This window comes from Fusarium phalaenopsidis, assembly GCF_050370095.1.
Source record: "Fusarium phalaenopsidis strain FUZ10S chromosome Unknown contig_32332, whole genome shotgun sequence".
In the NCBI taxonomy this organism is placed as follows: Eukaryota; Fungi; Ascomycota; class Sordariomycetes; order Hypocreales; family Nectriaceae; genus Fusarium; species Fusarium phalaenopsidis.
This window is the reverse complement of record NW_028145391.1, coordinates 1-501,312: the sequence shown is the minus strand read 5'-3', so window position 1 is coordinate 501,312 and position 501,312 is coordinate 1. Positions and strand designations below refer to the sequence as shown.

General features: G+C 48.2%; 132 protein-coding genes and 6 non-coding genes across 138 annotated transcripts; 76 read left to right on the top strand and 62 right to left on the bottom strand.

Moving 5' to 3' along the window:
• Window positions 1-57,024: 57,024 nt before the first annotated feature.
• Window positions 57,025-58,554, bottom strand: LRP88_13153 (aldehyde dehydrogenase domain-containing protein; the record flags this gene model as incomplete). The annotated part of the gene is made up of 1 exon (XM_083249531.1): window positions 57,025-58,554. The coding sequence occupies one exon, from the start codon at window positions 58,552-58,554 to the stop codon at window positions 57,025-57,027; it is 1,530 nt and encodes a 509-aa protein (XP_083093865.1).
• Window positions 58,555-61,537: 2,983 nt separating this feature from the next.
• LRP88_13152 (GMC family oxidoreductase) lies at window positions 61,538-63,169 on the top strand (the record flags this gene model as incomplete). The annotated part of the gene is made up of 1 exon (XM_083249530.1): window positions 61,538-63,169. The coding sequence occupies one exon, from the start codon at window positions 61,538-61,540 to the stop codon at window positions 63,167-63,169; it is 1,632 nt and encodes a 543-aa protein (XP_083093864.1).
• Window positions 63,170-64,683: 1,514 nt separating this feature from the next.
• On the top strand, window positions 64,684-67,383 carry LRP88_13151 (uncharacterized protein; the record flags this gene model as incomplete). The annotated part of the gene is made up of 2 exons (XM_083249529.1): window positions 64,684-67,220; window positions 67,380-67,383. 2 exons carry the CDS (start codon window positions 64,684-64,686, stop codon window positions 67,381-67,383), a joined length of 2,541 nt encoding a protein of 846 aa, XP_083093863.1.
• A 158-nt stretch (window positions 67,384-67,541) lies between these two features.
• On the bottom strand, window positions 67,542-82,186 carry LRP88_13150 (uncharacterized protein; the record flags this gene model as incomplete). Its single annotated transcript, XM_083249528.1, has 3 exons — window positions 67,542-67,682; window positions 67,741-81,184; window positions 81,234-82,186. 3 exons carry the CDS (start codon window positions 82,184-82,186, stop codon window positions 67,542-67,544), a joined length of 14,538 nt encoding a protein of 4,845 aa, XP_083093862.1.
• A 7,734-nt stretch (window positions 82,187-89,920) lies between these two features.
• Window positions 89,921-91,648, top strand: LRP88_13149 (L-lysine 6-monooxygenase (NADPH-requiring)-domain-containing protein; the record flags this gene model as incomplete). The annotated part of the gene is made up of 3 exons (XM_083249527.1): window positions 89,921-90,900; window positions 90,950-91,520; window positions 91,577-91,648. 3 exons carry the CDS (start codon window positions 89,921-89,923, stop codon window positions 91,646-91,648), a joined length of 1,623 nt encoding a protein of 540 aa, XP_083093861.1.
• A 2,075-nt stretch (window positions 91,649-93,723) lies between these two features.
• LRP88_13148 (uncharacterized protein) lies at window positions 93,724-96,395 on the top strand (the record flags this gene model as incomplete). The annotated part of the gene is made up of 4 exons (XM_083249526.1): window positions 93,724-93,890; window positions 94,030-95,385; window positions 95,437-95,680; window positions 95,736-96,395. 4 exons carry the CDS (start codon window positions 93,724-93,726, stop codon window positions 96,393-96,395), a joined length of 2,427 nt encoding a protein of 808 aa, XP_083093860.1.
• A 720-nt stretch (window positions 96,396-97,115) lies between these two features.
• LRP88_13147 (Adenylosuccinate synthetase-domain-containing protein) lies at window positions 97,116-99,794 on the bottom strand (the record flags this gene model as incomplete). The annotated part of the gene is made up of 3 exons (XM_083249525.1): window positions 97,116-97,361; window positions 97,428-98,996; window positions 99,063-99,794. The coding sequence occupies 3 exons, from the start codon at window positions 99,792-99,794 to the stop codon at window positions 97,116-97,118; spliced, it is 2,547 nt and encodes an 848-aa protein (XP_083093859.1).
• Window positions 99,795-100,955: 1,161 nt separating this feature from the next.
• On the top strand, window positions 100,956-101,907 carry LRP88_13146 (proteasome core particle subunit alpha 3; the record flags this gene model as incomplete). The annotated part of the gene is made up of 4 exons (XM_083249524.1): window positions 100,956-100,979; window positions 101,044-101,228; window positions 101,308-101,726; window positions 101,780-101,907. 4 exons carry the CDS (start codon window positions 100,956-100,958, stop codon window positions 101,905-101,907), a joined length of 756 nt encoding a protein of 251 aa, XP_083093858.1.
• Window positions 101,908-102,136: 229 nt separating this feature from the next.
• Window positions 102,137-103,240, bottom strand: LRP88_13145 (phosphatidic acid phosphatase type 2/haloperoxidase; the record flags this gene model as incomplete). The annotated part of the gene is made up of 4 exons (XM_083249523.1): window positions 102,137-102,837; window positions 102,903-102,996; window positions 103,050-103,106; window positions 103,169-103,240. 4 exons carry the CDS (start codon window positions 103,238-103,240, stop codon window positions 102,137-102,139), a joined length of 924 nt encoding a protein of 307 aa, XP_083093857.1.
• Window positions 103,241-104,161: 921 nt separating this feature from the next.
• On the top strand, window positions 104,162-105,883 carry LRP88_13144 (uncharacterized protein; the record flags this gene model as incomplete). The annotated part of the gene is made up of 1 exon (XM_083249522.1): window positions 104,162-105,883. The coding sequence occupies one exon, from the start codon at window positions 104,162-104,164 to the stop codon at window positions 105,881-105,883; it is 1,722 nt and encodes a 573-aa protein (XP_083093856.1).
• Window positions 105,884-105,971: 88 nt separating this feature from the next.
• On the bottom strand, window positions 105,972-107,756 carry LRP88_13143 (major facilitator superfamily domain-containing protein; the record flags this gene model as incomplete). The annotated part of the gene is made up of 6 exons (XM_083249521.1): window positions 105,972-106,511; window positions 106,563-106,957; window positions 107,010-107,174; window positions 107,254-107,302; window positions 107,366-107,508; window positions 107,564-107,756. The coding sequence occupies 6 exons, from the start codon at window positions 107,754-107,756 to the stop codon at window positions 105,972-105,974; spliced, it is 1,485 nt and encodes a 494-aa protein (XP_083093855.1).
• A 1,374-nt stretch (window positions 107,757-109,130) lies between these two features.
• Window positions 109,131-110,771, bottom strand: LRP88_13142 (eIF2B alpha/beta/delta subunit family protein; the record flags this gene model as incomplete). Its single annotated transcript, XM_083249520.1, has 2 exons — window positions 109,131-110,517; window positions 110,572-110,771. 2 exons carry the CDS (start codon window positions 110,769-110,771, stop codon window positions 109,131-109,133), a joined length of 1,587 nt encoding a protein of 528 aa, XP_083093854.1.
• A 401-nt stretch (window positions 110,772-111,172) lies between these two features.
• Window positions 111,173-111,288, bottom strand: LRP88_13141. Its single transcript, XR_014475203.1, has one exon. It is a non-coding gene; the product is annotated as a 5S ribosomal RNA (ribosomal RNA).
• A 375-nt stretch (window positions 111,289-111,663) lies between these two features.
• Window positions 111,664-113,151, bottom strand: LRP88_13140 (uncharacterized protein; the record flags this gene model as incomplete). Its single annotated transcript, XM_083249519.1, has 3 exons — window positions 111,664-112,184; window positions 112,236-112,795; window positions 112,847-113,151. The coding sequence occupies 3 exons, from the start codon at window positions 113,149-113,151 to the stop codon at window positions 111,664-111,666; spliced, it is 1,386 nt and encodes a 461-aa protein (XP_083093853.1).
• An 859-nt stretch (window positions 113,152-114,010) lies between these two features.
• Window positions 114,011-114,313, top strand: LRP88_13139 (uncharacterized protein; the record flags this gene model as incomplete). The annotated part of the gene is made up of 2 exons (XM_083249518.1): window positions 114,011-114,024; window positions 114,094-114,313. The coding sequence occupies 2 exons, from the start codon at window positions 114,011-114,013 to the stop codon at window positions 114,311-114,313; spliced, it is 234 nt and encodes a 77-aa protein (XP_083093852.1).
• A 563-nt stretch (window positions 114,314-114,876) lies between these two features.
• Window positions 114,877-115,675, bottom strand: LRP88_13138 (mediator complex subunit MED7; the record flags this gene model as incomplete). The annotated part of the gene is made up of 2 exons (XM_083249517.1): window positions 114,877-115,371; window positions 115,433-115,675. The coding sequence occupies 2 exons, from the start codon at window positions 115,673-115,675 to the stop codon at window positions 114,877-114,879; spliced, it is 738 nt and encodes a 245-aa protein (XP_083093851.1).
• A 736-nt stretch (window positions 115,676-116,411) lies between these two features.
• LRP88_13137 (uncharacterized protein) lies at window positions 116,412-117,467 on the top strand (the record flags this gene model as incomplete). Its single annotated transcript, XM_083249516.1, has 1 exon — window positions 116,412-117,467. The coding sequence occupies one exon, from the start codon at window positions 116,412-116,414 to the stop codon at window positions 117,465-117,467; it is 1,056 nt and encodes a 351-aa protein (XP_083093850.1).
• A 23-nt stretch (window positions 117,468-117,490) lies between these two features.
• On the bottom strand, window positions 117,491-118,881 carry LRP88_13136 (F-box domain-containing protein; the record flags this gene model as incomplete). Its single annotated transcript, XM_083249515.1, has 3 exons — window positions 117,491-117,691; window positions 117,962-118,372; window positions 118,504-118,881. The coding sequence occupies 3 exons, from the start codon at window positions 118,879-118,881 to the stop codon at window positions 117,491-117,493; spliced, it is 990 nt and encodes a 329-aa protein (XP_083093849.1).
• Window positions 118,882-127,880: 8,999 nt separating this feature from the next.
• On the top strand, window positions 127,881-128,555 carry LRP88_13135 (uncharacterized protein; the record flags this gene model as incomplete). Its single annotated transcript, XM_083249514.1, has 2 exons — window positions 127,881-128,213; window positions 128,553-128,555. The coding sequence occupies 2 exons, from the start codon at window positions 127,881-127,883 to the stop codon at window positions 128,553-128,555; spliced, it is 336 nt and encodes a 111-aa protein (XP_083093848.1).
• A 4,436-nt stretch (window positions 128,556-132,991) lies between these two features.
• On the bottom strand, window positions 132,992-133,642 carry LRP88_13134 (LAMTOR domain-containing protein; the record flags this gene model as incomplete). The annotated part of the gene is made up of 3 exons (XM_083249513.1): window positions 132,992-133,286; window positions 133,348-133,493; window positions 133,589-133,642. The coding sequence occupies 3 exons, from the start codon at window positions 133,640-133,642 to the stop codon at window positions 132,992-132,994; spliced, it is 495 nt and encodes a 164-aa protein (XP_083093847.1).
• A 1,163-nt stretch (window positions 133,643-134,805) lies between these two features.
• On the top strand, window positions 134,806-136,497 carry LRP88_13133 (uncharacterized protein; the record flags this gene model as incomplete). Its single annotated transcript, XM_083249512.1, has 1 exon — window positions 134,806-136,497. One exon carries the CDS (start codon window positions 134,806-134,808, stop codon window positions 136,495-136,497), a length of 1,692 nt encoding a protein of 563 aa, XP_083093846.1.
• A 2,160-nt stretch (window positions 136,498-138,657) lies between these two features.
• LRP88_13132 (uncharacterized protein) lies at window positions 138,658-140,147 on the top strand (the record flags this gene model as incomplete). Its single annotated transcript, XM_083249511.1, has 4 exons — window positions 138,658-138,960; window positions 139,068-139,292; window positions 139,342-139,939; window positions 139,993-140,147. 4 exons carry the CDS (start codon window positions 138,658-138,660, stop codon window positions 140,145-140,147), a joined length of 1,281 nt encoding a protein of 426 aa, XP_083093845.1.
• A 1,187-nt stretch (window positions 140,148-141,334) lies between these two features.
• On the bottom strand, window positions 141,335-143,305 carry LRP88_13131 (general substrate transporter; the record flags this gene model as incomplete). The annotated part of the gene is made up of 6 exons (XM_083249510.1): window positions 141,335-141,338; window positions 141,408-141,665; window positions 141,721-142,109; window positions 142,166-142,608; window positions 142,664-142,810; window positions 142,879-143,305. 6 exons carry the CDS (start codon window positions 143,303-143,305, stop codon window positions 141,335-141,337), a joined length of 1,668 nt encoding a protein of 555 aa, XP_083093844.1.
• Window positions 143,306-146,679: 3,374 nt separating this feature from the next.
• Window positions 146,680-149,623, bottom strand: LRP88_13130 (P-loop containing nucleoside triphosphate hydrolase protein; the record flags this gene model as incomplete). Its single annotated transcript, XM_083249509.1, has 3 exons — window positions 146,680-148,108; window positions 148,169-149,354; window positions 149,410-149,623. The coding sequence occupies 3 exons, from the start codon at window positions 149,621-149,623 to the stop codon at window positions 146,680-146,682; spliced, it is 2,829 nt and encodes a 942-aa protein (XP_083093843.1).
• Window positions 149,624-151,108: 1,485 nt separating this feature from the next.
• LRP88_13129 (fungal specific transcription factor domain-containing protein) lies at window positions 151,109-153,159 on the top strand (the record flags this gene model as incomplete). Its single annotated transcript, XM_083249508.1, has 5 exons — window positions 151,109-151,256; window positions 151,306-151,844; window positions 151,892-152,162; window positions 152,433-152,619; window positions 152,739-153,159. The coding sequence occupies 5 exons, from the start codon at window positions 151,109-151,111 to the stop codon at window positions 153,157-153,159; spliced, it is 1,566 nt and encodes a 521-aa protein (XP_083093842.1).
• Window positions 153,160-153,925: 766 nt separating this feature from the next.
• On the top strand, window positions 153,926-154,322 carry LRP88_13128 (uncharacterized protein; the record flags this gene model as incomplete). Its single annotated transcript, XM_083249507.1, has 2 exons — window positions 153,926-154,112; window positions 154,216-154,322. 2 exons carry the CDS (start codon window positions 153,926-153,928, stop codon window positions 154,320-154,322), a joined length of 294 nt encoding a protein of 97 aa, XP_083093841.1.
• Window positions 154,323-155,875: 1,553 nt separating this feature from the next.
• On the bottom strand, window positions 155,876-158,767 carry LRP88_13127 (transcription factor domain-containing protein; the record flags this gene model as incomplete). The annotated part of the gene is made up of 3 exons (XM_083249506.1): window positions 155,876-157,696; window positions 157,747-158,109; window positions 158,159-158,767. 3 exons carry the CDS (start codon window positions 158,765-158,767, stop codon window positions 155,876-155,878), a joined length of 2,793 nt encoding a protein of 930 aa, XP_083093840.1.
• Window positions 158,768-159,835: 1,068 nt separating this feature from the next.
• Window positions 159,836-160,393, top strand: LRP88_13126 (uncharacterized protein; the record flags this gene model as incomplete). Its single annotated transcript, XM_083249505.1, has 1 exon — window positions 159,836-160,393. One exon carries the CDS (start codon window positions 159,836-159,838, stop codon window positions 160,391-160,393), a length of 558 nt encoding a protein of 185 aa, XP_083093839.1.
• A 4,830-nt stretch (window positions 160,394-165,223) lies between these two features.
• On the top strand, window positions 165,224-165,708 carry LRP88_13125 (Endoribonuclease L-PSP/chorismate mutase-like protein; the record flags this gene model as incomplete). Its single annotated transcript, XM_083249504.1, has 3 exons — window positions 165,224-165,275; window positions 165,326-165,513; window positions 165,562-165,708. 3 exons carry the CDS (start codon window positions 165,224-165,226, stop codon window positions 165,706-165,708), a joined length of 387 nt encoding a protein of 128 aa, XP_083093838.1.
• A 1,800-nt stretch (window positions 165,709-167,508) lies between these two features.
• On the top strand, window positions 167,509-167,829 carry LRP88_13124 (uncharacterized protein; the record flags this gene model as incomplete). Its single annotated transcript, XM_083249503.1, has 2 exons — window positions 167,509-167,657; window positions 167,712-167,829. 2 exons carry the CDS (start codon window positions 167,509-167,511, stop codon window positions 167,827-167,829), a joined length of 267 nt encoding a protein of 88 aa, XP_083093837.1.
• Window positions 167,830-171,542: 3,713 nt separating this feature from the next.
• On the top strand, window positions 171,543-172,991 carry LRP88_13123 (mannose-1-phosphate guanylyltransferase; the record flags this gene model as incomplete). The annotated part of the gene is made up of 3 exons (XM_083249502.1): window positions 171,543-171,608; window positions 171,664-172,914; window positions 172,965-172,991. 3 exons carry the CDS (start codon window positions 171,543-171,545, stop codon window positions 172,989-172,991), a joined length of 1,344 nt encoding a protein of 447 aa, XP_083093836.1.
• A 727-nt stretch (window positions 172,992-173,718) lies between these two features.
• On the bottom strand, window positions 173,719-175,311 carry LRP88_13122 (nucleotide-sugar transporter-domain-containing protein; the record flags this gene model as incomplete). Its single annotated transcript, XM_083249501.1, has 5 exons — window positions 173,719-173,985; window positions 174,040-174,717; window positions 174,774-175,082; window positions 175,133-175,162; window positions 175,225-175,311. The coding sequence occupies 5 exons, from the start codon at window positions 175,309-175,311 to the stop codon at window positions 173,719-173,721; spliced, it is 1,371 nt and encodes a 456-aa protein (XP_083093835.1).
• A 2,463-nt stretch (window positions 175,312-177,774) lies between these two features.
• On the bottom strand, window positions 177,775-179,204 carry LRP88_13121 (nucleotide-diphospho-sugar transferase; the record flags this gene model as incomplete). The annotated part of the gene is made up of 3 exons (XM_083249500.1): window positions 177,775-178,325; window positions 178,383-178,647; window positions 178,704-179,204. The coding sequence occupies 3 exons, from the start codon at window positions 179,202-179,204 to the stop codon at window positions 177,775-177,777; spliced, it is 1,317 nt and encodes a 438-aa protein (XP_083093834.1).
• A 1,150-nt stretch (window positions 179,205-180,354) lies between these two features.
• Window positions 180,355-183,524, bottom strand: LRP88_13120 (TUP1-like enhancer of split-domain-containing protein; the record flags this gene model as incomplete). Its single annotated transcript, XM_083249499.1, has 2 exons — window positions 180,355-180,461; window positions 180,515-183,524. The coding sequence occupies 2 exons, from the start codon at window positions 183,522-183,524 to the stop codon at window positions 180,355-180,357; spliced, it is 3,117 nt and encodes a 1,038-aa protein (XP_083093833.1).
• A 1,871-nt stretch (window positions 183,525-185,395) lies between these two features.
• On the top strand, window positions 185,396-186,436 carry LRP88_13119 (uncharacterized protein; the record flags this gene model as incomplete). Its single annotated transcript, XM_083249498.1, has 1 exon — window positions 185,396-186,436. The coding sequence occupies one exon, from the start codon at window positions 185,396-185,398 to the stop codon at window positions 186,434-186,436; it is 1,041 nt and encodes a 346-aa protein (XP_083093832.1).
• Window positions 186,437-187,129: 693 nt separating this feature from the next.
• On the bottom strand, window positions 187,130-188,198 carry LRP88_13118 (uncharacterized protein; the record flags this gene model as incomplete). Its single annotated transcript, XM_083249497.1, has 2 exons — window positions 187,130-187,570; window positions 187,686-188,198. The coding sequence occupies 2 exons, from the start codon at window positions 188,196-188,198 to the stop codon at window positions 187,130-187,132; spliced, it is 954 nt and encodes a 317-aa protein (XP_083093831.1).
• Window positions 188,199-190,154: 1,956 nt separating this feature from the next.
• On the top strand, window positions 190,155-190,718 carry LRP88_13117 (putative necrosis-inducing factor-domain-containing protein; the record flags this gene model as incomplete). The annotated part of the gene is made up of 1 exon (XM_083249496.1): window positions 190,155-190,718. The coding sequence occupies one exon, from the start codon at window positions 190,155-190,157 to the stop codon at window positions 190,716-190,718; it is 564 nt and encodes a 187-aa protein (XP_083093830.1).
• A 1,253-nt stretch (window positions 190,719-191,971) lies between these two features.
• LRP88_13116 (uncharacterized protein) lies at window positions 191,972-193,561 on the bottom strand (the record flags this gene model as incomplete). Its single annotated transcript, XM_083249495.1, has 1 exon — window positions 191,972-193,561. One exon carries the CDS (start codon window positions 193,559-193,561, stop codon window positions 191,972-191,974), a length of 1,590 nt encoding a protein of 529 aa, XP_083093829.1.
• Window positions 193,562-197,348: 3,787 nt separating this feature from the next.
• Window positions 197,349-198,080, top strand: LRP88_13115 (uncharacterized protein; the record flags this gene model as incomplete). The annotated part of the gene is made up of 1 exon (XM_083249494.1): window positions 197,349-198,080. One exon carries the CDS (start codon window positions 197,349-197,351, stop codon window positions 198,078-198,080), a length of 732 nt encoding a protein of 243 aa, XP_083093828.1.
• A 1,496-nt stretch (window positions 198,081-199,576) lies between these two features.
• Window positions 199,577-201,483, top strand: LRP88_13114 (uncharacterized protein; the record flags this gene model as incomplete). The annotated part of the gene is made up of 5 exons (XM_083249493.1): window positions 199,577-199,684; window positions 199,776-200,075; window positions 200,125-200,344; window positions 200,392-200,474; window positions 200,524-201,483. 5 exons carry the CDS (start codon window positions 199,577-199,579, stop codon window positions 201,481-201,483), a joined length of 1,671 nt encoding a protein of 556 aa, XP_083093827.1.
• A 1,432-nt stretch (window positions 201,484-202,915) lies between these two features.
• On the top strand, window positions 202,916-209,114 carry LRP88_13113 (uncharacterized protein; the record flags this gene model as incomplete). The annotated part of the gene is made up of 2 exons (XM_083249492.1): window positions 202,916-203,207; window positions 203,272-209,114. The coding sequence occupies 2 exons, from the start codon at window positions 202,916-202,918 to the stop codon at window positions 209,112-209,114; spliced, it is 6,135 nt and encodes a 2,044-aa protein (XP_083093826.1).
• A 4,425-nt stretch (window positions 209,115-213,539) lies between these two features.
• On the top strand, window positions 213,540-215,861 carry LRP88_13112 (ATP-dependent RNA helicase; the record flags this gene model as incomplete). Its single annotated transcript, XM_083249491.1, has 2 exons — window positions 213,540-214,889; window positions 214,995-215,861. 2 exons carry the CDS (start codon window positions 213,540-213,542, stop codon window positions 215,859-215,861), a joined length of 2,217 nt encoding a protein of 738 aa, XP_083093825.1.
• A 2,259-nt stretch (window positions 215,862-218,120) lies between these two features.
• LRP88_13111 (RTA1 like protein-domain-containing protein) lies at window positions 218,121-219,125 on the bottom strand (the record flags this gene model as incomplete). The annotated part of the gene is made up of 4 exons (XM_083249490.1): window positions 218,121-218,192; window positions 218,303-218,589; window positions 218,639-218,890; window positions 218,951-219,125. 4 exons carry the CDS (start codon window positions 219,123-219,125, stop codon window positions 218,121-218,123), a joined length of 786 nt encoding a protein of 261 aa, XP_083093824.1.
• A 900-nt stretch (window positions 219,126-220,025) lies between these two features.
• Window positions 220,026-221,156, top strand: LRP88_13110 (uncharacterized protein; the record flags this gene model as incomplete). The annotated part of the gene is made up of 2 exons (XM_083249489.1): window positions 220,026-220,672; window positions 220,721-221,156. 2 exons carry the CDS (start codon window positions 220,026-220,028, stop codon window positions 221,154-221,156), a joined length of 1,083 nt encoding a protein of 360 aa, XP_083093823.1.
• An 86-nt stretch (window positions 221,157-221,242) lies between these two features.
• Window positions 221,243-223,693, bottom strand: LRP88_13109 (beta-lactamase-like protein; the record flags this gene model as incomplete). The annotated part of the gene is made up of 8 exons (XM_083249488.1): window positions 221,243-221,946; window positions 221,994-222,340; window positions 222,558-222,754; window positions 222,804-223,108; window positions 223,163-223,268; window positions 223,316-223,442; window positions 223,490-223,598; window positions 223,648-223,693. The coding sequence occupies 8 exons, from the start codon at window positions 223,691-223,693 to the stop codon at window positions 221,243-221,245; spliced, it is 1,941 nt and encodes a 646-aa protein (XP_083093822.1).
• A 546-nt stretch (window positions 223,694-224,239) lies between these two features.
• Window positions 224,240-224,355, top strand: LRP88_13108. The gene has a single exon (XR_014475202.1). It is a non-coding gene; the product is annotated as a 5S ribosomal RNA (ribosomal RNA).
• A 54-nt stretch (window positions 224,356-224,409) lies between these two features.
• LRP88_13107 (RmlC-like cupin domain-containing protein) lies at window positions 224,410-225,675 on the bottom strand (the record flags this gene model as incomplete). The annotated part of the gene is made up of 1 exon (XM_083249487.1): window positions 224,410-225,675. One exon carries the CDS (start codon window positions 225,673-225,675, stop codon window positions 224,410-224,412), a length of 1,266 nt encoding a protein of 421 aa, XP_083093821.1.
• A 751-nt stretch (window positions 225,676-226,426) lies between these two features.
• LRP88_13106 lies at window positions 226,427-226,516 on the top strand. The gene has a single exon. It is a non-coding gene; the product is annotated as a tRNA-Glu (tRNA).
• Window positions 226,517-226,595: 79 nt separating this feature from the next.
• On the bottom strand, window positions 226,596-227,686 carry LRP88_13105 (uncharacterized protein; the record flags this gene model as incomplete). The annotated part of the gene is made up of 4 exons (XM_083249486.1): window positions 226,596-226,703; window positions 226,755-227,310; window positions 227,383-227,517; window positions 227,565-227,686. The coding sequence occupies 4 exons, from the start codon at window positions 227,684-227,686 to the stop codon at window positions 226,596-226,598; spliced, it is 921 nt and encodes a 306-aa protein (XP_083093820.1).
• Window positions 227,687-229,801: 2,115 nt separating this feature from the next.
• On the bottom strand, window positions 229,802-230,404 carry LRP88_13104 (uncharacterized protein; the record flags this gene model as incomplete). Its single annotated transcript, XM_083249485.1, has 1 exon — window positions 229,802-230,404. One exon carries the CDS (start codon window positions 230,402-230,404, stop codon window positions 229,802-229,804), a length of 603 nt encoding a protein of 200 aa, XP_083093819.1.
• A 6,138-nt stretch (window positions 230,405-236,542) lies between these two features.
• On the top strand, window positions 236,543-239,098 carry LRP88_13103 (sulfate transporter family-domain-containing protein; the record flags this gene model as incomplete). Its single annotated transcript, XM_083249484.1, has 4 exons — window positions 236,543-236,798; window positions 236,856-237,001; window positions 237,061-237,601; window positions 237,666-239,098. The coding sequence occupies 4 exons, from the start codon at window positions 236,543-236,545 to the stop codon at window positions 239,096-239,098; spliced, it is 2,376 nt and encodes a 791-aa protein (XP_083093818.1).
• A 1,412-nt stretch (window positions 239,099-240,510) lies between these two features.
• On the top strand, window positions 240,511-241,640 carry LRP88_13102 (TauD/TfdA dioxygenase family protein; the record flags this gene model as incomplete). The annotated part of the gene is made up of 2 exons (XM_083249483.1): window positions 240,511-240,715; window positions 240,766-241,640. The coding sequence occupies 2 exons, from the start codon at window positions 240,511-240,513 to the stop codon at window positions 241,638-241,640; spliced, it is 1,080 nt and encodes a 359-aa protein (XP_083093817.1).
• Window positions 241,641-244,479: 2,839 nt separating this feature from the next.
• On the top strand, window positions 244,480-246,302 carry LRP88_13101 (uncharacterized protein; the record flags this gene model as incomplete). The annotated part of the gene is made up of 2 exons (XM_083249482.1): window positions 244,480-244,700; window positions 244,754-246,302. 2 exons carry the CDS (start codon window positions 244,480-244,482, stop codon window positions 246,300-246,302), a joined length of 1,770 nt encoding a protein of 589 aa, XP_083093816.1.
• A 158-nt stretch (window positions 246,303-246,460) lies between these two features.
• LRP88_13100 (protein-arginine deiminase domain-containing protein) lies at window positions 246,461-248,290 on the bottom strand (the record flags this gene model as incomplete). Its single annotated transcript, XM_083249481.1, has 1 exon — window positions 246,461-248,290. One exon carries the CDS (start codon window positions 248,288-248,290, stop codon window positions 246,461-246,463), a length of 1,830 nt encoding a protein of 609 aa, XP_083093815.1.
• Window positions 248,291-250,042: 1,752 nt separating this feature from the next.
• Window positions 250,043-251,138, top strand: LRP88_13099 (chaperonin 10-like protein; the record flags this gene model as incomplete). Its single annotated transcript, XM_083249480.1, has 3 exons — window positions 250,043-250,325; window positions 250,375-250,807; window positions 250,856-251,138. The coding sequence occupies 3 exons, from the start codon at window positions 250,043-250,045 to the stop codon at window positions 251,136-251,138; spliced, it is 999 nt and encodes a 332-aa protein (XP_083093814.1).
• A 1,434-nt stretch (window positions 251,139-252,572) lies between these two features.
• LRP88_13098 (uncharacterized protein) lies at window positions 252,573-253,463 on the top strand (the record flags this gene model as incomplete). Its single annotated transcript, XM_083249479.1, has 5 exons — window positions 252,573-252,624; window positions 252,678-252,902; window positions 252,958-252,972; window positions 253,025-253,323; window positions 253,374-253,463. The coding sequence occupies 5 exons, from the start codon at window positions 252,573-252,575 to the stop codon at window positions 253,461-253,463; spliced, it is 681 nt and encodes a 226-aa protein (XP_083093813.1).
• A 413-nt stretch (window positions 253,464-253,876) lies between these two features.
• LRP88_13097 (uncharacterized protein) lies at window positions 253,877-254,422 on the top strand (the record flags this gene model as incomplete). Its single annotated transcript, XM_083249478.1, has 1 exon — window positions 253,877-254,422. One exon carries the CDS (start codon window positions 253,877-253,879, stop codon window positions 254,420-254,422), a length of 546 nt encoding a protein of 181 aa, XP_083093812.1.
• A 717-nt stretch (window positions 254,423-255,139) lies between these two features.
• LRP88_13096 (NAD-dependent epimerase/dehydratase family protein) lies at window positions 255,140-256,114 on the top strand (the record flags this gene model as incomplete). Its single annotated transcript, XM_083249477.1, has 1 exon — window positions 255,140-256,114. The coding sequence occupies one exon, from the start codon at window positions 255,140-255,142 to the stop codon at window positions 256,112-256,114; it is 975 nt and encodes a 324-aa protein (XP_083093811.1).
• Window positions 256,115-256,325: 211 nt separating this feature from the next.
• On the bottom strand, window positions 256,326-257,677 carry LRP88_13095 (wax synthase family protein; the record flags this gene model as incomplete). The annotated part of the gene is made up of 2 exons (XM_083249476.1): window positions 256,326-256,839; window positions 256,887-257,677. The coding sequence occupies 2 exons, from the start codon at window positions 257,675-257,677 to the stop codon at window positions 256,326-256,328; spliced, it is 1,305 nt and encodes a 434-aa protein (XP_083093810.1).
• Window positions 257,678-258,055: 378 nt separating this feature from the next.
• LRP88_13094 (acyl-CoA dehydrogenase family protein) lies at window positions 258,056-259,505 on the bottom strand (the record flags this gene model as incomplete). The annotated part of the gene is made up of 5 exons (XM_083249475.1): window positions 258,056-258,516; window positions 258,568-258,657; window positions 258,707-258,934; window positions 259,005-259,290; window positions 259,341-259,505. The coding sequence occupies 5 exons, from the start codon at window positions 259,503-259,505 to the stop codon at window positions 258,056-258,058; spliced, it is 1,230 nt and encodes a 409-aa protein (XP_083093809.1).
• A 1,237-nt stretch (window positions 259,506-260,742) lies between these two features.
• LRP88_13093 (uncharacterized protein) lies at window positions 260,743-264,975 on the bottom strand (the record flags this gene model as incomplete). The annotated part of the gene is made up of 8 exons (XM_083249474.1): window positions 260,743-260,746; window positions 260,877-261,720; window positions 261,776-262,113; window positions 262,163-262,285; window positions 262,382-262,458; window positions 262,507-262,651; window positions 263,152-264,498; window positions 264,548-264,975. 8 exons carry the CDS (start codon window positions 264,973-264,975, stop codon window positions 260,743-260,745), a joined length of 3,306 nt encoding a protein of 1,101 aa, XP_083093808.1.
• Window positions 264,976-265,455: 480 nt separating this feature from the next.
• Window positions 265,456-267,435, top strand: LRP88_13092 (acyl-CoA carboxylase subunit beta; the record flags this gene model as incomplete). The annotated part of the gene is made up of 8 exons (XM_083249473.1): window positions 265,456-265,639; window positions 265,688-265,814; window positions 265,865-265,932; window positions 265,980-266,050; window positions 266,104-266,414; window positions 266,465-266,724; window positions 266,774-266,867; window positions 266,919-267,435. The coding sequence occupies 8 exons, from the start codon at window positions 265,456-265,458 to the stop codon at window positions 267,433-267,435; spliced, it is 1,632 nt and encodes a 543-aa protein (XP_083093807.1).
• A 171-nt stretch (window positions 267,436-267,606) lies between these two features.
• Window positions 267,607-269,064, bottom strand: LRP88_13091 (P-loop containing nucleoside triphosphate hydrolase protein; the record flags this gene model as incomplete). Its single annotated transcript, XM_083249472.1, has 1 exon — window positions 267,607-269,064. One exon carries the CDS (start codon window positions 269,062-269,064, stop codon window positions 267,607-267,609), a length of 1,458 nt encoding a protein of 485 aa, XP_083093806.1.
• A 918-nt stretch (window positions 269,065-269,982) lies between these two features.
• LRP88_13090 (uncharacterized protein) lies at window positions 269,983-271,350 on the bottom strand (the record flags this gene model as incomplete). The annotated part of the gene is made up of 3 exons (XM_083249471.1): window positions 269,983-270,108; window positions 270,162-270,467; window positions 270,529-271,350. The coding sequence occupies 3 exons, from the start codon at window positions 271,348-271,350 to the stop codon at window positions 269,983-269,985; spliced, it is 1,254 nt and encodes a 417-aa protein (XP_083093805.1).
• Window positions 271,351-280,331: 8,981 nt separating this feature from the next.
• Window positions 280,332-281,762, bottom strand: LRP88_13089 (uncharacterized protein; the record flags this gene model as incomplete). Its single annotated transcript, XM_083249470.1, has 1 exon — window positions 280,332-281,762. One exon carries the CDS (start codon window positions 281,760-281,762, stop codon window positions 280,332-280,334), a length of 1,431 nt encoding a protein of 476 aa, XP_083093804.1.
• A 1,221-nt stretch (window positions 281,763-282,983) lies between these two features.
• Window positions 282,984-284,221, top strand: LRP88_13088 (uncharacterized protein; the record flags this gene model as incomplete). Its single annotated transcript, XM_083249469.1, has 6 exons — window positions 282,984-283,017; window positions 283,067-283,137; window positions 283,189-283,400; window positions 283,450-283,531; window positions 283,581-283,821; window positions 283,926-284,221. The coding sequence occupies 6 exons, from the start codon at window positions 282,984-282,986 to the stop codon at window positions 284,219-284,221; spliced, it is 936 nt and encodes a 311-aa protein (XP_083093803.1).
• A 183-nt stretch (window positions 284,222-284,404) lies between these two features.
• LRP88_13087 (uncharacterized protein) lies at window positions 284,405-285,015 on the bottom strand (the record flags this gene model as incomplete). Its single annotated transcript, XM_083249468.1, has 2 exons — window positions 284,405-284,419; window positions 284,467-285,015. The coding sequence occupies 2 exons, from the start codon at window positions 285,013-285,015 to the stop codon at window positions 284,405-284,407; spliced, it is 564 nt and encodes a 187-aa protein (XP_083093802.1).
• An 886-nt stretch (window positions 285,016-285,901) lies between these two features.
• LRP88_13086 (uncharacterized protein) lies at window positions 285,902-286,165 on the bottom strand (the record flags this gene model as incomplete). Its single annotated transcript, XM_083249467.1, has 1 exon — window positions 285,902-286,165. The coding sequence occupies one exon, from the start codon at window positions 286,163-286,165 to the stop codon at window positions 285,902-285,904; it is 264 nt and encodes an 87-aa protein (XP_083093801.1).
• Window positions 286,166-287,195: 1,030 nt separating this feature from the next.
• On the top strand, window positions 287,196-288,820 carry LRP88_13085 (Zn(II)2Cys6 transcription factor; the record flags this gene model as incomplete). The annotated part of the gene is made up of 4 exons (XM_083249466.1): window positions 287,196-287,831; window positions 287,881-288,008; window positions 288,058-288,211; window positions 288,260-288,820. 4 exons carry the CDS (start codon window positions 287,196-287,198, stop codon window positions 288,818-288,820), a joined length of 1,479 nt encoding a protein of 492 aa, XP_083093800.1.
• Window positions 288,821-289,662: 842 nt separating this feature from the next.
• On the top strand, window positions 289,663-291,652 carry LRP88_13084 (uncharacterized protein; the record flags this gene model as incomplete). The annotated part of the gene is made up of 5 exons (XM_083249465.1): window positions 289,663-290,065; window positions 290,116-290,385; window positions 290,442-290,481; window positions 290,543-291,249; window positions 291,300-291,652. The coding sequence occupies 5 exons, from the start codon at window positions 289,663-289,665 to the stop codon at window positions 291,650-291,652; spliced, it is 1,773 nt and encodes a 590-aa protein (XP_083093799.1).
• A 289-nt stretch (window positions 291,653-291,941) lies between these two features.
• LRP88_13083 (uncharacterized protein) lies at window positions 291,942-292,993 on the bottom strand (the record flags this gene model as incomplete). Its single annotated transcript, XM_083249464.1, has 5 exons — window positions 291,942-292,097; window positions 292,148-292,332; window positions 292,390-292,616; window positions 292,673-292,762; window positions 292,812-292,993. The coding sequence occupies 5 exons, from the start codon at window positions 292,991-292,993 to the stop codon at window positions 291,942-291,944; spliced, it is 840 nt and encodes a 279-aa protein (XP_083093798.1).
• A 2,191-nt stretch (window positions 292,994-295,184) lies between these two features.
• On the top strand, window positions 295,185-296,904 carry LRP88_13082 (aldehyde dehydrogenase domain-containing protein; the record flags this gene model as incomplete). Its single annotated transcript, XM_083249463.1, has 6 exons — window positions 295,185-295,499; window positions 295,549-295,781; window positions 295,836-296,051; window positions 296,099-296,159; window positions 296,212-296,554; window positions 296,609-296,904. The coding sequence occupies 6 exons, from the start codon at window positions 295,185-295,187 to the stop codon at window positions 296,902-296,904; spliced, it is 1,464 nt and encodes a 487-aa protein (XP_083093797.1).
• Window positions 296,905-297,555: 651 nt separating this feature from the next.
• LRP88_13081 (uncharacterized protein) lies at window positions 297,556-298,568 on the top strand (the record flags this gene model as incomplete). Its single annotated transcript, XM_083249462.1, has 2 exons — window positions 297,556-298,122; window positions 298,182-298,568. The coding sequence occupies 2 exons, from the start codon at window positions 297,556-297,558 to the stop codon at window positions 298,566-298,568; spliced, it is 954 nt and encodes a 317-aa protein (XP_083093796.1).
• Window positions 298,569-302,226: 3,658 nt separating this feature from the next.
• Window positions 302,227-304,543, top strand: LRP88_13080 (uncharacterized protein; the record flags this gene model as incomplete). Its single annotated transcript, XM_083249461.1, has 3 exons — window positions 302,227-302,909; window positions 302,964-303,659; window positions 303,748-304,543. The coding sequence occupies 3 exons, from the start codon at window positions 302,227-302,229 to the stop codon at window positions 304,541-304,543; spliced, it is 2,175 nt and encodes a 724-aa protein (XP_083093795.1).
• Window positions 304,544-304,839: 296 nt separating this feature from the next.
• On the bottom strand, window positions 304,840-305,808 carry LRP88_13079 (SMP-30/gluconolactonase/LRE family protein; the record flags this gene model as incomplete). The annotated part of the gene is made up of 1 exon (XM_083249460.1): window positions 304,840-305,808. One exon carries the CDS (start codon window positions 305,806-305,808, stop codon window positions 304,840-304,842), a length of 969 nt encoding a protein of 322 aa, XP_083093794.1.
• A 4,627-nt stretch (window positions 305,809-310,435) lies between these two features.
• LRP88_13078 (NAD dependent epimerase/dehydratase) lies at window positions 310,436-311,552 on the bottom strand (the record flags this gene model as incomplete). The annotated part of the gene is made up of 3 exons (XM_083249459.1): window positions 310,436-311,191; window positions 311,244-311,484; window positions 311,536-311,552. The coding sequence occupies 3 exons, from the start codon at window positions 311,550-311,552 to the stop codon at window positions 310,436-310,438; spliced, it is 1,014 nt and encodes a 337-aa protein (XP_083093793.1).
• A 527-nt stretch (window positions 311,553-312,079) lies between these two features.
• On the top strand, window positions 312,080-313,649 carry LRP88_13077 (uncharacterized protein; the record flags this gene model as incomplete). The annotated part of the gene is made up of 3 exons (XM_083249458.1): window positions 312,080-312,280; window positions 312,339-312,522; window positions 312,583-313,649. 3 exons carry the CDS (start codon window positions 312,080-312,082, stop codon window positions 313,647-313,649), a joined length of 1,452 nt encoding a protein of 483 aa, XP_083093792.1.
• A 4,132-nt stretch (window positions 313,650-317,781) lies between these two features.
• LRP88_13076 (uncharacterized protein) lies at window positions 317,782-318,030 on the top strand (the record flags this gene model as incomplete). The annotated part of the gene is made up of 1 exon (XM_083249457.1): window positions 317,782-318,030. The coding sequence occupies one exon, from the start codon at window positions 317,782-317,784 to the stop codon at window positions 318,028-318,030; it is 249 nt and encodes an 82-aa protein (XP_083093791.1).
• A 1,115-nt stretch (window positions 318,031-319,145) lies between these two features.
• On the bottom strand, window positions 319,146-319,249 carry LRP88_13075. The gene has a single exon. It is a non-coding gene; the product is annotated as a tRNA-Lys (tRNA).
• Window positions 319,250-319,766: 517 nt separating this feature from the next.
• LRP88_13074 (RTA1 domain-containing protein) lies at window positions 319,767-320,661 on the bottom strand (the record flags this gene model as incomplete). The annotated part of the gene is made up of 2 exons (XM_083249456.1): window positions 319,767-320,440; window positions 320,490-320,661. 2 exons carry the CDS (start codon window positions 320,659-320,661, stop codon window positions 319,767-319,769), a joined length of 846 nt encoding a protein of 281 aa, XP_083093790.1.
• Window positions 320,662-322,332: 1,671 nt separating this feature from the next.
• On the bottom strand, window positions 322,333-323,580 carry LRP88_13073 (D-isomer specific 2-hydroxyacid dehydrogenase family protein; the record flags this gene model as incomplete). The annotated part of the gene is made up of 3 exons (XM_083249455.1): window positions 322,333-322,934; window positions 322,985-323,181; window positions 323,231-323,580. 3 exons carry the CDS (start codon window positions 323,578-323,580, stop codon window positions 322,333-322,335), a joined length of 1,149 nt encoding a protein of 382 aa, XP_083093789.1.
• Window positions 323,581-325,001: 1,421 nt separating this feature from the next.
• LRP88_13072 (uncharacterized protein) lies at window positions 325,002-326,423 on the top strand (the record flags this gene model as incomplete). Its single annotated transcript, XM_083249454.1, has 1 exon — window positions 325,002-326,423. The coding sequence occupies one exon, from the start codon at window positions 325,002-325,004 to the stop codon at window positions 326,421-326,423; it is 1,422 nt and encodes a 473-aa protein (XP_083093788.1).
• Window positions 326,424-327,407: 984 nt separating this feature from the next.
• Window positions 327,408-329,957, top strand: LRP88_13071 (uncharacterized protein; the record flags this gene model as incomplete). The annotated part of the gene is made up of 3 exons (XM_083249453.1): window positions 327,408-327,507; window positions 327,557-328,411; window positions 328,459-329,957. 3 exons carry the CDS (start codon window positions 327,408-327,410, stop codon window positions 329,955-329,957), a joined length of 2,454 nt encoding a protein of 817 aa, XP_083093787.1.
• A 578-nt stretch (window positions 329,958-330,535) lies between these two features.
• LRP88_13070 (glycosyl hydrolase family 61-domain-containing protein) lies at window positions 330,536-331,693 on the bottom strand (the record flags this gene model as incomplete). Its single annotated transcript, XM_083249452.1, has 1 exon — window positions 330,536-331,693. One exon carries the CDS (start codon window positions 331,691-331,693, stop codon window positions 330,536-330,538), a length of 1,158 nt encoding a protein of 385 aa, XP_083093786.1.
• A 1,804-nt stretch (window positions 331,694-333,497) lies between these two features.
• Window positions 333,498-334,392, top strand: LRP88_13069 (uncharacterized protein; the record flags this gene model as incomplete). Its single annotated transcript, XM_083249451.1, has 3 exons — window positions 333,498-333,754; window positions 333,806-333,885; window positions 334,106-334,392. The coding sequence occupies 3 exons, from the start codon at window positions 333,498-333,500 to the stop codon at window positions 334,390-334,392; spliced, it is 624 nt and encodes a 207-aa protein (XP_083093785.1).
• Window positions 334,393-335,684: 1,292 nt separating this feature from the next.
• On the top strand, window positions 335,685-336,629 carry LRP88_13068 (phytanoyl-CoA dioxygenase family protein; the record flags this gene model as incomplete). The annotated part of the gene is made up of 1 exon (XM_083249450.1): window positions 335,685-336,629. The coding sequence occupies one exon, from the start codon at window positions 335,685-335,687 to the stop codon at window positions 336,627-336,629; it is 945 nt and encodes a 314-aa protein (XP_083093784.1).
• Window positions 336,630-336,745: 116 nt separating this feature from the next.
• LRP88_13067 (serine carboxypeptidase S28-domain-containing protein) lies at window positions 336,746-338,419 on the bottom strand (the record flags this gene model as incomplete). The annotated part of the gene is made up of 2 exons (XM_083249449.1): window positions 336,746-337,190; window positions 337,320-338,419. 2 exons carry the CDS (start codon window positions 338,417-338,419, stop codon window positions 336,746-336,748), a joined length of 1,545 nt encoding a protein of 514 aa, XP_083093783.1.
• A 1,420-nt stretch (window positions 338,420-339,839) lies between these two features.
• On the top strand, window positions 339,840-341,239 carry LRP88_13066 (uncharacterized protein; the record flags this gene model as incomplete). The annotated part of the gene is made up of 5 exons (XM_083249448.1): window positions 339,840-340,279; window positions 340,330-340,628; window positions 340,677-340,882; window positions 340,959-341,114; window positions 341,198-341,239. 5 exons carry the CDS (start codon window positions 339,840-339,842, stop codon window positions 341,237-341,239), a joined length of 1,143 nt encoding a protein of 380 aa, XP_083093782.1.
• A 1,118-nt stretch (window positions 341,240-342,357) lies between these two features.
• On the top strand, window positions 342,358-344,969 carry LRP88_13065 (uncharacterized protein; the record flags this gene model as incomplete). Its single annotated transcript, XM_083249447.1, has 3 exons — window positions 342,358-342,667; window positions 342,715-343,423; window positions 344,351-344,969. The coding sequence occupies 3 exons, from the start codon at window positions 342,358-342,360 to the stop codon at window positions 344,967-344,969; spliced, it is 1,638 nt and encodes a 545-aa protein (XP_083093781.1).
• A 1,136-nt stretch (window positions 344,970-346,105) lies between these two features.
• On the top strand, window positions 346,106-347,987 carry LRP88_13064 (cytochrome P450; the record flags this gene model as incomplete). The annotated part of the gene is made up of 6 exons (XM_083249446.1): window positions 346,106-346,321; window positions 346,597-346,681; window positions 346,806-347,142; window positions 347,282-347,448; window positions 347,498-347,880; window positions 347,937-347,987. 6 exons carry the CDS (start codon window positions 346,106-346,108, stop codon window positions 347,985-347,987), a joined length of 1,239 nt encoding a protein of 412 aa, XP_083093780.1.
• A 1,537-nt stretch (window positions 347,988-349,524) lies between these two features.
• Window positions 349,525-350,703, top strand: LRP88_13063 (uncharacterized protein; the record flags this gene model as incomplete). Its single annotated transcript, XM_083249445.1, has 1 exon — window positions 349,525-350,703. One exon carries the CDS (start codon window positions 349,525-349,527, stop codon window positions 350,701-350,703), a length of 1,179 nt encoding a protein of 392 aa, XP_083093779.1.
• A 2,424-nt stretch (window positions 350,704-353,127) lies between these two features.
• Window positions 353,128-354,472, top strand: LRP88_13062 (uncharacterized protein; the record flags this gene model as incomplete). The annotated part of the gene is made up of 2 exons (XM_083249444.1): window positions 353,128-353,822; window positions 353,872-354,472. The coding sequence occupies 2 exons, from the start codon at window positions 353,128-353,130 to the stop codon at window positions 354,470-354,472; spliced, it is 1,296 nt and encodes a 431-aa protein (XP_083093778.1).
• A 442-nt stretch (window positions 354,473-354,914) lies between these two features.
• On the bottom strand, window positions 354,915-356,778 carry LRP88_13061 (sugar porter family MFS transporter; the record flags this gene model as incomplete). Its single annotated transcript, XM_083249443.1, has 5 exons — window positions 354,915-355,132; window positions 355,235-355,634; window positions 355,713-356,154; window positions 356,235-356,610; window positions 356,661-356,778. 5 exons carry the CDS (start codon window positions 356,776-356,778, stop codon window positions 354,915-354,917), a joined length of 1,554 nt encoding a protein of 517 aa, XP_083093777.1.
• Window positions 356,779-358,748: 1,970 nt separating this feature from the next.
• On the top strand, window positions 358,749-360,348 carry LRP88_13060 (cytochrome P450; the record flags this gene model as incomplete). The annotated part of the gene is made up of 3 exons (XM_083249442.1): window positions 358,749-358,954; window positions 359,002-359,006; window positions 359,057-360,348. The coding sequence occupies 3 exons, from the start codon at window positions 358,749-358,751 to the stop codon at window positions 360,346-360,348; spliced, it is 1,503 nt and encodes a 500-aa protein (XP_083093776.1).
• Window positions 360,349-360,617: 269 nt separating this feature from the next.
• On the bottom strand, window positions 360,618-364,046 carry LRP88_13059 (nucleophile aminohydrolase; the record flags this gene model as incomplete). The annotated part of the gene is made up of 3 exons (XM_083249441.1): window positions 360,618-361,429; window positions 361,639-362,324; window positions 363,178-364,046. 3 exons carry the CDS (start codon window positions 364,044-364,046, stop codon window positions 360,618-360,620), a joined length of 2,367 nt encoding a protein of 788 aa, XP_083093775.1.
• A 352-nt stretch (window positions 364,047-364,398) lies between these two features.
• On the top strand, window positions 364,399-367,262 carry LRP88_13058 (uncharacterized protein; the record flags this gene model as incomplete). Its single annotated transcript, XM_083249440.1, has 2 exons — window positions 364,399-364,808; window positions 364,859-367,262. 2 exons carry the CDS (start codon window positions 364,399-364,401, stop codon window positions 367,260-367,262), a joined length of 2,814 nt encoding a protein of 937 aa, XP_083093774.1.
• A 7,923-nt stretch (window positions 367,263-375,185) lies between these two features.
• LRP88_13057 (uncharacterized protein) lies at window positions 375,186-376,919 on the top strand (the record flags this gene model as incomplete). Its single annotated transcript, XM_083249439.1, has 1 exon — window positions 375,186-376,919. One exon carries the CDS (start codon window positions 375,186-375,188, stop codon window positions 376,917-376,919), a length of 1,734 nt encoding a protein of 577 aa, XP_083093773.1.
• A 337-nt stretch (window positions 376,920-377,256) lies between these two features.
• Window positions 377,257-377,619, bottom strand: LRP88_13056 (uncharacterized protein; the record flags this gene model as incomplete). The annotated part of the gene is made up of 2 exons (XM_083249438.1): window positions 377,257-377,517; window positions 377,566-377,619. The coding sequence occupies 2 exons, from the start codon at window positions 377,617-377,619 to the stop codon at window positions 377,257-377,259; spliced, it is 315 nt and encodes a 104-aa protein (XP_083093772.1).
• An 820-nt stretch (window positions 377,620-378,439) lies between these two features.
• On the bottom strand, window positions 378,440-382,175 carry LRP88_13055 (uncharacterized protein; the record flags this gene model as incomplete). Its single annotated transcript, XM_083249437.1, has 6 exons — window positions 378,440-378,478; window positions 378,526-378,594; window positions 378,664-378,881; window positions 378,933-379,598; window positions 380,442-381,456; window positions 381,510-382,175. 6 exons carry the CDS (start codon window positions 382,173-382,175, stop codon window positions 378,440-378,442), a joined length of 2,673 nt encoding a protein of 890 aa, XP_083093771.1.
• An 813-nt stretch (window positions 382,176-382,988) lies between these two features.
• Window positions 382,989-386,122, top strand: LRP88_13054 (uncharacterized protein; the record flags this gene model as incomplete). Its single annotated transcript, XM_083249436.1, has 3 exons — window positions 382,989-384,641; window positions 384,691-384,991; window positions 385,041-386,122. The coding sequence occupies 3 exons, from the start codon at window positions 382,989-382,991 to the stop codon at window positions 386,120-386,122; spliced, it is 3,036 nt and encodes a 1,011-aa protein (XP_083093770.1).
• Window positions 386,123-386,262: 140 nt separating this feature from the next.
• LRP88_13053 (uncharacterized protein) lies at window positions 386,263-386,889 on the bottom strand (the record flags this gene model as incomplete). The annotated part of the gene is made up of 2 exons (XM_083249435.1): window positions 386,263-386,597; window positions 386,649-386,889. The coding sequence occupies 2 exons, from the start codon at window positions 386,887-386,889 to the stop codon at window positions 386,263-386,265; spliced, it is 576 nt and encodes a 191-aa protein (XP_083093769.1).
• Window positions 386,890-387,782: 893 nt separating this feature from the next.
• On the bottom strand, window positions 387,783-389,574 carry LRP88_13052 (GPI-anchor transamidase subunit GPI16; the record flags this gene model as incomplete). Its single annotated transcript, XM_083249434.1, has 2 exons — window positions 387,783-388,771; window positions 388,884-389,574. 2 exons carry the CDS (start codon window positions 389,572-389,574, stop codon window positions 387,783-387,785), a joined length of 1,680 nt encoding a protein of 559 aa, XP_083093768.1.
• Window positions 389,575-389,884: 310 nt separating this feature from the next.
• LRP88_13051 (LUC7 domain-containing protein) lies at window positions 389,885-390,746 on the top strand (the record flags this gene model as incomplete). The annotated part of the gene is made up of 3 exons (XM_083249433.1): window positions 389,885-390,153; window positions 390,209-390,245; window positions 390,297-390,746. The coding sequence occupies 3 exons, from the start codon at window positions 389,885-389,887 to the stop codon at window positions 390,744-390,746; spliced, it is 756 nt and encodes a 251-aa protein (XP_083093767.1).
• A 289-nt stretch (window positions 390,747-391,035) lies between these two features.
• LRP88_13050 (uncharacterized protein) lies at window positions 391,036-392,154 on the bottom strand (the record flags this gene model as incomplete). The annotated part of the gene is made up of 1 exon (XM_083249432.1): window positions 391,036-392,154. One exon carries the CDS (start codon window positions 392,152-392,154, stop codon window positions 391,036-391,038), a length of 1,119 nt encoding a protein of 372 aa, XP_083093766.1.
• A 407-nt stretch (window positions 392,155-392,561) lies between these two features.
• On the bottom strand, window positions 392,562-393,026 carry LRP88_13049 (nucleoside 2-deoxyribosyltransferase domain-containing protein; the record flags this gene model as incomplete). Its single annotated transcript, XM_083249431.1, has 1 exon — window positions 392,562-393,026. One exon carries the CDS (start codon window positions 393,024-393,026, stop codon window positions 392,562-392,564), a length of 465 nt encoding a protein of 154 aa, XP_083093765.1.
• A 722-nt stretch (window positions 393,027-393,748) lies between these two features.
• Window positions 393,749-394,267, top strand: LRP88_13048 (uncharacterized protein; the record flags this gene model as incomplete). The annotated part of the gene is made up of 3 exons (XM_083249430.1): window positions 393,749-393,907; window positions 393,967-394,056; window positions 394,118-394,267. The coding sequence occupies 3 exons, from the start codon at window positions 393,749-393,751 to the stop codon at window positions 394,265-394,267; spliced, it is 399 nt and encodes a 132-aa protein (XP_083093764.1).
• A 1,427-nt stretch (window positions 394,268-395,694) lies between these two features.
• On the top strand, window positions 395,695-396,591 carry LRP88_13047 (glycoside hydrolase superfamily; the record flags this gene model as incomplete). The annotated part of the gene is made up of 1 exon (XM_083249429.1): window positions 395,695-396,591. The coding sequence occupies one exon, from the start codon at window positions 395,695-395,697 to the stop codon at window positions 396,589-396,591; it is 897 nt and encodes a 298-aa protein (XP_083093763.1).
• A 1,073-nt stretch (window positions 396,592-397,664) lies between these two features.
• On the top strand, window positions 397,665-397,751 carry LRP88_13046. The gene has a single exon. It is a non-coding gene; the product is annotated as a tRNA-OTHER (tRNA).
• A 386-nt stretch (window positions 397,752-398,137) lies between these two features.
• On the top strand, window positions 398,138-401,374 carry LRP88_13045 (HET domain-containing protein; the record flags this gene model as incomplete). Its single annotated transcript, XM_083249428.1, has 2 exons — window positions 398,138-400,238; window positions 400,983-401,374. 2 exons carry the CDS (start codon window positions 398,138-398,140, stop codon window positions 401,372-401,374), a joined length of 2,493 nt encoding a protein of 830 aa, XP_083093762.1.
• Window positions 401,375-402,630: 1,256 nt separating this feature from the next.
• Window positions 402,631-403,765, bottom strand: LRP88_13044 (uncharacterized protein; the record flags this gene model as incomplete). Its single annotated transcript, XM_083249427.1, has 5 exons — window positions 402,631-402,704; window positions 402,759-402,846; window positions 402,901-403,206; window positions 403,276-403,593; window positions 403,652-403,765. The coding sequence occupies 5 exons, from the start codon at window positions 403,763-403,765 to the stop codon at window positions 402,631-402,633; spliced, it is 900 nt and encodes a 299-aa protein (XP_083093761.1).
• A 3,093-nt stretch (window positions 403,766-406,858) lies between these two features.
• LRP88_13043 (uncharacterized protein) lies at window positions 406,859-411,606 on the bottom strand (the record flags this gene model as incomplete). Its single annotated transcript, XM_083249426.1, has 6 exons — window positions 406,859-408,111; window positions 408,186-408,576; window positions 408,632-409,505; window positions 409,557-410,507; window positions 410,564-410,731; window positions 410,789-411,606. The coding sequence occupies 6 exons, from the start codon at window positions 411,604-411,606 to the stop codon at window positions 406,859-406,861; spliced, it is 4,455 nt and encodes a 1,484-aa protein (XP_083093760.1).
• Window positions 411,607-412,208: 602 nt separating this feature from the next.
• LRP88_13042 (Zn(II)2Cys6 transcription factor) lies at window positions 412,209-414,050 on the top strand (the record flags this gene model as incomplete). Its single annotated transcript, XM_083249425.1, has 4 exons — window positions 412,209-412,262; window positions 412,314-412,434; window positions 412,494-413,960; window positions 414,016-414,050. The coding sequence occupies 4 exons, from the start codon at window positions 412,209-412,211 to the stop codon at window positions 414,048-414,050; spliced, it is 1,677 nt and encodes a 558-aa protein (XP_083093759.1).
• A 460-nt stretch (window positions 414,051-414,510) lies between these two features.
• On the bottom strand, window positions 414,511-415,915 carry LRP88_13041 (uncharacterized protein; the record flags this gene model as incomplete). Its single annotated transcript, XM_083249424.1, has 5 exons — window positions 414,511-415,157; window positions 415,209-415,338; window positions 415,387-415,524; window positions 415,579-415,624; window positions 415,701-415,915. The coding sequence occupies 5 exons, from the start codon at window positions 415,913-415,915 to the stop codon at window positions 414,511-414,513; spliced, it is 1,176 nt and encodes a 391-aa protein (XP_083093758.1).
• Window positions 415,916-416,810: 895 nt separating this feature from the next.
• Window positions 416,811-418,696, top strand: LRP88_13040 (uncharacterized protein; the record flags this gene model as incomplete). The annotated part of the gene is made up of 7 exons (XM_083249423.1): window positions 416,811-416,908; window positions 416,973-417,177; window positions 417,228-417,450; window positions 417,502-417,577; window positions 417,637-417,825; window positions 417,878-418,107; window positions 418,155-418,696. The coding sequence occupies 7 exons, from the start codon at window positions 416,811-416,813 to the stop codon at window positions 418,694-418,696; spliced, it is 1,563 nt and encodes a 520-aa protein (XP_083093757.1).
• Window positions 418,697-419,019: 323 nt separating this feature from the next.
• On the bottom strand, window positions 419,020-422,451 carry LRP88_13039 (uncharacterized protein; the record flags this gene model as incomplete). Its single annotated transcript, XM_083249422.1, has 3 exons — window positions 419,020-419,747; window positions 420,702-421,429; window positions 421,481-422,451. 3 exons carry the CDS (start codon window positions 422,449-422,451, stop codon window positions 419,020-419,022), a joined length of 2,427 nt encoding a protein of 808 aa, XP_083093756.1.
• Window positions 422,452-425,068: 2,617 nt separating this feature from the next.
• Window positions 425,069-426,512, top strand: LRP88_13038 (uncharacterized protein; the record flags this gene model as incomplete). Its single annotated transcript, XM_083249421.1, has 2 exons — window positions 425,069-425,242; window positions 425,292-426,512. The coding sequence occupies 2 exons, from the start codon at window positions 425,069-425,071 to the stop codon at window positions 426,510-426,512; spliced, it is 1,395 nt and encodes a 464-aa protein (XP_083093755.1).
• Window positions 426,513-427,252: 740 nt separating this feature from the next.
• On the top strand, window positions 427,253-428,473 carry LRP88_13037 (uncharacterized protein; the record flags this gene model as incomplete). Its single annotated transcript, XM_083249420.1, has 1 exon — window positions 427,253-428,473. The coding sequence occupies one exon, from the start codon at window positions 427,253-427,255 to the stop codon at window positions 428,471-428,473; it is 1,221 nt and encodes a 406-aa protein (XP_083093754.1).
• Window positions 428,474-430,866: 2,393 nt separating this feature from the next.
• LRP88_13036 (uncharacterized protein) lies at window positions 430,867-432,357 on the top strand (the record flags this gene model as incomplete). The annotated part of the gene is made up of 1 exon (XM_083249419.1): window positions 430,867-432,357. One exon carries the CDS (start codon window positions 430,867-430,869, stop codon window positions 432,355-432,357), a length of 1,491 nt encoding a protein of 496 aa, XP_083093753.1.
• A 700-nt stretch (window positions 432,358-433,057) lies between these two features.
• On the bottom strand, window positions 433,058-433,870 carry LRP88_13035 (MBL fold metallo-hydrolase; the record flags this gene model as incomplete). The annotated part of the gene is made up of 1 exon (XM_083249418.1): window positions 433,058-433,870. The coding sequence occupies one exon, from the start codon at window positions 433,868-433,870 to the stop codon at window positions 433,058-433,060; it is 813 nt and encodes a 270-aa protein (XP_083093752.1).
• Window positions 433,871-436,343: 2,473 nt separating this feature from the next.
• Window positions 436,344-436,977, bottom strand: LRP88_13034 (Isochorismatase-like protein; the record flags this gene model as incomplete). Its single annotated transcript, XM_083249417.1, has 2 exons — window positions 436,344-436,529; window positions 436,585-436,977. The coding sequence occupies 2 exons, from the start codon at window positions 436,975-436,977 to the stop codon at window positions 436,344-436,346; spliced, it is 579 nt and encodes a 192-aa protein (XP_083093751.1).
• A 438-nt stretch (window positions 436,978-437,415) lies between these two features.
• On the bottom strand, window positions 437,416-438,894 carry LRP88_13033 (uncharacterized protein; the record flags this gene model as incomplete). Its single annotated transcript, XM_083249416.1, has 1 exon — window positions 437,416-438,894. One exon carries the CDS (start codon window positions 438,892-438,894, stop codon window positions 437,416-437,418), a length of 1,479 nt encoding a protein of 492 aa, XP_083093750.1.
• Window positions 438,895-440,518: 1,624 nt separating this feature from the next.
• On the top strand, window positions 440,519-443,396 carry LRP88_13032 (uncharacterized protein; the record flags this gene model as incomplete). Its single annotated transcript, XM_083249415.1, has 4 exons — window positions 440,519-441,115; window positions 441,272-442,393; window positions 442,444-442,826; window positions 442,877-443,396. 4 exons carry the CDS (start codon window positions 440,519-440,521, stop codon window positions 443,394-443,396), a joined length of 2,622 nt encoding a protein of 873 aa, XP_083093749.1.
• Window positions 443,397-444,198: 802 nt separating this feature from the next.
• Window positions 444,199-444,765, top strand: LRP88_13031 (uncharacterized protein; the record flags this gene model as incomplete). The annotated part of the gene is made up of 1 exon (XM_083249414.1): window positions 444,199-444,765. The coding sequence occupies one exon, from the start codon at window positions 444,199-444,201 to the stop codon at window positions 444,763-444,765; it is 567 nt and encodes a 188-aa protein (XP_083093748.1).
• Window positions 444,766-448,263: 3,498 nt separating this feature from the next.
• Window positions 448,264-449,960, top strand: LRP88_13030 (M14 family metallopeptidase; the record flags this gene model as incomplete). Its single annotated transcript, XM_083249413.1, has 4 exons — window positions 448,264-448,341; window positions 448,400-448,489; window positions 448,540-449,177; window positions 449,228-449,960. 4 exons carry the CDS (start codon window positions 448,264-448,266, stop codon window positions 449,958-449,960), a joined length of 1,539 nt encoding a protein of 512 aa, XP_083093747.1.
• A 123-nt stretch (window positions 449,961-450,083) lies between these two features.
• Window positions 450,084-451,755, bottom strand: LRP88_13029 (cytochrome P450; the record flags this gene model as incomplete). The annotated part of the gene is made up of 3 exons (XM_083249412.1): window positions 450,084-450,185; window positions 450,240-451,373; window positions 451,459-451,755. The coding sequence occupies 3 exons, from the start codon at window positions 451,753-451,755 to the stop codon at window positions 450,084-450,086; spliced, it is 1,533 nt and encodes a 510-aa protein (XP_083093746.1).
• A 1,910-nt stretch (window positions 451,756-453,665) lies between these two features.
• Window positions 453,666-454,973, top strand: LRP88_13028 (uncharacterized protein; the record flags this gene model as incomplete). The annotated part of the gene is made up of 4 exons (XM_083249411.1): window positions 453,666-453,854; window positions 453,914-454,292; window positions 454,341-454,458; window positions 454,514-454,973. 4 exons carry the CDS (start codon window positions 453,666-453,668, stop codon window positions 454,971-454,973), a joined length of 1,146 nt encoding a protein of 381 aa, XP_083093745.1.
• A 689-nt stretch (window positions 454,974-455,662) lies between these two features.
• Window positions 455,663-457,124, top strand: LRP88_13027 (uncharacterized protein; the record flags this gene model as incomplete). Its single annotated transcript, XM_083249410.1, has 4 exons — window positions 455,663-455,933; window positions 455,986-456,296; window positions 456,377-456,829; window positions 456,879-457,124. The coding sequence occupies 4 exons, from the start codon at window positions 455,663-455,665 to the stop codon at window positions 457,122-457,124; spliced, it is 1,281 nt and encodes a 426-aa protein (XP_083093744.1).
• Window positions 457,125-457,487: 363 nt separating this feature from the next.
• Window positions 457,488-458,750, bottom strand: LRP88_13026 (Zn(II)2Cys6 transcription factor domain-containing protein; the record flags this gene model as incomplete). Its single annotated transcript, XM_083249409.1, has 5 exons — window positions 457,488-457,496; window positions 457,758-458,167; window positions 458,218-458,378; window positions 458,440-458,638; window positions 458,693-458,750. 5 exons carry the CDS (start codon window positions 458,748-458,750, stop codon window positions 457,488-457,490), a joined length of 837 nt encoding a protein of 278 aa, XP_083093743.1.
• Window positions 458,751-460,492: 1,742 nt separating this feature from the next.
• Window positions 460,493-461,298, bottom strand: LRP88_13025 (uncharacterized protein; the record flags this gene model as incomplete). Its single annotated transcript, XM_083249408.1, has 4 exons — window positions 460,493-460,873; window positions 460,922-460,989; window positions 461,037-461,073; window positions 461,251-461,298. 4 exons carry the CDS (start codon window positions 461,296-461,298, stop codon window positions 460,493-460,495), a joined length of 534 nt encoding a protein of 177 aa, XP_083093742.1.
• A 762-nt stretch (window positions 461,299-462,060) lies between these two features.
• LRP88_13024 lies at window positions 462,061-462,186 on the top strand. Its single transcript has one exon. It is a non-coding gene; the product is annotated as a tRNA-Met (tRNA).
• Window positions 462,187-462,906: 720 nt separating this feature from the next.
• LRP88_13023 (uncharacterized protein) lies at window positions 462,907-463,413 on the bottom strand (the record flags this gene model as incomplete). Its single annotated transcript, XM_083249407.1, has 2 exons — window positions 462,907-463,231; window positions 463,289-463,413. The coding sequence occupies 2 exons, from the start codon at window positions 463,411-463,413 to the stop codon at window positions 462,907-462,909; spliced, it is 450 nt and encodes a 149-aa protein (XP_083093741.1).
• A 948-nt stretch (window positions 463,414-464,361) lies between these two features.
• On the top strand, window positions 464,362-465,312 carry LRP88_13022 (protein kinase family protein; the record flags this gene model as incomplete). Its single annotated transcript, XM_083249406.1, has 1 exon — window positions 464,362-465,312. The coding sequence occupies one exon, from the start codon at window positions 464,362-464,364 to the stop codon at window positions 465,310-465,312; it is 951 nt and encodes a 316-aa protein (XP_083093740.1).
• Window positions 465,313-466,563: 1,251 nt separating this feature from the next.
• LRP88_13021 (uncharacterized protein) lies at window positions 466,564-467,611 on the top strand (the record flags this gene model as incomplete). The annotated part of the gene is made up of 3 exons (XM_083249405.1): window positions 466,564-466,834; window positions 466,946-467,333; window positions 467,383-467,611. 3 exons carry the CDS (start codon window positions 466,564-466,566, stop codon window positions 467,609-467,611), a joined length of 888 nt encoding a protein of 295 aa, XP_083093739.1.
• Window positions 467,612-472,506: 4,895 nt separating this feature from the next.
• On the top strand, window positions 472,507-474,360 carry LRP88_13020 (uncharacterized protein; the record flags this gene model as incomplete). The annotated part of the gene is made up of 2 exons (XM_083249404.1): window positions 472,507-473,512; window positions 473,564-474,360. The coding sequence occupies 2 exons, from the start codon at window positions 472,507-472,509 to the stop codon at window positions 474,358-474,360; spliced, it is 1,803 nt and encodes a 600-aa protein (XP_083093738.1).
• Window positions 474,361-478,222: 3,862 nt separating this feature from the next.
• LRP88_13019 (uncharacterized protein) lies at window positions 478,223-483,168 on the bottom strand (the record flags this gene model as incomplete). The annotated part of the gene is made up of 4 exons (XM_083249403.1): window positions 478,223-478,298; window positions 478,444-480,427; window positions 480,619-481,928; window positions 481,982-483,168. 4 exons carry the CDS (start codon window positions 483,166-483,168, stop codon window positions 478,223-478,225), a joined length of 4,557 nt encoding a protein of 1,518 aa, XP_083093737.1.
• A 6,705-nt stretch (window positions 483,169-489,873) lies between these two features.
• On the top strand, window positions 489,874-490,608 carry LRP88_13018 (uncharacterized protein; the record flags this gene model as incomplete). Its single annotated transcript, XM_083249402.1, has 3 exons — window positions 489,874-490,215; window positions 490,314-490,511; window positions 490,570-490,608. The coding sequence occupies 3 exons, from the start codon at window positions 489,874-489,876 to the stop codon at window positions 490,606-490,608; spliced, it is 579 nt and encodes a 192-aa protein (XP_083093736.1).
• A 1,999-nt stretch (window positions 490,609-492,607) lies between these two features.
• On the top strand, window positions 492,608-497,653 carry LRP88_13017 (uncharacterized protein; the record flags this gene model as incomplete). The annotated part of the gene is made up of 6 exons (XM_083249401.1): window positions 492,608-494,684; window positions 495,032-495,259; window positions 495,449-495,648; window positions 495,965-496,648; window positions 496,699-497,432; window positions 497,578-497,653. 6 exons carry the CDS (start codon window positions 492,608-492,610, stop codon window positions 497,651-497,653), a joined length of 3,999 nt encoding a protein of 1,332 aa, XP_083093735.1.
• A 1,154-nt stretch (window positions 497,654-498,807) lies between these two features.
• On the bottom strand, window positions 498,808-499,504 carry LRP88_13016 (uncharacterized protein; the record flags this gene model as incomplete). The annotated part of the gene is made up of 3 exons (XM_083249400.1): window positions 498,808-499,124; window positions 499,175-499,383; window positions 499,437-499,504. The coding sequence occupies 3 exons, from the start codon at window positions 499,502-499,504 to the stop codon at window positions 498,808-498,810; spliced, it is 594 nt and encodes a 197-aa protein (XP_083093734.1).
• Window positions 499,505-501,312: the final 1,808 nt, after the last annotated feature.

The window sequence follows — 501,312 nt, the reverse complement described above, 5'->3', positions numbered from 1 at the left end:
TATAAGATAGAAACTACTCCTAGAGCCCAATAAGGAAAGATAATAACTAGGCAACCTAATGCCATAGCGTATTATCGCCGTGACTAGACGCGCTGAACCTAAAACCAAAGAACCCATAATATCCCCTTTAGCATAATAACCCTTAAACAAATAAGCCAACTTCTAAGAAGCCGCCACAGGAGGATTTAACTATAAGAAATAAATTATAGGATATAAAAAGAAAGAATAACTTCTAGTACCCGCCATAGTCCACTAAAGGGACTACTAATAAGATAACCCCACGCGGTATAACTATACCCTATGCCCTTAATACTAGATTAAGGCATCATGGGAATATAATAAAATCTATAAATAATAAAAAATAGACCAATATAATAGACTGCCACGCAATGATTAGATTACTAAGATAAGTAGTAGTAATATTAATTAAACTAAGTTTGAGCATAAGGCTTAAAAACTATAGAGAAAACTATACTAAGAGCGCTCTAGGAAGCCCCGGAAGAGCAATAAAGAATTATAAGAAGAGGAAGACTACCCCTAATTATATAATAAAAATAATAATAAGTACTAAAATAGCCTAAGGGAAAGGTATATCTAGACCGCATAAGAATATATAGAAATATTAAATAAGTAAGAAATTTATATTTAAGCTTACTATTAGGAATTAGCTAAAAACCCTTAATATCTAGAAGCACCTTTTAATCTATAAGATAATATAAAGATATACCTAATATACTAAGAGCATATTAATATCTCTTAGATATTATACTAATACTATTAATATAAAACCTACTAAGAGGAGAAATAAGAGTAAGATTGCTTCCCTATCTTATTACTATATTAACTAAACTATAAACCCTACCTATAGTATAAAATAAAAGGATATAAAGTAGCATATTAATATAAATCTATTAGCATCGCGAATACGTGATATTCTTTAAAACTTTATTATACTACTTAGGAGAAGAAATAAATTACTTATAGGATTAAGGACTAGCAAAAGATAATTAGCTAGGAAGATAAAAAAGACCTTAGAGCTAAATAAGAACGATAATACTAAGACTAGCTATATAGCTAAGACAACATATATAACTATAACGCCTATATAAATAGCAAGTATAAATTTAATTATATAAACTACGCTTTAGTAATATTAAAAAACTAGATACCTTATTTAATATAGGGCGATAGGTAAATAAATAAGGGAATATATTACCTTAAAAGGCTCTCTACTTTACTACTAGAGTATATAGGCGATAATGCCTAGAACTAAAAGTATAAGTTAGAGGAAAATAATTAAATATTTTAATAAATAGTAAAGCTAAGTAAAACTACTTTAACCTAATAATAGCAAATAGGCTTAGGCTACTATAGAGATATAAATAGATGCCTTACTTAGTTATTAATCTAGAAAGAACCCCTTTTAATTATAATAATAATATTATTAATAGCGAGATTAATTACCTTAAAGTTTTTATTAAAAGAAAAAACTAAGGTATTTTATTTAATATTATATTAAATAAGTAATATAATTTTATACTTAGGTACCTATAGTTATAACGATTTAACCTATATTTTAACTAGAAGACTAGCTAAGTGCTCTCTTTTAATAATAAGGCACCTTTTATAATAAATAATAACTTAAAATACGATGCGAGATCTTAAACTTTTACTAAAGGAATTAGAGAAGTTAGGCGGAGGCAAATATAAGATACCTCTCTACCTATAGGGATAAGATATAAATATTAAAAGGGATAAAAATAATAGCGATAAAGAATAATCACATAAGTTATATAATAGTTTTATAAACTTAAAAAGGACCTAGCTCTATAAAAGAAACCATAAGATAACCTAGAAGAAAAAAAGCAACTTAAGAATATCTTATAGTAATATTACATCTATAAGAAACTCTTCGCGGAAGAACTTAAAATAGGCCTACCTAAGTATATATACTATGACCTAGAAATTAAGTTTATTAATAGGAAGTAACCTAGCTTTAATAAACTTTACCTACTTAATAAAGCATAACTACTAGTATTAAAGGAATATATTAAAGATATAATATAGAAAGGATATATTAGGGAAAGTAAGTTATTTATTAGATACCTTATTATATTTATTCCGAAGAAAAATAGAAAGCTCTGGCTTTATATTAACTTTAAGATGCTTAATGCTATTATAGTTAAGGACTATATACCACTACCTCTTATTAGCGAATTAAAGGATTAGCTTTTTAATATAAAGTATTTTATAGTACTTAACCTTAAAGGAGCCTATAACTTTATTTAGATTAAGGAAAGATATAAATAAAAAACCGCTTTCTATACTAAGTATAGACTATTTAAGTACCTTATTATGCCCTTTAGACTTACTAATATACTTATTATATTTTAATAAATAATTAATAATATATTATAAGAATATCTAAATATATTTATTATATATTACCTAGATAATATCCTTATTTTCTCTAAAATAAAAGAAGAATATATAGAATATATCTATAAGGTACTATAAATACTATAAGACGCTAAGTTATTAATAAAACCCGAGAAAAGTAAATTCTATGCCTTAGAAGTAGGATTCCTCGGACATATTATCTCTTATAATAAGATATAAATAGACCCTAAGAAGATCTTAGTGGTTAAGGAATAAGAAGAACTAATAAATATTAAAGAAATATAAGCCTTCCTTAGATTTATTAATTACTACCGTAAATTCCTTAAAGCCTTTAGATAAATAGCTATACTATTAATAAAACTTATAAAGAAAGATAAGACCTTTATATTTAAAAGTAAAGCTAAGGATGCCTTTAATAAAATTAAAGAATTTATCTTAAGTAAACTAATACTTAAAATATTTAACCTATCTCAACTAATTAAACTTAAAACCAATGCCTTAGACTTCGCCTTAGGCGCCTAAATTAAATAACAGGATAGCAAAGGACTCCTATACCTAATCGTATTCTACTCCTATAAGCTATATAGAGCAGAACTAAACTACCCTATCTATAATAAAGAATTCCTCGTAATTATTAATGCCTTTAAAGAATTTAGGCATTACCTCTTAGAAAGCTAATACTAGATTAAGGTATATATAGACTATAAAAATATTACCTACTTCGCGAAAATATAAGAACTTAGCAAATAATAACTCTAATACGCTAAATACCTCTTAGAATTTAACTATATTATTATCTATATTAAAGGAATAAAAAACGGCAGAGCTAATACTATTAGCTAACGCCCTGACCTAGATATAGGAAAAACTAAGATAAAGAAATAACTCTTATAGTTCATATAAGAAAGATACCTTATATAATAAATTATTATAATAACTTATATAGTAGAATAGGGCAATCTACTACTTATAGAAATCCTAGAATATAATAAATACCTCTTAGATAATAAGAAAATAAATAAATAATAAGTACTATAAGAATTATAATATAACCTTATATATGAAATATATAAATACTTACTATATAAATATTAAGGAATTAATAAAACCCTAGAACGAGTTAAAATAATATTTACTTTTCCTAATATAAAGAAAATTATTTTAACTATCGCTAACTAATATAACCTCTACGCGAAAACCAAGGCACGACGCCATAAACTATATAGAAAACTATAACTACTCCTAGTTATATAATAACTATAGGACTTAATTACTATGGATTTTATTACTAAACTACCCCTATTAGAAGAACTAGCTACTAGAAACTTTTATAATAGTATTTTTATTATTATAAATAGACTTATAAAACTCTCCTATTTTATACCTTATAGAGAAGTAATAATAGCTAAAGAATTTACTTATTTCTTTTATTTCTATATTGCTAAAATATATAGACTATTACTTAAGATTATTATAAATTAAGGATTATTATTTATATTAAAATTTTAATAGAGCCTCATAGAATACTTAGGAATTAATTATAAACTCTCTATTATATATTATAAGGAGATAGATAGATAAATAAAATATATAAATTAAATATTAAAATAATACCTCTGATATTATATTAACTATAAATAAAATAACTAGGTTAAAAAGCTACTAGCCGCCTAGCTAGCCTATAACATAGTAACTAATGAAAGCACTAAAGTCATACTAGTATACGCTAATTTTAGATTTATACTAGATATCTACTAATAATCCCAAAACGCTATTATTAACCCTAAAGTAATTCTTACTAGTAATTAATTATAAAACTTATATAAAGAAATAAGAATAAAACTTAAATTTATTAGAAATAAGATAATAATATATATTAATAAGAAAAGAATTAAGGGATTAATCTTCTTAGAGGGAGATATAATTTACCTCGCGATAAAAAATATTAAAATAAAATAATAAAATAAAAAACTTAATTATAAATATATTAAATTATATAAAATTAAGTAGAAAATTTTAAAATATAACTATAAATTAGACTTACTACTAAAGGTTAAGCTTTATTTAATCTTTTATATTTCTTTACTTAAATTAATATAAGATATTATCTAAGCTAAAACTAGTAATAAACTAGGGATAAAAGTTAATAGACTAAAAGAATATATTATAAAAACTATCCTTAATATAGATAAAATTAATAGCAAAATAATATATTTTATTAAATAAAAGGACTACCTTAACTTAGAAAACATATAAGAACCCCTAGAATACCTTACTAGTATATAACGCCTTCTAAAGAACTTCTACTAATAATACTAAGCATAGACTCATTAAGACTAATAGCGTTTTAATTAATTAAGTTAATAGCCCTAAGAGAATATACCTCTATAATAGTAGATAACTCCTCATAGAGCTCGCCTAACTCCTCTAAGGCATATAAGCTACGCTTAAAAGCCTTATCACTACGCGCTTTAAGTAACCTCTTCTACTTCCAAATATAAGTAAGCTTAGCTATCGCCTCCTCTAAAGTAGCCTCTACTCTAGCCTCCTCACCTTCCAGGCGTTTACGCTCCTAGATATTTTTTATAACTATAAAAGATTAGCTAAACCGCCATAAAAAAGCACTAATACCCACTCATAGAAGGAAGCCATATTAGCCCTATTATATATAACCTTCACATTAATATAATTAAAGTAATAGTTAGAATAATTAGAAACCACCTTATAGGATAGGCCCTAGCGGAAATAATAAGTATAAGGTATAATTTTAAAACTAAAAGCCTTAATATAAGTAGAAAGACCCTGCGCTTTAGAAAGCTTTTATAAAGAAGTATGCTTAGAAACTTAGCCTAATATTATATTAATAAGAGAAAAATTTTTTATAAGTTAGAGTTACCTACTAATAATACTTAGCCGCTAAAACTAGTCTTAAGGATAAGACTAATAGGGAGGGAACCTTATATCACGGCTATAATATAGGCTAGGCGGGGAAGCATAGTAGAAAACACTCTAACTAAGCAGGACTAAGGAAACTAAATATTAGTCCCATAGGTCTTAGGACTAAACGTTAAAAACGTCGGCCCTACTAATAGACTAAACCCAGAGAATATCAGTCTAAAGATTAATTATAAGTATATAAAACACGCTTATTATACTTTCTTATATACTAGCTACCTTAGCTATTAATATAACTTAGTTATACTTAATACCTTAAGCATATTACTAGACGTGACTTATAACCCATTGCTCTGACTACGCCTAGCACTCTCTGCTAACATAAACCCAGCACGACTAGGTTTATCCCTTGGGAAACATACGATCGTCACACATGCTTGCATGCGACGCATGCTTATCATGTACGTTATATAATTTAATTAAAGCTTGTATCTTTTTAAAGCTCTAATTCGATTCTTAGAAGGTCCTTAAGATAGAAAATACTATAACTAAGCTAAAAAGACCCCTTTTTATATATTAAAAAAAAATATAATTTAAAAGATAAATAATAAATATTATATAGTAACCCTAACCCTAAATCACTTTTTAAGTATATATAATAAAAATATAATTTTTTAACTAGAATAACTATTATTATAATAATAATACTAAGGAAAAGTACTCTTTTAAATTTTTAAAATCTTTAAAAGCTTAATAAGCAGAAATAAATACAAGTATAAGATAGTCTTACCTTTTCTTAATATAAAAAACTATAACCTTAGGGTTTTAATACTTAATTAGCGCTATATAATTTAATAAAAAGCTATATCTCTTAAAAGCTCGAATTCGACTCTCTAGAGAGTATTAAGATAAGAAAAGCTAAAATCAACCTAAAATAATAGCTATAACAATAAAAAAAGGATATATATAACGTACTTAATAAGCGAGTTAAACAGACAAGCGAATTGAACACTTGAACTTTATACTAGTTTATACTAAATAGAAAAGAATTCTTGAAAAAATTAAATTAAAGTAAAAATAACTTAAACTTTTAGATTAGGTAAATTAAGTGAAATCCTATATGGTAGAATTATTTTAGTTTTTTAAAAAAAATTATATATCTATTATTAAAAAAAACCTATTCATACTGTCTTATTATAGTTTTTTAAAGATTTAATAGCTAAATAGATTTTCTTAAAATCTAGAAAAAAGCCTATCTCATGACTTTTTTAAATAAAGTTTTAAGATTATTTTTTTTAATATTTTTATTACTTATATAGGGCGTTTTAGAAAATTTAAAGTTTAGCCTTTTAGCTATACAGTGCAAGTGTTCAATTCACTTGTCTGTTCAACTCGCTTATTAAGTACGTTATACTATTAATATAAGTGAATATTTTATTGTTTAAGCACTATAGGGTAGCTATTTTTTTTCCCTCTTTAATCTAAATATTCATCATTATTAATATTATCTTTAATCTCAATAGGCTCCTCTTCGGCAATATTAGCCATTTCCTTCTCTTTTGGCTCCTTCCCACCCTCTTCATCATTAGTATCTTTATGAGCTAATTCACTAAGGAAGCTATTTATATCCCAAATTTCCCAGCTTTTGAATAAAATTAGCTGCCTAACTAGTTTAGAAGAAATTCGATTTCTATTTTAATAATAATATTACTAGAAATAAAAAAACCCTTTTTATAGCAGCAGAAGTAGCAAGAATAGCTAAATAATGCCTAGCTAAAATAGATAAAATAGGAAACCTACTAGCATTTATTTCTACCATAATAAAATATTATCCTAGTTATAATTAATATATAAGGGTTAGGGTTAGGGATAGGGCTATGAATACCTCTCTTTTTATCTTATTTTCAGTTAAATATATATTATATTCCTCAGTCTCATCTAAATCATTAGCATATAGCTCCTCATTAGAGTCTGCTTCCATATGCCTTAAAAAAGAAGGACTGTTATAAGTAAAATCGGCATTTAATTCATCAATAGACTGACTAGGCTCTAAATAGCCTTTACCAGCTACAACCCTCTTATATATATTTTAATTAGTATATATATAATAGATAGGTAAAATAAACATTTTTTAAAGGTATTTTAAATATAGATTTTACTAACTTTTCGTATTCTTGCTTAAAAAGAGTAATTATATGGTTATTTAAATTAGAATAATGATGTAATCTCTAAGAAGGCTTAAAATGGGCTAGTTTAAACTTAGGGTTTAATAGGGTTGCAAGGATAAAAGCCCTATTTAATTAAAATTAATATATATAATTTATAATAAATAATAAAAGAATTACTTACTTATATTTTCGTAGATAAATAAGAGTAAGTTTTTCTATACCTTTTGAGATAGCATTAGAATAACTGGCCCAATAACCCTATAAATAAATTAGTAATAATTATAGAAAAATATATATAATAAAATACTTGCCTTAATAGGCAATTTTAAGCTTTTTATAAAGTCTTCTTCTAATTTTTCAAGGTTATTACATAATTCATAAGTATATAATAGCCATCTAGGCATAGTTAAATAAAATTAGCCTTATAGCTTAAGTGAAGCTTTTAGAAAGACTTGAAAAAGAGATTCTAAGTCTTTTAAAGCAGCGCAATCTAACTCATTAGAAGCAGTAGTTTTAATTCCTTATTAGAATCTACTTTAATAATATAACTAATAGGCTCTTTTAAAATAAGAGCTATATAAATCATATTATAAGTAGAATTCCAACGGGTTATATTATCTATATAATTAAGTAATTAGTATATACTTTATAATAACTAATATGAAAAGGAAAAAAGAGATAAAAATACCTCAAGGAATGGATTGAATATTAAAATCATAAGGTAAAGCTTCGCGTTTTTTTGCCCTTTTTATTCCTTCTAGGAATAACTTTTTCATATTATTATTATATTTTATAATAGTAATATTACGGCGTAATCGAGTTATTAAGGCTATATATAAATTAAAAAAATATATTAAAAAAATAGCTTTAATTTATATTTACTATCATAGCCTAGTGGGATAAATTCATCTTCTTCTAAACTATCTTCTTCTTCTAAATTAGCTTCTAGAGATAAATTATCTATTTCATCAGATAAAATAGAAAAACCAGGATTTACATATTCTTTAAGAATATCTTGCGTAATAAGGTTAAAAATATAACTGATACAGAGAATATCGTGTTTAAAATCCCTTTTATAGCTACTTTTAGCTATATTTCAAAAGGTATTTAAAAAACGATTATTATTCGCTGCATTATCGCGTGTAATACTATAAATAAGAATTAGTTATTTTTTCTTATATAATAAAGGGTTTTTTTATTTATATTTGAATAAATATTAAAGTTATAAATAAGTAGCCTTAAATAAATAATAAAATAACTATGCTTACCTAAATATATTTCGTATAGAAATAGTAGGAAATTCCTTTATTAAAAAAAGGAATTGGATATAAATATATAACCCAGTATGAGCTTCATTTAGCTCATTAAAGCCTATTTATATATTAATACAAGGTTAGGGTTAGGGTTAGGGGTATAATTACTAATAACCTTATATTCCAAATTAAAATCAGGTGAAATATAAGATAAGATAATTCCTAAATAGGAATTTTGCCTATTAGAAGACCAAAGATCAAAGGTAATAGAAAAGGACCCTAAATTAGCTATATTTGCATCTAATTGGGAATTTAGACGAAATAAAGCTATATTAAAAGTCTCTTCTAAAAAGCTTTTAAAATTCCACCTATTAATAATAGGTGCTTAACTATAGGGTAGTTAGTAGAGTTTTTAAAATTAAATAAAAAAACGGAAAAATACCTATTATAATAATATAATAGCTCTTGGAATGATATACTATTAATGACCTGAAAAGATAGGTTATTTTAGATAATAAAGTGTAATATCTTCTTAAGATAGCCTTGCTGAAAAGATAAGGGTTTTTGGTGTTTTCCCCTTATAATTGGATTAAAAGAATCTAATTTAGGATTAGGGTCATCTTCTATTATAATTATAATTTATTAGGATTTTATTTCTCATAAGAAATTAACTTACTTCTTTTTTGGCTTTTTTCTGATTTTTAACTATAAGTAATTTCAGGGTGTTTTTGCTTATAATATCTTGCAAAATTAGAGGCTTAAAAGCCAGCTACTTTTGTAATCTTTTTTTTATTATATCTGAAAACAATTAGTTTAAACCCTAATAAAACCCCTAATAGTTACCTACGTAGTGCAAGTTATAAGCATTTGCCGTGGCTTATTTTGATATATAGGTAATAGGGTTTATATAAAAAGCTGATTTTAGATAATATGAATTGTAGAATTTTCATAGGGAGGAAGTGAAAAATAAGGGTGATTTTCTTTATTATCTTTAAAGGAAATAATAGAGGAAGACATAGAAGATTGAATAGCATTAGAGTCAGATAATTAAGATTGGCTTTGGTCTTCTGACCCAATAAAGCTTGAAGTGGCTATTTTAGAGTAAGGTTTAGGGTAAGGGTTAATATATATAATGAATAGGTAATTGTTATTATATATAGATAGAAAAAAGGGGCATTAAGAGAGGAAATAGCTTATCATTATAGTTAAAATTAATTAGAAATTATAAATTGATATATAATACATTAGAAATTAAAAAGATAGATATAGAAATATAAAGAAAGCTATTATAATTCAAAAGGAACCTTTTTAGCCAATAATAGTTCTAAGTTATATAAAATCGGCATAATAACCCTCTATGATTATTAAATATTTCATTATAAATCATTATATAAAAGAGGGGTAAACTTAATACTACGGAAAATCTTAGTTTTATTATAGAGTTTCAAAAATTTAATTAGGGTTAGGGTTTTTACGGAATATATATTTTTTAAATTATATTTTACTTTTTCTTTATCTATAAAAAGGGTTTCTTTTAGCTTAGTTCTAGTATTTTCTATCTAAGTGCTCTTCTAAGAGTCAAATGAGAGGTTTTAAGTGATATAGGTTTTAAATAAATTATATAGCACTAAATAATCATTATAACCCTAGGGTTTTAATTTGTATATATAAGGAAAAGGTAGGGCTATATTATAGTTATATTTACCTTTGCTAGCTAAGCTTCTAAAAATTATTAAAATTCAAAAGAGTATTTGTCCCTAGTGTTATTATTATTATAAGACTAATTAAAGTAAAAAATTCATAAGTTTATTATATCATCTTAAAAAGCTAATTAGGGTTCGGGGCATTATATAATATATATCTTTTATATCTTAAATTATATTATGTTTTTATTTATCTATAAAAAGGGGTCCTTTTGGCTAAGTTATATTATATTTTCTCTTAGTACTTTTTTAAAAGCTAAATTAGAGCTTTTAAGATATATAATTTTTAATTACATTATGTTGCGCTAATTAAGCTAAATAAGATTAAGAGAAGATCTTTATTATAATATAAAATATAAATCTTTAATAATAGTCTTACTAATATAAGATTAATAAGCCTATTTAATCAATTATAGTTAATATAAGTAATTTTTCTCTATTAAGTAAAGATATGACTTTTTACTCTGACTAAAAAATCCTTAGCCTTAGTCTTAGTCTGACTAATTATAATTAGTCTTAGTCTTAGTCTTAGTCAGACTAAAATAGCCTGACTAGATCATATGGTTGACTAAGACTAATTTTTACTTATAAAGTTACTAATAAAAAGCCTGTTTGCATTATATATTTTTATACTTTTAAATATAATAATCCGAATAAATTAGGTAAAAATCTATAAAAAATTATCCTATAACTCCTTTTCTAAGAAGCTTAAAACTAAGTTCTTAAAAAATTTATTTATTATATCTTAATTAAATAATAAAATTAAATTATTTTTTATACTTTAAGCCCTTAAAATAATTAAAAATTAAGCCTTTAATATATTATAAAGATATATAATATTAATGAAATAAGGTTATAATACCAATAATAAGGTATTTAATCTTAACGTAATACTTTTAATAAATTTTATTATATATTTAATCTAATAAAATATATCTTAATTTATTTTATTCTTATCTTAAATTTATAAAGATTCTCTTCATAGCTTTATAATATTCAAAAAATAACTAATTTATTACTTATTAATTGCGATATACTATTAATTAATATATATCAAGCTTTAAATTTTAATAAGTAATATTAAAAGCTTAAAATGTATTTTTTTATATAAGAATTAAATTAATAATGAAATTAATTTTAAATAATTAAAATATTTTAATTAATATATAATTAATTAATTACTTAATTTTTAATATTTTTTTATTCTTAATACTTATATAAATTATTTATTAATTAAATTTTAGAAATATTATAAAAATCTTATTTAATTATATATATTATGTTTTTTTATTTCTTTTAATCTCTTAATAGTAAATATTTTAAATTATTAAAAAGGCTGATAATTAAGAAATAAAATAACGTATATGATAAGCGAGCGTCACAGTCAACCGAGCGTCGTACCATACTGTATAAGTAATAAATAGCTAATTTCTATTTCTCTAAAACGCGCTATAAAATATATAAAAATCTAAAAAAATATTTATTATTATCTAATTAGTAAGAAAAGTATATCATATTTTCTAGAGAATTTTAATAAAATTCCTTTATATATAAATCACTAATTATATAGTATAAATAAGTTTTTTAAAAATAAGCTTATTAAGAAGTTTTTAAAAAATATAAGAAAATTTTAAATATTAGCTAATTATATTACTAACTAAACTTTTAAATTATAGCTATTTTAAGACTAAATTAGTTTTTTAAGAAGTTTTTGAAATATGCTTTATAGGTTAAAATCTAAGTGCGACGGTCACTTATCTGCGACGCTCGCTTATCATATACGTTAACTAAAATATATAAAATAAATAAGGTAATATATAAAGCCTAATAATTTCATTTGTTTTATAATATCTCTTTAATTTAATTAAGTAATACCTTTTATAGCTATTAAGAATTAAAAAATATTAATTATTATTTAATTACTTAGCTATATATTAGTTAAAGTACTTTAATTACTTAAGACTAATATATATACTAAGTATATATTATATCTAAGTATATGCCGTATTTTTCTTATACCCTTAAGTTAAAAACTATAATAAAAATATAATAAATTAAAATTTAAGATTTAACGGTTTTTAGTTACACAGTTTAGTGCGGCGCTTGCTTAACTGCGGCGCTTGCTTATCAAGTACATTATACTCTTTCTTAAATACCTTAATTACTACCTAATAAGTCCTTATATTATAACTAGGCTTATTATATATATTATAGCGCTAAATACCTAATCAAATTAACCTTATCTAATTATTATTCCTTAATAATTTAGCTATTACCTATATATTTAATTAATTACTTATTTTCTTTTTTTTATTATTATAACCCCTCTTTTTTATAATTTAGTCCTTTTTACTATTTAGCGCTAACTTAATATTTTATTAACCTCCTAAAGGTCTTCATTCTTAGTAATTAATAAGGTAATCTTATATATAATAGCCTTTATCCCCTTTATAAGAGATTATAAAGCCTTTAAAATTAACTCTAGAGAGCTACTCTAATATCTTTTAATCTACCTTTTAAGGTATTTAGACTAAGATCTAGCCTTAATTATTATTTTTAGGGTCATTAAAGCCTAATAGATTAATAATTTAGCCCCCTCCTTAGTAGGCATTAAAGTCTATAGCTATATATTAAGGTTTAATATTATAGTTTCTAGGTTAAGAAGATTAAGCCTAGCGCCTTTAAAACCCCCCCTAATATCTCTTTTTATTATAAGAGCCTTATATATAGCATAGAAGGCTAGAAAGAACTTAGTCTTTAAAATATAAATAATAAAATATTTAATTAAATACTTTATTTATTAATTATAAGCCTTTTTAATAAGCTAAAGTACTTAATATTAAGAGATTAAAATAAAGAAGAGATATAAAAAGGTATATAAAACTAGATAATTTTCTTTTATAATATTTCTTAAATATAATAAAATAATAACTTTTATAGCTATTAAGAATAAAGAGATAAACATAATTATTTAATTACTTTGCTATATATTAATTAAAATATTTTAATTACTTTAAATTAATAATAAGATTAATTTAGCTATTTTAAGTTATTATAATAACTTAATTACTTTAGAGGTTATTTTCTTAGTATTAATTAATAAGGTAATATTAACTTATATTAATAATAAATAATTAAACTACTTAGCTTTTTATATTAATTACTTAATTAATTATAATTTATTATTACCCTTTATATTATATTAATTTTACCTTTAAATACCTTTTTAAACTTATAATAATTATTTTACTTATAATTATATTTATAAAAAAATTAATCTTATTAAAATTATAAATATTATTTAATTAAATATTATATATTATAATTATATTTAATATACTTAATAAGTAGGTTAAATAAATAACTAAATTAAATATTTTTCTTTACCTTTTAATTAGAAATCGCAATTAAAATACTATAAATTATTTAATTAATTATAATTACTTATTATATTCTTCCCTAGACATCTTAATTACTACCTAGCACGTTCTCATATTATATCTAGGCTTATTATATACTTTATAGCGCTATTCCCTTAGTCGCGCTGACCTTCCTTAACCACTACTTCTCGACGAGTTAGCCACTACCTATGCATTAATATCTATCTAATTAATTACTTACCTTTCTTCTTCTACTATTATCACCTCTCTTCTTTATAATTAGGTCCTTTTTGCCCTCCGGCGCTAGCTTAATATCTTATTTACCTCTCGAAGGTCTTTAACCTTAGCCCTTATAAAAGCTATTTTATATATAACTACCTTTGTTCCCTTCGTAAGAGACTTTAATACCTCTAAAATTAACTCTAAGGAGCTACTTTAATGCCTTTTAATTTATCTTTTAAGGTATTTATATTATGATTTAGCCTTAATAGTAATCTTTAAGGTCTTTAAAACCCAAGGGGTAAAGGGGTTAGTCTCCTCCTTAACGAGCGCTAGAGTTTATAGCTATATATTAAGCTTTAAGACTATACTTTTTAGGTTAAGAGGAATAAGCCTAGCCCGTTTAAAAGGTACCTTAATAGTACTTTTTATTATAATAGCTTAAAATATAATATAAAAGGCTAAAAAGAACTCTATCTTTAAAATATAAGCTATAAAGTATTTAATTAGATATTTTATTTCTTAATTATAAGGATTTTTAAGTAAGCTAAAATACCTAATATTAAGAGACTAAAGTAAATAAGATAAGTAAGGCGGTATATAAAATATAATAATCTTATATTCCTTATAATATATCTTAAAGTTAGCTAAGTAATAACTTTTTAGAGCTATTAAGGATTAAGAGATAATAAGAACTAATTAATTAATTAGTTATATATAAATTAAAGTACTTAAGCTACTTAAGCCTAGTCTTATTATTAATCTAGCTATTATAGGTTATTATAATAGCCTAATCGCCCGGGAGGTTACTTTCTTAGTATTAATTAGCGAGGTAATATTAGCCTAAATTAATAATAAATAATAAGATTACCTAGCCTTTTATATTTATTACTTAGATTATTAAAATCTATTCCTAGCTTCTAAGCTATATTAATTTTAGCTTTTTATACCTATTTATGCCTATAATAATTATTTTACTAATAATTATACCTATAAGAAAGCTAGTCTTATTAAAGTTATAAATATTATTTAATTAGATATTATACTTCGTGATTATATTTGCTATAAGCTAAAACTAATTATAAATACTAATTAGATCTTTATACTTAGCTCTTTAATAATTATATTTATTAAAAAAAATATCTTAAGCTCTTTATGCCGCTTAATAAAGTTTCTAGCCTTATGCTTACTAATAGGTAATTTATCGGGGTCTATAAGTACTTAGTTAGCTATTTCTTTAATACTATATAATCACGGGGGAAATCCTCGCTAGTCTTAGTCGAGAATAAACTAAATAATAATCTATTCCTCTAGATTAGATAATTTGCGTGAGTTAGGGATAGTATTAGCTCAAGCTGATATGCTAATATGTCAGTAGAAGAGAGTAATATAATTAACTTAATAGAGCTTTGCGGCGCATCAGAGACTAAGTTTAACTTATTTTAATAGGCTTAAAGGGCTACAAGAATTCTATCTTTATTATTTTATTATAGCATCTTACGTAGTTAAGAATTGCTTAATTAAGTAGAAAGGTTATAGGTTAAGGGATTTTTATTTAATTTGCTTATCTATTTAACGCGCCTATTAAGTATATCACTATAAGTTAAAATTAATTATATATAATAATTAAATTTTTATATTTAGCTCTCTAGTAGTTATATTTAAAAAAAAATATATCTTAAGGTCTAGGTATTACTTAATTAAATTATAAGCCTAATATATATTAATTAATAGCGCATCGCGGTTAATAGGTAATTAATTAATTATTTCTTCTATACTATATAGCCTAGGGGGGAAATCCTTATAAATCTAGGTTAAGAATAAAATATGGATTTATTCCTTTAGATTAGATAACTAATATAATTTCTAGATAATATTATATCGAGATTAAATACCTTATTATTAGCGATATAATATTATTTAATTAACCTTATATATATCTGCGGCGGATTAGAGGCTTGATTTTAGGTTATTTTAAAGGGCTTAAAGGGCAAGAAGTATTTTAGCCTCATAATTAGACTATCATATACTAGGTGGTTAAGAATTAATTAATTAAATAAAGAGGATATAAGTTACGGGATTTTTAGCATACTTGCCTAGGTAGCTTACTTGCTTATTATATATATTAATTATATATTAAAATAAAGACAAATAATATATTAAAAAAAAGCTTAAGGTTATATTATATAAATATTTTTTATATTATATGAATAGTTAATTTATATAAATAAATAAATTAAGTATTTTTTTTTAGGAAGGATTCTTTAAAAGGCTTAATTAAAGCTTTTTAAAATTCAAAGTTTTAATTAATTTATATTTATCTTACTAAATTTATTAAAAGTATAAAAAACTATATATTATATAATAATTAAGAAACTTAATTTCTTTCTTTATTAAAAATAATTTATATATTATTTTAATACCATTTTATTGTAACTAATTTATATATTAACTAAACCTTATAGTATATTAGTAATTAAATAATATATTTTTAAATCTATTTAAAAAGCCTAAGTTTTAATTTTAGTCGAATTAAGACTAAATATACTTAATTAAATTAAAGAGCTAAATAAGCCTAAAAGAGTTAATTACTAGCTTAACTAAGTTAGAGTAAATAAATTATAAGCCTAACTAAGAATAAAGTAGCTAAATTATAGTCCTAAATATAAGAGATGTATTATTAATAAACCTAGGGTATTATAATTTAAGACTTAATTAATAATCTTAAAAATCCTTGAGGTTAGAAATACTTTATTAATATTATAATAATTAGGGTTATGACTTAACGTACTTGATAAGTGAGATAATTAAACAAGGGAGATGATCACTTTTACCCTATAGTGTAAATCTTACCTAAAGCTAAAATTACTTTAAGATATTCTAGAAAATTCAATTTGAATTAATATATGCCGAGAGTTCAAAATAAGATTTAGTAAAAATTCTAAATTATCTATCGTATTTTTATAGACTTTTAAAAAATTTTAATTAATAAATTATTTTAGAAAATCTTATTCGCATTTTTTTTTTTTTTAATTTTTTAGTTTTTAGAAGTTAAAAAGATTTTTTAAAAATCTAGAAAAACTATAAACTTATGACTCTTTTAGTTAGACTTATAAAGACTTCCTTTTTAAGCTTATACCTATTTTATAACAGGTTTTAGAAATTTAAATTTATAAATTTTATATGCACAGTCTACTAATTATCTCGCTTATTTAATCATCTCACTTATTAAGTACGTTAGTAAGTAATTATTTTACTAATTAAGTGACTAAGGTTAGTTATAACTAAAAAGCCAGTGGTTTTTTAATATCAGTCTAATTAAGTTACTTTGAAATTTTACTTAAAGAAAATTAATAAAATTAATAAATAATCTCTTTTTAACTAAGCCTTTTTAGTCTAACTAAAAGTAACTAAAAAGTAATATTTTTAGTTACTGTAAAGTAGAGCTTTAATATAAATTATAAAATCTAACTTAATATAACGTATATGATAAGCATGCGACGCATCTAAGTATGCGACGCACCTATACTGTGCACTAAATCTTAATATTTTTAAGCTTAATAAAAGCCGCAATAAAATAGCTATAGGCTTAAAAAAGTATTTTTATAAACTTAATTCTTAAATAAACTATAAATAATTTTTTAAAATTTCTAAAAAAGTCTCTTAATAAAAAAAAAAGCTACTTATATAGTGCGAATAATTCTTTTTTTAAATTACCTTATAAGAGATTTTTTTAAAAAGTTTTAAAAAACTATAATAAGTTTTTTATAGCTTAATTAATCTAACTCTAAGTTATTAGCTAATTAAACCTTAAGTTAAATTTCTTAGAATTTTTAAGGCTATTTTAAAATTTGGTATAAATCCCACTATAGGGTAAAATGCGTCGCATACTTGGATGCGTCGCATGCTTATCATGTACGTTAACGTATATGATAAGCGAGTTGGCCAGGCAAGGGAGTTGGCCAAAAATCCCTCACCTAAGATCTTCTCGATTTAATCAATTAATTCTCAACCACCTAGCATATCATCTACTAATTATAAGGCTAGAATGCTTCTTGCCCTTCAGGCTTATTAAAATCAACTAAAACTTAGCTTCCGATAGGCTATAAAGATCTATAAGGTTAATCGCAATACTCTCATTAATCGCCATAAAGGGATCCAATCTCGACGCGATACTATTAAGAAATCGCGTTAATTATCTAATCTAGAGGAACAGATCATTATTCAGTTTATTCTCGACCTAGATTTACGAGGATTTCCCCCTCGGCTTCGTGGTATTAAAGAAATAGCTAATTAATTACTTATTAACCGTAATGCGCCGCTAATTAGCACGCGTTAGGCTTTAAACTTTATTAAGTAATACCTAGAGAGTAAGATGCGTTTTTTTATAAATATAACTACTAGAGAGCTAAATATAAAGATCTAATTATTATTTATAACTAGTTTATACTTATAGTAAATATAATTATAAAATATAGTATTTAATTAGATAATATCTATAATATTAATAAGACTAGCTTTATAATAGGCATAATTTAAAATAGAATAGTTATTATAAGTATAGAAAGGCATAAAAAGCTAAAATTAATATAGCTTAGAAACTAAAAATAAATTATAGTTATTTAGGTAATTAACGCGGATAGCTAAGCGATCCCGCCGTTTATTATTAGTGCGGGCTAATATTACCTTGCTAATTAGTACTAGGATAATAACCTCCCGGGCGATTAAGCTATTATAATAACCTAAAATAGCTAGACTAATAATAAGACTAGCCTTAAGTAGCTTAAGTATTTTAATTAATATATAACTAAGCGATTAAATAATTATTATTATCTTTTAATTCTTAATTACTATAAAAGTTATTACTTAATTAAATTTAAGAGATATTATAAAAAGAAGAAAATTATTAGGCTTTATATATTACCTTATTTATCTTATTTACTCTAGCCCCTTAATATTAAGTGCTTTAGCGTGCTTAAGAATACTTATAAATAAGAAATAAAGCTTTTAATTAGATGCTCTATAACTTATATTTTAAAGACTAAGTTCTTCTTAGCCTTCTATATTATATTTTAAGCTATTATAATAAAAAAAAATATTAAGTTAGCCTTTAAAGGGGCTAGCCTTATTTCTCTTAACCTAGAAAGTATAGTCTTAAAGCTTAATATATAGCTATAGATTTTAATACTAGCTAAGGAGGTAACTAAATTATTAACCCCTTAGGTTTTAAAGACCTTAAAGATTATACTTAAGGCTTAATCTTAGTTTAAATACCTCTAGAGATAAGTTATAAGGCATAAAAGTAGCTCCCTAGAGTTAATTTTAGAAGCTATATAGTCTTTTTCTAAGGGAATAAAGATAATTATATATAAGGTTGCCTTATTAAAGGCTAGGGTTAAAGACCTTAAATAGGCGAATAAGATACTAAGTTAGCGCTAGAGGGTAAAAAGAACTTAATTATAGAAAAGAGAGGTAATAATAATAAAAAAAGGAAGGTAAGTAATTAATTAAATAGATATTAATGCATAGGTAATAGTAGAATTATTAAGAAGTAGTAGTTAAGGAAGGTTAGTGCGACTAAGGGTTTAATATTATAATATTTATAATAAGCCTAGGTATAATATAAGAATATATTAGGTAGTAATTAAGATATCTAGGGAAGAATATAATAAATAGTTTTAATTAATTAAATAATTTATTATATTTTTATTATAATTTCTAACTAAAAGGTTAAGAAAAATAACTAACTTGCTTGCCTAGCTAACTTGCTATATATATATATTATAACTAATAATTAGTAATATATAATATTAATACTTTCTTACTTTTATATACCTTTTAAGGTAATTTTAAATTAAGTATATATATTTAATTTAAAGGTTTAATTAAGTTATTTATAATATTTTATATTTTAAAATTACTAATTTTAGTTTTATCTTACCTATCTTATATAATTATAAAAATATATACTATTTATAGAAAGATAATTAGTTATATTATATTATATTTATTTTTTATAGTTTTTATAGATTTATTAAGATAATTATAAATTAATTAAAACTATTTTCTCTAAAAGCTTTACTTATAGCCTTTTAAGTATTCTATATTTAAAAATCTCTTACTATAGCTATAATATATATAATAAGCATACGTCGCAGGCAAGTATGCGTCGCACTATACTATATAAGCAAAAATAGCAAAACCTTAAATTTTTAAAACTAGGTATAAAATATTTAAAAACCTAAATAAAGCATTTCTAGCTATTTAATTATAAACAGGACTATATAGTATTTTCTTTATATTTTTAAGAATTACCTTTTATAAATAAATAGCAATTTATATAATATAAATAGGTTTTTTCTATACTAGCTTAGTAATAATTTTTTAAAAATCTAAGAAAAGTTTTATTACTTTATTTTATATATAAAGCCTAACTCTCTAGTTTTAGCCTTTAAAAGCGTAACTTAAATTTTAAAGAATTTTTTTAATATATTCTTTTAATATAAAAATGCAAGTGCGACGCATACTTGCCTGCGACGCATGCTTATTATATACGTTATCTTAATAACCTTATATAGTTATATATTATATTATGTTATATATTTTTATAGATTTCTTTTACATTTATTAAAGTAGGTATAAAATATATATAACCCGACCGCCACAGTTAACCAAGCCCCGCACTTTTCCACCCTATACCTAACATTTTATTTAATTAATTAATTACTAACTTAATATATTAACCACTATTATTAAAGCTAGCACCCTTCTTGCCCTTTAGGGCTTATAAAATATCTTAAAACTAAGCATTTAATACGCTATAAGCACCCATATAGTTAATAAGCGATAACTATATCGCCGCTAGGAAGGCATTTAATCTCAATATGATATTATTAATAAATTATATTAGCTATTTAATCTAGAAGAATAAATCCTTTTTTACTTTATTTTTAACTTAGATTTATAAGGATTCCCCTCTTAATTATAACATAAAAGATAACGCACTTGATAAGCAAGTGAGCCAGACAAGCGAGTGAGCCAGTAAACTGTGCACCTAGAATTAACCTACCCTAGATAGCCTAGTTTTCTCTATAAAATAGTAAAAAATTTATAAAAAGTATTTTTATAAAGCTGAATCTATAAATACTCTAAAAATAACTTTTTTTAATTTTTAAAATAATCCCTTTATAGAGAAATAGCTAAGTATAAAGTGCGAATATACTTTTCTATATACTACCTTATACGGGTTATTATATGATTTTTTTAAAAAATATGAAAATAAAGTATATTATATAATAAGCCTTATATTATAATTATGTATATTTCAGGCTATAGGTTAAATTTTGAGAGCTTTTTTAATTTGCCATTTTCAGATATAAATATCTCTGACTCACTCGCTTGACTGGCTCGCTCGCTTATCAAGTACGTTATAACTAATTAATTATGAGGCTAGAATACTTCTTGCCAGGGTTGTGATTTAGTCACTTGAGTCTTAGTCAAGGGTCTGATTTATTCACTTTAGTCTAGTCAGGCCTATGATTAATTCACTTTAGTCTAGTCAGGCCCTTGATTTAGTCAGACTATTTTAGTCTTAGTCAGACTAAGACTAAGACTAAGACTTGTCAGTCAGACTAAAAAGTCAAGCTTTTAGTCACTTATATATTATAGAAAATTACTAAAAATAGCTATAAAAGGCTATTAAGAGAGCATTATATAATATAAAAATTATTATAAGTATCTCTATATTAACCTTTAGCTATTATATATTTTATCTAATTTCTAACTAATATATATAATACATAATTAATTAAATTACTTTATTATTTTAAAGAGCTCTAAATAAGTATCTTAAAAATACTTATTTTTAAAATTATTAGAATAACCTTGATAAAATAAATAAAAATAATAGGTAAATTTTATTATAATATAGATAAAATAGAGATATTATATAACCTATTTATATACTTAAAAATCAAGCTTATTTATTTATTATATAATTAAGTGACTAAAAGTATGACTTTTTAGTCACTTTTAGTTAGACTAAAAAGTCTTAGTCAAAAAGGCACTTTGAATTAATCAGACTAATTTTTTTTATTCAAAATTTCAAAGTGAATTAATCAGACTAAGACTAAAAAGTCACTGACTTTTTAGTCATGACTAAGCTTAGTCATTTAGTCAGTGAAATAATCACTGACTAAATCACAACCCTGCTTCTTGCCCTTTAGGCCCTTTGAAATAACCTAAAACCAAGCCTCTAATACGCCGCAGACATATATAAGGTTAATTAAATAATATTATATTGGTCATAATATGGTATTTAATCTTAATATAATGTTATCTAGATATCAAATTAGCTCTCTAATTGAGAGAAATAAATCCTTATTTATTTTATTTTTAATGTAGATTTGCGAGGATTTCCCCCTAGGCTATATAGTATAAAAGAAATAACTAATTAATTATTTATTAATTATAATATATTATTTATTAATTTATATTAGGCTTATAGTTTTATTAAGTAATACTTAGATCTTAAGATATATTTTTTCTTTAAATATAATACCTAGAGAGCTAAGTATAAAAATTTAATTCTTATCTAAGATTAATTTTAACTTATAGTAAATATAAGTATGAAATATAATATTTAATTAAATAATATATATAACTTTAATAAGATTCGCTTTCTTATAGCTATAATTATAAATAAAATAATTATTATAGGTTTAAAAAGGTATTTAAAGCTAAAATTAATATAGCCTAAAAACTAAAAATAAATTATAGTTATTTAAGCGATTAGTGCAAAAGACTAGGCAATCTAGCGATTTATTATTAGCGCTGGTTAATATTACCTCACTAATTAGTACTTAGAAAGTAACCTCCTAGGTGATTAAGCTATTATAATAACCTAAAATAACTAGATTAATAATAAGGCTAATCTAAAGTAGCTAAAGTACTTTAACTAATATATAACTAAGTAATTAAATAAGTATTATTATCTCTTAATTCTTAATAGCTATAAAAGTTATTATTTTATTAAATTTAAGAGATATTAAAAAGAAAAGAAAATTATTAAGCTTTATATATTAACTTCTTTTATTTATTTATTTTAGCCCTTTAATATTAAGTACTTTAGCCTATTAAAAAAGGCTTAGAGTTAAGAGATAAAATATCTAATTAGATATTTTATTACTTATATCTTAAAGATTAAGTTCTTTCTAGCCTTTTATGCTATATATGAGGCTATTATAATAAAAACAAATATTAGGGGGCTTTTAAAGGCAATAGGCTTATTTTTCTTGACTTAGAAACTATGGTCTCGAAGCTTAATATATAGCTATAGACTTTAATGCCTACTAAGGAGGGGGCTAAGCCCTTTACCCCTTAGGCTTTAAGGACCCTAAAGATAATAATTAAGGGTAAATCTTAATTTAAATACCTTAAACGGTAGATTAAAAGGCATTAAAGTAGCTCTTTAAAGTTAATTTTAGAGGCTCTATAGTTACTTATAAAATAGATAAAGGCTATTATATATAAGGTTGCCTTATTAATCGCTAAGAATAAAGACTTTTTAGAGGTAAATAAGATATTAAGCTAGTACTAAAGGGCAAAAGGGACTAAATGATAGAAATAAGGGGTTATAATAGTAAAAGAAGGAAAGTAAGTAATTAATTAAATAGATATAAATGCATAGGTAGTAGCTAAATTACCGAGGAATAGTAATTAAGGAAGGTTAGTTAGATTAGGTCTATAGCACTATAGTATATATAGTAAGCCTAGCTATAATATAAGGACCTATTATATAGGAATTAAGATATCTAGGGAAGAATATAATAAGTAGTTTTAATTAATTAATTAATTTATAGTATTTTTATTATAATTCTTATCTAGAGAGGGATAAAAAAGTAATATACTTACTTAACTAGCTTACTTGCTTATTATATATATTATTAATAGAAATCTAATTTTAATAAATTTCTTATTTTAAGTATATAAGCTAGGTATTATTTGTCTATTTTTATTACTTTTACTTTTATAGAGAGGATTTTTTTTATTTCTAGTAATATTATTATTAAAAATAAAAATAAAAATTCTTTTAATATAATTTAATAGCTTATTTTATTAAAAAGTTAAGAAATTTAAGATAAAAATAGCCTAATCAGGCTAATAGATAAGAAAAGTAAAAACAAGAATACTTAGAAGAACCTAAAAGGTAAAAAAAGGGCTAATTATATAGATAAGAAGCCTATTAAGGTAGAAGATAATATTTCTAATAATATAGATAGTAATATACAACTTTTCCTTATAACATAGAGTACTTACCTTATACCTCTGAGCCTATTCTTATAATATATAAAATCTTTTACCTTATAGTCTCTTTTTTATTTAAATAGCTATTTTTATTATATAGTTATTATTATTTCTAATTCTATAAGTCTTAAGATATATAATATAGTATTTTAGAAATTAAATATTTAATATAAGTATAGCTATTTAAGGTTAAACCCTAAAATTATATAAATATATATGTAAGGTTTGATAAGTACTACTTAATGTTATAACTATGCTTTGATAATAAAATTATATAAGTTAAGCTAATCAAAAAATAATTCAGTAATTGAAAAGACCAACAGACTATAAAAGCTCTGATTTACCTTCAAAAAATTCTATTTTATGTTATACTATAGCTCATTAATATATTAAAACTATACAAATATATACATAAGATTTTATAAATAGTAATTAATATTATATAGATTTTTGCCCTATGTAGTGATATAGGCTAAGCTAATAGAAAAATAATTAAGGTTTTCATAAAGCTATATGTTTCATATAACTAAGTAGCTGACTTTTTATTTAGACTAATAAGTCTTAGTCTTAGTCTTAGCCTAACTAAGACTAAGTGGACTTAATTAAGTCAAGGCCCTGACTAAGACTAAAAAAATTAGTCACTGGCCTAACTAGACTAAACTAAATTAATCATAGGCTTAACTAAGACTAAAGTAACTGCATCATAGCCATATAAGTAGAATCCTGCTTTGTTTTATTATCTATAATTAAATTAATATAAGTTAAAGCGAGTTTAAATAAAGGTTTAAATTATTTAATAAAATAAATTATATATTAAAGTTAAGAATTAATTTATTTATCTCCTTATTTTATTTTATACCTTTAAGGAATACCATTTATATATTATAAATATATTTAATACTAATACTAACTTAATAAAATTTATTAATAAGGCCTATAAAAAAAGAAAGTAACGTATATATATAGGTTGCGTGACAAATAAGCATGCGTAACATAGGTATTTATACCTTATAAAAAGAAATTAAAGAAGCTCTTAAAATTTAAGATAAAGCTTAAAATAGATAAAATTTTAATATTAGACTTATTATATAATATATTATTTTATATATTTTTTTTAGAAAAATCTTATAATACTTATTATAAGGTAGTATAAAAAAAGTATATTTATACTATATATTTAATTATTTCTCTATAAAGAGCATTTTTAAAAAATCTAAAAAAATTATTATAAGATTTCTTAAAAGATTAGGTTTATAAAAATACTCTTTTTAGGTTTCTAGCTATTTAATAGAAAAAGTTAAGAGGTCTAAGGTAAGTGGGATTTTAGTAATATAGTATACTATTACGCATGCTTATTTATCACGCAAGCTATGTATATACGATAACTATAAATAAGTTTTATAATAAAATAACCTTAATAAAAAAAACTTATTATTAAACCCTAACGTATATAATAAGCAAGCGTTATAGATAAGTAAGCATCGCACTTTTCCCTCTTATATCTAACTTTCCATTTAATTAATTAATTCCCAACCACCAAACATATCAGACTCAAATATTAAGGCTAGAACCCTTCTTGCCCTTCAGGCCCTTCAAAATAACCCTAAGCTAAGCATCCGACGCGCTACAGGGACCTACCGGGTCTCTGAGCATAGGCTACGTCAGCGACAGAATAGCATTCAAGCTCGACTTAATACTATCCCTAAATCACGCAAACTATCAGATCTAGAGGAATAGATCCTTATTTAGTTTATTCTTAACCTAGATTCGCGAGGATTTCTCCCCCGGCTTTGTGGTATAAAAGAAATAGCTAATTAATTACTTATTGACCGCGACGTATTACTAATTAGCACGCGCTAGGCTTTAAACTTTATTAAGTAATACCTAGAGCTTAAGATATATTTTTTTAAGAAATATAACTACTAGAGAGCTAAATATAAAGATCTAATAATTATCTATAATTAGTTTTACCTCATAGGGAATATAATTACAAAGTATAATATTTAATTAGATAATCTCTATAACTTTAATAAGATTAGCTTTCTTATAGGTATAATTATAAGTAAAATAGTTATTATAGGTTTAAAAAGGTATTTAAAGCTAAAATTAATATAACTTAAAAACTAGGAATAGATTATAATTATCTAGGTAATTAATATAAAAGGCTAAGCAATCTAGCTATTTATTATTAGCGCGGGCTAATATTACCTTATTAATTAATACTAAGATAGTAACCTCCTAGGTAATTAAGCTATTATAATAACTTAAAATAACTAGACTAATAATAAGACTAATCTTAAGTAGCTTAAGCACTTTAACTAATATATAGCTAAGCGATTAAATAATTATTATTATCTTTTAATCCTTAATAGCTATAAAAATTATTATTTTATTAAATTTAAAAGATATTATAAAAAAAAAAAATTATTTAGCTTTATATATAACCTTATTTATCTTATTTACTCTAGCCTCTTAATATTAGGTACTTTAATATATTAAAAAAGGCTTATAATTAAGAAATAAAATATTTAATTAAATACTTTATTACCTATATTTTAAAGACTAAGTTCTTTTTAGCCTTTTATATAATATATAAGACTATTATAATAAAAAGAAATATTAAGGGGGCTTTTAAACGAGCTAGCCTTATTCCCCTTAACCTAGAAACTATAGTCTTAAAGCTTAATATATAGCTATAGACGCTAATATTAGTTAAGGAGGGGGCTAAACCCTTTACCTATTAGGTCTCAAGGACCCTAAAGACTATACTTAAGGCTAGATCTTAGTTTAAATACCTAGAAAGATAAATTAAAAGGCATTAAAGTAGTTCCCTAGAGTTAATCCTTAAAGCTCTATAGTCTCTTATAAAAGAAATAAAGGCTATTATGCATAAGGTTGCCTTATTAATAGCTAAGGTTAAAGATCTTTGAGAGGCAAATAAGATATTAAGCCAGCGCTAAAGGGCAAAAAGGACTAAGCTATAAAAAAGAGGGGTTATAATAATAGATAAGGGAAGGCAGGTAATTAATTAGATAGATATTAATATATAGGTAGTGGCGAAATTATTAAGAAGTAGTGGTTAAGGAAGGTTAATTAGACTAGGCATTTAGCGCTATAGTATCTATAGTAAGCCTGGCTATAATATAAGGACTTATTAAATAGTAATTAAGATATCTAGGGAAGAGTATAGTAAGTACTTTTAATAAATTAAATAAGTTATAGTATTTTTATTGCGATTTTTAATCTTAAAGGTAAAGAAAAGTATAATACTTATTTATTTATAATGCTTGCTTATTATATATATTAAGCTTATAAATTTATTATTTTTTAAATTTCTTTTTATAGATATAATAATTATATAAGTAAATAAAAGAATTAATAATAAGATATTTATTTAAAATATCTTATATAATAATATTAAGAATATAACTAATATAATAAATATTATATTTAAATTCTTATTTAATATTTTTTTTAAAAATAGCCTTTAAGGTATTTAAAAACTAGTTAATTTTTATTATATTATCTTAAGTAATACTAATAATAAAAATAAGTAATAATAATATCTTTTTATATTTAAAAAGTTTCATTTATATTTTTTACTATTAATATTATTATAATAATATAATAATAATTATAAGAAATAAACTCATTAAGTAATAATTATATTTTATTTAAAATATTATATAAAGTAATAATAAGAAAATCCTTTAAGGTAACCTTAAATTAGTTATATATATATACCCCTATATAAGCTAAACTAACTTATTAAATTCTATTAATTATAAATATTTATATATAATTAAATTAGCGCTATTATATTTATAAATTACCTTATATTTATATATAAGATTAAAAGAAAGATAAGTTAAAATAATACCTAAGAAAGAATTATAATTATTAAAAGACTAAATATTAAAGATATATAAAAAGTCCGTAGACTTTAAATATGTTCTTTTAATTATAAATTAAGCTAAAATAAAGCTAATTTAAAATATCTTTTACAAAGCTTTTAAAGCTTTATATATTAATAATAGAGGTATTGCTATAAATTATTAATAAATAAATACTTTATTAATTAAAAAGAATTTAATAAAAAATACTTATTATAATAATATAATAGCTCTTAAAATAACTTATTATTAGTAATTTAATAAGTTAAGTTATTTTTAATAATAAAACATAAAACTTTTTCTGAGTAAGTGTATAAAAATAATATTAATTTATAATACTTTTCTTTAATAATAAGATTAAAAAATCTTACCTTAAAATAGGGCTATTTCCTGGGTCTTTTGCATACTTAATGAAATTAATATAAAATATATATAAGATAAGTTAAATATCTTATTTCTTATTTCTTTTTTAAGGTTTTTCCCTTCTACTATTATAAATAATAATAAGATAGCATAGTTACTAAGCATGCCGATCAGACAAGCATACCTATTACTTAGTTTTATGCCTTATATCGCGAATTTAATAATATAATTAAAAATCGAAATTAAGCCTAAAATAGTTAAAAATCTAGGATTTAGTTAATTAAGTAAGATATTATATAAAGGAATTTTATTATATTTTCTTAATTTTTATTTATATAGGTATTAATTAAAAGCCTATTTGTATTATATATTTGTATAATTTTAAATATGTTGGGCTTAATAAACTAGGTAAAAATCTATAAAAAATATCAATTTATACCTCCTTTTCTAAGAAGGTTAAAACTAATTTTTTATAATTTTATCTATTATATAAATAGTTTTAGAAAATCTAATATTGCTGCTTTTAGCTACATAGTATAAGTATATTTAATTATAAAAGTATTTATAAAAGAAACTATTTTATATATTTGTATAAGGACCTAAAATATTAATTAAAGAATAATAAACTTAAGACTAGTAATATTAAGAGCTAATAAGGATTATATATAATGATTAGAGATTATAAAGATTATTAAATTAATTAGTAGATGATAGCTATTATACTTTAAGAGATAATTAATAATCCTAAAATAAGGCACTTTATATAAGGAGATCTTATGAAGATATTATAATAACTTAAGAATAGGGTATATAAAGGCTTAAAAGACCTTATATTTATTTAAGGGAAAGTTTTATTAGCTAAATATAATACTTTATATATTAAAAATACTTTATAATATATTAAATATAAAATAAATAGAAATAATTTAATTCTTTATTCTTTTTTTAAGCATTTATAAAATTAAATAAAAAAACTTAAGAAATAAAGATTTCCCTTAAATAAAATAGGAGATAATACCTAAGAGGCAAAAAGGCTTTAATTATTCTTTATAACTTAAAATATTAATTCTAAGTAAAAATACCTCTAAGAGGGCTTTAAGTGATTATATAAAAAATATTACTTACTTTATAAAAAGAGCTTTAAAGGGAATAATAATAATAATTTCTTTTTAAGGTATATCTCTTAAAACCCTAGAAAATAAAAATATATAAATATAAATAAGCCTTAATTCCTTTATATTAATATCTTATTAATTATTATAGTAATTAAAAACTTTAATAAAATATTAAAAGTATAAAAAGTAAAGATATAAATCTTAGAAATATTATATTAAAATTTATATAAATAAAATAAGCCTTATAAACTTAATATTAAAGGGAGAGTTATTAATAAAGCTTAAGTAAATAAAAATTAAAAAAGTATTAAAAATAAAAATTAAACTTGGATTTTTAATCCGTTAATAATATTAATAAATATTAATAAATAACGTAACCTTAATATTTACCTTAATTCTTAAAGGACTTATTAAAAAAAGATATTAGTCTTTATAAATCTAAATATAGAGATTAATATAATTTATATAAAATTTATAAGGCTTAAAACTTTATATAAATTATAAGAGCTTAAATAAAATTATTATTTAGAATTATTATTTATTTTCTCTTATTAATAACTTATTAAATAAGCAAAATAATATAAAATAAATTTCTAAGATTAATATCTAAGATATATACTATTAAATTAAAATTATTAAGGCTAATTAATATAAGATAGCTTTTTATACTAACCCTAGCTATTTTAAGTATATAATTATACTATTTAAGCTAATTAATATATTAATTATATTTTTAGTATATATATAACATATATAATAAGCAAGTGAAATAAATAAGCGAGTAAAATACTTTCCTTAACCTTTAAAATAAAAATCACTATAAAAATATAATAAATTATCTAATTAATTAAAACTTATCGCTATACTCTTCCCTAGACGTCTTAATCACTACCTAATAGGCCCTTGCATTATAGCCGGGCTTGCCGCAGATACTATAATGCCGAACCCCTGGTCGCGCCGACCTCCCTTAACCACCACTCCGCGACGATTCGGCCACTACCTACGCATTAATATCCATTTGATCAATTACCTGCCTTCCTTCCTCTACTATCATAACCCCTCTTTTCTATAGCCGGGTTCTTTTTGCCCTCTAGCGCCGACTAAGTATCTCATTTGCCTCCCGAAGGTCTTTATTCTTAGCAGCTAGTAAGGTAACCCGATGCATAACTGCCTTTATCCCCTTCTTAAGAGACCTTAGGGCTTTAAGGATTAACTCTAGGGAGCTACTTTAATGCCTTTTAATTTATCTTTTAAGATATTTAGACTAAGATCTAGCCTTAAGTATAGTCTTTAGGGTCCTTAAGACCTAATAGGTAGAGGGTTTAGTCCCCTCTTTAACTAATATTAGCATCTATAGCTATATATTAAGCTTTAAGAGTATACTTTCTAGGTTAAGAGGAATAAGCCTAGCTCCTTTAAAACCTCTCTTAATATTTCTTTTTATTATAATAGCTTAATATATAATATAAAAGGCTAGAAAGAACTTAGTCTTTAAAATATAAGTTATAAAGTATTTAATTAAATGCTTTATTTCTTAACTATAAGCCTTTTTAAGTAGCCCAAAGTAACCGACGTTAAGAGGCTAAAGCAGATAAGATAAATAAGGCGGTATATAAAGCGTGATGATATTGTTCTCCTCGTAATATATCTCAAAGTCGGCCGAGTGGTAGCTTTTATGCCCATCGAGGATTAGAAGACAATAGGGACTAGTTGATCGGTTAGTTATATGCCGATTGAAGTGCTTTAGCCACTCGAGACCTATCTCGTTATCGGTCCAGCCATTTTCAGACGTCGCAATAGCCTAATCGCCCGGGAGGTTGCTTTCTTAGTACTAATTGGCGAGGTGATATTGGCCCGTAACCATGATGAACGGCTGGATAGCCTGGCCTTCCGCATTGATCGCCTGAATGACTATAACCCATTCCTGGTCTCCAGGCTATACTAATTTCGGTCTTCTATGTCTTTCTGCGCCTATGACGACCATTCCGCTCTAAATCAGGCCTATTATAAAGCCGGTCTTATTAAAGTTATAGATATTACCTAGGGTAATATTATATTTTGCGATTATATTTTCTATAAGCCTAAATTAATTATAAATAATAGCTAGATCTTTATATTTAGCTCTTTAATAATTATATTTATAAAAAAAATATATCTTAAGCTCTTAGTATTACTTAATAAAGTTAGAAGCTTAATACTTATTAATAAGTAGTGCATCGCAGTTAATAAGTAATTAATTAGCTATTTCTTTAATACTATATAGTTACGGGGGAAATTCTCGCGAATCTAGGTTAAGAATAAACTAAATAATAATCTATTTCTCTAGATTAAATAGTTTCTATGACTTTAGTATAGTATTATATAGAGAAAGAATGCCTTATTGCTAGCGCTATAGCATTATAGGACTAACTTTATAGATCTTTGCGGCGCGTTAGAGAGATAATTTTAGGTTATTTTAAAGGGCTTAAAGAGCAAGAAGGATATTAGCTTCTTTATTTAACTATGATATACTAGGTGGTTAGGAATTAATTAATTAAATAGAGATAATATAAGTTAAGGGATTTTTATTCCACTCGCTTATCTGTTCCACTCGCTTATTATGTATGTTATATATATAAGTCTTTTATAAATCTTTTAGATATATGCTATAACGTATATAATAAGCTTATGTCCCAGACAAGTATGTGTCCCAAAAATCCCTTAATCTCTCTTTCTTTCATTTAATCAATTGATTCTCAACCACTAAACATATCTGAATTTAATAGCGAGGGTAATATACCTCTTAGCCTTCAAGCGCTTCAAAATAACCCAAAATTACGCATCCGACGCGCTGTATTAATCTATAATATCTGCCTTAAAAAGCTAAGTCGCCGCCAGAAAGGCATACAATCTCGACGCAATTTAATTCCTAAATCACGCAAACTATCTAATCTAGAGGAATAGATTATTATTTAGTTTATCCTCGACCTAGGTTTATGAGGATTTCCCCCGTAACTACGCGGTATTAAAGAAATAACTAATAGTTTACTTGCCGACCGCGACTTATTACTTATTAGCAAGTACTAGGCTTTTAACTTTATTAAGTAGTACTTAGACCTTAAGATATATTTTTTTTTAGAAATATAATTATTAAAAAGCTAAATATAAAGATTTAATTATTATTTATAATTAGTTTATATTTATAATAAATATAATCACAAAGTATAATATCTAATTAAATAATATTTATAATATTAATAAGACTAGCTTTATAATAAATATAATTTAAAGTAAAATAATTATTATAAGTATAAATAAGTATAAAAAGCTAAAATTAATATAGCCTAGAAATTAAAAATAGATTATAGTTATTTAGGTAATTAATATAAATAGCTAAGTAATCTCGCTATTTATTATTAATGCGAGTTAATATTACCTTGCTAACTAGTATTAAGAAAATAACCCCCTAGGCGATTAGGCTATTATAATAACTTAAAATAGCTAGATTAATAATAAGACTAAGCTTAAGTAGCTAAAGCACTTTAATTAGTATATAGCTAAGTAATTAAATAATTACTATTATTTTTTAATCCTTAATAGTTATAAAAGTTACTACTTTATTAAATTTAAGAGATATTATAAGGAGAATAAGATTATTAGGCTTTATATATTACCTTATTTATCTTATTTATTTTAGCCCCTTAATATTAAGTACTTTAATATATTTAAAAATACTTATAATTAAAAAATAAAGTATTTAATTAAATACTTTATAACTTATATTTTAAAAACTAAGTTCTTTTTAGCCTTTTATATTATATTTTAAGTTATAATAATAAAAAAGAATATTAAAGTAGCCTTTAAAGGAGCTAGGCTTATTTCTCTAGACCTAGAAAGTATAGTCTTAAAGCTTAATATATAGTTATAGACTTTAATGCCAGCTAAGAAGGTAGTTAAACCCTTAACCCCTTGGGTCTTAAAGACCCTAAAGACTATACTTAAGGCTTAATCTTAGTTTAAATACCTTAAGATATAAGTTATAAGGCATAAAAGTAGCTCTCTAGAGTTAATTCTAGAAGCTATATAGTCTTTTTTTTAAGGAAATAAAGATAGTTATATATAAGCTTGCCTTACTTAAGGCTAGGGTTAAAGACCTTAAATAGGTAAATAAGATACTAAGTTAGCGCTAGAGGGCAAAAAGAACTTAATTATAAAAAAAGAGAGGTAATAATAATAAAGGAAGAAAAATAAGTAATTAATTAAATATATATTAATATATAGGTAATAGCTAAATTATTAAGAAGTAATAATTAAAAATAATTAATATAACTAAGAGTTTAATATTATAATATTTATAGTAAGCCTAGATATAATATAAGGACTTATTAAGTAATAATTAAAATATCTAAAGAGGAATATAATAAGTAATTTTAATTAATTAAATAATTTATTATATTTTTATAATAATTTTTATTATAAAAAGTAAAGATTTTTAAGATATATACTTATCTAAGATAATATATTTAATAAGTAAGTATAATTAATAAGTAAGTATAATAAAAATCTCTTATTTTATATCTTTTTATTTAATTAATTAATTTATAACTACTTAATATATTAGGCCCTAGTAATAAGGCTAGAATACTTCTAGCACTTTAAGTTATTTAAAATAACTTAAAATTAAATCTCTAATATATTACTATTATCTATAAGGTCTATTATTAGACCTTATATCGCTAATAGCAAGGCATTTAATCTCGACGTGATATTATCTAGAAATCGCATAAGCTATTTAATCTAGAGGAAGAGATCTTTATTTATTTTATTCTTAATCTAGATTTACGAGGATTCCCCCCTAGGCTTTATAGTATAAAAGAAATAGCTAATTAATTACTTACTAACTATAATATATTACTAGTTAGCATATATTAGGCTTTAAACTTTATTAGGCGATACCTAGAGCTTAAGATGTATTTTTTTTAGAAATATAACTATTAGAGAGCTAAATATAAAGATCTTATAATTATTTATAACTAGTTTCGCCTCATAAGGAATATAATCGCGAAGTATAATATTTAATTAGATAATATTTATAACTTTAATAAAACTAGCTTTCTTATAGGCATAATTATAAGCGGAATAGTTATTATAGGCTTAGAAAGATATTTAAAGCTGAAATTAATATAGCCTAGAAACTAGGAATAAATTATAGTTATTTAAGCGATTAATATAGAAGGCCAGGCGATCTAGCTATTTATTATTAGTGCGGGCTAATATCACCTCGCTAATTAGTACCGAGAAAGTAACCTCCCGGGCGATTAGGCTATTGCGATGACTTAAAATAGCTAGACTAATAATAAGACCGGTCTTAAGTGGCTAAAGCACTTTGACCAGTATATAGCTAAGTGATCAAATAGTCACTATTATCTCCTAATCCTTGATAGCTATGAAAGTCACTAGTCTATTAAATTTAAGAGATATTATGAGGAGAAGAAGATTATCTAGCTTTATATGCCACCTTATTCCTCTTACCTACTTTAGCTACTTAATATTAGGTGCTTTGGGCTATTAAAGAAGGCTTATGGTTAAGAAATAGAGCATTTAATTAGATGCTCTATTACCTATATTTCTAAGACTGAGTTCTTTCTAGCCTTCTATATAGTATATAAGGCTACTATGATAGAAAGGAATATTAGGGGGGCTTTTAAAGGAGCTAGCCTTATTCCCCTTGACCCTAAAAATATAATCTTAAAGCTTAATATATAGCTATAGACTCTAACGCTGGTTAAGGAGGTAATTAGCCCCTTAACCCCTTGGGTCTTAAAGACCCTAAAGACTATGCTTAAGGCTAGATCTTAGTCTAAATACCTCGAGAGATAAATTAGAAGGCATAAGAGTAGCTCCCTAGAGTTAATTCTAAGAGCCTTAAAGTCTCTTATAAAGGGAATAAAGGCAATAATATATAAGAATATATTATTAAGGGCCGAGGTTAAGGACCTTTGAGAGGCGAATGAGATATTAAGTCGGCGCTAGAGGGCAAAAAGGACTAGGCTATAGCGAAGAGGGGTAATAATAGTAGAGGAAGGAAGGCAAGCAATTAATTAGATGGATATAGATGCGTAGGTAGTTATGAAATTATCGAGAAGTGGTAGTTAAGGAAGGTTAATTAGGCTAGGTATTTAGCGCTATGGTATTTATAGTAAGCCTAGGCATAATATAAGGACTTATTAGGTAGTAATTAAGATATTTAGGGAAGAATATAATAAGTAGTTTTAATTAATTAAATAGTTTATAGTATTTTTATTATAATCTTTAGTATAAAGGTTAGGATTTTTATTATACTTACTTATTTATTATACTTATTTATTAAATATATTATAAGCTTATTATATATATTAACGTATATAATAAGCGAGTGGGATAGACAAGCGAGCGGGATAGCTAGATTATATACTAAAACTAGGATTTTTAAATAATTCTAGAAAGTTCATATTAAGCTAAGGAAAGCTAAAAATTAAAAGTTAGCTTAATTATATAATATATTATTAATCCTGATTTTTATAGATTATTAGAAAAATACCCTATAGGGTAGTTTAGAAAAAGTATATTCGCACTGTATAAATAGCTATTTCTCTATAAAGGAGATTTTTTAAAAATCTATAAAAATTAGATATACTTTATTTATGAGTTAAATAGCTAGAAATACTCTTTATAAGTTTCTAGCTATTTTATTAAAGTTTTTATTAAAGTTTAAAAATCCTAGTTTTAGTGCACAGTCTAGCTGTCCCGCTCACTTATCTGTCCCACTCGCTTATTATATACGTTATATTATATATAAATAATATTTTAATTTACTTTTAAACTTTAAAGAAATATATAATATATTTATAAAAAGTACTTTAAAGATTTATTTAATTATAGCTTTATAAAAAGTTATTTAAATATAACTTTTATAAATAAAATATAAAAGGTTTTAAATATATTTTTAAATAAAAAGATATAATAATATATATATATAATAAGTATATTAAATAAGTAAGTATATTATTATATTATATTACTAAAAATAGCTTATCTTAGACTTTTTAACTTTTTTTATAAAACAGCTATAAATATAAAAAAGTATTTTTATAAACCTAATATTTTAGGAAATTTTAAGATAATTTTTTTAGATTTTTAAAAAGTCTCTTTATAAAGAATTAGCTAAGTATATAATATAAATAAGCTTATTTCTAAACTACCTTATAAAGAATTTCCTTAGAATTTTTAAAGAATTATATAAGATTATATAATATATAAATAGTATTTTATTAAAATCTTATTAAATTTAAGTAACATTTTAAATTTTAAGATATTTTTTAATTTTCTCTTTTTAAATAAAAATATAAATAATATACTTATTTAATATACTTATTATATATATATATATTAATATATATAATAAATATATTAATTAAATAAATATATTAAATAAAAATCTTAGCCTTTAAAATAAAAATTATTATAAAAATACTTTAAATTATTATATTTATTATAATTACTTATTATATTTTTTCCTAGATATCTTAATTATTACTTAATAAGTCCTTATATTATAACTAAGCTTATTATAAATACTATAATACTAAATACCTAGTTATATTAATCTCCCTTAATAACCCCTTCTTAATACTTTAGCTACTACCTATATATTAATATCTATTTAATTTATTCCTTGCCTTTTTTCCTTTATTATTATAATCTCTCTTCTCTATAATTTAGTCCTTTTTACCCTTTAGCGCTAGCTTAGTATCTTATTTGCCTCTTAAAGGTCTTAGACCTTAGCCCTTATTAAAGCTATCTTATATATAATTACTTTTATTCCCTTTATAAGAGACTTTAATACTTTAAGAATTAACTTTAGAGAGCTACTTTAATGCCTTTTAATTTATCTTTTAAGGCATTTAGACTAAGATTAGGCCTTAAGTATAGTCTTTATAGTCTTTAAGACCTAAGGGGTTAAGAGGTAAGTTGCCTTCTTAGTTAGTATTAAAGTCTATAGCTATATACTAAGCTTTAAAATTATACTTTCTAGGTTAAGTAAAATAAGGCTAGCTCCTTTAAAAGCCCCCTTAATATATCTTATTATTATAATATCTTTATATAATATATAAAAGGCTTAAAAAAATTTAGTTTTTAAAATATATATAATAAAATATTTAATTAAATACTTTATTTTATAATTATAAGCCCTTTTTAATATATTAAAATAATTAATATTAAGAAGCTAAGATAAATAAGATAAATAAAGTAATATATAAAGTTAAATAATTTTTTTTATAATATCTCTTAAATTTAATAAAATAATAATTCTTATAATTATTAAGAATTAAAAAATAATAATAATTATTTAATTACTTAGTTATATATTAGTTAATATATTTAAGTTACTTAAGACTAATCTTATTATTAATTTAATTATTTTAAGTTATTATAATAACTTAATTACCTAAGATATTATTATATTAATATTAATTCATGAGGTAATATTTACTTATATTAATAATAAATAGCTAGATTATTTAGCCTTTTATATTAAATACTTAAATAATTATATTTTATTCTTAGTTTTTAGGCTATATTAATTTTAGCTTTAAATACTTTTTTAAACTTATAATAATTATTTTACTTATAATTATAACTATAAGAAAGCTAATCTTATTAAAGTTATAAAAATTATTTAATTAAATATTATATTTTATAATTATATTTCTTATAAAGTAATATATATAATAAGTAAATATATTAAATAAATAAATATATTAAAAATCTTTATTTTAAAAATAAAAATTATTATAAAAATATTATAAATTATTAAATTAATTAAAACTACTTATTATATTCTTCCCTAGATATTTTAATTATTACTTAATAAGTCCTTATATTATAACTAGGCTTATTATAAATACTATAATATTAAACTCTTAGTTATATTAACCTTCCTTAATTATTACTCCGCGACGATTTAGCTACTACCTATATATTAATATCTATCTAATTAATTACTTATTTTCCTTTTTTTATTATTATTACCTCTCTTTTTTATAATTAAGTTCTTTTTACCCTCTAGCGCTAACTTAATATCTTATTTACCTCTTAAAGGTTTTTATTCTTAGCGGTTAATAAGGTAACTTAATATATAATTACTTTTATCCCTTTTATAAGAGACTATAGAGCTTTTAAAATTAACTCTAGGGAGCTATTTTAATATCTTTTAATTTATTTTTTAAGGTATTTAGACTAAGATCTAGCCTTAAGTATAATCTTTAAGGTCCTTAAGGCCTAAAAGGTTAATAGTTTAATTACCTCCTTAACTAGTATTAATATATATAGCTATATATTAAGCTTTAAGATTATATTTTTTATATTAAGAGAAATAAGCCTAGCTCCTTTAAAAGCCCCCTTAATATTTTATTTTATTATAATAGCTTAAAATATAATATAAAAGGCTAGAAAGAACTTAGTCTTTAAAATATAAGTATAAAGTATTTAATTAAATACTTTATTTCTTAATTATAAGTACTCTTAAGCACGCTAAAGTACCTAATATTAAGGGGCTAAAATAAATAAGAGGAATAAGATAGTATATAAAGCTTAATAATTTTATTTTCTTTATAATATCTCTTAAATTTAATAAAGTAATAACTTTTATAGCTATTAAGAATTAAGAGATAATAAATACTAATTAATTAATTAATTATATATTAGTTAAAGTACTTAAGCTACTTAAGACTAGTCTTATTATTAATCTAGCTATTTTAAGTTATTATAATAGCTTAATCACCTAGGAAGTTACTTTCTTAATACTAGTTAGTAAGATAATATTAGCCCATATTAATAATAAATAATAAGATTAACTAGTCTTTTATATTAATTACTTAAATAATTATAATTTATTTTTAGTTTCTAAGCTATATTACTTTTAGCTTTTTATACCTTTTTATACCTATAATAACTATTTTACTTATAATTATACTTATAAAAAAGCTAGTCTTATTAATATTATAGATATTATTTAATTAAATATTATATTTTATAATTATATTTACTATAAGCTAAAACTAATTATAAATAATAATTAAATCTTTATACTTAGCTCTTTAATAATTATATTTATAAAAAAAATATATCTTAAGGTCTAGGTATTACTTAATAAAGTTTAAAGCCTAGTATATACTAATTAGTAATGCGTCGCGGTTAATAAGTAATTAATTAGCTATTTCTTTTATACTATATAGCTAAGGGAGAAATTCTTATAAATCTAGGTTAAGAATAAACTAAATAATAATCTATTCCTCTAGATCTAATAGTTTACGTGATTTCGGGATAGTATCGCGTTGAGATTATATGCCATTGTGCCAACGACGTAAGGCATAGTAGTCAACCTAGTAGAGCCTTGCAGTTTATCGTAGTTTTAAATCTGGGTTATTTTAAAGGGCCTAAAGTGCAAGAAGTAATCTAGCTTCTTTATTTAATTGAGACATATCTAGTTATAAGGAATTTGTTAAATAAGAGGAGCAATTGCGATCGTGCCAAAAACTATGTGGCGCGCCTTGTTTTTGGCACAGTTGAATTGTTCAACAATTAAGAGTCTCAGAGGTAACCGCACTCTGTGTTGAAGCCTGAAACTGCCGAAAATGGCTAGCCTCGCGCCGCTAAGACCCAGCGTTCGATCCCCAGTGTGAGCAGAAAGTATCGCGTAAGTGCTACGGCCAGCGTAACTCCCTGGAAGGTAGCTACGCTGAAGGGGCGTGTTGAATAAGAGGAGCAATTGCGATCGTGCCAAAAACTATGTGGCGCGCCTTGTTTTTAGCATAGTTGAATTGTTCAACAGAATTAATTAATCAAATAGTGATGATATTAGATGAGGGATTTTTAGTGCACTCGCTTGTCTGGTGCACTCGCTTATCATGTACGGAGGAAGCTTTTAAAAGTTCTCGGCCGCGCTAAATACGCCACTATCCCAAAAAAGGAAAAAAAGCAAGGAGAAGTATACATACATATAAATTACTATGAGACTATTCCCGGCCTTCCTTATATTCATTCCCTCCTTCAAGCTCAATGATTTTCTTCACATGCGTAGGGATTCTCTCTATCCAGGCTTGGATCTTCTCTTGCGGAAGTTCCTTCCAGGCTGCCTGCCAAGCCCGAATAGCTTCCCGCCGGCTCTTAGGGGCGCCTTTCTTCGTAGTTATTCTCTTTAAATAAGGCCAGGCTGGCTCAATCGCGTTCAAATCAGGCGAATTTCCACACCAAAGAAGCCGCCGTATGTTATGAAGGTTATAAACGCGTTGTTGAGCGTGGTGGTTATGTGCCGGCGCCTTATCTTCTTGAACGATCGTGCCGGGCCTCTCTTTCTGACATTCCTTTGCAAAAGGAAGCATCTTTGGAAGAAGAATCGTCTGTTGATAGCGCCACCAGTCAATACCTTTCCCTGATCCCCTCGTCAGCTTGCCATTTGCCTTCTTCCACTTCCACTGAGGCTTCTTGCCCGGCAGGGCTCGTAGCCCTAGCCTTCGCACACCCGTTGTGAGCTCCCACTCTTCCTTCATAATCGGCTCGAGCTCCTGATTGATCTCCTTAAGCCGTAGGTCTGACTCTTTCCTCTCTTTTGCAGTCTCTGGGCCCCAGCAATGACAAGGACCCTTCTTATCATAGGAAAAGGCGGCCCAGAATATAAACTCGCTGGCTCCCTTCCATCTCTCTCGAATACAGCTACGAAGGAAGCGTTCATCAGCCCGTCTCCACACACGATAGCCTCCTCGGCGATGGAGCAAGATAATAGAGGTTTCATCTGACCAGATGACATTCTTCCAATCTTCAAGGGTCCAATCTTGATGGGCAATACACCATTTATAACGTTCTTGCCTCATCTTCTTCGTCAACCCAGGCTTCCTCGTCGGCTTGGTCTTCTGGAAGCCGGTAGCCTTGAGGATCCTCTAGACTGTAATAGCTGAGAGGTTGTGGCCTTCTAAGCTAAGGTCCCCAGCAATATCAGCGCAGGTTTTTTCCCGGCCGTATCGATCGCGGCGTACCTTCGCGATAACTGCTTTCTTTGCTTCTTCTGTCTGCTTCGTCGGGCGGCCGGGCCGGGGGGCATCTTCAAGGAAGGAATTCCGAATAATAAGAGGTCGATGATTTGGGTCAAACCCTCGGGCAATCGCTCGGGCGTAGATATCGTTGATTGTGCTCTTTGAGAGCCCTGTGATCTCGATCACTTCGGCAGTAGTCTTCCCCCCGCAGGGGGACTTGAGGGAAACCACCAAGGCCCGGGTCGCGATATCTGTATTCGGGGCCATTGATAGGAAGGTCAGAAATTGAAAAGAAGCTCAAGAAACCCCTCTCTAGGTAATTTGTATGTGCGGGGTTTTAAACCTGCTTTCCTTGCTTTTTTGTGGCTGCTGCTAGCGCCTTGGCGGCCGAGAACTTTTGAAAGCTGCCTCCGTATCTTAATACTAATTATTAATAACTATTATATCTTTATATTTAATTCTCTAGTAATTAAGGTTCTTAAAAAAATATATCTTAAGCTCTAGGTATTACTTAATAAAGTTTATAGTCTAATATGCATTAATTAGGAATATATTATAATTAATAAGTAATTAATTAATTATTTCTTTTATATTATAAAGCTAAGAGAGAAATCCTTGCGAATTTAAATTAAAAATAAAATATATAAAGATCTCTTTCTCTAGATCTAATAACTTATATAAACTTATAGTAATATTATATTAAGATTAAATATTATCTTATAATTAATATAGCCTTAGCTTAGAGACTTAATAGCTCTTTATAACTTTTTAGATACTTAGATTTAGATTATTTTAAAGGGCCTAAAGGGCAAAAAGGGTTTTAGCCTTAATATTTAATTATAATATATTTTATAATTAGGAATTAATTAATTAAGATAATATATATAATAAGCGAGTATCTTAAACAAGCGAGTATCCTAAAAATCCCTTAGCCTCTCCTCTTTTTAATTAATTAATTAATTCTTAACTACTAAAGATATCTTAATTAAATAGTAAGGCAAATATTATTCTTACTCTTCGTGCCCTTTAAAATAACTTAAAATTATATATATAATATGCCGCATTGATATATAAAGTATATTATAAGAAGCTAGGTCGCTGCCTTAGAGGCATATAGTCTTAACATAATACTATCCCTAAATTATATAAGCTATCCGATCTAGAGGAATAAATCATAGTTTAGTTTATTCTTGACTTAGATTCACGGGGATTTCCCTTATGATTATATAGTATTAAAGAAATAGCTAATTAATTATTTACTAACCGCGATGTATTACTTATTAATAAGCGCTAGGCTTCTAACTTTATTAAGTAATATTAAGAGCTTAAGATATTTTTTTTTTTTAAAATATAACTATTAAAGAGCTAAATATAAAGATTTAATAATTATTTATAATTAGTTTTAGCTTATAGAGAATATAATTACTAAGTATAATATTAACTTAGCTAATATTTATAACTTTAATAAAATTAGCTTTATAATAAGTATTATTAGAAATAAAATAGTTATTATAGGTATAAAAAGGCATAAAAGGCCTAAATTAATTTAGCTTAGAAACTAGGAATAGATTATTATTATTTAGGCGATTAATATAAGAGGCTAGGTAATCGCGCTATTTCTTATTAGTGCGGGCTAGTATTACCTCGCTAACTAGTATTAAGATAATACCCTCTTAGATAACTAGGCTATTATAATATCTCCTAATACCTAGACTAATAATAAAATAGGCCTTAAATAGCTAAAGTATTTTAATTAATATATAAAAATATAATTAATTAGATATTATTATCTTTTAATCCTTAATAGCTATAAAAGTTATTAGTCTCTTAATTTTAAGAAATACTACTAAGAAAATAAGATTATTATACTTTATATATTATCTTATTTACCTTACTTACTCTAGCCTCTTAATATTAAATACTTTAACTTACTTAAAAAGGTATATAATAAAAAAATTAAATATCTAATATAATACTTAATAACTTATATTTCTAAGACTAAGTTTCTTTTTACCTTTTATATTATATTTTAGATTATTATAATAAAAAAGAATATTAAATTAGCTTTTAGAGGGGCTAGGCTTATTTCCCTTAACCTAGAAAGTATTATTTCAAAGCTTAATATATAGCTATAGACGCTAACGCTGGTCGAGGAGGTAGCTAGGCTGTCTACTACTTAGGTTTCTAAAACGCTAAAGACTATCCTTAAGGCTAATTCTTAATTTAAATACCTTAATAAATAAATTAAAAGATATTAAAGTAGCTCTTTAGAGTTAATTTTAGAGGTATTAAAGTCTCTTTCTAAGAGAACTAAGGTAATAATATATAAGAATGCCTTATTAAAGGCAAAGAATTATAACCTTTAATAAGTAAATAACTTATTAAGTCGATGCTAGAGGGTAAAAAGAAGCTACTTATAGAAAGGAGGAGTAATAAGAGTAAGGGAAGCTAGGGAAGCAATTAGCTAAATAAATATAAATAGGTAGGTAGAGGGGGAATTATTAAAAAGTAGTAGTTAAGGAGGGTTAGGGCGATAAAGGGAAAGGCGCTATAGAGGATATGGAAAGAAAGGATATAATGCAAGGATATATTAGATAGTTATTATAATATCTAAAGAAAAGTATAATAATTAGATTTAATTAATTAGATAATTTATTATATTTTTATAATAATTCTTATCTTTAAGGTTAAGATTTTTAAGAAACTTATTTATTTAAGATATTAACTTATTATATATATTATAAGTTATTTATAATTAAAATTAGTTTTAATATATTATTAAAGCTATTAATAATTAAATAATTATATCTTATTAATTTAAGCTTATTAAGACTTTAAGCTTTAATTATAAAGTTTTTATTATTATAATAGTAATTATTATTTTTAATATATATTTTAAGTAATATAAAATTAAAAAATAATAATTTTTATAATAATTTTAATAATAATTTTAATTTTAATAATATTTTAAATTATAATAATTTTTAAAATAATTAATATACTTAATAAGCGAGTAAGCTAGATAAATAAATAAGCTAAAAATCCCTAAACTTATATTATTTCTATTTAATTAATTAATTCTTAACTACCTAGCATATCACAGTCTAATTATAAAGCTAGAATACTCCTTGCCCTTTAGGCCCTTTAAAATAATCTAAACCTATATATCCGACGCGCTATAGAGATATATATAGTTAATTATTATACTCTAAGTTACTAGCAAAAAGGCATCTAGTCTCGACGCGATATTATCCTAAATTTATATAAGCTATCTATAAAAGTCCTTAAAATAAAGGTCTTTTATAAATATAATTCTAAAAGAATAAGCTTATAAGATATAAGCCTAGGATTTTATTATCCTATATTATAGCTTATGCGCTATCTTATAATTTGCTTACCTAAGCTATATATGCTTAGATAAGCAAGATATTAAGGAGTTATAATAATGCCCCTTTTAGGTCATATTACCCTTTTAGGAAGGGTCACGTGACTTCGGACTTAGGGCTCTTATACAGCCCGATAAAGCCAATAAAGCCGTGCCTTTCTATCGGGTATTTTCCACCCGGTTTTAAAACTCTTAGTTTAAAACCTTTAAGGGTTTTAACTTCTTCTAACTATAGCCCGGCTTTTAGTTATCCGTTTCTAATGAAACTAATAGGGTTTTAAAGCCTGGAATTAGAACTATCTAATGGTATAACTTCTATCCGAGTCGGGCTAATAGATTCTAATTTATTAGCTATATAAGCTATAAACCCTCTCTTAGAAATAGCTCCTAAGATTCTTAACCAATACAAGCAATAAGACTACTAATTAAAAGCTAGCCTTCTACTATATACTCTTATTTATCTTTTAACCCACTTTTATCAGCCTATAATTCCTTATCTAGCTAATTAGCTCTTTATAAGGACTAAATCTACTACCTATCTCCTCCTATTTTAGTTACCTACCCTATACCTTATTTAGACCTTATAGTCTATATTTTTCAGTCTTTTATAAATCTTAAAGCTTAATATATAGCTATAGACTCTAATGCCTACTAAGGAGGGGATTAAACCTTTTACTCCTTAGGTCTTAAAGACCTTAAAGACTATACTTAAGGCTAGATCTTAGTCTAAATACCTTAAAAGATAAATTAAAAGGCATTATAATAACTCCTTAGAGTTAATTATAAAGGCTATAAAGTCTCTTATAAAGGTAATAAAGGGAAATATATATAATATTATATTATTAAGCGCTAAGATTAAAGACCTTTAAGAGGCTAATAAGATATTAAGTTAGCGCTAGAGGGTAAAAAGGATTAAATTATAGAAAAAAAGTAATATTAATAATAAAAAAAAGAAAATAAGTAATTAATTAAATAAATATAAATACTTAAGTAATAGTAGAATTATTAAGAAATAGTAATTAAAGAAAGTTAATATAACTAGGTATTTAATATTATAATATTTATAGTAAGCCTAGATATAATATATAGGCCTATTAGGTAGTAATTAAGATATTTAAAAAGAGTATAATAAGTAGTCTTAATTAATTAAATAATTTATAGTATTTTTATTATAATTTTTAATAAAAAAATTAAGATTTTTAACTTACTTATCTAGCTTACTTACTTATTAAGTATATTATATAAATATATTTATTTAATATAAAAAATTTTACTTATTAAAATTATTTATTTATTTATAATATATATATATAGCTTATGTAATAAATAAGTATATATAATATAAGTATTTATACCTTATAAAAAGAAATTAAAAAGCTCTTAAAATTTAAAATAAAGCTTAAAATAAATAAAGTTTTAATATTAAACTTATTATATAATATATTATTTTATATATTTTTTAAAAATCTTATAATACTTATTATAAAGTAATATAAAAAAGTATATTTATATTATATATTTAATTATTTCTTTATAAAGGGCTTTTTAAAAATTTAAAAAATTATTATAAGATTTTTTAAAAATAAAATTTATAAAATTACTCTTTTTAAGTTTCTAGCTATTTTATAAAAAAAGTTAAGAGGTTTAAAATAATTAAAATTTTAATAATATAATATATTATTAATATATATAATAAGCGAGCGCCGCAGACAAGCAAGCGCCGCACTTTTCCCTCCTATATCTAACTTTTTATTTAATTAATTAATTATTAACTACTAAATATATTAGACCTAAATACTAAGGCTAGAACGCTTCTTACCCTTTAAGCCCTTTAAAATAACCTAAAACTAAGCATCCAAAGCGCTATAGGGATATATAAGATTAATGAGCGGCGGCTACATCGCCGCCAGCAGGGCATTCAATCCTAACGCGATATTATCCCAAATTCACGCCGACTATCTAATCTAGAGGAATAGATCATAGTTTAATTTATTCTTAACTTAGATGCGCGAGGTTTTCCCCCGCGACTACGTATTATTAAAGTAATAGCTAATTAACTACTTACTAACCGCGACGCGCCACCCATCGGCAAGCGCTAGGCTTCTAACTTTATTAGGCGATAAGAAAAGCTAAAGATATGTTTTTTTTATAAATATGATTACTAGAGGGCTAAGTGCGAAGATCTAGAGGAAATCTAGAAGTAGTTTTAGCTCATAGCGAATATAATCGCGAAATATAGCATCTAATTAGATAATATCTAGAACTTTAATGAGATTGGCTTTCTTATGGGTATAATTATAAGCGGAATGGTTATTATTAGCGTAGAAAGGCGTAGTTGACTAAAATTAATATAGCCTAGAAGCCGGGAATGGATTATAATAATTTAGGCAATCAATGCGGAGGGCCAAGCGATTTAGCTGTTTATCATAGGTGCGGGCTAATATCACCTCGCTAACTAGTATAAAGAAAGCAACCTCCCAGGCGATTAAATTATTATAACCTCCTAAAATAGCTAGACTAATAACAAGACCGGTCTCAAGTGGCTAAAGCACTTTAACTAGTATATAATCAAGTAATTAAATAATTACTATTATCTTCTAGTCCTTAATAGCCACAAAAGTCACTACTCTATTAACTTTAAGAGATATTATAAAGAGAATAAGATTATTATGCTTTATATACCGCCTTATTTATCTTATTTACTTTAGCCTCTTAATATTAGGTACTTTAGCCTATTTAAAAAGGCTTATAATTAAGAAATAAAGTATTTAATTAAATGCTCTATTACCTATATTTCTAAGACTAAGTTCTTCCTAGCCTTCTATGCTACTTATTAAGCTATTATAATAAAATAAAATATTAGGTTTACTTTTAGAGGGGCTAGACTTATCCCTCTTAACCTAGAAAGTATAGTCTTAAAGCTTAATATATAGCTATAAACTCTAATGCCGGTTAAGGAGGAGGCTAGGCCCTTAACCCCTTAGGCTTTAAAGACCCTAAGGATAATACTTAAGGCTAAATCTTAGTTTAAATACCTTAAAAGATAAATTAAAAGATATTAAAGTAGCTCCCTAGAGTTAATTTTTAAGGCATTAAAGTATCTTTCTAAGGGAATAAAAGTAATTATATATAAGATAATATTATTAAGGGCTAAGGTATAGGATCTTTAATAGGCAAATAAGATATTAAGCTAGCGCTAAAGGGTAAAAAGAACCTAGTTATAAAAGAGAGGGGTAATAATAATAAAAAAAAGAAGGTAAGTAATTAATTAGATAGATATTAATATATAAGTAATAGCTAAATTATTAAGAAGTAATAATTAAGGAAGGTTAGCGCGACTAAGAGTTTAGTATTATAAAGTATATAATAAGCCTAGTTATAATACTAAAATATATTAAGTAGTAATTAAGACCTCTAAGGAAAAATATAATAAGTAATTTTAATTAATTAATTAATTTATTATATTTTTATTATAATTTTATTAAAAAGGGTTAAGAAAAGTATAGCGCTTACTTATTTATAATACTTACTTATTATATATATTATATATAATATATATAATAAGTAAGTATTATAAATAAGTAAATGCTATACTTTTCTTAATTCTTTTAATAAAATTATAATAAAAATATAATAAATTAATTAATTAATTAAAATTACTTATTATATTTTTCCTAGAGGTTTTAATTATTACTTAATATATTTTAATATTATAATTAAGCTTATTATATACTTTATAATATTAAACTCTTAATTATATTAATCTTTTTAATTATTATTTCTTAATAATTTAATTATTATTTATATATTAATATTTATTTAATTAATTATTTATTTTTTTTTATTATTATTATTTTTTTATAATTAAATTTTTTTATTTTTTAATATTAATTTAATATTTTATTTATTTATTAAAAATCTTATATTTTAACTCTTAATAATATTATTTTATATATAATTATTTTTATTTTTTAAAAGATATTTTAATACCTTAAGAATTAACTTTAAAAGCTATTTTAATATTTTTAATTTATTTTTAAAATATTTAAATTAAAATTTAGCTTTAAATATTATCTTTAAAGTCTTTAAAGCTAAAAATTAAAAACTTAGTCTTTTTTTAATTAATATTAAAGTTTATAATTATATATTAGTTTTAAAATTATATTTTTAAATTAAAAAAATAAATTTAGTTTTTAAAAATAAATTTAATATTTTATTTTATTATAATAACTTAATAAATAATATAAAATTAAAAAACTTAATTTTAAAAATATAAATAATAAAATATTTAATTAAATATTTTATTTTTAATTATAAGTTTTAAATAAATTAAAATATTTAATATTAAAAATTAAAATAAATAAAATAAATAAAATAATATATAAAATATAATAATTTTATTTTTTTATAATATTTTTAAAATTAATAAAATAATAATTTTATAATTATTAAAATTAAAAATAATAATAATTATTTAATTTTTAATTATATATTAATTAAAATATTTTAATTATTTAAAATTAATTTTATTATTAATTTAATTATTTTAAGAAATTATAATAATTTAATTACTTAAAAGTTATTTTTATATTAATTAATAAAATAATATTAATTTATATTTATAATAAATAATTAAATTATTTATTTTATATTAATTATTTAAATTATTATAATTTATTTTAATTTTAAATTATATTAATTTTAATTAATTATATTTTTATATTAATAATAATTATTTTATTTATAATTATATTTATAAAAATTAATTTTATTAAATTTTAAATATTATTTAATTAAATATTATATTTTATAATTATATTTATTATAAATTAAAATTATTTTTAGATTTTTAAATTTTTATATTTAGCTTTAATAATTATATTTATAAAAATATATTTTTAATTTTTATTATTTAATAAATTAAAAGCTTAATATTTATTAATAAATAATATATTATAATTAATAAATAATTAATTAATTATTATTTTAATAATATATAATTATAAGAAAAATTATATATTTAAATTAAAAATAAATTAAATTATAATTTATTTCTTTAAATTAAATAATTAATATAAATTTAAGATAATATTATATTAAGATTAAATACCTTATTAATAATAATATAATTATTACTTATTAATTTTATATATTTTATAATACTTTAAATATTTAATTTTAAATTATTTTAAAGAGCTTAAAAAGTAAAAAGTATTTTAGTCTTAGTATTTAAGTTTAATATATTTAATAATTAATAATTAATTAATTAAATAAAAGTTAAATATAAGAGAGAAATACTTACTTATTTAAAGCCTTACTTATTATATATATTATATACTTATATAATAAATAAGTAATATATATAATAAATAAGCGCTATAAATAAGTAAGTCTATATTTTTCCTTTATATTTAACTTTTTATTTAATTAATTAATTATTAATTATTAAATATATTAAACTTAAATACTAAGGCTAAATACTTTTATCTTTAAGCCTTTAAAATAACTTAAAACTAAGTATTTAAAGTATTATAAAGATATATAAGATTAATAAGTAATAGCTATATTATTATTAATAAGGTATTTAATCTTAATATAATATTATCTTAATTTATATTAATTATTTAATTTAAAGAAATAAATTATAATTTAATTTATTTTAATTTAAATATATAAGTTTTTTTATAATTATATATTATTAAAATAATATTAATTAATTACTTATTAATTATAATATATTACTTATTAATAAATATTACTTTAATTTATTAATAATAAAAAACTAAAAATATATTTTTATATAAATATAATTATTAAAAGCTAAATATAAAATTTAAAAATTTAAAATATTTTAATTTATAATAAATATAATTATAAATATAATATTTAATTAAATAATATTTAAAACTTTAATAAAATTAATTTTTATAAATATAATTATAAATAAAATAATTATTATTAATATAAAAATATAATTAATTAAATTAATATAATTTAAAATTAAAATAAATTATAATAATTTAAATAATTAATATAAAATTAAATAATTTAATTATTTATTATAAATATAAATTAATATTATTTATTAATTAATATAAAAATAATTTTTAAATAATTAAATTATTATAATTTCTAAAATAATTAAATTAATAATAAAATTAATTTTAAATAATTAAAATATTTTAATTAATATATAATTAAATAATTAAATAATTATTATTATTTTTAATTTTAATAATTATAAAATTATTATTTTATTAATTTTAAAAATATTATAAAAAATAAAATTATTATATTTTATATATTATTTTATTTATTTTATTTATTTTAATTTTTAATATTAAATATTTTAATTTATTTAAAAGATTTATATTAAAAATAAAATATTTAATTAAATATTTTATTATTTATATTTCTAAGATTAAGTTTTTTAATTTTTATATTATTTATTAAATTATTATAATAAAATAAAATATTAAATTTATTTTAAAGAAATTAAATTTATTTTTTAATTTAAAAATATAATCTTAAAGCTTAATATATAATTATAAATTTTAATATTAATTAAAAAAATTAAGCCTTTAATTTCTTAGGCTTTAAAGACTTTAAAGATAATATTTAAGATTAAATCTTAATTTAAATATCTTAAAAAATAAATTAAAAAATATTAAAATAGCTTTTTAAAATTAATTCTTAAGGTATTAAAATATCTTTTAAAAAAATAAAAATAATTATATATAAAATAATATTATTAAGGGCTAAGATATAAGATTTTTAATAAATAAATAAAATATTAAATTAATATTAAAAAATAAAAAAAATTTAATTATAAAAAAATAATAATAATAATAAAAAAAAAAAAAATAATTAATTAAATAAATATTAATATATAAATAATAATTAAATTATTAAGAAATAATAATTAAAAAAATTAATATAATTAAGAGTTTAATATTATAAAATATATAATAAGCCTAATTATAATATTAAAATATATTAAGTAATAATTAAAACCTTTAAAGAAAAATATAATAAGTAATTTTAATTAATTAATTAATTTATTATATTTTTATTATAATTTTATTAAAAGGGTTAAGAAAAATATAATACTTATTTATTTATAATACTTACTTATTATATATATTATATATATTATATATTTTATTAAAATTATATTAAAATTATATTAAAAATATAATATAATTATAAATTAATTTATATTATTTATATAAAAATTTTTTAATATTATTTATATAATATAATATATATAATATATATAATAAGTAAGTAAAATAAAAATCCCTTAACTTATATTATCTTTATTTAATTAATTAATTCCTAACTACTTAATATATTATAATTAAATAAAAAAGCTAATATCCTTTTTACTCTTTAAGCCCTTTAAAATAACTTAAAATTATTTCTTTAATATACTATAAAGATTTATAAAATTAATCTTATAATACTATAGCGCTAGTAATAAGGTATTCTTTTTTTATATAATATTATACTAAAGTTATAAAAACTATTTAATCTAGAGGAATAAATTATTATTTAGTTTATTTTTAACTTAGATTTATAAGGATTTCCCTTATAACTATATAGTATTAAAGAAATAACTAATTTATTACTTATTAACCGCGATGCACTACTTATTAATAAGCGCTAGGCTTCTAACTTTATTAAGTAATACTAAGAGCTTAAGATATATTTTTTTTTAAATATAACTATTATAGAGCTAAATATAAAGATCTAATTATTATTCGCGATTAGTTTAGGCTTATAAAGAATATAATCACGAAATATAATATTACCCTAGGTAATATCTATAATTTTAATAAGACTAGCTTTATAATAGGCCTAATTTAAAGTAAAATAGTTATTATAGGCATAGAAAGGCATAGAAGACTAAAATTAATATAGCCTAGAGACCAGGAATAGGTTATAGTTATTTAGGCGATTAATATAAAAGGCCAGGCTATTTAGCCGTTTATTATAGTTATAAACTAATATTACCTCGCTAATTAATACTAAGAAAGCAACCTCCCGGGCGATTAGGCTATTGCGACGTCTTAAAATAGCTAGACTAATAATGAGATAGGTCTTAAGTAGCTAAAGCACTTTAATTAGTATATAACTAATTAATTAACTAGTTCCTATTATCTTTTAATCCTTAATAGGTATAAAAGCTACTACTTAGCTAACTTTAAGATATATTATAAGGAGAATAATATTATTATACTTTATATATTACCTTATTTATCTTATTTATTTTAGCCTCTTAATATTAAGTACTTTAAGCTATTTAAAAAGACTTATAATTAAGAAATAAAGTATTTAATTAAATATTTTATAATTTATATTTTAAAAACTAAGTTTTTTTTAGCCTTTTATATTATATATTAAGTTATTATAATAAAAAGAAATATTAAAAAAGGTTTTAAAGAAGCTAAGCTTATTTTTCTTAACCTAGAAAGTATATTTTTAAAGCTTAATATATAATTATAGATTTTAATATTAGTTAAAGAGGGGGCTAAACCCTTTACTTATTAAGTCTTAAGGACCCTAAAGACTATACTTAAGGCTAGATTTTAATTTAAATATCTTAAAAGATAAATTAAAAGGTATTAAAATAGCTCCTTAAAGTTAATCTTTAAAGCCCTAAGGTCTCTTAAGAAAGAAATAAAAATAATTATATATTAAGTTACCTTATTAGCTACTAAGAATAAAGACCTTTAGGAGGTAAATAAGATACTTAGTTAGCGCTAGAGGGTAAAAAGAACCTAGCTATAAAAAAGAGGGGTTATAATAATAGAGAAAGGAAGATAAGTAATTAATTAAATAAATATTAATGCATAAGTAGTAGCTAAATTATTATAGAGTAGTAATTAAGGGAGATTAGTATGACTAAGGGTTTAATATTATAGTATTTATAATAAGCCTAGTTATAATATAAGGACTTATTAAGTAATAATTAAGGTATTTAAGGAAGAATATAATAATAAGATTTAATTAATTAAATAATTTATTATATTTTTATAGTAATTTTTATTTTAAAGATTAAAAAAGTATTTTATTTATTTATTTATTTTATTTACTTATTATATATATTAATAAGTAAGTAATATAATTATATTTTTATTTTAAAAGTAATTTTAAAAAATTCTTAAAAAATAAATTTAAATTAAAAATAATTAAGATTTAAAGTTTATATTAATTATATAATAAAAAGCTAAATTAAATTTTTTTAAGATTTCTTTAATAATTTTATAAGGCTAATATTTAGAAAACTTATTTATATTATATACTTAGTTATTTCTTTATATAAGGATTTTTTAAAAATCTAAAAAAACTATTTTTAGATTTTATATAAAGTTAGATTTATAAAAATACTCTTTTTTCTTCTCTAGCTATTTTATAATAATTTTTAGAAATAATATATATATAATATACTTAATAAGTATATAGATTAAACAAGTATATAGATTAAAAATCCCTTATCTTATAACATTTCTATTTAATTAATTAATTCTTAACTACCTAATATATTATAATTAAATAAAGAGGCTAATATCCTTCTTGCGCTCTAGGCCTATTAAAATAACCTAAAATTAAGTCTCTAATGCGCCGCAAAGGTCTATAAAATCTCTTATACTACTCTCTATCGCTAATAATATAGCATATTTACGCGTTATAATTAAATCCTTAAATTATATAAACTATCTAATTTAAAGAAATAAATTATTATTTAATTTATTCTTAACCTAGATTTATAAGGATTTCCCTTATAACTTTATAATATTAAAGAAATAACTAATTAATTACTCGCTAATTATAATATATTACTTATTAATAAGCGCTAGGCTAAAAACTTTATTAAGTAATACTTAGAGCTTAAGATATGTTTTTTTTATAAATATAACTATTAAAGGGCTAAATATAAAGATTTAATTATTATTTATAATTAGTTTAAGCTTATTAAAAATATAATCATGAAATATAATATCTAATTAGAAGATATCTATAACTTTAATAAGACTAGCTTTATAATAGGCCTGATTTAAAGCGGGATAGTTATCATAGGCGCAGAAAGGCATAGAAGACTGAAATTAGTATAGCCTAGAGACCGGGAATAGGTTATAGTTATTTAGGCGATTAATGCGGAAGGCCGGGCTATCTAGCCGTTTATCGTGGTTATGGGCTAATATTACCTCGCTAATTGGTACTAAGAAAGCAACCTCCCGGGCAATTAGGCTATTGCGACGTCTTAAAATAGCTAGACTGATAATGAGATAGGTCTTAAGTGGCTAAAGCACTTTAATCAGCATATAACTAACTGATTAATTAGTCCCTATCGTCTTTTAATCCTTAATAGCTATAAAAGTCACTACTTAGCTAACTTTAAGATATATTATAAGGAGAATAATATTATTATACTTTATATATTACCTTATTTATCTTATTTATTTTAGCCCCTTAATATTAATTACTTTAAGCTATTTAAGAAGGCTTATAATTAAGAAATAAAGTATTTAATTAGATACTTTATAACTTATATTTTAAAAACTAAATTCTTCTTAGCCTTTTATGCTACATTTTAAGCTATTATAATAAAGAAAAATATTAAGGTAGCCTTTAAAGGGGCTAGGCTTATTCCTTTTGACCTAGAAAGTATAGTCTTAAAGCTTAATATATAGCTATAAACTCTAATGCCTACTAAGGAGGAGGCTAGCCCCTCTAACCCTTAGGTCTTAAAGACCTTAAAGATTATCTTTAAGGCTTAATCTTAATCTAAATACCTTAAAAGAAGAATTAGAAGGTATAAAAGTAGCTCTCTTAAATTAATTCTAAAAGCATTAAAGTCTCTTTCTAAGGGAATTAAGGTAATTATATATAAAATAGTATTAATAAGAGCTAAGATCTAAGACCTTTAATAAGTAAATAAGGCATTAAGCTAGCGGTAGAGGGCAAAAAGGACTTACTTATAAAAAAGAGGGAAAATAACTCTAGATAAAGGAAGATAAGTAATTAATTAAATAGATATTAGTGCGTAGGTAGTAGCTAAATTATTAAGAAGTAATAATTAAGGAAGGTTAGCGTGACTAAGGGTTTAGCGCTATAGTATATATAATAAGCCTAATTATAATATAAGAATATATTAGGTAGTAATTAAGATATCTAGGGAAGAATATAATAAGTAGTTTTAATTAATTAAATAGTTTATTATATTTTTATTATAATTTATATCTTAAAGGTTAAGATTTTTAATTTATATACTTATTTAATTTATATACTTATTAAATATATTATAATTTATATAATAAATAAATATATATAATAATATATTATATTATTAAAATTTTACTTATTTTAGATTTCTTAACTTTTTTTATAAAATAGCTAAAAACTTAAAAAAGTAAACTTATAAACTTAATTTTTAAGAAATCTTATAATAATTTTTTAGATTTTTAAAAAGCCCTTTATAAAAAATAATTAAATATATAATATAAATATATTTTTTTATACTACTTTATAAATAATATTATAAGATTTTTTAAAAATATATAAAATAATAAATTATATAATAAGTCTAATATTAAATTTTTATTTATTTTAAGCTTTATCTTAAATTTTAAGAGCTTTTTTAATTTCTTATTATAAGGTATAAATACCTATATTATGCATGCTTATTTGTCACGCAAGCTATATATATATATTACTAGGTTTAGTGATTTTTAGTTATACAATTTAGTGCGTCGCTCGCTTAACTGCGTCGCTCGCTTATTATATATATTAAGTTTTAAAATAATTCTTTATTAATATTTTTCTAATAAAACTTAAAAAATAATTTTATAAAAGCTTTATTTAAGACTTAATTTATTATATTATATATTCTTATAGCTTAGAGAAAACACCCTTGCATGCGCCTTTCCCTAGTTGCACCAGAGTGCTCTTTGTCCTCATATACGCTTGAATGCCCTCGTGGCCATTCTCTAACCCAATTCCGCTCATCTTCCAACCACCCACTGGCATCTCCGCAGGCGATTCACCCCATGTGTTGATCCATGTGATGCCAGCGTCGAGCTTCTGGATAACCTCCTGGGCCAGTCCGACATCAGAAGACACGACACCCGCAGCCAGTCCCATTTGAGTGTCATTGGCGCGGCGGACCAGCTCTGGTAGCCATTCCTCACGAGCTCGTCCCTGGGTCTTGTAGGGCAAGATGCACATGACTGGACCAAAGATCTCTTCACGAACCACTCGCATCTCGTCGGTGCAGTTGGTAAAGATGACCGGGGGCACCCAGAATCCATCCGCCGTTGGGAGTACACTCTGGGCATCCGTTGATCCATCATAGAGCACCTTGGCTTTGTCCACAGACCGGCCGTGCTCAATGTACATCTTGACCTTCTCTTGTTGGGCAGCACTGACCATGGGACCAAAGTTTGTCTTCTCATCTCGTGGAAGGCCCATCCGGATTCCTTCTCGGGCCCGCTGGATGAGAGCCTGCTCGACGCGGCTCAACAGGGTATCAGGAACAAAGACTCGAGTGCCATTGGTGCAGACCTGGCCCGTGGAGAAGAAGTTGGCAACCATGGCAGTATCGGCAGCTTCATCCACATCGGCATCAGGGAGGATCACAAGTGGACTTTTTCCACCGAGCTCCATGGTGATGCCCTTCATGTCTCCGGCCGCCTGGCCAGCGACCTTGCTGCCGGTGCTGACCTGGCCAGTGAAGCTGACCTTCGCGATACCACTGTGCGCGACAAGGGGAGCTCCGACTGCAGGACCGTCGCCGTAGACGACGTTGAAGACACCTGGTGGTACACCTGCCTCGATGTAAATCTGGGCTAGTGTGTTGGCATGTAGAGGAGTGACTTCGCTGGGCTTGTAGACCATGCAGTTGCCAGCAGCGAGGCATGGCGCAGACTTCCACAGGGCAATCTGAATGGGGTAGTTCCAGGCACCGATACCGGCGCAAACGCCGAGAGGTTCATGGGTGGTAAGGACGAAGGCGTCGGCACGGAGGCGAGTGTTCTGACCCGGAAAGCTGCCAGCAGCCATGTGGGCATAGTATTCGAGAACATCAGCGCCAGTGACGACATCAACGGTAGATGTCTCTGACCACGCCTTTCCAGTGTCAAGCGTCTCGGTCAGAGCCAATTCATCGTTGCGCTCGCGCAGGATTGCCGCCGCCTTGAGGAGTATGGCGGCGCGGCGCGGTGCAGGAGTTTGCGACCAGACAGGAAAGGCCGCGTGAGCAGCAGCAATTGTGTCCTCCAGTTGAGAGGGGGTTGTAGTATAGATGGTCGCAAGAGGCTTCGAAGTGCTTGGATCGACCGAAGTGAATGTATTGGATCGGGACGAGGACTCTGGCTGAGGCCGACCCGAGTGGAATGTGTGAATCTCGGTTGACAGTGTCATGATGGCTTCTGTGGTAGGAGAACAGATAGACAAGAGGACGGGGGAATTGGGGAATTGAGCTCCTCGATTACAGTCGCGAAGCTCGTGGGAAGCGTGCGAAGATGTCTTTTCAAGAATTGGATGGCGGCGAAGGGCGATGTAAGTAGGCCAACCAACCTCACACAGATACACGAGCACAGGTGCTAAGCTGTGGTGGGGGGGGGGAAGGCATGAGGATGGGAGTGCTCCACCAAAGGGTCGGAGTACCTTTCAGCAGGAGACAGGTACTTGGAGCATGACGTGGGCGTTGGTCACTCGCACTGGCCAATCAAGGTTGCGCCACGAGCCAAGGGTGAGGAAAGCTGAATGGAAGGCCAAGTCGGGTGTCTTCAGAGTGATGGGCGATTGGAGGCAGGGGGAAAAAGTTTGAGGACCCCATGCTTGAGATACGCTCATGCCGCGGCATTACTTCAACGTGTAGGAGCGGCAGCCAAGGTCAATTAGTATCAGGTCTTGTGAAGTTGTTGTGAAAGCTGACAACCAAGAGGGAGCCACCACCAACTTGAAGGGGTCAATACCTGCCAAGCACAGGAGGGTACCCGTAAGAAACGGCCTATACAGTGCGAACTTAGTTGGGGAAATGTCCAAGCCCGGGCCGGGTGGAGGGTCTCGGCTCCAACTTGAGGTAACTTTGGCCGCAAAACATCAGGCCATTCTTCACTTAGCGAGAGGGATATATCGACAAAAAGAAAGGACAATCCGTCACTGCGGCCCCAGGCTGGGAGATTCGGTGCATCTTACATCGGTTCGCAGGGGGGGAGAGGAATTGTCGCCCAGGATTTGTTGGTAGTGCCGAAGAACCAGTGCTCGAGTCGCTGGCTGCGCAAAATACGCCGCTAGTGGTCGAAAGCGGGGTCCTGGGTGGACCTGTTCACGTCATTGCTCTGGAAGCTCCCCCAACTACCGGTACAGTGCTAGTGCGATGTAGATGGCATTGCTGTCTCTTATCACTGTATCTTTCCACGAAAACAAGGGTTTTGGGATAGCAAAGATTGTCAGGTTGAGGTATTGTTGGAGCGATTGCGCGACTCAATTGAAGGTTTCGCAGGGCAAGAGATGACAGAAATGAGAAATCAATTCTGGTCCACAAACCGTTCCATGCAGACCCATTAGGTAACTTGGGAACAACGGCTATCGCGGACGACAACAACGAAAAAAAAATCCCATCCCCAAAAAGATACGTTTGATACGATGATGCTACCGTGGGGCTGGAGAAGCAAAAAAAACCACGGCGATGGGTGATCAACGACGACCCCGGCCAATCAGCACGGTCCCGCACTCAATCTTTCAGATTCTCGATCTGACGGCTACCCCATACACGCTATACCTGATCAGTATGCTGAGCAACATCCCAAACTTGGTGCGCTGCACGGCACATGGCAAAATTGGTTCGGGTGGAGAAATCCCCCGTCCCTGCAGCATGGAAATGGGCTTGACGGAGAGGCGAGAGGGAGAAAACACTGCCTGCATTGATCAGCCCTGGTCCCTGGATGGATCGCAGACGCTGGGATTTCCGCCATCTGGCCAATCACGCTGTCCCAATCCGGTTCGGTCAAAGCATGCCCGGGCTGGAGGCCCATGGCAACACCATGATATCTGTGATTCGGGGCCACGCGATGGATGGCCACCACTTGCGAGGCTGTTGATGCATCACGGATAACGGCGGGCATACTCCGTACTCCGTGTCTTGACCCTTGAAACTAGCGGCACCCGGCATGTTCCACCGGTAAACCAGATACCAGGGTGTGGTCCTGTCGATATCGACGCTGACCTCCGACGAGATAACTCGAAAAGGCTATGTCGGCAGGCATTACGGACGTCGAGATAGCTGGGGAAATACTACTACTCACCGTTGCAAGTTGAATAGTTGGTATATACTCGAGATCACGCGAACCCGTAGCTCTTCCGGTGCCATCTCCACGCCGGATCCGGCCAGCGGAGACTCTTTTCTCCAGTTTTCGCCGACTCCGCCGTGCCCGCCCCGCTCCGCCTGGGTAACCCGCCATTGCCCTGAATCCCTCAACCAACGTCCGTTGACGTCCCCATCACGGTAATTAGCTCAAGGCGCCAGGGCACCACCCACGGAGGCTGACACCGACGGGCAAGTCGCCGGAGTCCGGTCATGTTACTTCTGGAATGACCGGGGGTGCGATTGAGATTGTCCCCCGTGAGGGGGGGTTACGTGTTGTTTGTGCTCCAAGAGATAGGTAGACAATGTCCGAAGCCCGATCCCAGCCTCTCCTATCCAGGCACCACCAATGGCGTAGCGTCAGTGCACAGCGCAAGCAGCAATTCAGAGTTTCGACTGACATCAATCGCCGTCTTTGCCTTGTTTCCTCTCCTCGGGGGTGCCGGTTCTGAGTCGGTGAAGAGCTTGCTAGGCCTTCTACCCCCTGCCCGCTAGGGACCCGCTCTCCCTTGTCCTCCCATGGTTGACCAGCCAAGTTTCTCCCCCATCCTGTCGCCGCCGTCGCCGCCGCCCGTCTTGGTGTTTTCGCTCCACCCGCCATCATGACTAGCGCTCGTAAAAGCAGCCTTGCTCACCTCGGCCGGCTTCTGCCAATCAAATACGCACACTCTGCTCTAGAGGGTACTTGTTGTCGCCAAAAAGGTACATCCAGAGATCCTTCGAAATCTTGATCATGACTGTGCCAACACTGTATAGCGTGCTCATCGACCCTGACGCCCGCATTCATCTGCCCGGGACCCCACCGTAAGCTTAAACCCGTTCCTTTCAAAAGATCTTAATCTCCTCGTCTTTGAGCTTCGAGAGCTTCTAATCTTGTGCCTCAATTCAATCCTCATCCTCAGTTTCTTGGGCTTGCGCTGTTCACCTTGACCAATTCCTCCAACAGCAGCCTTGTTATCCTGAAAGAAGCTTTACAAGCATAAACTTTGAACCATCTCAACTTTTGCTTCATCTGAGCTTCTCACTCGCTTCAACATGACGACCCAGGTTCTTCCCGCTTCCGCCAGCTCGGCCTACGACTACATCATTGTCGGCGGCGGCACGGCTGGTTGCGTCCTCGCTTCGCGCCTCTCCTCCTACCTCCCCGAGCGCAAGGTTCTCATGATCGAGGCTGGCCCCTCCGACTTCAACCTCAGCAACGTTCTCAACCTCCGAGAGTGGCTCAGCCTCCTCGGCGGTGACCTCGACTACGACTATGGCACAACTGAGCAGCCCAATGGCAACAGCCACATTCGGCACTCTCGCGCCAAGGTCCTCGGTGGTTGCTCTTCTCACAACACCCTGATCTCTTTCCGTCCCTTCCGTCATGACATGGAGCGATGGGTTGCTCAGGGCTGCAAGGGCTGGGACTTTGAGAATGTGATGCGCCATGTTGACAACCTCCGCAACCAGCTGAACCCCGTCCACCCTCGTCACCGTAACCAGCTGACCAAGGACTGGGTCAAGGCCTGCTCCGAGGCCATGGGCATTCCCGTCATCCACGACTTCAACCACGAGATCAGCGAGAAAGGTCAATTGACCCAGGGCGCTGGCTTCTTCTCCGTCTCCTACAACCCCGACACCGGCCGTCGCAGCAGCGCCTCGGTCGCCTACATCCACCCTATCCTCCGCGGTGATGAGCGACGACCTAACCTGACTGTCCTTACTGAGGCCCACGTCTCCAAGGTTTTCGTCGAGAACGACGTCGCTACCGGTATCGCTGTTACTCTCAAATCCGGCGAGAAGCACGTCCTCCATGCCCGCAAGGAGACCATCCTGGCTGCTGGCGCTGTTGACACTCCTCGCCTGCTCCTTCACTCTGGTATTGGCCCCAAGGCCCAGCTGGAGGGTCTTGGTATCCCTGTTGTCAAGGACATTCCCGGTGTCGGCGAGAACCTCCTCGACCACCCCGAGACCATCATCATGTGGGAGCTGAACAAGCCTGTTCCTGCTAACCAGACCACCATGGACTCGGACGCCGGTATCTTCCTCCGACGAGAGCCCACCAACGCTGCTGGCAACGATGGCGATGCTGCTGATGTCATGATGCACTGCTACCAGATCCCCTTCACTCTCAACACCGAGCGACTCGGATACCCCGTCATCAAGGATGGTTACGCCTTCTGCATGACCCCCAACATCCCTCGTCCCCGCTCCCGCGGCCGCATCTACCTGACTTCGGCCGACCCTACCGTCAAGCCCGCCCTTGACTTCCGCTACTTCACCGACCCCGAGGGATATGATGCTGCTACCCTGGTCCATGGTATCAAGGCTGCTCGCAAGATCGCTCAGCAGAGCCCCTTCAAGGAGTGGCTCAAGCAGGAGGTCGCCCCTGGCCCCAAGGCTCAGACTGATGAGGAGATCAGCGAGTATGCTCGCCGTGTCGCCCACACTGTCTACCACCCCGCTGGTACCACAAAGATGGGTGATATCGAGCGCGACGAGATGGCCGTCGTTGACCCCGAGCTCAAGGTTCGCGGCATCGGCAAGCTGCGCATCGTCGACGCCGGTATCTTCCCTGAGATGACCACTATCAACCCCATGGTGACCGTGCTCGCCATTGGTGAGCGGGCTGCCGAGCTCATTGCTGCCGAGGAGGGCTGGAAGCCCAAGCACGCCCGCCTGTAAATGGTCGGGAGAGTAGTTAGTGTGATGCCTGCCTAGGCTTCTCGGAACGACGGCGCATGTATGGATACCAGGTGTTTGTATGATTTAATGATTAGCGCATGTTTTCTGCGACAGATAACAGCCATGGAGAGTATGATACGGCACAGGAATGCCGCCAAAGAGGCATTATTGCCAGCGTCGTTTGTTAGATAAATTCCAAATCTGTTTTGAGAACTTCTTTCGGAAGTCTTTGACCCGATTCCGTGCGGCGGTGATGTTTAGCGATGCTCTCACTGGCTCGGGTATCAAACCAGCCTGACGTAGCCATTGGCCCAAGCTTTTGGTCAGCACCAAAATAATATTGGCCGAGGGGATGCAATGGTAGGTGGAACGCCGGGCCGACGAGTATGTTCCAGCAGAGCAAGGTCTTAATTACACCTTAATCAAACCAGGAGCCACTCGATGCGAAAAGGTTAGTCATGATGAAGATAGCAGTTTCTGATATAGATTAAGATGGCGAACGATTCTGAAGGGTCCCGGATCTTCGGGTTCCCTGCGTGATGCATCAGTTGTGGGATGGGATTCCCAGGGATCGACGGAGAATCAGAGATTAGGAACCACGGCCCAAAGCTGCCATCATGGAACACCATGTGATTGATCGAATGTCATGCATCATACGGAGGATTGCATGCCACCTTCTTTCCGAACCCTGTATGCCGTTGATCGAATTCGTTGGAGATGGCAGACGAGTAACCCTGCAGAAGGAAGGGTCCAGATCCGAAGGGTCGAGATGGATGCTCGCGACGAAAGCGAGGTATGAGTGAGGCAAGTGGCTCGATCTTGTCTGCGATGCCGCTTATACTTCGGCGATGAAGGGTAAAAGCACGGCTGCGCGAGGAATCTAAGGACGGAAGTGGCAAACTCATGGGTCATGGCCCGGAGAGCCGTTCCTTCATGAGGTCTGGAACAGGAAAGATGTGGGGAGCTACCGGGATTTTCGGGGCGGAGCGTCTTGGACCGAGTGGATGGTTTGACGGATGTCAGGGCCGAAACGTGCTTCGAGATCCACTCATCCCGCCCTCACGGCGTTTGTTCAAGGTCCATCAGCATGGGGCCCCTCTAGAACAGAGATAAAGCAACTGCGGAGGCAACGGGAGAATGACCTTCTCAGAGACCCGGTCCGCCCAGCCGTCTGCTAAAGGAGGCCCTCGCTGAATGGGGCCAGGCGTTTTCTGAGTGAGCTTTATAGGAGCAACCGCTGCAAGCTGATGAATGGCATGCGTTGGCTTCGGTCCTTGGTTTTCGATCCTTGGTCCATGAATTGATTCGAGTTGATCCAGTTCAATATCCCCATGGAGGCAATACCCAGGTTGCGTGAGGTTCTTATTTCTTTCCTTCTGTTAAACCGTTAACAAGCACAGGCACCTCTCCACGACCAAGACTCGAGCGACAGCTAAGTTACCCGTCCGCTTGCACATCAACAGTACCATTTTGCACAACGTTTTCTAGAAGGGACAGCATCGGCGACACAAGCCATGGCTACACCATCAGTTGACCTGCCTCCACCATCTGACGACGAGGTTGCAGTGCCCATGCTTGACCATGCTCCAGGTCTAGCGTCCGCGATTGGCGTAGCGGCAGTGGCAGCCGTGGCTGGACACCAAGTTCTCGGAGGTGGCCTTCCCCGGAGCATTGACGAAGACTTGTGCCACAAATCATGCGACGGCAACGACAGTGACGGCAGGGGAAAAGAAGAAGACGGCAAAGGGCGACAGCACGATGAAGAGAAGAGGAGGAGGAGGAAAAAGAAGAGAAACATTCGCGAAGAAAATCAGCAAAAGGGTCTAAGAGAGGCCCAAGAAAAATGGGATGTGGCAACAGCCATGGTTGCAGTAAGAACGGAGGCAGGAGCGGAGGCGATTCCGGGGAGTGTCGCATCAAGAGGAGAAGGAGGAGCTGGACTCGGAGCTGGAGTTGGAGCTGGAGAGCCTGAAGGGGTCCTCCCGTCGCCTAGAAAAGGCACCGATTTGGCAGGCCAACAGGTCAGAGCTGCACTTTCCCGCTCCCGCCTGGGTCGTTCAACCCCCTCATCCCCAAGCTTGGGCTCCCTCTCGGTCACAGGCACAAGCTCGTACCATCTCGCCAGCACCAACGCCAACACCAACAATCTTAGCAACTACACCCAAGGCGGCCGCATTACAAAGCCCCGACATCGCGCCTCTCTTTCAGCGTCAATTGCAGCGTCTCTTACAAGTGCCGTTGCTGCCGCCGAAGCCGCCAAGTTCACTTACGGAGCAAAGGTTGCCGCGACTCTGGCTGCCACAACAGCTACAATGGTGGGGAATCTTGCAAGCACCACTACAACGGCCACGGCCTCGCCAAAACTCAAGCACAACGGCCTGCCAACTTTACAGACGACGTCTAAGACTACGGCGTCCACCCCTACCGTTACCACCACCAGCTCTACCGCCAGGGAATCCCCTGTGCTCTCTTTCTGGGGTCCTGAACCCATTGCGCTTCCCTCGCGTTTCTCTCGCATCAAGCGCAACCTCATTCGTGGACACGAGGCCCAGCTCGAAGCCAGCTGGACTCGTCTTATTGCTGCTCTCCGCGACGAGGTTAGCCGTATCGAAGATCTCGGCGCCCACTTGATTCCCTCGATTGAGTTTTCTGACATTGACGATGAAGCCCAGACTGCCCGCTTTGGCCATGATCTGAAGCGTTACGGTGTCGGAGTTATTCGCAAAGTCGTTCCACGAGCTGATACTGATACTGCTGTTCGCGAGACGGTCGATTACCTCGACAGCAAACGCCACATTAAAGCGCTCCAACACGACCCGGCATGTTTCGATTTCTTTTGGACCCCGGCTCAAGTCCGCTCACGCGCGCACCCCAACGTCCTCAGCGCCCAGCGTTTTATGATGGGCTTATGGGAAACAGGCCCGGATGACCAACTTGTCACTAGGCTACCCATTACCTATGTCGATCGCATTCGAGTGCATGGCAACACGGAAAACCAGTCCAACGGTCTCAACGTACCACCTCTTGAACCCCCACAATCCGCCGATGACTGGATCCAAGCTCTGCAGTCTTCAGCCGGGATCATTGCTCAGGTTGACAATGGCTCTCTGGAGCGCTGGGAGCCTGATGGCTATCAACATGCAGGGACTTACAACAATATTTTCCATGGCCGCTGGGAAGACCATGATCCATGGGAGTGCACCAGTCGTACCTCTGTGACGACAGATCTTTATAACGGTTATGGTGCCTGTACTATTTTCCGCATGTTCCAGGGCATCTTGGCCCTTTCTACGGTTGAGCCTGGCATGGTGCGTCTGCTACCGTCACCCAAATTGGCAACGGCCTACTACCTGCTCCGTCCGTTCTTCACCACCAAGAACCCTCCTCCTGAAACGCGCAGCGGGCCTGAGTGGGATGCCTACTTGGCTCCTGAGAACTGGCAACTGCAGCGAGACCCCGACTCTATTATTCACGGAGCTGTCCCGGGCCATGCACAGAGAATCACCGAAATCTGGCACCCGCACTTACATTTGAGAAGTAGCATGATCACATTACCCACGCTGCAGCCGGGCGACTACATTTTATGGCACCCTGATCTCCCATACTATCTCTCCAGCAACAACTACGGTCTCAAGACGCCGAGCGGTAGCAACAGCGAAGTCAGTATGCTTGTGTATATGCCAGCAGCTCCTCTCACACAAACGAACGCACTCTACTTGGCGCGACAGAGAAAGGCGTTCCAAAGAGGCCACCCCGGTCCTGACTTTGACTCCACTGGGAGGGGCATAGTTGAAGAAGACTCCGATACGCGACCTGGAGAGAAGGAGATTGCCGACGTCGGTGGCCCGGCCGCATTGCAGGCCATGGGCCTGGCTCCTTGGGAAGTCGCTGGAACCCGTTCCGGATCACCGCCTAGCGATAAGGCGAAATCCAAGGATGAGGAGGACGTGGATATGGAAGCTGAGACCAGAAGCCTGATGAGCTCTTCCTCGATCTCTCGAGCTGAGGCCGAGGTTGTACGTCTGGCCAACATCATCCTTTTCCCGGACCGGTCAATGATGGGATACTCGGTTTAAACAGCGGTCTCAGCCCCAGCGGAAGACTTTTTTTCTTTTCTCATGTCTTTTCTTTGTTATTTGCCACGGCATGTTCACGAGCTGTGGATCGCATGGGGATGAGTTGGATATCGGTCGGAATGCATCACACGGAGTTGAGGGATTGATTGTTCATGGGAGATAGACACTTACAGTCGTTGCGTCTAATATTGGACTGAATAAAGAGGCGGATTTCCATTTAAACGATGAAGAGTTCTATACCAAAAATCACCTGAAACGCCGCATGCTCAACGCCTGTATCGCAGATCCTTACTCAATCATCCAACAATTTCATCCAAATACCCAACAATGTCCGACACCAAGCAGGCAGCTTCATCAGGCGACACTTGCTTGCGTGATCCAAATACGCCAATATCTAGTTGCGTGCCATGAATTGAAGCCTCGATATCTATGGCCAGCTGTGATGATGAGCGTTAGTAAAAGTCTTCTTAATTGCACTTCTGTAGGGTAACATACCGGAATGTCATTTCTGACAGCGTTCTGTTGGAGCCAACTGTGGGAAAGACATGATGCAGGCTCATTGCCAACTTCGTCAAGCGCTTCAGCAGGCAGCACCTTGGCGGAATTCTCGGCGGATTCTATATCATCGGGGAGACTGAGGAAGTTCACGAAGGAGGATACGTGGACACCAGTCCACCGAGCAATCTCCCAAAGACCAACATCTGCCCGCCCATTCGAGACGATGAGATGAATGTCTTTCTGAATGGATTCCGCAATAGCGGTCAAGGACCGATCGGCGGGTGCGTCCACCTTGAGCGGAACGAGATTCAATGTTGGGTAAGTCAGAGGAAGACCATGGTCAACACCTCGATTGGCGAGGTACATGCCGAAGACGACAGGCTCAGTTGGGACGCGGTCATTTCGCGAGGCAAGAACCTTGGCATATGCCGCGAGGAAGAGAGACTGGATGGATTTGCCAGTTTGAGATGCCATTTTCCGAATGTGGGCGATGTCGGAGATGGCGGACTTTTGTAGGTGTGATACTCGTTCTTGGATACTGGCTGATGACTCGGTCTGTTCCTCTGCGGGAGGCATGTCCTGCAGGTAACTCGTCCAGAAGTCTTTCCTAGAGCTCTTGGCAGTATCGGTAGATTGGCTGACCACAAAGTTCCTCCATTGTGAAAGACCCTTGTTGGGTTGGGCAGGCTTCCCTTGGAGGAGCTCAGAGAGTCGCTGCAAGAGCGAAGGGAGGGCGACTCCGTCGTAAAGAGCATGGTGGATCTTCAGGCGGAAGAGCCAGGCCTTGTCATCTTGTTCCGCGACATGGCCGCTGACCAATGGCTCAATAACACCAGTTGGTTCGGTGCGTGGCTCAGATGTCGACAGCGGAATTCGGTGACTCTTGAGGATAGCTTGCAAGAAAGGGAGTGTAGTAGAGCCCGTGGCAATAAAGCACGTCCGCAGGAGAGGCGATTCGGAAACGAGGCTATCCCAAGCTAGCTGGATGTCGTCCATACTAAACGACTTGTCGATTCGGCAGGGGAACTCGGGATAGAACACTGAGCCTTCAGCATTCTGCCAGGCACTCAGCATATAAACCTGCATTGGAAGCGCAGGAAGCACTTCAACTTTCGTTTCAGAAATGTTGTAGTCACCGAGGAGCTTGCCTACGTCGACATCCTTCGGCGGCACCCAAGTTTCGGAACTTGCGGGCACCTGGGTTCCGTCTGTCGAGGCACTCTTCGCCTTGTTGCTCATCTCGAAGATGTTTGAAGCTTTGATGAGATCCTGAGGCCGGAGGTTCAGACCTCTCTTTCGAAGGAGCGACGAAACCTTGATTGCGCTGATTGAGTCGAGTCCGAGATGGTAAAGGTTGTCCGACAACTTGATGGACGGGATTGGAACGTTGGAGACTTGGTGGAGAACCTCGCGAATCTCAATTGAAGTGTGATCCCAATCTTCGACTCCGTTGGACAACTCTTCGGTTGGAAGAGCATCATCGAGGCCAGTGGTGTTGTCCTTGAGGGTCACAGCAGGCATTCCACAAATGGATACACCTCTTTCTTCGAAGGATAGAATATCTGAAGCACTTGATCTCATCAGGAATTCCATGATGCTATCAAGCATTGACATAAGTTGTTCGGGAGACCCTGCCAAACTGTACTGGGGTTGATAGGCAATTCTCCAGACCAGCGCATCAGACATGACCTCGGCCTCCGCGCAAATCGGGTACTCGGTAGCTGATGATCCATCGACAGACTTCAACAGAGCCTGACCTCGATCATTGTCGGATGATGGAGACCTTTGGAGGATGAAGAGAGTATTGAAGAGACCGTGTCCACCAATGTTCGTGGCCAACTGCGCTTTGCGGAGTGGATAATGTTGGAACTCTCGGATGTCGCCCATGTTCTCTTCCAGGTACTGAAGGAACTCTGAGGGCGAACCATGCAGGATACAACGAAGCGCAACGGTGTTAATCGTGGGGAACACGAGGTTGTCAGCTCCATCAAAGTCTCGTCCAGACATGATGATGCCGAATGTGACATCAAGGCTCCTTGTCTGTTGAGCTAGAGTGATGGCCCAACAGGCCTGGCACAGGGCTTGCAGGCTGATGGAAAGCTTCTTGCAGAGGGAGTTGATGTCTACGATATTGATCTTTGACTTGAACTCCCGTCTTTGCAACTCGTCCGTAGTTAGAGAGGAGCTTGACTCTTGCTTGGAGACGAGTGTAGGCGAAGCGCCGTCCAAGTATTGCATCCAAAACGCCTGGGCCTCGGGGCTTTCGGACTTGGAAATTCTCGTAAGAAAAGGTTCCACGGGCGGTTGCGACACCTCTCTGCCCTCGTAAATAGCCTGAAGATCTTGGAATAGCAGGCCCAGAGACCATCCATCATAGAGCGCATGAGCCATGGAGAGGATCACGAATCTTTGAGAACCAAGAGTCGCCAGTCGCAGTTGGAATAGATTGCTCTCGCCATGGCCTGACCTTGCAAGTTCTGTTGCGGAGGAAGTAATGCGGTTCACATCACTCAACCCCTGCAATTCCAAAGTGTCAATGTTCATGTCAGATGGCTTCGACACAACTTGACAATATGTCATCTCGAGGTCTTGGTCATCAACCTCGAAGAAACCTGTTCTCAGGATCGGAGTACGGCGGACGAGTTCATTCCAAGCGGCTAGGAGCTGGTCGGTGTTCACGTTCTCCGATACCTCGAGGACATCGTGGTTGAAGTACGATTCGAAACTGGACTGGATCATGCCTGCAACGATCGACTCTTGGAGATGAGTTGCGGGGAGGACAGACTTGACAGTCTTCAAGTTCAGACCAGAGCTTTCGAGATGTTGCCTCAGACGACGCTTGGTGTTCTCCAGAGAGTCTTCTTCCGCATAGTTTGGCGAGTCGGAAGAAGCAAGGTTGCTTAGTTCAGTGATCATTCTGGCAATCGTCTGGTAGCGCATGATTTGCGATGGCGGGAGAGTAATGCTTCTCCTCTTGAGTTTCGCTGAGAGTTTGATGACATCAATGCTGTCAAGGCCGACTTCCAGAACAGAAATCGTCTCGGTGACGTCCGAGGCTGCAACATCGGCCAGCATGGCGATTTCTTCCTGTATCGCTCGAGCCTCTTGGGTCCACTCGAACTTGCTTTCCTCTGTGGGTGCTGTGAGAGTGTTAAGGGATACGCCATTGGTGGGTGATTCTTTTATATCAAGAGCGGGCGCTTCGCTGTCTGGGGATGATGCCATAAGCTCAGCATCACGTTCTACTTCATCAAGTATCTCGTTTAACTTTGATGTAGAGGCAATGTGCCCTTGTGCAACAAGCGTGAGCCGAAGCTTGCCTGACCGCAAATACACTGCCTCGAGTGCGAGAGGGTAGTCTGGGCTGGAGTGACCATCAACAACATCCCAGGCTCGATTGTCCTCCTGAGCGGGCTCAATTTGGTAAGTGAACAGGTTGTCAAACAACGCCTTGCCATTCGAGCACCACTTTTGGATGTTCTTGAGGGAAGCATGCTGAAACTCGAGGACAGAAGCGTTGAACTCGTGGCAACGTCGGACTAGAGCCGTCCATGTCTCCTGTGGGATCTCCTTCCGGTAGAACGGAACTGTGTTGAATAATGGGCCGATGGTATACTCGACATCTGCAAGGCCAATGGCTCGTCCAGAGACGATGACACCCAGGGTTGGCTGGCCAAGGCAGAATCTTTGCAGTGCCGAGCTCCACAAGGCCATCACCACTGCTTGTAAGGTGACATTCTGAGACGAACGCATCGCCTCTAATCCCTCGGTAGGAATTTCGCGCACAGCAGTGATGGCTGTTTCTGGGATCTCCTCTCCAAATTCGGGCATCGGCATGAAAGACCAGTCTTGGAGATGACCTTCCCAGAACTGTCTGCAGCTGGCGTGCCTGAGTAGTGGACCGTGGCTCAGTGCTTCCAGGAAGGGTGCGCCGCGGGGTATCTTCTTATGAGTATAGACAGCAGCAAGCCGGTCCATCATGAGGTCAAAACTGTTTCCATCGTACAGAGCATGGAAAATGTGAACGACGAGGAGCTTGGACGTCGATGTCTCAAGATAAGTGAGTAGCAGTGGTGTATGGATGAGAGATGTGTTTTGCTCAACCCAGTCCTGCTTTTGCTCCTCAAGGAACCCTTCAACAAGTTCTTGGTTCTCAAGAGTGTGTTGTCGCCAGGGGAACTGCGGTCTTATCAAAGCGGCCTGGACAAACCCGTCGGTTGTGGGAACAAAAGCAGTCCTCAGAATAGCCTCCGACTCGATCAGGTCCTCCCAAGCCCTTCGAAGCAGGCCCACCGAGGTATCTTGATGAAGCTTGAACTCAAAAGTATTGAAGTAGACACCCCGTTGGTCGCTGGTCATGGACCTGGAGATGATGCCTTGCTGCAGAGGCGAACAAGGAGCAACGTACTCGATGTCTGCGGGCTTCACGCCGAGACTTCGGCACACCATACCACGGTACCGATGTCCGAATGCCTGGATAGACTGCTTCACTTCCCGAACGAGCTTGCCCTGCTGAGTGGAGACGCCCTTGGTCAGAGAATTGGCAAGTTCGCCAATCACGGGATTCTTGAGGAGAAGAGCAGGGGAAGCTGATTTGAAGCCACGGGACTTGAGCAAAGAAGACAATCGCAGAGCGGTAATTGAGTCCACACCGACATCAAAGATACTTGTGGATGAGGATATATCCTCCTTGTCGAGATTGCTAAACTCTGCAATGACCTCGAGTAGCTTGTGCATCGTGTCCTGGGCGGCTTGGGAAATGGGAGTGGTCGAGGCGTGGGATAATTGCATGAGCTTCTCGGGAGACAGTTCGGCAAAAAGTCTCTTGAGATCCTTGATCTCTGCTTTGTTGTTCGGGGAAAGCGGAATGTAAGGTAGTGAGAAGATGTAGGTGGGCACCATGTATCCAGGGAGTTTCGCGCGGCAAGCCTCCTTCGCTTGAGCACCAAGGCCTTCTTCGTCCTGGAGGATTTCGAGAGGTCCCTTGGTTGACTGTTTGCCGACAACGAAAGATACGAGAACGTCTTTCCCGCTCGTGCCGTGTCGAGTGACAATGGTAGCCGCGTCTTGAACGTCAGCAACACCAGTGCGGATCGCATGTGTGATCTCGGCGATTTCGAGTCGTTGGCCACGAAGCTTGACCTGGTCGTCGGCTCGACCGAGGAAGTCAAAGCAGCCATCGTGCAACATGCGTACGAGATCTCCAGTCCTGTAGACTCTCTCACCGAACTCTGGGAGCGTCGGGAACCGCTCCTCTGTGAGCTCGGGCCGGTTCAGGTACCCCTTGCCGACGAGCTTGCCTGATACGCATAGCTCGCCAACACCACCACGGAGAACTGGAGTGTTGGTGTTCTGTCGGAACACGAATGAACCAACGTTGAGGAACTGCTTTCCGATGTTACTCGGGCGGCCAGTGATGGGAACACGTTGAAACATTGTGACGCCGATGGTGGCTTCTGTTGGTCCATAGGCGTTGTAAATGACTGCCTTGGGTCCCCAAGCGTCCAGGATTTCTTGCTTGAGTTGCTCGCCTCCGGTGATGAAGACACCGCGGCAGAGGCTTGGGACCTCGTCCGGGTGCGTGAGTCGAGCCAGACTCGGGGTGAGATCAATGTGCGTGATGGCAAGTCGGTTGATGGTTGCAGTCAGGTCGTCTAGAATAAGGTCCTTGGGAGCTGCAACAACAGCGATTCCCACGGACCAGCTCCAGTATTGTTCAAGGACCGACACATCGAAATGGAGAGCAGCAAATTGCAACCACCGTGAGTCATTGTCCCAGTGACCTTTGAAGAGGTCCTGGAAGGCCATCATCGCCTGGACCGCGTTGTCGTGTGTAATCTCGCAACCCTTGGGGGTACCTGTGGTTCCGGATGTGTAAAGGCAATAACAGGTATCAGCTGGAGTCGCAGTTGGCTGAAATTCTAGCTGGCCGTTGTCGATTGCCTCTAAGGCGTACTGATCAATCTTGACAACGGTAGCCTCTGTCTCGAAGTCCAGGGTCTCCGGGTTTGTTGTGAGCAGACAGGGAGCTTTAGAGTCACTGACGATGAACTCTTTCCTTGCCCTGGGTGCTGTAGGATCGAGAGCAACAAACGAGCAGCCAGCCTTTAGGATGCCCAGAATGGAGAAGTATGCCTCGGGACATTTGTCGAAATGGATAGCGATAATACTGCCGGCGGCGGCCTGGGTGTGTAGCATGTTCGCCACCTTGTTTCCCATGGAGTCGAGCTGCCGGTAGCTCCATTGTTGCTTGATGGGAGCCTCCCCATTGAATCCAGACACAAATTCAAGGGCGAGTTTCTCCGGGTGGGAAATTGCTCCCATCTCCACGAACTGATGAAGCAATTGCACCGGTGCTTCGAGAGTTGGCGCAGCCGCAGGGAGCACAGAGTAGAGGCCTTGACACTGTTGCCAAGCATCATCTTCGTCTGCAGCGATGTTGCAAGCGATATGGATCAACGAAGCATCGAACTGTTTTGCCAGGAGCTTGGCTTGCTCTTGTGGAAGGATGTCACTGTAGTAAGTGATGCAGAGGCGAACCTCGTCGTTCTGCACTGGCTCAACCTCCAAAGAAACTGGATATTCCACCATCGCCTCGTCTTTAACAAGTCGCCAAGGTACAGATGATGATTCTGTGTCGGGCATCTTTTGATAGGCAATGAGTGTATCGAAGATAGGGCCAGCTGGATGGCCCAGCCACTTCTGGACTTGACTGAGTGAAGAATACTGATGCTTGTGGAGGTGCTGGTTGTACTCCATCATGTAATTCACCAGCTCAGTATTGGATGGCACATTGCTCGCCACGATGGGAACTGTGTTGAGGCAGGGAAATGGGGCATCCTTGGTTTCATCCGCAGTCCTGCCAGAGAGTGCCACACCAAAGACCACAGAATTCTCACCCAAGTAGGAGGCTAAGACTCGGGTCCACGCTGCTTGAATGACGGCTTGAATCGTGATGCTTGAGGCTTGCGTAGCTCGCCTAAGCTGCGAGTAGGGCAACGCCGACGTGATTGTATCGGCCAAGACCTGTCTCTCCTCAACTCGCAATGGAGTCATGATCGGGAACTTGTTCACAATAGTTTGGTTGGCCTTGGCTTCCCAGGACTCCCTCTCCGAAGCCTGGCCCTTCAATGACTTGCTGAGAATGGCGGATACAGCAGGCTCGACCCTCAGTACTGGTAATGGACCCTTACCCTCTAGGAGCTGGGATAGATCATCCAGCATGAGGTGAAGCGATGGCGCATCGTACAGGGCATGGTGCATGATCAGGTTCATTCTAGTCTCTCCAGAACCCTGGCTCAGGACCACAGCCCAAGGCGGTTGGTGCAGCGACTTCTGGACATCATTGCCCAGGTCTTCCTTCAATTGCAAGAGGTTAATGTTGTCTGACTCGCCAAGGTGCAGAGTCTTCAAAGGCAGAGCCGACGACTTGGAAGTGTGCCTGACCATGGCAAAGGAGGTGTCGGGAGAGTTAACAGGCACAAACCCGGTTCTAAGCATGGGATGCCTCTCTTGGAGCGCCGCCCAGGCGCTCTCCATACTTTGAAGGGAAATACCCTCCGAGACCAGGTAGCTCACTGCGTTCAGATAGTGATCTCCCCGAGACTGGATGAACGATGCCAGCATAGCGGATTGAACAGGCGTGCAGGGCAAGATCGCCTCAATCTCAACGGTGTTGGGCAAGTGTTTGGCAACATCTGCAAAGACCTGGCGCGAAAATTGCCCAAGGTCATACTCCTGTGCGTCTTCTGGCTCAGCCTTTGAGGAATTCTCCAAGAGCTTTGCTGCGATCTTAGAGCAGCTTGGACACTCAATCACGTCGGAGGCGGAGATGGCGAATCCTTGCTGACGGAGAATAGACGCCACTTGAACAGCATTGATGCTGTCCAGTCCAAGTTGGAAAATGGTTGTGCGACGATGGATCTGGCGTTCAGACACTCCAGACAGCGTTGCAAGTACCTGGCGGACCTTGAGCTCGAGATCGTTCCACTCCTCTTCGCTGGAAGAAGACACTGTGATCTCAGCCCTCTCCTGCCGGGGCTCAAGGAGATCGAATACCGACTGGAGCGACGCAGGGATGCTAGTTCTATCCATCAGTGTGGCGTGTGGGGAGAGGAGTATGGCCCTGAGCATGAGTTTGAATACATCGGCCATAGCGGCAGCGATTTCCTCAGGCACTATGCTCATGTCGCGATGAAGGTTGATGACAAGAGAGTTCAAGCTCGGGCATGGAACGACCTCGCAAACCAGAGGGATATCCATGTCTCCAGAGTCGCCTTCAAGCGTCCACACATCCTTCTCAATGTCTTGCAGCGGCTTCTGGAGCAGTAGCAGTGTGTCAAAGAGATGTTTGCCAGTACGATTGACAGTCCGCTGAACAAGACGCAAAGGAGTGAATTGGTATGCGAGCAACTCCGCGTTCAGCTTTTGCAAGTGTTTCACCAGGTCGAGATTGCTCCAGCTTGCGGTGAAGTCGGCTCGAACAGGAATTGTGTTGAAGCAAGGTGCAACTAGTCGATCAAGACCCTCCATGTTCAATGTTCGGCCACTCACAACATTGCCAAAGCAGACGTCAGGGCGGCGGTACGCCATTGCAAGTACAGTGGCCCAACTTGCTTGGCAAATTGAAAGCAAAGTGGTTCCAAGGTCACGGAGACGCGCCTGGAGTTCGGTAAGAGGAAGATCCAGAGATGTTGTGTGGGTGCTTTGGTCCATCTCGCTCGTTGGGGGTTGAGCAAAGAGAGTGGAGGGACGGTATCCCTGGAAGTGCTGCAGCCAGAATTGCTCCGTATCGCCAGGCAAGTTGGTAGAAATCGTCAAGAAGTCACTGTACGACACTGGTCGGGGCAGCTCTGCACCCATTGCCAGAGCTTCAACTTCTTTCAGGAGTCGCTCCATAGCGACGCCATCGTAGAGAGCATGGTGACAGATGAAGGATAGGAACTCTGATCCTCGATACCGCAGCAGTGCCAGAGATACAGGAGGAGTTCGTGAGTCGACTGGGTCGGGAAGGGTCTTGAGATGCTCTTCAATGGCTCCATCGAAGGATAGTTGGTTGACATCCAGAGTCATCCAGGGAATGTTCCAGCCTTCGAGGACGATCTGTGCGATGGCTCGTTGAGAGTCCGTCGTAGTTTCGAAACAAGTACGAAGGATGTCGTGCCTCGTGGCCATTGTTTCCCAGTACGACTTAATCGCAAGGGAGTCCATATTCAGTCGTAGGAGCACCTTGTTGTAGTAGCCTCTTTGTCCACGGGAAAGCATCGCCTCTTGGAGTGGTGTGCAAGGCAGGACCGCCTTCACAACCTTGGACTCCTTGGCAAAGAGTTCCTTCAAGCTGTCTACAAATGTGGGAGGGAAGAACTCTTGACGGCTGTCTGCAACAACGTGATCCTGAGACTGGGCGTTCCGAGAGATGAAGTGTGCAAGTTGTGCAACAGTAGGGTTGCGCAAAATCTCCGACACTGCCACTCGAGTCTCTAGGACTGAGTTGAGAGCACGACTCAGGTCAATCGCAGAGATTGAGTCAATACCAAGCACCGCGAAAGGAGTCCATCGGCCAAACTCGTCTCTCGACACCTTGGCAGATTGCATGATCGCCTCTGCAATTGCAAGTTCCGTCTCGCTCCAATCCCCATCGTCTTGGGTATCAAGAGAGGATTTTGAGGCAGCCTCTAGATACTCTTGGTCAAGGGCCTCGAAGCAGGCGCGAAGTTTTCGCTTGTCTACCTTGCCACTAGACGTGAGAGGAACTGTAGAGATTGGGATCGAGTATGAAGGGACCATGTAGGCGGGGAGTCGCGACTGCAAATGGGCGATGAGAGACTGCTGGGTCTTAGCAACAACCTCCAATGCGCGGAAGGCAGAAGACTCGTTCTGTGGGACAAAGAACAAGGCCAGCTGCTCGGGTGCGTCCTTCTCTCGTCGAACCAGTAAAGTCACGGCTGAGCTGGCCAGAGATGTCGAGGTTGTGACACTGTTGATCTCGCTCGTCTCAATTCGCTGACCTCTGAGCTTGACTTGGTCATCAATGCGACCCAAGATCATCAGAGATCCATCACTCAACATGCGACCCATATCTCCAGATCTGTAGAGTCTGCCATAATGGGGGTGTTGAATGAATTTCTCAGATGTGAGATTCGGCATGTTGAGATAGCCTTGAGCGACCTGCGCACCCCCAAAGCAGAATTCTCCAACCCAATTGAGAGGAGCAGTATCGTGACTCTCTGGGAAAAGGACAACAGCAGAGGTGTTCGGAAACACATGTCCAAGGTGTTCAATGTGGTCACCTTCTGCCATTTTCTTGATGGTGCAAATGTTTGTCGTCTCTGACGGGCCGTAGCCCTGCCACAGCTGTTGCTGCCATCGATCAAACACCGATTGGGTCATGGGCTCCCCAGCTGTAACAAGGAACTCGACGCCGGGTGTATTACGAGGGTCCACCAGGGACGCCACCGTGGGTGTCATACTGAGATGTGTGATTCCCAAGTCACGGATTGACCGTTCAAGATCTTCGAGAATTGTGTCGTTTGTTCCAGCACATAGACACATGCCTGCATACCACGTGTAGAAAATCTCAAAAACAGACACGTCGAACGCTTGTGAACATGTCTGTAGAAGACGGCCCTGTGATTTGGATGGTCTCGGATACAGTGTCTCAAGATAGTCAATGTTGGCCATGATACTGTGCTGTTCGATAGCAACGCCCTTCGGAGTTCCTGTCGTGCCAGAAGTGTAGATCACGTATGCAAGTCGAGAGCCATCAGGGGGGATCCCGGGGTTTGTTGTAGGGAAAGCAGTGAGGGTGGCGTTGTCGATGTTGATTAAAGATGGCTCTGATGAGAAAGTTGTTTGGTCGAGGGACTTGTTGTCTACAACAAAATGCTCAACTTCAGCTTGACTCAAGACCTCTTGAATGCGTGCAGAGGGAGTAGAAGGAAGGATTGGAAGATATCCACAGCCGCATTTAACAATACCCAAGATGGAAGCATACAAGCTGGGTGACTTGTCCATGATGATGGCAACCACCTGCCCAGCTTGGACGCCGCAATCTTGCAAGTACCAGGAAATCTGATTCGCCAGAGCATTCAACTCCTGGAATGACATTGTGGTCCGTTGAAGCCCTCCCTCAAAAGCATTCGCAAAGACCAGCGCGTCAAGGTCTGGGTTGCGACTTGCTGCTTGCTCGAATGCTCTAGCCAAATCCAGGGTGGACTGATGCAAGGCAGGCGTGATGTTATCAATCGAAGGATCACAGGCGACATTCCTCTGTGTCCATTTGATATCCTTGTGGGGATTCTCCAAAAGCAATGAGACGAGGGACTCGAGCTGATCCATCATGTGCTCAACTGTCGTCGACGATGAGAAAGCCGTTTGATAGGTAATTTGAAGGGAGAAGGCATCATCTGTGGGCTCAACCTCAAATATGATTGGTGTTTCCAGGCGGTCCAAATGGCTGGTCTCCTTTACCACATTTCGGGCACGTTCCGAGCTGGTGAGGGATTCTTGATATACGAAAAGGGCGTCATAAAGGCTCTCGCCCAGTTGCAAGCCTGCAAGCTTTTTGATCTCAGACAGCGAGATTGTGCAATGCTGCATAACCTTCCTGTTGGCAGAGTGAATACTGTTCAGGAGGTCGAGATTGGCAGTCATGGTATCAAGATCTGCTCGGAGAGGCAAGGATGCAATGCAAGGCCCAATGATGTTTTCAATGCCCGCAACAGGAATGGTTCTTCCAGATGTCACGGAACCAATAGAAACGTCCCGCATCCCCAGTATGCCAGACCAAAGAAGCACCAAGGATGCCTGAAACAGAGCTTGGGGTGTGCAGCCCAGTTTCTGGATTTCAGCGTCGACCCGTTTCCTAGGCACTGCCAATTGTCTTCGGCTCGACGAGATTTGTCTCGAGTCGATAGCCTTGCCCTGGAGTTTAGGCAATGGGACGCGGTTCCAGCCAAGAAGATGCTCGGTCCAAAAGACTCGCGATACATCATCTGTTTGTGGGTTGCTGTAAAAATCGACGACCCCGTGAAAGGGCAGGTGTTGCGGTACTTTCTCCTTCAACAGGAGTTTCGACCAATCAGAAAGGAGAATGTCCATGGACCAACCATCATAGATCGAGTGATGTAGGTGAAGAAGCAAGCGTGACGAACAGGCAGATGACCCTTGCTGGATCTGGATTCTCAGGGGGTTGAGGTAGTCTTGTGGCAACGAAAGCGAAAAGTCCTTTTGGAAGAAATCCGAAGACTTGATTTGCTCTGGCCGAAGATCTTTGAAGAGGACCGTGACGAACTTGCCCTCAAAGGTCGTGAAACCAGCACGGAGGATTGTGTTGCGACGTGTCAGTTCCACGAAAGATTCCGAAATCTCCTCTATTGTATAGCCTTTGGGAACCTCGAGTGCAATCTCGTTGCAGTATGCTGTTGGGTTCTGAGCTGTCTCAGCCAGCATGGCTGCTTGCAGGGGGGTACATGGCAACACATCCTCAACCAACGCGCTGAGCTTCTCCAACTCGGGATTCTCTCGAAGAACACTGCCAAGCTCAAGAGAGATGGCAGCCTCCTTCGGTAATGAATTGGTGCCTTGAGCGCCTGCTTCTCTCCGAGCAGTAGAGATAATGTCGGAAATAGTCTTCATCATCAAAAGACCAGCTGAATCTACAGCGACGCCTAACTCTCGAAGGGCTGAGGCGAGCTTGATGGCTTTGAGGGAGTCTAGGCCGGCAGATGCCAGAGACAGAGACTTTTTGACTTTGAAATTCAGAATCTCGGACACAACACCGATGATCTTTGTCTCAGTTGCATCCGCAGGTTCTAATTCCTGACTGTCTTCTGCCATGTCGGCCTTGTGCGCCTCATGCTCAGCCTTTAGCCTTTTCCTATCGACTTTGCCGCTTGACAATCGTGGGAACTCGGACATCAGGACAACTTCTCCGGGCACCATGTATTGGGGCAACCAGTCTCCACACTTCTTCAAGATAGCGTCCTCGGAAACTCCCGCGTCAACGGCGCAAAAAACAACGAGAATGGAATTCACCACAGCTGCAACCGCGCTGTGACATCCCGATGTCCTCAGAACAGCTTGCTCAACCTCACCGAGTTCCAGTCGCTGGCCACGGAGTTTGACTTGGCCATCTGAGAGGCGACCAAAACACTCCAACTTTCCGTTCGGAAGCAGGCGAGCCTTATCTCCGGTACGATAAATACGGCCATAAGGAGAATCAATGAATACCGATCGTGTTTGTTCTGGCCGGTTGATGTAACCAGTTGCTAATTGGTAACCCCCGACAGCGAGTTCTCCAACCTCGCCCTGAGGGAGAACTTTGAGCTTGAAATCCTCACTGTCCGTCTCCGGAATTTCAATGATGAAGCAAGAAACAGTATCAAGCGGTACACCAATGTTACCCGTCGAAGAGTCACACGAGAATGCGGTTTGGAGAGTGCTGATATCAAAATTAGATGAGATGCCACAGAATGATGAGGGGGATTTACCAGTGAATCGTAGCCTCTGTAGGACCATACATGGCCCAGAGCATGCTGGGCTTGCTGTCATCTCCTCCAAATTCTTCGACTACCGGTGCGTTGAGCATTTCTCCGATAGTCAAGAGCACCTTCAGATTCGGCGCGTTTTCTCGCTTCCGCAACAAGCTCCCAGCGACAGTGGGCGTCAGCTCGCATGCATCGACATCCATGAGGCGCAGCACAGCAGGGAGATCGTTCAACATCTCGACTCTGCGAACAGTGACGAGAGTTACTCCTCGGAAAAGGGGGAAGAAGATTTCAAAGACCGAGACATCAAACGTCGGTGCTGCAAACTGCAGAAAGCGGGAAAAGGAGGGGATATGTCTATCATGGGCGAGGAGAGCTTGCGTGGCAGCGTCATGGGAGATGCCTACACCTTTTGGCGTACCTGTAGACCCTGATGTGTACATGAGGTACGCCAGATCTTCAGGTTGAGGAATTCGGTGCTGGAGGTCAACTTGGGAGGCTTCCGTGGTGTCTGCGTCTCCATCAACCGTGATGATGGTTGCACTGACATCGTGGGGAATCCCTGATGCCAGCTCTTTGGAGACGAGAACAACAGTTGCAGCCACGTCGCCGAGGATGAATTTCACTCTTTCCGGAGGTGCGTCAATGTTCAGGGGACAGAATGCTCCTCCAGCTTTGAGAATAGCTAGGAGAGAGATATAGAGGAGAGGAGATTGGTGGATGAGCACTGGAACCACAAGCTGTCCATTTTGATTGCCAGAAGCACGTGTTATCCGCCTGGCGAGCGCATTTGCTGCATCATGAAGCTGGCTGTAGGTGTAGGAGTGGCGACGGCTGTTGCCCATGTAATCCAGTGCTGTTTGTTGGCTTGGAGGCTTGACCAACTGGTGGAGGAGGTTCGGCCCGGGGAGCCTCGAAGCCCGGGGGTTGAGGATGGACAGCCCAGTAGCATCCATCTTGGCGAAGCTGTTGTTGCGGCTGCTGCTGTTATTCGTGTCAAATGTCTAGTGGGTGAAAAAGATGGTGTCGAGTAGCACAGGCGAATACTCTATGCGAGTAATGAGGACGGAAATCTAAAACAACAAGCAACACCGAAAACACAATACAGTCGGCGATGGTGACGGCGACGTTTGTAGACGTGTACATGCAACAGAAAAGATGGCCCTTTTGGGGAGTACATCAGTCAGTCATGCGCCTCATTCTGGGGCACAGCTCGCGGACCAACACGCCATTAGCTAAGATTGGGTGGACCAACATCAGGCTGCTTTGGAGGCTTCCAACACCACGCGGAGCCAAGGCTCGGGGCGGGCGGGCACCAGCCGGGGTGCAGAACGGAGGCCGCGAATGGGGACGACGGCAAATCAAACGGACGCCAGCCGTATTAGAATCGGCGGTGCGATGATTCGTCGAGGGAGAGCTCCCGGCGTGGGAGGTTACACGATGCGGTTCGCCTTGTCGAGGGGGCGTGCAACGTGAAGTTGTAATGCATCCAAGAATCAGCCTGTCAGCGTCGAGTAATTACTCATCGTCGCTCAGCAAAAGCAATAGTGGCAGGGACAAGTGAGACTCGGCTGGGACGGCGCGTGGCGGGCGGGTAGCAAGTCAAAACTTGAGGATGGGGGCAGGCAAGACAACCCAGGTAAATGACCCAAGGTTGATGATGCCGCGGCGGGTGGAGGGCAGTGAGGTCGTGGTGGTGGTGTGAGCCGGGATACGTGGGTTGCCGCTTTGGGTGCTTGTTAGGTGGGCCATCATGTCGTGTAGGCGTGGGGAGCATCATGGCTACAGCTGGGATACAGCGTGGGAGCGTGGGATGCCAGTAATAGCTCCGATGGACGGGCCAACCCAAGCCGCTTGGCTTCGGCCGCCGGAGGAGACGCAGGAGAGCCGCCGAGATTGATGGCGTCACGACTCTGCCGCCTCAAAGTACACCAGTCCCTCCTATCCACGGTGAATCCACTGAGCACTAACTCTGTCGGCACATCTGGACTAGGTATAAACGAGGGCAAGGCACCAAATCCACGACCAGCCATCACATCCCACGAGGGGCCACGCCGTGATCACTGCTGGCTCGTGGTGTCTGAGGTTCCGTTCTGGGCAACCTGCTTGATCACACCGGGGCCAAGATCGACGAACCAAGGCCCATAAGGGAAAAGCTGGCCTCTCTTGGCACTGTCGGAGTGTGATGTAGGGGTTCAACGGCCCCAAGGGTTCCTGAAGGACCGTTGCAAAAAGGGCTTAAGGCGGCTATTGCGACTGCGAGAATCGGGGCCAGTAAGCAGGGCGCCAAGATCGAGGCTAGATGATGAAATAGCTTGCCGATGAGAGGATCGCCCTGAACGAGCAAGAACAAGGTCCTGATCATCGGAACCGAAGTCGCTTCCATTGGGCAAGGGACCCTCAACGGTTCGACCCGAGCTGAAGGAGAGCCCTTGTCATGATGTTTGTTCGCGTCGATTCATCGACCCATGTGCTTGATCTTATCTAACGTAGCTGGCATGACACGGCTCGTGACTTGGTAGCGGCGCTGCGCTTGTGCGTGTCCCAGCAATGCCATTTGAGGCATCCGGCCACGAGGTCAAACAGGTGCGTGGCTCACAGATGTTCTGTTGGTAGACGAAGTGGCGTCCATGATGAGTCTGCAGGGAGCCGAGAAATCGGAAGCCGGGATTCTCTGGCACGGAGAATTTGGTTTGGTGGTTTGAAGGTAAGGTACAGGATGAAGGGGGTAAACAGAGAGGGAAGAGGGGTGTGTGCGGGATGATGATCGATGACACGGGATATGAAGATGAGACAGCAGCAGGCGACAATGAGTGGTTCAACCAGACTGCTTCTGATGCAGGTCGAGGAACTGAATATGAGCATGAGACGAATAGCTTGGATGGAGGATGTACAAATGCATTGGGTTTGGAGCCGTCTCAGTGGGCGCTCTATTACCTTGGCTACGAAACGAAAAGTTTGACTGTGAATGGAGGAAAGGAAGGATGCGATGGCTCGTGGAGCAAGCCACAGCACATGTCAGGCAGGAAGAGGGTGTGATGTTGGCTCAGATGCGAGGTGGTGATGACCATGACAAGACGAAACGAGACACGACGTTGGTTGAGATGGAGGAGAAGAGATGGGAGGAGAAAGTGATTGCGGGGACAATGCGGGTAGGAAAGTGGGAAAAGAGAAAATGCCCGGCAAGACGAGACGAAATTATGAGGCTCAATAACCGAACGATGCTCGGTCGGCACAGGCTCGGATCCCCGAGAGAGATGCGGTTCCGGACGACAGGTGTGGTTTAGAGGTTGAGGTAGCAGCACTAAGAACAAGGCACGTCGTAGCGGTGTTGGAGTTGAAGCTAAAGTCGACCGACACGACAACGGCTCGATGTCAGAAGGGAAGAGAAGAAACTGTTGCGGTCACGCAGACGACAGCCGTCGGACTAGACCGGGAGCGAGATACACTCAGACCTTGCCTGGCCTGGCTGAAGCCGTGCACAAACGTGCGATGGATGGATGCAACGACAACGCTTGAGTCGTTTTCTTGTGAAGCAAGGGAGGAGTGGAAGAGCGGCGTACGGCGACGGCGGCGCCTAGCGTCAAGAAGCGGTCGGTAGTCGCAGAGTCGTCACAGGCGGAGTAGTCTTCTGCCGATGCGGGATGCGGACACGATGGATGGATGGATGGATTGATTCCGGCGGCGCGGGTGGTGAGGATGGTAGATGCCGTGATGAACGCTGGTGATGGTGGATATTTTGTCCATGGGCATTGATGATGTAAAGTGGAGAGGGTGGTGTGGGCTATGGCCCTATGGGCGTGGGAAAGTCGTGGGGTTGTCGACCTTCCTTCTGTTGATCCAATTGTTTTGAGATCCATGCAGTGGCTTCGGGTTCCCGTTAATCTCCTTTCAGTCTTGGAGCACGTCCCTGAAAGAACCGCCGTTAGTCACTGGCAGGAGGCGATCTAGTTTAGACGTTGTTAGCGGGTTATAGGACCATCGAACATCTTCGGAACGATGGAGGTGAACTCAATTCGCCTCCTCCTTCAACCTCCCGTCAAGCAATTGCCGTATGGGCTCTGTACAGATTGCGGAGAGGAACCTCTTTCCTGTCGTATTCCTGGGCGATCTTCAAGCCTAAAGCCTGGGCAAGCATGTACCTTCCAGATGAAGCAAAGTACTCCTTCAGCGCTCCAGATGTACTGTAGCCACTTCGAAAAAAAAAAAAAAAAAAAAAACTCCGGGCATCCACCGATGCGTCCATCAAGTACCATAAAGGGATCGCCCTAGGAAACTCGCCGTTCCTCTCAACGCGGCCGGCGTCTGTTCACCTGCATCTTCTAGTTCGCCGAACAGATTCAATCGTATTCACGCCCCAGGACAAAGGTCAGGCCCATGTGGACCGAAACCCCAACGACCCTGGGCGCTTCGGTTCGTGAACCCCCAAGCAGAAGGAGAAGCAACATCTCCAAATCCTGCCGAGCAGTTGAGAAACCACCCTAGGCGGTGGCTTTCCAGCTAATGTTGCCATCCACGTTTGTGATTACCGGGATCCGCGATGGGAGCTACTGTAGGTACTCGTCCCTTCGAAACGGGAGTTGGATGCGATGCTCTGCTGGACGAACCAACAAGTGATCTACCTCGACCATGGCGTTTGCCCAAGGGTTCTCGGCCTAGGCGCCCATAGCGTGGGATGGGAAGCGGGGATTGTCTGACAGCGCGTGGTGGTGAAGGAAAAGAAACGAAAGAAATCTACAGTACCACGTCGTCGACGACGGAATCGCCTCTTCCATGGCCATCCCACGGGGAATTCCATCAGCCAAGTCGTCCCATGCCTGCATAATAGCTCGATATTCCTCCCCCTCCATTTCCGTCCTTGCGACGCTGCTTGCATGTCGGCGGCCCGGGGTTAAGCACCGTCTTCGGGGCTTGAGACGGGCTTCAGAGCCAGATTCTGCTTCTCTTTCCGAGTTCCAACGGCCCGTCCTTTCGCTCTGAAGCGAAATTCTCCACTTGTTCGATCGATTCAACAAGTCTGCAACAAGGCTATTCCTCACTTGAATCAGCCCTTTGCATGCCCTTTAATATTCCGCCAGGTGTAACCGCACCCGCTAACGGATGCACAGAGGGGGGAAAAAAAAGAGGTCCAGCTCCGAGGTCCAAAAAGAAAAGAAAATTTTTCAATTCCCCTCCTGCTCCTCGGCTCTCATTCGATCGGTACCTGTTCCAACAAGAAGAAAAAAACAGTCAAAACCGCAGGGGTGGCCCGGCCCAGGGGCCTAGTGTTAAGGGACCCCTGGTCCTCTCGAGCGTCGGTAACCAGTCAACCTCGCGCTTGGTGCTTGACGCTACTGTAAGTTGCTAATTAGATCTTATCAGATCCGGTTTATCAGATCATCAGATAATTCCCTCATCTCCACTCTGGAGCCCAAATCCGCACCGGCGCCTTCTCCCTTCACCCTCTGACCCCCCCGAGGAGGCCCCCAAAAATCCACCATGGCCTTCTGTCCGCCCTGTAACTTATTCGCCGCCCTCGGTCAACATGACTGTACAATACCCGGATCCTCGTCTGGCTCGCCAATCACGGCCTCGTTGCCAACCCCATCCCTCTCCCTCGTGCGGGACCACCCCCTCGTTCTCCTCGAACGACGTTGCGAGACCTGGATGATCGGCTCAGATGGCGCCGACGCCGTCTCCCTCCGTCCTTGGTGTTCGTCAGGTTTCGGTCCCACGACTGACGGTTACGTGGGACTGTGTAAAAAGTTTCAGGGGAGGAGAGCCGTCATCGGCGCCGGCCAAGGCGTTTCGTGCCCTTGCCACGAGCCCACGGAGTAATAATAGCCCCCCAGAACTTGGCCCAGTGGACTGGCACTAACTGAACTGGTCCCTCCTCACTAGGCCAGCTCAGATCACAAACATGGTCTCCGGCAGTGACACCATCTGCTCCCTTGAACTTACAAGGACCCAGACGGCTAACCAAGCCCGCCCTGGGTCGTTCCCAGGGCTTTTTACATATCTTATCTGATCATCCCAATCGATCACCACCGAGGTCGCACCATCGCCGTCGTGTTCGTCGACCGTCTTTGCCCTCCGCGGTAGATCCCTGACCAGCTCTGTCCCAGTGGTCCCCGACTCTCAACAACCCCCACTCCGCCGGTCCGGCTCCTCCTCAGGACGCAAGCTTCACGCGTGGCCATGACCACCCCACTTTGATGAGCGAAGCTGAAGGAGATGGCCGACGAGAATGAAGGTGAGAGAGCTGCGAGTGAGTGTCTGAGGGCAGGGATCAATCGAGGGAAAGTCAAGGCAAGCAAAGGATACAGGCGGAAAGACGCCCTGTCTCTATAGGGCGCAGAGAACATGCGCCCAGAGCCAAGTGATATTTACACCTAGGTTTGAGTGAGAGCTGTCACTGTACACATACGCAAGCACGCAGCAGACGAGATGCCTCGTCGTACCCCTGCGTATAGGAAGCATCAACGTGGAGGCACAGCCAGTCCTTTCCCTTGCCTCCCGTCGTTTCGATGCCGTCAACGTAAAAATGTCCTCCCACTCAGCCCATCTCTTCCAGACTCTGGCCGTCTCATGGGCCCTGACTTGGAATCCCTGCCCTCTCCTCTGCCCGTATGCTGCCCATCCTTGCCGCTTTGAACCTTGACTGCCGGACTCTACCCACGCCGCCACGCATGCCCGGAGGGTCCCTCCACGCCCGGGGCCTGTGACGAGTTGGGAAAGCTGTTGCAATTTTTTTCCTGCCGTGGCCCGGCACGATGCTGTTCGGAGATGACGGGTGGGATGCGGCGTCTTGGGGGAGCGCTCTCTCTCACTCTCAACCACAACGGGGCAGCGCTACGGGACTTCACGGTCCCTCGAGTCCCTTGGACCCGTTAACGAGGTCCACGGGAGGGTCCACGAGGCATGCCGCGGCCGTGGACGTGGACGTGGACGTGGTCACGGAGGCGTCGACTGCGCGACATTTTTTTTCTTCTTTCCCCTTGGTCCCCTTGTGCTCCATTGCAGGCAGCTCTGGTAGTTTGGCGCTTTCGTCCTTGCCTCATGATACTTGCTTGACCTGCCTGCTTCCTGGCAAGCCCCTACCTGGTAGAGTAACGACCCAAGACAGGGCCTGCATGAGGCAATCCCTGGATCCCCTTGTGTGTAGTGCTCGTCGAGCACTCACTCGTCGGCTAAACCTCCCGTCCCGAGGGGGGTCAAAGAACCGCTTCGGAAGCGCGTGCGTCCAGCTCTCCATCGGTGTCGTTCACTAACAAGCTCCTCACAAGCTCTGATGAGGGATCTTTTTGAGGATCTAATCCCCCAAGGGACAAGATACATAGATGACAAAGGAAGGAGAGAAAAAAAAAGAGGCCCTTGGCTTACGGGACCCATTCAAGCTAGAAGCTAAGGTCGGCGCTTTTCAGAACAGAATGGATTGGATATCCACGCGCCCCCTCCATTTCCGATCCCACCCTCGCCCTCCACACAGCCGCAGACCGACCTAGTCAAGCTGGGCTGGGCTACTCACGCTGCTGGATGCTGCTGCTCACTTGCGTCTTTCTATCCCAAGCATAGCTCCATCGGCCGTCACCACTCCCTCCCACGCAATACTTGCTTGAACTTGCTTGGTTTCTTGCCTTGGTGCTGCTGCTGCTTCTGCTGCTCCACGCCCAGGACGGCCGGCACTGGACAACGACGAGGCATCCAGAACCGGCTCGGCTCTAGTGGGCTCTTAGCTGCGTCCTTCCCGGCTCAGTAGTGTCTCCATTCCATGAATCCCTTCTCCCCCTTCCCCATGTATCATCGAGAAGGTGTATTCGTATGTACGTGCGGCGGACCGTGGTTGTATTAGCATCCCCATGGAACTGACGCCAATGTACCTCAACCGCCTCATGTATGTACCTAGTCGTGCCGTCGGTTCGCGCAGAGCGCCGGTATGCGTTCTTTGATGTACCTCGTCGCTCTGAACCCGCACGCCCGCGCTGGCTCGCTGACCCAGCCTCGCAGCCTCCTCCAGAGTTGTGTACTTGGCCGCTGGTTCTGCTGCGCTGCTACTCCTCATGGGACCCGTAGTCTTAATTTGCTCCGAACTGAGAAGTGGCACGCAATGGGCCGGATGGGACTAAGAAAACGCTGTCGCCTGTAGATCCCATCCCCGACTTGACTACAAAATGCCCATATGTCCCCCCCATCCCCGAGGCCTTGTGTCCGTCTCCTCTCCTCTTCTTCTCCATAACCCTAAGACCTTCTCCCGAGAGAGACATCTCAAGAGCTTCCTTCATCATCTCAAACTCTCTCCCATCGTCCGAGATCCCATCCCACCTGGTTCGCTCTTGTTCCGTTGGTGTTTATACCCAATTGGACCACCAAGGAGACCTCGCTTGACCTCGTCACACTCCCGTTGGTCAAGCTCACCCGCGGAACTGTCACGCTTCTCTTGTGGCTAGAACTGTCAAGTTTCTCTCGTGCGGAACGATAAAAAGCAAGCAACCCTCTTTTGCAGCCGGTGTCATCCGTTCCGGTTCGCTTTTAAACTGGACCTTCTGCTGGCCTTGTCTCCCACGTCACGACTCACGAAGCAACGACTCTCTGTAGGCGCATCTTTTTTTATAAAAGGTCGTCTTGCCCTCAATTCCCACTTCTTTTTCACTATCTAGACATATACCCCTTCACTACTCCACATCTGGATCCCAATTGCTGCTGCCGCCACCATGACTCCCCACAGCGAGGTTTCTCTTAACGGCGCCGAGTCCGCCCCGGCCCTGAACGGAACCAACGGTACCAACGGTGCCGCCAACGGTCATCACGGACCTACCAACGGCACCACCAACGGAACCACCAACGGAACCACCAACGGCAACGGCAACCATGCCGCTCCCGTCACCGGACCCCGAGTCCACAAGGAGCGCTCCAAGTATCTCGAGGCTGCCCCCGCGGATTCCGAGTTCGACCTCATCTGCGCCGGCTTTGGCCCCGCCAGTCTTGCTGTCGCCGCCGCCATCCACGATGCCCTTGCTGAGGGCCAGAAGCTCACTCCTGATGGCTCCGCCCCCAAGGTCCTGTTCCTCGAGAAGCAGACTCGCTTTGCCTGGCACGCCGGCATGCTCCTCCCCGGAGCCAAGATGCAGATCTCCTTCATCAAGGACCTGGCCACTCTCCGCAACCCCCGATCCGAGTTCACTTTCCTCAACTACCTCCACTGCCAGGGCCGTCTTGTCGACTTCACTAACCTGAGCACTTTCCTGCCTGCCCGTAACGAGTATGAGGACTACCTCCGGTGGTGCTCTTCCTGGTTCGACCACGTTGTCCAGTACAACAACGAGGTCCTCTCCATCTCCCCCGTCGACAAGGAGGCTGGGGCCGTCAAGAACTTCATTGTTCAGGCCCGCAACGGCAAGACCGGTCATATCCAGTCCTACCGCAGCCGACATGTCCTCGTCGCCGCTGGTGGCCAGGCTTCGCTCCCCAAGAGCCTCCCCTCCAAGCACCCTCGCGTCCTCCACTCCTCTCAGTTCGCCAACTACGCCCCTCAGATCCTCACCAAGCAGAACGCTCCTTATCGCGTTGCCGTCATTGGTGCCGGCCAGAGTGCCGCCGAGATCTTCAACAACGTCCAGAACCTTTACCCCAACTCCAAGACCTGGTTGATCATGCGCCAGGAGTTCCTCCGACCCAGCGACGACTCTCCTTTGTAAGTTGCATCGTGAAATTCTAGGTCGTTCTTGCTAACCCGAGCAAAGCGTCAACACCGTCTTCAACCCAGAGTACATTGACAGCATGTGGCCCCGATCTGCCAACGCCCGTCAGGCTCTGCTTACTGAGGCCCGCGCCACCAACTACGGTGTCGTCCGCCTGGAGCTGATTGAACACCTCTATGAGAAGATGTACGACCAGAAGCGTGAGATTAGCGACGACGAGACTCAGTGGCCCCACCGAATCCTGGCTGGCCGCGAGATCGCCAGCGTCGACACCAAGGGCGACGTCCTGGAGATCAAGGTGCAGAACGTCCAGGACGGTCCCCTCGACGGCTTCGTCAACGAGGAGATCCTCGAGGCTGATCTTATCGTCGCCGCCACTGGCTACAAGCGCAGCGCCCACGTCGACATGCTCAAGGACGCCTGGTCCATGCTACCCAAGACTGTGTCGGGGCGCACCGAGTTTGGCAAGGGCGTCAACGGATGGAACGTCGAGACCCCCGAGGGCGAGCGCAAGATCGCCGTCGCCCGAGATTACCGGGTCAAGTTCTCCCCCGGGGCCGTTGCCGACAACTCTGGAGTCTGGCTGCAGGGCTGCTGCGAGGGTACTCACGGGGTAAGTTTTGCTGCTGCGTCAGAGCGTCATTGTGCCTGTGCTAACTGTGTCTATAGCTGAGCGACACCCTCTTGTCTGTCCTGGGCACCCGCTCGGGCGAGATTGTTCAGTCGATTTTCAAACAGTAAAAGCGTCACGACAGCATGAATGAATTGGTAGTATAATATGGGTAGCAAGGGCAGCGAAAATAGTCGGCCGGACTCGATGAGCAATCATCCGGCCTGGTCATTTTTATATCCTACTTTTTCTTTGAATCATTTATACCGCGATTTTAGCACTCAGAATGGTGGATTTTCAGCTCAGTTTCTTTTTGGTGTTTTCTAGACCTGGATAGGGCCCCAAAGAGGGCATCAAAAACAATTCGACTCTTTCACTATGAAGGCTCCTATCATGCATTGCTTATCCTTGACATTTGATCATTATCCAGTATCCTCATCTTTGTCTGAAAGATTACTTTAGGCTCTCCCTCACTGGCTACAGTACGATCAGAGGGTGCCAGCCATCCAGGTCAACCGTTCTGAATGTCTCAGGAACATGCAACACTACCGCGATGCTGCACGTCGCCCAATCTGGCTCCTATTCAACATCCAGACGTTTTCTTCTTTAGCAAGCCTGATTACTCACCCATAGAAACTCATTCGATGTTCCCTTTATCCGCCTCGGACCCCGTCGTCTTCCGCCGAGCGTAGCATCTTCTGTAGGTCACAAAACGGTCAGACCTTCTAGAATCGGCAATGGCTGCGGTAATCTTTGCTCATGGCGATGACATCGTCCGGGCCGAGCACAAGAACGTGTCAGGAAAAGCATGGGCTTGGCTGCGCGCATGCGGTGGCTCATGAGCCTATCACCACCGCATCCCGCAGGTGTCGTCTCCGGGCAGCTCCGAAATCCACCTTGTATCTCGTGAGTTAACGAGTATGCTTGTTTCAGCCGTATCTGAACTGAACAGAAAAAAAAGATGCTAAAGTCTGGAGATGTGATGCGCAGCGCAGGCGGCGGGCCGGGCACCCTGGCATCCCTCCATTTCGCTGCAACCCACAACGCGCACGCCCACTCAGGACACGGATTTCCACCTTTGCTTTGCTTCTGGGCCTCGTCACGCACTCGCTGCATGACGGGCTAATGTACGTAAAGAACCTGCAAGAAATCTCCAAGGCCAGTGAGTGACAGACAAGGATGCGTTTTGAACACCGCCCAGAGCGGTTTAACCCCCGGCTACAACCTACCTACCAATGTATGTAAGGGAGAGTTTGACCAAGTAGCAACAGGAAATAAATTCCCTCGAGTCCAGGCCCTGTTTCGAGTTCTATCTGAGTGAGCAGTAAGAGAGCCGAGTTGACAGGGTTGTGACTCCTTGTCAACTGCTGTGCTGTGCTGTGCTGTGCTGTGCTGCAACTCTCTTTTCAGGCGCCTCTTTTTCTGACGCCTCTTGGGTTTCTTTTTTCCCGCCTCCTCATGCAAGGACAATTGCCATCCCATTGCCTCGGCTCCGTGGCTCTTTGACCTGTGAACAGTTCAGCCCATGTGCTGTTAGCGTTTCTGCCTAGGACAAGGGCCATAGGACCCCAGGTAGGTAGGCCTGGCTCTTCTTCCAGAGTGCCCAGAGGCTTCTTGCCCGGAATGCATCTTCGTGTGACGCTTCGACGAATTGTCTGTCGTATCGTGTCGTGTCGGGGTGGATTCGATTCTAACCAGGGGGTCAAAGACGGTCAGAGCTGGCCAGGGTCATGAAGCGAACGAGCCTTTTTTTCCCGTCCTCCTTCCTTCTGAAGCTGGGATTGGAAGACTCTGTCCATTATTCATCCATCCCGTGACGCTACGCTCCGAGACAGAGACCAGAAGCCGAGAGGAGAACCCATCCTCCGGCCGGCAAATGACCCCATCCATCGTTGACGTATCGCATCGATCGAGTGGGACGGAAAGCGGAGCGGAGTTTGACTTGACAGCGCGGGCAGGCTAGAAGCTATCCATTTGCAGCCAGCCAGCCAGCATTAATCACGGATCGGATCAGCTCAGCAGCCCAGCACACGCAGCGCAGACGCAGCCCAGCCCCAGCCAAGGCACACGACTCTGAGAGGTATCCAATCCTGACCTCGGCACGCCGTCCGTCAGCTACGCGGATGACGGCCTGACTGACGACTTACTGGCTCTCCCCCCGCGGGACTTGTATTACGCTACACTGCACTACCTTGTCTACACTGCCATGCGGCGGCTCGACGGCGCCGGCGCCGGCTCTGGGGCTTCGGGTCCAGCTGCGTCGCCGTCACCTCAGCCTACTGGTACTGGTGCTGCTCCGCCACTGCAGCGTCTTCCCGTGAATCCACGTCGACACAAGGTTGCTCCAGAACGGCGCAAACGCGTTGTAACAGCGTAAGTCGAGGTTTGAGTCTCTTTAATCTGTCTCTCCCTTCATGTATCCACCACAAGCCTCCATCCATCTACATGCATGTCCCAGATTCCGTAAACACAAGAGATCGTACCCTGTCTAACATGTCGTGTCTCTCCCAAGGTGCAATGCCTGTAATATCCGCAGAGTACGCTGCTCAGGCGAACGTCCTTGTCGCCAGTGCAGCTCGTCCTCGCGTGAATGCGTGTATCCCGTGCCTGTTGAAAAGGTCACCATTACGCGTTCTGAGCTGGAGGACCTGAGGCGCAAGGTCGACCTGTACGAGCGAGCCCTGAAGGATACGGTACCCGAAGCCATCTCCAGCGCCGTGCCTGATGCCACGAGGCGCCACGAGCTGCTCAGCTTACTTGGTCGTTCGGACCCTTATCAGGCTACTGGGGGTTTGGCCGCAAGTGAAGCAGCCAGGACGCCACTGTCCAGCGTGCAGCCTGGTGTTATCGCTGTGACGACGGCTGTAGATGGTCAGGTTCAGCTCGTCCGGGCACCATCTGAACTTCCTCCACCTCAGCAAACCGACCTACAACGGCAATACCAGCATCAGCCGTTGCCCCAAGTCCAATTCCAGGATACCCCATTCCCTCAGCTTGCCACCCCTCCAATTGTTCAAGTTCATCACCATCGACAGGACGATGAAGATGGCGTATCGACAGAGGGCCGCTTACTTCACGACCCTGATGGACACGCCCGCTTTCTCGGTGAGACGAGCGGCGCGACGTTTCTCGACTACTTGAAAGAATTCATGACAACCGTCCTACCTCTCGCATATCAGAATCTTCGTCCAGGTTCTGACGGCAGTGCATTCTTATCCAGCCTTGGCCGCTATCAAACATACGACTCAAGGCCTTTACACGACCGAGATGTCGACCCCTTTTGGTTCCCTCCCCGGCCTGAAATGGAATACATGCTGTCCGAGCTACGATGCTTCCTCCAGGACGGTAACGGTAACTGGCCAAGTGGAGGCATCTACTGGTGGGGGGATCTCTCCTCGGCGCCCATCCTCCCTCCCATGGAACGAGACACTCCTCTCGCCCGCTTAAACAAATGCCGCCATCTCGCCTTCTATCACACTGCCTTTGCCGTCGTGTCCCAGGCCACAGCGACACCGCCGCAAGACTTGACTGTAGACTCTCATCTGAGCGAGTACTACTTCAGTCGTGCCCGTCTTCTTCTCGGAAACCCCCTCGACATCACGCGATTCACCGGCAACGAGGTGTCGACGTTAACATTAATGGGCTTCTACTTGATCGAGATGAACCGTCGAGATGCCGCCTACATGTGTGTTAGCAATGCCATGCACATCAGCATCATGCATGGAGCCCACCGAGTATGGGCAGATGAGGGTGGTAAAAGAGTTTTCTGGACACTCTACGTCCTCGATCGATACTTGAGTTGCCTAATGGGACGTCCTCCCACTATCATGGACGATGCCATCCGATTACAACTTCCATGCGACGCTCCGTAAGTCAAAGATCAAAACCTCATGAGCAGCTTTTGTTGACTATTCCACAGGGGACTGCCTCCCGCCGATGGTCTCAAAGCTCATGTTGAACTTTCGCGTATATCCGGACATATTGTGTGCAACACATATCGTGTATCGCCATTGGATGGCAACACAGGGCCAGTTAGAAACCTCGAAGAGGCCATCAGACTGCTTGATGAGTGGAATCTTAATCTCCCTCCTTCTCTTCAACTCTCAAACAACGGGTTGAGCGATGATCCAGCTTGTTGTCTGCTACACATGAGCTACAACCAGGCACGTCCCAATAACCCGCTCCATAGTTGGATCTGCGACTAACGCCCGCCTGAAGCTGATCATATTAACCATTCGGCCCCTCTTCTTCGCTACAGTGAAGAAGTCATTCGCAGAAAGACTAGTCACGCGTCAATGTTCTCTCCGTTCCCATCCCCAGCTCCCTCAACTCAAACGCTGCACCGCCGCAGCAGTCCACAACATCCGCCTCGCCCGCCAAATCCTAGCCCTCAACCACCCCCGGAAGCTCCTTCAAGCTGGCCTTCACTTCATCTTCAACGCCGCCATATGCTTGATGCTGCGGGAGCTGGTAGTGGATGACGAGGTCGTCGAGCCGAGGGATAAGAGAGTCCTATGTCAAGACCTTGACTTTGTCATTGCCAGGTTCGAGGATGAGAGCCGGATTGGAAGCAACTACGGTCGAGACTGCGCTACGGTTCTTCGGGATCTTCGTGTTCTCGTTGGACGCCTCCGAACCCCAGTCGACACCAGCCTCGAACCGTTACGCTCCAACGCCATGCCACAACAGTCTACCACTACCACGTACGATCCGATCGAGAACCGGACCACGGTAGATATGGGACAACAATGGCCGGAGAAGTTGACTTCAGAGGCCCTCCAGCAACCGATTCTCGTTGAGCAGGGACATATCCTCTATGATGAACTGGTATCTTGGATTGACGGCGATTGGAACTCATACAGCGGATATCTCATTTAACATTTTACATATAAAAAGGCATTTAGGAACAATAAGGGAGGGTTAGCGATGTTTCCAAGAGCGATAGAACGTCATTCAATAGCTATTTGATAGATACGTAAGATGTAATAGCCTCCACAATCTAAGTGTTCAGAGATGGCTTGGCCCGAGCTACCCTTCACCTCACTCAGCCCAAGACCCTACCTACCCTGGGGAATGACGTTGAACCAAGTCCCCATACGTGTCTTGCCTTCTTAAGCTCTTTCCTTTGGATCGACAAATATGTAGTAGAAGAACTACGACGGTCCAAGCTACAAGTCAAATCGGGTTGCCCAACATAAGACATGGAGGAGCTCCCATAGGTGGCTTCTCCGGTCTGGATGCCAACCACCATTCACATCATATCACGAATGCAAGGTTCCCAGTTAAAGAAGTAACGCGTAAGAAAAGCAAACCTGATTCACTTCAAACAATATCCATAAATGACATGATAATCCTGCTGTTCATTGTAGAAGACCCTTCCTAGCATATCGTTTAAATCCAACATTGCGCCAGTTTATTCTCCCTCACAAGCCTAAGCAGATACTTGCCCAGGTATTTGTGTCGTAGAATTCACGAAGAAAAAAAGAAAAGGGTATGTCCCTCAAGAAATAGACGATGCCTCCCACTCCCTAGTTCTACATGGCCTTTCTTTCTTGTCCCAAAACTGTATCATTTCCCTTTGTCCCATAAACACCGTCGTTAAGCAGCAGCAGGCGCTCCTGTCTTGTCGTTTGCCGTCTCCCTCTCCAGGAGGGTTCCAAGATGTTGAAGGTCTTCTCGTGCGCGAGGATCTCGTTCAAAGATCTTCCGAACCACCTCCCACTCCCTGCGTGACATCTGCCACGCTTGCGGGAGGATGAACTGAACCGTCGGAACACTAATCAGGGGTCCAAGGATCTCTTGAGCCATAGCAGTACCGGCCTGCTGAGCCTGGTACTTTTGCGCCTCCGACATCTCCGTCGGAGCCGGCGGCTGGCTAGCTGGAGGTGCAGTCGGTGCTAGGGCGGCAACTGGTCGGGTATGAGGCGGCTGTGGGATGGGCACCGGTGTCATCGAATGCAGGTGAGGTGGTGGCGAACTCTGAGGGAATGCTCCCTGGGGCGCCTGAGGTGTTGCCGGTGAGAAGGCAGGACCTGCTGACGCCGTCGAGTTACTTCGTTGAGCGTGTCCCACCGGAGTTGGCGACCCCTGAGCGCTCGCATCTTGTTGATTCGAGGCATTATCCTTCAGTTGCTTAAGCTGTTCAGGATCGTTGCGATACACAAAGACCGCCAGCAACATTGGCTCAGTGCGAGTCTTTGGGATCTTGTTGTCAACAAGGTTGAGCATAAACTCGGGGTAATTATCCTCTCCAGGGGGAACAGGCACAAGATACGTGTCTCGCACATTTCCTACAACCTTGTCCCCGATCACACCATACCGCTTCTTGCTCACAAAGTAGTCGATGAGAGCGTTAAACTCGGTATGCGAAGCTGGAGACACGGGTGTAATGCTAACAACGATGATATCGGTGAAGCTGCTGTAGCGAAGACTGCAGAGATACTCTATGGCACTCTGCTCCGTGATGCGGCCAGCCACTGTCATTCGTCTTGGTATCAGTTTCGACCATGGCCCAACGGTGGCAAAGTTAGCGCCGCCGATGTGCTTGGCCGTTGCTGGGAAGTCCGCGATCGAGCTCATAGCCAACGCACCCCGCCAGATAACGTCGGGGTCCTGAGTCTCCTCAGTAGGAGAGTACGGGGGCGATTCGTTCTCCTCTTGGAGCATCCGGTCTACATCAGCATCAACACCCGGGCCATTAGCCGGGGCTATGGGAGCTGATGGACGGCGGTTCTGAGAAGCAGTCGGAGACTTGACACTTGAGAAGACCTTGGTGATATCAAAGTCGGGATGGCTCGGTGATCGTTGCTTATCGTCATGCTGTGCTGGATGGGAAGCGAGGTCCGGCTTGTCTCCCCCGACAGGCTCTTTCTTAACGGTCTGAGCCGGTGGGCGACGCGGACCTGCTGGGAGAGGCACTGGGGCGTCAGTGACAAACGACTCGTCGTCGATAACCTCTTCGCCCTTGTGAGTTCGTCGTACACGAGGTCCTGTTTCGGATGTGTAGAAAATAGACTGCTTTTCAGCCTTGGCCTTCATCTCGGCAGTCTGCTTCTGCATCTCTGACGAAGCAAGCTGCTCTGACGTCATGACCGCCAGGCCCGAAGGCGAAAGGGTCCTAGCCAAAAGTCCATGGCACAGTTCTGGGTTGTTCTTGAGGTTGAAGGCTAGGGTTTTGACCTGTTGACTGTACTCTTTCTGTCCCTTGGTCACAGGATGCGTGTCAAAGACGGCACGTTCGATTTGTAGAGCGAGTGTCTCGGACTTGGACTCGATCGTGCTGCCCTCCTCAAGCTGGAGGCTGCCTTGCTTCTGTATTGAGGTCAAGACATGGGTGATGGACTTGTTCAACGCCTTGGCTGGCCCCATTCGCTGGTTGGGTAGCTCTCCGATCGCCTTGGCCAGGTCTGCTGGAGGCGTGTAGGAGACTGTAGGTACAGGCGCGGCTTCGTTCTCGGCTACGCGGCGGATCTTGGCCGTCTTCACATGCCACTCAGGGTTAGCAACTGGACAAAGTCCATGCGGGATACCAAAGGGACGACTTACCTTGCCATCAGTGTCGTGGGAGTCTTCTCGAGCCTTTCGTTTCCCAGTCTTGGTCTCCTTCTTCTCTTTGGGGGCGTCAGGGGCCGGAGACGGCTTGGCCTTTGACTTGTCCTCGTCCTTGGTCTCGCTATGTCGCTTGCTCTTGCCCTTGCGACCACCGCGCTTCTTCTTCTTGGCCTCTTCATGCGCTTGACGCCGGGCCTCCCAAGGCTTCTCTCCCTTGGCCATACCGTCGAGGAGCTCCTTGTGATCTTCGGGTCGGCATTGCTCGCACCAGTAATGCTCAGGGATCTCGTCGTCAAACGAGCTCACTCCGACACAAACGTTGTGCTGCCACGCGCCGCAGGTTTCGCAGGCGATCCAGGCTTCACCAGAATCCTCATCCTGCTCGGTCGCGCCACAGACGCAACGGATGAGCTCGTCCTCCTCTTCTTCTTCCTGCCCCTGCTGCTGCTCCTGTTCCTGCTCTTGCTCCTTGGCCTTCTTGGTCTTTTTTGTCTGTCGTCGCTTGGGGACGGTCGCCGGTTCAAGTTCGTCGAAGGATTTGGTGTGCTGGCCCTTGGTGGCGCGCACCGATCGTCGAGGTTCTGCTTCGCCTGAATTGTTGTTATTAGTTGATCTGTTGGAACGGCTGGTTTTGCTGGTTTTGTCGCGCTTTGGGGGAAGAGCATCGTCCTCAGCACCCTTTGGGCGTCTAGACGAATTGGCGGGTCGTTGTCGCTTACCGGACATGGTGTGAGGTGTGAATGTGTGTGTACAAACAGCGGTCTTCAAATGGGAGGCGCGTTCCCAGGTCGGGTGATAATGCGTGAATGGCGGCGCAGTCGTGTTAGACGGAGGGGTCTACTGTTGCAGCAAGGCGTGGGACGGCGTATTCCCTCAGACAGACATTGAGCTAATTACGTGGGAGACAACTAAGAGTCACGACTATGTCACGGCGAATTCTCCCCAGGAAATCCACGCGCAGATTTGTCTGCCTTCCAACTTATATCCGCCTTGGCGCAAAGAGATGCACTGGCTGTCGGAAGCACCAAACAGAAAGATTATCGTGGGCGCAAAGCTCAAAGACAGATCTCCTCCGCGTTGAGTAATGCGCAAAGGGATTCGAAAGTATGGCGGTTTGTAGTAGGAGTCACAGAATCCGAAAAAGGCGCGCGACGATTAGTTCGTGATGCCGATCCGATATCAGCAGGATGGAGCGGGTCGCGTGCCGAGGCTGCGAGTGCGCGCGAGCTCTGCTGGGTTATCCAAGACGGAATCCGCTGGCTCCGGGTGTCGCGTCAGGCGGGAAAAATCAGTCGAAATGATCGCGATCCGTCTGAGGAAACGGCTTCCCAGGTGGTGATGATGTAAAGGGGAGGTTTTGGCTTCCCAGGGTTGGAGGGGGGAAGGGAGCTCTATGCGGAGGTGGAAAACTTCGGCAGTGGCATCCACCCACTCCTGCCCTACGACAGCTTGCGCTTGATGTGGTGGCGGGTGCTAGAGGTGGCAGGTGAAGCTGTTTGGTGCCTGGTGGCGAGTAAAATGCCTGATAAATCAGACAGCGACTCTTGACATGAAAATGGCTTAGTCACCGCTCAGAGTCCAGCTGGTCAGCCTTGCAGCCACACAGCCAATCGTATTGGCTTCAGCTACAAAGAGTCCACGCCTCAGGCATCAATCTTCAGCCTAGGCCCAGGCACACTAAGCAACAGGAAAGCTAACGCGGCGCGGCGGCCTAGAGCTCCGTCACAGGCTACCTGGGCTGTACCGACGTAAACGAACCCACGCCTCAACCCCAACGACCAAATCATCACCGCAACCTCCTACTTTGGTAGACCTGCTCTTTGACGTGCCTGGAGAGTTGCATCCCTTCCGCTCTATCACCCTTACTACCCTCCGATCGCCGCCATCATGTCTCGTCGCTACGATTCCCGAGTGCGTGTGCCCTTGAAGCTCTAGCAGTTGGAAGCTCTCCCGCCAAGCTGACCGGTTCTGATAGACAACCATCTTCTCACCAGAGGGTCGCCTGTACCAGGTCGAATATGCGCTAGAGGCCATCTCACATGCCGGTACCGCCATTGGTATCCTGGCCAAGGATGGTATCGTCCTGGCCGCCGAGCGAAAGGTCACCTCAAAGCTGTTGGAGCAGGACACTTCGGCCGAGAAGCTCTACATCCTGAACGAGTGCGTCCACCTTTTTTTGCTTCTGCATCAAGACATTGATGTGATGGATGGACCTTGCTGACTGGTGCCTGTCGTTTAGCAACATGATCTGCGCTGTCGCTGGAATGACCGCCGATGCCAACATCCTCATCAACTACGCTCGACAAGCCGCCCAGCGATACCTCCTCACTTACAACGAAGACATCCCCTGTGAGCAGCTCGTTCGCCGACTCTGCGATCTCAAGCAGGGTTACACTCAGCACGGTGGTCTGCGACCCTTCGGTGTCTCCTTCATCTATGCGGGGTGGGACCCTCGAAGACAGTTCCAGCTCTACCTGAGCAACCCCTCGGGCAACTACGGTGGCTGGAAGGCCACAAGCGCGGGTGCCAACAATGCTAGCGCACAGAGCTTGTTGAAGCAGGATTACAAGGAGGATTGCACCCTGAAGGAGGCTTGCGGTATGGCCGTCAAGGTCCTGAGCAAGACCATGGACTCTACCAAGCTCAGCAGCGAGAAGAGTATGTCACCCCCCAATTCAATATCTTAAGCCCCAAAACTAACCCCCATCCAGTCGAATTTGCGACAGTAGGACAGACCGAGGACGGCAAGATCTACCACCGGCTGTGGAGCGCCGACGAGATCACGGCGCTGTTGAAGGAGCACGATCTGGCAAAGAGCGAGGAAACCGAGGAAAAGTAGGGGCCAAGGCAATAGATTCTTGATAGATGGGTAGGAGGGGAGCGGGGCCACCCTAATCTGCCCCTGTACAATAATATCATGAAATGACCAAAGGACGAGACAACAAATCTGACCAAGTCAAGTCTAAAGAGCATACGAAGCTCGCTCCGGCGGTGTGAAAGCAGGCTGGCAAACAGAATGAAGCCAAACGGTTTGAAACAAGTACGCCACTATGCCTAAGTCCCCAGTATCAGCGTCGCGCATTTCTCAAGTCATCCATCTCATATCCTACATCTGTCCCAACCCTGGCTGCCTCCTCGTCGTCAGTGACTCGTTGCCAGCCAGGTTGGGTATCAACGCCCGGCGGCGGATAAGGTTCATCGCATCGCTGGCTGGAAAGCCGGGGCCAGTGTCGTCGGTAGCTCCAGTATGCAATGCTCATGCCAAGAGCTGAGCCCACGCAGACATCGTAGACGTCGTGACGGTAGTCCTCACATCGGGATATGGCGACGAGAGCAGCTCCAATGAGCGGCAGAAGACAAATCAGGGCGCGGCTAAGATCGCGACCTCCGGCTGAGTAACGGAAGACGTGAAGCTGTCCAGCGAGAAAGAGGCTAAGGAATCCCAGACCAGCAAAAGAGAAGGATGAGTGACCCGAGGGGAAAGATCGCCAGCCCTCCTGGAGAATGTGACCATCATGTGCCGTGCAGACTTCGATGGTAACAAGAGTGTTGGCCTTTGTAGTAGTAGCAGGTTTGCAGCGATCCAGCAAATCCGGACGAGGCCGGCCCACGGCGTTCTTGATAATGTCAGTGATAAAGGAGGTGAGGACGATAGAGATGAGGAATGAGAGATAGGTGACTTCATGCTTGGCGGCTGAGGACCTGGCGAAGAGGTTGTAGGCGATGAGAACTCCAAGAGGGATGAACAAGGCGTATACGAAGTTCATAACTTGATCTTGTCAACTCATGTCTCATAGGCTGAATGTGGTTAGAGGTGTTGAAGGAGAGACATACAGACGGGGACACGCTCCTTGACAGCAAAGGGGTATGAGATACGCAGGTCATTTATGTAGAACATGCGATGGAACGGATTGACAAAGAGGACAATCTATTCAGAGCGTTAGTGGGTGTGGGTGTGCTGAGGGTAATAGAGGTCCGTACCAAGATCCATCCCGTAAGGAGGATGACGAAGCCAACATAATCGGGCGCATGAGTTGTCTATTGAGCGCAACAATACAAAGGCCTAATCAGTCCCCTGCTTTCTTTATCTGGTTATGCACACAAGCAACATACCCTCCATTTCCTTCGCAGGAATGAGATTGGCCCGCCGGACGAGCCGTAGCTATGAGCAGGAGCCATGACGGAATATGGGCGCAGGGGGGTTGCAATTGAGATCCTCGCGTAACATTGATTGAAGGTACTTTGGCAAGCAAGAGTCCAGCTGATTAAAAGATACAGGTATTGAGATGATACGAAGCACACAGGGTGGGCATCTAGGTCATGGCTGAGCCAGTGACGATATTCGCTCTGGTGTTGAAGAGTTGACAGATTGTAAGCTGAGATGATGGCGAGGTTGGTGTCTCGAAAAAGAAACCGGCCCCAGCTCCCCGAATTTCTGGGTCCGCTCAAAACAGAACCATTGATACTTGACTCGCTCAGACGAAGCAAATGACAATAAAGGTCTTTAAAAACAGGCTAGAAGCTATAATTCATCGTTTTCTAAGCTTGGACATGGTATCATTCGCTCGATAATACTATTCTCTTATGCCAAGACGTTTGGTTCTTTGCTTGGAGATTGGATAGTACCCACTACACAGTGAAGTACAGAGAGACTTTAACACGCCCATCATAGACATCTTCTCAATAACCTGATCATCACAAGGGAAATACCATAGCCAATGCAAGTATAGATACTTGGGATATATCAATAAATCATTTCTAATCCAAGATGACTACTTTTATGAACCTTTATGGCCTTGAACTTGGTTTAAAAATTGTCTCAGTGAGTCTCTAGGGTAAACACATTTCAACCGCGACCCACTCTCCCAGGGCCCAAGCTTCCGGAATTCTTCAACTTTGCGATCATCGCAGGCATGAACATCATCATGACCCTGACTTAATTCTTCCTGTAAACCACGATCCCTTCTGCACTCTCCTTCGCGATCCTCCACCTTCTTACAGGCTCCTACGGCGTACAGGTCTTTCTCTGGAGATCTATCGATTCCAATACTGTCTCTAATGGTGTAGCTTGCGACGCGACGCGACAACTCAAGATGCTCAAATCAACACATAAACCATCAGCAGCCGCCCTGGCACCGCTGCCTCCAGGATGGACCGAACACACGGCGCCGACCGGCCATACATACTACTACAATGCCGAGACGAAAGAGTCGACATACAAGCGCCCAGGGACCGAGCTCCCACCACCACAGCCGGCGCAACCTCCAGCATCCGCCTACCCTGCTTATGGCTCTATGCCTTCCCTCGCCGATCCCAACGTCGCCAATTCTTATATGGCGCAACTCAACCGAACGCAACATGGAGGGCCGCAGAATCATCAGCGAGGCGGTCATGGAGGGGGTCGTGGAGGTTTCGAGGGTCGACCGCGCCCACAGCCAGTCGACAAGCCGAGAAGGAAAGAAGCGATTCCAGGTTGCGAACCGTGGATCCTAGTGTACACCAAGTACTCGAGGCGATTCGTGTACAACCCGGTCAAGAATGCCAGTTACTGGCGCATTCCAGAGAAGCTGATGCCGGCAATCCTGGAGCTTGACAAGGAACGGCTTCGCAAGAAAGCAGAAGGACTATCTGTGGAAGAGCCAGAGGCCAAGAAGGATGAAAAGAAGGACAAGCCCACGGCGGCATCTACGACAGAAGTACCAGGCCAAGAGAACGATGACGACAGCGAATACGAGGAGGTCGAGGTGACAGATGACGAAGGCGAAGGTGAGGGCGATGACGGCGACGGAGATCGCCCATCGAAACGACAGCGAACCGAAGAAGACGCAGCCGAGGACGATGACGAGGACATGCCGATGGAGTTCACAGAAGCGGATTTTGCGGCGCAACTTCAGGCTATGGGAGAGGACTATGGTCTGGAACCCGGCGACTACGATGACGGCAACGCCGAGGAATGGCCTGAAGGCGCTGAAGGCGTGCCGTTTACACAAGAAGACGCCAAGGCACTATTTAAAGATCTGCTCAACGACTTCAACATCAACCCTTACAGCCCATGGGAGAAATTACTGGAAGAAGGAAAGATCATTGATGATTTGCGATACACCGCCTTGAGCACTACCAAGGCACGCCGGGAATGCTGGGATGAGTGGACACGAGAAAGGATCGCCGAGCTAAAGGAGCAAAGGGCCAGGCAGGAGAAGAGGGATCCTCGTATTGCTCTCCTGGCCTTCCTACAGGAAAAGGCAACGCCGAAACTTTATTGGCCCGAGTTCAAGAGGAAATACAAGAAGGAGGAAGTCATGAAGACCCTCAAAATCACCGACAAGGATCGCGAAAAGTCATACCGAGAGCACATCAGCCGACTCAAGATGCCACAGTCAAAGCTCAAGTCGGACCTCACTGCCCTGCTCAAGGCGCAACCCATCCACCTCCTTAACAACAAGTCGTTATCGACCGGCTTACCTGACGCCATTCTTACTGATATTCGGTATATATCCCTTGAGCCCCAGGTTCGTGATCCTTTGATCGAGGCTTACGTGAGCAACCTGCCTCCGCCACCCGAGGACCCAGACGCAGCTAAGGACGACGAGGAGAAGAAGAAGCAGCAGGAGGCGCGCGAGAAGCGTCAAAAGGCACTCGAAGACAGAAATCGGGCCGTTGAGGAGCAGAGGAGGAAGCGGGACCGTGAGGTTGCAGTCAGCAAGGCCCGGTTGAGAGAGGAAGAGAGGGAGCTGGAGATGGCTATGAATGTGGGGAAGCAAGGATTACAGAGTCAATTGGCCAGCATGAAAGAAACCGAGAAGGAATCTTCATGATGCCGGTGTTCATCAGTCATTTCTAGCGTTTCAGTGGTTTCGCGGGAGCCTCATCTAAATACATCTGCTGCAGAACCAACACCACCATCTACAGTCCATACACAAAGGTCAACTTCTTGTCAGCGTATCGTCGGTCGTTGAGCCTCTCACTCTCAACCTCCTCCTCCGTCATCAAGCTCAAAAGAGCTGCCTTGCGCTTGTTGACCGCCTGTAGCATGAACCTATACAAGAGATAGCCGACCAATGCCACGGCGAGAAAACCCAGCGTCACGTAGAAAGGGATCCTGTAGTCGGGACGGTATCGCTGCCTGTAGAGCTGTGCGCCGACAACACCGCCTAGGTTGCCAAAGCCGTTGACGCCTAGGACGAGAGCGCGTTTGCCGGGTTCGGGGGTGTTGCCGCTGAGCCATGCCATGGTGAGAGGGGCGGAGATGTAGACGCCGGAGAGCAGAACGCAGAGCGAGATGTACTGTCCGACCGAGGAGGAAACGGTAACGGCGGGGATGAGACCGATAACAGCAATGAGGATGCCGACGACAATATGGTAGCCGCGCTCCTTGAAGTGATCGGAGCTGAGTGCGAAAGCATAGAGGCCAAGGGCACCGCAGACAAAGGGAGGAACCGTCATCTGAGAAGGTCAATGAAATGTTACGTATGAAGAGAAGGAGGAGTAACATACCAAGTTGGCGAGAATAGACTCATAGCCCAGTCCCTGAACAACAAGAGGCAAGAACACCGAGAACGCACTGCTAGGAACACTTGCACAGATGTTGAGCACCAGCACAGTCCACAGCTTCCAGTCCTTAAGCGTCTCGATAAAGTCCCTCTTGCTCAGGCGGTTCTTCTCAATGCCGTCCTCGCCGTATTCGTGCTCGACATAAGCGGCGGTGTCCTGCTGCATCCGCTCAACGGCGAGAGCTCGCTCATCGGGAGAAAGGAACCACGCTGAGCCGGGACCGTTGGGCAGCCAGAGCCATGCGACGGCTGCGAAGAAGCAGGTAAGGGCACCCTCGATGATGAAAAGATACTGCCAGTTCTTCAGATGGCCATTCTTGAGGTGGAAGATGCCGTATGCTGGAAAGTGTGAGTATAGATAGGGGAGCTGTGATACGAGGGGGAGACACACAAATGGATCCGGAAAAGGCACCAGCAATGGCATACTGCCCGTAAAAGAGAGCAAGTCTGACGCAAAAGTCGTATCGAGGATAGAAAAACGACAAGTAGGCTACAGCGGTGGGATAGAAGCCTGCCTCGAAGGCCCCGATAAGCAAGCGGGTGGCGATGAGTGCCCCTGAAATCGAGTCAGCATACGAGAAACAGCCACACCCAATCCAGGAAAAACGTGGGAGAAAAGAAGAAAAGATACATACCACGGCCCTTGATGAACGCCTGCCCGACTGTAACAGTGCCCCAGCCGAACTATCAAGCCCGTCAGCATCCAATTGGTAATCGCCGATCTTTGCAGTTCCTTCATCAGCTTACCATGAGGATCGGGATCCAATGCCTTGCTCCAATGTATCGGCCCACTGCCGCAGAAACAGGCTGGAGGACAACAAACGTCACAAAGAAGAGAGAGACGGCTTCGTTGAGATCATCAGGTTTGGCACCAATGTCAGTGGTGAAGCCTGAGTGTTGTTAGGATTAGTTCGGCTTGGAGATCGGGATGTCGCGGGTGCATACCTTGAGTTTCAGCATTGCCAACATTTCCGCGATCGAGACCGTTGAACAAGTAGAGTAGAGACAGTAAAGGAAGCAGAGCCACATCCAGCTTCTGGTTCAGAGCCTTGCTTCGTGCTGCGGTGTCCTCATGCGAAGAGGTGTTGCCATGACCAGGCAAAGTCTTGTTCGCCCGAGGAACATGTTGGTCGGCCATAGTTGTTGCTATATGCTGCAGTTTTCAGTAGAAAGATGTCGTACAGAACCAAGTCAAGGTGAGTCTTGTTGAGCTCTGTAGATTGTAGAACGAAGCTCCTGAGAGAAGACTCCTCGAACTGCAGCGAGGCATGAGCCGTCTCTTATCCTCCAAATCTCGACCCTATACGTCGTTTGGTAACCGTTCCAGAGAAGCAGGCATCACTGAGAAAGTCGTGATCGTGTATTTGCCTAGACTACCCAGCCCACGGAGTTCTGGGGTGTCAGTCCAATGAAAGCCTCTCCCTCAGCCTCTCTCCCCCCCGTATTCTGGTCAGCGCGGGACTGATGCCGCTGTCATCACGTTTGTCAGTATCGTATGTAAGTTAGCCGTCCCGTCTTGTGTGACCTGTCAGTGGGAAGAAGAATCTGACGGCAGACCAGATTCTCGGGAATGTGGCTGTCGAACACATCCGAACAGGCAGATGCTGGGACGCCACTTGGGACCAATCTTGGCCATGGCCGCCCAGATGCTCGGGACGTGGGTGGTGTCCCCTGTGATTTCAGCCTGCGCGAGGCATATTCCGACTAGAGAGGGACCGTTTGACTGCTTTGAGCGTATCATTGAGCTCGGAGGCTCTGGGGACCCAGTCGAGATTCGGGGGCTAGAAACTGGGTCATCCCGAGCCGCAGCATGGGGCGCCCGTTTCCATGGAATGAGTCCGCTGGCCGGCACCCACCATTACAGAAGTTCTAAACAAGGAACTCGATCCTTCAACTCTGACTCCGGACAAATCATGTTGCTTATGTGTGATCTCGCAAAACCGCTGTCATCTTTAGGGCTGTAAGGCTGACATGTACCCCGGAATTCCCTCCCCTCTGCCTGCTTAGGTGTGACATCCCTGGTGTCCCACTTGGACATCGTCCACTTTGTCCTCGCTTGTGGACAAGCCTGAGCCCCGAAGAACAGGGTTATTCTCGAATTTTCTCTTGGAACAGGTGCTAGAGCTGAAGACCAACTGCACCTTCATTCGCCAGATCGCTACGCTAGAACACAACGCCCGGGCCAGGGAGTGACTGGTGAGTCTCATCATCACTGCAGCCATCAGCGGTGATTTCCCATTCTAGCTCCTTGGCTGCTGCACAAACCTGCGAACCTTGATACCAAAGTTCTTGAGGCGGAGGGGGAGATCAACAGGCAGGTGTCAGAAACCGCTCCACGAACAAGGTGATTCCGTAAGCTTCACGTTCGGTTTGCGGTGATGGTCAGACGCGGATGAAGCCGTCAAACACACTTATCTTGATCACAATTGGCCGAATGAGATGTAATTCTGCAGACGGCCGAGGTAAGTGACCTGAATCAAGGAATTGGGGGCCACTCGGGCTCGACTCGGACTCAAAGATCGGTGAAGAACTGGTCCGCTCGCTTGTGAACCTCCCCCGCCCATCCAGAAATCCCCTCAGAAGTGGCAATCCCGTCTTCCGTGACGTAGTGATCGATGAAGCTCGAGGGTATCCATTCGAAATAGATGTTTTTCACGTCAATGCGGGTGTTTGGGCCTTTGGTTGTCGACGGCGTGAGCCCATCCCAGGCTTGCGTAACCTCACGTGGATCATTTTCCTCTTGGCCAGGCGGGTTGAACGGGAGTACCTTTTCCTTCTCGGATAATACGACGATCTTGGACTTTGGAGAGACATGCTTAGCCGTCAAGACGGCAGGCAGCGAACCCGTCTTGTTGCTAACATTAGCCGTCTTGTCGATCAGGTCCGCCCCGATTAACACGACATCGACGTCTTTGGCAGCAACGCCGACGCTTGCGTCGGTGTATATTACCAAGCGGGCATTGGCCTTGTTTTCGTCGACAAACGAGCCAATTGCACTCGCCATCTTGACACCTTCAAAGAGCGGCCGGGATTCGAGGACACGCACCTCCACAGGCCGCGACATCTTTGATAGCACCCTCGTAATGCCCGATGTAATAGTCGAACTAGACGAAAGGGTGAGGATCCTGAGTGGCTCGTCGCCTGAAATCGTTTGTTCCAAGAAGTCTTCGAGTGATGCGCTGACTTTGGAGCCGGCATCTTGTCGTTCTTGGGCATATTTCTCGAGTTCTGCGATCATGCCATCAACCGAGTCGGCCGAGACTGTATCTTGAGAAGGCAACCGTTGCTCGATCAGTTTTAGGCTGGCGAGGACGACGTTGAGTATCGATGCCCCCATGCTCTCCCGCCCATTCTTCCAAAGGTGCCATCCAGCGAACCTGACATTCCTCCACCATTGGTCTCGGGCACCAGTGTCAAGTTGCCGAATGGTCTTGATGAAGATACCAAGTGCCTTCGAAGCTAATTGGCGTGCTCCACTCTCATGATCTGTTTGCAAAGCGGTTAAGCCCTCGGCTAGAGACTTTCCAGCTGCTTCGCCTAGATCAATGTTGAACCAGACCCTCCTCAAGCTCTCGAGGATACGTGGAACACCTTGGAAGCCTTCCGACTCGTTTACTACATTTGGGTCGAACCATTCGTAGCCTTCGTGCTCCCAGTCAATCTGGATACCGGCTTCACCACGACCACCCTCTTTCTCGGACTTGAGAACGAAGCCGAATGGATTGATCGTCCACTTTCTACCGATAGACTCATCGGCGAACGAGAATGGCTTACCCTGGCGGAACAAGCGCAGCGAGTCACTGGTGAGTGTTGTTTCTTCTTGAATCTCTCGCCATGCCGTTGCGAGAGGATTCTCATCCGTCTCTTCTACACTGCCAGAAACGCCAGCATACTTGTGCCTACAGTACCGTTAATCTGATTGCAGAAGATCCATGCCAATGGCTTGAGCTTACTGATATGTGCTGACTTGGCCGCTACGCCGAAACAGGGCCACCTGAGGCTTCTTGGTCATATCATCTTCAGGAAACTTGAAGATGAAGCTGGACGCAACTGCTCGATGCTTGAGAGGTGCCATACCTGTTGAAATGGTGCGGGTTCTTAGTGATGAGATACACATTCTTGAAGTTCTGGAAACGATTGCTCGTGAGGTCATTGCGATGAAAGTTTGGAACTGGAGATTGTCATGTCACATCTCATGAGGGAGGTACCGTGGTGAGCTCCGGACGCCGCCGAATGCGGCCTGAGGCGCCTCATCACATGACATTACCGTCAACAAGGTGATATGTCAACTTCAGGCTGCTTGATCTTCTTTGGAAAATCGATTGAGAAAATCGATTGACAAAACGAAGAGATCATATGTGTAATTAAGGGCAAGTTTTTTAGCACATGGCTTTTTTTTACCATTAGCGCGCTATTCAGAGCTGTCATCAATACCACTTACACCAGATCGAGTTACACCCACAACGCGAGTAAGCTGAGCATCACCATCACCACTATGACTGGACCTGATGCACCAGCTGAACAACAAGGCAAAAAGGAACGACTAGCAAAAGACATACAACAGCGGGGATTCGCTGGTCGTCACCGACCCAACTACTAATCCGCCCCTCACCGGCTTATCTATGGGAGAGCGGACGGGATCCCGAGTTCTCCGGTGGGTATGGTCGTATGTGCTAGAGATCTCAGTAAGATAGGATTATATCCTAGCAGCATCCTGTTCTTCTCATCTCTGCCGAGGATCATCTTGGAGCTCAACCTGTATTCAATTTGCCTAAGCTACAGAAACGCTGCTCTACCCATCACCTCGCTCAAGTGTGTTTAATGTTCACTCACTCAAAGAAGACCCAACGGTGTGGACGTAAGCTGGTATCTGCCTCCCACTCTACCTGCTACAGCGAAACGGGATCGAGGATCATGTTCTTCAGCTCCAGATGGGAAATGATGGATCGACATCGTGATCCCTGGGACTCTGATAGATCGTCTGGTAGAGGGACGTTTTCGATTACGAGGCCATGGTCTCCGGGATGGACTCTGGCGGCCCGTTCCTAATCTTCCCTCAACTCTCCTTGCCATAACTGGTCGTCTCTTACACGCTTCCAGTTGATTCGCCATGTGATCTTGGATTCAAAATTCTTGGTCGAATAGCGAAACAAGGTTGCTGATGACGGGGTTGCTTTCCACAGCTCCATGGTCTCCAGCCGGGGCATACGTGATGCGGCAGCCGCTGCCGCGCGGAGTGTCGTGACCAGGACGAACATCTCGAATGGCGCCCGAGGTTCCTTGAGAATTTCGCAATCTAAAGCCAGGCGACGAAGCTGAAACACATGAAGGTTATCGAGGGGACACCGTCGTAGCATTGGAAAGAAATCCAATAGAAAACCCCAGCCATCGGTATCTGGAGCAATCGATAGCTCTTTAAGCTCCGACATCAGTGCGAGTTTCCGCATCGACTCTGCACCTGCCATAGTACGAACTCGAGGCAAGCTGAAATCAGAATCCGCGTCTTGGTAGATGTGAAGCCGTTTGAGCTTTGCCGGAAGGGCATCAAGGACATTTTCAGGGCAGCCTGTGATGCGGTGTTAGTCTTGAAAGGACTGCCAGGGGTAGCTCGACTCACACAATCTCTCACTGACGTAGTTGGAAGCCAGCCATCGCTCATCGCGGAACATCTCTAGGCAGGGGAAACTCTCCCGAAGGAGCTTGGCAAGAGCGCCGGAAGAAATGTTTCGGTAGAACTGTCGACGAATCACGAGAGCCTTGACAATGTTGACCTTTGGGAACACCTTTTGGGTATCAACAGGCCCACGCAATGTGTGACTCCAACGGAAGAGAGACTTTCCAAAGTCGAACCTGAGAGGTTCCGTGCTGCGGAACCTGTCCATTTCAGGTAGCTGGTATGCCATGTATTGGTGAGAGATGACCTCTGGGTGTGTATCCTGGACGTACTTCACTGATAAATCGCGATGCTGTCTGTGAAATTCGCCCTTGTCGACCAAATCTTCTTTAGTGATCCATGGGTACTTGTCAACCATTCTGAAGTCACGGTATTTGTGGCGATAATCGCTTGGTGAATGCGCGCTTAGCTGCAGGGTGATACCTCGGTCGTAAGAGATGTGATTGCCTCTTGCAAGAATACCCAAGAGTTTATAAACGGTGCGTGTGAACCTGGCATTGTTCCTGTTCTAGGTCAGCTGTCATCTGGCTTGGTAGACAGGATAGAAGGCGTACTGATGAATGATGTCCCTGGGTTCGCTCGTCTGACAATACTTGCATGTGTACGGGGCGAGCTTGAGGCGAAGCCAGAGGTGTCGAATATATGAGAGTCGGAATCCCTTTGACCCTTCGGTTGTCGAGCTAAGCATGTTGAGATCGGGTTCGTCAATAACCAGCCGCCGAAAGAAGATGGGCTCAAAGAAGTCCTGCCATTGCCGCGATACAGTGGGAAATCCTGGACGGTCTTTTTTGTCGCTGTCCTCAAGGAGGATCGTAAAGATCGTGAAGCGAAGCTCATTGGGGAGTGATTCCCACGACATGATGCTATGGATGCCTGTAACGATGGTAGATGCAAAGTGATGAGTGTTGAATGTGACGGAGAGAAAAATGTCAGATTCAAGTAGCCAGCCTAAATGAAGGCATATGAGAGGAAAGGAGCCATGCGCGGGTTCCTTCTCTGTCACTCGTGCCGACCTCGCTCCATTGCGCCTGCGAATTGCCCTGATATCCTTAGCCCTGTGCATTTTTTTCGCCATCCAGTAACCAAATAGCTCAATTGGAGAGGGGTGATGGCGAAAATTCCACGATTGACATGTTGGATGACTCTAGCAGCGAATGCCTCATTGCTGGTATTCAGGGTATTGTGAGGATGCAAGATGCGGGAACCAGAAATGCGTAAGAACCCTGTTTCGGGAATCTCCAGGAGCCGGGTTCATTCGTTCAGAGCCAAATCAGCCTTGAATCCATGGAATTTATCCACGTTCAGTTCCATTGGACGCCAGCAACTGCGGCGTCAGCTTTGCATCCTTCCTGGGTACTTGGCACAGTTGCCAGCTGACGCTCAGATGAACGGTTTATCGAGATAAGCAGCCCCTAAATAGCGTTCAGTTCTCGTAGGCAAATTGATATTTCAATTGGCCCTTGTGGCAAACAAAACGCAATCACCTTCGCCGCCTCAGCCTTTGCGGCTCAGTAGAGGCTGAGTTTGCGATATACGAGATCAAATCCAGGGTCTACACGTTGAAACCCACCCCCACAGTTGATGACGCAACCACGTCGCAGCCGACGCCCAAAAGATCCAAGCAGGGAAGCTCAGCTTTGATCCTTTTAACTTCAACTCTCGTCCTTTTGTCTCGCCAAATTCACTGTCTCCTCTGCTTCAATCGCATTCTAAGCGTATTGCACACTGACAAGTACGCGACTCTTATACCCCAAGACAAGCTCTTGAAGCTACACCGTTGCTAATGCTGATCCACCTGTAGATCCACCCCAAACTCTCCTCCAGCGACCGACTGTCAACACCAACGCATATCCAAAATGGCTTGCGGCACCTCCTCTCTCGTCAACCGAAACGGCCCTGGCAGCGCCGCTACCTCCATTGCCGAGTCCATCATCAAGCCTGCTGAGGCTACGGGCACTAAGACAAAGTGCATCGAGTGCGGTGACTACGAGTGCTGCTGTATCCCTTGTACCATTCTGTAAGGGGTATTTATCAGTGACACGATCAAAACACAACTTGGAGCTTGAAAGGGGGTTTGGGCGCGTTGTTTGGGCATTGAAGGACATTGCGTTCATGCAATTTGATGCTGCGTATCTTTGCGTAGCTTCAGCGTATATATATCCAATGGACAACTGAGACACATTTCATGATCAATTCGTTACTTATCCAAGCTCTCTGGCTTGCTGTTTGTTTGCGCCCTCGCTAGGAGGGTGCTTTGTTGTTACTGTAATCTCACAACCCGACAGCACGCCTATACCGAATAATGCATTGCCGCCGTCCGGGCCAACCCCCTCGAGCTTCGTGGTTCCTTTGAGATTTTACTTCTTCTCCCCCATTGATAATTCTGAATTCTGCGATCGGTTCATCTGATATTGGTGTGCATCCAAACCGCCCCGTGGCTTTGATTCGATTCTCAGTGAGGAGCACTGCTGACAAGACTGTCAGAGGAGATGCTTCCGAACTGTGTCTCCGAAGGCAAATTTGAGCGGTTGTGAAGTCGCACGCGTATTCTCGAGCGTGGATGTCGCGAAGCGTTCCTTCTCGTCTAGGTAAACATCGCGTCCGTGGCAGCCCACACATCGGCCTCCCTCTGCGCCGCCAGCGCAGCATAATCCTCCTCTTCTTCGGCCTGCCCCAGTGGCTTAGGCACGTCTGGCACACTCAAGCTCCCCAGGCCATCGAGCACGCGGCGGGCCTTATCCACCTGCGTCCTTATGGCCATGGTCTCGGTGCGCGTGCGGTCCAGGTGCTCTTGCATGAGCGCGATGACTGATTCGCGCGCCTGGTGTGGTCGGTACTCGTTGAGGATGTGGTGAAAGTTGATAAATAAAGTGCGGAGATCCTGAACCTTGGCTTCGGCCTGCTCTGGGTTCTGTGCCAGTGTGCCGGTGAGCTCCAAGAAGTTGAGCAGTAGTGACTTGGCCAGGCGCTTCAGCTCAAAAGCGCGGTCAAAGTGCTTGACATCCTTAGAATCTGATAGAGTAGTTGAGGGGAGGTTGATGATTCCTTGTTCCTCGAGAGTGGGGAGCTTGTCATCCAACTGCGAAGAACTGCATCAGCGTGTCGCTCTGTAGAACAGTCCATCAGACTTGACTCCTTACCATGTACTGGTCGCCAAATACCCGCCAGCGCCCATCGGCTGGCTCGGCTGGCGGCTGGAGGTTGATGAGATCCTCAGGCACATCGGGTACGCGCGCCGTCAACGGCTCTCCTTCATGCTGACCAAGGTGTGCTGTCCTTAACGCTTCAATCCGAGACAACTTTTCGGGCGTAAAGTCCTTCCAGAACGGCGGAGGATTGGGAAACGTCGACGAGAGCGAGTGCGGCTCCTGCTGTTCGGCCATCTTTCAGCCGAGGGCGACAAGGTCACCTCATAAGGTTGTGTCGGAATGAAGCCGGAAAGACAGGCCCGTGAACGAAGGCGGCCTGATAAAATCTAGAACCGAGACAAAAGGCTGAGATTCAGCCTCCGGCAACTCGCAAACGCAAAAAGGTCCCTTGAGTTTGGTGGGGGAGTGAGACTTTGGCGGGAGGATTGGAATCCACGTGGAATGAGATCAGAGACAGCTTTGACAAAGACGAGGTCAAAGCTTTTAATGCAACAAAAAATCGAGGGTTCAACGGTACTACCCTCGGCGAGGTTAAAAATCACTGCGAATCTGGCCTGTTGATTTGACGGTAATTAAAATGAAAGAGAGTTAGCTACAGCCATCCAAGAGCTGCGAATCTCCAGGTTGAGCGAAGCTAATGTCGATTTGCGCCGGTTAATTGTCGGCGGTTGCTCACCTCTCACCTCTCCTCTGTTTCCGTCTCGACCACCATCCGCCGCAAGCGCCTATTGTTCTTTAACATCAAACAACGTCATATGCATTCCTCCTCTTCTTTTCTCTTTTTCGTCTTTTCCACTTATCAATCAAACAAATTCCCTAAAAAACGCCCCGTTCCTTCAACGCCACACCTAATTGGCCATTTGAACGGCCGCCTTCATACGCTCTGAGTGGCCTGCTTCAACTCGTCAACATCCCTCCACACCGCATCTCCTCACGCTCGAATCATTCTTTCCCCTCCCAAACTACGTCCATGTCCGACGTGCGATCCCTTCTGCGGCAGCAGCGAGCCGCTCGCCGCATCGAACATCCCTATGCTGCCTACTCGGACGCAGGCAAGCTGCTCTGTACACTCTGCCATGAGCACATCAAGACCGAAACACTCTGGGACTCGCATGTCCGAGGTGAAGCGCACAAGACTCGTCTAATAAAGGCGCAAACAACAGCACCGGTCGTGGCCCCCAACGATCGAGAAGGACAAAGACAAGCGGCGCAAAAACGGAAGCACGACGACGCTGAGGATGCTACTGCTGGAAATGGGGACGGAGACGTCGAGATGGAAGATGCTGTGCGGCGGAAACGAAGCAAAACTGATGCAGCCGAGTTGGAAGCAGACAAGGAGGCTAAAGACCAGAACTTGACACCACCTCGGTTGGCCAGGAGGACGTCAGCCACCCCGTCGCATGGCGTCGAACTCCAGATTCCCTCACGGCCAGCAACTCCTGCCCATCGTGACGGCTCCTCCGCCTCTACCCCCGGAGGACAACCTAATCTTAATCAACAACCTACCACAACTACCCTGCCATCGCGCCGTCCTAGTACTCTGGCGACCGATGATCGGCCAACCACGACATTGCCGCAAGTGGACGAGTCAGAATGGGCAGCCTTCGAGGCCGATATCGCCGCTACAACTGCCCCCTACGATGAGGATGCAGTCATTTCCGCACCAGCCATGACAGCCCAGGAAGCTGCCGATGCTGAGGCCCAGAAGGAGGAGGAAGCTGAGAAACGCCGCGCTCAAGCCGACGTCGATCTAGAGGACGAGAAGGAAGAGGCAACACGAGCGCTCGAGGAGGAGTTTGAGGAGATGGAAGAACTCGAGGCGCGCGTGAGGCGTCTGAAAGAAAAGAGGGAGGCTCTGCGCAAACGTGGTGGGAGCTTCAGCCAAGAAGCTGCCACAGCCAAGTCTACAGGGTTGGGCAAAGAGAACCTACAAACTCCAGTGGTCGAAGAGAAGGAAGAGGAAGAAGATGACGACGATGACGACGAAGATGATGACTGGGACGGCTTCAGATTCCGAGCCGCCTAGGATCGACAAACTCAGGCATGGACTCAGTTAACAGATTCTAGCCCAACCAGGGGTCTCAAAGCCGCCATCCCAAGGTCGGCACAGGGGAAGCTTGACAGGAGCCCCCAGTTCTGTACAATCAATCTAGCCCGCCATAATGTACTATACAAACAACCCTGCCATGCCATACGATAGGGCATGGGATATCCATGAGAACCGCCACCCTTGTCGCTGATACCGTTATGCTAAAAGAGTGAGAAGGGACCAGCCCTCAAGACTGATCAGGAACGAGCACAAACAATGCAAAACACACGGGAAAACAACCAGCCCTAGCCTACCAGTCCACAACCGCTGGCATGGAGCACGATATTAAATGCTGTGCGCTGACCATTCACAGCACCGCCATTGGCAACTTACTGGGCAATATTTCGACCCTCGCCGCGACTGATCCTCTCCCAGAACCTGCGCAATCGCCACACGCGCCCAATCCCCCGACTCTCCTCCCATCTCCGGACACCCTCTTGACGGACCCTGACTTCACGCCTCCACTTGGAAGCGATCCACTGCCGCAGCCCGTCTTTGACCCTCTCCTTCTCAATTGCCTTCTTCCTAGCTACGATCGCTGGCGCAACGTGCACAGGTACCATACCAGGAACGCATTCCTTTGGCAACACAGAGCGCTCAACCAAGGCAGCAGCAGAAGGCCTGGCTGCTAGGCGTCGCGACAGACGAATTGAGACCAGGGAGCGGGCAAGTCGTCGTGAGACAATGGAGGTCTGTGTCATGAAGATGGAGCGAGCAATGAGGTCAGCCAAGGACGGGCGAGAAGGTGACCAGAGAAGAGCCGGAAGATCTGTACGGACTTGACGAAGCCGGTAATGATGCAGCACAGGTGCCCGAGATATGTCACGCAGGTGATGATTTGTCTAGATCTCGGTCAGTCTGTGCTCATAGAGCCCCTGAGCTGTCATATTCTTCTCGATTCATCAACGCAGACATCGAAAACAAGTCACAAGTAGCTCAGGACGCTTGCTGACTTTGGGCGGTCTATACTCACCCTAGACGCTGATAGAAGATCACTCACGTCCAGAAATCCCATGATTTGAAAAAGTACCTCATTTGGCATGCTCTCCAGGCATGGGGGGTCGAGGACTGCCTGAACATTACCTCCACTGCAACCCTCACTTCCCTCAGCCTGAGTGACAAGGCCAGCGTTGCTATGCGAGGAGGCTGGGCAGGCTGCCTCTTGCGGGAGGCTGGGGATCATCGACATGGCTGCGGGTTGGGCATCAGCGACCACAGGAATCGCAGGGCTGAAGGGTTTCCCATCCTCGACCGGTACTAATGAGCCAGGATCATCAGAAGGAGGTGACAAGAGCGACAGACGACGTGTCTGCGAGGTGAGGTGGTCGGACGATGTGGCGACAGGCTTCATGATGGATCAAAGACCTAGGCGCGGCAGGCGACGGAGGGCGCCGAGAGTGGGCGTGAGCTCAAGGGGAGTGAGACCAAAAGACGAGATTTCTTTTTCCTCCCTTATCCGAAAGAGCCTGGATCTCGGAGGCCAACTTCGCAACAGCCTTGAGCATCCGGGGAGGCGGAAGAACGCGGACAAGGGGCGGGAAGAGAAAGGCGTCAGGTAGGTGTCAGGAGGCCGTCGCACGCACAGCTCGGTTGTGACTCCGAAGCGATGGCCACGATGGCTGGCCCGTGGTTCTAGGAGACCACGATTTGGGTCAGTCAATGGTCCTTTGGTACCGCCGGAAAGACGACGAGGCAGGTGACCGGTGAGGAGGAGGTGGCGATGATCTGAAAAAACACGAGAAGAAACGCGGCGCGTGAGAGAAGAGGTCGCGAAAGGTGGTCTGGCTGGTCGCAAGGCCGGGACCCCAATACCCGATGCGTGAGAAAGAGGCAGCCGAAGAAGCGGTGGGGACGGCGCGAGAGGGAATTATCTAGTACCGGCACTATTGAGCATTGGCGAGCAGGCTAAAGTAGGAGTAAGAAATGTTGGGGCTCGAGGCGTGATCCCAGAGGCCGTCGCTGATGACGTGGAAAGGCTTTGGGATGGTGGATGAGCCTCGCGTTCTAAGCGCGCCGCGCGTCTCCAGGCCGTTCGAACACGGAAACGCTCGGCAAAAGTACAGATAAGAAGCGAGATTATGAGATTTCTAGAATAGAATTGATTGCATTCAAGCAATCCTCAAGATCAGGACAGGGGCGTTTTGTAAGGCAAAACGATCAGGTATGAGGTGATGAGGCTGTGAGATCGGTCGGTCCTGAAACTTGGAGTTGAGGGGAAGTCGAGGAAAGTGGGGGCAGTCGACGGAGAGTGGACGATCAGATTAGGCTAACGTGGGGCCGAAGCGCTTCTGCTTCGACTAATGACGGGCGCTTGCCAAGAGGCGCCTGCCGTCAATTGGTGGGAGACAGGGATGGCACCTGCCGCGATGCCTGTCTCAGAGTTCACGAGCAATCAGAGCAGGCAGACACTTGATTGAATGAGAAGAAAAACCGTTGCAAGTACCGAGCTTACGGCCACGTTAACTAGGATTTCGTTTAGTCAAATTCCGGGGTTTGAAGCTTTGATGAAACTTCTGACTTTTTGACAGTGCAGCTCAGACGTGCTTGACCCATGCTCTTGCTGTTCTGCCCGGAATCTCGGTGAGGCTTTGGCCCCGACCAATGGACTCCCACCCACGTCTGCTCGCTCCTTCCTTGCGTGCCCATCAAGAACCATTCTCACACACATGATTCTCGTACCTGCCCCAGCCGGCCATCTTTGAGGCCAGCGTTCCTTCCAGTGTTGGTTCCTCGCCCGCAAGCCCTGACCGACTCGTGACTGCTCGGGTTAGCACACAACCGTGAGGCAAAACAACAGAAATTTCACGATCAAAACATAAACATCACCATCCACGATCGTCATTCACCCGACAACGAGAACAAAAACATCCACAGCCTCCCGCGGGCTACCGCAGGCACCCACCCACCCACACCCGCAACCATACGCATACATACATACATCCACATCCGCATTTCACGTGCATATGCTCATCACCGCCACCCGGAAGATCGAATCTGACGAACGAGCAAATGTCGTCTTTTCAGGCGCGCAGGAGCCGGCGCCATGCGTGGATCGACGACCCTGCTGCTGCTACTACTGCAACTCAACCTGCACGCCTGCGTCTTGGGCAGCTTTCTTCCACCGTGGTCGACGAGCCTGGGGCTGTCGTCTCTCTTTGCTCCTCGTCGCTCAACCATGTCGATGCAACGTGTGGTTCCTTGTTGTCTTGAGCTTGCACTGACGTAGCCATACTTTTCCTTTCTCGTGCAGCTCCTCCGCAATCAACGTACAGTACCCGCTTTAGCGGTCGAGGTGCATCTGCACCCGCTTCCGCCCATGCGTATCGATACATCGCCAGATGAGCAGAGTGAGCAACCTGCCGCACGCCTTCGATCACATCACATCGCATATATAGCTTTGTCGGGTTTCTTCGCCGAACTCCCGTTGCCATCGTCTTTTACCTTCACGCCCTTTCTCTGACGTGGAAATGAATCCACCCGATTTCTGCGGCCGTTTCTCCAGACCTTGACAGTCAGAACCAGGGCTCTAGACCCCAGGTGCTATCGACTGGCGGGTCCCATATGCATTCAGTACTTTCGTCACATCACAAAGTGGTCGATAGCCATGTTGATTTCCACTTCATCGCCGCTTGGCTTTGCATTGTCTCGCCTAGCTTTCATCGGGCTTCACCTCCGCCTCACTCAAGGGCGTTCAAGCTCGTTTCGTCTGGTGCGGCTCGTCCTCCAGGGAAGATATCGGCCTAACCTATCTTGGGCGACTCCCCATGGCTAGATACCGAAGCCGTGGAGGACCAGCAATTTCAATGTGCATCCGGCTGGCGACAGCCTGCTGATCAGCACTGACAGCGCACTCCGCTGCACGACCGTTGGTCTTTTCATATCTCTCGGCACCATGATTCAATGGATCAACCAAGTTGCCCGCCGTTACCATCACCAGTCAACCACACCTTGGACTAGGCGTATCAAGATGGCATCTAAGTGATGATAGACCTGCTGCCAGGGCTTCAGGCTTTCACAAGGCTCCATATCTCCACTCCACCCTGACACCCAGGCGCAAGCGCACTGCCAGTCTTGATGGTGCCGTGAAACAGTACCATGGCACGATATGCCAGCACCTCACAACAGAACCTTGTTGCTATGCTGTTTTTTTCAATTCATGGCCCCTCCCGTTATCATGCTATCTCAATGCCTTCCTTTGCAGCAAGCATCCGCTATGTTGGCCTAGAAAAAAACGATGGTTGCACAACTTCTCCAGCTGCCACGGCCCGCGTTTCTCAACTGGCTTTGTCGCATCTGCCATCAAGTTTGTGGTGTGGCCGCTTCGTCAGATCCAACCTGTCGTCTGTTGTTCACCTGCTTCACATTTCGCGCCGTCGCAAGAGCTTGGCTTCCTGGGATGGCCACGCTTTCTGACCCTGGCCCCCAACCAATCATTGCCTTGAAGAACTGCCCATGCGGCGACAATGGAAACACGTCTGCCGCACGGGAAGACCCAGCCTCAAGCCGCTGCCCGCGCCTTTAGCCCCTGGCCCCCGTTCCATGTCAGTTGTCTCCCCCACACGGCTGCGACGCTGCTATTCGACAGCCTTCTTCGAATTCCTCCGCGACGAGCACGGGAACGGAGACTGTCTGGAGCTACGTAATGAAGCTAGAGCTGGAAGTGGGCCAAGCGACGTTGCGCCTGATGGCGCCGTCGACTTCGCCTGTCCCGACCGCGCGCTTCAAGGTTTAGCAAAGGGGGTTCTGAGCTTGAGAGACTTGACTGTGACCAATTGTCAATCCCCAGTTTCTCGTAGGCTCGGAAAAGAGATCTGATTTCTCCATTGGCCCCAGGTACGATCGGACACTCCCGCCCCGTTTCTTGCGAACAGGCTCCATGCAGCGTTTTCCAGACACATGATTTGCAGCAACCCAGGCGTTCGGTTCGATTTCGAGCCTGCCAAACTTGGTCGATGCTGGGGTCCGAGGCTCATTGGGCGATTTCGGATTGCGGAATTTTTCTGGCCTATCTCCATCTGGCCGTAGCGCAGCCTCTGCGCCGCAACGGCCTGTACGTGCTTCGTCATGTACGCACATGGTTGCAAGACCTGACCTGGCGCCATGTCGTTGCAATTGAGCCGCGCTGTTGCTTCCCGAGCCCCCAACGGCGTGTTTTCCCTCGACAATGATCGGCAAGGACCGCGGCTACCGTTTGTACCTTGCCCCTGAAGCTGCGTCTGGTTCGAGGTGTCGGCCCTTTGTCAGTCCTCTCAGTCAGAGCCAACCTCAAATTCGAATCTTGGAATGAATACCCAAAAGCGGGCCGGCCCGGCCGCTAAACCGGGCCGTTGTGATCTTCCAGGCTGAGCCAGCAGGGAATGTGGATCAAGGCAAAGTCCTTGGTGATCAATTGACGGCCTGTGTGCCTGCAAAGGCCGGCTGGATGCTCGACTTGGTTCATGGCCACCATGATAGTCTCAGGTCTCCGAGTTGGCCGCCCTTCCTTTCTCTGCCTTGCCTGTTCCGGATGATGAGCAGTTGTGAACCCTCCCTTAGCTGAAGCTTACAGTTTGTGCCTCAGTCAGTGCATCCACCCACCCACACACGCACAGTCAGTCACCCACACCCAATATACATGCGCGAGGGCACACTCTTTGGCATAACCCAGCCACCGGAGTCGAGAATCAGACATGTATCCCCGCCGAGCCCAACAATGCCCAACGCGTTGAGGGCGAGAATCGGTTTCTCAATACTCTGTTACCCTCGCCCCGCCCTCTCACTCTCGTGATCTCATGCGGGCTGTGAAGTCATCACGGACGACTTGAATTGCCCGAGACGCAGGCCTTTCCCGAAGCAGAAGGACAACTCAGCAGCTCCCGGAAGCTTCGTCACGTTTCCCCGTGAACGACCCTTTGTCGCAGCCATGTCCCATGTTCGGGGTGTCTGGAGCTGCCTGCCGATGGCAGTGGTTGCTGCTACCCGTACTCACTACCAGATCAGGTGAACCCCCTTGCCATTGGTGGTGGACTTGAGGGCGATAGAGCTCATCATTGCGACATTGAAAAGTCTGTTTCCCCGCCTAGCGTACAGCTGCGGCGAACTGAGATCGTGACAAGTCACTTGGAGATCTCGAGGCGTCATGACCAAGTACGCAGACCCGGATGAGAATACAGCCATGATGGCTATTCCCCATCAATGCCCTGCGGAGAGGAGGCCCGCTTATGCTGGCGGGCAGTGACGACGGCTGCACCCGACATCGTGCGAGTATGAGACCGGGTTCACCTTTCGATCATTGACACTGACATCCAGAGATTGATTTGTTCAAGGCCTCGGCGGCTTGAACGGCCCCCAAAGGGAAGCTCACGGCGTATTCGACGGCTTTGATGTGATACTATGCTCGCTTTGCATGGTCACTCAACCATTGTTGCCTTGAGACGAGGCGTACATCATGCTTAGGCAGATATTCGGGGGGGAACCACTCTGAAGTGAGGCGGTAGGGGATGGTTGGAGTATATCAACGGCAGGAGAGTTGCAGCAGGACCCATGGAGCAGCGAAGCCGCACGGTGCTCTACCTTCTGAGGCAATGATGATATGCAATGGCCGGGCTGCAGTGATAGCCAGAGGGGGCCTGCCACGTTGTGCATTCCGTGTGCCTGGCGCAGCCCAGCATGGTGCTGGAATTGCTTTTGAACCGTGGACAATGGTGTTCGACAAAGGCCCCCCTCCCCCCTGGAATGACCAACGGCTCAGTGGCGAGACGGAACTTTGGTTGATTCATGTGAGTCGGCAGCCATGCACGAAAACCATGCAAACTCCCTATTCTTATCTGTTGCTGCCGCAGCAAAGCCTTGCAGCGAGATGCAAGTCTAGGCCGGCTGAGTTACTTTTCTCAGCTCAAGCCCTTGGTGCTTCTGTCCGGCCGCCTGGCCGCCAAGAGAATCTGTCGGGCTGAGAGAAGTCGACGCTAATGCATGAACACTTTGGAGAAAAGTCCGGCAAAGGATAGTTGCCTTTTCATCAGGGGCAGGTGATGAGGAGGCTTAACCTCCTCCTGGACGTTCTCATCTACCCCTGGTGGTGATTGAGTGCGCTGGCATCCACCGGGAAGGCTAGGCCGTTGGTGTTGCCAGCAACAGAAGCAAGCCGCATGCCCAAGCGACTGTGACGGTGCAATATCCGAGATGGTGGATGTTGGGCAACAGCGGAAGCAATCGACCGAGACAGGACGATGAGGTCTTGTCAGACAGAAAACGGCTGGCAGGGATGGCAAGGCGAGGGGGCATAGGAGAGAGGGGACGACCTCGTCTGGAGGCAGCTTTCAGCCCCCAGTGGCAAGATACTTTGAAAGTTTTCTCCCGGCCTCGATCCGTCAGAGTCGGCGAGACAAGATGCACGAGAGCTCGGACGAGAGATGGCTGCCTCAACCCGAACCGGGAAGCCGACAGCATTGAAGACATGGCTCGTCGTAGAAGCGGCACGGCATGGTGCCGTAGAAAGCAGGATCTGTGCCGTGATGTGCTGTAGACAAGGAAAAAGCGAGTCAAATGGCAGAGCATGAACTGCAGCCACTCTGTCGATGTGCTCCGTTGAGGGCGCCGTTGGCATCAAGCTCGAGCCCGCCGAGCCCGTGAGGCCTTGACGCACGGAGGAGGAGCAAAGCAGCGAACCAGAGCCCTGGTTTTCACCGAAATCGACAACCGTCGAGATTGCAAGCGGTCAGGATCCCTTGTTCCCTGACACTTGTCCGCCCTCGGGACGAACCATGAGGCCCCACCGCGGCCGCAGATCGAGACACCCCCTTATGTAGGCTCGACTGGGACAAGTCCTGGAGACGACGCGGCCGAGGCCAGGCCCGCAGCGGGAAAGACACAGGGCTCCCTGGCAATAACATGGCCGTATATGTGACCGGCAGTCCCAAGACTGGGTGGCCAGAGACGCGTTATGGAAGAAGTGTGGAATGTTGACAGAACAGGAGCCGTTGAGGGGAGTGGGCGGAGGAATGCCCAAGCAGCAAACAGCAAGCAGCAATAGATTCGGGGAAAGGAGACGCAGAAGGACAGAATCAGCTTCTTAGTGACTGTGTTTGAGGTCCTGCGAGGGAGATGGCGCAAAAAGATATCTGCTTGCCAGGTACGTACGTTAGGTATGGGAACGACAACAGAGGCTGACGGGGAGGCGACCGGGAGCACAGCAAGGGAAGACGCACACGCATACACAAATACTCACTTGCTCACATACACACGCCCCCGCGGGTTTGTCCAAGTTTGTTTGTCCCCTTCGTCAGCCCTGGTTTCCTTGTTCTCTTCTGCAGCTCTAGCATTACCGTGAAGTGCTGTACACACAACTACTGCAGTGGCATCTCGCGGTGTGGGGATGCCCCGTCCCTCTCCCCTGCTGCTGTTGCTGTCGTTGCTGATACTGCTAGGGGGGTGTGTGTCGTATCTCGAGCCATGATCAACGTGGCAAGCGACCACCGGGCCTCTTCTGCCATGCTACTAGGACAGAGACTGGGTCTGACTAGGTCAAGGCCCCTCCTCCTTCTAGATCAGGTTGACGGACGCTGGTGACGTTGACGAGAGAGGTAGCAACAAAACAAGCCAAGGAGAAACGAGGCTTGAGGTCAGAGTTCCCAAAGAGGGAAACAACATATGCGGAGACAACAAGCTACAAGAGAGTGGTTGTTGGGCAGGTCCGAGGTCAATCAATGGCCATGCTGCAGGGACTTGTGAGAAATACACCTGCACTCTTTTGAGGTTGCTGCGGCGCCACACCAGGCCCCAGGAACGAAGCAATTCGAGACTAGACCCCTCGGATAGTCGGGGTATGTCGCATGGCAGCGGCATGAGGAAAAAGATGGAGTACCAAGCGGATGGCTGAGCTGGGCTGGGGGGGAGGGGGTGTGTAAGGCCTTTTTTGGTGGAGGATGGTGATGCGATGGGGAGGGACGGCCATATGGGGCATCAAGTACGGGTACCCAATCGACGCAACCAAGCAAGCCCTCTTTTATCCCGCAGGAACAACAGCAGCAGAAGCAGCAGCAGCAGCAGCAGCACAAGCAGAAGCACAAGCAGAAGCACGATGATGGATGGCCTCTAGTTGGCCCGAGTCGTGTCTAGGGGAGGGAAAAAAGGCGATTGCTTGTTGGTTGTGCGGGAGTCCCACTTGTGGATGTGGGATGGCATATACAGCACGACGATCGAATACACCGAGAGGTTCCTAGGTCGAACAAGTATAAGATAGCTACGGCGTCCCATGGTCCAGGGACAGACACCCCATCTTCATCTCTCCCCAGATCAAGACCACAACTGGATCGCATCGGCAAGGGAATACAGACTACCTGGCGACCAAGACTTGCAGTTGTCACGACAGACTACTCCCTTCTTTGAGACTGCTCTCTGTGTACCATCATCAGGGCGAAGCAAGTCTACGACACGATTGCAACAAGTACCAACGACATTGGGTGCAAACACATCAGTTCAAACTCCATATTTGTCGTTTGAACGCATACAAGCAACACAAACAAACCCTCACGCGACCCTCAGCAACAGCCTGGTTCCAGGCCAACGCTCTTTTGGAACGATAGGGTGCTTCGCCAACTAGCAATACGTTACGTGAGGAACTAGTCGTGCTGGGCCTCTCAGAGTCTCGGAACCTGCTTCTCAACTTGACCGCAACTTTGTCTGCGCCATTGTATCGCTTGCAGGTAAGTCAAAGAACACACGGCCTCGCCGGCTCAGGGTCATGCCTGATCATCACCAACCTCACCCCATACCCCTCACGCCCCTCTCTCTTGTCCTTACCGGGGTACGGTCTTGTATTGCAGATGTCTTGACCTCTAATAAGAGGCTCGGGGTGGATGGGATGATCCCGGGAAGTGAGACATGAAAGGGCAAGATGGTCTAAGCTGGGGAGAGAGGGATGCAGAGAAACAGAATAAGAATAGGAAGCTGAGGGGATGGGACGACTTGGAAAGAAGGCGACGAGGGAGAGAGAGAAATAGAAAAGAAAGAAAGACCGGAGAGACGTCGGTGGCTAACCTACTGCTTCTAGGATTTCTCTTGACAGAGAAGAACTTGACTCTTTCATCGTCCTCCCAAGGCTCGATCGTCATTGGACTCGGCTCGACTCGACTCGATACGGTTCGACTTTTACTCGGGACTTGACTCGAATCGACCACGGCTTCGCCTCCCGTCCTGTCTTGCAACTCGACTGTCCACCCTCGGCCAGTTCGCTCGCTACTGCCGGTCCTCCTCCTCCTCCTACTCCTCCGCTTCCTCCTCTTGGGACCAGTTGCAGCTCGCTATCCTGCTTCCCCCATCCCGACAAATCGCCACCGGGCACACCCGTCGATACCCAACCAGTCAGCAACCATGTGCTACTTTGAGCAAACCCGCTGGGCATGCGGCTACTGGCGCTGGGGCCATTTCCGACAGCAGTGCAACAAGGAGTACCGGATGGGCGAGACGTGCGGTCTCAAGCTCGTCTACGAGACCAAGACGGAGCCCGATGTGTGTAAGCTCTGTCACGACACGGAGAAGAAGCAGCGCCGGTACGACAAGATGTACCGGGACGTCCAGCGCTGGCAGCGCGAGGGCAACCGAAGTGCCACCATTGAGCGGACGTGCGGCGAGATGCATGATGTGATGGGCCAGATCTATCGGATGAGAGAGGAGCACGATCACAGGCTACAATCTCTGGGCCAGGTACGTATGAAACATGTTCATTTCCTCACCTTTTTGTCCTGCTTGAGCAAGGAAGAGGTCCCCCAGGAGGGCAAGACAAGTGAGAGACGGACGGGAAAGCCAGCAAAGAAGAGGAAAAGGTAGAGGGGAAAAAGAGACGAAAACAAAAGAAGAAAAAAAAGAGGGACGGGAAGGCAAAAAAGGGGTGTGAGGGGCGTGTGCGTGCGGTGGTAATGGATGTGTTGCATGCATACTGTAGACTTGGTGTGGGCGTGGACATTGAGCGTGGGCGTGGGCTTGGACGAGAGAGGATCGAGAAACGAAACCAGAGAGGGCTGACTGGCTAACCATGAATTGCAGTAACGAGACTCTAAAACGGACCGAACGAATCAGTAATTCTCAGAGACGACGACGGACGGACGATACCGAAAAGCAGGTGAAGAGGCCGGACAGGTTAGGTTTGCTTTGCTTTGGTTGGAGCAGCGGCGGCTCACAGCACGCAACGGACGTTTTCCGAGTCACGGAGCGCATGGGTCGCAAAGCAAGAGGCAATACCATGATGAACATGAACCCCAGAAGCACCAAAAGAGAGTTGTACAAGAAGGGGGGATCGACAAGGGGAAAAAAGAACCAAGAGGATAAAGGCGGTGGGAACTGGCTGCTACGTGGACATGACAAGACAGACGACGTGGGCGATTTTTTCTCTCTTTTTTATCCCCCCTCTTCCCCTCTCGGTCCATCTGACGAATCCATCATTTCCTTTCTACATTTAGTTTTCTTTCTTTTCTTTTCTTCTAACATTCTGGCGGCGGACTTTTTATTTTGTTTCACGACTATTATGAGGGAGGGTCCAGGTAGACAAGACCCAGAAAGAGAGGATTGTCCAGAGAGCAAGGCAAGGCAAGGCAAAGAAACAAGGACGGGAACGGGCATTTTTTTGTGGGATGGGTCCCCCCCAAGGCGGAAACCTGGGTTACGTTGCTCAACTATATCCATGGGTATGTGCAGAGCAGAGCAGAGATGGGCGGAGGAAGGACGAGGAGGAATAGGTTATCTTTCAAAGTGTGTGTTGTTTCTTCCATAGGCAAGGATGTTGCTACACTTCCGCCAACCCCTTTTTTAACTTATTCTATTCTCTCTCAGAATAAACCAGAAAAAAAGAGAAAAAAAGAAAACACACACAAACCTCCAAAGACGTGAGGAGGATCATCATTAAAAAGTCTGTTTTGTTCAGTTCGGCTACCTACCCCCCTGCCCTAAGCCCGAGCCCCGAATCGTGGAAGATGCAGATGATGGAGGGTGGCAGTGCCGTGCTTGTGCATGGGCAGGGGGTGTGTGGGCCTCGAAGATGAGGGAAAGGAAGAATGAAGGAAGGAAGACGGGGCCTGAATAGGGCCTCTCACTCGGTGTCTTTGCTGATGATCGGGAAACAACAAGGCGCCGGCGCGCCCATCATGACGGCGGGTCCTTGTTTGGCCGGGGGGTCACAAGCAAGGAAGCAAGCAAGGAAGCAAGCAAGGAAGCAAGCAAGGAAGCAAGCAAGCAAGCATCACGAGTGAGGGGGAGGGGAAGGGAAGAATAGACAAGCATCAAAATCTGCGAAATGGGAACAGTTTCCGAACATAAATGAGGAGACAAGAGACAACCATCCAGCCGAGGTAGGGAACACGACAGGCAAAGCAAAGCAAAGCAAAGCAAGAGGAACAAGGTCAAGATGGCATGCAGTCGGGATATGCTTCCAAGGCACACATCGAATAGGAAGACGGCCAACTTGGAACGACTGACTGTGAACCTGTCGTGTCTTTTTTCCCTCAGGTTGCGCAGGGCCCTGAACCTTGGGGAAAAGCACCATTTCCCGCCTGTCTATTATGCAGCGTAACCTCATTTCGACACACAAAAAAAGATGGCATGCACACATGCCCTGGCTTATCGGGGCTTTCCAAGGAGGGAGGGGCTTCTTCCTAGCCCAAGGCAAGCCCTTGGCTGACGAATGAGGGGAGGAGAGGCGTGCGACGATGCAGGTGCGGAAGCACAATGCCAGGCCAGGCAGTGGACGCTGGGCCGCCCCCCATATCCTCAGTCGATCTGCTTGTGTCTGGGCGTCGTTGAATGTGAGTGTCGGTCTGGGGGTGTGTGGGTGGGTGGTGCTTCATCGTGGTGGACCATAATGTCTGATATCGAGGCTCGGGACGAGGGTACGAAAGCAAGAACTGGAATCGACGGGCAGTAATAAGGCGGCGATTAGCAGAGAGACACCAGGTATCGTAGAGATCGGGAGCGGGGACAGAGTGGGAGCTGGAGTCGACGATCGTGGAGTCGGGAGGCGACGGGGTGAAGCAAGATCGAGAGTCGTCGAGTCGTGTCATGTTGTTGTACGCCGGACCTCTCTACTCTTTTGAGTCGCATGCCCAAAGGGCAGAGTTGCCGATTGCAGCACAGCATCATCTCCCCAGAGAAAGAGAGAGAAAGCAGAGTGTAGCACAGCAGAACGCACCGTTGTGGCCTTGACCACAATAGGGCACCCCCGGGCTGTGGCCCTCAATCTCCCCTGCGGTGCGGTCATGCTGTACGTACTGTACGCAAGCAAGCAAGACGGAGCAAGCAGCGAGGGGCGTGGGGAGGGGAAGCTTGCTTGGCCCAGCATGATGCAGCAGCAGCAGCAGCAGCAGCACCTACCTACCTGCTAGTAAGCTCCATACTGCGTACCTACGTAGCGCACACTCTCAGGCAGAGCGAACAGCAGCAGTAAGAAAGTCAGGTGTGCGGCGGCCCAGGACTATGAGGGTGAGAGGTGGGGAACAGGTCCGCCGTCAGGGCTCACAGAAAGCAGGCTGCTTGCTGGCTGGCTTGAAGATCCTGGGCAGCAGCCATTTCGGTGCTGGGCGATTGCAGACTGCAGGATTGGACGGGACAGGGTTTGGGTCTCCATCGAAGTGTTCGAGAAGAGGCTGGGGGATGGGCAACTACACGCGACGGGGTTGATCAAGGTCGTTGGTTGGTAGACAAAGAGCCAGTGAGTGAGTTCTGTTGACGATACTCGACGACGACTAGACGTTAAACCAAAGCAGGCCTGGTTGACCGAGCACGAATTTTGACCGCCGCCGTCAATCTTTCTCTCCGTGGCCTCTTCAGAGTGGTCCCCTGCTCGTCCGCCCCGAGGCGCGCATCTAGTGCCCGTTCTGTTCCTTGCTGGCAACTTTCTCCTAGCCGTAGGTAGGTAGTATCGGGAGCCTCTCGACGACGGCCCCTGGCCGAAGTCGAAGAAAAAAAAACCCAAACCTGAGCCCTGTCTCGGACGGGCCCAGCCTCCCGTCGACGGGGTCCAGGGGCCCATCTCGCCGTGGGTGCGTGAGCAGGCGCAAGCAAGCAAGACACTCCCCGTCCCTCCATCGAGATGGCATGGTTGGCATGGCGGTTCCCGACACCATGGCTCTCTCTACCCGAGGGAACGGGCAAGGCCCATGGCGACCGCCCAGAGGCAGCGGCTTCCAGCCATTCATCCATCCCAGATGGCTGTCCTAAGGAGCGGCTTGTCCGTGGTAGTGGTAGCCCGCCCCCCATTCCCCCGTCCGTGGCCCCATGGATAGGTGGCCATGGTCCCCGTCCGCGTCCCCATCCCCGTGGTGGCGGGCTAGAAGGGCCCTGGGCTCTGCCAGAGGATTCCCGAAGGCTTGGTACGTGGGCGGGATCTTGCTCACGGTCGACGAAAGGGATCCATCCAAAGCTCCCCAGTGGATGGAGCCCATGCAAGCCGCCCATCAACGGTGCGAGCCGAAGCCGGAGAAAACCAATCTAAAACGAGGGCCGACGGCAAGCTAGAGCGACGGCTGCCATCCTCCTCGTCTCGATGCCCTGGTCTAGCGCCCTTTCACACCCCACTGACTGCCGGGCCACCTCAAGCCATGGTGAGCCAGTGCGAGGGGAGCGCACGTGTCTGATGCTTAATGGGTGCTGTCGCTTCTCGACAAAGTCACGCCTCCGAGGTGGGCTGCTGGGCACCGCCTCTAGCTCGCCGCTCGTGCTCGTCATGCGTGAGAATCTGCTGCGAAGACAAGAGGCCCATCCATCCATAGAGCATAGTGCGAACTGATGACGAGGGTTGGAGATTAGACCATGTAGGGTTCCATGCCTGGGCCTGGTCCTGGTCGGTCCTGGACCCAGCAGCAGCTCAACACCCAGGCGAGAGAGAAAATTGGAAAAAATTCTGTGAAATTCGATTGGTGTGTCTGTTTGTACAAGTCCACTTCCATGCCCACATCAATCAAAAGACAAAGAGTGAAGGAAAAGTTTCAAGAAAGTAAAAAAAGGCAAAAAAAAGAAAGGCCCCATGCATCCGTCCGTATGAACGAAGTGAGACCACCGCCCGCGATTTATGCAACAGCCGTTTGTGTTTGCCGAACTGGAGGGTTGCGCTGCGTTGATGGCGACCAATGATGTGCCGCGTTGAATTAATCGAGAGTCTTGGATAGGTAGGTAGGAAATGGTGGTTGGTAAGGAAATGTCAAAGAGTTTGTCGTTTCTTTTCGTTGTGTTGTCGTCACGGCTTATCCGCATGTTCAAGGTAAGGTGTCATCTCCAACCAGCCAGCATGGGTGTTTCCGGGCTAAGCCAGCCCCCCAACAAGGCTGGGATATCGGAGGTTTCGAAGATAAAGGTACGGCGTGCATCGTCAGTTGTGTCTCGCATGGAAAAGGTGTATCCATGCCGCAGCTGCCGACAGACCCCCCGCATCCAGACACTGGCTTCTATGTTTCCTGGCAGAGCATCACTGTATGTGATGGCCAAGAGAAATATTATTTTTACTGCATCGCCGCTGCAGCGTCCGCAAAGGTTCCGACAAGAGGACCTTCATCGCTCTCGAGGGTCTTGATGCTGGCCGGTCCGTTCTTCTGCATCTCGATCGTCTCGTCTTCCGGTATCCAATCGACCTTGACGCCATTCGTGTTGGCGGGGCTTTCGCCTTGGTTGCTAAGTTTTGACACGAGGTGTTGGTATCGAGCGAGACGGGCACCTTGACCGGCGTAGGCAAACGGCGTCGTCGTTCCGCGGGGAGCGTTATCTTGTGGTGCTATGTCGAAGATGTCCACCATGTTGCTGCGCAAGACCCAGTCAGCATCAACAACCTCCACCCCTCCTTCCATCATCACAAACGTACTTTGATGTCTTGGCCACGACTCGCTGAAGGGCCTCGTTTTCTCGTTGAGCTTCGAGTGTGTCGTTCTCGCCATTCAGGGACTGGTCGCCGAAACTACCGTATTGCATGCCGTTGGCGTCATCGTAAAGAAGGCGATTCTCCTCTTCCTGGAGCAGGGTTAAGCGTTAGCTGACAGGCTTTTAGATGCCTTATCCATCACCCAGAGTCATGGAAAAGACGCAGAATCTCGCAGGCCACGCACCTCGTCGTAGGCGTCTCCATCACGCCGTCCCAAACATGATGCGCAAGCTCCCATCGTTACGTGGTCGCGAGACCAAGGTTCGCATATCAAATCGCGGGCCAGTAAGAGTCCGTGTCCAATATCGCCGTGGGCAGTGTATTATCGTGAGGTGTCGAAAAAAAATAACAAGCAAGAAATGAACGTAGGAGGTTGCACCTGTGTCGCAAAAACCTCGTGACCTCGCGATGAGCTCTTGTCGTCTGAAGCTGTCGCGCCTGCCTCACGAGATTGCTTGGTGGGTCCCATCCACAGGAACCAGAGCGGCATCGGGTAAACTTCGGACCGTTCGCCATGTTACCAGTCTGCTGGGACGGGAAAGGACAAAGCAAACATCAAACGAACGACGGCGTTGGGTCAAGAGAAGGGCTTCAATCTTCGATTCGTCGGCATCGGGCGCCATTATGGGCTTTATCGACATGGTGGGCACGTTGATTGAAGATCAAGATCCACACCATGATGCCTCAGGCTCAACCGCAGTTCACCCTCCCTTGGTGCTCCTGACTCCCTCAAGTTGAATTCAGCTTCAAACACGCGCCCTTGACAAGGGATCTCATTATTGCTTGCCAAGGCGTCCAGGGCACCCTGAACACCAACAATGTCTTTGTTGAAGATCCCTTGGAAGGGAATTGAACTCATTACGCAAAGAGCTAGTGCTTTTTGAACGACCCTTCACGGGGAACTTGCTGCCCTTCACTGTCCCGCGCCTTGATTGTGTCTTGCTGCTGTTGTCCCTCAAAATCCCCACGACATAGTGCTCTCCTATTGTCAACGTCTCTTGCGGTCTTCTTCTCAACCCTGAATCTCCTTTACAAGGGCACGATCAATTCTCCTCCTCTCTATTGCCAATGTCTCTTCACGATGGACCAACTCGCTCAGTCGTCGCCTTCTGCTGTCGATATTGCCTCCACACTTGGCAATATTGTGTCTTTTAGGAGCTCTCCTTCACCCGATAACCTCATCACCCTAGGTTCAAGTTGAAATTTTTGGAGGCAACTCGATAGCTATAAGTATGCTCGACTCCTCTCGCTTTTTGGTTTGTCCTCATCATCCTCATCACTCCAACTCAATCATCCAATCCTCACTTCCTCTTCTCTTTCTGAGTCCCTCACTCTTGGACCAGTCTTTCCTACCATCAATCGCAACATTCACCTGATCAAAGCCTCGAACACCGCATCAAAATGGTTCGCTTTGCTCCCTTGACAGTATTGGCCCTGGCGCCTTTGGCTCAAGCACGCTTCGACTGGCTGCAGCCACGAGGAGCTGTCGAGGAGTGCCCGCCTTGTCCAGCGGAAGAGGCCTGCTCCCATACCGTCACCGTCACCGAGCCAGCTGGACCTCAGAAGACTATCACTGTCACCGATCCTCAGGGTGGTTCTTATCGGACCGTCACTGTCCAAGAGCCTGGCGAGTCTTACACAACCGTCACGGTCACTCAGTACAACGAGCCTCGCACCAAGTTTGTCTACATCAGCCAAGGAGAGACCCTCGACCCACCCAAGGAGACCATCACCATCACGCATCCTGGCAAGACCGTGACTGTGACACGGACTGAGAGCGAGGAATACATCGTCACCAAGAAGATCAACGTTTATCCTGACGGCGCTGACTACCCTGACAACAACGACAATGGCAACTACTACCCGCCCGGCGCGAAGACAATCACGGTCACCAAAGGCTACCCTGCTCCCAGTGCCGGCTACCCCGGCTACGAGGGAGGAGTCGTCACCAAGGTCGTCGGTGGCAACGGTGGGAAGTACTACGACAACGCCCAAACGGTTACCGTTGTCAAAGATGGTGAGGTCAAGACCCTGACTTTCACGCATTTCAACTACAACAAGGCCACCAAGACCATCACTCAGCAGAATGGCGAGGTCAAGACTCTCACATTCACTCACGACTACGGCTACGGCAACAACAACAAGGTTGTCAAGACCATCACCCAGAAAAATGGCAAGGAGGAGGTCGTGACTGTCACTGGCGACTACAAGGTTGTTGAGACCATCACTGAGCAGGACGGTGAGGAGAAGACAGTGACTCTTCCCGACTACGAGAACAAGGTCGTCAAGACAGTGACTCTGGAGGATGGCAACAAGAACAAGGTTGTCAAGACCATCACTGTCAAGGAGTCGATCGAGCGCGTCGTCACCAAGACCATCAAGGAGAGCGGCAAGCTCTACACCGTGATCGTCACACCCGAGCCTACCATCACCACCATCACCAAGGAGAATGGCGATTATGTCACCACTGTAGTCGAGGTTCCTTGCACCTACACCCTGACCGCTCCGGCCCAGTACGAGACTGCTACCGTGAAGGGCAACAGCTACAAGACCATTACGCGGACGGCCACCTATGGAAGTGGATCAGAGGTTGAAGTCATTGTCTATGACCCCAAGACTGGCTACTCTACCTGTGAGCGCAAGAAGGACGGTCAACCCTGCCACCCTGGCTACGAGAACGACAAGACTGGCTATGGTGGAGATGACAAGGGTCACAACGGCGATGATGACGAGACTCACTATGGTGGTGACGACAAGCCTCAGTATAGCGACAACGGCAAGGGTCAATCTGAGAACCCTGCCTACACCAACACCCGAGGTAGCAACAGCAGCCAGACCTCCATCGACGCCCCCAACTATACCAAGGTCCGACCTCACGGCGACGACGACAACGCCGGCGTGTACGACCCTGAAGAGACTGACTGCGACGAGGCTGCCGTCTCCACCAGCATCGCAACTGTCTACAACACTGTGATCGTGACAGTGGGTGGTGAGCCAACCACCACCGCCACCCAGACTGCGAAGCAGACCCTCGGCTACCGCGATCTGGAGAGCTCAAACAAGCGTCGCTCTGCCGTCTCTGTCCAATGGTAGAGACTCTCTGATGATGAATCATGTTTTCCTTTGTACAACTAAAGGATGGGAATGTGTATAATGGAGGATTAATGCGGGAGATGGCCTCGGATAATAGTCATTGTACAGTCTAATGAGTACCTAATGTAGTAATCATGTTTCCTTTAGTATTCAATTCAATATTTCAATCAATTTTCTGTTTGAACACGAGAATACATGATGTGGTTTGCGAGCATGAGTTCAAATGGTCAGCCAACGTTTTCTCCAATGTAAGCCCCCCCTGCCTGACAACGTTTTCTTCCAGACTAATTTTCATCATTCATCTACTCATAGTTCTTCTATATTTCACCGTCAACCCCTATTTACTTGCTAGTTTTTCATAGTCCTCAAGTTGGTTCATATTCATTTAGCCTGTTGGTCACTCTCATTTGTCGCTTACCCTACATTGATGATGGTGCGACTTTCGGTGTTGGCTTGATGACTTTCAGAGACATCAATTTAGGATTCCCATTTCAATTAATTAAGCCTAGATGCTCTTTTTCGATCATAGCTTAAAAGATGCTCAATAATAGCTGGTGGTGTTCTTCCCGCGGAACTGGAGGGAGAATGTCTGTACAGTGTTGCTTATCACAAAAGGCTCCAAGACCGTCTGCAAAACCACAGTATGCGATAGCAGATGTTCCGTCTTACACAGTACACCCTTGTCACACCTTCCTCACTAGCTCAACCAACAACTCATATCATCAAACCTCCATGACCCGCGATACCCTGTCACCTAAGCCACGTGTCTTTGTTCCTGGCGTGCCTCTCGTGAGATGTGTTCGTCTGGTATGGAGATCAAACTATCAATACCAAATCGGGTTATGAGACATTGTCTAGCACCCTGACAGCCCGGGGCCGCCGGGCCAGGCTTTGGATCCGTCAAATCGCCGGGTAGTGGATGATCGATCACTAGGAGCTCCTCGAAGCCTATCGCCTTCGTGGGCCCAGTCTCGGTCCAATGAGGGGGTTATACGAGAGCCGTGTTTGCTTGTTGGCGGCGCCCCTTTAAGGCCGATCTTGGCTTGTCGCAGCTCACTGACGACAGGGACAGCTTGACTGGCTGGAAGCATCTGCAAGGCACAACGACTTTGCTTTGGCGCAAGGGGAAGTGCTTGTCACGAGGTGCGGTGCCCATTCACCGCGTTTGATGGAGCGGGTCGGTGTGAGTAAAATACGGGAGGTTATCGAGCTCAAGTTTGTCTCGGCGGTTCCAGACCTCAGTCTCTCTTCGAGACTTTAACGGATCCTTTGTCTTCCCAGCCCGTGGCTTTTCACGTATCCGTCTCGCGCAATAAGACGCCTTCACCAGCCAGCGCCGTCGCGCCCCGCCGTTACCAGGGACAAGCTATCAGTCTTCTTTTCCGAATTGGGTGTGAATGTCTCTGACATGTCTCAGTCAGATTGGCTGACTACCGCCCGGATCCCTTCTGCCGATGTGTTTCGGCAACTTGTTTCTCTTTTCTATTTGGAGGGATAACTCTCAAAATTGAGCAAGGGTGGATGTTAGAATCAGACAAAAAGGATGGAATCGTCTTCGAACACACACAACATGACATCTTCGCCATGAAACGGAACAGGACTGATGCGATGCCTCAATTAAGCTTGTTTGGAAACTCCCGAGTGAAGCTCAATGAGCTCCCCTGAACGAAATCGCCGTTGCCAGATCCGGCAAGACCCTGTTATTGTTCCCCGAGGCCAGAACGAGAAAAGCCCCTGACGCCGGACGCGCTTCAAACCCGCTCGTCGTCCTAGGTCAGCAAGATTGAGGAGCCATGCTGGATGTGGCAGCGAGTACTGGACTCCCCGAGGCGATGACCTGATCCGTTGTGTTTGCCGTCCTCATTGGGACAAGACTGTCGACTGGGATCGATCACCATTAGCCAAAGGCGTCACGGGCAAGCCCTCGAGTGTCAATGGCTGTGGGGATCCTCATTGACAGGCCATTTCTGTCTGTGCCTTGCAAATGCCAAGGATCTGAAGGTCGAGACCACTAAACCTAGTTTACTGGGCCTCAAGCCTCAAAGAACATCCGTCAGAATGCTTGTGGCGTCGTTCGACTACTTGAGATGACGATTCCCATGCCTTCTGGTGTTTTTGGCCACTCGTTACTTCCAGATCTGTCTCATTCAGCCTTCCAAGATGAAGAAACCACAAGTTCCTGCGTCCTCCCTGAGCGTGGGTAGCAGGATATTCAGCTGCATACAAGGGCACATTGTGATATGTGCCATTGTCTTCATGATCATGGTGGCACCTCTGCTTTGGAGACAGCGAGAGTATGTCGGGGTCGATCTACCTGCGTTGGAGCCACATACACCATCAAAACTCGGTCATGACAAAGCCTCCAACAACACAAAGAAGCTCTTTTGGACGACCGACGATGAACATCTGCGGCAGTTGACGTACTGGAAACGACCCAAGGAGATTAAGAAGGTTATGGGTATGGTATTTTTCGGTCGACGGCATTCCGTCTCTATCCTGGATTGCTATTTGAAGGTATTGCCTTTCACTACTCCGGGGAGCCCGGTGAAGCGTGATGCTGACGGTTATAGCGGAATCTTGTCAAGAACGGGGGTATGCTCAACGGGGTAATCTTCGTGGAACGAACTCAAGACGAACAGGACCTCAAGCTCCTGGCGAAGATGCTCAAGAGTGAACCAAGCTACGAGAGATGGAAGATCGAGATGACCGATGAGGACAACTTTACAAGCGGGTTCGGGAACTCGTACGACCGGGTCGAGGATGATGTTCTATACGTCAAGATTGACGACGATATCGTGAGTTGCCATGGTGTGTTCCATCTAGGTCTTGCTGACGGTACTGTAGGTGTTCATGGAAGACAGCGTCATCCCCTCCATAATCAAGAAAAAGATGGAACACCCCGAGTACTACGTCGTCTCTGCCAACGTCGTCAACCAGCCACTACTCAGCTGGGTTCACTGGAATCTTGGCGCGGTTAAACCCTACCTTCCTGAGGTCAACAACGAGGGAGCGACCAAGTCTTTCGACATCAAGGATTCGATGAAGTACGACTGGCAAGTCACCAACCTGCCACGGTGGAAAGGGCCGATCGATTTCAAGTTGGATGAGTGGGACGCCGACGATAAACAGCATCGTTGGCTCCCTGTCAAGCACCAGGGCGATCACATCCTTGACAACACTCCCATCGAGACGACCGAGTATCATCCCATGGGTCGCGGCTGGACCGAATGGAAGATTGGTGCGCAGGAGCACTACAGTTTTCTCGAGAACCTCGAACACAACAGCTTGTCTCAGTACAAGTTCGACACATGGGACTTTCAGTACGAGCGGATGGGCATTCAGTTCATTGCTATGTTGGGCAAGGACATCAACATCGCCAAGCCGATTGAGTCGGATGATGAGAATCACTTCTCGTGCACGATGCCGCGACAACTCGGAAGACGTGAGCTCTCGTGTCTCTCAATTAAGATGGCAGTCTACTAACAACTATCATAGATGCGGTAGCTGATGGAAAGGGGATTGCTGCGCACTACAGCTTCGGTAGCCAGCGCGGCGGCATGGAGCGAACCGACATCCTCGCCCGATACAGGGCATTTGCGAGGGACAACATCTGCGCCAGCCCGATGTTGTGGAAGCCCGAAGACGACTGATAATCAACAAGGCAAAGACGCTTTGCCACAGACTATTTTCCTTTTGCGTCTCTTTAAAATGATACACGAGAATTCATTGAGCAAGTTGGTTGAGAACGAGACTACATCAGATGGCGTTCAGGATGGGAGCCAAGATACACGATAGAGATACACAGCATCATTCACTTTGGCGGACTTCATATGTTGATAGATGAGAAAACAGAATACCCACATCTTGCACCAAGCTTTGTTTTGACACAAAGACAATGTCCATCAGTTAAGTCTGGCATAAACTCGAGGAGTCACCGTCGCATCATGCCCCAGTCGCATTTTTGCCGGCACCGTCAAGTTGATGCCCTTTTTGATCAGCCGGATATCGGCTAAACTCACATATAAGCCAGGATTAGAGGCACGAACCCCCCTTACATGACGAGGATGGCGCCGGCAATTCTCCCCTTGTTTGTCGCCTTCGCATACCAACCTAGCTACTTGACATACTCCCGGGGTCAGTCCTTAGTAAATCCTCATCAACAGTTCTTCATCTTATGAGAGCATTGATCTTAGGCTAGGAGAAAACGACCCAAGCAATGGTAAAGTTTCATAGTACCTCTTCATAGTTTCTTCTATCCTAACCCTGAGATTTAGGTAAACTTTTAGTGCTTGGTAGATGTCTGGTCGAGTTGGTGTGTCAAGCGTCTGCTCCCATTCACACCAATTATGAGTAACAGGAACATTTCCAGGCTGGCATTTTTTACTTAACATCAAGCCTAAATCCTTACCGTTCGATTAGACATCAGCCGGGCCGACAGATGTGACGGAGCCAGAGGTGTCGGCATCCTCCTCAGTGTGGGAGTGATGCGCCTGACGCCCCCCCTTCCATGGTAATACTCGTTTTCCTCGAAATGGGTCTCTTAGATCTATCGCCATGGCCCTATTTGGTGTTCTGTTGATGCACCTTCATCTTCAGCCACCGCTACACTCTCGCTCATCAATATCGTTGTCACGTCAGTCACGAACATGAAATCGCAAAAGCACATGTTTTAGGGAAGAAGAGAAATAAATAAGCCAAGCAGCAGTAAGTTGCCACATGGCGCGAGACTAAACGATCGTAGCATACAAGCAAAAAAGGTGGTTTTCGGTTTCCAACTTTGTGAGGTATCATCCGCAATTCATTAATCCATAACACGAACGCTTCAGGGAACAACTCGTCAACTCAAGCATAAGACTTTGAAGCGACTGGACCGCATTAAAAGCTCAGGCAGAGCTTTTTAGGTAAGAGACTTGGGGCTCCTGACGCTCTCAAAGTTGATGTCCTCCTCCTGGCGGACGAGGTTGGTCTCCTTTTCGACCTGGGCGAGATCGATGTGGGCAACAGCGTCATCGCCGTCGAAGATGCGAGCAATCTCCTCAAGGGTGGGGCCCTTGGTCTCAACGTAGAAGTACCAGACAAAGATCAACTCGCAGAAGTCCCAGATGGTGTAGAAGAGCATGAAGTGCCAGTGTCGGGGGAGGTTGTTCCACGCGAGCTTGTTGGTTTGGCTGTTGCTCGTTAGCATCTCAAGTGTCACAGTCCGAGTTTATAGAGGCAACTTACTTTCCAATGGCGAGGATAGCCTGAACGACAATGTTCATGATCATCATGCCCTTGGCACGGAGATGGAAGGGGAGAATCTCGAGAGCGTAGGCGACGAGAAGACCCGAGAAACCGATATCATAGAAGATGCCAAACAGCCAGATAAAGGCGATCTGAGCGTATCCGGCGCCAGTGTTGGTGTATTCGACACCACCATCAGGCTCGTCCTTGGTGGGAGGAGTAGGAACTGAGGAGTTCTCGTAGATGGCACCAGCGATGGTCCACATAATAAAGGCCGTGACCATACCGGAAATGGCAGTGAGGAAGAGAGGACGACGACCGACCTTGTCGACAGAGAAAGCGGCAGCGATCGAGACGGAAAGATCGAGAATTGTCTTGCCAGCAGAGAGCTATAAGGGAGGAGCAGTTAGTTACATGATGTTTAGACAATGGCTAAAGCACTTACAGCGAGCTTCTTGTTCTGCTGCTTGATACCAGCACCCTCGTAGATAATATCCATATAGTTGGAGAACAGAGCGTTACCAGAATACTGAGAAATGATGCCGAGGGAAACGATGATGCCGAGTCGCCACAGGTTGCCCCTGGTCTTGACAAAGTCGGAGTAGCTGGTAGCCTTGGCGGCGGCGCGGTCGGCCTGAATGGTCTGCTTGATCTCGCGGTACTGGAACTGCACAGTGGGGTTGTTCTCATCACCACCGGCATGGTGCTTGGCGAGGACTGCAAGAGCCTGCTCGGGCTTGTCCTTGTTGACGAGGAATCGAGGAGACTCAGGGACCCACCAGATGCCGCAGAGCTGGACGATGGATGGAACGGCCTGGATGAAGGTGATGGATCGCCACGACCAATCGTTGTTAATCGAGGCAGTGCCCCAACCGACAACGGAAACAACTAAAATGATCTATTAGCATCCCTCAGTTATCTCGTTTGAAGAGGAGTTGCTTACTTAGAGATCCGAGGTTCCAGAGACAGTTGTAGACAGCGGTGAGAGGACCACGGTGTTGAGGGTGGCAGATCTCAGTCAGAAGCATAGGAGAAGACATCTGAGCTAGAGAGTTACCGAAACCAAGGACAAAGCGACCAGCCATGTACACTAAACCGTAAAGTTAGCACCGATGGCTCAGATGGGCCGGAAACGGGGAGTGTCTGGGGAGGACTCACTTCCGTAACCGTTACAGAAAGCAGAGATGAAAGAACCAGCAATCATGATGACACATCCAATCATAATTGTGGGCTTTCTTCCCAAGTTGTCTGCAAGGTAGGGTGTAATGAAGAAAGACACGATCGAACCGATGTTGTACATGTTGATCAAAATACCAAGCTTGCTCTCGTTCTCGTGCTCTGGGAAGTATTCCTTCCATCTATCCATCTGCTGACTGGTGTTGACCATCATACCATCGTATCCGGTGGTTGCTGAAGCGATCAAGAGGAAGATAATGAGGCAATAGAGGTTCCGCAAGTGAGGCTCTTTGTACCAGGTCACTTTCGCGAACCGGGGCGCCTCGGCCTGAGCGACCTCGATAGACGACCGGTCAGTGTTAACCGGGGCTTTGGAGCCTATCGGCTGCAAAAACTTTGGCAAAGCCATTGTGGAAAAGGGTCAACTCGATCAACAATGTGTGTTTGGGTTTGAGAGCTGAGGGCCACCCAGGCAGGAGTGTTGATGAGCGAATTGGCTCTTGGGTGAGGATGAACGAGAAAGGAACTCGAAAATACGGGGAAGAGCGTTCCACTTATATACTCTTTTCGCGTAGCAGTGAATGCTATGTTGTCGATCCATCCTGGGGGATCAGAGCGTGGAGCCCCAGGTCTGTCACCTGCGCTGCCGGGTGCATTCCCCTCTACGGCGAGGGGAAGCATAGAGCCGGGGATGGGGTGGGCAAAAGATCAACCGGGGCGGAAAGACGGGTAATGCACGTTGTCAAGAGGAGGTGTGGTGTCTCGATCTCGAGGGCTGGGCCTCTGCATTCTTTTTTACTAGGGTCACCCAAAGAAACTCCTCCAACCCTATCCCCGGGAATTCAGGTAGATCTTTCCAGGGATGGGCTTAATTGAGCAAGGGGTTGAGGCGCTGTGTGGGGAGACCCAGTCGACTCACATTCAACCTACCCATCCACGAGCTATGACCTGACGGGAGGCGTCACATTCTGCTCCGCTAGTCTCAGGAGACCATGCGCGAGCCGAGAAGAAAAACGAGAAAGGCTCGACTGTGAATGGACTCTTGGTTCCTGGGCTGAGGAGGAGGGGGGGGGGGAAAGGGTCCCATGGGTAGGTCATGAACCCGTCAGTTTGGAGCGCGTCGCAGCTTAAGCGATATTCCAAGCAGGCATGTTACCAAAAGAACCGCCACAAAGCGACGTTGAGGTTAACCAAGGTTCCTTTCGGCTCATGGGTTGATGTGGTCTCAAGAAATGGATATTCACCCAGACCTCATGCCTCTTTGATCCTCACTCAACGATATTGGCCTTGTTTGTGCTCATTCCAAACGCTTACTGAGATATAATTGAGTGTTTTACACCCAAATCTTCACAATTGTTAGAGTGCCTGGCGGAAGAAGGGAATCTGGATCTCAAGCGCACTAAGCTTGAACAAAAGCACACGCAGAACGATCCCACCACACGACTCGCAACGCCTACACAAACGTGGTAAAAGGGCCGTCTAGCTGAATGCAGCCTTGTCTTTTCCCGCATTCACCCACCCAATAGCTTGCCGGCCCTGTGTTCCAGGCTACCCAAAACGAGCAAGGCGTGATCTGGGGGTAATCTTGGGGAAGCGGGTCCCCGAGAAAGGGACAAGCCGTTTGGTTCGCCAAGCTTAATTGAGGTCTGATGGAGCATTTGCCAACTACAGCTCACATGGCATGATGCCCCCCCTCTCATTGAACATGGGGAGTTGGGTATTTTGTCTCACGGCACCTAAGAACCTGGCTCGTTGTAACGGGACATGGCTGGTTCTGTGCCGCTCGCGCCACAGACCACATGAAGGCACCTGCAAATGTCCCTCGGTAGTTGAGAAGCAGACCCAGCCAACATGTTATAGAACTGAACCATTGAGGTCGACGACGACATTGACTCCGAAGTCGTTGAAATAAGAATTAAGCATAAATAAGCACAAAGTTATTAGGATGGGGAATGAGAAGAGCATCATCATAAATCGCGAAAACCCGTTAAGAAGAGTCCATAATTTAGACAAAACTTTGACTGAAGAATTCTATGAAGACCTTGTGAAGAACCTCATCACTTGTTTCACTCACGGCAGGGCGTGTGACAGACTCACGAGGCTTGGCGTCCACTTTCTCGGATCGCAGGCCCGAAAACCACTTTAACCCATGATTAATAGCTGACACAAGCCGAGATTGGCTCCTCGAGCGGACCTGGACGAATGGGGATTCGAGTCTTGAACTTGGGGGAGCTAGCCATGATCCCTGGGCAAAATGCATGAGCCGTTGTTTCGCGGGTATGCCCGTATTGAGCTTGTTCGACAATCAAGCATCGTCTGCCTGCCCCGTTCGATATGTTGATCTGGGCATTTAGGCGGTATGGAGGCCGCCGATGTCCTCTTTGACTGCATGGATACTCGGTGTGTCACCGACCTGATCGGTCAAAACAGTACGAGTATCATGTTAATAATTCAGGCTTTATGGGACAAGCGAAAGTCTCTCAAGTCTAGACGCATAACCAGTTGACCAATTGACAAGGGGACAACAAGCTCAAAGCCAGAGAACCTGTCAATTTCCATCGTCCTCGTGCCTAGAAGCAAAACAAGTCCAGTCATGCGCATCCAGCCATCTGCGCATTTCTCACGATGGCCTCAACTCACCGTCGTTGACCCTTCTCCAACCGAGGTCTTGCAGAATGCGAAAAAGGGACCCCCGGCCCTCTGTTACGAATTTGGTGTGTTGCCCCTTGGGGTTCCGGAGATGCGGGAGAGATGCCGAACAGACGAGATGGGCCACACACCACGGGTCTTGCTCACAGGCCATGCTCACTGACCGACTTGTAAAAACTTGATAATTTCAGAATTTTTATCATTGTTGTTGAAGGATTTCATGGGAATGCCTCGAAAAAGGGGCAGGAGTTTTGGTATGTCTCGAATCAGGCAATCGCCGTCGAGACAGTCTGTTCAATCTTGGGGGAATTCAGGCAAAGTTATCCTTGAGACACACACAGATTTGCCGCTCTCAGGTGGCCCCACGATGAGAATGCAGAGCACCTGCATCGAGTTGCCTGCAGGGTGCAGCCGTTGTCCCCCTCCTCCGGCCGGATCCTCGGCCGTGGCTGGCGATCCCCTCCATCTCGTCCCCTCAGTCGTTGGTAAATCCGGGGACGCCACGCCTTTCCTACCGCGCCACGAAGATGCGCTGTCGGGTTCATCACAGGATTAGAAGCTTGTATTTGCCTAAATCAATGTGTCACGATCCAGGTGTCGTGTCGTCTGGTTTGGCTTTTGCTCTCCCCGCTCGCGTGTTTTTTTTTTGCCTCCTCCGCACATACCCATGCATCTCGTCACGCTTCATCCCCTGCTTCATCCTTTCAAGAGGTCGGCTGAATTAGCTAAAGCTATCCTTGGCGACAGCATCAATTAACACATGGCTTTTCAGCTGCCGGGGCTTGTACCCGAATTGCCTAGACGCGCACACACTGCCGAGACGCGCGTTGGAGGCATCCGGTACCTATCTACACGAAGGAATCAGGTCCAAATCATCCAGGTCTCGACTCAGACATACAGCAATACAGTCCGGTTCCGCCAAATTATCCTTTTCCCTTCGTCCGACCATTGTTCCTTTTCCCGTCCCGTACCAGACATGAAAGATAATAACAGCAAGTATCCGTAACACACCCAATGAATCCTTCCGAATCCTTACAAGACAAGTTGACAGTATAGTAGACAGTATGACTCGGCCCGCGATGCCATCAAAGGGTAAAGCACCAATCGTTCGTTGCCGTGTCACAATTGGCCTGCTCAACACTCAGCAGGGAGTGCACCGCTCATCATGGCAATGTCTGACATCTCGTCGGTCTGTTGTTCCTCCGACAATCCTCTGCTGCCAGCTCCGGCCTCCAATTCCTCGATGCTCGACAAGGCCTTTGCAAACTTCTCGCGCTCTCCTCTGAGAGTCTCCCGTCTCGTCGCCGTGGCCGAGTCCTCCGCCATAAGCCTCTCGTAGACGCTTGTGGAATCATGACCTCCCAGGCCAAGCTTGCGGTCGAGGTGATACGGTAGGTGACGTTGGATGTGAGGAATCATGCCGTTGGTGATGTGGAGAGCTACAGCGTCCGCGAACCGCAAGGCAGCGAGGCGGTAGTAGCCTCTAACATAAGCCACGACCTCGAGCTCCCTCTCAAATGAATCCGGGCCAAGCTTGGCTAGATCGGCCTCGCGTCGCCTTTCGTCCTGGATACGTTTCTCATCTGTTAGGCTTTCCCAAGGAACCGGGGGTCGCCCATCGCCGTACCCGGCCGCCAGCATTCGCATCTGGTGGCGGTATCGCGTCAACAGAATCTGCTCGTCCTTCTGGTACCGACGGAACGCTTCCTGGTTGACAGTGAACAGGCCGTATGTCTCGAGGCGATACACCACATCAAGCGCACCAAGAGTCTCATGGCGCCGCTCATCAAGGTACTCTGTGAGAATCTTGCGACACTCCTTATAGATGAGACGCTTGTTGAGACGAGCAAACGAGACTTCCAAGGCTGACTCAAGCATCGTGCTCAGGAGGTTCATCACCTCGTTGAGGAATGCCTTCATGGGTCCATCCCAGGGTTGAATAGCCTCGCGGCACATGTCGTTGTAGACCTCTTCCGTGATGATGTCTGGCACGCCGGCTCTGGTCTTGGCCTTGATCTCGTCCCGAACCTGGCGAAGAGTCCTGAACCCTCGTCCGACGCCCGTGAATGGAGTGAACGGAGCTGGGAAGGCAGTCCGTCGGGGCCCGGCAGCGGGAGAGAACCGCGGAACACTGGCTCTCATGTCTTCGGGCTTGATGTGTCCATTGGTTCCGTTGGGCATTGGATCAGTGCGGGCTCGCTTGGAAGGGGTCGTAGGTGGTCCCATCGCTCGTCTTTTGCTTGGCGTATTGGTGTTGGTGATGGTAATAACCGATCCCGCATCGGACTCGTCGTCAGAGATTTCCAGAACTGGAATATCGCTGCTGTCCTTGAGAGTAAACTTGGGCTTCATATCCAGCAAACACTCGCGAAAGTTCTCAGGAAGTGGGACAAAATGCTTCGAGAACTCGGCAGGCTTCAGTTTGGATCGAGCCTGCTCGCCAAACTCCATGACACTGGTCTGGACCTCGAGTTCAACATTTGATGGCAGTTCTGGTAGCTTGTTCAACTGCTCCACGATGTTGTTGAGATGATGCTTCAAAGTCTGTTTGATGTGAGGGAGGCTGGTGAAGGGTTAGCACTTTTCTAGGTCATTCTCTATAGGCATTGGCGTGATAACGTACCTTTTTGCGAACTCCTGGCCAAGCTTCTCCGAGAGAAATGCCTTTAGTTTCTCGATACCACACCGATCGGAGAAGGGGTGGAATGCAGCTGGCCATCTGTCGAAGCCGTAATCGACGAATACATGCTCCTCCCATCGCTTAAGCTCATCGAGATCCTTTCCCTGTGGTCGTGACGTGATGAAGTATCCGAGTCCAGTTGTATGGGCTTCCTCTCTCATGATGGCCAACCACTGTTCGTGATTGCCGCCCTCCGGGATGAGGTCGGCTTTGGTGAGGACACCGATAGTGCGATTCAGGGCCCCGAGTCTGCGGATGAGGCCAAAGGTAGATGAGTTTTCGGCATCACTATTCATGGGCATGGAGCACAAGATGATCGCAGATGGGTGTTGAATGTACTCGCGCGAGAGATTTCTCACAACATTGACGAGGTAGTCGTCGCGAGCGTCGGCCGGGTTCTGGAAGATACCGGGCATGTCGTAGAATGAAAGGTCGGGAAGTTCAGGGCCCTTGATCTCAAGGGCGACGATGTTTGGCGAGAACTTGGCGGCTACAGTCTCGGCAGCTCTTTCGATCGGAACCGTGTTTGCGATGCCGCCAGAGCCGGGGACAAACAGCTCGTGGCTCTTTTCGTCATTGAGGATGGCGATCTGGGCCCAACGAAGCACCTCCTCGATGTCACTGTGGTCAATCATGGTCTTGAACTCATGCACGACGGTAGTCGGCAGCTTTCGCCAAGGGAAGAAGGGATCCCGATCAGTGACGTCGTTCTCATTGATGGATCGGTGCTCTGGGGGTTGGTAGGAGTATTCCTTACGAAGCCACACGCGGCAGGATGGATCATGGCTTCGTGACACTCGAATGTGCAGCGGGCATCTAGTGCATGTTCCTTCACTTCGAGGAAGATCGAGGTTGGCGAGACCTGACATGAGACTCGATTTACCGGCAGACTGGTCACCGACGAGGACGAGTTCTGGAAGAGGGACATCGTGAGAGACACCAAGTTGCTGAAGCTCACCAAGTGTATCGTTGCAGGCCTTGAGCTTCTTTCCAATATCCTGGAAGGATGTCTGGAAGAAGCTCCCATCAACAGGGACCTGGCTAGTTGGGCTCTCAGCCGCAGCGTTCGGTCGCATCCTCAGTTCCCGTAGCAAAGGCTCAGGTTCTGTGAGGCGCTCACTTGGGGTTGCTTTGATGATGATGTTAGTGTCTTTTTGAGTAAGGTTGATGCAGGGTAAACTTACGGGCATCGGATCTGCCGTGACGATAAAAGGCCTGGTTGGGTGGGATATGGCCGCTCTCGCTGTAGCTCGAAGTGTTAGAAGGAGTATTGCGCAGATCAAGATTGACAGTGCCGGACTCTGGAATAGATGAATAATCCGTGGCAGAGTCGGGGTCGGGCTTGATGCGGCTCTGGCGAGGTCGGCGCCGTGGTGTTGATGAGTGAGAGTGAGGCATTGTGGTTGCCGAGAAGCTGTAGGTTGCGCGGGAAGACATGAGGTGGATGGATTCACCCTGCGAGGGGAAACGCCCTAAAATTTGGACCGAGGACTCGAGTGAATGAATTGTGCGCTTGTCGAAGAAGAGGTGATGTCGTTGTTTTTGGTGTGTTCGCTGCACTGGCGATAGGGGATGTTGATTCCCTGCACCTGCGGGTCGCAACTGCCGGCCCAAGGTGATGGACAGATGAGCAGCAAGCGTAAAAAGACAACTATTGATAGTAGAAAAATACAGAGATTCTTCACTCAATCTTCGAGACAATAGGTTATCATGGGCATGAAAGGACAGGTCGAGTTTCACGAGGTTTGCTACCATGCAGCTCCACGGTTTGCGGTTGGTTGCCTGTGCTTGCTTCTTTCACTGGGCGCTACCCGTTGCTCTGGGGCAACACGGTGCCCCGATACCAAGTGTTAAGGGGCAGATGGACTTGACCACGATTGAGACGAAATTCTGAAAGGAAATTGTTCATTTTTGAGTCCGTAAATCACTGATCACCCAGATATTACTTTAAATGGCACATTTAAAACATCATCATCCAGCATTGAGGCTATGCGATGCACCCGTCATCCCATATCCTAACAGGAATTATTGCTGCATGGAGTTGACCTGAAGAATAAAAATGGGGTGGTTGGGCCCCAGGCTGCAGGCAGATAAGGTACGTACCTGCATTGCCCCTGAGCCTGAGCTGAGCATCACCAAACGGAGAGGTGAGGTGCTTGCCTTAGTCAGCATCCACTCAAAGAAGCCGAATTAACTGGCAAGGATCCAATGGGCGTTGAGCTCTTGAGATAATGGCTGCTCCCCGCTACCGATCCCCTAAGATCTCGGGACCTGGTGGAGTTGGTGGATTCCTGTCAGCTGGGGGCGCTCCGTCCCGAGCTCCCGGCGTCTCAAACCATGGCCGGCTGAACGACTCTCCTCGTTCGCGGCATCATCACGGACGACTTGGTGACTCGACTGGGAACGCTTGTTCAACTTTGACTCTACTATTTATCATGGAATATGAGGTGGAGGCCCAGTCACCCTCAGCGATTCGGCGTCGCCGCAAGAAGATCTCCAATGCGTAAGTTGCAGAATCTCATCAACTCCCCTCTCCACCAAAACTCATAGTTACAGATGCATTGGGTGTCGCAATCGCAAGACCCGATGCTCGGGAAGGAACCCATGTGAGAAGTGCGTCAGTCGCAATGAAACATGCGTATTCGAAGAAAAAGAGAGAAAAGCTGCTGTGTCCGTTGAGTGAGTGATTTGCTCTGGCAATGTCGCTTCATGTCTAATGCTTGCAGGTATCTCGATGGGCTACATGCTCGGATCAAAGAGCTTGAGAATCAGCTCCAAGACACATGGAACTCACAGACTGAGGGCCAATTATCTACCCATGATGACGCTGAAGAGGAGGGTTCACTAGAATCTTCATTCCAGAACCCCTTACCCGATCCTGGGATGCCACCACCAGCCCCTGTCGCCTCACACGCCAGTCAGGACTCGAGACAACCGCAAAACATCCACCAGGGCCCCGTATCAGAGGATTTGACAAACACTTTGGTCACCTCGGAGCCCCAGATCAAAGTTCATCGCTACGGACACCCTGGTAAGTCTCGGCTTTGTCCTCCGGACGACTGTAGCGCTCACATCTACAGCCTATCTTGGACACAGCTCGACTCTCAGCTTCAGCCGAAACGTACGCAACCTCCTTCAACGATCATCACCCATCGCAGACCCTGGGAGCGTGTCAGTAGAACGCCGGGACATATCCTACACGACGAGCCTGCCGCCTATCGCGCTCGATCTTGCCAGCATCCCGCTGCCACGGCTCTCATATGCCGAGTACTTGACTAACACAGTGGTGACGCATTTCGGGTCGCTCTACTCCCTCTTTGAGCCAGAAGCTTTTCTTTGGAAACTGAGAGCGTTCTATAGCGAACGTGGTAAAGGTCAAGTTCAGGATGCGACACTCTGGCACATCCAGATGCTTCTTGTGTTGGCGTTCGGCAAGTCCATATTGTCCAGAGAACACTGCGAAAAGGGACCGTCTGGGATGGCCTATTTCACCCATGCGATTGAGGCCATGCCCGATATTCGTCGGCTGTATGAACACCCTTTGCTGTCAATTGAGATCCTCTGCTTGGCGGCTTTGTTCATGCATGCAACCGACCTCCTGCAAGAGTCCTACGTCACTGTGAGCTGGACGGCTCCCCTTTCTGTCTATTTGCTCATTTTCCCTAGATAGGACAGGCCTTGCGCATGTCCGTCACCAACGTCATGAACAAGCTCTTCCCCGAAGCTTTGCGGCCGTCGAATGTGGAGTACCAGCGGAGGCTGTGGTGGACGGTATACTGCATCGATAGGAAGAGCGCCGCCATGCTGGGCAGCCCTTCCGGCATGCGCGATGAAGATATTTCCATCCCTTTCCCTGATATCAAGGAGGGAGACGATGCGCAGAATGCCTTTGCCATTCATGTCAGGATCTCATCCCACCTAGGCAAGATCCTTGATGGTAGGTGCAAGCGCTCCTGAGTTGATCACTTCAACTTACAGATGGCAGTCATCTACGGGATACCTGGCCAACAAAGAAACTTCCTCGTTGAAGTGAAGACCATTCTTTCGCGCCTCGCAGAGACCTCCTCTGTGCTTCGGGAACACCTATGCCTGGATCTTCAACAGTCAAGGGAGTCGGTCAATCGCGAAGCCGCCACATTGCATCTGTTGCTTCACCAGGTTTGTGATGATTGCCAAACTAGGACCAAATGCTAACATCGGCTTTGAGTGCGTGATTTTAACCGTCCGACCGGTCCTGTTCTCCCTGGTAAAGCCTCTCCTGAGCCCCGACACACCCTCTTCAAGCAACACACAGCCTTTATCTCCTGCCTTCGAGTCTATGCTGAGGATGTGTATCGACTCGGCGATGCATATCCTCAAGATCATGTCGCTTCTGAAACATCAGATGATGTGTGGTGAGCATCATGCTAAGTAATCCTGAGGGCATGCTGACTTCTACAGACATCTTCTTGCCATACGACATCGACGCAGTGTTCTCAGCAGCTTTTGCTCTAATATTGGTCGACATAATTAGGCCCGCGAATGAACTTCTCTGGGATCTACCTCAAGTCATGGGCCTTCTGGATGAATTCGTCTCCAGGCACGTCGTCCCAGCACAAGCTTACCGGGCGGACCTAAGGCAGCTCCTCGAGCTTCACGGCAAGATACGCGGCAGAGATGGTACCGCCTTCTCAAACCTCGGTGACACAGGGGCTATTGGACAAAACTCGAACCTCGCTGGATATGCTATCGCTCATCCCGGCCAGACTGGTGTGTCACTCGATCCTGTGTGGTCGCGCATCAGGAATGGGGATGACATATTTGTCCAGCCGCACCCAGAAGCTATCCTATCAGTTATCGATGATTTGGATGTTGAGGGGACCGACCTTCTGGATACGAATTTGCTGGATGGGGGTTGGATGTGGGAGTTGGACGATCTCTCAACTGATCCGTAGAAGCGCTACCAAAGCCTCTCCCTCGCACAATCATGGCCGCCTCCTACTACAGCATCGCCCACGAACTACCAGGACTCGAGGCTAAGCGATGACACACCCCGAAGCCAGCCCCGTCTGAGTACGGGCTGGCTGCCCCTGAACTGTCCCTGGCGCACAATCATAGCTGCAGTTAGAGGAGGGAGAGGGGAGCCCTTAGATCCCTCGCACCCAGAGCTAAAAAGCATGGATCTTTCGTAAATATTAAGGACAATCATATGCCCACTCCTAAGTCTATCTTCTAAAGTTAGGGAGATAGATACGATACAGAGCCATCCAGGCGAAATAAACCGTGCAATGATCGACTGGATCACCATGACCAGATCTGAGTCTCTGATGACTGCTGCTCCTCTCGGCCAGCACTGGATTTGCTGTTTGATGCGTGAAGGGTAACATAGAGCCTCTTGGAAACCTCCTTCTTTGGGTTCCGCAATGCTCACAAGAGAGAGTTCCCTTTCGCAACCACCGATGTGTCTTGTCTGTCTTTGAGCTGTTCTTTCTGCCTCATTTCTTCAATGAATGATCAACCCCTCCCTACTGCTACGAGTGACGATATGTGACTAGGTACAAACAGAATCTGTTTGCTTGAGAGTCACTTGTTGGCACATCGGCGAAGCTCCTGTGCATCTCTGATAAACAACTCTGATAAACGCCTTGACACAGATCACCGTCGCTTGTTTTTTCTTCTCTTTTTCTTTTTCAGAGAAAACAACAACACTCGATCGACGCCATGTCTTCTATGCCTGTGATTCATATCACGGGGCCTAACGGCGAGCCAGTCCCTGTTTGTCTTTTTCCCATCCCCGCTGCTGCTGATGAGCTCATCTCCATGGAGGAGTGGCTGGGGCATGAGAGAGCTTTTGCCCAGAGCGGCCCTCCTCCCGCTCCAAAGCCCACCAAGGCTGACGACGGCTTGGGTATGTATTCCTCAGCATTTCCCCAAGGGTTATCTCTTACTGTGATATGGGCTCTGGAAATGGGCTGATGGGCTTTGATAAACTACATTCTAATATATTATAGACGTTGATAAAGCCACGTTCGACGAGCTCTGGGCCTACCTCGTCGAGAAAAACAGGAAGCTCTACCTTGAATATGCCGACACCGATGCCCCTAAGGCCAAGCTTTGAAGAAGATGGATCAAGAACCCTTGGGGGCTTGAGGCCAATTTGAAGGAGAATGGATGCCGACTTTGTGGCTATGTATCCAGCCAGCCTTTTTCTTCTCGTCTTAAGTTTCGCAAGGCATGTGCATAGCATCCTAAGTGTGTGCTGGATATTATCTAACAAATGCCTAGTGAAGACTTGTCGAAAGAAAGGGGAACCAGCCTGTAGTTACTGCCGCTGTGGATTTTGCTGCTCTCTAGTGGTTTGGGCATTGGGGTTGAGGCTTTTTTAACCCTGATAAAACATGAGTCTTCGGCATAAAGAGATGCTGCCTAGCAAATCTTTGCTTTCTCCTCATTTAGATCCGTGACCCTAGATGAATCCTCTGTCCGCGTTCTCTCCTCCATGTACTCGAGCTTTCGTTAAAACGACTCGATGAAATACCTGTAACGTCACTGGGTTGACCGCATATGCCTGCCAGGTTACCCAATGAATGAGATTATGCTCCCTCTGACCAAAGCCCGAGCTTGGGGACTCTGAATCTCTTTTTTCTCGATGGGCTTTGTCGAATGCGCGAAGCAATTCTCAAATCCCATGACTCATCACATGGACTTATTGATTCTACGTCTAAGATGAAGACTGATGAGACCAAGGGGCATCCTAGAATCGCACAATGACCCTCTGAAGTGAGGGTGGCCAGACCGGGTGTCATTGTTGTAGTTGGATTTTAGATTAACTGGTTTCCATTAATTTCCAGGGAAATCGAGCCCATCACGGAAGAATTATCTATGGATTAACGTAGAAATCAAACAGACCACCATGACCAACCTCCCGTCCTACTAGACCACTCTTCGTACCAAGCTTTCTGTCCGTTCTGAATGTGACCCAAACCGCACTCTTTCCTCTACTCTTGCAATGCCCACGCCGACTTGCTTCTGTATCTCTCAATTCCCTTTCTATTCTCTTGTTCATTTCCTCGATTCATCATCGACTACGCTCTGTTGCCACTAACGACGTCGAGGAAGTGATTTCATGAGGCGGGTGAGCGCTTTGCCTCCAACCTTCAGATTCATCACGGTCACAACCTCGCAGGGTCACTTGAGACAGCGATGCATTGTTGAATCAGATGCTACTTTTTTTCTCATATCAACCCAACCTTTCGTCATGTCTGCTGCTGTGTCTAGGATTACTGTGACTGGTCTGGACGGGAACTAACTTCTCTGACGAGCTGCTGATAGAGATACTCTGGCATTTAGGGGGTGGGGCTGAGGTTCTCATGTTTATCTTTCACAAGGTGTATGAAAGTCCTTGAAAGAGCATATCGCTAATATAGTTGGAAGTTTATGCTTATGGATTCTTATTAGTGTCAGAAGTTTGGAAGACATCATCCTTCAAGTTGGAAGATAGAACATGCTCGAAACATCGAAACACACAGAGGCACTATTATCCGTCCTCAGACCTACCTTGAATAACTCTATCGCAAATGCTGGTATCCTTATAATCTCACCCATAAACAACTCCTCGCGGAACATGACTATTCTATACATCACACATCTCTCATCACCACGTCGATCATCTCACATGCCTCCCCAACTACCCGTCCCACCACTCATCGCTGGTTTGCTCAGCAGCTTCAGAGTCTCATCCCAATTATTCCAATCGATATCCTCCACCTCGCCGAGTTCCATGCTCAGATCCATGCCTTGTGTCACTGACGATAAGCCATTGGGGTTTAGTGCATCGTGCTGGAAGAGGTCATCTATGTCGCCGAGATCGCCGTTGTGATTGTGTTGAAAGTCATTTTGTCCCGGCCATGGCGAGAGGTGGTTATCCGGATACTGTTGAGGGTCATGGTCGTGATATGTTGATGTTGCTGCGCCGGATGCAGCGGGCGATGCGATGCTTGACATGCTCCCGAGGCTGCCCCCGCCTGGGAAGAGGCCGCCCGGATTAGAAGCCTCCATGGTGCCTCCTTCAAAGTACACGGCTATGCCTGGATTGCCAGAGTAGACGTTCTGCCATGCTTGATTGAGGTTGGCGTCAGACAACGCATTGTTTGTGACCTCGGCGTTCTGTTTAGGGGGCTCTGATTCTTGTACATGGACACTCCTCGGCTGAGGAGTAGGCTGAGGACCGGCTCCCTGCGCTTGCTCCTGCATGATACTCGTGGGATACTCCGAATTATAGACAAAGTCTCCTGATCGGAAAAGCTTTCGCCATCGAAGTCTCAGTTCCGACATGCGAGTCTCCATACCCGGAGCCGGGCCGATGCGCTCGAGTACGGGCTTCAATCGATCCTCAATGTCGAGTTGCCTTGCGGCGGCAGGGTCAGCGCGTAACCGTATCATTTCAGCTTCGCGATGCTTCTTAGCCTTAGCGTAAAGCCTCTTAATGGGCATCCATGCCGCAGTGTGCTCGGCGTTGTTGGTGCCCTCAATGGGATGGTCGTACTGCAAGATCTGGGCGGCTTCCCAGGCTCGTTCCGACGTGACACTCCATGGCCGTCTTGACAGTTCGAGAAGCATGTATGCGATGGCATGCCATTGTCTGTAAGATTGGAACAGCCAGCGCCATTGCCGACATCGTGGGTCGACGTTGAGGATGTGGTTGTACTCGACAATCTCAATCGTCGACATCCACAGCCGACTCCGGATCTCCTGCGATGCTTCGGGTCCAGTGCCTGGGAACAGCACAGGCTGGTAAATAATGAGACCGATCTTGGCCATGATGACCCTCGAGATGAGAGACGCCATCCAGAATACAGGATCCTCGTCCATGACAACGTGCTTCAGGAACTTGTCCTCCATGCGATCGTAGACCTCGACAAGCATTCGCTCACGGTCCTCGAGACTCTTCTCGACATTCTTGGGATCAACTGGACGCATCTGCGTCATTGCTGTGAATAAGCGACGAGAAAGAGCGATAATCTCATATCGCACGAGACAGATCGCCGTATCCGTCCGACCCTGGCGAGGCGTGGGCATCTCGGTGAAGGAGGGATCGATATCGGTATCGTTAATGTTAGTAGGCAACTGTGTATCAAAGTTCTCATCATTAACAATAAGATCAGAGCCCATCTCTTCAGCAGAACGTAGATCAATCGCCACGACAGCCCACCAAAGCCGACGTCGCATCTCGACCTCAAAAGGCGGGAGGCCCAGCTGCTGTCCATCACGGTGGAGACCTAGGGCCTGGGCCATGCGAACGCAGAGGCTGGTGAGGGTCCAGCATAAACGGCTGTCATCGTGGCACTTGACGACGGTGAGGAAGATGGCAAAGGCCTGGAGGACAGCCATGTCGGACGTGGTGAGGAGGTTGGCTTTTGCGAGGGCTTGCTCAAGGGCGAAGCGGAACTGGGCGATGTAGTGAGACTTGGACGCTCCAAGGTTGGTTTGGGCCTAGGATGTGAGTGAGATTGAAGTGGTTATTGTTGGAAGTGAGCTCTTACCTCGTCCGATTCCATTGAGACGACGGCTGAGTAGTAGATGGCAAAGACGAGGGCTTCATCGCCGGGACGAAGGTCGTGCTCGCCACGTCTCACTTTGGTCATGAGCCTGCTCATGGTAGGAATGTGCAACACCTTGACCAATGGCTCAATGTTCTCGAGATAAATCTGCCAGAGGAACGAAATCTGGGCTGGCAGAGGATGAAGACCAGCTAGGTCGACGTCTGCAGAGCGATAGCCCAAGAGAAAGCTGTGATGGTCAGAGTCGGCAGCGAGATTCTGCGGAGGCGACTGCTCAGGCGTCGTATCGTCTTGAAAATCGTCCAGGTCGTCCACAGCCTCCATCTCATTGCGAAGCTCGTCAAGCTGTCGTCGTTAGCTATGCTCATATCCATCGCGGGTTCACCTATGGTACCTCATCATTCAGCTTGGCAAAAAAGCCGCTGTTGACATATCGCGCAGTCGGTTCTCCATCGTGAAGGATCAATCGACCAAGTTGCTTGTTCATATTTGTGAAATTGCGACTCTCCGTCTCTCGCTTGACTTCATCGGCCGTCTCTTTCACAATATCGGATTGAGAGCTAATGTGATCTTCTTGTGCCTTGGGCGATTCCGCATCATACGCGCCTGCGCTGCTACCGCTCAGTTCCTGGACGAGACCTTCGAGTTTCCGCAGTCGCTTGATGAGATCCGCCTCTCGCTCAGTAGGCACTGCCTTTGAGGGCACATTAGGCCTCGTCTGACGCGGTGCGCGACCTGGCGCAGGATACATGCAATCGCTCTGTGCGCGACGACAGTTACTGCAAGGCATCATCTTGTCGCAGCGGACCCTGCGCCGGCGACAAGTAACGCAGCTTCTGGGGTTCAACAGCGGGGCACCCGACGCCGTGAGGGCGACGGGGCGGTCAAACGGGATGGTAGCCACGCCGTTCTGGCGCGGCGGCACGGGAGCACCGGAGGATGCGGCATTGGACGAGTCGTTATCGGGCGACGCCGAAGACTGCGGGTGGGCGATTGAAGCCATCGCGAGGCCTATCGTTTACTGTGTATGTTTTGCGGTCAAGCGTTTAGGCTCCCGCTCGCTTGGCTGAACCGAAGAGTCGGGCACCGGGTGGAGGCTTATTAATGACAAGGATAATGCAAAGCTGTTGGAGTCATGCTTTAACTCTGGTAGGATCTGCAACAAGATTCCCCGTCATCGTCGTCGTAGTCAATCAGCACTAGCAACGGGGCTTGGCTTCCCTTTGTCACTGCAGTCAGCCTTGCTAGCCAACAATCTCTTACCTAGCCCGCTCAGCTGCTACCCTGCTGAAACAATGGAGAATCAGCCTTAATCCAATGCCGGAGATGACGACTGCTGCTCTGTGCGTCTCAACTGCCGGGGCTGCTGCCTTGTTGGTCCAAAAGGCTGATGACCTGCCACAATCTGCTGGGATTTGATCCTACAGATGGATCCCACGTCAGTCCCCAAATGAAACTATTCCCAACTTTTACAATAAGGTTGTCTCAATTCTGACCATCTCTGCGAGATCATTGACCCACATATAAAGATTAGAAAAGTCAAGGCTTGTATTATCTCAATATAGGTAATCTTAGATTGATCTGATATTCTTCTACCTAAAATTTCTGTGGTGAATTATAGTAGAATAAACTTTCCCTCGTTTTACGACATCAACTCATTTGAGTTTGTTTAGATAGAAGATCTCGGGTCTATTTCAACGTCTAAGCTACAGTCCTCTTTGCAACAGTCAATGACAACATCCCGCAACCTCTGGTCGATGAGGCCAGACGGTTCAGCCCTTGAGCGTAAAAAAGTGCTGACCTGATGTGCCTTGTCTCTCATAAATTCAAGAGACATCGAGTTGTGGTAACTCACCCTGCCTCCTCTTGTCTTCTTTGAAAGGTGATTCCAACTACCTAGGCTGTTAGTTTGCAGTGACTTCTCATTGTCAGCCGAGTATGCCGTGTAACGCGCTCTGATAGGTACTCAGAGGTTCTTCATGCAGCCTCATTTCTGCGCCACTCGGTGCGCCGAGGCGGCCTTGTTGGGCAGATCAGGCTTTGGAATATGAATTCTCAGCTGCCCCCGCAAATGCGAGACTCTTTTCCCTCCGACAACTCTCCTGTCGATGAGACAGCAGGCCGTCTGCTTCGAGGCCAGCTATTGAGCAACGACTTTGAAAGAACCTCCGAAACCTTGTCTATGGGTGACCCCTTGTCCGTCGCCGGCAGCGCCGTCGGCATCATCTCCCTGGGCATTCAGGTCTGCCAAGGACTCGTCCAGTATGCTGACGCAGTCCGAGGGCAGCAACGGGACGTGGACGATGGCATGGATGAGGATCGATCGTTGCTCACTGTTTTCAAATCACTCGAACAAACCATTGCTCGAATCGAAACCGACAGCCCGGAGAATGCCAAGCCACTCCTCGAACACCTCCGACAGGCTGAGGCGAAACTTCGAAGTCTGGAGGAGGTGCTGACGGAGGTCGGCATCCCGGTCAACACCTCGAGCAGCATCAAGGGGAAGATGAAGGAGACGTATCGGGTGGCGATCTATCCCATGAAGAAAAGCAAGCTTGAGGGTGCTCGTCAGAGTGTCCAATCCTTGTTGGGCATCCTCACGACCGCCCTGCAGAGAGCAGACCTGTAACTTTGCGCCATCGCCGGAGTTAAGACTTATCTAGGCTGACTGATTTTTCCAGGGACCTAGGAATTTCGCAGGCCGATGCCTTGAAGACTCTCCAATCGATCACCAATTCCAGTGCTAGCGAGTTGAAAGCCGCCGTTGAAGCCAACTCAACCCAGCTCGACAGCATTCAGGCCACATCCCGGCGAGAATTTTCAGATATCAGCAACAGCCTCATCTCAACCAAAGCAGAGGTTCAGGCGTTTTCAGCCCGTTCAGCCAGCCAATTAGATTCTGTTAGCAGTGATATCAGGGAAAGTCTTGCAAATACTCAGCTCCTTGTTGAAATGATAAGGGATCTCAGTCTCCAGATCAACGCCGCCTCAGCAAACTCTGTGCGTACAGGGTCTCACAACCAGGTTAGGGTCTTTATCACTTACCAAACAGCACAAGTTAATCTTCAGCTATTAGAATGCCCTGCTTATGGCAACGCTAGGCTCACGAGTTCCTCCCAGCTCTCTCAAGCAAGCTTACGACTTGTATACAACTCGCGCCGACCTAGTTCCCGGGTCTTCTAGGATCATCAACGAATTTCCACAGCCTCACCGCCGTCGAAGGTATTGCGGGTGTACCCTACAACCCAAAAAGAGAGACGGTTTTCTTCTCAAGAAGAGCCGGGGAGCCTATTTTGAATATGAAACTGTCTCGGAGCATGACGTCGCCTGTCCTTCTGCAAAAATTTCCCGCAAGCGCTCAACGACGAAGGCTGGGGCGCGATTTCATCTTCAGCTTCGAGGCCTATTCTCAACACTAGTGGACGTTAGCATGTGCTTAACAACGGGGGCAGGGGGCTTCAGTCTAAGTCCATGCTTGAGATGCGTGCATATCCTCAACGGCCGAAGCCCTGTGTCACAGCTCATACACAACTTCTTCTATTCAAAACCTACTTCCGATGTCAACGGGCAAGGAGAGACCATGGTGGATAAGCTTCTGCACATGAGAAGGCGGATTACAGCGTGTTTCGAGCAAGGGACAGCATCGCCGTATGATATCGATCCGCTTTTACCTGGCCCGTACTGGATAGTGAGTCTAAAGAAATTCCATTCCCTATTTCACAGAGCGCAATGTTTTCGTTTGTTCTCATCGTAATTGCGTTCAATCCCACCTCACCTGGACTACATCCTCTCCTGGTCTTTAGGCAGATATAGATGATGGCGAAAGCGGGCCATGTAAGAAGAGAATAAATTAACTGCTAACGTCGCCCAGCACCTACTAGTTCATCTTAACACCTTTTGCACATGGGAAGGATGCGACGAAGAAGCCTTCAGAGTTGCACTCGACATGATGCAGTGGCTTGCTGATGCGAGTGCTCTGGAGATGGCCAAACAGAATGCGGAGATGTGGTAGGTCAGGTCTTCATTTACATGCCGTCAGGCCCAAATTTTAACATGGGCATTTATGTACAGGATGTTCATTTCATTCGACCTGTGGCAAGGCTTGCTATCTAGGTTGCCGGACAACGACAAGAACAGGGCAGTCGCGCTTGATTTTTTCAGATGCCTTCTGGATACTATTGAACCTGGCGACGAATCCGTCATCAAACTACTTGTCGGTTCCAAATTGGATTATCTTCATCCGCTCCTAATGAGTTATGCATCGCAAGCAGCGGATGTGTCCCCCATAGCCTGGGCAATTCTCTTTAGGTCTATGCCCGAGCTTGAATACTAACTCAAACTCGCCCCGGCCTCGGTATTTGAGAGAACATATGGCTACACGACGCTCCAACTTGCAAGCCCTTGGCCACAAGGCTTCACGAGACTCATTCAGGCCGGTGCTCGGGGGCTACTTTATGAACCAATGCCAAACAACGGGAATCTGTTCAATCCTCTTGATTCCATGTACACTGATTTGTCCTTGGTTCTCCCTGCTCTAAGCACTCTGCTTGACGCAGGGTACACACTGTTTCCGGACAACAACTACAACACCTTGGGAAGACTTCTTTCACAATGCACGGACGCAGCCGCACCAGTGATAGCCAGGCATCTCTCTGAAAGGCTCCGACAACTGTCTGAAATGGCAGCCAAGTTTGGAATCACCTCGAACCATGATCCTTCGATCCCAGATTTTGCCACGGCAGCCCGCTGGTGCCTCGCTCTTGAGGAATTGGGCGAGTTCATTGATCCATCGATACGAGTGCCCATGAACGACAGCATGGTTCCTACCATTTACCACATCAGAAGCATGTCGCTCAGCTTCTTCCCCATCTTTTACGAGCATGGGTTTACCCACGCCAACATACGCAACCAGTGAAGACTGCCCCCTATGTTCATTCAAAGGCATTTCTTATTTCGCTGTTGCCACAAGTCTTTTCTCACCCAACGCGAGCCAGATGGCTCCCTTCGGATATTCTATAACATACCATGGCTCCGACAACATGGGCTTCTTGGACAGATGCCTCGTGATCCACAAGGGATAGGACTCAACGTTGCCGCAACCGGTGCCCACCGCGTCGCTGCTGAAATGGGGTCAAACTTTCATCTCAAACATGATGATCAGCAAGATATGGATCATTACTTGTCTCTAACCGCAGATCTTCTTCGGCAATTTGCCAGGGATTCATATGGAGACCTCGACAAGTGCGTTTGCTGGTGCAACTCTGATGGTGATGGCTGCTCACCACTCAAGCTCCTCTATAAGTCCCATGCACACCCGTGTGAGCTTTGCGTAGGGATCGAGATTTGCGATCAATATGGATTTCAGTCCCCCCGTGTTACCAGGCTCCTCTTCGGCTTTGACATATTTGAGGACCCGACCACAACTCCGACACTGCGTGTCAAACGACAGAGAGAAAGAGAGCAAGTGACGGATGCGCAGCCTTCAACGCGAGCGTTGGAGCTTGTTCTCTTCTTGACATTCGAAGCCCTCGAAATGACGCACACTTGTTGCATGCTTGAGAAGTTAGACACCAGCAATCTCCTCAAGGTTATTCTGAACTGCAACCCCAGAACCGTCAGAGACATTCGACAATCCGAGGTGGAAAGGAGAAACGCAGCGTTCCTCAATACCCTGATGGAAGAATTCTCCAATATCATGAAGCAGGATTATCAGGCAAAGTCTCTGTTTGATTTCATATTCGGCTACTGGAAAACTCGAATCGGTGGTCTCTACGCCGTGCGAGAAGAGGAGGTTCAGAAGATACAAGAACACGTCAACAACGTGCGTACTGGTAAGTGCAATCACTTTCTTCCGTCTTATCTTAAGATTAAATAGCCTTATTATGCATAGGTATCTGGCCTAGACCACTACGAAGGCTGCTCTGGCCTCGTGACTGGGATGACGAAAGTAATGACTTTGAGTCAGTACCTGAAGAAGCCAATTCTAATGAAGATGTACCTCATGATGAGCATCAGGAAGGGGAAGATCGTCATTGAAAAGAGACAAAGAGCACAGGTATTATTTGACGTTGCTCTGAGCTCGGATACCAGTTCTCGTACCATTTTGAAATACAAAGCAATTTGGTTTTACTTAGCTTTAACAGAGATAGAGACGGCGTGGCCATAGTGTAGTCTGATGGAACTAATATCGAGTATAATAATGTCTAAGCTAGTCCTATTTGACAGCTTATCTCTCCTGTCTCTATGTAAGGACGAATATATTGGAAGTCACTGTTTCTACCTTTTTCACATAGTGTCAGGGACAGCAGGAAAGAAGACACGTAAAATAGAATAATAGCGTGAGACCCAGAGGCTAAAATGAGAGTTAATAAAAAGTACTATTCAATGGGCTGGGCTAAATACTGCATACTGAAGAGTCTTCTATCATTACAGCATTATGTCCTAGGCTCCAAGACCTTGTGCGCCTGGCATCACTTGCCAAGAGCCTCACGAACCGCTGGGACATACTGTAACAAGGCAGATGGTCAGTAACATCCATTTTGAAGAGTAGACTCTACACTAGACTCACTGGCAGGACCTGAACTTTTTCAAGGTCCCACACGCCGCTGGTGGCGTATACATCATTCTCAATGATTCTGTGCACCTCGTCGATGCTCTCGGCGGAATAGACGACAACACTCCCCTTGAATAGAACTGGCTCTCCGTCAACAGGATGCTTTTCAAAAATAGCTCCTATCAATGCCGGTTAGATAATAATTGATTTAGTTATTAATCACTCACCGCCCGCTGGTAGTGTCCCGGAAGCGATCAATGGTTTGATGCCTTCATAGTGCGTCCTTCGAGGCGTGATGTCAATTATGATACTGTAAGCGGCTCAAGCGACTTACGCTTTCGCTTTCTTTCTGATTTCCAATACATTAGGCTTATCAGGCATGATTACAAGCCATTCTTTCTTTGCTACTCCCGTCGCCATAGTACGTTGTGCTTGGTGAAGGGTGGAGAGTCTTGGTGCCAAGGGGGGTCGGGCGAGTGAACGCAGGATAGAAGCTGACATGATGAGCTAGATGATGATCCGGGGGTAGGCCATTGAATCAAATATCGGGAATATTACATTGTATTTATCTATCTCTGTCTATCATTCGCTGGGAATGGCTTCCGTCTCCCTCCGGTACATGAGCGGGATGTCATTCCGGCGGTACGTACCGAACGGAGTGAGATTCCGGACCTCACTTCAAAACGCCGCGATAGCCACGGGAACGTTTCCCATTTATCTCATGTAGACTTTCCTTACTACAAAGGGCCAATTTGTTCTTCTTTCATCATCATGTCTCTCTGCCGCTCTTCCCTTCGCGTTGGAAGCTCTCTTTCCAGCATTCACACTCTAACCCCCAGACTAACAAGCAATCTCCATAAGCACGGCGAGCCCAGCACGCATCCTCGCCGAACATTCTCCTCCTCAATGCCGCTCCGGGCCATCATACAGCCGGTCTTTAGCCCTGAGGCTATTCATCGTAAGTGTCTCCTCTTACTCCATCAACCCGGTGCTGATGTCTGTCGTCAGCAATCGGACCCTACTCCCAGGCAATCAAGGCCAATGGCTTCGTGTTTCTTTCCGGTCAACTTCCAGCCGATCCTCAAGGCAAGTTGACCGAAGGTACCACTGCCGAGAAGGCGCACAAGATGTGCCAGAATACCAAGGCAGTCCTGGAGGCAGCCGGCTCTAGCCTGGACAAGGTCGTCAAGGTCACGGTGAGTGTTTGAGACCAGCGATGGTGCGCCCTGCTAACAAGATAAAAGGTCTACTTTCGCAACATGGATGATTTCAAGGAGGTGAATGAGGTGTATGCCGAGTATTTCCCCCACAAGCCAGCTCGGAGCGCCTGCGAGGTAACAAAGCTGCCACTGGGTGCAAGCCTGGAGATGGATATTATTGCTGTACAGTAGATATTTGGCATGGGAACGCATACTTGGCACACCACATTTGCCTTTTGACACACTGCCCACCGAGGATAATTGTCTAACCTTGACAAATTCTTATGAATATATCCTTCTGTTATTTGATAGTAGTGATCTCAGAGCGCAAGGGAGCTATCTACTATTAGATGAATTTTCTTTTGTTGTTACTTCGATAGCGTGTCCGCCGTGCACAAGATGAAAGAACACAATAATAAACATATGACACGGTTTTGCTATCATGTGCTCATTGTTGTGTTCTTTGACCCTGTGCACGGCGGACACGTCATCGAGATAACACAATAACAATACTGCAACACTTCCAAAGCCTTCTTCTTCTTCACCTTCGTCTCGTGGCAGCCATACAAGATCAAATAGTGGAAAGATAAGTCTTACAGGCAAGACAGCATCTTTCATCTTCCATAGGGAGGATAACGGCCTTCCATTTATTCTCCCCTGGAAAGATGAAGGGTGACATCTTGCCTGCGAGGCTCACATTTCCACTATTTGGCCTTGTATAGCTGCCGCAATAAGAGGGCTCGCCCTCCCAGAGAGTCTCACGAGAGACATCGTTCAGCCAGAAGAAAAGACGGTGGCGTGATTTCGGAGCAGATGTGGAGGAGCTTCGATAGAAACGATTGTTTTCGTTCTCTTCGCTGGGTCCAAGTTGCCTAGAAGAATTCATCAGCGGCACACAGGCGGGGAGGGGAAGTGAACCAGAGAGGCTTCAGTCTCATCACAATGAAATGAATGGTTTGTTAACAATGACGATGATGCTCGATTCTTGAGCAAAGATGTACACCGCTTGTTGCTCGGTAAAGGTTAACCCTCATGCCAGAGCATTTTCCCCGGTACGAGGACAGTGGAGTCGATTGCGGAGCCGTCGGGCGGGAACGATCCCTGCTAGAGAGTGGAGGTTTTCGGCAGTTTGAGATGGAGAGGACCCGTTCTCGACGACATGGCCTGTTGAGCAGTGATTTACAGGTTACAAACTTGATATGAAATACCCGATTGGGTGCTTGGAAAGATTGGTGTCGTGTCTTGAGGCAGGGAGAGTAAGGAGAACAGACAAGACAGGCCAAACGGTCACTAATCCTCATCCTTCGCACCACCAAACGCTCAGGAGGATTTCGTCCTAGAGTAGGCAACTATGAGCAAGAATGAGTGCGAATGTATTCACATAGTAGCTATACTCTTCCATTCATATGATAATATTCCCTCACCCTAATTCCTGAAGTGATCATAAATTTGTCACTTCTTTACTTAGGTACCTCACAGACAAAGTGCCCCTCACTCCATCCTGCAGCCTCTTCTCTCTTCGCGCTCGACAAACACCCAATTCCCTCGGTTAGACACACAATGCAACCCTGATCAGTCGATTCACCTCCGCATTTCGGGTCATCCAGGATGCAAGGGAGCTCCTCCTCCAGTTAGAAACGGCCTCTTCATCCAGGGGTAGCAGCACCCCCGCGGGACTACCGTCTGGGGGAAATCCGGGGTTGAGTGAGACAGGGTCCAAGTACTGCTGATGTATCCCGACTGTATCGTGGCTACCTGTGTATCTGCCTCTCTGCTTCTCCAAATACCATTTAGTGACCTCTTGCGAAACCTAGATAATCTCACTCAAACGCCTCGCATACGCATCCATGACGCCATGAAATTTCCCGCCTTTCACCTCCTTTAAAGAGCAACTGCCCCAACCCCTCAACAGTTCGGCTCTCTCCCTGATCTGCGGGGTCGAAAGCTCACAAACACGCAAAGTCTCAACCTCAATTGAACAGCTCCAGCATCATGTCCGCCCTCGGAAGCCGCGTCGCTCGCTCTGTGGTCACTCTTCGACCTCTCCCCGCAGTTCAACGCGGTCTCCGCACATCGAGGGCTGTTCGTCAGGAAGACCCGCACCCTTACGAGGCGAAGGAGCCAAAGCCGAGGGGTGACCAGTAAGTCTGGGCCTTGATCCATCGAAGAATTCATCGGCTAATTGATCTTCCCAGGAACAAGTTGCTTGCCCTTGGTGCTGTTGCCGTTGGAGTCGGATTCTGGTGGTTCTACCGAGGAGGCAAGCCAGCACCCGCGACCGAATCGTCAGGCGAAAAGGCTGCGAGCAAGTAGAGGCGATAAATTCCTGCGAGACTCTGCGACTCGATGATTGCATATCACGTACACGATCGAAGCATTGAGAAAGCGACAGCAACATGGAAAAGTAGTCTATTTACTCATAGTCCCGAAAAGAGGGCTCGATAGCTTGCGAAATTGAACTCGGCTGTTCCGACAGAGTCCTTTGTGCTGTTGAATTATGTCTTGGTGATAGGGGAGCTGTATCGAGTCCTGGTGTGCTGCTGTACTTGTGTGGATGGGATCACTGAACACCACGACACATGGCCGTAAAAGCGCTCATCTCGCCGATTTCAGCTTCGTTAGGCATCCATGTCGAAAGAAACAGGCCACCAGCGCTGAGTGCTTGAGAATTTGCAGATATTGTGTTATGCTAACCAGATGATATTGATAGAAATACCAGTCACCCCTTGGAAGGGCATATCCTGAGGAATATTACAGCGGATTCAAACCATCAGACCATCAGAAACAACTATACTGACTGAAAAACCCCTACTCCAGTACATCAGTGATTTCAAATCTCCCCCGTTGTTCAGTAGCTACATCCATGGCAAGCGCCGTGCCTCTGAAGAACAGGGAGCAATAAAGGGCCATTATAACTCTCCTCGTACAATCTTGCACCTTAAGAGTTTCCACGTCAGTTATCAATATTTGAATTACTAGTTTCATCGCTCAACCAATGAACAAGGGTCATGTGTGTATTGTCAGGAGATCGACTGCTTGGTTTGATATCCAATTACCATTCATCACTTCGGCCCATTTCTTGTATATTTTTATTATGTCATCACTCCGAAATACGCTCGATGGCTAAAACACTCAGTGTTTATTTAGGCAGCCCCCTGTTATGGTCGAAGTCGCGGTCCGTCTGTTCCAGGCCAACCTTGACTTTGTTGATCACCTCTGCGAAAGAAGGATGCCTCTGAGTCGAAGCACACAAAGCACGGCCCTTAGATCCTACAACCTGCAACCCTCCGCCGTCCGGTTTCTTCGTCTAACCGGCTGTACTGTGTTTTCGATGTCACCCAGCGCCAGCATCAGAGGATTGAGACCTTAATTCCTCCTACCCATGCGTATCAATCGCGGCCACTGCCTAAAATCGAGTCCCTGTCACTTCCTTGGAGTTGCACTTGGTTTTGTATTATCACCTTATTAACTAAAAATTTGATTAATTTGATTTAGAATCAATTAATCCCCTACCAAGACTCCTTCAGCTATTCGCTGGGCATGGTCAGCCAGCTTGATCAGAAGAAGTTCAGGAGTCTCTTCACTGCTCTCAAGAACGAGACTTTGAGGCTCCCTAACCAACCATCCTAACTTTGCTAAAGAATAGCAAGGCATAATATACTTACCAATATCCAGGCACGCGCACAATCAACCAAGGCCTCCATGGGTGTCAGGCTGTAGAGCCCTCCCACCTTGCAGCACAGCCTGATGGCCAGCACATCAAGGCAAACCAGGCTCGGAAAATCCGAAGTTCTGCAAGTGCCTTGCAATCAACCAGTTTAGGATGTCTGAACGATGTCAGCCCAGGCTCATACAATCTCTTCTCCGTATTCAATGCCTGCCCTGCGACATGTCAGAATGTTTTCGAAACCAACTACTCCTTCAACACACATTGATAAAACATGGTTCGTATTCAGTTGTAGACACTCCAATGTTATCCAATTTTCTTGCGGCCATGTAAACCTCGCCATGCAATGCTACCACAAGCTGCATACATGGCTCCAATGCTTTTCAGCTCTGGACTGCTGCGGCCAGTTGATGACTCCTTCAGGCCAGGCTTTCCCCAGTGACATATGCTTTTTTGAAAATGCAGCCAGTCAGAATGATATATGTCATTGGTTCGGTTCTCTGGTTGGGTGGCCGCAGGTTGAAAATCCATGGCTGAGCTCAGCCGACAGGCAGTGAGGTTCGCCGGCCTCCCCAGCCACCTTCGACAACTTACCGCCGATCGACTTCTTAAACATGTTTTGAATCCGCTGAATAGGAATCCATGGCAGTTTCTACGGCAACAAAGCGTTCTTTGACACACAGTGGTGTCGGTGTTCAACACTTTTGGGAGCTTCCAAGACTGCCTCTTCCGTTACTTCATAGTAGTATTATGACTTTGGCAACATTCATATGATTATTAACTATCACTCTTCATTAAAGGTTATCAGAGACTCTGAGTTTGTATGCGGGTGGTGAATGGTACTCAAGTTGCAGTGATATAAGAAGACGACCATGGACAATGGACAGGCTCACCCGTCAAGGCAACGCGGCAGCTGCAGCCGCCAACGTAACAACACAGACAATAAACAAATCAAAATAAACTGAGCCTTGATTCTCTCGTCACTCACCTAGGTTCCTTTTCCCAACAGACATCCGAGCCTCACACGAGCCGAGCATACTGGTCAATCGCCATGGTCGTTCATCCAAGCCCCCGGGGCATCCTCTCAGGCATCTTCAGCTGGACAGTGCCCTACCAAGCTCCTGTGGTTGTGTCAAAAGTCCCAATTGCCTATTCGTAGCCTGATTTTAACTGCGCCCTTGCAGATATTGTAGGCGCTTAAAAGGATCAGAGCCTGCTTCAACCGGTGATAAAAGCGTCAAAAGGATGAATATTTCTTCTCTCTCTTTTAAAGACAGAAACTCCACCATCAAATCTTTTACCTCTTGGAAGCAACTAAAACAATGTTGTTCCCTCTCGTCCTCGGCCTGCTCCCCGTCGTCCACGGTGTTGTTCACAACGCTACATACGACGAATACCCCAACTGCGCCATTACATGCCTCTCCTACAACGGAACCGAATTCCCAAACAAATTTGCCAACAATTGCGACTACACGAGTGGTGAATGTTGCACGAGTCCGTACAAAGCCATCATCGCGGCGACATGGGAGTGTGTTTGGTCACATTGCGGGAAGGAAGAGACTTTGGAGGCCTTTGGGATATTTATCGACTTTTGCGAAGATATGTGGCATCCACTACGAAAGGAGGACATACCTACGGGGTATGAGTCTGTCGTAGATGGTGCCGACGATGAGGAGGGCGAAGACAAAGACAAGGATGACGATGATGAGTTATAACAACAAAACCTCTCATGGTCTTGATAACTAATATTCTCAAGACAATTTCGCTGGCACAGGCCTATCGAAAGCCCAGGTTATCGGCATCGCGGTCGGAGCAGGCGTAACTGCAACAGTAACAGCTATTGGTCTTGTGCTCGAGTGCTGCTTTGAAGAGCTGTGGAATAGCTGTCTAGGGCGTAGCCGCTATTGATACGCTTGTGGCTAGGGGAAACAAGGCCCAACTCCTTTCAATTATTGAACACAAAATTTGTGTCAAATGTGCTTAGAGATATCATAATACCGTATATACTATAGATCTATCTTATTTACTATTTCATCAATCTATTATTACTTATTACCCACCTTTAGAGGACAAGGTGATGCTCTTGCGTTGTCCCCCAGCTTCTCCCCCAGAGTGTAGGGTAGGCACAGTACCCCTATTTACACGTGCAGAAGGCCCCTCCTCCCTTTGGCAACTAATTTAGTTGAGATTTCCCTTTTGGTGACCGCCTTTATTTCTCCAGGGTGTCCCCTCCTCCCCTCATCCCGCGCCAACACCAACAAAACAAAAACAGGCCAGCAACAGCTCTTCAATCTTTTCGCAAGATTGTTGATTTTCCTTCCTCACGAGCTCCTGACCTCCTCCTCAAACCTACGACATCATGTCTCTCCACGTTCCTCTGGCGCATCGCCCCAAGGATCAGGGCGCCACCAAGGCCGTCATCTTGGTATAGCTTCACCTCCTGACTCTCCAACCTCAACAAATAAGCTAACGTTCTACAGGTCGGCGGTCCCTCCCGAGGCACGCGCTTCCGTCCCCTCTCCCTCGACGTCCCCAAGCCCCTCTTCGAGGTCGCCGGCCACCCCATCATCTGGCACTGCCTCTCGTCCGTCGCGCGCGTCCCCAACAAGCAGATCCAGGAGGTCTACATCATCGGCTACTACGACGAGTCCGTCTTCCGCGACTTTATCAAGGACTCTGCAAAGGAGTTTCCCGCCATTACTATCAAGTACCTCCGCGAGTACGAGGCTCTTGGTACCGCTGGTGGTCTGTACCACTTCCGAGATGCCATCCTCAAGGGCCGTCCCGAGAGGCTGTTTGTCCTCAATGCCGACGTGTGCTGCTCGTTCCCTCTCGATGAGATGCTCAAGCTCTTCAACGACAAGGACGCCGAGGCTGTTATCCTCGGTACCCGCGTGAGCGACGAGGCTGCCACAAACTTTGGCTGCATCGTCTCCGACGCCCACACCCGCCGTGTTCTTCACTACGTCGAGAAGCCCGAGTCGCGCATCAGCAATCTCATCAACTGCGGCGTGTACCTCTTCTCCACCGAGGCCATCTTCCCCTCGATCCGCTCCGCCATCAAGCGCCGTCTCGACCGCCCCGCCCGTCTGGTGTCGTACCCCTCGTCCGACAACCTCGAGAACAGCTTCATCCTCCCCGACGACGACGACGAGGATGAGGAGAAGAAGAGCGAGGTCATCCGTCTCGAGCAGGATATTCTCAGTGACATGGCCGACAACAAGCAGTTCTTTGTCTACGAGACAAAGGATTTCTGGCGCCAGATCAAGACGGCCGGCTCAGCTGTCCCCGCCAACGCCCTCTACCTCCAAAAGGCCGCCCAGTCTGAGCTGAGCGACGAGCTCGCCCCTCCCAGCGCGCACATCGTGCCCCCCGTCTTCATCCATCCTACCGCCGATGTCCACCCTACCGCCAAGCTCGGTCCCAACGTGAGCATCGGACCCCGAGTCCACATCGGCGCCGGCGCGCGTGTCAAGGAGAGCATTGTCCTCGAGGACTCTGAGATCAAGCACGACGCCTGCGTTCTGTACTCCATTATTGGCTGGGGTAGCCGCGTTGGCGCCTGGGCTCGTGTCGAGGGTACCCCTACCCCCGTTGGCAGCCACTCGACGAGTATCATCAAGAACGGTGTCAAGGTCCAGAGTATCACCATCCTGGGCAAGGACTGTGGCGTTGGCGATGAGGTTCGCGTTCAGAACTGTGTCTGCCTGCCGTACAAGGAGCTTAAGAGGGTACGCCACCTACAACATGATGATTATGAACCAATGCTAACAGATAACAGGATGTCGCTAATGAAGTTATCATGTAAGCCCCGTACTGCCTGTACACCCATCACATTAGACACATGCAGAAACGTTGTCCCTTTTGACAATGGACGCATGGTAAAAGCCTAGGATGCTATCTGCTTTGCTTGTTGAAGCTGCAGCACAGCACGTAATGGAGGAGGTATATAGCCAGGACCAGCACAGCACATGAAAGCAGACAAGGTGTTTCAGTTCAGTTGGCGCACAGTAAAAGCGGCACATGATAGATCAAGTGAGTATACCAGAAAAAGCAACATGGGCGTGTATTCCGTCCAAGTCCTCTCCATCAGGAGTCGTCTTCATTGAGAGTCGTGCTACACACTATTCCTCCTCTTCTCATGCCGTCTAAGAGTCGTGCTATACACTATTCCTCTCCTCACGCCCTCCAAGATCCAAAGTCTCCATCTAGGGGTATTCATCCGTATCATGCCCCTCTCCAGGGGCGACGTCTTGTATCCTTTTGCTTACTCCCCCTGCCTTGCCCCAAACGGTCAAGCGCCCAACACGCCAGCCAACCCCCCCCTCTTGTCCCGGCTGTATGAGGTAAAATAGCTCTATCTATCCGAGAAATGTACCAATGAGATCCAGGCTATATATAGGTACTGTAATGTAGTGCTACAAGGCTGCGTATCATTCGTGTCTTCGTTTGAGTTCGTGATGTGACTTTCCGAGCGAGACTGATTTCTCACTTGAAGTCAAATAGTCAAATTCGCTATCAAGTGGTAATGGAGATCACTCCTCTCTCTTGATGTTGAGACGACTCGGCGTTCTGGGCAGCATTGGGCTGCTGGGTCTACTGGTGGTCAAGCCAAGGGGACCCTCAAAGTCCAGTGGATTGACGCTCAGCCTGTTTGCCGCCATGTTGCGAGGCGTCTGGTAGGGTTCAATGGCCGCCTTCTCAAAGGTGTGGATCTGGATTGGTGGAGGGCGACGAATGACCCGGTCCGAGGCGTTGTATATCCAGGTAGAGAGGAGAACAAGGGAAGTGCCGATAATGAACTATACCGGATATCAGTACCGACGATGGCGCCACCATTCCAGCTGAGAACTTACCGTTAGAGACACTTCAAAGTGGAACACCAAGACGCTAATCAAGAAACTAATGACAATGCTGATGCTTGTCGCAAAGTTCTTGACAATGTTGTCGGCATCGCGAATCACCACGCTCGCTAGTATACCGCCTGCAGCTTGGAGGAAGACGGCAGTCCAGACGACCCAGTTGTAGCCCTCGAAGAAGCCATGCTCGCTGATGCCCTCTCCGTCTTGCCAAATGACACCACCCAGTCCAGCAGCGAAGATCGAGTAGAAGCTCAGCTGCACATTTCGGATCCAGACACTAGCTTGCGTTGGGCTCTCTTTCAGGAGCTTCTCGAAGTAGACACCCGTCAAGCCAGACACAGTGGCAGCCACAAGAACAGAAGTAAGCCCGACCGAGTAGTTCATGAGGGGATCAAGAGGAGGCAGGTCATTGTCGATGCCCTGGTAGGTCGCAGATCTCTTGGCCAGTTTTCCAGAACCATCGCTAGGGACGTGACCGAGTTCGTGGAGCGAGCGGGGAAAGAAGTGGTCCGTCATGTGGCGCAGAGGGACGTAGGAGGGGCTAGACGAGGAGCTGCCTTGCGGGAGGGAGACGACCGAGACACCAAGGGTGAGGATGATGAGGGCGAACCAGCGCTTAGGGCCGAGGTGTCGACGGAGAAGGACGACGCTGAAGAGGGCTGTGATGAGGATCTGGCACTCTGTCAATTCACTGTTCTGACGGCGCATTGCGAAGCACGACGACGAACCTTGAGCTGGTAAAGCACCTGGAAGTGGACGGCATCCAAGTTTCCCACAGCCACGTACTGCAGCAGGTTCTGAAGGGTATAGAACGCGGCCGTTAGGGCAAGCTTCCAACCATCGCCCGCAAAGACCGAGTTATAGATTTGTTCAAACAGGACGGTGGCTGGTGTCGTGGGAGCCAAGGTTTTGGAGGTGTCGTAGATGGCTAGCGAGAGGGACACGGCGAGCTTGATGATCTCGTTGAGGAAGACGGCGGTCGAGGTAAAGTAGCGGTGGTCGCCGGTCGGAGGCATCATGCGGGAGTAGTGCATGATCTGTAAGTCGTTAGCACCGGCTTGTACAGCTGTAGAGCTTGATCGCATACCAAGATGAGGGCAGAATTTTGAAAGGTCAGCTATAACAGGAGTCAGCGCAAAAGAATCCCACATGCCAGAAGCTGGCAGAGCTTGATCATACCGTTGTAAGCGACCATTGCTTCTTGGTGAGCCCCAGGAAGGTGCCCTGGTTCGCAGCTGGAGCTTTAGGGAACTGGAGGATCGCCATGGTTCAAGCTTAATAGAATCCCAAGGGAACGCAACGCGATGCTGTAGAAAGAAGAAAAAAGAGGTGTATCTCCTCGGCGACCTTGGGTTTAAAGGAGTGAAATGCGCCTGAAACCGCGACGAGCCAACTTGCGACGGTAGTTGCCGAAGGTGCAATGCGACACAGCAACAACGAAAGCGGCTTTCTGTGACTTTGCTTGCTGGGTCGATGGATGTAGACCGTCCTCTTCGCGCCCCTCGAATAATTGCGTCGCTCAATTGACGTCAATAGCTGTAGCTCCTCTTCCTTCGGAGACTTGGTCGAGGCCCCTCCGCGATCGCAAGCGCGTGCCGTGCTGCCAAGGCTCGGGAGCCAAGATTTCGAGGGGTTCGGTCGTCTCTCGGCGTCGTTCGCGTGTCCGTGCTCAAAGGGTTTTTCGCACTCTCGAAAAAGATGTCGGAAATCAAGCTGTACCGAGTTTAACTAGAAATAAAGAGAAGAGAGGAGAGGAGAGAAAAAAGGAAAATCGAAGCAAGGGAGAAAGAAGGAAGGAGAGGGAAAAGAGGCGGGGAGGAGGATCCTCAAAAAAGGAAGCCTGCATAGGACAAGAGACACACCCTGGGGGAGTGAAACAAGAGTCTAGAACAAGAAGAAGAAAAAATGCCAAGAAAGAAAAAGTACAAGCATGGAAAGTGTACCGAACCAACCAAGTCCTTTTCCCCTGTCATTCAATGAGCAAAAAAGGGGAGATGGGCAGAAGTACGGTAAGGCAGGCTGAGGAGGGCAGGAACGCATGTGGTGTGCCCTTTCCCATCTTTCCCCACTATTTTTTGGTGGCGGGGGGGGACTGGGCCTGACAGGGCAGGACAGGGGCACAGCTGCTTCCTTCCATTGCTTCTTGTTTCTTCAGCACAATGAAGCTTTTCATGGAGCTTGTCAACGATTGGATGACCCCTTTTTTTACTCTAACAGCTTTCTATTATTCACTTCCTCCTTTTTAAATGTCTAATTATGCTTTTCTTTAATTGAACAATTAAAAAAATGGTTGCATACAACCCAACCAAGCACCTTAAACCAACCCCTGTCACAATTCCCAAAAGTGCCCCTGACCCCTTATCCACCAGGATGCACCCCATGTCTTTTCTTCTCCGGCCGGGTCAGGAACTAAAGAAAAAAGCTTTACCTAGGTCCTCGTGTCTCTAAACCGGCGTGCTAAGAAACTCGTATTAAACATGAGAAACAGCAGCCATTGTTGGAGCTTCATCTCGTCGTCTAGACAAAACTGGAACCCCGTCAAGCGGTGGGAGTCAAAGCAAGGCTTAGCTACCTTACCCCTGTTCCCACTATTGAGCGGGGAAATAGCTCGAGAACGAAGAGGGCATCAGGGTGTGTCCATGCTTTCACGAGTGACCTTACAACACAACATGTGAACCCGTGTCGGTGTGGGCTGGGCTGAGCTGGGCTGAGCCGATGGATACGTGCGCACGAGCATCCATGGTCTGGAACTGGGTGAGATCTCTTTCCAGCCTGATAGTCCGCTCAGTTAACGTGAGATGTATCTCTCGTCAAGGCTAGACACTCCGCTCCCACATCAATATACAACACATCTCCACCCATTAGCTTAGCTTCACCACCTCCTCACGCCAAACCAACCTGGAAACCCAGCACATGTCCAAATATATTTTCCTTCTCCGCACTTTTTCATCAAACTCATCTCCTCGGCTTCACAAGCATCTTCCCCCCCTCCCCCGGGTCCGATCCCGTCTCCGGCGCCGATCCTCATCCCCAACCCCACAAACCTCCACTTTCAACTCTTGGGTCGAGGCCGAGTTTCCGCTAAACAAACTGGCTCATTGTTTCGTGCGTCATTGATTTGATACAAATACGCGGGGATAAATCTATTGTTACGAGCTCTGCTTTTTAATAAATCACCTTTCCTTGATACACTAGTCATGGCGTAATCCGTTTCTGTCAACTTCCCTCTTGTCCAACGTTTACCTCAACGTCATGCCTGGTGACGTAGAACGCGCATGGCTTTGACGCGACCCAGCCACGTAGTCACCGTTTTTGACGTCAACCATGCCTTCAAGATGCAAGATCCGTAACGGCAATCAATCCAGTCTTTTAGTGACACAAACTGCGGCTTAGTACAGACGCGCCGTTGCACGGGACTGGACTAACTTGATGTGCCCTGGGTCATCTTCAACGTCTTAGCTTCAAGATATATGATCTTGTGATATGATCCAGTGACAAAATACCCGAGATACCGCATGATACTGTACCATCCATCACTCACCGCTCACTCAGAACCATCCTACTCAAAAGCATCCTCAAAGTCAAAGGTAATAAACCTCTATTTGTGCCTTCTCGGCCTGCGAGACAATGTACTCAGCTGTTGCTAGACATATCACTCCTTGATCCCCAATCGTCCATCCAGCTTGTGCAATAGCTCGCATCTGTTTCTCTCACCCAAATAATCTCTCTTCAAATCGTCACCTCAATGCATATGAGTAGTCCATACCGTAGACGAGCCACCAGGTTTCCCTCATCAAGCACTGTCGTGCGACCTGACTTCAGTCCAGGCTTCTCTGCCTGCTGCATCAAGTCTTGAATAATCACTTCCCAATCGGCAAGCAGTGCCGTCTTTGCCTCCATAGGATCGTAGCTCCAGACCATCCAGCTGACCGAGTCAATGTTGGCGTTGGCGCTACTCTCGGGATACGGAGTCGCTTGGGCCGGGCTTGGTCCATGTCCAATGTGATTGCGAAAGTTCCAGACACTCTGCTTGGGCAGCATCAAGCTAGCGCTTAGGGAACCAAGTGAAACATCGCCAACTTGGTGATGCCCCAAGTTGCTGTCACTGCCGAGATGGTCAACAAAGGCGATGTGATTCTCACTGCGGAAGAATGCCAAAGATCCAATCTCAAACGTTGGGTAAAGGTTGCTTCCAGAGATTTCAGTCATCCAAGAAGCAAAGCACACACTGAAAGAGGAAGCGCCCTCATCGACTTCGCCATTCCGTGACGCTTCAGAGTCTGGGTTGTTTTTGTGGCCGAGACGGTCCTTCTAGGCGATCCGCATCTTTAGTCCACTCTTGTCCTCATCCTCTAGAAGGTCGTCAATGTCGTCATCCGAATCACAAGGTCGCATCGCTGGGTCCGACTTATTACCCAGAAGACACGACATGTCGGCATCTTCGTGCAGGAGATCCGGGTATTTGTCGACAAATGACTTGATCCGAGGGGAGATATCTCGCAGGTTGGTGCGTTGGAAGATGGCCGGGTTGAATCCGTAGGCGATGCCGTTGTCTCGCATGAAGCGGAAAACGTCAAAGGGGATGTCCTGGGTCAATTGGGCCTGGAAATCGCCATAAGTTAATTATTCCGAGTCCATAAACCAGAAATACCACTTACGCCAGGCTCAATTCTCCAGAACCAGTCGTAGTCACGAAGACGTCTCTCTTTGGCAAACGGGGCCGAGTTCCAGCGATTCATCTGGCGGATGTTGGCAATCGGCTTTCGTGTCTCGGCGCCGTTTTCGATGTTGTTCTCCTGCGAGTTCGGAACCTGAGATGGATCAGTCCATCCGGGAATGACCCAGTTCTCGTTGGGGATGACTTCGTAGATGCAGGTGGCATTGGTAGCATTGGACGTGAGTTCCTTGAAGTCGTCACTGAGCATTTCGGTGCTGAAGAAGATCCACTGGTACTGGTATCGGTTGTTGAACTTTTCTTCGAGTTGCTGCATGGTGAAGAGCATCGCGTCGAGGTCGTAGTCGTGGGCGAGGGTTACCAAGGCGGCCCGCGGAGCCCCCTCAGCAGACGGAGGCGAGGAACCGCCACGTACAGGCGATGTGAACTGAACAAGGACCATGACCCATGCCCACAACACGGCCGACAGATGAAGCTTCGCCATGTTGAAGACCGATTCGTTGTTCAGGCGGTTTGTTCGAGTTCAAGTGATGAGAGGGGTAGGCGTACGGTCAAAGGTACGAACAGGGAGCAGACCGAGAGGGCAGAGAAAAGAAGGAACGAAAAGGAGTTCAGAGAAAGGAAAATGAAAAAGGAGCGTGGGGAAAAGGTATCAGGTTGACGTCTCAGACGTGCCGAAGGCGGAGATTGTTTCAATTCAAGGTTGAATGAAGTAGAATGATGAATCAAAAGGATAAATAAATGACGAGAACAGAAAGAGGGGGGAGAAGAATAAGATCCTCAACCTTATTGTAGGTGAAGCCTGAGGCGAGAATGAAGATGCATGTGACCCGAGCTTGAGGGGGCAGTTGCGAGCAGTGCCAGTCTTGACCGAGATCCCGCTCGTGGTTGTTCGATCTGAGGTTTAGGCAGGAACTCCACGATCTTGAGGCCGAGATCAGGAGCGAGACGGGAGAAAATATCCGATGCCGGAGGAGATTGTCCGATGGATCTCAGATGAACACTAGCAGGCCGCTCATTCAGGCATCAGTAGGAGGCAGTTGGCCTATTCAAGCTTGATTTGGAAGATGATCATTGAAGGGACAATATTGAAGATGTGTCAGTGTGAAAGAAGGGAGAAAAGAGCATGAAACCGGCAATTGTTCAGGGCGAATCACCCTCAAGGAACAGCCTGCACCTGCAGCACTGATCAGCAAAAACCTCAATGACGCGGCGAGTGCGACATACCTCACAGCAGGCAGAGGCTTGAATCAAGATGCATGCAAGCTGTTGTGCTAGGTCGAGGCAGGTGTTCTGAAGAGATAGCGAGGCAGAGATTCTTGGCCTGTCCTTGATCACGCGGAGATGAAGTACTGAGAAGCGACAGTGATTCCATGCTTCTACACTCGATTACCTAGAAATCCCCTTCTGCGAAGAAAGAAGAAGCCGTCTTGAAAAATTCAACTGGTCCTTGTATCAACAATCAGCGATATCCTACCGCCCGTGTCCCCAACCTGAAATCGCCCACAAGCATCCTCTCCAATAGATGCATCCCGAACGCCGGCCTCGCCCAAGCAGAAAACAAGCCTCATCAGCCCCTTTGATCAAGCCATAGACAGAGAGGCAGCTATACTGGTACAGGTTACAATAGTCCCTCAAGTCTCCACGTCCATCGACTCCACGTCTACCGAGCCGTCCTCTGGGCTGATGTCCAGCACTCTCGCGTATTGAACCGTCAATCGTTGTAGCTCGCGGTATTTGCCTGTATCTTGTTAGCTCCTTGATTCCATGTATAAACGCCTACAATGAACTTACCGAGAATCATCACCACACCCTTGAGTAGCTCCTTTCGATCCCAACCACACAGATCGCCCTCCTTGCTGAACCAACCACGGGCATTGTCTTTCTTCTGCTCATCATCATCAAGGATGCCACCCATGAGACTGTTGAGGAGTTCCTCCACCTTGCCTCGGGCACCCTCGGCACCCAGTCGCTTGGCGTACATGAACAGATAGAGCCGGAATTCGTCCTGCGCTCCTAGTTGCATGGCACCTGCGATTCGGTTCTCCAGATGCGCTATGCTGACACTGCTCTCCAGATTCTCAGCCTCCTTGCGCTGCACGAGCATTTTGATGATACGCTGCAAGCTGTAGGACCTGCCCTTGAGGAGGAACTCGTTGGTTGTATGTCGCTCGAGGAATGGGATGATGCCCGAAGATACCGTAGGCTTGCCAGGATCCTTGTCTTTGCCTTCCTTGGAGTTCGGTCCCACCGCGGTAGACTGCAAGGCGGAAATGGAGGAGTCGTTGGAGTTCCAATATTGAGAACCAACAGCCCACCAGGCTTCGCTGAGACGTTGCCAGATGTGCATCTCTCGAGCGTAGTAGTGGCCATCGCCATTGCTCAATGTGACAATGATGTGACCGGTGGTGTTGAGGTGTGCCGACGTGATTCCTGGACCTGGCGTCGCGCTGTGCTGGTTAAGAGAGGTCGTAGCAATATCCAGGAGAGGGCCCAGAGAGACTGGGGGATGAGGCGAAGTTTGCGTCTTGAGGTCCCAGACATGGGCGAGGCCAACAGCCGTGATGCAGAGCAGCCAGTGATCGCGAGCTTCGAGGATGACAGGTTGAGACTCGAGTACCATCGGGTTGAGCAACCTTCTTCCTGCAGGTGTCCAAGTGTGAATGGACCCATCTTCGCAGGCCACAGCCCAGAAATGCTTAGTTGCTGTTACCAGAATGATGGCTCGCGGTAGGAATTCTTCCCAGATAAGAGCGCCCCTTTTAGTGACCATGACGTGCGAGGGATCCCTTGGGTTGGCGTCATTCTTGGCTTCCAGGATGATGTTCTCTGCCACCTTGGTTGCGTCTTCCAGAGAGCCGTCCCCTTGGAGAACACCCCTCTCCAACGGCCGCAGAATGTGAGACCTCACCTTAGGCACGGCCAGTCTGACCGAGGCCCACGCGATAGAAGGATTCAACACGGCTGGTCGGAGGAACTCGGGCGTTGGGACCACACCATTCTGCACAGGCGTAAGAGTAGCAGGTTCAGCGCCGTCGGGGCCATTCGTGACAATAGGGACTGGACCGGTTGTTGCTCGTTTTGAGACGTGTTCATCCTCCTCATCGCCTTCGACGTTCATACGCCTTTTGTTACCAAGCAACATGGCAGCAATGCCCCCTTTGGGCAGCCCATCGAATGGCTTGGTGAGGTCGAGGACAGTAGTTGGCGCATCATTCTGGGCTGTCTTATTGGTAGTAGTCGTACCAACCAGTTGTGTCTGGGGCAATGAGGATTGTCCAGTTCCCGATGAGGATACCAGCAGAGGGGCCACACGTTTCTTGCCATCCTTGCCGATGGTGACTCGTGACTTAAGCTCCTTGACTCGCTCGGCAGTCTTGTCCGCTGTCTCTTCTGGCTGCTTTTCTGGCTCCTTTTCTGGTTCTGTCTGACCGTTTGTTGTCGGCTTTGAAGCTGCGCTTGGCTTGGTACCGTTAGTGACTGGTGTCGACTCTTTTGTCGATTCGGAAAAATCGCCCATCAGCGCACCCATCCTCGATTCAACAGCTCGTGACTCGCCCGCCTTACTCTGGTTCTCCAGCAAGAGACCCTCGACATCCTCTGCGATGCCCATTCCCTTTCTCGAACCGCCATACTTCTGTAGGGCCTTGATGTTCTCCTCAGGCTGCGCAACCCAGCCCAGTTCACCCTCGGAGAACTTGGCAACCACGATGCTGCCATCGAGACTCGAGGCGTACAGGGTCTGACCGTCTGGAGTCCATGCCAGGTCGGATATCGACTTCCCCGCAAGGTCCTGAAGAATAACCACGGGTCTTGATGTATTTGTATTCCATATGCTCAGAGTCTTGTCCTGACCGGCCGATGCAATAACCGTCACAAGCGACCCAGTATTACCGTCAGATGCTGCGTTTGAGTCCGGCTTTACTGTATGGAAAAGTCGCGGTGAAAACATGCAGACTTCGGTAGGGGCCTCGTGGCCGATCAGGTTGATCTCGCTGTCCCATCTCGTCCGCTCGATGATAGCGACAGAACTGACGGGTCCGTTCACGGCATTGGCAGCGGCGATGTGGTTGCCATCAGGGGACCAAGAACAGCGTCGGAAGTATGTTGTAAGAGGAGAGCTCTTGAATGGCGCACTAATCGTAGTCTCTAGGACAAAGTTGTTAACCATGTCATGCTGAGTCGCGTTGGGCGCAGGAGAGGTAAATCGGAAAATCTTGATGGTCCGATCGTCACTAGCGGTCGCAAAGAATTTGTTGGCAGGGTCAAATGTGATACCCTTGACGTGACTCTGGTGGGCGGGCAGTGTCTTGAGCTTCTCAAAGGTATGGCCGGACCAGACGACGACCTTGGAATCGAGGCCAACCGAGACAAGTATCGAGGAGTCGTAGGACCATGCGAGGTCCTGAACGTCGTTGTCGTGGCCAATCAAGCGCTTGTACGTCTTCCAATTCTCAACCGGGGGTTCCTCGTTGGTGCCAAACGTCGCCGTGGGAGGTCCTTTGTCGAGATGATACACACAGATAATCTTGTCGTCGGCGCCGCTGGCAAGGTAGCGCCCGTTAGGCGAGAATCGAACCGAGTGAATCGTGCCAAGGTGGTGGCTCATATGGCAAAGCTGACGTGGCTTGTTGTAGTCGGAGTTGTTGGCATTGTAGATGGATTCGGTCGACCAGATTCGCACGTGTCCATCGCCACCTGCTGTCGCAAGACGTTTCCCGTCGGGAGAAACATGACAGCTGTAGACCTCAAAGTCCTTTTGCTCGCCACTATGGCTCAGCCATGAAGGCTTGATGATGTGCATGTTGGAAGGGCGAGCTACATGCCCGAGGGACGATCGCGATGGGAGGTACCCTTGAGCCGAGGGACGGCGGGATCGGGATCGATGTCGGAGGTGGTTTGTCTCGGGTTCGCGATCAAGTTGATTGCGATGCGATAGCGATAATCGGTGAAATACGTGGAGAGCGTTGGGTGATAATTGGTGATGGCGATGCTAAAGTTGGAGTTGAATGTTGGATGTGACGCGCTGTCGCGTTTTTCGAGCTCCGTCAATCAAAAAAAGCCAGGGTCAGCTCCTGCCTCCAAGCACCCGCAAACGCAGGCAGTCATTGGGCAAGGTCGAGCCGGTCAGACTGGGGCACGGCCGGAGGTCACCTTGGGAAAAATGGTGCAGCAGAACAGGTGTGGGCTTATCCTCCAACGATGGCAGTAAAAGCATAACAAGTTGATGATATAACATATAAAAGTATTCTAGAGACATGAATTATTGTACAATAATTTACTATTAATCTAGTGTATATATATAGCTCCAGTCGTCAAAAACGTCACAGCCTTGATAGAGCTCGAGTTGCTTGACGTCCTGGTGCTCGTTTATTTCTTGACTCGCGCGCACCACCAATGGCACAAAGTCATTGGACAAGCTCCCACCGATTGACTGGGGCTTTCCAGAGCATGCCTTCCCCAAAATAAACCGTTGCACCGATCTGATTGGCCATCCCGGAGCAACTTTGATGCGCTAATCCCCCTCCAGTTGCCGCGTCCCCGTGTAAGTTCCTTCACCGAGTCCCTTTGTTCAACAACTCCTCCGGGCCAATCCCACGATGCGGCCTCTTGTCCATTCATGTTTTTTTTCTGATGTCAGTGCGTCAAAGGCTCAGATGGCGTGCCACGGACATTTTTCGAAACCTCGGAAATCACGAGGTTCTCCTGTTGCTCCACGTCGAGTTGCACCGTAGTCATCCTCCAATCTTTGCCCCCTGGCAAATGTGCGAGATGGTTGGATGCAAGAATCGCCCTACCAATGCCCTTGGATCACATGTTCTTGACCGGTCAGAAGCGCCTCCGGGCGACAAGTGCCACTCTCTGTGTTTGTCCTTGGGTCGCAATGGGACCCCTTTGGAATGAATCCTAGAGGCTGCCCGTGATTGAGGGCGTCGAAGGAAACACCATTGCGAAATCATGATCATCTCAGACCACCCCCTCCCGGCGAAGCGGCCGGATCTGTGCCAGTCGATGCTCTTGTCTGGGTTGCAGCATTTCCTCGAGGAGCCTCTTGGGGCGTAAGAGCTGTCCACGGTGGGCACACACAAAGTTACATTCCCCTTTTTCTGCTCTTTGAGGCGCCCTTTGGTCTGACCGCTCTTCGTTCAACGAGTGTTGGCGAATTGCCCAGCCATGTTTCGGAACACCCTTGAACGTCAGCATCCTTTTAAACATGAAAATCTCCTCCATGGAAATCTCCTCCAGGAATTGACCATGAACAACACGGATCTTCTCTGCGCAAACTCGTCAAGCTCATTCACAAAGATGGCATCGTCAAGTATAAAATCAGAGCCCTTGCCGGCTCACTGCTCGTCGGCAGCATCTTGCATCGCGGATGCGAGACATTACCGACGACGACAGAGAAAACCGCAACTCCCCTACCTGCAGAGAACAATCGCAACCCGCAAAGACATGTCGATCCCAGCCTCGGTTTGTGTTGGTTTGGAAGTGGAGTTCTTGGTGGCTATATCGACCGTTGGAACTCCCCCTGGTGAAGGTCGGTGGATATGCCTTGCATCAAAGAGCGATGTCGATGACCTCGCCATTGGCGACTTCAGGCCCATGGAGGCCCCATGCATTCACAAGGTATGCCAAGTCATAGCCAGTGGCGGTGCCCCCGTTGGGTGCAACGACATGCCGCTTCTCAAGCCCAGTCCTGGGCAAGTCTCCGGATCTAGCCTCGTTCAGCTCACAAAGACCAGAGAAGACATCCGGGTCTGGAATAAGGAGGCTGGGGAATCAACTTCTGGAACCGTGGCACCATCCAACTACTGGTTCGTGGTGCCGGAGCGACATCTGACCCAGGACTGCGTTAGTAAGTCCAGCAAGACGCCCTCTGTCAAGTACGCCTGGTTCGGAACTGAAATAAACAGTCCAATCCTTACGCGACCTCAAGAGTTCAGCCAAGGGCTCCCGACACTGAGAAAGTGTCTGAAGGGTATCCAGGACAGCATGGTGGTTGGACTCAACTCAGGCTGTGGTCTGCATTTACATGTCAACGACGCCGGCAACATGAAGCTACAGACGGCGCTCCGGGTCGTGACCTTGGTGTGGCACCTCGAGGATACGCTACTCTACCCGTTGTGCCACCCTCATCGATCCAAGTCAGCTTTCTCGATGCGTGTTAGTGTCGAGTCCTCGATTGCCATGGAGAAGGGGGAGCCTGCAGTTTCCGGCGAGGGCGCCGCAGTTGTTGCGATGCTCACGCAGCTCATGGAGAAGTTTAAGGGCCGCAAAAAGGTTGACAAGAGACTCATCGGAGCCATGAAGCGGCTCTGGGCCCAACCGAACCTCACCAGCCTCGGACTCGCACTTCGAAAGTTCAACGAGGGACCCGTCCACACGACCACGCGCTGTGCTCTGGTCGTAAGCAAGTACAACACGCTCGAGTTCCGTTACCCAGAGTCGACCTTCGACGCCGACTTCATCTCGTGCTGGACCGACTTGGTACGACACTTGTACGGCGTCGCCATGAAGCCGCAGGCTGACTTCAACCGGGCTCTCAGTCGCGTGTACGATCTCGCGACTCGTGACCATATGCCCGGATGGGGTGACATGATGGCGGCTATCGAGTTCAAGACGAACATGGGCCGTTGGCAGATGCGATTGAAGCAGTATACCAGCAACCTGAAGGATCTGGACAGCCAAGGCATCCTTCCAGCATCCGGGCGTTAAGGGAGCTGTAGTGCTATTCCTGGATATGTAAATTGAGGACATCGGCAAGGTTGGCGTTTGGAACACAAAAGGAATCACGGGGATATCAGCAGAATCGCTGAATGGGGTCCTCGGTTTCACGGAATCCAGAGTTTGGAGTTTTTGAATGGTAACATAGACAAAATGATCAAGATTTTTCGTACCTCTCTAGGATCCACGACATGTGAACGCGAATCCATGACACATTATAAGCTGACAGCATTGTACATTGCATTGATGCTCTCTACACGTGAAGCATTGACGAAATTATAACTGGTCTCAGGTATAACTAAGCGTGAAGCAAATTGGCCGTTGAACGTCATTTGACGGCTAAGATGAACTAGAGTCGGAGGCGTTGCAGGAGGAGGCCAAGGAGGTAGAGGAACAAGCCCACCCAGAGCGATCTCGCGTACAGAGCTACCTACTGGGGCAATATATGTACAAAACCGTAGCTTACTTCAAGGGGCCTGTTCTAATCTTCTGAATGCCTATAGCAAGAAAGCATTGCTAGAGTTTGGCTGTGTGAATGCTGTGCAAAGCGGACAACGTGAATCACAGACCAGCTGTTTACCTACGAGCCTGGAGAAGATAGAACAAGTCTAACCTAGCCAGAGTATTACCGCTAAGATGGCGTCGCTAAGAAACAGCCATTTAACCAGAGGGCAGATATACTTGTCAATGCCTATCCTCAGCATCTGTATTTGAAGACATGCTTCCTCTTCCTCCGCCCTCTGGCACAGGCTTCTTCCTCTCCTCCATAAGCGCCCTAGCCTCGTCAGTCCCGTACTTCTCCATCTCCCCCATCACCTCGACATCCTTCTCCCTAACAGCATCATCCATAGTCCGCCACCCTTGCCAATCAACGACGTTGCGAGCAGCCATATTCCAGGCGCTCGCTGCGGCGCAGACAATGTTCATCTCGTACTCGAGGATACGGCGGTACAGGTCTAGTAGCGTCTGCCGAACTTGTAGTTGCAGACGCTCATAGTCTTCGGATGACGTCCATGACGAGGGGTATGTGCACCGGGCGAGGCTCATATAGTGTGGAATGGTTGCTATCAGATGGACGAAACCGCTGCGGAGGTCGTCGTGACGGAGGAGAGGGTCGAGGAGGAGCTACATCAGTCAGTCTTGTCCCTAAACAAAGATTCAGTGTACCTACAGGTGTTAAAGAGCAGATGCCCGCAAAGGCTAGAGCGGCGCTCGGTTGTTGAGGCATCAAAGAAGCGACAGTAGATCTCGCCTCCACAAGAATCTCACGAGCATCGTCATCACCCGAATCCGACTTGGATGTAACGCTGACTTCGCGATTCAAGCCTGAAGATGCAATCATGGACATGAGCTCTAGGCGTCGCTCGCCATCCATTGGCAGCTCATTCGGGTTTCCATGGTGGCCGGGTCTATGCGCCTCGGGCAGTTCGTGACCGATAATGTTCTCGTAGGCGAGCACAAGACCGTTGGATCGAGCATCCTTCTTGAGGGCATCGTAGGCTGCGTTCCATAGCTCGATGTCGCGTGCGCGCTCGTCCTCTGCTGCCGACCCGCGACGACTCTGGCTGTTTCTGTGGCAGCGCAGAGGACAATTTGATGATATGCTGGAGGCGTGGGTGGAGGATGGAGCAGAGACAGAGGACTTGGAGGTGACGGAGGGAGGATGAGTATGACGCCGAATCTTGCCGACGATGCGCTTTACTTTGCCAGTTGAGCCAAGATGGCCTGGTGATGTTTGTGTAGAGGTCTTCATGTTGATGGTATAGATCTGGTGTATGGACTGTCGACGAATGTATTCATTGATGGGTAGGAATGCGAGAGAAGAAGAGATAGATCGATTCCTTACAAGTAGCAACTTACAGAGGGTCACGAATCCTGTTTAATTGGAAAATAAGCCCAGCTGAAGCGGGCTATTGATAGTCTACCATCGTCATCGTGAACCACCCTCAGAACGGGGAACCACCAGAACAAAAAGGAACGATCTGGGGCAAAATTGAGGGGGTGAGCTGGGTCAATGGGTCTCTTGGATCTGACGAGAATCCCGGCACAACGGCAGTTGTTTTTCTGGTAACACCCAGCGCTCGGGGCCAAGATGACAGGCGACGAAGATCACGAGGTCCATCGTTCCAGCAATCGGCCGAGATGTCAAGACGCCGCAAGTAAACGAGCCAGTGACGTCTGCGAATTGACCAAAGGAAGAAAAGGGACCGACGAGTCAGGAGAGAGCGGGTTCCCAATGCCTAGAAGATCCGTGGGGTCGATGAAGTCATCCCAGAGCTCCAGCTCTTGGAGCTCTGCCCAGGCGAACATCCATTGTTGGTTGTTGGCCGTGCCGCGGCGGCCGAGAAAGGAGGGGGTCGTCATCGGTCGGAGCACGGATGATGATGGGGCCGACTTGGCGATGTTGTGGTTGCGCTTGGCGGGTCGCTCATCAGGTTTTTCTTGATTTTATTATATAAGAGTAATCATGGATTAGGAGAGGCTATACAAGATCAAGTATAGTTATTATTCCAACGATTATTTATTCAATATTTGTACTGGGAGATGTCCCAAGTCATGAGTGCGTGTTAGCCAGGGCCAAATCCAGGTCCAACTTTTTTTTCTTCAATGGAACCGTGGGGTGGATGAACTGCGGGTCAGGTTAGTGGACTTCAGCGGGGTCTCTCCACTGAAAGTGCTTGCAGATCCACTAGCAGGATGGCCTCAATCTGGGCGGGATCCATGGATGATGGATGTCGGCCTGGGAATCGATCATGGTCGCCTATCGTTTGAGTAATGTTGTATTAGTGGGTAATATCTCTTCACAGAATGGTGTAAGCAAGAGTCAAGATAATGCCTATCTCCCTGGCTCCTGTATCCTCGCCTACGCACCCCGTAGTCCCCTCGTAGGCTTGGGATCCATGGGGTCTGAGCTGAGGTTGTTTATGCGCATGGCATTCAGATCAAGGCGAAGCAGACAACTTGTTTCAACCTTATCGATTGCCCATTTATACAATCATTCAAGGGCACGAGAACCCACTGTAGGTGTCGGTTAACAAATAGAAACAGGTATACTTGACGAGGTTAACGTTGCGAGATGGGATGAATCCTCGAGGATGGAAATGCTGGTGATTGAATCAATTAAAAGAAACATGTCTCATCTGATGATTCAAGTCTACCTGTCAACAGCCATGTCTGTGCATGAATCCCACGTTTAACTCGAAACAAAGCCGTTGAGAAACGTCGACGGGTAAACACCAGTCACGGATATCACGACGTCGCGACCATTGAAGCAAACGGGCCTCGCTGGCTGGCACTGCCAACCAACCGGCAGCCTCGCACGATGAGCGCAATATTTTTCAAAATAAATCAAAAGAATCTTCTTTCAAAACACCATCCTCTTCATTGTGATCCCAAGTCAACAACAGACGATCTACTCTACTTGAAACGCCCCATCACTCCTGTGATCGCATCCCACATTCCTCCTCCTCGAGATAATAATCCACCATCTCCCCATCAACTTCCACTCTTTATCTGCCTCTGTACACTTTCTTCTTGTGCCGCCGCGCAGCACCTTCTTTTTTACCTTCTCAGTCTCTCCTTAACCGAGGTGTTGATCACCTTTTTTACCATCACCCACGCTCATTGAATCACCTTCACACCCTCGACCTATATCTTTAGGTTCTTTTTGCCGCCACCTTTCTTTCAAATCACCACCAGCAAAGTCATCATGCGCGTCCTCGCTCTCACGGCTGTCCTCATGGGTCTTGCGCCTGCTGCTCCCGCGCCTGCTCCCTCGGCCACCCTCTTTGACGACATCGTCGCCGTCTCTACCTCTACGGCTTGCGCAACACCCTCTGCCACTCCCATCGCCTCTACTTTCTGGGTCCCCAGCGATAACTCCTGCAAGACGTGTGACAAGGCGACCTACAAGGCCAAGTTCGCCCCCTCCGACGTGAAGCGAGGCGACTTCCGTGACTGCGCATCCCTCCTCTCAGCCTTTGGACCTCACAACGGAACCTTTACCATCCCCGCCGTCGCCAACGCCGCTGATGAATACGGCACTGGCTTTGTTCCCATCGTCAAGTCAGACTCGTGCTCCCTGGGCGTCCGAGCCGAGGGCGGCGTTATGCTGGGCGACGACGACGTTGACTGGATCGTGCAGAAAACGCTGCAGGACTACTCTTCCGGTTTCTTGATGGCAGCCCGTGGATCTGTCGACTGCGATGCTCTTGATGGTGGGAAGAAGGCCAAGCTTTACTGGCAGGTTTACGATTCTGAGACGGGTCACTAGATGGATTGGTCTTGAGGGTCAAGGTGGTTTTGGATGATCTTGATGATCATCGGTTCTGTTCTACCTGTTACGATACCCGATGGAAGCAAGAAGATGACAACTGGTAAAGCATTGTCGCCTACATGATGATTATGCATGACTCTATTCTGATGTGCTTGTGTGACTTGAAGAGGCAGTTTACGATGCTGACAGCTTGATGTGAAACTACTTTCGGTTGGCCTGGGCAGTATCCATAATGTGAGCAGTCTGCACAATGTTTTAGGGAAAGGCCCAGGAGGTGAGGAAGAGAACAAGTAGACTTTAGGAACAACACCCAACTCACCCTTGTCCTATACTTAAGAAACAAGGTCCTCCTCGCTGTCACTCTAGAGGGCAGAGTGTAACACCCTCTGTCCACCATACACGTAGCATAATGAGCTGAAGCAATGGTAGCGAATATTTGGAATTTGGAATTCGCCAATCGAGGCCTGTCTGTTTACCCTACTCAATAGCGCAAAAGTGGGCTAGATTGGTTTGCATTCCTCCCCATGGCCGTGAATGAGGCTAGCATCAAGGCCTTGCCATAGCCACCACAGGAATAACTGTCAGTCCGGATTCGGTAGCTACACTACGGCTTTCTCCGGTGGATGAAGAATTTTCAATAAGGCTTGGCTGGCTGCATGGGTGAGGGCATCGCCAAGGTCATGGTTGTAATGATTTGGAAGGTCAGGTATGTAGAGGCTGCTTGCGAAATGTCAAGACAGAATTCTCGTCCCAGGCACAGTCGCGAGCCGCGAAGTCGCAATGAGCAAAATAGCTAGCGTCACAAGGGTTGTCCAGGCCGTCTAGACTTCCGGTCAGAAGAGCGGCGACGCTGGTCAGGCTTGGCTGCGGTCGATCAAAGACACTTGACCATGTGGATGAAGACTTCACTTTGAGATCAATGCTCCAAGCAAGCACCAGTAGCATGTCACTTTGTCAGATGCCATTACCCAGACTTTGTCAAATTCAATTGTATACAACACGAAACCGTACAATCCTTTCCGGGCCCCCTTGCTAGGCCATGTCTAAATCCTTTATCCCTCTATATCCCTTGTGTCAATCAAACAAATATGTGTAGCAACCCCCAATGCCTTCCGTGTAAATGCAGCCGTTCGCGAAACACAATGTCGCAGAATTCATTAGTCGTTAAGTGTCAGTCGTTGAATGTTAGTGGTCAGCACTGCGCCGCTCTTGGCGGACTTTGCATCCTTGGTTGCGTGAGGCACCCGCTTCTAAGGGGAGTATGCCGTCATCTTGAGCTTCTTGTGGCTCAGGTCGATGCTGTCGAGTCTGGCGATCTCGTCGCTCAGCTCTTCGATCCGGCGGGCGCATCGCTGCTTGGTGTTCTCGGCGCTGATCTGGGCTCGCTCCGTGATTCTAACAATGCGGGTGAGCTTCTCCTGGCAGTCGGTGTAGTCGGCGCGCATGGCACATGTAACGGCGCTCTGATCGTGAGGGTCGATTCGGGCTTGGAGGTTGGTGAGTGCGTCTCGTACTCTGGGGTGGGACTGCTGGATGTAAGTCACGATTTTCTTAATCTCGGGAGGATACTCGGCCAACAGGGCCTTGAACCGGAGCTTCTCGCGCGCGTTGTCACCCTTGATGGCGGCGATCTCGGGGCGGGGGAGGAGAGCTGTGGTGGGTGAGATCGAGGCCATTTGAATCGAAGCGCAGCTTTGCTTGTGGAATTGGCTGATGAGGGTCTTGAGGTGCTTAGCCTCACTGTTCATCTGAACAAGCTCGCGTTCGGCCGAAGAGTGGATGCCCCCGAACCACTGGTAACTGAGCTCGTTGTTAACGGGTCGGTTCTGCTGGGAAGAGCTGATGCGTTGGAAGTTGGTAGAGCGCTTAGGCGTGAGGTGCTTCGGGTTGATGCCGTTAGAGCGTAGGTAGTGCTTGGCCTTGGGAGAGACCTTTTGATAGGACGCTCCAGGGGGTTTGATGGACGATGCAGGCTTGGGCTTGATGGGCGGTGCAGGCTTGGGCTTGATGTAGGCAGCTCCGGGCGGCTTAATGGAGGAGAAGGGACTGCGTCTAGTGTCAGAAGCTCTAGGAGGTGTGGTAAAGAGCCAGGGAAAGCGTTTGACGGTTTCAGGGTCGGGGGGTGAGGTGAAATCGAATGCACGGGGAGGCGAAGGAGGCGACGGAGTGGGAGGTGGTGTCTTGGGCGTCCTGGGCGAAGCAGGGTTGGAGAAGCGAACCGAAAAGGGGACAGACTGATTGCATCGGGGTTCAGGCTCAGGGAGACGAAGCCAGTCAGGGCAGCGAAGCCATTCAGGGCGAGGGGGGAAAATGCTGTAGAGGTACAGAACAATCTGTAAGAAGGGGATTCCGATGGCGCCGCAAATGACGAGGAAGCTGATGGCGTTGAGAACGGTGGGAATGCTGAACAAGATGTAGAGGAGGACGGATCCAACACAGCGGAGGCGATGAAGCCAGAGGTCGGTGTAGAAGGGCACCCATTGCTGATGGAGCCACTTCAAGAGGTCGCAGAGAACGAAGCTGAGAGAGTAGCTGGTGCGATAAAGCCAGAAGATGAGCAGGAAGCCGTGAGTCATGTTGCAGCCATCAGCCGTAATGAACTCGTTGCCGAGCCATCTAACAGCGGTGGGGACGTTCAAGAGGTTGTAGTCGATGATGGTGAAGAACTGGATCATAATGCTCCAGGTGAGGACGAGGATGTTCCAGCTGGCCACTATGAAGTTGACAACAGCGGGCTTGTAGTCAAGCAGCTTGGCAAAGAAGGATCGTTGCTCTGGGAAGAGCTCGCGATACCGAGGAAATTCCTTCGGATCGTAGTCGAGTTTGCGACGGAAGAACATGTTCGCGTGGGTGAATCAGAGTGAATATGGGGCGAAAATGTTGTCGGGATGAAGGTGAATGTGCGGGAATTTGAAGGGTCGTGGTGTTGAGATGAGGTTGCTGTTGTTCTTGCTTGATCGTTGTGGTGATGAAAGAAGCGTGAACAATGCAAGTGAAGAAAAATAAACAAACGTTTTCTCCATTGTGAATCATTTTGGCTGCTGCCTTGTGCAGAGATTTTTCCGCTGTGCGTTTGTCGGCTGTTTGGCAGTGCCCGCTAATGGTAAAAAGTGAGGGTATTCGCGAGCGCCAGTGCCAGTGTCCGCCAGCTGACAAGGTGGGTTGCAAAAGCCTGCACCTCCAAAAAAGAACACCACGTACCAAAAAGCGGCATGTTGATCGATAACGTCCGTGCTCAGGGTAACAATGGGTCGATCTTGCACTCGCAAAGTCCCTTAATCAAGAGCCTCAGATCTGGAACCACTTTCATAGCGCAAAGGGTTATTGTCCCCATCGCCTTCTGACACGGAGTCGTGTTTGGGCGAGAGTGGACTCTGTCGCAGGCCCCTTAACTCTTTGACACCCACATCAGGCGATTTGACTTGACCTGAAGCCTCCGTCAAGACTTTGATTCATCCTCATTGTCAGGTTGACCGAAGCAGACTTTGAGCCACAATCCCAGTCTCCTGGTAACAACGCCTCGAGCAACTGGGCATCTCCGTTTTTTCCCAAGAACCGGGAACCTCGAATACCAGGAACCGGTCTAAATTGGCACGTCACAATGAAAGCATAACCCACAATAAACCCAGCATCTCTGGAATTCCATCGAGTCAATAGGCTTCTCAAGAGGCTTGATGAGAAGGCTTCTGGGCTTCACCCGCCCGCACAACAAGTCCCGAATGGGCGGACGCCGCTCGGTGCCCGGTGCTCCGCCTCGCCGTCTCGTCCTCATTCCTTACTTTGCGTGTACCTGTCGCGTCGCGGATAGCGGACAGATGCCTCTTTGGGAAAATATTCGCGACCCTATCACATGCGCCGATAGCGCCCCAATCAGAGGCCAAGACGCTTCAGAGTGAAGAGGGAGGGCACTGGCGGGCGGATGGAATGTGGCCGCAACCTTGAGAGGAGGAGAGGAGAGCGACTTCGGTCTCGTTTATACTGATCAGCCACCTACGCAGATTAGCACTCTCCCCCCCCCTCTTCTGGACGTTCCGTCGGCATGGGTACGATTCGGACTCTATCCCAAAGGGGGAACAACATGGAAGATGCCGTGCAAAGAGAGTTTTGCTGTCACCTGGCAGTTGGAAACCTTGATTTTCATCACAGAAGGATGGGAAGGGCAGTGCAAAGGAGGTCGTTCCGAAGCCGACGGATATTCCGGGCTTGCTCGGTCCGAGTTAGTTTGCCGGGTCGGAAACATAACGCACACCTATTTGCGGCACCGAGAGGGCTCCTGCAGTATCCGTAGGTAGAGTGCTGGCTGCAGCATTCGTTGCGAGTAAGGCAAGGGAGCCGAGAAGTCGGTCGAAGTGCGTTTCAAACTCATCAAAGACAGACGCCTCGCGACATGCGGGACGACAATAAAGGCTCAACAGCTGTGGACCTCAGCCCTTTCTTTTTTTTGTTATGATTGTGGCAGAAAGGGACTTGCCGTCCGTTCATTCAAGACGCTATTGACAGACAAGTCTAGACAAGGTGAATGAAATCTGGGTTACTCGATGGCATTTTCTCGATGGGATCTGATCATGGGGAGGGTCAAGGCGGCGGAGGCGGCGATTGTGGATGCTGAATAGGGACCCGACGACCTGGTTCAAGGACACCAACGCCCACCCGTAGGGAAAAAGAGGAGCCTGGCCCAAGGTCGATTATGGACACATGCCGGTTGCTCTATTGGAGTCTGTATCCACGGTGGACATGGCTTTTGCCGGTTGCCCTTGTTGAGGCTTCAATAGCGTCCGCCTTGCTATTGATGGAACGGGAACGGGGTCCCGCGGACTGCGTGCCCGCGCGGGAGGTGTCCCCCCTCCTTGTGTGAATTGACTGGGGGACCTGGGCAGCTGATTAGCCGCTTACAGAGTGTCGGGTCGGTACCAAATAACGGGACAACCTGGCACTGACGTGCTCGCCCTGAGGGATGCCTGTCCGCTGTCCCTTTGTGTCAGGCCCTGTCAGGCAGCTTTGGTGGCACCAGACCGCAAAGAGGCAATATTTCCAACCATCAGGGGACCCCCCATGTCTAGGACGTTCTTTTCCCCTGCAGCTCTGTCCGCCGGAACATGATGCCGGTGGTCCTCTTCCCCCAACCGTGCGAGATCCTGACGTGCCCCGTGCCCCCTTTTCCCGTCCAGTGTCTGGGTCTGGTTGAGGAATCTCTGGCCTGCTGCTCGCACGGGCGGGATCGTGTTGCGCGGAGACTAGGAACACACGGGTAGCTGCCCACTAAGGACGGGACGGAATCACGGAGCGCGTCATGATAGCGCGCGCGAGTATGTGTGTCGTCGTGTCGGGGAAGTGAGGGAATGGTTTCCGAGACCAGACCCCCCTAAGCAACGGGGTATCGCTCGGCGGGTAAACACCCAGCCAGCGAGCGATGCGATGCGATGGAGTGACATGGGCAAAGAGGATGGAAAGCCTCGTCATCAATTGTACCGGGTTTGCCTACTTTTACCAACAACATTCCACCGAGATGGGCCCCTCGGTCGTCGGTCAAGGTTTCGGCCAACTCGCTACTTGGAGGATGTGGACGGGACGACAGCCACGTACAAAGCCAACAATGGAACCGGCTGGACCTGACAACACACAGACAGACCGCCGGACTGTCAGACTGCCCGAGGGAGAAAATTTACACTGTAGAAAAAGCAACAAGCACGGAGCAGAGCAGAGCAAATAACTTGCTTGTGATGAGCGTGTGTCGCGGCTCCGCTCCCTCCCTAGTCCCAAGCCGCAAATGACCCCGGTCTGGGGGTGGACATCCAATAGAATGGCGGCCAAACAAGAAATGTCGCCTAAACTCTGGTTCCTCGAGGCTGTTTACTCGGCTCCCTGAGGCTGGCTGGCTGGCTAGGCTCTGGACGGCTGCCTCCTCTTCTCTCACGAAGACGAAGACGACGGCCCAGGTCCTTGGGCTGGGCTGGCGCACTTGGCGAAACTCTGTTGAATACGCCGTTGGGCTAGGCACATCTCCGGGGGAATGTTCCGTCTTGTCGGAGTGATCTAGCCATCATGGCTCTGACAAGCAGAAGGCATTATTAAAAAGCAGACCCTCCCGAGGCTGCAGATCTTTGTTGTGAAGCTCCATCTCCATCTACGATCTTCAAAGCAAGGACCCGCGAACTCCCGACCCGGAATTACGGCCACCGCATACGCACCACGCAAGGCTTACTACGGTTACTACCCAAAATAGCCGCGGATCCCCATCACATTTATTACCTATTGGAAACTCTTGGCGATTATCTGATTTCCAATAATCCCGAACAAAGCTTTTTTCTCTCGTCTCCTCTCCCTCGGAGCGAGACCCCCCAGCCCTTCATATACCCAATACCCTCCCACCACCCCCTACATCTGCTGTTTTACCTTGGAAACAAAGTCCAGACCCAACACGAGTCGACGAGCTGGACTCTCGATTGCCAATCAGACAAGCCCAGCTGTGTGTTTGCTTTTATTAGCTCCTGACGACACGACAACTCACACTGTTTTACTCGACCAACGACTCCTGTCTCATATAATCAGCGATCCCTCCATCCTCTCAGCACAGCCGACTCCCTTTTCACACCACAACAACAACAACCACACACACAAATCACCATGATGCTTCGAGGAACCGCCCACAACGTCCCCAAGGTTCCCCTCTTTGGGAACCCCAAGAAGCGCAAGCAGAAGCAGCAGCAGGAGCAAAAGGTCAAGGAGGAGCAACTCCGCCTACAGGCCCTCGAGGAGGCCGAGTTCGCGACAAAGGCAGAGACCTCCGACTTCCTCACCTACTACCTCGAGCGCTCCCCCTTCAAGGACCAGTGCGACCAGATCTCCATCGCCTGGGATAGCCTCCCCAGTCTCGGTGAGCTCCAGTCCTACGGCGAGCTCGACAAGACAGAGGGCACACAGGCCTGCCGTCGACTCTTCAAGGCCGTTGTCATCTGGGACGATCTTGGCCTCGACCTCTGGGAGACGCTCAGCAGCAACATTGAGCAGCAAAAGATGTACGACGACCTTGACGACGACGACCTCCTCGATGAGATTTGCGAGGAGCCCGCCGACTGGGGCTACACCAGCACCCCTCGCTCTCGCTCCCGCGGCAGCTCAAGAACCACCTCCTCCGACAACTTTTCCGGACGATCGCGCCAGACGTCAGCCGACAGATACAGCCAGCGCGAAGACTCTCGAGAGTCGCGGCGGTGCTCGGCGACAGACCAGATGCGACGACCATCAACCGCCTCTGGCAAGCTCCCCGCGCGGAGAGCCACAGCGCCTCACGGCATGATCAGCGAGTACTATGACAGCCCGTCGCGGTACCGGCTACCCAAGATCGTGCGGGTCCTATAGGCAGGGGCCCTACGATGAAAAGAGATTGATTACTACTGTTTTCGGGGTTTCTGGTACATGCTTTTGGGACACAAGCGACTTGGGAAACGGCATTTCAAAATAAAAGGGCCGATATACTATTATATTTTTTTTACTTTACTATTTGAGCATGGCGTTTTGGGACCATGACAAGGCCGGCGGATGGAACAACGGATACGGAATACCTAACTATACCTACATAGCTGAGAAAGCCTCAGCTTCAGATACCATTTTATTACTAGTAACAGACATGAACTATTCACATCAAACAAGCTTGAGCCTCACGTCCCTTCATCCTGTGATCCAGCTGTCACTTTGAAGCCACCTTCTCTGCCGGCAGTGGGTGGTGCCTGAGCGGCAGACGTCATGAGCTTTCAACTGCCACAAGGTTCAATAGCCGAGGGTCCGAGTGGTTGGACCCGGGGTACCCACGTGATGCGACCTCGGCACCACTTAAACTTAGTCAGCGGGGGAAAGCCTCGTCGCGTGAATCACCCAAACAGCGTTTGGCTTCGCCTAATGCCCTCTGCTCGTTCGCTCCTCTGTGCGTTCAACACACTTGGCGTTGTTTGAGCCCTCTGCAGGTGCCTCTGCTAATTTCACAAGAGGCCAATGGGAGCTGTGCTGCTTCAGTCACTATCCGAGTGGCGCTGCGGCCCTTGACTTCATTGGGGAATGGCTGCCCCCTCTGCGAGATGGAGACGGTTTCTCTACTGTTCTCCATTTCTCTACGCCCGACTGCTGAGGAGAACAAGCGAGTGCTTTAATGCCCAGCCCTACGGGATAAACGAGTTCCCGATCCTGAAAAGCCGGTCAAGTACGGATATCCATTATCCGTTTGTTGACCGCATATGTCCATTGTGATCGACATTTGGGTATCTAGTGTTTTCCCACTCGTTAGGCTGGGAAAGGACTCATTTTGCCCTTCCGCTCTGACCATGGCGCGGAGCGTTCATCTTAGGGACGCTAAGGGAAAAACAAACCTGTGCTTGGAATTCACGCTCAGTGTGCGAATGCCTTCATGGCGTTTGACCTCTAACCGGGTCATCAAGGGTGCCAATCTTACGATAAGATCATCTCCCAAGCATACCAATATGCATGAATCCTCCTTGATATCATCTCAGGAGCAGAAATTTTTGCTCTCTGCAAATCAGAGACTCATGCAGGAACACACTCAATGTCAGCACGGGATTGTATGCAGCCGGTCCTTCAGCTGGAGAAGCCATCAGGACTAGCTTCAGGGGTCCCGGCGCCAGCTGCATCTGGACTCGCCAAGGCGCGTTTTGGGGGCACCTCAAGGCTCCCCCACCAGATAGAGAGGAAGGGCATTTGGCAGCCTCGAACGAGGCTTTTGGGCCTGGTCCTTTACTCTCGGAAACTTCCTTCTGTGTAGTTCTCGTGGTTGTGATCCCCTCGGTTGAGGGTGCCGTTCCTTTTCTTGTTCCTTCCCTCGTTGATACACTCGTTGCAGTTGGGCCATGAAGCACTTACACGGCCTCCCGCTGGCCTGTCTGGTCGGCCTGGCCGCCTTTTCGACCGCCGCGGATATTTCCTACGTGACTGACCTCGAAATCTTTACATACCTGGTATGCCTCTTGGACGAGCACTCGGACAGTGAGACTGACCCCTTAGGCGCCATGTGTGTCCAGCGCCATCTCGTACAATGTCGCGATGCAGACCTACTCGACCATGTGCGGCGACTCGGAGACTGAGCTGCAGAAATGCATCTGCTCCACCAGATTCAACCAGGTCGCATCCTCCATCTCGACCGACGTCACGTATAGCTGCGGTTCGAGCGCGAGCGATGATCTTTCGAGCGCGTCCAAGTTGATGGACAAGTACTGTCACCAAGACAAGGACATCACATTCTTTTCTCCGACGACGAATGTTGTCGAAGCGTACATCACCGATCTGCCGGAGCTGGCTTACTTGCCGCCATGCGCACAGTCAGGAATTTCGTATGCTGTTGTTGGAGTGGTATGTTTGGGGACGTTGAGGTTCATGTTCATGGCTGACAGAGGGATAGGCTGCGTATCGATGCCCTGAAGCGGCCGAGTTGAATGCGCCTTGCGTCTGCAACAAGAAAGACGTCGTTCACGACATCACCGAGACTCTCAAGAGCTCAGTCAAGTACTCTTGCTCCAACAACCAGGATGTCACCTCGGCGCAAAACTTTTACAGCGAGTTTTGCGCCATGAACGACGGCACCACATCCTTTGCAACTCCAAAGGGTCCTCCTGGAGATAGTCAGTTACGCGACCTGCTTCTGGGAGTATCTGCTGACCCTTTGTAGTGTCTTACTACATCACCGCTTTGCCTCAGTATCAGTCCCTCAACAAGTGCGCCCAGAGCGGTATCGAGTCTGTTGTCTTGGGGGTAACTATTCCTACTTATAATCTGCTTTCTCTCGCTGACTCGACTACAGCAAAGCTCTTGGCTATGCGGTGAAGGACCTCAGGAACTCGCCTCATGCGTGTGTATCAAAAGCGGCATGTCGAAGATCATCTCGAGCAGTCTGACCGAGCTGGTCAAGGGTTACTGCGACAGCACGAATATCGGCAACGTAACCTCAGCTGTCGATGTTTTCAGGTATTACTGCAGCGCGGCTGAGAGTTTGGTTGTCGCTACTGTTGGTGAATCCATTCATCAATCGTACCCGACTGCGAGTTCCGGAGCTGGCGCTGGTTCTGGTGCGACTGGTCCTGTTCGGACGGGTTCGGGACATGCGACTTTAACTGGCAGCGATGGTCTTCCTGAAGAAACCGGTTCTTCGGGTTCGAGCGGCGATGGCGACAGTGCAGGAAACGACAAGAACAAGGACGAATCAGGAGGGACGAACATCGTACCGATCGCGGGAGGAATTGCTGGCGTCGTGGTCGTCGCCGCCATCGGTATTGGCCTGTTCATGTTCATCCGACGAAGACGACAACGTGAGGCTCGAGGGGTAGAGATCTCGAACGCTGGCGATGGTCGTGGTGATGGTCCTCCGGAATACACCGGCCAGCCGGAGCTCATGGGCAACAGTGAGTACATCAAGGGCCACTACGCACCACCGGTCGTGTCTGAGCTCTCATCAACATCCTCCCCGAAACCAGAGCTTTATGGAGGAAAGCCTGTCGTCGAACTTCCCCCTAACCACGCTCCAACACCTGAGCTACAATCTCACCCCGGCAAGGGACATTACGGCCATCCCTCGCCACAATCCAACTACGTCTCGCCAATGACACCCCAGAACCCCCAACAAACCGGTTGGGGGGGCCAGCCCGTGTACGAATTTCCCTCGAACCCAGCACCGACGTATAACCCGCAGTCAAACATGGGATTTCAGTCTGGACCTGTAGAGTCGTATGAGCTGGACTCGAATGTAGGACGATGGGCAAAGTAGATGGGTGTTATGGGCGATTGTCTTTTCTGAGCCGGCGTTGGGATTGGGATTGGAGTAACGAGTTACAAAACCGTTGGATATGTTAGACTCGGGTGTATTATGAGATGATTGACCCTGTAGATAGGCGTATGTTCTAACTTGTATTCTTACGGCTGTGCAATTGGGGCCAGGGTTTGTGATGTGTGAGGCTCGTGCACCTATTATTCTCCAGAATCTTGGAATTTCAAAGTCATACAATAGACACGGCAATATTTACAAGGTTATTGGCTAGTATCTTTAGGACTGGTTTGTCGAGGTCGATTGGGCTCTCAAGGGAGGGACAACAGTGACTAGATGCTCTCAGAGTAAGGTGACTGTCGATGACATGGAGATGCAGCGATGAATGCTCAGTATGGTTGTGAGGGTGGATAAGGGCCATATCCACTCCGGTTTGGAGCTCACTTTGAAGTCGATCCACCTTGTCAATTCACGATCAGGTCTCCCTGGAGCTATCAACAGCTCAGCATCACACGGCCTTCACTATGCCCTGACATACGAGTGAACGAGTGAACAATCATTTTAGCGTAGCTCTGCTTACCCTTTTAACCGTAGTATACGATAGCTGGACGGAATAATGTTTTGTTAGATACCCAATACTTCCTGTTGTTTTGACATTCATCAAGCTGAGTTGTTGTTGCCTTGCACCACAACTCGTATACCATAAGAGATCAGCTGTGGCGTTTTACCCTGCTGCACAGACTATTTAGATGCCTTTGTTTATCATCTAGGCATGGCTTACAGCGGCCTGGAGCTAGAAATCAACAGCGGAGTCGCATGGCCAAGGGTAAGGATGTGTCTGACAGGTTGCTCTTTGTTCACCTAAACTTGCTGATGGTGGAGACGTGTAATCCTTCAGCTGCAAGGGGTAACATTACACTGAGCCCACCGACTTTACTCTTATTTTGGCTTTGAAGGTACACCAATAGGACTCGAATAATAAGAGAGATACATCAGGTCCTTAAACAAAGCCAAAAGACAGACAGAGCTCAACCAATTCCTTTGTTACGACAGGAATGCCCGTCAAGTTCAATGGGTGAATACAGGGTAGTTGGGAGCTCGGAAAAGCAATTCTCCGACGCCCAGCGTAGCTCCAGCTCCAAATGGCCCGTGCACGTTGCTCCTCAGACAGCAACAGCCTTGGGTGTTGACTTTCCAAAAACAGTGTCTCCAGATCTTCAGCCTGGAAGCTCCAGCCAGATTCTTTCACTCCAACAACGAAATCCTTTCCTTTGTCGGAGATCTTTTATCAACATCACCCACACTCATTCGTCACGACACCCGATACTCAGCGACGCGATCAATCACGTGGATCTTTTACCAGAGCTGCCTTTTTTTCGACGCGCAGCTGCGGGAATGACGAGTGCCGCGCTCTCAGCCTGATTCGATCACCACCATGGCGGCCGCGGATGTGGACACGGGCTACATCGCAGGCCACCTTGGCCTCGATCAGCCTGTCCTAACGACCTTGGCGACCGAGCCGACTGTTGATCTCGTCAACATTCTCTTTCAGGCCATCACCGCCAAGGCGCACGAATTCGACACCCTGTACGCTGAGAAGCTTCAGACCGATATCGAGCTAGAGAACGCGGTTCGTAGCTCCGAGTCGCGCTCGCAAACGTCCAAGGCTACCGCCGACAAGGCCCTGAAGGACGTGGAAGAGGCTAGACAGCTGCTCAAGGATGAAGGTATGTGTTGGTGGGGATGCGCGAAGCGAGGTTACACGGTTGTTGACATTCATCCCTATCGCAGAAACGAAGCGCCAATCCGTCGAGAACGAACTTCAGGTGTTGAAAGCCAAGAAGTCTGACTATGATGCCGAGATCAAGTCTCTCAACGACAAGATTGAAACCCTTCAATCGTCGAATCGCACTAACCTGAGCATCATCGAATCGAACAATAAGCGCGATCAGACCATCACTGAGGAGCTCACCAAGCAGCACCAGCGAAATGTCGAGCTTGCACGTGAGATTACAACTCTTCAGCAGTCGGAGCAGAACGCCAGGGGCCAGCTCAACAGCGCCAAGTACCGAGAGGAATCGCTCCAGCAGCAGCTCGACCTGGCCCGGAAGAACAGTGAATGGCTCGAGAATGAACTCAAGACAAAGAGCGAGGAGGGCCTCAAGTACCGAAAGGAAAAGGGCGCCCGCATCGCCGAACTTCAGCGCCAGAATGAAGATATTCAATCCGAAGTCGAGGCCCTGAAGCGAACCGAGCAGCAACTTCGCGAACGACTCGACGCCATGCAAGCTAAGGCAGATGAGGCCCTCGTTAAGCTTCAGAAGCAGGAGGGTACTTTTGCCCAGACAGTCGAGAGTTATAAACATGAGCTTGAGGACCAGCGACGCCTTGTCGACATGTCCGACCAACTCAGCAAGAAGCATTCGGAACGTGTGCGCGACCTCGAGTCTGAAAAGGAGCGCCTCAAGGACAACTACGAGAACGAGATTCGACGCATCCGAGTCGAGCTTGAGGAGGAGCGACAGAACTCGCGCGCAATGGAGGAGCGCATCCAGCAGCTCGAGTCAGAGATTGACGGACTCCAAGTTCGACTGGAGCAGAATGTCCCCCCGCCTGAGTCTGCACCTGCGACTCCTCGTCCCAACGGCATGCTACGACCTTCATCTCCTTTCGGAACCCCGGCTTCCATCCGTAGCAAGGGTGCAATGACCGCGACACAAGCCATTGACCAACTCTACCAGGTCAAGGCCCAGCTGGCCAGCGAACGACGCCGCAACCAGCAGCTCTCTGAAGAGCTTGACGGCATGATGTCGGCACTCGAGGCCAAGGCTCCAGAGATGCAAGAGCTGCAAGCCGAGTCGGAAACCCTTCGTGAAGAGATCACACGTATGTCGGAGCTGTCGCAGCAGAGTTTCGAGGAACGAGATGCTGCTCGACGTGCAGCACGAAAGGCAGAGGGCGCACTCGCAACAGCCCAATCCGAGAACAAGATCATGCGCACCCAGCTCCGTGATCTTGGAACCCAGATCCAGATGCTCGTTTTCAACATCTATGCCATCGAGAAGGGCATGGAGCAGTTGACTGATGAGGAGGTTTTCCGTCTCAAGCAGCTGGAGAAGGGCGAGATTACTGAGGAGGCGCTGTCTGATATGTCTGACACTCACCAGTTCATTACCCAGAAGCTGGTGGTCTTCAAGGATGTTCAGTCATTGCAGGCCAAGAACGAGGAGCTCATGCGCATCACCCGAGAACTTGCTGAGCAACTTGAGAGCGAGGAGGCGCTTGCGGCCAAGCACCAGGCCAAGGAGGATCACGACATGGTTGAGAAGCTTCAGCAGGAGCTGGTGCACATGACGGAGGAGACCAAGTCCATCAAGACGACGATGGAGAGTTACAAGATGGAGCGAGACATGTTCCGACGACTGTTGCAGCAGCGTGGCGTTAACGGTGACGAGGTATCCATGATGCGTCATTCTCTCGACGGTGGCCAGCGTCCACCTCTGGCTAGCATCGAAGCGACCGAGCAGACTGAGGCTCTGAACGAGGCCCTCCGCAAACTTCAGGGCGAGTACGATAGTTTCCGTGACGCCCAAGATGGAGTTCGCAAGGATATGCGAGATCAAATCGACAGCCTCTCAGCCGAACGAAATTCGCTGCAGACAGACAAGGTGAAGCTTCACGCCGAGGCCAGACTTGAGTCTGAGCGACGAGAGATGTTGCACACCAACTTTGTCGCCCTCCAGGGTGAGAACCGTGAACTCCAGAAGCGCAACCAGGCCCTCTCGGAAACCGCCGCCAAGCAGGATATCCGAACCCAACAAGTTGCCGAGGAGCTCATTGAGGCCAAGGGCTTGCTTGACAGCGTGCGAAATGAGGCGGCCAATCTCAAGGCCGAGAAGAAGCTCTGGAAGGACATCCAGGATCGACTCAGCAAGGACAACGAGAACTTGATAGAGGAGAAGAATCGACTCAACAACCTCCTTGCGACTCAACAGTCTCTCGAAAATGAGCGTAACAGGACCGAATCCGAGACCCGACGCAAGGCTCAGGCCAGAATTGAGAGTCTGGAACAGGAATTGAGTGATACCCAGAGGAAGCTGTCTTATGAGGCAGAGGAGACCAAGAAGCTGCAGCTTCGGAAGGAGTTCGAGGCCAAGGAGGCCCAGAAGCGAATCGACGAGCTCATGGCAAGCCTGAGCCAGATCCGGGAGGAGCATGTCGCTGTTAAAACCAGCCGAGACCATCTTCAGGCTCGTGTCGATGAGCTGTCTGTTGAACTGAGGAATGCCGAAGAGCGTGCTGGACGCCTCCAGCCCCGACCTACGCCAAGGCCCGGCACCATCGAGCTCAGCGAACAGCAGCAGCAGCTTGAGGCTGAGATCCAAGAGCTCAATGTTGAGATTTCCGACCTTAAGCGAGACTTGGACATGGCCAACACTCACCTCGAGAACGCCAAGGCACAGGCTGAGCAGTTCAAGGAGCTCAGCCAGGCCAACGAGGAGGCACTAGAGGATCTGCGAGCATCCCAGGGCCAGTACCAGCAAGAGATGGAGGCACTTATTGAAGAGAAGGATGCAAAGGTCAAGGAGCTCGGTCAACGACTTGAGGATGTGTCTGCCGAGCTGTCTCGATCTAACACTGAGCTGTCGAGCCTACGGGATTCTCAGGGTGAGGTTGCGAGAAGGTACGAAGATGAGAAGGCCATCTTGCAAGAAGAGGTGAACCGACTCAAGGAGGAGAGCGCGAGGCACTTGGAGGCTACTCGATATCATCAGCAGGATCTCCGTGCCCAGGCTGAGATTGCCTCGAAGGCTCAGCAGGATTACGAGCAAGAGCTTGTGAAGCATGCCGAGGCCGCCAAGCTCGTTCAACAACTGCGAGCCGAGCACAATGAACTCAAGAGCGAAGCAGCTTCCCTGAGATCTGAGGCAGAGTCTGCCAAGGTTACCCTGGCGCAAAGCGAGAGCTCATGGGAGGATCGCCGACAGCAGCTGGAGCAGGAGATGGCTGAGCTCAAGACACGACGTGAGGATGTCAACTCGCAGAACAAGATTCTTCACCAGCAGCTGGAGGCCTTGACTTCGCAGGTTGCAGCCCTTCAGCAGAAGCGCAACGAGAACGACGAAAATGAAGACGAGAGGATGTCGCCTGTTCCTATCGGTGACGCAACTGAGGGTCTCCGTGAACTCAACAGCTACCTTCGACGCGAGAAGGAGATCCTCGAGGTTCAGTACGACCTTAAGGCCCAGGAGTCCAAGCGTCTGCAACAGCAACTCGAGTACACCCAATCTCAGCTTGACGAGGCGCGTCTCAAGCTCGACCAGGAACGCACCCAGGCTGCTCAGAGTGGACGGACATCAATGACACACCAGGATCTTATGGAGAAGTTGAACGAGCTCAACCTCTACCGCGAGAGCAGCATGACTCTCCGGAACGAGAACCAGCAGCTGAAGGATCAGATCACGGAAAAGAACACCAAGATTGAAGAGATGGAGGCACGGATCCAGCCACTGGAGGCTGAAATCGACACGCTCAAGACACAAAAGTCGTTCCTCGAGGATGAGATCAAGCAAATCCAGGAGGACCGCGACCGATGGCAGAAGCGCACTGAGGGCATTCTGACCAAGTATGGACGAGTCGACCCTGCTGAGATGGAGCAGCTTAAGGAGAAGATCACTAGTCTGGAGACGGAACGGGATGCCTTGAAGCAGGGTGAAGAGCCCCTCAAGGCCAAGGTGACCGAGCTCGAGACTACTCTTGAGACAGAGCGCAACAACTGGAGTACCACTCGCGGCAAGATCGTGGAGCAAGCTAAGGAGCGATCAAGGAAGCTTACTGGTGAGAAGAATGAGGCCATCCAGCGCGCCAACCATCTCCAGGAGAACTTGGACAAGGCCAACGGCGAGCTTGAGGGTGCCAAGAGGCAGACCGAGGAGATTGGAAGTCAGAAGACCGAGCTCGAACGACAAATCCAAAACTTCCAGAAGGAGGTTGAGCAACTACGACAACAAGCGCAGGCTGCCCAGTCAGCGCCCACACCCGCTCAGCCAGCCGATGCTTCTGCTTCTGCAGAGGTTGTATCGCAGCTTGAGCAGCAGCTGGCTGATGCCCGCAAGGAACTTGAGGCCATCAACAGCCAGAAGCAGGGAGCCGAACAGCAACTCGAATCACTCCGCGACGAGCTGCGAACCGCTATCTCTGAGCGGGACGAGGCCACCAAGAAGCTGCAAGAGGCAACCGAGGCTGCCAAGACTGCAACTGGTGTACCAGAGACACCTCAAGCTGCTCTCCAGGCCGGCGACGCCCCTGCACAGCTTTCTAGCGGCATCTCTGACGAGGAGAAGAAGGCTTTGGAGGAGAAGGTCACAGCTGCTGAAGCCAAGGCGGCCGAGTTTGAGCAGAAGGCGAATGAGGTGGAGGCTAAAATCCAGAGCACGATCAAGGAGCGTTCCGACCGGATGCGGGATACTCTCAACGCCAAACTTAGGGAAAGCCGAGCTCGTATGGAGGAGGAGTACAAGAAGAAGGACGAGGATCTCAAGCTCAAGTTTGAGCAAGAGAAGCAGATCTGGCTGGCTGAGAATGCTACCACGAAGCCTGCAGCAGATGCACCAAAGACGGAGCCTACCGAACAGCCCCCATCAACACCTGCCAAGGCTGAAGCTCCAGCCATCCCAGCGACACCCGCATCTGTTGGTCCGGCCGATCTGTCTCAATTGGACGATGCTGGTATCCGACAGTTCCTCTCGACCAACCCAACAGTCAAGAACATTGTTGCGGCTAACATTAAGAAGAAGCTGGAGGTGGAGAGCACCAAGCTGAAGACTGAGCTGGAGTCGACGATCAAGAACGAATATGAGTCGAAGATCACGTCGGCCAGGGAACAGGCCCAGCTGATGGAGTCTAAGAAGTCGACGTTGCGCATTAACATGGCGGAAAACAAGCTCAGATCTGCGAACGCTAAGATCGGAGTTGTTGAGAAGGCAGCGTCCGAGACGCCGCAGAAGCCTGTTGTCGAGGTCTGGGAAGTGGCTAAGACGGCACAGGCGCCGCCTCCCCCGGCTGCCGCGAAGGCGACTGCTGCTCGCGGTTCGATCGCCAGTGTTCCTCCATCTCCAGCACCTGCAACACCTGCGCCTGCTCAAGCGACTCCGGCCCAGGCCCCGGCGGCGACACCAGCTGGAGCAAAGCCGGCACCAGCTGCTCAGCCAGTAACAAGCGGAATTCCTGCACCCAAGACAAGCAATCCGTTTGCTGCTGGCAATGCTGCCGGTACCGATGCTCCGAACCCATTCGCCCCCAAGACTGAAGGAACAGCGGGTGCTAAAGAAGGACTACCTGCGGCACCAGCTCAGCAAGCACCTCAGCAGTCAGCGCTCCCACAGCCAGTCAGGACTGGGCTTCCCATGCCTCGTGGCGGTGGCCGTGGTGGCAGAGGTGGTACCTACACGCACCCAGCTGGACGGGCGGCGAGTGGTAGTGAAGGCGGTGGTGGACGCGGAGGTCGTGGGGGACGTGGAGGAGGACGAGGTGGATTGAACCCTGGTGCCAATGATTTCCAGCCCGGAAACAAGCGACCAAGAGGTGATTCAGAAGTTGGAGGAGGAGCCAAGCGAGCTCGCGGGGCGCACTGAAGACGGGACGAGTAATGGGAGTTGGCATGTACAACAAAGAAAATACGCATCCATGTATTGCGATTTGACATTGAATGCAGGAAGACGGTTTGGGACGAGGCATGGGTTGCAAAGGATGTTACAGAAGCATTATATCTTTTTATCACTGGGGCTCCTCTACGGACAACAAAAAGACAATTTCCTTATTTTTTATTGATATGAAAAGGTTATGGTTACAAAGACAAGATCGTGGAGAGACGGTGTTGTTTTGTTCATGTATCTAATGCTTATGGGGGTCAAGATAAATGGAGATGACCCTTGTTCTGGGGTACTTGTGTGTTTGACCTTTGTCTTGACTCTTCCAAGTGTTGTGTTGAGTTCCTCTGTGGTTGTCGAGGCGTTTCGTGATAGCCTCGAAGTCAGGCTAGCAAAGACGTGATGTTCTTATATCCAGTTCCCAGGTTTGCCCCCTCCTGGCCTTGCATGCTAATTTCCTAGATCTCCGCTCACAAATACAACCAAGACAGCAGCATATCTAGAACGATCAGCAACAAGATCTCTTGTGGCCGGAGTGTTTACTTACGCCGCCGTAGCTCCAAACACTTCTGCTCGCCTCGCGTTGGTCAGTAACCCAACACTGGCCGCAAAGATGATGGTGAATAGAGCAATCAAGCCCAGCTTCAAGTCATCTGTCTTTATATTGTACAAGACAACAATGGCGCCGATTAGTAGTAATGCTGCCAAGATGGTACTGAGATATGAGATGAAGGCCGAGATCCTCTTGCCTGACGCGTAGCCTACTGAAGAACTTGTAGTGGCCTTGTGATGATCTTCGTCCTATTGTCGCCTGTGAACCTGAAAAAGTATGAGGATAATCGCGAGGCAATACATACCTTGAAAAGGAAGCCAAAATAGTCCTGGACAAACATCGTCAGTCTATCTGGGGGTTCCGCCGTATGTAGAACGACCAAGTCATCGGGATCATCGTATAGACTGGAGCTATGTCCGCCCAGCATCGGCCAGTCCTTGCTCTCTTCGGGTCTTCCGTGAAAGAAATTGAGTCGGAATGCTTTGAGCGTCTTTCTATCTGGAGGCGATATTGTAGCGAGTGTGCTCTCCAAGATCATGGCTTCTCCTGCGCAACATAAGTATTTGTTCAGGGTCAAGGCTGGATATCATACTATAGTCCTTCAAAGTTGTCCTGATCTTTTCAAGTAACTTTATTCGGTCTGATTCCTTATCATTTCTTGCCTTGTAGTCTTCCCAGTTCCTTAGAGACTGGAGAGCCTCCGCACCTCCGCCCTTGTCTTCGCGATCGTACTCGTCGAGCTTTGCTTCTAGCTCTGCTAACTCGCTTTGCAATATAAGCAGGTTTCTTGCTGCTAAGCGATTGAATCTCTTGAATATTGTAGATGTTCCATCTCTATCACTTGCAATAAAGTTGGCCAGAGATGGAAACCCGTCTACATAGAATGGCTGCCTTTCCCCTCCCATGCCTTTGTGAGTACTGGGACGCCTGAAGCCGAGTTTAGTACTCCACAATTCGTGTATATCCGACGAAAGAACTAGTTATTCGGGGAGGGTTGGTATTCTTTTTGCTGCAACTTGAAAAGATTGTATTGTTCTCCGACGCAATCGCGGCGGGTTGCTCAGCGCTGGTGCTGAGAATCAGGCTGTGAACACCCACCCTCACGTGCACTCATGTATGTCAAGACAGCCCAGCGAGACGCCTTACCACATGCAGACGCCTGATTGGCAAAGAATGAAAGTCTCGAGCAGTTCGTCTTCAGCTTCACCGACACCGTCAGGGTGGCTTAGTTATCGGGGGTAGCTGATCATCCCAACGTTCCCCCGTTTCCTCCAACTCCAACTCCTTCATCCCTAGGATGAACATCTATAGAACTTCGAGACCGCAAGACTCGATGAACGACTGCGACCTCGACGAAGCCGAATCTCAGTTATCGCCGCCTGCGGCGGCGATTTGGCCCGGACTGAGGTCAGCCCCGCGCTGCTTGGAAAGCGACGATGAATCGGACCTCGACAAAGATAACGTGCGTGCCTTATTCCACATTTAGCTGGGTATACCTGGAGGTCTCGAAGGACTAATTTAAGGCTTCTTGCAGGATGCGCCCTGGAACCGAGCCCTTACAGATCGAAAACGACCCCATGAAAGGGATGACAGAATGCGGCCGAAGGAGTCCAAAAAGCACCGAGATGCAGCAAGTTGGACAGAGGGGATCCAAGTGCACGATATGGATTCCAGGCGTGGTTTGAATGTGGCATTCAAGGTAGCTGAGGCTGCACAAGCGCTGTTGCTACTCAAAAACCCTCGATCAAGAAGGAAACGAAAGCGCTTTGCTCTTCCTATACTTGTGGCTCGTCCCTCGGGCACATTCACCGAGGTCATGGCGTGCCCAGACAGCGGCTCGGACGAAAACATAATATCTCTGGAGCTGGTGAAGAACTTGGGACTAAAGACGGAGCAGGCCGGCTCCGATGAACCAAGACAATTCACAGTCGCCAATGGGAAGATCGTCAAAGCAGTTGGGCAAGTCTCTACCAGGTGCAGTTTTGCTGCCGGCACTCCTTCAGGAATCACGAGTTTCGAGTGTGTGTTCCATGTTTTCGAAACTCTGGCCGTTCCTTTGATCATGGGCGCCGACTTTCTACAGCAGACAGAGACCTTGAGCAAGCATCGCGATCGGCTTGTCGAGCAGCCCGTTCCAGCGATGCAGGCACTACGGGTGAACAGTATCGGAAGACCCAAGCGAAGTTTGGTCTGCCGGCTTGGCACCTATGTGGTTTGTGCTACCGTTGATACTGGATCGGACTTGGATCTCATCAGTCCCGCATTTGCCAAGTCAAGGGCTTACAAGATTGAGCCTGCATACGAGCAGCTTGAGTTTGCAGACTGTAGCGTGGGCTGTACCTCGGGCGTGATCAAGACTTCGTTCGTTGTGGGAAACGCCAATTCCCTGAGATTTTACCCGCGTGGGGAGCCAATCGACCTTGAACTCTTTGTGCTGGGTAATCTTAACGCCGATATTCTTGTAGGCCAAGATACAGTTGACGCGCTGGATGTCTTCAACTTGCACAGCGAATCACTCATCCCTAGCATGCCTCGACTAGGGGAGTCGGACATAAACATCATCCGTCACATAGGAGGCCTAGAGAAGGGTGTCGCAAATTTATGGAAGAAAATGAGGGGCAATCAAACAGGTAGTCCAGGAAGTGAGAGAGTTGGTGATGATTTGGGGCTGACTACGCCTCAGATAATAGTGCGACTGGTGTCGAAGCCCAAGTTGACATTGACCAACGAGAAAATGCTCGACGGGAGCGTGAGCGAGCCAGAATCGCGAAACTCTCCGGCTCCGAAAAGGAATGGGCCCAAGATGCCGAAGACCAGACTATTCAAGCCTTTGAAAGCGAAAGACAAAGGCGTCTCTCACGCATCTCTAGCATGCGAGCTTCGGTCGCCGGCATGACGTCCAGTTCTCCAACGTCATCCGTCTCACCGGGTCTCGATCTCATGATAATAGACGCCATGACCAACCCCCAGCCTATCCAAGGCGAATTTAGGTGCAACTTTGAGGGATGCACAGCTCCACCGTTTCAAACCCAGTATCTTCTCAACTCGCACGCCAACATACATTCCTCGGCACGGCCATATTATTGCCCAGTGAAAGGGTGTCGAAGAGGAGAAGGAGGGAGAGGGTTCAAAAGAAAGAATGAGATGATTCGCCATGGCCTAGTTCATGATTCACCTGGTTATGTCTGCCCATTCTGCCCTGATAGAGAGAACAAGTTTCTACGGCCAGATGACCTGCAGCGGTAAGGCCACCGGTCGAGAACCTTGGGAGAGCTCGAAGCTAACAGTACTTGACAACGTTGCAGGCATGTCCGTGCGCATCACGTTGATAAAGACAAGAATGATCCGCTACTTCGAGAAGTATTGGCCCAACGGCCTGACCGTTCGAATAGAAGAAGACGAACAAGAGGCCCCAACCTCTTGACGTGGCATACGCGTTCGTTCTGAGTTTTAGATAGTTTTTGAAGGCTTTTTGGGGTTCAGATCGTCAAACAGCGGTTTACATGCCACTGCTTCGTCTGATGGAGGGATACCTGGGGGGTTCAGGACTCTTTTGATCAGTCTATTTTTTACAATGCGATTAAATTTATAAACTTGGTTGCGCAATTGGCTTGCTGACAGGAGTGAAAGACTCCTTGTACAGGGTGGTTGTCGGTGATCGGCGAGAATATTTGCCGACGAAAAAAAAGTTCGGAAAAATAAACCGGGGCAGTTTTTACAGATTGAGATTCCACTCCATCACAAGCACAACTTGAAGCTTCCGCCGTGGAACCGAAATCTCGACAGCAGGAGTAACCCGGCCACAGCGATAAAGAAAGAAGGAGCGCCTTGAACAGAGGCGAATCCATCATTATCCGATGGTCCCCCCGGCAAAGAAGCGCAAGCTTCCCACTGCGACCGGCCCCGCCCCGAAGCGATCCAAGAACATCTCGAGCTCCAAGAAGAAGGGAAACAAGGCGTCGCGTCGCGCCGTTGACGCCTCTGCCCTTGCGTGGAAGTCTGTCGGCGAAGATTTCGGCGGTCTTGAGGTGATTGAGGGTGTCGACGTGGTCAAGGATGGGGATCGGGTGCAATTCCTGGTGGCCGGCGAGACGAACACGATAACCAACGACGACGAGAACGAACATGCGGACGAATCTTTTGAAGGGTTTGGCGACGACCCTGTGGAGGTCGGGGATATCGATTCCGGCGAAGCTGGCAGTGGTGAAGCTGGCCTGGAGAGCGAGAAGTCTGAAGCAAAGACTACGACAAAAGAAGCAAAAGCCAGCAAGAAGAACAAAAAGCAGCAGCGCAAGTTGGATGCCAGCAAAAAAGAAGACGAGCAGCTGGTCAAGACCCAGAAAGTCGTACAAAAGTCCTCTGCACGGGGGGGCAACACGTTTGACGCGCTGGCCGATGGCCAAGAACAAGAAGAAGACGTCGACGTGGCGGCCTGGGTTCCGCTGAACCTTTCACCGCAGATTCTTTCTGCCATTGCTAAGCTTGGGTTTACGAAGCCGACGCTGATTCAGGAAAAGACTATTCCCGAGATTGTGGCGGGAGAGGATGTCATTGGCAAGGCGCAGACGGGTTCGGGAAAGACGCTGGCTTTTGGTATTCCTATGGTTGAGCGGTGGTTGGAATTGTATGAACAGGGTGTTGAGAGGACTGGACCTATGGCTGTGGTGCTTAGTCCGACGAGAGAGTTGGCAAAGCAGCTGGGCGATCATCTTAAGGCGCTTTGCGATGGCTTGTCGAATGCGCCGTATGTGTGCGTTGTGACGGGTGGATTGAGTATCCAGAAGCAGCAGCGACAACTGGAGAAGGCGGATATCGTTATTGGAACGCCGGGACGTCTGTGGGAGGTTCTCAGTGGGGATGCGACTCTGCAGAACACCTTTTCCAAGATCAAGTTTCTGGTTGTTGATGAGGCGGATAGACTGTTCAAGGTTGGACAGTTTAAGGAGGCTGAAGATATTATCGGTGCTCTTGATGGAAAGAGGCCCAGCGATGATGCCGACAGCTCCGACGAGGAGGATGACGAAGAGGAGGACGATGATGAGCGGAGTGCTCGACAGACGCTCGTCTTCTCGGCCACATTCGACAAGGACCTGCAAACCAAGCTGGCGGGCAAGGGCAAATCTACAGGGAGCGACGAGGAGAAGATGGCGTATCTGATGAAGTGCCTCAAGTTCAGGGGCGAACCCAAGTTTATCGACGTCAACCCTGTCAGTCAGATGGCGGATGGTCTGAAGGAGGGACTGATTGAGTGTGGTGCCATGGAGAAGGTGAGTTGAGACGTCACAAGATGGAGATTGGTGCTAACTTTTCAGGATCTCTATCTTTACACTGTCCTCATTCTTAACCCCGGACGACGCACCCTTGTCTTTACCAATTCCATCTCGGCTGTTCGTCGTCTTACACCTCTTCTTTCGAACCTCAACATGACGGCTCTACCCCTTCACTCGCAAATGGCGCAAAAGGCTCGTCTTCGATCTCTGGAGCGTTTCACGGCTGCACGCAATTCGGTCCTCATCGCCACCGATGTCGCGGCTCGTGGTCTCGATATCAAGGAGGTCGATCAGGTTCTGCACTACCATGTGCCACGATCGGCAGATACGTATATTCATCGCTCGGGTCGTACGGCGCGTGGTGAGTCGAGTGGTGTTAGTGTTATTCTTTGTGCGCCTGAAGAGGTTTTGCCGACGAGGCGACTTGCGAGCAAGGTTCATGCAGAGCGTAGCTCGGGTGCCAAGAGGGAGCATTTCATTCAGACGCTCCCTGTGGATCGCAAGATGGCATCGCGACTCAAGCCTCGGGTGGATCTGGCCAAGAAAATTGCGGATTCTGTACTCGCCAAGGAGAAAGCCCATAGCGATGACACTTGGCTTCGCAACGCGGCTGACGAGCTTGGAGTTGAGTACGACTCTGATGATCTGGAGGCCGTCAACGCATCAGGCGGCGGTCGAGGCGGACGTGGAGGAGGTCGTCGGAGAAAGGAACAGGCTGCCAAGGGTCTGACAAAGGCCGAGATGGGAGCTCTTCGGGCACAGCTGAGGGAGGAGCTCTCGCGGAGGGTGAACCTGGGCGTGAGCGAGCGATACATTACAGGTGGTAGAGTAGACGTTGGTGCCCTGCTTAGAGAGGGCGAGAAGGGTGGGGTGTTTCTGGGAGGCATGGATGGATTGGGGTTTGAATAGACAGGCAGGCCAGTATCTTAAAAGCTGTTTTTATTTGGGTCATGACTTTGTCCTGCGTCGAATCTCTATGCATGCGTCGAGGGGAGGGATAATTGTTGCTCCTAGCCATTGTGGTTTGGGTCGTTGGTCAATCATTTTAATGTCGTAGTTGATGAGGAGAGCGGCCATTATGAGCTTTAGTTCGTGCGCGACAAAGAAGCGTCCGGGACTGGATAACTGTTAGTTGTATGAAGTTCACTTGAAGATGTACTCACCATGCGTGTCTTCCGTGGCCAAAGGCGAGATGTGCATCACTCGTCGTAACCATCCCCAACCCTCTCACCTTCACCCCATCTTCATCCTTCTTCTCATCCTCACTCTTCTTCTCCCACGCCTCTCTAACTCTTGAATACCGCCAAGGATCATAACTCATGGCACCCTCATAAACATCCTCATCATGATGCGTCCCCTGTAAATTAACCGTCACAAACGCACCCTTCGGCAACGTCCATCCGTATTCCGGATTATGTAGACCTGACGGGGAGACTACTTGTCGCTCGATGAGGTTTGCTGCGAAATTGCTTAGACGTTGGGATTCGCGGATTGAAGAGTCGACGCGGAGGAGAGAGGTTAGGGATTGTTTTGTCCAGCCTGTTGTCGGTTTGTGCGTGTTTATTTCGGAGAGTAGAGTGTCGAGAACGTCTTCTGATGGTGGTGATGAGAGGATATCTAGCATCCATGAGTGTCCGGTTAGAACAGTCGTGTGGATGGCTGCAAAGTTGATGGGGAGCAATCGCTTCGATATCACCACTGGATCAAGCTCAAACGCCTTTCCCTCTGCCATGGCGAGTCGTATGTCCCACGTTATAAAGTCCTCTGGTGGAGTCCAATCTTTCAAGTCTCCTGCTTCTTTGCATCGCATGTTTTCTAGGCGTTGCTGGATAATCGGGAGTACTCGACGTGATGCTGCGCGCCAGTGGAGATAATTGGGGATGGTGAGTAGACGGCCTACTATCGGGTGTAGAATCTTGGGAAATGCGTGGAGGAGGAAGCTAGTCCGGACGACATCGTCTGTGAAACGAATCATTGATTGGAGAAAGACGGTGTCGCGACATGTTTCTTCCCCAACAAGTAAACGATTCGTAACACGAGGAACAATAGCCATCCACAACTCCCAAAGATTGACCTTTGTGTACCCATCCTCTAACGTCAACGAATCTCTAACCGCGGCGTTGACCTCCTCTTCGATGGGTGGTATAAGCGATGGTAAATGACGAGCTAGATATTTATGCACGACTCGACTTGCAAAAGGTTCTTGAGCTAGGTGTTTTCCGAGGAAATTGTATTCTGTGTAGAGAATCTGATCGTGCGCTTTAACAGCTGAGAGGACGTGGTCGGGTTGATCCATCATCCATGGGATTTGGGATCTTGGAAGGATGACATCTGGAGGACGAGAGATGGGCGCGGGGGCAATAAAAGCAAGGCCATTTTTGCCATACTACTCCTGTCAGTCAAATGCATACAAATTGAGAGGAGAGAGGGTGTACTTTTTGGTAGCCTTGATCAATCCACGATTGATGTTTTGTAAAATACGCAAAACTATTCCGAATCTTGGAAAACCAGCCTTTTGATCCAAGGACTGGTATCTCTGATGGGTATTTTGGTTGAGATAATGCATCTATTATGAATGATACGACGAGGAATACCACGCCGTAGATAAAAAGACGAGAAACGTCAAAGGACTCCATATTGTACAAAAATTATTACAGAAACAAGTTGGATTGTGAGGATGACATGGCGGAGAGCTAGATAATAAGCAACATCTTGGGGGCCGGCTTACTCGGTATGTAATGGTATGGTAAGGAAACATGAGACGTCTCAGACGAGTAACAATGACGCTGCTGACAATTCCAAGCGCCCGTTGAGGCTTCTAACCGAGCTCCCCCGCTAGCGATCGATGTGAGGCAGGGGTTGAGAGGGGGATCTAGGCCAAAGCGTATTCAGTGGGGGCGGGGGATGCTGTCTCTCTTCTCAAACAGATGATCATGGAGATAAGATGAAGATGAGACAGGTTGTCTAGAGGAGGTTGTCTATTATCGTTCGATTGTAACAAGTGACAGTGTGTATCTACTCATGGGCCCTGGGGCAGCTTGCCCATATCTAATGCTTGGCCTAATAACTCATCCATCTCCCACAACAAAGAAACAAGACCCAAGAACCATTCAAGCGCAATCTAAACATGCCTTGTCCATCCCAAACGCCATACATCAAACATTCTGATCAGACTCCAAACTCTCCATAGTAGCAGCCCTCTTCTTCCTCCCCCCAACCTTGACCAACTCCAATCCATTCCTAATCGGTTCATCCCCCCTAAGTAAAAGTCCAATCTCACCCGGATGAAACCAATTCATCCAGACCAAGACAATCAACATCAACAATCCATCAAAGACAAAAACCCATACTTCGCTGCGCATCAAGTGTCCATCATTGCCCTCGATAAACTCGATAACGCGGAATAAACTTCGGATCCAGATTAGGATTCCTGTGACGTAGAGGGTAATGAGGTATGTTTGCCATCGGATCGCGGGCTCCATCGATTTCGGTGTTGGGGCGAGGCGCATTCGTCGGTGGAAGATGCCGCCGGTTACGATGAAGCAGCCAAAGAAGAGGAGTTGAACAAAGAGACCGCCGATGATGACATTTTGTCCAATCTTTTGGAGATCTTCGTTGACTGCCATTAAACCACCACCTAAAACGCAATCAGCACCATCTTCAAGACTCTAACGGTGTGGACGTACCTGATGATTGAAGCAGCAGAGATGCAACATCGCCAAAGACAAAAATCTTGGTCAACCAACGACGTCGGATCAACGCATGATGTTCACCCTCTGTCAAAAGAATGATGCGCCCCAGGATCATGTAGATGGACGCCGCCATGAGTGCCGGCGCGATCAAGATCAAGACATTCTGCATAATGTACGGCCCCATGGTCCAACATCCTGGATCCTCCTTGGCGTTTAATATTCGACCGATATACCCGATAATCTCAGCTGCGACGCATCATGTTAGTATACCTTCCATGGTTCATAGTCATGTTGTCGTAGACGTACCACATCCACCCGCCACCAGCGCTGTCAGATACCATGTTCGTGTCCTGAAGATCTGGAAGATGTGTAGAAGCGTCGACACCGAGAATAGAACGACAAAAACGATATTGGCCTCTACCGAAGGCTCGAACCGGTAAAACGCCCAAACGGCATCTTTGTAGTTGGGGTTGCAATCCATGCTGTCGACTGCTGCTAAACCGACAAAGGAGGCCTCGATAAACACCCCCAAAAGAAAAGGTTAGAAAGTCGTTGACCCCAGGTCCATACTCCATGGGCGCCCGTTCCCTTTAAGCACAAGCTCTGCCAAGATCCACTTGCGCGTCTATACTCGTATCTGTCGGGAAACAAGACTTTCCCGCGCATCCCTTTCACATCCTCTTTACGGTAACCGCATCTGCAAGACCGTTTCTGGTCTCAATCATGCTGCGCAGCCTCAGCTGGTGGGGCATCATCGAGCTTCAAGCCCTGTCAAATCGTCCACTAGCTCCAGCTTATTCCCCAATCGCAGGGATTCACTTGAATCATCTTTCCCGCATGAAGCCTAGCGTATCCGAGTACGCGGTCCGAGTATCTGTTTCCGAGTATTCGCTTCGGATTCGCGTCCCCTTCGCATTCCTCCTCCACTCGACACAGCACCACCATGTCAAGATCCTCGTGAAGTCGGGTATTATTCATCCATTCCCGCTCACCCTCTTCTCTTTGCTTCGTCTCAATCTTCTTCCTGGTTCGCTTTGTTGCTTGTCCTGTGCGAATCCGCGGATAGGAAGCCGAATCATGTCAAGCCGAAGAACTCACACCAAGTCAAGGACTGGCTGCATAAACTGTAAGCGCCGCAAAGTAAAGGTATGTAACTGCATCATATCCCACGTTATGGCGTTTCTCCATTATTTTGCTTGCCAAGTCACTTTGAGCCTTCAAGAGTAAACCCGGGGCTGCCGCCAAGAGACCTAATACTGACGACTGATAGTGCGATGAAGCCCGTCCTTCATGCTTCCACTGCAAAAGACATGGCGTTCCTTGTAGTTTGTCAAACTCCAGCATCAGTGCTGCCGAATCTTCAATCGATCTCGGCCGTAGTATGCACTCGGTTCACCTCCCAAACTTGACACCTTCGACTCCAGGATCCATCGGGAGCCCTGCAGATCCCTCTATGTTTATCAACCTGAGCCATCCCAGTCCTTCAGATCAGATGGCTCCATTCCCTCCACAGGAACTCTGGGCCCGTGATTGCGAGCTCATGCATCACTACTGCACCGTAACCTCCCCCACACTATCCGTCCGCAAGGACATGATACATGTCTGGAACGTCGCTATTCCCCGGTTAGGCTACCAGAGTCCCTTTGTTATGCATGGAATACTTGCCCTTGCTGCCGCTCAGAAGGCCTATCTCATACCCTCCAGTCGGAGGATATACCTGCCCTTGGCCGACTATCACCAAACACTTGGTTCTGAGGGTTATCGCCATCAACTGCAGACCTTCGACATGTCAAATTGGATGCCCGTATTCGGCTTTGCCTCCGTCGTGGTCCTGCATATGCTGACTCTCCCGACACGCATGGAGAACCACACACTCGAGTCTCCCCTCACTAATCTCCTCGAACTTGCCAACCTCCTGAGAGGCATCAAGACCACTCTGCAGCCTATAATACCTCGAGTTGTGAGGACAGAGTTTGCTCCAGTTGTCTATGGTGTCTGGCTTCTCGAGTCTGATGAAAAGTCGGAACCGTAAGTATATCCCCTAGTTAGTTGATCAACCTAGTTAACACTTATCAGCTGCCCACCCCTCGACAATTCCCTTCTGCCACCAGATACCTGGGACGCCCTTAAAAGACTCCGCGCTTTTCAAGAGGCCGATATCCCCTCGGGTGGCATCAGCCATTATACACACGCTATCGGGCAGTTGGAAATCTCTGCAAAGCTTTTCGCCTTTGCTGGCTTGTATGCAGAGGCAGGGGCCTCCCTCTTCTGGCTGTATACCATTGATGACAGTATCTTTATCGACCTTGATGCCCAAAGACCTCATGCACTCCTTCTCTTTGCTCACTTCCTCGTCCATATGGCAGCGCTCGAGAGAAGCTTTTGGTTCGTGAGGGGTTGGGCCCGACAGGCAATGGCCAAGATAGAGGAAGGCTTGATTGGCCAGCCAAAGTTCCAAGAGTTGCTTCAATGGCCCAAGGCAAGGATTTCCGAAGCCCTTGCATTGACGTAGACTCAGACGCGAATGCCATTTCGTTTGACTCGCCTAAACGATCCCAGGACGGTTACCAGGCCGAAAATGCTGTTCCCAGGCTACCATCAGAGCTCCTGATCCATGGTCGTATACTCGTTGCTCGTCGATATCAGTGGCACTGGATCCCAATCATCTGCAGTCAAGTTCTGCACCATTCGTTGATATGCCTCTTGACGAGCCAGAGAAGGTTCATCAGACAGGACTGAGCTGAACGACTCTCCGGCCTGACTGGGTCCCGACTCTTCATTGTCGCTGCCCGAAATGTCACCAAAACTCCGTTTCCGCTTGGGGGAGCCAATTCTCGACTCGGCCAGGTAATCTTCGGGCGCGCTCGCCGACGAGGAAGCTTCACGATCCTGCGACTGACCTACTACTGGGACTGGAGTTGATTCAGGGCCATACCAAGGATCTTGAAATGTGTCTTCCGACAAAGGCACTGACACTCGCGACGTCTGGGACTGATGCTCAGGCTCGGTTGCCACATAGATGGTATCCTGGGTACCCATGAGAGGGCTCACAAACTTTACGGGGGTGGTGTCCGGGAGACGGGTTGGGCTTTGAGGTGTGCCTCGAGTTCTGTCGCGTTGGTGAATCGCTTGCGCCTCACCGATCGGTGAGCTCGATGGAGGGGAATTGGCCGTAGTCTGGCTATCGTGCTGTTGATGTGGATTGCTCAACGCATATCGTTCAGCAAAGGATTGCATGACGATATCATGATCGAACTTATCTCCGGAACAGAGACGCCCAAAGAGAGATGCAATCGAAGTTCCTGAGTACGAGGTCAGCGTCGCTCTATGGGTTTGCAGAGTCCATTACCATTTCCCATCCATTCTGTGGGACTGACGGTACATGGCCAAACGTCCTTGGGTCGAAATGTCTCGACGAAATGGCAAAGCTCTGGATACGAGGAATGTCTGGAGTACGGGAAATGGATTGTTTTGGGTAGCTCGGCTTGGCCTGTCACGTCCTCGGCAACAGCTTTCTTGGAAATGTTCACCAGTCTTTCTGCAAGCATCTGGACAATCTCCTGTACTGAATGGTTGTCCAAGGACGTGATGTCCCAGTCAAGCGGGATATTTCTGCCGGTCGAGACAGCCTGTGCCAAGACCTCCTTCAATGCTTGAATAGCCTCTGTCGGTAGTAGTATATCGGACGAAAGGACGCTGGACTCGGTCAGATCTGGCTCAAATTGGAGGGACATCGACGAACAGGTTGACCAAAGTAGCCAAGCTGGCTTGATCTAGAAAATCCAGTTCAGCCTCCCGTTGGAGGTCATCACCCCCTCCCCCGACTCCAACTTCGGCTAGATGCTGCCCAGTAGGAAGGTGGGCGATGATGGGTTGAATGGTGACTGTAGACGGCCGTCGTGCCACCTCACACATCGCTCCCTTCTCACAGCTGTGCAGGCGAACATTCTCGTTAGGCGTCAGACACCCTTGGTGTGGGGTGTTTCCGCACATGTGGCCTGTCAAAGCTGGCGACTCGGGGGTAAGGTGGACGTTTGAACTGAAGCGTGCTTCAGATGGTCGCGACTTGAGGGATCCATAGATGCGGAGTTTGTAGTCGTCGACATGTACCTACAATGTTAATTCTGCGTATATAACCACACTTAACGGGCCAGGTTACCTGGGATTTGAGAGCCTTGGACAGAGCTACCCAGACATCTTCGTAGCCGTACGTCCATGCCTGGAAGTGAAAGACGGTGTCGCTAGGGTACTTGGATACCTTGCGCAACAACTCGGTGATACCTTGAGCTTTGGTCTGGAAGGGCACATCTTCTGTGAATGACGTATCAAGATAGATCTTGTCCAACGTCTTGAGACCTGAAGTGTACTCCACGAGGCTGGGGTTCCGGGATATGCTGTTGACAAACCATGGCTCGCTGCGGATGTCGCCTGTGTAAAGAATGGCTTTCGTGTCACTCTCGATTACTGCAATGGCCGGTAAGTAAGGTATAAATGCAGCCATCAGCCAAATGGTCTCACAAAACATCACAGCCCCTGGGCAATGATTGGCGTCAAACAGGGTCACCTGAATCTCGCAACCGGGGCGGAGCTCGATAGTTGTTGGTGTTTCCAGAGGAAGCGGTTTCTGAAAATGTTTAGGGGTGCACCAACAAGCATCAAGGAAGCACACACCATGACCTTGCTGAGATGCTTGTAGGTCTGTTGCCTGGCCTCCAAGAGGCCCTTGGCACAGTTGATCCGGCAGGGATAGCGCTCCAGACGAAGAAGGATCTCTCGAGTGGCAGCCGAACAGTACACGCTAAATAATGTCAGCAGCTTGATGCAGAACCATGAGATGATACGAACAATGGAGACCGCAGGCTCTCTAAGCCAGCGAGGTGATCACTGTGGACATGGCTCAAGAAGCATGCAAGAGGGGGGGGCTGAACATCTGCATTGTGACGGAAGAAGTCAACTACAAACATCAGCTGGCTGTTGCGGAGCGTCATGAAGGTCTACCATACTCCGTATGTCTGGAAACTCAGACACGATACCATTGAAGGTCGACATGAGCTGCCGATGCCAATGGCTGCGGAGTCGCGTAGCACGTGAGAATGAGCGAATCTCACAAACACAGACTGGAGCAATCAGAGAAAACAGGTTTCACGACGAGATGAGTTGAGGTTATCATGATCAATCGTGGTTGTTGTAAGACCGAAGTCGTGCTTGCTGAGCTTGGGCCCTCGTGAATGACCGACGAGAGAAGTGTCGTGTGGGAGGTGATGGTCTTGCACTGTGTTTTAGGCCCAGGCACCACCTCTCATCGCGCAAAACGTGCTGTACGACAGGGGTGAAAAGCGGGGCTTTTCACAGTGCGAGAATATCACGAGCGTCGGTGCTGCCTGGATCTATGGTGAGCTGCCTTTGAACACCAACACAAACATCATCACCTTTCCAAGCAGGTGTTTATGTTAACAATCACTTTACAAGCTATAGAGAAACGCGATTTAATCTATATAGAGTATCTCTTTCCAAATACTTCCAGCACGTCGGTCATTGCCTAACAGGCACCTAGCCGCGCACCTTGATACTGCCTCTTGTCCCCAACCCAAGCACATACGACCACATCTGCTAGAAAACTCGGGATCCCGTCCGATCTCCCATCGATAACCTCGCAAGAGTTGGATTAGTAGCTAGGTCGGTGACGATTAGCGAATCCCCAATGTTGTATGTTTTTCATCCTTTATTTTTGCATATTCATATGCTCATGTACACTTCAGGTCCTCTTACTCCACGATCGCCGTGTGCATCAACAGGCCCTGCTTTCCAGCTGTAATCTCCAACTTGACTCCCTGTGATACAAAGTAAACATGTCCTTCTAAAAGCTCAAACACGTCGTCATTTGCCTTGATTGTTGCACTTCCCCTCGTCGCGATGAGGATTGCTGGGCCACCTTCACCCAAAACTTCCCGCTCACCAGCACCCAAGTCCGTCGCCAACACATTAAACTCGCTCGTAGGCGGTCTAAAAATGTTTGTCTTTCCCTCTTTGCTACGAGGATAACCCTCTGGCGGAAGAACCGTCTTCATCTTGGTTGTGGGCTCCCAGTCCAGGACAGAGCAAAACTCGTCCACGTTATCGCGATCTGCCTTGGGACAGAAGCCAGTGTTGAGGACATTGTCGGAGCGTGCCATGCACTCGATGATGTCGCCTGCGATGTATGCGTGGATTCCGCCGGCGGGAATGTAGATGACGTCTCCTGGTTGGAGGAGCATGTAGTTCATGCATAGAAGGCCGACTAGTAGGCCGGGATCGGTCTTCGGGAATTGGCCCTCGAGTCGTTTTGAGACTTGCGGGATGGCAGAGTTGAGACCAACAAAAGCAGAGTCTGGAAGTTCCCTAATCGCTTCAAACATCTTCTTGATGTCTTCATCAGAAGACTTGAGGATGGTCTTGACGACTTGACGCAGGCCCTCTTCAGAAAGCTTCTCGTCCGCGACAGTCGCGCCGCCAGCGACCAGCAAGTGCCTCAAAGGCTTGCGACGTAGCACATCCACGATGGCCTCCACGGGCTTGAAACCGCAGAATGCCTCAAACTCTGTCAATGCCAGAGCAATCTCAGGCTTGTGGTTCGAGTCGGTGAATGAGTCGGGGTCTTCTTTGTGCTTCTTGCTCGAAAACTCTTTGTTGGGGTGCACTTGCAAAGGAAGCGCTTTCGCAATGGAAAGGACCTTGGGGAGGTATGGGAGCTTTGTGTGACTAAACTTTGCGATGACCTTTTCTCCAAGAAGCTCCTTTGGATACCGATCCAAGACATCTTGGAGATCCTCGCCTGTGTTTGCGACGTAAGAGGGCAAGACGGGATATGTGCCCATCCACATCTCGGCGTATGGCGTGTTCTCATCGATGGTAAAGTTATTCTTATCATCTCCCTCCCATCCTGGTGTCTTTGCGCATAGGCGTGCTGCCAAAGACTCGGATCCTTGTTTGCCCCATGGGTATTGGTTGCAGCCGCAACGAAGCTGGTAGAAGGGTGCCAACGGTGTCGACATGTTGAAAGAAGTCGAAGTAACTGATGATGTTGGGCTTAGAACATGGATGGAAGCCAAGCTTTAAATACTTGAATTGAAGATGCGGGTCAGTCCGTCATCCTTTCATCACTATCATTGACGTCAGACAAGAGGGATGGTCATCGAGATTGAAGAAGCCAAGACAAATGGGCCGTAAGAAGAAGGCAGCAGCGCAAACCTGGACGCAGACCGTCAATTTGGCAATAATCATATCTCTGTTACTCCACAGATCCATAGCGACCGAGAAATCTTGCATCCAGACAAACGGCTCAAGTGGTTTGCATGAACAAGTCCTCTCCTTGACGATAAGCTCACGATTGACATTTCCCCGATTTCAGCTGTTTTCCCTAAACTTATGCGAGTATCGTGCCCAGATCTGGACTCGGGAGCCCAGCAAAGCACCTTTCTAACTCGTTGTCGGCCTCAATGGTTGTCATCTCGGTGTGAGAGCACTCCGTAGACCCCCGATCCGGCCGGAGCTGACCCTCCGGTATTGACCCACCTTTCTTTCGGAACGGTCCGAGAGCATGTCATGGGATGGACTCTGACGAACGCAATTGCTAGTTCTTTGAGCATTATAAGAGATGCAAAACAGAAGAATTGCTACTGTTCCCCTTAGACTATTTATTTACATGGTTACAATTTACTATATTTACATGGAATATTGCCAAATCGCTCTGTCTGGCGCTCTTGGCTGTCAAGAGAGTCACTCACGGCCAACCAACACCAACATTCCGGTATGGTGTAGTGGCTAACATTTCGCGCTCTCATAACCTGAGGGAATAGCACCGCGGAGCCCAGGGTTCGATTCCCTGTACCGGAGTTTCTTTTTGCCCATTCAGAAGCCTGGTTGGTGTTTTCTTTTTGTCGGTGTCAGGATTGCTACGCCGGGCAGGGATTGCTTAGAGGCACTGGGAGTACCATTCGTTTTGCTTGGTGCAGGTTCCCGCCTTGCAGCAGGTTGCGCCGGTCCAGCTCTGGCCGCCGCATTGTCCCCATTGAGGAGCGCACTATGAAAAGTGTAAGTGGGTGAAGTAAAACGAGTTGTTAGTGGGACCTACGTTTGATCCAGAGCCTGAACCAGAACCGGAGCTGCTCTTGGCGGGCTGAGTGGCAGCAGGCTTGCTCTGAGCAGGTGCGCTCGCGACAGGCTGAGTGGCAGCAGGTTTGCTCTGAGCAGGTGCGCTCGCGACAGGCTTAGTCTCGGTCTTCTCGTTGCTACCAGTGCTGCCTGAGGAAGCCGATCCACCGACAGTAATCGAGGCAGAGCCGCTGCTGAAGTATCCCTCGGTAGCCATGATCATGTAGTCAAACGACCCAAGCTTCAGACCAGCCTTGGCCCACGCGTCAAAGTGGTTACCCGTCGTGATGGTTCCGCCGACGCGCTTCTCCCGGCGAACCGACCAGTACTGCTGGAAGGTCTGGGTACCCTCAATGGACGGCGCGTTGGTTCGGGTGCTGACGTAGATGTCATAGGTTGCGCCGTCACTCGTAACCTCGCCCTTCTTCTGGCCGCCGCTGCCGGGGTTATAGGTGCCGAACGACTCGACGATGTAGTACTCGATCAGAGGGTTCTTGGTCCAGCCGTACAGCGCGAGGTAGCTGTTGCCCTCGGGGCTGTAGGTTCCCGAGTACTCGACGGTTCTGGACGTGTTAGAGTGTCTCGTTAGGTGGGAGTATGGGACTCACCGTCGACCACCGGGGTTGTATCCCTTGCCGCCGACCAAGTTGCCTCCAGACGACCACTTGACAGTGTACTCGCCGCCAGGACCGTTGGTGTATGTCGCGTCAGCTCCGCCATCGGTCCACCAAGAGTAGTAGAATCTGGAATATGTCAGTACACCTCCAGCATCAGCTTGTTGGTTGCTCACCCATCGTGGGTTCCGGTGCTGCTTGGAGTTCCAGCTCTCTTAGACAGCGGAATCGCACCAGGAGCAGACAAAGCGCCAGTAGCAAGGGTCAACCCTGCGAAAAGAAAAGAGAAAGCAACCATGATGAAAAATGAATGGAAGGTTTTTGTGGAAATAAACGAAAGGATTTAGTTTGTTAGGTTTGGAAGGAGAAAATCGCACTGAAGAAACAAGAGGGTCCAGCGGGAAACGCGCCCCTTTTCATACAAGACTTGTTTCCCCATAACAACCAGTACTATTGACAGCGAAACATGCTCAATCATGAATTCTCCGGGCGTCGCATTGACTTGGCCGAGGCACAAGAAACAGGCCTGAAACAGCGCGTGGTTGACCCCCTGTCGTCCCATCGGGCCATCGCAAATTGGAAGGGGATCGCCCCACGAATTTTCCGTCCGCTCAGGCAACGTCTTGGCTGTTCGGTAGCGTTTCCGACCGGATAAATATGGTGCTGCCACCTGCGGCTCAGTCGATTGGACTCGTGATTTTGAGTAGCGGAGCTGAGTGTGGTGCTGAAGTGCATAGCTCGCTACTGGGTTTGTCGCAAGGCGTTCGGTAGGAGGCAGACATATGTGACAGTGGTCGGTAGATGTGGGCCGAGATCAGAACGATATAACAATGGGGAATGCTATATTTCGTGCGACTCGTTTCTAATCGCATCTTTCCTTGTCTTAGCACTGTCCACCCTGAACCTGTCACCCTTACACTCGGGCCATCACCTACATGGGGCCTTTTTTCTGGCCAATCATTGACTGTATAGTTCGCCTGTTAAAGCGTATCACCGAGACCTTATATAGCCGTTGGCTCGGTTACTTCTCCTCTCGTAGAGAACGAGAGACCATCACCATTGGTTACCTTTGGTATTCCGTTAGACCGTCTTAAGTGCAAAAAGAATTCTTTTCGAGCCCTTTATAGCCTTTCACGTCTCACTGGGGACCTCCTTGATGGTGATGATTGACAACGACCTGAGGTATCTCGCCCCAAGAGGCCCTGATTAATCGTCCCCCGTGAAGGCATGGTATACCAAGGTATATGAAACTCCGCGTCTTCCAGTGTTTACATGGAATTCTCCGGTCTCATTGTTTGGCCCTTCGAGGCAATCCAGTTGATCTACCATTAGTTGCCAAGCCAATAGTGAAGTTGCCGAGAACAAGCACGTTGTACAAGTTGGATCTTAGAGGGAAACCCAGCTCGTCTTATGGTGGATGAGCTATCCTTCAAGGCGAGCATAATGAGGTCATCGGTTGTCAACTTTCGTTGAGAATGAGTCAATAGAAACCTGGTGACTGTTGCCCGCGACCTATTCCATGTCATGCCTTCAGTCTGCGTGAATAGCTACCAGGATTGGTCGAGTTAGAGACGAACGACCCTCTTCGCCGACATCAACATGTGTGAAAGTGCTGGACAAGGCCTTGGCCATCATCTAGTTGCCGATGTATAAGAACTTCCCCTGAAATCTTATTTCCAAGCTAGGTAACCCCTCATCTTAGTTCCGGGAGGTTCTTCATTGTAACTGCATTATCTTAGCGTACATCATATCACGAGGAGCCTCTGATAAATACAACTTTGGGTATGAGGGGTCTCTTTGATCCAACTCAGTTTGCATGCTTGGAAATTTCTATGAGCATGTCTAAGAGATCGATTCCTTCTACATTCAACCCAGACGTCCTCACTTCTTCACACCATTCAACTTCTCCGGTGGCTTCTCCCCAACATACAACAACACCCTACCAAAGTCAGTTCCTGCACAAACTAGCCATACGATGCTTAATACTCACCATGAAATCCTCCAGTAAGGCTTCCCGTTCAACCTCTTACACATCCCCCTACTTCCATTGTTATCAGGCGCCACATCGGCTGAGCACCACCCATCATCAGAAAAATCACGCGACTTTTCACGAAACAGCTTTGCGGCGAGGGTCTTGGCTAGACCGCGGCGACGATAACCCTCCTAGATACATCTATTAGTTGGGTGTTACTTGTTGGACTGTTTGAGTGTTTACCTCGCAGTGAAGGCTGACCAATGAGCCATCGAAACCTAATTTGTTAGAGCTGTGGTGAAGAGTGCTGGAGTTCTCACGCACCCAGGAATGCCCATGATATAGGTGTTCCATCATCGAGTTTGATCACCAAGCTCGGCATCCGGCTCAAAACCTCGCTATGTCCAAGTTAGCTCCGCTCTCATCTATCATCAACACAACTCACACTGTCCGTGGGATGTTAGTCCTGGAAACAACAACTGCACAATCATCCTCATTGGCAGTTCCCCAATTCATCCCCTCTGGCAACTTGGTTTCGTCATTGGGAATGTCTTGATATTGGAAGAGCCACTTGTCGTAGGCTCCTGTTTCTCGTGCCTCAACCCGTCCCGTCTTTGTGAGGAGGGCACGTGTCGTGTCGTGGATGGTTCCTAGCAGAACTGCACCAGGGTATGCGAGTTCCCTGTTGTATTCCTTGGCGATTCCGATGGCTTCGTCTACCAATCTTGCGAGTTGTCTCTCGTATATGGTGGTTTCCTTCGTGTCTAGGTCGCCGGGCTTCTCTACTGTCGAGTACACCCACATCTGCGTATCCGGACCACCCCCAATATCGAGGTACGCAGCCGAAAACCTCTGAGGCGACGATTGACCCTCAAGGTCTCCATGTTCTGAGACAAGAATAATTCTAGTAGTCTTTGTCAACCCGCCCTCAAACTTGGTAAACTGTATCCGTCGCAGCAAAGGAAGCGAATAGGGAAGATTATCACCAAGAAGCTTCAACAGCTCCTCGGGAATTGTAGAGTAGACTTGAGCGTATTCAGCCATGGCGATAATGTCTCAGTTGAAGTTGAAAAGGCACAGCCAGATAGTGAAGAACCGGGCATATCCGCAGCAAGGCTAAACGTCGGATACCAAGAAGGTGACGCCTTTGTGCGGAGAAGTGAGTCAATTGGGAGGATTTTTGCTTACGAGTTTGCGAAACACCTCCGATAATGGCCACGGATGAGTCAATGGTGATACAATCCCATGATGCCTTCAGGTTTGCATGCCCATGCGTTGGGTGGGCTGTAGCGGTGTTGCTTTGGGTTCATGTTAGGTAGGAAGGCCGTGCACATGGCTAACGAGCAGACGAGGAAGGGGGCAGAAGAGCAATGAAACGACCAAAAACTTTCACAGTTTGCCCAGCTGTTCTATGTGTAGATTCCAGGCAACATTCTCTTTGTGTGTAGTTGTTGAGCTCCGGATAAAGGACTTGGATGGACCAAACTCTCATGACAAACTCAGATGCAACTGAGCCAGAATCGCCCAGGCTTGGTCGGAATAAGTGGAAATAACCATGTCTAGCATTTCTGATAATCTGGGCAAGGGAGATGCCTCTCAGGGGCAGAGTCAACCTCTCAAGACAAATCGGTGGTCAGAACAACCGTAGAGCAGGAGGTCCGAGATCAAAATGCAGTCGGCAAAACAATAAACCAGTTCATGGGCAATACCAAGCAAACCAGACCATCTATTCTGTCAAGCACAGACCTCGATGAACGTCAAAGAGTGGGCTGAGTTCCATGTCACCTGTTCATACGCACTCACCAAGCTACCCTAGAACATGGCCGAGATGCCCCAGTTTGACAACAAAGATGATCCATTGCCGCCTGAAGGATGGTTTAGGTATCAGCTGCACACTTTCTCTATTAGCCTATCTTTCGTGATCAAACCTTGCCACATTGGACGTGATCAGCCATGATTGCTTTTCTGAAAGAAACGAGAATCAAGTTGAGATGTACAACCTCATTTGCCAAGCTAAGTCGAGCTGAAAAAAATAGGTGCATTGTAAATGACCTCAAGATCCAGGCTAGAGGGAGAAGAACTGGTCATCTCCGGATATTGAAATACCTCTCTGCAGGCTACCTCGGCTGCTTAACTGCCGTGATGATCTCGATGCTCTTCGACGCCTCGGTGGCGTATTGTCACCCTTAGACACCACAAACGCCTCGTCCGGGCCGGACCAAAAACAAAAAAGTTCACACCCTTTGGGCCGTTACAATCCAACTTACAGTACTGTTTTGCCACATTCTTCACTCATCCCCCGCGCAGCTGAATCGGCGACGCCAACTTGGTGATCATCTGCCCATCCCCACCCAACTCCCCGAAAAGGTGCCTCATCAACTCCCCGAGAAAATATGAACTCCCCGAGAAATCCTAGTAAAATGGACACTGGAAAATGCCCCGGCCCGATCCGATCAAATCAGAGCCCTTGGAGCTTTTCGACGCAGCTTGAGCCTCTGCGTGAATTGTCCTTTTTTCAACTTCACTCCAGTATTGCGCCGACGTCGACCCACGACAACCAACACCACGCGACTCGGTGGCAGCCAGATCGAACGACCAGGGCAACAGGAATGTCAGATAATGCTGGGGATAGCGTATGTGGGTCTGAATAAGCTTAATGAACACTGCTTATGAGGTAAAATCACAGGCAAAGCCGATCCCCATCACGCGTGCAGCACGCGATGGACTCCCTCGCCGACCTTCCCTGATTGCTGCGAGCATTCATCCGGTTTATCGATGACATTCGGCCAGTGATTGTTGATCACATCGACATCATCTCGGTATCGCGGCAATTCTGGTTGTCTGCCCGTCTTTCACCATCGCCGTGGCTGTCGACGCAATTGTCTAGACGAGACACGATTACTCTTTTTTCGAGCTCAACAAGGCTCTGATGAGCCATGCCGGGTCGCGAACATTGCCGCCGGTCGATAGCATGCCTCGATGCAGCGGAAGACAACCAATAGTGGCAAGTGGAGAGTACAGCTCGCGATGCCGACACTATTTGCATCCAATGGGAACCTGAGCTAATTGATGTGAAGGAAAGTTTGCAAGCCTCTGGGATTCTAAGACCATACTCGGTGGAGCCGATTGTTACCAAGCTGGAAGTTGAAGCAGCAAATCCCACGTATTAGCACCAATATCTCGACAGTCGTGCAGTCGCCTCGCAGGGTTGTGTGCCGTGATGCCGAGAAAGGTGTGCTGCCAAGACGCTGCAACGACGGGAGTGAGCCACACAGAGCCGCTTGATTCACAACAAGGGGAAGACGTGCTCGCGTGCAGCTGGTGGCTTCGGTGATTACCGCACTCCCGGTAAAGACAACGGTTACCTGCGTCGCCGAGCAGCTAACGCGTGGAGGGGGGTACGTGGGCCTCGGCAGGGGAACGAGTACCAAGTACATCTGAGCTGCGAACCTCGAGCGCTCCAAGGCGAGCCAAAGAGAGGCGAGCCAAGAGGAGGGATGCCGGAACTGAACTGGCGCCGGGACTCCAGGTCCACGACGCCACCAAATGCAGACTCCCCCGGCACCACACCATCACTAAATCTCTTGGTTCTGGAGGCGACAAGGGTAGATCTAGGTGCCGTCTGCACCAAGTTCCGCCCCTACCCTCCCCCCTTCTCAAAAGCGACAAAAGCAAAACAGGCGTTGTCTCTTTGGCGAGGGAGGCGAGCAGGGAATCAGTCACCGCAGGGCTCGGATTGCAATGTGCGATTGTTGGTTCCTCGCCGAGCTGTCGCATATTCGTCAACGGCTCCAAAACTCTCGTCATGTGAGGATCGACATTTGTGACTGTCACAAGCCAATGGCTTCACACCGAGTTTGTCATCACATCTGCCAAGGCATTATCGCGATGCCCAGGACGCCCAAACCGTTGCCATGACGGGAACTTGTGCCGGAGCATGTCTTGGCCGTGGGGGGACAAGACGGGAGCAGATGGAGGTAGTGAAGCATGCTTACATCGCTCGCTTGGCAGTTTGAGTTGCCTAGCTTACGGGCCTTCTAGATCAAGTCATTTCCCACAGCCAAGCTGGACCATCGGCGCTCGTCCGACGACCCGGAGCATGGGCAGCCTGTCAGCCCCATCAAACCTGCAGAAGCATGAAAGGGGAGCTCATGAACGAGGTTGCTCCCAGCATGTGTGCCAACGAGAGTTCAGCGCGGGTGGGGATGAGACGAACATCCTCATGACGTGCTCCGGGCTGACCGCGTCGACCAGTGTTCCTGGCTACAGTAGGGTACCGATCCTATTTCGATCTCGTAACCGCAAAAGACGGGGAAAGGCCGACGTTCCAAGCTGAGAGGCGATGGCCCGTGATGATGGGGCGGACAACGCGGTCTCATTAGAGAATCCCTTTTTGGTGTGAAAGACGGTCATGGTCGACCCAGGTTGGTGATCCGTGTGCCTGCAAAGGATCAGAAAGAGTCGAGGCGCGATACACTATGATAGAGCAATGCATCAGGGTCCATTGCGTCAGATCTAGTGTGATGGGGCCCGACGAATTGTCCCACGCCGGAACATCGAACGCGAGTCTGGGCCATGGACGGACAATTCCCAGCGCGCTGGATACAGCGTCCATTTCGGTCTGGATCGACAAGATGGAAGATCGGCAATTCGACGTTGAGAGCTGTCGAGTCGACATGCTTTTTCCTGCAAAGTAACTGTAGTTTATTGGGATCTAGACTCGATACGTGACCGTGACCTCAGCCTTGGGAAGCTAGATGCCAAGACTAATTTGGGTGTGCACTCACAAAGTCTCACTCGAGGGATCCTCCACGCTTGTCCAGGGGGTTGCGTCTTCTGGCGAATGGATGACGGGGCGTAGCATCTGGCGCACATGGCCGATCCAGGGAGTGAAAGTTTCCATGGGAAACAAGGGTGAGCCCATTATGTTTCTCGACTTGCATTGTATGATGCCATTATGGTCAAACAAGAGTCATCGCGAGTTGATGCCGAATCACTGTTGTGGACTGTCGGGCTGGGCGACGAGCCGGCGGAACGTGCCCGCCAAATCTGGGCTCGATAACCCAGAAAACTGGTGATGAGAGATTTTGTTCGCCATGCTTTCGGTACAGCTTCCGTGACAGTAGGGGGTGTATAGATGGTGACATTCTGGCGGGAGTATCGATCGCAGGGTTGGTGTTGTGTTGGTGGCAGCGGTGGTGCATGGTCCTGGGGGAAGTGGGGCCGAAACACCAGCTACAGGGACCTCAAGAGGAAGGCATCAGATTGCACGGGGAGTTGGGTTATGGCCCGTGATGAGGCAATGCAGATGGGAGTTGTGGTCATGGTGAAATTTGGTTATTAGAGGATGGACAGATGGAGTTGCTGGTAAGTAATTACAGCGGACATGAGGGCCAAATTTTTACTACCTACCTAATGCGTGCCGCCTTCCGTCACCGACTTTGTAACCTTCCGCCACTGACAAAACAATCTCCCCGAGAGAAGAAGGGGCGATGCAGAAAAGAAGAACTTTCGGGGAAACCAAGATGCACGCGGCCAGGGAGGAAGCTACTACCTGAACTCCCCGCGCTCCCCGTGCCTGCCCTGTCTCCCCTGCCCTCGGCCTGTCGCCCCCTCAATCTCATGTCATCATCAAAATGGAGGCGCACATGTACGGTGATGTTTTTCTCTGATAAATCTTTTGTTCATGGTCCAATTCGATCCAATGATTTCGCCGCGCGGCAAATCAGCTTTTCGTCTTTGGCTCGTCACAGAAAAATCTCCCACGACGCGGCTTCAACTAGGCCCGCCCCCACCAAACCGAAACGGGCCAAAGCGTCCCGCTTCAGAAGGCTTCTCCATCTGCCATTGGTTTGGTGCCGATGGCGCAATCGGGGACGATATCGTCGTGCGGGTGGTCTAGCAAGGATCCGTTGTTTGTCGAGTTCCCTCACGGGGAGAAAAGTTTGTTGGCCAGCTTTGTCGAGGACTGAATGAAGCCTTGGGAGTGCTGGAGATAACAGACTGCGATTGCGGTTCTTCAGATACCACGGGCGACCCAAAATCTGTGTCGCTGATCCTCTCGGGGAGATTCCATCTACAAAAAAACAGCCGCGTTCAGCTTCATCATCCGCCCCACGGAGGCAACGCGAATGTGGGTGGATTTTTGGCGGAGCCGAACAATGACATGCTCAGATCCTGGCCAGCACGCAATCTGGCCGGTCGAATTTGCAGAGGACCGGCCTGCGCCCAACTCCCCACGTCCTCCCGCCCTCTCCGCGACCAGGCTTCCCGAAGTTGACGAGGCCCACGGATCATGGCCGTTTGAAAGCAAGAGCTGGGGGTGTGCGAGGAAGCGTCCCAGCCGCACACCGCGCGATGCTCCGAGGAGACACTCGAGCCGGTACTTGGGACACGCGGTACAGGATACAATTTGGAGGCGCCTGCAGCATGTCGCTTGTGGACATGGGCCGTCACAAGCCATGTCGCTCCCCAGGCCCTGGTGTTCGTCGATCCCTGGTCATCAGACATCTGCGCGCTGAACGGGTGTGCACTACGCACAGCTCTGACCATTTCGTCAGAATAATACGCAAGATGGGCATGGTATCGAAACGTCCGTGGGCGTCTCCCAAAAAAGAGCTGATGGAGAGGATGGGACGGAGAAGGGTCCACCGCTAGGGAGGGAGTGGCCTCGAGCAAGCATCAACCAGCAACCATGCTCGACTCGACTCTTTCATCGACTCCATCCGGATCGCCGCTGTCGGTGGCCAGCTCTCGATCAAACTTAAATTTATACCCCGTCCTCGCCTCTCTCCTGGAGCATCCAACAACCTCTCATCCTCTCATCCTCCATCACATCGGGTCGAGTCTCAGCAACGCTCGTATCCCCTCACACGACTCTTCAGTCCTACCCTCCTGTCGACCGTTGCTTTTGGATTGGCGGTCACTAGCCCCATCCCATCCCCCCCCTCCGACTCTTGTCCCATCTTGGCGACAGCCCAGCTGCTAGGTATTAGTGCCACAGCCCGACCGACCGAGCGATAGTCCGAATCGCCTGCATCCGGCTCCACGACCATCCTTCGACTCAAATAGCCACGCTCCGCCGTTGCTAATCCACCTCATCATCTCCCCGTTCTTGGAGACTTGACCTCTTCTTTTCAACAATTGACCTTTTTGTCTACTCGATTGGCATTGTTGTCAACCATGACGTCCTCCGCCAAGCCCAACAGGTCCATCCTGGAAAAATTCATCGGCGCCGACCATCACGAGCCCGAGGAGAAGGCTCCGTCCATCACCAATGCCGACCCTTACGTCGAGTATGAGCCTACCGTTGGCGAGTTCCTGAGCGAGATTACTCCCACTGCTCACGGTATTGCCCAGTATTTCTGGAGCCTGTTCCCCTTCCTGTCATGGATTCACAAATACAACTGGGTGTGGTTCCTTGGTGACTTCATTGCTGGTGAGTAGTTAGCCGCTCGGGGAGAATTATCCATCGCTAACCTCGACTCCCCGATAGGTGTCACTGTGGGCGCTGTTGTCGTCCCCCAGTCCATGGCTTACGCCCAGCTCGCCCAACTCCCCGTTCAGTATGGCTTGTACTCTTCTTTCATGGGTGTCCTCATCTATTGGTTCTTTGCTACGTCCAAGGATATCACCATCGGAGTAAGTCAAACATGCTCCCCGCACCCCGCAAATGAGCCCAGCTGACCATTGTTTTCCAGCCTGTCGCTGTCATGTCTCAGGTCACGGGCAATATTGTTCTTCATGCCAAGGATGCGATCCCTGATGTTGAGGGCCACGTTGTTGCTTCAGCTCTTGCTGTCATTGTTGGTTCCATTGTCACGTTCCTCGGCCTCGCCCGACTTGGCTGGATCGTCGAGTTCATTCCCCTGCCCTCCATCTGCGCCTTCATGACAGGCTCTGCCATCAACATTATTGCCGGCCAGGTTTCCAAGCTTATGGGCATCAAGGGTGTCAACACCCGTAATGCTCCTTACCGAGTCATCATCGATACTCTCAAGGCTCTTCCTAAGACTAAGCTGGACGCTGCCCTCGGTCTGAGCTCTCTCGTCATGCTCTACGGCATCCGTGGTCTTTGCTCGTTCCTCGCCAAGAAGCAGCCCCAGCGTGCCAAGCTCTACTTCTTCATCTCAACTCTGCGAACCGCCTTTGTCATCCTGCTGTACGTCGCTATCAGCGCTGGCATGAACATCCACCACAGGGATAAGCCCAGAGTCAGCGTTGTTGGAGATGTTCCTAGCGGTGAGTCCCTGCATATTTCTGTACCACGTGCCTAAGACCCTTGCGACTAACTTCAACTCCCCAGGTTTCACCCACGCTGCCGTTCCCGAGATCAACACCCGCATCATCAAGGCCTTTGCTTCCGAGTTGCCCGCCGCCGTCATCGTCGTCCTGATTGAGCACATCTCCATCTCCAAGTCCTTTGGCCGCATCAACAACTACGTCATCGACCCCTCGCAGGAGCTTGTCGCTATTGGTGTCACCAATCTGCTCGCACCCTTCCTCGGTGCCTACCCTGCTACTGGTTCCTTCTCTCGTACTGCCATCAAGTCCAAGGCTGGTGTCCGCACTCCCTTCGCTGGTGTCATCACTGCTATCGTTGTCCTCCTGGCTCTCTACGCCCTCACTGCTCTCTTCTGGTACATCCCTAACGCGGCCCTCGCTGGTGTCATCATTCACGCCGTCGGAGATGTTATCACCCCTCCCAAGGTTGTGTACCAGTTCTGGCGCGTCTCTCCCATTGAGGTGATCATCTTCTTCGCCGGTGTCTTGGTCACTGTCTTCTCTACCATTGAGAATGGCATCTACACCACCGTCTCGATCTCTTTCGCTGTTGTCGTCTTCCGTCTCTTTCAGACCCGTGGCCGCTTCCTTGGCGTTGTCCGCATCCGAACCATGAAGGCCAATGTCAGCAACGGAACCTCAAGCCCCGGATCCATTGCCAAGGAGGTTGCTGTTGACGAGAGCGAGAGCTCTCTCCGAGCTGGATTCCTTCCCCTCGACCACGCCGACGGTTCCAACCCCAACGTCATTGTCCACAGCCCCTATCCTGGTGTCTTTATCTACCGCTTCGCCGAGGGCTTTAACTATCCCAACGCCTCGCGATACCTCAACCACCTTACCGAGACCATCTTTGCCCAGTGCCGCAGGACCAACCCTGCTCTCCTGGGTAGACTGGGTGATCGTCCTTGGAACGATGGCGAGCCCCGCAACATCAAGCTTGAGACCAACGATGAGCGCCCTATTCTCAAGGCTGTTATCTTTGACTTCTCCACTGTTAACAACGTCGATGTCACTTCTATCCAGTCTTTGATTGATGTGCGCAACCAGCTTGACAAGTTTGCTGCCCCTGAGATTGTTGACTGGCACTTTGCCAACATCGAGAACCGGTGGACCAAGCGCGCCCTGGCGGCTGCTGGCTTTGGCTTCCGAACTCCCCGCGAATCGGATAGTGCTGGTCAATGGAAGGCCATCTTCAGCATTGCTGATCTCGGTGGCTCCGACAGCGCTGCCACGGCTGCTGCTTTTGAAGAGAAGGCCAAGATTTCCCCTGTCCGCCAGGACATTGAGGCTATTGACGATTCCATCAACAGCCAGTCGTCGGAGAAGGGCGTGTCAAGGGACCCCTCCCACTCGCGCCTGGTCGCTGTGCAGGGTCTCAACCGACCTTACTTCCACCTCGACTTGCAGGAGGCTGTCGACGCTGCCATCTCCAACGCCGAGACCAAGCAGCACTAATTGCGCCAGCCTGCTTTCTACCATCTACGATCTACCATTATCTAATTCTGTCGTTTTACGGGCATCGAGCGGTGTTTATGAGGGGTCTATGCGATGGGGGTTTGCGGCTCATGCCTTTGAGTGGATTTTGTTTTCTGGTTTCACGTCGCCTTTAGAAGTTGTTCGGCGATATCATGTCAATACCCCCTATCCAGTTCGTTGTTCTGCATGGAAAGTCGATTGGAATGTTTGTCAGTTTATACCATGCCTGTTGTATAGTGTTTACACGTCTGTCCTGGCCCTGGTCGGCACAAGAGCATAGCAGCATAACTAAATGATGACATAACGAGCACAAGAATACTGTCTGTCATGATTTGCGAGTTGTATGAGATACGAGTTACGTCAGATGGCGATTAGATGGCGAGCTTGGATGCAAGGCGGTAGCGGAGAGGGTGCAGATACCGCGCAGACGGAACTGTGACTCTTCGCCGTGTGTAGTGTCGCATTGCGTGGGGTGATGATATGCAGATTAATCTACCTTCCTGATTGTGTTATGCATGTATGAGTATGATTGTGAAGGGAGTTTGCATTGGTGGATGAATGAGTTTGGTGTTGACGATCGCGTAGCACGTGCTTGTCAGGATGAATTGCTTCATGTCTTTTATGCCAAAGCGCGGAATTAAGAATGCAATAGATAAGAATGAATATTTCGGACAACGCTGTTAATCCGGTTCCTGAGTCGTGCGTCTGATTAATTATTGAGGCTTGTCTGGCCCGCGATATCCGACTTCCGCTGACTGAGGCCTGTTTGTAGTTGGCTGAGAGAGACCCTGGGATTTTGCCCTTTTTGCATCTGACGTACGTACTATAAGTGAATTGGACCTTTGAGTTTATCGCCTCTTGCATTTGTTGGAGTTGCCATCGGTCCTGGTTGCGTTATAGGCATCACCCATGTCGCGCACGCTATCATGACACCTGTGTCTGCAACCTCTCAACTTGGCTCTCATCAATCAGCGATAATTGGCTATTCCACTCGGAGTTGATGGTGTTTCCGATAGTCCTTCACCATTGTTTTTCTCGCAAATCTGCTTTGTCAGAAGGCGAATCTGCCGCTCGTATTCGACGGTGATGGCGCGATCTGCTTGGCCGAGGACATTCTGTTGGAGGTTCTGAGGGGATCGAGTTAACATGACTCCAATTGGAGCACGACATGTTGCATGCGAGTGTCGCTATGAGGAAACAATCGTCGTGAGGAGCGAATCAAGTCGTGGAGAGACCGAAACCCGAGGGTTATTGGTGGTCACGCCGAGAGCTTGGCAGTGTGAGCTTCCCCGCCCGTTGAGATGATCTGTTCTGTGTATAAGAAGACTGCGATATCCCAGGAAGAGAAGCATCATCTCTAGCAATTACAATTCTTTGACAGTGTATACAATATGGCGCCCGCTGCTGTTGAAGCCGACATTCCCGTCCATTCCAAGAGTCAGAGCCGTGAGCCGTTGAAGCTCTCGGGCGCGCTTAAGGATGTTGAGCACTTTGATGTTACTCCCGCCATTGGACGCGAGTTTCCCAAGGCGAACTTGGTTGAATGGTTTGAAGCTCCTAATTCGGATGATCTGATTCGGGACCTCGCCATCACGAGTAAGTTGCTCCTCAGTGAATGCCGTGAATCGCCGACTGACCTGTTGCAGTCTCTCAACGCGGCGTCGTCTTCTTCCGCGCTCAGGATAACCTCACAAATGATCTCCAGAAGAAGCTTATCCTACGTCTTGGAGAGTTGACGGGTCGTCCGGCTAGTTCGACGCTACACATCCATCCGCTGCTCAATTCGGAACGTGAGCTTGGTGGCGATGACCTCGAGGTCAGCACCATCAGCTCCAAGCAGCACGCAAAGTTTTACCGCAAGACGCAAGACAACGGTGTCGTCGTTACCAAGCGAAACAATGAGATTTGGCATTCAGACATTGCCTTTGAGCCTGCTCCTGCTGACTACACGAGCTTGAGGCTCGTTGAGCTGCCCAGGACTGGTGGTGATACCCTCTGGGCTTCTGGCTACGACGTTTACGACCACCTCAGCCCGGCGTATCAAAAGTTCCTCGAGGGCCTAACAGCGACTTTTGAGCAGCCAAACTTTGCCAAGATCGCCGAGCGCTCCGGCTTTGAGCTGTACGACAAACCACGCGGATCTCCCGACAACGTCGGCCGCGAACTCCGTGCAATCCACCCCGTCGTACGAACAAACCCCGTAACAGGCTGGAAGAGCGTCTTCCCGATCGGCGCACACGTAGGCCACATCAACGGCGTGACAGCCGAAGAGAGCGATAACCTCCTCAAGTGGTTTTATGATCTTGTCGCAAAGGACCACTCGATCCAGGTGCGGCTGCGATGGGAGAACCCGAATGATATCGCGATCTGGGATAATCGGAGTGTGTTTCACTCGGCGACTTTTGACTATGATGGGTTGGGTGATCGGTTTGGGAATAGGGTTGTGGGAGTTGGGGAGAGGCCTTATTTTGATCCTAAGAGTGCTTCGAAGAGGGAGACTTTGCAGGCGGAGGGGAACTAAGCGGCGAGATATAGGATTGGGTAGCAGCGCTTTGAAGAGATATTTATTGTCAAATCTTGGTATGGTCTGAGAAGTAACAGAGTGACTGTATATGGGTTGCCGTGATACAACTGGCTTGCAAGACTTGAGGACGACGTGTCTTGACTCAACCACGAAGGTCTTTTCCCGAGTAACTTGTGATTCTCTAATTTTTAGATGAAATAATTGACCCGGAGAAGTCTAGTGCCACCAAGAATATCGTTAGGAATGGAGGTAACTGACTTGACAGCCTGTCGTGGCTGGACCAACCAAAGGTTCATGCCAACTTATGATGAGATGGCTCTTGCTCCAGTTTTCAGGAGAATATAAGAGCAGAGTGAAGAACTATATATTGGAGATGGAACACGATTAGTGGCAAGTTGTTGAGTATTCGATGACATGGGCATCTGCGGCGGATGTCATTCTTTGTGATTCAGTGCCCAATGTGCTGGAAGGAGACGCTTGATAGTGTTATATCCTAACACAGGCAGACTAATAGATATGTAGGCATCAAGGATACGAAGCTGTATAAAAAGCCAGCAACGCACTCACAGTCTGGCTCGTCTGTAAGCCTTATTTCTTAAACGCGTGACCTGGTTTGAGACAGGCGTGTTGACAAGAATGAGGATCATCACACCCCACAGAGTTGCTCGCAATTCCGAAATTTTTTCCTACTGATAGAATGCTTAAGAATCTGGATTGAGCCTCTGGAGCTATATTGTTTCTTCCATTTTTAAGATCGGTTGAATTGAACCCCCTCCTGGCGAAGAACTAACGACATCGAATTAACGCCATCGCGGTACAGTGAATGCCTAAAATCGCTAATCACCATTGCTAATCTTTTCAAATAAGGAGACAAAATGCTTCACACTATCTGGATGAAGGATGTGATGAGGCTTCAGTCTAGTGCTGAGGGACCCCTTGGATCGAAACACCACAAGACATCCACTTGACACCGGCTCAGCTTTTGGTTTCAGAACACATAAAACATTGAAAAGAGATGATCTGATGTATACTTTGATGTGAGAGATGGCAGTGCGCATGAACGGCTCAGTGACGATAACAAGGTCACCGGGTCTTCTTTCACCTTGCCGCCTTTGTTGGAATTACATGCCAAAAGGAGATACACAATCGTCATAGCAGAGCTTAAAGCAGGAGTCTTTCAGTAATCCTAGCCCTATCAAGTTTCAATTCTTGATTCTAGCTATCGACTTAGCCGTGGTGCTTGAATGTGAGACAGCCATCCGATTTTCGACGGACCTGCTAGCGGGCGAGTTCTGCAAAGATCACAAGACGCAGAGAGAATGTACTTGTAGACTTTTGTAACGTCTCAGGATCCCCTTGGAGTGATATAGTCATATAATAAGATCCTGTAGCCGGGTGGTTTCGTTGTTTAGGCCGCACTGAAGTTGGGGATCGAGTTGCTCAGAGTTTTGGTCTTGGGCTTGCTCTTTAAGGCATCCATGGCCTGGGTGCTTAACTTATATCCAAGCCATCCCTGCGTAAGTGTTCGCAGTTCAATACGCTAGACGATCACATCCCGATGAATCTCAGCGCTGGCATACCCTGGTTGCCCACTATCCGAGTGAAGTGACCGACCCGCTTCCATTGGAGCCTCGATGAACGGTCATGGCGCTGATTGATGCCTAAACATCTTTTCACAAGGAATCTCGAAAACTCTGCCTCCCTTCCATGCTTTATTGCCATAGCTGCTATGCGTCTGATTGCTCTTCGCCTTTGGCAATTCACAAGACGTTGGAGAGCCTTCTTGGCAACACTCGGATTTTGGAAGCACTTTGTCCGTCCCTCGATGTAACGTAACTCCTGAACAACCATGCCTTCTCCCATCGGGATGTGGGATGCAATGGATCCAGACAAAGCGAGCCCTAACGTCAATAGTCAATAATCGGCACGCGGCGCGGGCGACGATGGCTCGTTCTGGATCTTATTCCCGGAAACATGACTAGGAGCTCCCTGCTCTGCGGGTCTTGCTTGACGCGTGAGGACCTAGAGTCTGCATGGCGCCCAGCCTATAGGGCTGCTAAGTCGAGGAGGTAGCCCACCGAGACTCAACGCGTAGTAATCGTACCCTTGGTGATGGTATGGATGTATCTCGGCGGGTTCCCCCACGTTGTGGACGCGAGGGCATCGTTCGGAGGGTCCGGAAGAAGGTTTTGCGAGCTAATAGTGACATGCTTCTTTGAGTCCTCGAAGGTGAGCTGATCACGATCTTGTCCAAGGTATACGCGATAGAAGACTTCATCATTGACATCTTTTACCCAAATTCTAGACTCTTAGCAAGTGGAAATCCGTTGACATCCCGTCTTGATCACGGAACTGCGGCAAGGTTGTGAAAGCTCCGAAGCCCCTCCCGTCCAAGCTCCCAGACCGGTCGATTGGGACGAACTGTTTTCTTGTCCTTGCTGATCATCTGATAAGATCAATCAACCATGCCTGTTTCAGAACAAATTACTCTCACATCTCCACTTGGCACCAACGGTGGACCTGGACATGCCGTCTTAACCGCTTGGATGGAGCATCGAGACTCCTTTTAGGGAAAGGAAAACTTTTGTCCTGTGGAAATACTACGCATCGTGCGAACGGTATACCCGGATTAGACGACCGGTTCGTTCTGGACCCAATGGGATGCGTTTACCGTCAAATTAGAGCTTTGTGTTGAGCAGGGGGATGGTGTAGAGTACCCGACAGGGCTGGCAAAGCTTGACCTGCCCGAGTGGGATGCTGATTGATATATAATGCATACCTTTTGTCTCATCCTATCTGATCGTCCATCATCATCCCCATCTAATCCGTCAACACAATGAGGTTCAACGCCTTCCGCAACCCCATCAAGGAGGCTCCTGTCGTCGAGGAGCCGGCTCGTGTCAGCAATGACGATGAAGCCGCTGCTAAGGACAAGGAGACGCTCGCTGCCGACTTTGAGCAGGAAAAGTCTGATGGTGAGCTTGATCAGGGTGTCCAGGCTGTTCGGGCTATGACTCAGGTCTGGACGAGGAAGCACTTGATCATTGCCTACCTTCTGTGAGCCTACAACTTACATTTCGTCCATACTGTTGCTAACATGAGCTTTCTAGTATCTGGCTCATCTCCTTCATCCAGGCCTTTTCGTCTGGAATCATCAGCACCCTGACCCCATTCGTCACCAGTAGCTTCCAGTCACACTCCCTCACGGCCACCACGTCCATCGTCTCCAACCTCGTGTCAGGCCTCATCATCCTCCCTTATGCCAAGCTCATGAACCTTTGGGGCCGACCTCAGTCCTTCAGTATCATGATCTTCATTGTCACCATCGGCATTATTATGATGGCTGGCTGCAACAATGTCAGGACCTATGCGGCTGCCCAGGTCTTTTACGGCGTGGGATATACTGGCATCGACTTTACGACGACCATCTTTATTGCCGATACTTCGTCGCTTAAAAGCCGAGCCTTCATGATCGCCTTTGCCTCTTCGCCGTATCTTGCTACTGTGTGGGCGTATGGTCCTGCTGCTCAACACGCTTACGAGCACATCGGATTCCGCTGGGGTCTCGGTCTCTGGGCCATCGTCTACCCCGTCGTCACTCTTCCCCTGTGCAGTCTTTTCTGGTACTACCAGAGCCAAGCCGTCAAGCAGGGTTTGGTGAAGCGAGAGCCCAGCAACCGCACCTTTTGTCAGTCCGTTGTCTACTACCTTAAGGAATTCGACGTGATCGGTCTGTTGCTCATCATCACTGGACTGTCTCTATTCCTCCTGGCTTTCTCGCTGTACTCTTACCAGTCCAACACTTGGAAGTCTCCTCTGATCATCTGCTTCTTGATCTTTGGTGGACTTTTGGTCATCGCCTTTGCCGCCTGGGAGAGGTTCCTCGCCCCCACCACCTTCATCCCGTGGTACCTCATCAACAATAGGACCGTCTTCTTCACCTTTACTATGGTGGCGAGCATCTACTGTGCCTGGTACATTTGGGATAGTTATTTCTACTCATTCCTGATTGTGGTCTTCCGCGAGTCTATCGCCCACGCCAGTTACATCACCAACATTTATACCGTCGGCTCTTGCTTCTGCGCCCTGTGCATGGGAGTTATCATCCGCATCAACGGTCGTCTCAAGTGGCAGGCCCTCTACTTCGGCGTTCCCCTTACTATCCTCGGAGTCGGCCTTATGATTCACTTCCGCCAGCCCGACTCCCACATTGGTTACATCGTCATGTGCCAAATTTTCATCGCCTTTGGTGGTGGTATCCTTGTCATCTGCGAACAAATGACCGTCATGGCTGTCTCTAAACATCAGGATATTCCTGCTATTCTGGCTGTCGAGCGTATGATCTCCTCCGTCGGCGGTGCCATTGGTCTGGCTATCGCTGCTGCTATGTGGACTGGCATCTTCCCTGCCAAGCTCACCAAGTACCTCCCAGCTGATGCCATGGGAGAATTCGCCAGCATCTATGGTGATCTCACCGTTCAGTCCTCCTACCCTTGGGGATCGCCTACTCGCGACGCCATCAACAAGGCCTACGGTGATACACAGCGTTTGATGCTGATTGCCGCTACTTGCTTGTACTCTATCACGATATTCTCGGTTATTATGTGGAAGAACATTAACGTGAAGAAGATTGAGCAGGTCAAGGGTTTGGTTTGGTAAGAGGATATGCCGGTGTCAAGCTGAGAAGGGAATTAAATTAAGGAGTGTGGATAAGTTCAGTAATAAAGATACACCAAAACTTCTATGCTATCTATAATGCCATGCAGCCCGTCTCCGATATAGTCGGCCGATAAGGTACGGCTCGACATTGATGCTTCTTACTCCCACCATGCAACGTCCTTCTCCCTCAAGGTGTTCGTCCCGCAGTGAACCTCTCCACCTCGGACGTGATGAGACATGTAATCATCGATCAACCAAACTGTCATATTGGCCCTCGCATACACGTCTTTAACAGCTTCCTCGAGAATATCCCCGCCGTTGATTACGGGACCCCACGGCTTGGGCGCCAGGTAGTCATGTCCAAGAACCAACCCATTGATAGACTGCGGAAAGAAGGCTTTGACTTGTCGTTCTCCAGGAGGGGCCCTGTTGAGACGTAGAGGATGGCCATCTGGAGTGTTGGGCCAGGGGTATGTAACGTCTTTCCAGAGCGTGGGGACGCGGAGGATGTCTGAATCGGACAGGGGAACTTCTTCAAGGAGGAGGTCGAGGGTGTCGTTGATGAAGCGCTGTGCGTAGGCGTTAATGGCGATAAAGTCTTTATCGTCGAGTAAATCTTTGATCGTAAGATTCCGGACCTCTGGATCGATGAAGATGGTTTCGTTGTCTGGTGTCATGTCCCCGTCGTAGCTGATGACGTTTGCATCGCCATGGCCATCTTCCCAAGCCTTCTGTAAGAGACTGAAAGCTGAAGCCGTATCAACAATGGTGATGGTAAAGCCAAGTTCGTTATCGTATGGAAGGAATTGAACCAGTTCGTCCACATGTCCAATAGCGAGCCACCCAGTCTCGAGAACCAATGGCTTTTGAACACCCTGAGCCTCGAGAAACTTGACCATCGACTCTGCTGGATACTTGTCGAAGTGCTTGCCTGTAATGACTCGTCCGCTCTTGTACTCGACTCCTGCTCTTGAGGTGTATGGTGGGATGGTCTCAAAGTTGCCTCCAGAATTGATCTCCTCGTGGCCAAAGCCTGAACCGAGACCTGGCTGGAAGCCTCCTATTCCAGGGCCTCGCAGGCGAGAAAAGACTTGGCGCCCTGCGGCGCGTCCTGATTGAGCCGAACGTAGGAGCACGCGGATGGAGATTGGCCCGCCGGGGCCGGGCATGCTTGCGTATCCGGGTTCGAGGAAGTCTTGGGCCCAGATGTCACCCGTTTCGTTGAACAGTACGAAGGGAAGGCTTTGATCAAGACTGTCGAGGGTGCTTTGGATGGAGTCGATGAAGCTGGTCTGCCAAGTCGAAGAGGTGACGTTTCCATCGGTACTGAGAACCACTTGAGGGGCTTGTAAGTGGTGATGGATCAGCACAGGGGCCTGTTTCATAGCCACAGTATCGCTTGCGGTTGCGTTCCCGTCAGTTACGCTGAATGTGATGTTTACAAGTCCATCCCAAATCGACGAGTCAGTCACCAATTCTCGCCCGTCGATGGCCAGGGTAAGGCCTGCTGCGAGACTTGTTGCGTTGAAGGTGATTTCGGGGTCGACCAAGGACCAGTCTGAAGAATCTTGGCTCTCCCAGAAGATTCGAACACGGCCAAGGGCGGACTTGGGAGTAGTGTAGATAGAACCGATAGCATTCTGGCTCAAGTTCTTCAGCGGAAGAGTCTTGAGAGGAGCTGCATATTCAGGGGTGAGGAGACGGTCTCCAGATGCGTCATTACAGGCGGCCAGTTCAAAGTTGTTGAGAGGCTGCTTCACAAGGTCAACACCTGAACAGCGATGCTGCTGATCTCCTATGTTGGGGAGAAATATCGCGCCACGGTTGGAAGTCCATATGTGTTTGTTTGTAGCGTCGAGTTGGTTGATGATGCCGTCGCGGTTGGTGTCTGCGAGGATCTGTGGGTTGGAATTTGGCGTGGCCAATACGACATTGATGCCAAGAAAAAGAGCCAGCAATAAATACCGGAGATGAAGATATAAAAACATGGTGTCTTTTGGGATCAGAATGAGTGAGTGAATGGATTGTGTTGAGGTGTTTGGTTCTTCGTGTCTGTCAACCCACCTTTATATCTTCTCAGAGACAATACATTCACGATATGTTCCACAGCGTACTATCTAGCCAGCTGCGCAATTGAAATAAAGTTACCAATTTGGGCCAAAGTGTAGTTTACAAGCTGCTTCATTAGAGTACGTCAACCTACGAGGCGGTGTTGAGATGGCTGAGTCGATCAATTGCCTAAAGTGGTAATATGAATGGCCAAGACCTGCTGTGGCTATGGGGATAACGGTATTGCGAAGAATACGAGAATTGCACTTGCGGGGTTTTTAGTATTGCTTACTTCAAGTCGGGAGAATAATTGGCTTTGTATTACTTCTAATAAGTCTAGAAATTCTCTACCTGGCTGTTCTCATCACGTCCTGGCTGGCGAACACCTATTCTGTCAACTTGACCAAGAATTGCTTCAAGGGAATTGGATCGATGAGTCTGACAGAAGTAAATAATGTGCGAAAGACTATGCATTGGGGGAACAGTGCACTGAGAAATCATAAACATCGTAACTCTATCAAGGGTGATGGAGTAGAGTAGAGGGCCTGATTCTTAACTGGGTGATTTATGAAGTGGAAACGGAGATTTAGACTCAGGCAGCTGTGTTAGCATTGGGATATGATGCTATCATGTGTTGATAATGTGATCTTTGTTATAGTTGAAGCCCAGCTCTTGATGGGATAGCTGAGCCAGAAGACCGTAGGCTCAGGTATATTAAGATGAATCGTGAATGGTCAATGTGCTTTCATATATCGCTTTGTTTGATCGTTTTCTCTTGCGTGTATTTTGAAAATGTGGTTCTTATTTGTTACTCTCATTGCGATGCATTCTTCAAGATCTCAGACCTGGGTGATGGTTACCAAGTGGGAGCCAATGAGTTTTTCTGCTGGAGGATCCAATTCTATGTCATTTTTATGTTCCAGTCAATTCTCTTGTGCTATGCCAATTTATTCTTCTTGTCTCAATGTTCCGGGCGGAGGCTAGCGTCATGGTTGGTTACTTCGCATTGACCAGAGGCAGAGTAACCCAGGCAACGTGTAGGTTAACCAACTGATGGAACATGCTAGTCAAGTCGATCATTTGAAACGACACAAGGCGCTGAATCAGGCGGTTCAATCTCAAGACCGGATCCGCTTCCTATTTCGGGGGCGACTGGCGACCTTCCGTTAAAGCCGCGACTCCCCGCGAGTCAGATACCACGTGGAATATGGCAATGCAATGCTACGGGGCAAAAAAACAAGCGGGTTGCAAATTCAGGTCCCCCAACAGACTGTCGCCTCAAATACGTTTCGAGCCGGAGGTCTTAACACATCCGGAGTAGCCGCCGTGTCCGGCTTGTTCGGGGACCCGGCACTAACATGCCCGATGAGGCCCATGCGCTTCATCTCATTGGCCTCTTGACCGGCGCTGAGTTTTTTTCAAGTAGTCAAAAGCCGTGCCGAGGCATATGGAGCCCCGAGTTTCCACATTTACACCGAAGGGGATCCGCTCAGGGAAGATTCGAAGAGACTTCTAGTGTTCTAAATCTGAGATGACAAATTATGCTGTATCCTTGTTGATCGACTGATGGTGGGTGCTGGGTTACGTCAGGGAAGATAAGAGTTTTACCCCTTATATAAACTCATAGCCAGTTTTCAAAGTCTTTGAAAGCAAAACATTCAGTAAAGAATATACTACAAACAAAAGCAACAATGGCTCTCAAGTTCAACGTCTTCCGCGGTTCCCCTGAGGGAAAGATCTTTTCCGACAGCGTTGAGCGCGATCTCCAGCCCCATGAGGTTTTTATCGAGACGACGCACTCTGGCGTTTGTGGAACGGATAAGCTCTACCAGCCGAGTGGTATTGCGCTAGGCCACGAGGGAATTGGTGTTGTTCGTGAGGTTGGCTCTGGTGTCAAGAGCGTCAAGGTTGGCGATAGAGTTGGGTTTGGGTATACGCACGAGATTTGCGGGAGCTGCGATAACTGCTGCAGAGGTAAGGTCTTTTCTAATATGAGAGGGGAATGTTGTTAACGTGGTGGCAGATCTGGATCAGTACTGCAGAGAGAGAAAGATTTATGGCTTTGCCGACACCGACAATGGATCCTTCAGCTACGGCGCCATCTGGGACGCCAAGTGTGTTGTTCCCATCCCCGATGGCTACGACTCAGTCGATGCCGCTCCTCTCATGTGCGCCGGCTCAACCGTCTGGACCGTTCTCACTAAGTATGGCGTTCGCTGCGACGATCGCGTGGCCGTGATGGGCATCGGAGGTCTTGGCCATCTGGCCATCAAGATTGCCGCCGCCATGGGATGCCAGGTTGTCGTCCTGTCGAGCTCCGAGTCAAAGAGGGAGGAGGCTATGGAGTATGGTGCTGCCGAGTACCATGTCTTCAAGTCTGGAGATGAGGCTCCGGCTGATTTCAAGCCTGTCAAGCATCTGCTTCTCTGCGGTAGCGCAAACGTTGATTACGCCAGGTATGTATACCTTTTCCAATCGCAAATATCGGTCACTAACTTCAGCAGCCTGGTTCCTCTTGTGGACACGGATGGCATCATCTATCCCCTTACAGCGAGCCTGGAGGCCACACCAGTCCCCCTGACCCAGTTCTCCCTCAAGGGAATCCGCGTCCAGGGCTCCCTGGTCGGCTCTCGCGACAGCACCCGCAAGCTCCTCGAGTTTGCTGCCCGCAAGAACATTAAGCCCACAATCATGACATATCCATTGAACGAGGAGGGCATTGAGTCAGCCCTGCATGATCTGAAGGAGGGCAAGGTCAGGTACAGGGCTGTTTTGGTTAAGGAGTAAATTTGGGGATGAGGCGTTGAGGGGTAAAGAAATGAGGAAAAGCGATGATAGAATTAGAGATGCCGTTATGCTAATGCAATATGGGGCTTGGTGCCAGCACTGTTGTACACGTATTATTTGCGCTGAATGTTCATCAGCTCGTGCATGCATTGCTCACCTGGCATTCGAGTGTGGCAACGGATGAACAGCTGGCTAGGCCGTCAAATTTGGAATTTAGTCAATTCATTACCAGTAAACAATCTACCCTTCCTCAGTAGCGTGCAACTTTTCTTCCACTACTTCTTCTGCTTCTTCTTCTTCCTCTCCTCCTCCTCCAGCTGTGGCCCGCACGTCGGGCAGTCAGGTCCCTCGACCCAGTCGCAGTTGGAGTACTCGTCACTGAAACATCCCTTGCCCTCCAGGAACTTCTTGCACTTATTCCGATTTGTCTCTGTCTTGTGGAGGGTCTTCATGCACCGCCGGCACACCTGCTCGCGCCAGAAGATGACACACATGGTGGCGGTGTGTGGTTTTTGAGGATGAGTTTTGCCAGGTCTGAGGAGCTTTGGTTTTTTCGAGGCTGAGATGGTTAGTTGGGATTTTGTTGTCGATGGTAGGATGTCGTTTGTTTACGGAGAGAAAGATGGGACCAATGTTGGGAGAAATGAGATGATTTATACTTGATTTGATATTGTGATTCAGTAAAAAGTTGAGATACTGATGGTGTGCTCTTAAGTCTTCATTCGGCTCCTTACTCCTTGTTTGTGAACAGATGAAGGGTTTCACTAGTGACTCAGAGTTCATGCGTCAAGAGCAACATATTTGCCATGACATTGTGTCAAGAGCTATTCCAAACTTGACAGCGATTCAAAGGGACGAATACTAATATAAAAACTAGGACCGAGTCTGTGAAACAGCCATTCAGCACGTTTGGTGTGACTCGGTGCTCTGGGGCACAAGTTAGCCCCATGATATTTTGTGTCCCCTTTCTTCAGTAGACCTGGCCTTGAATAGAAATTGTTTGCTTTGACACGTCGTCCATTCCCTCAGTTTGCATCTACACAGCTTCTATGACCACGTAAACCGCGAAACATACAACCTATGTATGATCAACAGCCATCCGAATAATACATCTCACATGATCCGGAGTTCGGGGAGCACACCCGAAAGCCCAAAACGGACCGACCGGAGAATTCCCGTAATCCTGCAAGTCCATGGCGATATATGTGATGATTAGACAAATGTCGCCGACTGTCTTCGGTCTATCACGTCACATTTCCGCGCAATTAACAACTTGCCGACATTTATAAGCAGATGACGTCAGGTTGATAAGTATTAGACCATCTTGACAAAGACCTGCCTGTAGCTATAAGACGAGTTGTCTTCCCCGCAAAGCGCGTTGATACTCAGTTGACCACTTCATCTACTATCATATCTAATACTGAAACAGTCACTATGGCCTCCAAGTCTTTTTACGCCCTTGTCGCCGGAGTCGGCCCTGGAACCGGTAAGCTGATCATCCCCGCTCCACCCGAACATCCCCGCTTATCGCTCCATGAGGTCGCGCTACGGCGTTGAGATTCGCTCAAAAGTACCCCGTCGTGCTTCTCGCCCGTCGACCCGAGAGCTACGAAGAAGCTGTTGCGGACATTAAGAAGGCGGGCGGCCAGGCGATTGGCATTACGGCCGACGTTTCCGATCCGACGAATCTCAAGAATGCCCTTGCGTCAATTGACAAGGAGCTTCCTGGTAGTCGACTTGCCGCTGCTGTTTTCAATGTCAACAGTGGCTTTGCCAGGAAGCCTTTCTTGGAGTTGAATGTTGAGGATATTGATGCTAGTCTCAATGGGAGCGTGTATGTGACTCTCGACAAGTTGGAGGTACCGAGCTGACACTTCAAAGGCGAGCATTCTTCCACTTTGCCCAAGCTACACTACCTCTCCTCCAAAAGTCTGTTCCTGATTCCGAGTATCCTCCCACCCTGATCATCACGGGAGCAACCGCCTCGGTCAAGGGTTCAGCCCAGTTTGGTTCCTTTGCCGCTGGAAAGTGGGCGCTGCGAGGTCTAGGCCAGTCTCTGGCTCGGGAGTTCCATCCTCAGGGAATCCATGTGGCGCATGCGGTTATCGATGGTGTTATTGATATTCCTCGCACAAAGGATTGGCAGGTTAATAATGGTGCTGAGGATGGCAAGATTAAGCCAGAGGCGGTATGTATTTCTTATCTGTGAGGGAGGCTGAGACTGACTGTTATTAGATTGCCGAGACCTATTGGTTTCTTCATACCCAGCATCGATCTGCTTTTACGCACGAGGTTGATATCCGGCCATATGTTGAGAAGTTCTAAGATGAAGACGTCACCAAGATCAACCGCAGATGATATAATACGACTATTATGACCTTGCTCGCTCCTTGAGACCTTGTGTAGATGCTTGAACCATGGCAGCTGATACCTTCTCTCGTGACTCCATCAAGGCTCGATTTCTTCTGGGTGATGTTGTGGCCGCGTAAACGACCGAGTCCTTTGGACATCGAGTCACTGATGCGGACTTCTTCCCCGCTTCGCAAGCCAAGCTTAAGTTGATTACTACTCACGGCATTCAAACCCCGCCTCGCCTTGTGACCTCGGTTGTCAACAACGCCCTAATGTCCGGGTGTAACGACTTCAATCTGAACTACAAAGCCTGCAAACTGCACCTTGCCCAGTTGTTTGAACATTTCAATCACCCAACAAAGGAAGAACCTTGATTGTCTGACAAGATGCCCTATTACCAAATCTATCACTCATATCCTCTCGACCAGGAGCAGCGACAGTCAATTGCTGCTTCCATCACCGACCTGCACTGCAAGGCCTTCACTACACCCTCGTTCTTTGTCCACGTGCACTTCATCCAAGAAGACTCCAGTGCCGGTAGTTACTTCTTGGCCGGCAACCCTCACACAGCTACATCCAACCGCATCATCGGCATCGTCCGCACGTCTGCCACTCGGTCAAGGAGTGCTTTTGATGAACTAGGAGCTCAAATCGAAAGGGCATGGTATGAAGCGTTGAAGATAGCTGCACCTGTTGACAAGAAGGAGTGGAGTCAAGAGGACGAAAAGCAGCGGTTGATGATGGTGACGTTTGTGCCCATGATTACGATTCGGGAGGGAGGCATGGCTATTCCTGAGGCAGGACAGGAGGGAGGCTGGTTGAAGGGGCAGATGCCCTTTTTCGAAGAGATGAGTAGCAAAGGTATCACGGATTTTACAGATTTGCTGGAGGAGTTGAAGGAGAGGGATGACTTGAAGATGCTGCTACAGTAGTTAAAGAGAGGGATGATGGAGAAACCACCGCTGCCAATTAGAGACAAATGAGACGCCCAGGAAGAGGTTAATCAATATTTTCTGGTGGACTTGTGATATTGACCCAACACCCTTTGGAGGTAGTTCTGGTGTTTGCTGCTCAATACCGCCAAGATCATCGACTAATACACAAACATGCGAGTTCTAAATTCAAGAGAGCGAATTTTCGCAAAGAAATGCAAGATCCCATGCCGATTGAGCCGCTTACCATCATTGCTCTGCCGTGATGCCGCAGACTGGCATCGGGATAAGCACAAACCTTGGCTATCTCCGCAGGCTTCGCCACTATGTCCGGAAACACCGGCCTTCTCACCAGTTGGCTAACGCGACCTCGTATTCTCGAGATTCTGATTGGGGCTTTTTGGTCCATCGTCTGCTTTGACGTCCGCAAAGCAGCCAAGATGTTTGTAGAACACAAGACTTCGTAGGTAGAGAATCGGATCAAGATTTAGAGGCCGGAGTTATTCGATCTTGTCAAGGACATTGTAGATATTCCCGACCCAGTAAATGGATCGCATCGTCTTTGAATCAAGTATAAGTAACACACCCGAACGTGTCAATTCATCATCATCATTGACGCTTAGACTTCTCACTCTTCTACCATCAGCACCAAACTCTATAAACTTCACAAGCTCACTCCAACAACTCAACTCCGTACACCAAAACCACAGTCTCAAAATGCCCAAGGTCCTCATTCTCGGCGCCACAGGCTATCTTGGCAAGAGACTTGCCGACCTCCTTGTCCGCAGCGGTCAGCATAGAGTATACGGTGTAGCTCGCAACGATGCCAAAGCTCAATCTCTCGCCGCAGCTGAAGTCATTCCCATCATTTGTCCCAATCCGGATGGAGAGCCAGAACCTTATCTTAACGCCATCCGAGAGCATCACATTGACGTTGTCGTCGATGTCGCTGGGGCCAACCAGGACTCGGCAAAATTTCTCAACGACGTTCAACAGATCGGTCAAGAACGCTTGAGCAAGTACAAAGCTTCTGGACTACACACTGGTCCCAAGCTTGGGTTTATCTATTGCTCGGGCACATGGGTTCATGGCTCCAGCGAGGAACCAGTCAATGATCTCGATGTTGCTGGACAGAGCGCAAATAACCAACCACCAGCTCTGGTTGCTTGGCGTACGGACTTGGAAAACTCCATCTTGGCTGCTTCAGACACTCTCGACGTCGCCATTATCCGACCAGCCTTGATCTACGGTCGTGAGAGCACCATCTGGACGCCTTTTGTACTCCCGCTGCTACAGGCCGCTCGGAGCGGGAACCCGAAAACTGTCCAGATTCCTCTGCGAGCCGACTCCAAGCCTGGACTGGTTCATGTCGACGATGTTGCCACGGGGTTCAAATGTGCGATTGAAAAGTTGTCTCTCATCAACGGCGGATCTACGTACCCAGTATTTGATCTAGTTACCAGCCAAGAGAGCATGCAAGGCATCTTTGACGCTCTGGCTGGAGTTTGGAAATTCAAGGGGAAGTATGAGTTGGTTGGATCAGGGAATAACCTCTTCGCGGAGGCCATGAGTACGACTATGAGGGGATCGTCTGATCGGGCAAAGCAGCTTCTTGGTTGGGAACCGACGCGGACGAATGGATTCATCGCTGATTTGGATGTGTATGCTGCGGCCTTTGCGTCTCAGCATTAGAGGTATCTGAGATTGGGGGAAGATGGTAGATGTAACAACTCAATTGTATGCTCGTGTCCCTGAACTCCTTGCTCGTCTATGTTTGCCTCTTTGGAACCGCCATCCATCGCGATTATCTGATCTTCACCACTTTTCACCCCTTGCCTTGACATTCCAGCGCGTGTCTATAACATACCCGACCTGTGATGACACAAGGATTCCTCCTCTGTATCTAAACCTCGCCCCCAATCGCATACTTCAAGATCAAGCCGCTCACACTCAGCAAGGCGCCTGCTGCCGGAAGCCCAATCTGACTGACCAAACTGAAAGGCACAAGCCACTTTGTCTCAGCTGGTAGTTGGGCGGCATGGGCCAGATACCAAGGAGCTGTCAGAGTCATCCAGGTCGTAACCCAAACATAGCCCACGAGTCTATGCCACAAGGGGACCTTGACATCCTTTTTCCTCGTATCAACGCCAGTAATACGGCGGCATAGTTCTTGAACCGCGTCCTCCAACATGATTGCCACAGCCATGGAGCCGAAAAAGGCAAGCGTAGGTGCCTTGGAAGGGGGCTTGTAGGAAAACAGGTCGATGGTGAGGTGCATGACGCCAGAAGCCAAGAACACAATGAGAATGTTCAGGTAGCGCTCGATGAATGAAGGGCGTGGAAGACCTAGTAGGTCTCGACATATGTAGTTGCTGAATGATTTCATAGGCCACAGGCAGTCCTGATGCCAAAAGGTGCTGTAATCTTGTAAGTAGGTGCATATGACTGCAGAGGTGAGTCTTACTTCCAGAACCCACGGATGGTGTATGCATCCCACATGCTTCCAAACAGCGGCGGCCATTGATCGGTAGAGGTGATTCCAAGGAGAACCGAGAGGATAGAGAAGCCCCGGTAGGGAATGTCGATGGACACTCGAGCCGGTGCAAGTCCTGCCACAGGACCAACAGCGACACGTCCTCCCCATTGCTCAGCAGTAGCGTTGAGGTAGTTGAACTCTGTACCAGGACCAAATAGTCTCTGGGCATCCTCTGGCGGCGTCTCCAAGGAGGACATGTAGATGATGTCGAGGAGGAGATATTGCCATGCCATGATGAGGACCTGTCGCGTGATATACGCGCTGCGAGATGGCTTTGGCCCTTTGTAGTAGCGCGGAAACTTGTTGAGGCGTTTGACCTCCCACGGATTCCCAACATTTCGCAGATTAAACAAGAGACGCATCGTGAAATAAAACCTGTCGACAAACCCATCAGAAAGTCGAAAAATGTCGCCTCTCACCAACTCATCAGAGTCAAGCTTCCTAATGATCAAAACATTGCAGCACTGGATCAAGACGAGCACAACCCATCCCATGATGACGCCGTTGATGACAAAGCTCGTGCCCGTGTCTGCTATCATCTGGAAGAGTCGCTTGCCGATCGCGACTACGACGACGGGCCAGACGTAGCGCGGTGTGGAATTGACGCCTGACTTTGGAGTCGCGAGCATGATGAACGCGGTAGGGATACATGCGCCGAGCAGCAAAAACGCGCCCTTGATGAGGTTGATGGGCACTGAGCCCTGATTGACCGACTCCATGATATCGCGACAGTGGAGGTGGTGATGTTGAGTTGGGCAAGAACGGTGAGATGAGCATTTTAATCAAATTTTCGGACAAGGCATGTCGCACAGCTGCGGGTCTGTAATATGCCAGATAGCTAATTAGAAGCCCTCTAGCGGCAGTACGACCGCTAGATTACTGATTATTCCGTGTCTCATTCGCGTTCAATAGCGAAGTGGCTTAGTGATCACTAGGTGCGCACGCCCAGCCTCGTCTTACATGCGGCAAGATTTGCTTTTTCTTGTGGGAGGTGATTGGTCTGAAGTCCGAAACGCGATAATTCGAATACGATGTGCAGTATATAGGTATGCAGATACATGGAGATATACTAAGGATTGTTACAATAGACATCTAAACTACAGCTTCGACTTTTCAGCCTTGACCTCTTGGTTCAGAGCCAAATCAGTCAAAATCTCCTCGCTCCCACCCCCAACAACCATGACCCTGACATCGCGACTAATCTGCTCAATCCTGGCCCCCCTCCCATTCTTGGAATACCCAAGCCCACCCATAACCTGCTGGCTCTCCCTGTTCACCTTCTCCAACGTCTGTCCCGCTAGCACCTTTAAATTCGCAAACTGACCGCCCAGCTTTGCGTTGGGGTTGGTCTTGGAGATGTAGACGAGCTGCTCCATCCAGGAGTGCGTGGATTCAATGTGACGCGCCATGGTGCTGAATTTGGCCCGGATGACTTGGTTTTGGATTAGGGGTTTTCCAAAGGTTTCGCGGTTGAGCGCGTGTTTGTAGGCGTCGTGGAGACAGACGCGGGCCATGCGGAGGGCGGTGCAGGCGAGCCAGAGGCGTTCGTGGTTGAAGTCTACATGGTTAGGATATGCGAGTAAGTAAGTGTTGGAGTAGAGGCGCTCACTGTTCATGATGATAGGAAAACCCTTGTTTTCCTCGCCTAGAAGGTTCGAGACAGGGACCTCGACATTGTCAAACTCGATGTAGGTGGATCCTATTCACCGTTAGAGATGCCTTACAATGGATATGCGTAATGTACTCACCGCTGGCTTCAACACCGGAGTTCTCAATTTTCTTGCATGTGACACCAGGTGCCTTGAGAGGCACAATCAACGCCGAGATGCCAAAAGTACCATCTCCTCCTGTCCTGACAGCTGCAGTACAGTAATCCGCAAAGATGCCGTTGGTAATCCACTTCTTTGCGCCGTTGACGATGTACTTGTCTCCTCTCCTTTCAGCCGTAGTTGTAATCCCAGCGACATCAGAACCAGCTACTGAGTGTTAGCTACTGCCGTACATCAAATGTCAGAGGCTTACCATCTGGTTCTGTTACGGCTAGACAGAATCTCGTCTTTCCAGAGAGGACATCAGGGAGGAATCGTCTCTTTTGCTCTGGGTTGCCGAATTGGATGGCGGGTGGAAGACCGATAGAGTTGCCGCATCCAAGAGCCCAAACGATTCCGAGATACCCACACCTTGCGAGTTCATCAATCACGACTAGGTCGTGAAACGCGTCCCATTCGTGAGGGGGGATGTCACCAGGCAGTCTTTGGCCTTGTAACTGATCGAATGCTACTGGGTAGGCAGCCACAGCGGTGTATCCAAGCTTTGCGTGCCGTTGCTGGACCTGAAAGATATGAGTAAGTTGAAATTGACATGCGAAAGATGGCTGATTACCTCTTGAGGCACAGCGCCTTTTCTCTCCCATTCATCGCAGAAAGGTGCGATATGCTCATCGACATACGCCCGCACCTCCTTCTGCAAACGCCTGTGAGATTCGCCGTAGTAAGGGCTTTCGTCTCTCGTCAGCCAGAGAGGGTCTGCAAAAGGAATGCCGGTCATTTTTGCGGTTGAAGCAGTTCAGTGAGAAGCGTTAGGGTACTTTGAGAGTGTGTAGCCAAGTAAAATGCTGCCTCATGAGTATATATACAATATTAACCCAAGACTCTCATGATGTTAACCTCGGGAACTGTAAGATTGTCCACATTATAACACTCTCGGAAAGTGTGCGGTCCGTGGATGCGGTCCGTACATGGCCCCAAGGTATGTAAATAGAGTCAACTGGCCACAGGTTCAAGAACCACGTTTTGAACTTGTGAGGCTATCAACAGCGTTCAATTACCTCTATTCCAATCCCAATCTCTACGATTTCTTAATACTGAATTCAAGGAGCGTTATCTTGTCGCATCCGTCCGTGATGCTTCATTGGTCCGAAGCTGTCGGTCCGGCTCGATCAAAGGGCCCGCTTCTCGGTCCGAGGCCGGAGAGCAACAACCGGGATTACATGGCAATGACGTCGGAGTTTACCTCCAGAAAATGAATAAAAGGAAAGTGCTAAGCTAGATTAGGCATCTGATCTTGGTCAAAGGGCTCGTGGGCTTCTGAGCAACCCAACGGAAAATAACACAGCCGTAACACAACTAAAGCTCACACCCAAGCTTCAATAACAGGATAACTATCCAGCAAGGTTTATACGTGAGGAGATGACGCCGTGGTGGCTTTAACAAAGCTTCTTCTGAGGTGGATGAAAGGCACCATCTCTACCCTCACATGCCAAGAACAAGAGGCAGCCAACATATGAGGTTATGAGTGACGGTTGCAATAACACAATATAACAACACATCAGCGATTATAACACAACGGGGGTTCGATGTATGATCTACAATTGAGAGCGGGCAAGTATAGATCAAATATCAAACCCCCGCTATGTTATAATCACTGATGTGTTGTTATGTTGTATGAGAGCAAGTATGCTATCTACCTTCCCGGCTTCATACACCTCCTTATAATCGAGTCAACGGTTCCTGAGTCCCTACGAAAAGTAACTGATTCCTTGCCTCGCTCGTCGGCGACGTAGCCATGTAGTCGCCACCTGGAATCCATTTACTCGGCGATGGTAGATTCGACAAGAAAGACACATGCGCGGGAGAATTTCCAGGCACTTCCCTAGCCAGCATTCCGTAGTCGACGAGTGACCAGAGGGTATTTTCTGCAATGCCATGTAGTTCGTCAGCGAGACAGGCTGCGTTGAAGAGGTGGGCGTAGGACTCGGAGTGGGCGTCGAATTCTCGGAGTTTGGTCAACTGGAGCAAGTCAGTATTGGTGTTGATGGATCAGAAAAGGGGACAAACCATGTTGGGAACCATAGGCCACAAAACACCCAGTCTTTCCAACACCTCTATGCACCGTTGATAATACCTCTGGCTGTCATACTGATCAACATCAACACCCTGATGCTGCGCCCCAAAAGCCAGAGAATGAATCCCCGCCGCGATGGAAGCACAGTACGTGTAGAATGAGGACTCCATCGGTACAACTCCAGTAGTTCCCGCCAAGAGCAGATCCGTGAGTTTTCTCGCGTTCTCCTGTGCTGCATGGAACGCGTTGGAGGTGAAGCTTTTTGGAACTCTTGCTGCTATAGGACGGAGGCGGAGACGGATTAGAAATGGGTGGTTTAGGAGACAGTAGCAGAGATGGAAGAGAACGTGAGAGAAGACGAGGTGGCCGACTTGCTTTTCGTCAATGTTGGTGTCTGCTTGAGGTCCGTTTTGAACAAGATCTAGAATTGGTTGATCGTGGTTCTTGAGGTAGGATTCGAGTAGTAGCAGTGAAGCATTCGTCAAGGCAAAGTCGGATTGGGGATCCAAGGGCGTGAGCATTTCACCTGCATTTCTTCCATGGGCGTATTTCGTACAGCGTCCAAAGATGGACGCAGCCACAACAGCTAATCCAAACGGACTTGGAGGATTCGCAAGAGGAACATCCCAGCTGAGGACCTGACGCAGCGTAGGCACATTCTCACCATCTTCACCTCTATCTTGGAAGACGTCTTCGTTGCAGGGGAGGTGAAGAGTGCAGTCGTCGTCGGCGACTGCTGCGGGTCTTGAACGGGCGCACGAGATTAACTTGTCGACGAGGTAGATGGACCAGAATGTTCTTCTTCGTTCTTCGCGTTCTGTTGGGGGGAGGAAGAATGAGGGCTCTGACATGAGGTCGACGTCTTGGGATAGGCGGATTGCTAGGCCGAGACGTAGCCAGCCTGAACTGATTCTTGCCGCTTGAGTTGATGTCTGTCAGCCAAGATCATGGTGATTGTGAGGCATGAGGCGTACCTGTGTAATCGACAATAGCTAAGAGAGTGACCGTCTGAATAACAGACAAGTCAAGGTTATTGTCCACACTCAAATGATCCTCTATCACACACAGCCACGACTGCCGAGAATACGCATCCGAAGCCTGCTGAACCTTGCCCACGAAATAAGGCTGATCCGAGAACCTTACCGCATACGCAAGAACAGCAAACAGCAGGCATCTCGGAATCGACATGGTTGACAGGCTCGCGTAGAAAGACGTGCGATGGAAGAATGAGTATGGCTGGTTGTGGACGCGGGCGAAGTAGGTGTCCACGAGGGATTGAACTACCTCTGGAGGTGGGAGTCCATCGAATGAGCTGGATTAAAGTTAGTCACTAAGTTTGTGTACGCGAGTAGTTCTCTTACAAGCTGTTCAGAACAGAATTCTGTACTATTGAGTCGAGATTCAAGTCTGGTTGATCTTGGTTGTGATGCAGTGATGGCATCCGTCGAGGCGTTGAGTTGAACGCCGAGGAGGGTGATGTCTGGCTGAGAATAGAGTCAGTCTATACTCTCAACGAGATATCCAAATGGCCTCAAATAAAGAACCGTAGCGTCAAGGAAATTCCTTTCAGGCATCCTTACACATGAGCGTCAAAGTTGCCTTGGCTGAGCCTACTCAACGCCGACTCAAGCGACGAGATACGCTCCAACAACTGACTCTGTCACAAAATCAGCATCAAACCTCTCACATGTCCATTCAAACATACACTTATCGTAGCATTAGAAACCCTTGGCACTGTATGGCTCGTCTCACCAGCCGTAACAGAATACGGCTCATAAACACAGCTCCGTCGGCTTTGTCGGCAGTGCGTGCACACCGGGCGCTCACCGGAGCACTTGACCTTGCGTCGCCTGCGCACATGTTAGATGTATGTAACAGTGTCCGCGTATGACATTTACTAACCTGCAATTGGCGCATGCTTGACGAATTCGTTTTATCACGCCCGCATTCGTGGGCCGCGTGTCGTGTGTCTCCATGCCGAGCGGACCGAGGTGAGGGGAAGGGCGTAAGGCGTAGGGCGTCGAGGTAGGGGGTTCAAAGTAGGAAACGAAACGTAAGATTCGAGTTGGACAAGAACAAGGTGAAATCACGGGACCTCCAACTCCCGAGGCATCAATGGTCAGCTTTGGTTCGTTTGACAAGTTTGGGTTCAGTTGGCAGAAAGAGAGAGGAGAGAGAAGAATCCGGGGAAATCCTGGGGTCAAGCAAATCTCCCCGCAGCCAGGAAACATGGATATTTCACGAGCTAGACTAAACTACTTCCTAAACCGTACTAGTTTCCCTTTTCTATGTCGGAAGCTGATCCAATGAAATGGTCTGTCTTTCCGTTCACGCGTGTGTCCTCCTCTACAGCTTGCTGCGCGTGCGTGGTGCGTCCCAATCTACTGCTCGTCCTGCTTGGAACTCGCTGACACCGAAATGACCGGGCGCTGATGGCTTCATCATCTCGTTGAAGAGAGTCTTGATGGTGTCGGCCTGCTCTGGGTGTCCTCCGTGGGTCCAGGCTGACGCGATCAATTCCTTGGACATACGGAGAGCTTCAGGCGACACGGACCGCAGTTTGACCAGCCAGGAGTCCAGGACCTCGTTTAACTTGGTCTGATCCTCCACGACACTCATGACCACTCCCTTGGCGTGCAGCTCTGATGGAGTCACAGGTCTTGCTGTCAAGATTGCCTCTCGAGCAAAAGGTACACCCCATTCCCGAATCACGTACTTGGAGATTGTCGCAGGACAAAGACCCAGCTTGGCTTCACTCAGTGTCACCTTGGCGCCTTTGACACAGAGTCGAAGATCGCAAGCAAATGCCAGGCCGACTCCGCCTCCAAATGCTGGCCCGTTGAGAGCAGCGATTGTCACCTTGGGGCTCTTGTCAATCGTGTCGAAAAGACGCTCGAGCCTGTCAAACTGCGCTTGCGCGACATCGTCGTTCCCGCCGACGGGAGTGCTCTTGCTAAGATCCATACCCGTACAGAAGAACTTGCCACTTCCTGTGAGCGCGATGCGATTGACGCTCCTGTCGCTAGCAACGTCTCGGAAGATAGAGGTCAGGTCTTCGATCATGGCGGTGGTGAGGGCGTTGCCGTTGCGCGGCCGGTTCATGGTGATTCTCAGATTCGCTCCCGATTGATCAACGATGAGACCATCCGTTTCTTTGATGCGCTCCCAGGTCAACGGTCCGTGAGTCTTCTCCCGCGGTTTCTTCACACGCCGCTCCTTGGACGACAAGGCAGCTCCGACGCGACTCGAAGTTGGCTGCGACAACTTGTCTGAGATCCAAGCCCCGACCGCTGCGAGCTTGGATAGATTGACACCCGTATGAACACCAGCTCGATCAAACATGTAGACCAAGTCCTCGGTGGAAGCATTGCCTTTGGCTCCAGGCGCAAAGGGACATCCACCCAGGCCAGCAACACTGCTGTCAAATACTCTAACCCCCGAAGTATAAGCCTCCCAAACGTTGGCGAGAGCTTGTCCATATGTATCGTGGAAGTGACCAGCTATCCGATCGAGAGGGATATTGTTTGTCTTGAGGAGATGAAGAAGGTTGCGCACGTCTTTGGGGGATCCGACTCCGAGAGTGTCGCCGAGGCTGACTTCGTAGCAGCCCATGTCGAGGAGGGTCTGTACGACCTTGAGGACGGCGGCCGAAGGAGTCCGTCCATCGAAGGGGTCTTCAAAGATGCAAGATACATAGCTAGCAACGAGTCAGTGGTTGCAGCGATAGAGTAAGTGTAGGTACTCACCCGCGAACCTTGCAGCCAAACTTCTTCGCTTCTTCGCAAACGAGACGTGCTCTGGCAATCCCTTGGTCCACGGTACAATTGATGTTTGCTCTGCTGAAGCCCTCCGATGCGCTCACAAACACAGCGACTTCTTTGACGCCCAGTTGACGGGCAATATCGAGGCCCTTTCTATTCGGAACCAGCACCGGGAGGCGTAGCGATGCATCTCCAAGAAGTGCCTGCACTGGTGGACTCGACAAGACAGCGCGACAATCTTGTAGCTGTGGAACAGCCTTGGGAGACACGATGGATGTAACCTCTATCGTCTCGAGTCCTGCATCGTAAAGTCTGCGCAGCAGCTCTATCTTGACGTCTGTTGGGACTTGCTGCGAGATGTTTTGCAGGCCATCTCTGGCGCCGACTTCGACGATGCGGACGTGTGTAGTCATGATTAAAGATGAATGAATGGAGTGCCCATCATTCAAGGCCTGGTCAGAGAGATAGAATAAATGAATGAACGGGTTGTTCCTGCGTTCTTTCCGTGGATGCGATTTCCTCGCGGTCCGCATTCAAGATCCGTCGACAACCGAGATTCCCGTCGCGACCGGACCGATCGCCGCGGGGACCTTCCAAGGCATTACCGCGTCGGTCGTCGCTTTTGACAGGCATTTGAACCGAGGTATATTCTTCCATGTTTTTATGCTTCTTTTCTTCACAAAGACGTCTTTGTTCACTTTTTAGCAATTTGGTTCCGCAGCAGTGGCATTTCTGATTGACATCTTCCCGTTGTTTATGGAGTCGCTCCGCCTCGGTCCGAACCCCGAACAACATCTTTATTTACTACCCATAATCCAGCTGGACATTGTTCTTCATCTTTAAATTACTCGATTTGGACTCTGAAGAGTTGCTTGAGTTCAATCATCAGCAACATGTCAACCACACATCAATACCCAGTCGAGCGCTCCAAGGTGTCGCTTCGAGACCAAGCTCACAAGGACAATCTCGCAAACTGGGAGCCCATATTGGAAAAGTTTGAGAATGCGCTGCAGCAGGTATCCAGTGAAGGTACACTTGCCTCGCTTGAGAGGCATCAGACCAGAGGACAACTGCTTCGTAAGTCCAAGATCACACCTTGTTGGGGATAAGCTGACCGACCTGCAGCAAGAGATCGCATCGCTTTGCTTCTTGACCAAGACTCTCCATTCCTAGAGCTCTGCCCATTTGCTGGATATGAGAATCCTAATTCGACGCCCTCTGCGAATATTATTGCCGGCATCGGCACGGTGAGGTAGGTGGACACTGGCATTCTTCGTACCAGCCAATACTGATCATGAATAGCGGGAAGATCTGCCTTCTGATGTCACATATACCGACACAGAGTGGTGGAGCTTGGAACGAAATGACTGGTGAGTTTAATATGGCTCTATTCCACACATTCACTGATAAGTGGCAGTTGTCAAGGTGAACCGCATCTTGGAGATTGCCTCGGAGAATGATCTCCCCCTCATCTCTCTCGTCCAGTCCGTAAGTCTCAGCCTCACCCAGACGGCCTCCTCAACATCAACTAAACTTCCAAGGCCGGAGTGTTTCTCCCACAGCAATTCCGCGTCTTCCACAAAGGTGGCCAACTCTTCTACGACCTCGCCAACCGCTCGTTCCAAGGCAAGCCGTCGTGCGCCATCGTCTTTGGATCTTCAACTGCCGGTGGAGCCTATCACCCTGCTCTGTCCGACTATAGCATCTTTGTAGAGAACCAGGCTCAAGTCTTTCTGGGTGGTCCGCCGCTGGTCAAGATGGCTACTGGAGAGGAAGTTGAGGCTGAGGAGTTGGGCGGTGCTAATGTTCATGGATCAAAGACTGGACTTGCCGATCAAGTTGCGACAGATGAGTGAGTCTAATATCCAACTCTGAGTGAGTTATTGAGGCTGACATGTGCAGGTTCGATGCCATTCACAAAGCTAGAGATTGGGTCGCCTCTCTCAAAATCAAGCAGCGATTCCTCAAAACCCACGGTGAAATCTCGAATCCTCTTCCTCCACGGTATCCCATCGACGATATTCTTTCCTTGGTAAACCCCGACATTCGAAAGGCGTTTGACATGAAGGAGGTGGTGTTGAGACTTGTCGATGACTCGAGGCTGGCCGTCTTCAAGCCCAAGTATGGAGTCAACATTTTGACCACGTGGGCACACATCATGGGTAAGTCGACAAGTGCTGATGCAAGAATCATGGCTGACGAAATGTGTAGGCTTCCGAGTGGGAATTGTGGCCAACCAGATATCCGTCATCAACCCTGATGAAGCTCTCAAAGCTGCTCAGTTTATCCGGCTCTGCAACCAAGAGTAAGCCATGTCATTATATCCCTCTCCCTGAAACCGCTGACACTCCCCTAGGGGTACGCCCATCATCTTCCTCCACAACGTCACAGGCTTCATGGTAGGCACCAAAGCCGAGCACTCGGGTATCATCAAAGCCGGAGCGCAGCTCGTCTCCGCAGTTTCGTGCTCTCAAGTTCCACACATCTCCATCATCATGGGCGCCTCCTACGGCGCTGGCAACTACGCCATGTGTGGCCGAGCGTACAAACCTCGGTTCATTTTTACGTGGCCGACGGGCAAGTGCAGCGTCATGGGACCTGATCAGCTTGCCGGTGTCATGGAACAGATCCAGTCAAAAAAGGCTCGGCCTGAAGGAGAGAAGGAGTCGACGGAAAAGGTTCAGGAGAAGACGGCGCAGTTTAAGCGCCAGGTTCAGAGAGATGCTGAGAGCTACTCTACAAGCAGCATGCTTATTGATGATGGTATCATCGATCCTAGAGATACGAGGGAGGTGTTGGGTATGTGCTTGGAGATTGTTTCAGGCAACGACAAGTCTGCTGGTCAAGGGTTCAGAGCTCTTGCGAGAATATAGTCGGCATGGTGCTGCTGATTGTGTAAGCTATTGGATTGGGATATAGAAGTTGGCCATGGTGAATAGAAAGATAGCATATTATTATAACCAACAAATCGCAACCTGTGCCTGTCATACAAATCCAAACAATTCTATCCCATAGTATACAAATCGCGTAAAGTACAAATCATCTTACACCCTCCTTTTGCTAGTTATTACTTCAAACTCCTTATCCGAGGTCTTTTCCAACTCCTTCTTGACCCAGGAAGCAATACTCGAAGCAGCCTCTTGAGGGCTCTCCAGATGTAACTGGAAGAATCCCTGCAGTAGAGAAGGTGTAAACGCATCTTCTGGTATCGCGCTGGCGAATTGCTTTGCCAGGGCTCGTATCTCTTGCATATCTAAATGTGACGTGCAGCCCAGGTCGGGAGAGAACATGCGGATAAACATCTCTTCTGCTGACTTTTGGCTTATGTTTCCGAGGAGCACTTTCATGTCGACGCGGCCGGGTCTTATTAATGCGCTGTCGAGCTGGTCTGGTCGATTTGTTGTCATGATGACGATGCGACCTTCTTGTGATCCCACTCCGTCGAGGACGTTCAAGAGGCCGGATAGAGTGCAGTTTGGCGCGTGGTTGCCGTCTTGGTTGTTCTTTTCGTTGCTTGACCGGTCTACCCATACGGCGTCAATGTCTTCAAGTAGAACGACACAGCGTGGAGGAATCTCTTGGAACATTTGCTCTAGATCGGCATCTGTGGCGACGCTTGGGATCTTGACTTCGTACAGGTCAAGACCAAACTCGCCGGCAATGGCCACAGATAGTGATGACTTTCCGGTTCCAGGAGGCCCGTAGAAAAGATACCCCCTCCGGTAAGGCATACTGCGGCTCTGATACCGCTTCTGCGTTTTGGGGTCGAGGTAGTTTCTGATGTCGACAAGGAGATCCTGCTTGATCTCGTTGTCAAAGTGGACGGTATCGAGATGTCGAATTGGTTTCCGGGCTTTCGGCTTCCAGGCGAGACCATAACGATCTCGAGAATAGATGATGACAAAGAATTGTGTTTGTCTGTCGGAATATTCGCGACAGGTTTCGATAAACGTCTTGATGGGTTCTGCTGACCAACCGAAGCTGCTCACTGTGATTTCCTCACCTCCGATGCCGTCGTAACTGGGATCAGATAAAGATGCAGAAAAATCATCAATTCTGCGGGTAATCAGAAAGAGACCTCTGCCGTACCAGATCCATCTCGTGTTCCAATGAGGACAATACTGAACCGAATGTCGCGTCTTTTTCAGCGCAGCAGCCCTATCACCATGAGAACGTCCGATGTCGGTGCGGCCAGTAAAAGATCGATAATGCCGACCCCTATGATCCATGATCCATTTAACAACGCTCCGATTAAGAGGATCACCCCCTGGAATTGTGACAGAAGCCAGGAAGAAGCGGCGGATGTAACCGTAGGCCTCGCGCCAGATGCGCTGCAGGAAGCGCCAGGCCGTGGGTACGGTTCCTGCAATGGCGATAAGCGACCCGATCTGCGTGATGTCGAGCTCCGACCAGCGCGAGCAGACATCGCTCATGACGCCCACGCCATGGGACCAGGGGTCGAGGAGGTGCTGCCCAGCAGAGGGGCCGAGATGGAAAGACATTTCGGCTCAATTACGCCCAGCAGGCGTCGACAGCCTGGGGGTTTGGTGATTGTTGGCCAGATTTGAGGCCAGCGACCATTAAAGATGCACCCTGATGCAGTAACAGGGAACAAAAGCCACCGGAACAAGTGGAAATGGAGAAAACCAACCAATTACATGGGAGAAAGAATGACGAGAAGGGCAATCATTTTAAGTCAACAGCACAGATTGATAAGGACAATTAACAATCGACGTGTCAAGCTGTAAAAGGGAGAAGATCTGGGGAAAAAGAGTTTTTTCACTCTCGGAACTGCGCCACAGAAGAAGCCACATTGTTAGAGCTTTGTATGATGGGTTTGTATGGGACACTAACACGGGGATCTCGGCTGTGATGTCAGACGGAAATGAGGGTGGAGACGGACTTTCTTTTGCGTACCCGGGACTTGATTTCTCATCTTCCGGGGAATAGGGGCAGGATTTCTTTGTGCTGATTACAAATAGGCACAGGCTGAGGATGCAAAGTTGTTGTGATTTGTGGCACTTTTGACATTCACGCATTGACGTTGATGTTGTTGAGCCTTAAATGTAGGAGATATGATTGTAATGGACGGATTGGTCCCAAGATGGCCAGACCTCGTTGGCAGTAGCCAGATATTCGGTCAATGCATTTTCTTTGCCGATGAATGACTTCTGCTTTCATGTCTCCGCGAACATTAGCACAGACTCTTTCTCGATAATGTCAACAAACATTCGAAACCTACCCGGAACTTCCAGTTTTCCTCAGCAATCTGAGCCCAAGTGCTCGTCGCTCTTCACTCCGGCATCGGTCAATGCTGCCTAGCGAATATCTTTGAGATGAAAGATTGATTAGAGTCTTGTCTGGGTATGTTGATTCAATTGCCCGCAGCTGCGTTCTTGGCAAATGTAGTTATCTTAAGCTCAAGCGGTCTCCTTCGCGTTCAGCATCTTCCACTGCTTTCCAGCACCGACATCCTCATCCTCATCTCCCTTCGTCTCCTTCACCCACTCGAAATCCCCTCGCTGTATATACCTGAGGACAAGATCCTAATTTCTTCATGTTAGCGTCTCAACTCTATAGTCCCAGTTGTTGAACGTACCTTTCCTAGAGTGAGGTTCAACGCTCCCTCAAAGTAAATCGGCTTGTACTCTTCCATGCGCGTTCTGTTCTTGATCAGGCTGACGATGTTGCTTGTCACAACTTCGGATTGCATCAAGGCTGCGCGACCTTGTTTAGCTCCTCCAGACTGGGCCACGTCGCCGATGGCGAAAATGTTTCCCTTGGATGATGGGAGATGGTCAACTTGAAGAGTTGGCTTGACGAGTATTTCGCCAGTCGAGGCGATACTCTTGGGTGAATACGTAGCTAGGAGGTCAGATCGAGGTCGCAGGCCAGTGCATGGAATCTATAGTTCGCAATCAGTACGCATCCCTCAGCACGATAACATAACATATGCGTCAACGTACAATCAGATCCCAGATTCTCTTCTCGCCGGTCGAAAGTGCAATTTGTGTCTCCCCTACAGCTTGGCCAGACTGTGCGGGTAAAGCCGGTCGTTCTTTCAGCAACACCTCAATGTTCTTGGCGCGGAGAGCAGAAAGGACAAACTCATGCAGCTTTGCCCCAAATCTTGGCAGAAGTTGATCTCTCGAATGTATGAGCGTCAACTTCTTATCAGGGTACTTCTCTCTGATCTCAGTTATCAGTTCGACACCCACTGCACCTCCGCCAACAACAGCGATGCGATCAGCCTTGCTGATTCGTTGTTGGAATCCCTGTAGTTCCGTGATGCATCCTTCTCGATCACGCGACTTGAGACGCGCGGGCGGTGGCTGAGCGGCTCCGGTCGCGATAACCAGATAATCATAGCTCAACCTATTACCACCGGCCATTTCGATGTCTGTTTCCGTGACTTCAAGAGCCTCGTCACAAACACGCTGGAAGATGCCTTCCGGGGTACCATCAGCGATGTTGTCGTACGGAACAAACGCCTTTGACTCTCGCCCCGAAAAGACCGAGTTTCTAGGAAACGCAAAGGCATGGTTAAAGTGAGATTGCTTTTCAAGAAGAACAACTCGATACCCGGAAGGAAGTGTGTTGGCGAGTCGTTGTACAAGATAGGATCCTGCAAAGGAACCCCCGACGACTACTACGTTGCGCGGGTTTGGTGATGCTCGATAGGTGTGTCTGTGGACGACGGATTGTACTCGTTGTATGGCTAATCGAAAGGTAAATGTCGTGATGATCTTGAAAAAGCTGAGATAGAGACTCAGCTCCTGAAGTTTCATCTTGACCAACGGAATGAAAGATGCATACAGCCCTCGAGACCGACGTTCTTGACGCCCCATGTCGTCCTTATAAGCTCGATACTGAAAATCGCGGCTTATAATGAAACATCGGTCTTCAGGGACACAATATGCCGTCGTCGGTGAATTCACCTGCTCCACAACGGAGATAATCGGTGTACGGTTGGCCAGAGCACGTCCTCACCCCAGACCGCACCAATAACCACCCCTTTCAGCTCCTGTTTGTTTTCGTCGTCAAGCGGATGGTCCACGGGCTTTCCACGGACTCGGTCCTAAGAATCGAGACTTGTCAGCCGGGTCAGCATGTTCGGCCGGTCCCCTCGGGCCCGTCATGTCCGGGCGGTGGGGCATTTGTCGGAAGTCACGCAACATGCCACAGCAGCCATAAAAGGTTATTCTAGGTCATGGTGGTTTTCGGCATTGGCTTTCAATGTCTGCATGTGTCAATAACTGTGTTCTTTGTTATTGTGGCTGATGGCTTCTTTTAGAAAGAGTCACAAGTTCACACAAAAACGCAACATGCCACTATGGATTGGCTCTTATTGTGAGAAGAGTGATATTCTGAGAAGTACAGTTACAATTTTACCAGGAGTAATTTTCTCACCAGAAAATAACATACCTGACTTAGAATTCCAGAGGCAACTACGTAACCTTGAGACACACCCGTCATCGGGATTAGGGCCTTCGGGAGCCAGATTTATGATGTTCTCAATGGTGAAACAGGGGCCTGGGTAGCCCTTGACTCTTGAGGCTACCCATATCACCAGCTGTGAAAGCCAAAAAATACCTCCCGGCGGGACAATAATATAAAAATTGACCAAGAAGCGGGCTCCTCAATTTGGGGAAAAGCAAACGCCCAAAGAGACGGCCTCCTCTCCCAACGGCGCTTAAGTGATTGTCCTTCCTTTTCCTCTCGTGTATTATATCATTTCAACAAATTCATAGTCTTCCTCTTCACCGTCATCCCTGTCAACCAGACCGACAGATAATCCCCATTCCACCAGATTTGAGACTCATCTCTCCTCTATTGAAGCCGTCATTCGAACAACCAAGAATCGAGATCCAGATTGTCGAGCGCGGTACTGTCCGGAGGGCCAGCAATAGAACCGTACCCCGAGTCCACAGACTGTATAGATGTTACCTGTGGCGGAAAGTCCCAAGATCCAAGGAGGTATTCTTCCGGTCGTGGTCCCAGATTGACAAAGGCCTGGGTTTGGTCACTTGCCGGCCCGGAAACATTTGAAACATTTGGGTTTGAGTTTTGGCGAATGGGGGTGTACATGCCACTTGAAAAGACGGTGTCATTGTTGTCCCAGGTGACGCTAGGAAGCTCTGCAATCGAACCTCCTTCAGTTGTGTGCAGGAGGGAATCGTCCAAGTGGCTCTCCCCAAACATGGAAGCCAAGTCGAGCTCCAAAGGAGACGTTGATCCCATTTGACTCCGTTCCATATTTCCAAACTGAAACTCTGGCGAACGACTGAAAGCCGAACTTGTAGGGGTCGGGTACTGAGCTCTCGTCTCAATCTTCAGTCCGTTTCCACCAATGCCTGGGGGCAGTAGGAAGTCATCCTGTAGCGGAGTCGGCCCTATCAGCGGCACTTGTTTCTCCTGCTTGATAGAGTTCTTTGATTCCTCTTCGGGGCTTTCAACATTCAGACGTGGTATCTGAAAGTCATTAAATGGCTGCTCCTTTGAGCGGTCCACCTCGGAAAGTGTTTTCCGCAAGGCGATTTCCACCACATTCTCGATTTGTCGTACCAGTTGTGGGTTTTCTGATAGATTTGATTTGCTACCAAATCCACTCGTCGAGCAATGTTGGTTTGCCATCACATCGTCTGTGATATGTCTCATCAGCCCTGGTCCCGCCGCTCTCAGCTGTTCTGTAACAATCCCAGGTAGTTTCTGTATCAACATTTGTCGATAATAGTCTGGAAACTCGGGAACCTCTGGTTCATAGTCTAAGATATCATTAGCTTCAACTTCAGATTAGGCAGAACAGATTTCCTACATGGGCTGGGAATGTTTTCCTCGTCTGGGAAGATGATCTTGTATATGGCACGCCACTTTTCCTCTTCATCGAGAGACTTCTGATACATCTTTCTACTTCTTAACTGTCCCTCTTGCTTTTTGTTGATGCCATGTGATTTTAGAGGTGGTTTTCGTCGACATGGAGTCTCGATGTGCTCGTCAAGCGCAACCTGTGTTTCAAAGTCTTCCATGCAGTGGTGGCACTGAGTATCTGATAACATATGTCGACGAAAGATATGCTCCCTATACACCGTTAGCTCTTGGAAGCGCTGTAGGACTTAGGTGGTAACGGACTTGACTCTGTGGACACTAGACCAGCCAGGCCCTACGCATGTCCTGGATGCCCGGAATGCTTGCGGATCATTCTTGTAGAATGGGCAGGCAAATTTATTCTTTTCCGACTCTTCTTCTTCATCCTTTCTTCTCTTTCCAGTATTGGGTCGACCGCTGCCTCTGCCAGAATCGTCAAAGTCGTCATCGTCTCTCTCGGGCGAGTCTCGTTTTCGTTTTTTGCCCGCTTTCGTTGTCCCATTTGTGCCTTCGTCGTAGTGAGAGTTTGGTTTCTGGCTTTTTGATGGCTTTTGGGATGTTTCGCCGTCCTCTGGTGCCCTTGAGTTGCCGTGCTCTTGCCTTTTGATGGAGCTTGCGTTGTCTTCTGGATCGCTAGAACTACCCCCAAGTCGCCTGTTAGGAATGAAATCCTTCTCTTCCATTATCGAAGAAGCCAATAGCTTATCTTCCAAACGCACGTACCCCTCAGACCTGATCAAAATGTTTCCTGTGATGGGATCGCATCCGTTAACGCCATCGCTCGGCAAGATATTATGCGTATTTTCTGGGCTTGCGCATGGCCCACGAATGGACCATTGTTCTCTGCTCTCTTCGACAAATGAAACACATAGCGGGCTGCTAGGGTCTGCTTGACTAGAAGAGTTCAACACTTGAAATGGAAAGTTAGAGTCTAAGACCGACTTGTCCGCATTCTCGCGTCGCAAATATGAAGTGGAAGAAGCCTCGACAAATGAACCGTCGCTAGAGGGATTTCCCCTGTGACTGCTTGTTTCTAGGTATTTATCCGATCGAACATAGACCAAAGCATCAGGCGTACAACTGTTTTCTGTCATCAAAAACCCACAAAACCAGTGCAAAGCGCGCAGGGTGAAGTTGGTAGAGAACAAAGCAGAGCGTGAAGGCTTGAGCAAGTTGTGCAAGGTTCGTAGAAAACGACTCGGTCGGGAAGTGAAGTGAAGCGAATCAGATGCCAAAATAGGTGTCGGTGTAGGAATATCCTTTGAGGAGAGCTCTAGACAATCTTGGTCTCTGCTAAAGGTGTCTAGGCAGAAGTGGGCAAGGTGGGTAGCTGTTGTGAAGATCTTGGGGTCAAGGGACGACAAGAGAGGATCTTTGGTGAATTTCGCCACTGGCCGCCCCCTGCTCCTAGAAGACAGCCAGGGATCGTTGGGAGAGTCCGAGACATGTTGGTATTTTTTCAACATCCGCTTGAAGCTTTGGTGAACGTCCTGGAAGGCTTCCCAAAGATATGGGGCGCCTGCAGGCTGCCAAAGGGGAGAAGGGCATGAAGTCATGGATGGCAGAGCTGTGACGGCTGGCCTCGAGCATGCAGCTATCGATGGAGCAATCTGAAGTCCTTCTCAAGCTATACGGGGACATGAATAAGGGCTTCGGGAGCCGTCTTCGTGAGGGGTTAGACGTCGAGAGCCTGATGATGGAAGAGAAGGAAGATCGGGCTCAAGTGCACACGTGTGGGCGAAAGACAGTCGTACTACCAATGGAGGCTGAGGCAGCCACCAACCTAATTAGGTACGCACATTTGCGGCGCTTAGATGTGGGATCCATGGCGGGGCTGGAAAGCTGCCTTGTTTGGGGCGCGAAAAGTCGTACATGGTAGTGAGTGACCTCCCTAGGCTCCCTTACAAAAGTCTTATTTAAACCCCTTGTGTTCCTTCTAATACTCAATAATAACATCTTGAAACTGTAAAGACCCGGTCGATCTGACAGATCTTTAGCTTTTGACCCACCCATGTCGCCAAGTTCAATGACCCATGCTGGACCGACAGACCAACGACCGGAGAGAAGGACGATGACAGAGGCCATATGACTGATAAAGAGAACATTGCCCGAACGACAAACTTCAACCTCCTGACGTCCTCCTCGCCTTGTCAAGAATGAGTCGCAAACAGGGATACCCAGGTGGCCTCATGTTGAATTTCCATGTCGCCCGCAAACAGTCAATGGCCACACAGCAAATCAGCACTTCACCCATCGAGATCCCGAGAGAAGAAACACATTCAGAGGCAGGATATTTATCTCTCGACCTTTAACCGAGGCAGTATTGTCTTGTCGGCCAAAGATGTGACGAAACGTGGCAGTATGGAGTGCAGAGAGGTGTGTGCGCCTACCTATCGGAGAATATTGTCGTCAAAACATCCCACTTCTTACTGCACGCATCTGCCATGTGTATGGTAGTCATGGGAAATCGCGGCCTCAAAGTTCATGCTCTTCCTGTGAAGCACGCTCCCCCTTCACCCTTTGGGGTCGCAGTATGCCACCCTTTGCGGAGTTCGTGCTGACGAAAAGACACAGCTGTGTAGCTTATGCAATAGTCTGCTACGGCTCTACTAAGGCTGAAGTCCCGGGTAAAAGCATCTACTACTTTTTCCCCTCTCTTGACACTTGCTCGCAAAGCTCACCAGTCCAGGTGTGGTTCCACAGCTTCTATAAATGCAACATGAATCAAGAGTGAAGATCTAAGAAGTACCACGTAAGCGGCCATGGCCAAGAGTACCGAGGCCCGCTGCGCCTCTAGCTCGGGTGTAGAGGGGCGGCGAATGCTCACCCATGTGAGAATTTCGCCTCGAGTTTATCGGCAGTTATGGCTACAATCATAGATATTCTGCCACCGCCTCTCCCAAAAGGAAGTGACCGTGATGGGTTTGGCACGGCTCGTTCGGGACTTGAGTCACTACCTACCCGCTTTTTAGAGCCTCCGAGATGTTCTAGTTGCTTCTCTTAAGTCCGTCATGTCCATTGCCGTTCAGGGACGCCTTCACGGGTGTCCGGGCAGACCCTGGAGTTGGCAAATGGCATATTTAAACTCCCTTCCTTGAGTTAATGCGATTTCATGCTTCAATAACGCTACTTGGGTGACATCCGTTTCAGTGACGCCCAAGCAAAGACATCTGTTGGTTGTCGCTCTCCGCGTGACACTCTACATGAAACGGTTAACGAGATCGGTGCCTGGACAGAGGCAATTTGGCTATCATCCACGCCTTACCAGTAGAGGCATAGTGAGTGAGTGCCTTGTCGGCTCATCAACCGGGCATTGAACGCTCTGAAACATTTCGACTTGATGGAAGCAAGGAACTGAGGCAGAGTGTCTTCCGTCATTTATGGTCCGTTATTTACCGGCACTCTGAGTTTGGGCACTGGCAGATTCTACCCTGATGTGGTGGTCAGCTACTTTTCTCTATATATAGTCTGATTACCAAGATTTGTAGGATCCTAAAAGAAACCAAGCTTGAATACGACTTTGGTGAGATTTTACTATGGCCCGCTAAACAGACTTCAAAGGTATCACTTGCGACTTACTTCAAGAGATACGGCCTCAACACACTGAAATATTTAGCTGAAAACACCATAGCATATTCTCAGCACTCAGTATTTTCACTATGGCTCTTAAAGATTTGAACGGCCCCCTCAAGGCGGCCGTCAGGTCGCCCAAATCCAGCCCTGGTGACTCGACACATGCGAAGCTGCCAATCGGCCTTAAGCACGGGTTCCACTGGGCCGTTTTTACGTCAGAATGGCTTAGGCATCGATGAAGAGTCCTGCAACAAGGCAGACCACGTCATCCTTCTCTGGGGTGCCCTGGGTGCTCACACACAAGCGTGGGTGTCCGGCATGTGCCGGGGGCAGTCCGCTTCTCACCGGATCGACGGAAAGGAGCCGCTTTTGACAGCTCAGCCCCGGCCCCCTGGAGGGATCATCGTTGTTTCAAGATGAAGGGCGAGCACCAAACACGCCCGGTATTCGCTCTATTGCCCGGCGAACTGCTATTCTTCATGCTTCACACTTCCATCTCGACGAGGGGTATCCGGGTCTGTTAACAAGCTTGAAGGACTTGGGCACGAAAATGCAGCCAGGCCAGACTAGGATGACCGTGCAGAAGCGCACGTCGGCAGTGCGCCTTACTAGCTCTACACCGCAATTTGCACCGCCAGACACCTTAGCGAAACGCTTCGCCAGACTTGGCGTATCTAGCGTTTTGGACTTACTCCAGCAAGTCGCTATACGCATGTGTACGCAGGTGAAGCGCTCCATCGCAACTTGGTATCCCAGGCCATCTGGCTTACATGAAGCTCAACCAGGAAGAACCAACCTTTCTTGAACGTGCCAATGTAACTGAACCAAGAGTCCTCTTTATACGTACCTTCATCTTTAGTATAGAGCCAATTCATCTCATAATTGGCCCAAATAGACCTGGTCATTTCAGGTCGTACTAAGCCACAGCGCCTACTAGCCATCAACACCTCGATACGCACCAGCTGGAAGTGATATTTCTATCAAAGGAGCCACCCTTTCCTCTATAATTAGACTCCGGTATTACATCATCAAGAATTTGTATGAATATTGAAGACAAAACTCAATACCGCAGCCAAGAGCGATCTTTATGCTGGCACGCGTCCCATGAATCCCCTCGCAACTCTAAGCCACAACACTACGTGTATCTGTTTCAGATTAAAGGATCTCATCCAATCCCAACTCTGTTCGCCTTCTAAATAGAAAGAGTGTTCCAGAATATTCCCTGTACCCCCTGAACCATCAGTCGCCCAGAATGAGGGGGGATGAGTGTGGTATCAGGAGTGTTCAGGGCCAAGCAGAAAAGCTCAAGGCTGAGCATTCACATGACTCCTGAGTCACACGCAAGCCCTTCGTGTGTGTTGTGTACAGTTAATCGAGGCCTATCGTATCTCTCATGTTTTTACGTCGTCAATTTTTAGTTTTATGAGAATGAGGCAAACTGTCAAATGGTTCGCCACTGAGCGGCCGATTATCACACAAGCAGCCAGCCACAGAGGGCTTGGCAGCCCTCTCGCAAACCTCGGCGACAAATCACGGGATCATCCTTGTAACGCTACGACGAGAGTGGCGGTAGTTTCAGCCTGACAGTTCGGTTCTCGCCCCATGGCAAACTATTGGTTATTGATAGTACGGAATTCTTCCGTTGACCTCTAAAAGCTTGACAAGTCTTCAAGAAAGCGATATGGCCTCATATTCGCCCTGTTGTAAGAGATAGAGCTATGCTTCGAACGAGGGTCAAAGAACATCAGTGAGTCAGGCCGCCAGCTGTCACGAGACCCAATTGACTCAAACAGGCTGTTGACTTAATACTCCCTGAGCCTACAGCTGGGGCATTTCGTGGGGGCCTCATTGGGCCTGGACAAGTACATGGAAGACTCGGGCCTATTGGGAGCAGCAGCACGGCATCATGGCAGGAGATTTGGTGCCCAAGGCGCCAACTCAAGAGCTCGTTTGATTGGCCTGGTGCCTTAAATGTGGCCGTAACTTGTGTAGTGATGGTTGGTCCACAGGACTGCTTGGTTCGAAATCTGGGCAACATCACAACTCCTCTACCGTTCAATAGACTAATGAAGCTCTTATTATAATGTAATGGAAGCTTATGGTTTGCTTCATATGTGCTGAGTATTTATGACAGCTATGCTCACTAGTTTCACATGAACCTGGCAATATCTATAAACTAGAGGGTGAAGACTCCCGTTGCCATGGGCGTTGTTAATGTGAAGAACCAGAAACGCAGCGAAAATAGGATAAAAGAACAAGTTGTCTTTATTCCTTTCTAAAAACATTCTTTTATATACAGGTGGCTTTTTTTATTGAGATGTTTCCGAAAACTGAGGACAGTCTGTTGATTCCTGTCGCATGCAAAACTGGGTGCCAAACCTCAGACTTGTTTATATGTGAGATTTCAAATATGTTTCATAAGTACAACAAATTCCATCAGAGGAAACGCTATGTACTTCTGTATTCATTATTGTCATTCTTATATATAGCTGTGTCAGAGTTGCTGTTGCAACTCGATAAGCGCTTGGCAATACCTTTCACGACGGGATCACCCCTTCAGTAACGATGAATGCTGCCGAATTACGAACTTGCTATGAGTTTTCACTCAGCCTTTTGTGAGTTAGGGAAGTGGCGTGTTCAATACCTGATTGGCGTTGCACGACTCGCCAGTCAAGGGCTTGTCTCGGCACTCCGACAAGTCCGAGGTAATGTGACCTGTTCCAGACCATCCACACACATGAAGAGGAAGCACAACCAACTCCTTTATGCCCGAAGCCGAGGTATACGTAAACGGGTTACCTGGCAGTGGCAATAGCTGCATCACGGGGTCGCCGACTGTCGGTTACGCTCCGTGCCGAGAACTCCGCCTCATGGTGGCGAATAATTAACAACGACGTCTCTCTCAACTGGACAAAGCACAAACACTTAGAATAAGTATCTCCTTAACAATTTCTACATGCACATGCAAGTCGGCCGCCGCGAACAAGTCGGCCGCCGTCAAGGCAGCGGCGCAACACAGCCAACGAGGAGAAACGGGGCGACCGTGTCCATCTCGAAGGCCTCCAACGAGGGCCGTTACCAGCAGAGATTTTGCGCCTGGCTAAACCTGACGTACAGCTTCGAGTATCTCTATGAAAATGCATGTAGGCTGTTTCGCCGATCATGTAGTTAAAGATTTGCGGCAAATTAGGGCAGAGTGTGGCAGCAAGCAACAATGACCAAAAGCTTCAAGCAAAACTTCTTGCATGCGCTGCAAAAGCGGAATATGCACTCGATGTTTAATCCCAGATTGATTAATTTAAAATATCTGATTTTGGACAGGTGAACGACATTAAGTCTCTAATCCCACAGTCCCCTCGACAAAGTTATCCAGAAAAGACATGTCCAAGTTCCCAAACTCCCAGTCTATGATAGAGTCCACAGGGAGTTCCTCGGTATTCTGTGCCTTGTCTCCATTTTCGTTTACAGGTAAAGGAGGAGATTGATCTAGTGATAGGTCTCGCCAAACATCCGCCGTCGTAGTAGCTGGTTGGCTGTCTTTCGCTGCCGTTTGGGTGAGAGTTGTCTGTGACCCTTTTTCAGAACTTTGGGGCTCGATTCTGATGACGCAGAAATGAGGGATATAGATATCCATTATGGTGTCGTCGTCGCTTAGCTTGACTCTGCACCCGAGATCCTCTTCCTTCTTGGGTTCAGTGACCAGGGTGACGTTGTACCTGCCCCCAGATGCTGCGTCTTCCTCGATCGCGAGGAGGTGTCGAAGAAGTGTGACCACCCTTTTTGCGATCGGGTCATCGTTTTGGTGCACCACCTCTTGCATGGAACCCAGGATCTGCTCCAACATGCCACGGTCACTCAACCTCTGGTGTGCCAGGAAGTGAAAGCCGGCATTCTCAGAGCCTCGGTTGCGCTGATCAGTGATGTGCGCCAGACATAGGGCCGCGCTGGAGGTGAAGACTAGCAAATCTACACCTCGGCAGTAATAGCTGGCAGATCTGAACTCCCGAAAGGGAGCGAATCTGGACAGAATCTCACGACTTGCCGTGACGGCTGTCATCCTGTCATACTCGTATCCAGGCTCGACATTCGATCGCAGTAGAAACGGTAGATGCACTTGTAGTAGTAGGTGATAGTACATGAAGTGATCGTTGAAACGAAGCGTCTCGCGGATTCTCTCCATGTGGCCGGCAGCAGTGGGTATGGTTGGTGCTACCCAGTATTGGGCGGGCATCGTTGTAGAAGCGTCTTGCAAGATCCTTCCAATCTCTTCAACACTTTTTTTGTCATACATGTCTGAAAAGTTCCGTCGTAGAATACGTCCGCATGCAACGGTGCAGAGACGATGCATCCGCTCCCATGGGATGCAGGAATCGAGGGCTTCGGCCTCAGCGTAGGAGTCATCAAACGAGCTCTGAGGTAGACCCAGCATCAAACAGAGGTATCGGTCGAACTGGATGAGGAGAGACCACATATCATCAGGCTTGACGCTGGCGCCGTCGAGAGAGGACGGCTCGACTCCTCGGTTCAGTCCCATCATCTGAGCAATCGCGACCGCTCGACGCGCAGCGAGCCATGAGCGACGAAGGTTCCCTGAGTAGTTCTCGTACAGCGCCTCGAGAAGAAGGCATTCGAGGCCTTCCAGTGAAGTAACAAGTTCGTCATTACAAGTGACCAAGTTATGGGCCGTCTTGACGAGTCGCGACATGAGTCCATGATATTCGGTACTGAGAGCGTCAAGGTGTTGTGTAGATGACGCTGGCATGCCCTGAAGAAAGGTCGCCAGTATCAATAGTTTTCGAGCGACCAACGTTGGATGCGATCCTGATGGCGGCAGCTGTAGTAATTTCTTTGATGATGGTGGGGAGCCGCTTGTTTGGGATAGATGTGTGCACGTAACTGCGCAAATGATAGACGAAGTTGCTATTGGGAGCCGGAGGATGGCATCCAGGTCCTGTGAGCTCGGCCAGGCTGCTAGGAGACCCCGGCGTAAGTCATCGTAATGTGCTGCTGTCGATGGATCTTGGTCCTCATCAACAGCCGTCTGTATCGAGTCCGTTGTTGGCGTAGATCCTGGGTGTGAAGTAACCTCTTCTTGGGCATCTCTCTGAATAATCTCAGCATGCTAGAACTCGGTGAACAGAACATGGTTAACGTACCGATGTATCGTGACATGATCGTTGACGAACGACACGGCTGGTCCGAAGTTCTGGTGACTGGGACCGGCTTGACCTATCTCTGTAACTCCGCCGTCGTGATTCTGATCTCGCCGGTGAGACCAAATCGTCTCGATGACGAGCGGCTTTGAGAAGCTGCCCAACCAAAGCCTCAACATGGCCCAGCCTATCGACGAGCCCCTTCTTACTCCCGGGAGGAGGCGGCTCATCCGTCGATTCTTGGCTGACACACTCAGTCCCACGGCGCTTGCAGCCTTCGCAAACGTCCTTGGTGGCAGCTGAGAAGGTGCACCGTGCCTTTCGCCGCTTGCACTCCCAGCAGCTCTGTGTGCCCTTGCGGAGCTTCCGGCGCTTCGGGGCGGGTGCCGAGTCGTCCAATGAGGGCTCTCGGACTATAGATGCCGTGTTTTCCATGGTTTGGAGTCGAGACTGAGCGTTGTCGGAATCCCGGTGACGGAGGATGGGAGATGAGGGCGGTGGCTCGTTCGACCGCCGCTTTGACGGAGATCTGAGCCGATATTAGTAATCGCCAACTCCGGGGTAGCGACGGCGGAATTAATCACAGCCATTAAGCCCGATTTGTGTTATCATCGTTGTGCAAAAGGTAAAATATTGATGGACTGATCTTGTATTGTACAGAGTGTCCGTTCGATCGGCGGAGAGTGTATTGTTAGAATGCCGGAAAGACGAGGCTGCGCGACACGTATAAGTAGCTCCTCTCTCCTATCACTTTACTATCTATCAAACGCATCATCAACCAATCCAACTTCACATTACACATTCCTAAGCCTTCCATATTCAAATACAAAATGGTCAAGATTGCTATCGCCGGTGGAGCTGGCAGTAAGTTCCTCACCCATTCGTCTTCACTTGATCCTTATTGACCCCTTAGATGTCGGCCAGGAGATCATCGACGCTCTGGTTGCCAGAAACAAGCACGAGATCACTATTCTCTCGCGAAAGGTTCATATTTAAACATTATTGTCTTTGATCTTCTGTTGCTAATATTTTCAGGACGCTCCCGCCACGGAACTTGCCCCTGGAGTGAAATGGGCTACGGCTAGCTACGACGATGTTGACGAGCTGGCTGGAATCCTGCAGGGTGTTCACACCGTGCTGTCCTTCATCGCCAACTCGCAGGACCCCAACGCCACGGCACAAAAGAAGTTGATCGACGCCTCGGTCAAGGCTGGCGTGAAGCGATTTGCTCCAAGCGAGTGGGCTACGTAAGTTGGCCAAACCTTCGTATTGCACACCGACACCTCACACTCGCAGGTCCGGGCTCAAGCACGCCTTTTGGTATGCATTTAAGGAGGAGACGCGCAAGTATCTCGCAGAGTTGAACAAGGATAAGAAAGTGAGTGAAGAAGATCTCATTTTCAGCAAATCGACTGATCGTGCCCCAGGTCCTCGAGTACTGCCTCTTCCAGCCCGGCATCTTCACCAACTACATGACCTTCCCCTACAACTCATCCAAGCATGTAGATCTATTTGAAGTCCCGATCAACTTCCACCAGCGCCGAGCCATCGTCGTCGAAGGCGGCGAAGACGATGTCATCACCGTCACCACTGCTCAGGATTTGGCCAAGGTCGTGGCTTTAGCTGTCGAATATGAAGGAGAGTGGCCTCTAGTCGGTGGCATCAGAGGTGCAAACATCACCGTGAGCGAGCTTATCAAGCTTGGAGAGAAGATTCGAGGCAAGTCAACCCGACCCTCTGCTGGAGCACAAAATGCTAATATCAACGTCAAGGTGCGCCATTCAAGGTGGAGAAGCTCAACACCGAAGATCTCAAGGCCGGTGTCATCAAGTCTTCGTGGATGCCCATCGTTACCCATCCCGATGTCCCTCCCGAGTCCCGCGAGGCCTTGGCTGGAAGCCTCCTCGCTGGTATCCTGCTGGGTGGCTTCCATGCTGGAAACTTTTTGGTCTCTAATGAGTGGAACAAGCTCCTCCCGGACTTCAAGTTCACTCAGCCCGAGGAGTTCTTGACCGAGGCTTGGAAGGCGATTGAGGCTGGCGCCAAGACTGTTTTCACAGATTATTAGAGGTGTGGCAGCCGCGAGATTGAATACATAGACATCTCTAGGTTCCGTATACAACTTGACAAGAATTTATATGTGATCTACCAGTCTGATCCACCCCCTCCACCACCACTATCACATCCACCGCTATCACCGCCGCTATACCCTCCACCTCCGCCACCTCCTCTACTGCTACTAGGTCTGTAGTTATAGCTTGAAGAACTATAAGTATTGGAGTCATGGTGTTCAGCAACGCGAGCGGCCCTGACTCTAGCGGCTTCACGATCGTAGTGTTGCCACGGCCTCGTGAACCCAATAACGTAGTTTCGCGGTGGTGGTGTCGATTTTCGTTCTATCTGCACAGGCTTATATTCCTTTTCCGAAGCCTTGCTCTCCAGGGGCCAATCTGGAGGATCTGCTGCTGGCATTTGCTGCACCAATGTGCTCATGGCGTTGAGCAGGTGTTGATTTTGCGTGTTTAGTGCTCCGGTGTTGGGGCTCGTAGTCGCAGTCTGAGTAGGCTTGCGGTCCTCAAACACCTTCTTCCACCCATCATCATCAGAGTTTGAGTCGTCTGCTAGGGGCTGTTTGTCCTTGGATGCGGGTTGGTTTGCGACCTGGTTCCATCGTGCTTGATATGGTTTTGGTGTCTTGGCTGATGCGGCTACCTTGTTTGGCTGAGATGCTGTAGCGGGCTTTTCTGGGGTATTCTTTTCTGCTGGCTTGCTCTGAAGCTGGACGGGCCTCGGGGCCTCAGAAGCGGCATCTTGTTGTTCCTGCTTCTTCGCACCGCGACGGCGAGGGAAACAGAGACACATGTTGACCGTGTTTGTCAGGTCTTGGCCCAGGATGGTTTGTTTGGTGCGTGAATATTGAAGGCTCTCGGGCGAGAATTCACTGATAGATTGAGGGAGTGGATAAGTTGGTACACCAAGTTACCATCTGACATTAAACACATATCTCTCCACGGTCAAGAAATGGCGTGTTTATAATCACCAACGCCCCGCTACGCAGCAAATGCCAAGAAACCCCATGATTGAGCTTCGCCTCTCGCTTGCTTTCCCCCAATTGATAGAAATGACGCAGTCTCGTGCTCAATGTCGGTTCCCAAAATGAACGAGACTGCCTGGAGTGGAGCAGCGAGGCAGAAATGGTGGCCCCTGTAGTGCTGTTTCAAGTTTAGGGACTCTTTCAGCTCGATGGTGATCCTTCCTTCACACGTGGGTCTCCCGATGCAGCCGAGGTGACGGAGGGAAATACTCCGTTGGTCCTGTCCGTATCTCGGCCGAGAACATGCATTCACATTCGAGGGAAAGAACGCCAAGCATGGTAATCTATTTTTATTCATAGGTGAAAATGGATGAACATACTGAAGTGAATCGAAGCATAGGTGCATCTCAACAACATATGCATTAAGTCAGCTGACGCACAACATGGCTGAGATGTGACCAAGTGAAGGATATCGCTTATGAAGGCAAGCATCTTCAAGGCTAGAAAGAACCTGGCTCACAATATAGGGTGGATTTTGTCACGATCTCACAGTTAGCGCTTCACGATTCTTTTAACAAAAAGAAGTGTCTTGTCGAAACTCTCAAGTTGGTATCCTCCCCCAAACACCTCTATAGCCCAAATTCAGTTCAAATTCCAGGATCCCAGTTCTGATCAAATCATACAGTCGTTCTCATGCGGTTCAATCTTCTGTATTTAACAGCCGCCGCCGCCGCCGCCTCCATCACCACCACCGCCTCCTCCTCCTCCACCTCCATCTCCTCCGGAGCAACCGCCCCCGTCACCTCCTCCAGAGTATCCGCCGTCGTAGCCCCCGATGTAGGGTGCAGTGTAGTGGTGGTGATAGTAGCTGCTGCTGGAGCCGCTACCGCGGTACTTCTTCTTGTGTGCCATGGCGGGCTTTGCAGGGTAGTCGTAGCCTGTGGCGACCTTCTTCTTTCGGAAGAATGGGAGACACATTGTTGTTGTTTTCCTTGTAGGTTGTTGATGATCTTGTGTGTTTTGTGCTCTATGTTGTTTGTTGGTTTGCCCTTTGGGCTATGATCGTGTTTGTGTGTTTTGTGTTGCTCAAGTGGTAGAGTAAAAGGTGTTTGATGAGGAAAGGTTTTGCCTGAAGTGCTTGAGAAGGGATCAAAGGCTGTTCTTATAGCTCTTGATCCAGGACTTTGACAGATTCAAACATGCATAGGAGAAATTCTAAGTCTAAAGCTTCGAGACCTCATGGTTTATATAAACTTTTAAGATTGGTATGACGGCACCTGATCAGCCTCGCATCTGCAACTCTGCCTCGCCCTACGAGACAAGTTCAGCCCCCATTCACGTCATTTCGGAGGCGATGCATCAGCCCCAGGCACCCGAATTTCGTGTCTTATCATTCTAGAATCCTTCTAGCGTCGGCGCATGTCTCCTCCTTCGAGTGGTTGGTCTGATACGGGGTGCACAGCCTCAGTAAAGATCATCAGACGCGTAGATCCACTGCGGAAACTCAGCCTTGGACCGCGTGATTGATACCGGATTGGGTTTCGGGCCGCTGAGAGAAAGCCTACAGTAGAAGCAAAAAAGAACGCATATGAGCTGGGCGTCTTGTTCGGACTTGACACATATTGCTTTACGAGCTGTAGACGTGACCAAAGCCATGGACTCATGCTTCAAGTGACGAGTGAAATGACGAAACACGTGCTGCAAGGGTGAAGATCTTGGCCACTCATTTTGCCTAAATAGGCATCACCCGGCGCCATATTTACGCACTATCACATCCCCACCGAATCACCACTCACATCTGTTACTGCACCATCCGTCGCCTCTCCCGTCATCCGTGTCACCCCAAAGTAAGCACCCACGTCAATCTCCCCGATCATCCCCCAAAGCAGAAACCGATTCGACCCCCCAGCCTCAACACTGCCGCTCACGATTCACTACAAAGAAAAGCATCGCGACGTATAGCCCCAGCGAGGAACGGACGCGAAGATCGGAAGGAAATGCGTTCATGATGAGCAAACCGTGCTGGGAATGCCTCAAGCGACGTCTCGTCTGCGATCTGGGTCGTCCAGGATGCCAGAAGTGCCAGAGTCGAGATACAGAGTGTCCGGGATACGATAAGAAGCCGCTCAAGTGGCTTCATCCTGGACAGACTAGGTCCAAGGGACGTCGCGCTAAGAACGAATCCAACGTTATCCAGCTTGCTCTCAGGGACACGACCGAAGCGACCACACTCTTTGAAGCGATCGAGTACTGTATGTATGCCCTTCTGGTGCACCAGAATCCCCGCTCATGTGCCTACTCATCAGATAATGTCCACATTTGCCCCGATCTGGTAGCCAACGGCTCCGGCGCCACGACAAAGTCCCCCTTCATAATCCCCCTTGCAAACGCACCTTACGCCCCTGCTACCATCAGGCATTGCCTTGTCTCTTCAGCCCTAGCACATCGCATCTTGCAGTCGGAGCAAGGATTCGAGGAAGACCGTGCCATTCTCGCAAGCAGGCTGCAGACGTATCGTGGTGCGGCAATTCGTCACTTGGCCTGCGGGGTCAAGCTTGGTTCAGAGGTGGGATGGAACAATACCAGCGGTCGCGATGGACGAGACGCCACTCTAGCTTCTATGCTGGTGTTTCTCTTTTCCGAGGTATGTTTCATGACTGTTTTAGAATGTTGTTCTCATTCCGTAGCTCCAGCAAAGTTTCTCTCCCAACTGGCGGCAGCATTGTGACGCTGCGCATACCCTCATCGATCTCTTCGGTGGTACGACACAGCTTATCCAAGAATGGCCTTGGTTCAATCATCTCTTTAGATATTTTATCCTGTAAGTATCTTCTTTTCCTCTCAAGTATTGTAATGCCAACCCCGCTCAGGATCGACATCATGGGCACCGTCACAGCGCCAGTCCCAGAAGTAGAGCGCACAAATCGTCAGCTCGAGTATATCGGCCTACTACCTTCCATGTACGGCGTCGGCCTTTGGACATCTCTTCCATGCCCCCCAGAGCTCCTCGCCGACATAATTCTCGTGAGTCACATGCGAGCCACAGCAACAGATGACACTCTTTTTGCACAGCACCAGCACTCCTCCGCCGTCGACCTTCTCAAACGGATCATGGCCTTTTCAGTGGAAGACTGGGCTGCCACCATCATCCCTTATCCTCAACCGAAAAGTTCTGACAAGACCGTTATCCAGCGTCAGAGTGAGTTGCTTGGCTGGCAACGCGTTGCCTACATCTACCAGTCTGCCGTTGCTCTATACTGTATATCGGCCCTCCTACCCCCTGACTGCAACACAAACAACACCCAAACTACTTCTGACATTGACGTTTCATTACTGCAATCATCGTGCCGCAAGGCTCTTCTACAAGATCTCAGAGATGTGGCATCGAATCCAAACAGCGACCTCCGAAAGTATCTCATGTGGCCGACCGTGATTGCTGGTGTCGAGCTGGATGCTGACGACGACATGTCAAAGGCCTTTATCCTGGAGGAGCTGGGATGGGCCAGTAAAATGTTTGGTACGGCATCGCTGCTGGTCGCGCAGGATCTATTAAAGAGGATCTGGAACTCTGGCAGGACAAAGACAAGGCGTTGGGACGATCTTTTTGACAGGCCTTATGCGTTTGTGATGTAAGGAGATGATGGAGGTTGTTTCAGGAAATAATAATGCAAAGATACCCGCAGGCTCGAATACAACTGAGTCCCAAGCCCTTGGGCCTGGACGAAACTATCTTGGATAGAACCAACTTGCTCTTGGCCACTGGACACCAAGTCTCCGCCGTTATAGATTCCGCCCTATTACTCGTGGATAGTGATAATAAGGCCAGTATATGCCCTTCACACCGGCATCTTGCGCGGTAGGAGATGAATAAAACGATCCTCTCGACAAATTTACTAATCAAGAAGTCCTCGGTGCGGATAACGTGGGCTATCACCCCGGACTCGGCACATGTGGGGTTCCCCGCGGACGGTCCGGGCTCCGTGAGGCGTCACTCGGCATGGGTATGAGAGGGAACTGAGAAAGCCAAACTGACCGGCAAGATGATGGGATTTATGCATGGTTCATTGCTTTCGTAGCTGGTCTTTGAAAAGAATAACTTTTTGGTCGGTGGATTCGCTTTTGGCTCTGCTGGTGGTAATGGCAGTGTGTACCTGGCCGCAAACTACACAACCCACGCATCACAACTGTAACAGAGAATGACCTAAGCAGAGTGTCCATTGCCTTTCCTCTCCCGGTAGGAAATTAGGCGGAAATTAAACCGGAAGACCCGGTCGTCAGTAAGCCTGGCGTCACCTCAATTGACGGCCCGGAGAGTGGTGGATCACTCGGTCCGACGGCCGGGACGAGTCCGAATATCAAGACTGACCCTGGGCCTTGCCGAGAGATTGGTCAAATGATAGCGTATTAAACTTGTTTGCGACTCCGTTGAAGATGAATTGGCATCCATTTACTTGTCAATCTTTCCTATCACCGCCATGGCGTCCACCGACATCCAGCCCCAAAGAGCTACTGACTCCGTCAGCGAGAGCAACAGAGACCTTTCGCTCGTTTTCGGGCCCGACAAGCCTGAGCTTCTAATCAGGCCCCTGGGGTCGCTAATTGATGAACAAGCCGAGACCTTTGGCGCCCGGTGCGCTGTATCAGTACCATGGCAGTCGACTCGGCTCTCGTATCAAGATCTTGCGGATCGCAGCAAAGTCATGGCGAAAGCTATGCTTGCGATGGGCTTGAGACATGGGGATCGTGTTGGCATCATGGCTGGTAACTGTTATCAGTACATTGAAGTTTTCCTCGGCGGTGCGCGCATTGGGTGTCCAGTCGTTGTCATCAACAATACCTTTGCCCCCGATGAGCTGGAAGCAGCTATACATCGCGTCAGTAAGTATTTCCACCAACCTGAGTAACAGTTCAGATGCTGACTTCTGCAGACTGCAAGCTCGTATTCGTCGCTTCCACGATCGGTCATCGGACTCTCGAGGAACATGTCAATAGGCTGCTTCACCTCCATAAGCCAGAGTCGTTATTCGCACGATTGGTTATCATCGGAGACGTAATAGGAGATCCCAAAAACAAAATCAAGCTACAATCCTACGAAGATTTTATTGGTAGCTCTGAATCCAGCGTGGCTGAAGATGATCTTCGGGAGGCTGAGACGCAAGTCTTGCCATCTGATGTGCTGAACTTGCAATTTACATCCGGTAAGAAAGCGTCTGGGGTCTCACTACAGGAGTTTGAAGTTGACAATATGAATCAGGAACTACGGGAATGCCGAAAGCAGCCTCCTTGACACACATGTAAGGACGGGCAACTGCTTATCCGCTCTTATAATTAAGTTAGCTAACATCTCTGGGCTAGAAACCTGATCAACAACGCAAGATTTAACGGAAATTCAATGCGACTCACAAAATACGATGTCGTCTGCTGTCCTCCGCCACTATTCCACTGCTTCGGCCTCGTCATGGGATTCCTGGCCGCTTTCTCTTACGGCAGCACCATTGTGTTTCCATCTGACACCTTCAACGCTCAAAAGGTCGTAGACGCAGTCGTCAGCGAAAAGGCCACCGCACTTCTTGGTGTACCGACCATGTTCATTGCCGAACTCGACGTTCTTGAGAAGAGCCCTGTCAAGATCAACACAATACGGACTGGTCTCGCGGCAGGCTCTCCAGTCCCGAAGGTTCTTATGGAGAAGCTTCGGAAACGGATGAACATCCAAGGCATGCTGATCGCTTATGGAATGACCGAGACCAGCCCGGTCACTTTCATAACATCTCTTGATGATTCAGAGGAAAAGATGCACAACTCCATTGGTCGGGTCTTTCCACATACTGGTGCCAAAGTTATTGACATTGATGGAAACATTGTCCCGATTGGAGTGCGCGGTGAGATCTGCACCAGTGGTTTTGCTCTGCAAAAGGGGTACTGGGAGGATGAGGCGAAGACGCAGGAGGTGATGAAGAGCGACGAGAATGGGATTCGCTGGATGCATACTGGAGATGAGGGATACATCGATGAGGAGGGATACGGACACATCACCGGCCGCATCAAGGATATCATCATTCGCGGTATGTCTCATCAAATATGGCAAGGGGTCGATACTAACAGTGGACAGGCGGCGAGAATATTTCACCAAACGACATCGAGAACCGTCTACTCTCACACCCCGACATTGCCGAATCCTGCGTCGTTGGTCTTGAAGATTACAAATATGGCGAAGTGGTCTCGTGCTTCCTGAAAGCTTCGTGTCACCCTCAAAAGAGACCATCAGACAACCACGTTCGCGCATGGGTCAGGGAGCATCTCGGCCGTGTCAAATCCCCTGAGCATATCTTCTGGATGGGAGACAAGGAAGTCGGACATGACCTCCCCAAAACAGGGAGTGGAAAGTATCAGAAGCATCTCATTCGTGATATTGGGAATGCGATTTTGAAGAAGAAGAGGATGGGCGTGACGGCGAAGCTGTGATTGGGTGAGCTTGTGTATGTATCAGAGGTTAAGATCAGTGGTATTTATAGACGCTTCGTCACTTTTCACCGATGAAATCATGCACAACATACCTGAAAGTAGTAAGCCTATGAGATTCAAATTTCAGAAGCTGAGTAGCCCGGTCAAGGGGCACCTTCACTCTGTCCCAATCACAAGTTGAATTGGTTTTGATCCTGGACATGTTCCCTCCTCGATATCTGATTCTTGTACTTGACGAACAACCCGAGAAACTAGGATCGAAAAGCTTGTGATGGTTGTGCACCTTTCCTTAAGCCCGGTTCACCCTTGACCTCCTGCCCCTAACAACAACAGTCGACAAGTCCCCAATCGGAAGCTGGACCGGAAAGTCCAAGATGGCAAACATCATAGCGACGAGGATATACCAACCAGCGAAGCAAGTCACGAATAGACATGCGCCTGCAGCCTATAGAGACTTGTTAATAAAGGAAGAGATGAATACTGGAGTTGACTTACCTCGCATAGACACTGAGCAAGCTTCGTATTACCTGCATAGTCCTCGGCCCAGACCCAAAAGGCTCCAGTCAAGAGGAATAGGGCGGGTACCAGCGTCGCAAAGATGATGACAAAGACGACATTGGTCCTTAGAGCGCAGACGAGATAGACTATAGCTAGAATACCCATGGCCAAGAGCCAGAAGCCTTCACGCCTTGTCAGCATCATACCTTGCTTATAGACGTGAATGTCGTAGCACTTACCTAGGCTGGCGTTGAAGCCCCGAGTGGCCAAGCCTTCTGCGGATGACTTGGCATCGGCAGGTGCGTAGAAAGAGAATGCACCGAATGAAGGGTTGAGAATACCGCCGAAGGAGAGCCAAAAGCAACCAAGACTGCAAAAGACGATAGAGGGAAAGCTGTTACCGAGAACCCACTCAAGGATGCCACTGAGCACCATGAGAAAGCCACCCATGAAGAAGTAAACAGGGCTGATAGTAGTTAGCAGGCAATACAGAGAGGCTATCAGACAAGTACAAGAACATACATCGTTGCTGCGCCGAAGCCGCCAGCCCCTCGCCAGCCCATGAGGTCGCAGGAGAAAGGCATAAGAGAGAGCAGGAATCCGACAAGTCCCCTGGGATAAGTGTTAGTTAAGACAAGTTTATACGAAAGAGCAGACCGACATTGGAGTGGGATTCCCAAAAGTGTTTCTGAGATCTCCCTTGACGGCGTTGGGAGGAGAGAGGTAGAGCTTCTCAAACAGTTCGGAGCTCATTGTGATGTTTGCGGCGGAGCGGACACTCTCAATGGCATTCAACTGACCCCCTTCGAGGTCATTGCCATTCTGGAACTTTTCGGTAGTCATTTCGAGGAACAGATTGATGCAAATTCAAATGATTGACTGAGGTGCTATTGTGAGATTGTGTGCGTCTTCTTGGGCTGACCATCACTTTTTATAAATCCCCAACATTGGCTTGATTGTCTCAACTGATCGCAATCTTGAATGAACTGCCGTCTCCTCAATAACCTTGATTCCCGATCTCTTGAACGGGAGTTGTGAACATGCCGCTCGCGTCTACAGTGATTGAGCCAATCAATGCACAAACCGAGCTATGAGTCTGATCGGAACCCGGGTTATTCTGAAGCTAAAAGTAGTTATCTAAGAGATCGGCGAGATAGTCTCAAAGGTCATTGCTGACATGCGCAACTGCCGATAGTCAACAATCAACCAGAACCTTCCGGAGACCCGAAAACCTGGGGAAGAAATAGTGCGTGCTCGGGAAACGGCCAATGGTCACGGTCCATGACTTCCCCGGAGCTAAGAACCCAGCTTCTCCTAGCGCCGGAATGTCGTGTATTTGCTCGGAAAGCCGCCAATCCAGTCGATTCTCGGCTTCGTCGGACCGCTCATTTCCTGGTCGGGAAATATTTGGAGAAGGGAAAGGCTGGTTGGAGAATAGGGTAGCTTGGCAATTGGTTAGAGGGGGTGTCTTTGAAATTGTCACAGCATACAGGTCGGTAACTAGGTACTCTATTGACTGCGGGTCTTTGTGATGTATTGCTTCAGAACTAGTTGGTGATTTTAGGGAAGTGAAGTTGTAATGTTGGGCCTTGTCATGGACAGAACGTATTCTCTCTAGCACGACTAGGATAAGACAAGCACGCGAAGCTTTGGCTGATGTCTTTGCATGTCGAATAGCATTCAGTAATGTGGGAGCAAAGATCTTTCGAGATACCCTATGCCAGTTGTGAGTGTCTCTTTCACATGGGCTGATATGTAGCATGTGGTGCTTCTGCCTCGGCCACCACGTGCAGATGCCCTCAACCATTACTCTCGAAAATCTACTCCAAGACTGTCGATCTTGGAGAAGGCACCGTGAACTGGCGTGATGCCCCGCGTGCATTGGTTATGCCCTGCCCTGTGCCAGGACATGCCCTCAAGCATTACCAATAGCATCACTGTCCCTCGCGGCGATATACAGACATATCCGCTCGAATCGAGTCCTAAAGTAAGGTTTCCTGACGAAAGGAGCGGCCCCAAGAAGAGTTTCAGCTCCTGACTCAAGCCAAGTTCCCTTTTGGTATCTCGACAAAATCATGATTCCACCTCCGGATATCCTAGCATCATAGTTGCGCGATTTGTCCCCTTGATGATCTCCGCACAAAATACAACCTGTTGGGTCAGGAACCGTGGCCAACAGTGCCGTTGGTCGTAGCTGAGAACCAGGCGGCAGTGAAGATCATGCAACGGGGTAATGGCGCCATGTCTGTCCTACGAGTGGCTGGAATGTGCCGACGTAAATTGTTTGATGTGTAGCCGCAATCTATCGGAAGTGGTACAAACGCCCATGTCTCAGTGGTCCGCTACCCGACACACGCGCACTGCAATATCTGAATGCGCGCAATCTCATTCATCTGCCAGATGGTTGACCCCCTTCTCTGTCTTGGCCCACTGCGGCTCCGTCGTGGATTAAATGGTCTATGCTCGCAAAGACAAGGTAACTGACTCGATTTATACGGGGTTTGGTTGTGTTTCTAGCGGGGTCGTGATCCTTGCGCGTGGCGGTTGAATCCCATGGGGCAATTGGGGTAACCAGATCATCTCATTATTGTGGACTCGCAAGGAGATTCCCTAGACGAGAGCATTCAACTCGTGCGAGGATGAGAAACAAAAATCTTGAGGCCAGCCTGCTTGCCTCCTCGGGATCGCCACCCGACCTCCCCGCTCCTCGTCGGAGTTTGTTTCAGGGCGCCAAGCCAATGAGGCCTGATCCTGGTTACTAAACCCCTCTGAGTGGAGGAGTGACCTTTTGTTTGCCTTTTTGGCACTCGGGTTTGAAAGCCTATCTAGCCCGGCCTCGGACCGCTCCCTGTACTCCGCATTGACCATGATTCGCTCGGCGCAGGTGGCGTTGAGACATCAAGTGCGGGGGGATGAGGCGGGAGACGATGGCTGTGATGGTTGATATAAAGAGGGCTGCGAGGGAGTGAGGAGTTGATCTGCAAACTCAGCTCTCTCATCTTCTTCAGCTTTTGATTTCACCAGCATCTTCATCATGACTACCAACGGGACCAAGAAGCCATCTCTGTCCTTCACGGACAACTTTGTCCAGTACATTGACGGACAGGTCACCCCAACCTCCAAAAGTCGCCATGGCATCAACCCCGCTACTCTCGAGGCCAAGGCCGAGGTTCCCGTCGCTACTCAGGAGAACCTCGACAAGGCTGTCGAGGCTGCCAAGCGTGCCTTCAAGAAGTGGTCCAAGGTTCCCAAGGAGGAGCGACGAAAGGCTGTTCTCGCCTGGGCGGATGCCATCGACGCTGTCAAGGATGAGTTTAGAGATCTTCTCACTTCAGAGCAAGGAAAGCCTGTAAGACAAATTCTGCCATTGAGGGTTTCACAACGCTAATGATATTCAGATTCCCCAAGCCCAAGGCGAAGCTGATGCTGCTGTCGCTTGGATCCGAGGAATGGCTGGCATCGACCTCCCCGAGGATGTCATTGAGGACAGTGAAGCTCGCACAATTGTGACCCGATACACACCTCTCGGTGTCGTTGCCGGCATAATACCCTGGAACTTTCCCCTCATGCTTGCCACAGCCAAGATCGCCCCTGCTCTGCTGACCGGCAATGTCATCATCGTGAAACCCTCGTAAGTTGCACAATCTTCTGTGTCACTACGCTACGTGTCGCTAACCGAGACAAGTCCCTTCACGCCTTACTGTGGTCTCAAGCTTGTTGAGCTTGCACAGCAGTTCTTCCCTCCTGGTGTTGTGCAGTCGCTCAGCGGTGACGATAACCTTGGTCCTTGGATCACGAGCCACCCTGGCATTGATAAGATTTCCTTTACTGGATCTACTCACACTGGAAAGTTGGTCCTTCAGAGTGCGAGCAAGACTCTGAAGCGAGTGACTCTTGAGCTGTAAGCCCACCTTCTGATTATCGAGCAAGCTCAGCTAATCGGTTTAGTGGTGGCAACGACCCTGCAGTCGTGTTCCCTGATGTCGACGTGGACAAGGTTGCTGAGAAGGTAACATTGCACTCTCGTTTGAAAAGTGAACCCATTACTAACAAGATGATAGGTGGCTTTCTTCGCCTTCCTCAACTCGGGTCAGATCTGCCTCAACCTCAAGCGCATCTACGTCCATGAGTCCATCTACAACGAGTTCCGAGACGCCATGGTCAAACACGTCAAGGCCTACGCTCTCGGCGACGGTTCCAAGCAAGGCATCAGCCACGGTCCCCTGCAAAACTCTATGCAGTACAACCGTGTCAAGACCTTCTTTGACGACATTGAGAAGCAGGGATGGAAGGTTGCCACCGGTGGCAAGATGAACCCTGAGCCTAATGGTGGATACTTTGTTACTCCTACTATTATTGATAACCCTCCTGAGAAGTCGAGAATTGTTGTCGAGGAGCCTTTCGGTAAGTCACCATCCCAAAAGAATCACTTGAGAGATCTCTAACAAGCTGTAACAGGCCCCATCCTTCCCCTCATGTCCTGGAAGACAGAAGAAGAAGTCATCGAGCGCGCCAACGATACCCTCCTCGGCCTCGGCGCCTCAGTATGGTCCAACGACATCAAGAAGGCCTCTCGCGTCGCCCGGGAACTCGACGCCGGCACCGTCTGGGTCAACAACCACTTTGACATTTCGCCTTTGGCTCCCTTTGGCGGACACAAGGAGAGTGGTATCGGTACTGAGTGGGGTGCTAACGGTCTCAAGGGCTTCTGTAATGTGCAGACGCTGTTTGTTAGCAAGACCATTGTGAGCTAGATAGATGTAAGAAGCGAGTGAATCTCTCCGATAAAGATTCTATGAATATCAAAAACAGTTTATCATTCAAAGACCGCCTCGTGTGAATGGTGATATCTGTACGGTTGAGTTCGGATGTAGCGTGTAATAGAGGTGCCTACGTCACCATACTCCTACGTATCTCCGAGTACGACTGAATACTATTCATAAGTGAACAATAATTGTTTGTCAGCCCAGCCTCATATCTTTCAAGATAGATTTTGGCTCTTTGTTGTCAACCCAGGTGACAAGGTCCCGTTACAATCACTCACTCCTTGTCTCAGCCTCTTTTCTTGCTCTGATGTTTGCTAACTTCTCCCAGCCATCGTAATTGAGCACGCAAAACTTATAAATGACTGATCTGCAATAAGCTTAGGCATTGGTGCATGGAAACCCAACGAATGTGCAAACGTTCGCTTGGTCTAATTCGCCGCCGCCTTTAGATCAGGGATGGCTATTGGATACGCCAAGCCTGCTTGAGATAAGACCTGAGATGATGACCGTCTGCACTGCATTAACCTTGGGCCCCCTCTATCTTCTGGTCAGTACCCGATTCCTCTATCGTCTCTGCCCATCTTCCAAGCAAGCTCCTTTCACATCCATAGATTTCCACGAAACCGCGTCTCAACTACCATGTCACAATCCAAAAGCCCATCATGGAGTGTCGGTCTACACTGGGACCCCGCCGCAGGCTGGGGCATTGCCTTCTCAGTTTTGGGAGCCACCCTGCTCAAGGTCGGTATGGCAACTGCCTTTGCCGTCGTTGGTGCGGCGGGTGCTGTTAGCTTGACTGGGGCGATGGTCTGGGTCATATCCCGAGAGTTGTGGGCTTGGGCAATGTCCAGTTCCTCTGAGGCCGTCGCCACTGCTGAGAAGATCCAAATCGACAGACAAAGGGAAGGTCTCGACTCCGATTGGACTTATGTGGCCATATGCGGTCCGTCCGGCAGCGGCAAATCATCCCTCCTTAATGCTCTCGGGGGATTAGTCAATAGCGATCAGGACGCAGCACGTGTAGGGACCACAGAGGCGACTACTGAAAAGCAAGAGTATCGGACTGCTGCCTGTTTCGACAGTCTCTCCCTTGTCGATATCCCTGGGGCTGGAACACAACGCGTGCCTTCTGAGGGGTACTTCACGACTAACAAGCTCTACTGTTACGACACCATCCTCATCATCTGCGGAGAGAGGTTCGGTGAGGTAACCAACCTACGGTGAAGAGGTTGTCTAGATACAAGCTAACAGCTGGTGATTGCTAGATCGAAATCTCTCTCGTGAGAGCGTGCATCGTCCATCAGAAGCGATTCGCCATTGTCCGATCGAGATCCGACGAGACCATCAGACGAGTAAAAGAGGACAGGGGCATTCCACATGACGAGGCTAAGAGATCATATATCCAGGATGAGGTCAATGCCATAGTAGCAGAACTTAGGCGATCATCGCTGCCTGAAGAAAACATAGCTGAGCTACTTGGATTCTTCATTCTCGTCAACAAGAACACCCTCAGGACTTTGACCGTGACGCCACCTTACGATTGGCCCCAGCAGGCGAATCGAAAGGAGATCCACGAGCGCAGACTCCTTCAGTTTCTCGGAAAGGCTGGTGTGACGGATGAGTACTTGTGCCTAGGTGCTGGAGAAGAATGAGTGGTGATATGGCTGCTTTGGAGCTCTTGAAGATGTGGTAGTCAACGATTGCGGGAAAGGGGAATGATACTCGCTTTGGAAATTGTTTTCACGAGAAGCATTCGTTTCATGATGTGCCATGAGTAGAAAGTTAGTATATGGGACGAAATACTGGCTCGGATATCATGAGTCAGGCCCATCTTTAGGGTTTGGTAGACCCATCCGCTCCGCCATCTCTGCTCTTCCAAGAACATCCATCTCAAACCTCGTCGCTTCACCAGCCCGCAACCTAGCTAGAATGGTACGCATAACACAGGCAATCGTGGCTTCGTGGGCCCTGTCTCGGCCTGGCTTACGTCCTACGCCGTGTGGGCCTGGCAATTGATCAGCCCAACAGTCAGCCAGCCTTCTTGGCACCGCCACGGAGGCTAGGCTTACCCAGTGACGGTGAAAGCAGGCCTATAACAATATGTCATGCAGCTTTTCGCGGTATTGAGGAATTATCATTGAATAAAAGTGTTTAGATCGCTATACCAATACTTTGCTGCATCCAAATCCCGACAGCCTGATTTGAATTGTCCCTCCTCAACAGACGTATCCAAGCAAGGACGTCTCCTTCGACCACTGAGACGAGCATGAGCGACCAAAGCCAGACCCTCGGGCCTGCAATTGCTTCACCTACGGTAGCTCAACTCTACGACTCTCTTCCGATTCCACGCAACTCTAAGTGTATCCGGGTTCTCGATGTTCCGGCAAAAAGCCCGGCTGCTGGTGAGGGGCTGACTGGCTCCCTCAGGATCGTTGATCTCATGGCATCGCCGAAGTTTACCGCTCTCTCATACGTCTGGGGCAAGCGTTCTGGCAAGTTAATCAAGTGCAATGGATACGATGTCACAATCACAGATTCTTGCTTCGATGCGTTATCTTGTCTGCGAAAACCCCTTGGAAGCCTGACCATCTGGGTTGACGCTATCTGCATCAACCAGATGGATGACGGCGAGAAATTGGCCCAGATACCACTCATGGAAGATATATATACATGGGCTGAAGCTGTCTACATCTGGCTGGGGCCCAGTAACGAAGTAAGAAAAGAGGCCGTGGGTTATCTCAGAGCTGTCTCCCAATATCGCTTCTTTCCCACTTGCATTCCGTGGAGGAGTAGGAAGAGGCCGGTGTCGAGTTTCCAAGAGCAGATCCGGATCTACAAGGACACCTTTTCAGCGATGTTCTTCAGGAGTGGGATGGACTTGTGTACGTGCACCCATATCTCGTATGCCCCTTTTTGGATATTGTTGACTATTGCACCATGTCCCCAAAAGATGGCATTGGTCACAATAATATTGAATGCTTATATTAACTCATATTCTTTATGTACTAAATCTCTATACGCAGTCCTATTCAGTGAATACTCTCGGTCATGGCCCACCTGTGACTGGGCCACCTTCTTGGAGCTTTTGGATCAAGCCTGGCTGGGAAGGTCTTGGACTTTCCAAGAGATTGCCCTGGCCTCCAACACTATTTTAGTTTTTGGCGAAGATTATGTTCCTTGGCTATTTTTCCACCAGGCACTTGCTTGGGCCCATGGCCTGGGACGGACGCCCGAAATCAGCCTTGGATATGCACCTGATGGCAGGACGCAGGATGAATCTGTGGATGACAAGACCGCGTCTTGGAGTTCACTAGAGAACTGGATGTCTCTTTGCAATGTCTGGCAGACTGTCTCTCGTCCCTGCTGTTGGAATGGCGAACGTTTCCGCAAGGTCTTGGGCGAAACCGGAAGCTTCAAAAATGAGTGCTCCGTTCGGGAGTATTTGCAAACACTAGATGCGCACCGGACCCAAGAGCATGCAAAATCGTCCGCCACTTCCTCGTTTGTACTTGCCGTCCGCCTTTTCTGGCTCCTCGGAGGAACGTTGGTGGTATGGGCAGCGTGGCGATGGAGGTCCGAGGGAATTTTTAACAAAACGGCTGGCTGTGCATTCCTAGTATCGTGGTGCGGTACTGTATATTTGTTCCTCGGCCTTCGGCCCCTCCAGGTCCGTTCGTGCTCTCAACCTCCTTCTGATAAATTCCGCTGTATTGGTCCGCCTGGGAGCTATGAGCAACGAAATAATGTTGTTGGATTTTTACGACCTATGAGAGAACGGGAGTGCAGCGTGAAGGAAAACAGGGTGTTTGCTGTTGGGGCCATCTTGAAACGGTTAGGTATCCATCAACCAACGCCCGACTACAGAAAGCAAACAGGAGAAATCTACCGAGATTCTCTTACCAAGTTGATAAAATGAGACCCGTCTTTCATCAGTCTGTTGATCAACAGTGGCTCTCATCTTCCTGACGCCCCCAGCTGGGTCCCTGGCTGGAGTACCGCTGCTAAGAGGGATTGGCTCTCGTCTTCCTACATATATGACGCCATCCAAGCACCACAACAGCTAGGTGAAGCAGCGCCTATATCGATTTCTGGGAACACTCTTTCAGTACGTGCAGCACTCCTCCATACTGTGTCTCACTGCACAGGTCCATTCCGCAGCGTTAAAGTTGATTCTGCGGGAAATTTGATACCTGGGATGGAAGACAACTCTCTGCATAACGCTCAAGTACTATTTCGATGGTTCAAGAGAGCCATAAGAATGCATAGTCCGTGGAGACCGACGCCCCAGGACATTCTAAGCGCACTCAATGGGTATCGCACCGCCCCTGCCCGTACAGATGCGCAGCAGGCGGCTATATATAGAGTGTATAGGGCCATGGAACAACACCGTGACCAACTCACGAACCAGTTGGCAACCATGGCCGGGATCGTGCTAGCTACTCGGGCAATTCTCAAGGACATAGCTGACGAGCAGTCGTGTCCGGCTTTCATCATCCATGCGTTTAATCAACTAGCAGGCACACGAAGCTTGTTCTTGTACAGATATTACAGGATCTGCTCAGGGCCCGAGACGATGATTAAAGGAGACTTCATCGCTCTCGTCAAAGGGGTTGCTGTCCCAATGTTTCTTCGGCGGCAAAATGGCGATGCTCGGAGAAATGTGTACACGGTTGTTGGATCGAGCTTTGTCGACGACTTGATGAACTTGAGCGAGGAAGTGTTAGGAAAGATGAACTTGAAATGGCGACGGATTGATTTGGTCTGAGGCCGGATGCAAGATGAGAGATCTCTTCTGGCGTGTTTGAGTTTTGTTTCCAACCAGTGTAGCATATAATCTTGCGTGCGAAGACATTGTGTTCAAATCATTAGCCCATTATTAACCTGTATGCCTTGCCTGCTGCCACAGCTGGAGTACGTCATCTCTTTCTGTAGGCAAGCTATAATGATATGTAACAAAGGTCTTAAAAGTGAATACAAACGTCGCAAAGCTCCTTCATTGACGCTTGTTCGAATTGTTGACGTGCGCCACAGGGCTGTTTGCTAGTGAAAATTACTGTTAGGTGTATGCAGCCGGTTTGAGCACATTATTGTTTCTTCGTGACAAACAAGCACTTGGTTTTAGAGCTATTCATCACTGGAGATGTAGGAGGCTGGCCCCGATTGTTGATGTCTGGCACTGCTCGCCAGACGGGAGCTGTTTTCTTTCTTTGACCTTAGCCTCGCTCGCCCACCGAGACCTGGAATCTTCGAAATCCTCTCCATCTTTTCGGGTCACAGATTGCCTTCCGTCATCTGTCACTAACCGCCAAGATGGATACCAAAGACGTGTCGGAGAGTGCCGTGTTCATTGCGTTCATGAACAAGGTCAAAGATGCTGCGGCAAAGGCGCTCCAGAGAAAGGACGAGATGGTAACAGATCACCCTTCTCGGGAGCAAGCCATCGCCGACTACACTATGCAGATGCACGCATCGTCGAGCCGTTCGAAGAAGGATGAGACAAAGGCCTTGGTCACCGCCACCCAGATCCCCCCTTCCTATCTGCCCTGCATCGTCCCCGCCCAAGATCTGGAGCCAATCAAGATTACAGACATGAGACTCGAGACTCATCATCGCGGGAAGAAGGTCACCATGCGCGTGCTCACCCAGCCTGATCGACTGTTAGGCGTCGTAGCTCTCGCAGAGGACGAGCATGGAACGGCGGTGTTGCTGCAGCTCTACCAACTGCCCGACGAAGCCCTGGTTCCACAGGCCGAGATCCTTACACCTGGTATGATCTGCATCGTCAAGGAGCCCTACTACAAGCAGACTACAAAGGGTCGTTACTCTGTGAGAGTTGATCACCTTGGCGACATCATCTGGCTGAACGAGGGCGATGAACGCATTCCTTCGCGATGGAAGAATTCCGCTGCCACTTTGAACAGTGATAGCACGGATATTCGCACACAGGGCAACCATGCTGTGCAGAATCGGAACTGGGCAGTGGCACAGCGACTGTATGACCCCCAGAACTTCCCTCCACGCAGAGCATGATGCTGACCTTGTACCAGGTACTCGACGGCTATCCGAGTGGCAAAGACACCTGAAGAAGAGCAGCTGGCTTCCCTGAACCGTTCCCTGACGAACCTCAAGCTTGGCCGACCTGAGAAGGCGCTGTCGGATGCCGCCCAGGGTCACGATCCCGCTGCCCCAACTGAGAAGTCGCTCTTTCGCGAGGCTCGAGCACTGTACGACCTCAGAGACTTTGATCAGTGCATGGTCAAGCTCCAGCTTCTCGCAGAGTCGTACCCGGACAACAAAGCCGTCCGCTCAGAGATCAAGCGTGTCAAGACCAGACTCAACGAACAGCAGAAGGGCGAGTATTCCTTCAGCCAGATGTACAAGCAGGCGAGAAGGGACCCCCCACTCATCGACTGTGCCGACTTCTCCGCTCCCGTCGAAGTTCGTACATCTCCTGGCCGCGGTCAAGGGCTCTTCACCACCAAGGCTGTCTCTGCTGGAGGCTTGCTTCTCTGTGAGAAGGCATTCGCGTATAGCCATGTCCATGAAGATGACGATTCAACCAATCTTTTGATGAACTTGGAGACACAGCGAATGATTGTTGGTGGCCAGGCAATCCTCTTGTCGCAGATTGTGCAGAAGCTGTTCCACAGCCCAGAGTCGTCTCGTGCGTTCCTGGATCTGCACCATGGAGATTACAAGCCTGTCACAATCTCAGAGTGTGATGGAGCTCCCGTCGTCGATTCGTAAGTTGTATCCCAACGCCACTTGGCCAAACTAATGACAAGTTAGGTTCCTGGTTGAGCGGATCATGACCCTCAATTCCTTCGCCAGTCCCCGAACCAGCCGCGCTTCGTTCAAGATGTCGATCTCCCAGAGCGGCGAAGAAAGGACCTTCGGAACATGCGGAATCTGGCTGCTCGCCTCCAAACTCAACCACTCTTGCGTCGACAACTGCCGCCGCTCTTTCATCGGAGACATGCAGATCATCCGAGCCACAAAGGACCTTCCCGCTGACACGGAGCTTCTATTCGTCTATCGCTCCCCCGAGCCATTGGAATCGTACCAGGATGTTCAGAAGGGTCTTTCTAGCTGGGGTTTCAAGTGTGAATGCGAACTTTGCTTGGAGAGAAAGGCCACGTGCGGCACGGCCCTTCAGAGGCGTCGAGCGATCGACCAGGACTTGAAGCGTCTCCTGAGAAACACCAAGTTCTCCCAAGTCACCAAGGCTCGCCAGCTACTCAACAAACTCGAACAAACCTACGTCGGAAAAGAACCTGACGCCCCTCGACTGGAGCTCTCGCAGCACCGCATTGGGCTCGGCTGCCATCTCGTGGAGATGAACCAGCCAAAGGCGGCCATCGAAATGATTGTCAAGGGTCTGGAAGCGCTGGGATGTATCATCATCGCGTGTCCTCCCGGCAAGACTTCATCCCGGCCTAAGCTTGAAGTGAAGCGATGGGGCATCACGACTTGCCATCTGCCATGGGCTTTCCTTCAGCTCTACCAGGCATATGAGAGCCTTGCTCCTGAGTTGTGCCAGGTTGCTCGGGGGTACCTTGAGGTGTCTTATTGTATTGCCGTCGGGGAAAAGGAAACATGCAAGGACACGGTTCCAGGCTTTTTCTGAAGGGAAACACGCCTTCGTGGCTGACTGATACAGAGCTCAGGCGAGCTTAGGGTCTCGTTTGGGTCGTCACAGAGCAGCATGGGGACTGTTATCAGTGGACTGGAGATTGTGGAAGGCAGATGGACGTAATGCTTGATGATCAAGGCTACATGTAATGATTACCGGTCCTCCCGAGTATCCTCAAAGGTCGTTAGCCTCTTGCTACTATTGACTCTTCAGGTCCCTTTAAATCTAGCATGCTCCCCTCCACCCCGTGACTGAGTCCGAATAAAATAGCTCGTCCCAAGTCAGTATATTTAGAGCCTAACCTCAACCACCTGTCCGCCAGACACAGTCTCAGAACCCCGACCTGCTGTACCAACGTAGACGCTCCGACCATCCTTGCTTAAGGCCGAGCTAGTAGGGCTAGCAAGGACACCTTCCAGAATCGTGATGCGCTCCCCATCCGGAGTAATCTTGACAAGCGAGTTGGTCCAGAGTGCGACATAAGCGTTGCCGTGCTTATCCATGACAAAGTCGTCCGGTGCGGCGGCTGAGCCCGCGGGAAGTTGGGAAATGATTTCGAGATTTCCGATTTTGTTGCCAAACTGATCAATCTTGACGCGTCCAAAGATCCGACGGGCGGTGTTGGTGAAGTAGAGATGGTTCTTGAAGATCTTGATACCATTGACGCCCAGAGGGAATGAAGGGTCAGGGACAGGGGCTAGAAGGTCATCTTGGAAAACATCTTCGGCGGTGCGCTTGATTGTGTCGATTCGTACAATTTTTCCTCTCGTAGAGTCTGCGCCGACGACGATGTGCTGGTGACGGGGAAGGGTGGTGAGGCCATTCACAGGACCGATGTCTGTCCCTTTGATGATGACCTCGACAGAGGCAGCGTCGCCAGCAGCTTTCCCACACTTTTCGAAACTGACAAGTGCAATCTTCATGGATCCATTGTGGAACTGAGCCGTGTCCGCATCGAGGTTACTTCCGGCTACGGCATACACATCTTTGCCGACGGGGGTGATTCCAGTGAGCGCGTTGACACCTCCAATGCTAGCGACAACATGGGCTTTAGGGTTCTTTTGGGAAGGATCCAGCGAGTACATCTGGCCCTGGCTGATGGTGTTGAGAAGGAGGTTTCCGTTGGGCCTCACGGCGAGGTTTTCGACGAACACACCCGGAAGCTCAACCAACTGCCGGACATGGGGCTTGGGGGTGATTGGAGACGCTGAGACGCCAGTGAGGCAAACAGCAAAGATGGTTGAAATTGCGAGGCGCATGGTGAATTTCGTTTGCCGAACTCTTTGCTGGAACAAGATATCTCGATGTTACTGGATGATGCTGTTGTGAGCAAGTCGTTGAACCACCTTGAACTTATACGTCGAGCCTCCCCCCTCGGTCCGCTCCGAGAATTTTGTCCACGGAACACGCTTACGATTCTTCGACTTGGGACCCGGGCCTATCTCCTTGCTTAACTCCGCCATCTACGTTGCACGGTCGAGCCCCCCAAAGTAAAAAAAGGGTTAAGCTTAAGAGCTCAGGCACGAGCTCACCCCACAGCTGCCACGGCGCAACCTCCACGGAGTTGGCACATTAGTCAGGGGCCTTCCGATATGTCAGCTTTCTTCTCTGTGGGTATCTGCATGAACCCGATCTTGTCTCTCGCTCTTGTGTTTGCTATATATTCTTGTCAAAGGTGGGCGGGATTGGCAAACGGGTTTGTGCTCCGTATCAACCTGTTTGAGTGTTGTCCTGCTCCAGAAAATTCTGCGTCAAAACCAGGAAGCGTGTTTGCCCGGTCCCTGCCAACGCAGTATCCAACATGAACAGTATCACCGTTGTGCCTGCTAGGTTTATTTTAGGAGACAGTTGAGTCAATTTAGAAAATGAGGCTACGGGGAGTGTACTTGTGGCTTGTATATAATCAGGCTGTGGGTTTGCTCCCTCTAATTGGCAGTCGTCTCTTGGCAATGTGAATGGCGTTCACATAGGAGCACGATGGTTGGCCACTTCAAGACAGCTGAACTGAAGAATGCCTAACAAGTGGTCAAACAGGCTGCATGTAACGGTGGCTGCAGGAGCTGGCCTCGACACTGCCATAAACCTGCACTCTTAACAATGTACTTTCGCCCTTCTCTGCTTTCCCACTCTTTATTCTTTACCAATTTGCTCTTCTTCAACGACGTTCAAACTCCAAGTCTTGACTAACGGTATGGACCACTCTCAGAGGCCGGCTACCGGCCATGGGCAGCAGCCGACAATGCCACCAGAGAGCAAAACGCACACGGTACCAGACAACAGCGAGCAGGCGCAAGAGGGCCGAGCCAATAATGGGGAACCGTTACCTAGGATACCGTCACCGGACCAGATCCAGCAATCGGCGGAACTTGAGCCATTCATTTTGCCGACCAAGCCAGCAGTTAGCCTCTCGTCCGACACTTGCGTCTCCTCAGGCGGTCCGCGGACTCCCGTCCCGGCAAGAGCCAGGCCTCTCTTCAGAGTTTGGATGCTAGAAACAGCATCTCTACTGCTAAGTTTCTCGTGCTTCATTTGCAAGTCCAAGGCCACGATACCTTCGGCCCTGTCGCTAACGTGTTCGGTCCCCCGACGCAGTAATCATCGCTGTACTTGCCCATTTCGATCAGAAGGGCTTGCCCGACTGGCCTCTCAGCATCACGCTGAATTCTTTCGTCGCCTTCTTCACCACTCTGACCAAAGCAACCTTCATGCTCCCTGTTTCTACTGCCATCAGTCAGATAAAATGGAGTTGGTTCCTTCAAGACCGACCGATTTATGACTTCCATATCCTCGACCAGGCCAGCAGAGGAATACGTGGCTCTTTCATGTTGCTGTGGCGGGCTCACTTCAAGAACTTCATCTCGCTCGGGGCCTTTGTTGTCATTGCGAGTACTCTCACGTCCCCGGTCACGCAGTTGGCTATCAACTACTCCACGAGGGACCGAGAAGTTCCAGGCGATGCCTATGCCAGGGCCATCCGGAAAATCGAGACACCGACTGATGGTTTGAGCCTCGCGACGAGCAAGGCTGTTCAATTGGCAATAGCTTCAGACAATTCCTTATTCAACAACCCAATGCCACCCCTCGAAACCTTCTGCTCGACTGGAAATTGCACATTTGACAAGTACCACACACTGGGAGTCTGCGTAAAGATGGCTAACATATCCTCGCATCTGAAAATCGAGACCGTCAAGCATCTAGAATCAGCGGATATTATTCCACCGCCCCTCGAAATCCTCAAGGTCTTTCAACCTCCTGAAATCAAATTATGGAATGCATCTCTTTCCGATAATTTTTATCTCATGCACCTGGATTCATTCCCTTTATATACCGATATGCTGGCCGGAAACGATACTTTCGGATTCCGTCACGACATGAACTTACTACGAACCAGAATCGCTTCCTTTGCTCTCATTTTTACCACCCCAATCTACAACGACAAAACATTAAAAGAAGACGATCTGATGTCAGAAGCCGGATATTTGAAAAAGGGTGACAGCTTCTGGCACGAGGCTTGGGAGGTCCTGTTCCATCTTTGCGTCCAATCCTATGATACCAAAGTCCAAGTGGGCGTCGACGATACTCGCATGGTCAGCTCGATAGCCATACCCATGGAGCCAAAAGACAGCGCCTTTATGGACATCAACTGTCCACGGTCGTTGTATGGGCCAGAAACACTATGCATTCCAAAGAGCGATGGAACGAGACACTATTTCTAAGAGGCCCAACGCAGGACTCTCCGCGCGCAGGGGCAAAGCCAGAAGCTTTCAGTGCCAATCACTTTTCTATAGAACTTATGGCACTGAGACTAAGAGAAAACCTCACGAGTTGGGTGGCGGCTAACTATGAAGATCCTACGTCAATTCCCATCACTGAGACTCTGACGCCCTCGGACTTTATTCAAAGTCTTTGGAACCTTATACTCTATCACCCGCAGGCGTTGCTTAACCATACCACTCGATACAACAGTCTCAACAACCTTTATCTGAATGTCGCGACTGCTTTATCTTCAGTGTAAGTCAGCGCTTGATTTTAGTCAACTCTCCGAGCCATTACCCCAGCGTCGGTCCGGATCATACGCTGACACTTGGCCGCTGCCTCTGAACTCTAGAATACGCCGAGCCGACCTCGATTACACGGAGCACGGCTTCAACGTTACGGGAAAGGCCTGGACGTCGGAGTCATACGTACAAATCCAATGGGGATGGCTTTCATTTCTGGCGTTTGAGCTTGTTCTTGCAGCTGGCCTCTTAGCCATGACAATCGCCACTCAGAAGAGCAACCAGAAGTCAGACCGAGAGAGCTATGACATGGTTTGTGACCTCAAGGATTCTTCCCTGGCGGCCTTGGTTGCACTTGACAATGACTGTCGGAGCGTGGTGGGGAATGGACTTGGGCCAGTAAGGGAGCTGGAAAAGACCGCAAGGGAGGTACATGTGAGGTTACGAGGGAACAGACTCGTCGTTGTTGATGCGACCCATCACATTCGGGGGGGTTCTGCCTAGGAGCAGGGAGCAAGAGACGGAGGCTAGCACTATATACAGGCGGGATGTATCCAAGAGCACAGTCATTAACAGATGGGAGCATCAACACTCAATGCCGCGAAACACCACAAGAGCCTACTCCCCTCCCTCGCCACGACGACACCGACGACCTGGCTCTGAAGATCCCTTTTTCCCGCCGTTTCACTTAGATTTGACAAAGATCAATAGTAAAGGGAGTAGTAGCATCACGATGTAAGCGCTTGCCACGGCGATTTTGATCAGAATTGGACCCTCTCCACCACCGTACTCTGGAACCGGGATCATCTTCCTTAGGTCCAAAAAATTCTTTTGTTCCATCATCCTCAGCTTTTAGTCAATCAGTAACACCTTCAGCCAACACCCGCTGTAGCTGTAGGCCGCGGAGGCATAGACACTAGGCGGCGGTTTTGCGGGACGCTTCATCGCCTCTTCGCAGTCTGATGAGATGGAATCGCTCTTCTGTTCACAGCATTAGCCAACTGAATGCTAAAAAACAAGAGGAAATTCCATACCGACTGGTCTTTGCACTGCTGGAGGTATTCATTTGAGGCTGTCCAGACGGCCAGTTTGAGCTGCGCTATAGCCAATTCCTCCCCTTTGAAGCAAGAGAGCAGAGCAACGACGGTGACAATCAAGCTGAGGAGCGCCACTACGCAGCCGGTGATTGCGATCGCTTCAACGGAAAGTTTCCTCCTTGGACGATGCGACCCGCCAGGTCCGTTCTCAGCTGCCGTGCCTGAAGTGACACTCGCCGACGCTTCAGCCATGGCAGATAAAGTTGGCAGTGGGAAAGCAGAGCTGGGAACTTTCGTAGCCTAAAACAAGAAACTAATCGATATTTGAGAGGCAACGTAGCAGCGAGCCCATAGGGTCGCCGCAGCGTTTTGGGCGTCGTAGAGAAGACGAGACATTGAATGTTGATCAGTCTCGTGACTTGATTCGTCAGTGGCCTCATCAGTGCATGGTGGCATGTTATCCGAGGCACTGTCAAGAGTGGAAGTCGGCATTTCTGTGCCCCACGAACCCTAGGTCTTACTGAGAGGTCTGGGGCTGGGAAGAATTGGTTCATATGTTCAAGAAATATTCGCAATTTTGCTCCAGGGCCACGCGTCTTTTATGGCTTGGGGAGTTTCAGATGTTCAAACAAAGTAGAGCTGGTCCGCATAATGGTTCGTAAAAGCAGCGGCTTTGCCAAGATACTTCGCTTGCCAGAGCCTGATCTCGAAATTCTTCTTGCAAGTTAAAATGTATAACTTGATATGGCTCAGAGTTCTGCTGGTAGAAGAGAGAATTCTCCTATCAAACCAAATAGTAAACTACGGTATCATCGTTGGCGTGTAAGTCATTGTCTTTTCGTGAGTAACGGTTATCTGCTGTTGTCCAAGACGATGGCCTGAGAGATAAAATCCTTGACGGTTTGGCGAAATGTGCGATATTCATATCCGAGTTCTCTCCCGGCGGTCTCTCCGTCCAGACTCTTACTCTCGTCGATAACCTGTTCTTCCAGCTTGATAACATCCTTCAACTGCGGAAACTCTTTCGCCATCAGCTGAGCTGCTAGTCCATAGGAGAACTTTTCAGGCGCAGTCGGCGTGAATCGCTTTCCTCCAGCATCCTTCACCAGGAGGGCCTGAACATGGGCGGTTGCAAGATCGCGGACATCGATCCAGAACGGGACTCTTGACACAGGGAGAGGAGAGGTTCCTTTCGCGACAGACCAAAGCACCGCATTCGACTCGTTGAGTTTATCAATACCGGCAATTGGATGAACAACAGGCCCAAACGTCATTGGAGGACAAAGAGCAACAATGTCAAGGTGTGGCTTGCGCTCTTCGACAAACTTCCACGCTTCAAGTTCTGCAAACTTCTTGGAGCCTCGGTAGGCAACCACCGCATCACTTGTGGGAGCAACGGCTTCTTCATAAGTGAGTGGATTCCAGTCTTTGCTTGTGTAAGCGTATGGCCCTTTTCGCGCGATGTCGACGACAGAAGCGAATGAGGATGTGATGACCAAGCGGGAGATTGCAGGGTTTGTGGTGCAGGCCTCTAAGATTGCCCGAACGCCGTTGATGGCTGGAATTATCAGTTCCTTTTCATTGTTGGTCGTCTCGTAGGTAAACGGCTAAAGGTCAGTCAGCAGCGTTCGCCTGGCAAAGGCTCATGAAACAACGAACGCTGGCAACGTGTATCACACCATCAACACCTTGGACGGCCTCCTCCAGTCCGCCCGGGTTTTCGAAATCCTGGATCTGAACAAACTCGAGGTTTTCAGCATGCTGAGGGCGGGCCTTTATCATTGCATTTCCCTTCTCTATCGACCTCGTAGCACCACGGACTTTAATGCCGCGTTCTAACAAGGTGTCGACGACATGGGCGCCGATGAAGCCAGTGGCTCCCGTGACGAGGATAAACTTGCTACCGTATATCGTTAGCCAAGTACGAGGGAAGTATTCGTCTGGCACTTACTGGGGTTCCAAAGACATGCTGGGTGATGTTCTATAGAATCTCGAGTGTTGCATCGATTTGAAGCTTTGAGGTCGTTTTAAGGCATCCCAACCCCCACGCATTGGGGGTGGATCTCTTCTCGGAGACTTCTCCGATCCGATCTTTCAAACTAACAACCATTCAGACGTTCATATCGTATGATGATACAAGTTACAATCGTACATCAAACATTTCGTCAGTCTTTTCATCATATGGGCTCACGCCTATCCTTTGTTGAGGTAGCCGTCTAACCAAGCAGTGATCTGAACACAGCCTTCCCTGCTTCAAAGCACATCGTATTTCGGATCGAGTAAATATGATCTCTTCAGCCCGAGGTTCTTCGTCCAATTTCGGTGTCAGCATGCGGACGACATTCTTACTCAGATCGCCCGGAAACGGCTATTAAAGCTTGAACTAAGAACGGAATGACATAATGATGATCGACAACCAAGATGACACTCGCAGTTAAAATTCCAGGCCCATTCCATGCCCACCGACCTCATCTTACACCTCTTTGTGAACCACGATGGGCTATCTATTGCTCAGTGGAGGCACAGTCCTCCTCCACGGCGAGAACGACAAAGTCACTGCTCGAAAAACAGACATTTTGATCCAAGGCGATCGCATCTCCAAAATCGAACCAGAAATCGAACCTCCAAGTGACGCCGACATCATCGACTGCACTGACAAGCTCATATCCCCTGGCTTCATCGACACGCATCACCATGTCTGGCAGGCTCCTCTCAAAGGACTCTTTGCCGATTGCACTTTTTCTCGATACCTAGGAATCAGTGGGTGCTATGTTAAAAGTGACTGAGCACACGCTAAGTTGTTCAGGAACTGTGGCCAGCAAGTACTTCACGGCTGAAGACGGCTTCTGGGGAAATCTAGCCGGGTGTATGGAGGCCATTGATGCGGGCACAACGACGGTGCTCGACCATGCACATCTCAACTGGAGCCGAGAGCACAGTGAGTCTTGATGTCTATTCCCGATGTCACTCTGACCGGTTCAAGGCAAGCATGCCATAGCTGGGACCATTTCCTCGGGAATCCGATCCATCTTCGCGTACACCCCAACAGTTCGCCTTGATCAACACGAGCCACAACTCAAGTTCGATGACAAGCCCGTAGCCGACTGGGTCATGGGCACGTTCGAAGAGCTAGCAAAGTCTAGTCCTTTAAACGATAAGGCCTCTCGAGTCAAGCTAGGATTCGGCTTCGACTACTACTTCCTCCCGAAGGACACAGTTAGAGGGCTGTTCAATAAAGCCCGGTCACTCGGGGCAAGCGTCATCACATCGCACTGCAACATTTTCAAGGGTGACATGTCCATCGGTGTGCCGGCTCTGCTCAAAAAGTATGATCTTCTAGACGACAAGATCGTGTTTGCGCATGGCGGGAGTATCCGACTCCAGGATGCAAAGTTGCTTCACGAAGCAAACGCCTTTGTATCGGTTACGCCCAGTACGGAACAATCCATGGCCGTTGGTCCGTCGGTTTGCTTCCGCGATGACTTGCCTGGAATGGACAAGCTCTGCTCTCTGGGCATCGACTGTCACTGCGCAACCAGCTCCAGCATAGTTAACGAGATGCGTGTGGGCCTGCAGTTTGCTCGCGGCCTCGACAGCAAGCAGCACCTCATGAAAGGCATGCTCCCTGACGATGTGTTCCACAAGGTCGAAGAGGTGTACAATATGGGCACACTCCAAGGCGCGAGAGCGTTGGGCATGGAGCATGACATTGGCAGTATTGCAGTTGGCAAAATAGCCGATCTAACCGTCATCAATGCCATGAGCCCTGCCATGTTTGGAGCAGCCCAGCAGGACCCGATTGGCGCAATCGTATTTCACTCCGGCATCGGAGATATCGACACTGTCATTATAGATGGACGAGTACGTAAGCTTGACGGGAAGTTGCGCTGTGTGAAACAGTTTGAGTGGAAGGATGGGGCGTTTGTCACGGGCGGTAAGGAGTTGACGTGGCCCGAGGTCGCACAAAGGACTTTGAAGATTCAGAAGCGGTTAGCAAAGAAGATCTCGGAGTATGATACTCGAAAGGTAGGAGATCAGGTTGCCAAGATGATCAATGTCAAATAGAACCGGGTTTGTAACCTCCGCGTTACTGTCCAGTTTCGATTCACGAGGGCCTAGTCAGCCATCGTCTATCCGCGCAAAACACGAATACTACGGCCGTACTCCCTAGAGGTATCAATGAGTGACATTCACACTCAGCCTCTAGCTGTGGGATATCCTTGCGATACTCGCATACGCCATAACCATCCAATTCGACCAAGCCAACGCGCCAATCCGCCTGTAAGCCCTCAAATAACCATGGCAGTAGAAAACAACATGAAGCGAGAAGAAAATTGATTATGCTTCCGGGTACTTCTCCCTCCATCGTCTACAATACTCTCCGCCGCCTTCGCCTGATACCGGATCTGCCATCAGTCAGCTACTGCAACACGATGCAGCACAAAATACTCCAAGGAAAGGAAAACTTACAAACGCGGTAAGTGGCAGGCTGCCCTTTGCTTTTTATCCGCAAAACTCGAACGCGTCTGTTGTTTTCATCGCAGCGTGTCGAAACCTCGTATCGAACCCCATCATTGTCATAGGCGACGTCCGGGCCATCTCCCCCCAAAACAATCCGCATCCTCTCGGTAAAATCGTCAAATATCCGCGAAAGAAACAATAGAAGTCGGCTTGTCAGACTGGAAACTGGTCGCTGCGTGATCTGGTCGTGTGTATCTGATTGAGACATCTCTTCTAGAGGCAGCCCGAAAACAACTTGGTCGTGGGCATCCTCCACTCTCTCCACCCTGAGAACCTTGGTGACTTTGGGGGCCCAGTCGCTGGAATACGGCAGGGCGTAGACCACTGGCAACAAAAGAGCCAGCACAGTAATGAACTTCATCTTGAAATTTGTTAGAGGCGGACAAAGTAAAGTCCCAAGGCGAATATGACGAGTAATCAAGAATCCGGCATTCCCGGAGCATTTATACGTATGCGGCCACTCGCAGCAATGCCTCATCCATCAGACTCCGCCCGGCACAGTCATGCGACGAAGGATTCAAGCTTTGGCAAGCATTGGATAACCCGTATAGATTGGTCGATCTCCATCTTACAGGGGTCCAAAGACCAGATAGTGGCGGAGTCGCACCAGGATGACATCTTTTGACAAGCGCGCCGACGACACGCGCATCAAGGAGAGAGTAACAGTGATTCGGCGATAACTGAATTAGGAATCGGCCGGGTCTGTTGGTTGATATATTTCAAGTCACGTACGACCCCTTCGTTTTCTGTCGCCAAGTAATGAATGGCAGCAGAGTTGGGGGAAATACTCAGGATACCAGTGGACGTTAACATGGATGTTGACCCCAAGCCCTGTTTCATCGCTGACAAAAGGGCCCTGTGATGCTGAAAATAGCCAATGAAGGCTAGCAGAAGAACCTGGTACGCACGAACAAATGAGATTGACAGATGGTTTGCAGGGGTGTGAGAAGCGTCACCAACGCCGTCTGCGGCCTCAGCCTTGAGATCAAAGATCCAACTGATACAGAGTTGATAAATGCGAGGGAGCTGTTCTCGATGTTATTCAGCCTCCCAACCGTCGGAGGCCAACGGCCCTCTCTATCTCGCTCTCGGTCAACCCCATGAAGCCATCCAACAACACCAACATAACCCTGCTCAAAATCCGGTCTGGACCGTCTTGGCACACTCGTCACCGTAAGAGCCAAGCCCCTTCCTTCCTTGGCACCGTTTTCCCTTTTCTCTCGCACATTTGTACTGTAATTCCCACAGCCACGGCCATCTTCTCAACGCGCGCCTTGTCCAGCTGGTATTACCCAACAGCTTTCTCGAGTCGGGCACAAGCCACTTGTTCCAGACGCAGACGGATGCATGTTTCATTCCCGTAGTGAGTCACTGTGCGCTTTTGACTGGCTGTTTACGGGGAGGTCTTGAACTATCGGTAGTGGCACACCGTTAGATTCCACTACCCGCCCCAGAATCGACCGAATGTGAACAACCTCACATCGCTGTGCGTTCAAGCCACCGCAAGATCCAACGTGACGGAATCCGGGGTGTCACCAAGCCCGCTTTCTGACGTCTCGCTCGCCAAGGTAGTATCCAGTATAGCTGTGCCGGTATGATCCGTTATGCACCCTGTCCACGTCCTGATGGAGCATATTTCGTCGAACTTCAACCTAAACTAGACTACTGCATATATACAGATTAAGCCTCGATCATAGCTACTGATTTGCCAATCATTGAACACACTCGGGAATGTCACATCTGCATATCTGTGGGGAAGAACTCAACCCATGTAAATTGATCAACGCTGCTCTAGTATACATGCTCAGGAGGGCAACTAGCTATGAGTCGCCCAGGTCGTTCAATAGTTGGGGTACCTCCCTACACGCCTAATTAGACGCTCAAACTGTGTTCGACCTCTGATGATGGCTGTAATGAGCCTCATTCGGCCCTGGCTCCGACTCCAACAGGTGCGCAACTATCTAACTTGACGTTGAAGCTGAAGGGGGAGTCTCTTGTCCGGCCTGGGTATCGGGCTTTTCATCGGCGGCTCCGTCATCTTGTTGAATAGAAAGATTGGTCTCCTCGTGGGCTGCGGGTTCTGCGACTTCCACGGGCTGCACAATGGATGGTTCATCAACTTCATCACCAGACTCATCGCTGACCGAGGACCTTTCCCGCTTCCAAACCTCGGGGTGACTGAGTACGTCGTAAAAGAGTGGCAACCGTTTCAAGAAGCTCTGCAAGTCCTTGTTTGCCTTTTCTTCACTCGATCGTTCGCCTCGGACCAAGCGACGTATCATGGCGTTCTTGAACTCGGACCCAGGATGTTGGGCAAGACTCAGGGTGTAGCGGACACGGGGCACACATGGGCCTGGAACTCTTCTGTGGGTAGGAAAGGCTTCTTGATACATCTTCGCCCATCGATCCATTTTTGAAAGTTGTTTGTCGTAAGAGATGGCGATCATGCGGTCGACAAGTTCTTTGGACACGTGTCGCGGTTTGGCACATACGGAGGGGTCGGGGCAGTTGCATGTGTGAAAATATCTGAGGTGACTTCTATCAGTGGAAGTTAGCAAGAAGACAGTCCCCGGCCAATGTAGCGGTATTTCGAACCTCAGTTTATCCATGTGGATTGAGCCATCTTCACAGCAATGGCCTTTGGTAAGTCCACCGCCGCTGAAAGGGCAGGCAAGTCGATATCCGGGCATCTTGGCGGCTGTTTGGAGGCGAACGAGAGTATTCGACAACACGAGTAGATAATCTGATGGGAAGTGATGGTTAGTGATGGCGGAAGTTAAACGTGTGATGCTGGCGAAGGATGTTGATGCAGAGTCCACGCTGTTTCCCACGCTCAGCAGTTCGAGGAAGGCCGGAAAATCGGCTCCATCCGAGAGAGGAGCTTCAAGGGAAACTGCAGCGCGGGGAAGGAGCCATGCCCGAGCAGAGCCTCAAGTGGATAAGGCGAGTTGGCTGGCACTGGTCACATCCTTGCGTGCAGCTCCAGATGACGCGGTTCGTTTCAACTCTCTCAGCTCTGCCTTGAGCGGCCAAGAAAGCCCTAGTGGCGGCTCATTGTCAATCATAGTCCCGATCAGGGCATGAGAATCGATAGCTGCGATGTATTGACAGCTTCCACGCCGGCCGATGTGACGCTGCTGTACACCTGCCTCAGAAGCCGGGCGAGATGTCGACGAGGCATGCATGCCGGTGCAGTAGTAAGATCCAATAGCGGCATGTCCTCGGCTCCGGGGAACTCGTCCGAGCATGATACACCCTTGTCCGATTCCCCCTCGGAGACTTGAAGCACCCAATAGTGGCCAGTATGTTGTGCTTGGTCTGAGGTGGCTGTGAAGCGAACTGTATTTGGATGTCTCAGTATCTTTGCTCAACCGGCGAGTATGGCGAGGGCGCATAAGATACGTCCCCCGTCTATTCGGTAGTGACTGGCGGACTCATAAAACTCGCCGACCTGCCTTTGTGACCTGCCTTCTTATCATTCATCCCGAGTCCGAAGTTGATGGTTGCCTACACTTGTGCACACCGAGATAGCGTTACACCTAGCACCCACAAAGGATAGAAGAACAAAGAACAAAGAAATGTTAGCAGCTTACTTGGCCATCGGTTGAGGCGCCCTTTCACAGCACGCACTGACTAGAAATGCAGTGCAAATACAACGAGAGCAACCTCAGTGAACATGGTCTCCGCTCCGACACAGCTCTTGCTGCGCCGACTCCTGAAGGCTGGTGGCCCATCGACTGTTCATGGTCGCTTGGCCATGGGCGTCGACGCCCCGACAGTCCACGACCGAGTCGACGAAATGAACGCCCAGCTCAGGGCCCTCGAGGCCCAACTGGACCACAAGGGTCAGGACCCCAAGAATTCTATCCAAGCCATCGAGAACAAGATGAACCAGGATATGAGAGGCAATGCAAGGGGCGGTTAGGCATCGTCTGCGCTTGCAAACAATCTCATTCTCATCTTCAGGGACATGGCGTCAGGGGCGGAGCAACGGTGTTATGCGCGAGTACCGGCTATGCCAACAAACAAAGCGGCACCGGACAAAAGGCTGGCTCGGATCAAAGGAATTAAAAAGGGTGTACAAGGGCTGTGTTGGGTATTGAATCGTTCAAAATCGAGAGGCTTTCTAGGTAATAGAGCAAAGATAGTGTAAACATGATCGTTTCTGTCTACCAAAACATGACCGAGGTTGTCCTCTCGCCATATGGAGGCCATCATCTCTCTATCAACCTCTCTGTAATTCGCAATTGCGTTCAATTTGAAAATTCCGTTACTCGCAATTGCGATGAATGTAAAAGCGATTTGGAATTTACACTCAGCCTGATTCACCCCTCCATGAGTACTAAAGGTGCTGTGAAGGACGCCTCGCCGACCACAGCCTGATTTCGGCAAACACGCAGGTCCGTCGGGTTACGGCGCATTCCGAGACTGACAGGTGGCATACGAATGCGGTTCTGCCTACGGAGTGCCTACCTGCAGCTTTCAAGCCACTGGTGACACGAAACCTGACTTGCCGCCAGCGAGCCACGTATGGTGATATCCTGGCTGCTGAGCCGCACCAGATTGACACAAGCCTCAAGAGATTGGACGCCAGCTACGATAAATCGCCTACTTCATGCTTGTGGCTGGAGTGAGCCTACATCCACGTCTACGTCGGGCGTTGCCAACAGTTCTTGGCGACGTGCATGAATCCCGTGCATCAAGGGGGTCGATACACTTCATAACCGTTGTCACGGTTCACCTATCAACGCTTTTCCAATGGTAATCATGTGCCCGATGATAGGAAGAAAACGAACCTCTTGTCCAGGGGCCTGGACTACGCACGAGATGAGGCGCTGTAACTCTCTGCTTACGGAAAAATAGCCTCGAGCAACTTGTCAGGGGCATTCGCAGACTGACCCTGTTTTCAACACTTGTCTCTTAGACATGTGCAAGTCAAGTAAACAAAAGATGATTATTCCCAGAACCCCAAGTAACGGAGAGTGTATAGGGACAAAAAAAGATACGACTAGCAAAAAAAATACGTGTTTATATAGGAAAAGCCCGATGCGGGGGTCGAACCCGCAACCTTGAGATCGCGTACTCATTTGCACTTAGATGCGCAAGATAAGAGTCTCACGCTCTACCGATTGAGCTAACCGGGCCCAATCTGTTTTTGCACGACGGCTTCGAGATTGGTGTCAAGACTGTGTCGCTGTATGATGCTTGCACGGATTGCCTCTGCTGTATCTCTCCGGCCTCGACTTGGCGGTTTGGTGCACTCAAGCAAAGCTAGACAGCTCCTTCACGAATACCCAACAAGGAAATTAAGGCTGTGATAAGTCAAGTATTAATTTCGCTTCAAAATCATTGATACAAGGAACCTAACCCTCCGTATAGGTAACCTCTCAATACACCATTTCACGTCACCATTCCCATCACCTTTGAAAACGGCCTGCCAAGATTCCAGACAATTTTCAGCCACCTTGAACGGCCAGCTACACCTAATGCTCAGCATTGGCATATCCTCCATCATTTCATAGTTAAAGTATCCGACGTGAGAGCTGCTGGTATTGTACAGGGCCAAGAACCTTAGTTTGGGCATTTGGCGTACTGCTCCGACTGCCATGTTAATCAAGTGCTGTCTAGTCCAGGCAGCTCATCCCAATTCTAACACAATGGCTATCCTCTATTCATCCAAGCCAACTCGTTCCTATCCGCCGTTGAAAAGTCCGTACTATGAACCTTGTTCCCCTGCCCCTGGGACAACAACCGACCGGGGTGGAAAATAAGAATCGCCACCATGACGCCAAGCATCAGCGACGCATCCATCACATACAACATAGCTTCGTTCTCACTGATGAAGCCATGAAAACCTTGGACAAACTCGATGGCCCTGACAAGGTTGCGTATCCAGATGGCGATGACGGAAACACCCAGCATCCAGACGTAGGGCTTCCAAATCCCAGCGAACAGAGTCTCCCGACAAGCCTTGTTGTAGAACCTGAAAACCAGGTAAAAGTATATCGCCAACACAAAGAGTTGGAACAATAGGCCTCCCAGGACGACTTTGTCTCCGATCTTCATGATCTTGATGTTGCCCGTGACTTGTACCAGTGACCCTCCAATCTGTGTGCAGAATGCGATAATATCGGTCAGGATAAATAGGGACGTCGGACTGCATTTTCGTTTTGGCTGCCCAAGGAGGACTTGTTTATATCTGCCGAGTGTGACGTAAAGGGTGGCGCATACGAAAACGGGGGCAACGAGGATGAGCATGAGCTGAAGCATGAAGGGCTTGGGCGAGTTTGGGTTGCTGCCGGCCCAGGCTCTGCCATAGTAACCGAATGTTTCACCTGCAGATAATCAGAGACGGTTTTGCCGTGTTAGTGGACCAAGACTTACAGATGCCACCCAGCACCATCGGGATGAAGTAATTGGTCTTGTAACGTCTGACGCCGGCGATATGAATTATCGTAACAACGGCAAAGAGGGCCATGAAGATGAAACCAGCCGCCCTTGATGGGGTATAAGGGTAGTAAAGGACCTTGCCATCTTCAAACTGAACGAGACCCATCTTGCCGTTGTTTCTGATCCAGATCAATGAGAAGGTCTTGGCTGGCAAAAGAGCACAAGGAAAGTCTCCCAACAGGGCGACGCGCCGGGGTTTTATTCCGCAAGTGGCATATGTCATCGGTGCTATTTTGAACGAAATTGGCCTCGAAACAGCCAATAGTCTATTTTACGGGTTTGATACGTTTAATGTTGTTACAAGTGAAGCGCAGGGACCCTGAATTGCATGTCAGGCAGAACGTGATTGGCAACACTGGGAACTTGAGATACGAAAATTAAGAATACGAAAGCGAAAATTATTCCATCGCCTAGTGCCTGGACCTGTGCTGGTGGAACATGGGCGTCGCAATAGCTGTTAATCTTTGATTGGGTTGATGCCTCACTTCGCGTTGTGCTTTCATTCTCGTTGTCGGATTGGCTGGGATTTGAAGACCAGACAGACGAGAGGCGAAGACTAGAATGGTGTTGTACATGAATATTCAAGGTATATTCAAATACCTATGAAGAATTTTGAACATTCTCCTCACTTAAGCGCCTAAGAGTCATCTTAACCCTGGAGTACAATACGCGGTTTTTAAAAGACGGTTGTTCAGCATTTTCCTTGGGGCATTTCGGTATTCAACTACTGAGTCCCTTGTCTCAGATACCTAATCACCTAACATCATGGTTATGGACTTACGGTCCGGGAGCAGTTCTACTTCCGAGGGTTTTCTTTTCCCCGCCTTGCGCGATTACCCATCACATCCCGTTTCGACGCCGATCTCGGCAACTATAAACACTCACCGAATTCAACATGACGCTGCGACTTCGAATTGCCACAGATAACGACCTTGACGCTGTTGCTGACGTTGCAACGGCGTCATTCAATCCAGAAACAGATGCCATCTCGGCCCATCTCTTCCCTCCTCACCTGAAGCCCGAGGGCGAGGCTTATGCCCATGCAGCAAGACCGTGGAGACTTGCGCGAAAAACTGATAGATTTCATTCCAAACGAACTATCTTGATAGTCGCGGTTGATGAGGCACTATCCGGTAAAGTCGTAGGCTTCGCACTATGGGAGAAGCCAGTACGGGGCGAGGAACATGGGAAGCCAGAGCCTGCACCCATCAAACCTCCATGCGCAACGCTCGACCATGCTGCCTTTAACGAAATGAAGAGAGTTCTTGGCGAAGATCACTCGAAGCGATTTGGAGAAAAGGGATCTCACAACGTGTGGCGTGAGTTCTCAATTTCCCAACCTCCGGCCCAGCGTAAACTAACTGACCATTATAGATCTCGAAATGCTTGGAGTTGACCCCAGCCAACAACGAAGAGGCATTGGTAAAATGCTTTTACAAGGGGCCTTTGAAGAAGCCGACAAGTTTGGGGAAGAATGTTACCTGGTTGCTACGCCCGCGGGACTTCCGCTATATCGAGGGGCTGGATTTGAGGAGGTTGGTGTGCTGAAGTTGTTTGGTGTTCCGCATACATCAATGATCAGGAAGAGCCAGAGGATCAAACCTTTGGATACCTAGTTGAGAGGGACTGGTGGTGAATCGGGGACGAAATTTAAACAAATGCAGAGAACGGTGCATTCATGCGGGAGAACAAGAGGCAGAAATACATTTCGAACCCTTGTAGTGACTAAAACCAAACCCCATGTTCTTTTCCTTTACCCTTTCATAAACACCTGCCCTCAGTATCCCTCCTTGCGGTTGACCTTGTTAATCAGATCCTCCCTCCCTTGACTCAACCTCTCCAGATTCAACCTGAAAATATCCAAAAGTCTATAGTAATACGCCGCCGACGCAGCACTGATGTGAGGAGTAATGGTGATGTTCTTGGCGCTCCAGAGAGGATGGCCATCAGGCAGAGGCTCTGGATCTGTGACATCCAACGCAGCACCTCGGATAACACCCGTGTTGAGTGCCTCGATCAAATCGTCAGTGTTGACGATGGGTCCGCGTGCAATGTTGGTGACAAACGTCCTCTTCTTGCTGAGGACTTGAAACTCGGGCTTGGCGATCAGGTTCTTTGTCTTTGCTGTGAGGGGCGTGGCGATGACGAGGAGATCGAGGTCAGAGCCCAGGAAAGCATGGATGTCCTCCTTGGAGCCGCCAGAAAACCACTTGCTGGGGAATGCGCCCTCGGGGTCACCAAGTCCTTCGGGTGAGTACGAGTCGTCCCTGCGCGACTCGGGAGTTGGACGGGGGTGGAGGGTGTAGGCATGGACGTCCATGCCCAGGGCCTTGGCCACGCGGGCGGTCTGACGGCCAATGCTACCGTAGCCCAGAATGCCTCTTCGAGATAGTTAGTTCAGCTCAGTGGATAGGGGGGGTTTGTCATACATCCGCTTGCCGACAGTATCTTCGGCATCTTCAGGGTTCTGGTGGAGCCTCTTCCACTTGGCCTCCTCCTGGAGCTTCCAATAATCCTTGACTGCGAGTGATGTGAGTCCAAAGTCTGGAAAGCCAAGGTTATAATATGCTTACGGTGATGCTGGAACGTCAGGAAAGTGCTGACGATCCACTCAGCGATCTGAGGCCTGCCGGAGATCAGTTTCCGTCAAAGTGCTGCAATTGAGGGTCGCTTACCCGTGAACTCCATTGGCAGTGGAAAATGGGATATTCGTCCCCGAAAAGAGGGGCCTATCAACAATATGGTTCGCGCCCGCACTGGTCAACTGAACATATTGAAGATGAGGCGCCTGTTCCCTGGTGGGAAGAATGGTGGCAGTCAACAGCACAGTCGTATCCTTCCACTCTTCCTCCTTGAAATCCGGGTCGAGAGGAGCACCCCATGGCTGAAGACGAGTTACAATCTTGAGATCGGGAAACTGCTCCTGAATGCGGTCGAGCTGCGACTGCGGCGCGGGCACAGTCGTGAAGATGACGGCCTTGTGGCCCTTGAGGGTCTTGTTGGTGAGGGTCTTGATAAGCGTCATGGTCGCGGATCTGGACAGATGAGAGATCGAATCTAGATCAACCGGGTTCAATGCGGCCTTTGAGTGAGATCAAGTCGGCAGTGGGAGCCGAGTATAGGCGTCTTGGGGATGACAAATCCGTAGTCGTGATGGAGGCTTCAAGTGTCGTCAAGGTGGGGCAATCTGACGTCTTTGGGGGATGTTGAACAGCGAGTGGATGAGTCAGATGGGGAAGATGTGTCTTGAGGATGGATAGTGCAGATGTTGCCATTATAGCCCAGAGCGACTTATCGGGGGAAACATGTTTGTCGATGGATTGGGTCGGAGGAGGGTTGGTCGGGACGGGCTTCAGAAATGGGCCCGCAGCCGGTGAGTTGTGGGAGAACAGGTCGGCATAACGTGCTCGTAGACGATCGGGACTAATTCTGTATGAGTATCGTTAGCATTGGTATCTTGATTGCTTATCGGTTGTAACCATCTTGTTGCCTATCACAAGCTATCAGTAACCGGAGTCGGCAGCAAGTGGGGGAGAGTCAAAGCATGGTCACGTTGCTGGACAGGGAGTTAAGTGCGATTGGACCATTGATTTCACTGCATACTACTCCAGTTGAGAACATACAACCTCCGAAACGATACCCTTGCCATCTTCCACAAGTTCATCATGGCCTTATATCCAGAAGGCGATCCAAATGAACGGGTTGGTACTGCATCTCGTCCAACAACGATGAGGGTAGAGGCGTAGGGTAGCCAAGAATAAACAACAACAATTCGCCGCAAATCAACATTGACTTAAAGGACAGGAGGGTGACTTCTTTGGCCTTGGTCCGTATCTATCTGTGTTATTGTCAATACTGCATGTTGGGCGACAAGATCAGAAGACTTGCCAAACAAAAAGAAAATGCTAATGTTCCTCGGGCATCCTAACACTTAGGATGGCCTGAATTTGGGATTGAGATGCTAATATTTTATGCACCTTATGCCGTTTTATGCAGCTAAACTTTCATGGTGAATCATGGCGACTGTTATCTTATCGCTCTGATGCATCCGAGTCCACCTCAGCCTTATCGCTTTCTCGTGGCTGTGCAGCACCAGGCGCCCTCCGAACAGCCTACGCTAGCAACTCTCCCAGGCCTCTTCCAGCGACTCGCCGCCGAAACGTAACCACCTGAACCGCTAAACGTCCCTGCTGGTGGTGGCTGAGCCCTCAGCTCCCATTTCCAACGGAGATGACTTCACGCTTTTGGGCGCTGCCTGGCCACTCACACAGCCCGACGCTATAATATCTGAACGCCAAAGGACGCCTTGGGGTCAGCCACCGACAGTCACGATGGCTTCAAAACTGGCCTCTTTTCTCCCCATGAGGAGCGATTCACCCCTTTCCCTTCATCAACCGTGACTTTGGATTATTCTTCCAGCATCATATTTCTCGATCCCCGCATTCTATGGCCTCCTTGTCATCCATGTCAACGACTCCTCCTCCACACGAGTCGGATCTTCCAGTTCCGACGTACTCTGCCACCGACGATGGCGACCTCCTGAATAGAATCGAGCGCGCGTCCGCCGTCGAGTTTCCCATCCTCCATTCGCCCATCGCGAAAACTACAAATCTCCAGCGCCTGACTTCTGATTCGGACTGGACGAGTTACCACGAAGCGTATCGTCTCGAGAGGGATATCGTCGACTCCTTCTTCACCTCGATCGAAAACGGCCACGATGATCTTGTTGCCGAGTTTATATCGCGCGGATGGGTTTCTCCAGATACGACGAGTCGCGTTCACGAGACTCCCCTCCTCGCTGCTGTGCGCGCAGGCAGAACGCCCATGGTGAGCCGGCTTGTCGCACTCGGCGCAACAGTCAATGCCTTTGGACGCCCTGATACCTCGAAAACCCTGAGCGATGACGAACGACCCGAGCGAACACCGTTGATGCTTGCCGCCGAACGAGGTCACTTGGCATTGGTCAAGGTTCTAATGAAGGACTACGGAGCCGATGATAGCTTGATCGCGCCCGATGGTGCTATCGCTCTTCGTTTAGCTGCCATCAACGGTCATCGCGAGATCGTCGACTTCCTCCCCGCTCGTCGCGGTGGCGCGTGGCTCCGTTGGAAGACAGCGCATCACAAACAGATGGAGCGGATTCGTCGCGCATGGAATCGTCTCGGTCACTTCCTTAAAGTCCTCTTCTGGGATTGCCCCGTTCTTCTCGTGTACGAACTACCCAAGGAAGTCGGCAAGGGGATATGGAAACGCCGACATCGGATGGCTGCCGCTTGCAAGCGGATGGCGAAAGAACTGCCTGCCAAGATCGTGAAGGAGGTTGTTGAACTGCCTGGCAATATCAAGCGCTGCGGCAAGGCTGTCTGGAAGGGCATCAAGGAGATCCCACCCATTCTGAAGGCCATCGCCGTCGCTATCTGGAAGACGATCAAGAAGATCCCTGGCGCCGTCATGGTTTTTCTCAAATGGATCGGTCGAGGCTTCAAGCGCATAGGCGAGGCCATCATCGACGTCTTTTCACGCCTCCTCTCCCTCCTACACACAGCCATCATGGCCGTCGTATCCTTTTTCAGCAACATTACGCTACAGGATATCTGGGATGGCTTCTGCTTCCTTGCCCGCGCCATCTTTGTCGACGCGCCCAAGGCCATTGGCGCGTTCATCATGTCATTCGGTCAGATGACTTACGACATGCTCAAGGCGCTGTTTGGTACCTTGGGTAAGTGCATTTGGTATATGGGCGCTGGCATTCTGTGGTTGATCCAGTATATTCCGCACCGGATCTGGACCATGATTGAGGCCATGGGTACGTCCATAGTGCGGGCTTACCAGGAAATGATGTCGTATCTGAACCCCAAGCGGATGTAAGGGTCAGGCAGGTGGTGACAGGTCAGAAAGCAACAAGGCCAAGGAGGAACACGGCCTGGGAGTTGGAGTGGCTTGGTTGGGACGTGATTGTTTGTTGGCGTTGGTGGACATGTTTTTCACAGTCGAGATACCCGAACATTCTCTTTGTTAGTAGACGGAAACCGTGTACATAGCAATACAACAGCACTAATTCTTATCAGCAACTGCACTTCACGCCTCCATTGCATCTTTCTTTCTAAGATCCACGCCAAGTCTTTGACGGATAAACGGCGCCCTTTAGGGGCTTCAACGTTCAAGCCACCAACCCATCAACGCCTTAAATCCGTGAGCGTAGCGCCAGAAGCCTCAATTAAGCATAAGGCCCGAAGCCCCGGCGACGCCACGGGGAATATTGAACACGAAAGAGGCAGAGGGGATAACTCCGTTGGTCTTGATCTTGGGCTTCAATTACCAAGGCTGAAAGACTAGTTCAATATCGGCCAGGTCACACCTCGCAGCATCTTGCCACAGAGCTCAGCTTCACCCTCATTGCACATCCTCCCACTGGTCGATCCTTCTTTGACCATCGTGTGATGCCTTTCACGAACCCTGACATCCTTGCCATATTGACTCTAGATCTAAAAACTACGCGATCTCGAAATCGATAGTCCCTCGCATTCGCCGCCGACTAAGCCCTTCCAGGCCACAAGCGCCCCTGGCGATCCCAGGGGCACCCCTGTCAGGACCCCGTTCCTCTCGCTATCAACCGTCTGTTCTGCTTTTTTCAGCTCCGGTGGGTTTTCAATAGTTTAGACGGTAGAGCCAACATGTCAGACCAAAGGTCCCAGTCTAGAACGAAATGCTCGGGAAAGTCGGGGAAGAGGGTTAAATGGCTGCATGGGAAATAAAGGCGCTCTATCCCCCCCCATCCGCTAGGCGGACGTTTGGGCTTGTGGCTTTTTTCTCTCTATCGCTCTTTGAAGCTTGGTCGTTGAACGTCTAAAGATGGCTCGCCGTCTTGTCCGCTCGCTTTTCCTGGCGGAGGCATCCAATTCTTTGAGTGCTTTCGCTGCTGTTTGTATTCCGTCGGGCCCCACTGCTTACTGTGAGTCCTTTGAAGCGCTTGAAGCTGAATGTTGACTGACTTGTGGTAGGCCAGGTCTCTCAGTGGAAGAATGACCCTCTCATCGTCATCTTCAACGCCCACAAGGAGTATGCTGAGGGCGTCTGTACCTCTGCTCTTCAGCCTGTCACCACTGTTTCTGGTACAAACTCTGCCTCGACCGAAACTGTTGTTGTGACCATCACCCAGACGGATAATGAAGTCGTCACGGAGACGGAGTACTATGGCGGAGGCACCGAGACTGTCAGCGCCGAACCCACAACCGTCTATGTGACAGCTTCTGATGAGGTTGTCACCGAGACTGTCCGCAACAGCGATAGCGTTGTTGTTGATGCCGAAACTGTTCAGCGCACTGTCGGTACGACTACGCTTGTTGCCCCTGCCTCGATCCGCACGATCGAGAAGACCGAGGTCGACCACGTCGGCTCCACGCGCATCAGGACAGTCACTATCGAGGTAGAGACGGAGACCTCTGTCGAGTACACCGCCACCGAGTATATCACGACATCTACATCCGTTGATGTCGTCACGGAGACATCGACCAGCGTTGAGACCATCCTCACGACAACCACCGACTACGTTACCACTGGTACCTATGTCAAGGTCGCCCCCGGCGCTACACTCGTGGTTACAGAGTCGCGTACCTTTGTCATTCACTCTGTCCCGTCGACGCGCACGCACACTCAGTACACCTCTACCGACGTCGTTACTGTGCCGACTTCCACTCTCACGATCGAGTCTACGGATACGACATCGACTACTGTGACGACGACGACATTCGAGGTTTCGACAAACACTGGAACCTCCTTCAAGACTGTGGTCACATCAACCGAGACAGACGTGTCGACAAGCACAGCCTCCACAAACGACTGGACCACCGAGTACTGTAAGTCAACATCTCCTGTTCTTCAATCCACACTAACATTTCCCAAGTCTCTACCTACACCAACACTCGCACCGTCACTACCGTCGACTACACCGAGCAGGTCTTCCCCTGGTGGCAGCAGAAGCGCTCGCTTCCCACACCCGGTCTCGATGCTCGTGGTGAAAGCAGCCCCGAACAAGACTGGCTCGACCAGTTCGGCGAGACTCACTTCCGCAGCGCCTGCTCATGCATCGTCACCTTCCCTCTTTCTACGCGCACCATCTATGAGGATGTCTCTGGCAGCGCTGCTGTCGAGACAAGGACCGATTACACCACCGTCGTGGGCCAGTCTACTGCTGTTGGAACTGTCCACAGGGAAACAGTCACTGTTACGGTGGCTAATGTCGTCACCGTCACCCAGGGCAAGACTTCCACTCACACAGTGGTTGTCGATGGCACCACTAGCTTCGGCAAGGAGACAGTGACCGAGGACGTCCTCGCCACTGTTTACTCGACGCCCGTGGATGAGACTACCGTCACCTACTTCACCACCAACTCGTATGTGACTGATGTCACCGACGAGGTCTCTGTCACCGATCACATCACCCTCAAGGGTATCAAGACTGGATACACATGGGTAGAGATCACTCGAACTGAGCAGCTCTTGGATATCCAGACCAAGATCCATCCCGTCGGTCATACCATCGAGGTTGAAGCGACATCGACCTCTCTGTTCACTTCCACCGTTGAGACCACAGTCGATGTCACTTCGACTGCTCTATCCACCGCTGACGAGACTGTGAATGCCGTTCTCACGCAGACAAAGCCTGTTCTTGTCACGGATATCAACAAGTTCACCTACACTGCCACCATCTTCACCGACGCCACGACCACCGTGTCTCTGGAGGCCACATCCACAATCGGTGTCATCTCCACCACCAAGGTGACAACCGTCACCACCGTCAAGAACGGCCAGACATCCACCTACACTTCCACCATCGGCATCGAGTCCACCGTGACCGCCCGCGCCGCCGCCACCCAGACCTGCGCGATCCCCATCGCCGACGGCAACATGGACATTTCCTACAGGAATACCCCCTGGTACGAGTCAGTCACCTCAGCGTATCGCTTCTTCAAGCGCACGCTTGGCGGCGGCGACCCTCACGGCACCGTCCTGGAGACTGACAAGCTCTACAACAACCTTGAGATCAGGCTCTGGCAGGACGCCAAGACGTGCAAGGGCGTGCGCTTCGCCTGCACCTTCGAGTACTACTTTGACAAGTACTACGAGGTCCAGCTCTTGGATTCGCAGGGCAACCTCGGCACGTACGTGCCCTACTTCCGCATGTGGTGGAACGACGACAAGATCGACGAGGACTGGCCCGTCCGAGCCTCGGACACCGGCCGCTGGTGGACGGGCAACATCCAGTTCACGGCCACCGGCAACACGGACACGATCTGGATCTACGCGGCGAGTCCCCAGTCGAAGAAAACTGGGGATAACTTTATGCGGTTTGATAACTTTGTCTGCAGGCCTATCCAGTATAATCCTCATCGGGATTTATGATGAATGACTTTGGTACATGGATATGAGACGAGTGAGACTCGGTCTCCTGAAGTTTATAGCTGTTAGGCCTGTATATAGCTCTATCATATTCTTATAACTTTATGCAAAATTCGATTCCCAATATGTTTCTGTTCAATTATTACCGGGCGTGGCTCAGTGCGCAAGTCGTGCCTACAACCAGAGACCCAATCTTCAATGATATCTTCAACTCGGCAAACGGTTAGACCAACATTCAACCATAATATTGAAACGATTGTCAACGTCTTTGTTGAATCATTATTAAGTCTCCACACATCACAAGAGACTCCGTGTTTACCAGTAAGGTCTACCACTATGCACATAAGACATTCACAAGGATCAATGGGGACAGAATTGAGACTCAAATGGTCGTGTTGGTTTTATTATACAAGACATCGAGGTCACATATATACAACAGAATATTCAACAACCACTCCAAACCTGCCCTTCCCCGTCATTTGGGGTAAAAGACAGAGTGGCTTCGATCCTTGCAAGAAAATGTTGGAATCTTTTTACACAAACACGCTCTGCGTGAGAGTTGATTTCTCCGAATAGTACACTTAGTACTTAATCATGGGAGCGACGTTGCGGGCCTTGACGTCACGGGCGTGGCGGCGGACCTTCTTGCTGCGCTTGCTCTTGCAGCCCTTGCCATCAGAGCCGGAAGAGGGAGCAGCCTGGGTAGGCTGAGCAGCGGCGGCATCAGTGGTGGCAGAGACGAAGATGGGGGTGGGAGCAGCGTCAGAGGCAGCAGGAGCCTGAGTGGCAGCAGGAGCCTCAGTGTTGCCAGCGGCGGGAGCCTCAGTGTTACCGGCAGCGGGGGCAGCGGTAGTAGCAGCGGGAGCGGAGGAGGGGGCAGAGCCGGAGCCGGAGCCGGAGCCAGCGGTGGGCTCGGCAGCGGAAGCACCACCAGTGAGGGGAGTGGCAGTGCTGGCAACAGCGGAGGTTTTCTGCGCGACAGCGCCACCACCAGCAATCAGCTTAGGACCGGGGATGGGGTAGGTGCTGAGCTGAGTGTAGATGTTGAAGAGGATACCGGCATCGTCGGCCTTGTACAGCTCGGTACCCAGGGTACCCTCGGGCTCCTCAGTACCAGAGCCAGTGACCTCGAGGTTGAAGCACTGGGGGTAGTTCTGAGCACCGTTCTCCTGGCCACCGGAGTGGAGGGCAATGATCTCGTGTCGGAGAACGTAGAAGCCGGCCTTGATGGTCTCGGGGACCTTGACCAGCCAGCCGTTGCCGTTCTTGATCAGCTCGTCGGAGGCGTACTCGCCAGGGGAGGAAGAGCCGTCAATGAGACCCTTCTCGCTGATCTTGAAGAACTTGAGGGTCTCCTTCTCAACGGTCTCACAACCGCTGGCGCCGCAAGAAGCGAGGTAGTCAATGACAGGACCCTTGTGGGACTCAGGCCAGGTGTCCCACTGCAGGAAGATGCTGTCACCAGCAGCGACCTTGGCGTGTCCCTTGGCGTTCTTAGCACCCCTGTGGCAGATGATATCGGCGGTTCCGAAGGCATCGGGGGCGACAAAGCCGTTATCGGTGGCAGTGGTCGACCAGCCAACAACAACAGGGGGGTTGCTCATGTAGGAATCGGTGAAGACGTCGAAGCCGGCGTATTCAGCACCGTTAATGACAATGTCGTTGACGTGGCCGTGGGCAGCGACGCCGATGGCACCGGCGAGGGCCGTGAGGATGGTCTTTTGGGTGAAGGAAGGCATTTTGAAAAAGTGGGTCTTTTCGGAGGTATGTGGGGCCGGAAAGCGGAAGTGCAAAAGATTGGTTTTTGGAAGGAGTGAGTGACGGTCCGACTGGCGGTTTACGTGTTTGAGTGAATGAATGAAACAACTTCAGTCAATGAAGTGTATAATGAAGAGAAAGTGAGTGCAAGGAAAGCAAAAGCCTCAAAGGAAGGGCAAGAGAATGTTTGTTGACTTCTGGGATGAGCCTGAAGAGAAAGAAGAGGGTGTGACAATGGGAGGACTGCAGCTCTTATATCTCGATCATTATCTCTATGGACAAGAGCCGCATGGATTCTCGCGGCGAATCTTGGCGGAAAAGATGGACTGCAGGGGTGTTTCGCTCGGAACGATATGCCGTCAAGGGGTATGCGAGGGAGGGTTGCATCGTCGTGGCCAAGAGGTTTCAGCGTGCGTGGGTGCTGGCGCCCAATTACCAATGGACTAAGATCCTGGTAGATCTTGGGGTCGATTGGATTTGGTCACGGTGCATTAGGCTTGCTAGGATATCGATGAGATGGTGTTGAATCGGTGTTTGATCAAGGTAATTGGAGTGGACTGAGCAGAGAATGCTTCTAGAGCTTCACTGACGGACTCACTGTTGAGAGCATCCCGAATCATGAAATTCATCCCTCAAGTTCATGCTACCCACTTGTCAGACTTGACTAAGAATCCCAAGAGCCTCGGCATCCCCATAAGCGACATGTCCAGACCAGGTAGCCGGCGGCAACTATCCAAGCGAGGTGAGTCCTCGCGGTGGTGAATCTGGTCAAGAGAGCCGCTGTACCTGAAACTGGGGCACAAAGGGGTCCAGAGGATGACGGCCTTGAGGTTCAACTTGGAATAGGACGAAAATGGGCTTGCGGGAGGTGAGGGGCCAGCCACTCACCAACTGTCAGTTCCTGCCTTAGCGCTCCCCTCCATGTGGCCCATGATTACAGGGGTTTGACTCCAGGGGTTGGTAGCGGCGTCTGTGCCTATACGGCGCCTATTTCTCCGCTGGACACTTTGGTCTCTTGGGTGCCACTGTGATTTCGTCGCCTGACGACGACCCTGTTTGAAGCCCCTGCTTTTCGGATGGCATCAATTTCCATGAGACGGTGAGTGTTGCCCCTGGAAGGCCGTGGAGAAAAGATGACTTGAGATGAACACCGTTCGCATCATGGAGATTTTCCAGATCTATCAAAGACCCAAGAGTTCGGAATCAATAAATTGGTGGCAGTGATAAATATTCCCGTTTCAATCCTTCAACATAAATGTTTTCCCGTCGCGACATTGACAGATGATGTGAAACCCCGAGTGTCGAGGGCGGTGAGAAACACACAAACAGACGACGGCTACGGCCGACAAGATCAAACCTGTCAACCCTTAAAAGTTTCAATATAGCGAAACCCCTCATGATAAACGAAATCTCTAAAACAGCGGCAGTTTATACTCTTATAAAAAGTCTCGTGTTGTTGACGTCTTGCGCTCGGGAGTTGACGGAAGGAAATGGTGTGATTTTTTGAGGCAATTCCCAACAATGAAAAATCACCTTAGATTCTTTTCTGCGGGAGGAGTAGATTGGCTGCCCGTGCTTAGCGACTTTTCGGCTGCTCAACGTCCATGCATTTTTTGCCCCAGCATGAACTTCTCTCGTCCAATTTCCCAACCCCCCTTTTCCCACATCTTGGCAACATCTTTCAGCCACCGCAAAGAATCACTTAACATCCTCACAAACGCCAATTGACATACCGTCATCCTTCTTATTTCCGCCCATCTCACACACAAAACAAAAGTGGCGACAATGCCCAAGGCCGCGGCGCAACGTGAGACGCGGGCGGGGTCGTCGTCTCAAACCCGACAGGGGTCTTCCTCGCGCAAGGGGGAGGCCAACCCTGTTCGAGAAAAGAGAGATGCAGGAGGGGCCGCAGAGGAAGAGGAGGAGGAGAAGGGAAGGCTTGAGCCAAGCCCGGTGTTTACTGGGCATCAGATGTTCTATCTGTTCTTCTTGGATGGTATTGGGGCCATGATCCTTTCGGGCGGTGTCAATTTTGCCCTAGCGTATGGTGAGTTGTACTTTCAATGCGCTTGATGACATGCTAACTCCAATAGTCATGTACACAACGCAGGATACAACAAAGAATCCTATCCGACTCTTTCAACTACCAAACACCCTTGCAGGAGACGCAGCGGTAACAATCATCATCCAATGCATCCTCACCTGGTTCGTCGAGATGGGCCTCGTAAGCTACGACCTATCAAACCGATCAGTCCAACCCATCGGTTTCATCCCTGAACCATCAAGTCCCTGGCTAAGATGGCTCTTCTACCTCCCCTCCCCTCCCTCAAAGTCAGAAGAGATACCTGAGGATGAACCCAAGTCTAAAATTGGCTCGGTGTTGAGTTCCATAGTTCAACAGGCGCTTAGGGGCTTCATGCTTGCCGTCCTGGGTTTTCTCCTTCTCTGGGGACCTAGTATCGGTATCTTGACCGTTTTTGGTGTCCGCTCCGGCGGTGACTATCTTTATCAAGATCGGTGGGTGCCGCAAGCCTTCAAGGGAATCCTTGGAGGCGTGCTAGGCTTGCTTACGACACCTCCGATGGCAGCGTTTTGGCTGATGAAGGCTGGGTGGGAGGGTAATAAGAAGCGCACCGAAGCGAGAACCTCCAGACGGAGCCGATACGCAAACGCGGTATGATATCTTCCGTCTTGGGGAGATCACGGCGGTGAACAAAGACTCGCTTGCATCCTTAGCGTTGGTTTGTGGTCCTTTGATGGATGACTACGATTGCATTGGAGCAGCTTGGTGGCTCAAAAGGGGAAGGCTCTTTTCGTTGCATAAAAAGCGAAGCATACATGATCACGATCCAGGCATTTTCATGGTCGTTGAAAAGGAGGTGTTTTTCATGACATTCAAGTTTACGACAACAAAATCATTTACAAAGAAGGGCTTCAGGCCTGTAGATTTACGAGCTTATGATTATTTAATAATATAAATATTTATTTTTGTGTACCTAGAATCGATGAAGTGTTAATCAGTCAACCTGATCAGCTCTTGTGTGGACCCTTGCGCCTGTAGGGTAAATCCCAAGAAATACGACAGCTTTTCCAAGCACTTCTCGATCCTCGAGGTAAAGACTTCTAGATACATTGATTTCGAGCTCTCAGGGAGATCATTCATTACTTTATTTATACATTTTTATCCCAGAGCCAGAAGAAATGGTACGCTCTAAAGGCTGTTGTATTGGTTCAAAGGGGAAACCCTTGAGAAGCTTGAGAAAACCCCTCGTTCAACTGCTATGGGAGCACAAATGCATCATCAGAAAGCTTTGATCAACGCTTTTACTGTCTTGTAAAGATCTCAGACCTATTTCATCCTAAACTAGGTAAGTATCAGCCGCATCATCAGAGACTAGTCGCTGCCTTGAAAGTGCATCCAGGGCTGAGTACAGCTCACGGATAATACCGACTCCAAGATTTGAAAGATAACGATAAGCCAGGAAAGCCCCGGCGAGAGTGGAAACGTTTTACTTCCCAAAACCCTGCAATCTGACTCGAAACCCCATGTTTGTTTTACGCCAAGATATTCCGGATTGACTCATCTCGCCGCCTCGGCCCCCAATCTCGAACCTCTTCAAAGAATGATCGCAAATTTTCCCCAAGGTTGCATACTTTTTCTCAATGGGCTAACTGCATCCGCCCGATGACTCATGATCAAAAGAAATCATTCGTAAATCACCACAGACGCAATGCACGTAGTCACGAGTGGCTTGTCTTGTCTGACGCAAATGCGATCTTGGAATCCGAAGTAGCAAATCAGGCACGACTTCAGCCTAGCCGTGTGCAGCCGCAAAATAGCGCCGTTGGGGGCCTAAAGAGAATACCCTTATTCGTCTTTGTATCAGCGATTCTTGTATATATAAGGGCTCTCACCCATTGTTGAACCGTTGGTTTCATTATAGTTGATCCATTCAACTTGAATTCATCATCATGACAGATTGGTATCAACACTATCTCGACAACGGCTACGCCGTCGTCCCCAACGTCATCCCCAAAGAAAAAGCCCTCGAATACCAAAGAGCCGCGTTTGACTGGCTCAAGTCCTTTGGAAACGACGCCCTCGACCTCTCCGACAGGTCAACCTGGACTCCTGACAATCTTCCAAACATTTCCAACTTCAACGCTTTCACCCACTATGGCGTTGTGCATGAAAAGTTCATGTGGGATATCAGACTTGAACCAGGTATTATTGACGTTTTTGAGAAGCTCTGGGGGACGAGGGAGTTGCTTGTTTCCTTTGATGCGCTAAATATCACGCTGCCGAGGAGACCAGGGCATGTCCCGCGACAACCTCAGGCTCACGTTGATCAATCTCCCTACCGTCAGGGTCTTCAATGCGTCCAGGGCATTGCCTGTTTCTCCAAGTCTGGTCCTGAAGATGGTGGTCTTACTGTTTACCCCGGGACTCACAAGGTGGTTGAGGACTTCTTTGCCAATTACACCTCCAAGGCGGACTGGAGGCGTAAAGACTTTTACACCTTCACCGAGGACCACATTGCTTGGTTCGAAGATCAAGGTTACAGACCTCACAAAGTCACTGCCGAACCAGGAGATCTCATAATCTGGGATTCGAGGCTGATTCACTGGGGCGCTGAACCTACTCCGGAGGGAAACACTATCAGGACCATCACTTACGTCTCGTACGCACCCGCGTACCTCGCCAGCGCCGAGACATTGGAGAAGAAGAAGGAGGCGTTTGACAAGTGGTTGGCCACTACCCATTGGCCTCACGATAATATCAACATCCGGGCGAGCAAGCCCAAGCTTCCGGATGGGACGCCGGATACGAGGAGGAGCGAGCCAAGGGAGAAGCCCGAGTTGACGGATCAGCTGCTGAAGCTGGCGGGCGTGAAGCCATATGATAGCTCTGAGTGAATACCAGGGCGAGAGAACTTTTGCAAATGGCAGTAAACGTGCTTTTGAGGCAGTAGTGGCATGATTCGTTAGTCTAGTAGACTCATCTATCAATAAAAAACCGAGCTCCGATCCCCCTAGAGATCATTCCCAGCCTTCTTCTCAGCAGCCCACTCCTCCAACCAAGCCTTTGTGAAATCAACAATCTCCTTCTGAGCCTTTGCAACAGCCGGAGGAGGCAAGTCAAACGCCTCGCTCTTCGGGTCAAGTCCATTCTCATCCCAATGATGAACGCCATGCTCAATGAGAATGAAGGGCTCGCTGGTTGTCGATTCTCTCTCGGGAAGTCCGATGCGGTGGGGGGTTGCGGCTCGCCAGGGGTCTGCTTCTCCGTCGATGAAGGCGACACGGGGGAAGCTGAAGTTGACACCGCCGAGTTTGTTGATGGAGTCGATGTTTGGTGGGGTGGTGATGTTGAAGGCTTCGCGGCAGGGGATGGTTGTGTATTCGAGGTCAATCAGGCGAGAGACGAGGGGCAGCTGGTCCTTGGGTGTGCCCGATCCTGTTTGGAAGTATCCCCATCTACGAATGTTAGTAGTAGTTCCGAATACAGGGCATTCGACTTACTGTGTGCATGTCTGGTAGGTCCAGCTGCGCATCATTCCCTGATCCAAGCCAGTCTCGTTGATCGAGCCTCGGATTGAGTAGCACTCATTGACGGTCTTGTCCTGGCATCCACCTTGCAGATCTGTGTTGACAGCTGATCTGATGTAACCAATGTAGTTGAGGAAGCGGATGGTGAGAGTCTTGGCCTCGGCTTGATACCCACATCTCGAAACCCACTTCTGAACAGTGGGAATCAGATGTCTGGTGCTGGCATAGAGAAGACTGTCCGAAGAAACACTTCCACAGTAGATTCCAAAGTCAGGCGCATCCTGCTCGGGATCCCAGTTGTTGGACTGCAAACCGCCAATACCACGGCTAATGGCCATGGCAAAGTCATCATCTTTGAGCTCCTGAAGACCAAATGCAATCTTGAGCTTCTTCTTTTCCTCCTTGTCCTTTCCGAGAAGAATCTTGTCGACGACCTGGGTCAGCTTCTGTGTCGTGCTGGCGCAGTCGCCGGGGGCAAAGAGTCGGGCTGCCTCAAAGTACTCCCAGTAGTCGGTGATGGCTTCGGTGACGCCAGATGAGGAAATGCCGCCCCAGAAAAGGTCGGGGTAAATCTTTCTCGCGAAAGCAGCGAAAGCGCCGGCGTAGGATCCTCCGTAGATGATGTACGGTGTTGAGGCTGCCGTCAGATTGCGGTCCTCGAGTCCAGGAAACTTGACATTCTCCGCGAAATACGCCGTGTCGGCGAGAGCTTGCTCCGTCGAAAGGAAGCGCAGATTCTTCGTCTTGAGATCAGGAACAGGGAAACTCGTGCCGTAGTATCGATGCTCGAGAATAACTCCAATGCCATTCGTCGCTTCGGCCAACATCTTGAGAATGCCATGGTCCAGGAAAGGCAGCCTATCCTCACCGCTCGTCTCACCGGACGCGAGAATAATGACGGGACCACCTTCTTTGTAGTACTGAGCGTCGAACCAGTATCTCAGAGGAAACTTTTCATCGGAGTGAGGCTCGTAGAGGGTGTCATTGTGGAAATGATCGACAGGCACCGAGATGTTGACGGCACGTGGTCCATCGTCAGCTCTCTTGGAAAGACGGTGAAGACCGCGAGCTTCAGTGTTTGAACCGTGAATCTTCGCCTCAGCCGACAAAACAAACAAACCAGCAGCGACACTGCCCAAAAGCCACCGAAGAGCCATCTTTTTCAATGAATTGTTAAAGATGCTCAAAGGTCTGTATTGTTCAAGCTGCATTTTAGCGGGGGAAAGCTCCGGCTATGAATCACCTCCACCTGGTCCGCACCTTCCTGTTTCAGGTTGATAAGACGTGGACATCACGCAATCAAAATCGTGCTACGACGCGACCTTGATGAGCGTTTTGAGCAACGATCGACTATTCCGGGAACTTTTGACTATGCTACCACTAAAAAGTTCTCCTGCAAATAGAAGGTGTTGGTTGGATCTGACTACTTTTTTGTTACCGGTCGGAACTGCGGCACTGAGATGGGGCTGCACTATGCAAAGGATCCAATGCGATGGACAAATGAGGATGCACCTTTCTCATTCCAGTCTTAGGAATGTTATGCTGAACAGTAAAGCCGTCGATTGGCTCAGATAGAAGATTTATATGGGTGGGGATGACGCATAGATATCTTGTTTCGATAGCAACGCCCATATCTTGGGCTTGCACTCAATCATCTTGGAACGACTCTCCTACTTGGAAAGGAAAACTGAATAGCTCGGTGCGGTTTTAAGTATGTATACTCAAAGGCTTTGGACCTGGCAATTTTGAGGTGTTCGAGCTCGCCAGATCAATAGCGGAAACAACCCTGATCTCGGTAGGTGTAAACTCAGCTAGGAGGGGATCACGAGCGACAAGACGGACGAGCCTCAAAAGACACAAGCTGCGCACTTACAACACACATGTCGGAGGCCAGAAGTGGGAGCGCCAAGGAACGACTCTGCCATTGAATGACACTGGCTACTCTGCTCAGTTGTTGAGATGTTGACTTCTACTCTCTTTCTTCATATTATCAATGGAGGCCACCAGCCACAGCAACAAAATAAGCAGTTTTCTGCTCTAATATCGACATGAAATCATCACAATAATAAGTCATGTAGTTTAATTTGATAGCTTCGGTGCACCCGCGAGATTGATTCCAATGCAGCGCAGCACAGAAGATGTTTCCTCTGATGGACACTCAATATCAGGCAACTCGGGGGACCAAATGCATCCTCATTCCGTTTTCAAGTATGGCTTCCAAGGCACACTGCGCTTCCGAATACCTCGCGAAACTCGTAACAACACATCCAATAAGAGACCGTGACAAGACATCTGCTGGTGTTGACCGAGCTTGATTTCTGCACCGCCCGCTCAGCCCCCAGGCCACCTTTCGTTCTGCCACTCATAGCTGCCCACGCGTGCGTGACACTGCAGGCGAGCTGAGGCTTGGGTCGCTTGGCCATCAGGCTCTCCCGGTCTGCCTGACGCCCCCGCATCCTTTGCTTTTCAACCCACAACTCCCCCATGACTGATCGTCTTGATCTTCCTCATCTCTATTCTCATATTCATCCTCGTTTTCGACACTGTTAATACACTTGTGACTACTAGCGCAACGCCATGATGGCAGAGGTCCTTGGTGTCGTCTCCAGCATCATCGCCATTGTCGGGGTGGCGGGCAAGCTGGGCACGAGCACCGTCAAACTCAAGCGTCTTTGGAACGAGGTGCAAGATGTGCCCACAAGCATCCGACGATGCATCGAGCAGCTGCAAATATTAGCTCCGGCTATCCAGGAAATGGAATCTGAATTCGAACGAACGCGCGAAATGGTCCGAAACGACACCGCCGCCAAAAGAAGTCTGGAGTATTCACAGAAAGCCATGAGCACACTCGAAGTATCAATTAAAGACATGGAGCAACAAATCGCGTCAGCTCGAAAGAGCAAGAAGTTTGTTACACAGCTCAAAGTTAGGTTGAAGAAGGATGTTCTTGAAGAGCATCAACAGCAACTCCAGTTTGCACTGCAACTGGTTTCTTTATCCCAGCAAACCTACTTGATGTATGTTTGACGGCCTTTCATATGCAAAACGCTGGCTGACAAACGATTAGCGCGGTGACGAGAGCTCAACCGTCTATCATCATGGCCGAGTGGAGAAACTTGCAGGAAAAAGAGCGTGTGGCACAATCTTCTCCGGTCGAATGTCCAGACCAGGACGAAGACTCAGCACCAAATGCAACAGCTATTGCAGAAATACCATCCAATAACGCAGTCACAGACTACATACACTGGTGGCCTACTGTCAAGAGCATGCCTTGGAGGGCCCCAGGCCTCCTAGGGAGTTTCACGTACAGAGTTGAGGGAGAAGAGAGCGAAGAATGCACTCATTTGGCCCGCAGAAAGACCCGAGGTTTGTGACCCGATCATTTCCGCCCACAGCTGTCTGACATGGATTTAGTCCATCAAGCCAGACTGCAGTTGCCCCGCTGGATACTGCAAAAGACTTGGGATTTTCAGTTCTATCGATCGTACGATGGATGGAAGTTCCAGCTGAAGAACTGGAACGTTCGCCCAAGCGATAGCCCCATTTTCAGCTTCGTCGAGGAAGGACGCATCGACTTGATTCTCGATGCTTTCGATAGAAACGAAGCCTCATTATATGATGTCAGTGAAGATGGTGAAACGTTGATTGAGGTATTTTGCCCTTCGATTTACATTCCATGAGACTGACAAATTTTAGGTATCAATGCTCCACCGTCAATTCAATGTCATGAAACATTTACACGCTATGGGTCTTAACGCCAGTACTATTGACACAGCCACCCTAGTAGTCTACGCGATGATGTGGATTTACTTCTTCCTAACCGATGATGAGGCCAAAATGGAATTTTTAGAGGTCTGCAGAGAAAGGGAAGAGTTCAGCAGCCTGATCGACTTTCCCGATACAAACATTACACTATTTGACGACGCGGACATTAGTGCATTGCTACTGAACCTCAGATTTTCCTGCCCGGAGTTTAGCATGTTTCCGCCTCAACAAAGCACTCGAATAATTACTGACGGATTTCGTTGGGATCTGATTGACCCAAGGACTGCGCTTAACATGCTAGCTCAAGGTTTCACCAGACCAGACTTTCTTCGGAAAACAAACCTTGAATACTTCGCCTGGGCATATTTCCATGCGCTCTTAAATGAAGCTGAGCCAGAACTGTGGCGCCTACTGGCCAGGAAACTATTCGCTGGCGCTGGTCCAGAGGAGGTCGCTCTGCCTCCGTGTTTGTCTCAAGGTCGTTTGCCCCTGCTATGTGGTACCCTGACCAAGATCAAATGGAGAAACTTGCCCACGGGAGCGTTCAATAAGTGGTTGACAAAAGCCTTGTCAACGTGGATGGAGGACTTGGCAGAAGCAGGTTTAGACCTGCAAGAATATTTTCGAATCGAACTCTCAGCCTGTCGAAGTACGGATATGCAATTACGACCAGGAACCCGCCTGCTGGAGTTTGGGCCATCACCGGTAGTACTAAACTATGGAGACAGTCCCCAGGACTGGGTATTTGAATGGGATCCCTGCGCGGAGGGAGAGGTTGGCGAGTTTTGGAATATGATCGAATTTCCTCCAATGCCAGGGGCATGGGTGGATGAAGATTCTGACGGCGAAGATGACGGCGAGCCTAATGATGAATTGAATTATGAAAATTGTCACATGGGAGGCTCGGGTCAGTGTGCAATTGCATCATTCCGATATTGGGGCGAGATACAGCGACCTGGCGTCAAACTGGACTCGTTGGGTGTGAGAGGTATCCCAAGGTGTGGACATTTGGAAAATATCCGGTCGCTATTCAAATAACCTTGACAGTTGACACTTGCTAGAAATAGAGGCTATATCTATAGAGTATTCAAGTCCGGAATTTGGTCTCGGCCGAGAACCGTGACAGTCTCAACGGCGCCGAAGGCGTAGAGTACATAAGACATCGGGCGCTATCAGTCGACGAACCAGACAATGCCCTGTTTTTGACCCTTCTAGCGTCTGCACACGACGTCATCATCGCGTGTGACCACACACAACCCTCATAAAACCGAAAAAAAAACGTCACAGCCACCTTCAACCCCTGCTCCATCCAAACGCCATCTACTTTCAAATGCCTCGCTCACTATCCGCAGTGTCTTCCCTCGAGGTCAGGAATCTCAACTATGACCAGATACGCTTCTATCACCCTGGCTATCTGAAGCCCCTCAACTTGCTGTTTTGCTTGCCCCGCGTTGATTATAGTGCCGAGGATAACGCCTACGGTGTTCATTATCGGACGGCTCTTACGGCTTGTCAGATTGTTGCGAATAATGCTTTTGAGAAGGGAAGGCTTGCGAGGGATGATAAGGGCCAGGATATAGTGGCGGATGACGAAAAGGTTTTGCTTGAAAGGGACTATTGGTTCTTTATCGAGGATGATGGTAATATGGACGTCTTTCTGACAGATATGAGAACTGACACAGCTCAGAACGATATGCTGTGGTGCCGTGTTTCAACGACTGGCAGTTCCCCCACGATAAACTCCCGGACTGGTGGATCGCTCCAACTTCGTCACTTGGCCTCCACACCAAACGCTGTGCCGTGACAAACACCAGTTACGCATTTACATGGGCACATTTAATCCCTAAAGAAGAACAACAATGGTTTAACAAGAATGGTATGGGGCTTTATGGTGGAGGATCTCACAGTTTGGACGATCAACACAATATCCTCCCTCTCAAGGCGGACCTCTATGTGTGCTTTGACCAGAGTGTCTTTGCCCTCGTTCCAAAGCAACACCGCGAGCCGAATGGAGAATTACGTACGGAATATGTCCTCCACGTTCTCGATGCCCGAGAATCAGAATTCGCAGCTCTCTACCAAGACCGCCCGATCAAATGCCTCGTCTCCGGAAGTCGAGAATACCTATTTGCCCGCTTCGCCTGGACCGTAATCTCTCGCATCAAACCCTTCCTAACATCCGGTGTCGGACGAAGAGTAGTCCGATTCAGGGTCAGAGCATGCGACGGCGACACGGACGAGGAGAACCTACGCGCTGAGATGCAGAATGTCTTTATGGATGCCAAGAAGCTCGAGGCATTGTATGGGGGTGGAGGTAGGAAGAGGGCTGTTTCTCTGGAAGGTGCGTATGCTAATGATGAGTGGGAAGAGGAGCTTCCGGGGGAGATGGAGGGGTAGTATGTTGAGTTGACAAGCTGTGTATGAATAGACAACGTGCATCATTTGTTCTCTTGGATGCCTAGGGGTTTGTTGCGGCATCGATTACGTCCTGTTCATGCTTCACTTGTTTAACAAAGGTATGCCTTATTTGCTTCTCTTACTCTATTCCTCGAAACACCCTTGCGGGTTAAAAGCTGATCCCCTTGCTATTCATCCAGATTTGATGCGATGCCAAGGCCTGTTCTCAAGTTGAGACCCGCAAACGTGCTTTTTTCATTTCATTAGACCCGCCAGACACTGCGCACTTTCTGTTTTGACAGCGTCGTTGTGGCCTTGGATTTTATGATCCCAATATTGTGTTGACGATGTTTTCTCTGTTAGCGTGACCTGGGCTCTCCGAGCGATGTGATCAAATCAACAACCTGATATCCTGAACCTTTCATCACCAACAGATGACCAACCCTCCCCATCAGCCGCATCATAAAGACCACTGTCTTTGAAGACGTCTTCTTACCAATCGGGCCCAATGAACCAAAAACAACCTCTTGGATACCCGCCTCTAGTGCCAAAAGTGGCTTACACCCGTAAGAGTGTCCCTGAGCTAGAAGCAAACTATCGATTCCAACAGCCAAACTATCGGCTCGGCCCCTGTCAAGCCATTTCTTAATTACCAACGGCTGGCGCCGCCACTTCAAGCCACGGCGCTTTTTGTTCTCTGCATCCCAACTCTAGTCACTCGTTTTTTGACATTTGTTTTTTGAGAATGCGTGTCAACGCTTTTGTGGTGGCCTTGGTGGCTGCTGGTGTTTACAGGCCTGAATCTACTACACGTGAGCTCATCTCTGAGTGCCTTCAATGGTGTTGCTGCTGATCCTATCTAGTCTCATCCGAGTCCGCCTCTGCAACTGAAGTTTCTCCATCTACAATCTCTGTCTCTGTTCAAGCTTCTTCGACCGTCTCAACCGAGGCCTCCTCACCCACAACCTCCGTCTCAACGACCTCGGCAGCCGAAACAACCTCTACCACAGAAGCCGCCACTTCCACAACCTCCGCAGGCCCCCTCCTATCCCAACCTTTAACGTCATCGCCAGCGGCGGTGGCCCTGCAGCCGACACCCGCCTCTCCGCATCCTGCCGCGCACCCTTCATCACCTTTGACTACGAAGCTGGCGACGCCAGCGCCGAGTTCTTCTCCATCGAGCCAGACACTGGCCGCCTCAAGACGTCAAACCCTGACACATACGTATGCGCAACCTTTGGCGAAAACGGCCAACCCGCCGGAACAGCATACCTTGTCAACTGCATCCAGCAAAACATTGACGTCGGCGACGATTACATCACTTATCTCAGCTGTGACCTCAACCAAGGCAAGATCACTTGCGCTGCGCCCTGGAAGAACTGCAATAGGGACAATTTCGAGTGGATGTGCTACCCCGATGAGACTGGGTCCGTCATGGCCAAGTTGTTTGTCACTCCGCACAACGCTTGGGGTTACGCCGTTGGCATGGCTCGTGATGTCCCCAACGGCTATAGCGAGGTTGAATGGACTGCCTCGGTTGTCTAGATGCGATATCCGTTATGCTCACAGGGTATGTGGATGTAGTTGTATTTACTTCGGGCCCACGAGTTTAATCCTACAATACTTTTCTAATACGACTATTCTCAACCTATCTCGTAGTGTGTGACCTAGGAAGAAGTCTTGTTTTTCGGCCGAGACTTGGATCTGAACTGATACCAGGTCTCGGACGTTAGGATTCGGATACCTCAATTTTTCGCTCAAGCTTGGTTGGCCTGATGAGCAGTAGGTGACGACAAGACGAGGTTCGATGGACCAGCCAATCGCTCGCACTTTGATGTGCCGCCACAGACACCAGCACTTGTCGTCCAGCATGCCGACTACGCACATGTCGAGTTTGTGTTTCACTACGGGGGTTTCAACTGTTATATATGTAACATTGCTTGCATCAACCTGGCTAGTTCGGACTTTTAATACAGCCCGTCAACCCGGTCCGATAAACGATCATCCCAATCCCTCCCCCAGACGTCAAACGATCCACATACCGTGGTTGCATCTGCCGCTACCACATTGTGTAGCATCTGCAACTCAAAAAAGCACGAGCCAGGATGTGACGGTTCAAGATCGTCGCCGTCATCGGTCTCGGTCTCGCTTTCGGTCTCTAACCGTGGCACGGCACACGGCAACTGTCTACGTATTACTTTTAGTAGGACACGTACGCCCATCGCAGGGCTTAGCTTCCTGATTATCATTATTAGTTTTGAAACAGAGTAGCACACTCCTAGTCCATGACTCGTGCTGTTATAATCAACGGCAAGACCCCTTACATGCCATCAGCGATAGCGAGGCGCTAGACTTTCGGTAGCTCACGAAGACGCGTATCAAACCCCTGCCGCTTTCCAATCCGGTCCATAGTTATGCATGGGAATCTTTCTTTCCGTTCCAAATATGTCACGACGGATAAAATTCACCAATCAGACTCGCCTTATTATACGGCAGTTGGTGACGCAACAAGGCGTCGAGTAGGGATCTCCCCGAGAGAGATTCTAGATGCCGATCAAGTATGAAAGGGGACCAGACGTTCGTGTCATGTTTCAAGAAGTGATAAATAGGACGCCTCTGCCCGGATCGACTGAGGTTGACACAAGTAACCATCTTTCGTCCTCACCAGCATACCGCTCATCATGGGAAACATCCAGTCTTTCATCGACCTTGCCGTCAACCGGTGGCCGACCCTCCTTGCTATCGTGGTTGTCTGCCTCACAGCTGCTTTCGGCCCAACCATCAACCGTACTATTCTACTATGGAGTCTGCCCGTCGTGGGAGATGGAAATGCAGAAAAGCGAAGGATGGCATACCTAGCCGGAGCTAAGAAGCTCTACTCCGATGGGTACCAAAAGGTAATGACCTATATGCTACAGGTTATGATCTTTAGCTTACAGGAGAGCAGTTCAAAGATGGAGTCTTTACGATCACCACCAGCAGATGTAGGTTGAAGGGTCCCTAGTAACCCTTTGCAGATATCTGACATACCCAGCGTCTCCGATTGTTGTCATTTCTCCCAAATTCCTTCCAGAACTGCATAAGCTCCCTGACTCAGTCGTGAGCATGGATGCCGCTGTCGATGAGGTTTGTGTCTAAACTTCACATGTAAACCCAGGCTAATTGTTCCTAGACAATGGAGACCAAGTACACCAAGATCGAGACGTCTGTTCCCATCATCCCTCACACTCTCAAGAGAGATTTGACTCCTTCACTGAGTAAGTATGTTTACCGCCTGTCTCCCACGTCACTAATAATCTGCAGACCGTTTGAACCCCACAATCGCCCAGGAGGTCCGAGAAGTCCTCCAGCTCTCCATCCCATCCTGCGATGACTGGACAGAAGTCAACATCCACCACAGCCTCCTCCGCATTGTGGGCATGGTATCAGGCCGCGTCTTCATCGGGCCCGAGCTCTGCCGGTCCGAAAAGTATCTCGACGCTGCCATCAACTACACTATGGAAGTCATGGGTGCACAGCGCGCCGTGCAGCAGATGCGTCCTTGGTTGCGACCGTTCCTTGCATCCAGGCTGCCCGCTGTCAAGCGCTTGGACCAGAGAATCGCAGAGGCTGAAGAGTTTCTCAATCCTATCGTCAAGCAGAGGGCCGAGACTATAGCCGATGCTTCCGTTGAAAAGCCGGATGACATGCTCCAGTGGCTCATGGATAGAAAGGACAAGTTTCCTGATAAGAACAGCCAAAACCTCGCCAAGGTGCAGCTCGGTCTGACCTTTGCAGCCATTCACACAACGACTTTAACTGCGACTAACGCGTTGGTCCTCCTGCCTTTGTTTCCAGTTTCACGCTAACTGCAGTAGATTCTACGACCTGGCGGCTATGCCTGACGTGCAAAAAGAACTTCGGGTCGAGATTCGCGAGGCTCTCTCGCAGACCTCGGGCGTTTTCACCAGTCAAGCTTTGCAGAACATGAAGAAGATGGATAGTTTCCTCAAGGAAGTACTCCGTCTCCATCCTGCGACAATGGGTAAGTATTGGAATGCCTTATTCTATACCCCTTGTCTAACCCTATGCAGCCTCCTTCCAACGCAAGGTTCTTCAACCATTCACTCTATCAAACGGCCAAAAGATCCCAGAAGGCGTGACAATAGAAATCCCCGCCGTGGCAATCAGCGCCGACTCAAGTGTCTTCCCCAAAGCCGACAAATTTGATCCACTGAGGTTCTACAAGCTCCGACAGCAGGCCAAGGACGACGGGTCGGCTGAGAAGGCGGCGCTGCATCAGTTTGTCAGCGTGAACCAGAGCAGTCTGACATTTGGATTTGGCAGACATGCATGCCCTGGGAGATTCTTTGCTGCGAATGAGATCAAGATGATCTTGGCAAATGCGATTTTGCAGTATGATATCAAGTTGGTTGATGCGACGGAGAGGTATCCCAACATTGAGTTTGCGCATATGGTGAGTTCGCGAGTCTACTGGACTAACATGATGAGACCACTAACATGAAGAAATAGTCCATCCCCGATCCGTCTCGCAAGCTATTGTTCAAGGCCCTTGAAGTTTAAAACTGGGGAAGCTGAGGGCTAGATAATGTCGTGAATAGAGAATGCGGAGAGGAGAACAGCCCGAGCTATTGTTACCTATCCAGGCAGAAAATAAACATACTCTAAGTTAAACTTCGTTGCATAAGAGACAAAGCACATCAAACGATGCAGCTATGTTATGGCTGCCTGGAGGATGGAAAGTTCCCAAGAGATGCGAACAGGCAAGCCAATTAGCCTGTATTAGCCAGATTGCCATGGTATCACTCTGCATAACTCTGCTCTTTGTTCCATGTTCATACAATCAATGGAGGCTGACAAACCATTGGTAAGAGTCAGAAATGTTACGAATAGCCGCCAGCCTGCTTTCGTACCCTTCCTTGGCGACCGTTCCTGGAATTGGAGGTGCAAGGTAGTTGGCTGTGATTGGGACACCACTGGAGGGCTGGCAGAGATTTGAGGGATTTAAGAAACATTTACAAGACCCCTAGCCAGAGGTCGGCTGGGAGGAAGAGAGGGTGAGGCTGCTGTGGCTTGCAGAATTCCCACTGGCAGCTGAAAAGCGCGTCGCGACCAACACGCATTGATGTGGTCACAGTTAATCTGTGATAAGCCGGGGGGGAGAAGAGAGACAACAACGACTCGTACGCACGCATCCTTGGAGTCCGTTTTGTAGCCTCGACATCTAAATACACTCCCCCTCCTTTTCTCCTCCGTCCGGCTTTTGTCTATCTTCTTCCTATCAGGTGCACTTTGGGTTGTTGTACGCCATGCCTGCTGAGTGGCTTTCAGCTATCTCTTCAAAAGGTCATGTGTTTCAAAATGATACGGAGTGAAGCCTCTCCCATTCGAAAAGATTTAGCCCTTGTACAACCACTACAACATCCCTTCTCCTACCAATGGCGAAGACGGGTCCGGTGCAAGGCCAGCTTCCGTTCCCCCCTTCTTCCATCAACGGCCTATATATAGAATCAGGCTCTCCTTCAGCCCTTGGAGCTGCTTCGTAATCTCAAAGCGGGCTCTGCCCCGATCAGATTATGAATTCACCAAGACGGTCACGTATTCTTCAGGCGATAACTAAGCTTCGCACGTAAGGGCTATAGTGAGGTTTTCAAAGCCCACTGAGAGTTAATTGGCAATTACCGTAGATTCGAGAAGATGCTCTCGCTTTGCCTCATGTGGTCCTCAGCGCACTGCCTAGCTCAGTCTGCACCCCATCAGACGGGTGGGCACAACTGCCCCCAATTTTTGGCCGCCCCCTTTCTAGCACCCGTGGGTTGTGTAAATCAGGCTCTGGTATCATGTTCCAAGTTGGTTCCGCGCATGCGTTGCAGATGCGCGACCAATGGAGGGTTGAGATGTGGTTACCAGCATCCGGGATGGGCGAAAGTCCTGAAGTTGTAGATTTCAAGCCACGCGAGCAGTAACGGCAATAAAGAGGCCTTGGAACCCTTCGCACTGGCTTTGCTGCCTTGACAGAAACTCTTGATTCATTCACTCACTTAAACCCATCTCCTTGTTGTTACCACATCCATCTCGATCCAGAAGAGACATACGCACAATGACACGACTCGTCCAGCATTGCCTTCTCCTCCTAACTCTTCTCTCCCTCCACATTGATTTCGCATCCGCGGCCATGCAACAGTTCAAAGAATGGTACCCAGAATGGGGATTCATCTTTGCCCGCATCCTGGAAGAGAAATGCCAGAAAGAGTACCAACTCTACCTGGACGGCATCACTCCTGGGACAAAATCGTACGAAAAGGCCCATTGGCTCGGCGCCGGCCCACGGTCGGCAAGCGTGGTGCCCCTCGTCGACTGCATCGTGGACGAATCCTCCGAGTATCAGAAGAGCGGTATGGCCGCGGCCAACGTCGTTCTCGGTTTGACTCCAGCCATCTTGGCCGCCCTCGGCTCTACGGTCGATGAAACATCCCTGCTCTACATCTTTGGCAGGCGACCAGTCCTTGGCTTTCTCCTCAGCGCCGGGTCGCCCGGTGTACCGCCGCGCCCTCTGTTTGAGTACCGCAAGTTCAGCGAATTGCAGGAGAAACGACCAGGCCGACTTAATATTCCACCCTTGGCTTTTCGCTGGGAGGCACTGATCTGGATTGCTGAGCACCTGATTGCGGTTGGGTCGATTATCAACGTGGCGCAGCTGGGATATCAGCTCGGATCCAGAGTCATCATGGTCTTTGCACCTGAATTGACCTCCCTTATTCTTCTGTGGCTCTTCTTGGGTACTGTTGGGCATATGCTTGCGGCATTTGCTCTCCACCTTCGTGTCAAGATTAATGATCCACACATTGGAGAGCCAGGCACTTGGTTCAAGTCCTGGATCGCACCATGGGAAGCGGGTGAACAGACAGAGTTCACAGTCAAGCACGAAACACTCCTCTACACTTGTTTTTCGGGCTTCATATCTCTCCTCATTACTGCGCACATCATATTTGGCACATTGGTATTCTCCAGCGCGCTCTTCATCTCGGTCAGAGATTGTCTCCCCGTTGTCGGGCGTCTGATAGGCTCTGTTATTGCCTGTAGGATGGTGCTCATGTACGAGCTTTCCAGGCTTCGGCGTCTTTGCCAGGGGAGAGATGGAAAGGCGCCATTGTACGCGATAACGCTTCCGGAAGAGGGGGATCAGGACCGAAGTGTAGAGTCTGGGAGTTCGACGGAGCTTTACGAATTGACTCGGACAGGAACAGATAGCAGCACTAAGCCGCTGATCTATAGGTAGACAGAGAATGATGATGGGGGAGGAGTCGAGAACCCAGACGGACAACCGGGGGCGCTCAAGTGTCGTGCAGGACTGGTGGTAGTGGAATCTTTTTGCTGGATTGCCTAAGTTCATGTCGACTCAAGATGAAGAAAGTAATGACAGGCGAGCGTAATTGGGGTCCGGAGATTTGAATTGACAGTGCTCGATGGAATGTCAGGCAATACATACCCATCGACGATCTTCCAACTGTCCATTAATCTGTTCTAAAGCTACGACGCCTTTTCCTTCACTGACTCTGCCGAGTTGGCCATGTGACGAGCTACGATAGGGATAGGCCAGGCCATGTACTTGGTAGGATCCTCGACGACCTCCTCTCCCGACGTTATTAAGTCGACAACGGCGACGGCGATGTAGCTTCCAAGAGCTGTGAAAATGTGCCACCTATTCCCCGTCAGGACCAAGTCGCAGCAGCGGTTGAGTGGAACGTACCATCCGTGCAATTCTAGGAAAAACGCAAAGGGCGAGCCGATAATGTTTCTCGCATCTGTCAAGTACCGACACGCGAATTCATCAATCAGCCAGAGGAGGTATCCGAAGCTAAAACAAACTGAAACGGCTTCAGTTTTGATTCATCATCAACGGAAGGGCATAGGTAGGTAGTCGCTTACAACAGCCGAAGAGAGAGATGGTGCGAAGACTGCCTCTGACGTGAGGATCAGGAACGTGTTGGGAAATGATCTTGAGTGCCCTGTTTGCCACAATCAGTACTCCCGAGGCAAAGGTGATCGCATGGAGAACAAATTCATCCAGGACAATATGCGTGACCATGACGAGGGTGAAGAGAGATGAAAGCACTAGCCCTATCAGCATCGTGCGTCGAGGGCTGGCTTGGAAGGTGAGCAGGCGATAGACGAGCGGCGTGGTCAACAGATGCATCGAGAGTTCGTCGGCTTCAAAGCCAAGATGATCAGCAAGAGGTGGATATCTGGTGGGCAGAAAAGGGTGCATACACATTTGAGTATGGTATTTCAGCGTCATGTGGTATCCGCCAGAGCAGATTCCCACTCCCATCAAACCGCAGTACAAGAATAAGCGCGAGCCAGTTGGAAATTGGGGGCAGCTGAACAAGCCGTAGAGCCCATAGGCAACTGGAATGTGTCAACTTCTCTCTGTTCGTCGTGGGTGCGAGGTGGGCAGACCGTAGGCGAGACTGCTGAGTGTGTTGACAAACTCGGCAATAAATCGAGTAACCACATAGTCCTGTTGTTGTAAGGAGGTCTGTCAGAGTTCTCGGGCGTTCGATTCGGCGGGGAAGAAACGGTTCGGGGGTGGCTACGATACCTCTTCACAGAAGCTGAATTATTGTTAGTATGTGGATGAGCAATCGGTAAGCAAAACATACTTTAGATAAGAGGTCTGCGGACCCCAAAATGCTGTTGCCATTTCTGATTTCTCGCTGTTCAGGCTCTGGACGTTGGCAATGACGTTGACTGTGGTGGGTGGTTTGCAGCACAGCGGACTTGTTGGACCCGGCTCCTTTCCTTATATCCCGGGGCTTAGACCCCTCCGTAGTCGAGCCTCAGGCGGTGTCCTGCAGTAAGATACGAAGGGAACGCAGGATCTGCATCTTTTCCCACAGAAGACAACTCAGCTGCGAGCCTCGCTCTCAGAGCCTGGTTTTAAGCGCTGCGGCGCTGTGTTTCGGGTTTCGGGAACCTCGGGACGTCAATTGGCGGCGCCACCGGCTTGGCCGACTGGGTCCCTTATCGAGTTATTTACATGTAGGTACATGACAAAATGGAGAGGAGGGGCGTATGTGAGTGGCCCTTCTGGGTGTGCGATTGCAAGGCGTTAGGCAGGCTGGCTGTTTTTGAGGATTTGTGGTTACACATGCATGGAACTTGCTTCTTCTCCAGTGAGACCAAAGGCGGACATTTTATGAAGTATGCAATAGGTAATGTATTACGCATAACTCAACATCTCTTATTTCATCAAAGAGAGAATCGCTTACAATGTAAAGAATGAAGCTGAGCACAACTGTGTGCTGCGATACACAAGCGGCACGTGACTCTCAAGGAGTCGCTCCTCCAGGCCCACTACATTCCATGTTGGCTGGCGTAACCTCGGCTTATCAGCTGTTATCACGCCAGTCCAGCACATCCATTTCAAAGGCGACTTGAATCTCAGTTTCCCTGTGCCCTAATTGATTGATAAATCAGCCTGATTTGCCTAAGTGGTTGCAGACTGCTCGTGGGAGACGACGCCGTGGCCATGCAGAATAAGCACTTCATGCTCAATTCACGGCGCTTCTCTTTTAGGGAATCGCCGGAAGGATTGCTGCCTAAAAAAGGAGCTTTGACCCGTGTTTCGAGTCGCGTTATTTAACTTGACTTTCTCACATCACGACCATCATTTAATCATTACCAAGTACAGATCTCAATCATGAGTGGTCCTCGTCCCAAAAGCAGCGGTTTCCGCGATGATCCCGATGCATTGTCCATGCACACGACAGACGGTGAAGCGTACACCGACGCCGTCGCTGAAGATGCCACTGACGATGCCGCTCCCCCTTATACTCCTGTTGACAACAGCGCCATAAGGCCACCGCCCACTGCTCCCCAAGTCAGAAACCCGGATGCCGAGGACGAAGACTTGTATTGGACTGGTGTTACCGAGCCCGAGTCGCATTTCGCTTTCACCTCGTATCGCATTGGCAACAAGCGCACCCGCATCGGGAACGAGGTGATCCACCTGCAGGACAAGCGCTCCGACGCCGATCCTCAGTTTCTCGGGTCGTGGATCAAACTCATGGCTCGACTCCCTCCGTCGCCGTACATTCACATCGTCGGCACGCACAAGGAGACGAAGCGCGACAAGGACGGGAAGAAGAGCCGTGAGGATGTGACGGATTTCCGCATCATGGTTAGCCTGCGGAATTATCTGTGGCCCAACTTTAACCCCGATGGACCCAACGAGATGAAACTCTTGACTGCGGAGGGTGGAGAGAAGACGTACCGGGGCACTGTCCTCAAGAAACGTGCCCCTGGGGTCAAGGGTGATATCGAGGTTGGCCACGCAAAGCCTGCCCTGAAGGAGTGGTGTCATCGCTACTGTGCCAATGCAACAGGGACCAAAGTGTAAGTACATCGCATGTGCCTGTCCATCTCGGCTAACTTGTCCTTGCAGATTCCGTCTGACTCGTACCGTCACCGGTATGGACGAGGAGCAGCTTCGCTCTCGTCTTACGGGCTTGATCAGGAGCACAAACTACAAGGGCAAACTTACCATTGAGTTCCCCGTTGCCGACCGAGCAGTCGACATCTACTCGTCCAGCCGACTCAACACTTGGCGGCTGACGACTTGGATCTGCTGGATCTTTTACCTCACCTTTCTCTGGATCTTTGCTTGGCCTGTACTCTTCTTCACCACTAAGCGGTATCACGTCGTCCGCGCCGAGTGGCCTTTTGCTCAGGTTGATGAACAGGGCCGGAAGAGGTATACTACCATCAGCGAAGAACAGTGGACCAGTAGGTATGGCCCTGCTATCAAACAGCTGTGCCTGGATCGGTACGATGGTCTTGCGGGTGACGACTACCTGAACGAGGTGCTCGACAGGGGAGAAGCGCAGCAGAACAACAATCAGCCTCAGGTTGATACCCGAGCTGCCCTAGGTGTTGCTGCAGCTGCTTTCCAGGGTGGTCGCTTCAATGCTGCCCGCGGTGCGAACAGCTTGATGCGGTTCGTGGGTGGACAAAATGATCAGGTTGGATGGGGTTTCGACACCTAAAGACCATGAAAGGGCCATCATGTCAACCCACACCGTTGTGGGTATCACGACTCCCGCCTATCGATGGAGGGCAGTCCGAGTTTGAACACATTTGCTTTAGTCATAGTCAAGATGACATCGTCAAAATGTTGTAGGAGTTTGGCTCTGGAAAGGGGAGGGGATCTTAGTTTGCTCAACTTTCGGCTCTGATTTATATGGCAGTAGAACCTAATCGTGAAGCGCTTTGAACGTCACATCAATCAAGAGGTGAAAGGATTACCTAAAGTGCTTGAAGATTTATATCTGAATATAGCTAAAAGATATGTCGAGAATAATACGAGGTGTAGGTACAAGTAGTAGTATGTTCCTCAAACGTGCTGGAGCCAGACGTCTCCTTAGTCAAGGCCACTGGAACTTTCGGAAGGTGATCATGAAGGATCCTTAAAAGCCCCCTTACCCAAACCTATTCCTTGGGGGTAGAGACACCACTCATCTTCTCGTTATACACCTCCCGCAGGACATGCTCCTTCTTGGCAATATCATCCCCGCCACTGCGATCTCCGAACACAGTGTCCATCTCCTCGAGAGTCTTGCCTCGTGTCTCGGGCACACAGAACCAGACAAAGGCAAAGGATAGAAGACCAAAGACGGCAAAGAACACGTAGGCTCCGAACCCGGTGGCTTGGATGAGGGGAGGGGTGATTAGGCCGATGATGAAGTTGTTGATTCAGTCTTTAAAGCGTTAGTTTCTCTATAGATGGTGTAAGGGTAGCGAGTACTTACTTGAGCAGGTAGAGATAGCGACACCCTTGGCACGAAGACTGGAGGGAAAGACCTCGGCAGGGACAGCCCAGGGGATAGGAGCCCAAGAGCCGCCAAAGACGAGCATGTAAAAGAGCAAAAAGGCAACGCTGGTCCATCCTTCAGCGCGGTGAGTAGGCCAACTATCAGAGAAGAGCCCAACGGTGACGGCGATGATGACCAGAGGGATGACAGTCAGGACACTACCGATAAGAAGAATCGTCTTTCGGCCGAAGCGGTCCAAGGTCCACAAGCTAGTGAAAACACCGACGAGCTGGATAATGTTCAACACACCAGACATGATGAGCTGCATGTTGAGATCCAAGCCCATCGTGCCAAAGAGCGTGGGTGAGTAGTAAATCAAGGCGTTAATTCCAATAAACTATTGGAAGAACATGATCCCGGCACCTACGAGGGTGCGACGCCAGCAGCCGGCCTTGAAACAGTCAGTCCAGCTGACGATCTCCAGCTTGATGGCGCTAGACAAGGTCTTGTTCTCGGGAGACGTAAGGAGAGGATGCCTCTCGGCAAGAACACCGGTTTGGAAACGAGCCTCGGCGATAATCTCGATCCACTCCCTTTTAACACGGCGGTCACTCTCCGGAAGTCGTCTTAGCTTGACAAGGTTCTCCAAGGCCTCTCCCTCACGGCCTTTAGAAGCGAGCCAGCGTGGGGAGAAGGGGAGAAAGATGGCGCCAACACCGAGGATTATGCCAGGGAAGATTTGGATGAGGAAGGGGAGTTGCCAGGACCAGTGACTGCTCATATCTTTGGTAGAGTATGTGATCCAGAAGGCGATGACGATACCGAGGACGACGAAGAGGGATTCGAAGACGAGGAGAGAGCCACGGATTTCGGGGGGAGAGATCTCGCCGATGTAGAGGGGAACGACCATGGAGAGCCTGTAGAGCTTGCAGTTAGTAAGGACTCAGAGATGGGTTGGCGAAGTAGGTGGTGATTCATAGGAAGAGGGCTGTCTTACATGCCAATACCGACACCACCGATGAATCGTCCAGCGACAAGCATGTCAAAGTTGAGAGCCCCAGTCTGAAGTGCAGATCCAATCGTAAAGATGACAACAGCAATCATGATAGATCGCTTGCGAGATGCCCAGTCGGCGATCCAGCCCTGGTTCATGGCGCCGATAAAGGCACCAAGCGTAATCATAGCCGTCATCAAACCCTTCTTGAAACCGGCGCCGGGAGCATCGTCTGCCACTTCAGGAAATCGATCCAAAAAGTGATCCATGACGAGCGTGACGCTGATAACGCCTTGATCGTAGCCAAAGAGAAGACCGCCGATGGCGGAGAAGGCTGCACAGAGGGCTACGTAGGGTGAAGAGAAGAGACCGCGGAAACCTGGATGATGCGTTAGAGTTGTGAGTGGCGAGGAGGTAGTGATGACGTACCGGCAGGTCCGTATGGTTCGACTTCAGAGTCGATGGGGATGGAGACGTGCTCTTGCGTTGCGACATGGTATTTGTCCCCAGTCTTGACTGGTTCGAGAGTATCTGATACTGAACCCATGATGGCGAGCTGCGGTGGTGCAAGCAGTTGATCAAAGGCTAGAAGAATATTGAAAAGAGATTTGAAAAGGAAGAAATAAAGAGAACTGCTGATACTCTAGAGAGCTGCTTCTGATCAACATGAACCAGTGGAGAGATCCCCTCCCTTCTTATACTCCAACATCGATTCAACCCTCACCATCGCCTCGCCGCACCAACCAATGATATGCCCTGGAATAAGATGCCCCTACTTCCCCGGAGCGCAGCCGTTCGGGGTAGATCTGGGGTCCGGGGAAGATGGAGCCATCGGACACGACTCATGGAACATGGGGTAGAGCGGACATGGTTTAATTTTCGCAGAGGGAGGCTTGATGAGGCACTTTTTCCCGCCTAGGTTGCGAGATTTTGGTGGCAATTGCTTCAGCTTGTGATATTGAGTCTGTTAGTAGTTTGATTGAGTAGCTAGTTACAGGAAGAACGTCGTGAAAAGATGAAAGAGTAATGAAGACGCTGCGAATTGGGTAATCAGAGCGACCAAACATGTGGGGACAGTCAATGCATGCAGTACTTCAGAGATATCAACTACAGACACAAACACAGAGAGATATAATCAAGTCTCTGTAAACGGTGATGAAGTCAAGTGGTGCATGGCTCCCCCTACTCGCCGCCCACAGGAATTCGCGCCTAAGTCAGATCTCGTCTTCTTGGTCTGGCCAGACAAGACAGCGCGCCGAGTGCTCAGACGTCGAGACTTTTTGCCATGCAAGTTGGGCTGTGAATGGGGAAATTTGTTCCGCCCATGGCTAACTCCAACTTCATCCGTTCGCTTCTCGTGCTAGGGAGCGAGTTCGCTCGGCATTGGACGCCTGCTATGACCAACTTGATTCATCACCCTCCCATTGCTTCTTGGCGAGGGCCTCGCGTCAAGGAAGAACACGACAGCTACTCAGGTCTACCATCATATCCACATCTCATCGCGAGATCCGATACAAAGGGCCATCCCACCGGAGAGGCTTCGGTATCGTACAGATTCGGGACGAGGGCGCCTTTATCGGCTTGGCTTTAGAAGCTGTCATACGATCCTTGGGCCTGGTCGGGAGTAAGCAGCCCAAGCAGCTGGCCAGCCTAGCAACGCCGCTACCATTGTTCGCAGGCTGGTTGATCGGGCGGATGACAGTTGTGTGCGGTCTGGTATGAAATTCCCGTTCAAGAGTGCGTTGAAAGACTCGTTGCATCGATCTTCGGCCACGCGGGTTGAGGATGAAAGGGCGCAAAGAAGCACAGCACCAAGAGGGTAACGTTTTTTCATCAGTCTTCTCACAGTATGACTCCAACTTATACAATGCACATCAGTAAAAACATCATAAGAATAGGTAATACTCTGACAATCTTCTACATACTACCCACTGTTCTTAATCCTTTTCTTGACCCGCGTGCCGGTGAGCCATGACGCACCTTGAATCATTAGTCGCCGTGGTCGCTTCTTGACGCGGGAAAGAAGCCTGTCTTAGACCATCTCCAACTTTTGCTGAGGAAAAAGATGCTGAAGGTGGTGTGGATCTAGTGCGGAGCAAGGATCTCGGGTCAAATCTCCATCTTGGCCAACTCCAAGGACCGGGATGGCTTCAGACTGGATGGTCCGTGTTTGAAGAGTCTGGGGGGTTCGTCGTCATGGATCTAGACTTGCTTTTGCATCTGCATCGTGCATTTTCTTCCCCGCAGTCTGAGAGAATGCCGATATTAGAACGGGGGTTGTGATAGGTTTAGTTGCGTCGTCGAAGCTCGACGTGGTAAATGGCTCCGAGCTGGCGATCAAAGGCGACATTTCCATCCCGTGGGGGATCCCGATACGTGCTGTCTTTGCAAAACTGTCTAGAATGGAATGGAATCCCGACCTCGGAGGTCAAATCCTGTGTATATATGGCGCTGGCCATTGCTCAGTCTAGTCTTGAATCAACAACCTCTATTCAAGTCGAAGACTGCACAGCCAAGATGTATGCTGTTGTCATTTCCGTCTCTTTCCTCTCCTTTCTCGTCTACTACTTTGTCCTTAGCCCGGTATGGCTGTATCTCCGAGATCCCAAGGGTTTTCGCAAGTACCCTGCCATGAATGCTCTGGCTGGTATCACCGACCTGGGCTTCATGTATGAAGCGACAAAAGGCTTTCGGACGAAGCGCCTTACCGAGCTGCACAAGAAGTATCCTGTGGTACGGATAGGGCCTAACTCTCTGTCTTTCTCTGGAGTTCAAGCCATAGAGGTGAGTCCATTATCTCTACAATTACTGCGGCTTGCTGACAGAGTATCAGGACATCTACGGCCATGGAACACCTTGCACAAAGGATCACTTCTACGTCGTAACCGGAGGATCCCACACCCACCTCGCCGACGTCGTCAACAAAGCCGTCCACGCCCGCAAGCGCAGAGTCCTCTCCTCAGCCTACGCCATCAAGAATCTTGAAGACTGGGAATACAAGGTCGCAGACAAAACGGAGCGCTTCATCAAGGCCTGCGACGCCGCTTGCACCCTTCCTCCCAAGACGTCCGAAGACCCCCGGCCGGACGAGCTTACCTTTGACTATCGAAAGTGGACCAACTTCTTTACGGTCGAGGCCATTGCGGATATTGGCCTTTCGGAGAAGCTTGGCTTTTTGGATAATGGGTCTGCTGATTGTACGGCTGAGAAGAGAGATGGCACGTTGTATACTGCCAACTTTGTCGAAAGTCTTCACAACACGGCCATTGCACAGTCCCGTCTTGTTTGGGGCTACTCTTGGTACAAGACCAACGAGTATCTCGCACGTATTCTGTCCAAGGACTTTCGCCGCATGCTTCGTCTCGGGGATCAGTTTGAAGACATCGTGTACCATCGTGCGACGAAGCGGTTGGCTCGGTACCGTGCTGGCGAGAAGCTCGATGATTTCTTCCAGGCTTTGATGGAGGATAAGAACAGACGTCAAAACAACCAGGAATGGGGCGAGATTGTTGCCGAGGTATCCATCATGATGAATGCAGGCTCCGACACGACGGCTATCGCTATGAATAACGCCATGTACCACCTCCTCAAGCACCCAGACGCTCTCAAGAAGCTGCAAGAAGAAGTTGACTCCGCCCTTGATGAGGACGAAGAGGTCGCGCCGTTCGCCAAGGTAAAGCACCTCCCTTACCTCCGCGCCGTCATCGACGAGACACTTCGGATCACACCCTCCGTCACATTCAACCTCCCCCGCCGTACACCCCAAGGCGGCTGTGCCATCGGCGACGAATTCATCCCCGGCGAAACGTCAGTCAGCATCTCTGCATGGACAGCCCACCGTGACGAAGAAGTGTTTCCCGAGCCTGAAAAGTTCAGACCTGAACGATGGCTCGGCGAGGGTGCTCAGGAACTTCAGCGTGGGTTCATTGCGTTTAGCACAGGTGCGCGAGGATGTATTGGAAGGAATATTTCGTATCTTGAGCAGACTGTTTTGCTTGCTTCCGTTGTCCATAGATATGGTATGGCATTGCCCAGTAAGGACTGGACGCCGGAGCTTGATGAAGGGACGAATTTGTTGGTAAAGGAGATGCCAGTCAAGGTTTGGAGGAGGGTTTAGAGTACTTTCAACAAAAGTATAGCGAGGGCAGAAAGTTGGTTGTTTGAAGCATCAAGACTAGAAATTGATTTTGGTCTTTTCCTATTATCGCCTTGTTCACTAGAGTTGACGTAGAACTTGGGGGAGATCGACTAAGGAGGAATTCTGTACTCTAGAAATGGGCACCATGAGTTGGCCCAGGACGTCAATTAGATGATTCAGTCACCAGACTGTACATAGATCATCTAAAGGTATTCCTTGCTTTTGCCTTATAGTCAGATTATCCTACACTAAGCCTCAGCCAAATGCCGCTGCGCAGCCAATGTACTCCAACCATGCAAGGATTCCGCCCTCTTCAAGAACTTCATCAACTCGTCCTTCTCCCACCTCTCCTCAAACCTATCCCCCGCAAGCGCAATACCCAAACTCGCAAGCACAAAATGTGGTGCACACTCTGGATTCCCCTCAGCAAGTCCAATACACGTCTTGACCTCCTCTTTAATCTCCCTGTCCTGCTGCTTAAGGAAGCGTGCCCGGGAGGGACCCACGCGAGGTGTGTGAGGGTCAAAGGAGAGGAGGAGGATGCGGAGGAGGTGGTAGTTTAGAAGGCCGGTTGCTGCGGCGTCGGAGAGGATCCATATGTCGGGGGCGATGCATTTGTCGGTGTTTTCGTCGAGGAAGAGGGCGTTGAAGCTGGGTGGTTTCTTGGCGTACCACTCCTCTGCGTATTTTAGTAGATCGTTGTGTTTTTCCATGGCCTGGTCCGGCCTCATGGGTTCGTCCCCGAAGCAGAACTTTAGCGTGTCGACAAGATGGAGCAGTATCCGGTTTGTCCAGGTGCCGTCGTCGGCCGGAGTATCAAGACAGCGGTCGATCTCGGGGAGATAGAATGCAGGGAGGACGGGCCTCTGGCAGGCAAAGGCCATGTAGACTTCTTGGCGGAATGCGACAATGAGAGCTGCACGTCGTAGGCTGGTTAGTCTATCAGGTTCCCTGAGCACACCCGGTGACCATAGGATCGAGCTGTGTTCTGAAGCTGAAGCGCTGGCGAAGAGATGGCCGCCAAGCAAGTGCGATTGCGAGTCAGCTCCGGATAATGGCCCTACAAGAAAGTATTAGTGGTCGAACAGAGGTATTTTGAAGCACCCTCACCGTCAATTTCCTCCAGCGTCCTCAGAAGCACAACAGCCGCAAATAAATCCTGGTTCTTTAAAGCATCCGCAATCCCAAGCGTCGAAATCAGAGCATTCAAACACCTCTGATAATACCTATTCGATATATAAGAGTCAAAATCCGTCGTCCTGCTCAGACACCTCGCGCTCAATGCCAGAGCAGCGTCCAGCAGGGGCGGGCAAAACGCCACCCTCCATGGCACGACGAGAGCGAAATGACGCTCCGGATCGCAGAGGTCGAAGCGGCGGGCTATCTTCTCGATAAAGTAGCGCATTAGTTTTGCTTCAATAGGATCTTTGAGGGGCCAGACCGAGACGTCGTGGTAGACAGGTATTTCTGTGAAGGTGGGGTGGCTTGGTTCTGTGCAGTGTGCTCCGACTTCTTGGGTGGGTAGTGGACTGAAGCTGTCGATAGGATGGAGTGGTAATGCGTCGCCTAATGAATGAATGGCCGAGCCTGATGCTGGGCTATCGTGTTGCTGTGAAGAGGGTCGTTCCAACAGCCTGGTATTCGACAGATCTGCCGGCCAACTCGTTTCTGACGTAGAGTCGTGATAACTCGAGAGATATGGCCCAGCATCGAGTGTTAGAGAGTTGAGCTGCTGGTCCGGCGTGCCGTGATGACCAACATCCCGAGATGGAGTGATTTGTTCAGAGTCATCCTGCGAACTCTCGCCCCTTTCATCGGCTGCATCTTCGGTCTGGTATATGGACTGCAGGTTCTTTCCTTCATCCACAAACTCGAGCTCACCATCTAGTGAGCACCAGGTTTGATCCTCGGAGAACTTGTACTCATTGGACGTGGCATTGGCTGCCGTCGAGAGACTGGGGAGTGTCAGTGGAATAGCGCGTAAGGGTCATGAGTGGGCGTGATACCGAATCTTGGGCGGTTGGTGTTTGAAGCGGATCCATTCGCTGAGACACTCGACTCCATTCCTGGCGCAGCGATTGCATGGTCTGGTGTTATCGCCTAGGGAATGTGAGCACACTCCAATGAGTGAATGGTGAATAACTCACATTTCACGTGTCTATAAAGGCAGAATCGCGAGGTTGTCAATCAGCAGATGGCCAACAGCAGGTGTAGTCTGTGTAGCCTCCATACCTTAGGCGGCAATTCTAGGACCGGTCAGCAGAACCTCATGATGCAGCGAGAGTGGCGTTACCGTGCAGCTCTTCTGTGACCGTCTCGTCTTGGAAACCTTTCGAGAAACCGAGGACGACATTATGCAGGAGTAGGAGGGGTGGAAAAGAGTGAAGCATGGATAAAACCCCTTGTCGACGAGAGTTGCATGGACATCGGACCCATTTTAACTTTGTCTGGGGCAAGAGAAATGATGATGCGGGGTATATTAGCGTACGGAGAAGCATCCGAGTCAGTTGATGCTTGTTGGAGAAGATGGGGGTTTGGGTCCTTGGCGATATGGGTCTAGACTGGGGGGAGTTGGAGCTTTTGAGGGCGTAGTCTTTGTATTGTCTACGAGGTGAATGGTCAAGGGCTCTATATCAATTCGATCATAGTTCTTCTCGTGTTGATACTCTCAAAGGTGGCACCGTGACAACCTCCGTCTTGTCCATATTCTCCCCTCTGTAGCTGTACGTAAACGTCCACCCACTGCCAGCAGCGCCATGTTCACCATGCTTGTCTACCACCACAATCCCACTCGAAATGTCTGGATACTTGCGTAGCATCCGCAGAACGACATCCTCTGCAGCTTCTGTCGGCGACATGCCTCGTCGCAGGTTCTCAACGGCCTGGTAGCAAGGCAGGAATCGCATCATGACGTCTCCATCTCCTGTGGCACCGCATCCTCCGACTTCCCCGTCGACGTAGGAACCGCTCCCCACGATGGGTCCATCGCCAACACGGCCGGGGATTTTGTGAGATGCGCCGTTGGTCGTTGTTCCAGCTGCCATTGAACCGTCCGAGTGAAGGGCAATTAGAGAGAGCGTATCGTGAGAAGCTTGCCTCGAGCGTGGACTCAAAACGTCTCCCGATTGAGGTTCGTATGGACCGCAAGAGGCTGATGGGTTAGGGTTCACGTTGACTCGATAATTCGGCTGGCAATTGTCCCCCCTCCAAGTCCGACACTTCTCCGCAGATCCAGCAGTCGTGAGATTCTCAGCCTTGAAGCCATTCTGAAGGGCAAACTCGGTCGCCTGATCCCCCGCAAGCATAGAATGCGTCGTATGCTCAAGAACATGTCTCGCAACGGAAATAGCATCGCGAACCCTACGAAGAGCAGCGACAGCTCCCGAATTCATGTTGGTGCCATCCATGATCATTGCGTCGAGCGTTGTTTCGCAGTTTTCGTCCGGTGAACCTCCATACCCTACACTTCCGTCGCATTGGTTGCGTTCGCACGTCAAGCAGCCGATCTCGACGGCGTCGAGAGATGACGCGCCATCGCGCTGAAGAGCGAGGAAGGCGGCATCGGTCGCTACGGTAAAGTCTCCTCCCCAGGTGTTGATGATGAAGGGAAGGCCTGGTGATGCCGCGAGAGCTGATGCGATGAGGGAGAAGAGGACTGATGCTGAACGTGCGACCATGATGAATGGTCTCGGCAACTCGGCCTGTCAGTCTGACATGTGAGCCCAGAAGGAGTCTTATCAGTGGCCCTGCGCAAGGAATCGAGATGTACGGATATGATGCCGTAACAAATGTCAGATTGATGCAAAGACAGGGATGAACAAACGCGTGATTGCGGCGCGCCAAATGCGGTGTTCGTATTTAAACCCCTCAAGGCCACGTCTTACTCTTTCAAAACAACAACAATCTTGATCACCCCATCGAGAAGAAAAAAGTTCCCGAGGTGGAAAGCATTTGTTCTAGATATAAAAGCTAGATTTCGTACATAACTGTAGAAAAAGACATCGCGCTGTGCCCATTACATGCTATAAAATGGCCGCTGCTGCAATTGACGCGTCTGCCTTTGACACCATCGCGAGGTGCTTGACCGTGGCTCTTGATGTTTATCGCGTCGTTCGAGATGTTCATCATGGAGAGCAGGCCTCGATTGCTGTCGCTGACTTTGCTGGGCTGTCCGATGCGCTGTCAAAGTCGGTCCAGCACATCAAGGGCGTTGTCCAAGAGACCGGCCGCGACGGGCACGGCCAGCCTCTTTTTTTGATCAGGTTCGCTTGTGTCAAGATATCCGAGGACCTCATCGTCCATATTGGTCGCGTCTTGAAGTCTGAGCCGGTCGATAGAGCCGACTTCTGTGACTTGTGGTCGCTTGACGATCTTCATGCCCTTGGCTTGCAACTTGACCAAGTCGTGCATCGCTTCAAGGAGATGAGAGAGGACTCCGGGTGAGTACAGTCATCGCCCACAAGTGTCAAGCTGACATGTTTCCCTCAAGCCTCGATGATGCCGAAGGTGCACTGCAACACCCTTCGCTGGGTGACTTGGCTGCCAGCGACATCGATCCTGACGAGACGGATAGTCTCGCCCAGCAGCTCATGTCGGCGCCTGCCAGTCCTACCTCAGCTCCACGCCTTGCACCCACCGGAATCATCAACGACTTCATCCTCGAAAGTCTTGCGTACTCGAGCATGCGCGACCGTGAGGATGAAGTGACTGAAGCCCACTCACGAACTCTCGAATGGATCTTTGACGATTCTCCCCTTACTCAACCGCTGCGCAATGCATTTCGCGATTCGTTTACCACATGGCTCAAGACGAACGAGCTGGGTCCCATTTACTGGATCACTGGGAAGCCTGGGTCAGGCAAGTCTACGCTGATGAGGTTCCTCTCCCAGGATCGTACGGCAATGGAGCACCTGCGCCTTTGGGCAGCTGACAAGCCCGTCAACACTGCGGGTTTCTTCTTCTGGACGAGTGGTTCCCGACAGCAACGATCACAAACAGGCTTGCTTCGCTCCCTCCTACATCAACTACTTTCTTCGAGCCCGGAACTGATTGCCAAGACATTTCCCGACCTTTGGACAAAGGTGAGGCAGATGACGACCAAGGAGCGGATCAGCCTCGAGTTAGAATGGACCATCGCCGACCTGAGAGCTGCCCTCGACACGTTTCTTGACGCCGCGTTGAAGGACGCCAACATTTGCCTGTTTATCGACGGCCTGGACGAATTCGAGGGCGACCATCACGAGATTATCGACTTCTTCAAAGGTCTGACGACGAGAGAGAATGGCAATCTCAAGATGTGCCTCTCATCCCGTCCCTGGGCCGTGTTCGACGAGGCCTTTGGCAAATCCGTGCCCAACACCAAGCTGCAGGATCTCAGCTACGAGGACATGTGCCGCTACGTCAAGGACGCGTTCAGATCCAACACACCGCTTCGAAGGCTGATGAGGACGAATGAGACGAGTGGACAATTGATCTTGGCTACCGTCGAGAGGGCGGATGGCGTGTTTCTCTGGGTCAGACTTGCGGTTGAGAGGATGTTATCGGCATTCGCGCGACGGGAGGAGCTTGAGATGTTGCGAGAGACACTGCAGAGCCTTCCGTCGGATCTTGATGCTCTTTTTGAGAAGCTGCTATTCCAGGATCAATCCGGATCCGAAGTCCTCGATACCGCGGCCCTCTTCCAGCTCATCCACGCCAGAGAAATCGTCGCCGACTTTATAAAGGACGAGTCATCGACTTCGCTCACTATCTGGGAGCTGGCATTTGCCCTCCACAGAGAGGACGATGTGGCTGCGTTGGAGCGAGAGGTCTGCGAAGCCACAGATGAAGAGCTTCAAACCCGATGTGCGACTACGGCCCGACACATCAAGAATCGCTTCTCTGGGCTGCTGAACATCCATCAGAGACGAATCGGGAACCAGAGGGTGCATCGCGCAGATGTCGCAAAGCTCGTCACGAGCTGTAGAGTCATTTACATCCACCGAACGGTCCGGGATTGGTTGATGGAGGCGAATGGAGCGGGAGAACGACTGAAGGCTCTCCAGTCGGATGACTTTGATGCTCATCTCCGACTGTTGCGATCTTACGTCCTTCGACTTAAGTTTTCTCTCGATGAGATTGAGCATCATCGTCGCTTGGACGAGTGGTATCCTGACATTGCGCTCGCCATGAGCCACGCCCGGCACATCGTCAACGACCCGGACAATCTTCAACGGCCCCTCCTCAATGAGATGAACAAGACTATTTCATGGCTTTGGTTAGAGAAACCTTCTGACCCTTATGATCACTGGGCAAAGAGCACGTTTGGCGCGTATGAGATCCGGATGAAAGCCCCTCCCATTCAGCGACCGTTTTTGTGTCTCGCGACCAAATTCGGGCTTACAGAGTATGTTTCCCAGGAGATTCAAGATGCCCAAACCTCGAACAGTGGCGATGAGGAACATGATGATGGCTCGACCCCGTTGCTATCGTATGCGACTGAGTTTCTCTGCTCCCGCAACAAGACCATCTTCCCGCTGTCATCCCCCAAGCTCGTCCGCTTCCTCATCACCCATCAATCGGCCATCAATCCAGGTCCCGATCACAAATACAAGCATTTTGTGACTGGGCAGTCCATAACTCCCTGGCTGGCGGTTCTTCGGCACCTTCGTGATGCTAAACGGAGAGGCTGGATCGAACACTATGACATTGATCCAGAGGGCACCCAAAGATGGACTGAGATTGTGGCCATGTTCATTGAGCATGCGGATGTCAACGCGGTGGTCAAGAGAGATGCGTGGGACCCAGAGATTACGGCTCTTGGGGTCATGAAGTTGTTGGAGGACACGTATGGGGCAGCGGACATGCACAAATTGAGGGTGCTCATAGAGTCACGGATTGAGCAGGGGCAATAGATTGAAAGCATTTTGATGGAGTAGAACATGTGACTGTTGAATATGGGCAACCTAGAGACAATGGGCAGTTTGAAACAGGTTGCACATCGGACAAAACCATTTTATACAGACATGAAAAAGTCGACCGGGGAACTCATTCAGCCCGACAGAACTGAGCGACCGCTAACTATCCTGTGTGAATCTTTAGTATAACATTCTCAGATCCATATATAAAAACACCCATAAAAGAATAAAACAAGATCTAAGGTTAAGACAAAGGCTTAGAGAAGTCTCTACCCAGCGAACGTTACGTGCACAGCCGGCTGTGCAAATAAGACCACGTGATCAGTGCACAGCCGGCTGTGCAGATAAGATCCGATTACTCAGCCCCTGCCCTGAGCATGCTGAATTACAGGCCTTAATTGCACTGAAATATAGGCCCTGAATACGCTGAAGTCCAAAGGCAGCTTGCAACAGCTGCTGTTTTTACAATAGGCTTGAGGTCCTGTGGCTAAGTGTGGCTCTGGTGGCTGATTTAGGCTAGCTTCTGATTGGCTATGTCGCCGGCTTCGTAATTGTATTCTTATTTGCACAGCCGGCTGTGCACGTAACAGTCGCCTATATGGCCTTATGTAACAGCAAGTGATGCTTTTTTTTTCCAATTTGGAAAAGCAGCCTGACAGCCTGACAGCCTAGCAGTATGCCTAAGTACATCGGACATAAAACTAACGCCTGTACCCATAAGCCTAAGGCGTGTTTGAACCCAGGTGGACTTATTGCGAGCTCACCGATCTTGTTTACCCTTCTCTCTTCAGCTTTCACGATTTGGTGCATCCGGAGGTGGTGGTACTTGACGGGAAAGTTTTGGTCAGTCGCGATTGAATCACATCGTAAGTTGAATGCCCTGTCTACTCCAGATAGCCCTTTAATTAACTTCTTGTCTTATAGAAGCATACGATTCTGACACCGCCCGACCGGACAACGCTATGTCATTGCCTAAGGGGTCATCCCTCTATGCCAACCTCAAAATATCGGGTAGGCAGATCAGGCTTCTGACGATCCTGTCCACCACGCCAGAAATTTCTTGCCGGCTGGAGGTCGCCGAATTTGAAGACGAATTGTCATTCAATGCGCTATCCTACGTCTGGGGGGATCCTACTGCCACCGAGGCCATCCTCGTCAACGGGCACAGAATCCAGGTGACGACAAACCTGGCATCGGCTTTGGGATATGCTCCCCATCATCTGAGTGAATCAAAACACGCAACCAGCATGAAACTATGGGTCGATGCTATTTGCATCAACCAAAAGGACATCGCTGAGAAAAATCGCCAAGTTTCCCTGATGAAAGACATCTACTCGCAAAGTGGTATTGTTCTTTGCTGGCTAGGATCGCCAAGTGATCCAATACACGCCGCGATGAATGCCGTTGAGAGTGTTGCTCATGAACGACATATCCGTGATGCGGATGCCGTGTATTACAAACATCAGGATCAACTTCTCGACTGTTTCGAACAATTGCGGAGTCACTTGAAAAAACTTCACGTTGTAGATGCCAAAAGGTATCTTCCATTCGTTGAAGAAACGTCTGTGATATCCGGCACTGTCGGGGATGTTGAGATTCATGCAGTCGCGAACGCTCTTCAGCACACGACTAAGGTGATATTCGGAGTGCTGCAAGAGTCGCATGGCGTGGAGCTCGAGCTTTGTGGATCGACCCTAAGAAGGGCCTTGCATGAAGTTGAAAACTGGCACGATCAGTTTCGTAAACGCGCCAACAAACTCGATGCCAGTCTTAGGGAATACTCTCATCCCATCGGCTTTCTCCTGGCCTTGCTGTCCTACAGAGTACGCAAGTTTAGTCGAATGTGCCAGGAATACTTCTACCAGATGTATTGCGATGAGACATACAACAACTTATTGTGGCTTAAACAACATCCATGGCTCTACGAAGTCAAAGAAGTCGTAGGGGAATCTCCTACAGGCCCCGCTCAACCACTTTTTGGCGTGTCGTACTGGAGCCGCATATGGATACGACAAGAAATCATTCTCGCTCATCACCCCGTTTTTGTTTGTGGATCTCGGTCACTTTCATTGGAGACCTTAGAATCCTTTGCGGCTTGGGTAAAATGGATAGTGAATCCATCTCATTCTACATTGTTGAAGAAAGCGGAACTCTCGAGGTTGGTAAAGGCATATCAGCTTATTTGGAAACTACTTCATCATATCTTCGAGAGTCGCCGGACCATAGGTTTTCCTACGCGTTGCTTTTTGCGCCCAGAGGATCTCAAAACTAACATCTGGTGGGCTTCGCCGGACGCTCGTGCGACATATCCCAAGGATTACTATTATGGCTTTCTCGGCATCACGAATCTCGACCTTGCTCCTGATTATGATCCGAATAAATCTGTTGGACTTGTTTGCCAGGAATTCATGATCGAATATCTTAGATCGACTCTTGACCAACCTAATCGTCCCGCAGGAGGACCTCTAGGCCTTCTCATGTTCGCTGGCGTTGGATATGGCTGGGAGGTCGATCCTGACATGCCTTCATGGGGCCCAAATTTTCCAGGACAGGCACAAGCAAAACCGTCTTCCAGAGGACATTCAGACGCAGTCATTTCACTAGACCAACGGGGATTTGATTGCATCTTTAAGTCAAGATCGGATGCAATGATCACGGGCTCCAGAATGGATGTCTCAGTGCTTATTCTTGATCGTATCGAGACCATCGGACCGAGGGTGTCTGACTACGGTAGACACGAACTCCTTCATAAAACAGGGTTGCCGATTACCTAGCCTCTTGATTTTGCACTACGCCACAAGAGTTACGTGTCAGGAGGTCACCCACTGACTGCATTGCGCTCTTTGCTGGAGCCGTCAGGTAGATCTTACGGCAATCCAGATAGTTTTCCCATCAAAGATTGTCTAGGATTTGCCAAATTTCTGGCCAGAGTTGGCCGTCCAGTTATGGATGGCAAGTCTAGAGTTGTTTTAGCACGTTTGGGATACCTGAAAGATCTATTCGACCAAGTTCCTGTCAGTGTCCAGTCTACCTACCTACTATCTCAACTTACTTTCCTAGGATCCCGCCGACCCTGAGGACGAGACGAGCTACTTCGCCAATCTTGCCGCAGTGACTAAGCCCTATAATCATGCTATAGCAGAGACAAAGAAGGGTCATGTTGGGAGGTTTCCTCCGAAGATACAGGAGGGTGACTCGATATGTTTATTAAGTGGGCTTGACCAAACAGCCGTGCTTCGGCAGATGGGTAAGCATTATGAATTTGTAGGCACTTGTTTTGTTGCGGGGATGACACATAGCGAGCAGATTCAACCAATAGTTGATTTATATGGGCTGAGGACTAAGAAAGTCAGTCTAAGGTAGTCGAGATAGGAGATGATCACTTGCCGTTGAGACCAACGAAAGCGTGAGAGAGGGATTTCGTGGGTGATGAGACCGTGTGACTAAGATGGTCCGATCTGCTGATGGCTGGGATGTGGATACTATGTAGGGAGCTGTGCTCCTCCCAGACACACACAGCCAAGAAAAAACAACAATACAACCAACACGTTTTTGTTTTATCAATGGGCAATCAGGTGCCTGACGACATGGTCGCTGCTGAGGAGAGATTGGAGGAGTTGAGCAAAGCAACGATTAGAGATGTATAACGTTGGCACTAGTAAGTAGTAGTAATAGTAAGAGGGTTAAGCGGTTGACTTTTTGCAATGAATAGAAGTAGGCCCGGTCCTTGTTGAACGGATGTCAGCGTTTCAGACACAATGAAGGGAGGAAGTTTGTTGAAGGCGAGGATCCAATCACCATTCTCCTGATTTCTATTGACCGACTCGAGTAGCTTCCTGACCTTTTAGCTGCGAAGAAGGATATGTTGAACGAAGCAGTAGCCTGGTAAAAGAATGGGGAGATTAGAGGTCGTATCTAGAGCGCGAAAGGACTAGATAAGTAAGGCACTATCAAAACCGGTTACTACAGTCATAGTAGGGTTGACTTGTCAATTCTATTTAATATTACGATTCTATGTGATATCAGCCCTAATGGAAACGCAGCCGTTACGAAATCGTTTCCGTGGTGGCTCATTTATCAAGTATGTGACAACTCCCGCTGCGTATATAACGGGATGCAAAGACTAACAATCACGTTATAGCATCGGTCTCGGGGCAGATCACTGCAAGGTTCAGGTGTAATGGCGGGCTGGCGGAGTGGGGGGAGATGCCTAGTATGAACAGAAGGATGCTTCTGTCGATAACACTTATGAATAGTTGAGGTCTCCAGGGCTGAGACATGGTCTGGACTGTTCAGGCGCGTCAATAACTTGTGCGCAGGTTGTCAGGGGCACGATAACCGGGTAATTCTTTCACAGGTTTACTGTCAGCTCGTAACTCGCTATCTCCGCATTCCCCACTGATCTTAAAGATACAGTGAAACTATTCGTCTTTATCAGCGCTACATTCAATAGTTTAATGGCCAAGTCAATAGTCTGTCAAGCTAGACCTAATCGAGAGATACTAATTTTAATTCTAGCCTGGGCCTTCGAGGTTAAAATAATTCTCGCTGGTCCTTTTTGCTATTTCATTTCTTCACTACCTTTGTAAACTCATTCTTACACTCCTTCATATTCATTAAGTGGGAAGACTAGCTTTTTGCCAGCTGCGAATAACACTCCTTCATACAGTTCCTCGCTGACGCCGCCACCAGCATCATGAAGTTTCTACACCCAACCCTCCAGCTACTAGCTTTGTGCTCGTCAGCCCTGGCGTCTCCTTGCAAGCCTTCCCTTTCTTCAGTCACATCAGCTTTGACCACGAGTACTGAAGAGCCTTCGCTTTCTACCTCTCTGTCGATGACCGTTTCCGAGAGTGCTACCACCACCGAATCCATCAGCGAGCCTTCAGCCTCTACAACTGAATCGATGACTATATCTGAGATTTCTACTACCACGTCTGGCTTGCCCTCCACCTCTACCACTTCAGCTGAGCCTTCGACTACGACATCAGATCTTCCCCAGCAGCCAACAAACGTCCTCCTCAATCCCGGGTTCGAGGACAACACTGTCGCGCCTTGGACACGATCTGGATATGTCGGGAATCCCACTCTATCTACCTCGGAGGCCCACGGAGGTAGTCAGTCTGGTTACATCAGTGCCGCCCCGGGAGGTCCTGCGGACATCGGCTTCCGACAAGTTATTGATTCTTCTTTGATCGAGGCAGACAAACCGTACACGTTCTCTGTCTATGTCAAAACGACACTTGCATCTAGTTGCTTCACCCGATTTGTCTCATGTGACTCTGGAACTGGAGCACAGACTGGATATTTCAATTCTGCCAACATTCCAGGGGCCTTGAATGAATGGGTATTGGCAACAGTGACTTGCTCATGGAGTCAGGCTCGCCTGGACTCTGGGATCAGTGTTGGTGTCAGGGGTACATGTGAGCGTCTGAACTTTTTCATTGACGATGCTGTTTTGGTGGAGGCAGAATAGTAGCCTTGTGCACATGTGAGCTGAATGCTTAGGTGAAGCAATAAATATCCAAAGCTATGCATAGTTCTTCATGGCCTCCTTCTAAGCTCACTTATAATTATGCCAAGACTAGCCACTCATCTCCTTAATCAACAGTCGCGTACCTAGACCCTACGCTAAGTGAGAAATAAGTCAAGAAAGCCGTGATAGATGTGCTCGTAAGTATGCACGCGAGAATAATTAAAGGACCGGCAAGGCTGAAATTGGTAACTGTCATAAAATAAACTTTTCAACGTGGCAAACCGCGTCAATATCGTCGACAGTTAAGGCTCGGAACAGCCCCACAAGTGATCGGCATTGAATCGGAGGATGCTTGGACCGCCCACTTGCCGGGGCCACGCGTCTCTCCTATTGTCCTTCATCCACCAAGTCTAACTCTGCTCTGATGTTGTCACCTTCACTTTGACCTCTATCGCATCATATCCATTCGCTCGGGATAGCCCCACGCTAGAGCTAGATGCCTACCCGTCCACATGTGAGGACCGGTTGCCGGACCTGCAAGTGCGTTCACTTGTCCCACCAAGAGTCCCTCGTGTTAACATGAATAGAGCTCGCAAAGTCAAGTGCGATGAAGGGAAACCGTCATGTCGACGATGCACCTCTACTGGACGTGTATGCGACGGCTATGAGTCCGCGACAACTCTGACATGGTATCGACCTAATCAACTATCTGCGCGAGACCAGAGAGAAGGTCGAGCCTTTCAGTTCTTCACCAAGATGGCCGGTCCTGTCATGTCAGGTTCCACAGACTCATATTTCTGGACGCATCTGGTTATGCAGTTCAGCCACTTTGAGCCCACGGTGCGTCATGCCGTCTTGGCCATCAGTTCGCTCTATGAAGAGTTTGCTCGGGGCTCGAGGATTACTCGTCAAATATGCGGTAGCACTTTTGCTATTGGACATTACAACGCTGCTATTCAACAGATTAAATCATCCGGTGATGAGTTGTTGATCTTGTTGCTTTGCATACTCTTTGTCTGCATCGAGTATCTCCAGGGAGATATCTACGCCGCTCTCGAGCATTGTCGGCACGGCATTGCGATTCTCAACAACTCGAATTGCCCTGGATGGGCACATCAATATCTTGTCCCCATATTTCGCCGGCTGAGTATTATACCATTCTTTCTCGGCGGTGTCAAATCCATGCGTCTCCCAAGCCTTATTGGGTTTGATCCAGCAATGCCGGTAGAATTCAGTGGGATTGCTGAAGCGCAATCGTTTATCGATAACCTCATGCTTCGATCCATGGAGTGTGTCCTCGACGGACTGGACGACAACAAATCTGCCCTTGTCACACTGCTGGACCAGTGGGAGGCGAGAGCCAAGAACCTGGTGCTTACTATCCCAGCCTCCTCTATCACGGACAGATATGCTCTATACGGCATGCGTCTCAAGCATAAAGTCACAAGCATATACCTCGAGAAACCACGCGATGCAACAGAAATGTGGTATGATCAACATCTGGACACCTTCCGAGATGTCGTGGACATGGCGAGGACGGCATCAGAGACGTGGGAAACTGCAAGGCAAGAGCAAGTTCCTGACTCGAGCTTCACTTTTGAGATGGGTTTCTTGCCTCTCATGTTTTTTGTTGTCATCAAGTGCAGAAGCCTTGCAACCCGGGTCGAGGCCTTGGCATGCTTAGCCCAACTCGGCCCAGCCAAGGAGGGTTTGTTTGACGTTGGGACGCTGTATAGAGTTGGCAGGCGTCTTGTCGAGCTCGAGCATGATATTTCATTAGATGATGGCTCCATGGGCTACAACAACAACAACAACCTCGCAGATGGGTTGTTGCCACCAGAACACAAACGATTCTTTGCTGTCCCAGTCAAGCACGAATTAGAAGTCATCTCGGATCAGGACGGGAGTATTCATTACAAGAGACAGGTTCACTTTTTGCAAAGCGACGCCCAGGGACAGGTGGTTGCAAGAGAAGAGTACATATCAGATGAGAAACCCAGGGGATGCAGCATATATATCCCTCCAATGAGAAGCGCACAGCGTATGTAGTATACCAAGATATAGGACGATCCAGAGTTCGAGTCAGGGGGTGCAATTCGCCCAATGATGTCTCCCAAATGGGACCAATAACTTTGATTCGGCCCTGCTTTGTCTCAAGTTGACTGACACCTTGTGGCCAGTTCGCCTTGGACTCCACATCTGGGAGCCATCCTCAAACTCAATAACGAGGCCGATGCGAACGCCGTCCAAGCTTGTGGGGCTGTCCCGAGGGCAGACGTAATCCTCGGGTTATGTCAATACAACAATTATATAGGCCGTGACATACTTAAAGGGCATCAGCTACAGCGATGAGTGCAATTCTTTTATCATAGAGTATTCATTCTCTTCTGTATAAAATCCACTGAGCACCCTGTTCTAACTTGATCAACTCAACCACTCCTCTCATGCGGTCGACCTATCTCGCTGGCGCTGCACTCTCTGCAGCAGCCGTTCACGCTGTCTCCTTGAGCGACATATGCTCCAAGGCTTATGCCAAGTCCACTCTTCCCGCTGATGGCTTCATCTCCGGCCTCACGATCGACCCGGACTCTGTTCAAACGGCCCTCGTTTCCAACGCCAGCTTCCAGTCGGAATGGTATCCCACTGCTAGCGCCGACTATTGTAATCTCACCTTCGCCTATTCGCACGACGGTATTGACGATGATATCGTTCACGTGTCGTATTTACTGCCTACCCCTAGCAAATTCCAGAACCGCTATGTCTCTACCGGTGGAGGCGGACTTGCCATCAACTCGGGAAGCCAGTACGCCGCTTCTGGACTTATAGTCGGCGCTGTTTCTGGAATCACCGATGGTGGATTTGGGTCATTCAATACTCAGTGGGATGAGGTCTTCCTCTTGGCCAACGGAACCATCAACTGGCAATCTGTCTACATGTTCGGCTACCAGGCTCATCACGAACTTGCCCTGCTCGGTAAAGAACTGGCGAGGAACATCTACAACGTTTCCAAGAGCTCTAAGGTCTACTCTTATTATCAAGGATGCTCCGAAGGAGGCCGTGAAGGTTGGAGTCAGGTACAGCGTTTCGCCGATCAGTTCGACGGCGCTGCCATCGGAGCCCCGGCCTTTCGATACGGTCAACAACAGGTCAACCATCTGTTCGGCAATGTGGTTGAACAGACCTTGGATTACTTCCCTTCTTCATGCGAGCTGGACAAGATTCTCAACTTGACCATCACTGCTTGTGATGGTCTGGACGGAAGAGAGGACGGCGTTGTCTCGCGCTCTGATCTGTGCAAGCTGCACTTTGATCTCAACTCCACGATCGGTACACCCTACTCATGCGATGCATCTAGCTCAAAGGGTGACCCAATGCTGCGGGCCCGACAGTTCTCCCAGCCGTCAACCCCAGCCCAGAACGGCACCATTACAGCAGAGGCTGTGGCCGTCATTCAACAATTCCTCGACGGCCTTCACGACTCTCAAGGTCGCCGTGTGTACCTCAGCTACCAGCCTGGATCAGGCTTTTCAGACGCTGCCACTTCCTACGATGAAGAGACGGATACCTGGGGCCTGAGCATCAGCGGACTTGGTGGCGAATGGGTCGCTCGCTACCTCCAACTTCAGGACACCAGCACTCTTGAAAGCCTTGACAACGTGACCTACGACACTCTCAAGGAGTGGATGATCTATGGCATGAACAAGTACGCGGACTCTCTACAAACCACTCATCCTGATCTGAGTGACTTCCACTCCGCAGGCGGAAAGGTGATCCATGTCCATGGAGAATCCGATGACTCTATCCCAGCTGGCTCATCCGTGCACTACTACGACTCTGTCCGCAGCGTCATGTTCCCTGACAAGAACTACAACGAGAGCATTGCTGCCGTCGATGACTTTTACCGACTATTCCTCGTCCCCGGCGGAGCTCACTGTGGCAGTAACTCGAATCAGCCCAATGGCGGTTGGCCGCAGACGACTCTCCAGAGGGTCATCGAATGGGTTGAGAAGGATGTTGCTCCGGAGACCCTGGATGGAAGTGGTGGTGATATCGACACCATCTGCCGTTGGCCTCTTCGTCCGCTGTGGTCTGGAAACTCTCTTGATTGTGTTTATGATCAGGAGTCTCTTGATAGCTGGACCTATGACTTTGATGCTTATAAGCTGCCTCTTTACTAAGGGTCATGAAACTTCACTTCTAAGGAATTAACTATTTTCTATCAATAAGTCGCTTATCATTTATTTGCCACTAGCTCATCCTCATATTCATATGGTCAAGTGAGTTGTCTATTATGTCGCTCTCTGAGAAGTAGGCCGTGCACGCCAGAACATGTTGCATTAGATTGAGAAGAGCACCGTTCGATGGGCTTTCCAGGTAAGGCTATGGTAGATCTCCACTGGCGAACCAAGTTGTAAACTTCACTAACAACGATCGTCGGTTTATAGACGAAAATGTCCATATAGAAGAACGTGATTATCCCGAGAAGAATCCAAATACACTTTGCCCTCTCTTACTCTACTTCGCGGGACCGCAGACCTTGTCGATAGACCTAGGTCCGCAGTCGAAGCCGCCGTGTTGCCAGCACTGGCTATCCCAGCTGTTAGCCTGAAAGAAGACGGAGTTGATGCACATCTCGTAGGTTTTGGAGTCTTGTCTGCTGTCGGCGCAGAGATGCTTGCATCGATCGCAGTACCGAGCGTAGGAACCGGCCACCTCCTCGCAGGTAGGAAGGTCGACTTCGGGGGTCGGAGTGGCTGCTGCACAAGGGCCTGAAGGCTGGAGGAGAGTTAGTACTAGACTGTGAGATGGAGGGAGTTGACGGACGCGAGCCAGGGACAGCGCCGGGAGGGCGAGATAGAGGACAGATGAAAACTTCATGATGACTACTTTGTTGATATCATTCAGGATGTGTGCAGTCAATAAGTCTTCCAAGACATCAGGCTCCCTTTATAGTGCCTGAGCTCGGATCTCGGCCTGGGATCTCTCGAAGGATCTTTGATAATGGGGCCCACTCAGCCCACACGAAGGATCACCGTGCTTTTTCGAAACACGCTTGTTTCCTAAATCTGAAATGCCCGAACAGGGAAACGTGTAATTAATTTGTTTCTCACGAGCGGTCAAGAGTTTTCAATAGTAATGCGAGGTAATTTCGAACCGAACATGTGAAAATGGGGTTCACGGGCATGATACGAGTTCATGTGAAGAAATTCACGCCTTTCGAGGTGCTCCTGGGGCATCTTTTCAACAAGAACCTTCCACTAATAGACTAGACGAGCACCGCGTGAAGGATCACTTCTGTGGAGTACCAGCACAGACGCTGACAGGCATGACGCTGCAAAATCTAGGCAACTTCCAGCTGCACGGGTCAGGACGGTATAGCTGCTGTTGGCGCTAGATCACCAGGAGATAATCAGGAGCGCCGGCAATTTGTGGAGTCGAATCATAGGTGATACTCTCGAGTTGAGAATACGGGGTAATGACATTAACGTCAGAGCACACGGCACACGCACGAGGATATAGGCAGATAAAAGGTAGCGGAGCGAGTGTTTCTGACAATCTTGCTAACGCCAATGCTCAATTACACAATTTGTTTAGCTGGGCTATCCGGGAAACACACAATCTCATATCGCATCATTCAAGTCTGTTGGCCGGCTCTCAACTCGCCCCAGTTGCCAGCTGCTGCCTATTGCAACTTGCCTTACAGGCCATCGTCGAATCGATAGGGAGCCGACCATCGCTACGCCTCTTAGTCAACAAGGTCACAGTTCTGGTTAGACAACTCACAGTGTCGTGGGGCTTGGATGAGTCGACAAATCGAAGATCTGTGCCAAGCCGGATCCGGTTCTCGGGGTCCTTGTTGATCGTGGATGCATGTATCTAACAGTATTAATATCTTGAAGGCTGTGACTGGAGACGACGTACCATGTGAGGCTTGTGAAAGACAACATCGCCGGCTTCGTACTCCGTTAATAGCCACTTGCCATTGCCATTATCTTTGCTGAACTGGATGGGCCCGTAACCGAGCCACCCGGTACTCATCATGTTCGCGTTGAAGGCGTCGTTTCGTTCCTTTTCTGACATGCCACATTCTTTGGCTTTTCTGTTGAACTCATCCTCGAGCTGCTGACCAAGACCATCACCTAGTTATACGCCTTAGTACTATGAACACGCATTCCAGTGGATCAACTCACTGTCTTCGAGATAGATCAGACCACCGCCTTGGAGGCGGATATCCCCAATTGGGATCCAGGCGGTCACCGAAGTTGGTTCACCATATCGGAGAAAGCTCTGGTCGTAGTGCACACCGATGGCGTCGTTGTGAGGGGTGTTATTTCTCAGAAGAGACCTCTTTAGTAAAAGGGTATCTTCACCCCAGCCCCTGAGCTTGGCGACAAAGTCTCGTAGGTCTGGATGGCTGGAAAACTCGAGGTACCAAGGCTCGGTGTGTGCCTTTTCGGCGAGATCGGCGAACGAGCCTGGGCCTGTCTGCCCTTCTAAGCAAGGTCCGGCACCGATGCTGGGAAAGTCGATGCCCTTGTTTTCGGCGTTGTAGATGCCGTCCACGGGTTTAGAGCCAGGCTGCAAGACGCCCGACGGACTCAGGAACTTGAAGTAAGCTTCACGACAGTTGAGGACGTCAGATCGGGGTAAAATGCCCTTCATGAAGAGATATCCGTCTTTTTCATAGCGGGCTTGAAGAACGTCAATCGGCTCGGAGGGGTAAGAGGATCTCAATGGCCCAATCATGTCCGGCTTGAGAAGGCCATCGTTGACGAGGTAGCCATCCTTGAAGGCGTGTTGAGTGGGCTGAATAGTAGCAACCTCGGCCATTTTTTGACTAATTGGTGAGCTAGAATCTGTCAAGAACAGAGATTAGGAGACTGTTATCTCCTGCTCGCTTCCTCATTTATAATACACAGCGTGCCACAGGATCATCATCTCACATCTCCACGTCGAGGTGGGCTCGGAATGGCCTTCCGATACGCCACTCCCGCAAAGGGGAAATAAATCCCGGCTTGATAGAGGACCTCAACACAAATAAAGTAAAGTTCCGCCGGAAAGTTACTACAGCCGCTTCCAAGCTAATGCGAACCGGCTGCGGGGTGGCTTGTTGCGGGGAAAGAGACCATGATGAGTTGAGTTTGGGTAAGACAGCATTGTCAGTTGACCCGGGGGTTATTGCTGATTTGGTATAAAGATGGAATTTCTTGCCTAGATAGTTGCCTTGCTTGGAGGAGCAAATATGCAATAGTTTATGGCCTCAGTGACTGCTCATTGTGGTGTTACGCAGTACTCAGGACTATCTTTTGCCAAGAGGCTGTTTTACGTCATATCAGCAACTCAATCAGACTTCTTGGGTATCTTGTAGACACGGATAGCGCAAATTGCACTTAAGGAAGCATCGGCTACATTGCTACTCTATCGAATCGAAATGATCTCGTCTTTCGCTACAACTCCAGTTGGCCATTCATCCCGACCTCTCATCAACCCATGCACATAACAACTCTCAAGAAACTCATACCCATCTCCTTTGGGTCGAAGCACAACAGGTGAAGAAAACCCATGCAGCATCGCAACTACATCACAAACCTCCAGTGTACTCGGTCCAACGCCTATTAGCCCGCGACTCGTGGTGAAGAAGGCTCGGTGATGTAGGGCGAGGCGCATGACCATTGCGAATCTCACAAATGCTTGCTCACCAGGTAATCGATCTTTGAATGTCGATGTTGGTATGACTTCGTCGTCTGGCAAAGTTGGAAGCACAAGTCCGGGTTCGTCGAGGTACTTTTCAAGAAGCACAAAATCGCTGGTCTCTTCGCCTCTGTACTCTTGCATGGGATATTGGCGACCCATCATCAACGTCGACGATATCACTGCTGACTCTTCATCTGCCGAGTACATCTGGTGAGGCAAGATAGCATTGCGTATGCGCCTAGCCTGGGTTTCATCGATCTCAGTGCTCTCGAAAACCTGACTGAGGATATCTTGACGGAAAAGAGATCGCAGGTTCTTGAAAAAGGCTGCCAGCGCCGTTGCATCCTTAACCACATCTTTGCTAGGTGCATCGAACCGGTAACATATATCGTCGATGATCTCCCCTCGACACTTGAGAAAAGTAACGTCGAGAGGATCGATTAGCTCGGGTTTCTTATTGGAATCAAACTCCCCGTTAGGGCTCATCCTGTTGACACCCATGTCTATATCCTCATGCCGAAGATGCCATCTGGGAACCCAAGACGGGATCTGTGAGGTGTCTGCGTCTTCGTTCAACCTGGGCCGGACGAATCTGAGCACATCGAGCGTTTGCGTTTCGATGATGGCGTATTTAGTCGCTGAGGCGAGGATGTCACTGAGGGAGCGCCGGTAATCTGCCTTGAACAGAGCTTGGAAGGAGTCATTGGTTTTCTCGTTTCTCCTTAACAGGCCAAGGACTGAGAACACGGCGTCTTTCGGGTCCGTGGAGAACTTTGTCCGCAGAAAGGCGAGCAAGGCGACTAGGGTTCTCGAATCCACGGGAAGCTCGTTATTTGTTTCCGGGGAGAAATAGCTCCAGAGCAGATGGAGGTCTCGGATCATCAAGAATTCTTCTTGAGTGTGAGACCATGCACGGTGTCGATACAGGCTGTGACCTGCTTCGAGCATGGCGGATAGAGGCCTTGTTTCTGTGCCACAGTAGACTGTTGACTCTGGTGCCAGAACTGCCTCTTGGAAGACCTGTGGTGGATCATTAGTTTGAATCATCAACAGTCTTATTGATCAAAACTCACCCATTTCCTCTGGAACCATGGCCGACGCAGAAGCTTGAACAGGTCTTGCTGCGTGTCCTTGAGATAGAAGACGGGTTCCCCCCTCTTTCCTTTGAGTCTTTGCTCGAAGGACGCATTGAAGACTGAACGGGTGAAGCTTGTGGATGAAAGCATGGACAACATCTCAACCATGGGATCCTTGGACTCCCGATCAGCCTCTCTCGCGGCAGTGTACACCTTGTCCACTGTATCGAAAGCCGTCTTGGCTGTGTTGTCAGTGTCTAGGCCCAACCAGATCAAGCAATGTGTGCACTGCGAGTAGACGGCGCCCATGAGGGATACCTGCTCTCCACGCTCAGCGATATCTTGCTGGTTGATGCAGAGGGCATCTATCCATATTCTTCGGGGAGCATCCGGGAGGCGGAAACGACGGATGACTTCTGATGCGCTGGCAGGGATCTTGACTGCGATTCCGTCAAGTTCGCATGGCTCGCAAGGGGTTGGATCGCCCCAGCAGTAAGAGATTGCTTCATAGCTTGGAGGATTTTCGGGTTTGGATCCCTGGTCAAGTGAGAGGCGAGCAACCTCGAGTTGGCATTTTAATGGATCTTGAGGTTGGCCGGGTTGGACTATCAAGATCCTGATATCTCCGGCTGCGCTTTGAATACGCTGATAAGGGCTTGCCATAGTGAATGGTTGATGTTTTGGATCAACTAGTTAGTGATGGAGCGTTGCTATGAGGAGAAGATTTTGGCTGAACTAAAAACAGGAAGGAAGAGGAATGCATTTGACTCTATCGCAAAAGAAATGGGAGTTGATATGGACACCTTGCCGTACAAATGGGCCCTCAGCCGTTGCCGGAGATCCGGGGTAGCCAATACCAGCCATGGAAAGTATCTAAGAGTGCCTTGTGGCTGTCTGAGACCAATGATTGATGATGGGTTGAAAATGAACCAGGGTGGGAAATCAGGCTGGATTGACAGAAACATGAAGCAGTGGGATGGGTGTGTTTTCTTATTCTCCTCTAAGAGTAATAGTAAAATTCATCAAACACTGGAAATTATTCACCATTTTATGATAGTTTTTATCCTGATCTTTTAGAGACTCCATAACTACCTATCATAACCCTAGAGAAGAGTTAGACGTGCTTTGCTCCCAAGTGCGCCAGTCCAACAGGCCTCAATCACGGCAAGCCGTCCGCCTACCCTAGGGGCACTCAGCCATCACACTGCTCGAGGCTTTACCAAGAGTCTGCGAGACTGTAAGTCCAATAATGATCGTCTTTCGGGATACCGACAAAGTCATACCGAGCTGCATACAACCGTTCCAATCATTCTTCGGCCAATTTAGCCGCCGCATGCAACCCCTCAGCGGGCTGCAGGCCTCAATTGAGGATCATCATGGCCACCTGGGTTTAAAAGAGCCTCACGGTGAATCGGACCGGGCATCAGTTTTCTACCCCAGAGGACACATTCACTACCTTGCCAGATCATCACCAAAATGTCCGACGTGCAAGCTCATCCAAAATCTCTACCTGACTGGAACAACATCAAGGCCATCCATCGCAACACCCTCCCTCCTCGAAGCAACTTTTATCTCTACAATACCGAGTCCGATGCCTTGACCCGTGATGTCACCAAAGCCAAGGCGTTGTCCCTGTCCGGAACTTGGAAGTTCAACCTCTCCAAGTCTCCCTTTGAAGGGCCAGACAAGTTTCACGACCGCGACTTTGATGCCTCTGGATTCAGCGACATCAAGGTCCCTGGGATGTGGCAGCTTCAAGGCTTTGGGAAGGGGCCGCACTACACCAACGTTGACTATCCGTTCCCAGTAGATCCGCCCAACGTGCCATTTGCGGATAATGAGTGTGGGCGGTACATTACCACCTTCAAGGTCGACGATAGCTTCAAAAATCATCAGCTGCGTCTGCGTTTCGAGGGAGTGGACTCCTCATTCTCCCTATGGATCAACGGCACCTATGTCGGCTATTCTCAAGGCTCCAGGAACCCGAGCGAGTTTGATGTCACGAAGCTAGTCGACTTTGAGGGGGAAAACACTCTCGCGGTGGAAGTCTACCAGTGGTGCGATGGGAGCTACCTCGAGGATCAGGATCAGTGGTGGCTCAGCGGCATCTTCAGGGATGTTTACCTGCATGCCTTCCCTAAGACCCACCTCAATGACTTCCAGGTCGCTACTGAACTTGATGATAAGTTTGAAGATGCTACCCTAAGAGTTCACGTCGAGTTGAGTGGCTCTTCGGCTGTTGCGCTCAAGCTGCTTGATCACGAAGGCGGGGAGGTTGTGCGAGACACGAAGGGTATTTCGGGCAAAGACACCTTTGAGCTGCAAGTCAAGAGTCCAAAGAAATGGACTGCAGAGACCCCGTACCTCTACACACTCGTCCTCAACATAGGCGAAAAAAGCAGCGTGGCTCATCGCATTGGCTTTCGCACCGCGGGACTGATTAACGGGGTCTTCTGCGTCAACGGCAGACCCATCAAGATCCGAGGCGCAAACCGGCATGAGCATCACCCTGACCATGGAAGAGCCGTGCCATACGAGTTCATGAAGCAAGACCTCTTGATCATGAAGCGGCACAATCTCAACGCCATCAGAACCTGTCATCAGCCCAGCGACCCACGACTATACGACCTGGCTGACGAACTGGGCTTCTGGGTTCTCGACGAAGCAGATCTAGAATGCCATGGCTTCTGGTCAACAGGCGGCGATCCGGCGTCCTTCATCTCGGACAATCCAGTCTGGGAAGACCAGTATGTGGATAGAGCGAGGCAGATGGTCGCCCGCGACAAGAACCACGCCTGCGTCTTCATGTGGTCTCTCGGGAACGAAGCTTTTTACGGGCGGAATCACAAGGCCATGTACAAGTGTATCAAGGAAATGGACTCTACGCGATTGGTTCACTACGAGCAAGATTACGAGGCTGAGATGGTTGATCTCTATAGTCGCATGTATTCTAGCGTTGATGAGATTGTGGAGAAGTTTGCAAAAGCGGAGGAGTGGTCGAAGCCCCTCGTTCTGTGCGAGTTTATCCACGCAATGGGAAATGGACCGGGAAACATCAAGGAGTATGTCGAGACTTTTTACAAGTATCCGCGACTGATGGGAGGATGGGTGTGGGAGTGGGCGAACCACGTAAGTACATACCCTTCAAGGTGCCCCACGATGTTGCTAACCGGCGCAGGGACTGCGAACCAAGACAAAGGACGGAGAAGAGTACATGGCATACGGAGGTGACTTTGGCGACGAACCGAACGATTACAACTTCATCATGGATGGCGTCTTGTTCTCGAACCACACGCCTACGCCTGGCCTGATTGAGTATGCCAAGGCTGTTGAGCCTGTTCAAACGCTTTCGCTTGAGGGCAACAAGGTGATGATCGTCAATCGTTATGACTTTATCGGGCTGGAGAATCTCAAGGGTGCTTGGGAGATTGTCGCTGACGGCAAAACTGTACCTGGCAAAGAGATCGAGCTACCTAGCGGTATGTCCTCAATTTGCCCTTCCATCGAACACGGTCTAACAGTTGACAGGCATCAAGCCTCACACACAGGCAACCCTAACTTTAGACGGTTATGACGAGTCTCTTCTAAGTGACATCACAGGAGAAGCCTATCTTCATCTAAGCTTCGTCATAAAGGAGGGCACAAACTGGGCAAAGGCTGGTCACCAGGTCGCGTTTGGTCAACTCCAAATCTCCAAACCTGAGTCCATCGCTGCACTGCGATCCTTGGGCTCCGGAACACCAACTGTGGAGCAAGTATCTCCATCTCTACTTGTCGTTCGGTCATCGACTGGAGACTCGACATGGGACATCGATCTCGCTGCTGGCGCCCTCACAAGCTGGACGCGTTCTGGCGTTGAACTCCTCACGACCCCGATTACGATGGACTTTTACCGCGCCCTCACTGATAACGATCGCGGCGGCCACGGCAAAGAATGGCAAGAGCGCCGCCTACACCAAACGTCCCACCACGTACGACAAGTGAAATGGCACACGGCCTCAAACACCGTCCAAGTCCAGGTCACCGGCCGCATCGCGCCGCCCGTCCTAGCCTGGGCTGTTGACGTCGTCACCACGTACGACTTCCGCGGGGACACTCTCAGAGTCCATGTACACGGTAAACCGCACGGATTGCGACTGCCCGAAACGTTTGCGCGGATCGGCGTCACTGTTGGGTTGGACGGCGTATCCGATGTAAAGTGGTGGGGACGAGGACCGGGGGAGTCGTATGTGGATAAGAAGTTATCGCAGGGCTTTGGGAATTGGAGTGCGAGTGTGGATGATCTGTGGGTGGACTATGAGTTTCCTCAAGACGGAGGTAACCGAACGGATGTACGGTGGGTAGAGTTTGTCGGGAGTCAAGGACGTGTGTTGAGGGTAAGGTTTGGGGATGCTGAAGGTGCAAGTTTCTCGGCGATGCACTACACTACCAGAGATGTGGATGAGAGCACGCACCCGTATGAACTGCGGAAGAAGAAGAGGGAGGATACGATTGTGAGGTTGGATTGGAAGCATCACGGACTGGGAACAGCGTCTTGTGGACCGGCTACTCTGCCAGGGTATCAGCTACGAACAGACAAAGAGTTTGACTTTGAGATTCTCCTGGACTAGAAGTCTTGGCAGGTCCCAAGTGCGATATGAATGGGATGACCTGCAGGAGAGATGGGATTGGAGATGCAGCCTCATGGCCACAGAACATCTATCGCCAGAATCCTCGCAAAATACACGCTTTTCTCTCCATCCGACAGGGCTCACGTATAAGCCCAGGCCGCATAATTTTCCCCTGCCATCTGAATCTGCACACCATCAACCTTCAAGCATCCCTTCCCCTTGAACTCCCCCGTTGTCGCTTTGAGCACCGCCTCGTCTGTCATCGGAATGTTGAGAGAAGTCGGGCACGCCCACATGCCCCGGTTGCCATCCTCCGGTAGCCAGACCAGAACTGTGATGGGCATCTTGCAGTCCGAAATAATCTGCGACGCTTGGAAGCCGCCGACTTTGGAGCCTGGGGGTCGGAGGGCTGAGTGCGCGGATGGGTACGAGATGGTGCCGTCGGGGGCGACAAAGATGAACTGGCCGCCTGGGACTGCAGCCTATTTATTTATCAGTTTGTGGATGGTGTGATGGAGAGCTGGACTCACAGCGAGGGCAGTCATCCTCTCGTCAACCTGTGTCGAAGTGCCGGCAGGACATTCGGTGGTGTTGTCAAGGCCGCAAAAGGTTCCTGGCACAGAGGCGCCGATTATAAAAGCTTTGTCGCGTGCGTTGATGACTCGAGCGTGAATCTCTTCGATTGATGGGGCGAAGACAGACATGGTGTAGTAGGCGTTTACTACGACGAGCGCAGAAAGGAGGATGCCTGGGATGAGTGGCTTCATGTTGAACGTTGTTTGAAGCTGTCGGCGTCTGAGAATTCGAGTTGGCGATTGAAGATCACAGATATAAGAAAATGTTGAAGTAATGTGTCCAAGTTGATCAGCGTTGCAAAAGAAAGACAGTGGTGACGTTGGGTTGGACGGATGGGGAAGCCCGGTTAGGAAGTCGCGTCCCTTTTCTACCTGCCTCTATCCACACGTAGCATCCTCGTTACCCTCAACGGCATTCAGAGATATCCGGCTCGGAGGAAGACAGCCTCCAATCAAGGACATGGCCAAGTGTTGGAAGGAACGTGTCTAGCCCTCATGCATATAGACAACGTCTCCATCGTCTGGGCAGGTATTCAGTCAGACTTCTAGCTGTTCCTGTAGTGCACATATCAGCAAAGGAAGACCTCTTAATGAGGACGGCAGCATTTGTAGGCTTCCCTACTTCGACCTCAAACTTCAAATGTGAAGACTGGTAGCTTCATCGGTACCAAAAGCGTGTAACTTCGATGACGAGGATCCTGAACAGACCCTGAACACTTGTCCACCCAAGTATTCGTCATCTGGAACCTGAGAACCCCAGTTCTGAGATGCGAGAGGGCTCTACGTTAAGCCCCGAGCTCAAACTACGCGGCTGGGTGACGCTGTGATCATCTCCAGCACCACAGGCGACGTTCAGGGGGACACGGTGAAGCACGGCAACGTACGAGTAAAGGTACAAAAACGTCGCCTCGGCCCTCTCCGCATCATGGTCAACGAGTACGCCGTATCACAGTGACTTGGTCCCCAATTTTCGTCTGAACAGGGACCTAGGAATAGAGCCTCGCTTAGCCATTGTCTAGGCCCGACATCGCCCAGACACCGACGTAAAAGATGGTAACCAAGAAAATGTACTCGTATTATCATATCTATTGCTTCGATGCCTTCTTACCCTTTATCTTCCCAATCAAACCCGCCAACTTTGACTTGAGCGCTGGCCCCGTCGTCTCATTTGCCCCGACAAATCTCCTGATAAGAATATTATACAATCCTCCAAACGCCAGCGCAATAGCTGTTGATGTGAAGATAATCACGTTGTAGGGCATGCTGAAATCGGGGGTAGGCAGGTACAGTAGCAGACTCGTCGTGCGGATGTTCATCACCTTGGGTTCGAGCGTCGTAATGACGGCTGCTGCTACGTCGAAGCCGCGGTTTGCGTCGGGGGGATATTCGGTGTAGCGGAGGATGGACTTTTCAAAGTCGTATGTCAAGAAGACGGTACAGTGTGGGGGGATGCGCATCAGGAGCTCGAGTTGAGTACCGCGGGCGCGATCCAGGGCTGGGCGATAGTAGATCTCCTTGATGATGTCCGTAGAGTTCTCAGCAGGAGAGTCTGCAATGCGGGCGGACAGAGTGTGCAGGTAAATACGCATGAACCAGGGGAGTGACTCCATGTACACAAACTCGACATCAGTGTCGCTAGGGTTGCTAAGAATGGCCTGGACACCACCGTGTTCCTGACCATGGCCGTTGAAGCTGCGCTCAGCGTAGAGAAGAGGAGTTTCAGGCTTGTTAAGGAGCTTGTCCTTATCCTGGGACTCGGGTCCCACTAGCATAAGTTCAAATTCATCGTTGGAGTCAAGGTGGTAGCATCGCGATGAGCCATCTGGAGCCTTGATCTCTCGCGCGCCTTGTGTGGCATAGAGATCTCGAGTTTCGGGGATCTGAACGCAGATGGGAGGGACATCGGGATCCGTAAGAGGGCATGTTCCCTTCATGGGTCGGCCAAAGACTTGGGAGATGCTCCAATCCTGACCATCCAGGTTGTCGGCGGGGAAGCATGTAAACTCGGCATGGTATGGCTTGGAGGTATCGCAGATGAGTTGGTCGCCGGGAGGAGGTCTCGGGATGGGGTTATCTAAGCTTGGTTAGACACGTTGGTCAAATGGGCCAAAAGAACGTACTCTGAGGCCTCTTGGATCGGTTGACGTCCAGGACCATGTCGATAGTCTCCTCCATCTCCAACACACAATCGCCATCTGCCTTGCACTTGGGTCGCACATCGATAGCCATGCTCTGGAAAGACGCATCAAACAGCTTGTGACCATCCAAAAGACTAGCAACACCAGCCTTGCCCTTGCAAGGGAGCAGCTTCAAGAAAGGTGTCAGGTTCTCCGTGCAGACAACTTCATGCGGCAAAACACCGTGAAGAAGCCTCGTGTTGGCGAGCGAAGAGTTGGAGTGATCTCCATCGGGTTGGAACGACATGACCGGTCGGATCGTCCTCGTCGAATCGATAAAGTTAAGACTGGCGCAGAACAAACCCGACAAGGCATTCGTCAACGTCAACCACTTCTCATCCGCCTCCTCATCCGTCTCAGCATCCAACCACGCCCAAAGCTCAACACCAGTGCCGCCCTCGCGCGTACCATCCCAGGGCCTCGCGCCCCAGCGCTGTGCATCCCACCGGCCTAATGTGAATCGGAGGTGCAGCTCCCTGGTGCCCGCATACTGTAGGATCTGGCCCAGCGAGCGCGGGAAGAGTCGAAAGTTGTGCGCCTCAAAGTCGGCGATCGAGGTGTTGGCGCGGAAGTTGAAGCTCGCCAGCAGCTGGGATAGGGGCAGCGGCCGGAGGGTCAATTGCTCGTGGTAGTCGGATGCGGCGGCGAGGGCGAGGCCATTGGTGACGGCGAGGAGGAGATACGCCAGAAAGTGGCGCATTTTGAAGGTTTATATATCGTAATAGGGCTGAAGATTGTGAGATCCAACTGGATTTCACATCTCACCCTGCCCGTTTTTTAAAAGATCGACTTGGAGTTGGTCTTCGTATCTTGAAGCTCCAGCTGTCCCATCTCCAAGTCGCGACGTGGACAATGACGGCTGATAAGGTAAGCGGTGAGATGTGGCAGAAACATTCGGCGCGCGCTTCCTCCACATGCCGTCGCATCTTTGGATCTTCAAGGCCCCGCCATCATCACAGCTACCAATCTTTACAAGCAAACCCTTTACGACCCCTGCGCAATAGTACACCATGGCCGCCGAGCAGAGGAAGCTGCTGGAGCAGCTTATGGGCGCATCCTCGACGTCGCGCGCCGCCCAGCTGTCCATGAACGATCCCAAAGTCTGCCGCTCCTACATCGCCGGGACATGTCCACATGACCTCTTTACAAACACAAAGCAAGACATTGGGCCGTGTCCCAAGGTTCATAGCGAAGGACTCAAGGCTGAATATGAGGGTCTATCAGACAGGGAGCGACAGAAGTACGGCTTCGAGTACGATTATATGCGCGACCTGCAAAAGTACATTGATGAGTGTAACCGACGCATCGATGCTGCGCAGAGGAGGTTGGAAAAGACACCAGATGAAATTCGCCAGACCAACGTTTTGGTACGCTCTCTAGACCGTTGTATAGAAGAGGCATGCTAACAGTTCCCAGCTTAAGAGCATCTCGGACCTTACAGCCACCATAAACAACGGCCTCCTCGAAGTCGAAATCCTCGGCTCCATGTCCGAAGTCTCACGCGCCCAAGACGAGCTCTTCCGCGTGCGCCAGGCCTCCCAGTCCAAGCTCGACCGCGAAAAGGAGCTCAAGGCGCTCTCAGACACGTCCGGACCCTCGGGCCACCAGAAGCTCCAGGTCTGCGACGTGTGCGGCGCGTACCTCAGTAGGCTCGACAACGACCGTCGCCTCGCCGACCACTTTTACGGCAAGATGCATCTGGGTTATGCGCAAATGCGCAAGACTTATGATGCTTTTCCTAAGGAGATGAAGGGGAGGTCGAGGCCGCAGATGGATGATGATGGGCCTGGTATGGGAGGTCCGAGAGGACCTAGGGGGTCGGGAGGTTACAGAAGCGGTCGCGGAGGTAGAGGCTACCGCGGCGGATGGTAATCTGGCTCGAAGCCGTCTTGTACATGTATATCTCGGGTTGTTGGCGTTTGGGCGCTGTGTGAACAAAATTGGACGGACCACAGACTTTGTTGAAATAAATACCCTTCTAGACGAGGTAGAGCTTGGAGACAACATGAGGATTCTTCAATCTGGCGTTGACTCGATACTTGTACTATCTATGCCGCTGCTGCCCAGTGATATTTCCAACTCGTGCTTTTTGCTGTGAAGCTGCTTCGCATTCTTGCGGCCCATCATTACTCCAGCGATCCAAACTATACTTCCAATACTATCATGACTTGTTGTTCAGCTCGTCAAACTCCTCCATCTCATCACCCCACTTTCCTCCAGGGCTCAATGGTTCCAATGGTGGTGGTGGTGCCGCCGCCGCTGCTGCGAATGCAGGCTTATTGCTCGCTGGTGCAGGGGCAGAAGTCTTCTTACCTTCGCCGGGAAGAGCTGGGAAGTCCTCGGCAGCTGGAACGGATTGCTTCACAGGCGCGGGAGCCCTAGGCGCATGCCCATCTTCATGACCACCTCGTCCACCTCTTCCTCCCCTACCGCCGCGACCACGACCTCGGCCTCGTCCTCCTCGATGTCGATCGTCCAAGAATCGGTCCACATCGTGCTCTTCACCATCCCTCGACGCGTAGCGACTACCTCCCAGGCCAACCTTCCTAGATCCTCGAATACCACCGTTTGCGCCCCTGAATCCCCGTCGAGCTTCCTCCTCTTCCAGGGCCTCCTTGCCCTCGTCCCAACCGCCCTCCTTCATACCCATAGCCTTGAGTTTCCTTTCTCGGTTCTTAGCACGCTCATCCTCCATCTTGCGCCTATCCTCCTCGCCTTGTCGTCGTCGCTCAGCTTCCGCAGCCCGTCGCTTCCTAGCCTCCTCCATTCCACGAGCATAAGATGCTGCGTGATCCTTCTCGTCCTGTTCGGCCTTTTCAAACTTGCGCGCCTTTTCGGCAGACACCAGCTTCATCCTCTCCATCTTGGCAGCCAACTCCGCCTCCGTCAGCTTTTGCCGCGGGTTAGCACCCGACTGGAGTCGTGTGGTGGCATTGGCTGCTGTATTCTGTGGTCCCTTCTCCCTCGGAGCAGTAGGAGCATTTGGCGGCGCATTCGAGGTCTGTGGGGGAGCCTGTCGCGCGGGCTTGGGAGCTGGGGCGGGCTTGTCGGCGTATCGCGATGAGGCGAGACCGGCGGGCTTTGCGGGGGGCGCTGAGCTTGCGGGTGGCGGCGCTGGAGGCTGCTCTTGGACTGCGATGGGTTCTTGGATCGGCGCTACTGGCGTGGGCTCTGGCTTGGGTGCGGAAGCTTGTTCTGCGACGACGGGTTCGCTCTCAACGGGCTCGAAGTCATCGTAGAAGAGATCGTCGTCGGTGCGACCGCCAAACTGGTCATCCATGGCGAGGAGCTGTGAGGTCGCAAGCAAGCGCAATTAGGGTAAGGATATATAAGAGAAAGCTCAATTGTGAGAGCAGTAAGACTCAAGGTCTCTTTAACCAAAAAAGCAACTGTGAGACCAATAGGTAGACAAGCAAAGGTTGGGAAGGCGATGGATGAGCTTGGATACACCGATACCCCGCCACCGTTATTGACCGGTTCGGTGGGGGAAAGGCCGCTGCGAGCCAGGGATTGGGAGCGGGTAATTATCGGAAAGAATCATCGGTGATTTGGTGCCCGATCGGGCCGATCCTCGGTGAGCCTCGGTGAGTGTCTAACCATCGCCAGCTCAAGCTCAGCTTCATTTCATCCATCGTTAGTCGCCAAGGCTCTTCTAACATCTCTCCCACTTCTAGCGGCATCGCAACATCATCGCGCATGACCAGTCAACCTCGCAAGAACCGCCGCCTTCAACTGCTCTTCCGTCCTCGTCAACCTCGCCCGGTACCGCCGACAAACCGCCTCCACGTTCCCTCTCTTGCTGTAATCATCCATCACACAGACAATCGCCCTTCCCGACTTGACTGCCAACCCAAGTTCCAGCAGACTGATAGGCGCCGCAGTTGCCCCGTGGAAGAAAAGGACGACAATGTCGGCCGCCTCCTGCATGTCCAACTCCCACCAGATCTGCTCCTCCCAACGTTTATCCGAAAAGTCTTCCTTCCACGTAGAATCCCAGTCATCGCGCTTTGGGTTGAAGATTGTGACTGCGTGCTCACTCAAAGCCTGGGTGAGCGTCTCGCGCCAGTCAGGTTCGCCTGTAGCGCTTGTCGTGCCTGCGAGAAAGATGGATGTGTTTTTCTGGTCATCTGCTGTGGGCCTCGTCGGGGCCATGAGGACTCGAGCCTGTGATGTCATTTTTCGCTATTTCTCCGTTTCGGATCGAGTGAATGTCTTTGTGATGAATGATTGTGAAGTGTCAGAAGTGAGCATGAGCTGAGATCCCCGCGTTTGAGGCAGGCTGAAAGCCACAATGTGATTGGCCGCTGAGTTAATAATGAAGAGAGTCGAGTGCACTGCATTTTCTGTTGCCATTTTCTTGATACGCATGATGTATTCAAACGGTGTTTTCCAATTTTTACCGTACTTAAGCTGGGATATGTCCGTTCTTGTGGTCAAGCAGGTTTCAACAATCGGAACAATAGATGCATGCTCGATTGTCTCTATTCACCTGCTCACCTCGACTTCATATCACTGTTACCTCACATTCACTGCAGCATCTATACAAAGATGGATTGTTCACTCCTATTCTCCGTAAACGGCAGTCCGTGCAAGAGACAATACGAGCCAATACATTTCTCTGGCAACTCAATACTTTCTATTGATCGCACATTGTCAAATCCATCTGTTCAAAAAGGAGAATTTCTCAACACCAGCATCTCCCACATCTATAAATTCCCGCTTCTTTTTCTGCTTCATGATCCTTCTCAACTTTACACATGGTCTCTCCATCAACAAGCTTCCAAGTGATCTTCCTCTTGAAGCTTACTCGAAGCCATCCTTCAACCATCCACACATCCCAACACAACCACCACCACCACATCGCGACGCCCACCATGGAACGACGTGACAACATCATCACGCCATGGCAGGAAAGGGCAATGCAGAAGGGGCGGGCCCCCCTGCCAGAGGCGCCTGGCGCGCGGCCTTGGGTGACACACCCGGAGACACTTGTTGCGGCCCCTGCCGCTTACTTCGGGCTGGCTCCCGACACTGTAAGCCCCTCGCTTTGTTCTTTTCAATCATTGATTCGGTGCTAACATCCTTCTTTCAGGGTTCTTCCAGTGGTGCTCGCTGGGATGTCACCGACATCGCCAAGCTCCTAGCCCTTGAACAGAAGGGTGAGAAGTGGGAGGAGATCGCCGTGAGTACTCTCGTCTCGTGAACACCATCGCAAAAACTTTGACCTAACGTCTCCTCTTTAGTCCAATATGAACCGATCGATCACCGCGGTGGTGTCCGCCTGCGCCCTGTGGCTGGATCGGCTCAACCAGCACGTCCTCGACGAGGAGGACAAGAAGAGCGAGGAGACTTGGGTGGAAGCCCACCGCCGCTGGACGGCGGTGTGGCAGTGAAGGGGACATAGGAAATCCTCCACATGATGGATTTTGATCTACAAGAAACACCATACATCGAATTGGCTGAATGCCATCAACTCGCTTGGGTCTTGGGCCGCGTTGCAGCTCCTCTGCGGACGTCGGGTTTTCAAGCATCACCATTCAGCCGGTTTACATGTTCAGAGGGTCCAGGGATATCTCGTCGTGTTGAAAGGCATCGACTTTGCTTCTAAGGACGGCAACGAAAGCGCGCTGTTGTTCGTCGAATGTGACGATACGTAAACCGTCTCTGTTGTGGCATTTGTGAGAGAGCACCAATCGATGAAAAGCCTCCTGGGGGGGCACAATATTGGGGTCCTCATTCATGATGGTGATCCAGATTTGTTGCAGGGAGGATGGTGGCCTGTCTTGCCTCGTTGCATCTTTCACATACGAGTGCCATAGCCGTCGCCTTGCTACCCGGTGGCTGGAGGACCGGCGATCCTAGTTAATCAAGTCGTTAATCCTCCCCCATAGAATCTTTTGATCGCGTCTGTTGACATTATCATTTTAACCTTGCCCTATCTACCTTCTTACTTGGTTTACTATATATCTTCGACTAGACCCAGTGCTGCCAACCAGGGTCACTACTTTCGGCAGTACTACTTCAACTTCGTTGCAATTAACAGTGACTGCGATCATAGGCATTGGGATGAATCCCTCGTACTTGAAATCTGGGTTGTGTGGTTGAGCGTGAGAAATAGCGCCCAGTCGTCACAGTTTGGGACTTGTTGTGCTCTGGAGCGCAATGCCAGAAATACATCACCCGTAGCCAATGCCATGAGCAATGAATCTGAACTTCTCGGCCTGTTTGTGCGGTTTGCGAGCCTCGTCGCTTTGTTCTCTCGGTATGTCCTATCAAAGTGAGCGACACAGGGTTTGTAATTAGCCATTCCGTTTCAGATTGTTGCAATCTAGATCGCCAAATGTATTTTATCGTCTTTGGATTGGAAAGAAATCCGCGCAAGCGTATCTGCCATCTTAATGATGAAGCCTTCCTTGGAACCTCCAGCCTTCCTTATGATGACCCCGAGTCGCTGATGGATCATGGATGTCCCCTTCGGCAAAGGAATCATTCCTTCAAGGCCAATTATAAGTACATGTCTCACATCTATGCATGTTTGGCCTACCTATGCATAAGAACCAAATATCCTCTGCTTGAGATATGTTACTCTTGGTTGAGAGGACGGCCATAGGAAGGCGTGGAAGGATGAGTATCATAATTCATGATTGGAAAAATTGTGAAAAATTTGATCTGTTAGTACTTGGCTGGAATGCCGCGTTGCTAAATCCCATCTGACTGAGTGGCGGCCCACACCGCAACTATCACGTCCCCTCCCTCAGCTGAACTTGGCATCTCCAACCCCAACCTCGCATCTTCAACCTTGCTCGTTCTCCCGGACACAATGCTCATCCCACGGAAGGAAGCCATGTCTGAGCATAAAACACACAAGCGAATCATATTCTACCATCAAACCCAGTACAGAGACGACAGATACATCTCCATCCTCCCCGCTCTCAATCCCGCAGCCGGCGTCACACACGTCATCGTCGCGGCGATTCATCTCAACGCGCCCGACAACATCACTCTCAACGATGATCTGTACAACTCATCCAAGTTCATCTCGCTCTGGGATGAGGTCCGCCAGCTTCAAGCCGCCGGCATCAAGGTCCTCGGCATGCTCGGCGGCGCAGCGCAGGGATCGTACACCAAGCTTGATGGGTCGCTCGAGGGCTTTCACAGATGGTACCAGCCGCTTCGCGAGATGATCAAGTGGGCAGGCTTCGATGGCTTGGACCTCGATATCGAAGAGGCAATGTCGCTTGGCGGAGTTGTTCGACTGATTGACCATTTGAAGACGGATTTTGGGCAATCTTTCCTCGTGACACTTGCGCCTGTCGCGCCGGCGCTACTTAATAGGCAAAACCTGGGTGGATTCAATATTGAGGAGCTTGAGAAGGGATTAGGGTCGCGCATAGCGTGGTACAACACGCAGTTTTACTGCGGGTGGGGCGACATGAGCAAGCCTCACGATTACGATGCTATTATCGCGCGAGGCTGGCTACAAGAAAAGGTCGTCATAGGTCTCGTGACGAACCCGGCTAACTGCTCGGGTTACGTGAGCGATGCAAAATTGAAGTCGTGTCTGAAAGAGTTGGTGAATAGATATCCAAGGATCGGAGGTGTGATGGGATGGGAATATTGGAACGCGGTGACGGAGGAGAGCCCGGATGTAGGGACGCCGTGGAAGTGGGCCGAGATGATCAATGACATCTTGAATCCAAAGTCCAAGGGAGAGTGAGATGGCCTACAGTATGGCGGTCATGTATCGGGAACGGCCATCGATGTATCGATGACGACAAGAAGGTTTCACCTGATTGGGCCACCTTGAAACCTAGAAAGACCTCCGACCACCCTATATCTTTTCCTAGTCTCTTGGATAAAGCATCAGTCCTCTTTTCTCAATTATCTATTCGAAGTTGTCTACCGAGCGGCGAACTCTCAACAAGATGGCGTCTGACGAATATCACATGAAGAATCACCAACACGCCTTCGAATCAGACAACGACAAAGGATGGGAAACCCAACCTCCTTATCAAAAGCCGGATGTGGCCACCAAAGAGCGTGCTTCATTTGAACGGAAAGTTCATGGCTCCTGTCACTGCGGCAAGGTGCAATACTGGCTGAACAAGGATAAGCCGCTGGCATCCAAGTATTGTCACTGTACTGACTGCAAGAAGATCCACGGTAGCTCATAAGCCCTCTGTTCCAAGATCTTGGCTGATTATTGCCAGGCGCTCCGTTTCAGTGGGCTGCTATCTTGAAGAAGACGGATTTATCTTTCGAGCATGGTGTTCAAGGCCTACGCTTCTACAAGACGGCGACAAAGAAATCCGAGCATGTCCTTCCGTGCAAGGTTGGCTGCGATGAGTGCGGGAGCTGGATCATGGACGAAGGGAGAAACATGGTGCTCCTGTTTCCGACTCTGCTGAGCTTGGACACGCCCGAGTTGCGAGAGAACTTTCAGAACCAGTGAGGATAGATTTCACTCTTTGATGATAAAGCTGACGCTGTTTAGATGCCACATCTTTTATCCGCAAAGAGTTGTGGATATTCCGGATGGGAAGCCCAAGTGGACCGGGTTGGACGAAAAGAGTGAGTTGATGGATGAGTCCTGATGAGAGGTGTAACAAGTGCAGCCGGATGCAAATTAGAACACAGGATGATTCAAATAAATCTGAATCAGGCGAATATTCAATATTACAGGGTCGTGTTCAAAGGGTTTGGGCTATTAGTGGCTCTAGGGTGTGTCACCATTACAGCACGGGCTCCGGTTCACAACGCTTATAAGGAGACATTAAGAACTCGCGATGAGGGCGGGTGGTTTAGTGGAATAATACTTCAATTGTCTTGAAATAACAATTACGGAAGTGGTCCAGGGTTCGAGTCCCTGTCTGCCCATGATTCGACAGTGAAATTCCACCGTCGTCGCTGTCCCTTTTTGCGCTCACAGCCTCGGGGATAGCTCACGAACTCTAATGCAGAACCCTATTTTATCTCCATATTATACATCCTTGCCGCATTCATGGCGAGCAATCGATTTCCCAGGTTAATAATGACTCCTGGATCAACTCGATTTCAGAGTGTCAGGCTTGTTTGGATGGGATCTGCGCATATGCAAGCTGTAGGTAGCAGAGTAAGCTTACACAGTCATGATTGGCTACGTCCAACTTGGGCTATACCAGTGAGTGCCTAGCACACGTGACGCTTGCGGGATTATCGTATTCCTTGTCGTATTATCGCCTTGACAATAGACACTTCTGGACATATAGGAATTTGGTTCTCCGATGACGCAGTCAAACAACGAGCTATGCAGCACTTGTGCCGCTGTTGATTTTCAAAAGCTGATCTACGCACCTACGGCGACACCCGGTCCAGATCCCTCACTTAACACACCCCTAGGGACTCTCAAAGGCATCATTTCTCGATCAGAAAAATGCCCGGTATGCAGTCTCATCGTCGATTCGCTGAGAGAGCGTCACAAGAGAACACCCCGGAAGCACTTTGCGGATGTCTTTTATAGACGCAAGCCCCTCCCTGAGAAAGGTGAGGAAGAGGCAGACCCGGAGGTTGAAGAATATGGCATGCGTGTCACTTGGGGTGGCGAGGACATCAAGTGCTCTATTGGGCCTCAGTTTTTCTGCGAGGTTCGAGAAGATGTCGCGAATTTGAGACTCGCTGAAAGGAAAGATGACTTGTTTGTTCATCGGTTGCTGCTCATGTTGGAGCCGAATCCTTATGCTTCTCTTTCTTTCATGGCGAGCGACTGTGTTCGGTTCCACGCCATTTGGTCAAAGGAAGATTCTAGTGACAGCCCTGGAGAATTCGACTTGAAGGGCCGACTCGTCTCACCGCAGGGGTCTGGCCGGCAGGTTGGCGAGCATTTGGACATGTCTCTTGTCAAGGGCTGGCTCGACAAGTGTGAGAAGGAGCATAGAGACAAGTGTTGCAACCCGGCCTGGCTTGTTGGGAGCGATGATACCTGGCTTGAGCCATTCAGAGCTATCGATGTAAAGGAGCGTCGGATTGTGAATCTGCCTGCTCAAAGCCGCTACATCGCTCTCAGTTACGTTTGGGGAGCCAGCAGCCAGACGCCGGAACAACAGGCCCGAAGACGACTGACGAATGAGAACTTTTCTCGGCTTTCTCAGGTCGACGGCCTTGATGGGGTGTCTCTTCCTAAAACAGTGGAGGACGCCATAGAGCTCACCTCCAAGATGGGAGAGCGATATCTTTGGGTTGACGCTCTGTGCATCATCCAGGATGATATTCAGGATCTGAGTCATCAGACGTCGCGGATGGACCTAGTCTACTCGCGTGCCCTCTTTACAATCATTGCTGCTTGTGGAGAAGATTCAGAATCCGGACTGTCCGGACTTCCAGGGCGAGAACGCGACATCTTCAAACGCTCAGTCCGTTTATCGCCAGAAGGATTCCATCTTGCACCCACCGCTGGCTTGTTCGTTAATGCCCCTCTCGAGAGATCTACTTGGAACACTCGCGGGTGGACGTTTCAAGAGCGCATCTTATCTAGACGCGTCATGGTGTTTACCCCGTTTCAGGTCTTTTGGATCTGCGAAGATGCCATGTGGGATGAGGAGGTGATACTCGAACTTCCAAAGCCTCGAGTACGAGTTTTTTCCTTGGCTTTTGGATGCAACGACGAGTGGGATGATGGAGATCCCAAGTTCTCCAGAGAGGCCCTGTCCACGTACATTTTGCAGTTTAGTATCCGCGAGTTCACTTTCTCTGCCGACGTATTGCCTGCCTTTTTGGGCGTCGTACGTCGCTATGAGCACTTGAATAACGAAACGATGCACTGGGGTCTCCCAACGGAGCTTTTTGATCAAGCTCTTACATGGCAGGCTGGGACGTCGCGTCGAGAGGAGATGCATCGAGTCGTGTGTGGTGATGGAGAGGCTCGAGAGGTGCCGTACCCCAGCTGGTCATGGCTTGGCTGGACGGGGCTCATCAGCCCAATTCTGCACAATCATGAGCTCTGGGGAAAGACGAGCATGGGAGAGACGGGTGCGGAGCTGCTCTTTTACCGGCTGTTGAGTGATGGTGAAGTTCGACTGGTTGAGGGGCTGAGGCAGGCTGGTGATTCTGGTTTGAAGTGGAAGGGAGAGAGTGTGGTCAACGGGCCGATTGCGATTGACGACTTGATTGTCTCAAAAATGGAGAGCATTGGCATCTCCGAGGCAGAAAGACAGACTTCGCTCGCGAATGACACCGGACGTCTTGTTTTCTGGACAAGCCATGCCATGGCGAATGCCAAAGTTGGGGAACAGAAGCTCCTGCTACACGTACAGGATCAAGTACTCGAGCTGAATGCATCTTTCAGCCAGAGCTTTAAAGATGTTTCCCGCTACGAGGATGATGGATTAAGTTTGAAACCAGCTGAGGAGACACAGAGCGTGGATTTGATCTTTATATCTCGACAATATGAGATTGCTGATGCAAAGGAAACGGGAAAGCTGAATGTGTTGCTTGTGGAGCAAAGCGCGCCTGGTTCTGGCATTTGGAGTCGGGTTGGGGTAGCTGTCATTAAGGAGGCAGATTGGATTCGTTTAGAGCCGAAGTGGGAGATGGTGATTCTGGGATAGAGCCTCGAGAATTTGACTCTGAGCACACGCCATCGCCGTTGCTGTGGATTCTGGTGGCAGGTCTCGAAGAGAGGGAATCAGCTACAAGAACAAACAATGCAGTTATCAATTCATGACGGCATCAAAACCTGATGCCGCATGACACTGTATTATAGACACGCCATAGTTAAGGCACTTGGATTGGTATACCTAGTGGACGGGGTCTGAATCGCCAAATCTCAGCACCACGTCACTAACGCTGTGTCAGGGAGGCCGACCACTCTCACATGCTGTCTTTGTCGAAGTCATTGTTGTGTGGGGTTCGGCGGTTAATCGTGCCATTTAATATACTCATCTGTCACGGCCTCCAGGGATGAAACAAGAGGGCGAGGCTCCGAATCTACACAATCACCACAAGCCTTAAGATTCACTCATCATGGATCAAGACGATGCCAAGACGGAGGCTTCAACAAATGCTGCCTCCATCTTGACACCTCCATCAACCATCATCGCCGCCGATGACCCCCGCTAGAGCCGCAGCTACCAGGTCCCTGGCCTGGCAACACGTACATGATCATCGAAAAGGGCACCGACCGGGCCATCACGCTCACGAGCACCGGCCTCTACCTCCAAGATATTGAAAAAGACCCCAACGCCAACAACCACTGGCTATGCGTCGATAGCCACAACTACATTGGATTTTTCAACACAAAGGTCAGGGTGTACATGGGCCACGACGGTGGCAACGGCATGCTTGCATCTGCTGGGGTTCTGAATGACTGGGAGTTGATGGTGCCGCGACATCACCCTGATGGTGGCTATCAACTATTGATGCCGTACTGGTCTAGCGCGATGATGATGGTCACGGCTGAGGAGGATGGGGGGAGTGTCCTGAGGACCAAGCATGGAACGACCCTGTGGCAATTTGTACAAGTCTAGCCATTCTCTAACTCTCACACTTGAGACGGAGGCATTTAGGCAAACTAAAAGCTATGGGAAACCCAAGCTGGGCTCACATCGGACGTACCATGTGACCACGGGGCTGCTTACCCAGAGAATCAGGGTGTGAGGCGTCAGGCCTCCCATAGCTTTCCAGGATTGAGACTTTTGCATACAATGGTATGGTACTTGAATTGGTGTAGATGAAGTTCTGAACAGTATAGCTCCATGAAATGTGCCTGAGTCTCTTGTTTACGTCACTTGACACTTGACTCCTTTCTCGCCGTTGCCGTAACGCCCGGGGGTTAATCACATAAAACTTGAAAATGAAGGATATCTAAACAAAGAATTATGCCAAAAGATGGTAAAAGCTCGCACAGAAATCTCGCTCGGCTCTTTGAACATGGATCTTGCCCTTTCGCTAAGGGGGCTATCGTTTGCTGTGCTCACTGTTGATCCTCTTTGAGGCCATCGGCCAGCAATAGATGGTACGCGTGCCAGCCTGATAATTCGCTGGTAAACGACCAAAATGACGGCCATAATCGCGTCGCTGCACTTTTCGCACCGGATCTGGCGCCTCACTTCTTTTCATTTGCCCATCGCTTCGATGTGCTGTACCCCGTGTTACACAACTGCGAGGCTACTTCCTATCATCGATGGCATCTGAGAAAGAGGCCATCAACCACAATAACAAAATACACACGTACCAATACCTTCCGGAGCGGAAACCCAATGCCGCAAAACACAGTAGGTTAGGGCAGCGAGGCTTCACAGCTGCCCAACAACCTTGCAGCCTAATGGTCCTTGGGCACCGGCCTGGGCATCGACCAACAGAACGTGAAACGGGGACTCTGATGAGTGCTACCACCATGTAGACCCGTCCAAATGCCTGGTCTAGCGACTCTTTCCACGGTCTCTCTTGCAAGGTGCGTGGCCATGGTAATCCATCTGAGTTTATCTAAGAGGCCTAGGCAGTGCGATCACATCGACGAGGACCAGCTAGGACTGGATTTTTCAAGGCTTGCACTACGCGGATAGTGCTTTAAGAACAAACTCTGTTCAGGAAGCATAATCGTATGTAGTTTGTAGTCTATGTATATTAAGCTACCCGGGTCTTCATCAAGACCCGTCTCGGCTCGAGAGGAATGCGACAAAGCTCGCTGGCTGAGATGTCATACAACGGTGCCTGTCCTTCCCACCTCGAGCGCATAAATGTACCACTTGACTGTGATTCATTAACGTATGTTGAGCCCATGCTAAGTAAACCTCTCTCCCTCCTCTCCTCGGCCGTGAGGGTCTCGCCAGCAGTAGCGAAGGGGAAGGTATGGAACTCTTTCAGATGTGTTAGTTCAGGCAGACTTATTATGTGGAGAGGCCCGGTCACCTCCGATGCTCGTCACGAGTTGAAATACGCAAATTGGTCGAATCTTCCGCGCAAGGGCATTTGAATCGAGAACGTATGGAATACCGGCCTTTTCCCAATCAGCTCAAGGGGTTCACAATACAATCTTCAAGGCTCAACATACCTGGCCATCGTCATCCGAAATGTCTCTATAGAATTCAACTGAACCGCCAAATAAATGGCTCTCCAGCCAGCGTCCAGACTCACCCCAGCTGGGTCCGGCATAGTTCAAATACGACAGGGTTGGCGGTGTGTATGACTGTGTAGTGTCCTGTCCTTGAGCAAGGTATCCGACAAAGAGGTGGGTAAGCTCATGAGCAGTGGCTATAGCAAACATAAAGAGAAATGTCCTAAAGCGAGCGGCCATTTTTCTGCCGTGACGGCTTGACTCGTTGGCCTCTCGGGCAGCCGACGCCATCTGGGAGACTCGCTAGGGGATGAATCAGTATGGGGGGCCATCAGTGTGAATACATTCGCAACTGGACTGTGAACTACATACAGAGCGATTGTAATAGATCCCGCCAGCTCTCTTAGGATTATACTGGGAGAAGCTGTGATTCTGGCATGGGATGCGCCTCGCTTCAGCAATCACGTCAGGGCCACCCAGGCTGTCCAAGATGACACGAGGGAAGTTTCCCCGAATGGCGCTGAGGAACTCGTCCACATATTCAGCCATTTGATCCTGGTCCCCATGGAATCGAAAGCCGTTACCTCCGAGGAGCCATGCTTGAACAAGCGCCGTTCCAAGGCTCGTCATGGTTTGACGACCGGCAACCTTTTCAAGAATGGAGATACCAGCATGGATAGCAAACGCCAGCTACCGAGGATCAGCAAGTGTTGGGATATGTCAGGGATATTGGGTTTGCCAAGCTTACCGCGGTAAACTCCTCCGTATTCTCCTGCAGGGGCTCGCATTGCGGGCCTGCAAGAGTGATACCGAAACGTTGAATCCCATATACTGTGAAGTCCCGTGGCATAAGGTTATTCATTGTAGGAAACGCGAAAGGGGACGTGCAGCGAGAGTTCACAGGAGGGAGACGTTTGGTTTGGAATCAAAGGAATTCTAGAAAGTTAAGTAGGCATAGAATTCCCTCGAGCCCAACGCTGGCCTCAATAATCCGAATTCCCGTTGAATTCTGAGGTATGGAGTAGAGATATCCAGGACCAACCACGAGCACCGCTTCACTTTGCTAAAAATACCATGCACTCAGGTTAAAACCTGGTGACTTGAGTATGGCAGAGACATAATTCCACAGGCTTGTGCGACGAATTAATGTCGTCGTCTAGTAATCATAGGACTTCGAGGCCTTACCTAACATCACGTGTGTTTCAAAATACAAGGTACTGCACTGCAGCCGATGATGTGACCAGGACAAGCGAATGTAAACGGCCTGTACAGCATCTTGGCACCCCGTAATAGAGAGGCACCTCTTTTTATTGCGTATATTCTAATAGTCCTATTCGGTTAGCGGTAGTAGGTCATGTACACGTAGGCGTTTTATCCATGGTTGATTTGGGCCGCCATGTAATCAACAGGCCTCGGGGGCCTCAATTGTCTGCCCAGTGGTTTCCGTTAGAGAAATTGATTTTAGAACACGTGGACCTGTCATTATAATACTCGCCGCCGTAGAAGCTTCTAGCAAGAACTGTGAGTCAGAGACTGGCCAACTGCTCCCAATGTCATCTGGTCATACACATCATCGAGGTCAGCGAAGTGAAATGAAGGTATCGCCGGAAATAGAGTACCTGGTGTTTCAGCCAATCAAAACACGTCTTCTTTTGAACCACCAGGTGTCACGGCAGTTTCGGGCTCTTAGGCCTGATGGCCCACAGTGACCAGTCAATGTTTATAAAACAGTTGCCACATCCAGTTTTGCGACGAACTGAACAGGACGTTTAAAACCACGAGATAACTCTCTCTGAACTGCTAGTTAGCTGTTTGCAACTGCGAAAGGCTCCTTGAACAACAGCGTTTGACTCTTGGACCTCTGCTGTGTCTGTAAGTCCTTAGAAGGGCGGGCAGATGTGGAGGTTTTGATCGAGCCCCTCATTTTCTCGCCGATCCAAACTCTAGTGGGCTGATCTGCGTCATCTCTCAGCTCAACCATCATTCCTCTTTCCTTTTTATTGGTTCACTGATTGGATGCTGCATTACGCTATTTCAACCACCATTTTCTCGGCTCAATTGGCTAATCTGGGTGTTTTGCACGACAGTTTTCTCTCTCTCTCTCTCTCTCTTTCTCCCTCCCTGGACCTCTCTGGTAGCCCTTGAAATGGCTTTTGGCGAATCAGTCGAATCATTCAGTGTTGAGTTTCTGGAAGCAAGTCATCGTCAAGGTTTTGAGCAAGCTCTGATGCGGGTGTTAAAGACGGGCCCAGCAGAACACACGTTTGCTGAAATTATTGATGGACTTCCTGTTAGACGCTCATATGTAGAATTTCACTGGCCGCAAGATGGACATCCGGCATATCAACATGATGAACTCTGCCCGGGCGTTATCGAGAGAGCTCGGGAGCTTCAATCAAATTTTGCGGTTACGAAATTGCGCTTTAAATTGCCTGCAAGTTGATCCGATTATCCTCAGTTTACATCCATGCTAAACTCGCTCCTAGCTGCTTAACGCTTTTTCTGAAGCGGCCTTTGGATCGATATCGTTTCATCTTCGTCTCCTGGAGCTCCTCGCAGCGTCATGTCATCAGATTGCCGTTCACATATATCAGCTAGACGGCGTAAACCACAAACGCTGCGAATACGAAAAATGGATAAATCAGCCCCGGGATATGACTCGATGGGACTCTTTTCGACATCCCACCGCCTTCTGCCACGCATTTTACACGGCCGTTGAACAGTACCCGAACGGGGTCGCTGATGTCGTAGCCTACTGGGCTGAGGCAAAGATATTTGGAGGGGTCGTACTATTCGATAGAGGAGAGTCGGAAACCGAGGTACTCTGGTCTTAGTGGTTCCTTGAACATATATGCTGACACCACGATAGTGTAGGGAAGTGTACCTCCATGCGGGACGTCGAGGGGGTCCTTATACTCTATTCCCGCCCACAACAGAGCAGTTTGGGAAACTGATGGTGTTTTTACTCGGCGGAAAGAATGAATCCGCTGCGATAGAGAACCCTCTACCCATCAGAGCCACCTCAGAGAACCGTTGGCGTTGGGATGCTTGGGATGCAACGACGCATCACCACATCTTTCGCGACAAATACGAGCGTTTCATCAGCCCGACCAAACCCCCGACGTCATATCGGTCATCGATAGACTGGCCGGAAATAGCCGATGACCTTTACCTGGTAAACGCAATGCACGAGTATTACGAGGGAAAGGATGTGGATAAGGACGAGATTCGTGCCGCGTTGGAGCGCTTGAAACAGATAACCCCGTCCTCGCCAATGTGGGAGAACCGAGAAACAAGGCATGCCTGGACGAAAAATGTTTTGAAGTAGGCTCGCTATCGGCTTCATACCTTCTTTCGACTCCTAGGTCAGCATGAAGTGCCATGAGCCTTTTTCTGCCAATGTCATTACACTTTATTAAGTCCAATTTGCCCAACTCGTCAATATTCAATGTATCATGCCCAACCAATATTGAACTTGTCTATTCATCCTAGTTCAAGTCTTTTCTCAGTCGTCAGATATGGCTCTGATCTTTTGAACCTCCATCTCATCTGTGTGTCTGCAAAGATTGCGCCACGCGCTTAGAGACTCGATGGCGGTAGAGAGCTATTTCCAATGGTATAGTTGGCACTTGCAAACGATTATGTGTAATTTCGAAAGACTTCTGGAGCCAAATTACTCTATCCCTCACAAAGTATGTCAGTTCCTGTGAGGATTTGTATTATCTGAGTTGCGATTTCATACCTTCCCGGCCAAGCTGGCTACACAGCATCTACAACTCTCTACGTCCGTCACCTCCCCATTACCACCTTATTAGTCTCGAAATATCTTCTACAGGCAACTTTTCCTTCTCCCTTGCATCCCATGTGAGAGTTCAATGCCATTGTCTAATTACATAAGTGAAAGTAAGTGTTGAGGATTGATCCCCTTTCCCCCACCTGTCGACCCGACACCAGTCTAGAGCTTCTTGTTCCTCTTGGGCATTCGAACCAAATAGTACAAAACCAAGGCTGCAATAACGTTGAAAACAATGTAAGCCCAGCCAATACCGAAATTGCGCCATCTGTCGTCGTAGTGAGAGCTAATGGCGGCCAAGTAGGTGTTCGTCTCCTTCATCTTGCAGTACTTGCAACCACTCGTCGCGTCAGGGTCCAGCAAGTAGCCACCCATCTTTGACATGTACTTGGCCATGTAGTCACCACAAGTCTGGTTCGCTGGCGGGATGATGGTGGTATATTCATTGGTTGCACAGGTAACGTCCACGTTGGCGATTCCGGTAGATAAGACGGCAGAGATCCAATAATTGAGTGGCGAAACTCTGTAGAGGAAAATCCAGAAACCGGGCATCGAGGTAGGTGAGGCCAGGACGCCACAGAAGAAAAAGACCAGCATGAAGAGCAGGTTGGCCGCACTGCCTCCGCCTTCAGCCGAATCAGTAAAGGAAATGCACATGTTGGCAAATGTACATGTAAACAAAAGAAATTGAAGGAAGAGAAGCCAGGACAGAGCGCCTCTCTCGGCACTTTGGCCGGCTGCATCGGCGTTTTTATACATCCCAACAGGAAAGTAAATAAACGCCCACATGAAAACAGAAGCGAGGATATTCCACGGAATTTCCACAACAATCTGACTGAACATGAAAATCTTCCAAGAATACGTCTTTGAAGGACGCTCACGGACTTCATACAGGTTTCGCTGCGTAACGAAATGGGGTAGCTGTTGCTGCACCAGTTGTCCCAGGATACTGCAAAACTCGAAAAGAGCAAACATTTGGTTTTGCAGACCTTGGATTGTGAGAGGGGCGTCGAGGAAAACGAGACCGATGAACAAGCTCACGGAGATGCAGAGGACGAATTTGGAGTATATGTATGTGGGTGTGCGCCAATATTGTTGGAAAACGCGGCGAATGACGACGAAGAATTGGTCCGAGAGAGGTGCGGCAAATTCGAGATAGGAAGCAGCGTCGTGGGCGTCGTCAGTGAATGCTCGTTCGGAGCCAAGAGACCGTAGGCGAGCTAATTCATCCTGGACCGCTTGATACTCTGGGCTGGAACGCCATATTTGGTGCCAGTCAGTGTCGGATTGACTTCCTGGGGCATCTCCAGTAACTTCGAGCATCCATTCAGCTGGGTTCTCTCCAGGGTGACAAGCCGGGGCGCCGTTTCGCTCAAAGTAGTTGGTAAGAGTCTTGGAGTGGTCACCAATGTCGCCTAGAGCTGTTAGTGTTTCTTCACTCATCGATCGCTGGACAGAAGAGTGTCAAGGGCAAGAGGATGTCACATACCAAAGTAAACAGTACGACCGTTCTTGGAAAGAAAGAGAAGACGGTCAAACCGCTGGAACAGGATGGCAGAAGGTTGATGAATCGTACAAAGGATAGACTGCCCGGCTTTGGACAATTTCTCAAGCAGATCCAAGACAGCCCAGCTGGTCTGTGAGTCAAGGCCTGATGTTGGCTCATCGACGAAGAGAAGGAGAGGCGGCTTCGCAGCGAGTTCAACACCAATGGTTAAACGCTTGCGTTGCTCGACGTTCAGACCTTCGCCTAGAACACCGACAACTGCATCGGCGTATTCTTCCATATCCAAGAGGCGAATCACTTCATCCACATAGGCTAACTTCTCCTTCTTTGGTGTGCTGGCTGGCTGACGGAGGAGAGCAGAGAATTCCAAGGCCTGTCCAATGAGGTTAAAAATGCCGTCCAAAATCTCAGCGGTTGTCTCAACTTACCTCCCGAACAGTACTGGTCTCAAGATGCAGGTCCTGTTGCTGAACATAACCTGTCTTCCGCTGAAAGCTGTGATCACGCATCTTTCCGTCCACCAGCATCTCACCAGTGATGACACCCGTGCCAACTCGGTCAGCCAAGCAATCCAATAACGACGTCTTTCCGGCGCCTGAAACTCCCATCAAAGCGGTGAGCGTGCCGGGTTTGACCCAACCATCCACGTGATCCAAAATACGTCGAGGCTGCTTCTTGACCTTGATGTCGTAGCAGACGTTGTTCCAGTGGAAAACGCTGACTGAACCTTGAAAAGCTCCCTTGCTATTGAGGGCGTTGTTTTCAGGCTTTCTCACAACAGTTGGGAAATCAGAAGTGGACTTTTCGATGTCGTTGCTAGCCTTGACGGAAGCTGGCGGAACGAAACCTTTGCGGAAAACGAGGACTTCTCCCTTGGACTTCTTGGCTGTGATGTACTCTGTGGCGATAAAGTAGACAGCATGGTTAAAAATGATCATCGCAATGACAACACCGACGTTCCTCCACTTGTGAGCATGATAGTAGCTGTATGCCGAGTTGATGTAGGCGTCTCCGTTGACATATGCCTGGCCCGGGATGGCACCAATTGCATTACATGCCACAGAGTTTGAGTTGGCATCGGCGTAGTCGGGGATGTAAGTCGAACACTTAAAATCTCGGTTGTGGAATTCGTTGACCATGAGTGACTCGAAGCCGTAGGCCACTGGGTTCAGGTAGTTGATCCATCGGCACCAGTCGAGCATGTAGTCGACGGGAATGACGAAGCCGGTAAAGACGATCAAGGCAATCAGCAGAACTGCAGAAGGAATCTCGGCTTCGTATACGGTGCGTGACATGGAAGCGCTGTTATTCTGTCAGTATGTGCTCAAATTTCATCCCTCTAGCCAGACTCACATCGATCTGAAAACGCCAGACATGGCCATGACGATGAGAAACACCACTAATAAGTAGAAGAAGAAAGGACCGGGCTCTCGACGGAGGTTGGTCATGAAGTAAAAGACCAGGTTGAAGACAATAGCGTTGAGGACCTTGTAGGGGAGATCGACGAGAACGGAAGCATATGCCTCAGCAGACGGATGATAAAATGCATACCGGGAATGCTTTTCAACAATGGGTCGTTGGTCATAGAGCGTCATGATCTCAAGTGCCGACGCAAAAGCATTGAAGAGAATAGAAACGAAAAGGACGCAACCACGGGTAAAGAACGAGCTGGTGTCTATTTTCATGTTGTAAAACAAGGAAGAGACGATAAGACCGAGGACGAGATTTGCAATGAGCATTCCGACGGTCATCCATGGATCTGCAATGAGCCGCTTGAATCCGCGCCAGAGACAGAGTTGGACTTGTTGAGAATAGGTCAGGATGTAAGGCGAGTTGAGGCGTTGACCCTTGGATTGAGCAGACTTTTTGAGTTGTCTGTAAGTCTCGGCGTCGGGTCCGTTGAGAGGATGCTGAGTCTTGTACTCTTCGATCTCGGCTTGTAGAGCTTTGTACTCGGCGCTTGCTTTCCAGGCTGCTGCAAACTCATCGGGTGTTCTTGGAGGGTTGCAACCAGCGCGAGGAATTCGTTCCGTCGGCGATGTCATGGACGTGAGAAAGTCGGGAGTCGTCTGGCGGGCTGGACATTCGAATCCGAGGTTGATGAAATACTCCTTGGCCTTGGACGCTGGGCCAAAGTAGATCTGGCGGCCTTCGTAGAGAACGGTGGCTTTGTCGAAGAGGTCGTAGGCGCTTTGTGGGGCTTGGTAAATCGAGACGGCGCAGGTTTGGCCAAAGAGCTCGGACTGGAGACGTAGGGTCTTGCAAAACTCAATAGCGTTGCCAGAGTCGAGACCACGGGTTGAACTGTGGACGGATAGTTAGTATAATCGGGTTTGGTGTATATTCAGGTCCTGACTTACTTGTCCCAGCATTGGAAAGGCGCGTTCGAAAGAGTCGCCTCGGCGATGGTCACACGTTTGCGTTCGCCTCCAGATACGCCTCTCTCAAAGTCGTTTCCAACTTTGGTGTTGACAGTGTGACTGATACCGTACATAGCCATCACGACGTCTCTGTAGTGTTCGCAGTATCTGTCGAAGTCTCATGTTAGTATGAACTCCCAAACGTTGGAGATGGTGGACACGTACTGGTTGCGAGTTACACCTTCAGGTAGATTCCTTGGGCAGCGAGCACGAGAAGCAAAGGTCAAAGTCTCTCCAACAGTCATCTGCGGAAAGTGAACATCAACTTCAGCGGTGTAAATCGCATCACCCCGGTGTGCGGTATGCATCTCATCAGCCGGTATACCCTGGTAGTTGAAGTAGGCATTCTCCTTATTGATGTAAATGCCGTTGGTCTCGCCCGAGATGGTCTTGAGAAAGGTCGAACAACCTGAGCCAGGCGGCCCCAAGACAACACACATTTCCCCAGGACGAATGAGACCGTCGAACTGGCGAAGAATGTCAATGCGAGTTTGACCAGCTGTCTTGGAAAACAGACGACGCGTCATTGCCGGCAACGCCAACCAGACGTTGCCCACATCCTTCTGAAAGTCAGTCGGCGTGCCATATCCAAAGACATTGACGTTCTGAAAGCACAGTCCGACACGACGAAAACCTTGGCCTCGGTCGTTGGCTGCCTTGGCAATGGTCTTAGCCCAGGTTCGGGCGTTGAACTTGTCCCCACGGGGGTTCAGGGGAGAGTTGGGATCGGTGCTGGCAAAGATGGAGGATGAATCGCCAACCGAGATAGCTGACTGTTTCGTGTACTGTCTGGCCAGGTCCCGAACGATCGAGTGCCTTCGGTTCATGTTGATACTTCCGGTCTCAGGGTCGTGATCGGTTGATGTTCGTGGGAGCTTCTCGGGCTCATTCGGGCTGGTAGTGCCGGAAAGAGTTGAAGCAGTTCCCGGTAAGGGAAAGTTGCTAACATCTTTGAACGGCGGTTTTCCCAATGGCTCCGACATTGTGGCCTATCAGGTCAACGAACCAGTTCAAAGGTAAATTGATGTCGAGACTTGGATGGTGTCACTGAGCAGCTGTGATCGCAATGGGGTTGCCGACTTTACTGCCATGAATCAAGGCACACGTTGAGGAATAAAAGCATTTAATAGTCGTATTAAACAATTACTACAGGCTACGGATTTACCACTTTGCGATGCAAAGGGAGACGGAGATAGACGGACCGGCATTTCTCTAGACGCGTCTCGGCCGTAAAACCACGGCTAATAAAAAACATGGCCTGACACGGGCAGATTAAGGCCGGCCCGGGCTATATGGGGTAAGTTCAGCCTTACCGGGCATAAGCAGAGCCCCAATGTGCTAGGGGGGTTGCGGTAATTGCAATCATTTCACTGCTTGTGACGATTTTAATGCCGGAGCGCATTGTGGTGACGAGTCAGTCACGCGGCGATTGAGGAGGAACGTGTCACGATGGAGAAAGGGGGGAAGCAAAATGTTTCTCGTGGCTTACCCTGCACCCTTTGACTGGTCTCACGTGACGGATCCTTATCTCACCTCGACCTTAGGTCGAGGAGCGGACAGTCGCGACACATACGCATGCACCAACATGATTGCCCGAAACCCCGGCGCTTGCGCTCAGTGTGTCCGCACCAAGAGAAAGGTTGGTTTTACTTGGCCCCTCCTTGGAGAATGATTAGTAACATGTGTCAAGTGTGATCAGAGGAAGCCCCGTTGCACGCGCTGTGTCCGTCGAAGCGTGCCTTGCGAGAGGCAGAACTTTAAGCCATGGAAGCTGATGACTGGGAAAGAATGTGTCAAATCTGGATACGAACGTGAGTCCCCAAAAATGACACTCTTTGATTGAGCCCTAAGCGTTAACCCAAGCTTCCAGTACCTGACAGTGGCACTGTATCTATTTACTCTACCACCTCATCTTCCATGACGGCAAAGTCACCCTTGGCAGGTGAAACAGAAACTCCGCCACCGTCAATCGATCAGCTTATTCGCTCGGCCACAGCAGCGATCGGGGTGGATGCGGCTGGCTTGGAGCCCGTGGCTGATGACAGAAGTAACCCAGAGATTGAGCATCCTCTTGTTGGAACATCAACATCACCGATTTGCCATTTCTCTACACATCTCGAGGCCGAGGCTCCACTACAAATCACATTCACCCCCTCGCCTTCTCTCTCAATTCTCCCCTCGGCCTCGCGGGCACGTCCAGAGCACAAGCTTCTCTGGCACTACTTCATTAATACGTCAAGCCAGTTCTTTCGGTGCTGGGACAACGACGAATCAGCCAGCAGGTCGCTTCACTGGCAAGATCCTCTATCAGCTGTCCTGCCGTCCATTGCTGCTGTCGACGAAACACTAGCATCTGCCGTCCTGGCCTTCTCGGCTTATTACTACACCCGGGCCCATCCCACACAAGCGTCCAGTGTCTCGTTTCAGAGTCATCACAACAAGGCATTAAGGACGCTGATATCAAGAAAGTTCGACGTGACGCCCACGCCAGACTCTCTGCTTCCTCCTTTGGCTGCTGCTCTGTTGTTGTTTCGCATCGATGAGTACTCCCGCAGCTATCTCCTTTCACTGGCCAAGAGCGCGGCTACTTGTATCAAGAGTATCGATCCCCGTCGCCACCAACACGACAAGCGGTTCGATGCGTTGACGGCTTTGCTTGCCTGGACCGATATCTGCACGAGTAGCTCGCTAGGGCCATTGCAGTCGTCTCCTACTGTCTCATCGCGACTCACGTTGGATGACTATGGAGAGGACTGTAACCCCTGGCCAGGTTTCGAGAGGTGGATCACGCATCCCGCATATGCTTTTTCTCGGCGGCTCATCGGCCCACTGATGAGGATGGCAAAGCTGACCCAAGCCAAGAGGACTCTCCAGACGTGGACAACCGAGATGGAGGCCTCTGCTGACGCCCTGGAAGAAGCTCTACTAGTCGCCCACAACCGTGACATCAGCAGGGCCAGCGACAATCCCGGCGATCCAGAGGCTCTCCTCCACGTCAACGAAGCGATGCACTTGGCAGCATCCATCATGTTCTACACGCGGATCAGAGACTTGCCGTCAACAGTGCCGCTTATTAGGCGCCAAGTGGCCAAAGTTCAGAGTGAGTCTAGTTGTGTCAACGTCAACTCACTGTCAAGTCGCGCCCTCGTCTTCCCGCTCTTTATAGCTGGATGTGAAGCTGTTGACATCAGCGTACGCGAGCTCATCAAGCAGAGACTGAGCAGCTGTCAGAGTTATGCTGCCATCAGAGCGCAGACACTGGTGGGTCAGCTGGGGCAGATATGGGAGCTGCGGGACAGGGAGCCGGGGCTTCCTTGGGTTCAGTGGACAAGCAAGAGTAAGTTAGGTCCTGAATTGGATGGTAACAGCTTTACTGACATGCAGATTTGTAGTCACTGATATTTTTGACCCTGTCATTGTATTTTGAGTGACTGCAGCTATGGCATATGTCAAGGCACCACTCCTAGTGAGCTGGCTGTGCCGCTATGGCTGGTCCATCTCTCATCTTGCTCAATCTGTCATCTGCAAGTTGATTCAAATTCCAACCCTCAAGCATCGAGCCATCCTTCCAGGCTCATGCACAGTCTGATATGCGACATCTGTCTACAATGTATCATAACTGAGTGCTGGATCCGCCTCAAACGTGCTCGGAGGGGGATCCCTCGCGAGGAAGCCCAAGGGCAACGTCCCACAGCACAAACTCCAACTTGCAACACATCCCAACCGGCCGGGAAGTCAAGACAACATCTTCGGGGCCCATACTGGAGCGCATATCATGCGCCGGTCGCGTCCGATATTGAGAATAGACTGCGTTCAAACAGGCTCTCATCTCGGCTATGGCAAGGCTGGACGCTTTTAGCAACATTCACAACAGGAACGCGTCGGACTCACTGCTTTCCAATGCACGTACGGGAACCAAGGCCAAAGGCAAAGAAGAGACGCTGTCGGTCAGTGTTGCCTGCTGAGTCTAGCCACCTCTCGGGCACAAACTCATCTGCGTCGGGGAAGATGCTTGTATCGAGTCGATGCATGCTGTATGAGGTGCAGCCAACGATGATATCGGCTGGTAGAAAGTAGCCGTCGATGTGCCTACCCCCTTTGGGCACGTATCGGGGCAACGGAAGAGTTCCTGGGGCCCACAGACGCAGGGCTTCCTGGACGACAGCACCAAGATAGGAGAGAACCTCGAGACCCTTTTTGGGGTCGGCATTGACCAGCTCGTTGTGCAGCCGGGTCACCTTGTCCCAATGCTTTGGCTGAGATAACTCCCACATCAGCCAACAAAGGGTATCGCCAGTGGTCTCAATGCCCGCACCGATGTGGTCCAAACACTCGGCTTCGGCTAGGTTCATGTCCATGTTGTCCAAGCTCAGAAGCCGGGTTGCAAGAGTGAAGTCGGAAAGACCATCCTTGGCCATGCACTCACGAACAAACTCTCGGATCATGGCGCCTCCCTTTTCGATGTTCTTGGACCGAGGACCGATGGCACGCCAGACTTTGGCGAGAATCGGGGAGTAGTGGTCGAGATAGAAACCTGGTAGATTGTCAGTAATCCCGGTGACAAAGTCGTGAAGATGTGACCTACTTTCGCGAGAGCTAGAATAAGACAGAAGGCGAACCATTTCCTTGTCTTTGTCACCAACCAAGGAATCGGTGCCGTAGGGATGAAACAACATGGCTGTGACGCAGTCCAGGGCGTAGGCGTGAAGGTAGAGCTGAGTTCCATCAGACGCAGAATAGCAAGCCAATACAAAGAGACTCACATATACATCAGCAGAGTCTGTGCTGGAACAGACCCTGGCAAAGGCGGAGGCACGCTCGGTAATGGAATCGAGGACTTTGGAGCGGAGGACGGTCGTGTTGGAGTACCTATCGGCGAACTGGCGGCGGATGTCGCTATGCTGTATAGACCAAGGGGGTTAGCGATGCTCACATCAAAGGCACGGTTTGAAGACTCGGGGGTTTACAACCTTTTCGGGGTCCAGCGCAGTGAACAGGTTACTATGAAATGTCAGCAAAGTGTTCACCAGGCTTCGGCCTCCCTTACATGTGCCCATCCTGCTCGAAAAGATGGTACAGCTCCGTCTTGCGGAAGTCCTTGTTGCCATTGCTGTAGATCTGTTTCGAAGAAGTGTAGCTGGCAAAAGAAACCTCGTTACGTCCTATCTGGACGACAGGTCCGTATCGAACATGGAGATTGTGGATCCAGCGGCTCTTGGTGCCAACAAACTCGTGGTATTTGACAGCGGCCGTGCTTAGTTTGAGGTGCAGCGGACCTGGAATCTTGCGCATGGTCGCGATGTTGAGGCGCCGGAGCCATAGTAGCAGGACTATGACCCCGACGATGGATGAGAGAACTACTCTTGGATGCGGCGTGTCCTCGAGTACTGTCCGTAGGAGGCCTCCTGGTTGAGCCATGGTCAAGGCAAGTGTCCAAACAAGCGTAAGATGTTAAAAAACCTCGATGAATGAAGGACTAGAGATGGTGGGATAGTGAAGAGGATGATAAAGAGAAGCGCAAGACAGCGAAGATGGGTGATGATTTTAAGTCTGTTGCCAAGCCGGGGAGGATGGCAAGATGCCAAACCTGTCCTGGTAGATTGTTCCACGCCTCTCTTTGGGTTTATTCTCGTCACGTAATACTAACGGTCCGGTCCAGATTGCCGAAGATGTGCTTGATAATGGCCGCCGGCCAGCAGTCTGGCTGAGTCGCCGTTGGAGCCTTTTCGGGAAGGGGGAAGCGACTCTGTGAGGTTTTCTCCACAATGGCTTTCCGGTTGCCGTAGATCAGGAGGAAAAGATACCGGAGGCGAGTTTAAGTACTAGTTTCTTGTTATCATTTGCCCTGCCGTCGGCAACCGGGTTGGTTGATGGATCTCACCCCGGATATCCCCACGATCTCTCATATCTCGGACTAAACCCGATTCTTCCTTTTTTCCACCGGTGATCGGATCCACTCGGTCCCCACCCGGAGGCTAAACCGGATCTGGCGATTTTTCCACCATCGTCAACGGGCGGTTGTGATAACCATCATGACTTTTTGGCTTCAAGCGTCGGGGCTCGGACCGGTGTTCTTAGCTAGCATGAGAGATAGAAGGCTCTCTCAGTTGATATTTAACATGGGCGAGTTCCAGCTTCATTGTCGAGGTCCATCATCGCAAGACAATTGAGAACGAACAGTACCGCAATGGCTGAGATCCAACATGCAAATGCTCACGGCCAAGGGCAGGTCAAGCAAAAGTTCAACACTTTGACCTTGAGCCTCTTTTCCATAGTCCTTCCAAGGTTTGCTCCTACTCTCACAATGACCCCGCAAGGACAAGGATAAGTTGCTGACTGGTCCTCGCAGTGTCTGGTCCTTTGCAGCTACAGGTCTCGTCATCGGCATCTACGCCGGAGGCATGCCTGTCCTTATTTGGGGTGCGCTTCTTGTTGGGATAGTTCTGAGCCTTCTTGTCACTTCGTTTGCCGAGTTTGGTTCGGCGTACCCTTCGGTTGCAGGATGCCTTGTTCTGGCTACCAAACTTGGCGGACCTGAATATGGTCGGATTTGTGTACGTTTCGCTGGCACAGAGACATCCTTGTTACTGACAGACCGCTGTAGGGCTTCATGACTGGTGGCATCCATGCTTTGGCGTCCCTTGTTACTCCTGCGTGTCTCATCACTGCGCATTCTCCTTTCTTTACGGCCATGGCCATGGTCATGCACCCCGACTGGCAGCCCACAAAGTGGCAGAGCTTCCTTATCTACCAGGCCGTGAATATCGTCACTATTTTCATTTGCTTCAAGGGGTCCAGGTTTCTAGGTCTGATGGCCACAGCAGGAGGTGTGTATCATGTCAAAGATAAAATCCTAATAAACTAACGTCTACAAACAGCTTTCGTCCTCTTTGCTCTCTTCTTCACATGTATCGGAGTGATTGTGGGTTGCGCAGACCCCATAGCACCATCCGAGTAGGCCTTACCCATGTCTATGACTGGGCCTCGAAGTACAGCAACTAATACCATCACAGGGCTGTCTGGTCCAAGGTCCAGAACTTCACCGGCTGGCCCAACGGCTTTGCGTTCCTGATCGGCGTCTCATCACCTCTTTCTGGATATGGACCGACTCACTGGATCCTCAACATGGCTGAAGAGGTTAAAAATCCTCGCCGTTCCATTCCCATTGCGTTGTTAGCGCAGCAGGTCGGCAGCATTGTCACGTACGGGCTCCCAATTTCATGAATGGAATATTATACTAATCATGGAAAAAAGGCTGTTTGTGTTTTTTATTGCAATTGGATACGGTGTTGGCAACGATTGGGATGCCATCGTCGGGAGCCGCTATCCGGTTCCCATGGCAGCGATATTCGAGTACACCACCCGCTCCAAGGCCGGCACCGTGATTCTTTTGTTCGCCATGGTCGCTTTGGGGATTGTAAGCGCTGCATCTTACATCAGTGCGGCGCTACGCCTCATCTATGGCTTCGCCAGAACGGGAGCTTGTAAGACGTTTTCCCCCATGTTTAGATGCTTGCTAATGCTGTCGCAGTTCCTTTCTCTGGGTGGCTGAGCGAGTACGACACCAAACTTCAGATCCCAAAGAACATTCTGTGGTGCATATTTGGCCTCAATGTTGTCCTCGGGTGCCTCGAGCTTGGGAGTTCCTCAGCCGTAGTCACATTGGTCGGTGCAGCCGTCGTTCTGTTCACCATCGGCTACCTACCGATCTTTGTCGGCTACATCTCGACGGGCGGGCGCTATTTGGGAAACAAAGGGTGGTTCAAGCTGCCGCGCTCACTGAGTCTTGGACTTGCCTGGTTCAACTCGGTGTCGATTATCATGCAGTCCATTCTTCTTTGTCTGCCGCCCAGCAACCCGATCACGGCCGAGAACATGAACTGGGCTTCCGCTGTTGCTGGAGCTTTGGTTATCTTTCTTCTTGGCAGCTACTGGGTCTATGGTAAGAGTACCTACCAACCGAGTGATGACTTGATTATCTGCGGTGAGGCGATCACGGGCGAAGATGGTCTAGAGTCTACGTTAGCCACTGAAGTTTCGGATAAAGAGTTGAAGGAGAAAGCTGCCGCTTAGAAGCAGCTTTGCAGGAGCCTTGCCTCTTGTGAACGTCAAGGAATTTCCTTTCGGATAATAGCTATGTGATGGCCGAGATGATTTCTATTGTCACGGTGAGGATTGTTTCCCTGCACAGTTTGGCTAAGGCAATCAAGATTCTAGGCGGCCATAGTATGAAGTTAAGAAGTATTTAGTAGATAAGCCAGCAGAGGCTCTCATTGTATAGAGTTACCAGTTATCAGCTTATCACCGTGCGAGGCAGAGGGGGACGGAGATAGACGGACTCGCTTAAGTCTCTCGGCCATGGACCTTGGACCCATCACCCCGACTGGAATGAGACCCTAGGTATTCTTGTTAAGAAGTTCCTCAAATTCGCAGTGCCCTCGCGGATTTCCATTTCCACGACACTTTGGGCACGCACTCCCATGCGCTATCATGAGATAATGCAGGGGAAACTTGAGCTCATTCGGTATCCTCGCGTCCAGATGGGCTTGTGCGGTCAATTTGGTGGCTTTGGCTGGTCTCCAGCCCCAGAGCCCTGAGAGCCGATATATGTGGGTATCGACAGCAAACACGTCCCTTTTGAGACAGATGCTGAGGAGGCAATGTGCACACTTTGGCCCGATCCCCCAGAACTTAGTCACCTCGGTAGTGACTTCGTCGTCACTCTTGGTAAATAGGTGCTGCAGATCCCATTTTCCGTACTTGGCTTTGACGTCTTCTAGCAGGGTCATCAAGATCTTGGCCTTGCGGTTTTGCATACCACCCGGTCGGAGGGCATCTACGAGCTTATCGGTGCCGCCCTTGACGATAGACGAGTATGCGAACGGTGAGCCGTATATCTCCTTCATGCTTTGCATTGCTCTCTTCGCGTTGGACCAGCTTGTAGCTTGGCTCAGAGCTGCGACTACCAGTGCGTCCATGGCGTAGGGGTAATCTTCAGCTGGCGCGTCTGGAGCCGTGAATACCTCACGGACGGCATCGCCGTGGAGCCCTTCAAGAATGTCGTGAGCTGTCTTACACTCCCTTGGGGTGGGACGAAGGAAATCGGGAAATGGTGAGAGTTTTGCTGTGTCGGATAATTGCTTTTCAACTTGGACTGCGGCCTGCTGATTGCTTGGCGACGCACAATTATTGACACTCTCAAATCCTCCGCGCAGTTTTGGTGTTTGTAGTGTGCCTTTGCCATGACGCCTTGCACGTTTGTTTTCAAGGCTTCGTATTTTGTGAACTCGGCTTGTAGTCACCGTTTTCAGAGTGTCGGCGCCGCCTCTGCGGACAAGAGTATTGGGAACAATTTTCATAGCGACTAATGAGGTGAAGATAAGCAAATTGCTGGAGGCGGAAGGATGAAGCAGAAAGGAGAAAATAGCACACTCGGGGCGATGAGCCTTTATCAAAGCGCCGACAAACATCAAGCGCGATTCACGGTCTTGGACCAAATGTCCAAGATCGGGCGTGAATCGCCCCACCCCGACCATGCATCGGCCGCTCCAAAGTCAACGCTGCTTTACACGTTTGATTAGTCTTGGCGATTCCCGGTCGAGTCGCCCAAGTTGCATATATCTCTTGGTAGTTATGCATTCAGCTAATCTGGCTTACCACTATCTTGACACGCAATGGTCCCGGGTAGGTCAGCCCCACAGGGCCAGAGACCAGTGCGACAGGATCCACACTGCGGCCGGATCGGGGAGAACTCGGCCGGCCCAGCATCCTTCATTCAAAGTAGCCCGTTCGCATCTTCTCTAAGCTAGAACGACTTCCTTCCAGACAGGGCCCGGCGAGAATGATTCCTTGATCATGGATTGCCGTATGTATCCCCTCCCCCGCCGCTCTGAAAGACCTTCGTTACAAGAAACCAGCATGGCGTTGTAGCGTGGTTCGGATGGATCGGACCACCCTATGTACTTCGGCGATAGGAGAATGACTTCAAATAGATCCTGAGAGGAAAAGAAGTCCGTCTCTTCGAACCCATCTATGGACATTTCCCCACAATCGACTCCCGACTCCCCCTCAAGCCGACATATCCCTGTGAAGACGTTGACATTTCGGAGCTTTAGGTACACAGCCAAGGTCCAGAACTGCAAGACTGGATATGAAGGCATTTGAGCAGGGAGCTGAGGGATCTCAGTCGGCGTCGTTCGTGTGGTTGGAAAGTCCAAGGCAACTGGAGACTGGAACCCATTTCTGGCGCGATATCCAATGCGTGATTCGTCGTCAGCTGGGATTGACTCGGGATCCCATATAAGGCTCGTGACACCGGACCTGCTTCGCTTGTACCACACAATCCATGTCTCGGTGAGCCATTCATTCACCTTGAAAGGCATGTTGATACCGATCCTCCCTCGCCATCCGCACCAAGAGTAGCTGGGGAAGCCCTTGCGTCGACGCAGAATACAGCCATGGCACCTAAAGATGACGAAGCAATCCAGAGCACCTGTCGGAAGTCCTTGGAAGAAGTCCAAATTGGTCTTGTCTGAGATGCGGCGGATAATTCCTGCCATGGCGCGCAGGACGTCGTTTTGATCTGCGAGGACGCGAGCGGTATAGTACATGAGCATGCTTGAGTAATCATCCAGGGGATCGTCTAGGTGCACCGCCATAGTAAGCAGTGATGAGTTGTCGTACCACGGTTTTATCACACGGGATCGGTCGATGCAGGATTCCGAAAACTCAGCGCTTCTGCAACGAAAGAAGACCTTGTTGTCCACAAAGTATAGAGCCCGGCGGGACAGAACGTGTTCCTGGAACCTTGCGACATGTGAGTGGCTTGAGGGTTGAGCTTTTGGGATGATAACATACGTCCAACCCCTTGAGTTGTATACCGAGTTCTTGAGCAGTTGGTCCATGCCCGTATAGAGACCCAGTTGTACACCCGGCTTGACCTCGACGGCAAGCTTCACAGAGGACCGGCTACCAATCTGAACACCCGGCAGCCCAGCGTTGGCATCAGATCCGCAGCCAGCGACAACCGTTAGCCAGGAGCGCTCATAGATCTGATCCATCACATTGATACCCCTCTCAAGGTCTTCCTCATCATTCTGGAGTAGACAGAGGGCATCGACCCATAAATACTGCACCCCAAGTCTAATGCAAAGCGTGATGGCATCACATATCGTCTTGGGTAGGTTTGCAAAGACTTCCCCGATAGTCCCAGGGACCAGAAGCGGAGCCAGGTTCGACCTTGTCAGCCTAAAGTTTGACACGGCTCCCCAAACATAGCTGAGTGCAACGTAGGGACGGAACTCTTGGACCTCGACCAGGCAGCCTCGTCTGACGTCGATGAGGCGGAGGACGCGAAGCCCCGGGAATGCTGTCGAAAATGCCTCCTCGCTTAGAGCGCAGTCATTGCCGTGTGTGGTTGTACATATCGATATCCACCGCGAGACTCGGGAAAAGTCCAACTCAGATTCCACAGAGGGGAGGAGGTAGTTGAAGCCTTCGCCCGAATCACTGCTGTTGCCGTCGGTGGGAGCAGCAAAGCAAATATGCTGCTCTGGCCACTCTTCGATGGCGAAGGCGGCTCGAAAGTTGACGACCTCACTGTAGCTCCAGACCAGAATAGCGTCCTCGCTTGGGAGGCCTTTCCGTGATGGATTTGTTCGGTAGTCTTCGGTACAGGCGTTCCTCACGAGGCAACAGAGGGGGCAGGGGCTGGCGAAGACGCGGGACCAGGGTCCGAGGTTGAACTTCTCAACGTATGTTTCTGAGAGGGCATCCTTATCAAGAGGGACTTTGGCGCAGTAGTCACAGAGCTCGTTGGTTTCAGCCATGGTTGGTTCAAGTTAGCTGAAGGTGGAGATGATGACTTCTAAAAGGCGCATAGAAATATCTGCGAGAGGTCAAGAGGAATCAGGTGAGGCAGGATCTGCGCGGTTACACCGACCAATGAACGACGGGGATAATGAGGAGTCAGATAGACATGGAGAGCCTGACTGCAGTTCCTGGCCTCCATGCGTGAAAACGAAAAAGGCGGATTTCCTCAACCAAACTGTACGTCTTGCTTCCGATCGACACAACTGTCACAGCCATGATCATCAACACAAGTAAACTATTACATAACAGGTACCCCCAGCAATACTCGACTCTTTCGTCCGAGCTGCATCTATCAATTCTCCTATACATGGCCATTCGTCTTCCGCAACTTTGCCAGTGGCTCATCATCAAGCTCAGTCACGGAAACGCGCTTGCGGATTCCTAGCACCGTTCGGAGGTGATGCATGCAGACTGGCTCCGTCTTATGACTTGGTTATGGGAAAACGCTGTGCAGATCACCTTCCCAGGCTTTCCGGGTGTTCTCACACTTTATTTAATCCTGGAGGGCGAAGACAGGACATCTCATCCCCTTGGAAGAAGGAAAGCGAGTATCTTACACCAGTTACAATAGTTTATAAAACCTCTAGTCTAGCTAGCTTCCTCTTTTCTAGAGGTCGCTGAGGTCAACTAGAACAATGACCTGATTCCTTTGTTTTGACAACTTGCCCGGCCAATACGTTATGGCCGGGCGTCTGAGGCACAGCAAATGGGCACTTTACTAACCATGTTCTTCGTATTCACTCTGTGCCATCCTACTATCCTCAACAGGCTATAACAGGAATTTCCATGTATAATAGGCTGACTCAAGGCTGATTACGGGTCGCTGCATCAACGCCAGCCTATAGCACACTTGATCGCTGCACGCAGGGACGTTCATTTCAGCTCGTTTCCCCAACGAGCAAAGCGCAGCGCCCCCGACGTTGTATGACATAAGGTATAGAATCCCTCCTATCAAGGCATCACCTGATAGTTGCTGGCATCCGATGTCCTTGAAAGCTCTGATGCTCTCGCTGTTGAGAGACTCCAACTCAGAAATCCACCTTGACACCCATCATGTTGCAAAACTTTCGGTATAACCACATCCCTGCTATACTACTTGCTGCTGCTTTCTGCTACCCCAGCATTGCAGCCGTCTTCCTCAGCCCCAGCGCCGTCCTCACGAGCAATGGGTTTCCCACACACATCGCTAGTTCTGAGGAGGCGTGGGTAGTTGACGCTGCCGGAAACGCGCGCATGCTCTGCCTGGGCGGCCTCATGTTTTACTTTTACCGAAGGGGCGATTATCGCGTCCTCGACACTTTTCTTGCTTCTGCGTCGACGATTGGGATTGTTGAGTGCCTTGCGCTTTGGGATATTGGGAATAGGACTATTCTTGTGCCGCGGTTTATTGTCTTGTTTGTCTTTTCTGTCCTGGGGGCTGCTCAAACTACCGAGCTTCCCTGCAAGTTGTTAGCCCGAAGCCATGCCCAGACATGCGAGAAGCATTTCAGCCGCAGGCTGTCGCAGTCCGAGGTGTTGGGCTTGTTTCATCAACGCTGGAACTGTGTCTGAGTATTGGTCTTGCAGGAGGAAAAGATTTCAGATCTCGATTTGTTCACAATGGACCCCATTTGTTGTTGCCACATTCTTTCAAAGTAGCCCTTGCTCCTCGGCTGTCAACCCTTGGCTGAAGGGTCGATCATGTCTCAGCGCCACTCCCTTGCGTCAGAATACGAACGACTAAGACATTGGATGACAATTATAGATCCAGTGAATCAGTCTCTACAAAGTAAAAAGTCGTCTATTTATTTCATCCTTGTGGAATTATTCCTGTGAGTACTTGCAAGTCAAGTTACCATTCAAATATCATTATCACGCCTTCGATGATGACTGCAGCCCTAGCTTTTCGCTGATGGATGTGCAAATCAGTTTTGGGTCAGGCAATGCGAGCAAAATCCAGACAAAGTTCAAGACATATTCTCCCTTGCGATGAGATATTGAGGTTGACAAAACTCCCTCCATTCCAAACCATCAACGCCGCCTCCCTCAAACACCTCCAGATCTAAATCGATACTCTAAAATTCCAGTCACCCTGCCACTAGCGTGTTTCAATCAGCACTTTGATGCCAGGGGAATCCAGCCACACGGAGAAACGGCTCGTGTGACACTCAGGGTCAGCTGAAAGGCACTGTTCTCCCTGCATCTCCAGCCACACGCAGGACGTTGGCTCCTGGAAGTTTGGTATGTACAGGCTCCAGACGGTTTTTTAATGGGTACCGCATTGTCTGGAACCACACAAGCTGTCCCTTGGCGAATAATCGTCAATACCCAGCCACACGGCTTGACATGTCTCGCCACCAGAGAACAATGCAGGTGTTAGTAATGGTCCCATCAGCGGACGTCGGGGACTATTCAGGTCCAGTACTGCGTGCCAGAGACGGTTTAAGGGCGTTGATGCCAAGTATATCAACCAAGCTGCACCTCTTGCTTTGATCGACATAATCATCACTTCCAAACACATCAACTCAAGCAAGCTACAACACCACGACCCGATCAACAACACCAGACTCTTCTCGACATAGAATCATCGACACCATGAGGAGCTCATTGGCTTTCCTGGCTTTCGTGGCCTCAACCTTTGCCGCTCCCCAAGCCGTCACAGAAGATATCAGGCCCAAGAGTGGCCCGCCTAAGGGATGTCGCGAATCCTACGACGGCACTTTCGAAGTCACGATCTACAAGAGTGGAAAGTCAAAGCGCGACACCCAAGTGAGAAACACGCGCTCCATTACTATTACCGTTTACTAATCAGCGATAGCCACGAGAGTGCAATGGAGAAGGTGTCCTGGTCATGACCCTCAAGGATGGCGTCCTGAAGGATGCCCAAGGCCGAACCGGCTACATCTCCGACAGCTACCAGTTCCAATTTGACGAGCCTCCTCAGTCCGGTTCTATCTTCACTGCGGGTTTCTCTGTCTGCTCCAACGGAACTCTTGCCCTCGGACCTTCGGCTGTCTTCTGGCAGTGTCAGTCGGGCGATTTCTACAACCTCTATGACCGTCACTGGGCTGAGCAGTGCTCGCCCGTCGAGTTTGGTATCATGCCTTGTGGTGAAGGTTCCAAGGATGCGCCTAAGAAGAGGGTTGTTGGAAGCAGCATTGTCGCTACGACTGTCGTTACGGTTGTTTCAGATGGAACGACCAAGGAGGTCCCTACGACTATTGCTGTTCCCATGTGCCAGATCGGCGATGGCCAGGTTCAAGTGCGCACGACACCCTGCGATGATATGAACTTGCCTATCATCACCGCTCCTCCAGTTAGCCAAGTTTCGGATGGCAAGCTCCAGATTCCCACAGATGCTCCGCCTGCTCCTCCAGCTGCCCCTGCCGCTCCCGCTGGAGGTGAGCCGGCTGAGCCAGCGAACAACGCCAAGGGTGGTGAACCATCCGATGACGACGCCGCTGGAGATTCTCCTCCTGCTCCTGCTGGTGATGCGCCCGCAGGCGGTGAGTCTTCTGACGAGCCTGCTGGTGATGGCGATTCGGGCGAGGAGCCTGGCGAGCCCGCCGCACCTGCTGCCCGACCCGCTGGCGTGTCCCCTGGTGATGATGCGGGTGCTGGCCCAACGGCTACCGGTGGTGAGGCGCCTGCCAACACTGGAGGCTCTGCCGAAGACAAGCCTGCTGGTGGTGCGGCTGCTGGAAGCAAGCCCACCGGCAAGTCAGCACCTACTGGCGCCGACGATTCTGAGGTGTTGGTCACTGACTCTGCCCCCGCTCCCTCAGGAACCGACGACGCCGAGGACTCTGAAGACACTGAAGAGGCTAGCGCTACCGGCAAGCCTACACGAGCTGTGAAGCCCTTCCGTCCTCAAAGCACCGACAGCGATGATGCCGAGGAGACTGATAGCGGCTCCGATGCCGCTTCAGGCGACGACGCTTCTGGTCAGGCTGCGTCACCAGATTCCAGTGCGGTGAAGGCGATGCCGGCTGGTGTTGCCCTGATGATGTGCGTGATTGGAAGCCTCATGATGCTGTAACATAATGAGCCGGAAGGATATGACTACTTTGATGAAAACTGGATCGGGCTAGCATGGATGTGGTGTTTGGTTTTTGTATTTGTTTCGTCATCTTTTGGTTAGTAACAGTAATGGAGTGCATTCCTCTTGGTTAAAATATCTGGTCAGTTCAATTTCATTTGCAGCAATCATTTGCCCCGTCGAACTCTTAATGAATCAGCTCTCATCTCTTATTGAGAAGGTCTCATGAAGACTCTAGGACGTCGCAGTGAAGAGATATTGAACAACCATCCGAACCTGTAGTCAAGTGTTGAAGCTTTCCAACCTGCAGGACTAATGATGTCACTTGACCACTCAGGTGAACGGACGAAGAATGATTCCTCATGTTCCCCGCCAACCGGAGCCGATCGCGCCCTATTGACAGGGGGCGCAGAGCGGTGGGTCGCTTCTGACATGCTGAGAAGAAGGAGTCATTCGCCGGGCATCTCGGAGCTGGCAGCGGAGCATCTCCAACTGCGTCTTATAAGAGGTGTCATCCCTTCAGAAGCAAACTTGAGCGAGTAACCCTCAAAATGTTGTCTCAACTCATGGCCTGTCTTCGAGACAGCCTCCAGAGTCTCCCTCTAACCTATACCGCCATCGCGATCACTGTTTTACTCGGACTTCCGACCCTTCTCCTCATTTCAAAATGGACCGGAAACTCGTCCTCAACGCGCAGAAAACTGCGAAATCTACGCAGGCTGGGGGTATCATCAAGCAACATGGCTGATCAAACAGACCCCCAGTTCGACGTCCCAGAGGGAAGCTCCACCAACGCACCCATCCGCATCAAAGCCATTTTCATCCACCCCGTCAAGTCTTGTGGACCAATCGAGCTCGACCGCGCGGTTTTAACAAAGACCGGCTTCATGTACGACAGGTGCTTTGCAATCGCGACCGAGGTGGCAAGGGCCGACGCCGAAGGGGGCTCTATCTGGCGCTTCATCAGTCAGCGAACCAAACCCCTCATGTCCCAGATTAAGCCAGAGCTGTGGGTGCCTCACGAAAATAGCGACTCCCAAGATCCCCTGGTTCGTGCAGGAGGATGTTTGGTCCTACGGTTCCCGGACCCCGATCCCCCAAGTTGGATCAACCGCCTTGAAGCCTTGATTGACTCAAGCCAACCGGTGCAACGAGAGGTGTCCTTCGTTGTGCCTCTCCAACCGACATCTGAATTGGTGGATGAGTACAAGATCAGAATGAAGCCATTTACTATCCACTCCCGCGATGCAAAGGGCCTAGATATGGGCAGAATTCCTTCGGTGGCAGCAGCACTTCCCAAGCTGAAGAGGTTCCTCAAAGTCTCGGATCAAAACCTTACCATTCTGAGGTGCACGCCTGATACTCTTGTCCGCACCGATAAGAATCTTGCTCCCCTGAATCACATCGGCACTCCGGCTGTTCATGGGTACACGGATCAGCAACCCATCAACATCAACAGCTTGTCCTCGGTTCACGCCGTCTCATCAATGCTGCCGACAGAGAACCAACCTCTAAACGCCCTTCGATTCCGTGCCAACATTTGGATTACGGGTGCCCCAGCCTTTGAAGAAGAGAATTGGAAACGCTATAGTATTCTTCCCAAAAATCCGGCTTCTGATACACGAACCAAGGTTGCACCGGCGCTGTCTGTTGTCTGTCGAACATCTCGCTGCACCATGCCCAACGTGGATCCTAATACGGGCAAATTCGATACGGATAATCCTGCTCCGGATAGGGCCAGGGGCAGAGCGCAGCCGAGTACAACCCTGGTCAAGTACCGGACAGTCGAGGATGGGAATCCTAGGGCGCTTGGTTACTTGGGTATGCATTGCGTGCCTGAGGATCACAGCTTGAATGAGACTGTGGGCCAAGATGCCGGATTGTACGTTCAAGTTGGAGATGAGATTGAGGTGCTAGAGAGAGGAACACATCTTTACGGGTCCACGGGCAATGATTACTAGACTCTTTTTGCGAAATTCTAAAAGTGCTTTTTTTTTTGTCCATAAGAAATATTCCTGTTGCCATTCACAATCCCTTTCATTCATCCGGTTCCCTATAACTCAGCAAGTGCTCGTTCCTAATCTGCCAGAGGGATACTGGATCAATGACACTAGTAGGCAAGTCCAAGTGATGAATGGCGTTTCCGTGTGAAAGGATCTTGTCAGAAATCACCTCGCTCTTGACTCGAAAAGGTTGTCTGCAGTCCTCGTAGTCGATCCTTCTCCAAGCGTCGACCACGTTTTGCCCCAGTTTCATCTCCCACGTCCCTCGCCAGGTGACGGAAGAATCCTCCCTGTTATACGTGAATGCACAAGCTTCCCCCTTTGCGCCGTTCCATAAGATCATATTCTGCAGCATAGGCATGAGCATTGCAGCATTTGAAGCCTTGAGCAGCAGATTTGTCACTTCCTCCTCCCTTAGAGGTGTCATCGACCGCGATGTCAGAGCAAGGGAGCGCAGTTGTTTCCACCTCCACTATGGCTGGCACGCTTGGAAACAGTGCTCGGCATCTACCATAAACGAGACGGACAGCTCTTCCAGCTGAATGCTTCTAGATGAAAACGCAGAACCAAGAAAGGGGCTTGCGACACGCATACGATTTGCCACGGGAGGGCCCCACAGGAGTAGCAGTCGATGAGCATAGTCCTCATTAAAGTCTTCAAAGACCGACACCTTCTTGAGACTTGTGGGAAAAGTTTGGGTAATATATTTTTCATATCCTGGAACATAAATTAATGTCGTCTTTGGCCGCGTATGAGCCCGTTCACTTTTATCCCAAAACTCCCTTTGAAAATAGCCGGTATCCCATTTACGCCATGGCTCCCAGACCAGAGTGTCCAGCCGAGAGAATGAACCAAACAGCCTGCCGACCGCTTTTGGGGGAAACTGGCGCCGGAATTGTCGACGTATTGTGAATTTTGTGACGGCAGTTACTTTGGGGAGTGACTTGAACGTGTCGGTATGTAAAGGGGCCGTATGAAGGATGTAGTTATTTCCGAGGAATCTGTCTATGGCATCTGGGTCTGAGGGCTTGACTCGTCGGCCATGTTCAGAGCCATGCTTGGAATCATGGATCTCTCCAACTAAACCGTCTTCTCCTGGACCGCCCACAAAACAGTGCTGTTGCCAATGCTCGCGATCGCTCGGGGAATACATATTGAGCTCGAGAGCCAAGTCTCGGCCTCTACTGCGCCTCAAGCTCTTCAAGAAGCCAAACAGGTCCATGACCGCATCTCCGATGATGCTCTTGTTCTTTCCCTGCCAGTAGTCGCTTTCGGCCCAGCCACAGAAACGACAGTTGTATGACTTGAGCTCGATATTTAGCTAGATGCTCTTGATCAGCTGCTTTCGCCACCTTGGCTTGGCCACCTTTGCGAACTGTTGCAGATCATGCTGACTTATCTTGAGATGGCCAAAGTTTTTCGCCTCGAAAAACGTTTGCCATTCTTTGGATACAGCGGCGTAGCACCTCGGGAGTTGTGTCGCTTGAGCAGGTCGAGGATCATGCGCTGTATCTCAGCAGGTAGGAAACCACAGCGGGAGAAAAGCACCCTCTTGGCTTGTTGTTGTTGGTCAGACATTGTCAATAAGGCGCGTATCGGTATGGGAATGTGTCCGGAAAGATAAGTTTCGATGGGGAAAAGTCGGCTGTGTGGGAAGTTTTTCCAGGGCAGCCTTCTAAGATACGACGGTCTTTTATAGCACGAAATAAAGTGACGGTAATAGTGCAAGGAAAGGGAAAATGCGGCGTTTTTCTCCTTCAATGTCGGTCGAAACACCAATCTTGCTTTTTATACAAAACTTAGATTTCACACTTTTTTGTGACTTGGTGATACTTCTAAAAGAAGCCATGATCCTGAATAACAAAGAACACAGTTATTGACAATGCCGGCATTAAAACCCATTGCCGAAAACCGCTATCCTATCACCTAAATACATTTTTTGGCTGCTGCCAAAAGGTCCCTAGGTTACATGGAGATTTCGCCCTTGATGCACGCTCAGAACAGGAGACTTTAGGCATGGCCGTAATGGGTCAGCGAGCGATGAAAAAGACCGAAGAACCTTGCGTATTAGGTAGTATACAATTTCTGGACAAGTCATCCATCTCAAACAACCAAGAAAGGAAACGAATTAGCGAGTAGTAATCTTGAGGTGATTCCTTGTGAATATCATGGATGTTGACTGACCAATCACCAGGCCTTGTTAGAATCTTACCATCGTCTTTAAGCCAACCAATCACAACCCTGGGCTGTTGGTACTGTTGCCTGGCATGGGGGACTCTGGAGAGCCTGCATATAAAGCCCCCTCACGGTCCTGTCTTTGTTCTCTTACAACTCTCACCTCATCCATCATAATGGACGCCCAAGTTACATCGCCACGCAACAATTGCCCTCTCCCAAATGAGGTCTTGCTGCTCATATTTTCCGAATTCCTCATCACGCTAAATCCCGATCCCCGTTGTGGTCCCTTTGGCATCATAAGATGGACCCTCGGAAGATACAGAGATTTGAGCAATATCTGCAAAGCCTCCAAGCAGCTCAAGGCTGTCGCCCAGCCTTTGCTGTACCGCTTCTTGCTCACATTTCCTTATCATCGGGGCGTCGACAAGGCCCTTGGCTCGATGAGTAACAATCCTCAACTTGGTGCACTGGTCGAGGACTTCGATCTGCGCTACACCCTCGACACGCTCAGGTGGGACAGCAGGCATGGTCAGTGGTTCGAGCAGGCCCGTCCACATCTCAAGTTACCGCCTGAGCTGGCAGATCAGATTGAGTCAGTGCTGTCTGAGGCGTTGAATCACTACACCATGGAAGCCCGTGACGCCTTGACAGCCTTTTGGCTTTCTCTGATGCCAAACCTGAAGAAGCTGAGCTTGGCCATGATGGACGAGACTGAGCTCACGTCTGCCCTCCTAAAGCATGCCGTTGAGTCCACCGAAAAGACCTCGATAGGCACCCGGCCACTTTCCTCCCTACAGGAAGTCAGTTTCACCCAGGCTCCTTACAAGAACGAGCAATCCATTTTCATCACCGCTATCGAGTCATTATTCAAGTTGCCCTCGCTGAAAACCCTACGAACATCCAACGTGCACTGGACCCAACCGGACAATGGCGATGCCTTTGTGTTACCTACAACTACCTGTTCGCTTGAGCACCTCGACTCGAGGTCATCAAAAATGCCACCCGAGACTGTGAAGAGCATCCTGATGGCATGCAAAGAACTGCGAACCTTGAAACTTGACATCGGCCTGGAAAGCTCTCCTAGCGTCTTTCCCGTCTCCTATGATTTGGGTAAAATCCTACGAGATCACGGCCAGAATCTTGAGAGGGTCAGCCTTTCTTTCCACTTCACATCTACAGACAGAGAAAACGGGGAGTGGTTGACTGGTGAGGAATTCATGTCCCGAAAAATAGGCGACCTGCGATGCCTGTCCAAGTTGAAACACTTTGGACTAAGCTTGCCTGCTTTTGGGGAGCACATGTACCAATGGAAGAGGCCAAACGGCCCCTTCCCGCCATTGATGGACCTCGCCGAGATGCTGCCGCGTTCACTAGAAAGTCTCGTACTCCGTTGCGGGTTTTGCGATAAGCAAGCCCTAGTAGAGAATCTCAACAGCTTATTTGCCGCTGGCGAGATGTTTCCGAATCTCTGGTGCATTATTTTGTCCAGCGAAATCAAGTTGGAGAGAGACTTGATAGACCCTGGATGGGCTTGGAAGACGGCGGAAAGGGGAGACGAGGGATGGAAGTGGAAGACAAGGGATGTCGGCTCGTATGGGCTTTTAGTTATGAAGAAGACGGGAGTTAAGCACAAGCTTGACATGAAAAAGCTGGATGAACTTTAAGTGTGACTTGGAGGATTTTTGTCGTTAATGGCGTCACCAGTGGAAGGCATCGGGCACAATACCAAATACAATAGTGCCCGTCGGATGTATGGTAGCATCAAAGCCCAATGATGCAACACGCTGCAAGACTTGAGATCTTTGCGTGCTTTGGTGGATGTTGATTTGTCTGGTATGATCATGCAGCAAGTCAGGACTTGTCCCCTGATGATGCTGCTTGACAATTGTTATTGTTGTCAATGAAGTACCCACTCACAGCCATAGTTCAGCTCCCTTTGAAGGCCGTTGCAAGCTGCTTTTGCAAGACGGTTGCATGGTGCGATCATTTGCTGGGCTCGGGACAAGCTTGCCATGACAGACCATTGCACACAAAGTTGATTGTCTAGGTACACCTCATGCTACTGACTCCTGCACTGCTAGTTGGTGTCTGCAGCACATCATACAGTCCCCCCTTCCCATGTCCAGTTTTGAAGAGCTGACCAGTCTTTCCTCTGTGCATCAGCAGGCTTATACTAGCTCCATCTCAGCAGCACATGGAGAGTTTTCTACAGTAGCGAAAGCTCCAATACTGTGTACCTAGAACCTTTATATCTCTATCAAGAGCAGACTAACATGCAAGTGCATGGCTTGTTGGTACAAACTTAAAAGTTCTCCCGTGCCCATGATAATACCAGCACCGAGAGTCAGGCTCCGGTGTCAATACTCAATTTCCCCTTGAAGAAATCTTCTTTTGAACACCGGGTTGAAGCCACGAAACATGTTCCAAAATCCCCTCCTTCTCAAACGCCTCAGAAAGTTTCTCGCCATTCTCTGTGAAATGACCCCAAGACTCGTAGTGCATAGGAACGAGCACATCAGCTCCAATCTCTTGAAACAAACGACTAGCTTGCTTTCCGCACATGGTAATCTGCTTCTTCGTGCCGTCGGGCATCACAACAATCGCGGCGCCAATGTTGAACATGGCGATGCTGATGTGGAACTTGTTTCGCATCTCTGTGAGTTCCTCAAAGTAGACGGTATCTCCGGAAAAGTAGATTGCATTTGGGAGGCCATCTGTTTCTCCGAAGGTGGGGGATGTGATGATGAAGCCGGTGCACTCTTGGCCTGGGACGTGTTGGCAGGGGACTCCAGTGACGCTAAACTGCTCGCCGCCAGCATTGAGAGGCAGAGTTTCCCAAGGAGAGATTCCCTTGACATCAGGGCGTGGTGACAGGTTTTTTGCTCCATCCATGGTGGTGATGACTCTTCTGCCGTCAAGCAGTTGTCGACCCAACTCATCCAAGTTATCAGGGTGATCTTCGTGACTGAGTAGAACGGCATCGATGGCGGGCAAGTCATGTAGTGCCATGGCAGGTGTTTCGCTGTTCTCGAGAATTACCACACCACGGTCCCACTGGGTTCCAGCAGGAGAGAAGAAAGGATCAGTGAGGAGATTGACGCCATTGATTTGGAGGATAGCGGTGGCGGTCCCGATGTGCGTGATGTTGACCTCCGCGTTGATCTTCGGTGAAGGCATTGTGGAGGAATTGCGTGCCAGTAGGAAGCGGTGTACAGCTACGCTTAGCTAGAGGGTTGGACTAAAAATCTTGTTGCAAGGGATTGGGGATAAAGGGGACTTGGATAAGAAGTGTGCCGTTTGTTAGAGAGCGGGTAAGCCAGCGAATATATACGTACCCAGCGCATCCCAAATCAGCCTCAACATATGTTGAGACTTTTGACAAATACCAACATTATTAATCTTCCCGATCTCTACGCAAAAGTCCATACCTGCTTACTAGATGGTGGCCTGATGACTGCGATAACGTGGATAGCCAGAGCTTGATATGGGTGTGCAGAGGGATGACTTTTGCAAAGCTTGGCGAATATAGTTACCTAAATGAGCCTAGCCCATGGAGTGATCGGGACCATGACGAGATCTATCCGGCGGGTTTTTGCATGTAGTCCCCCAATCCGAGCAAGGCCGGGTTTTCTTGGCCTTCTATGCCATACATCACACATGCAGCTCACTAGACGGAGATTCCATATGACAGTGTTAGCTGCTCAGATGGGCAAAGTTGTTAAAATATGATGTATTGATATTATTCACCATCACCAAGCAATTGTATCAGAAAATAATAACCCGTTTCCTTGATAAACCGTGACACACGGCAAAACCAAAAGACCATTTCCGGATCACCCGCACCAAACGCCTTCAATACGCCACAAGCAGTCCTTAGCGGAAGACTTATGGAAGCCGCGCCAAACAGCTTGAACTCTTCTTTCATCAGAAACTCTATGCTCCGAAATGTCCACAAGGCGAGCTGATTGATCATCTTGACGTCCAACAGGTCATCCAGGTCCCTCATCTCTGAGGAGGTTGAGAGGCATGGGAATTTCGACGTTAGTTTGATGATGTTGTGGGCGCAGATCACCTGGAATGCCCAGAGGTGTGTGAAAAAGTTTCCGGCGATAATGTCGGGAAACTGGATTGGCAGATCTTCCTGAACTGGGAAGATAGGGAGCCACCGTCGAGCTGTAGTTTCTTCCCTAACAGTTTCGTCTCTGTGGACGAGTTTTTCAAGAATTTCCAACAATTCCCCGACTATCTCTTGGGCGCTTGCTACGGCTTGGTCGGCTGGGGTATCCGACAAATCATCGATTCTGCCAAGTATCTCGGCGAGAGGGAAGACTTCTGTGAATAGTGATTGGAGAGGTGATGGGATGTAAAACTCAAAGGGTATTGAGGTCCATGCAGGATCCGAGAGAAAGTGTTTCCTTCGGGAAAAGAATGCCTGAAGAACCTGGGTCTGTTAACAATAAATATGCGCTTGACTTGGAGGGGCTTGCTTACAAGGACTGGTCTGAATCCCACAAAGAGATGGTGAGAGATTCCCGAAGCGTAGAAGCAAGGTTTTTGAAGCTTCATGAGATCCTCTATACCCTTTGCATGAACAATGGCGCTCGTTGGGTTAGTGGGCATGATCATCTACGCCTGTCAGCTCGGGTTTAATCAACGATTCCGCAGAGAGATGAATACCTCAGACAAGAATAAACACATAATGCTAGCAGCCACGATATTTGGTGCCGATGTGGCCCAGCCATCCAGTCCCCTTTTCAGTGACTCAAGAGCCGTGGTGTGCGCCGCCAAGGCATCAGACATAGGTGCCTTTCCCTGGCTCCCTCTGGCAAGGATGGATACTGCGAGTGTCTTGATGGCCGGTGAAAGACATTGGTCTGCATTTGACCCCCTGGCCAACTCAGGGAGCATCTCAACCCAGCCGCCACAAATCCGATGAGAAAAGATGGAGGCTTGCGAGGGGACAAATTGAGGTGTTTGCCCAACAGGACTGAAGTTTTGTACAACAAGTGAGATGATGTCAAGAAGTGGCCAACTTAATGAGCGAGGAAGAGGAAACTCATTTGCGGGTAATTTTACTTGTTTCGAGACAATTGACTGCGCTTTTTGGCTGTCAACGCTGACTCGACGGCGCTGACGTTTGGCTTTTGTGGTCTTGGCTGGGTAAGAGTTGGACACGACCGGCGGTCGAAAGATGAGACCGTGGTCATATCCTACGCATTTCTTGGAAGAGAATATACATTGCGAGCAACTTGGTCGTTTTCCATCACACCATAAGGGGCATTAGACCACGCCTGTGAGAATCTGCGTGAGGGGACTTACAGCTAGCTTCCGCGCCCTGCACGTGTGGCAGGTAGTTGTTTTTCGAATCTTCATGGTGTTGACACTTTGGAAAATAGATTATTCATCCTCGGCCGCGTTGAAATGGGGAGTTCTTGGGTCTAGAGCTGGATCCAGTCCGTTCGGCCGGCATCAAATGATGCTGTCAAGTGGCGACGACATACGAGGTCGCCTTGCGCTACCCCGATTACGGTAATTAAAACCGCCAAGACATTAGCGTAGTGGAGATTTGAGATGAGATTGGCCAATCATGTAATTGCTCGGGGTTTCAACCTTCAAGCTGATTCTCTTTGCTTTCTAATGCTTTCGACGTTTACACAACATCCTGGCCCTGGATAATGGTTCCGAAGGCGTCGGCAATCTCGAGGAGGGCAGTCTTTGTAAGATCCTCGGCCTTGACTCCCGGAATATCCCTGTCACCGACGGCATCCTCGGCGATGAGGACGTCCCAACCCCGCTCAGCACCTTGACGCGCAGTTGTAGACACGCAAACGTGAGCCTTGATCCTGTTAGTATCTTTCAAGGAGGTAGCGTTAAACATGTATTCTGCTCACCATGTATCCGGTCAAAACAATCTTGCTTCGTCCAGTCGCCTTCAAAATGTCCTGCAGATCCGTGTCGGTAAAGGATCCAGGGTAGTTCTTCGTAACGACAGACTCTCCCTCAACGGGCTTCAACTCGGGGAGCTCCTCAGCAAGCTCTGTTTCAGGAGTGAAGACGGGAGCTCCAGCAGGAGTAGCGTGGACGACGTGGACAACAGGGGCCTTGGCGGCACGGTACTTCTCAAGCAGAGAGGCAAGTGCAACGCGGGAAGTGTCGATGTTGGATACACGAAGCTTGCCCTGAGCGTATTCGTTCTGGGCGTCGATGATGACAAGGACGCTGTCACTGGTCGACGCGGTGGAGGGCTGGACGCCGATGAGAGTGCGGAATGATACGGCAGACATTTTGTGTAGTTGATGTAGAGTTGACGGGATTGAATATGAATGATATTGAGTAGAATAGACTTGTCAATCACTTTCATAGACGTGATAGAACATCGTCATATAAATAGCTTGGGTGAGCTCTCCACAAGGGTCATCGGGCGACAGGAATACTATGCCCATTTTGGAAACATATTCCGCCAAGACTTTTCGCTGATGCATGAAATTGTGCTTGGTAATCGTGGAGGTTGATCACGCCTTCGAGTGACAGTAAGAGGGAATGGAATGGTTGAGTCGCTGACCAAAATTGATTGTATTTGATATCATGATTTGAGATCAATCCCGAGTGTTGGGTAGCTTGAAACGTATAATGAATCAAATGTTAACTAATCTCGCGGATGACATCAAGCCAGACATGAAACATCAGTAGAGCACCCGGCGCTTCATTCCAGGGCAATCGACCTAGACGCATTCGTAACTTGAGTCCTTGGTTATATCACCACCTTTGTAGTTCTGGACCTTTGGATAAGGGCAAAGGCCCCTTTCAATGGAGACGCCTTTATCGTTTGGCAGGCTTTTCGCGGCCAACGTCTCGGGCACCAAATCCTTTTCGACCCAATCGACGAGCCTCGTGAGGATATCTCCAGGATACGGTCCAACACCGCCTCGACAATGGTTGACCCCAGGAGCTTCAAAGTAACGGAAGTAGTCGGTGATGTTGGGATCGATGGCTGTGGCGATGTCGTAATACTGCCGGGTACCATTGATTGGCACGAGCTGGTCGGCAACTCCGTGCCACATGAGGATTTTGCCTCCATTCTCTTTAACCCCGCGGACATCCGGATCGCTGGTTCCTAGAGGCGAGCCATACTGTTGGAGTGCCATGTGAAATATTTTGGCGTATTGTTCATGAGTGACATTGTTGAAGTCGAAGGATGGGTCTTTGTAGATGAAGTATTGGATCCAGTCTTTGGCAATGGCGTATGGAACTCCAGAGCATTCTCCAGAGCCTTGATAGTCGCAGGTGGTGTTGGCTAGGCCTGACAAAGGGGCGTCTTTGGCCAGACCATGCCAGAGGAATGTCCCATTTATGGATCGCGCTCCGGCCCATGCAGCTAAAGCCAATTTTGCAGCAGCAGTAGTGATCTGCGTAACTTTACCGCTCTCTTCACAGAATATTGTGGTGTTGACAATTGTGCGAGGGTCAAACCCGCAGTCTTTCGAATTGGATATTATGCCATCGACAGCACCATCCAGATGATCGCAAGCTTCAATGGCTGCCCGAGTTATCGCCGCAGTCTCGCAAAGCTGAGGATATCCCCCCAACCAGTTCATCATGAGCTGTGGGTACGAGATCCAAGTGGCCAGCTCGGCGTAGTTGATACCGGGAGCGCCCGACAGAATTCCATCGTACAGCTCAGGCCAGCGTTGGGCCAGTGCCAGAGCTTGTCGGCCTCCAGTTGAGCAGCCAGTGAAGTAAGAATACTCTGGAGGCTTGCCGTAGTATGTGGTCGTAACCTGCTTGCCGATGATGGTAAAGTCGTACAGGGAGACTGATCCAAAGTTGAGCACGTTGGGCCAGTTGATGTTTCCAGGACTCTTGAGAACCCAATCTTCGGTAACAGTCGTCTTGTGTCCTCCGTCGCTTGATGCGACTGCATAACCTTGCGCCATACCTCCAACTATGGCTGGCTCACTCAGTCCGACGACAAAACCGCCTCCTCCAGTGCCTTGAAAACGACCGTTCCATCTTTCAGGCAACAAGATCTGGACATTGATGTGGTCATCATATCCAGGATGGATATACCAGATGCTAACATTGCAAAAGTTCAATCCCTCAACACCAAAGGCGTGTGATGAGGCATATCTGCCTTGGTCAACCACGTAGCTGTAGTTCTTTGTCCACGTTGCGTCAAGAGAGTAGAGCTCGGCCCCAAACAAAGTTGGAGTCGGGAAGAAAGAAGCGACGCAACTAGCTTGAAGACTAGAAGACATAGTGAGCGCATATGATGCCCGTGGTCTTTTTCTAGGTGAGATGGCGAGGCCTTTAAGTGGATGTTAAGGACGGCTATCAATACCCGCATCACCGTATATGGTCGGCTATGCCGGGAGACTGCCGGCCAGGCGATATCGAACACGAAATCACTATTGGAGTAGTTGAACAAGGATCTCCATCAAGATGTGCGCTTTCAATAACACCGTGACCATTATAAACCTAAAACTAGTCCTAGAGGAGATGGACGAGGCGGAAAAGCATCCGTGTCGGAAACCTTTTCCAATAGCCGCCCTCACGATAGGCATCAACTTGTGGTTTCTGTCGTGTTTTAATATTTTGGAGTGAAAAAACACGGAAAGACACGTTTATCCTACGCCATGTTTGCTAGATCATCGCTGATTACAACTTGCGTGAGGATCATGGATGTCGCATAGAATATTTACTATTTTTCATCATTACCGTCTATATTTCCTCAAGATCCTGCATTGACTCAAGATACACTCTTTCTCTTGTTGCTTGAATGGGCTGCTTTCTTACGCTCCTGGCAGATCCAGGCGTTCACTGCGCGGAATCTACAAGCCCCTTGAAGGGCAAGCATTTGCAACAAGATAGGGGGGTGTTTAGACGAATCTATTCATTGTAGGCTTTGTCCGGGAGTATGAAGCTATCAAACATATCTGGCCTATTGTCGAATTGGCCGTTTCTTGACAGCTCAGGCATATGAGAGTTTTGTGGGCTATTGGATGAAAGCCCACAGCACCGCGTCTAACATCTCTACTGAAAGATAACACCATTCCAACCCGCTATAACTAGGTGAAGGAGGAGGGGTTAAAATTGCCCAAATGTGTTTGCCAAGGAGATGGAGCTTGGCGGTGCTGCCGGATTCCGATTTCTGCAGGGTGTTGTTGAGGCTGTGCTAAAATTGCGTCGGGTCAAAACCGAGAAGCGAAATCCGATCATGGTAGCAAAAGGGAACATCAGCGAAGCATCAAGCGTCTTTCCCTTCACCTGATCCGAAATTTTGTATCAGGAAACACAGAAGATTTGGGACTAACGGTCGTCTATGTTTCTTGCTAACTTTCTTTACTCCTGCATAGCATTGCAAGGTTGCGTCGGCCTCATATACCAGAATCAGACCTTTCGGAATAGAATATGGAAGACGAGATAACTGCAACTCCACAACCTATTCGAGTCCCGAACCAACAATGCCCTGCGCGACTTTGGTGGTCTTGCTGGGCTTTCGGCTGGCGTGAGAACCAATGTGAAAGCAGACCTTTCCGCCGACGAGGAAGTGCTGGATGGTGTCGTTTCCCTCCAGGACGCTATACGAGGTGCCAGCGCTCCAACGGAATCACGACAGGACGGTTTTGTGGCCTCGACTCCTGGAGGGTTTACCGATCGTCGGAGGGTTTACGGCGAGAACCGCGTTCCGAGGAATAAGCCAAAGACATTTCTACAGCTTCTCTGGCTTGCTTTCGATGACAAGCTCATGTTCCTGCTCACCGCTTCAGCGACCGTCTCGAGTGGGTTGAAGGAGTTGCCATCCTCATTGCTGTCATCGTCATCGTCCTGGCCACCGCAATCAACGATTACCAGAAGAATTACAAGTTTCAAAAGCTGAACGAGAAGAAGGAAGAGCGCATGGTTACGGTGACCCGCTCCGGGCAGCATCGATCCATCTCTGTGTTTGATGTCCTCGTTGGCGACGTCATGCACCTCGAGGCGGGAGAAGTTGCGACAGCCGACGGAATACTGATCGAGGGGTTCGATATCCAGTATGATGAGTCGCCACTGACTGGAGAGTCTGAACTTATCGCGAAGACCCCAGCATGCGTCCAAGGGTCTGGTGATTCATTCATCCTTAGTGGCACAAGAGTCGAGACTGGAGTAGGGACCTGTCTCATTCTTTCGGTTGGTGTCAACTCAACCTACGGAAGGATCATGATGTCCCTCCAGGATTACGTGCAGGAAACACCACTACAGCAGAAGCTTAGTGTGTTAGCCCAGTACATTATCAACTTTGGCCTCGCCGCTGGTCTTGTCTTCTTCACCATTCTCTTCATCCGTTTCCTGGTTCAGCTCAAGAACATAGATGGTGGCCCAGAAGCAAAGGGGCACGAATTCCTGGAAGTTCTTATCCTCTCCATCACCGTGGTTGTAATTGCCGTACCTGAAGGCCTACCCCTTACCGTGACGCTGTCATTGGCCTTTGCAACTACACGGATGCTGAAAGATAATAACCTCGTTCGGCTTCTTCGCTCTTGCTAAACAATGGGGAATGCTACTACTGTTTGTTCAGACAAGACTGGCACGCTTACCCAGAACAAGATGACCGTGGTGACGGGCATTATTGGTATTTCTGAGGCGTTTGCAGACGTCTCGGGCCCCCTTGTGGCAGAATCCTGTCAACAAACACCTCCCACAGCGCATGCGTTGATCTCATCAATCTGTCAAGGGGTTGAAGACACCCTCAAAGCAAGCTCCACCTTGAACTCTACCGCTATCGAGACCGGGGGTACGAACCAGTTTATCGGATCAAGCACAGAGACTGCCCTGCTCAACTTCGCTTCCGACCATCTCGGCATGCAGGGTCTTAGCAAGGAACGAGCAAACGGGAATATTGTTCATATGGTTCCATTCAATGCCGCCCGAAAATGGATGGCCACTGTCGTACAGACGCCAGCCGGGCGGCATCGTCTTCTGGTCAAGGGAGCTGCCGAAGTCATCGTGGATAAGTGCACCGAAACTCTGCAAGACCCCAAGACCAGCATGGCCACCAAGACGCTGATGGCAGCAGACTTGGACGGCTTGAATGTCAAAATGCAGAACTACGCCAAGAGATCACTTCGCGTTATTGCTGTTGCGTACCGGGGCCTGGACGACTGGCTTGCACATGATCAACACATGGATGCCGAGAGCATTACTAATCTTTCCGACTTGGGTTTCCTGGGAGTATTCGGGCTCCGCGATCCCTTGCGCCCCGAGATCGTCGACTCAGTACGGCAATGTCAGTCTGCCGGTGTCTTTGTTCGTATGATTACTGGTGACAATTTCTTCACAGCCAAAGCAATCGCCTCGGAGTGTGGCATTTATACTGCTGGAGGAATCGCCATGGACGGGCCAACCTTTCGACGTTTGAGCTTGGAGCAACTCAACCTTGTAGTTCCACGACTCCAGGTACTCGCTCGTTCTAGTCCTAATGACAAGCTTCTGCTCGTTTCTCACCTGAAGAACATGGATAAGGTGATTGCTGTCACGGACGACAAAACGAATAATGCATTAGCGTTGAAAGCCGCTAATATCGGGTTTTCCATAGGCGTTTCCTGGACTAAAGTAGCTAAGGAGGCTTCAGACATCATCTTGATGGACGACAACTTTACTTCTATCGTGAAAGCTATTGGTTGGGGTCGAGCCGTGAACGATGCTGCCAAAAAGTTTCTCCAGGTTTGTGACCCCCACTGTACAATTCTCTGCCGCATGCTGACTCTTTCAAGTTCCAATTCACCATCAATATCACAGCTGGTACCTTGACCATCATGTCTGCCCTCGTCGGCGGTACCGATTCCTCCGTCTTTACGGTTGTGCAGCTTCTCTGGATCAACCTCATCATGGACACGTTTGCCGCACTCGCCTTGAGTACCGATTTCCCTACCGATGATTTGTTTTCGCGAAAGCCAGAACCGAGAACGGCTTCAGTGTTGACCACGACGATGTGGAAGATGATTGTGGGGCAAAGCTTCTATCAGCTAGCAGTCATTTTTACCCTTCACTATGCTGGTGGACATCTCTTTGGCTATCGTGATGAAATTGAGAAGAAACATCTTCAGACCATGGTCTTTAACATCTTTGTTCTCATGCAATTCTTTAACCAATTCAAGTTTGTCTCTCATTCGTTCACATATCCGGGTCTTTCTAACAAAAATACAGTTCACGACGGTCCGACAACAGACTCAACTTGTTCAAAGGGGTTCTGAAAAACCCTTGGTTCATCTTCGTCCAGGTAGTCACGCTCGCGGGCCAAATCGTCATCGCATCCTTTGGGGGCGAGGCATTTCAGACAGTTCGGCTTAGTGGTGCTGAATGGGGATGGTCCATATTGTTTGGCTTACTGACTCTGCCTGTGGGCGTTGCCATACGGTTGATCCCTGACCCTCTGGTGCACAAGTTGAGTATTGCCTTTGAATACTGCCTATGTATCAAATGGCCGCGTCGCTCTGTTGGAGATTACGAAGAAGAAGCAGCTCAACACCGTCGGTCTGTCGGTCAGCGCTTGAGAGCCATCTTTCGAAGAGTCTTCGCCTTCAAGACACATCCCCGGGAGATGCACCAGGTCACGACTCAACTATCATTGATGCACAAGCCAACTTGCATCTCTCACAGCAACCTCCTCAACAGTCTATTACCGCCGCCGAAGAGTTTGACCTGGTCGGAGCTGTCGACTCGGTGAAGTATGGCATAGGGGATCCTCACCCTGCTTTCAAGGTGCACCCAGACACCCTGAAGGAGGACCCAGTCATTCGGGATCTTACAGGAGGAGAGAATGTTCCGCCTAGCCAGAATCCAGTGCTGCTTCGATGTATAGTTAGAAATCACTCATTGAGCGCCAAAGGTATGAGGCGGACCACCCAGCCGCCAATTACCAGCTACGGATGGTGGCTCTTTTTGGGATTGATAACGTTCCTGGAAGGAGTCATCAACCAAACTATCGAGGTATAATCTACAACAGGCACAGCTAGTTAAAGGCGCCGCAGGGTCACTCCTGATGTAGGTAATGGCATGAATGGACGGCCTCAGACGCTCAAGTGCCAAGGCTCAAACCCTTCCAAAGCCCGATAATTAATAGTGAATGCGTAGCTATTGAGTGGAAATCAGCCCCTCCTGGCTAAATTGTCTTGGCAAGAATCGAATGTAGTCTATGACCGAGCCTGATTTGAAACGGGCGTCGTTCAGTGGCCGCCAAAAGGCGATCAGCATAGCCTGCCTAAGCCTCATGCAAGTTCAGATGGTCTGGCAAATAGAGTCAAGCAGTTAGCTGCCAGCTCCTGCAGGCTGGCACATGACAACAAAATGAGGCCATGGGCGAACTTCAAGGCAGAGCCCAGAAGTGAGGCTGGCCGTTCACGCAACCCCCGCTCATTGACACATTTTCTCTCACCTTCAATCCAGTCCCCCGGCAGTATCTTTCTATCACATTCAGAGCATCTACCTTGAAAAGAGTCATTGCTACTGCTACTTTCCACTACCCCAAAATGGCCGAGGTGGTAGGCCTCGTCATCGGAGTCGCAGGCCTGACGCCCTTGGTCACCAGCGTCGTCACCGGCATCAGACGATTGCGGCGCATCCGGAAAGACTCGACAGAAATTCCAGAAGGACTCGACGCTCTCATCAAGGAGCTAAGTTTTCTGCAGGTGGTCATCGAAAATGCAGATGCCATACTTCAGGGACCCGGCGCAGGTCATTGCCAGGGAAGCATCACCGCCGTTGCCAAAGGAATTGAGGAGCTGTTGGATAAGTTTCCATTGGATTCCATCTCTAGGGGGGGAAAGCCCAAGCTGAAAGAGGCATGGAACCTGCGCCATTGGAAGGAGGACATCAAGGCGCTAAGTGAGACCATTGAGAAAGCAAAGCAGGACCTGGTCTTGTACTTGGGTATAATGCAGGCCATGCAGCTGTTCGTCATCCCATGCCTTACCATCAGTCTATTGTTGACGCAGCTTCTACAGGAATTCCCTATCTCGCATGGTCCAGACAGAGAAGTCGGGGATAACATCAAGCCCCGAAGCCTCCGTTCTGTCTGGCTCAGTGCCGGACTCTGAGGCGCTCGTCAATCACCCTCTTCCTCGGCAAGTCGTGCGACGGGACTGTGCAGTCAACGCGTGCTCCTGTTCATGTCATCGAAGTTCGCGACTGTCAAGACGATTCTGGGCGTTGGACTACTGCGGTCTATTTCCGCCCAGCAACAAATGCGACCGGCCATCGTGCACCACTTCAGCCTACGGGTTTCGCCTGAGGGTGGCGCTCTCACAGCTAGGAATTCCCTGGTCAGTGACCATGAGCCTACGTCTTTTGGCAGGGGTCAGGAGCTTCAGGATCCATCCAGTGCTTCAGGTAGAACGAGTCGTCAAGCACACGTCTCCGGGATTCGAGATAATTTGGAGGTTGAAGCACCAGTTAATCAAGGTCGATGAAGCCTGTATCGCATTTCGATTACTTTCTCGGGAAGATCCAACGCTCAAACTTCATGTTAACCCATCGGGATCTTCATACGTCGAGGTGAGAACAGTTGAACTTGGTTTCCGCTTGCCTGTGCTAACCAGTCGACAAGACAATCCTAAAGCGACCTTGGGACAGGATGGAAGACCAGCTAGAGCTTCTCAAAGTACTAATGTCAGAGTTAAACGTCACTCTGGGAACGGAGAATAAACGGCAAGTGGGAGTACCTTGCTACTTATGCTCTTGCATGCTGATTTCCACCAGCTTCCTCATCAACTGTGCAAACTGGTTCAGGAGAGACGCAGGTTTGGTCTTCATATGGGCTACCTTAGAGTCTGGATTTGATCCTACAGTAATCGACTCACCGAATTGTAGCGAATGGCCCAAGGTATATCCGGGCGTCCTGCTTCACGTGGGATGCGAATTCGACCTTTTTTTTCTTACCCTAGTTTGCAAGGACAACCAAGGTAAAACTTTAGACCTGACACGACAGAATGAACTCAATGCTTACTGACACAGGCTTTGCTGGAATGACCCCTCTCCACGAAGCTGTGCTATTTGGACAACCTGAAGATGTACAGCTTTGGGCTACACGGTCTAAGAAGAATGAAAGAAACTTCTTGGGCCAGACACCTCTGCATCTAGCCTTTTGCAAACCACAGCACCTGCGAGCACTCCTCGACGCCGGCCATGATCCAGATGTTGTTGATACATATGGATTCACGCCCTTGATGTATGCGGCTGCTTCCAGCAAGGTTGACGCAGCAAGAATACTGCTGCGTGCTAGCACATATCCTGTTATTCAGCAAGGCATCCTTGACTTCACATTCGCCAATATCGCAATCAGCCATCTCAATTGGGAATTTGTTATGGATCTCTTCTTCTTTTTTGATGACGAGGTCATACAGACCATGGCAGAGGTGCTTGCGAGGCAGACGCTTCCATGTCTCTTTCAGATATACTGGCTACCTGTGTATTGTGGGCACGATTACCTACTGCCAATGCTTTCCAAGTGCAAGTCTCTCAATGTACCTCTTGAGGCTTTACCAGAAGTCGGCCCCTACACTAAGGGCAGAACTCTCCTTCATTATGCCCACACAGCCACGGAAGTGGATGCACTGCTTGGTCATGATTCCAATATCATCAATCAGGTGGATCAGAAAGGTCAGCACGCTCTGATGAGTGTCATCTTAGATACAAACGGTTTTGATCTAGATTCACTAGCTACGCGCCCGCTAGACTTCGGTGCTAATATCAACCTACAAGACAAAAGAGGCCACACAACCTGCCATATCATTACGCAACAACTTTCGAGTCACCAACTATGGAGCTGCGGAAGAAGGCTAGACTGCCTACATACCCTGGTCACTCGCTCGGCAGATGTCCTGATACCCGACAACTGCAGGTGTTCTTGCTCAGTGTCAGGCTGTCTCCCAACAGTAGTAGATGGGATAAAAGGGCCGTGCGATGTCCGGACACCGACAGAAATGTCAGCCGTCCCGTTGACAGAATGGGTAATTCTCATCTTCGAAACTCTAGGGATAGAAACAGCAAAGCAGACTCTCCTGGCCACTATTCGACAAGCCGAGCACAAAAAGCTGGACATGACGCATACCTGCTGCAGGAGGACACCCTATTATGACAGGAATCCAGACACAATGCCTGAAGATGACATTGACGACATCATAGAAGAAGAGTCCGACTTTATTAGAATCCTAGACGAGAAGATGGGGCACGAGTCAAAAAGATCGTTCAACTCGCTCCTTAGAAGCGCCATTCTGGGCACGAAACCTCCCATGGACCAAGATGGCCAGCGACTGTGGTCAACAGAAACATTTGAAAAAGATCCAGTAGTTGTAAGTTCCGAGCCTCTCCTATTCTGTATAATGTTCATTTCTTTCCAGCATTCCTATGACGTGGATCGCGACAATGATCGCTTCGTCCCCAGATACAAACCCGATCCTACGTTTCCGCCAAGAACTATCCGGGCTATCATGATAGACATTGTCGAGTATATCCGGTGGCTTGAAAAGTATTTCTTTAAGAGGAAAACTTCCGACCAGATTGCGCAGAGTTCTAAGAGAGATTGCTACCTTCGAAGACTCTCCTGGTTGTACTATATGTGCCACGTCATGGAGGTTCCGACTGAGGACCTGGCTGAGATATTCCATTATCGAGCTACGAATCCCCACGGTCCGCCTTATGAGAAGGGTTATATTGATGAAGATTTCCAGCACTTCTGGCAGTCATGGGAAGAATGGATCGCTAAAGGGCCAGGGATGGGGGTTGATTCGACTGATGGATTCGCTGACTGGCCCTTGAGAGAAATGAGTGGCTAGGATGTGGCGGTTTCTTTACGGTATGCCTGTCTTTACGGATTCTCAAGATACAATTTCCATCTCATCATCATCCAAGATACCGACTGCGGGGTGAGGGTCATTGTCTCCACAGGTCGTATGTCATGCCGAGATAAACTCCTCACGATCGACTCGAGGCCCCTGTCGTATTGAGTCTTGTCTTGTCGATCCCTATCGAAAGAGGGGTCCGGTCCTCGCCCTGCTCAGTTGCCCCTTTTGGGCAACAGTAACGCCTCAGTGGTTATCGAGCCTCGTTTCATGTGACCGGTGGTTGCATTGCGGTCCCTTGGTCCAAATCACCCTGACCCAGGGCCTTTACCTATCCATATACGGTCTTTTCCCACCTGAGCAGAATAAAATATCCCTATCGTCGAAAATCTAGTTGGCCGTTGTTCCCCCGCCCCCGCTTAACCTTGATAACCTTACACCAGGTTACATACGACCCACCAATGGCGTACCCAGCTTCCTTTTCCAGTAATGGCGCCGAGTGCCAAGAAGGACTCGTTGACCTGGGCAATTTTCAGTACGACCACTAGTCACGCCGTTTGTTTCTATCAAGAAGGTCCTATTGTCAGAGGATGCCGGGGCATTTGCCGACGGTTGGCCGATGGTTGAGAGACGGAGATCAAAAGTAATACCGCCGACTTTGTCAGGGTTCGGGCCGATATAAGAAGGGATGCTCGTCATCGGTCACGTTCTTTACCTCTTGACACTTTGGAGTTGGTCGTCTTTGTTAAAGCCGAAATGTTCGGAAAGGCAATCACCCTGATCGGCCTTTCGGTCGTATCAGTCGCCAGTGCAACTCAATATGGCTACAACCACGTTCCTACACAAAAGAACACGGACCTCGTTGCCGCCAATTTCAAAGACGTCGACATAGACTTGTACTCTCCGGCTTTTCTTAACCCCGACAAGATCCAAGCCGGGTTCTCAGAGGGCACTCAAGGCGCAACTTCTCAGGATGGCTTTGGTCAGTATTTGGCATACTTATCGGATCTCCTTGGCTAACGATGTGCAGAGGCCTTTGTGGAAGAGATCGCGGCCAAGAATGACTACATGACCTATAACACAGCCAACTTCACTTCCGAAGAGCTCCGACCCTTCCCATACGTCAAGCTCTCAGCCTCTGGAGGTCCCAAGGCTAAGAACAAGGTCCGCGTCTGGATCCAAGGTGCCGTTCACGGCAATGAGCCTGCAGGCGATGAATCTCTCCTCGCTCTCCTGGGCAAGTTTGACGCCGAGCCCAAGTGGGCGTCCAAGATGCTCAAGGATCTCGAGATTGTCGTCTTGCCTCGCTACAACCCTGACGGCGTCTTTTACTTCCAGCGCGAGCTTCCTGCAAACTATGATCCCAACCGTGATCACATCAAGCTCGCTCGCCAGCAGACACGCAACATCAAGAAGCTCTTCAGCGAGTTTGCGCCTCATGTCGTCGTTGATATGCACGAGTACGGGGCTTACGGCAAATTTGGTCGATACATGCAGGCCGCCGATGGACTGTTTTCCGCAGCCAAGAACCTCAACATTAATAAGGACATTCGAGAGTTGTCCGAGAAGCTGTTTGCCAAGAACATTGGCAAGGCTATGGATAAGGCTGGTTTGAGGTGGGAGCCGTATGTCACTGGTGCTACGAGCTCGAATCCTGACTTTGTCCCTACGTAAGTTTGCCCTGACGATTCTGTTGATTATCGTCTGACTCAAGTCACAGATTTGCTGAGGCCGGCTCTGATGCCAAGATTGGTCGCAACGCCATGGGTCTTACTCAGTCCGTCACGTTCCTCATTGAAATGCGAGGTATTGGCATCGCCGAGCAGCAGTTCCAACGACGAACTGCCGCCGGTCTGACTATGGTCGGTGCCATTGTCGAAACTGCTGCCAACAACGCAGACAAGGTTCGAAAGACAGTCGAGGGCGGTATCAAGAAGTTCATCAACTCCAAGGACCCCATCGTGATTACCGACTCGTCCAAGGTCCAGGACCGACTTTTCACAATGATTGATCACACCAACGGCTCTGTTGTCAAGGTTCCCGTCAAGTTTGCTTCCACTACGCCCACCGCCGCTAACCTCACCCGCTCTCGTCCTGAGGCATATCTCATCCCTGTCGCTTGGGCTGATCTCGCTGAGCGCCTACGTGTCTCTGGACTCGAGGTTGAGACGTTGAAGAGTGAATGGAGCGGCACTGTCGAAGCTTTGACCATCACCTCTTCAAAGCTCAGCACCAGCTACTACGAGGGCGTTGTGCTCGCCACGGTTACTGCCGAGGCCAAGGAACGTGAGCTGAAGCTGCCGGCTGGAAGCTTCCTTGTCAGCACGAGGCAGAAGAATGCTGGACTGGCGATCAACGCTTTGGAGCCTGAGAACATCGACTCTTATGCCAGCTTCAACATTATCCCAGTGGAGAAGGGTGATGAGTATCCCATCTTCAGAGTCTTGTCGTAAAGTACCCGGGAGAGGCATAACGAGCCATGAGCAGGTCAATACATGTACATAGATTCATTTAGTATAGATGAATGAATATACACATCACACCAAACAACGAACACCCTAAAGTGGGTTCCATAACTATGTCTGCTGGCGGGGAGTAAGGATACAAGGAATATCACTATGGTACATGAACCATGAGTTGTGATACTTCCATTCGTGATCAGGGCTCGTGAGTTTGATCTGAAAGTTCATGTTAGTTTGTTTCAGCAGAGACATCCACTGGGAGACACTTACATCGTAGTTAGCATAGAGTGTAGCAAACAACTTGTACATTTCAATCTTGGCCATGTGCTTGCCCATACAAACACGCGTACCGTGACCAAACATAAGCTCGGTACACTCATGCATGCGTCGGAAACGTTGGGTGTATTCATCCTCTGTCTCATCGTCTCTTCGCAGCCATCGCTCAGGCCGGAATGTGTCAACATCGTCACCAAAAACACCAGCGTCACGGGTGACAACACATGGGTTGATACCGACCTTGGTGTCAGCAGGGATAAATCGACCATCTGGAAGCTCTAAACCACCCTCGGGTACCTCTCGCTCAAGCATGAGGCCAACAGCAGGGGCAATGCGCATGGACTCTCTCATGACAGCATCGAAGTACGTCAACTGGCTGATCTCCTTCCATTGGGGCACGGGAAGGGATAGGTTGGCAGACTCAATCTCGGCGATCAGCTTCTTGTACACGGCAGGGTCCTTGACAACGTGATACGCCACGGAACGCATGGCACCAGCAGTCGAGTCACCACCAGCAAGTACGTTGAGCATCAGCCAGTTGATGACCTGGTTGTCGTCAACAAAGTCATGTGTATCCTTGAGACCATTGTACTTGTCGATAAACAAGTCCACAGGCTTGCGCTTGGCGGCGCCAGAAGCAACCTGCTGCTGGTACTCAGTGAGGATCTTGACGGTGTACACAAAACCGTTGACTAGAGGACGAGGACCAATACGCCAGACAGGGTTCTTGTCCAACCACTCGTCGAGCCATGGGATCTGGCTGACAGGAGCAAAGTACTTGAGACCTGCAGTGCTCTCAGCGATGATACCACCAACGTCACCTCCCTCTTCCATGAAGCTGTAATGGCGTCCAAAGCTGATATTGGCGGCAGCATCCCAGGCGTAGTAAGCAACCCAGTCATCCATCTTGCAAACATCACCCGTGTTGGCAAAACGCCTATCAAGATGTCCGACAAGTTCACTGAGGGTCTCGTCCATGACAGGCTCGAGATCGAGGATTTTGGTGAGGGTCCAGAAACCTCCGATTGGCTTGGTGTACTTGGCGTGGAAGTTCTTGTCTGCCGTGTTGAAGATGTTTTGGATGCGCTGGCCATTGACGACAACATCATTGGGGCGGTACATGTTGCTCTGTTCCCGTCAACATGTGCTCTACTCTAGCTATACTACCGACATGGGTCCCAATACAGCTGCTTGATAGTGGACACTTGCTTACCTTGCGCCATGGGTTCTTGGTCGTGTAGATGACCCGGATCAAGTCTGGATCACTGATACTGATAGCATTAGGGCCGACACGCACGGCAGGGCCCCATTTCTTGTGCCATCCACGTGTGGTGCTGTCGACATGGCCCTGGGTGGTGAGACCAGCACGGTAAAAATCTGTAAACTTGGCCAGGAAGGGCCCTGGAATGTGTTTGAGGGGTGAAAGGAAGAACTCGTAAAGGACTCGAGCGACAATGAGAGCCACGCCTCCGTAGAGGATGTAAGTAAACGAGATGGTTGAGAGGGCCATGATCTACGCGAAACACTCCATAGAGCGAGCACTAGCCAGGGATACCGCGAGAAAATGCAAGTCAAAAGGAAGGAAAGACAAAAGATAATATTGTGCATTGAAGAAGAGGAAAGAGAAGATTCCAGTAGAGAGGGGGTTTCAAAACAGCCAACTCTTGCATGTTGCCTCCGCGTCTGAGATGTGACAGGCTGCAGCCAACAAGGGACTCTCAATTAGTATCGATTCTCCGCCGCCGCCGCCGCACAGGGCAGGGGATCCATGGCGGCATGGTTCATGATGCTAAGCAGCCTTTTCACTACAGAGGTGTTGTTGATCTGCGGAGAGGGAGAAATCAACGCAGAGGATTGCGCTAGGGGATGTAGGTTCCACATTGCGTCCAGGGGTTGTGAGGTTGGTTTGGGAGGAGGCGGGAGGCCCGTGGGGAATCGAACGTTGAATGGAGTTTGAACACAGAACTAAAGACGAGATTTTCTTTGTTCATACGGGAAGAATGCTACATTAGCGGAGAAGCCAGAGCCCGTTTCTTGTTCAAGATCGCGATCCGCTAAGATCGAGAGATTTACTTTCGGGGAGCCGGAAGTGCGGGCCACACAGACCCCGGCCAATATGTGACCCATCATAAGAACCTCGACATGACCGAGAACTGACTGAGAGAAAGGACCAGGAGTTCTTGAAAAGAGGCTGATTGAATGAAACCTCGCTTCCATCGTTCCTGCAGAGCAATGATAGAAAAGGGGATAAAGAATTGTCGATCTTGCCGTGGGTGAGGCTCGGCGGGAGAGACAATGACTGGGGGAAGTGCCTTGTCGAATGAGATGCGAAAATCTCCGCAGGCTAGGGAACGGGTGCGGTAGCGGCCGCAGCTAGCAAAAGCTATCACCCACCGTCAACGGTCAGTCTCAAAGGAGGAAGCATTGCGCATGGGCATGATCTGATGTGATTCAGGAGATCTTCAAGGCCCAGCATGATGCTCCATGCAGCTGAATGCCACCAAGGAGCCCATGTTATAGATAATTGGTAATTACCCAGGGCTGTGCTCCTGGAAGACGTTGTGGGAAGCTTGGCGGGGAAAAGCAACGTGTTGTTGGTTCAGGACACGCGGCAGGTTTCCAGGACCGTGGTTCGCACATTTCTTTACCCATTGAGACATTCTGTCTGCAGATAGACACTCTTGAGGGCCCCATTGGCTTTCGATTACTTTCGCAAACGATGCTACAGTTCATACCTCGCCAATCTATGTCCTCAACCTCACTGCTACACCAAGCCATCTCCATTCTTCAGCTCGGCTACCCGTCGACGGCACACTGTCCCCCGGTCCTTGTTCGATTACCTTTGGGTCTGCCCGCGTCTCTAGCCTGGCCCTAACGCCCCGAGATCCCTGCAAGTCTTGTTTCCTCGTTACAGTCTCCTCCACACATTCGCCTCATGCTTGAAGATGAGGAAAATCCTTTCACTGGTCATGTTCTCTGACAGTATGAAGCACAGTATTGTCTGGAGTACAGATATCCATGGCTATCCATCCATGAGGCTGCATATCCTGGAACCCCTTGGGTCGCATCCTTCTTTTCTTTTTCTTACGGTTTTTTTTTTCTTTCTTCTCCCAGCTGGACTCGGACGGAAGCTTCTCCGGTTTCGCCTCTTTCTTAATGAACCTATTGTTTCTCTGCGGCATGGATTAGTGCCACTTTGTTCGTTTCGTCAGTAATGTGGCTGGGGGAACAAGACTATTCTTCTCGATGCTCGAATCACTGCAGAATTCAGCTGTCTTTGTCTCTCCTTATTTTTACACTTTTTTGTAACGATTTCTTGACTTTGGGGATATAAGGACAGACGAAAAACACGACCGAACGAGACCATCAGGAGGTGGGGGAAGACAGCTTGAACGATCGACCTGAGACACTGCATCTACAATGGTAGCAGCAGCAGCTGAACCAACAACATCGCCGGAAGGCCTCGCCGATACTCGTGGGCCCATCATCCGCTCCGTCACATGGCTCTCGGTCATTGTTCCCATCATTCTGGTCTCTCTCAGAGCGTACACGCGACTGTTCCTCCGGAAGGTCTTCGGTCTTGATGACTGGGTCATTGTCTTTGCTCTGGTACGAGGCTCTCTCGACACAATCTCAGACTCTTTAAAGGCTGACCCTCGAACCAACAGATCCTCCTCATTTGCTACGGCGCCATCATCGAAGCCGCTGTGCAAAAAGGCCTCGGCCATCACCTCCAATGGGTCCTCACCAACATCCCTCAGAATGCTGTCTCCATCGCTCTCCTCGGTCAAGTCTCGCAGCCCTTCGTCGTCATGTCGTGCGCTATGGGCAAGACGTCTTTCTCCATCAGCTTGATGCGTCTAGCAACGCAACGCACGATTCATCTGTTCCTTTGGTTTGTCGTTGTTTCCATGGTCATTCTGCACATTCTCATCTCCATCATCGTGTTTGTGCGGTGCAAGGATCCGAGGACGACGTGGAACCCGGCTATTGTGAGCGAGTGTTGGCATCCTGATACCTACCTTGGTGTCATGTACTTTATCGGGGGTAAGAAACGTACGCTCTCGCATCTGTTGCCGTGCTGACTTGTCCAAGCATACTCTGCTGCTACCGATTTTGTCCTTGCTCTGCTGCCCTGGGCCATGCTCTGGAACCTCAACATGAAGAAGAAGGAAAAGTTCGGCGTTGCCATTGCTATGAGCCTTGGTGTTTTGTAGGTCTCGCATCGTACCTCAATGCCCTCTATACCCTGCTAACGCGTCTTACAGCGCTGGATCCATCGCCATCATCAAATGCACCAAGCTCAAGGCCAACGCAACAAGTACCGACCCAACCTACGACGTCGGCGAGCTCCTCTTGTGGGCCGGCGCTGAGAACGCCCTCATCATCACCGCCGCTTGCCTTCCCTGCCTACGACCCATGCTACGCGCCATCTTTCCGTCGACGGTCAAGTCGAGCGAGAACTCGCATCCCCTTAAGAACATCTCGAATAACATCATGTTTATCCCAAAGCACAAGGCCGGCCAATGGAGCGCCATTGTCGAGACCGAGGCCCATCCGGACCATACTTCCGATAACCAGAGCGATCGGAGTATTCTCAAGGGACATCGAGGTGCTTTAGAGAGTCAGCATAGAGGCAGCGTGCATGGGCATGGTGGTTCTGATGGCCATCACGGAGTCCATGTCAAAAAGACGCTGGATGTGGACATTTCGTATGACAAGAATTAGACGCCATTCGCCAGTTTCGGGTATCGGGATAGGGGTCTCGGGATAGCCGCAGAGGCTTCTGCATGTACAACGCGGGGCATTTATCAAGGGCGGGCGCATGGGTTTAGATATAAGGCACATTTGGCCTCCAAGGGAATAAGTTAGAAAGGACTTGGGAAAAGACCATATCCTACAAAAGAAACAAAGGATATCATATCTTGCAGAGACAACTGACTGACTTCTCCTCATCCTCGGCACTTGGACCGGTGATAGCCACGAGTCTCCATTCTTGGCTTGCCGCGACTAAACCGAAAAAAGTAGGCCGATGGAGACGACGCTGCCGTGAAACCAACCTGGCGGGTGTTATCATATCTCGTGGTGGCGGTTATCTTGTCATTGGGCGTCTCGTCTCCGTTGGACTTCCATATCGAGAGTTGCACCTGATAGCTGTTCTCATGTATGACAGCGAGGACCGGGAGCCAGATAGCCGCCCCATGGCTTCGCGGGGACGATATTAAGCATCATTGTTTCCCCTCTCAAACTCACAACTTCCGAATCTTTCATTGAGAATATTCTTTAAACTAAGAAGCAAGATGTGGTCCATTAGTCGGCAGCGCGCCACCAACACCATCACGAGATGCGCGCTCCAAACCACCAAGACCACATACCCCCAGAGCCTACGGGCTTCTGTCTCCACCCTCCACGCCAAGATGAACAGCCCTCCACCACGAATTGTCAAGAGCCAGGGTGTCTGGCTCGAAACCCAAGAGGGCCATCGCATCCTAGATGGATCTTCAGGCGCGTCAGTCGTGTCCATCGGCCACAATGATCCTCGCGTCAAGAAGGCCATTGCTGCTCAGCTTGACCGAGTGGCATACTGCTACAACCCATTCTTCACTACCGAGGCTGCTGAAAACATCTCTCGGTTCCTGACAGACTCGACCAATGGCGCCATGTCCAAGGTCTTTATCGTCAGCTCAGGTGAGTATCGTCTCAATCTCCGTCTCTGAAGCTGCAAATTGACGAGATAAAGGCACTGAGGCTGTCGAGGCAGCCCTCAAAATCGCACGCCAGTATTTCACAGAGCTACCCACACCACAGCCCTCAAGGACAAAATTCATCGCACGCAAACAATCTTACCACGGCAACACTCTCGGCTCCTTAGCCGCTGGTGGTCACAAGTCCCGTCGCGGCATCTATGAGCCCATACTATCCACCAGCTTCTCACATGTGTCCCCATGTTACCCTTACCGAGAGATGAAGGAGGGAGAGACAGAGCAGGAATACGTGGCTCGGCTAGCTAAGGAGTTAGATGACGAGTTCCAGCGTGTTGGACCGGATACGGTTTGTGCCTTTATCGCCGAGACGGTGTCTGGAACAGTAAGTGAACTCTCATCACCCGACGTTCCTCACTAACAAAACAGTCACTGGGATGCATGCCCGCAGTACCAGGCTACTTCAAGGCCATGAAGGAAGTCTGTGATCGACATGGCGCCCTTCTCATCCTCGACGAAGTAATGTCCGGTATGGGTCGTGTCGGCACCCTCCACGCCTGGGAACAAGAAGGCGTTGTTCCCGATCTCCAAACCATTGCCAAGGGTCTCGGTGCGGGCTACATGCCTGTCGGCGCTTTGCTTGTTGGGAACAAGGTTGCAGACGCTTTGGAGAAGGGTTCGGGCAGCTTCATGCACAGTCAGACTTATCAAGGCCATCCAGTCGCTTGTGCTGCTGCCTTTGCTGTTCAGTCCGTCGTGAAGGAGGATAATCTGCTCCAAAATTGTCAGGAAATGGGAGAGCTGTTGGGCAAGAGTCTGAAAGAAAGAATTGGCGGACACCAGAATGTTGGAGATGTTCGAGGGCGTGGCCTTTACTGGGGCGTAAGTAAGAACTATCCCGTCAATGGGTGTTTGCTAATATCGTCAACAGTTGGAATTTGTCCGTGACAAGAAGACGAAAGAGTCGTTTCCGGTGAAGGATGGGATCGCCATGAAGGTACACAAGGCTGGTCTGAGCCCCGAGTATGGAGTCTCTCTGATTCCGGCCACTGGAAACGTCGATGGTGTTCAGGGAGATATGGTGGTCATCTCACCTCCATTCACCATCACAAAGGAGGAGATCAAGCTGCTGGTCGACAAGGTAGAAAAGGTTGTCACTTCTGTGCTAGGGGCATAGTATTTCGCATTAATCTATCAAAAATAAACTCAAGAAACGACCGTCTTTGATGCAATCTGACCTTTACTGTCCTGTGTACCAGTCAAATCTACATAATCAGAGCCTGCGTCGGTCCACCTAGCATGCTCGTCCACCGGATCGAAGACTGGGATGCCCAAATCTCCTGAACCTGATCAATAGCCCGGAGAATGTTCCAGCAACCAGTCATGTTATACAGCGATTCAAGTTTCTTGAGGAAGAAATCCCGGTGGGCTAATGTTGAGCTCTCAGCTGCGACGATAAAGTACGGCCAAGCAAGAAGATGTAGGCCGACAATGTCGATATAAGCATCCACCTCCTCGATAGCACGCTTGAATCTTTCAATCATGGGGACTGTTTCTTCGGCTGGGGGGTTGAAGATTGCCCGCTGGACGTAGATATCACACGCCCAGGTTGTCAAGTCTGCCAACTGCAAAATGAGTCCTTCGAGCTCAGGATGAAATTGGAGACACCAGGGTATAAATCCAAGACAAGCCTGCTGCTGTGCTTGGATGAACTGTGCGCCGTTGGTTTCGTTGAAGAGGGACTCTCCAAAGAGACATACTCTATACAAGCATGAGCAACTGGTTTTCCTTCATCTGTGAAGATGGAAACATACCTCAGAATCTGCATCTCGACGAATTTCCTCAGCTCCGAGGCCATGGCATCCAGACCCTGTCCAAGTGCATTGACCACGACCCGGAGAGATCCATACACAAGCTTGAAGTTGGGACTTCCACTGATCATCTCGCGAATATGAAGTAGAAGCAACACAGTAAGCGCCGACTCATCATCTTGGGGCGCACATCGTTGGGATCTAGTAATGAGATCCCGGACAAGGCTGCTATATGCCGTGGGATCCAAGGAGACGGTTGTGCCGTTCTGCAGAGAGAGGTGCTGCTCGACGATAACAACAATCGCTTTCCGCACAAGAGGGTCGATCTCTGCTTGTGGGAGGACGAGATCTCGATATCCGTTGAAGCCTAAATTGATGACGGCAATGAGATTGGCGATGTGATTTGAGACTGGTCGATGAGTTAGTATTCTGCATTCTGTATGGTTTCGGGAGACTTGCAATATTGGAGGGAAAACCGGGTCTTGCCATCGATGTGATCCAGGCCCCCGTCGATTTGAAACAGAGTCTCCCTCTGAACGGCGACTTGAGTAATACTGCTCTCCTCTTGTGTTTCCTCAGTTACTGACTCGTCTTCAGCGAGTTTCTTCTCCTTCTCTTTACTATCGGCAGCAAGAATACAGTGTCAGCGATTGCATCGAATGGGGATCAAAGAAGACCGACGTGGACTTGTTCTTATCTTTCGATGATGAGTCAACGACAGGTACCGTTTTACCGACAAACCTTCCACGGGCAGCGATACCATCGTTGAAGCGATACCGCAGTCCCAAGCCGCTGCAGGTGATCCCTTTAGATGCACACTTGCCGCATGTCGGCTCTTGGCGGTCGCAGTCTATGCGTCGACGAGAACATTGGTAGCATCCTATAGCCGTGTTATCACCGGCAGTATCTTAGAGGGTTATAGGGTGTCACTTACCTCTGACTTTTGGCCTTTTTTTTACCTTGTTTGAACCCTTGGATGAGTTGGGTGTCATGTTGCGAATAGCTTCTTGGGGTTGAATCCAGTTGACAAATTGCACCGGTCCGGCCGGACTAGGCTATTCCGGTCTTGGAGTGACCAATTGAGCGAGGTGGAATGACTAGGGAACGCCGGCGGGTGACTACAGCAGTTTACAGAGTCCGCAACACGCTGGCCAGTCTCTCAACCCATACTCAAGGTGTATCTCGCCGTGATGCTAAGGTTGAAAACAACACGGACCGGATGAACAGCGCCCGGAGAGGTCATTCGGACATGCAAATCCTTGATAAGAAAAGCGGGGTAGGCTACTCCAAATGGAGTCATTTGACCCGATGATTGACTAGTGCACAGTATGAGCCGCCTCGGAGTAGTTGGCCGATGGCTTTCGGGGGCATCTCCGAGGGTTTATCTGTGGAGTTGGATCACTAACAATTTCATGACGTTATAAGAAGAGATATCGCGTGTCTCTGTTTTAGATATTCTTTCCTGATGCCAATTGGTTTCATATTACTGATGGACGAGTGATTGGTGCTAATTGTGAGCCTGTGATTGACTGTAAGGTTGCTCTTAGCAGCAACCAATCCACGTACTAACTACAACTCCAAACAAAAATCTATATAATAAGACAGATATTATAAGCAGTCTTATCAACCGTTTTGAGTTACAGCGGGATATTTACAGAGCTCATGCAGGCCATCAAGGTTGCCAAGCGGGGGAGCTGACGCAAATGTGTGCTGCTCACTCCTACCCTAGATGTTCACAAAAACACCAAGAAGCACAATTTATATTTCTCATTATTACTATTTGAACCAAGATAAATGTTATTACACATATTCAACGGGTGGATACATGAGAAATAAGACTCTAGACACCCGATTTTCCCAAGTTGCCATGATCCAGGGGAGGAGTAACAACTTGGCCAGCTCATGGTGTGATAACCGCCCAGCATAGACAAGGCAACTTGCTTAGAGCTCAAGGTTTCAAGGCCTCTGCTAGACATACCTTTATATCCAAGCTAGTTTGTAGGATTGCCTGCTAGTAAAGTCCTACACTCGTCGAAGTATTTTACCTCAGGGGTATCTTGTTGCTGTGTATATTGTAGCCTCCTAGTCAGCCCTTGACCCGGCCTCAACGCCGTGTATGTGTCTAAATATGTGCTACGTAGGGTCTTTTCATACAGAATGATGTTGAAGCCGGTGATGAGATGCAAAAGACGCTAGTCACGATGTTCCTGCCTTGCATGACTTGGGTAGGTAAGGTAAGCCGTGTTGTTCACTTTATTCACACAATCACCCAAAGAGAATGGTTATATACCTCAACTAAAAACTTAAAACTTCAATTTACATACTAAAATGACTGTCTTACCCGCCTTGAATCTTGTGTTGCCGTAATACGCGTCTCGGTCCCATACATGTACACCCTACTCGGCTTCTTATGATCATGGGTAAACCTGTCTTGGCTCCCAATCACAGTCGTATTAGACTCTGTGTCTCTTTCAGAGCTTTCCTGAAGCTGAACTGTGCTGTCGCCCTTGATTCCGGTGGAGAAGAGAGGCTTGATCCTTACTACCAGTGGCTTGAAGGTCGGGAGACATGCGCAGGTGATGGCAGATGTCAACTCTGCAAGTGACCACGACGCTGCCGTGACGTTCCACCATGTCATGTCAGGTGAAGGTCTCAGCCACTGCATTCTCAGAATTGAAACAGCAATTGTGCTTTCGTCGGTTAGTTATAATCATCCACTAAGCAGAGGCACAACTTACAACAGACCAAGTCCAAAAATACCCGACAGGATAATCTTTTGGGACAGTGGCAGCTGAAGCTTCCAAACGACGGGAAGAGGCAGGATCAGGATTGCGAAATCGCTGACAATGTTGATGACACCGTTGATAAACCACAGCGTAGTCTGGTGGGGTCGGCACCAGCCTTCTACCCTGGGGTCCCAGACGGCCTTGAGGGGGATGCATTGTGTGAAGGCCATGATGCTTTGGGAGAGAGTCCACAAGGCGATGATGATGATGGCCCCGAGGTAGACGTTTCTCATGTTGGATACCGACATGAGACGGTAGTAATGGAGCAGGAAGGTCATCTTGACACAGAATAGAGCCATCATGTAGAACAAGACGGAGACCCAGAAGCACTGGTGGGGTTAGTCCAATTCGTCTTGAACTCGGCGTAGAGGTCTTACTCTTCCGTACAAGATCAAAGTCGCGGGTGTCAAAGTCCAGTCGTGTCTCCCAAGTCCATAGTTGGTCACTATTCAAGTCAGCTATCGCAGCGAGTGAGAGATCAAGGTAACGTACTTGCGATCATTGCACCTCCAGATCCAATGATACAAGCCTGAATGTGTTAGCATGTGGAAATAAGCTGGGATTGTATGAGAAGAAAACTTGCCAGTGTGAGCACTGCAGCGAGATCATCAAGCCCAAACGCCTTAATCAGAGAGCGGCACAAGATCCGCAGCCCTACCATTGTTGTGCTGAGACATAGCAACACCACAGCCACCGCTATCATCACCGGCCCCCTATTCTGGGCGCGAATCTCTGGGTCGTGTGTGTAATGCATTGCGACGATTATGGATGAGGGAGGGTCCAAAGTCTGGGGGCAAGCGACACGGTATCTATATCGACAGATCGGGGATGTGCAAAGTCAAAGTACACAAGCCTGAATCTGCGCAACTCAAAAGTGAGCAGACACTGATGTAAGCGAGAAATGACTGGGTCTGGAGGGTGCTCAACTGGAATGTATTTAGCAGTGATCTTCCTGTCCATACCCCTTTCGCGAATGCAGGAACGGGATAGACTTTGGGGTTCAAGCCACGGCGTCGTCCAGATCAGAGACATGGCGACCGGGGAACGATCAGATTGGACAGCAGAGTTGGAGATGGGCGTTCCTGGCTGGCTCCGGATCGAGCCGTGGTGGTGTGCCACACAGACTGGCGTAGTCTGGATGTCAGCGGGTACCGTTTCCTGAAGTAACAGGGATTTTATCTCCGGACAAGAATGATGATTGTAGTTAAAGTGATGCGGATAGTGCCGTAGCCATGTCTCGACCAGTCTAGGGTCCTTGATCATGAGAGAGGGACAGCCATGATAGAAATGTGACTCTTGGCGATGCATCCATCACGAGCCAACCAAGTCTCCTCGTATCTCGACGTTCGGACCCCTTGGGTATGTCGCACAGGGCGTCTGCATTAGCGCCACACGTCATTTTGACATTTCACGCAAAAAGTTCCTGTTTGTTAGGCACACACAAAATGAGTCAAACCTCAAGTGGATCACCATGCCCATATAATCTCGTTTTCGAACCACGACTCTCAACCAAATAAGCAGTTTGGCGCAGTGGCAGCGCGGTAAGTCATTACAAACTTCAAAACACCAAAACACATCAAGCTAATTCAAAGAAGCCGGGCTCATAACCCGGAGGTCGACGGATCGAAGCCGTCAACTGCTAGAGTTGATATTTTTTTTGGCATTTTTTGCAATTTGTGTTTTTCTTTTTGGTCCTGAGAGTGAAGAGATTGCAATTTGGAGTGTTTTTGCGCCGTGGGTTGGTGCAAGATGCGCGGGTGAAGGTGTCACGATCAGAGGCCGACGTCGGAAATGAGGCACACAGGCAGGCACCAAATAGAGATCAGTATGAGTGCCATGATTAAAAATATTTTGTCTCAGTAATTATGCTCATTGTGGGTTTCATGTTGATTTTATTCTAGTTCTGTTCTGCAGCTAGATCAGCTGTTCTACAGAGCGTAAAACCCCATCTTTCACTCAGACTGGGGTCAAGGAAAGGCACATCAGGCATCATGATCGATCACCAAGGAGCACATCTAAAGAAATACTGTTCCGGATAAAATCTCGAGGTGTGCAGCCTGTCTACGTCAAGGCACAGCACATTTGCCAGTCAGATACAAGACTCAGCAAGACTGGTTCACCTACATCCCTTAAACTCGCGTGCTCTCCGGAGAATCAGCCCCCTTTGGAGATTCCGGTTCAGTATCTTCCTCCCGGTACGCCTGGAGGGTACATTCCTCAATAGGTCTCTCGTGCTTCCACAACAGATCTAGCATCCCCTATCTCCACGCCTTATCCCAGATTCCCCTCTCGCGCCACTTGCACCGTAGTTCATGGCTCGCCATGTCGCTGAGGTGCGACATTTCTTGGTATCGCTTCTTTTTTATCTCTGGCCCCAAGACTTGGTAATATGCTTTGAGTGCTTCTTCTGCATCTTCTGAGGGGTCCTTGGGTGAGAGGTTGAGATCGAGAGGGGTGGGTGCGAGGCTTCTCGTTCACGCTCCTGTCGTTGATCCACCTCGGTACCTTTGAGCTCTTCCGTCTCTGCAGACTTTGTCTCTTCTCGGGGGAGAGAAAAGGCAATGCCGTCGCCCTCATTTCCGCACTTGGGCTCCACCGAAGTAGGGTCCTCGTGCTTCCACTTGGACGGTCCGCTGAATCGAAACTCGTTCCTCCAGATGCCCTGATCTATCCAGCGCTTGATGACTCTCGTGCGGGCGAGCAAATGGTTTCCATCCCTCTTCCCGATGATGCCGTTGAGTCACTGTTCTTCTTCCTCTACCTCGTCCTGGAATTGCTCTTCCGGACGAGAGCGGAGACGCTCGGCCTCCAGCTTCTTGATCTTCTCCTGGCGCTGCCTCTCCCGCCTCTTCGTTCTCTCCTGGCGCAACTTCTCCCGCCAATTAGAGGTCAGGTCATCGCCGATTGCCCAGTCTTTTACACAGAATGCCAGGTATTCTTCGACCTCCACAAATCGCGGGTTTTTTGGTTCCTAGAAGCAGACATGGTGAGTTTTATTAAGATCTGCGAATCTTGTTGCGTGCTATGGTAGTGATTGTGTCATTGTTGGCTGTTGAGTGAATTGAGTCCATCACAGCGGTAGCAAGGGCTCTTATAGGGAAACCACTAGCAGATAATTCTTTAGCAAAGAATTTTGAGAGCTGTGGCTCATCTGCTCTGTTTCACTTAACCTTTGTTCTTTGTCTCTTAGGTGACGACATGTTAGTCAGTTCATCAGGCTATAAAAAGCAGCTCGTCTTTCATGAGCAATACCAAGGTTCCAAATTCGTCACATTCACCTCAAAGAGATCAACTGTTCTTTGTGCCGATTGCTTGAATCACACTGAATAGGATTGATCGTTGCTTTCCATCACAAATTGCTTCACTCCCTATTCACTACTCTCCTCATTCACCTTACGACACAACACATATGATCCCCGCCATGAGAATACCTCTGGTGCCCTCTCCTTTGAACGTGACCACCAAATTACGAAAGGTGAATACTATCATCGCTCGCACAGGAACTACCTCTCTGGAACCCGTTTTAGCTATGTGGTCAAAAGGCCAAGATGACTCAGTCTTTGCGCTGATTTACACGCTCCTTCATTACGTTGAGGCGCTCTGCACGCTCTTAGAGGACTCCAGTGATTACTCCGTATATCTCTAGCTACAAGATGTGATTTCCATCTGGTTTGACTACTTAAGGCCACACTTCACTTCAACCCCAACCAATACACATCTCTACCACGCCTCATCCGCTTTCACACTTGAGACTTCTTCGTCCTAAATCTACCTCCAGTGCTCTACCGAATCATCTCCCGCCGCACTGACTGCTGCCATGCCTCACAAACACAAAGCCCGGATTCCGACACTAATCAAACCCAGGGTCAAGCAGCCCAAGATCAACTACGAGATCATCCACCCGAGCATCGGATCCGGTGCATTTGGAAAGGTGTACAAGGCTCGAAACTTGGACACTGGCGCCATGATGGCTGTCAAGGTCGCCAGTATTGTGGACGACGGGCGCGAGATCAAGATGCTGAGGAACGAAGTCGAGATTCTTGCTCGATCCAATCATCGCCATATCGTCGAGCTCATCACGTCCGAGGGCTGGCGTGGCCATGAGATCAAGATCTTCATGAGCTTGAAGGATGGCTCTCTGGCATCACTGGCACTGGCAACTTCGAACTCCAAGTTGCAGGACATCGCCGAAACCGCCTTGCATCACATGCTGCAAGCTCTCGACTATCTCGCCTCGGAAGATATCCTGCACCGAGATGTAAAGCCAGACAACATTCTCTACTCTATGGTCGGGGGAAACCCTCGCTTTGAGCTTGGAGACTTTGGCTTGGCCGTCGAAGCCCGTCACTACGAAGACCATGCCGGCACCTTTGCTTACATGGCCCCCGATGTCCTCCTCCGTGGAGCCCCTCAGACAGCCAAATCCGACGTCTGGTCCCTCTACGCCACCATGCTCTGGGTTCTGGATGGCCGAGGTTTCCGTGAAAAGTGCCTCCGACTGAGGGACGATGGCAGGCCCGAACAACTCTTTCGCGACATTGTGGATATGACTCGGTCTGTCCCTAAAGAGCTCAAGCACATCGAGGAGATGGCGGCATTCAACGCCAATTGCAGAGCTTCAGCGGGAGAGATGCTAGACAAGCTCTTTCGCGGGCTAGGGAACAGAAAGCCGAATGCGAACCCTCCCCGCCAGGAGAGGGGTATGCGCGAGAGAGGTGCTGGACGGCGGGAGATGGAACGACCCAGGGAGAGGTATCCAGGATCATGAGCGTTCAATGTCGATGACCTTGTGCGGGCTTTTGACATCAATCTTGCGAAGCAACAACGCGGATTCGACCGGATCGAAAAGGCCATTGTCCGGATGGGTCGCGCGGCCGAACGCCTTGAAGACTCTGAAGAATGCAGATGCAGACGCTGCCATGGTGATAAACGGCATGGAGGGGGTAGGTGTCGGTGATATACAGGAATTTTTGAGGCCGTTGGACATGGAAGACACTAATGTTGGTGGTTGGTCGTATCTCTATGGCCCAGTGTGTTGGGATTGATATTCGTTAATTAAGCGGGATGTGGCAGCATATCGGTAACGAGTTTGTCTCTAGCTAGGGGGATTTAATCAATAAACCCACTAAGTAATCCTAATGAACAAAACGTAGTAACCTTGAATGTGCCACATGTCACACGATGCTCACGGGATGGTGATGATGATGAGGGTGGAGGCGGAACGGTATTTTTGCCAACTAGAAGGAGGCTGAAAGCATGGGACCTAAGCCTTCCGAGAGTTGTTCGTATCACCTTTTTTTAGGGAGAAATATGTTTCTCATAAGTAGTATTATGGCAATCTCTTACTCTCTGTTACTTCTAGCGAGTGTTCAGGTCAAGTTGATCATGGATGGTTCATATTGGCGTTTTCTATGACGTCTCAGAAGGCATCGACCATAATAACAAATAACACAGTTATAATAATATGGCTGTATTAGAGCCCAGTGCCTTGAAGCTTCTGAATGTCTTGTGTTTTCCTCACCAAGTGTCTCGGAAGTGTGACGCAGAATGCTGCACATAGATTCGATCCAAATTTGCCTGTCCACGAGGTTCACCGTTCAAGCCACACCAAACTCTCAACATGTCGATTCGGCCGAGACTCAGGAGTTGTTATTCTTATCATTCATGTGGCTGCAGTTGACAAGGCCAAATCTGAAGTTAAACATTCGACGTGCATCAACTTTGTTCGACATGACAACTTGGCCTTTAAAAGCCGGTCACCCACGCCTTTTTCCTCTGCCAACGTCCTTGGCCTATGACCGTTTGTGAATCCTTCCTCTTGTCACTTTGCCTTGTCCCTTAGTTACTTAAACCACTTCTAAGTCTCTCTCGCCTGTCAAACCTCTTGACTTGTTTCCGCTCCCTGCTCACTTTCACGTACTGACTGAACCACCTCACATCGTCCTTCTTCTCTACTTCTTCTTGTCTCTCCTCATCTCCTCTTACCTCCCTCGTCCTTCCATCCAATCAGCTCACAGTCATGGAGTCTTCTAACTCTAACCTACCTTCCTACGAGGAAGCCACCGGTGGCCAGGAACGCCCTCGCATCATCGCACACAATCGTCACTGCCCTGAGCAATCAAATGAGGAGTACCTCATGAGCAATCCCCATCTCCAACCCTCGTACCTCCCGATAAGAGAATGGACGCACGATATGGCCGGCACCACCACGGCTGAAACCCCATGGTGGCTGGACAACGACCAAAGGCAGAACGATGTCATCCCTTGGCAAGTCTTTCAAGAGACTTCAAGTACGTCCGCGGCTTCCACTGAAGAAAACGTGGTTCAATGGTTGCGTCGTCTGTGTATAGAAATTTTGGTGCCTTCTTCATTTGCATCGAGCGGGATACCGTTGAGACCAGGCGACATTGAATACACTCTCAACGCTGAGCAGAACTGGACGCACAACTGGGGATGGGAGGTTGAACTCTACGCATATGCGTACCCCGAGCACATTCGATGCTCCGATTGGTCCGTGACGATGCGTATCTACCTCCACGACCTACCACTTCAGCTCCGTATGGGTGGGATTCATTGGCGAGATGTTGTCGTGTCGGATTATGACTTCCACATGGAGCTTGACTCGTACCCAGAGCGCGGCTGGGACTGGAAGTTGACGTCAACTTGTGCAGCTACAAGTGACACGGGCCGGTCACGGAGGAATTGGGAAGCTAGGACTATGTCCTCGCGAAGGGTTCTGCCATCCACTCCCGAGTTTTGGAGTTATCTCTCGGAGGATGCGATCTTTAGGTGAGTGCCCATGTCCATGAGCATAAGACATTACTAACTGGAAGTGCAGTGGAACGATCAAGCAGAGGACTGGACGTGACAAGTACAAGATGGTCAAGTGGTATTCCCATTCGACAGCATATGCCAATGACCTCACGGAGCAGACAGTTGGTCCTTGGCAAGATGGTCTCGCCGGGGCGTTTGCCGAGTTTATACGCCCACTCGTTCCCCGGGGTCCATCCCGCATGCCTAGCACACCGGGGAAACGCACAACAGACCCTGTTGTAACAGTCTACTGATGTCGACGGAGCGGGATCAAGCTCTGGGCCGAGTCAACGTTGAGCAGCTGCTTCCCGAGCAAGTGTTCAGCCTCTCCCAGCCAAGCGAACAGATAATTCGTCCAATGACTTCCCCACAGCCGTTTCCGCCAAGAGTCTATTGCCGTTGCAGTCTGGGCGACCTCTACATCAGTGGCTGAAGTGTCATGGTGTCTCATTGGTTGGCCGTTTCGAATGCGAAATACGGGCAACGCCCAGCGTCGCAGGCCCAGGCACCCATATTCCCAGGACGATCGCGAAATACGGCACCAAATTTCCCTCTTCGGCTTTCGCTATTTAAGAATCAAGTCCCGGCCGATTGTCCCATATGGAAGTTCATTAACCCAGAACAAGTTCACCATGGCGACCACTACCCAGTCGAAATTCCACACCATGTTCCACGATGATCCGTCCTACCATGACAACAAAATCGATCTCTTCGCCCCAAGTCAATTGCAAGACAATGGGTTAACAGCATTTGAGGGCATCTCGCCCTCCAACATCGTCCCTTTGAGAAAGCTCAAGCAATGGCCCCGAGCCGTCCTTTGTCCAGCCTGTCGAGAACTCTCCATCACACGAGTTGAGCGCAAGATTTGCAGCGGCACACAGTAAGTGCACCCCATTTTCTCTCCTTAAATATTTACTGACTTTTATTAAGTGTAATGGCTGCTTTTATGTTTATGTGCACTGTTGTTGGGGGCCCTGTTGTGTACATGTCCAAGGCGTTCAAGAATGTCGAGCATTATTGCTGTCGATGCAATCGGAGGCTAGCGACTTTTCATTTTAACACGGGAACTGAGATTCATGTGTACTAGGTATTCAATTAGTTAGCAGATGTGTGACCACCAAAGCACTCTGACTTTTCATTCCTATTTGCAGTGCCACTCGTGTATAGCCGTGCTCCCTTGATCGGGCCTACTCCTCCGTGGCTCTTCTAGCTTCACACACCCGATGCATCGTGATGAGCTTTTGGCATAGCTAGAATCATCGGAATAAAGAATTTTCATACGGTACAGAATGGGTGGACGCCTTCAAACGCCACATGCGAGCAAAAAGATCAGCTGAGTCCTCGGATAGCATACAGTAACGATCGAAATCGGTTGTCCGTTGTCAAACTCTCTTCCTCTTGGCGCACGGACATTTCTGACCAGGGCGTGTGCATTACACAGTGTCGATTACACGTTGACACCGTACTGCTATACCTCGATGACAGCTTACGGAGGGGCGCCTTTCGGCAGGAACAGGACGTTCCGTAATCAGCCCTTTCATTACCTTATTATGACTCCAAAGCGTCTACTTCTAGACATAATTAAATTGCTTGAGTTTGATGTCATGAAATCATTAGTATAGTAATTTTTTTTTAAAAAAAATTTTTATAATAATTCTAGATAAAAGCTCTAGCACCCTTTCCATTCCTTCCTATTTGTCTATGGATCAATCATGCCATTCATCTTAACCCGGGTTGCGGATGTCGCTGACCACAAGACGGGAGGATAGACTCAAAAACTCTTTGTGACGCGGCCACTTCTGCCTGCGTCACAAAGGAACCATCATGTTCCCCCTACCGCCAGTCTTCTGGTCAGCGAGACCGAAAACTCACTCTCTCCATCACCATCAACAATGTCGTTATGGCTCTAAACCTCGCCGCTTCTCAACACGCACTGATTCATGATATGATACTCGCTGGATATAAGAACGCTGAAATAGCCCGCACCGCCAACTGCAGGGCAAGCTCCGTCAGGCGAATACGAACGAACATAGAATGCTATGGGTCGACCAAGGCCCCCGCGAACGGTGTTGGCCGTCGTCGGACCTTGAGTCCTCCTATGCTAAGTGCTTTGCTTGACTAACTCGCAGTGAAGCCTAATATGTACCGCGATGGGATGGTGGATTTTCTTGAGAAAGAGTTCGAGACTAGTGTCACCGCATCCAGCATTAGCCGGTCGCTGAAGTCAGCGCGGTGGTCTAGGAAGACTGCATGACGTGTAGCAATGGGGCGGAACGCTGACCTTCGAGACTATTACCTCTATAAGCTATCCTTCTTTAAGTCATATTAACTCGTCTACATTGACGAGTCTGGATGCGATAGACGCGTTGGCAGGAGACGCTGCGGATGGGCCCCAAAAGGTGTTACACCGGTGCAAATGGATCGGTTCCATCGCGACCAAAGGTACCAGATACTCCCAGCGTATACTCAAAAGGGCATTCTATACTACCAGATCTTCCCTGGAAGCACAGATAGCGTAGTATTTAAAGAGTTTATCAAGCAGCTGCTATACCACTGCGGCAAGTGGCCAGAGCCGAACTCGGTCCTCGTGATAGACAATGCATCTTTCCATAGGTTACCCGTGATCGAGTAGATATATGAGGAAGTAGGCGTTAAGATCCTATATTTGTCGCCTTACTCGCCCGACTTCAACCCGATCGAGGAGTTCTTTGCCGAGTTGAAAGCCTTTATTAGGCGCCACTGGCATGAGAACGAAAATTTTATCTCGATAGACTTTTAGTCTTATCTAGAGTGGTGTGTGGATAGGGTTAGTGCACGGGAATAGAGCGCGGAAGGTCATTTTCGTCACGCTAGAGTGGAGATTGAGGAACCGCCAGAATAAAGGCATTAGGACAGAGCGGCTAAACTATGAAGCGATAAAATGTTGAAGCATTGGATAGAAACATGATTATTTATTCCGACTCTAGCGCCTTCTCCTCTCGAAACCAAATCTCAACGTCGTTCACCCACCGCCGAGCGATGCCTACTTTGACCCCCTTTTCGATAAAGAAGTCGGCATCTTGGTCCATGCGAAACTATTCCAGATCAAGTCCTTCCTCCAACGCCAAGCGGCAAGCTTTCTGAAACTCCTGCTTCTAGATATTATTACTGACCTTAGAGCAGTGCCAAGTGCAGTACTCGGTCACGTTGACATCACGCATCCCAGTTAAGCCAAGGTATGATGGAGCCTGTGACGCTGTGTCGGCCGGCTCAGACGTTGGCCTTGCGTCGCAGCTGTCGGATCGACGACTAGAGTGAGGAGGCATCACATTCGTAATGTTGATAGGCCGGGAGTCGGCACTCGAAGAGGTCCTATGCTTCCTTTTGCGGCTAATATCCTGGGCCTCCTCGGCATACAGCAAGTCGCGCACATCGGGCGGCACATCATCGTGCGATTGTAGCACGTTACCCAATTGGATATACTTGATGAGCAGCCTCAGGTGGTGAGTCTTGAGCTTATAGTGTTTCTTACTGACAGTGTCAACCCAGCAGTGTGGGCCGATGCCACAAGGAAATCCCATGCACCGGAACAGATCATAGACCCGTCTCTAAACTGCTGGCTGAGCAGACACGGCCTCTTCTTCTTCGATCTCAACGGCCCTCTCGGCAAGTTGGGAAGCAGTGCGCCTCTGACGCCTCTACCACGGGTGGGAATGCCACTTATCTGGTGCGTCTCGACGTAGTTGAAGGAAATGGTGACCCTTAGTCTCTTTCCGATGAGCAGCAAGCGACTCCACGTTTTCAGCTATCTCTCTATAACCCTCCAGTCAATATTCAGGCCATTAAACCGCTTAGTGGGGTCTCTTTCGCCTCGGTCATTGACATAAACGACGATGTCTATATCGTTGATGCTGAAAGATCTATTCGACGGCAGCTTTTTATCTACCAGTTTCTCTAGTTTAGACCGGAGAAATGTGCTCCAGTAAGGGCCAGGAGCAAGCACGAGGTTCGGCTCGGTATCTTTACTAATGCTTCTATTGTTTAGGGTTAACTTCCACTCGATGGAGTAATAGACGCAGGTAGGCGGTTGTTCGTCGTAGGGAAGTTCCTCGTCCCAGTCGGCAAGCTGCAGCAATGGTAGGTTAGTGCGATCCCTTCGGGCTTGGTCGAGGGGGCTCGTGTCACGTCGTGCTAGTGGCTGTGAGACCACAACGGGGCTGTCGTCTCGATCTTCTGATGTCCAACCGAAAACATCGCTATCGTCGTCGCTCATCGTGCTTCAGTTTCTGTAGATGATGGATTGAAATGTGGGAGTAAAATGTCCTTTCAACGGAGGCAGTGACGTGGCCCCTTTCAAAGAGAATAATCAAAGAGACGAACCCCACTCGCCCTGGCTGAGTTGGTGGGTTTCTTTGATCAAAGGAAGCTCCATTCATCGTAAGCATCATGTCGAGCCTCACGGGCATCCAAGGCATCCAAGGCATCCAAGAGAAGAGTGCAATACTCAACCGACCACCAGATTGATAGACGCCATACTTATCCTCATGATTTCCCATTTTATTCACTGCCGAACCAAGCTATAACAGGGTCCTTCACGTGCTAAATACGCGCCGCTGCGAATCAAATTATCCACTTTGATCAGTCTTGTGATTGTGAAAATGACCGACTTCATTCCGCCTGCCCCAGCCTGGGTTTTAGATCTTCCGTAGGCAAGAATCAAGACCTCAATTGGTGATGCGGTCCACAAGGTCGGCCTTGGCGGGGTCCATCCCGGGGATGATTGGCTGCGAAGCTGGTGGTGGTTAGGCAGCATTGGAGTCACGAGACGGGGAAACAGGGTCGAGACTAATCGCCATCGTCTCCCCGCGATCTCCTTTGTCCTGCAACCCACCATCGCTGGTGATGGCCGACATTCGGTAAGAGCATCCTTCCTTCGGCACCTTCTCAGAAGCCAGCGAATGAAGCATAATTCTCGCAGGCTTTCATTCCATGTCGCAGTTTATCCCTCCCGACACCCACGTATTCAAGCGCCGATCGACACCCCTTCGTCTTGCTTTCTCAGGCTAGTGGTCTTGTGTCGGGGCACTATGCCGGATTTGACAGCTGCCGTCCCGAACCGTGCCGGCCACTTCGACTTCCACTAGCTTCTTGTCAAAGCCGCTCGTCCACCATGGCATCCCAGCCGGCCCGCCCGAACAGCCGTCGCGGCTTCGAGACAGCCATCATCTGCGCCCTACCCCTCGAGGCCGATGCCGTCGAAGCTCTCTTCGATCGCCACTGGGACGATGACGGCCCGCCTTTCGATAAAGCGCCAGGCGACCCTAATGTCTACTCCACAGGTGTGATCGGTCGACATAACGTTGTCCTCGCATATATGCCAGGTATGGGTAAAGCGAACGCGGCTGCAGTGGCTTCAAACTGCCGAGCGAGTTTTCCGAGCATCAGGCTTGCCCTCGTCGTGGGCGTCTGCGGGGTTGTTCCTTTCGGCCCCGACAAGGAGGAGATCGTACTCGGCGACGTCATCATTAGTGATGGTATTATCCAGTATGACTTTGGACGGCAATTGCCAGGCCGTTTTATCCGCAAAGACACGCTCGCGGATGCTTTAGGGCGACCGAGCCAGGAAATACGATCAGCTTTGGCAAAGTTGAAAACACTTCGGGGCCGCCAACAGTTGGGCAGCAAGGTGGCGGGCTATCTTGATGTCCTTCGTCAAGAACCTGAGCTTCGAGCCGAGTATCCTGGCTCTGCAAACGATAAGCTCTTCGAAGCGTCGTACTCTCATGCGGAAGACCAGCAATCATGCGAACAACTCGGTTGCGATGGCGAGCTTATGCCGCGAAGCCGTCTCAAGGCTATCGGGGCTCATCCTACCCCCACTATCCATTCCGGTTTGATGGCGTCAGGAGACTCGGTCATGAAATCTGGCGAAGACCGCGACAGAATTGCAGCTGAGGATGGTATTATTGCCTTCGAGATGGAGGGCGCTGGCGTTTGGGATAGTTTCCCATGCATCGTGATCAAAGGTGCTTGTGACTACGCCGACAGTCATAAAAGCAAGGTCTGGCAGCGTTACGCTGCGGCCACAGCAGCAGCTTGTATGAAGGCGTTCCTAAGCCACTGGGTGCCCTCCATCCCCGCAGGCGGAGAGGTGGAGGACTCCGGCACAACTGGGCGTTAGTATGGGAGCAAATCTAAGAATACGGCTTGAACTAATTCTTGAAAAGGCCACAGAATCCATGATATTCCTTTTCCCAAGAATAAAGATTTTGTCGGTCGCGAAGATACTATCGCTACTCTGAAGCGCATGCTTTTCACAGAAATCAGCGATCAGCAAGTCGCTCTTGTTGGGTTAGGTGGCATGGGCAAAACGCAGATAGCCCTGCATCTGGCTCATTGGGTGAAGGATAACGAGCGAGACCATTCCGTCTTCTGGATTCCTGCTCTGAGTATGGCCAGCTTCAAGCAAGCATGCGGGAAGCTTATAAAGAAGCTTGGGATACAATGTGATGAACAGGAAGACGCCAAGGAGGCGGTGCGACAGTATCTTGGCTCAGAGGATGCAGGGAGTTGGTTTATGGTCGTCGACAACGCCGATGATATGGCGATCTTGGACGGTTCCGCAGAGACAGATGGACTTCTCGATTTTCTCCCCCAAAGCGAGGCCGGACGCATTCTCTTCACAACACGATCCCAGAAAGTGGCCGTTACTGCTGCAAGGAATGCAGTCGTGAGATTATCAGAGATGAGCACGGAAGAGGCGTCAACCTTCCTACAGCGGTCTCTGATACAAAGTGATCAGGTTCTGGACGAAGAGGTGCTGACAGAACTTCTGGAACAGCTCACCCATCTTCCGTTGGCGATTGCGCAGGCAGCGGCGTACATGAACATGAACCAGGTCGCCGTCTGGGATTATCTTCAGCTATTCAGAAACACAGATCAGCCTACGATCAAGTTACTCAATAGCAGATTTCACGATAAAACCCATTACCACCGCTCACAAGGCGCCGCTGCTACGACATAGATCATATCTTTCAAACAGATTCGCCAATCAGCTGCGCACGCTGCCTACCTGCTTTCCTTCATGGCTTTTATTGAGCCGAAAGCGATTCCTCGGTCCCTACTCCCCAAACAAGAGACGGAACAAGAGATAACAGAAGCGATCGGTACGCTCCTTGGGTATGGCTTCTTAAGCCAACGAGGAAATGAGCCGTTATTCGACATGCATAGCCTGGTCCACTCCGTAACACTGGCATGGACCAAGGATCAGAATGGTGCAGATAGAACTCGAGAAGAGGTACTGGCGCATCTCACGAATGTATTTCCTACTGATGACTGGAAGAATCGCGAGCTATGGCGACAGTACCTGCCTCACGCATTCAAAGCGCTGAAAATAGGCAGGAGGGTTTGCGATGAGAGCTGCCAGCTGGAATATTGGGCCGGCCGATGTCTGCTGACAGATGGCCGCATACCAGAAGCAGTGGAACTGCTAGAGCATGTGGTTGCGATCCAGGAGACGACATTAGCGGAGAATCACCCTTCACGACTGGCATCACAGCACGCCCTCGCAGGAGCATATGAAGCCAACGGCCAGATCGAGGAAGCAGTGGAACTACTAAAGCATGTGGTTGAGATCAGGGAGACGACATTAGCGGAGAATCACCCTTCACGACTGGCATCACAGCATGAACTCGCAGGAGCATATGAAGCCAACGGACAGATCGAGGAGGCGGTGGAACTACTAAAGCATGTAGTTGAGATGAAGAAGGAAACGATGGCGGAAAACCATCCCAGTCGGGTGGTGTCAGAGGAATTACTGCAGTATTTCTACGAAACTCTAGATAGCCCAACTAACTCGAGGGCTTGACGGTCCAATGAGGGTATGCAATTCTTTCTCATCGCCCATTCGGCATTCATCTGTAGAGGTAGTTACAGTAATACCCACCGTAACGCGCAGGTCAGTGTCGTCATGCTGTTTAGTATAGCCTTGATTTAGACGGTCGTCAGCATCGGAAAAGGCCCCCGCCGAGATGACATGCGGTAGATTACGGCCTCGCCTTTACGGGTGCACGTCGGCTGATTACGGCTTTGTCATCGAGATACAATGGCCACAGTGTTGGGGGTCTCATACATGTACGGGTAGCCGTACAAATAAGATCACGTGATTATCACACGGCTAGGCGTATAAATAAGATCTGTTATGTAAGAGGGTTATGTGGCTATATTGCAACGGGGCCATATACCGCCTTTTTGCCCTCTTATAAGACGATTCATAGCTTCTATAGAATTAATTCCAGTTACCTCACCTTATCCCTGCTATAATAGTTACAATTAATGACTCTCACAGCTTCCCAGTGAGTTGGGGGAAAAAGGTGCTAAGCCATTTTGGGCCATTGGGCAATTTCCTGTACGTAGAAAAAGGTCAGAGACCAGTTGCCTTCGGCCATCAGCATCATCATCACTGTCGTCATGGTCAACGAGAAAGGAGCAGCTTTTGGGCTCTTTCTCTGACCAAATTTTCATTGTTATCAATTGATCAATTGCCCTTACTATTTTATATAGTGTTTACCTCACTAAGAAGCGTGTGAGATCCCTATTTTGAAAATCCCCCGAAGAAGGTCACGAAGCGTTCAACCTCGCTGTGGTTGGTGTGTTCTGTTTCTCCAACAAACCAGAGGATACTTGTGACGATCGTGTGTTTCCCAAGGGATAAACCGGTCGTGCAGGGTTTATGTTGGCAGAGAGTGCTGGGCGTAGTCTGAGCAATAGGTTGTAAGTCACGTCTGGTAATATGCTCAATGGTATTGAGTGTAACCAAGTTGTATTGATAGCTGAGGTAGCTAGTACATAAGAAAGTACAATGAGCGTGTTCTATATACTTGGGATCAATCCTTGGACCGACGTTCTCTGGGTTCGGTCCATTGGTAGGGCCGACGTTTTCAACGTTCGGTCCTGGGACCCATGGGAGCGACGTTCGGTTTCCTCGGTCCTGCTTAGTCAGAGTGTTTTCTGCCATGCTTCCCCGCCTGGCCCATGTCATGGCCGTGACACGAGGTTCCCTCCCCGTTGGTCTTGTCCTCAAGACCAGTTTCAGCGGCCAAGTGTTGTCGGTGGGTAACTCTGACTTGTAAAAATTTCCTTTGCTGACGTGATGTCAGGCCGGGTTTCCAAGCGTACTTCTTTGCGAAAGCTTTCCGAAGCGCAGGGTCTTTCTGCTTATATTGAGGCTTTTGGTTCCGAAATCATGCCTTGTACTCGTTGTTTCCGCCAGGGTCTGTCCTGTAAGGTGGTTTCCGATCGTTCCAACCGTTGCTCCAATTGTGTTGATGCGAAGGTTGTGTGCGATGGGGCCGGCGTGGCTTCCTTCCGTGAGTGGGTGTCAGTGCTTTTTCACGGCGGTTTGGCTGATTTCTTGTAGTTGCGAAAATATCCGGGAGCGCAAACGCCTGGAAGGTGAGGAGGCTGAAGCAGAGGCTGCTTTGGAGGAGGCGATGGCTAGCTTGCCCGCATTCGGAAGCAGAAGAGGTTGCTCAAAGCGCGTGGTGACGAGGCTTTTGAGCGCGGCTTACGTGCCTTGAGGAATCGGGCGAGCTCCGTGAGGAGTCGTCCGCTGTTGTGGAGGCGCATTCTTTGGGGCCATTGACTTGATTGATTGGAACGCTGTTGGTCTTGACGAGCCTGTGCTTGGCGTTGTTGGTGGAAGTCCTTCAGAAGGCGTTGTGCACCAGTGAGGTGTTCTGGGGGTTCCCATGTGTTTTCTGAGTCGGGGTAGTCCTTCCATTTGATGAAATACATTGTTTTGCCATTGATTTTGTTCATGTCGAGGATGGCTTCTACGATGTATTCTTCTGGTCCGTCGATTTCTGTGTCTGGTTCTTTATTTGTTTTCACCTGGATGGTGTCTTGTGCTGGCTCGAGTAATGAAATGTGAAAGATTGGATGGAGCTTGACCTTGGGTGGTAAGTCCAGTTCGTAGTTATGTTTCGAAATTTTCTGCTTAATCTTGTATGGTCCGATGTATTTGTAGTCGAGTTTTTGTTTTGTCGTTTTGTTTCGATGTTTTTTGTTGCGAGGTAGACCATGTCTCCCTCCGAGAGGATCGGTCCTCGATTCTTTTCTTATTGGCGTATGCCGTCATTTTGTTTCTGACGAATTCGAGTTCTGTTTTCATTTCTTCATGTAGGTTTCGTAATTGGTCGCTGGTGAGGATCGCCTTGGGGTTGATGATGGCGTCTCGGGATTGTCGGTAAATGTCTGGTGTGAACCCGAAATTGGCGTATGCTGGTGTGACCTTGGTGCTTTCGTTGGTTGCTGTGTTGTAGGCTAGCTGGGCAGCTGGTAGCTTTTCAACCCAGTTGTTTTGCTCGTAGTTGATATAGCATCGGAGGTATTGTTCCAGTGTTTGATTCATGCGTTCCGTTTGTCCGTCTGTCTCCTTGTGGTATGCAGTGGAGAGTTTGTGATTGATTCCCAAGTATCCTGTGAGGCTCTGCCAGAATTTTGATGCAATGGTGGTCCTCGATCTGTGATGATCTCGAGTGGTAGTCCATGTGTTTTGGCAATGTGGAAATAGAAGAGATAGGCGAATTCTTCGGCCGTTGTTGCTTCTCTATAAGGTATGAAATAGGAGAATTTCGTGAGTCTGTCCACGATGACGAGAATGCTATCGTAGAAGTTTCCAGTGGCTGGTTCTTCTGATAGGGGTAGTTTGGTGATGAAATCCATAGTGATTGAGTCCCATGGTTGTTGTGCAACTGGGAGTGGTTGTAGTTTTCCGTATGGTTTGTGGCGTCGTGCCTTGGTTTTCGCGCAGAGGTCGCATTGGTTGGCGATGGTTGAAACAATTTTCTTCATATTAGGAAAAGTAAACGTCGTTTTGACTCGTTCTAGGGTTTTATTGATTCCTTGGTGTCCGTGTAGCAGGTGTTTGTGTATTTCGCGTACGAGGTCGTGTTGTAGTTCCTGTGGTACTTGTTGTTTGTCTGTTTTCTCATTGTCTGGGAGGTGTTGGTTGTATTCTAGGATTCTCGTGAGTAGTGGATTGCCCTGTTCCACTGTGTAGGTTGTTGCAATGATTCGTTGTGTGAGGTGTCCTTCCTGCGTGAACTGCAAGAGTTGTTCCTTTGTCTTGGTTCTTCCCGTGTCTAGGTCGGGGCGTCGGCTGATGGCATCGGCTCTGCCGTTCTCCGTTCCTTTGACGTGGATGATGACGTAGTCGAATTCTGAGAGGTATTCGGCGTACCGGAGTTGGCGTCCGCTGAGTTCTTGTGTTTTCGCGAAGTGGGTGATGTTCTTGTGGTCCGTATATACCTTGATCTGGTGTTGGCTTCCTAGGAGATAGTGCCTGAATTCTTTGAAGGCGTTGACGATTGCGAGGAATTCTTTGTCGTAGATGGGGTAGTTTAGTTCCGCTCCATGTAGCTTGTGGGAGTAGAATGCGATTGGGTGTAGGAGTCCTTTGTCGTCTCGTTGTCCAATCTGTGCGCCTAGGGCGAAGTCCGAGGCGTCGGTTTCGAGTTCGATTGGTTGAGATGGGTCGAACATCTTGAGCACTGGTTCGCTCAGGATGAGTTCCTTGATTTTGTCGAAGGCGTCCTTGGCTTTGTTCCCAAATACGAAGGTCTTGTCCTTCTTCGTAAGTTCCGTCAATGGTGCAGCTATCCGTCCGAAGGCTTTGAGGAACTTGCGGTAGTAATTGGCGAATCCAAGGAAGGCTTGTACTTCCTTGACGTTCGTTGGTTCTTCCCATTCCTTGACCGCTGAGACCTTCTTGGGGTCCATTCGTATCTCGTTGTGAGAGATGATGTGTCCGAGGAATTCCACTTCCGGGGCGTGGAATTTGCTTTTCTCGGGTTCCACTAACAACTTGGCGTCTTGTAGTGTTTGCAGTACCTTGTGGACGTGTTCCGTGTGTTCTTCCTCCGTTTTGGAGAAGATGAGGATGTCATCCAGGTAACATACAACGAATATGTCCAGATGTTCTCGTAGCACGTTGTTGATCATTCGTTGGAATGCAGCAGGTGCATTGGTGAGTCCAAAGGGCATAACGAGGTACTCGAATAGTCCGTACTTAGTACGAAAAGCGGTTTTCCATTCGTGTCCTTCTTTGATCCGAATAAGGTTGTAGGCTCCTTTGAGGTCGAGTGCTGTGAAATACTTCATGCCAAAAAGCCGATCCTTCAATTCGCTGATGAGAGGTAGCGGTGTGCGATCCTTGACCGTAATGGCGTTGAGCATCCTGAAGTCGACACAAAGCCGGAGCTTTCCGTTTTTCTTCGGAACGAACATGACGGGGTATCCGACAGATGACTTGCTTTCCCTGATATATCCTTTCCGTATCATGTCTTCGATGTATTCCTTCAACACTGGTAGTTGTGCTTCGTTGAGTGGGTAGAGTTTGCTGAAGCCGGGTTGCTTCCCATCGATGAACTCAATTTCTAGGTCGTAGTGTGTATGCTCGGGTAGGCCTGTTTCGAGTTCTTCCGCGAAGAGTTTCTTGTAGATGCGATACTGCCATGGAATGTTCTTGAGTCGCTCTTCTTCTTCCGGGTTATCCTGTGGTTTCTTTTGTGGAGCTAGGTCCTTTTCGAGTTCATGAAACTGTTGCATGACTCGTGCGATCATCCTTTGTCGCTGTCGTTTTCGTCCTTTTTGATGTTTGTGTCTTGTCCCTGTGGGTGGAGAGGTGTCTCGTGTTGGCCTCTGCCTGGCTTCTCCGGTTCCTTCGGTAGAAGTTTGAGATCTCGTGTCGTATTCTGAGTCGTCATTTGCTGTGGAAGGTGTCTCATCGTTGAAAGAGAGCACTTGGCCAGTCTTCCAGTCAAAATGTGGGTTGAATCGTTGTAACCATGGGTACCCGAGTACAAGATCATGTTGCTTGTTCGGTACAACGTCGAATGAAATGCCCTGGTTCTTTCCTTCAACGAAAACTTTGAGGTGATCAATCTCGCTGTCGATGATACCGTTGTTGTAGTCGAAAGGGGTTCCTTCTAGGTTGACAACCGAGTAAGGCGTCTGTTTGTACCTCCATGGTAGCCTGAGCCTATTCGCCGTTGTCGGGTCGAAGTAGTTCTGCTCAGCTCCGCTGTCCACTAAAGCGTTCAACCATTCTCCTCTGACTCGTACTTTCAGTTCTAGGCATCGTCGCCTGTGTACTCCGGTGGTGGAGTAGAGGGCCTTCTGGGGTAATGTATTCCCTTGTTCATCCACCCGTCGCCCTGTGTCGGATGGGGTGTCTAGTTTTTTGACATTGCCAGAGCGTAGTTTGTGTGATCAAATTCACACTCGCTGTTTGCGCAGGCGTCGTAGTCGTGCGTGTCGTCCTTTTTGTGCAGCCAGTCCTGGTACTGCCGTTCTTGTTCGGCTCCGGGGTCTTCTTCGTTTTCCTGGCTGATCGTCTTTTGCCAGTCCTCGATCTTGTGAGTGATCCGTTTCTTCTCCTGAGTGGCGTGGTAGAGTTTTGAAGAATATCGCGCGTTCGCGACGCCGATGGATTCATACCAGTGTACCACTTTGTACCCTTCCGTTTCGTACCATAGGTAGGGTTTATGGTTTGGTTGATGTGGTAGTGGGACGGGGAAGCAATCTTGCTCTTGCTTCTCCTCTCGGTGGGTTTCGCACCAATGGTGTTGGCACGACATCCAAGAGATGCTAGCATGCTCCTGGTGTGTCGGGTATGTCCTTACGTCGTCTCGTGGATTGAAAGGTGCTTCCGGATGTCGAGGGTTTTCGGCCAATTCCCGATGGTAGGCTCGAATGCAAATTTCTTGCTCATCTGACGTTTCCACATGTTCTCGTGCGGTCTGGATGTACCTTTCCCTTAGGCTGTTCCAGTACCTGTTATTGTTTTCGTCGTACAGTTGGGGGTAGTCTTCCTCCTCCCATAGTTCTTTGTCGCTTTTCCGGGGCTTCCTAGAGCGCTCCTGGCGTAGTTCTCTCTGTAGTTGTCGAGCCTTGTGCTCGAACTTGGTTCGATTGATGTTGCTACTGCTTGTCTTGGCAATCCAATCATTGCGTGGCAGTCTGCTGTGTTGGTCTGTTTTTTGTCGTTCGCAGATTTCATCGTATTCCCGTGATGCCTCAATCTGGTGTCGAGGGCATAGGGTATGGTTGCACCGTGTGGGGTCATCTTGTCGGCAGTCCCTTCGGTGGACTGTGGCGGGCACCAAAAGTTGTTCCTTCTCTTCGTATCCCACAATCCATTTCTTGTGGTCAAATCCTTCTGCGGCGGCTTCTTGGAAGTCGGCTTGTTCGTTCGATGGTTGTTGTGCTGAAGGGGGTGTCGTGGGTTCTTCGATTTTGGGTTCGGCGCGTCTGGTCACGGCGATGGTACGTTGTGACATCAAGTTGCCTGGTTGCTGTCTTCCCTTGTTGGGCTCTGGGAGTGGTTTCCATCCCACGTGTTCTGTAATGTGCGAGCGGTTGTTCTTTTGAGGTTTGACTGGTTCGTGGAGTCGTTCCTTCGTAATGTTGTTGATCATATAGTTGCCTTCCGCCTGTTTTTCTGAGAGGTATACTTGGCTGTGTGGCATGTCCAGCTCATCTGGTTGGATGCCGGTTTTGTCGTATCCTTGTCGAGCCATTCCGAGTGTTCTAACGGTGCGGATGGCCGTCTGGGGTTCGGTATCTGCCCAGGTGGATCTTACCTGTTTCTTACCTTCTGGGAGGGGTTGTCGTGGCCTTGGTTGATAGCGTCCCTCCTCCGTATCCCGCTGCTTCTTTCGGCATTCATTTGCCTTGTGTCCCTTCTTGTGGCAGTAGTAACATTCAATGTCCTTGCTGTCCTTCTGGGCTGCTCCAAGTTCCATAGGTCCTGCGTGGGTCCCGTAGGAGGTGTTGCCCTGGTCTGTTCTCGCCTTCGAGATTGGTTGGCGTTGTTCTTATTGCCCCAAATTCGTCCTTTGTTGGATTTTTCCATGCGTCGTTCAAACTGTCGGTTGTCGATCTTGATAGTCATGTCGATGTAGTCCTGGAGATTGTCGGGTTTTTCCGTTTTGCAGAGTTCGTCCTTCACCTCATCCTTGAGTCCTTCGTAGAAAGCAATCTGAAGGGCACTTGTTCCCCAATTGAGAAATGAGGTGATTTGTGTGAACTCGGCTGCGTAGGTCGAGGCGGCCTTTGTCTGTCGCAGGTTCTTGAGTTTCTGCGTGGCCTGTTGTTCTTCATCGATGGTTCCGAAGTTGCGTCTGATCGCTTCTTCAAAGTTTTCGTATTCGGCGAAAAGGAGTTGTGTTTCCTCGGTGGGTTCATTCCCGAGAAAGTCGCGCAGCTTGGGTTCAAACCAAGTGAGTGCGTTACCCGTGAGGCATCTGCTGGCGTGTAGGACCTTGCTTTCGGCACTGGCCATCCTGGTGGGAAAGTACCGTTGGTATGCTCTGAGGGACGTAAGAAACGTCCTGACGTGGGTGGCCTGTCCGTTGAATGGTTCTGGGTCCTTGGGTTTGATGATCTCGCCGATGTCTTTGTGGGTAGTACCAGCGGCGGTGTGCTCGAACGTCAGGTTGCCGAGATCGTGAACCTGCTGTTGTGCCAGGTCATTTTGCTGGGCTTGGAGCGTGGTGAGTCGGTCGATCCGGTTCTGTTGTTCGTTGATTGTTTGCTGGTATTGCTGCTGTTGCTGTTCCATGGCTTGGCGGAAGCGTTCCTGCATGTCGTTCATGGATGCCTCCATGCTGGCCAATCGTTCCTGAGTGATCCTGGCGTTGTTGCGTGCGCCGTCCAGGAGGTTGTTATGCTGGATGCTCAGGTGGTTGTACTTATTTCTGAGTTTGCGGACTTCATCTTCGTGTGAGGCCGGGACGATGTGTTCTTCGCCATCGTCATCAGTGTCCATCGGGATGTTAGGTTCCTCTGGTTTGGTCGCGGGCTGTCCCTGTTGGGGGTGACAGGCAGCTTGCTGCGAGGGGTAGAAGGAGATCCAGTGTTGGGTGCCATGGTAACAGTATTGCTCAGAGTATGCAGTACACTACTGAACAAGAGCTATCAACGTGTGACGATCGTGTGTTTCCCAAGGGATAAACCGGTCGTGCAGGGTTTATGTTGGCAGAGAGTGCTGGGCGTAGTCTGAGCAATAGGTTGTAAGTCACGTCTGGTAATATGCTCAATGGTATTGAGTGTAACCAAGTTGTATTGATAGCTGAGGTAGCTAGTACATAAGAAAGTACAATGAGCGTGTTCTATATACTTGGGATCAATCCTTGGACCGACGTTCTCTGGGTTCGGTCCATTGGTAGGGCCGACGTTTTCAACGTTCGGTCCTGGGACCCATGGGAGCGACGTTCGGTTTCCTCGGTCCTGCTTAGTCAGAGTGTTTTCTGCCATGCTTCCCCGCCTGGCCCATGTCATGGCCGTGACACCTAAAATGCGGCGTAGAAGGCTAGAAAGAACTTAGTCTTTAAAATATATATTATTAAGTATTAGATTAGATACTTAATTTCTTAACTATATGCCTATTTAAGTATAAAAAAAGCACCTAATATTAAGAGGCTAAAGCAAATAAGATAAATAAGGCAGTATATAGAGTATAATAATCTTATTTTCCTTATAATATATATGTATAGCGAGCCGGATAGCAAGCGAACTAGATAGTAATACTATGCACTTAAAAATAGCTAACCTTAAACTTCTAAAAACTGTTATAAAATAGCTAAGAGCTTAAAAAGAGTATTTTCTTAAATCTAATTAAAAGAGTTATAAGTTTATAATTTTTTTATATTTTTAAAAAATTCCTTTAATTTAAAAAAAAATAAAAAACTAATATAAACAGTGCGAATAAGAAATTCTTAAATAACTTACTTATTAATTTTTTTAAAAATCTAAAAAAAATTACTAATAAGTTTTAGATTTTTTTTAAATTTTATCTAAGCTTGCTAGCTTATAAAGCCTAAAATGGGATTTTTAAGTATTTTTTTAATTATTTTTATAATTAGGTGAGATTTATACTATAAAGTAAAAGTGTCCGGTTCGCTTGCTGTCCGGCTCGCTATATATGTACGTTAATATATCTTAAAATCAGCTAAGTAGTGACTTTTATGCCTATCGAGGAGTAAAAGACAGTAGGGGCTAGTTAATTAGCTAGCTATATACTAGTTAAAGTTCTTTAGCCACTTAAGACTAATCTCGTTATTAGTCTAACTATTTTTAATTAGGAGGTTACTTTCTTAGTATTAGTTCGCGAGATAATACTAACCTATACCTATAATAAATAGTAGGATTATTTAACCTTTTATATTAATTGCCTAAATTATAGTAATTTATTCTTAATTTCTAGGCTAAATTAATTTTAATTTTTTATAACATACTTAATAAGCATGCGGATCAGACAAGCATGCAGATTAAAAATCCCTTATCCTATAATATTTCCATTTAATCAATTAATTCTTAACCACCTAATATGCCATAGTCAAATAGAGAGGCTAATATCCTTCTTACGCTCTAGGCCTATTAAAATGACCTAAAATTAAGTCTCTGATGCGCCGCAAAGGTCTATGAAATCTCTTATATTACTCTCTATCGCCGATAGCATAGCATATCTATACGTTGCGATTAGATCCCTAAATTACGTAAACTATTTAATCTAGAGGAATAGATTATTATCTAATTTATTCTTAACCTAGATTCACGAGGATTTCTCCCGCGACTATATGGTATTAAAGAAATAGCTAATTAATTGCTTGCTAACTATAATGCGCTACCTATTAATAAGCGCTAGGCTAGAAACTTTATTAAGTAATACCTAGAGCTTAAAATGTGTTTTTTTCATAAATATAATTATTAGAGGGCTAAATATGAAGATCTAATTATTATTTATAATTAGTTTAGGCTTATTAAGAATATAATCGCGAAATATAGCATCTAATTAGAAGATATCTATAACTTTGACGAGACTGGCTTTATAATAGGCCTGATTCAGAGCGGGATAGTTATCATAGGCATAGAAAGGCATAGAAAATTAAAATTAGTATAGCCTAGAGACTAGGAATGGGTTATAGTTATTTAGGCGATCAATGCGGAAGGCCGGGCTATCTAGCTGTTTATCGTGGTTATAGGCTAATATTACCTCGCTAATTAGTACTAAGAAAGCAACCTCCCGGGCGATTAGGCTATTATGACGTCTTAAAATGGCTAGACTAATAATAAGATAGGTCTTGAGTGGCTAAAGCACTTTAATCAGCATATAACTAACTGATCAACTGGTCCCTATTATCTTTTAATCCTTGATAGCTATGAAAGTTACTACTCGGCCGACTTTGAGATATATTGCGAGGAGAATAATATTATCACGCTTTATATACCGCCTTATTTATCTTATCTACTCTAGCCCCTTAATATTAATTGCTTTAGGCTACTTAAGAAGGCTTATAGTTAAGAAATAAAGCATCTAATTAGATGCTCTATAACCTATGTTTTAAAGACTAAATTCTTCCTAGCCTTCTACGCCGCATTTTAAGCTATTATAATAAAAAAAAATATTAAGGTAGCCTTTAAAGGGGCTAGGCTTATTCCTTTTAACCCAGAAAGTATAGTCTTAAAGCTTAATATGTAGCTATAGACTCCAATGCCTACCGAGGAGGAGGCTAGCCCCTCTAACCCTTAGGTCTTAAAAACCCTAAAGATTATCCTTAAGGCCTAATCTTAGTCTAAATACCTTAAAAGAAGAATTAAAAGGCATAAAAGTAACTCTCTTAAATTAATTCTAGAAGCATTAAAGTCTCTTTCTAAGGAAATAAAGGCGGTTATATATAAGATGGCATTAATAAGGGCTAAGATCTAAGACCTTTGATAGGCAAATAAGGCATTAAGCTAGCAGCGGAGGGCAAAAAGGACCTACCTATAGAAAAGAGGGAAAATAACTCTAGATAAAGGAAGGTAAGTAATTAATTAGATAGATATTAGTGCGTAAGTAGTGGCTAAATTATTGAGAAGTAGTGGTTAAGGAAGGTCAGCGTGACTAGGGGTTTAGCGCTATAATATATATAGTAAGCCTAGTTATAATATAAGAATATATTAAGTAGTAATTAAGATATCTAAGAAAGAATATAATAAATAGTTTTAATTAATTAAATAATTTATTATATTTTTATTGCGATTTATATCTTAGAAGTTAAGATTTTTAATTTATATACTTATCTAATTTATATACTTATTAAGTATATTATCTTTTTTTTTACTTATAATAATTATTTTATTTATAATAATACTTATTATAAAGCTAATCTTATTAAAGTTATAAATATTAATAAGAGTAATATTATATTTTATAATTATATTTTTAATATATATATATAGCGAGCTAGATAGTAAGTAAACTAGATAAAAAATCCCTTAACTTATATTATCTCTATTTAATTAATTAATTCTTAACTACTTAGTATATTATAATCTAATAAAGAAACTAGAATTCTTTTTATACTTTAAGCCTATTAAAATATATTAAAACTAAGTCTTAGAGGTGCTATAAAGCTCTACTAAGTTAAGTATTTAATACTATTTAACTAATATAATAGCATCTAAGCCTAAGTTAATATTATTCCTAATTTATGCTAACTATCTAATCTAAAAGAATAAATCCTTATTTACTTTATTCTTAACCTAGATTCGCGAGGATTTCCCCCCCCTAGCTTCATAGTATAAAGGAAATAACTAATTAATTACTTACTAACCGCGACGCGCTACTAATTAGCGCGCATTAGGCTTTAAACTTCATTAGGTAATACCTAGACCTTAAGATGTGTTTTTTTTAGAAGTATAACTACTAGAGAGCTAAGTGCGAAGATCTAGCTATTATCTATAATTAGTTTATATTTATAGTAAATATAATCACGAAGTATAACATCTAATTAAATAATTTCTATAACGTTAATAAGACTAGCTTTATAATAGGCATAATTCAGAGCGGAATAGTTATCATAGGCATAGATAGGCGTAGAAAGCTAAAATTAGTATAGCCCGGAAACCGGGAATAGATTATAGTCATTTAGGCGATCAATGCGGATGGCTAAGCGATCGCGCTATTTATTATCGGTGCCGGCTAATATTACCTCGCTAACTAGTACCGGGATAGTAACCTCCCGGGCGATTGGGCTATTATAATGACCTAAAATAGCTAGACCGATAACGAGACCGGTCTCGAGTGGCTTAAGCACTTTGACCGGTGCATAGCTAAGTGATTAAATAGTCGCTATTATCTTTTAATCCTTAATAGCTATAAAAGTTATTACTTAATTAAATTTAAGAGATATTATAAAAAAAAGAAAATTATTAGGCTTTATATATTACCTTATTTATCTTATATACTTTAGCCCCTTAATATTAAGTACTTTAATATACTTAAAAATACTTATAGCTAAGAAATAAAATATCTAATTAGATACTTTATAACTTATATTTTAAAGACTAAGTTCTTTCTAGCCTTTTATATTGCATTTTAGGCTATTATAATAAAAAAAAATATTAAATTAGCCTTTAAAGGGGCTAGGCTTATTCCTCTTAACCTAGAAAGTATTATCTTAAAGCTTAATATATAGCTATAGATTTTAATACCAGCTAAGGAGGTAACTAAACTATTAACCCCTTAGGTTTTAAAGACCCTAAAGATTATACTTAAGGCTTAATTTTAATTAAATTACCTTAAGAGATAAGTTATAAGGCATAAAAGTAGCTCCCTAGAGTTAATTCTAGAAGCTATATAGTCTTCTTCTAAGGGAATAAAGATAGTTATATATAAGGTTACCTTACTTAAGGCTAGGGTTAAAGAACTTAAATAGGTAAATAAAATATTAAGCCAGCGCTAAAGGGTAAAAAGGACCTAACTATAAAAAAGAGGGGTAATAATAATAAAGGAAGAAAGGCAAGTAATTAATTAGATAGATATAGATACATAGGTAGTGGTAGAATCGTTAAGAAGTGGTAATTAAGGGAGGTCAGCGCGACTAGGGGTTTGGCATTATAGTATTTATAGTAAGCCTAGTTATAATATAAGAATATATTAAGTAGTAATTAAGATATCTAGGGAAGAATATAATAAGTAATTTTAATTAATTAAATAGTTTATTATATTTTTATAGTAATTTCTATCTTAAAAGTTAAAAAAAGTATTTAATTTACTTACTATTTAACTCGCTATAATATATATAATAAGCGAGTAGGATAAACAAGCGAGCGGGATAGCTAGATTATATATTAAAACTAGGATTTTTAAATAATTCTAGAAAATTTATATTAAGCTAAGGAAAGCTAAAAATTAGAAGTTAGCTTAATTATATAATATATTATTAATCCTAATTTTTATAGATTATTAGAAAAATACCCTATAGGGTAGTTTAGAAAAAGTATATTCGCACTATATAAATAGCTATTTCTCTATAAAGGAGATTTTTTTAAAAATCTATAAAAATTAGATATACTTTATTTATGAGTTAAATAGCTAGAAATACTCTTTATAAGTTTCTAGCTATTTTATTAAAGTTTTTATTAAAGTTTAAAAATCCTAGTTTTAGTGCACAGTCTAGCTATCCCGCTCACTTATCTATCCCACTCGCTTATTATATATATTATATATATATTATAAGTTTAAACTAATTATAAATAATAATTAAATCTTTATATTTAGCTTTTTAATAATTATATCTATAAAAAAAATATATTTTAAGCTCTTTATATTACTTAATAAAGTTAGAGGCTTAGCGCTTACTAATAAGTAGCGCGTCATAGTTAGTAAGTAGTTAGTTAGCTATTTCTTTAATATTATAAAGTCACGGGGGGAAATCCTTATAAATTTAAGTCAAGAATAAATTAAATAATAATTTATTCCTCTAAATTAAATAATTTACATAATTTAGGGATCTAATTATAACGCGTAGATATGCTATGCTGCTGGCGATAGAGCGTAGTATAAGAGACTTTATAGGCTTTCACGGCATATCAAAGACTTAATTTAGGGTTATTCTAATAGGCCTAAAGTGCAAGAAGAATATTAGACTCTTAATTTGACCGTGGCATTTTAGGTAGTTGAGAATAACTCGATCAAATAGAAATATAGTAGGGTAAGGGATTTTTAATCTGCATGCTTGTCTGATCCGCATGCTTATTATGCACGTTATAAGAATACTAGATTTAAGACAATTTTTTCTCTCAAAACTGGACGATCCAATACTCCGCTGACATAATGCTAGCTGTGGAATGACTGTTTAACATCCACGTCCCTGATCAAGTTTTATCGGCCAGGCTCTTGCGAACTCCGACGGATGCGCTGAGTCAGCTGAAGTTGTAAAACACAGCGCGGGGTGTTGACAGGCTGTGTCAATACCTTAAGCAAGAGCAACTTGGTAAACTCCCCCGAACTAGTTATCTGGTTAGCGTGCACAGGGGCCTCTGTTGCTCCGAATGTGGTAAAATTTCGCCTGAACATCAGATCTGACGACGTGCTCGAGATTGTCAGAGCATAAAAGGATGTTAGTTTCCATTAAATGTTCGAACCAAAACACTCTTCACCTACCAACATTCGACTAATTCAACAAATCGCTTGCTCCTCTTTAAAATGCGCTTTCTCACCCCTCTTCTCGTTCTGGGAAGAGTCGCGTCTGCTTTCGTTGGATCCCAAACATATGTCATCCCCAGTGGCCAGATCAACGGCACGACTTCTTCAGACAAACGAGTTGACGTAGCCCCTTTCGATGGCCCTCACGTATCGGTCAATAACGGGTCAGCTTACCAGTGGTGGTACTTTGATGCCGTATCGTCAGATTCTGGCTCTGCTGTGGTCGCCCAGTTTTACCCCGGCTGGTTCCCCGACGCAAATGGCGTCCTGTTGAACATAGCCTTCCCCAATGGAACTCAGAACTCCGGTTTTCTCCCTGTTGGTGGCCTGGAGCTGAGTACTGTAGGCGATGGGTCTCAAGGCTTTGTCGAAGAGGGGCAATGACCTGGTTTGGGGCGTCCGATTTGAGTGCCTATCATGTCACACTCAATCTTCCGCAGGTTGGGGTTTCGGGCAAGATTACGATGCGTTCGCGAGCACCTCCACATGTGGCGTGTGGGCTAAAGAAGGATGGCGCCTCTTTCGAATTTGCCCCCTTCTTGGCCTGGGGCAATGCAGTCCCTGACTCTTACGCTGACGTGGATCTGGTTGTCAATGGAACTGAGCTGTCTTTCACGGGCTCTGGCTATCATGATCAGGTATGTCGATTTGTCCTGTTGCAACTTGATCAAGTCACCTAATATTAATGCATTACAGAACTGGGGGGCCGCGGCTTTTGCTAACGCCCTCACGTAATGGTACTGGGGCCATTCGAACGTGGGAAGCTACTCTCTTGTCTTTTTCTATCATTTAGATCAAAATCTCAAAGTGACATCCAGCATCTTCCTCAGCGAGAACGGAAAGCCCATCATCTCTGGCTGCTCAGTTGGTACAGTCACACCTCAAGGCCCTGGCACATCAGTCCCCTTGAAGAGAGGAACAGATGTTGACAGCTGGGCGGTAGCCATTGATAACCCGGTCCGAGGCAAATATGCCTTCACTGTCAAGAATACCGCCGTCATATCTGAGAATATTGCATATACGCGCTGGACTGGACTCACGACTGGAGGTCGGGTCGGAGGAAAGAACTCTACAGGAGCCGGTATCATCGAGTGGATGAACAATCCAGCACTCTGAATGGCCTTAATGGTCGTTTTAGGGAATGGATCAGGCCAGATGGGAGTTGGCGGGTCTTTGAGTGCTTCAGGCTTTCTTGCTTGAGCCGCTACCTTTGGGATTTTTCATCATGTAGCTTCATTCACTTCTAAACTTCAGGGCAGGTATGTATTCATCTGCCCTTTTCAGAGATAATTCTTAGTTCAATAGCTTAAAGTTGGGGCTGAAGGTGTCCCCGGAAGGATTCCTCCGGCCGATGCCCCAACCTCTGATGGCCACAGTCTCATGAAGATACAATTCCTGTACATTCTAGGGAGGATTACTTACAAGACGATGCTCATCCCTTGAGCAATGTTGCTAGTATGGAGGGTCAAGGGCGTGCTAGTACTAGGGTAAGCATCAATATTTGGATTAAACTAACGTACATGATAAGCAAGTTGGCCATGCAAGCAAGTTGGCCACTTTTCCTTACCCTAAAGATTAAAAATCATAATAAAAACACCATAAATTATCTAATTAATTAAAACTACTTACTATACTCTTCCCCAGACGTCTCAATAACTACCTGATAGGTCCTTGCATTATGGCTAGGCTTACCGCAGACACCATAATGCCGAACACCCGGTCGCGCTGACCTCCCTTGACCACCACTCCTCGACGATTTAGCCACTACCTGCGCATCAATATCCATTTGATTAATTGCTTGCCTTCCTTCCTCTACTGTTATTACCTCTCTTTTCTATAGTCGGGTCCTTTTTGCCCTTCGGCGCCGGCTTAATGTCTCATTTGCTAGTCGAAGCTCTCGGACCTCTGCCCTCACTAGAGCCATCTCATGCATATTTCCCTTTAGTGCCTTAGTAATTGACTTCATAGCCTCGATAATTGACTCAGGGGAGCTACTATGATGCCTTCTGATTCGTCTCTCAAGGTATTCAGACTGAGATTGGGCCTTAAGCACGGTCTTTGGGGTCTTTGAAACCCAAGGGTTCGACGGTTTAGCCTCCTCCTCGGCAGGCGTTAGAGTCCGTAGCTGCACATTAAGCTTCGAGACTATAATTTCTAGGTCAAGAGGAATAATCCTGGCTCCTTTGAAGGATGCCTTGATATTTTTTTCTGTCATCGTGGCCTGAAATGCGTTATAAAAGGCCGGGAGGAACTCGGTCTTTGAAATATGGTTTATAGAGCATCTGATCAAATGCTCAATTTCTTGACCATAAGTGTCACGGCCATGACATGGGCCAGGCGGGGAAGCATGGCAGAAAACACTCTGACTAAGCAGGACCGAGGAAACCGAACGTCGCTCCCATGGGTCCCAGGACCGAACGTTGAAAACGTCGGCCCTACCAATGGACCGAACCCAGAGAACGTCGGTCCAAGGATTGATCCCAAGTATATAGAACACGCTCATTGTACTTTCTTATGTACTAGCTACCTCAGCTATCAATACAACTTGGTTACACTCAATACCATTGAGCATATTACCAGACGTGACTTACAACCTATTGCTCAGACTACGCCCAGCACTCTCTGCCAACATAAACCCTGCACGACCGGTTTATCCCTTGGGAAACACACGATCGTCACACGTTGATAGCTCTTGTTCAGTAGTGTACTGCATACTCTGAGCAATACTGTTACCATGGCACCCAACACTGGATCTCCTTCTACCCCTCGCAGCAAGCTGCCTGTCACCCCCCAACAGGGACAGCCCGCGACCAAACCAGAGGAACCTAACATCCCGATGGACACTGATGACGATGGCGAAGAACACATCGTCCCGGCCTCACACGAAGATGAAGTCCGCAAACTCAGAAATAAGTACAACCACCTGAGCATCCAGCATAACAACCTCCTGGACGGCGCACGCAACAACGCCAGGATCACTCAGGAACGATTGGCCAGCATGGAGGCATCCATGAACGACATGCAGGAACGCTTCCGCCAAGCCATGGAACAGCAACAGCAGCAATACCAGCAAACAATCAACGAACAACAGAACCGGATCGACCGACTCACCACGCTCCAAGCCCAGCAAAATGACCTGGCACAACAGCAGGTTCACGATCTCGGCAACCTGACGTTCGAGCACACCGCCGCTGGTACTACCCACAAAGACATCGGCGAGATCATCAAACCCAAGGACCCAGAACCATTCAACGGACAGGCCACCCACGTCAGGACGTTTCTTACGTCCCTCAGAGCATACCAACGGTACTTTCCCACCAGGATGGCCAGTGCCGAAAGCAAGGTCCTACACGCCAGCAGATGCCTCACGGGTAACGCACTCACTTGGTTTGAACCCAAGCTGCGCGACTTTCTCGGGAATGAACCCACCGAGGAAACACAACTCCTTTTCGCCGAATACGAAAACTTTGAAGAAGCGATCAGACGCAACTTCGGAACCATCGATGAAGAACAACAGGCCACGCAGAAACTCAAGAACCTGCGACAGACAAAGGCCGCCTCGACCTACGCAGCCGAGTTCACACAAATCACCTCATTTCTCAATTGGGGAACAAGTGCCCTTCAGATTGCTTTCTACGAAGGACTCAAGGATGAGGTGAAGGACGAACTCTGCAAAACGGAAAAACCCGACAATCTCCAGGACTACATCGACATGACTATCAAGATCGACAACCGACAGTTTGAACGACGCATGGAAAAATCCAACAAAGGACGAATTTGGGGCAATAAGAACAACGCCAACCAATCTCGAAGGCGAGAACAGACCAGGGGCAACACCTCCTACGGGACCCACGCAGGACCTATGGAACTTGGAGCAGCCCAGAAGGACAGCAAGGACATTGAATGTTACTACTGCCACAAGAAGGGACACAAGGCAAATGAATGCCGAAAGAAGCAGCGGGATACGGAGGAGGGACGCTATCAACCAAGGCCACGACAACCCCTCCCAGAAGGTAAGAAACAGGTAAGATCCACCTGGGCAGATACCGAACCCCAGACGGCCATCCGCACCGTTAGAACACTCGGAATGGCTCGACAAGGATACGACAAAACCGGCATCCAACCAGATGAGCTGGACATGCCACACAGCCAAGTATACCTCTCAGAAAAACAGGCGGAAGGCAACTATATGATCAACAACATTACGAAGGAACGACTCCACGAACCAGTCAAACCTCAAAAGAACAACCGCTCGCACATTACAGAACACGTGGGATGGAAACCACTCCCAGAGCCCAACAAGGGAAGACAGCAACCAGGCAACTTGATGTCACAACGTACCATCGCCGTGACCAGACGCGCCGAACCCAAAATCGAAGAACCCACGACACCCCCTTCAGCACAACAACCATCGAACGAACAAGCCGACTTCCAAGAAGCCGCCGCAGAAGGATTTGACCACAAGAAATGGATTGTGGGATACGAAGAGAAGGAACAACTTTTGGTGCCCGCCACAGTCCACCGAAGGGACTGCCGACAAGATGACCCCACACGGTGCAACCATACCCTATGCCCTCGACACCAGATTGAGGCATCACGGGAATACGATGAAATCTGCGAACGACAAAAACAGACCAACACAGCAGACTGCCACGCAATGATTGGATTGCCAAGACAAGCAGTAGCAACATCAATCGAACCAAGTTCGAGCACAAGGCTCGACAACTACAGAGAGAACTACGCCAGGAGCGCTCTAGGAAGCCCCGGAAAAGCGACAAAGAACTATGGGAGGAGGAAGACTACCCCCAACTGTACGACGAAAACAATAACAGGTACTGGAACAGCCTAAGGGAAAGGTACATCCAGACCGCACGAGAACATGTGGAAACGTCAGATGAGCAAGAAATTTGCATTCGAGCCTACCATCGGGAATTGGCCGAAAACCCTCGACATCCGGAAGCACCTTTCAATCCACGAGACGACGTAAGGACATACCCGACACACCAGGAGCATGCTAGCATCTCTTGGATGTCGTGCCAACACCATTGGTGCGAAACCCACCGAGAGGAGAAGCAAGAGCAAGATTGCTTCCCCGTCCCACTACCACATCAACCAAACCATAAACCCTACCTATGGTACGAAACGGAAGGGTACAAAGTGGTACACTGGTATGAATCCATCGGCGTCGCGAACGCGCGATATTCTTCAAAACTCTACCACGCCACTCAGGAGAAGAAACGGATCACTCACAAGATCGAGGACTGGCAAAAGACGATCAGCCAGGAAAACGAAGAAGACCCCGGAGCCGAACAAGAACGGCAGTACCAGGACTGGCTGCACAAAAAGGACGACACGCACGACTACGACGCCTGCGCAAACAGCGAGTGTGAATTTGATCACACAAACTACGCTCTGGCAATGTCAAAAACTAGACACCCCATCCGACACAGGGCGACGGGTGGATGAACAAGGGAATACATTACCCAGAAGGCCCTCTACTCCACCACCGGAGTACACAGGCGACGATGCCTAGAACTGAAAGTACGAGTCAGAGGAGAATGGTTGAACGCTTTAGTGGACAGCGGAGCTGAGCAGAACTACTTCGACCCGACAACGGCGAATAGGCTCAGGCTACCATGGAGGTACAAACAGACGCCTTACTCGGTTGTCAACCTAGAAGGAACCCCTTTCGACTACAACAACGGTATCATCGACAGCGAGATTGATCACCTCAAAGTTTTCGTTGAAGGAAAGAACCAGGGCATTTCATTCGACGTTGTACCGAACAAGCAACATGATCTTGTACTCGGGTACCCATGGTTACAACGATTCAACCCACATTTTGACTGGAAGACTGGCCAAGTGCTCTCTTTCAACGATGAGACACCTTCCACAGCAAATGACGACTCAGAATACGACACGAGATCTCAAACTTCTACCGAAGGAACTGGAGAAGCCAGGCAGAGGCCAACACGAGACACCTCTCCACCCACAGGGACAAGACACAAACATCAAAAAGGACGAAAACGACAGCGACAAAGGATGATCGCACGAGTCATGCAACAGTTTCATGAACTCGAAAAGGACCTAGCTCCACAAAAAGAAACCACAGGATAACCCGGAAGAAGAAGAGCGACTCAAGAACATTCCATGGCAGTATCGCATCTACAAGAAACTCTTCGCGGAAGAACTCGAAACAGGCCTACCCGAGCATACACACTACGACCTAGAAATTGAGTTCATCGATGGGAAGCAACCCGGCTTCAGCAAACTCTACCCACTCAACGAAGCACAACTACCAGTGTTGAAGGAATACATCGAAGACATGATACGGAAAGGATATATCAGGGAAAGCAAGTCATCTGTCGGATACCCCGTCATGTTCGTTCCGGAAGAAAAACGGAAAGCTCCGGCTTTGTGTCGACTTCAGGATGCTCAACGCCATTACGGTCAAGGATCGCACACCGCTACCTCTCATCAGCGAATTGAAGGATCGGCTTTTGGCATGAAGTATTTCACAGCACTCGACCTCAAAGGAGCCTACAACCTTATTCGGATCAAAGAAGGACACGAATGGAAAACCGCTTTTCGTACTAAGTACGGACTATTCGAGTACCTCGTTATGCCCTTTGGACTCACCAATGCACCTGCTGCATTCCAACGAATGATCAACAACGTGCTACGAGAACATCTGGACATATTCGTTGTATGTTACCTGGATGACATCCTCATCTTCTCCAAAACGGAGGAAGAACACACGGAACACGTCCACAAGGTACTGCAAACACTACAAGACGCCAAGTTGTTAGTGGAACCCGAGAAAAGCAAATTCCACGCCCCGGAAGTGGAATTCCTCGACACATCATCTCTCACAACGAGATACGAATGGACCCCAAGAAGGTCTCAGCGGTCAAGGAATGGGAAGAACCAACGAACGTCAAGGAAGTACAAGCCTTCCTTGGATTCGCCAATTACTACCGCAAGTTCCTCAAAGCCTTCGGACGGATAGCTGCACCATTGACGGAACTTACGAAGAAGGACAAGACCTTCGTATTTGGGAACAAAGCCAAGGACGCCTTCGACAAAATCAAGGAACTCATCCTGAGCGAACCAGTGCTCAAGATGTTCGACCCATCTCAACCAATCGAACTCGAAACCGACGCCTCGGACTTCGCCCTAGGCGCACAGATTGGACAACGAGACGACAAAGGACTCCTACACCCAATCGCATTCTACTCCCACAAGCTACATGGAGCGGAACTAAACTACCCCATCTACGACAAAGAATTCCTCGCAATCGTCAACGCCTTCAAAGAATTCAGGCACTATCTCCTAGGAAGCCAACACCAGATCAAGGTATATACGGACCACAAGAACATCACCCACTTCGCGAAAACACAAGAACTCAGCGGACGCCAACTCCGGTACGCCGAATACCTCTCAGAATTCGACTACGTCATCATCCACGTCAAAGGAACGGAGAACGGCAGAGCCGATGCCATCAGCCGACGCCCCGACCTAGACACGGGAAGAACCAAGACAAAGGAACAACTCTTGCAGTTCACGCAGGAAGGACACCTCACACAACGAATCATTGCAACAACCTACACAGTGGAACAGGGCAATCCACTACTCACGAGAATCCTAGAATACAACCAACACCTCCCAGACAATGAGAAAACAGACAAACAACAAGTACCACAGGAACTACAACACGACCTCGTACGCGAAATACACAAACACCTGCTACACGGACACCAAGGAATCAATAAAACCCTAGAACGAGTCAAAACGACGTTTACTTTTCCTAATATGAAGAAAATTGTTTCAACCATCGCCAACCAATGCGACCTCTGCGCGAAAACCAAGGCACGACGCCACAAACCATACGGAAAACTACAACCACTCCCAGTTGCACAACAACCATGGGACTCAATCACTATGGATTTCATCACCAAACTACCCCTATCAGAAGAACCAGCCACTGGAAACTTCTACGATAGCATTCTCGTCATCGTGGACAGACTCACGAAATTCTCCTATTTCATACCTTATAGAGAAGCAACAACGGCCGAAGAATTCGCCTATCTCTTCTATTTCCACATTGCCAAAACACATGGACTACCACTCGAGATCATCACAGATCGAGGACCACCATTGCATCAAAATTCTGGCAGAGCCTCACAGGATACTTGGGAATCAATCACAAACTCTCCACTGCATACCACAAGGAGACAGACGGACAAACGGAACGCATGAATCAAACACTGGAACAATACCTCCGATGCTATATCAACTACGAGCAAAACAACTGGGTTGAAAAGCTACCAGCTGCCCAGCTAGCCTACAACACAGCAACCAACGAAAGCACCAAGGTCACACCAGCATACGCCAATTTCGGGTTCACACCAGACATTTACCGACAATCCCGAGACGCCATCATCAACCCCAAGGCGATCCTCACCAGCGACCAATTACGAAACCTACATGAAGAAATGAAAACAGAACTCGAATTCGTCAGAAACAAAATGACGGCATACGCCAATAAGAAAAGAATCGAGGACCGATCCTCTCGGAGGGAGACATGGTCTACCTCGCAACAAAAACATCGAAACAAAACGACAAAACAAAAACTCGACTACAAATACATCGGACCATACAAGATTAAGCAGAAAATTTCGAAACATAACTACGAACTGGACTTACCACCCAAGGTCAAGCTCCATCCAATCTTTCACATTTCATTACTCGAGCCAGCACAAGACACCATCCAGGTGAAAACAAATAAAGAACCAGACACAGAAATCGACGGACCAGAAGAATACATCGTAGAAGCCATCCTCGACATGAACAAAATCAATGGCAAAACAATGTATTTCATCAAATGGAAGGACTACCCCGACTCAGAAAACACATGGGAACCCCCAGAACACCTCACTGGTGCACAACGCCTTCTGAAGGACTTCCACCAACAACGCCAAGCACAGGCTCGTCAAGACCAACAGCGTTCCAATCAATCAAGTCAATGGCCCCAAAAGAATGCGCCTCCACAACAGCGGACGACTCCTCACGGAGCTCGCCCGATTCCTCCAAGGCACGTAAGCCGCGCTCAAAAGCCTCGTCACCACGCGCTTTGAGCAACCTCTTCTGCTTCCGAATGCGGGCAAGCTTAGCCATCGCCTCCTCCAAAGCAGCCTCTGCTTCAGCCTCCTCACCTTCCAGGCGTTTGCGCTCCCGGATATTTTTCGCAACTACAAGAAATCAGCCAAACCGCCGTGAAAAAGCACTGACACCCACTCACGGAAGGAAGCCACGCCGGCCCCATCGCACACAACCTTCGCATCAACACAATTGGAGCAACGGTTGGAACGATCGGAAACCACCTTACAGGACAGACCCTGGCGGAAACAACGAGTACAAGGCATGATTTCGGAACCAAAAGCCTCAATATAAGCAGAAAGACCCTGCGCTTCGGAAAGCTTTCGCAAAGAAGTACGCTTGAAACCCGGCCTGACATCACGTCAGCAAAAGGAAATTTTTACAAGTCAGAGTTACCCACCGACAACACTTGGCCGCTGAAACTGGTCTTGAGGACAAGACCAACGGGGAGGGAACCTCGTGTCACGGCCATGACATGGGCCAGGCGGGGAAGCATGGCAGAAAACACTCTGACTAAGCAGGACCGAGGAAACCGAACGTCGCTCCCATGGGTCCCAGGACCGAACGTTGAAAACGTCGGCCCTACCAATGGACCAAACCCAGAGAACGTCGGTCAAAGTTGATCCCAAGTATATAGAACACGCTCATTGTACTTTCTTATGCACTAGCTACCTCAGCTATCAATACCAACTGGTTCTAATTACCATTATGGATATTATTACAAGTGATTACTTACAGCTTGTATGGACCCGGCATATCTCTCCGAACATAAACCCTGCACGACCGGTTTATCCCTTGGGAAACACAGATCGTCACAATAGCCCTCTTAAGCACGCTAAAGCATATAACGTCGAGGGGCTAGAGTAGATGAGACGAATGAGGTGGTATACAAAGCCGGATGATCTTATTGTCCTAGTAATATCTCTTAAATTCGATTAAGTGGTGACTTTTATGGCCATTAAGGATTAAGAGACGATAGCGACTATTTGTCCGCTTGGTTGTATGCCGGTCAAAGTGCTTAAGCCACTTAAGACCGGTCTTATTTCGGTCTAGCTATTTTAGGTCGTCGTAATAGCCTAATCGCCCGGGAGGTTACTTTCTTGTTACTAGTTAGCGAGGTAATACTAGCCCGCACCGATAATAAACGGCGGGATCGACTAGCCTTCCGCATTGATCGCTTGAATGACTGTAATCCATTCCCGGTTTCTAGGTTGCACTGATTTTAGCTTTTCACGCCTTTCTATGCCTATAACTACTATTCCCCTTGCAATCATACCCATAAGAAAGCCAGTCTTATCAAAGTTCTAAATATCATCTAATTAAATGCTATACTTCGCGATTATATTTACTATAAGCTAAAACCAATTACGGATAATAATTAGATCTTTGCACTTGGCTCTCTGGTAGTCGTATTTCTGAAAAAAACGCGTCTTAAGCTCTGGGTGTCATCTAACGAAGTTATGAGCCCAACGCGTGCCGACTAGTGGCGCGTCGCGGTCGGCAAGCAATTAATTAGCTATTTCTTTAATACCACGAAGCCGAGGGGAAATCCTCGCGAATCTGGGTCGAGAATGAAGTGAATAAGGATCTGTTCCTCTAGATCAGATAGCCGGCGTGATTTCTGGATAGTATCGCGTCGAGATTGGATCCCTTTATGGCGATTAATAAGAGTATTGCGATTGACCTTATAGGCTCTTGCAGCTTGTCGGAAGCTAAGTTTTGGTTGATTTTTGATAAGCCTGAAGGGCAAGAAGCATTCTAGCCTCATAATTCGTAGATGATATGCTGGGTGATTAGGAATCAGTTGATCAAATCGAGAAGATGTTAGGTGAGGGATTTTGGCCCAACTTGCTTGCATGGCCAACTTGCTTATCATGTACGTTAAGCAAGTACCGTTCCCTGAACTTCTGCTTACGGTCTCTGTTGTTCCCAATCTGACCTCGGCCTCCGGTCATCCCCGAGACTAATTGGACTTCCCCAGAGCAATGAGTTACAGCGGACTTTTTTGGGATGCAAGAGCATACAAGCTCCCTATTCATGGAACATCAGGGACACTTATTTCCATCCAATTACAGGGTTTTTGTAGTGGAAGAAGGATGGAAACTCTTGATCACCCCAAAGATGAAGTAGCGCTAAGATGGGTTCGTGGCCCTTCATTTTAGATAGAATAACAGGTTTAGCATGAAGATTTGATCCCAGGGTTATGTCGAAAGTCGTAAAGTAGTAGCTTGTGTCTGACAGTATGTTCAATGGCCCTGCCTCCACCAGAGAACTCCGGGC